Raw genomic sequence first — 492,253 nt, 5'->3', positions numbered from 1 at the left:
TAAATACTTCTATAATAAGAAAATACACAAAAAAGTCATATATTTCACTGGTTTTTAATAAAGACTTTACGTATAGACACAGATTCAGTAAAGTACATTATATCAGAGCTCCAATTCTTATTGCACAGTATAATTTCTGTTTTATAAATCTATACGTATACTGCGCAGGCTGAACCTCTATTACATTGGAAGCCCTATGTAATGAAATAGACTATTGGGTCATAAAGTATTACAATCCTATTTTCTCTCATAGAATAGATGGTAATGCAGTATGAAATAAGCATCTCCTTGTAGTCATCCCCATATACCATGGGCTAGCTGATTCTAATTGTTTAGGCAAATCCTGACAAGACAAGACACATATCTTATTGTATAGTATTAGAAGAGACTTGACATCATAACATGTGTAATATTTAGCAGTTAGCTAGAAATAACAAGTGAATATATGTTTATTACAAGCTAGAAATAACACTGCTTCCATTTACACAAAATAGAGGAAATTCCTATTAATTTGGACATGATGTGCGCATATTAGGGTTTTGCATCCATTTAGCAGGATCTGGATGTTTAACGGATCTGCTACAAACAGCTGCCAATAGGACATCTGCTTGCAGTGGGTTCAGCGCTTTGTATCTGACAGAACTCCCGGCCAACTTTCTGTATTTATTAATATTGAATCCTAAGCAAATGGATGTTTAACTGATGCAAATAAACATCATGAGCCATTAGACTGATGTGATACCATCATCAAAAATGTCTCCACTGTACATGCAGATCTCTCAAACTTCAAGTAGTGTTCCTGTTTCCTATAGTTGTCTCTTTTATAGCGACTGTACATGGTAGTAGATGTTGCAGCCCTGTATACTTGCACATTGTATAGAAGTCCCTACAAAATCCCCTAACAAGCTGTTTTAAGATAAAACTTTAGACTCATTGAGAAATTAAAAAAAAAAATTCTTCAAAAATGTTTAAACAATGGATTTATGGGCTCATGCATGTTTTGTGCGTGAACATTGTATGGTCCCTGCATGTCCATGTGGTCCTAGGGGAGGATATGTCAGTAATGTGGCCTGCAATGTAATATAGCTCATATTTCTATGGATTCTAAAGAAACATGAAAAACATCCTACATGTAAAATCAGAGGCACATGTGGATAAATCAGGAGCCCATCCAATACTACGGACAGTCCTTCCAGTAAAATAGTGATGTGCACTAGGCCTATTAGACCCATACGTTTTCAGGCTGGGGCCCATGTTGAGTTTTGGGCACGACGGAAAAAAAATCTGCATTTGACATATCTGTAAAGTGGATGAGATTCTGGCTAATGCCATGTACACATTGCTGCAAAAATTTCCCATTCCTATACCTATGGAAACGCTGCAGACTTTTAGTGAAAAACGCTTCGTAAAAAAAATGTGATGCATTTCCAATGCTTTTTTTTTTTTTTTTTTTTTTTTTGCTGTGGTTCGCTATGTGGGGCCTTAACCTCAATATAGTAATGAATAAATATGAATTATTACAAATTATTACAGATTATCACAATTTAAGCCCAATGACTATGTTGTTTGTCAGTGTATTAGCTGTGTTTTTATGGCTAAACAGTGACCATTTCTTTTCTTATGACTCCATAGACACATATGTCCGGGTTGAAGGCTGTGAGTCTCATTAGTAAAATATATAGGTCCATGGAGGCTACAAACAGCACACACATATCACCCATGTTCCGTTTTCTCACAGACCTGTACATGCACAGATTAGTCTGTATGTAGGGTAATACAAAAGAAAACGTAAGTACTTGCCAATCAGGTCACTTCTTTCATTTTCCAAAGGCCCTCTGTAAAATGAGAGCTGGAATGTGATTGGTTGTTTTGAGCAGCTACTTTGGTCTTCTTATAAAAGCTGACTGTAGACTAGCACATAGATGGCAAACTGAGCCCAGTGCTCCTAGCGCCTGGTAGTTGGACCTCTAAATCTTGCAGAATATATGAAGCCCAAATATTTTTGGAGTGTTTAAGACATAACAAAAGATATGTTATTTTTTACATGTTCATTTTTATTGATAATGCCCTGTTAGCTATATCTTTAAATACTAAGCTTCAATATATAGAAATATGGATGTGTATTGCAGTTTTACAATTCTAAGCAATCAGTAGGTGGCGGACAATATCTCTAACTTTGACAATGCAAGGCTAGTAAAATGGTGACAGAAATTGAGCGCACGGTCATGTTCATTGTGTCTGTAAGCCTTACTTTTTACACAGGTGACAAGCATTGGCCACCATTACTCCACATTTCCATGGATGATGGCTGGGTAACACATGATTCGCAATGGCTAAGACAAACCCAATGGATTCCTTAAGCTGAGGATTTCATTCTCTCAAGTATTTTTACTATAGCAGTATTACTGCAAAAGTGTTACTTACTTTTTTGGCTATAGATATATAGAAACCAATTTAGTTTTTGTCTTTTATTTCCCTCCAGCTGTATTTACTATGCAATTCCTTTTTCTAAAGATGTCTAAGAAAGAAGTGCTATCCATTGCATTCTTTGTATTCCTGTACAGTGAGATGTAGTTTACTCTCTAGGTGTGCCTCATACCCCCCCTCTCCCCAACCCCCTTCTTCTTACCTTTAGCCTGTTTTCTTTTTTCACTGTTTGTAAATGCCTGCATTTATTCTGTCAATCTGACATGTACAAAGTGTAATAAAATTTTTTAAAAAGGTAATAAATTATATTTATAAGCAACAATGAACTGTCTGGGGTTCTGAATTTTTTTTAGACTAAAAAGAACTATAATGTGGAGTGGAAACGTATGTCACAATAACAGGATGTTAGTTTTAAAATACAGTGGAGCTCAGTTGTAATCCAGGCACAGGCCATGGACGATAGTAGCGCTCTGATGGGGAAACAAAAACAGATTTTTTTTAATCTAATTTCTTACAACTCAAGGCAGGATATGCATATCCCTGGGGGTACGTACCAACTATCCTTAGGCGTACACACCACAGTGAGAGCTACTCCTAATGGTAGTTTGTGGGGTATGTCACTGCTATTTTAGACTGAGGCCCCACATTGTGGAATTGCAGTTTTTGTCGCTGCAGATTTTGCTGCGTTTTTTTGACTCAAAGCCAAGAATGGCTACAAAAGGAATGTGAAATATATACTTCTAACTTCTGCTCAATCCACTCCTGACTTTGGCTCCAAAAACCACAACAAAATCTACAACAAAAAAGCAGCATTTTCGCGATATGTGGCCTCAGCCTTACTCTGGGGTTTCTTCAGAGCAGAGGAGGTGATTAAAGAGAGTTACTCATCTTCCCTGGGCTTCAGCTATGCTCCCAGTGATCCTCCAGCCTCCAGAGATAATGTCAGGTAGCACTGAGGTCTATGCATAATCATGCAATTTGGCCCACGTGATCCCCACACTTCATCTCTTGAGACCAAAGGTGCACTGGGAGTAGCTCCAGAGGCCCAGGAGAGGTGAGTGACACTGTTATATTCACCTACCCTGGTCCTGCACTAATTATACTCTTAGAGTCTGAAGAGAATCCAGAGTACAATTGTAGTTTGTGTGTGAAAAACCCCTCAAAATTTCGGGTTCGGCCGAACCTGAAATTGTTAATGGGATTTTTAATTCTATTAATGTAGGGGCCCACTCGTGGAACATTATACAGCATGGGAGCCATTATGGGACATTATACTGTATGGGGGCCAGAGTTAGGACATTGTGTGGAGTCCACAATGGGACATTATATTGTATAGCACTATGGGGTTATTATTTTACCTGTGGAGGCCATTATATTACATGTGGGGGACTGAAGTGTGAGGGTCATTATACTAGATGTGGGGTTATAGATGGGGCCATTATACTGACATTTTACTGAGTGTGGGGGCATTGAGGAGGCCATGATACTATACGTGGGGTGTAATCAGCCATTAATCACCAGTATTCTAGTTATCTGTTTGAGTGCTTGAACTGACAGGTATTATTACTTATGCTAAAATACATTCTTCTTGACACAACTTACTGGTCATTATACTTAACTCCTTCAAGCCTCTTTATTGGGTAAGTACAACAAGATGGACTGGAAAAGAAACCTGGCAGAATGTTGTATGGATTAGAGTAATGTCTGTCAGTTTGCAGGTATCTATAGTAGATTTGTGGGATATCTACTATAAATCCTTGCCAATCCCGGACATGCCACATTATGCCATGTATCTTTTCAAATCCCTCTTGTTGTACTTACCCAGTAAGTACATGAAAATCTTAAGCAGACAATATGTTATAGCAGAACACAACACAAGCCACTGGAAAAGCCAAGTTAAAATTCTGTGCCTCAGGGATTATGTCACCAAAAAATGACATTGTATAAAGCAAATTTTTATGTTAAACATTAGAGATGAGCGAACAGTGAAATGTTCGAAGTTCGATTCAAGTAGCCGCTCAATACTCAACTGTTCGATCGAACATCAAACCCCATTATAGTCTATGGGGAATAAATATTCGTTTAGAGGGAAACCACTATTCGACTCAGGAGAGTCACCAAGTCCACTATGACACCCCAGGAAATGATCCCAACACCCTGGAATGCAACTGGGACAGCAGGGGAAGCATGTCTGGTTGCATATAACATGCCCAAGTCACTGTATTACATCGGGATCCCTGTTAGCTTGCAATATGCGTGAGCTGATTTTTTCCCATAGGAATGCATTGACCAGCGTTCATTGGCCAAATGACATACAGAGTACAGCATTCGGCCAATCAACACTGGTTCTGATGGAGGCTCGTCTGTCAGGAGATGGAGTCTAAGATCGGACCAGAATGGAGACTGCTGTGGACCGATCTTAGACTCCGCCTCCTCCAGCAGAACCAGCGTTGATTGGCCGAATGCTGTACTCTGTATGGCATTCGGCCAATCAATGCTGGTCAATGCATTCCTATGCCAAGATGTAGCAGTGCTGGCCGTGCACTCAGCTTGGCTACACCGGAGATGCAGCCGAGCTGAGCGCACGGCCAGCACTGCTACACCAAAGATGTGAACCCTGCTGCACACTCAGCTCTGCTGCTTCAGAGATGTAGCAGAGCTGAGTGTGCGCTGAACCCTGCTACACACTCAGCTCTGCTGCATCAGAGATGTGCTGAACCCTGCTGCACACTCAGCTCTGCTGCATCTCAGCAGAGCTGAGTGTGCAGCAGGGTTCAGCACACACTCAGCTCTGCTTCATCTCCGTTGTAGCACTGCTGAGCGCACAGCCAGCACTGCTACATCTCGGCATAGGAATGCATTGACCAGCGTTGATTGGCCGAATGCCATACAGAGTACAGCATTCGGCCAATTAACGCTGGTTCTGCTGGAGGAGGCGGAGTCTAAGATCGGTCCACAGCAGTCTCCATTCTGGTCCAATCTTAGACTCCGCCTCCTCACAGACGAGCCTCTGTCAGAACCAGCGTTGATTGGCCGAATGCTGTACTTTGCATGGCATTCGGCCAATCAATGCTGGTCAATGCATTCCTATGGGAAAAATTCAGCTCACGCATATCGCAAGCTGACAGGGATCCCGACCAGATAGAGCCCCAAAGAGCTGTGTGTGTAACATTCCCACCTAAATAAAGGTAATCCCTAGCTAACCCTGCCTGTACATCTATACCTGTCTCACAGTCACATAGTTCACAGTCTCATATGAATCGGATATTAAATCCACTGTTCTTATAAATTGGAGGTCACCTGAATTAGCCAGCCAATTACTTTTTTCGATTTTTTTTTTTTTATGCCTATATTGTAGTAGTTCCTGTCCCACCTCCCCTGCACAGTTATTGGTACAAAAAAAGTGCCAGGGAAGATGGGAGGGGAATCGAATTTTTAATGAGTTTGCCACCTGGTGTTCGACTCGAATCGAACATCTCAAACAGCCTGATATCCGATCGAATATGTACTCGATCGAATGCTCATCTCTATTAAACATATTTTTTTAAGAATTTTTACAGACTTGCTTTAAATTTTCAATGTTACTATCTATATCTTTAGCCTATTGAGGCCACATTTTCAAAACTGACATATGTCGTTTTATGTGGCAATAACTATGAGATGCTTTTACATACTCAAGTGCTTTTGATTTGTTTTTTTCGTAACATAAAAGAAAATAGCAAATTTGACAGAAATTTGAAAAAAATCATTTTCAAAATATTAAAGTCTCTGCTTTCAGAGGTCATGAAATAAAATTAATAATTATGAACCCATTTTAGAAACTACACCCCTCCAAGAATTTGTGAAGGGGTGATATTCTCATTTTGAGCCCAAGAGTGCTTTCCAGTTGAAGTTAAAATTAAAATTTTTAAAGAAATGTGCCATTTCAGTGGCCAATATGTTGTGCCCATTTTGTGCGAACAGAGACAAGCACTTCTAAAACTTTCAAACGGCGCTTACACCAAATACAAAAGAGGTCTCTATGTGAGTATAAACTGCTGTCAGAGCATACACCAGGGCTCATAAAGAAAGGAGCACTGAACTTTTAGCTTTTGGAGTACAGATTTAGAGGGACTGGTTTTTGAATACCATATTGTTTCAGCAGAGCCTTGAAGATGCCAGTAAATTTAGAAGTGAACCCATTTTGTAAGGGCAATTTTAGGGTCTCTAAAAACGTAACATGGCATTCAAAAACCAAACAATCTAAATCTGCACTCCAAAAGTCACATGGCGCTCCTGTGGGCATCTGTTCCCTGTTGTGTACCCAAACTGTAGTTTATGCCCACATATATGACTTAACATTTATATATATTGCTGTTTGGGCACAAAAGAGAAGTAGGGCTATTTGGTTATTGGATGCCATACCCCTGTAGTTCCAGTAAAGAACAATCGCAGACATGTGAACCCATTTTGGAAGCTACACCCATGAAAGGATTTATCAACCTTTGAGCGTTGCATTAATTAAGTTTTCAGAAATGAATGCACAGCGGAAGTCAAGGATGAAAATGACTTTTGTGATTTTTCCACAGATATGTAATTTCAATGCCACATAAGTTGCACCCAGCTTGTGTCAGTAGAGACACACTCTCCAGAACTAGTAAAGGGATCCTATTATTAGAATCCCTTTTTTTCTAACATGTAGGAATAGCTTTAAGAAAACAAACATTTCCACAAAAAAAATGGCCGCAAGCAGGTGCAGTCGGCTTTGCTCGCGGCCGGCTGTCAGAGCCGACTGCGCATGCGTAGAAGATTGAAAGCCAGGCCGGAAGACGACGCATAGAGGCCGGTTCCTGAAGAAGATGGAGGCTTTGCATTAAGACGGAAAACGGAGCCTCAGGCATTTGATATACTCATCAACCTATCAGATTTTTCCGGGTCTGTATAAGGCAGAGGGCTGGCTTCAGTCTTCACTGGTTTTCGTTGTTACCAACCTGAATTCCTGGCTCAGTTATTAGGAGTTACTTGTGGAAGTTGCACAGTTTCAGGAGCTGATTGGGAAGTGGTGTGAGTGTTACCTTGTGTGAGAGTCTGGTTTTCCCTCAACACTTCTACTCAACCCCTGTCCTACATTTTCTGGTTGCCTGACACTGTCTTCGTATTAGTGAGGTTTTGTTTAGGGTTTCAGGTTTTTTTGCCCCTGTCCTGTGATACCCTTTCCTCATTATTCCACTGTTCCTCTCCTCATACTCCTGTTGTGTGCTTATGTTGTGCTGCGTGTTTGTTTTCCAGTACGTCCCGCCCTAGTTGTTTCTGTTTGCAGCTGCACCTGTTCTTCGCTAGGGGTGACCACCTTTGGTATCCCAGTCCCTAGCCTCTTTCAGCTCTCTCTCTACCTATCTGTTAGGTCTTCGTGTTTAGAAAACTAGAAGTTGTCAGGGCCAAGCTTAGCTTGGGAACAGCCGATCATCACCCTCAGGCAGGGCCTAGTCAACTGTTGTAGCACCTGGGAGAGTTTCTTACCCCATTTCCATAGAGGTGCATGCAGCATTCAGTATTTGGTGGCTTGGGCATAGACACAATCGTGACAGGCTATTCCTACATGTTAGTTAGAAAGAAAAGGATTCTAATCATAGGATTCCTTTAAACAGGTTATCCTGGGTACAACTGCTACTGGAGTGTTCAACTCTGACACAATCTGAGCACAATACATTGCTCAGATATAAAGGAGTGCTATGTGACGTTTGAAGTGTAGATTTAGATTGTTTGGTGTCATTTTTGCAGATGCCCTGAGGTGCCAGTAAAGTGTGATTCCAAGGGAATTACTCTATTATGAAATCTAAGGGGTTAACACCTGCAATTGGAGCTCAATCCCACCTGCTCTTGATGTCACCTGTAATAGTTTGTGCACACATACATACAAGGCATACATTTCCATTATTCTTCTATTACGTCTTGATGTGGGAAGGGGTTACAAAAGTATTAACCCTGCAATTTTTACTCTGGCTGCTAAACATAATAGCAAAACAAGATGTCAATTCCGTAGGTTTTTGCAGCAGCAGTCACCTCATTTACATCACAACAAGTATTACAGTAGAAGATAACACCTCTGTAGATAACACCACTGGCCCAACTTTGCATCTGCCACTCACAATAGATAATGTCACGTGGTATCTACTCACTATTCCTGTGCATGTCTATAAAATGTACTTTTCGTAGTGCTGTTGCAGAGTTTAAAAATAAATCAAAACTCCATGCTGCTGTTGTGAAGTCATCTTGAGAAAATGGCAGCCTGTATTCTGCCTATAGCCATGTTGTAAAACATTCTATGTTGGCTGAGGAGAAGCAGGGAAACACAGGCAGTATGGTTTTATGCAACTCCCTGTTGTTTCATTACAAGACAATATACAACTGTATGTTTAATAAAGTATAGAAGAAGAAAGATAACAGCAAAGATTTAATGATGAAAGGACTTCACATCTTCAATCAATAGACACAGTTTTAGCGCTCACGGTGACTTCCACACAAGTGCAATAAACTTACAATGTAGGAACTTACATTCTCTGCTATCTCTCAAAAAGCCGAAATACAATTAAAAAGTACAAAATAACCTTGTAATGTTTTTATTCCTTCAATACTTGGCTGTGGGTCTGAATATTTTAGTACCCGAGAAATCAATGATATGTGTTACATAGTAAAATATAAAGAGAACAAGGTGGAGGATTAAACCTGCAGTCTTCATTAAGAATTCATAAGAATTCAGTCAAAAAAATTTAGGATACTGGGCATATTATTATTCTGCATGACCATGTAAATGGATGTGTTGATAATTCTGTATGCCTCTGTCTGGCTGAAAGTAACATTGATTCACAGACAAAGATAAGACATAGTAAGGTGAATGGTAATACTGTGAATATGATGCTTTATTTCTATCCTTAAAGGGGTTGTCCACTTTCACATCATTATTGAAAGACAAAAGTTATTTCTTATACAATAAAAAGTTGTGCATTTTTACATGATACTTTCTCCCAGTTTTCTATATCTCTACTTGCTGTAATTTATTCTGCTTACACCTAGTGGATAACAATCAGTCCATGGTCATGTTATATACAGCTCATGGTCATGTCCATGGTCATACAGTCCATCTTTCTGGTTTTTGATAGAGGATAAAGTGGGCATCTCTACACGAGTAGGAACTAACTTTTGCCAATTGGTTTTCTGTTTTTAGCTCATCCCATATTTATATATCTGTATGTTCTACGTGCACATTCAATTATAATCTTATTCTTATTTTATACCATAATTGTATGTCTTATTCATGTATCCCTTTGTGCTTTACTTTTTATGGCCCATTAAGGAAACCTGTGCATGACTCAATATTTAATACACTGCATGATCCACCTTTTTACAATATCTAATAATATCTCTGAGAACCAGGTAGTCTTTGACTTTTGGGTAGGCAACTGTGAAGGTGTTAATCTATAGAAAGAGGGGGCAGCACGGTGGCTCAGTGGTTAGCACTGCAGCCTTGCAGCGCTGGAGTCCTGGGTTCAAATCCTGCCAAGGGCAACATTTGCAAGGAGTTTGTATGTTCTCCCTGTGTTTGCATGGGTTTCCTCCGGGTACTCTGGTTTGCTCCCACATTCCAAAGATATACTGACAGGGAATGTAGATTGTGAGCCCTATATGGGACAGTGACTGTCATTGTCTGATGGTGCTATATAAGTAAGCATAATAAATAATAATAATACAAACACTTCTGCTGGGGTTATGGTAGTTCTCCTGCTCGTCATGGTGGTTGCTGGTAATTCTGAACAGAGGTCACTGGAATACACAATGGAAAATATCGGTAGGCTGCACCCATTTGTTACTCTTAGCTAAGGTGGTACAGTAGGGCACTCGAAAAGATAGCATAAAGAGACATGAGATAGCATTTTTAGGAGAGCCACAAAGTATTTTTAGAACTTCAATTCCTAAAAAGTTGGGATATTGTGTAAAATGTAAAGAAAACAAGAATGCAATGATTTGGAAATCTTACAGAAACAATAGGAGGGCCCTAGCCTTAGGAATGAGGAAGTCAGCAGCGGCTGCTAAGACCCACAAAACAGAAACAGTCTGACACAATGACTAGGCAGTTGGTTAATACTAAAAAAAAGTGTTTGTCATTAGTTTTAGGAAATGGTGTGGTAGGTAATACTTGCATGTAGCATTACAATGGCCCCACAATGAATGCTACTGGTGTTTGCTGGCCCTAGTAAAGATATGAAACTTTTTTCCACCATCTACAGATTGGAAGATTATGAAGATAATCTGTTTTCCCTTAGCCCAAACAGCAGCACAAGATGGGGTATTCCTGCCCCTGTGTGCTGTTAGGACAGGTGGAACTTTTAATTAGCTAACAGTTTTTCCCCCTATAAGAGGCCAGAGCGACCTCCTCCCCCCTGTGTTAGTCAAAAAGTATAAAAGGCAATATAACAATACAAACATTACCATAAACAATGGGAGGGAGCCTTGTGCTGCTGTTTTGGCTAAGGGAAAACAGATTATCTTCTTAATCTTCCATTCCCCCTACGCCAAACAGCAGCACAAGATGGGGATCTAGCAAGTAAAATCCCAACTAGGGTGGGAGATCTTGGCAAGCAGATGCCAAGACAGAATGTCCGAAGGCTGTGGCCTCTGCGCTGCGCCAGTCCAATCTGCAGTGTCTGGCGAACATCAGATGAAACCTCCAGGAAGCAGCAGAACATATCTGCTCTAAGGAGAGCGAGCGTCTCTCTGACCGGGAAGTTGGTCCAATTCCGGTACTGGTAGGTCTTGAGCGCGAAGAGAGCAAGCGATGGCCTCCCTGATCCATCTTGACAGGGTGGCTTTAGAGTCTTTAACACCTTTGTTATGGCCGTAGGTATTGATGAGCAGGTTCTTCGAAAGGAAGCTGTACAATCCAAATATATGCGCAGATATATGCGACCCTAGGACAAAATCCCTGGATGAACCCAAGTTGAACCCTATCAGGGAAAAAGGTAATGAATGGCTCCGAGGCAGCCAAAGCTTGTAATTCTCCAACCCTTTTGGCAGAGGTAATTGCCAACAAGAAGGTTACCTTGTAGACGAGATATCTCCAGTCCACTTCTGTTAAGAGTTCAAAGGGGGGAGAACAAAGCCCCTGAAGAACCGCAGCCAAGTCCCATTGCGGGACAGGGGGCTGCATCTGAGGGCAGAGCCGAGAGGCCCCTTTAAGGAATTACTTTAATAGAGGATCTTGTTATAACCAGGTCCCTAGAAGAGCGGAAAGTGCTGAAACATGAACCTTCAGGGTAGCTGGAGTTAGCCCCTTATCCAGGTCACTCTGTAGGAACTCCAAGACCGATTCGATAGCAGAGTTATTAAGCTGCCTATCCGAGATCCTTTGGTAACTCCTGTTCGTTGAATCCGCTCTTGAATGGGCCAACGTTCTTAGAACGGCCTGGGATAATCGTCTATATCCGTATACGATGCGGTCAACCTTCAGGCCATGAGGTTGAACCTGTCCAGGTCCTGGCAGAGCTGTCCGTTCAGAATTACCAGGTTTTGGACTTGTGGAAGCCTCCAGTAGGTCCCTTGACTCATTAGGATGAGGTGGGTAACCCATGCCCTTTTTTTGGCCAGAACGGCATGATCACTATTGCCGAAGTCTGGTCCTGCCTGAGTTTCGCCAATACCTTCGGAATCATCAGAATAGGAGGAAAAACGTATGCCAGTTTGAACCTCCAAGGTATTGACAGGGCATCTACCGCCAAAGGATTGTCTTCCCGGTAGAGGGAGCAAAACCTCGTCACTTTGGCGTTGTACTGGGTGGCCATCAGGTCCACCTCGGGGAGACCCCACATCTCAGTGAGATGATGAAAGATGTCCGGATTTTAGGGACCATTCGCCTGTCGTCACCAGGCCTCTGCTTAGCTGATCCGCAAGGATGTTCAGCCCACCTCGAATATGAACCGCTGATAGTTGTGAAAGATTCCTCTCCACCAGGAGAATATTAGATTTGTCACCTGCAGAAGCGAGGGGGATCTGGTTCCCTCCTTGTTTGCTGATATATCGGACTGCTGTTAAGTTATCTGTTCTCACTCTCACAGCTTTCCTTTGCAGGTGGGGTGCAAACATTAGAAGCACACGATGCACCGCAGTGAGCGCTCGCCAGTTGGACAAATGAGCCTTCTCTAAGCTGGTTCCAGGTCCCACGTACCGGGGTCTCCCCCAGAAGCACTCCCCATCTTGTGAGGGAGGCATCTGTGGTCAACAGGGTCCAGGATGTCTGGACCGTGGATTTCCCATCTCTGAGCTGGGACCACCAAGCCAGTGATCGATGGGTTCTGATGGATAACTGGATAGGCCTCTGTAGCCCTGAAGGACTGTGGTTCCCGACTCTCAGGATCTCGCACTGTAAGGGGCGCATGTGCCATAGGGCCCACAGAACTGCCTTGATGGCTGCGAACATGAGACCTAGGACCTTCATGGCGGTCCTGATAGTAACCTTCCGGGTTGTAGATAGGTGATGAGCCGCTTGACCAATCTTCTCCTTCCAAGGAGGAGGCAGGGAGATCATCATGCTGAGGAATCAAAGATAAACCCCAGAAATTGAATCGGGGTAGATGGAACCACTACCGACTTCTGCCAGTTTATTAGCCAGCCCAGCTCATTTAGGAAAGCCACAGTGGATTCCAACTGTGTAGCAAGCACCTCCTTTGACCGGGCTTTTAGGAGCCATTCGTCTAGTTATGGGACAATAAGATCCCTTGGAGGCGCAGGGCGGCTACGACCGTGGCCACTAACTTTGTGAAGGTGTGGGGGGCCAAGGATTTGCCGAATGGGAGAGCTGTCTAGATAAAGCTGCTTGATGCCCTGAAGAGGGAGGGTCCTTACGTATTTGTTTGGCTTGAACAAGTTGAAGGACCGATGGATCTTGGATAAGCCGTGATCAGGCGGACATATGATAGACCAAATAGCCTACCCAGCCGATCTAGATGTGCTCTCCTCAGAGAGGGAGGCATAGGTAGTCAACAGGGTCTGGCGTTAGCTGGACCATGGCCACTCTCCACCAGAGAGGGATGCCTCAGTGGTCAACAGGGTCCAGGTAAACTGGACCATGGATTCTACATTTAATTTCATGTTCCTCCTATGGAATGCTTCTCTAGATGTGCTCTCCACCAGAGAGGGAGGCATAGGTAGTCGACAGGTTCCGGCCTTAGCTGGACCGTGGACACTCCACCAGAGAGGGATGCGTCAGTGGTCAACAGGGTCCAGATAAATTGGACCATGGACTCTACATTCAATTTCATGTTCCTCCTATGGAACGCTTATCTGGATGTGCTCTCCACCAGAGAGGGAGACATAGGTAGTCAACAGGGTCCGGCCTTAGCTGGACCGTGGACACTCTCCACCAGAGAGGGATGCATCAGTGGTCAACAGGGTCCAGATAAATTGGACCATGAACTCTTCATCCAATTCCACTTTATTCCTATGGAACTTTTCTCTAGATTCGCCCCACTAGTGAGAGAGAGGCGTTTATAGTCAACAGGGTCCAGCGCTAGCTGGACCATGGACATCCCATCCTTAAGATGGAACCCCACCTGGATGAAAGACAAATTTTGAGGAATAACTAAATTGGCTTGACCCAGACTGCTGAGTTTTTTGTCAGCTGGATGACACAGCCTCCTCCATCCAATTCCTCATTGCCCGTATGGGAATCTCCTGTAGATGCGCTCTCTACCGGAGAGGGCTGTCTCTGTGGTCAACAGGGTCCAGACTATCTGGACATGGACATCCAGCCCTTAAAATGAAGCCCCTGCAGGCCCCACGGGTTGTGATTCCAGGCCTCAGACTTACCTTCTGCAGGCCGCATGCGCTATATGGCCCAAGGGACTGCAACTGCAGACCCTGACATAAGATCCAGTAACCTTTGGCAGTTAGGATGGAAACCCGCTGTATCACCTATAAATAATGCACTGCTGATATGATCTTTTCCCACCTAGAGGAGGGAGATTTTCAAGCAGACAGAGTCCAGCATGAAGTTTAGAGACTTTCTCCATGTGAATGGACCATGAGAACCACAAGTACCTTATTAACTTTTTTTTTTTTTTTTTTTTTTTTATATATATATATATCACGAATGCAAAGTGCAACTGGGATTGAACCCAGGATACTGTGGATTCAGGCATACAAGTCTGTAACCCTACAGATTGAGCCACTAGGGCTTCTATTTCTAAGTAAGACCTCTTATGAAAACTGGGAGAGGGAACCTTACCAGAAATCTCATGTACTCCTTCACCCAGGAGATGACAACAATAAATGAAGGGCTCCTAGCTGGAGGACCCCGTACTGACAGCAGTGCAGACATGCATAACCTTACAAAAAATTGCCTTAGAGCATACACCATCATGTGAGCAATAAGCAAATATGCACCTAATAAGTAATGACAGTACATAGGTATCTGAACCCTTCTTTTAGGTTCACAGCATATAGTCCCCGCTTAGGAATTAAATGCACATTGAAAAACCGCAAGAAATAAAAAAAATATTTGGTTGGATCTTACCCTAATGGCGGTGAATCGACTTCCATATTGTGAAGTTGACAGAGTGCCCATAGCAATTGAAATTAGTGCTTTTAGTCTGTGCAGTGAACACAGAGGGAAAGCTGAAAGAGGACACGGCTTACCTTACTGCAGGGCAGTAAATGAACTGCAGCTGAAAAAAGTCAGTAACCTGCACAAGGCAGGTAAGACAAAAGACTGCAGTATAAACCTAGATCTTTCACTCAGAAAGAAGGGAAAGAGAAGAAAGGATCTAAGACACCTTATTCTAAACCATAGAGGAGGCCACAGCCTCCTCCACCTGTCCAGTCGCACAGGACAGAAAAAAACACAGGGGGGAGGAGGTCGCTCTGGCCTCTTATAGGGGGAAAAACTGTTAGCTAATTAAAAGTTCCACCTGTCCTAACAACACACAGGGGCAGGAATACCCCATCTTGTGCTGCTGTTTGGCGTAGGGGGAAATAGCAAATGCCAAACCTCCAATCATCATGTTATCTGTTTATCATGCAGAACATTTAGTCGGAGCGCTACACTAGGGGTCAACAACCTTTTATACTCCAGCTGTTATAAAACTACAAATCACATCATGTATACTCGCTCGGTTGTCTCTGGAACTCTTATAGAAGTAAATGGAGCTTGCTGGAAGTTGTAGTTTCACAGCAGCTGAAGTTCTAAAGGTTGCTAACCTCTGCACTAAGCTATTTACGCAGCTAGCACTTTGCAGTGACTTCTGTGTTATATAATAAATCAGAATCTAGCTCTGTCATTTATGATAGCACTTGATACATCTGTACATCTAAATACAGATACAGCAGACTTTGACTTAGTGCAGCGGTTGACATTTAATATGCTACATTCCAGGATGCAGCAAATGTTAACTTGACATGAGTTGTTTAAAATGTTAAGTTAAAGTTTACTACTTCTGTGAATTACCAGTAATCACACCAGTGAAAATATGAAGGCACTTTTAGACTGAGACCTCACGTTGTGAAAACGCAGCTTTTTTTGTTGCAGATTTTGTTGCGGTTTTTTGAGCCAAAGCCAAGAATAGCTACAAAAGGGATGGGAAATATATAGCAAGTTCTTATACTTCTAGCTTCTGCTCAATCCATTCTTGGTTTTAGCTCAAAAAAATGCAACAAAATCTGCAACAAAAAAAAAGCTGTTTTTCTGCAACGTGTGGCCTTAACCTTATAGTTCTATAAACCACTTTCTATGTACTTCAGATCCAGCAGTCTCTGTGTCTCATCCTTTATAATTCCCAACAATGTTTTTCACAGGACTTTCCTATACCGTGGACCACAGAGCTTACACAGTTACATAAAAGGGGTGGTTTTTAGAGTTCTGATTTTGGAAGCTATGTTATGAGTGTTACGTTATGTAACACAGTATAACTTCCATCGTGTCCAACCCATGTCACTTGGCCAGCAGTTAAGACTTCTTATAGCTTTTTATGAACAGGGAAAATAACATATCTGAAGAAGCCAGTGTTTCTATAAGAGCGGAAGCATCCAATCAATGTCCCATGGAATCACAATTAGAAAATGTAAGAAATGCTTTCATTCAAACATTTGGTAAAATATTTAAGTAAGGTTGACATATCTCTAATAATAAATTCTGATGGTTCAAATGATTCCTATTTTGTTCAAAATATCTCCCAACGTTCTTGTTTTTTTCTTCTGAGAATTCGGTTTTATTGAGCTTGCTGAGCAGAAAAAAATAAAACCCCTTTTTACAGAGTAATGAGTAAGTTTCTCGAGTCATTAATTGAGCCACATGTGCTCCTGCGAGGAACTATGGGTAGCCAGGAAAGCGAAAAACACTTTTCATATCACAGTAGAGGAGGAGAGGCTTTAAAACTAACGGTGTGAGTCCTCATAGTCTCAGTGAAACAAAATGCATCTTTTTATACATTCAACTCTAGTTACTCTCAGGCAGCAATTTCCATTAGGCCACAATTACAACAATAGCCTTCTTAAAACAGCAGGTACCTACTTATCTCCGTTGTAAAATAGCGCCGCTGAACAAAATCAAGAAATGAAGGATTTAATTCCTATTTAAAGAATCACGGGCAGAAAGATGCAAATCATTCCCTATATGTCTCCTATCAAGAACCATATTAGAGCATGTATTGGCATGAATATAGCAAAGAATACATTTCAACTGTAGAGATCATCATTAGAGATGAGCGAACACTGTTCCATCGAATACATATTCGATCAAATATCAGGCCGTTCGGGGTATTCGATTGGAATCGAATACCACGAGGCAAACGCAGTAAAAATTTGTATCCCCTCTCACCTTCCCTGGCGCTTTTTTTGCACCAATAACTGTGCAGGGGAGGTGGGACAGGAACTACGACAACGGAGGCATCGAAAAAAAATCGGAAAAAGGAATTGGCTGGCTAAATCAGGTGACCTCCAATTTATATGAATGGTGGATTTAACATTCGATTAATTTGAGACTGTGAACTATGTGACTGTGAGACAGGGATAGATGTACAGGCAGGGTTAGCTAGGGATTACCTTTATTTAGGGGGGAATGTTACTCACCCAGCTCTTTGGGGCTCTATCTGGTCGGGATCCCTGTCAGCTTGCGATATGCGCAAGCTGACTTTTATTCATAGGAATGCACTGACCAGTGTTGATTGGCCGAATGCCATATAGAGTACAGTACTGGTTCTGCTGGAGGAGGCGGAGTCTAAGATCGGTCCACAGTTTCCATTGTGATCCGATCTCAGATGTAGCAGTGCTGACACAGCTCTGCTACACGGAGAAGCAGCAGAGCTCAGCACACACAGAGATGCAGCATCTCCGATGTAGCAGTGCTGGCCGTGCGCTCAGCTCAGCTGCATCTCTGGAGTAGCCGAGCTCAGCGCACGGCCAGCTCTGCTTCATCTCTGATGTAGCAGTGCTGGCCTTGCGCTCAGCTCAACTGTATCTTCGGAGTAGCTGAGTTGAGTGCACAGCCAGCTTTGCTACATCTCGGCATAGGAATGCATTGACCAGCGTTGATTGGCCGAATGCCATACAGAGTATAGCATTCGGCCAATCAATGCTGGTTCTGTTGGTGGAGGTGGAGTCTAAGATCGGTCCACAGCAGTCTCCATTCTGGTCCGATATTAGACTCCGCCTCCTCACAGACGAGCATCCGGCAGAACCAGCATTGATTGGCCGAATGCTGTACTCTGTATGGCATTCGGCCAATCAACGCTGGTCAATGAATTCCTATGGGAAAAAGTCATCTCCCGCATATCGCAAGCTGACACGGATCCCGACATAATACAGTGACTTGGGCATGTTAGATGCCCCCAGACTGCTGTCCCAGTTGCATTCCAGGAAGTTGGCATCATTTCCTGGGGTGTGATAGTGGACTTGGTGACTCTCCTGAGTCAAATGGTGGGATCCCATGAAACAAAGCATTTTTCCCCATAGACTATAATAGGCTTCAATATTCGTTCGAATAGTCGAATATTGAGCGGCTATTCGAAAGGAATATCGAATATTGAATATTTTACTGTTCGCTCATCTCTAATCATCATCTAAAGCTCTTCACCTTTCCAACACCAGCCCTACCTATTTCTTACCCTCTACACATACTTTTCAACCCCCCCAACACTTTTAACAATGTCATTCTGCTGCTTCCTCCTAATATTGTGCCTGCTGATGTTCCATTTTTATAGCTATCCCAAAAAAAAGTGCTAGACTGATGCCCCAAATAGTAATAGTGTCCTACACAATAATAGTGTCCTCAATTTGTGCCCAGCACATAAATAGTGCTCCCTTAGTATCATCAATACAGTAAAGTATTACTGGTCCTGGCAGTGTCTTGCTGATGCCTTTCGTCTGATGAACCTTCTGTTGGTGGCTAAAGGGGTTTTCCTATGAGCATAACCATATTTAAATTTGTAGAAAACAAAAATGTTTACAATTTTGTAAATATAAATAATTTCAAATTTTGCAGTGCTTCAAAGATTTTCTCAATTCGACTTACGCTAGGTTCACACCTGCGTTCTACTCTCCGTTCTGTGGTTTCCGTCTTCTGCATGCCAGAGAGCCATGATTTCCTTGTTGTGGTTTATTCAAGTATAGAATTTAGAAAGTAATGATCGCATTTAACATTTCAAGATATGTATGTTAGCCACTTCCCTTTTGAAGCATATCTAAGGTGCAGCAGTGGGCACTTATAAAGCAAGAGTTACTATAACACCGAAGGTCCGACGGAATGCCATAAACAATAATATTTCTATAGGGCAAAGTTGCATTCAAGTTATTTCAAGTAATAAAAAAGTTACAGTTTGATACATTTCTCCTTATAGGGATTTTGTTTCAATGACAATCTATATTTATACTGAATCCATCTGACCACAACATATCTATGTAATTAGAAATGTAGGAGACTTCAATGTCACACTAAACACATTCATAACATTGTGACTGTAAGTGTTATCCCAAGTGTGTCAATAACACACTGCAGCAAGTTATCACACTACAGAAAGTCAAGGCTAATCTTACTATATCTGTACAGGATGGGATGACCATGCCAGATTGTGAACCAGCTTATAGTAGGGGTTCCAAATAGATGGCCCCCGCTATGATTTCTACATGCTCTTATAGGATATATGGTAGGGGCTTCTTAGAATGGGGATAAGATATCTCAAACAAAAGGGAAGGCAATTGGGGCAATGCTAAATTTCTCAAAAGGCATGGCACATTTTACATATGCCATTACATAAAAGTGCAGCATAAATCCTGAGCATACAGTTCATTATTCAGAATCCTGTTCATATTAAATGCCAAGACAGTTAAGGATAAGAACAAAATCAAAATGGTAATGTGAAAGGTTATATTTAGAGATGAATTAAGGATTTCTAATTTGGGTAAATGTTAGAATACTTTGCCATGCCCTGCAGAAAAAAATTGCAAATGATCAACTTAAGCAAATTTAACTGCTTATTCAGCAATTAAACCGAGTCATAAAGTTGCCTACAATATCAAATATATCTTAACAAACCTAGGATACATAAATAGCACCGTGCTCAGTAATATGCGGTAACATTGTACTGTACTGAATTCCTGCATTCGTGGAATAGTTCAGTCACACAAAGAAAATGGGGTTGTTGGATATGGTTTACAGTATTGGTATTTCTTATATCATAAGGTCCGTACATGCCTTTAAAATTATGGGTTATATACATTGCCAGCCTTCCTCTAGTGTATGTTCCTCTATCCAACACATGAGACCCACTAAAGTAGAAATGGTAATTTGGAGGTTAAATTGAGGTTCCCTTTAAGATCAGCAACTAAACCAAAAATTATAATATAGGAGAATTCTATGAGATTTAAAAATGTGACTGCTTCCTTGCAAAAACAGCGCCACTCTTGTATGCAGGCTGTTTCCGGTATTGCAACCAGCTTAGCACTTAACACATGAATAAGCAACGACATCAATAAAGCTTCTGAAGTAAAATAGTTGCTCTTTTAGTCTTTTTGGTTTATAAACATTATTCATCCCAGGGTCTCTACTGAATTTTATAGAACTATTTATACAGTTTAAATAACTGAAAAAGTATCTGTATAATATAAAAATCCATTAAAAAGGACAAAGCAGAATAAGTAGAAAGGATTTCCTAGTAAAAACGTAGGAACTGGTAATAAAAAACTCATTATACAGTCAGTGGGTTCATAAACACAGCAATTATTCAAAATAATGCAACTCCGACCAAAATCCAGATGTCTTCTGTGTGCCACTACCATGTGGTCTCATGATCCATCGTCCTAGTAACTCAATGAAATCTGAACTTCAATCAGAATCTGATTATATGTGAATTAATTCAAGTATAACTATGGCAAATTACGACATTTATTTCCTTATCACCCAGTGTCCTACACAGGGGTCCAGTAGGAGAATCTTTCATTATCAAATTGGACCCCTGTGTAGGACGCCAGGAGAGGTACCTCAGACTACAGAGCTAGAAACACTATTAACTATGGTCCCGGTTTGGACTGTGACATTACACCTTTGTATCAGCCAGTACCAAAGTCTTCTACAAGGTTTAAGCAAAGCTATATTGAAATGGAAGAAACATCAAGAAACAAAATGAACCCTTTCCAATACAATGACCAAAGATGGAATGTGTATGACGTACATCAATGGTGAGTATGGAAAACAAATATAATTAGTTACAAAACTGATATCATATGGAAGTTGATGAATAACTAATATATATGCATGGAAAGTAAATGTTTAAGAATTTCTTTATGACTCTGACACATGAATGTCAGGGCCCAAGTATTCCAAGCAGAACATCTTCCAGAGTATCACATTGCTTCTGTCAAAATGACTTTCTTCCATAGTGAAACTTGTTGCCATTTCTAAAGTGATGCACACTAGTGAAAAATGTGAACAAAAATGTGATTCACCAAACCAGGAACAGTTGTGCCGCTCGTGTCTGGTCTCCAGCTATACAGCAAGTTGTGATGCCCTCTGTGTTCTTTCTGTCAGTAGCTCTACTGTCACTAGTTGACTACTTTAGGTAGCCTATAAGCACTGCATTATAGGAACACCACAAAGAAAATTTCTATTTTGGAGTTGACCTAGTACACCAGTTATCACAATTTGACCTTTGTAAGACCCTTATGATCGTTCACTTTGACTGCTTCCAACACATCAGTCTCCCACCCCCAAATCAGCGGCAGATTCTACCCAGATTCTGCCTCCCATTGTTTTCAACTGCAGGAGGACACTGAAAAAATAAATCTCCTGCTCGATCTTGCTACAGAGTCCGCTACTGATCTAACTGAAGAGTCTTTGGCTTGAGACTACCCACTAACTAGGCCCATTCACCTGGACCTAACCAGTGGCAGAAAGCTGATGCTCTGCATTGGCATTCTACCGCGGGGAGAGAACTGGAAAATGAAATGGGATGTCTCTTCATTTCCCACCGTATGAACGGCACCTAACAGTTCTAACCACTTGACAGGAGTCATTTTCCAAAGATAATGAATGTCATTGGTTGAAATGTTCTGGGTTCTGGGGTTGATTTCTTTCTAGGTCCATGAGAAGTCCTATTGGGCATTGCCAATACATTTACAGTGATTAGATTTTGGCTGCTTTGATGTACAGTACAAGACGACTATAATTGGCTTCTTAGTAATTCTTTTATGTTGTATTCTACTGGATCTGGCCAAGTGTACTGTACATATAGTTTCCCTTGCATTATGGCTAACAGAGTTAAACATACCATACCAGGACAACAGGCAAATGGATGAAGAAGAGATTTGTTGAAGTAAATCAGAGACTGTTGCCTACCTTGTAGCAGTAGTGTGATTGTGCTAAAAAGTAATACTCACCACTTTGGAAACTCCAGTGGTGTTGACTTATCCTAAATTATGTACCCAGGAGTCCTAGGTGAGAAATACTGCAAACTGGTCTTAAGGAGCTGCTAAATACAGAGAGCCATGGGGCACTTGAGCATTAGGCAATGCCAATATAGGAATGGGACAATTCAGATTAAAAGTTCTCTCACGTGTTGCTGCTAAAACTCTCCACTGTGATATGTGTAAACCAGCCATAAGGACCCCTATGTAGTACTGTCAGATGTTTTGCAATGTCAAAGCCCTTAAAAGGCTTAGATCCTCCTTTACAGTACCGTGGAGCTATTTGTAACTATTGTACATTGTTGATATCATTCAGTTTATGGTGTATCATTCTTAGAATTCATATCCTAACATGTACAGTCAAGTAAATATGGTAGACAGACATGGGTTCTGTTGCAGAAAAGTCCATTTAGTTGACAGACAGTATAATGTAAAAGAAACTTTTAATAACTTATTCTCTCTTATCTGAATGGAAATGACTTATTTAACAAGCCCTGATGGTCCTTTTATCTAAACACGATTCCAGTGAACAGAATAGACACTATTTTCTACAGTCGGTAATATATCATTTCATAGAGGTGATTGATCAACGTCCACCAGCAGTAACTCAGGTTCTTCAAAGTCTATAGGAATTATGGCCTTACAGGCTGCATTAACCATGAACTGACCTTGATAAATCAACTTGGTCTCTCATGCCTTATTATGACTCAATATTAAAATGTATCATCACACAAGGTCTTCTTCCCAATGTGTTTGAGACTTATGTTTTTCATATTCTCCAAGAAAACTCAAAATACATACTGTACATCAAACATATCTATAGGCCTCTATTCATCTAGCAGAGGTCAAAAAGGCTGACTGAAATACATAAATATACCTTCTTTCTGTATAGAAGAAGTTGACTCTGCTTTCCAATTTAGATGCATCCCACAAAAGATGTGTACCATACAGTGTGTTTGGGAAACATATGTCACTGTAATACCTGTGATATTTGGGGTGCATTCAGCAAGAAGTAGTTCTGAGTGTAAAGTAAATAGCATGGAAGCTAATGGCAACCCAAAATGTCCATGTTTTTAAAAAACAACCAGGGAAGCAACTTACTGCTGGAGCCCTGACCAACTTCTAAGGACAATATGCCTAGCTCACACTGAGATCAACCAAGTTCAAGTTCTGGATGCCAGTCCTCTTGGGACAGACCACCTGTCTATTTCCAACTGGTCCACAGTCTAGCCACTTCCTGCCGGACACAAACAGCACGCCACTACTGTGACAGCTCTCTCGGGAGTTTGGCCAAAGATTGGTATGTTCAAGGTTCCTTGCAATCCTGCTTTTGAGTTGCTCCCCAGTTCACATCCCCACAGACTATAGATTAGTATTTGTTAGAGCCTTCCGTCAGAGGTATGTGTGAGGGAATAGTTACTTCCAACTATTAGACCATACTGAGAATGAGAAAGAAAAACATGGCTTGCCATAATAGCAGCATAGATTGTGGGGCAAAATTTTTAAATTGACAAAACTTTTGGTTTTCACCAAGTTTGCTGATTCAGTGTTTTTAGATCTTTTAGTCAGATATTTTATGGAATATTTCAGTACAATGATATGAATTTTATATATTATATTTTACATAACTTTTGGAATTTTCCCTGGCATCCTGGATATCAAATCCTGATTGGTGCAACCCATTCTTCCCTAATCTGTGTTTGGCGGCGTTTATCACAATTTCTGTAGTTTTGTTTGTCCATTTGCTTTTTGAGGATTGACCACAGGTTGTCAATGTGGTCAGAGGAATTTCTTGTCTATAGACCCAATGTTTTGTACGCCGAGCCACTTAGTTACCACTTTTTCCTGCTGGAAAAGCAATTTTTTATCACTGGATCTTGGAGAATGTTTAGATACCATTCTTTATGTAAGGTAGCATTCTTAGAAAAATTGTAAGTGAACCCACTCCCTTGGCTGCAAAAAACCCCCACACATGAGTGGTCTCAGGATGCTTTACTATTGGTATGACAGAGAATTCATGGACACGCTCACATTTTCTTCTCCCAACAATGATTCTTCCAGATTACCCAAACGCCCAAAGGAGACTTCATCAGAGAAAATAGTTCTCTCTTTTGTAGTCCTTTGCAGTTCAGTCCCTGTACTTCCTGCAAAGGTCAGTCTGTCCTTGATATTGAGGCTGGCTTGGTGTCAAAAAGGGCAGCAAAATAAGCCCTCATTCACAATTTTATGATATCACTAGCATCTACCCGCGACTTTGTCCGCGGGTTGGCGGTGGCGCCGAGACACGTAGAATTGGTGTGTCGGTGGTGGAGATGATCCACCGTGCACAAAGATGGACCCCTATCACCCCTGAGGTGGTGTTCTCTCTCTCCCACTGCACCTCCCGTGCCCCCCCCCCCGGAGGCTCCCCCATGTTACTGGGCCCCATGAACCATTCTGTGGGCCCATCGCCACGGTTGCACCTCTGCTCCCACGGCAACCCTTCTTCCGTGCCCTCTGTGGATCACGTGCCCGGGTCCCTCCCTTGTACCCCCCAAACTGTGTCCTGCGTAGCATCCTCCTGCACGCTTCTCAGGGTCCAAAATGCCTTGCCCGCAGGCCCATAGACGGTCGGGCCATCGTACCCGCACCCTGCAGTCCCCCCATGGCCCTACACACCATGCCTGTGGCACAATGGTTGGCTTACCTGCCACAGTGTGGCTGCGTCTTTTTCTGAGGCAGGTTTCAGAGTCACTGCCGCTGTCAATAGAGTCGTCAGGCCCTGCAGAGCAGGTGGCATGGCTGCGGCGCTCCGCAGCTGCCAGTAGCCGCCATGTTGGCCGGGTCGCACAGCGGAGAGCGGCCCGCCCACAGACTGCCTTGGATGTATCGGGCCACGCTGCTTTTTCACCGGACCACCCAGAGCCTGCCATGCACCAATGGGAGCGCCGCTGAAAAACCTGTGATGACACCGTCTCAGGTCCTGCAGTGGAGCTGGAGTGGCATTTCGCCGGTTGCGGTGCGGCTGTCGGGGGAGTGTGCATCTCGTGAAGTGGCCTATGTTTCCTTCTGGCTAAATATCTAGGTATGTGGAAAATCTGAGCCAAATCCGTTCAGGCATTTGGCCGTGATAGTGGAACAAACATCCAAAAATCCAAACACACAAACCCACAAACATCCAAACACACAAACATCCAAACACACAAACTTTCACATTTATAATATTAGTAGGATAGAATACTTAGATGTCATTATATCTAAGAATCCTCCAAGAGCAACTTCTCCCAATGATCCACGAACAATCTGGTGATGAACAATGCTTTTTCTAATATGTTGGAGCATCTTGTCACAAGGTAAAAGTGATAAAGTGGCTTGATGACGAAAACATTAAAATTTTGGGCCCATTGCCAGGAAACTGCCAAGATCTTAATCTCATTAACAACCTGTGGTCAATCCTCAAAAAGCAGGTCAAGCAAACATACAGAAATTATGATAAACTCCAAGCACAGATTAGGTAAGAATGAGTTGTCATCAGTCAGGATTTGGCCCAGAAGCTGATATGCAGCATGCCAGGGTGAATTACAGGAGTCTTAGAAAAATAAAGGTCACCATTGTAGAAAGTTTGCAGAAACGTGTTGTAGTTGTCAATAACAGTTTAAAAGCATATGAGATGTAATTGTAATTCAATGTACCATAGATCTAAAAGTCTGAAGCAGCAAACCTTGTGAAAGCCCAAATTTTTGTCAGTTTTAAAACTTTTGCCCATGTAGTTAACTCAGTATATGGAAGCACAATAACTTAATCAGAGTTCTAGTATTACTGTGATCTTGAAATAATATAGTTATTGTTGTGATATGTTTCTGTTGCTTCATTTTTGTACACTTCTGTGTTGTTATGTACATTGTGGACTTCCCCACAGTGACAGTCAAAGTTACAGTTCATCTATAACAGTGACAACCATGGTGTCCCTCTGGGTACCAGTGACCTGAATGTCAGCTGCAATGCCTTCAACTAAAAGAGCCACAATGTAGTCGTATTTACAGTACTACAGTAGTCACCAGTGTGCTGTCTAAAGGTCATACAAGAGAATAGTCTCTCTGTTCAGATTTATTGTAGATTGTTATAAGCTTAGTACTTAGAACACGGTCGTTATCATGTGACTCTATTGTCTTTGACAACTAGAGCTTTTTGTATGATTGTTATTTTCTCTGTGTGGGCACTAGTGATTATTAATCTGGAAAGAATTGTAATACTCTCCATAGGCAGAGGGCGCAAGCATTGGCCGTCTCTACCAAGCCATTGTCTCAGCCCTGAAAATATATATGTATATACAACATTATTTCTGATTAAAGATCTTTAATTTTTCAGAATTCAGACCCACCTCTGATATATTCCCAGACTTGGTGGTTCACTCCACCTCTTGGGCAGCATTATTTCATCACTGTGCCAGCAGGAGACCGGCTTTCCTAGGGAAAACTAACCACCATATTTCCCCTACCTTCAAAATTTAAATAAATTAAAAATAACCTGTATACAATATGGGTATACACAGTATGACCCATATACAGCCCGAGAAATTACATGAAAATTATTAACTTTAACCTAACTCCAGCATGATCAGTATTAGCACAGAGATGGAGGATAAATAGAGGGATTATCAGTGCAGTCTCCATTAACATCACCACATTGTACCATGCTTTCCCTCTCTCACCACAGGATCTCCATTACATGTGACCTCCCAGGTTGGAGAGCCCCTCAGTCCCCAAGACTTATGAACAACCTACATTATACAGCAATATATATGATATATCAGCCATATCGGCAGCGTGTGAGGTAAATGCATGAGGGGACACTGACTGTATATATCCTGAGGGAATACTGAATCATATACAGTATGATGTAGAATGGAGATACTAGACTAGTAGTGATGTCTAATGTGATTGTGGTCACCCTAGTGTTGTGTGAGGTGATAGACTCCAGTATTATTACTCCCTGATACCGCAGACATGTTTCCTCCAGTTCTTGTGTAAAAAATATGCAAATCTATTCCCCAGGATGTAATTAGGAGAACAGTGCCTCTGTTCCAAAAGGAACAGATTCCCAGATTCCCTTTTGGAATAGAAATACTAGTTTGGCAATAAACCCTGCATCATGTCAGTAGGCTTATTAACTGAGTCATTCATGATGTTAAGGGGGCTGCCCCTAGAGGGCAGCATACAGAGGCACCCAGTGGCGTAACTAGGAATGGCGGGGCCCTGTGGCAAACTTTTGACATGGCCCCCCCCAACCGACACCGAAGACCTCGACTGGCCCCCTCCTCTATTATGTCCCTTAGTGGCCCCTGCACACAGTATTATGTCCTTTAGTGGCCCCTGCACACAGTATTATGTCCCTTACTGGCCCCTGCACACAGTATTATGTCCTTTAGTGGCCCCTGCACACAGTATTTTAGCCCATAGTGTCCCATGCACACAGTATTATACCCCATAGTGGACACCCATAAACAATTATTATACTCTGGGGTCTTTTCAGACCCCAGAGTATAGTAATCGGAGACCCGGGGGAATAAAAATATAAAAAAATACTGTTTCTTACCTGTCCCTGGCTCCTACACTGTCTTCTCCGCTGCCGTCCTTCTGAAATGACGTCAGAGACGTCAGAAAGGATGTCAGGAAGGAGGCCTGGCAGGATCGTGGAGAGGTAAGTAACACTGTTTGTTACGTTCCCTTACCTCTCCCGGGCCTCCAATCATTATACTCGGAGGTCTGCAAAGACCCCAGAGTATAATGATAGTATTTGTGGGGCCCGCGGTGTCACTTACCGATCCCGGCCCAGCCAGGATCGGCAAGTGAATAGGACCTGTAACAGCCTATTAAAAAAACAAACAAAAGCACAGCAGTAGCAGCTGTCACCAGGCCCCCTAATGGCCCGGGTCCTGTGGCAGCCGCCTCCGCTGCCTCTACGGTAGTTACACCCCTGGAGGCACCGTTCTCCTAATTACATCCTGGAGAATAGATTTGCATATATTTTACCCAGAATCCCTAGCGGAGCAGGAATGACTTGTAAGTCTCTGTACACCTATGTAGGCAAACACTCTCCCTAATGTGTATGATTATCCTCTGACCCCAGTTCTTGTGATGAGAGAAAGAGGATGAAGATGGATGAGACATGAAATGGCATCTATTCCTAAACTCCTCCCTCCCTACAGTAACACACTAGGCACTATATACTCTTAAAGCTGAAACAGTCTGTATAAATCTACACAACTTCTGCACAAAGAAGAAACTGAAGGCGTTATTGGTTCCCCCATCCCAAAGTCATGTCCCCCTTTACTTATGGCTCCTGGGGTGTCTGTACTTTGAATAACCAGAGTGATGTTGAGAACAGGGTCAATATATTCAACATAGTCAATATTGTTTGTAGACAAAAAAAAAATGCTCAAAATACATTATTATTATGAGTTACTTTGGGTGAGGACCATTTGCCTTTATCTACTTTACAACTTTCCAAATTTCTGATAACCTGTGTTATCTACAATATTACACTAATATGAAATCCATTTGCTTACTATAAAATACCTGACAACAATCTTATTTAACTTCTAAAATTAAATTGCATTAATCGTGGAGAATAATACATCCTAAAATACATTAAAAAATCCTAAGTATGTGTAAAGTAAAACTAGCCATTGAAAACCTATAATGAATCCACACCAGATACTGTACGTGTGCACATATAACCCATTGTGGGTCATGGAGTGAAGATATGCTTTTATTGGTTTTAACTGGAACCCAGGAGGCTAAAAGCATCATTTAGAGTCCAGAATTGATTGTCTGGCTTCTCAAACTTTACTACTATTGTCATTTACAACCACAGTCGTTATCCCGGATGATTTAAGGCTTCGTTCCAGGTAACCCCTTCTCTTCATTTTAATGGATCTCAATGACTTTTCTGACAGAAGCAATCATCTTCATGATATATTGGACAGTAGCTTACATCAAAATGCTCATTATTTTTAATATTTGCCTGCATGAGTATTGGCTTATGTGTGCTGTGAATTCTAGATAGAAATAGATTTCAGAGCACTGGCTACTTATGTGCAGAAAGAACATCTTATAATGAGCTGTGTGACTGTGCACAAGGCAGGACGCACGCACAACCATATTAACTATAATCATTGTGCATGTTTCTCTTAATGTAGATGAATAGACGCAGACCACAAGTATCTCGGGTGGGTTGTTAATTTATTCTTTTGCGTGCTCCATCCAGTGTATTTATCCTCATTTACTAAAGCAAAGGAAAGCCATAAAAGACGCAGTGATTAATAGTCAAATATTACCTTTAAAGTAGTATTATACTAAGTACCTTAATGCGCTGTGTATAAATGTCGGGGTAGTCACTGTTTATTCATGTCTATTGAAGAGGTATTCCAATTTTAGCAACTCAAGAATATTCTTTTTATAATGAAGAGTTGTGAAAATTTCCATTTTACTTCAAGAGCTCTGCTTACTACCATAGTAACCTCCATTGTTTACTTTTATTATAGACAAAAATAATGGAATGGACGCATTGGTGCACGAATGGTTACAAGACACATCTCTAACACGAACTGTAGTCAGTCCTAAACCTGTGAGTGTCCATGAAAGCATTGAAGAATATATATTCTTATATAATAAAGGGTATGTAATGATAGGAAAGTACATATTTCATATCTTGGTGAAAGTATGGGCTTATGATTTCTGGAAAATAGAATTTTACCTCTTCTTTTATCTCTAGATTTTGCCAACTTGTACTTGCACACCAGTGATATATTTGACATTTTCATATCTGGTTTTCTGAATGTGTCCATACAGTGGCATACTTTATAGCCTTCTGTTGGAGTGGATAGTTCCAGTACATACCTCTGATTGCCTTATGTGCAAAGTTATCCTTTCACCTGTTTCACTGTCCATGATATGTGAATGCCTGAAACCACAAAGTAGTGTGAGGCGAAGGCCCCATGTAGTGTCAAACAACATAAAAGCGCTACAGGAAAAAACAGGAGGGCAACGTGGCATGGTTTTTCCAGCAGTGCTTTTTACTGCAAATTTTCTGCTTCAATTATACCTATAGGGAAACCGCCAGCATTTCCATAGGTATAATTGACATGCTGTGATTCCCAAAACCACAATGGTTTTGGAAATCGCACTGTGTCTGCTGCGTGTATTATACCGCAGTGTAGGGATTTGATTTGCTAGCCGGCCACGTGAGATCTACGGCTTTATGTTGGATGAATACAGCTGTAGCACCTTTGCTTAGCTTGTACACATGCATTCTGTCTTTCAGAAAATAATCTTATTGGAAAAACAAGAACAAAAATTCAGCATGATATGTCACCAATTGTTAGCTTGACACTCAGGTTCACAATATAAATTTCACAATAAATGCATAATGTTCATTACTAATTTTTCCTAGCATGGTCCCTAAATCCCCAGTCCCCCCATAATTTCTGTATATTCCTTCTCACAATACTGTATGCATGCTGTGTTTTGGTGATCTAAGACAGTCCCCACCCACTCCTGACCTTAGACATACAGATATCAAACGTCAGTTTACATCAGTTTTATTATCAGAAGATTAAAGAAATCTGTCTTTTGTTTCAAACATTAAAAACGTATTTGCTTTCACAGAAAGCAACATGCTAATTTTTTATCTAGACATTGAAGCCATGTTTCATGTGTACACCGTCCTGAGTCATGGAGGTCTACAGATTTTCCAAATGGTCACTGGCGAATCCCCACCAGTCACAACATGTGTGGAGTTGGAGGCGAACACAGCTGTTCAATGTGTACAAATGCAATTTCTCTTAAAGGTTTTCAGTCACAGAAAATAAGTCCACTGTGTTAGGTATTTTTAAAGTAGTTATATAACAAGTCAAAGCTTGATGTCTTGAGACTCTGACATTTTGGCTAGTGTCTTCTTTACTCGTAGAGCAGTGAGGCGAGAAGCTGGGTTGTGGGCCCAACACTCTGTCATCAGTTTTCCCATCTGTCTCAGGCACTGCAGACAGAAAACAGGGTTTAGTAGAGCAAATAATAATCATAATGAAGTTGTTATAATAATCCAGAATTTCATTTCATTGTAACGCTAAATTCATCAGCAGACTTCTAGCATCATGGCAAACATATATGGCTACTATTCTTCCTCTGAAAGCTTTCAGGAGACACATTTAAAGGTGTATCAAATCAAATAAAAAAAGCTTTATTGGCACGTCCGAATAGACATTTGGCATTGCCAAAGCAAAGAGAGTGGTGGGTATCTGATTCAGAGATGTAACTCTAACAAACCCCCAACTACCATTTGGCATATGTAATACTGGCGTGTTATGGAAGATGGTCTTTTTATCCTCTCATGCATAAAGGCCAAGGCATGATAAGATATGCTAAAAAGAGGAAATTACATTGGTACAAATGACCTTTTAGGATAAATGTTCCCTAAAAGGTCATATGTGTTATATGTTTTAGAGAGTACCAGCAAAGTGGATAGGTTTTACACAAGTACAATCCACATGCTGTAAAAAATCCATAGGGGGAACTGAACGGCTATGTAGATTTTACATCCACAGAATATCAATTTCCGCTGTGAAATTTTACTGCAATGCAATGGATGAAATTTCCATAAAATCTATAACTATGGCAAAATCTGCAACAAAAACCACATATATACTGTAGTGTATATGTCCTATGTGGACATGCCCTAAATGTGCAGTTTACATTGGAATTACTATATGAAATTGTAGATAGAAGGTTAGATGTTCTTGATAAACACAATATGCAGGGTTACTCAGAGCAATGCAGAACATTGATATAGAGATGAGTTCAATTATGAGTTGGGGGTCAGGATTGAATGTTTTCTACTTAAAAAAAAAAAAGATGGGTGTTTTTGCTTATGGATCCCCTGGGGTCAGTATGTTGACGAAGCATTTGGTTTATAAGACAGGTTGGGTAAAGTAGACAAAAATAACTTCTACAGGAGCTTGATACAGGGTCTTATAAACACCTTCTAAGTGATGCTACCTCTTAAGTCTGAGGCCCCAGGTTGGGGAAAAGTTGCTTTTTTGTTGTAGATTTTGCTAAAGTCAAGGGTGCTTTTCTGCAATGTGGGACCTCAGTCTAAAGGGGATTTTCCCTGACTTACATCCTGGTGACCTATCCTTAGATATTTGGTTATCTGGGCATAAAAGGGGTTTTCTGGGGCTTACATATAGTTAGCCTATCCTTAGGATAAGTCATCATTATGTGATCAGCAACCTGGGACCACCACAGATCAGTTGATTGAATGTGGCAGAGTTTGGGCGCTGTGGCCACCCACAATACCAAGCACAGTATCTTACTTTTGCAAAGTGTCTGACCTTGGTTTTCTTAAATCAGCTGATCTGTGAGGTTCCTGAGCACTGGATCCTCGCTGATCGTATAATGATAACCTAGCCTAAGGATACGATAACAATATGTAAGCCTCTTTATAGTCAGATAAGCCAAATATTCATCATTCTGTGATTTGTAAAACTAGGTAATTTATTGTAGCAATGGATCATTCCTTGTTGACTGGGGAAAACAAATATCATATTACAAAAATGTAGATTGTATAATATAGCTAAACAAATCACATAAAATCTAGAAGGTTTCATATCCCCCTCCCATACCTCATCACTGCTCCATCTGTTCGGAAATGAGGGTCGCAACCTCCGGATACAGACAATTTCCCTCATGTCTTCATAAGACGGGTCGGTTGGTACAACATCATGATAGGGCAGCTGGTATTCCTCTAATATACCTGAAAAAAAGACATTATGAAATTGTATTTTGTTTTCACTTTCCTTTGGCTTATTTCTACAAGGAATCAAGCTGAGGAAAGAATTTCTGTTCTGCCGTAAGGAAAATACAGTGTTTATTTGTTCTTGCCAACTGCTCATTAAGGAGGTTTCTTCCTACAGACACAAATCATTGGTTATAGATTTGCAAGCTCAGAGTTATCAGAAATGGAGCATCAAAGAGATTTCAGTAAAACTACATTATTTACAGCATTCATATGTATAAAAGATTAGGGTGAGATAAAGATATTGATTTGGTTACCTCCAGATATACATCTTCTTGCCACTTCCCAGAGGATAAGTCCAAAGCTGTACATGTCTGCCATTATATATGACTGGAAGTGGTTCCTATTTAAGCTCTCATCAAGAACCTCCGGAGGCATATAGCGTTTGGTGCCAACTCTAGTATTTGGGGGTATGTCCACTTCATTTGTATCACTGCAAAACAAAATACAGAAAATGCATATAAACTAAACAATGCAAGTAAAGGAAATCAGACTGCATTCCCCTATAGCTCCATCCTCCCTCAGCGAACTCCTGAAAGTCCATGAATAAATATAGCTTATTTTCATGAATACTTCCTATATTGGTTTTGTACTGAACCACAGGGAACACATAAGAACATTAACCATTTCAACTACAGGCTACACTATATCACATTTTATGGAAGAAATTGAAAATGGCAAATAAAATTCTATAGCTAACTGTATAGTTATTATCGTGGCATGGTATACTACTAATAGAGCAAAGAATGCCTTTAATCTGGAAGGATTATGGGCCCCTCTATTGAAATGGACCAATATGAATGAGTACAACCAGAATACAGCCATATATATAGATCATGAGAAATAAAATATTAGTTCTGGTTAAATTAACTGCAAATATATCCATAGTCGTGCAAAAAGCTTGAATGTTTCCTTGTGCACCATTTGCTTGGCTTTATTTTACTTGCTGCACCTTGTATCACTGTTATTTACATGCAGTGAATCAGTGGATAAACCACATTTCGCCTGATTCACCTGCCTGCTCTCAATCTATGTACCTCCCTTCTCCCCAAGTGCAAGTTTCCTCCCTGCTACAGGGTGTCTTTTAATGTCACAGTGTCTGGCTTGTGTCTCACTTCTTCAGTCTTGCTTGCATCACTCTCCTCTACATATCTGACCAATCAATAAATCACCCCCATGAGTGGCTTCAAAGGGCAAGGAGCTCACGTGCTGCTGTGATGTTTCATTTTATGGCTGAATTGCTCACAATAGATTCCACCATTTCATTATTTATGCAACAAAAATGAAACACGGATAGATTTCTCTTCACAACCTCTTTATGGCTACATATAGCTTTTCCTGCCTGTACACTGCTCAAAGGGAACTCGGGAGCTTCCCAGAGCTCAGAGTATGTGTAAGGAGAGCCTACCTACTTCTTTATGCTACTGAATAGTGCTTGTGCCATTGATGATGATATGTTAGTCAGACAGCAAGTATCTTCCCTGTGCTCAGATTTTTCTTTTTCTGAGTCAGTGATCTTCTTAGCTTCATCATAACCTGGCTTTGCAGTCCAGTGTTGCTGGATATCCTATATTATGGTCACTTGGACTCTTATTAGCCATTTGCTATTTTACAGTTACTTCTGGCAGAACAATACACGTAAAGAAGCCAGTAGTAAAAATGAATGTGGGGAGGGGGATGCTCTGTACAGTACATGCACCCTGCTCAGGGAGAAATGTTAAAAGCTCTGCAGCCATAATGGGGTTATTACCAGCAAAAACTGATGGGACACAACGGGACACCATGTAAGGGGATTTAGGGTTGTTTTTTTTTTTGTTTTGTTTTTTTTCCTGCCAGATCTTCGCTCTCCACTGTAGATAACTGCAGACGAAGTGTGACAAAGAGGCAGATGTCACTAATGCAATAGGGTGGAGCTTCTTACTATCTAAGGCTATTGCCCCATGTAGCATCAATGCCGCAATTTAGTTGTGGTGGAAACAGCATGGATGTTTTTACAGTACCTGCAAAGTGGATTATTCTGGCTAATCCCATGCACACAATCTGCAGAAGTTTTGTAAATTGCAGCATGTCAACTGGGGTTGTAATAAAATCAAAAGACACTTTTTGACTGCGGCTCGCTACAAGGGGACTTAGCCTAAAAATGAATTTGTCACCAGAACCCAGTATATCAAGTCACGTAGATAGATTATGGTCACCGGACTCAAAGAGTGTTTTCCCCTTGTAAATAAGTACCTACACTGCCAAGATATCGCTATTTATGTCAATATGCAAATGATCTCTTTGGATCATTGAAGGTGTGGCCTCTTACCTCTTTTGCCTTTAATGCTCCTAATAGCTAATTTGCACATTGACAAAAACAGCGATATCTCGGCAACAGAAGCACCAATTTACAAGATGGAAACACTGTTTGATTCAGGTGACCCTAACCTATCCATCTGTGGGGCCGGATTGATATGCTGGGGTCTAGTGACAGGCTCCCTTTACGTTCTTGAATTGGACCCTCTTCTATCTACTCAGAATTCTATATTATGATATCTTAAGATGAATTTTTAAAACCCGATAACTGTGATAAGTGCATACCTTCTAAAAGTATTCCCAGTCATTTAAGGCTGTTTTTCTGCAATGAATTTCTAAACATCATAAAGTGCCTGAACATCATATGGCTGAAGGTATATTATGCCATGGTTATTATATTCATACAGGACGTTTAAGGTGAAGTGTGGGTGTATGCCATCAGTCTAAACAGAAATCAATCACTGTCAGAATCCTAACTGCATTGGCTTGGTAGCGCAATAACATGACGAATAACAATAGTTTGCCTTTTTTCCAGTGTGCACCAGGAGCAGAGTGGAGAGACTTCCTTTCCGCAGGCTAGATTTAAGTATTGAAATGCGCAGCCACAATTAGACATAGAACTCAGTGGGTATCAGCTCCATTTCTGACATTTCATTAGCATTTGACTAAACCCCAACGACAGCTACAACAATGAAATCTTTACCGAACACAGGAACAGATTTCTTTTCCTGAACGCTGAACTATACTTTGATGTAAAAGAATGGACGGCTTCCACCCTGCCTCTATACTTCTGTATTAGCCTCTAATAAGAGCTATTGTCTAGGTTGCTTAGTAGAAATTTTGTTTTGATGCACAATTGGGCTGTGTAAATAAAACACAAGTCATTTGCTTCTATTGTTTTTTTATGTTAGCTTTTTTCTTAATGTCGGAGCTGTTTAAAGTGCGAGAATGTCTCCTAATACCTATTTCATTAAATTAGATTTTAATGGGATGGAATGACTCGAGGAAGGGAAAAAAAAAACATATATTAGTGTTTGTGTTCCTAAATTAAAAGGAATATATTTTATGAGCAGTTTTCGGAGAGCGTATCAATTGAAGTGAATGTGGAATAATAAAATTAATCTTTAATGAAGGAGTTATATAGAAAATTAGGTTGCATTTCAGAGCAGCAAAATAACAGTAAAATTACCCTTCATTGTATTCTGGCGTAAAACTCTGCAAATTACTGTCAATTTAAACAATATCCTCAAGTATATGGGTACCGTATATATAAACATCTAAATATAGCTTTAGTAATAGGTAATTGCTGTTGACAAGGGTTTTGGGGCCCTACACAGCTATATACTATATATAGACACACAGACTACCATGTCGTTTATAATGCAGAATGCTATAAAAACAAAACACAAAAAATAAAATAATGACAGACTTACAAATTTTTCTTTTTTTTACGTTGACCTAACAGAAATGTTAACTAAGGCCCAATTCACATCTGCATTCGGTATTCCGTTGTGGGAGTCCTTTTGGGGACCCCCTGAACGAAAACCTATGTGCATTAAAAAGCGGTGAGCACTGAAAGCACACGAATCCCCATAGACTATAATAGGGTCTGTGTGGTTTCTGCTTAGTTTCCAGTACTTTTCTCTCTGCATGAATCGTGCGGACACCAACTGAAAACAACACGGACACCAGTATAGTCTATGGGGTCCATGTGGCTTCTTAGCTAACTACTTTTTAATGTGTATAGGTTTCTGTTCGGGGGTCCCCAAGTGGGCTCCAAAAAACGCAGACGTGAACTGGGCCTAAGGCTAACCAAAACATTATATGCACTACTAAATGCTGGCAACTAAAATATAACTTTTTGAACAAAGAATAAGCCTTTGTATGTCTGTGTCAGCAGAAAAATAGTTGTGAATTTTGGAAGGTGGAGAATAAAAAAAATAAGAAAAACAATTGCCAGGCCCTAATGCCCAAACTAAAGTAACCAAAAATGGTCCATACAGTAACGCTGTAGAAGGGAAAGGTTCAGAAGGTTATTCATTCCTTATGTATGCTTTTGTATTGTGCTATAGTTCTATTGTTTATAACTAATGTGTTCTACACTGAGTCGTGAAATAACCAATTTCCAGATGAGATCAATATGGTATTCTGTTCTGTGACAGTGATAAACAACATAACTTTGTTATGCATGTCACTTTTGTAGATTTAGAGAAAGTCAGCATTTATGTGAGGCAGCTGGTGCACTGGAGGCGGACCGTCAGCCCTGGGGGAATGATGGGTAATGGGAGGATTCAACTCTCACTGCATGGAGCGGGGAGACAAAAGATGGTAAGTGTCTCAGTGGCATAGCATTGAAGGAATGCCCCCAGTGCCTAAACTGTCTCATTTGTATAAAAATTTTAAGTTGTTTTTCCTCCAAATATATATTTATGACCTACATAACAGAAGTATGATGTTTATCACTGTAATGTGCTCAGTATTGCGGAGGCAGCAGATAAATATTCTGGAGGGAGGTGGTTGACTTCCTATAACAATCCAGGAAGAGATTCTCAATCTCTTTCACACATTCACACTAGGCCCATATTCCTAGGAAGCTTCTTTACCCATCAGTATGATTTTGGATATGTGCACTTTGGAACATACAAAACGATAATTGTTAATGTGATAGTTGAATCTCTGACCCTGATATTGATCAGTAATTGGACACAATATGGTCTGTCCCCATCTGTATGGATTATTTAAGCAGTTGGTCATGAATAAATAACTGTACATATGCTGCATATCTGGTGGTAATCCTGCTGCTGTCCAACTAGAATTTCATTCCTTAAGCATGCTTATATTATAGAGGAATTCCTATTTAGTCATGATCACAATGGTGCACAAATCATACAGCACCTTCCAGTGTAAGACATCACTGACAAATTGTGGAAGGAAGATCATGTCATTGACTCAGGGACAGAGGGAGAGACGAAGGAGGGGGAGGAAAAGAAGACAGAACAAGAGGGAGTTCAAAGACATTGGTAATGCTTCAGTGAACTAGCAAATAACATATTATGTACTAACCTAATTATCTTATATTACTAACCTAATGAATTTTACTGCCAATCCCAGGTCTGCTATACAGCACGTTCCATTTTTCTTCACCAATATGTTCTTGCTTTTAAGGTCCCGATGGGCTATCGCTGGCTTCCCCTTTGTCCCAAATATTTCAGTATGCAAATGGCAGAGCCCACTGACTGATGAGTAAGCCAGCTTTAGCATGGCTTTTGTATCAAGCGTGGTCGACTTCAGGTAGTCGTAGAGGGAGCCATTTTCATGATAATCTGTAATGAGGTACAGTTGTGTCCAGGATCCAGTTCCTTTAATATCAGCCGCAATGAACCCTAAAAAAAAATGGCACAGCAATAAGATGACAATGTAGCAGGAATTCAGACATCTTTGGCAGTAAATAATAGATTCAAAGCCTACAGACATAATCATTAACCAATAATATTGATTGATCATGCTACCGCATAACTAATCTGTAGGGAATAAGCTTCAGTTGTGTTGTATACTACAAGTAACCTAAGTAGTGGTATACTGTATTGATACAAGCTAAATATGACAGTTCTGAAATATTGAATTCAGTAGAACATAATCCATTTTAATTGTGTTGTTGTTAGTCTCAACTAATGCTGTAGACTGCTAAATACCCAGGACCTGATGTAACAGAGAGCTATAGGAAGGAAAATGCTGCCATCTGCTGGAAAGAGCACATTACAACACTACTCACTACTTAGCTCTATATGAAAGGAGTCTTCTTAAAGTTACCTAGTAAATGTATCAGTTATCATAGTAACCTATTATCTACCTACATTAGTCTTATATTTGTTTCCGGTAGCAATTTTCTCTATAAAGTATCCAAATTGTTTCAACTGTTACTGCTGTACTGCCTTCATCTATGTCGTATATGATACATAAAATATAAGATTTATAGGAGGTAGAGTAACCCTTATCATGAATCCTTCAGGTGGAACTTATAGATGAGAGAGGTCACATAAAGTAATGTACCCACCCCTCTATAACCTTTTCTACAGGGCACTTCTATCCAAGGAAAATGGACTTTGAAGCCTACTTCCATATGCTGCACCCAATTCAGCCTGCTTTGGAACTCAACTAGGTCAAATCTGTCTACCTTTACAAGGGAAAGGGACAGACTTACAATATCTTGTAGTGCTGGAACTAAGTAGACAGCGTTTTGGTACGCAGTCACATGTAAATAACGTTTGTAGGCCTCCACCAATTTAATATGAATGATTAATATTAATGAAAAACCATCATATTCTGATCTGTAAAAACCTCTCTTGTAGGTATGTAGTTAAAAGGGTATTCCCATAACTTTTGTTCTGCAGCCTGCAGGCTGTGTGCTCTCTTCATTTCCTGGATTTCTCGGCACATTGGTGGGTGGAGTTTCACTTGCTCTGCTATCTGCTATGTTTGATTGGTTGTAATGCATTACTACAGTATAAAGCTGATGTAGAAACTGATGTAGCAGAGCTGGATTTGAGTCAGCTTGCATTACATACAGAGGTAAAGGACTCCTTATCTCAGCCCTTATCAGCCAAATTCAATTAAACCGGCTGATAAGTGGAAAAGCTGAAGATAGACAGCACAGTAATCCCGGAGCTCTCACCTCCCCTATCTGAGGAGCTCCGTTGCTTGTCAGACACACATAGCTCAGAGCTGCTCCCAGCACTCAGCCCCTCCCTCCCCCCCCCCCTGAGAGCAGGCAGCTACCTCACTTGGGAACTGAGCAGATAAGCCCAGTGGCCATAGAATCGCAGTGTCAACAATGAAGTAAATACATTAAGATAGCGGCCAAACAAAGCAGTTTTTAATAAAGAAGTGTATTTAGGAAATGTCTTAAATCCACACAAACTAGCAGTATAGATAGGATGCTTTTCATGGGACAACCCCTTTAAAGGTATGCAGCCAAAAACTATTTGGAATAATCCCAAAAAACAGCCAATTTGTAGTAAATCTATTTGTTTCCAGTCTCTGATCTTGTTTTATTCATTATATATGTAAATAGATATAATCCCTATAGAAAACTTTCGACATCTAATATTCTAAAACCTTGAATATTTGTATGATGAATAATATGCTTGAGCAATTCAAATCCTATTCAGTCTCTTTCTTTTTTTTTTCCTGAAGTCAATGTCTTTCACTACAAAGGAGAAGCAGCAGAGAGTCCTTGCTTTGCAATGAATTAGGAATGCAAACAGACATAGCTACAGTACAGCACATGTATTAAAGATTTAAAAGGGATGAATCACTTTGACAACCTTTATTTGTTTGGCTGGTGTTCTGCATAGAAATGTACTGTACGTAGATCCTTCTAATGAATTGTAGAGTGTGTAACTGGATATACAGTAAGTGCACTTATCATTCTGCATACTTTAAGAGGACACTCATAATCCTGGTTATTATGAGGGACACTGGCTACTAAGCTCCTGTCATCTCACATACATCATATAGCCAAGAGTATTTAGACTGTGCCCCAGCGCATACAGCAAGGGCCATATAGAAAGTGTGGCTAGCTGGGTGCTTCAATGACCTGCAAAGGGCTCTAACCTCAACTCCAGCACATTGAAGTGGAATGCTGACTGGGAGCCACATGTTACCATCCAAAAGCAGTCAGGTTTTACAGATGTTCTTTTGACTAAATGGGCAAACTATTCTAACAATGAAGATGAGCTTTAATTCCCTTCTCCCACGGTTTCTCTGTCTTTCAATAAGGATTTGGAGCCCATGGTTCCCCTTGCTTTCCCCCTTTTTCCCACTCACTGATACCATTGCATGGTATGTTGATTGGCATGTGCATTGCAATATAGGTGTGGTTCAGTGTGTAATGTATACAGGATATTCCCATCTCCAGTATCATAAAGATGAAGCTTCTCAGTGTTTACAGCTTGTTGTTTAGGTTTCAGACCACCTCGACCATCTAGCTGCAGTGGTTTTGCTGGTGACATTAGTCCATTATAGCTAATATAGCAGTCTGTCAGCTCTGCAAAATACATTTAGCTGTTGAGGCCTGATAAGAACTAGGACAATGCTTGACAAGTGCCGTTATTATTTTTGTATGCACATTCAGAGATAACAATTTCAGTTTAGTTTTGGAGCACACTGACCGGAATTGACCATCACATAGGCTAAGCCTGCCCACCAAATTGACATTGAAACCAGGGAGTGAAGGAAAGAGGAGAACGGAGAGCAAGTGAAAGCATTGCAGTCTGTTCACACAAGCGAAAGTGAAGAGAAATTTGAAGTGGACTTCTGCCTGAAATCCTTCCCAACTTTCCAGCCCTTGACTTTGTAAGTCACAGCCAAGTTTCAGCTTTCCCATCTAGTAGTGCTTTTACTTGCTGCTTAGCCTCAAATGAATAGGTTTTCACACAGCAGCTTCTGCAGCTGAATCAGTCACAGAATCTGCAGCAAGATTGAGCAAGACAGCTACTTGTTCAGCGGCCGGCTTTGGTCACTGTCTCCTATTAAATACAAGTGGACGTAGGCTCAGGATGGAATATCACAGTGCAATCCACCCCAAAATCAGTCCGAATGACTCTGTTTGAACTTATTCGTAAATGAGAAAACCTTTCAATGCAGCCTAGCTGTGCTATATTGTATATGTGTTATTTATATAGCACCATTAATTCCATGGTGCTTTACATTATTATATTAATTCCATGGTGCTTTACATTTGGGGGTTACATACAATACACAGAATATACAGGTAGATATAATACTAACAATGACCGAGTGGCACAGTGGGGTAGAGGACCCTGCCCGCGAGGGCTTACAATCTATGGGGGAAGGGGGTAGAGACAGAAGGAGAGGGGGAGACTGTACAGATGTCAGTGAGATGATAGGTTGTTGGCCTTCCTGAATAGGTGAGTCTTCAGGGCCTTCTTGAAGCCTGTGATTGTAGGGGTCAGTCTTATGTGTCTTAGAGACGGTTGTGTGAGGAGCGGATGAGAGTAGAGCGGAGTAGGAGGTCTTTGGAGGATCTGAGGTTACGTGTGGGCAGGTAGCGGGAGATTAGGTTGGAGATATACGGAGGGGACAGGTTGTGGATGGCTTTGTATGTTAGCGTTAGTAGCTTGAACTCAATTCGCTGGGCTATGGGTAGTCAGTGGAGGGACTGGCATAGGGGAGCAGCTGATGAAGATAGGGGGGGTGAGGTGGATTAAACGAGCAGCACAGTTTAAGGTGGACTTGAGGGGGGCGATGGTGTTAGCTGTGTCCATGGACAAGGGTGTTGCAGTAATCTAAGTGGGAGATTAAAAGGGCCTGGATGAGCATCTTAGTGGTTTCAGGGGTGAGGAAGGAGCGGATTCGATGGATGTTCTTGCGTTGGAGGCGGCAGGAAGTGTTGAGGGTTTGAACGTGTGACTTGAACGATAGGTCGGAGTCCAGGGTTACCCCAAGGCATCGGGCCCATGGGACAGGGGTAATTGTGGTTCCATTAACTTCGATAGATGGGTCAGGTGGAGGGGCCATACGGGGTGGGGTGAAGATGATGAACTCCGTTTTCTCCATGTTAATCTTGAGAAAGCGGGAGGAGTGGAAGGATGTAAAAATAACAGTCATACCCACATTGCCCAAGCTCTACTGGGTATACTTATGGTGTCCAGTGTTTCCCTCTTTCGGACTCTGGCTAACATCGCAGGTTAGTTATTTTTACTCACCTCCCCTGGTCCTCCATTTATTATACTCTGGGATCTGAGGAGCCCTCAGACTATAATAATAGCAATTATGGTACTTACCAAAGAAGTGAAGTGAGCCAGAGAGCTGAACCTCAGAATATTCATCAAAACAAATCTTGTATGGTTCGCTTATTTCTAATACTAAATCCCAACTTACATAGTATGCCATAATATGGCACATTTTAGATCTAAAAATATCTATGTTCAAATACTGCTTATGCTAATATTTTAATAAAAACCCATTCAGGCATGTAAATGTGCAAACAATTTTAAACATTCACACGGTCAACTATAAGTGTCCTCTTTGACAATGTCATGCTAACTGAGCTGTAAGATCTGTTATGTAAGGGAATATATTCTGCTGTCTCTATTGAGCTGACACTTTGGCAGTTCTCAATAATCTGGCGAGTGACTATTATAGCTCTCTGATGTCAGCACAATGTCCCATGCTGAGATGGTCATCGCTGACTGACCACAATAAAACTGACCTTTAACCATTTATATACTTTATGCCTGTTATAATTTGCGTATTTTGCATCTTATTACTATTTATGGTTACTTCTGTAACATGCATGTACCGATGTGCAGGCCAGCAATGTTATCTCTTCACTGCAAAATGCCTAAAAACCGATTCAGTTTTTTTTTTGTTCAATTTTGTTGTTGTGAAAGATCACATTTCTCTGGTTGACATTTCTTAGTGTGTGAAACATAAGCTTGTCAAGATGAGCGATTAGCCGGTAAGGCCTGAAGAATAATCTCCACTTTGTCCATATGTCATATCATGCAACACATATGGTTATGGTCTGTATTAAACTGCCAGCCTGTCCAAATGGCTCTATGATTACAAAAAAGCATGTGCTATCCCCGCGTATAAGTGGCAAGAAAGAAAGGCCAACACATTTTAATATGCATTATGCCTGAATCACTAGTTACCCATTAGCAGTCTGTTATCCAAAGTTATTTTCCTCAGTCACACTATGCGATATGTTTAAGTGACAGTCATTCGCTACAGATGAAGAACACAAAACCCTCATGAAATTACCAAAAGACAAATTAAAATCAACATTAAAACCCAAAGGTAGATGGACTATGGTATTTATAGGAAGAAATATGTGCATTGTCATTAACCATGCAGCAGATCTATAAAAACCCACATTTCAATACAATTCATAATAAGCATCAGGAGAAACAGATGTCTAGCACAACAATAGTAAACATAAAAATCTGAACATTAAATCAGGAAGTGTAACTATGTGAGCTTTATGTCACCGTGTACTGAAGAACGCTTCATGTGATATGTAGAGCTGACCCAGTCCATACATCCATAGCCTAAGAAAGGGCACTACTCCTACACATTGCTGTGATACAGTATAGACTGTACACTCAACAAGTTTGGATTTTGCATCAATAAAGTATCTGAACCTGAAAATCTGCACTTTTACACTTTCCATACCCCTTTTCTCCTGGACCTGGATGACTAGTTATTGAATACAATATAGCTACAAGACAGAAATGTTTTTGTTGTATATAGCAACACTACTGTATACTAGAGATGAGCGAGTAGTATTCGATCGAGTAGGTATTCGATCAAATACTACGATATTAGTAATACTCGTACTCGATCGAATACTACTAGCTGTTCGAAGTTAGGATTCGATGCAGAACCAGCGTTGATTGGCAGAATGCTATACATTGCCAATCAACGTTGGTTCTTCTCTTACCTTTAGAAGTCTTCTCCCTGCGCAGCGTCCCCGCGTCCTCTTCCCACTCTGAATTCACTCTGCTTAGGCATCGGGCCTGGTCAGAGCCGACTGCGCATGCCCGCGCATGCGCAGTCGGCTCTGCCTAGGCCCGATGCCTAGCAGAGTGAATTCATGGCCGGAAGAGGACGCGGGGACGCTGCGCAGGGAGAAGAATCCAGCCCAACCCTCACTCATGGACTTGGTAAGTAGAATTTGATCGAATGTTGCCTACCCCTGAAACAAGCATTTCCCCCCATAGACTATAATGGGGTTCGAAACCCGTTCGAACAGTCGAACAGTGTGCGGCTGTTCGAATTGGATTTCGAACCTCAAACATTTTAGTGTTCGCTCATCTCTACTGTATACCACGATAGAAGTTCTCCAACATGGTTATCTCCAGCTTTCTGATATAAAGATTACCTATGATATCACATCAAGGTTTTCTCTGAAAACTTTCTGCTTCCTGTATACCTATAGGGAAACTGCTGGCATTTCCGTAAGTATAATTGACAAGCTGTGATTTCCAAAATCGCAACGGTTTTCGAAATTGTAGCATTCTGCAGCACATATTTTTTCACAGGGTGTGGATGGGATTCTAGTGAATCCTGAAGGAACTGTAAAACGCTTACGCCATGTGGGGCCCCAGCTTAAATCGCACCTCCCTGCCTGACAAGAGCAGTAGCTTTAACAAATGGAAAGATCTGGAGTTGCTGGAGGGGGTGAAAAGTACCTTTTAAGGCCCCGTTCACACGGGTCGCAGAATGGTGGATTTTGGTCATGATTCTGACATGAGAAGAAGAATAGGGCCAAAATGCGCCTACCACGACTGTTGCTGCTTCCGACAGTCGTGACTTCCCACTCGGAGTAGGCCCAAATGAATGGGCCTAGTCTGGAGTGTGCTGCCGCAAGGAATCCACCTAAAGAAAGGGCAGCTCGCTCACGGAAAAAAGTAAGCTATCGGTCTATTGTGAGGGGGTGATTTATGACGTGGATTCAGCACCAAAATCCGCCCCCTCTTGCCCCGTGTGAATGAGCCCTTATGGTTCTGAACTGTGTTTATAGAGATATGAATGAATTTGCTGAAAATTATTCATATTCTAGAACTACATAAAATTACCACAAGGTAGGATTTTTTTTTTTTTTTTTTTTTATAAATGTAACTTAACCGAGTGAATAAATTTTCCCCCAAAGATTGGTTATGAGTAAATCATACAATTAAAAAACAGTTTGTTAGTTTGTATTGTGGACTGAAGACAGTAAGTTAATACTCGCCACTTTGTTATATTGTGCATGCCATGAGGCAACATTCATTTTCATTTTCCATCTGCCTTTTTTCCATGAGCTTTGAAGAGGCCGACACTAAATTAATCATTGGACCTGTCAACTATATGCGCGATTCTGTCAGTCTGGCAGATCTGAATTCAATCTGTCTACATTCTGAATTAATCTATTAAAATGTCATTACTTGCACAACGAACTTGAAAATCAAAGCCATTTCAGACTGGTACGTTCGGGATTCCAACAAGGACAAATAGGTTTTGTTTTATCATTAGGATCACTTATCGGCTGTAATCGCCTGAAACAGGGAAATATAAGCAATGTGGGTTTACTTGGCCAAACCTAGCTGCTGGTGATAACTGCATAGATAGATAGATAGATAGATAGATAGATAGATAGACAGACAGACAGACAGACAGACAGACAGACAGACAGACAGACAGATAGATAGATAGATAGATAGATAGATAGATAGATAGATAGGCATATATTATACATGTTATCACATACTGTATATTCCAGTGTATATAAATACAGGCGCTTCCCACTTACCTTTCCTTTTGGCAGAGCATATTCTGAGATGTATTGTGTGAGAACACTAGCTTGATTCTGCAATATACTATAGATGCCTATATTGTATGTGACTGTGTATGGCCATAATCTAATGAAGCAATGCAGAAATCATGTTTTTATAGATATGCAAATCTGCAAAGGCATTGGCGGAGGTCCAGTTTTCCTTATAGACAGAATGACACAGGTAGAGGCTGAAAATGTCAATCACAGTTAAAGGGACAGTAGTAAGTAACAATTATGTTACCATGTTACTTGCATCTTTCTGTAGGCAAATCTCGTAAATCTGGCCCTGTCCCAGTTGTACTTGCTGACCGATTTGCATATCCACAAAAAGCTGATTAACTCTGCATTGCACATCAGTATTTCTTCAACCATTTCCACTGCAGGTATTTTTCTGCAATGTGTGGATGGGATTCACTAGACTCGCAGGGACTTTAAGGGTGCATTCACACGGAGTAACGCGGCGCTGATTCTTGCACAATAACTCGCATAAAAATCAGCGCTGCAAAATAGAATCCTATTGACTTCAAAGGGTTCCATTTAACGCGCGTACACATTTAAATCAATGGGTGGGGCCTTAGCCTAAATGTAGTTATTGTGGCTGTGAGCATTGGCTTTCTGCTATGTTCCTGACAGAAAGGTGCAGGGTGAGAGCCAATTGATGTACTTAAACTATTAAATGGGACTACTAAAATGATCTCCAGTGATAGTTCATATTAAGGTTTTTTATTAAGGTCTCTAAAGTGAGGATTAATTCATGAATTACAGCAGATCGCCAATGATAAATAGTAGCTTTACTCTAAGTAATTAAAACACTGGCTGTGACAAGTGTGCAGAGTTCTGAAGAGAGGGAATTCTAATTCATACTGGTAATAAACTACAGAATTTAGTGAGAATTTAGTAGGAATTTACAGTGTTCATGACAGATACATATAAAATACACTTTCTAGCTCAGCGGCACAATGGTCAGACCCTGAGCTGAGTAGAAAACGTACAGGGTTTTCAAAAGTAAATCACCTTGTAGAATTCACACCGCTACCATACCTTCAGCATGGAACAAGTACTAGATAAATACTCAAATGGTCATTCTACAATATGTCATCTTTTTGCCAAAATAAGTGCTAACAGACATGACCATACTACAGTAGAAATGACATTGACAGAAGCCATACAGATGACATTTTGTCACAAGTTTATTGTGTTCTCATCCAACACATACTGCACATACTGGCACAAGGGTCTTGGTTGTACAATGCTTGTCAGTGCTGGACAGGGAACGGCTCGTCAGTGGTCAGCTTTAAAGCCTATTCACTTGAATGTTTTTAAAGTTGATCGACTGTGTTCATATGCGGTCTCTCTGCCTGGAAACTGTTTCTTTTTGGGGGGTTTTGCATGGACACAAAGTCCTGCATGACTTTGTTCCCATGCAAAAATACTGGTTTCCAGGCAGATAGGCTGCATACGGACACTGGCTGTCACCTTTAAAAACCCATTCAAATGAATGGGTTTTAAAGCTGACCGCTGGCAAGCAGTCCCCTGTCCAGTTTCTCCAGGGTTGATAATAGAAACCCCGGGGTGGACAGCGGAGGTAGTGTGAACCCAGCCTTACAGTAAATAGTCACGATTTTGGAATAAACACTGTAATAAACCAGCAAAGAGATTTGTGCAGCTCTTGCTGATGGATATAGGTCACAGAGTACTGCCTATATTGTATACCAAGCTATACAGTGCTATATAAAAAGAATGTGTCAGCTCTCATGACTTGTCTGTTTCAGTAAATACATTTACTGTATTCTCCATGTAATAATTCCGGAACATCTTTACTTATAACTCCACCATAGTTCTTTCCATAAACGTATGCATAAATTGACAACTAGGTGTTACCAATTGGAGAAGTATTCCCCAAGTGAGACTGTCTGACAGTGTCCACTTGGTGCTGAGTGTGAAATTGCACATCCATTTCACAATGTGAATGGTAGCATCCAGTTGTCAGTTTACATAGAGACTAGGGTTGAGCGATCGTCTTCGGAAAAAAACGGATTCCAATCGGCGATCGAAAAAATTTCACGATCGCGATCGGAATTCCGAACACGATCTTTTTAGGTGGGATCGGGATTGGTAGTATTTCCCACAATGCCTTCACACTGAGTATATAGTGTATACTCAGTGTGAAGGCTCTGCTGCGGTTCCATAGGAATGAATGGAAGCGCGCCGGCTGCCTCCATTCATTCTAAAGGGAGACTAAACTAACATGTCTCATAGCTACTTACCTCCAGAGATGGCTGCTCCGCTGCTGTTCGCCTTGCTGCCGGTCCAGCTGCAGTCTTCTTCGCCTCGCGGCCCCCTCCCTGCCAGGTTAGGAGAGTGTGGGCGGGTTAGGAGAGTGTGGGCGGGTACAGGGCAGGGAGACGTCACGTCTCCCCTCCCAGTACCCGCCCACACTCTCCTAACCCGCCCACACTCTCCTAATCTGGCAGAGAGGGGGCAACGAAGAGAGAAGAAGACTGCAGCTGGAGCGGTAGCGAGGCGAAGAACACCAGGCACCGGACCAGCCATCTCTGCAGGTAAGTGGACACCAGGGGGGACTAAGCAGACAGAGGATTAAAAAAAATCCTCTAGCTACTTAGTGATTCACTACACAGCGTGGATTCTAACAATTGTTAGATTCCATGCTGTATAGTGAATAGGATTGCTTTTAAAATCCGATCTCCAATTAATACAAAAATCCCATTGACTTGCATTGGGATCGGAATTGGGATCGAGATCGGGTTCGAATAAAAAATGATCGGAAATCAGATTTTAAAATCGATCCTGAAAAGTCAGGATCAGCTCAACCCTAATAGAGACTTCTTAACAGAGGAAGGTCACACTATACTCTTAGAAATAAAAAGATGCTCAAGAATTATTATTACATGGATAATAGAAGAATTTAATAATTTACAAACATACCAGGGGAATTTAAAGATTTTCATAAAATAATCACAAATTGTGAAAGTGTAACTAAACACTGAGGATAGGGATATTTATATGCTGCTGCATGCTAATATTCCAATCCCGAGTGTATTTTCAGCCCCTGATATCTCTAGAAACAGTACAGATAGAACAACATCCTTAATGTCTTATGAAAGATGGGAATCCTTTCTTTCATACAACACCAGAAGAGTCTATCTGAAGTGATCCGCCGCCACCTTCATTTTCCATGCAATAAACACAAGCCCATACACTATACACAATGAGAAGCAATAGCAAAGCAAGGGCAAAAATTAAGAAATTGAAGAATTTCACTGAAAGTAGCCAAATTTTTTTGAAAAAGTAAATTACAAAACTTTATTAATGACTAGAGATGAGCGAACAGTGTTCTATCGAACTCATGTTCGATCGGATATTAGGCTGTTCGGCATGTTCGAATCGAATCGAACACCGCGTGGTAAAGTGCGCCATTACTCGATTCCCCTCCCACCTTCCCTGGCGCCTTTTTTGCTCCAATAACAGCGCAGGGTACGTGGGACAGGAACTACGACACCGGTGACGTTGAAAAAAGTAGGCAAAACCCATTGGCTGCCGAAAACATGTGACCTCTAATTTAAAAGAACAGCGACGCCCAGCTTCGCGTCATTCTGAGCTTGCAATTCACCGGGGACGGAGGTTTCCGTCCAGTTAGCTAGGGGTTAGATTCTGGGTAGGCAGGGACAGGCTAGATAGGAAGGAGAAGACAACCACAACAGCTCTTGTAAGAGCTAAATTCCAGGGAGAAGCTTGTCAGTGTAACGTGGCACTGACGGGCTCAATCGCCGCAACCCAGCTTTCCCAGGATCCTGAATGGAATACACTGTCAGTGTATTCCCGTATACCCGATATATACCCCCGATACCCGTTCCAACGGTGTGCCCCCCCACCTTCACCCCAGAAATACCCTGCAAGTCCCCTAGCAATAGAATTGGGGCTATATACACCCACAATTTTTGCTACTGGTATATAGTGCCATTGTCTGACTGGGAATTCAAAGAATATATTGGGGTGACGTGCACCCACAATTTTTGCTACTGGTATATAGTGCCATTGTCTCACTGGGAATTCAAAGAATATATTGGGGTTATGTGCACCCACAATTTTTACTACTGGTATATAGTGCCATTGTCTGACTGGGAATTCAAAGAATATATGGGGGTTACGTGCACCCACAATTTTTGCTACTGCTATACAGTTCCATTGTCTCACTGGGAATTCAAAGAATATATGGGGGTTATGTGCACCCACAATTTTTAATACTGGTATACAGTGCCATTGTCTGACTGGGAATTCAAAGAATATATTGGGGTTATGTGCACCCACAATTTTTACTACTGGTATACAGTGCCATTGTCTCACTGGGAATTCAAAGAATATATGGGGGTTATGTGCACCCACAATTTTTACTACTGGTATACAGTGCCATTGTCTGACTGGGAATTCAAAGAATATATGGGGGTTACGTGCACCCACAATTTTTGCTACTGCTATACAGTGCCATTGTCTCACTGGGAATTCAAAGAATATATTGGGGTTATGTGCACCCACAATTTTTACTACTGGTATATAGTGCCATTGTCTGACTAGGAATTCAAAGAATATATGGGGGTTACGTGCACCCACAATTTTTGCTACTGCTATACAGTGCCATTGTCTGACTGGGAATTCAAAGAATATATTGGGGTTATGTGCACCCACTATTTTTAATACTGGTATACAGTGCCATTGTCTGACTGGGAATTCAAAGAATATATGGGGGTTACGTGCACCCACAATTTTTGCTACTGCTATACAGTGCCATTGTCTGACTGGGAATTCAAAGAATATATTGGGGTTATGTGCACCCACTATTTTTAATACTGGTATACAGTGCCATTGTCTGACTGGGAATTCAAAGAATATATGGGGGTTATGTGCACCCACAATTTTTACTACTGGTATACAGTGCCATTGTCTGACTGGGAATTCAAAGAATATATGGGGGTTATGTGCACCCACAATTTTTGCTACTGCTATACAGTGCCATTGTCTCACTGGGAATTCAAAGAATATATTGGGGTTATGTGCACCCACAATTTTTACTACTGGTATACAGTGCCATTGTCTGACTGGGAATTCAAAGAATATATGGGGGTTACGTGCACCCACAATTTTTGCTACTGGTATACAGTGCCATTGTCTCACTGGGAATTCCACAAATAATTTGGGGATTCATTCACCCTACATCTCAGGCTCTTGCCATATTCACCCAGGTTGTCAGTGCTGCACCAGCTCGTTCCCAGACAGCTCGGCCCGAAAAACACGTTACCTATATAGAGGATTTGGACAATGAAGACAACATGTTCTAAATCTAATGTCTGCACCTTCTCCAGAATTAAAATAAAGGCAGCGTTTAACTTTCAAATAGCACTGCACAAAGGAAGAGCTTATCAGCTTGTCTCATGACATGCTACTGAAAAGTTTCATTTGTGTATCTTAATGTAAATATAGTTGTATAAGCTTTTTGGGTTTTAGGCACTGCCAAGTTATTTATTACCACACGCTCCCTTATAATGATGATGACGCCAAAGTCACTGTGGGTGTTCAGAGCTCACAGCTTTGGGTGACATTTGTCTTGCTCTCTGTCGGTACCAGCTGTCTTTTTGGATACCGTAAAGTTATGTTGACTTTATTAACAGCTATAGAAGCTTTAGCCAGGTTGTGACGGTGTGTAACCCTAACAACACTAAGTGGGATACACATTAATAGTCAGTCTATGTACGCTAAACGTATCACTGAAGTAATTTTTTTTCCCTCTCCCCTAATATAAGAAAGGAACAGACATTAGACCTAGACCGGGGTTCGAGGCTTGAAAAAATCCAGTATTATTTGTTCTTCATGATGTGAAATATGTGTTGAAAAGCAACCCAAGATGAAGTCAGCCATGTGTGCCAGTGTATTACTTGGCATGCCTTTGCTGGCCCCAACTGTAAGGGTCACTCTCCATTTCCTCCATTTTCCACTCCCCTTCACACCATTTGTGGTGAAGCAATGGGATGCACTGAAGTGCACCCTCTAGCCTCGTGTGGGATAGGGACATCAGATGCCACTCCAACCCCCTCGTCTTCCTCCGCCAGCCAACGGTGCGAAGATGAGAGGAGTGTGCTCTGAATGTTTTCTGCCTAGCAGAGGCTAGTTCTCACTTACGAAAATGGCCCCACTTTGACCTGTATATCAGGCACAATGGTGTAGGTTTCAAAGAAACATGGCACCAACAAGTTGGAAAACGTGGGCCATGCGTGGACCGTGTTTGAGTCTGGCAAGCTCCAGATCTGCTACCAGGTTCCAGCCATTATCACAGGCGCAAAAATGCCAGGCCCCAGGTGTAGCAGGGAAAAAAAAATGCCATCTCAGCCAGGATGGCATCCCTGACCTCGGAGGCACTGTGCTGTCTGTCCCCCAAGCTGATCAGTTTCAGCACGGCCTGCTGACATCTCCCCATGCCAGTGTTACAGTGTTTTCCGCTAGTAGCTGGGGTGGAGGTTGCAGCTTCGTAGGGTTTCAGTCTACTCCTGCCATGAATTTTGGCCTGGGAGAGGAGATAGGCCACCCCAGTTTGCACCCGGGGAACAGACTCCACCACATTCACCCTGCCTGTCATTAAAGATAAGCACTGCAGCATCCCTGACCACAGGCGCTTGTCCATGTGTCGGTGGTCAAGTGGACCTTGCAGCAAAGCGCAGAGCTCTGGGCCCGACTGATGTTATGGGACACATGCAGGCGCAAGGCAGAGACAGCACACCAAGAGAAGTAGTAACGGCTAGGCCCAGCATAGGGAGGTGCCCCAGCTGCCATCTGCTGACGGAAGGCCTGGGTCTCCAGAAGCATAAACAAACACCAACATCTCCAGGGCCAGCAGTTTATCGATGAGGCTGTTACAGGCTTGGGCATGGGGGTGGGTTGTATTGTACTTCTGCCTGCAATGAAAAGCTTGGGAAATGTGGAGTGGCTGGGAAGAGGCGCATGATGGTGCAGGCCAAAAGGGCGCATGAGGGTGAACTCCCCAATGTGTCAGAGATAGGTGTGTAGGTGTCCTTGCATCATATACTTGCACCATATTTGGCTTTGGAAGTTAATTTTGTGCCAAAAAGTGGTTAAGACAGCGATCCCTCAGCTACTCCCGTTACACTGTCTATTGAAGTTACCATCTGTGGAAGTGGACCACCATTTCTAAGATCCCAAAGGAAGCAGGCAAGAGATGTGCAGTTCAGAAAAAAAGATGAGAAAATAAGTTTAGGCTGTAGAGCACAGAGGGATCGGAGAGGACAGAGCTGGTGTCGGCCAGGTATTCCCACAACATGCGCCTATACTTGTCCCTCCTGGTGACACTAGGCCCCTGAGTGGCAGTAATTTGTCCAGGGGGGCCATTAACGTGTTCCAGACCTAGGAATAAGTCTTCCAACAGGGTAGAGTTTTGCATGCCTTTGCTTCTACCCACTGTTTTTGCTGCTTAGCTTCCCTCCACATCTACTCTGCTTTCACCCCTAAACATCACCCCAGTTTATGCCTTTGCTTCTACCCAGGTTTTTTGTTGATTTAGCTTCCCTCTACATCTACACTGCTTTAGCCCCTAGACATCACCCCTGTCCATGTGGGGTCGGTGGCCTCGTCATCCACCAACTCCTCTTCCAATTGCGCACTGCCCCCTTACTGCAAACCGCACATGACCACAGCTTGCCTTGATGGCAACTGTGTCTCATGATCCCCACTTAGGTCCAGACAAGTCGGTGGCGGGTCCAAAACCCCAAAATTGGAAGGAAATGGCAGATGCTGCAGTATTTCTAACACCTGTTCCTGGTGCTCGGGCCTGGTCTGTGTTGTACCCTGCACCCTGCTTAACGCATCTGCCATATCCGAAGTTGTGCTGAGCGCATGCTAATGTTTCGTGTCCAGTGCAATGGATGGGATGGGATTTCACATAAGTCTGCCACCCATGGCCACTCATGGTTGAGCAACTGAGGGAGTTGACTTTGACGAACCCGAGGGTTTTGGAGTTGGAACTACATCAAAGGTCTGTGCTGCTCACACACTCTGCTCAACACATGATATGTTTAGTGCCAGCAGTGTGGAGACGTCGCACAACAGCCGTTGTTCCAGCAGGTACAGGCGTTGTAGGAGTGCATAGAGGCTAGCAGCGGCAACTATACACTTTAAAAACTATCCGCACAAGCGCCACACTTTCACCAGTAGCTCAGGAACATTGGGGTACCTTTTTCAAAAGATTAGCAGCAATGAGTTAAAAACGTGGCCCAGGCATGGAATATGTTGCAGGCTGCCAAGCTACAGAGCCAATCCCAGGTTACGGCCATTATCACACATGACAACATGCCTGGGCCCAGGTGCAGTGGCAAAAACCACATTGCCGTCTCATCGAGGATGGCATGACTCACTTTGTAGGCAGTGTGCTGTCTGGCCCCCAAGCTGATGAGCTTCAGCACGGCCCGCTGACGTCTCCCCACACCAGTGTTGCAGCGTTTCCAGCTCGTAGCTGGGGTCAATTTAACAGCGGAGGAGGGTGGTGTTTCAGCCCTCCTCCCAGGAATGTTGTGTGGGGAGACAAGTCAGGCCACCACATTTTGCGACCCGGTCCACGCCTCAACTACATTCAACCACTGTGCCCAAATTGAAAGGTAGCGTCCCTGTCCGCATGCACTTGTCCATTCGTAACTGGTCACATGGAACTTTAGGGCTAAGCGCTGAATTTAGGGACCGCCTCATGTTTGGGGGAAAGTGCTGGTGTGGACGGCACAGTGCGGTGGCGCAGTAGACACTCTGCCCAAAAAGGGCAGAGTGTCCCCCAGCCGGGATTCCAACATCTCCTGGGCCAGATTTCTTGAGATGAGGCCGTTGAAGCCTTGGGCATGTGGGTGGGTTGCGCTGTACTTTAGCATGAAATGAAAGGCTTGGGAGATGGGGAGTCGCTGGGAAGAGGCGCATGATGGCGCGGGCAAAAGGAGAAATGGCAGGAAAAGGTGAGGATAAGGGTGAACTCCCCAAAGTGTCAGAGGCAGATGTGGAGGTGTCCTGGCTCCTGGTCTGGACTGCAGCGCCAGCCCTGTCAACAGTGGAAGAGGCAGTGGCCGCCAGGCCAAACGACGATTATCCTGCGCTTGCTCTCACCCACTGAGCCCAGGGCTTGCCTTCCAAATGATGGCACCCGCAAGAGGTGGTGAGATTCCTCTCCGCAGATCTCCAAACCATCTTGGACTTGCAAATTGCACTAAATTTGTCATGTAACTGACATGTATATGATGAGTCTATCCATTGTCTGTTCATTTTGGTGAAAGTCAGCCTGTCAGCTGACAGACAGCTGTGCTTGTCAGTGATGATGTCACCGGCTGCTTGTACCCCCAGTTTTTGCTGCTTAGCTTGCCTCCACATCCACACTGCTTTTGCCCCTACACATCACCCCTATCCATGCCTGTGCCTCTAGCCATAAGTCTGCCACCCATGGAAACTCATGGTGCAGAAAGTGAGGGAGCTGACTCTGAGGAACCCTTGGGTTTTGTAGCTGGTACTCCATCAAAGGTCTCTGCTGCTCACACACCCTGCTGAACATACGGTATCTAGGGTTAGAACGTGTGGTGACCTCGCACAACAGTAGGTGCTTCAGGCAGATGTAGGCCTTGCTGGAGTGTATTGCGGCTAGCTCCAGGTACTGTAGACTTGGGAAAGTGGGTGTCCAAGTGCCGCACTTTCACCCTTAGCTCAGCTAATTTGGGGTATGTTTTTAAAAAATCATTGCACCACTACATTGAACATGTGGGCCAGGCATGGAACGTGTTGGAGGCTGGCAAGCTCCAGAGCCCTCCAACAAGCTAAAAAACCTGGCCCCAGGGGCAGCAGGGATAAACAAATTGCCATCTCATCCAGGATGGCATCCCTGACCTCAGAGGCAGTGTGCTGTCCGTCTCCCAAGCTGATGAGCTTCAGCCCAGCCTGCTGACGTCTCCCCACACCAGTGTTGCAGCGTTTTCAGCTCGTAGCTGGGGTCAATCTAACAGCGGAGGAGGAGGAGGGTGGTGTTTCAGCCCTCCTCCCAGGAATGTTTTGTGGGGAAACAAGTCAGGAAAATTCTTGAAACGGGAGAGTTTTGCATCTTTGCCCTTGCTGCCTATGGACATCCCTTTGCCTCTAGCCACCATTTTCCCTGCTTTGCTTGCCTCCACATCCACACTGCTTTTGCCCCTAGACATCACCCCAGTCCATGCCTTAGCTTGTACCCCCAGTTTTTCCTGCTTAGCTTGCCTCCACATCCACACTGCTTTTGCCCCTAGACATCACCCCAGTCCATGCCTTAGCTTGTACCCCCAGTTTTTCCTGCTTAGCTTGCCTCCACATCCACACTGCTTTTGCCCCTAGACATCATCCCTATCCGTGCCTCTTCCCCTAGCCATAACTCTGCCACCCCTGGAAACTCATGGTGCAGAAACTTTGGTTGCTGACTTTGAGGAACCCTTGGGTTTTGTAGATGGAACTCCATCAAAGGTCTGTGCAGCTCACACACCCTGCTCAAGATATGGTATTGTAGGGTTTCAGCGTGTGTGAATGACGGACAACAGCCTGTGTTTGGACAGATGTAGGCCTTGCTAGAGTGTTTTTAGGCTAGCAGCGACTCCTGTGCACTTGCAAAAGTGGGCGCACAAGCGCCGCATTTTCAACAGTAGCTTCGGTACATTTGGGTATGTTTTTAAAAAACTTTGCACCACTAGGTTAGACGTGGGCCAAACATGGAACGTGTTGGAGGCTGGCAAGCTCCAGAGCCGCTACCAGGTTCCAGCCATTATCACAGGCGTAAAAATGCCAGGCCCCAGGTGTAGCAGGGAAAAAAAAATGCCATCTCAGCCAGGATGGCATCCCTGACCTCGGAGGCACTGTGCTGTCTGTCCCCCAAGCTGATGAGCTTCAGCACCGCCTGCTGACGTCTCCCCACACCAGTGTTTTAGCGTTTGCCGCTAGTAGCTGTGGTGGAGGTTGCAGCGTCGTAGGGTTTCAGTCTACTCCTGCCATGAATTTTGGCCTGGGAGAGGAGATAGGCCACCCCAGTTTGCACCCGGGGAACAGACTCCACCACATTCACCCTGCCTGTCATTAAAGATAAGCACTGCAGCATCCCTGACCACAGGCGCTTGTCCAAGTGTCGGTGGTCAAGTGGACCTTGCAGCAAAGCGCGGAACTAAGGGCCCACCTGATGTTGAGTGACACGTGCTGGTGCAAGGCGGGGACGCCACACCGGGAGAAGTTGAGACGGCTAGGGACGGCATAGTGAGGTGCCACAGTTGCCATCAGGTCCGGGAAGGCGGGAGTTTCAACAAGCCGGAACGCCAACCTCTCCTGGGCCAGCAGTTTAGCGATGTTGGCGTTCTAGGCTTGCGTGGGTGGGTGGTTAGCGGTGTATTTCTGCCGGCCCTCCAATGTCTGAGAGATGGTGGGTTGTTGTAAAGAAGCGCCTGATGGTGCCTTTGATGGTGCAGGAGAAGGAGATAAGACAGAAACAGGGGAGGATGAGGGAGAAGTCAACAAAGTGGCGGTGGCAGATGAAGTGATGTCCTGGCTCGTCCTCTGGAGTGCATCGCCAGCACTGTGAGCAGAGGCAGTGGCATGAACGGCGGGCGACGTTTGTCCTGCCGTTGCTGCCTGCCACTGATTCCATTGCTTGGATTCCAAATGACGGTGCATTGAAGTGGTGGACAGGTTGCTCTTCTCAGGGCCCCTACTCGATTTCGAGAGGCAAATTGTGTAGACGACACTATATCTGTCCTCGGCGCATTCCTTGAAAAAACTCTACACCTTCAAGAAACGTGCCCTCGATGGGGGAGTTTTTCTGGGCTGGGTACAAAAGGGAACATCTTCGGACATTCCGGGTCTGGCCTGGCTTCGGCAAAGCAGCTGACCTCTGCCTCTGGACATGTCTCTGCCTCTAGCTACCCTTTTTGGTGCTGCACCTGCCTCAACATCCACACTACTTTCCCAGCTTGACATCTGCCTTGTCCAGGTGGGGTCGGTGTCCTCGTCGTCCACCACCTCCTCTTCCAACTCCTGTCTCGCCTCCTCCTCCTGCACAATGCGCATGTCAACTGGCTGCCCTGACAGCAACTGCGTCTCATCGTCGTCGATGAGGGTGGGTTGCTGGTCATCCGCCACCAAATCGACCGGAGATGGAATGGAGGAGACTCTAGTGTTTGAGCATCTGGACACAGATACTCGTCTGTTAGGTCCGTGGAATCGCGAAATGGAGGGGCAGGTTGCGGTACAGTCAAAGGAAGGGAGAACAGCTCTGGGGAGCAGGGACAGTTGGGTTTATTGTTCTGGGAAGATTGGGAATTTTGGGTGGAAGGAGGACAAGACTGTTGGGTAAGAGGAGGTAGAGGCTGCCTGGCTGGTGGACAATGTGCTTTAAGCGTTATCCGACAGCCATTGCAAGACCTGTTCCTGGTTCTCGGGCCTACTAATCTTTGTACCATTCAGCCTAGTTAATGTGGAACTTTTGTGCAAAGCGCAGAACTTAGGGCCCGCCTGATGTTAAGGGACACACGCTGGTACAAGGCTCAACTCACCCTAAGTGCCAAAAACACTGCTGGTGCAAGGCTCTACTCATGCCAAGGGCCTCAATCTCTGCTGGTAGCTCAGCTTAAGGTCATGTAACTTTGTTTGGAAGGGCTCATGTTAAGGGCTAGAAAAGTGAATTTTGGAAGGTCTTACCACATCACACACACACACACACACACACACACACACACACACACACACACACACTCAAAATGACAGTTAAGGGTGAGGGCTTTTGGAATTCCCATTGCCTATTCCATTTGTGGTTGTCATGGGGAACGTGATTTAAAGGGGTGGTTGTTACTGTTTGTTGAGCTTAAATTGGGGTTTGTGTCCATCCATTTGGGGAATAAAGAAGGTTTCCAGGTATTTTCCCACTTTGATAGAGGTTTTTTTGAATGTGGAAAGTGTGTAGTTGTTAGGCAGTGATGTTGGGGTAATAGAGGGTCTTTGGTGTGTTAGATGCCCCCAGACATGCTTCCCCTGCTGTCCCAGTGTCATTCCAGAGGTGTTGGCATCATTTCCTGGGGTGTCATAGTGGACTTGGTGACCCTCCAGACACGGATTTGGGTTTCCCCCTTAACGAGTATCTGTTCCCCATAGACTATAATGGGGTTCGAAACCCGTTCGAACACACGAACATTGAGCGGCTGTTCGAATCGAATTTCGAACCTCGAACATTTTAGTGTTCGCTCATCTCTATTAATGACACAAATACTGCCGAAAATCTCATACATTGCTTGAAAATTTTGTCACACTTTACCTTTTCACTACCTTAACGCCATAAGTATTTATTACATGCATCTTGCCTTGAACAATCACTTTCTTTCTGTTTTGACAGGTATCCCTTTAATGGAAAATCCCATGAATGCTAATATAACTTACCTAAAATATTCTCATGCCTCATAAGCACGGTTTGATAGATCTCCGTCTCCCTGAACCAACTGGCCTCTTCGGTGGTAAAGAACACTTTGACTGCCACTTTTTCTCCACGCCATTTGCCCATCCACACTTCTCCGTATCTCCCTTTGCCAATCTGTTTCACCATTTGAATCTGCTTTGCTATTGTCCTTTGTACCTATGAAAAAGACCAAAACCAATAACATATTACTTACCGAAGAAAATGACCACCCAGCATTAACATGACTAATCCAGAACAAACAGAAGGGGAATACGAAATATCACTGGAGATTCATTTTACTGCATGCAACATTTCTCCTTCCTCCCGAGAGTACCTCAAAATATTACCGTGGCCTGAAACCGTAAAACTAAATATGCTGTAATTTGAGGCCATATTGACAAAGGTTATTTTACTAAAGAGCTCTTGGTTCATTTGCTGCCACCCACATGTACAGGCTTACTTTATCAGAAATTTAGATGTGAAAAATGATTTAATAATGCCCTAAAACTGATGCTGAGCACTTTGCTGTTTTCATCTGCTTTGAGTTAAGTAAAAAGCTGATTATTTTACATGGAAACGTATAACAATTCTTCTATTAATATGTATGCTGCCATTAAAGCATAATATAGTCCACAGCATTGATCACAGCAAATTAAAGTGAGCAGCCGTATAACTCTCACTGAGTCTAATGAAAGAAACCTTCTAAATAGTCCAAAACTAATATTGCCTATGGGGTTTACATGTGGTGTGTACCTTATGATATATCCATAAAGGTTGTAGTCACACCTGGGACTTTGCTTGGGGGGTCTGCACTCAATGCTGCAATACAACAGCAGCACCTCTGTAACAGAACACTGTAGAGACAGAACTTCTGTATGATGAATGAATCATTTAGTCTTTACAGATACCATATGGCTGTGATTGGCACAGGGGGTAGATATTGGGGTGCAAGGGTAGTAGCTGAACCTGGGCCCTGGTGTATGAGGAGGCCCAAAAGGTACTACTTATGCATACTGTTAAAAGACACAAGTATTACAAATGGTACATTGTAGGTGGAGCTGTTACAAATTTTGCTTTGGGGTTTGGGAACTTCAAGTTACATCTCTACATTAATAGGTAGAGATGAGCGAGTACTGTTCGGATCAGCCGATCCGAACAGCACGCTCGCATAGAAATGAATGGACGTAGCCGGCACGCGGGGGGTTAAGCGGCCGGCCGCCTTCAAAGCGGAAGTACCAGGTGCATCCATTCATTTCTATGGAGCGTGCTGTTCGGATCGGCTGATCCGAACAGTACTCGCTCATCTCTATTAATAGGTAGTCTCAGTGCTGCAAATGGCTCATTTGAATATAAAGAAATAAACTAATCTTTCTGCAAAGGAGTCACACATTTTCATGGGGAAGAGGTGTCCTATTCAGGTGAGCCTGGCTTATCTAAGGGTGCATTCACATGGAGGAAAATGGTGCTGAATTTGGTGTGGAATCCGCATCTGATTCAGCGCTGAAAAAAAAGCCTCCCAACTTCAATGGTTTCCTTTTTCTGCTAGCTGTGTTGATGGCTTAATATGCTTTACCCTGGAAACAGACTCCATTAAACCCCTAGATGTCCCTAATCTGGCTATTTATGTTCCAGCTGATACCCCGTGCTGCAGTCACATTAAGTACAGTCATATAGGTGTGATTTACAACTGCTCCTTTAAGATGATAAGATCTACTCCTTGCAAGAGTTATAGTCAGGGAGTTCCTCTTTAATAAGGAAAGGTTTTAGTTCCTTTACCATAATTTGATCAGCAAAATTGAATTCTTTATTGTGAGCACAGTGAAATGTAAGTAGTTTGCGAATCACATTGTGCTAACAGAATTTGCTCTCCTTGCCTTCCCCTCCCTTCACCTTCTTCCCGGAGCTCTGCTCTGCCAGCAGGGAGTCTCCCCAGTAATAACAAAAGCAGTTTACAATCCTCACTCCTTGCTCTATGGTAAACTACTGGTCAATTTACAAAGGCACTATAGAGTCAGAAAATAAGCCATGCTGAATATAAAACCATATGATATCTAATTTTTTTGTTTAAAAAAAATTATATAAATGTGTAGCCCCTGTAATGAGAAGAAATAGAAAAGGCATACTAATATTAATGTTTATGTGCAATAGTATATATAAAAACAATTCTGTTTTAGATAAAAGAAGCAAAAGTTATTTTTTTTTCATACTCTATATTCAATGTATTTAACAAATAAGGCTACTTGTTTTAAGCTTTATGTGTCCAGAAAAAAAATGGCAAAAATATTTCAGATATGCAAAGCCATTAAAAAGATATTACTGAAAATGGCAATGTATACCAAAAGTGTAAATTTGACCTGAGAATTGGGGCATCAAAGACCCTTGGGCGTGAAAGGGTTAAAGGGATTGTCCCGTTCCTTTTGTTGATGACCTGTTTCCGGGAACTGTTTGAACTGGTCACAATAATGATTTGATTGCCATGACCCCATCTCTTTTCAACTGGAAAATCCCTTTAAGGCCGTACTTAAACTTTTCAGGAAAGCTCGGTAAAATGTGAAAAACAGATCCAGATAATTACCCATTACTACCAACAGCAACAGAAAAACGGTGGTGTTTTTTCAGTAATATTGTAACATACATAAAGACACTTGGTTGAATTTTCAGGCTTTTCAGGGGGTCTTGTTGTCTTCCATTAAAAAGATCACAGAAGTTTGGGTTAACTCTGCTACATCTGTGTGTGTATATATATATATATATATATATATATATATATATATATATATATATATTGAATGTCGCATTCTTTATAGATCACAGGTCTAAACTACAACATGTAGGACACATATTAGGGTAGTTACTGTAACTTCACCTGAAATGACTTTTTTCTATTTATTCTGAGAAATCTCCAGCTAATTTCATTCTGACTGTCTTACCAGCAGAGGGAGCCCTGATCCACTTCCAGAGCTCTGAGACTGTTGAATGAGATCTTTTAGTGATTCTCCGGGTGGGATATATGTCTCATCTTGTTCCAAGCCAATACTGTAACGGGGTCTGGCCTCCTGTCTTTTATACCTATTGTATAAGACAATGTAGAAAATTCCATAATGAATATGACAATACAATTATATTTGCTTGTTCAAAATGTACTTACAGTAGTTTTAACTCACTTAAGTCCCCATAAAATTAAATATACATGAATTGCACCCCAAATGGCATAAACACAAACTTTATCAAAGTAATCATGACAGTCTTCTGCTCACACTCTATTCCTATTAAGCAGTAACTCCCTCAGCCATTCATTCTTGAAGAAAAATCTATCAGATTTGATTGGATTTTCCTAAACAACACCCTATTTAAACCCTATTGGATAAATATTGAAATCTACACATTAGTAGTTTTTTCTTACCTGAAGTAACAGAATATTAAAATCACCGCCAGAATGATGCTGCACACAGTCACTGAGATCAGAAGAGCCATGTAATGGATGCTGCCATCAACAAAGTCTATGGGCAAAGGAAAACATCATTGAGATTTAAAAAAAAAGAACGAAATAGGTATCAAACTAATGACAGTACCTTGTAGGGCGGCTTCTAATCTTCCCAAAGATGTCTTTCTTATTCTGCACTGCAGCTCCATTTTCATGAGAATCTAAACTGTTTTATTCTCATGAAAATTAGCTGAAAAGGGCTTTAGGGGTGTTTCTTATAGGGCTGGGGCTTTGCGCTCCACTCTAGATAACCACCCCAAAGTGTGACAAAGTGGAAGATGTCACTCAAGCAATGGGAAATGGGGGATAGCTGGCTGTTAATTAGGGATAATTATCTAAGGCAGAGAGTGAAGCTCCATTAGGACAAGAAAAGCCCCTAAAGCTCCTTTAATGCCCCTTTCAGTTCATTTGCATATATTTGCACAGAATGAGCAATGGGGCACATCTTTAGCACAAGAATGGGCTATGCAGTAGAGTTGAAATACTAGTACACAGTGTTTTATGTACAGTATAGAACTGACTGATACAACAAAAACTTTCTCAAATAAAACCAATCTAGAGTTCAGCTGTTTGCCCCACATCTGGATTCTGAAACCCTAAATAAAGAAGCAGATGGCCACACATTTCCATGTACTGTAATATTACACGGTGCCCATTTAAATGCCTATAGTCTAGTCCCAGGTCACCCTCAACACAACACGCTAGGGGTAGATAAACTGTGATCTCCTGTCTGAGAAGAGCATGGACCCAAGCTGAGCTTTTGCATCAGGGCCCATGATCCTTTAGTTATGTAATACGTATATCACAAACTTTTTGAGAACCATAATAAAAAAAAGCCCACGTTAGATATTTTCCCACGTAAGTAATGAGCCAGAACTAATGTAAATGCACTGGAACTCCCATAATCCTTGGAAAGTCATCACTAGTAGTATTATAGAAGCTGGCGAACATGAAACATCATGTCCAACAACCAAGATTTTGGCATGTTAGAAATACTCAAAAAGGGATAATAAAAGTAACTTTACAAAGAAACACAAAATGGTCATAAGTGATATAATGAAATCCATTAACTTCTATTCTTTTATATTGACACTCAGAAGTAGTAGTACATGTGCCACTCAGCTTCTTTAGTTTCTATGCAATATGAACAAGAAAAAATAAGAATTCAATACGAGATTGTATTAAAATGTTTAAAAGGAACCTTCCAACTTAACGGGGCTCTATCAGCAAAATCATGCTGATAGAGCCCCACATATGCGTGAATAGCCTTTAAAAAGGCTATTCAGGCACCGTAAATGTTATATTAAACTACCCCCCCCCCCCCCCCGTTTTAAAATAATACCCTGAAAAAGAATGTGATCTACTTACGCATCATGCACGGTGGGCAGTCATTCAGGGTGCGCCGTCTTCTATACCGTACTTCTATTCATATAGATCAAACTGCTTGCTTAAAGGGGCTCTATCAGCAAAACCTATATGAATAGAAGTACGGTATAGACCTGAAGGAGCTGAACAGATATATAGATTTGTGTATAGATTCTTTATGCCTTGTGACTTATTGATTGAAATCCCTGCTAATTCTGGAGTCTAATCCGTGACGGACAGGAAAGAGTTCTACTGAATCTTTTACAAGTCCTGCTGCGGAAAACTGATGCAGTGGAGAATCTTTGCCACAAATTGAAGCTATGTGCCAAAGATAGCTACAGTTTTCAGGCATACATACATATAGTAAATGCCCCCATTGTTTGCAGAATGTATGTTTAAGATCTGTATGGTAAATGATGTGTCCTGAATGTTTTACCCATCAAACTTTGTTGGTTATATTACCACCATGCGAGGAGTTGAGAATAAAGCTCAGTACAATATCAGGCAATTTGAATCATAAACTCAAATAACCTGCACAACAGTAATACAATTCTGAGCTCATTAAGATTGATAATTATATCTGTAAGATATTCCCAGGGCTAGAATTTACATGCTCATTTTGAAAAGCAGAGATCTCCTTTTGGCAGCAGTCTCCAATTCCCAGTGGAAGGACTACATCCATATACCTAATCTAAATGTAGAAATCTACATAGAAATAACCTCTGTGTGCTTAGACCCTATACAAACTGCATCATGACCCTTGTCTTGGAGGAGATTAGTAGATCAACCATTTCGTTCAAAAGACGGGCCACATTTGTGCCATAGCTGAACATGGAAAAACGAGAACTTCAGCTTTATCGACTCATCCTGCCATGGTGCTATTAAGTTACAGCTTTACGAAAGTAATGAGACAAGAGTCTCCTAGGGGACCTCTTAGTTTACGCTTTTTAAAGACTTGCTTTCGTGTTGCTTTTTTTGTCTTTAACCCTTTAGCTTGTAGACTTACATGCCTTTTAATGACTGGTATAATTTGCGTTGCTTTTGGCTTTTAATTTCCACCATGTAGGCATGTGAAGTCTATCTCAGGGCCTTTGAAAAGAGACACCGACAAGATGTCTATCAGGAGAACACAAGGGCTCATCAGTCATTTCTCGCTTCAGCTGCAGCTCTCTACCTGCGCTGTGGCTCTAAGAGTGTGATAGATGAAACGGAGAAGCCACTAGGGAGTCAGGCTTTCTTTTTGAGAAAAGGAGCGAAACAGAGGGCTGAAAGCTTCATTTCATGGTTTATTAACAGTTTAGCCTCTTTTAATGGCACCCACTTCTCTGTGAAATGTGTGGTTTGTAACCGTTTAGGATGTCACTTTGAATCAAGTTGATAGAGATTGCAGACAGCCTAAACAAAATAGCTTCTTCACGAGACAAGGGTGATTTACAATTTTACTAATTAATAATGTATAGGCCTCACAATTACTAGTTTAGTTGCCAGTGAGGGTAAGGACATCCGGTCAAATTTGTTGATGTAGGATTCAATTAAAAAAAATATGCGAAAAATGTAGCATCTGTTATTTATAGGTGTGCACTTTTGAAGGTTCACTCTTGGTTCTGGCATCAGAAATTGCATCAAAAAAACGTATGCCCTTACCCTGAATGTTTATCAAAGGAATTTAAAAAAAATATTTTTTTTTTTTTTGCAGAACTCTATTATCAGTGAAAACAAAAAATGTGCTTGAAGCTGAGGCCCCATGTTTTGGAAATGCAGCTTTTTTTGTTTTGTTGCAGTATTTTGAGCCAAAGCCAAGAATGGCTGCAAGAGGAATGGGAGAATATATATATATATATATATATATATATATATATATATATATATATATATATATATATATAGTACTTGTACTTCCACCTTCTGATCCATCCACTCTTGGATTTGACTCAATAAACTGCAACAAAATCTGCAACAAAAAAAGCTGCGTTTCCACAACATGGGGCCTCAGCCTTATTCAGGACACATAATACAACATGTCATTCATACGAAGTCAGAAGAAATTAAATTTAAAAGAAAAAAAAAAAAAATGTGAATTTAAATGTCACACTATGTGATCTGGAAAAAAAAAATCTGTTTTTTTCCACCAGTTTTTGAGTGCTGCAAAAATTCTTTTTTTTTTTTTCTTTATTTATTATTGTGAATACTTGGATTAGAACTACTTGCTGGCACTTTTGGGCTAACACTTAGAATCTCAGAGTGTTGCTGTTATTTGCTTCCATATACTTCCGTAGTGTATGTTTGATGACTTTTTTTTTTTATTATTATTATAAATTTTCTTCTCTTTCAAATACCTGGAATATAGAACATAGCCCAGAGTACAAAAGCGCTAACCAACAAGGGTTTTTGCAGCTAATATATGTAAAAACATGTGAATGTGAGTTTAGAGACAGTTTGACCATTTTATTAGGACCCTGTCTGTGTTGCTTGCAGTTATAGAGCCCTGAAGAGGAGAATCTGATTTGGCAATTATACTCTAATTGCTCATAATGTGTTTTCCTAAAATAAAGCTGACATGGCTCCAAACCATACCAGAAACGTGTAGAAGAAACACACATTGAATTGGCCATCAAAACTGTATGTGGATTAATCCCTATGAAATTCAAAGGAGCAAATTTTTACAGTTTTGCTCTGTAGAGTCGGCAACAATAATGAAACAGCCGAGGGGACTAAAATACACAGTGTTCATTATTCCACACAGTTTTTTCTGGTGCATGTGAATGAAGTATAAAATATTCTATTCATTTCAGAATCCATGTCTAAATGCTGAACATGTGATCAAGTCTTACAGTTATCTAAGATGACTTATTGTTGACTTATAAGTTTAGAGATGATGAAAAGAACATGAATTAGCCGCTTTCTGTCCAATCATTTGGTGTGAATATGTATCTCTGCTATCCATTTTTTTTCTCTCTGCATACAGATAGTAATAAACATAATTAAACATAATATTTCCTGTTATATGAAGCCTGAACTACCACAATGGAAGCCTTTGGAAGATGTACGATAATTTGAGAATCCAATATTTAGACCAATATGCCAATATAGTCTTCTATGTGTACAATGTATTTGCTCGACAGTAATTCCTCAGACTATTTTGGTGCCCATTTAGCATCCAGTCAATGTAGAGCCAGACATCATGGCACCACTGCTGCCAGTTATAAGGGACTTTTATCACTGCTTATCTCTCCAGCCCCTCCCATATATATTACAAGAATTAATTTTTGTAAAGATTTCCAGTAATGTTTGGTATAGCAATGATATATTATAGAGCCTAAGCGCAAGAATTGAATTTATTTCAAGGCACTTTAGTATTGCTAAATGGATATCATTAGATCTATATTTTGTACAGAGGCAACGGCATATAGTGAGTTTTAAGGTTATCATTATCTATATTGCATTATAGCTTTTGGCATTGCTGAGCAGTGAGCACTGACAATATTACACAACTCAATAGGTGTTATATTGTCTTACAGTAATTTCACGTTTATTGTACTTTATTACTACATAGTGAGACATTTCTGCCACTACTGTTATTTGTTCCATCAGCCCCTGTTTGCTTTTCCTCACATCTTCTAAGGTCTCCACAACCCTTAATTTTAACATAACCTTGCAGCAAAAGGTTAATTATATCTGACCTGCAAATAAGTCAGGAATCTAACCCCTGCTTCCTCAGTACTCTGCCTTAGTCAGAGCCTATTGACCAGGGTAAACCTTCTCAGATGTTCACAAAGTCACACAGTGTGGGAAAAGCCTCACTTCATCGCTATTTTCTGTCATGTGTATTTTATTAATGCTCACTTTTGTTGTTTTTGTAGAAGTTGGAACGCATAAGGATGTTCACAGTTTTTTTTTTACAGGGATGTTATTGCGTTTTCCACACTGAAATTCCTGTAAAAAAAAATACACTACTTACCTACATACACTATACCTACACTAAAATCCTATTGCTTTCAGTGGGAACAAGGAGTAGAGACTTTGCAAACAAAAACCTGAGGCTTTGGATTTCAGATGTAGGCACAGCAATGAAAATTGTCTTTGTGTACATGACCAGATGCATTTTTTATACTATTGATTGATTATTATTCCATATTCATGCAGTTGTTTATTTCACAAAATCCCATGTTGTTCACTTAATTTATTACGTCAAGCAATATTGGCACTGATATATGTATTGGATTGTATGATTGTATTTTTAACACAATATTTTTATTAGTCATATCTTAATTGAATTTACCAACTGCTCAAAAAAGGTCCTGATAGGACTGAAACTTCACACCTTGGGCTAATAAGGTCCTTTATTATTTCTATTTTTGTTGCGCTGACCTGTTATATATTAAAAAAAAATCAGCTGCACTTTCACTAGCAATAGGGTGCCCAGCCAAAAATCCAAGGTGTGACAAGGGTTCTAGTGAAGAGCTGAATTATTGTACAGATGGGATAATAAAGGGTGCTTTTTCCTACTTTTTGGGTGCTGTATATATATATATACTGTGTATATATATATATATATATATATATATATATATATATATATATATATGTTTTACAAAATAGAGTGAGTGAAAAAAGAAAAATATAGACAGACTGAGAGCCTCTTTTTCTTATTAACCCTGAGTCACAAAGAGGGGTCATAAGTGGGGACCTCTAGGAGACCTAAGTTTTTTGATAGTGTAGAAGAAGAGGGTATATAGATTTTTATATACTTTCACAGTTAGTACTATTTTATCATATATACTACAAACATATATAGAACTGAGAGTGATTTTCTTTTGTATATCTTTGTTTTGTTTTTTTTGCATTGCTATATGGATTTGTGGATGTGAAACCATTAGAGAGATGTTTTAAACTAATGTACACATGCTGTCATGGGTACGCAAATTTTGATAAAATTATACTTACCAAGTCCACGAGTGACAGTCGGGCTGGATTCTCCTTGAAGTCTTTTCCCGGCGCAGCGCCCCCGCGGCGTCTTCTGGCTGGAATTCACTCTGCCTAGGCATCGAGGCCTAGGCAGAGCCGACTGCACATGCGCGGTCGGCTCTTCCTGGCCCGACGCCTGAGCAGAGCCGACTGTGAATTCCGACTGTGAATTCCAGCCGGAAAACGCCGCGGGGACGCTGCACGGAGAAGACTTCTAAAGGTAAGAGAAGAACCAGCATTGATTGGCAGAATGTATAGCATTCTGCCAATCAACGCTGGTTCTGCATCGAACCTTACATTTCGACAGCTAGTAGTGTTCGATCGAGTACGAGTATTTCGAATACCGTAGTATTCGATTGAACACCTACTCAATCGAACACTACTCGCTCATCTCTAGCGCTTACCCCAAGTAAGCAGAGTATAATCACTTTAACCAAGAAAGTAAACCAGCCTGTTTTGTTACCTTTATTTTTAATTGGGGGCAAAGTGGGATGAAGATCTCTGTTACAAAAATCTTCATCTGTACAACATTCAATAGATCTCCTTTGGTGTGGAATAGGTGTATCCTGAAATAAAAAAATAAAACTACATTAATGCAACAGAGAAGATATAGTCTCTTTATGAAAAAAAAAATTAAAACACAGAAAATAGTTTCATATAATTTGTAGATGTGACTGAACAGGTCAGGTCATTTCTGCTTCCATATTTGAAGCTGAACTTTGTGATCTATAGGTTTATATGGTTTGGAACAGGATTTCTGATTTAAAAAAAAAAAAGGAAATCCTGACAGCAAATCTCCTAGAAGAGAGAATAAATCCCACTTACTCTGCCCCCACACTGTAAATAAGAGCTATCCCTGCGCCATTGGGTGGAAGGCTTCCAGTTACTGTGTGTAAAGCGAGGTAAGCAGGACTTATAGAAAAATACATTTATAATAAAATATAGAAATAATTTGTTACCCTATCACTATATAGTATCAAGTCATTACACAACCGATACATTATAATTTTTGGGTCTGTATATAAGAACGCTAATTCTTAAGTATACAGATTAAGTATTAGTCTTCCAGATTTTGATCTTTTTTATAATTTTACTTATTTAATTTTTCACTGTTATTTCAAATCCCAATTTCTGAGTGCTTACAAGCATCCTCTGAAGACCATACACAGACATCATGTCCTAATAAAAGCCATCTGGGGAATAAAAGGATGTCACAAGTGATGGTGTGGGAAACAACACAAAAGGAACACTTTTAGTACACTCTATCACCCAGTGAATTAATAATTGTGGCGAAATACAATTGGGTCAAAAGTGCATATGATTCCTATTACCAATTATGAATTGGATGCCTTATATGAACACATTCCAAAGGTTGTCAAGAACACAGATGTCCTTATTATGTCCTGTTATATGATTAACTTCTTTTCTACTAATGGCCAGAAACATGTTGCTTGTCCCATTACAAGCCGATCTCCTCATTGTCTATAGAGCTTTCCATCAGTAACGTGCAGCTGTGACACAGAACGTCTCTTTGTCATCGGATCACTTATGCTACAGAGATCGTATGAAAATGAGCCTTTAATTAAAGGCCTACAAAACAATATCTGCTCATGGATAGTCAAACACTGCTGGCTGCCAATGTGGTTGTGCAGTATCTATTTACGTAGGTATTACAGGTGGCAAGACAATGCCTTACAGAAGATGTCTTAGAAGAAACATTTACAATAGAACAGTGGTGGCCATTGTACAAAACCATCAACTTACTCTGCATTGAAAGTCTGAACCTTCTAATCCTAAACAGCCAGAGGTGATCACAGGAAGTCCAGATTCGTCTTCTTCTATAATGGTGAAACAGTAACCATCTGTCCTGTAAAAGCCAATAAAGGATACTAACTTTACAATGAACCATAGGTGACACATGCACTTGTGTTCGCTTTGAAGAAACACACTGTAGTGACAAATCTAGATACACAGAACAGAAAAACATTTCAACTACTAGAATTATTTAATGTTCTCCAAGTCCTTTCTAGCTTCCTGGGGTTGTATAATGTGTGTATTGTATGCACTGCCTCTTCATTCTTTTTGGCTATTGATGGTCACAGCCCAGCAGTTCTGCTTTTCTTCAGAAATCCTGTAGGCCCCTTTTTGTTTCAGTCGGCCACTATTCTGTATGCTTTGTAGTAGTGAGGCCAATGGTTTATTTTTACTCCTATCCTTTATTGATACCTCACCGGGCCTCATATATAATGGGTTTTTACTGTTGATTCATGCTCAAACACAGCTGCATTATCTAGTTATTAAGCCAGCTTTGTATTACATATAGTCAGTGCCTACTTTTTAGTGGTAAACTATAAACATTAACTGGAAATTTCTTTTCACACCTAAAATTGCCAGTTTGTGAAAATGGCTACCGTTAGAATGGCGTCATTTGTCACTTCACAGAATATGGTTCCACTAGTTCTAAGTGGAACCATATTGGTTTGGATCTTTGCAGTTATTGTGTGACTTTGTCCTTCAGCACTTAGCAACTCTGATCTGTAACTTGACATACTCTGGCACATCATGGCAAGGCCCGAATCACATCTGCGTTCGGGTTTCCATTTGGGGAGTCTGCCTGGGGACACCCTGAATGGAAACCTATATGCATTAAAAAGCGGTTACCTGGCTACGTGTGGTTTCCCCACAAAACATGCGGAGAAAAAAATCCTGCAAGCAGCACTTTTCTTTCTGCGTGTTTTGTGCAGAAATCAAGTAGAAACCACATGGACCCCATTACAGTCTATGGGGTCTGTGGGTTTCCTTTAGGCAATCACTTTATAATGCGTATAGGTTTCCATTCGGGGGTCCCCAAGCGGACTCCCCAAATAGAAACCCCAACGTAGATGTGAACCAGGCCTCAGTTGTTGTGGTTCCTAAACGCTTCCACTTGTCGATAATATAACTGGAATATCTAGGAAGGAAGACATTTCAAGACCTGACTTACTACTGTATTACAGTACCACATGGGAATTCGCTGAGCTCTTTAGAATAATCCATTTACACAACAAATGTTTTTAAGAGCAGACTGCATGGCTAGGTACGGGATTTGATATACCTGTGGCGATGCTCTGACTTTGATGGTTAAGAGCTGTGTCCTAATTCTTCATATTTTGTGTGTATATACATATATACAAACTCTTAGGTGGTCTTGACAGACAGCAGAACTGCTGTGAACTCAGCTGTTTGCTCTCTCACCTGCTAGAACGCTACAAACAGATGGACACTGCCAGGGATCTGTAAGTAAATGTGCCCAAAAGAGTACCAATAAATTTCAGCTGTCAAGGCAGAAGCAGTAGTTGCCTCTTTTAGCAGGGACACTGAATTGGAACTGATCTCAGTTTCCATATGCAACTACTCTGATTTGCTGGCATTGCCTCTTGGAAAACAAAGGTTGTAAAATCAGCCACTTTACAGGTCATTACAGGAGCTTACAGCTTTAAAGCATGCTTAGCAAGTAGAGTCAGGGCAAGTTGTGCTATCACACTTCATATTTTGCATGACTGAAGTATGACAACATCCGGCTGCTGTCAGTATATTCTAGGAGGTTTATAGTAATATCAAGGGTAGTACTGTGAGATTCACTGATGTGCCGACTATTGAGATAGATATCATGTTCGGAGCAGGGGAAGCCCTAGTCCACCTGTCCATAGCTTAATGACATATCTGCATGGAGTGTCATTTCCCACACTCGGACCAAACGCTTCATGTTACAGAGAAGCCACACACACTTCCTGCGTAAACGTCTAGACAGACCATTGTGTTACAATGTATAAGCTCTGGAGTTAATCTGCTATTATCGTATAATATAGAAATCCAAAGACTTTACTATGGTGTTGAACATCCCTCCATTCCTTTGCAGTCCAAACAGCTTCCAATGTACTTATTACAGTACCATGCTGGAAAACAGTTCTTTATTCCTTCACAAATAGATGTAAGGCATATTGGGGAAATGCTGCATTTTACAATACCAGCAAAGTGAATGAGATTCTGGCCAATCCCATCCACATGTTATGAGAAAAAAAAAAAAAAACGCTGTGGAAAAGCTACATTTTCAAAAACACACGCATTTTTGAAAAACGCAGAATCTGAATTTTACCAGCAAAAACGCTTACGGTTTCCCGACAGATTTAATAGAGAAAGAAAAAACACAAAGAAGATTGCAGCAAAAAAATGCAATGAAAAATGTTGCAGTAAAAAAAGTTATGCATATTTTTTCTACAGACTTATTTAGTTGCATTCCGCAATGTGGAGACTTAGGGTTGGTTCACACTAGCGCTTGTATTCCATCCGGAAGGAGTCCGCATGGACACCCCCGGACGGAATATAATCGCAATTGGAAGGAATGTGTTGTCAAAGCACACTGATGCCATAGACTATAATGGGCTCTGTGTGCTTGCCGCGCACTGCCCGCTCACAGAAAAAAGAAGCAACATGCCCTTTCTTGAAGTGGAATCTGCAGCTGAAACAGCCGTGGACGTCTGCAGCGCGACACTCCCTCCCGACTAGGCCCATTGGGTCTAATCGAGAGCGAAATGCTGCGACTGGATGCCGATGCACTGTATGCACTGCACTGGCATCCAGCTGTGGCTAGCCGTTTTTTGGACTGGATTCTCAAAATCTGGTCCAAAAACCCCATCTGAACCCAATCTTTGGATGTTTCTTCTCAGCACTTGTGCACCAAATAGTTTAAACTGAACAAAGAATGAATCCTTCTTTGATCAACAGTTATGAACAAATATATTAGGGAATGCCAGCCTTTTATCATAGAAATAATAAATGTGACACTTTTGTGTGTGTGTGTGGGGGGGGGGGGGGGGGTCCCAAAAATATCCATGGTTTTTGGCCCAATTTACATAGAAATTGGTTGCACTTTTGCTTTGATACAACACATGTAAGGCTCCGTTCCCACGGAATAACGCGTCACTCAATTAGACACGTAAACACGTGTCAGAGCGAGGCGCTTCAAAACAGATCCCATGGATTTCAATGGATGCCGACTTACGCGCGCTACACATTGAAATCAATGGGACGCTTTATAACCCATTGATTTCAATGGGTAGCGCGTGAAGTCATTGGGATCTGTTTTGAAGCGCCTCGCTCTGACACGTATTTACATGTCTAAATGAGCGGTGTGTTACTCCGTGGGAACGGAGCCTAAGGGTACTTATATAATAAGACTAAGAACCAGTGAGTGTTTAACACACACAAACGGATAGATTTTAATGATTTTATGAACAAAGGTAAAAACTTTTATATTATATATAGCTGCTGGAGGTAGTCCTTGTCTGCCTTTTGGATGTACTGCCCGCATAGCCATAGATCCATGCCAAGGTGAGCTGGGTTTTGCTGTGAATCTATATATAGTTACCAACCAGTATAAAAACATGTTTAACTACCTCCGAGAATGTTTTCCCTCAGAAGTCATCCAAACACTGGATTACGTCACAGCCAAAACCATTTGGCAAGTCATGCATTTCCCATTGAGGTGGTAGTGACAGATTACACCTGCAGTGTAGAAATGTCTATGAAATAGACTCGTAAAACATTTTAAGCTTAAAATTGACTCTTTCTTCGCCTAGAAATTATGAATATTACAAAAGATGCAACAGCATCAGTAATATTGAAATACAAGAAAGTCTAGTTCTGCAGGTGTCACATTATATATATAAGCGACTTACAGTGCCAGAAAATGAGTCACAAGCATGGACCATGTTATATTACATTAACCCAGCAGAATGTGGCATTAGATCTTTCTAATTTTATCCATGAAAAAGTGGAGATAACTTAAAGTTCCAATGGGTATTAACCATATGTAGAATTGACCCTTCAGCATACTGCCCTATGGCACCAATAACATTTGCTTCCTCCTAGCTAGGCACAGTAGGGTATAGATCAGGGCAATATGTCACCATTGTAAAGAAATCAATGCTTTGGAATACCAATGTTCCCATGTGAATTACAATGTACAGTATGTAGATATAAGATCGTGCTACAGCTATCATTTACCTTTAATATGCTGCTGTATGATCAAATACAACACAGGTGTAGGGAGAGCTGCATGCCACCAAGCAGGCAGAATAGGGCATACTTTACTTACTGGCACAGATACGTGGCTTGCAAATTCATTTTGCTATTACCAAAAAGGTGCATCACTTTTCCTCTCTGCCTACATTTTTATATCCAACAATAATCCTATTTGAAACAATCTTTCAAGTTTTCTCCATTAATAATGATGTTAACACCCTGTAAAACACTGTGAGAACTTTCTATTTGGTATTAGGGTAGGTTTCCACATGGCACAGATCACTAGAGACAGACTAAAGCCAGACTTGGCTGATATCCCAGATTATTGAAAATGCGTAACTCTGCTTTTCTAAGGCAACTAAAGCTACAACACCAACATGGCCCTGCCCATTCCATGATGAGCACTAACATTGGCTGTATTCTTCGTGATTTACAACTCCATTTAAGGGCGATTGATAATAATCGTTCTGTTTATTACATGATGAAGACACTGGCAAATTGCAGTAGCAAAAAAGGATCATCACCTCAAGTCTAAGATATTACAGTAAGAGACTGTGTGACCTGAAACCATAAAAATGGTTTTATTTCAAGAAAGAGGATCCCGTTATAAATGATGGACATATACAGTACTTTGCCTGTCATTATTAATACCTATGCACTTAATAACCACATGCATTACATGTATCTTTGGCCATGTCACCTTCAATCCAGTTTCTGAACATGCGTCCCTACCCTTAGCTATATAACAGTTTTATAGCCAAAGTGCAAATATTTCTGCAACAATTTTTTCCATGTTACTGTAAAAGGTTTATTATTTAAGGTATTTGGCATCCATATGCCATCAGACAGATATCCAGTTTTCTCTTGTAAAAGGGACTTGCATATGATACATCTTGGCATTAGAGATGAGCGAGTACTATTTGAAACTCCAGTTTCAAATTGCACGCACCCATAGGAATGAATGGATGTAGTCGGCACGCAGGGGGATAAGCGGCCGGCCTGCAGGCAAAGTCTGCATGCTGGCTGCTTCCATTCATTCCTATGGGCGCATGTTATTCGAAATGGCTGTTTCGAATAGTACTCACTCATCTCTTCTAGGCATCAATACAGTCCTATGAAAAAGTTTGGGCACCCCTATTAATCTTAATCATTTTTAGTTCTAAATATTTTGGTGTTTATAACAGCCATTTCAGTTTGATATATCTAATAACTGATGGACACAGTAATATTTCAGGATTGAAATGAGGTTTATTGTACTAACAGAAAATGTGCAATATGCATTAAACCAAAATTTGACCGATGCAAAAGTATGGGCACCTCAACAGAAAAGTGACATTAATATTTAGTAGATCCTCCTTTTGCAAAGATAACAGCCTCTAGTCGCTTCCTGTAGCTTTTAATCAGTTCCTGGATCCTGGATAAAGGTATTTTGGACAAACAATTCAAGTTCAGTTAAGTTAGATGGTCGCCGAGCATGGACAGCCCGCTTCAAATCATCCCACAGATGTTCAATGATATTCAGGTCTGGGGACTGGGATGGCCATTCCAGAACATTGTAATTGTTCCTCTGCATGAATGCCTGAGGATTTGGAGCGGTGTTTTGGATCATTGTCTTGCTGAAATATCCATCCCCGGCGTAACTTCAACTTCGTCACTGATTCTTGAACATTATTCTCAAGAATCTGCTGATACTGAGTGCTATCCATGCGACCCTCAACTTTAACAAGATTCCCGATGCCGGCATTGGCCACACAGCCCCAAAGCATGATGGAACCTCCACCAAATTTTACAGTGGGTAGCATGTGTTTTTCTTGGAATGCTGTTTCTTTTTGGACGCCATGCATAACGCCTTTTTTTATAACCAAACAACTCAATTTTTGTTTCCAAAATGAAGCTGCCTTGTCCAAATGTGCTTTTTCATACCTCAGGCAACTCTATTTGTGGCGTACGTGCAGAAACGGCTTCTTTCTCATTACTCTCCCATACAGCTTCTATTTGTGCAAAGTGCGCTGTATAGTTGACCGATGCACAGTGACACCATCTGCAGCAAGATGATGCTGCAGCTCTTTGGAGGTGGTCTGTGGATTGTCCTTGACTGTTCTCACCATTCTTCTTCTCTGCCTTTCTGATATTTTTCTTGGCCTGCCACTTCTGGGCTTAACAAGAACTGTCCCTGTGGTCTTCCATTTCCTTACTATGTTCCTCACAGTGGAAACTGACAGGTTAAATCTCTGAGACAACTTTTTGTATCCTTCCCCTGAACAACTATGTTGAACAATCTTTGTTTTCAGATCATTTGAGAGTTGTTTTGAGTAGCCCATGATGCCACTCTTCAGAGAAGATTCAAATAGGAGATCAACTTGCAATTGGCCACCTTAAATACCTTTTCTTATGATTGGATACATCTAGCTATGAAGTTCAAAGCTCACTGAGGTTACAAAACCAATTTTGTGCTTCAGTAAGTCAGTAAAAAGTAGTTAGCGGAATTCAAATCAATAAAATGATAAGGGTGCCCATACTTTTGCACCGGTCAAATTTTGGTTTAATGCATATTGCACATTTTCTGTTAGTACAATAAACCTCATTTCAATCCTGAAATATTACTGTGTCCATCAGTTATTAGATATATCAAACTGAAATGGCTGTTGCAAACACCAAAATATTTAGAACAAAAAATGATTAAGATTAATAGGGGTGCCCAAACTTTTTCATAGGACTGTATATGCTACTAGGTTGAGCATTGATGCCTAGTACAAATATGTATCATATGCTAGTCCCAGTTACAAGAGAAAACTGAATATCTGTCTGATGGCATATGGATGTCAAATACGTAGTCAGGGTTGGCTGCAGGTATAAGTGAGCCATCGGGCAATAGAGTCACCAGTAACAGCATCGGTGACATTTTAATAATTTTTTTTTGCAGATCATTTTGTGTGGGGTTTTATTATATGACATACATATATAAGTCAGCTTCCACATCTGAATACACCCTAAAAACAAGAGAGGCAGCAGTATGCTGTAAAGTGATCAGTTTAGGCTTTTTACTGCCAGAAATGTGGGTGTTGTACTTGAGATGGCTGAGGAGTTGTACATTGGAAAATTGTAGAACTGGACAACCACTTTTACGTTACTGAAAAAATGTAAATGGCATTTAAAAAGTTAGAACATGCCAGTTTTACATCGCAAAACGATCTCCTCCATTGTTTTTGTTGTAAAAGGACGTTGAAGAGGACCTCTCACTGCCTCTACCATTTCTCTTTGCATTCTTCAATGTGCAGCTGATTCCTATATAGTTGGATTTTTTTCTCTATCTATATTCCTCTAGGTCTAGGCTATCTAATGCCAGTTGGGCAGCCCTGGGCAGCAGCAGACAGTCTGGGTATGGCCCACATGAAAGTAGAGAGCCTAACTAACATATTCAGTTATGAAATTACCTGCACCAATTCCTCAGGAAAGGCGAGGACTAGAGAAAAATATCCCGCTGTGCTAGAATCAGTAAAGTGGAAGTATGAAGTACTGAAGTATGCAAAGCATTGCAGTTAGTGGAAGTGGTGAAAGATTCTCTTTAATAACCTTATGAGGCACACTGACTAATAACATCTGTGCAAATGGTCACTAAGGGTTTTCGACTTCTGTTTCTCTTTACCCACCATGGAAATTTATCAATATTCATGTATAGAATGCATATGTAGCATATTTAACATAGCATTCATTATTCACCATGCTTTCAACCATTTTTTTTAAAGATCACTATTCCAAATGCTCAGCACATACTTATATATCTCTCAATCTCCTCAAGATCATAATTCATATGTTGTGCCTATAGCAAATATATAATACTACCCTGGATATGAATTGAAGTTTTACATATATTGGACAAACACAGAATTAAAGTTGGGACTCTTAATATATATATATATATATATATATATATATATATATATATATATATATACACACACTTAAGATTCTATAGGCTATATCATCCTTTAAGAGTCTATTTCAAGAGTGTTTTTCCTATGATCATACATTGTTATTGTACTAAAATACGTGATTCAACTGAAAAACTATAAATCGTGAGTGTCTTCAGTTTTGGGTAAGCATAGACAAACTCCAGCTGTTTTATAGAGAAGAACTTGAAAACTAGACCTGCTTTATATAATGAGCACATGCAAATCTAAAAAAATAATGGCTGGGTTCCATGTGGTGTCATATGTACCAACCAGCATGTATTGTTGAATGAGTCCTCCGGGCAATGGTGATGACAGTAACATGACAGCATCTTCTGTGGTGGGGCAGGTGCTGTGCTCTCCGTGTCCTCCTTCCTGCTGTCCACATTGAGCTTTGCCGAGCTCCTCAGAAGCATATTATCAAGAAGATTTGCTGAAAGGGAAATGGATAAATTATATGATCTGGGCACAAAGCCAGTCTCTGGACACATTTAAATATCCCAAAAAGAAAGCAAATAATTTCACAGTAGGTTAAACTTTGGATTTCCATGAAGAAAGCAGCAAGCTTCTAAAGATTACCAGATGAACTTCCAACACTATAAATCTTTAAATACGTGCAGCAACATTTTTACTAGTTCAGTATTCACAGCAGTAGAATAAACGATAATATTAACGGAACACCCACGACCGAATGGAAATGATGCCTGAACAAAAGGGCACAAGTGAATATCCAACAACAACAGTGTCTTGGTAGTAGAACAGTGTCAAGAGCTAATTCTTAATCTTGATGAAGCTCTGAGAAGACACTAATGAGCTTATTAATGGATAGCTGAGAGGACACAGCCTTGAATTACAAAAACATTCTGGACAGTTGAAGAATTTCAGCACAACTGCTGGGACTTCCACCTGTTGCAGCAAAGTCCCATCAATGAATACAAAAACCACTCCAACATTTGTGAAACAGCAGTTGCATTATTAAAGGGACACACCATTAGGATATTACAAAAGGAACATTACTGAATCATTTTAATTCATACAATTCCAGCATACATACTAAAAGCTTTGGCAAACATTATGGGAGCTCCTGTCCTATTTGACTCTGATCCCAACCTCAGCATCGCTCTTGAATATCACTTCTACCTATGCCTTTGTACTGTTCACCTGGTACCTGTTGTCTTATTCCTTATCTGACCATTGGCTACATTCCTAAACACACTCTTGTCTAATCCTTTGGCCTTTCACATTCTCACCACCCTCCTTATGACAAACTTTTGTTCTATGGCACCTGCTCTACCACCATAAATACTTGACTATTTTGAGAACAATAACATAGGGATCTTCCTGCACAAAGTCCATACCAGAGGGTTAAGGGTGAAGAACAAGTTACTTCTTAGAAATTCCGCACCCTAGTATAACTAGCTTTAAACAGATCACTGCTTACAGAAGCCAAATCTTCTGGACATGACCCTAACCCTGAAGTCATAAGACTTTACTAACAACGTCATCTATAGTGTACAGAGTCTCTACTAAATTGACTGGACAACAAAAATGCTATTGATAGATATTACTGATGTCTAAAAAATGACATAGGTAGGCAAAAATGAAGGCATTAGTAAACTGTAAGGAAAGCTAAAAATATAATTTTTTTGATGGAGCCTTTGGCTCTGAAACAACAACCAGGACTTGCGCTCTTCCAAGACAAGCAACTAGAATGTCAGTGGATGAAAGTAATTTAGAATTTATTCGTTACGCTGTGGCACAGAGGTCTCCCGTACTCCCTGTCCACTCGTGTAAGCTCTATACACACTGACACATAGATCTTATGAAGGGGTGCGTTTTTTCTGAATGTTGCATACCCTGAAGCGCATTACCCAAATAAATTCTGAATTACTTTCACCCGTTGACCTTCTAGTTGTTTGTATTGGAGGAGCGCAAGTCCTAGTTGTTGTTTTGGAGCCAAAGGCTCATCAAACAAATATCCATTGAAGCAGCTTTAGTCATTCTGACGGGCAATATACCAGTTGAAGGCGAATCTTATTTCTGGATTATTTTTGTCTTATTTAAAATACTCATCCCTAGTTTGGGATCATTGAAGTGTCTCCATGTCCTGGATTATAATAAGAATACACGGTTCCTTAAAGGAGCGCATCCTTTCTGCATTTTTTCCTCTACATGTGTGAAAATATAATTTTTTATACATATTGCAGAACACACAGGCAACATAAGTTTGGAAAGGAAACACAAGGTGTGAAAGGAAGCCATAAAACAATTAAATGGGTCACTTAGACTTTAAGTAGGTGTTAAACATGAGAGTCTGGGGTACACCCACCACCAACCACCCATTAGACTGAGTGACTTGACTTCAACTGGACTATGTGGCTTCTTTTTCTCATTGTTATAAAGCAATTAGTCTTCGTTCATTGTCTATTTGTCATTTTAACATGCCCATGATTAAAGCCATATATTATCAGTTAACCAGTAGCTTCAGTAAAAACATGAGCTGTAAACCATCAAAACCTCTTTATAAAATAGAGGGTGTTCATGTCTGTCTTTGCATAAAAAGAATTAACACTGGTTTGTGATACTCTTGAAATGTGGCCTGTATAAATGAACAGGAACAGATGTTGTGTTTCTGGGTCAGTGGAACATACCCTTTTAGAATAAGTTCTCTTTCAGCAAGCAGTCACAAAGCTGGTTTTGTAACTATACAACATTGTTATTCATGGATAGGGAATGAACTTTTTAAATAAGTTCCAGCCAAAGATTTTCAGACATCTGGCTCATAGGGTGGCACAGTTAAATAACAACATTAATAGTAATATGGACCGAAAACCATAGGTCTGTGTTTTCTTATGACATTACGGGCTTTGGATGAAATTTAATGTTATCCACTCTCTCAGCCAGCTTTTGGGAAGAGAAGTGATATATCACAGTCTCCTGTCTAACAGAAATTTCGGAAATGAGACAATTGGAAAAAAAAAAGGGAATGTAATAAAAAGAAATCTATCTAAAAGTACACTGGGCATCATTCAGAACATTTGTTTCTTATTAGATCTGTGGGAAGTCACATGTGCAAAGTGTCTCTTCGGTAAGGTAGCCTAGAGCATCAAACAGCATCAGACATGGGAAAACCGAGGGACAATTTCTTTTTTGATGCCATAGTTGAAACCATTAGTTAATAAATATATTTTACTAGTGAATTTTACCAGCAGTGCCACTGGACCATTACTATAGTATTAGTCCAGACGCCATATTCTACTTTCACAGTGCTACTTCTCTTTTCATTACCGTGTTTTAGTGAGCACGTGACAAGTTTTTCTTTCTCATTTTGTATCTGCTTACAACACGACACACCTATTTCCAAGAGACGCTTACCTAATACCACATTTATACATGGGAGATCATTTTCTGGACACAGGCTCTGGCTCTCAGAAAGCAGGAGCGTAGCTATAAAGGGTGCAGAGGTAAATATGGCACCTTGATCCTGGCGTGTAAGTGAGCTTAAGAGGTTCCTCTACCACATAAAACAACACTAGTATTAGAAAAAGCATATTGTCAGCATCATTGGTACCCAGAAGCTTTGAAGGGTTCCAATTCCACCTGGGTCTGCATTTCATACTTGACATATTTGACAATAAACTGTTTGAAGGAGCCCCGATATTGTAGCCACTTCAAAGATGACATGAATCCCAATAGTGTTAACTGCAATGCTCTCTCTTTTCAGACACCACGTCCTGGAAACCGCAAAGACTCATGAAAAAAGTCACATTACTTGCAGGAGATTGACATCACAGGAGTCTGTACCGCAGCAAATTACAATGACTCACTAAGGTACTGGCTTTTATCATATATATGTCTTAAGATATGACTTGACTTCTTTTATTCATACTGGTCTGTAGATTTTATTTTCTACAGAGGCTTGTTGTGACTCCAAAGTACAGAAAACACATTTTTCCTTGTAATATGTATAGGTTTTTTTTTTTCTGGACAATTTGTTAAAAGAATAACAGAATGTCAACATTTTATACAGACACATTAGGCTGTGTTGACACTGTGGACTTTGCCGCGGATTTCGCCCCCGAATCTGGGGCAGATTCCTCCCGGACTCCACCTCCCATTGTTTTCAATGGGAGAAAAAAATCACAGCAGGTATTAACTCATTACAAAACATTTACTGTGATTTGTAAAATGGTCATAAGTACAATCACAATGACCTGGTCAGCGAACAATCCGCTACATATTTCAGTTTAAGGGTAAATTCACACTGAGAAACTTGCTGTAATTTGGGGGTGGGTTCTGCCCCCAAATGAGTGGCAGATTCCACCTCTCATTGTTTTCAATGGGAAGCAGAGATCACAGCGTGAGGCTGAAAAAAACTAAGTGTCCTGCTTGACCTTGCAGCGGTTTCCGCAGCTCGTGATTCCCTGCTGACTTGTGGAGCCCTGGTCCTTAATTTTCCTCCATGTGAAATCATCATTAGACCTCATGCAGATGCAGACATGTGAGGTCCGTGATATTAACAGACAGCATCCCACCCTTCTCATTTGCAGATGGTATGCTGTCCATGGTTAATCCGTAAAAATCTGTGTGAAAATCTGTGAAAAGCAGATTTCTTTAAAAAAAAAAAAAATTCTGGTCTGTGAAAAATGGATGACACACAGATGTCATACTGTTTTTTTTTTTGTTTGTTTTTAACACACACTCATATACGTTCATTGGTGTGATCCACCAAGGCCAGGTAAATGGATATGCTGCATTTTTTTTCTGTTGAACCATTGATTGTTTATGGGACACAAAAAAAAAATCACAGAAATCTGTATAAACACATTGAGATTAAAGGGAATGTATGGTGTCTGCATAAAATGCGGATGCCACATGTACATGAAAATAAGGCCTCAGTTTGGGGTTCACAAGCAGCAGAAAAAATTGAAAATGAAAAATTTTTGTCCTGGGATTTTAGTAGCATGTTTCCCTGAAAGATGTCATGGTAAAATACCACCCAAAATTTGGTGTTTGTGCGACAGAATACCAGTAGGAATTATTGCAAGTCTCCTGCTGCTCAAACTCCTGCTGTTCAAAGTGTGATAACTTGCAGCAAAATTCAGATTAGCTAGCAGCATTTGTTACAGTATGCGGGTGAGAATTTGTGAAGTCTCATCTACTATGCTAGTAATCTACAATGCAGCATGTTAGCCAAAATTGACTCCATTGATGACTAACCCACTGAGGCAGATAAACTGCATTCCCTTCACACAGAGTTACGCTCCGCTCATTCTGATCGTTAAAAGTCGTTCAGAATGAGCACGTAAAAAACAGCTCCCATTGACTTGAATGAGTGCCGGTATACACACGTATCACATTGAAAGCAATAGGGAAAAAAAAACCTCCCATTGATTTCAATGGGTAGCGCTCATATGCCAGAACCCATTCAAGTCAATGGGAGCTGGTTTTCCCGCGCTCATTCTGAACGACTTTTAATGTTCAAAATTAGCGGAGTGTAACTCCGTGTGAAGGCTCCCCAACTTTTAGTGAAAAATTAGACCATACACTCCACCCACAGCAGATTTCAAAGTGTTTAGCACTGGTTGAAAATTTGGCATTTTTTTAGACTGTCTAGTCTAACTTTACACCAATTGGCTTAGTTTCTGACATAATTTTGGAGCAAAATTTCTGTGCATTGTCCAGAATTGGTGTAATGTCCAGATTTTTGGCACATTGACTAATGCATAGCTTTATAGTAATCCCTGCCCACCTGCTGGTCAAGGCACAGAAACGGTTAGAAAGTGTCTAAAGCACACAGAAAATGAGGTGTAAAGTATGTTCACCACTTTTTGGGGGTGAATATTACATCACAATTATGGTGCATTTTTATTAGTTTATCTGCCCAACTGTATATGGCACACAAGACCCCAGCCTTAGGCTAAGGCCCCATGTTGTAAATTGCATGTCATGTCAATTATACCTATAGAAACACTGGCATTCTCTGTATAGGTATAATAGAAGCACAAAGTCCGCAGGGGTAAACTCTGTGGACATTCCAGTGGAAAATGCTGCAGAAAAAACGTGACACAATTCCGCCATGGTCTTTTCCACAGTGTTTTTTTTGCTACGGCTCACTACATGTGGCCTCAAGCATCAAGAAAACTCCTGCTGGATTAAAGAGAAATTGACCCCCAATAAGCCAAATTCATAGCCAGAAATATCTATATGAATACAGTGCAGTTTGCATATATTTGCTATAGAAAACAATCGCCATGGCATAAGACTGGATTGCTTGTAATCTCCCTATATTATAAAAATGAATTTCTCTGTCTGTCTGTCTGTCTGTGCTCTAATGCGAACCAAACGACTGGACCGATCTTCACCAAATTTGGTACAGAGATACTTCAGATATCCGGGAAGGTTTAAGACGAGACTCCAACTCGCTCGGACGTACCGTTGCTGAGATACAGCATTTCAAACACAGTGCCCCCCCCCTTAGCCAATACAAACCTGCAAGACTTTCACTCATATTCCAACTGCAATACACATGGTCACTCCACATGCACAATACAACACTGATATCCAAGCTGAGATACACGCATCAGAGGATTAGATACACAGATCAGCACACAGTATCACACACCAGAGGATTAGATACACGGGTCTGCACACAGTCCCACAAACCAGAGAATTAAATACGCGCTTCTGCACACAGTTCCACACACTGAAGGATTTGATACGTACATCTGCACACGGTTCCACATACCGAAGGATTAGATACAGGCGTCTACACACAGTTCCACACTCCAGAGGATTAGATACGCGCGTCTGCACACATTTGTACACGCCATAGGATTAGATACACGCATCTGCACAGAGTACCACATGCCTTAGGATAAGATACACACGTCTACACACACTACCACATGCCATAGGATTATATACGCGTGTCTGCACACAGTACCACATGCTGGGGGATTGGATACATGCGTCTACACACAGTTCCACACACTGTAGGATTAGATACGCACCTCTTCACACAATACCACACAGGGGAGGATTAGATACACGTGTCTTCACACAGTTGTACACGCCATAGGATTAGATACACGCGTCTTTACACAGTACCACATGCAGTAGGATTAGATACGCGCGTCTACACACAGTTCCACACGCCGAAGGATTAGATACGCGCCTCTTCACACAATACCACACGGGGAGGATTAGATATGTGTGTGTGCACACAGTACCACACTTTGGAGGATTAGATACATGCCTCTGCACACAGTACCACAAGCCAGAGAATTAGATACGCGTCTCAGCACATAGTACCACATGGGGGAGGATTAGATACGCGCGTCTACACACAGTACCACATGCCATAGGATTAGATACGCGCGTCTACACACAGTTCCACACTACAGAGGATTAGATACGCGCGTCTGCACACAGTTGTACACGCCATAGGATTAGATACACATGTCTGCACAGAGTACCACATGCCGTAGGATTAGATACACACGTCTACACACAGTTCCACACTCCAGAGGATTAAATACGCGCGTCTGCACACAGTTGTACACGCCATAGAATTAGATACACGCGTCTGCACACAGTACCACATGCAGTAGGATTAGATATGCAACTCTTCACACAGTACCACACAGGGGAGGATTAGATACGTGTGTGCATACAGTATCACACTTTGGAGGATTAGATGCCTCTGCACACAGTACCACAAGCCAGAGAATTAGATACGCATCTCAGCACACAGTATCACACGGGGGAGGATTAGATACGTGCCTCTTCACACAATACCACACAGGGGAGGATTAGATACAGGCCTCTGCATACAGTACCACATGCCAGAGAATTATATACGCGTCTCAGCACACAGTTCCACATGGGGGAGGATTAGATATGCGCATCTGCACACAGTACCACACGCCAGAGTCATTAGATACGCGTGTCTGCACACAGTTTCACTTACTGGAGGATTAGATACGCGCCTCTTCACACAATATCACATGGGGAGGATTAGATATGTGCATCTGCACAAAGTACCACACCAACAAGAATTAGACACTTGCATCTAAACACAGTACTACACGGGGAAGGATTAGATACAGCTTTACTCCAGGTATCCATAACAACTGATCACAGGATTTTCACTGACATCCAAAATGAGATACACATAATCACATGACGCTTATGGACATACACACAAACCACATACAAAATACACCAGTGCAAAATTCGACAATTCTTATGGGGCCAGTACACAAACATAAATTGTAATATACCCGTGCGAAGCCGGGTCCTCCCTCTAGTATATTATATTAATATATTACTTGATTTGCTGAAAATATGGAAAAATTTGTAATTATTTCCATAGTGTAAGGCTTGAAAAGTTTTTAAGCCTAGACATGTGAAAACTGTCCTGCGTCATAATCACTGTATCTTGTATTTTTCCCTTCTTATAAGGAAATACATTTTTTTAACCAAAATAAGGGCACCGCTGTAAAGGCTCCAGACCAATGATCAGTAGGCTTTACTCAGTGTACAATAAATGTTTTTTTTTTTTTTTTTTTTTTAATAGAATAAAAAAGGTTTAGCAATAATGTGAATAGGTTTAATCCTAAAAACAAATAGTTATATATGGATCATTTCGGCTGACACATGGATTTCTTTATACCCTATTGAAGAGGTTTTCTAGAAGCCTCTTGATGGTAACCTGTGCGTAGCATTACATCAGATTTATTTAACGTATTGTGTTTCCCTTGAATAAACTTTGTTCTCGTCTTTCTTGTGATTGCGTCCCATAGAAATGAATAAAACATGCTTATAGAAAACGGATCTGACTGGTAAACACCAATAATCACAGATCAAACACCAGATGCCTCCCGAAGACACTTCCTCCAATGTATTCAGTGCAGCAAAGGTGAGAAGGCAAAACCTCACCTACAATGCAAACAGAAGAAGTAAAGCCACAGTCAACTGGAACGATGCTCCAAATATGCGGTGCAGATTCAGACAAGCGAACAACAGTCTGACTGGATGGAACAAGCAGCTCTGTAATCTGAAGCTCTTCATGGCTTCACTTTGATATCTGACCTTTCCAGACACATCTGAGCTTTGAAACAAGTGTGTGTGAAAACATTTTAGTGATAACCACCCCAGTGTGTGAGGTGAGAAAGCCTGCTGGCTAAAAATAGGCCAATTATGTCTGGATTTATCTCCCAAATGCTGAATAAATCCAGGTACACTATGGAGGTAATAGACCTAGGATAGGGGAGAGTCTGACTTATCCAGCTGTCAGTCTATGTGCCATCTAAAACCATGGCAGGGCAAAGAAATCCCATCAATAGAATTCAGGAGGAGAGAAGAGGATGATGTTACTAAGACACTGGGCACTCCATATTAAAGTGGAACTGGATGGAAGGCTGGGCAAATAAATACATTTATTTCATCAGAGGGTGAAATCGCTGTTAACAGAGGAGTCTGATATGTTATAAGCAGGCTAGAAACTATGGTCAACATTATTTTGTAGTTCAATAGTTGGGTGGTGGGACAAGGACACCTGCATCAAATATATCTGATTCGTTGGTATTCCGATCGGGGGGGGGGGGGGGGGTGTGTCCTCATGCGGACTCCTTCCAGACAGAAGCCAAACGCTAATGTGAAAAAAGTGTCTATGGCTGGGGCCCATGGTGGCGTAAGCGGTGTGGAAAGAACTGCTGCATTTTACAGTCCCTGCAAATCCCATCCACACATTGCAGAACAATACACACAGTGGTAATGCTGCGATTTCCTAAACCGCCATGGCTTTATAAATTGCAGCATGTCAATTATACCTACAGAAATGCTGGAAGTCTACCTATCGGTATAAGTGAAGCAGAAAATCTGCAGAGGAAACCACACTGCGGGAAAACATTATTTTATCAAGGATGAATGACATACTCTGATCAGTTACAGCTACCCTATCTCACCATTGCTCCAAAGGAATGTCTCTTGCAGTTTGATGCTATTTTTCCAGGTATTTTTCTAGTTGTCCAAACATTTATTAGGATCAATTCACACAGTTACCTTTTTCTAGTGCCTAGTAATCTATATATAGCTATATGAGCCTAAGGCTAAGACCCCACTGGGCGGAAACGCAGCGCTAAAGTGTTGTGGGAAGAACCGCGGTGTGAACGCATTCTGGTTCTTTTCGCAGCGCATTCAACAGAAAGTTCACGGAATTTTCCTCCACGGACTTTCTGTTACAATTATACCTATAAGAAAGCTGCTGGCGTTTCTATAGATATAATTGACATTCTGCAATTTTCAAAACCGCAACATTTTTGGAAATCGCAGCGTGTCCGCGCCTCAATTTTTTCCGCAAAGTAGGCATGGGATTCGCATGGATCCCATCCACTTTACAAATACTGCAAAACTCCGCGATTTTTACGTTTCCGCCGCGGCAAAATCGCAGCATTTCTGGCCAGTGGGGCCCGGCCTCAGCCTCAAGCTAAATCGGCAGAAAAAGACTGCAGTATAAAACATAAGGGAGAACACCAACAGACTTCTATCTCCCAATGGATAAGCCTAGAACTGGATTTCAGATGACCAGCTTTACTAGCAAACAGAAAGAAGTGAAAACTGCAGCCAGATATCAGAATTATTATTTTTCCTGTAAGATCGTATAACTGTTATTAGACAAGTCACAGAATATACAAGGTCAGGGTACCTGTAACTGTCTATACTATAGTCCTGCATCTATGTGTAACTACAAAACACAATTTACAGCAATCCTATAGCACAAAGCTGTCAGTAAGGTTCCTGACGGGGTGGAGCACGTATTTGTTTTACTTCCCTGTGTTAGAAAAGTAGATGCTTTACATTCCCTTCACCCTGATAAGAACATTACAGATGGGAGTAAGACAGTAATAAAATATAAACTCTGCTTTTATTACAATTTATACTACCTTGGAAACGTGCTATCTGCTGCACAGCATATGTTAATATAGTTTTGCTGTATTTTGATTTGTTCTAGTACTACAAGAAATCTGTGATAAATCCTCTTTATGTGTCTCCTGTAGTCAAGGCTTCTCCACTTCACTCTGCAATGAATTGTGCTTGAGGGACAACAGCAATCAATCCTGACCACAAAAAGGATTGGCACGATTCACACTAAACGCTCTCCTAAACTAAAAGCCTTTCTGTGTTGGAAAACCTTGCTGCATTTACCCAGTCTGAATGAGTGGCATATTAACTATGCTCCCTTGGAAAACAATGTTAACCATTTCGCGGCCATCTCTTTTACTCTAAAATGTTCATGCACTACATTAGAATATGTCTGTAAAATTCCACATAGACATTAAAGGGAGTCTGTCAGCAGAAAAATCGGCATTTTATTCTGATACAAATTAGCTGAAAAGGGGATTTAGGGGAATATCTTGTCCTGTAATTGCTTTACTCTCCCCTCTAGTTAAATGCCCCTAACTTCAGACAAAGTGTGACAATGTGGCAGATGTCACTTATGCAATTGGGATGGAGCTGGAAACAGATGTTAGAGGCAGGAGATTTTCATGAAAATAGAGCTGCAATGTAGAATAAGAACAACATCGTTGGAAAAGATAAAAACCGTCCTACAAGGTACGGTCTTCAGTTTTCTATTAATTTTCCTGCTGACAGACTCCCTTTGAGGGTATGTTCACACTGAGTATTTTGGTAAGGATTTTGAGGCCGTATCTGCCTCAAAATCCTGACCAAAAAGATGGCTCCCATTGAAATCAATGGGAAATTATTAAATCACCCCCCTGCCTTGTGCATACACTGCTGCTTCTTGGACATGTTCTTTCTCAACGCTATGCTGCATTATTAGCAACAATGCTCAGGACTGCAGTATATTGTCCTCCATGCTGCTGCTAGAGATAGGGAAACAGGACTTCCTCTTCTTTGTTCTGTGTAGCAGAAATCATAGCAGCTAGTCTAAACCTAATCTGAAGTTGCGATGAGAGAAAACCAACAAATAGAAATAGAGTCAGCAGAATGGGGAAACTGCCTTCCAAATTATTATGCAAATCAGATATAAGTCAAATATGTCAAAGTCTCTGCTGCCAAAAACCTTAAACAGTGCAAGGCATTGGGTACAATATGAAAATGTGATCCTCATGCTATGAAGACATTTCTGGCCAACTCAGAGCACAGCTTGGTTCATGTACATAAATAATAATAATGATAATGTTATTTATATTGCGCCAACATATTCCGCAGCACTTTAGAATTTGTAGGGATGAAGTGCAGACAAATGAGACATCACAGAGTAATAAGTAGTAATAAGTCACTTCACACAATGGGACTGAGGGCCCTGCTCACAAGAGCTTACAATCTATGAGGTAGAGGGGGTGACACAAGAGGTAGCAAGGGCGGCATCAGAGGTAGCATTGGTTATACAGTGGTCCAGGCATAATGAGGAGGGTTTCTGCCAATTTCTTCAGATTAAGAACAGTAGCTGCTAAAATACCATTATAAGGGTGCATGCACACTACGTAACGCCGGGCGTGTATGAGAGCCGTACACGCCGGCATTACGGCAGACTGCCGAACACTTCCCATTCACTTCAATGGGAGCGCTTGTAACAGCGGCGTTTACGAGCGCTCCCATTGAAGTGAATGGGAAGTGTTCGGCAGTCTGCCGTAATGCCGGCGTGTACGGCTCTCATACACGCCCGGCGTTACGTAGTGTGCATGCACCCTAAAGCAGCAAACAGGTACTTGAAGCTGCTGGTGCCTCTGTATTCCCACAAATCTCAAGGTATAGGATCCTCATGAGTCTTGTAGTCGTATATAAACCTACTATTTGGCTACCCCTAAACAGTACTCACAAGAGGAAACTGTTGCAGCAAGTCCAGACTAATTTTGAAACAGTCTTGTCAAGTGATGAGTGACACCAAAAGAAGGGAGGGGGACTGATAAATCTGCTCCAATACCTATCACCATGTGAGATTGGATGAGCTTCCAGAATACAACTACTGGTCTGTGAATTCAGTCACCTAACACATAATTTCATAGCAATACTTAAAAATGTCATATCCAATTGATCTATGAATTTATGAATTTATGAATATCTAAGATTGATGTACAGGGCAGGGGAATGATTTGATCGTTGGGGTCATAATATTAGACTTGTTAGCTCTTTAATGTTTAACAATGCTGGTTTTTGATGGATTTTTGCATCTGGTTTCAATGAATATCCCAAACATCTTCACACATGACATTCACTGTCGGACACAGGGCAGTCAATACCGTTTCCAGAACGCTAATCTTTATAAGAGTGTTATAATAAGAGTCATGTGCGGATGAACAGACATGCAAGGGACATCTATTAAGGACAAACCACACTCTACACTGGGGCTAATCCTGCACCTGTGATGTGTTATATAGCAGCTAAGAAGTGAGCTCCTGGCTATACCAGCATAATACACTTCAGCTGCTTTTCTCAGTATTCGCTTTGATTGGGAACTGACAAGTCATTTTATTTAAAGACACATATGCGATTGTTCACAATGCATGACATTTATCAAAAGCATAGCATATAAAGTAATACCGCCATCAAGAAAGGCAGTCAAACTTTACAGGTTTCTTCATTAAAACTTGCCATTTAAAATGTGACCTGGCATGCATGCTAATGGTGGACCAATGAGTGGGCTGACAATGCAGCTGTCTTAAAGGGAATGTGTTACCAGACAATGACCCATTGTTTAACTCAAGTTTTTATGTTAAACACATTTATTTATTTTTTGTGAGGTTTTTATTTTCCATGTTATTATTTATATATAAAGCAAATCCAAAAAATCCTGCAGTACACACACTATGCTAGGTTCATACTAGCGCCATGGTCTCCGGTGTTCGGGTCTCCCATGAACGAGGGAGAGCCAGACCGCTAAAACAGTAGTTACACATGGTTTTAAAAATCAACGTGGCGGAGAGAAAGTCCCCTGTGCATGACTTTTCTCTCCGCCAATTTTTGACAGTTTCTGCAACAAAGTCTCTGGTTAAATGTGACGCCAGCCTTAGTCAAGTGTTAGATACAGATGTAGCAGAGTTAACACACTTAAATGTCTGCAATTGGTTAAACTGCTGAAAACAAAGAAAGCCAAAAACAAAGAAAGGTCATTGGAAAAAAATAACATTTTTCAATGACTTTTCATTGTTTTTGTTGACTTCTTTTTTTCTTTTTTTTTTTTTAATCAAAGGTTTTTATTAATTTTCAGAACAAGAATTACAGAAAAAGAAAGAGAACACAAACAATACAAATACAGCATATACAGTGCGGCAAGTGGCAATAGCAACCTGTTCCTTACATTTTTTCCATGAGAAAGTCCAAGTACATGCACAGCATTTTGTTGACTTCTATGATAAGATATGAGGCTGCAGCGGTTTAACCTATAGCAGAGGTTTGGGTTCACTGCTATATCTATACTTCCTGTTATGCGGGTGATTTCTACAACAGGATATTTAAGACTTTTTTTATATAGATAACAAGGAATATGTAAGAAAAAACACCAGAAATTCTTAAATATCTTTAGCATAGAAACTGGATTTAAGAAACAGGTCATTTTCTCATGACACATTACATTTCAGAAAAATGAGATTTTAGTGTACATACAAGGAAGAACTATGATCAGGAACAAAAATAATGTTGCAAGGTTGAGGCTGCATTTACATTTTCTAAATTAACTCAGTTTTTATATAATAATGCATGGATTTTTTGGTAAAATATGCATATAAAAACCCAGCCTATATCTCTATTCACATGAATGATATTCACAGCCATATCAATGCTGCGTAAAAATCAATTCATGTGAATAGGGTTAGTAACATGTCTGAATTTTCTTAAAGCTCGTCTTGCCCTGACGTCCTATTTTTGCCTATTTTCAAATACCCTTAATAGAATATTTTACAGATGCAAAATGGCTGTGAAAAATGGCCCTCTTTCAAGACTATTTTGCACCATCAGTCGTTTGACTGGAGTCTCAGGTTACATGCACTCGAATATATAACATTAAAAATATGACACATTAAAAATGTCAGTTTTTAACATCTGTGTTGCTGTCCGTGAAAAAGTCTATAAATGCAGATGTGTGAATGAGACCTTACATAGCGGTTAGGTGACCGGCTGTCATTCTTGACCCAACCATACACATGCACGTGTCCTCTGTGAGAGGTGGAAAAAGCCACTGTTGGCATCTCTTACCCCTCGTTCACATCTGCACTTGTATTCCATCCGGGGGAGTCCACATAGGGACCCCCCAGACAGAATACCAAATGCAATTGTAGGCGCTGCGCAGTAAAAGCACACCAACCCCATAGACGATAATGGGGTCTGTGTGCTTGCCGCCAGATCTCCGCACAGAACATCCAGATAGGAAAGTAGTTTACAATCCCCATTATAGTCTATGGGGTCCGTGTGCTTTTACTGCACAGCGCTTGCAATTGCATTTGGTATTCCGTTTGGGGGGGTCCTCATGCGGACTCCCCCGGACGGAATACCAGCGCAGATGTGAACGAGGGGTAACTGTGGCTTACTATATCTCTCCTTAACAAACGAGTGGACAGGGTTATGGCGATTGCAACTGGGCCTGTAGGGGGAGGGGGCTGCTGCATTGGCATGGGCTCCATGTGGTGTAAACCATGGCATTTTGCAGTCACTGGAAAGTGGATGGGATTCTTGGAAATCCCAGCATGTCTATTATATCTACAGAAATGATAGCAGTTTCTCTATAGGTATAATGGAAGCAGAAAGTCTACAGAGGAAACCTCTGCATACTTTCGGTGAAAAGCAATATGGGAAAAATCACAATATGTTGCCATAGGGAACAGAGATGGCTACAGCCTGGAAAGGAGAAGGATATTGTGAGCCATCAGCCTCAATACAATTTACAAGCGTATTACAGAATCAGTGATACATTTGCAACTTGCATTGCGTCCCGGATATTTATGCAGAATCAGAACATGGCCATAGAGACTATGATGGCTTTGAGGCAGGGAAGAAGGGGATGGTATATAATATAAAGGTGGGGGGGGAATGCATAATATAAAAGGGTGGGAGGCAGAAGTGCGCCTCTAGGCAGAGCTACACTTACTTATACGCCAATAAAAAAAAAAAAGAATGCCGCCCTCCGCAGTTTATTCCCTTAACATAGCACTGTGTAGGGGCCATAAAAAAGGGGGGTTGGTTACCCTTTTTTTAATCAATGTGGGTACACCTGTCTAGAGCTCGCCTCAGGCAGGGGAGAGGTTAGATTCCCCCTTGGTGGGAGGAGTGTACAATATAAAGTAAGTATATAATATAAGAAGGCAGTGTATAGTATAGAGAATGGGGGCTAGGAATATTATAAAGGTGGGAGAGCAGTGCATAATATAAAGGTAATAGAGGGCTGTGTATAATATAATAGGAGAGTGTATAATATAAAGGGTAGAGAGGCTTTAAATAATATAAAGGGAGCATCTTTATATACAGTAATTTAAAGAGGGAATTGTGTAATATGAAAAGGGGAGAAGGTTTTGGGTATCACATTGGGAAACTTTCAATTTTCTAAAAGCAGCTTTTCAGCCGGGGTCCCACGTCACAGCAAAAGATGCAATGTTTTACAGTACCTACAAAGTGGATGGGATTCACAGCATAAAAAACGTTAGCTTTTTTGTATATCGCAGCATGTCAATTATACATATGGAAATGCGTTTTCCATTTTTGCTGTAGCATTTTTTTGGCATGGATTCGCTGCGTGGGGCCTTTTACTAAGCTGACAACCATTAGCATGTGGGAGATGAGTTGAGTGATGATTTAAGAGAATGAATAAGCATGTAGTGTAGGATGAAAGCATACAATAACCCAATACATCTTGTCTATAAAAAGGGTCCCTAGATGGTACAACATCTCTGGATTACCTCAAACAGGATTATGTTAAAACAAAAGTATGCAATGAAAAATCTTTTGCAGTCTTTTTTCTACATTTTGTCTTGACTAATGGACTTCTTAATTCTATCTAATCAAACTTGTATTTCATACAAAATTTAGAAAAAAGGAATATATAATATATATATATATATATATATATATATATATATATATATATATATATGCAATTACATAGTTGGGGGCTTTGTTTTGCTCCTTGGATACTTTTTACTTTCTGTTATCAGAGAACTCCACTCTGGCACTATTTGAGTCCCATGTTAATCTGTGGTATCAGTATAACACACAACAGCACTGGTATACAGTATAGCTATCATTGAACTGGTGCCATCATGATCAACAGGTACTTGCCCCATCCTAACCAACATAATCAACATACTCATCACACGGTATTGCCCTGTGCCCATGTTATCAGGAGGAGGAAATATCTGATCTCTACTGTTTAATCCATTGAATGCCACAAACACTGTACAATACCACTTACATATCTGGCACCCAAAGCTAACATCTGAGGGTTGCCGATACCTCAGTTGGGCACTATGTCCAATGGGAGACTACAGGGCTGCCTGACCATATTACTTATGTACTGTTAGAATGTATGGATATATCACACTATAGTTAAAAATAAAAGATCTAAATTACACTTCTCCCCGGGGATTTAAAAATATAACAAAAAAAGAGTAGCTACATAAAAAAGTTATGACTGTCAGAAAGTAAAGAGCCAGTGCATTGTTGTCTAGATGTTTTAAAGTGGACCTCTCTCTACATCCATCAACTCCAACTCCTTGCATTCTTTATTATCATTTTTTTTCTAGCCCCCACCGTTCCTGAGAAATCAATGCTGTCCATTTCAGTCTTCAATATGCTAACTAGGCCCTCCACTCCAGCGCAGTGTCTGCTTACAGTACAGTACTGCCCACCTGACAGTAGAGAACTTCATTGGTATATTGGGGTTGAAACTAACAATTAGGGTGCATTCACAGTGAGTAAACGCTCGGCTGTATTTGTTTGAATTTCACGTGTAAAATTACACGTGTAATTCTCCTGTTCCATTGAGTTCAATGTTTTGGTTTTTTTTGGTTTATGTTGTTACGGACGTATTTTTACGGCCATTAAAATACATACGTAAAATACCATGATTTTCTATGGGCGCGTGTTTTTTACGTGCGTATGCACGACGTTTACGCAACGTATACGCCACAATGCAAAAAAACACTCCATAAATGCGCCACATGCATTTCATCTCGCGTGAAATAAAAGAACAAAATAAGCAAGCGTTTACTCAGTGTGAATGCACCCTTAGGGCTTGTGCACATGGAGTTACCGCGAGCGTATTTTAGCATAATACACGTGTATAGAATAACAAAAAATTTTACAAGTGTAAAAAAACACTAACGTGTTGCGTTTTATGGCGCCTATTTTGACGCGTTTTTTACACATGTAAAAAAATTAATTGAAGTCAATGGGAGTGTTATTTTTACACGTGTATTCTAAACACATGTATTATGCTAAAATATGCTTGTGTTAACTCTGTGTGCACGGGCCCTTAGAGGAAAAAAAAGTTCAACTGCACCAGAATCAGTTGAGGGGATGCAGTATAAATGTAATTCAGCACATACTATGTACCTATCGTTTGTCTTAGGAAATAGAGACAGAAATCACAATTATGTTAGGAGATTGAAGATGGCTATTGTCACTTTAAGGCTAAGGCCCTCACATAGCCGGCTGCAGCAAAAAAACGTTGTAGGAAAAAAATACAGTGGAAACGCATTTCAATTTTTCCAGCAGGGCTTTCTGCTTCAAGTATACCAGGAAACCGCTAGCATTTCTGTAGGTATAATTGACATGCTGCGATTTCCAAAACCGAAATGGTTTTGGAAATCACAGCATACCTGCTATGCATATTTTTCTGCAACGTGTGGATCAGATTCTCTAGAATTCTATCCACTTTGTAGGGACTCTACCCAGCCTAAGGATATTTGTGCCCTTACAGCAAAAATACCATATGTAGTCCCTTATGTATGTAGTGAAGGATTATATGCAGTGAGAATGACATACTAGACACGGATGTCCTATGTGCTTGTATATGAGGAACTGTTTGTGCTAATTAGAGGACCAGGAATGAAGAGAACCATTTATAACTGGCGCCATCACACACAAGCTGCCTTAGATTCATATACAGCTTCACTACTCAGGAGTCCACTGTCTCTTTGCGAGCCATATAGTATAAGCAAAAGAATCATTAGTTATGACTACCCCAGACTAGCAGATAGTGCTGACTCTCTTTTCAGGAACCGTTATACTATAAACATTGCCTTGACAGTCGTTTATCAAGCATTTAGATAAATAGTAGGAGTTATGGCCACTAACGTGCTAATGTACAATGTATCCCAGATTTAGCACAATTTTTTCTCACATGCACTTCTTGGAGAATACATTCTGATTCATTTTAGAGAGATGCTAAACTGGTTATTAAGACTGAATGCAGTAGAAATAGATACTTTCTCTACCTATATGATCAACTCCTAGTTTCGACTCTAAGGGTGTGTTCACATGATGTAAAGTGGAGCGTGACCTGGCACGTCTACGCGTGTCAGCAGTTTGCGCACTCAAAAAGATCCCATTGATTTCAGTGGGAGTTATGAGTGTATACGCCACGTTATTTTGCGCCCGTAATTTTGCGTATATATGTATATGCTCGTAACTCCCATTGAAATCAATGGAATCTTTTTGAGCGCACAAACTCTGACATGCCGTATACGTTCCAGATCACGCTCCATTTTACATCGTGTGAACACACCCTAAGGCTGAGGCCACACGTTGTGCGAAAGCGGCGTTTTTTGTTGTAGATTTTGCTGCAGTCTTCGAGCTAAACCCATTAGTGGCTACAAAGAGAATGGAAATATAAGGATAATTCATATACTTCTACCTAAACAAAATCTGCAATAATAAAAGCTGCTTTTCCGCAATGTGGGGCCTTAACCTAAAGAGGACTTGTTACTGGGTCTGAAAAGCCCAATGGCATACATCAGCTGAAACGTGATGTCATCCTGAACATTTTGGCGTTTTGTTTATCCAAATCTGTTTGTCCATTCCAAAGATATAAGACCTTTTAATATATACATAAAGTATACTAACCAAGTAGGCATTAATACTGCATGTATAAAGACAGCCTTAGAGGTTTAGGTTCTATAGAAATTAACATCAAATTAAAAGGTGTTTTCTCATAAACACAGTACATGTGCAGTACATTATAGAGAGGGACCCACTGCTTGTCCCTCTCCTGAACTGAAACAGAGAGCATCTCTGCATGAGCAGCTCCTATACCGACCTACTCTCCTATATACCAATCTATAGTACTACTGGCTGCCTGTGGCAGTCTCGGCTGCTTTTTGAGAATAGCAGGAATGGGGTCACGTTGTGACAGAGAACATGGCTTCCTCTGACACCAGACATGACTTCATAAAGGCATGTAGCCGAAAAATTGTCTCTACTAATGCTGATGATGAAATATATGCTTTGAATGCTGAGCTGGATATAGGTAAAAAATATGCAAATCTATTCTCCTGGATGGAATTAGGAGAACAGAGTGCACTCTGTACACCACCCTATAGAAGGCAGCATCCTTAACATCATGAACGACTCAGTTATAAAGTCTTTTAATCATGATATGGATTTAATTGCCAAATCAGTATTTCTGTCCCAAAAGGAACAGATTCCCAGCTATGGACAGCGTTGTTTCGGCCTATTGGGCCATCCTCAGCATAGCGTAGGGATACTGATTTGGCAGAGTGAGAGACTATAGACCAGGGTATGGGGGCACTCGTCCACATTAGGGAGAGTGTTTGCCTTCATAGGCAGTACGGAGACTTACAAGTCATTCCTGCTCCGCTAGGGATTATGGGTAAAAAATATGCAAATCTATTCTCCTGGATGGAATTAGGAGAACAGAGTGCACTCTGTACACCACCCTATAGAGGGCAGCATCCTTAACATCATGAACGACTCAGTTATAAAGTCTTTTAATCATGATATGGATTTAATTGCCAAATCAGTATTTCTGTCCCAAAAGGAACAGATTCCCAGCTATGGACAGCGTTGTTTCGGCCTATTGGGCCATCCTCAGCATAGCGTAGGGATACTGATTTGGCAGAGTGAGAGACTATAGACCAGGGTTTGGGGACACTCGTGCATATCAGGGAGAGTGTGTGCCTACATAGGCAGTACGGAGACTTACAAGTCATTCCTGCTCCGCTAGGGATTATGGGTAAAAAATATGCAAATCTATTCTCCTGGATGGAATTAGGAGAACAGAGTGCACTCTGTACACCACCCTATAGAGGGCGGCATCCTTAACATCCAAGAGCTGGATATAGTGAATGTAACAAAAAAAGCACCAGTTTGTACACATCTAATTGGAGTGCCATGTTTTCTGACTTTATGATATTGTGGATTGAAGAATCCTCTCACTGGCACCCAGATAACACAGGAGGAACATGGTACCACCAAAACATTCCTTCCATGTGAATGGAGCAGCTGTCAAACACAGACACTTCCACTCCATTCATTTCTACAGGACTGCCAGAGATAGTGATGAATGGAGCAGCAGTGTCCATGTGCAACCACTGCTCCGTTCATACGGAGAGTCTTGGGGCCCTTGTTCTCATGATGAGTTGGGGTCCCTGCACCCTGTGGATAAAGGATAACTTTCATTTGTGGTACAACCCCTTAAAGGGATCAGAAAGATATGTAAAAGAAATGTATACAAAATAGATGATAGAGATATAAATCAGCAGCTTTGAAAGATCTACTGCAGTCACTTCAATGAGACAAGGCTGTGACACCATGTACAGTTCCCAATAAGAGTATCATATATAGACCAAGGTATACTTCAAACAGCTGAATAACGACTATCCTTAGGATGCACCAACAATACCGTAGAAAACCCTTTAAAGAGTATGTGTACTAAGTATAGAATAGCCACAATTTTGTCATCTTCAGGTTGTTACAAATCTTCAACATGGTAATAAAAAAACCTGCTGATTCATAGCACTTTTTTACTATCATATAAACTTAGGTTATAGAAACATTTGCAGCTGCTTCTAACATTGTTTTCAGGGGCAGCTACAAGTATTGGAGGTTTCTGTCTGTCTGTAAATAATGACAATAACATTGTACAGTAGGTAATAGATAAGACCATAGATAAGACAGCAGTGTTTTGCCTCAGGTGATTTTTGTTGGTTCCTCTGTATGTTAAACATGACCTGTAGACAAAGTCATTAACACCTACAACTTCACCTCCTGATCTTAGTAAGCAGATAATACAACATTAATGTACAGATTTATAATGTCACCATGTAGGGACTTCAGACCAGACCACAAGCATTAATGTATACAGTATACAGAGCCAAGCGCTTACATATGCAGTAGGGATCATGTACTAATAAGGGGGAAGTAATAGAAATAGTTGCAAATTGGCAGTAATGAAAAACAGTAATGAAAACTATAATTTCCTTGACCAAGTATCAGATATATACAGAAGCAAATAACTAAGAAGCCAATAACTAACTATATTCAAAATTGGATGATATATATTCTACATACAACCTTACAGCAGGGTGTCTTTTTCTTTTCAGTCTTAGACTTTAATCACGTCACAGTTGCTGTAGCCGTAAGAAGAGTATATCTTGTTATTTATATATATACTGCAATATACATTGCCGTAGGATCCTGTTATAAAAACTATTTTTACTTTAATGCCTCTCTGTTCTATTCCATACAGCAACCTAAATATGCCACCATGATATAAGGGGCTATACAGTTTGATATAATTGACAAGGTCTCTTCGCAGCATCTCTTCTGAATATGTTATGAATTAATAAATGTCAGTAAATGAAAAAGTGATGGTGGTATTGCATGCATTATATGCAAACAGCAAAAGTATCCATGGAAATGGCACTCATATGTTGGCATAATGCCTGGATGGTAAATAGAAGCCTACAGAGCTATAGGAAATGTGCTCAGCTTATGACTGTAAGGAATGCAGTGGGTGGAAAAGCAGAGATGTCCTGCAGGGTGACTTTGGGAGATATGGAAACATATTTTACTTGATAACCTAGGGTAGTTATAGTGAAACTCTGTTTAAAACCAGTTACCAATTAGAATTGATACCTGAAGTAATGATATATGTAGGAAGTTATTAGTATAAAGAGAGATCTGATGCAAGCCCTTGGGCTGTTACATGCATCAGATGACAAGATCAGACCACCATTGCCCTGGGAGACTACACTTATCAATGAGAGATCTGTAGCACCACTAGGTGTATAGCTATCTCCATAGAATAGTATAGCTATAGTATAGTATTAGCATAAGCATATAGTATAGCTATAGTATAGCTATCTCCATAGAATCCGCTGCAGCCAACAAGATGGATGTCCACAAGCAATATGAAGAATAAATATGGGGGTGTAAAAGTTTGTTTAACTAACAGCTATGTTTAATTGTCGGTTTGTAAAACAATATGCGTACAGGTCAGGCAGCAGAACATGCTATGTGCACTGGGAGCTTGGTTTGGGACCCATCAACCTATTACTATATCAATGACATGTTGAAATTTACGAAAATTCTGCCTTAAGCTGAACAACAATTCTCGTTATATAGATCAATATATATATATATATATATATATATATATATATATATATATATATATATATAGCGCTCCTTCTTAATTTTTAAAATTCTCTTGTCCCTTTCTTCATCTCAGGAAAGACTTCATGAAAGGAAGGGACAGCCTGGCTTTCTCAAAAGTATGTTTCCAATTATGATCCCTTGAGACGTCTCTGTTCCATCATGTAATAATAAGAGGTTACAGGTGGGAAGACAAATTTAGCCAAGTCAACATAGTGGTGCTGACATGATCTAGTAGGTCTTTCACACAGAACCACTGTAATTGACCTATGGCCTGGTTTCCTAGCACACACTCTAATTTTACCAATTGCCTAAAAACAGGAACTGTGTCTGTGCCTGAAGGCTGGCCCGCTTCATCTTCATCACATTGATTTTGTAAGGATCTTTTTACTAGAAATCTAAGCAAGGTAGAAGGAGAGGAAAGAACGTCTCTGGTATATACTAAACCATGTATTATAAAATGTCAAAATTTTTCAAATCAGTCACATATAAGATATTCTCTGCCACAAGCCCTTACTTTAGATGGTTCATTGGCATTTTTAGAAAGCTAGCAACCTCTTAGACAATAAGCCAAATTATGTATCTAAAAACAGAGCTGCCATATTTTACAGCAGTGCTACCTTTCCGTATTAAGCTAATAGTTGAAAAATTAAGTAGCTTGCACATTGTGCTAAACGGAGAGATTTTTTGTCGTTATGATCACTTTTATTCAATTTTTTGGGGAGGTGAAATGGAAAAAAATGACAGTTTGACATCTTTTCTCATTACGATGTTCACCGTATGTAAACACGTCAGCACCCTTGGTCACATTTGGCAAAGGAATTAAAAGAGCTATTGCCAGCTATGAGATTAGTCTCTGATTGAAGACAGCTATGGTGAACAATCCTGAGCAGGCACCATGTTTAAAGTCCAGATGTCCACTGTTCATATACGGCGGACGTGGATGTTGAGAAGCATACTGTTCATACTGTTACAGTCTCTAAGCTGATACACCAAATAGTTTGATTTAAACTGTATTGGAAGAAAATGTAAGATCAGAACTCTTATATTGGGGAAGAAAAAAGGATGACACATTTATATGGATGCACACTAAATTGTAAGTACGGCAGATCTATAATTGTCTCCTGTACACTGAGCAAACTCATAAAAGTAGAAGTCTTACTGAATGACGGCTGTGACCATCCCATATATATGAAAAAAGGTTATCTAAGGTGAGCATAAGTAAACAGCGTATGAAAACCATCTGTCTGGAAGAACCTTATTTTGCGGTCTGTAACAAACTTAACCAAATTGTTATAGAGAAAAACATCTTTCATGTGTAATATAATAAACTTATTGTCATTTCTACATGGAGTCATGTAATGTACTAACCATAACTTTATCTTTATCACTCCATAAAGTAGTATTCTTGAGTCTGTCTTCATGCTACACAGTGAATCTCAACGCTGAGAAAACCTGAGCCAAACTGTTGTGTAGTACAGTAAAGTAAAGGGCAGGTACCGGGTGTAGCTTTTATTCCAACATGGTCCTTGACAATGAATCTCTCCTTAGTTTATATAAATCATGCTAACCAATTATTTTGTATAGCATTCGTCCACAAGTTGGCTGTGGCTGATCTCAAAATATTACTAAATTTTTTAAAAATTTTTGATTTTCTGGCATCATTTTGCATACAAATATTGAAATCCCAACTGTATTTTCAACCAGTATTTTCTCTGGAAGCTGCAATATTTCATATGACACCAGAAGCAAATTTCTATGTTTCATAATGTCCAAAACACAACTATTGAAGCAACCCTCCTCATCATCCTCATCCCTTTACTCTTCTTTCCACACAAGTCCATACAGTGTACATCGAGAGAAGCAGCGTAGAGCTATCAATAGAGAAGCAAGGGAAAAAAATAAAGAAATGCAGGATTTCAAAATAGGGTTGAGGGGATATCATCACTCCATAAGGAGAGAACCACCATTTAGGTGTGTGGAGTCTTATTAAGCCATGAGCGCTCCACTGTGCAAAGGAACATGGGAAGAATATGCAAATCTGACTTCCATGATGTAATTAGGATGCCAATGCCTCAAGTATGCACACCAATAGAGGGCACTGACTGAGAATGTGCAAGTCTATCTTCCATGATGTAATTAGAAAGACAGAGTCTCAGTCAAACAAACCTATAGAGGGCGCTCCCTTTAACATCATGCCGACCTTCTCAGAGGCCTTTGTTTGCAATGATGTTGGGATTATACCAGATACAGTCTCTCAGCCAAGGACAGCTGTTTCAATGTATTTGCATCTCATCAGCTTGGCGCAGAGAGGACTGATCTGGTAGAGGTGAGAGGTAGATTTCAAAATAAGGAGCCAAAATTCGGACAGAATATCACCATACTTATTAATGACACTAATACAGTCTGGAAATTCTAAGTTGTTTAAAAGTCTAGTTATACTTTAAGTATCAGTAGAACTATTCATTTCCATTGTGCTCTCTTTGTCTTTTGTTCGTATCCCCCCCCCCAGTAGGGGGCCAGTGATGCCTCGGTACAGAAGGCAAGATATTACACTCGTCATCAGTTTGTAAAATATCATAGGGTTAGACAACTCCTTTCTGTTATTTTTTAATTAAAATCTATTTATGTATTTATCTATTTATGTATTTTTTGTATTAAAATTAATGTGTGATGTAGGTATATATGTAATTGTATACATTTTTGGACATAGTTAACTTTTAAAGTAAGAAAAAGAATATGTATATCACATCTATTTTTTTTTTTTTTTTTTTTATGTAGATTGTGAGCCCTACATAGAGCTCACAATGTACATTTTTCCCTATCAGTATGTCTTTTTTGGAATATGGGATGGAAATCCATGCAAACATGGGGAGAACATACAAACTCCTTGCAGATGGTTTTATGCCCTTGGCGGGATTTGAACACCAGGACTCCAGCGCTGCAAGGCTGCAGTGCTAACCACTGAGCCACCATGTGGCCCCTTATATCACATCTATTTTGTGCTAAGATCCCTCCTAGTAATACCAAGGCATAATTTGTTAATAATTACGTTTTCTGTAAAAACACTTTAACATTGATATACTGTATGTCTATGTAAGAGTGTTCTGAATAAAAATGAAGAATAAGAGAAATGATGTGAAAAAGCTCCACACGGTAGTACACAGCTAAACAAACAAACACAGGAGTAAGCTGGTTTCACATGATCACACAAATTGTCAGGCGCTTGTATTCAGACAGAAAACAACTGTAGATGGATTAAACATTCCAGCTCTGAAAGCCAGTTCAGACATAAAAATAGATGTTTTCTTCCTGTTCTGCCCCAAACAGATCAAATTGTAACATATCTTAACACATCCATTTACCCGAAGCTTTTAAAACAACAAGCTGGAGGTCAAACAGAAAAAGCCACAGGTGTCTGCAATGTCAAGAGTGAAATAACTCGAGGTCAGACTAAAATCCGATCTTTGCACCGAGACATTCCTTGAGGCATTACAAACACTCCCTCAAGGAACATAACACAAATGCTGAGAAACTCTTCCAAAAACATATCACTTCAATGTTCACCTAGACATACATCGCAGACTGAAAAAGGAAATGCAGCACTACTATTCCATGTCTCTAAAAAAAATGTTTTGGATATAGAAGTACAAGGATTGTTTTCTGAACAGAATTCTGTAAACCTACATTATTTGATGCTAAAAAGATAGTTGTCTGAGCTTGCAAATTTCCACCTTACAGAGAAGTGTGGATTCAAACTTTTGTTATTAATGGACAACCATCATCAACATTTTCATACATATGCATCTTCAGGTCCTTGAAAGTATTTTTGGATGAGACCCACATCTTTAAGACATTTAAGACATCCTTAAGAACAAAAATGCTTTAAGTGATCCCTATGTTTCCAACAATGACCTAATGCAAAGCTCTACAACTATAAGGCAGACCTCACCAGTTTGCGGTCCTACCCCTGTAGGTGATGTGCACATAAGGTAGTAGTTTTGACCACAATGACTAGCCTCTGCCAGCGACTACGTCTGCGAGTTGTTGGAGTGGATGATCCACCTATATTCAGCAAATTGCTGCCATCAATGGTTTGCCTGCTCCGGCATTTTGGCAGCTCTTAAGCTGTCCTTCAGCTGGACTTATTCCTCTCGCTGTGCCTGTGATTTTTCGGGCATCTCAGCAGCTCACTGGGAAACCATATAATGAGTGTGTTGTTGGCGTTGATGATCCACATACTCCGGCATTTCGGCAACTCTCAAGCTGGCCTGCCACTGAACTTGTTCCTCGCACTGTGCCTGTGATTGTCGCGGCATCTCAGTTGCGACGACATATAATGAGCGTGTTGTTGACGTTGATGACTGGCATGCTCTGGCGTTTCAGCAACTGTCAAGCTGGCCTGGCACTGAAGTTGTTCTTTGCACTGTGCCTGTAATTGTTCCAGCATCTCAGCAGCTCGCTGAGACACCATATAATACATGTGTTGTTGGCGTCGATGATCCCCGTCAGGTGCACTTGAGGAGAACTCTGTGACTTCTGGCTACATTCATAGCTCTCATTGTTTGCGACAAATTAGATTTTCTTTTTCCCAAAATGTTTAAAATTGACAAACTGCCAATTTGGATTAAAGGTGTTTTCCCATGTCAGTTTGTCTGCAGTGCCTTGAGTAGATCAGCTAATATGCAAATGTATGTACACTGAGGGTTAGCATGTGTTTATACAGAGAGATAACAGCCCTGGCTTTCTTAGAAGCTGAGCTAAGAACAGTGTAACCATAAATTCATAACCGTAGTGAAGCCATGTCATTTACCGGGATAAAAAGTAGCCTATATTTCAATTGAGGTTACAATCTATCTATGTGCCGAATTTCATTCAAATCTGTTCAGCTGTTTTTGCGTGATTGAGGAACAAACACACAAACTTTCACATTTATAATATAATATTAGTATATTAGTATTAAGTATTATATTTTTATTATTATTATAATTATATTATTATTATATTATAATATTAGTATAAAAATATAATAATAATAATAATAATAATAATAATAATAATTAATAATAATAATATAATATAATAGTATAATAATAAGTAAGTAGGAAGGATAGAATTGTGGTCTGGACTTTAATCACTGGTAGTAAAACCCGGCATCACTATGTTCTTGCTGGTGATGATTCTGTAGAGGTAATACTTTGACAATCCTTGGTCTATAATATGGCATACTCACTGGCTGATTTACTAGTACTGTCTCAAAGTTAGGTCTCCTGCACATGACTGTCGTGGTTTTTACTGTCCACAAATGCTGATCCACAATACGCAAAAACATGTCAGTATGTTATCCACAAACATGGATCCACGAACACTTGTGTGATTCCCTACACTTGTCTGCAATCTGGCTGCAATAACCATGAATCTCTAGGAAACATTTTAAAGTTTCTATAGTACCAGTATCGAAGTACGAATTCATAACATGTCTAGATCAACTTTACTTTACTTTAAGTCCCTTGCATAAGGGTGTTAGCTGGCCACTGGGTGTGACTGAACGGCACAGTCAGCACATCGATGTGCACACAGTTTACTGCTCATCCACTGGCCAGGCTTCTGCGGTCACATTCATTCAATGAATAGGAGCCACAGAAACATGGCCGCTAAACCAAACAGGAATAGGACCTGTCCTGACTTTTGTGGCCCGGACACTGGTCCATGTAATACATGTGCACAAGCCCATAGAAATGAATGGGTCACTGTCCTATCTGGGAAAAACCAGGATAACACACTGAACTCACCCACGGCTGTCTGCAAGGGGCATTATTATTATTATTATTATTATTATTATCCTCTTTTTTATATAAACAAATATGGGAAGGCATCTTTAATATGCCATGGAGAATATGGAGAAACCTTCCTTTGGAATTATTTTCTTTGTTTCTTGAGTTCAGATCTGTTCTTGTTTTGGTGGGGAAAAAGAAATAAAATTAGAAGTCTCAGGTGGGAGTACGAAAATGTATACATATTTATTAGTTTAGTCATAATCGCGTTGGTTTGTAGTTATATGACAATACATTAAAGTTTTTAGCAAGAATGATTAACTATAATTTTGTGATTCCACAAGAGGATATTAAATCTTAAAATAAACTGTTGCCTGTACATGTGTCTAAACACTCCTCAATTACTTTGTGAGTGCTTGCTCTTCCTTTGTGGAGTATAGGAGCTATCCTCTTACATTAATCTTAAAGAAACTCACAGTATGAACCTAAACCCCAGACATCCAGAGGAAGGAACTAATTTCCTGAAATGTCACACTGTACAACATCGCAGGTGTGTGTTATGGCTCTGATATCTGTTGGTTTTATAGTCCAGGTGTAGAAGCATCATCTCATATCCATTTATGAGGACACAGCCACTGTGGTGGGAAGAAAACTGATAAAAAAAGATATAGGAAGATTCTGATAACACATCAGATTGGTTGTTCATTTTAGATTTCATATACCATCACACTAAAATTAGTAACACAGAATGGGCTTCTAGTCATATTTATTTATAAAGGAGCACACCAGCACCACAACGTCATGGGTCCTCCACCATGATTCACTCTAGTTTGACTTCATTTGTGCATTGAACATTTTCCTCCAAACATTGAGACTGGTTTATGAAAGTTTTGGCAAATTTTCATGTCTCTTACATGTATCTTTCATGGGGTCCTCCTTTGTCTTTGCCCATACAGTGCAGTTTTGTTCCAGGTGTAGCATATTGTACACACGTCACTCCAGAAGTCTCTATCTCAAGCGGAAGCCCTCTGTATATTGTACAGTGCCATATTTCAAACCAAGTTTTTTTCAGATTCTCTTATCAATATTCCTCTTTCCACCACATCCTGATGGAAAGAGGAAACTTCTTGACAACATTTTGAACTGTGGAAGTTGGAATATAGATTTGAAGATATCCTTTAGACTACTTGCTAAACAGCATTTTTGGTCTGTTCAGACAGCTCTCTTATCTTTGCCATTGTGAACAAGGAATAAATATCAAAGCTACCATCCATCAACAAATGAAAATTATGTGAGTAGTGACAAAATATGAACTTATTAGAGAAATTTCTGATTAAAGCGGACTTCCTACCACCTCCACCAACTGCAACTAATAACATTTTTCAGTAGCTGCTGCCCCACTGATTCCAGCACAGTTGGCATTTTTTCTCTGGCCTCCACCATTCCAAACAATTCATTTCTCTTATTTTCAGCACAATACTGTCAGGTGGGTGGTCCCTGTCTGTCTGCTCCAGCCCAGGATCAACCAGCTGACAGTAGAGAGTATAACTGTGCTGAAACTAACATGAAAAAAATCCAACTTCACCAGAATCAGCGGAGCAGTACCAACTGGAGGAGGCAAAGAGGTGGAGGTGGTGAAACGTCCTCTAATGGGGTAGTCTGATTTTGTCCTCCGTTTCAAGATGAACAATAGATGCCATAAATTGCACTGTCTTCAATTTTGTATATTTTTTTCCTGCTACACTGTGCTTTCCAGTCTCAGAAATATAAGGTTATCTAAAACAGTTTCACATGGTATATATTTAGGGGTGGCAATAATGCTGATTACAACTGTACTTCAAGTATACTGTGTACCTAAAACAGTATTAATAGTATTTTTTAATTACCGTATTTTTCGGACTATAAGACGCACTTTTTTTCCTCCCAATATGGGAGGAAAATGTGTATGCGTCTTATAGTCCGAATGCAGCGTGTACAGCGTCTGTGTCCTGTCTATGAGAATCAAAAGGAGAGCAGCACGGTGCCTGCCTGCTCTGCCCCTCCTTCCCTGTCTGTGTCGCGTCATTGCAGGAGCGAGATATGAGAGGCAGGGAAGTAGGGGCGGGCCAGACAGGTGAAGGAAGCGTGGTTTCAAGCTTGCCGAGAAAACCACGCCTCCTTCTCCCGTCTGGCCCGCCCCTCCTTCACTGCCTCTCAGATCTGGCTCCTGCAATGAAGCCACACAGACAGGGAAGGAGGGGCGGGCCAAACGGGAGGAGGAGGCGTGGTTTTCTCAGCAAGCTTGAAACCACGCCTCCTTCACCCGTCTGGCCCGCCCCTACTTCCCTGCCTGTGTGGCTTCATTGCAGGAGCAAGATCTGAGAGGCAGTGAAGGAGGGACGAGCCAGATGGGTGAAAGAGGCATGTTTTCAAGTTTGCTTAGAAAACCACACCTCCTTTTTTTGCTTAAATTTTTTTTTTCCCCTATTTTCCTCCTCTAAAACCTTAGTGCGTCTTATGGTCCGGTGCGTCTTATAGTCCGAAAAATACGGTATGTATCTTTATGTATGCCTGTTCATGAATCATTAATGTTGTCTGCATTTCACCAGCTTTGCCATTTTTGCCCACAGCATCTTTTAAAATTGGATTGCGTTCCAAAAGTATTAAGCCTGGTAATCTTACTTCACACGCTCAAATCCCTTTAAAAATAAGGTTTTCAGACAAAAGTCTACTCTGTAAAATCCACTTTAACACCACAGCTCTTTAGACTCAAACACTATCATGTCGGAATAACACAACAGGCTTATTTAATAACCACATCTTAATGTATATATTAAATCGTCAGTAAAGGTGACAAAAGCAGTAACACAGCTAATAAAAAAAGACTTCTTTATATATCATATACTGAATGTGTAAAAACCAGGTTTAAAACAGACACAAGAAAAGATAGGAGACTGGTTACCTTTATAAACCATTGTACACAGTCCAGTCATATTAATGTGACCACCACCTACTTTTGACGCCAACATTAAATAATCAATCGCAGAAGGCACGTGTCATCAGCCATCTGGGTGCACTCATCATTGTGGAAGGCACGATGGATCAACACAAGCATGCATCTATCCTTGCAGACCATGTTCATCTCAACATGCAAATTGTTTTTCCTCAGGATGATGGCATCTACCAGCAGGATAATGCGAAGTGTCATAAAGCTCGCAGTGTACATGCGTGGTTCGAGGAGCACCAGGATGAGTTTACCATACTCCCTTGACCAACAAATTCCCCGGACTTGAACCCAATCGAGAATCTATAAGACCACCTCAATTAGGTTGGATGCTCAACCGTGTAACCTAGCGCAGCTGGACAAGGCACTGGAGTCGGCATGGCTCAACATCCCAGTGAACCTCAGCACAACACCCCCTCTCTTCCTGCACGTCTCACAGCGGTCCGCTCTGCGAAAGGTGGTTATTCTGGATTTTGACAGGTGGTCACATTAAGGTGACTAGACTGTGTATTAGCGTTATTTGCTAATATACCTTCTGAGACTATATGAATAAACAATGTGCCCCTATATAGTCTGAACACAGTGTGTAGGAAAACACTTCAAGCTGCTGATTGTCAATTTATACATACATTTCCAAGAGACCAAGCAGAGGAACAATGCAATGAAAAGATGCTCTAGAATGCAAGTATTTGCTTCTTAAGTCACCCAAAAATGTTCTGAATCACACTCAAGGCATTGCCATCACAGAGATATTATCTGCTTTAAGAACTGCTGCAAAATGTTATCAGAAGTGGAAGATTGTAGACGTGAATGGAGTGAAAAATGTGCTATGCACTGTGTATATGTGTATGATACATCTATTCCAGTACCTTGAAGAATCACAAAACATAAGCAAAGACCGTAATAAACAATCTTAAGCAACATCAAAAGTCCTCAAAAGTTTAAAGTCCTCACTTATTTTACGAAAAGTAAAAAAACAAAGTACTTCTCAACCTCATTTTTTCCTTTGGTTTCCACTATTGCTCCCAATTTCACAGCAGTAGAAAGGAGATTTTTCACAGCAGTTTATTCAGTTCTAAAGGTGAATTGGACTTCTGTAAGGAGGCAATCCTTTTAAGTATAGCCTGTATTCAGGGTTTTATTCTTAATCTGCCTTTTAACAGTTGAAAAAGCTGTTAAATTCTGCTGTGTGCATTCATCATCTAAGCAGAGAGAAACACAGGAGCACCGCAGGACAACAGGCAGTTTTACATTTCTCTGAAGCACTGTATCAAGGACGTTGGGCTCTATTTTCATCAATCACACTTTCCATTTACAATCAAAAAGTATTTATCAAACATGAAAGGGCCATGGTGGAATAATTCTGCATGTCACTCACCGAAGTAAAAAGAAAAAGAGTAAAAGAAAGCACCTTATAAAGTATTAGGGTCTAAAAACAACAATTTTTTAAATTATTTATTTCCCTGTCCTCAGTGTCTTACAAATATGTAACTTTCCTAATATAGGAAATACAAGCCATAGGTTTGTTCCAGAAAAATATATAGACTATAAGTTTGAGCTCAATGGAGCCTAAAGGAGTATATCTTAACCAAGCTGCAATGTACACACATTTTAAAATAAATATTTTCAATTAGAATGATCAAAAAGCAATTATTTTTTTGTATCTGGTTGCCTTCAGTTTTGTCCTCTTGCAGTTCTTCTCAAAAACCTAGTACACGTTGTCTCAGAATTTTCTTTATTTCTTAGCCACTTGGTCCATCCCATCTCCTCTTTTCCCAACCAATCCCATTGTCCTGTTACCCTGCTTAGTATTAAATAGTTCTTTCTTGGTTAATTTTTTCTACTAAGGACAGAACTACTACCTTAGCAATCTTGATGTCCTGAGTTACATAATGTATCATAATCACGACTTCCATTCACAGTTCTATTAGCTTCAGAGCTGAGATCTTCCAGCATTGTTTGCCGAGTCAGTATCAGCACAGGACTTTGGTTTCTATGGTTAGGAGCACAACTAAAGTTGTTATGCTAACATACAGTAAAATTGTAAATGGAGCTCTGGGTTAAATGTAAACCTATTTACAAAAAAAAAAAATACTTGTAAAATTGTAAATACTAAAGTAAATACTTGTAAAATTGTGTTCAAAGGTGGACATACTTTGTAAACTTTCTATCAGATATAATGTAGTGTGTTCTTTCACAATAACTATCTTAGATGTCTGTATGATAATGTTGGAGGTGCACAAAGTATGGAGCTCTTTATGTGCTGCCTTTACATACAGTGCCTTCTGAACTGCCTCTATCCATTACATTCTCATTGCTTTTGTTTACACCTTGCAATATAAAAGCTAAACACAAAGATAGGTAATCATTCACATTAAAGTTTATGCATGTTTCAGGAAAGAATTTCCATTAAATGAAGACTTCAGTGCTTAACTGGCCTCTAGCCATTTTCTGATGACAGTGATCAAGAACATGAGCACATGGCTTAAATCATATTTAGTATGGATTCTGGTGTAGTAAACAGAGATTCACACCCAACCCACAGCTTTAGTGCTCCTGCAGAGCACTATAAGCTCTATTCTCTGTACATATTGATGTGCCAAAATGATTTCTGTTCTCTAGACTGGAAATAAAAGCACCAAAATATCAGAATCGTCCAAAAACAGAATCAGAATCTGAACACAACAAATCTGGATTTCATAGCCTAGGTTCACACTAATGTTCGGCATTCTGTTCTACAGGTCCACTTTGGGCCTGAAGAGCGGAAACCTAATCTGCTTAAAAAGTGGTTACCCACAGAACCCCATGGACCCATAGACTATAATGGGGTCTGCCAGGTTTCCCCCCGAATAATGTGGAAAAATGCAGAGAGAAAATTTCTCCACATTTTTCAAGTGGATTCGGGGTTGGAATCCCTAAACGGTGAGCAGGCGCAGGTGTGAACCTAGCCTTAGTGGACAAAAATAAACTTTAACATATGAATAAACCAATGATCCAGACTATTCAATGGTAAAAATATCAGATGGAGACCACTAAGGCTGATTCACATGGGGATTTTTGGTCTGGATTTTGATGCGGAATCCGCCTCAGAATCCATCTAAAAAAAACGCCTCCCATTGACTTCAATGGGAGCCATTCACTTCTTTTTTCTGCTAGCGTTTTATTGTCACTCACAAAAAGAAAAAGAAACAAGCTGCGCTATCTTGACGCAGATTCCACGGCTGAAAATGCCGCAGCGTCCGCGGCATGACACTCCCTCCTGACTAGGCCCATTCATTTGGGCCTAATCCGGAGCGGAATGCTGCGACTGGATACCGCTGCACTGCACCGGCATCCAGTAGCGGCTAGCCGTTTTTTGGACCAGAATCTGAGGCAGCTTCCGTATCAAAATCCAGTAAAAAAAAAAAACTCTGTGTGAACTGAGCCTAAGAGGCACACTGGTCTAGCTGATACCTTACATTGACCTACCCTAGGACAAGACATCAAGATCTCTGTTCTCTGTGTCTTATAAAAACAGCAACCACATTTATTGCTGCATCATATGCTACTACATTACAATCAACGCAACATATGCCCATTGTGGGTAAGGACTGAGTCTAAGTCTCCCATTTAAGATCATGGAAGGTGATCTTCTATTCCCTTACAAAAGCATGAAAAAAAAACGGTGGCGAATGGGTACAAGAACTAGTGTAAATATAAAAGGGGTTGTCCGATCAATGCAGATAAACCTTCATGATATAATTAAAATAATCATTATTATGCTTTATTTACACAAGACCAGACAACCTCTTTGAATATCTATATTTGACTCATATTTGACTGGTACAAAATCTCTATCCGCAGCACAGATATTTAGATGAAAAGATTTGTATGATTTTGTTTTTCCTGTAAATGAAACACTGCCAACCTGAGACTTGGCACCAGCGTCCTTCTCTGACCATGTACTTTGCCTTCTAACGTTTCTCTTCTGCAAATAATTCTCTCTACTTTTTACCTAGTGACATTTAACTTGTATTTTCGCTCCATCAAAAATGAAGCTCGCATTTCTATTTGTGTCTATTATAATGACTAGAAATAGACACGCTGTCCAATAAATCCATTTACACAGAAAAACAAAGACTGGAAAAAAACATCTCCAGAAAAAAAGATAAATAATTTACGAACATGACAAATCTGGCATATGTAACTATTAAAAGGAGGACTGGTGCCTGCACTCTCTGACATTTTCATAGCCCTGCTCTTTGCACATCTGCTTGCCTTGGCCAGGATCCTTTACAACTTTTTCCCTGCAGCTGTAAGACAGCAGCGCCAAAGATGTTGATCCCTCACCCTGAGTGCTGTGCTATACAAAGGACAGTGTTTCTTTACTCTATAATAGTCATCCTTCTTAGCCAGTCTAAATCAGGTTGAACACCTCCGTCAGCCCTTAACAAAAACCTTCAAACAATGAGAACATTATATTATGTATAAAGAATGGGTATAGACAAGTAATATTGCCAAGGAGTAGATGCTACACAAACATCATGGGATACATCAGAAGAGGTCTAACATGCATAAGCTGAAGACGCCGATCTGTCATCAGACTATGCTGCCCTATGTAAAGATAGCATGGGGACAGGTCTGCTCTCCTATTAGCCAAACTGACAAAAAGTAGACGGTGCCATCTGACTAATAAGAACAATGAAAGAATACACCAGATACATAGATATGATTCCAGTGTATTTATGCCTGGATTGTTCCAGCCCCTGACCCTCTCATTTGTGACACATAGCATGCTGTGAAGCAGATACACTGCAGTAAGCCATCAATCCTCTAGTCCTATTGAGATCACATGTAGGCTTGTTTGATCTATACAAACAAGTGTTGTGGGGGTTGGGAGGAATACCTATCAGTCAAAAAGGTCTTTTTGAATTGACCTATTACTGGGTGAACTATTGCTAACGCAAATAACACAAATTCATAGGAAAGTTTGTTCCCAAAAGCTGGTTCATTTAAAAGTTCTGCTGATCAGTGGACCATTGATCGAATCCTTGTTTGTTGGCTGACTGCATCTTGTCTAGGAAAAAGATACAAGATTATCTGCAGCACGTTGTCCTTGAGTCTGCAGCTTCACGAAGGAGAAAAAAATTGCTGATGATACTGATGATGTGTAATATGGATCGGTGACTGTCATTCAGTGTATCTGACAATGATGACAGACAAACATACAATGATTTTCCATGCTTCAGATTGTGAAAAAGGACCAGATGCGAACTCCCTTGAAGATCCAAATCTTAAGAATTGCGCTTCCACCACAATTAGGTGTTAAATCGGCTTTATTTGACAAAACACAACGCATTTCGGACTTAACGCATTTCGGGCTTATAACAGCCCTTTTTCAACAGTAAATAGCTGTACAGCTGTGCTAGATGCATCAGGTGTACAGCTACTTACACTTGAAAAAGGGCTGTTATAAGCCCGAAATGCGTTAAGCCTGAAATGCGTTGTGTTTTGTCAAATAAAGCCGATTTAAGACCTAATTGTGGTGGAAGCGCAATTCCTTAGATTTGGAACTTCAAGGAAGTTCGCATCTGGTCCTTTTCTACTGTTGCTCTCCACCTTAGGGGTGTCAGGAGTTCTGCAGCTGAAGTCCACCCAGAGAGGAACCCTCTAGAAAAAAGGTTCCAGCGCCTTCAAAAGAGTTGTGCTATATTCACAACTCAATCAAGTTAGGACCTGTCTATTTCTATATGCCTGTTCATTTATACCAAAATTACTACACTATAGCCTGCTCGGTATTGTTTTATTTTCTCTTTTGAATGCTTCAGAATGTGACTTTGATAACTGATGACATTATATGTGACAAGTGACGAATGAAGCACATTTACTAATATTATCTAACACTTATACAGGGTAAACTTAGATAAGGCATTCTGAAAATATATCAAAGATATATCATCTTCGTATATCTTAGAAACTGTTGTCTAGCCTTACACCGTGTATTAGTTTACTTTCCTGCAAAGGTTTTTTCAGAATTTTGGAAATTTGTGATAATTGTTGAGACATCATGGGCCACATCATTTCCCACTAATGTGGCAGTGACACATGCACCTTGCTCTGTCTGTCGTGATTTTGCCTAAATCCCTGGTTTTTTTTGCACGGACACAAAGTTAGACATGCAGGACTTTGTGTCCATGCATTAAAAAAAAATGGTTTGACCGCGGAGGGGCATCGGAGGACACCGGTGGTTTGCCATCCCTATGCAGTTTTTCTGGGAATTTAGGCAGAATCATGGTGGACAGGTCAATGCACAAGTGTGAACACTACACAAGTCATACCCCCTTCCTAGTAATCCATACCCATTAACAAGCGAGGCATGAAGACTGTAACACAATAATAAATGTGGTTATGTACTCCATTTTTGGCACACATTATCTGTAGCTTAGTAAATTCTCCCAATATATATATAAAAATAGCAAGAATTAAAAGTATATAAAACAATGTCAGTTTCACTCAAATCAGATGTTAGATGTTGCTTTGCTAGAGGAAGGAATGTATTGTGTCTATGCAATTTTCATATTGTGGTGATAAAATGACCTTGAATAACATTATCAGGAATAGTCCATGGCTGAAACCGTCTGAAAGAAAACAGCATCACATAGAATTTAATGCTAAGCACTGCTCAGCTTGGCCGTCTCTGTTGATTGTGTGTCTTGGAGCAAGACAGAGAAAAGAACAGGTGTTTCTTAGAAAAGAAGTCCATTAAAAAGTGTATTTTGATAACGCAGCCGTTCAGAAAGTCAAACCTGACAACAGATCTGGCCTTTGTTAGGAGGACATAACCCATATTCCCCTGCTGCTGACAGGAAAGGCCCTTATAAAGCTGAGATGCAAATTCCTTTCACAGGTTTTAAGATGAGAGCCCGAGGAAGGAAGCCAGACAGTGAAAGGCACTTTCACATCTCGGCTGACCTGCTCTTCTTCGTTATTGTAAGATGACAGGACGATGTGCTTCTCTGGGTAATAATAATTACTCTTCTGGAATAATAAGACAAAACAGACACATCATCCATTCCACTCATATAGTGTGTAATATGACATGTACATAAGGTTATACGGTGCCGCAGCGAACAAGACATAAGATAGATAGAATGAATATTCCAGGCACGTTATGACACATTAGAATATCTATTACTATTTCTGTGTCTAAAACAGAAAATTACTCATTATACGCCGTACAGTAGTCAGCACAAGAGTGGAAGCCTGTGGGATTAGCTGGATTTCTATAAAGAATGACATCTAATTGTCGCCTAATCCTCATGTTAGTCATAATAATATGGGAATAAAGACTTCTAAGTAAAGTTTCATGAAAAGAGCATCTGTTAAAGCAGACATATCTCTGCACAAAAAATGGCTATCATGAGGAGGAGACAATGGCATAAGTTTAGCAAGAGAAGGAAGAAGGTAAAGGGGTTTTCTGACATCAAACCAATTTTTACTCTCACTGAACCTTAGGATTGTTTATGAATGGTACTCCCAGGCGCAGCAGTTTACAGTCCATTATACTACATGTGCCAGGTTTCTTGGGGCTAGCTGGGAAGCCAATGTAAGAAAACACCTAGCAGACCTGCCTTCACCCTGTAATCTCAGCCACAACTCTCTATACACAAGAGCACCACAATTTCCTAAGCGTTTATCATGTTTGGCCAGCTTCCCCTGTCACATCGGTGCTCTCAATTAGACAGAAGAAAGCCTGGAGTGGTAAAACAATATGTCATCAGAATTTGATTTTCATCTAGCTTAGGTCTCGTTCACATCTGCGCCCGGTCTCCGTTCTGCAGGTTTCCGTTTCCTGCACAAAACAGAGGCAGGAGACGGAAACCTGCAGGACTCTTTCTCACCCATTCATTTGAATGGGTGAGAAAACTGTCCGGCCATGAGCAGTGGTGAGCGTTTTATGCTCTCCGCCGCGAAAACTTTTTTTTTTAAATCCGGACACAGAGTACTGCATGTCCGACCGGTTTCGCGGTGGAGAGCATAAAACGCTCACCGCCGCTCACGGCCGCCCCGGTCTGTGGTTTCCGTCTTCTTGCATGCAGAAGACGATAACCACAGAACGGAGTGCCAAACGCAGGTGTGAACCTAGCGTAATTTGTATATTGCCATCATATTCTACAGCGCTTTACAGATTGGATATATCACACTGAAAAAATCCCTCAACTTTTCCCCAAGGAACAATAACACTCTTGTCCACAGCCTGTGGCTCAGTCCCAAAAACTTGAATCAGGTACTTCTGCAATATAACATATAGGCCAGGGCAAGACGGGAGATCTAGTGCGTCTACATTTCTACCAGTTATTTCTTTAGTAAATTAAAAGACTTTGCTTGTAAAACAGTGTCATGGCTTTATCTTGCTATACAGTTACATGCTTAGAGCACAGCTATACTACAGCGCCGTACACGCTTGGTATTCCATCTCAGTCCCACTCACTGGAATGAGACTGGTCTGCTGTGGTACCAAGTGACCAATGAATGTGACATGTGAATGAATGTGCTCATGAACGCCGTGACCTCTTCAAACAGTCCCAGATGCCAGAACTCCACCGATCACATATTAATAGCCTATCATAAGGATAGGTCATTAATACAAAAGTTCTGCAAAACCCCTATTAAAAACAACTGGAATAAATGTGTGTGAAGATCTTCAGTAAGCCATGGGAACATTCATGATTTTTTTCATTTGCTAATGCTATAACTGGACAGAACTTCAGAGCTACAATAGTTGACAATTCCTGACCATAAATGGTAAGATTTATTATGCAATATGGTATTTTGAGACAAAAAAATGTGTTCTGAATTATACTATGTATCATGGCCCTGGGATTTGCCTGTACATGAAAAGCCCCAACAAATGTGTTAGTGGTTACTAAAACTTTGTCACAAAAACAAACATAATAAAGTCTATTATAGTGTTTTCATGGAGCAATGAAGCATTCAGAAACTCACTACTGTCTGTATTGTCATGTTTAAGGTCCAGGCATTTTTTTCCATCAATTCAGTTACTACAAATTTCCTGATTTATTAGGTTGTAAACCAATCATTTAAGACCAGTCCAGTAAAAGAAATATGTTGTATTTTGTATGTTTTTGTTTTTACATACAGATATTCAGAATTTCAAAATCTCTGGTCACAAATATTCACACTGTCCAAGCCTCTTTCTTTAGTAGGTTCCGCTATATACTGAAAATGGCTTCGCCACACGTATGTACACTACTGATAACAGAGAATAAGATTGGTCAGAATCGTCATTGAACATGACTATGGGATGGGATTCACCACTTTGCAGTCACTGTAAAACGCAGCGGTGTTTTCTGCGGTGTTTACACCATGTGGGGTCCCTTTTCTTTTAGGTACCATATCAAGCCTCACATAATGGATTTTCAGTATCACTATGGCACATTCCTATTCATGGCGTCTTGGAATGTCAAACTTACAGCAAAAGTCTTCTTGACTATAAAACTTCCCCACTGTGGCGTTTGTCAAAAATGACTTAAATGCCCCCTCCTACAATTTAACAATTTTCTTTCCAATTCCATGTAGGTCCTCCTTAAATATTTGACATAGTGATATTTACATGCCTGTCACTTCTGTATATTTTTTAATGCCCTTCATTACGAGGTAGCCATATTGTACTTCTATATAAGAATACATACTGTATATATCACAAAAGGATATATCTGTATCTTTACTATGAGAAATTCTCCTTTAGCCTTGAACCCACCAGCTGGGAAGTCACTGGAACATTATTCTCTGTGACACATTTGAAAAACTATGGATTTCTGGATAATAATAATAATAATAATAATAATAATAATAATAACTTGAGTCAAAGCTAGTGGCATGAAGGCTGAATATATCCATCAAAAGCTATATCTTGCTTCTCACCCTCCTTAAGTCACCAAAGACTTAATTGTAAGACAACTTCCATGAGATACCATGATCTAATGTGTTTGATCAAACAACAAATACTCAGACTCTGTTCTTTCAGGCTGGGGCTTAATGTTGCAAAAATGCTGCAATTTAGCAGCGACACTTTACAGTACCTGCAAAGTGGATGGGATTCTGGCTAATCCCATCAATATATTACAGAAAAAAATCTGCAACGGAAATGCTGTGATTTCAAAAACTTTGCAGACTTTCTGCGTAAAGCACTGCAGGAAAAACTGTGTTGCGTCAAGTCTTAATGGCAGCTCTTTTTGGCTGTGGCTAGCTATGTGGGGCCTTAGGCAGTTTAATCAATCTGCTCCATTGTGTATAAACCTGACAGCCATGAGTCATGTTCATACACATCTGTTTTCTCTCCTTTCCTCTTTGCCACTACTAAAAGTTGTAGTAGTAAATTTAAAGTGTAACTAAACTTTTGGACAGCATTTGATTTTTTTGGCAGTATTTGTGTCATTAATACATTTTGTAACAGATTTTAATAACACGTTTTGTTTCCTTTCTGTGAAATCCTGCATCAATCTTTTGCTTCTGTATTGAGAGCTGTTCCTGCCTCTCGCTGAATGTTTCTGTGTATGCAGTACGGGCTGTGTAATATGTAAAGAACATAATTGTAGGGGGGTCATTTCAAACTATTATAAAACATACAAACTTGCTTTTGGTCATATGAAAGAGGAGATTCTCTATATTATTAGAGATATAACTGGTTGAAAACAGTAGGGATTAGAATATTTATATGTAGCTGCATAACATATATGACATAAATATCCCAATCCCAACAGTGTCTTCATCCAGTGATATATCTTACACAGCATGTACTCCAAGCACCTACTCCATACACAGTTATTTAGTGAAAGGCAGGAACAGCTTTCAATAGAGATGTGGGAGAAAGAATAAAGAGATGTAGGATTTCACATAAAGGAGACAAAACCTGTTAATAAAGTAGATTACAAAATGTATTAATGACACAAATACAGAAAATCAAAAGTTGTCCGAAAGTTTAGATGTACATTTTATGGGCACATTTGTATTGGAGGCCTCTATAAGAGCGTCCATTGTAGACTCTGTTGTTTTGGGAGTGGGGGCACAAACAATAGGCGCTATGGTGGAACACATTTAAACTACAACATTGCTGTGAACAGAGTCTTAAACTACACCTAACATTTCAACAAAACTTTGCATGATCAGTAGAATATAGTGTATATAAGAAATTACACTATTTCTGGCCATTAACCCCTTCCCACTGCAGCCATTTTTATTTTTGCTGTTTTACTCCCTGTGTTCCAGAGGCCACAACTTTTTTGTTTTTCTTTTCACAGAGCCATATGAGGGCTTACTTTTTGAGGGACATATTACACTTCATTGCAGTACCATATAATATAAAAAACAAAAAACTTTGCAAGTCTTCAGTAGGTGATACTTTTTTTAATGGCTAACTCATAATGATGACAGAATATGACGTTTTGAAGCTTCCTCTGGCTTCTTCTTCAGATATATCTATCAGATATAGCTATATATCTGGTTTTTAGATGTATCTGAAGAAGAACCCAGAGGAAGCTTCGAAATGTCATATTCTGTCATCATTATGAGTTAGCCATTAAAAAAGGTATCACCTACTGAAGACTTGCAAGTTTTTTGTTTTTTATATTTCATAACCACTGGCTAACACGGTACAAAAACAAACATTTTCCTTGTACCATATAATATCAAATTTATACCGTTTTTGTTTTAACACCTTAAAAAATCCCAAACTTTGAAAACTAAATTTTCACATACTGACACCTGTAACTTTTTATATTTTAATTTATGGGATTGCATGAGACATCTTTTTTCCAGGGACAAATGTACTTTTTATTTATACTATTTTGACAGTTTGGCTCTTTTGATTATATTTTTTCCTTGCCATGGCATTTACCATATGCAAAAATTTGTACTTTAGTCATTTTTGCAAACATGGATACCTAGTTGTGTGCATGTTTTACTAGAGAAAGGGGTCATTTAAACTTTCAATACTTTTTTTTTTCTTTTAGACCCCCTAGGAGTCTTGAACTCTAGGAGGTCTGATCACTAATACAATACAGTGCAACCGGAATGACAAGCCTGGGAGCCTTCAATAGGCTTCTAGCTGTCAAACTAATGGATTGCTGCCCCCAGATCTCAATAAAAAAAATGGTCATGTTTGATTGAGGCAATGTAGAGTCAATACCCAGCATCAGCGCCAGCCAATGGCTTTTTTTTTTTTTTTTTTAAATGATCTGGTAGGTAGAGACTAGCTCCAATAACACAATGCAAACAAAAGAGGGAATTATGCTCCTTAAGATTCCCTAGATCACTCAGAAACATCATGGAGGGACATATATTGAGGAATACTGATTAGTACTGATGTGAATAAAGCACTTGGGGTGAAACAGCAATTCCCTATTTAGCTCCACCAGCCTATGTCTGTGACTGTGTCTCTACACTTCCACTCCAATCTTCTTCCCTTCCCTTATTTTTTTTTTGTTAAACTCGTTTTAGTGAAAGTTATATAACAGTGAAAACAATATAGTCAGGAAAATTACGCTCACAAAGAGCACAAAATAAAGTACAAAGAAAGTACAAACGGGAAGCATGAACAGATAAGGACATGCCACATTGCTACCCACCCAGATCTCAACAAACCCACCTTGGCAATAACATAATAGAGGACAAGGCGTAATAACATCAATAGTAGTACAACATACCGGCACAAGGGGCCATGGACCTTCCCAGCAGTTGCCATTTCTCAGGATTCCAAAGCGTCCAGTGCCGATCGTAGTGTAGGAGCAGAGTATTGGGTTGTGGGGGAATCACACCAAGCTCCCTATACTTTATAAAATTTCTGGGGGCAGCCCCTCCCCTTGTATATAATTTGGTTAAATGGAAGGATTGAATTAACCTGCCACTGGGATTCCGATGGAGATTTTGGGGCCATCCACTGCAGGGCGATGGCCTTCCTGGCGTAAAACAACAAACATTCCCGAAGAAAAATCCAAGTATGATGCTGCCACAATTCCTCCTCCAGCACGCCAAAAAGGCATACTTCAGGAGAAAATGGGACAGGCTAAGCTAAGACATCCACCAAGAGGTCCACAACCCCCCTCCAAAAGTTCTGCACAATTGGACAATCCCACACCATGTGCCAGAAATCCGCATGAAGACAGGGACAACTAAGGCAGTTCGGACCCGGCAAGCGACCCATTACATTCCCTTCCCTTATTTACCATTGCACTCCATTTTACTCTAGCAAGAAGGATTCAGGAGAGAATTCACAGTGTATGTCAATTTAATAGGTAGGGGGGGAAGTAGAGGAGGTGGGGGGTAGAGAAGAAAGTAGTATTTTTCTTTTATAAGATATAATACAAAGATTGTTTAAAAGTTTTTGAGCAGCAGTTAAAAGTAGAGACAGATTGGAGTAGATTGAGCAGACCAGAGTAGGCCGGTATTCGATGCCATAAAAATGGAAATAGTTCAGTAGAGATATAAATTGTGCCATTTTCTACAACACCTTTCACATTTCATTAGATAATTGTGCCCCAATATTGTGGTAGGAAAGAAAAACATAAAGCTTAGAAATAGGTCATTGCATTCTCAACTCTTAGAAGACAGCAGATACATTTGATGTTGGGCAGAAGAAAACTATACCACTTAAATGAATGAAATTGTGTTTCTCAGGAGTCGACAATAGACAGTGTCAAAAGTGGCATCTGGGTCTATTAAAATGAGAATAAAAAAACATAACCTGACAGACAGTAGTTTAAAAGGCAATTTTGTTCAACTTTTTCTTAATAGACTCAGTGAACCAGATGATAGAGATAGGTGCCGGGAACAAGGACAAGCAAATCAGAAGACTCAAACTATGCACTTTTTTTATTTAAAAAAAAAAAAAAAATTAATGAAGTCTTGTTTGCTTGTCAACAACAAGATGTGTACAGGGTCCTGCCTAGCAACAGGTATGAAAGCCAGCAATGACATCAATGAATTTGCACCCTTTACAGGTGACCATCTCTACCTTCCTTGCTACAGATATGCACATTAGAATCCCATGTACTATTCAGGTGATGATGAGATACTGGAAGTATTATGTATGTTTTTGATTGATATCATATTAACTGGTATTAAGAATGTAATGCAATGTGGCACCATACTGGAATGCGCTGTGCTATTCTCTGTGAAACATCTTGAAAACTGGAGTTTTGGATTATAATAATAACTTAAGTCAAAGCTGTCCAGCTGGTGATCTGGAGGTGGCACCCATCTAAAAGATTCTTCATGCTTTCTGCCCACCTTAAGGCCAGGGCCTCTTGTGGCATAAACATGGTGTTTTACAGTCACTGTAAAATGTATGAGATTCTAGTGAATCCCATCTCCACAGTCCTGGAAAATACAACGGAAGCAGAAAGTCCACAGAGAAAACGTCTGCACTACGGAATTTGTTGCCGCCACGGCTTTTTAACTGCAGGCCGTTACATTGGGCCTTAGCCTAAAAGGGTTGTCCAGAAATTGGACAAGTCGAAGAAGAGGCTGGGGAAAATGTACCAAAAGAATAAAATAAAATGAAAATTCACTTGTCCCCATCCATTGCCTCCTAGTAATCAGTTTGGAGATGCAGTATATCCATCCCCTTGATGGTGTATAAACAGGAAACTATAGACTGATAGAATAAACAAGATAACATATAGAATTTCTTTTAAGTTCTTTTTGTGGGCAATAAAATGTACACATGCTTAAATATATATTTCTTATTAAACAAAATGAAGCTGCCTAACCACAATGCCAAATATTATGCGTCTAATTTTGCTATACTAGATTAGTCCAAGCATATGAAACAGATAAAAGAGTCATGAAAACGTGATCTGAAAGGTCCCATGTCCATGAAATCCACCAGTCTTTATAAAGTATTAGATGGTTATCTGCAGTAGTTTATTATGAATGAATGGTATTCACAAGAGTGCAGGCATGGTAAAGGTTCGCATATACTGCTCAGCTGTTATTTGGCCTGTCCTGTCCAGAAAAAATACTCCATAAACCTACTCAAAATAAACCCTTATTGCAGATATCACCCATGTGTTTAAATTTAGTATCATCCAACATTTACGGCTTTGGCGAGTGTCCAGACTCTTATGTAAATAACATTAGCAGTAAATTGCTCATTCATGAGCCACCATATTGTCAATATTCATGCGCAATTTAAAATATTTATCCAAGTACCAGTGAAATAAAATACGGTGTTCACGCTTTATGCCAAACCACTATATGGTGTCAGATAGATTTGGTTTAAAAAATGCTAAGAACACCGGGTGTATACTTTTATTACTCTTAATAAGTAAAATATTTTTCCATGGGAACTGTACTCAGCACCAGGTTTCATTGTTTCTATATTCTATGAATATACTTGGTGAGAACTGATCCAGTTAAAGGAATGATAATATGGACTTGTAAGCTTTATAATGTTCGATAACCACATATGAGCCATTGGGAGAGGCTGCCAGGGATTGCCGATAGAGAATAGGTGATCAAAAAAGGTGATGTGACCTAATACCGTAAAGTGAATTTCTACCTTTTCATACTATGTTGCTTTTAGGTTCAATGTTCTATGCCAATTCACTTTTTCTGTATGCTATAGAAAGAAGAGATTCTTTTTTTCTGATCCAGACTTTTAACTCTCTTGAAAGTTCAATTCTCAAATGCTGCAGGCTAGTGAAGTTTAGGAGCTTACTACATACACTTTTACTAAAACGGGAGTCTGTACACGGGAAAATCGATATTAAACGAATCACAGCCTCTTATAGGGCTTCTTCTATCATTTCCAAAGATGTCTGGCTTATTTTTCAGTGTAGATCCATTTTCATGAAAAATCAGTATTTTATTCCTATGCAAATTAGCTGAAAAGGGCTTTAGGTTGTGTCTTCTCTTGCAAGGGCTTCACTCTTCACTCTAGATAAAGGTCCCTAACTGCGGACAAAGTGTGACTGATGTCACTCAAGCAATGGGGTACAGTTAGGAGCGATTATTTAGAGCAGAGAATGAAGCCCAAGATGGAGAAGAAAAACCCCTAAAGCCCTTTTCAGCTGATTTCCTTAATCACTTCCGGGCGGCACATTAGGTTTTTATGTCCGGATAGTGGTTTCCTTGTTCTGTAAGGAGCTGCAATGCAAAATAAGAAATGCATCTTTGGAAAGTATAGAAGCCCTACAAGTTACTGTCATTAGTCTGCTATCAATTTTCCTGCAGCCAGACTCCCTTTAATGAGTATAACCAATATGAAGTAGGTTTTTACTCTTCCCCTAGTGACAATTGCAGACGGTAACAAATTAATTTTAAGGCCTGTTTCACACTGCAGCTTTAAAAGTCTGTTGTTTAGGTCCATCAAAGGATCAAAACAACGGACTGTGAAAGTGACAGAATGACTTGTACAAACTGAACACTTTCCGTTTGTTATCAGCAATGATCTATTGCAGTGTTAAATGAATAAAATATGTTTTTTCCATCATCTTGCAATTGTATTTGTTGTAACATGCTGCATTTTTTCTTCTGACCAAAAAGAACTAAAAACCGTTAGAAGAAACATTCTATGTGCTTACTTATCACTGTAGTCCAGGATTACTGATATAAATTGAAAGTGTTCAGTTGGGATCAGGCATTTTGTCATTCCTTTGTTCTGATCTTCTGACAGATCAAAATAATGGAGCCTTCACACAGAGTAAACGCTCCGCTCATTCTGAATGTAAAACTCGTTCCGAGTGAGCGGTGTTAAAAGAGATCCCATTGATTTCTATGGGTGCTGGCATACGTGCGTATCACATTGAAAGTAATAGGAAAAAAAGCCTCCCATTGATTTCAATGGGGAGCACGCGTATGCCAGCACCCATAGAAATCAATGGGATCTGTTTTAACGCCGCTCACTCTGAACGAGTTTTACGTTCAAAATGAGCGGAGCGTTTACTCCATGTTAAGGCTCCCTAAGGCTCCATTCAGACTAAGTCTTTTACATCTGTTTAGCAGATCTGTTTGACAGATGTAAATAAATAGACAAAAATGGATGCAAACGGAGGACCATCTCATTATATAGATAAACAAAACAGCAGCACTCCAAAATATCCAAAAAATATCAGTGAACCTGAAAACGTTCTGGGAATCAAAAACAATCCTTGAAATAAACCCACTGAAATTTTTTGGATATTTTGGAATGCTGCCATTTTGTTTATCTATATATCAGAGGGAGCCACCCTCTTTTGGATTACCCATAGTGCTTTGTTGTGCCTTGAAGTTTTTTTTAATCAATTTATATGGAGATCAATCATTTACAAAAAAAAAAAAATGGATCCATTTGTGGGTTTTTTTGAAGAATGCAAAAACATAGTATACCATACAAATGTATCTGTCCTGAATGTGACAAACGTGATCTGAATGGAGCCCAAGTGTGATTTACTGTCATTATCTACAAATAAGTCTTAGACTCCAGTGTGCACAATTTGGAGGTAAGCAGGGCTGACATTCCTTGGCACACTATCTGCAGGCTTCTTGTTGTTGGCATGATGAATCTTAAGTGCTCATCATGGAACACAAGTTTCCAATGCAGTACTGTATTCCTCAGTAGCCCTATCTATTGCCTTCTGTGTTGAAAATTAATTTCTAGCTTGAAACATTACCATATTAGAAATATTACATAGGCCAGGTCAAGAAATATGAGCCTTCTTACAAGCATATGAATTCAGTTAATCATTTTGACAGACAAGTGTTGATGTGCACAGATCTTCAGCACGGCTCTAGAGTAAATCAAGTAAGGAAAGTTCCTTTCACTCCTGATTCGGCTGCACCATGTATGGACCATCCAAATGTATCATCACATTTACTAGATAATCACTGACAAAAGTCAGCTGTAAGTGAGAATTGTAACTGAATTGATGAGGAGTGTTGAGAGCTGGAACTGGTGTACGATGACAGACAAACATAACTGGAATATTTCTCCCAATGTAATCATTTCCTAACAAAATCATTATATCACAAGGAATCGTGCCCTGCATTGAGCTAATGTCACTCCCTGGCGATGCTAAAACTCGTCAAATAAACAGTATCAACCTGTAATCTAAAGCCTACTTGTTCTGTTTACTACAATAGTAACTAAATACTACATAAAATATGAGGTTCTATGAACAATAGTACTGTGCCTCCATGTATAATGTAGACACAAGAAGCATGCAGAATCCATGTTTAATCAGGCCTGATTTATAATCTGGTCCGTAAGGTTTCTGCTATTTTTGACAGCAAGCATATGCACATGCCCGCTCCATGCTAAAGTCAAAACCAGTGATCACTCCTTAAATTTGTCGATTCTAATGATAAGATGAGAACTGAACAGTTTCTATATGATCAGCTAATGGAACTATTAGAACAATACTGGCCCCACACTGATCAGCCATTTGGGACTAATACCAGATTTGGTACTATACAGTACATGGAGCATGAAGCAGATGGCTCTGTACATGGTGTAGTGCTAGAGCACCATTACTGCAGATCTGCTTCTGTTTACATAAATGGGAGCAGTAATGGCGCTGTTTGGCCAATATAGAATGTACAAAGTCACCTGCTTCCAGCTCGGTACACTGTATGGTACTGGTCCAGCAGCAGTCCCAATCACATATTGATGACCTATCCCAATGGCAGGAAATCATGAAAAAGTTTCATACAACCCTTTTAATCCAGAAAAACCAACGGTTTCCAACCCAGCCTTGTAATGCATTGTGAAATTTTACATGGGCAGAATGGAGACCAATAAACAAAACATGTGCAGAAATAAAACCAACAAAAGAACAAAAAGAATCCACACAAAAATAATAAAACATATACATTTATTAATATCCAATAAAACACACGCACACATATATATATATATATATATATATATATATACACAATATAAATAATGAAGTATAATTTGGGGAGGTTTGGAAGGTCTATATGAGTACCAGAAATACCAGCATGTGATAGAAAAGGAAAATGTGTATGGCATATATACAAAAATACATGTGTAGGTAACAACTAGTAAAGACTAGCAAGATATTATATGCACAATGGCAAACCGCCATAAGTGGAATACTTGCAAAAGTCAAACATGGACAGAAAAACACATGGCTAAAGCAGTGGCCAAACACCTGTCTCAGGCCAGTGAAAACAAATACCTAACACAAATACACATGCATGAAAAAGACCACCTACCCTAACTTATCACAAAGCGTACGTTTCGCCCACCACATGGGCTTCGTCCAAGTACATGTTTTACTGAATATTAATAAATGTCTATGTTTTATTATTTTTGTGTGGATTCTTTTTGTTCTAAAATCCCATCTGTTTAACCAGATACATAAACTGATAAGCATTGTTCTACACCTCCACACACTGAGCGATCCTTTTGACTCTATTCCTCAGAGCCTGACCCCTCCATCTAGAAGTTCCTCTGCACTCCATGTACTCAATGGTGGGTACTGGTGATGTACTGTACTGTACTGGTTATGGACTTATTTAGTTGCAGTTATATGACCTGATTTATTAAATGATGGCTGGTCCATTGTACTAAATGAGTCCTCTTACCTCCCTATTTCTAAATAGACTCTATGCTCTTGAAGACAGGCCCTCACTCCTATATTATATGTTAATTCTTTATCACATTGTAATGTCTCATATTGTCTTTTGATGTACCCTCTGATTTATAAAGTGCTGTGGGATATGTTGGCACTATCTAAATAAAGTTATTCAGTTATTATTATCTATATTGTCCATACAAAAAGCATTGTACTCTAATAGACAGATAAAAATACTAGTTAAAATTTCAAAGTGGTTGCCGTATACTAGAAGAATCCCATGATCCCCAACATCTCAAATTAGGAGATCATTTCTCTTCAATAATGGTATTTCTAGTTACCCTGGCATGCATGAATACCAAGAAGAGGTGGAAATTTTTTACAGAGATTCCCATAATCATTATGGATGCAGAAGCACCACACTGTGCAACAATACACTGAAAAGAGGAGGTGAATGATGAGTCCTGTCTACTCTAGATGCAGGGCAGAACTAGAAAAGAAACATGATTGATTGAGAATTTGTGATTTAAATGAGCTTAAAACATCAGCTTAAGAGGAGAATTTACAATGTAGATGGAGGTTGGAGAGATTCATTGAACAACATGAAATCCTGGAGGCTTCTCTGGTGATGAATTAGCATATGAACTGGATCTTCCTTTACGTTTTACACAATACCCTGGAAGGACTATGACATGTAACAATGTTTGTCAATGAAGATAACTGTTCAGAAGACCCACAGCACTAGTACTATAATAGCAGTAAGCTCAGAACAAGAGTACAGCATTGGTTTTTACGCTACAGCCCACACTACACCTGGACATAACCTGCACATGTTCATTTTCCACTGCATCTTAAATGGTAGCTTTGCCTAAACATATTAGATTTGGGGATTCAAAGAGAATGTAATGTGTATAAAGACCACCTGTGTCAGAAAATTGCCACCGTGAAACAAATCTGCATGCCTAACTAAGCCTGTTTATAGAGAGGTCGGGGAGATAGAGAATGCTTGTCCAATTGGTAACTATTTTAACAGTCAATGACCTTTGCAAAGTTTTGCTCTGATCAAACTGTGGATCTGATGGAATCCAATGAACCCCACTACAAGTCAGCAGGTTCTGTCAGTGGAGAGTGGTATCCATTGTACAATTTATGAAGCAGAGAACTTTGGTGTATATTACAAAAGGAATCAACAATTATATTCTGGACTCCATTGGAGTTTAACAGCCCTTCTGTGCTTAGGCCATATTCATATATATGAATTTTATGTAGTAAGATGATGCTCATGAAAAAGTTCCATCCAGGATATGATACATAAATATGACCTATGATTAAACTGAATTGTCTTGGCGTAATACATCACAAAATTATACTCCCCATACTCAATACATCAAAGGCAAGAATCTATTTGGAAAGCTAATAAAAGTAGTAGAATAATGAACTAAAAATGCATTTCCTAGAATTGAAATATAACAACATAAGATATGTTATGTGTGTGTAGTTATGTATTAATACATAATCAACAATTAAAATGCATTTTAATAAGTAAAAAGTACTAATGTATGTTCTTTACATAGCATAAACTTTGTGCATCATTGCTGGTACATTGTTGATTCAAAGTTAGAGACATGGAGCATAAATTCCTATACCATTGCTATTGGAGAAAATCATGCTACTAGGTTACAAAATAAACTGACCTTACTTTCTTTGTTAACTGCATCGTGTTATTTCAAACATTCCGCTGTCAATCATTTGGTCAGAATTTGAGGAAAAATTCATAAAATCTGGACCTAATTATTGACAGCGTATGTTTATTTACATATGATGGAGGATGGATAACTAGATAGATAGATAGATAGATAGATAGATAGATAGATAGATAGATATGAGATAGATAGATAGATAGATAGGAGACAGATAGATAGGAGATAGATAGATAGATAGATAGATAGATAGATAGATAGGAGACAGATAGATATGAGATAGATAGATAGATAGATAGATAGATAGATAGATAGATAGGAGACAGATAGATAGATAGATAGATAGATAGATAGATATATAGATAGAAGATAGAGAGATAGATAGATGATAGAAGATAGAGAGATAGATAGATGATAGATAGATAGATAGATAGATAGATAGATAGATAGATAGATAGATAGATAGGAGATAGATAGATAGATAGATAGATGATAGATAGATAGATAGATAGGAGATAGATAGATAGATAGATAGATAGATAGATAGATAGATAGGAGATAGATAGGAGACAGATAGATAGATAGATAGATAGATAGATAGATAGATAGAAGATAGAGAGATAGATAGATGATAGAAGATAGAGAGATAGATAGATGATAGATAGATAGATAGATAGATAGATAGATAGATAGGAGATAGATAGATAGATGATAGATAGAGAGATAGATAGATGATAGATAGATAGATAGATAGATAGATAGATAGATAGATAGATAGATAGAAGATAGATAGGAGATAGATAGATAGATAGATGATAGATAGAGAGATAGATAGATAGATAGATAGATAGATAGATAGATAGATAGATGATAGATAGATAGATAGATATTTCCAATATGATTTTTTTGGTAAAATTCCAGATATCAATCTTCATATCATCATATTGAATACTCTAGATATGATGATTAAAATAAAAATTCTAAATATCTAGAAGCTGTATACATACATAAAACAAACCCACGTCTGTGGATAACAAATCCTAGCACTTCACAAAGTTATGAAAAAGAATAAAGAGTTTACATCAGTATCTCTACATGAAAAATGGCATTTGGGAGACTAGTTCTAATAGGCAGGGCTCCATAAACTTTTTACAAAGTGTTAAGGCTGAACTCCTAGAACACAGTGTTTGTTTCAAAGGGAAAAAAGAGAATGCTTTTCCATCAAGGAGCCCTGTTATGTCTGCCGAGACATACTAATTCATGGGAAAAAGAAAAAAAAAGACTTACTCGGGAGATACTCAGGAGAATATGACATAAATTTGTTACCATACTGAAATGTGGAGAGTATAAGAAGACTGAGCTCTCTGCTATGGCTATGGGTGAATTTTAAGAGTCAATTTAACACATATTATCCAGTTAGTGAATATCAAACAGTCGCTAGCTGGCCGCTTATGTCATGAGAACAGTTGTTTCCCAAAACATCAGATAAATGTGCAGTATGTTCTGAATTATGCTCTATGCTGTCACAAGGAAAGCGTGTGTTGCAGAAGGAACGATTAAACATTACTTCCCAGGAGTTGACGTAAAGCAAACATGAAAGAGACAAAATATAAAAATATTTGGCTCTGTTAAAATCTCCTAATATTATCCAGAGAGTCTGAAGAATGCCCTAAACAATCCACTCTACTCGCTTTTCCCAGCTTTTCTTTGCTAGAAGGTTAGTGCACTTTCCTGACAGCAAGATACATTGTAGAGTTTCTTAACTTACCTCTGGTATGCAGCGACAGGAGCATTATCAAGGAAACATGCAGATGCCAGCTTGGATCTTCAAACCAGCCCATTCCTATAGCAGAGGAGCTGCAGCAGGGAAGATGCCTGGATCCTCTTGTGTGAAATAAAAGTCCACGCTATGGATTCTGTTCTTTATGCTGCGTTAGTCCCAAGTCTCCAGCCCTGACAGATCCTCGCACCGGTCTGCAGGGAAGAGGAGAATGTGAAAACCAAGCCTGTTACAAGCAAGTTCTGTCACCACATACAGCTCAACTGATCACCTCGTGGGGAACACAACAAAGAGATCCCAAGCCAGACTTCATTGCTAAAAACAGAAGCTGTGATTGACTGCCCAGATGAGACTTTGTATACACTTCCTAGCTTTATCTTGACAAAACCTGTTAACCTCTTCACCGCTGCGCACATCCCAACCCCCACACATATACACTCTGCATATCAAGTTGAAGTTGATTCACTTCTCAAAACATTGTAAATAAGTTGTAATTCCATAAAATCATAAAAATATGAATACAAATCATGACCGCCAGAAGTAACAGCACAGCGGCTGCACATTAAATAGCAGTATATACAGTATATATATATTTTCCATGCTTTATGCATATAGCACATAGATTTATTTAAAAAAAAAAACATAAAAAAGGAAATGTCTGAAGCTCAGCGAGAGTGTATAACATTTCTCCAACTACCTGCTATATACTATTACTGTCCTTTACTAGCTTTGTAGCTTTATTTTAATCCTGGAAATAGTTTTCTATTTTATTTTTATTTTTTTAATATCCTTTTTTTGGTGTTACCTATATATTTAGCATATTCTGAGATTATTTTATCTTGAGGAATAGGGAGTTACATATCATTAAATGACTAAATAAATCAGATTAAGGAGGACCTGTCACCAAATAGAAAACGCTAAATAAGTTATATATTACATATGTTTCCACCAATGTGTCCACCCAGTGTGTCCAAAGGGTATGGCCCCTGGCATATTATATGTAAACTAGCTCCATGTGGGCGGAAACTTTTAACTGTATCAGAGGAAAACAAAAAGGTTACTACCCACTTGGAGAATTAGAGCTATAATCTTCCAGGGGTCATATATTCTAAATAGGTGAAGAGATTTTATATATAACAACACCAAATTGTTCAGGGCACAGCGAGAATCAAAAGACACATGACATTTAACATTTTGAGCTTGGCAGTACTTCTTTAAAGGGAATCTGTCAGCAGGAAAATTGATTGTACATTAAATACACAGTATTGTAGAGCACTTCATCCCAATGGTATCGTTTTTATGCTCCCATATTGAGAAGTCATACTTTTCACAAATATGCAAATACATTTTCAAGTGCTATTTGGGAGTTCCTTCAGATGCAGCTGTCATGGCTGTCGCGCTGGCTCATCACCACAGAATGAAGGCGGGAGACTACAAGCTGTAGAGGATGAGGAATGGCCAAAGTTGCGCTTGGAGATTAAAAGTATTCCTTAATACTGGGAACATTGGATGTCCATATAAAGGTACCATTATGATCAGTGGCCTACAGAACCATGCATTTAGTTTACAACCAATGTTCCTACTGACAGACTCCCTTAAAATACCATTACAATAAGGATACATACAATAAGGGTATGTGGGGCTATTTAACTACCTATCTGATAACTCTGCCATCCCCATGTACCCTCCACAACTTGGGAACGTACTCTAAGGATTTAGTTGCAAATGGAAGATTTCTTACAGAAATGTATGCAAGCTTTTGACAGGGTTCATCCAATAAATATTGCTCTGAAATTAACACTGCTTGTTTGAACCTAAAACTTATTGAATATCCACCTATTAAATATTAAGAGCAATAATCTAATATTACAGTGTTGGGCATGAACAGTGTAGTATGTCGGCAGATGCTTAAAAAACACTGAATATTTGTAAGTTTTAGGCATCATACATTCAGTATTATAGGTATGAAGCCTCTAGTAACATACATAGATTGCCTGGAGCTATATACTGTTGAACTGTTGGCACCATTTGTATTTTTTCTGCAGCATTTTTCATGGAAAGATATTCTGCCTTTATTAGGCTGTGACCCCCAAATCTGGGGCAGATTTATCTCAGAATCTGCCTTCCATTGTTTTCAATGGGAAGCAGAGATTGCAGCAGGATGCAGAAAAAAAGAAGCATGCTACTTGATCTTGTTGCGGACATCGTGGCTGATTCAGTCTTTAAGTTTGCAGCTCAAGATTCCCTGCAAATTAGGCCCATTCATCCGGACCTATTCAGCAGCAGGATGCCACGATGGAACGTTGATGCACCGCATCAGCATCCCGTCGCAGCTAAACTGTGGTGAAGATGCCAGTGGCGAAAAATAAGGAGGAATTCCTCTTCAATTTCCGCCGTGTGAACATACCCTTATACTTATTCGGAAAATGAAATGCTATGGGAGTGGTTTTCAAATAATAGCATTTCCGCTGCAGATTTTTGTCTGCAATGTGTGGATGGGATTCGCCACAATCTCTTTGCAGGTAACATAAATGCTGTGTTTTTAGCAATGCGAGGACTCGGCCTTAGACTTCAGCTATACACAGAGATGAAGAAAGGGTAACCTGAACCTATGTACTGCTGGAATGGCAGCCACTGTTTGTTTATATAGTTAATGCTCATCCCTGGCTGCAGCATGTATTCATATATCAATGCATGGCTCTAATTTCCATATAAACAAACTGTTCCAAACCAAACCCCCAACTGGGACAAGTTTCAGCAGTGACTATATTACCTATTAAGCCCCATTCACACTGTCTATTCACTGTCACTATAATGCAAATAAAGCACAAGTTCCTAAAGGACTACTTAATAGGTTGTATGCTGAATACAACCCACTACACATTATTTAGGCATTTTCTTCCTGACAATAAGAGGCACTTTTTTTTTTTTTTTAAATGTAGATTGTGAGCCCCACATAGAGCTCACAATGTACATTTTTCCCTATCAGTATGTCTTTTTTGGAATATGGGATGGAAATCCATGCAAACACGGGGAGAACATACAAACTCCTTGCAGATGGTTTTTTGTCCTTGGTGGGATTTGAACACCAGAACTCCAGCGCTGCAGGGCTGCAGTGCTAACCACTGAGCCACCGTGTGGCCCCCAATAAGAGGCACTTTTGTCCTGCATCTCTTACTAGTTGAAATGTGCTGCAGTGTCCCAGAAATATTTAGTAAGTGACATTACTGTTGTCATGTGTGCTCCATCACTTTCGCACAGGGCCTGCACTACAACTGTATACAGTGAAACATCATTGGTTATACTGAATCTCACTATATTGTATAATCTAAAAGGAAACAAAAAGTGGCCACTTTCTCATTGTTTTACACAAGCCATAAAGTGAGACTCCACAGTGTGAAAATATGGGTGAAGTGCTAAACGCTGTAACAGTACATCCTTCTAATACAAATAAAAACAGCTTGTCGGTGCTAGAAAAGCAGATGAAGCCACAAGATGTCACCACCTTACAATGATTCATTCATAGATATCCGCCTTTATTCCATCATGACAAATATATCACATGAATATCAGATGTAAAGTTTCTCCCATCAACTCTACTCCCCTCTAAAGCCCCACACTCCAAGTTTCCTCCAGCCAGAGCTTATTTATACATAAACAGGCATTACCCCCTCTCCCCATGCTTTGGACCTCTCCTCACACAGCTCATTTGTTGTGATGGGGCATTACAGCATTAAGATCGCCTTTATTTTTACCTCCCTTACTCCAGAACACAATTCCTATGAAGACAAAAAAACTCAAAAACCTTTTAAGCTGCCCAGTGCATGCGGAGGATGATTTGTGCGCTGGCTTCCAGGGTATGACTGTCACTGTTGATCTGTGTTGAGGCCTAGATTACATGTGATAAGGGCTGACCTTATTTGAGTATTCACACATTATGCACTCATAAAGAGCAAGCGGGACACAAAAGTGCTTCAGATGTTCAGCACATCAATCATGTGCACAGCATGGCGGCTGCCAAACTTTGCTTCCATTTAGCTGAAAAGAGGAAAAAGGGTCCAAGGCAGACTTAATAAAGTTTAAAGCTGTGTCACGGCCCATTGTCTTCCACTAAGTATGCTTTTCTCCAGATTCTGCTGCAGTTACCAAGGGAAACAAAAGCTTTCTTTTTAACAAATTCCAAAGTGGGAAACAAAAGGGCTGGGATGATAATAAAAGGCCAGCTCTCATTGTAGGCTTCATTTGCATGGTTTGATTTGCTAATTTTAGAAAAGGGAAAGACAAGCTAGGGTTTATATCACACTGTGCTGATGTGAGGGTAGGCAGGGCGCAGCCACTGTATTGTTATGGTGCTTGACATCACAGGTGTCAGGGCAAGGCATGGCTAGTGTGACTATGAGCAACTGTAAGACACGGCTATCATATAAAGACTGGTACACAGTAAGAACTACAGATCATTAGGTGCTCTGCTGTAAGGAAACATTCACGTTGTGAGAAATACTATAAAAGGACAATTAAAATCTCTAAATCACTTCTGAAAATATCTGTGCTATGTTCATCTGGGAGAAGGAACTAAAATACAAATGCATTCATATATCATCTGCATTACATCAGTATTTTGTTGCAGTTTTTGTGGATTTCCAGCAGACATTGCAGTTTTTCTGCACCGAATGTGTGAATGGAATTCGCTAGAATCCCATCCACTTCTCAAGAACTGCAAAACGCCATGTTTTTTTCGGCAGTGTTTATGCCACAAGGGACCCCATTCTCAATTTTAGCTGCAAAATTACAAGCAGTTTTCTATATTGATTTAAGAAGGGAAGAAAAAATCTATGAGTAAAAAAATGCAACAATCTTTCATTGCATTTTTTGTCATTGCATGGGGACTTAGCTTTATATGGGCTTTTACTAGAGATGAGCGAACACTAAAATGTTCGAGGTTCGAAATTCGATTCGAACAGCCGCTCACTGTTCGAGTGTTCGAATGGGTTTCGAACCCCATTATAGTCTATGGGGAACATATACTCGTTAAGGGGGAAACCCAAATTCGTGTCTGGAGGGTCACCAAGTCCACTATGACACCCCAGGAAATGATACCAACACCCTGGAATGACACTGGGACAGCAGGGGAAGCATGTCTGGGGGCATAAAAGTCACTTTATTTCATGGAAATCCCTGTCAGTTTGCGATTTTCGCAAGCTAACTTTTCCCCATAGAAATGCATTGGCCAGTGCTGATTGGCCAGAGTACGGAACTCGACCAATCAGCGCTGGCTCTGCTGGAGGAGGCGGAGTCTAAGATCGCTCCACACCAGTCTCCATTCAGGTCCGACCTTAGACTCCGCCTCCTCCGGCAGAGCCAGCGCTGATTGGCCGAAGGCTGGCCAATGCATTCCTATGCGAATGCAGAGACTTAGCAGTGCTGAGCCAGTTCTGCTCAACTACACATCTGATGCACACTCGGCACTGCTACATCAGATGTAGCAATCTGATGTAGCAGAGCCGAGGGTGCACTAGAACCCCTGTGCAAACTCAGTTCACGCTAATAGAATGCATTGGCCAGCGCTGATTGGCCAATGCATTCTATTAGCCCGATGAAGTAGAGCTGAATGTGTGTGCTAAGCACACACATTCAGCTCTACTTCATCAGGCTAATAGAATGCATTGGCCAACGCTGATTGGCCAGAGTACGGAACTCGACCAATCAGCGCTGGCTCTGCTGGAGGAGGCGGAGTCTAAGATCGCTCCACACCAGTCTCCATTCAGGTCCGACCTTAGACTCCGCCTCCTCCAGCAGAGCCAGCGCTGATTGGCCGAATTCCGTACTCTGGCCAATCAGTGCTGGCCAATGCATTCTATTGGCGTGATGAAGCAGTGCTGAATGTGTGTGTTTAGCTCAACTACACCGGTGGAGTAGTTGAGTTAAGCACACAGATTCAGCTCTGCTTCAATCAGCGCTGGCCAATGCATTCTATTAGCTTGATGAAGCAGAGTGTGCACAAGGGTTCAAGCGCACCCTCGGCTCTGATGTAGCAGAGCCGAGGCTGCACAAGGGTTCAAGCGCACCCTCGGCTCTGATGTAGCAGAGCCGAGGCTGCACAAGGGTTCAAGCGCACCCTCGGCTCTGATGTAGCAGAGCCGAGGGTGCACAAGGGTTCAAGCGCACCCTCGGCTCTGATGTAGCAGAGCCGAGGCTGCACAAGGGTTAAAGCGCACCCTCTGCTCTGATGTAGAAGAGCCGAGGGTGCACAAGGGTTCAAGCGCACCCTCGGCTCTGATGTAGCAGAGCCGAGGCTGCACAAGGGTTCAAGCGCACCCTCGGCTCTGATGTAGCAGAGCCGAGGGTGCACAAGGGTTCAAGCGCACCCTCGGCTCTGATGTAGAAGAGCCGAGGGTGCACAAGGGTTCAAGCGCACCCTCGGCTCTGATGTAGCAGAGCCGAGGCTGCACAAGGGTTCAAGCGCACCCTCGGCTCTGATGTAGCAGAGCCGAGGGTGCACAAGGGTTCAAGCGCACCCTCGGCTCTGATGTAGAAGAGCCGAGGGTGCACAAGGGTTCAAGCGCACCCTCGGCTCTGATGTAGCAGAGCCGAGGCTGCACAAGGGTTCAAGCGCACCCTCGGCTCTGATGTAGCAGAGCCGAGGCTGCACAAGGGCTCAAGCGCACCCTCGGCTCTGATGTAGCAGAGCCGAGGGTGCACTTGAACCCTTGTGCACCCTCGGCTCTGCTACATCAGAGCCGAGGGTGCGCTTGAACCCTTGTGCACACTCTGCTTCATCAAGCTAATAGAATGCATTGGCCAGCGCTGATTGAAGCAGAGCTGAATCTGTGTGCTTAGCGCAACTACTCCACCGGTGTAGTTGAGCTAAACACACACATTCAGCACTGCTTCATCACGCCAATAGAATGCATTGGCCAGCACTGATTGGCCAGAGTACGGAATTCGGCCAATCAGCGCTGGCCAATGCATCCCTATGGGAAAAAGTTTATCTCACAAAAATCACAATTACACACCCGATAGAGCCCCCAAAAGTTATTTTTAATAACATTCCCCCCTAAATAAAGGTTATCCCTAGCTATCCCTGCCTGTACAGCTATCCCTGTCTCATAGTCACAAAGTTCACATTCTCATATGACCCGGATTTGAAATCCACTATTCGTCTAAAATGGAGGTCACCTGATTTCGGCAGCCAATGACTTTTTCCAATTTTTTTCAATGCCCCCGGTGTCGTAGTTCCTGTCCCACCTCCCCTGCGCTGTTATTGGTGCAAAAAAGGCGCCAGGGAAGGTGGGAGGGGAATCGAATTTTGGCGCACTTTACCACGCGGTGTTCAATTCGATTCGAACATGGCGAACACCCTGATATCCGATCGAACATGTGTTCGATAGAACACTGTTCGCTCATCTCTAGCTTTTACCCAATGTTCCAAAGACTCTGAATGGCATATAAATGTGCATTGTCACTGCTTCTCTATTACTGATAGTGGCTAGTTCTTTTTTCACATTTTAGTGAATCTAGTATGGACTAAAATTTTTCGATCAGTTAGACATGAAGGTATGGATGCTCAGAAAATTGCTATGACGTGTCACAATAATGTTGAAAAATTTGAGCTACTACAAACTTAGAAACTTAGACTATAAACTTACTATAAACTTAGACTAGACAGTATAAAGATATGCCAGATTTATCATCCATCACCTGCAACTATGATAAATATATGATACATTTTCAGATTGCCTATTTAAGTTTGCACTTTTAACTATTATTGAATCTGGGCCTATGAGTTGTGTGAAGAGTTGTGCCTTAGCAGAGTGTTTTATATTGTACTATGGTCTATTTAAAGGAGTTATCTAGATTCTAATTTTAAAACTGTAGCGACGACTGTAAGTACTGCAGAACTATCCCAACATCAGGGGCGAAACTTGAGGGGGTGCAGAGAGTACAGTCGCACCGGGGCCTTAGGGGGGGCAATAAGCACTGGCAACACAATTGAGATTGCAGCTTCCATCTGGTCCATAAGCCAAGGAGACACACAGATTACCTTAACCATACTAAGGTGGGTTAAACTCCTTAGCACCCGTAACTATCACTATCAAGAATTCATTGTAGGGATGAGGTAGGGGGCCCCGGACAAAAAAAATGCACAGAGAACCACAAGACTTTAGTTAGACCATAGTTTACGGGGCGGCACTGCAGTACCTGCACTCACTGCTAGAGTTTGGACGGCAAGTGAATAGTTCTCCTGTGCTACCTCGGCAAGGATAGGCCATCAAGCTTAAAAACCGGATAACTCGTTTGTCATGACAGATACAAAGGAATGTCAGTGGGAAGATTAATGCAAGTTTTCAGTAAAGTGTGATATTTATCAGTAAGCAACACAACATCCCGAGCGCCAATCAATGGCTGCCATATGGAGGAGACCTTATAGAAATGACCGGACACATGAACTCAATGGTGACAACTTATAGACAGTGATATTTTATGTGGGTAACTTCTTGCTGTACTGGGGGAGATGTGTTTCCTGCATCTCCTATTTTATCACAATTATTAACTGAAGTAATTGTAAACCTGCTACACAGTAGTGATAATATTTTGTGAATTAGACATATGAATATCGTATTGGCATGTGTCCCTCTTTACTACAGCCCCTGCTGTATTATTCCAACTACCGCCAGCATGTGTATATTTACACAAAAATATCCCAGCTGCATGGCAACTCTAAGTATCCATGGGTCAACTGAAATCTACACCAATGTGAAATGTTTGCAGATGGGCCATTCTACACCATGGGCACAAATTTTAACTAAGTTCTATATTGACTTTGAGGCATAGCTGGGAACAAGATTGCAACCACAGATAAATCATGAACAACTAGTGACATGTGAGTCAGTCAATAAAATAGTGAACAGGAAAAATCAGAACAACTTCTGAGAATTCAGTATCTTACCTAACATGTATAAACCTGATAACCGCGCCTATGGCCCCATACACAGAGATTTATAACAGTACTAAACTGAGACAACATTCAAGGGGTTATCAAACCCATTCATTTCTGTGCCAAAGCTGTTGCATGTGAACATTCCCTTTAGAAAATTACAATTGTAGGTAGAGCAGATGAGCAGCAGGAAATTGGTGCTAAAGAATGATGAAGTTGACCCCCTTACCCACAGCCCATTGTATAGTGTTGCTGTGAATGTTTTGCCTTGGGGTAAAAGGGGTTGTGTACTAAGGCAGAAAGGAGCAAAAATGACATGGTACTCATAGGAGAATCATTGTATTGTCAGATAGGCTGGACAGGGTTGAGTGGCAGTGTAACTGATTATGGTTAGTGGTTCCAGTAACATCAGTTGGCCTTCCTTTACATCATCATGTTCAGTGTACAGGTCAGTGAAAACCGCATAGATCACACACCGATTCAACTAGGTTTATTGTCTACTTTAAACCACATTGTAACTCTGCATCCCCTGTTCCCTGAGCAATATCTATTGATCAACATTTACTGTCCTTTCATTATTAGCGGTTGCAGGAAGCAGTGCTTACATTTACATTTGTTAAAGTCTGCTTACTTTGCAAAAGGTATAAATGACCTATACAGTATAATCCAATGAATTGCCAAAAGGCACAAATCAGAACAAAGGCCTCTATGAGAAGTGCTGTAATTGGTTCTGTTGTCTGTAGTAATGAGACGGTTAAAGGAACCTTGTATAAAGAGGGAGGGATGGATTACTTCTACAGACATTAACATACATGGTGCATACAACAAGCCCAACCATTATGAGGTTTGCTGAACTAACCTGTTAAGATAACAACAAAAAGTTTCAAGAATTAGAAATGCAGTTGTTTTTGTTGCAGATTTTGCTGCAGTTTTGGTTTTTTTTTAAGCCAGAGCCAGGAGTGGATTGAGAAGAGGGGAGAAGTACAAGAACTTCCTTTGTATTTCCCAGTCCTTTTGTAGCCACTCTTGGCTTTGGTTCAAAAAAACACAGCAAAATCCGCAATAGAAAAGCTGCGTTTCCGCAACACGGGGCCTTAAAGAGATTGAAAAATTAGTTGTTACCTGCATGGGTGCCCATCAGAACAGCCATATTTCCTGTAGAACTACAACTACATCAGGTCTCTTGCAAAATATCAAGGTAAAATTAGGTCACCTGCCATTATAGAACAGACACAGCTGAATGCCTTTGGCCAGTTGATAATAGACAGATTGTTGGATCCATAATAACAGGTAAAAAAAAATATTTCCTTTTCTGTTCTAACAGTCCTGTTCACCTGTCCAAAGATACATGACACAGCTGTTCTATTCTATTCTATTTTGTAAGCTTGTTCTTTCTCTGTAAAGAAGCTGTTTATGATAAGCTTGTGAAATCCTTCCGAACACGCTTTATTCACACAGGATTTCCTCAGTCTCCAAGGGTGTCATTTGGATTGGTTATTTAAACAATATCTTTATACAAAGAAAGCAGAGCAAATCATAGGAGTGAGTGACACAGCTCAGAGAAAACAAAGTCAAACGCGATGTGTGAAAATAAAACAAACAGATATTCAACAGCTTTTTCTTCTACAGATTAGCAGCGCTGAAATACCCGCCAGCCGGGGCTAACAGAAATATTTCTGAATATGGTTTACTGTGGCTGGCAGGGCTATGAGGGCACGAGAGTTGACACTGCTATGGAAACACTGAAGCCAATTTCTTAGGATCTCATGCACACAAAAGTAAAAAACGGACATGTAACATGTATATTTTTTAACCTGTTTCATGTCTGGTTTTAGAACAATTAAGTCAATGGGCTCGGTTTTATCAAATGTCAAATTGTCAATGAATATTCTTAATTAAAAAATAGGACATATGTTATCTTTGTTTAAGGCCCCACGTTGTGGAAATACAGCATTTTTTGTTGCAGATTTTGCTGCATTTTTTTGAGGAGTGGAATTATGAGAAGGTAGCAGTATAACAGCTTATACCCGGTTCAGATCTGTGTTCGGGATTCCGTTTGGGTAGTCCACTTGGGAACCCCCCCTAATGGAAACCTATAGGCATAGAAAAGCAGTTACCTGGGAAAGTCTAAAATGGGGTCCGTGTGGTTTCTATTCAGTTTCCGCACGGAACATGTGGAGAGAAAAATGGTGCTTGCAGTACTTCTCTCTCTGTTTGATTCGTGCGGAGGCCGTGCAGAAACCACACTGACCCCATTATAGTCTATGGGGTCTGTGTGTTTTCCCAGATAACCACTTTTCTATGTGTATAGGATTCTGTTCTGGGGGTGCCTAAGCAGACTCCCCGAACGGAAACCCGAACGTAGATATGAACTGGGCCTTACTATATTATTTCCATTTCTATGTAACCATGCTTGGCTTTGGCTAAACCCCCCCCCCAAAAAAAAAAAAAACCCAGCAAAATCTGCTACAAAAAAAGCTGCGTTTGAACAACATGGGACCTTAGCCTTTGCCCTCGTTCACATCTGCGTTGGTATTCCATCTGGGGGAGTTTGCATGAGGACAGCCCCTGAACGGAATACCGAACACAACTGCAAGAGCTGAGCAGTGACAGCACACGGATCCCCATAGACTATAATGGAGTTCGTGTGCTGGCCGCCAGATCTCCACAGGGATCATGCAGACAGGTAGGTAGTTTACAATCTACTTTCCTGCCTGCATGATTCGTGCGGGCAGCGTGCGGCAAGCACACAGACCCCATTATAGTCTATGGGCTCCGTGTGCTTTTACTGCACACCGCTTGCAATTGCGTTTGGTATTCCGTTCGAGGGGTCCCCATGCTGACTTCCCTGGACGGAATACCAACGCAGGTGTGAACCTACCCTTTGTCTGTTTTTTTCTGAAGTTTTTCAATGTGTCGTTTTATACAGGTGAATCATTTTCTAACATGTTTCACTTGTAAGAACTATGTGATTTCACAAGCACATCGCACAAGGAAATTGTAATTGGCCTTGCCATATACTACTATACAAGCCTAACCATCACTAGCCTTCAAGTTCTCCTTATTTATCTGTAGTTTCTAATTCAATTCAAGAGGTTACAAAGGGACAAGCTACATTAAAAGATGAATATTTAGCTTTTGGGTTTTTTTTAAGTCACATAGGTAATGTTAGTCAATTTTAGGCTAAGGGCCCATGTAGCGTCCCGCAGTAAAAAAGTGCTGCATGAAAAACCGCAGCAGCAATGCATCACCGTTCTTCCCGCAACGCTTTGCACAGAAAGTTCCCAGACATAGTACCACTCAGGACTGTAGTGAGGCTGGTATTAAAGCTGGGTTCTATTAAAGTGTTAGCCTGAGCAGCTATAATACCAGATACAGCCCTAATCTTGGTCTACTTAATGGAAGCCTATGTATTTTGGAAGTATATTATAATTTACAAATTATTCTTCCGCCAAGGGTAAAATATAGAGAAAAATATCTGGAAGCTGAAACTTTCCTCCGGAGTTCCCCTTAAATAACCTCTCTCCAGCTGCCATGTTTGGAAATCTAAAAACAGACGTGGCTCTATTAGAAAGAAATGATGGCAAATGTTGCTGTGGTAGTCGGTGATTACATGAAGAGCTATCAGATTTAGTCTTTCTTAAAGGCAGCAGACTAATGTGATCAGAACAATTAAATAGCATTACACTCCACTAATTAACTTGTTTCCCTTTATTATTTACCAGCATGACTTAATGAATAGTATTACAGCAAGCGGAAATATTTCCTAATGATACCGAAAATTGCATCTAAACGTTCTCAATGTTCTCCTACAAAACTTTCTATTTACTTTGTAATGTATGATTGTATTATCTATGCACTGAATTGTTTCATTTTACCAGTTAAGATGTAATGTGAATTATTACTTATTATTATTTACATTCTTAATTAACATCAGAGGAGAGAAAATGACTGCCAATAAGATGTCTCAACCATCTCTTAGGGGTGATGTCACAAAATCCTAAAAATGCTTTTTCCAAGCCAATCTAGGGGTGACTTATAGTCCCCTCCGGATTGCAAATATGTACAGGCTTGGCTGAGAATGTGTATGGGGCATCAGAACGAAAAGCTAAACTGTAGAGCGTTATGTACAGTATGTGGCAACTATAAATAAAATATGTGGCCAAACCTGCTGATTTCAGTGGTATTGGCTGACCATCTATAGCAGGGGTAGGGAACGTACGGCTCTCCAGCTGCTGCAAAACTACAACTCCCAGCATGCATACTGGCTCTGCTGTTCTGGGAACTCCCATGGAAGTGAATGGAGCATGCTGGGAGTTGTAGTTTCACAGCAGCTGGAGAGCCAAAGGTTCCCTACCCCTGATCTATAGTCTCTATAGTGTCATCCTGACTCTGCCTCAACTTCAACTTCCCAGTGCTTAAGCCAAATCTTTATGGTGGTAACTAGAGATGAGCGAACAGTAAAATGTTCGAGGTTCGATATTCGCTTCGAGTAGCCCCTCAATATTCGACTACTCAAATCGAATATTGAACCCTATTATAGTCTATGGGGGGAAAATGCTCATTTCAGGGGTAGGCAACATTCGATCAAATTATACTTACCAAGTCCACGAGTGAGGGTCGGGCTGGATCCTCCGAGCAGTCTTCTCCGTGCAGCGTCCCCGCGGCATCGCCCGGCTCTGAATTCACTCTGCCAGGCATCGGGCCTGGGCAGAGCCGACTGCGCGTGCCCGCACTACAAGTCGACATGCGCAGTCGGCTATGCCCAGGCCGATGCTTGGCAGAGTGAATTCAGAGCCGGAAGACGCCGCAGGGAAGCTGCACGGAGAAGACTTCTAAAGGTAGGAGAAGAACCAGCGTTGATTGGCCGACTGTATAGCATTCGGCCAATCAATGCTGGTTCTGCATCGAACTTTTACATTCGAATAGCGAGTGGTACTTGATTGAGTACGAGTATTTTGAATACCGTAGTATTCGATCGAATACCTACTCGATCAAGTACTACTCGCTCATCTCTAGTGGTAACCTTCTTCCTATTCAGAATGTGTATATTAAAAAAAACCCAGCAGCAATCCTGAGTACAGCGCATGCGAATCCCACACTGTACTGGAAGAGGATGCCTTCACATGAAGAGGTGTGTAACAGCAGGAGGAGGTAGAATACTGGGGATGACGGTGCTGTGCTCGGAACACACGGAGAATGCCTCAGTGCTCTGTGCACAGAATTTTCATATAGGAATAAAGTCTCTCATTCAAAATCAGTGTTGAAGAACAGATAAAGGAAGGTAAGACTAGAATAGTCTTTCTAAAGGCTATTCCAACATGGTGTTAAGGACATTTGGCTAAATCAAATGATAGACACTCTTTAAGATACCAGGTCTGCGTCATGCCCCTTATAAATTGTTGCAGTACATTCTCATGTGGGTAAGAATATAAATTACTACGAGATGGAGGTCACCAGCTGCCCTACTATCAGAGAGTTGACAACATTATATTTTATGGAAAAAAAACATAAATGCCACGAGGACAATCTTCAACAGGGTGTGGTTCCGCTGGGTCAATCGCTCACATGCTCCTGGCCTGGAATATTTTCTCCAATTGTAATGGCTGGAATGACAAGAACCATTTTCCTCTCCTAATCCTGAGTCATAGGATCTCATTTCGGTATTTACAGGCAGTGTTCTTTTTGTTAATATTTCCTTTTCTTATGGATTGTGCATTAAATTTTTATTCCAGGTTGCAGTATAATTTAACTAGAAGTTAACCGTTTTTCTTCATGGTTGTAAACTATTCGTGCTATTCTTGATACATCGAGAACTACATTTGTGGATATTGTTAACATTTTGTTACTTGACTATGTCATATGATCAATACTTTTGAAATTAAATATATAGGGAAAACCCTTGCATTTTTTAGAAGATGTAGCCTTTTTGCTGCTTTTTCTTGAGATATGTGAAAGATTAAAGCAAATCTCATTCACTTTGCTGGTACTGGAAAATACAGCATATATTTTTATATTCTACATTTCCATAGGGGCCAGAAATGCTTCATTTCCATAATGCGAGCCTGAGCCTAAGGGTAAGTTCACAAGGAGGAATTTGCTGTAGAGTTGTGGGCAGATTTTGCTCAGATTCTGCCTGCAGATGCTACAATGCTATCCACAATCCTTAGCAAGATGGAGACCATCAGTATCCAACGAACTTCACTAACTTGGAGTGGAGTCTATCAAGTTTCACTGAGGAGTCTGCCATTTCAACAGGAAAAATAATATTTCATATACTGTTATTTTAAAATTATATTTAAAAAAAGAAGTAAACTAAATATGACCCTTTGACGCCAATGTGAACAATCTTTAACGTTCCAGTAATAATCATTATATTACGTTACATTGGTAACCAGCACTGTTTAACATCACTACCTTGGAGCACTACAGACCTGGTTTAGGCTGAGGCCCCACATTGCGGAAACGCAGCTTCTTTTGTTGCAGATTTTGCTGCGTTTTTTTTTTAGCCAAACCTAGTAGTGGCTAAAAAAGGAATGGGAAATATATAGGAAGCTCTTACACTTCTATCTTCTGCTCAATACACTCCTGGCTTTGGCTCAAAAAAACGCAACAAAAAAAGCTGTGTTTCTGCAATGTGGGGCTTCAGCCTTAAAGTCCAACTTAGAAAAACCACACATGTAAACATTTCTGTGTCTTTTCCATGTTTGCATTCATTTTGGTTGGACCCTCTGGTTTCCTCCTATACTCAGTAAAAAACAGAACTAGTCCCAGCATGGAGCAAGATGGCAATTTGACAGTAGCAGAAGTGCCAAAGGTTGCAGATTCCTGCTCTAGAACAAATACAAATTTTAGGTAAATACCCCAAAACCAATGTAATCCAATGAAGCCAATTTAATTCACAACAACAGTAATAACCAAGTGTCTAGAGGCATACCCCCATGACATTTCATAGTCATTATAGAACAATTATTGTCATATTTATGTATATTGTTTGAAAATGAATTGAAGCTTTGTCACTTTAAATGTGTATATTTTATTTCTATGTGGTTACTTTAAATTAAATTATCTAGCAATAGAGATTTGTTTTACTTAAGATCTCAATATGACATCTAAGTTATTTACTTAGAGGCCAGGCTGGGGCGCACATGTGCATGGTGTGTGCTAGTGACTGTTTCCCTGGTCTGACTCTCTTTTCATCCAACATGTACATCCAGGGTTCCTATGATGCTTTGGGAACCAGGGGCAGATTAAGGCTATCTAGGGGCCTGGACTGTATGAAAATTGTTTGCTCCCATGGAGTCTAATCCTTTTAAAGTGATCGGACACTTACTGCCTGGATATAGTACCAGTGCCATAGCTACTACATGGAAAAATGACACAAGGGATCCCCACTTTTTATCTAATTGTTTAGACAAAAAAACAGTGCAGAATGCTGTGTTATTTGCCATTGAAACAAACATTGTTTACAAGTAAAAGTTGAAATCGGTGAAAGTTTTCTGATTGTATTCATCCATCTAGCATTTTTATGTCTGCTTGACTGATCCTCGTGCAGATCAAACCTGAAGGTGGCGCTATGAATGAAACCACCCTCGACCTGGAACAGTGCAGTGCCCATATACTCACGATAAAGAAACGGTACCATGCACAGACAAAGATGCCTGGGAGTTACTTTATAGACTGAGCCACAAGCCCCCTTGGTTTCAATAGAGGTTTTTTTCTTATACCAATAAGCTTTGTACTTTCCCTATATAATGTACATAGAGATTTAAGTATATTTTTACTGGCATAAAATGTACTGGCATATAGAGATATATCTTTATATATTAGAAACACGGAAAGAAAAAACTTGGTATATGTTAAAAAAATTAATGAAGAAAATATTAAGATAAGATTTAAAAATTTTTTACGTTTTTTTTAGCCAAAAAATAAAGCGAACACTAAATAGCGTAAATAAAAATGGCACACTTAATTATCTTACTTAACCAGTAACAATCTGGGCCCCAATATTATTATATGGGGTTTAGATATATAGAGCTGTCTGTTTTGTAAAGGCCACATCCCCACTTTTGCCACTACTTGCAATTTGCAAAAATGAAGGGGTCTCCCAGGCTGACGTCTCTGTATGCAGGGGTATTACTGTACTTTGCCCATATATGCAGTTGTGCTGTGCAGTATGTATGCAGAAAAACAGAAGTTGGACTGTTTCCATATATCGAGGAAAAGAGAAAAGACACTCTGCAATGCCAATATAAATCTCTACATGCAGCATAAGTATAGAAATACTCTATAATGCTCATATATTTATATAAGATTAGAGATTAGAATAGATCTTTAAGGCCATTGAACAGATCCTGCATACCAGGAGCCACAACACACAAAAAACTTGGGGTGATCCCCCATCTAGTTTTGTTGTGCACATGTGATGGCCGACCAACAATTTAAAGGGATATAAAATAAGCAACAAGATCATACTGATAGCACCGCCTGAGAAAGTCATCCCATGGGAATGAATTGATAAATTTTTGTCACAATGATAATTTAATCTACCGTATATACTCGAGTATAAGCCGAATTTTTCAGTTTTGGTGCTGAAAAGGCCCCCCTCGGCTTATACTCGAGTCAGCAAAAAAAAAAAATATTTTTTTTTTTGTTTAGGAGGGGGGGGGGGGGGGGTCTATGACCAGCCACCATATCAATGTATAAAATCTCCCATAAAATAGTGCAAAAAAAAAAAAAAGAAGATTAAAAAATAAAAAAAAAATAAAGGTTCTAAATCCCTCCTTTCTCTAGAATACATACAAAAGTAGAAAATTACTGTGAAACACATACACATTAGGTATTCCTGTGTCTGACAGTGCCTGGTCTACTGAATATAGGGGATCTGCAGTGCTCCTGGTCCGTCGGGAAGGGGTTAATAGGAGCACTGGAGATCCCCTATATTCAGACAGACTGAATTCCAAGTGGGGGAAAATACCCCAGTCCTCAAGCTCAGGGAAGGGGCAGACAGACAACCAAAACACCCCCTCCCCTTTCCCATCACCCAGCAACTACTACACCAAAAACTCCGACCATTGTAATTTTTTAAATTTTCCAGTAGCTGCTGCATTTCCCCCCTAGGCTTATACTCGAGTCAATAAGTTTTCCCAGTTTTTTGTGGTAAAATTAGGGGCCTCGGCTTATATTCGGGTCGGCTTATACTCGAGTATATACGGTAGGTACAATGTATGAAACACTCTATGACAAGGACGGTGTAATAAGTAGAACACTATCACAAGAGTTTTCATTTACTAGGTAGCTATTATCTTTGTTGTGAATTTATCATAGCGGGTGGCGCATATAAGAATGCTTTCATGATAATTTATGTTGATTTTGTGAATTTTAATGCTTACGAAAATATTTGCATTCAACAATACTGTATGGCCATTATAGAAAACTGGAGTAACCTCTGAGACCAGCAGCAATTTTTGTAACATAAATGGCTATAACTTTCCAACAAACTTGCATAAATCAATAGTACCACCAATATATCTTGTCACAGAAAAATGCTTCTGCCAGGCAGTTTCTCAGCTTTCTGTCTCCCCTGCTAAGATGCGTCAAGATCCCGTTCCTGAAGAAGATGGAGGCGGCGCTGGAGAGTTCCCTTGCAGCACTGGGGACGCCCCCAGTGCTGACTGAATGCTGGGGCCTACCCCCAGTGCTGCGAGAGTACTCATTTGCATACCGCCGGAATTTTAACCGAAGTGTGGGGTGGCAAAGACATCTAAAGGTAGGAAACGAATAGCCTTTCTTAAGGCTATGCCTACGTGTTAGAGAGGAAAAAAAAATGTTTTTAATGGTAGAATCCATTTAAGTTTTATTTTTTTACACTTTTCTTCAGTGCTGAAAACATTTTTTATGTTTTTTGCAGCTGTTTTTGCCCTGAACTGGGGGTTTGTCCTGTTGCACTTGGAAATTTAGAATCCGAAACAGACCAGGATTGAGGCCACACCGGAGGGCTGTGAATGTACTTTTTTAATCTACACCAGCAGCTGACCTCCATCGATCTACAACCTGTACTGTTGATAGTTGATAGGTTGATGAGCGAAGAAACCCCCTTAAGCATATATGAAATGTTGCCATTCTGTTTGAACTACATGCTATATGCCACTATTGACACACTAATACTTTACTAGACTACCAGCTTTAGCATGTACAGTATTTCATACATTTGGAACCTATTATAAATTTCTGTATAGCAGGCACACTCCAAAAGGGTATACGCATAGTACAAGAAAACACCACTCTTGACATTGAAATGCCAGATATTGTATTGGGGCACTAGGTATATCCAATCCCTATGCAAGTGTCTCCTGGAATACTTTTGTTTTGCCAGATGTGTGTAACCTATGAAAGAGAGATGCAGGACAGCTGCCCACCCCATGTCCCTAATCCTGGAAACTCCTTCCTGCTAAGGGGTTGTTAGTTTCACAGAATGCAAACTATGTCAGCCAAGCACAAAGGGGTCTTTTAGACTGGAAGCTCCTTTAAGCCGGATGGAAGAAAAATAAAACACATTCAACACAAAACGATGACATGCATACCTTCCTTCTTACATGTCACATATGGTCCATATTACATGGAGGCTAAGACACTGACTGAAAAAAAAAGTGTTTAGGACCAAAAACCTATAGCTAGATTAGAAAACTTGTCCTAAAAAATATGTTTTATTTTAATATTAGCATACCAAATAAATAGCAAGATACTTGCTCCATATACAGAGGTGAAATACACCAACTAAACTGAATAGATTAATGGTGTTGACAGCTAAGAATTTAGAATATTTTGGACATAAGTTCTACACCTGGTGTCAATAAAACAACAGAACGTTAAATATGGCAGATCTCCGCAGGGATCTTGTGGACAGGAGAGTAGTTCTCAATCTACTTTCCTGTCTGCATGATTCATGCGGGCAGCGTGCGGCAAGCACACGGACCCCATTATGGTCTATTATGGTCTTTTACAGCACAGCACTTGCAATTCTGTTTGGTATTCCGTTCGGGGGTCCCCATGCGGACTCCCCCGGATGGAATCCAAACGCAGATGTCAACAGGGCATATGCCTTATATTAGTACAATATGATTCTTAATCTTTCATGCCCCAGGTCAAACATAGCCGTTGTGAAGGACCAGCATTCCCTATAACAGGTGTTCCTGTTAAAAAAAAAAAAAAAAAACACTACAACATTTTTTTTCTCTTTGGTCTGTTTGAAAGGCACATGATGTAAATTGTCTATTGTAGGTTATTCACTCCCTTTTGGTCGTCATCTGTGTCACATGACTGACATACCGACTCTCCAACCAACATGCCGGGGGTAATTTATGAAGATCATTGAATGCCAATCTTTATATCTCAGCTGCTGGGGAAGAATGTGCCTTATTTATAGCAAGGTGATCACCTCCTCATAAATGAGGTGCAGCCTCCTGCTGGGCCATGTGCCTGTATTGAAATATTTACCAACTTAAAGTAAACTGGCGTAAGTAATGATTAGGAAAGCGGTAAGGGTGGTGCAAAATAGTACAAAAGTTGCCTTGTTTATGTAAAACGCCAACTTGAAACCACCAGAAAACTGGTATACAAGGCACGATAAATGTGCCCACTGTGTTATGTGTGGAAGGGAAGTCAGTTTCTCTCTTTATTCCTATGAGATTTCGGATAGGAAAGAAACTGATTTCCTGTCCACACATAAGGCACTTTGTCAGTGGAAAGTTTGACTGTAGGTCACATGAGTTAAGGAGTTGTTGACTCACAAATACAGCCACTTCATTATCTATCTCTTTAAAGGACCGAAAAAAATCTTTTTTTTTTTTTTTATTATATAGATTGTGAGACCCATATAGGGATCACAATGTACTTTTTTATTTTCCTATCAGTAAGTCTTTGTAGAACGGGAGGAAATCCATGCAAACACGAGGAGAACATATAAACTCCTTACAGAAGTTGCAAGGATTCAAACCCAGGACTCCAGCGCCACAAAGGTGCTGTGCTAACCACTGAGCCAATGTGTTGCCCCATGTACTTTTCTTTTCTTTTTGTGAGAGTACTTTTTAAATGGGATCTTTCACCACCTGCACCAACTTCTTGCATCCTACATAGGTGCTGCTTCATTCCAGTGAATTTATCATCTCCTATGGGTACATACACATGACTGTGTTTAAGCCGTGAAACTCAGCTCGTGTGTTGGCCAGATTTCCCATTTTGCACCTTATGCTGGGTAAGTGATTTCTAGCAGTATACTCGATCATGTTATTGGTCCCTTATTGTTCCCAAGCAATTGTTGCTGATCGTTTAACATCTATTATGCTAGTAAGGTTTTTCTACTCTCGGGTAGGTGGTCCCAGATTTCCATTTTGAGCCCATGAATACCCACCTGACAGTAGAGAGCCAAATAAGCATATAGAGTGCTGAAAATAACAGCAGTGGTGTGAACTAGAGAAAAAAATTCTAACTGTACCAGAATCAGTGGAGCAGTGCTTATTGGATGGTGAAAAAAGTTGTTGGAGGAAGTGAAAGGTCCACTTTAAAGATTTTTCCCTAGTGACTTTAATAGGGACAAATGCAATGTAAAAAAGACATGTAAAATATCATTATGTATGGTGTATATCAGTTCAATGTATACGGTAATTCCTAAATCTCATTTCAGAAATTGTTTTTGGTAGCTTTTTCGGTATAATAATGGTGCATTTCTTAGTCTCACAGCTACATAAAAGGGTGACTGAGATACAAAGCCTTGTCTCTCGTCAGCATATAATGACATTTACTACATCTTTCTGATCACAGCGATTCTTCTGCTCCTGGTTGATGAAGTACTTTGATATTTCACAAGTACACTGCTAACAATTACAGCCTCCATACATCAAGTAACTTCATGCACAGAAGCAATGGAGTAAGAAAGATTACTAGTTAAGGTCAAGGTGACATCAACATTTTCGAGGTTATTAAAAAAGCAAAAACTAAAAATTTCTCTCTTCTTTGCAAGCAATGCAAATATCTTTCATCATAGGGATGAAAAGCAGAGGAGAATGTTTTTATACGAATATAGAAAGTGAAAAACTGTATAATATAACTTGTGTGCCAGTTCTTCTTGGTTTTTAAGTTCTCCGCTTCAATAATTACAAACACAGAAAATCTGTTCTGGGCATTTGTAGGACATATATATGAATGGATTACTACAAGACAGAAGACAATGTGCACCAAAACTACTAATAAATGGTGTAATGTTAGGCTACACAGTTTTATGGAATTGCTATATAAACAATTCACAGATCTATGTTGGAATTGCTACTTGAGCAATCCCCTGATCTGAAGCTGATTTTGAGGCAGAATCTGCCTCAAATTGAGATCTAAAAGTTCTAACAGGCCAAGGCAGAGTTTGGTGGTCATAGTAACCTTAAAGCAATAGCTACAAGCAGGAACCTGGGTGCTGAGATTCCAGACTAAGGGTGCATTCACACTAACTATACATTGAGCTGATTCTGAACGTAAAACACGTTCAGAATCAGTGCGTACAAAGCAGATCCCATTCATTTCAATGGCAGCCGGCATACGAGCGCTCCCCATTGAAATGAATGGGCTGCTTTTTTCCCTATTGGTTTCATTGTGATACGCGCTAAAACGCTGGAGCAGGCGGATCATCAACGCCAACAACACACTCCTTATATGGCTTCCCAGCGAGCTGCTGAGATGTCGGAACAAACACAGGTATGGTGCGAGCAACAAGTTCAGCAGCAGGACAGCTTGAGAACTGCCGAAACAGCAGGGCAGGCCAACCATCGATGACAGCAATTTGCTGAATATAGGCAGATCATCATTGCCATCAACACGCAGACGAAGTCATATATATACACATATATACAGTACATATATGTGTGTATATAGATAGATAGATAGATAGATAGATAGATAGAAGACAGAGTGTTGGCCAAAAGTATTGGCACCCCTGCAATTCTGTCAGATAATACTCATGTTCTTCCAGAAAATGATTGCAAGCACAAACTCTTTGGTATTAATATCTTCATTTATTTTGCTTGCAATGAAAAAACACAAAAGAGAATGAAAAAAAAGTCAAATCATTGATCATTTTACACAAAACTCCAAAAATGGTGCCGGACAAAAGTATTGGCACCCTCAGTCTAATACTTGGTAGCACAACCTTTAGACAAAATAACTGCGAACAACCGCTTCCGGTAACCATCAATGAGTTTCTTACAATGCTCTGCTGGAATTTTAGACCATTCTTCTTTGTCAAACTGCTCCAGGTCCCTGAGATTTGAAGGGGGCCTTCTCCAAACTGCCATTTTGAGATCTCTCCACAGGTGTTCTATGGAATTCAGGTCTGGACTCATTGCTGGCCACTTTAGAAGTCTCCAGTGCTTTCTCTCAAACCATTTTCTAGTGCTTTTTGAAGTGTGTTTTAGGTCATTGTCCTGCTGGAAGACCCATGACCTCTGACGGAGACCCAGCTTTCTCACACTGAGCCCTACATTGTGTTGCAAAATTTCTTGGTAGTCTTCAGACTTCATAATGCCATGCACACGGTCAAGCAGTTCAGTGCCAGAGGCAGCAAAGCAACCACAAAACATCAGGGAACCTCCGCCATGTTTGACTGTAAGGACTGTGTTCTTTTCTTTCTTTTTCTTGTTTTTTTTTTTCCTGTAAACTCTATGTTAATGTCTTTTCCCAAAAAAGCTCTACTGTTGTCTCATCTGACCAGAGAACATTCTTCTAAAACGTTTTTGGCTTTCTCATGTAAGTTTTGGCAAACTCCAGCCTGGCTTTTTTATGTCTCTGGGTAAGAAGTGGGCTCTTCCTGGGTCTCCTACCATACAGTCCCTTCTCATTCAGACGCTGACGGATAGTACGGGTTGACACTGTTGTATCCTCGGACTGCAGGGCAGCTTGAACTTGAAATCTCTCGTCAATTTTTCTTTTCCGTCCACATCTAGGGATGTGGCTAACCCACAGTGCCATGGGCTTTAAACTTCTTGACAACACTGCGCACAGTAGACACAGGAACATTCAGGTCTTTGGAGATGGACCTGTAGCCTTGAGATTGCTCATGCTTCCTCACAATTTTGCTTCTCAAGTCCTCAGACAGTTCTTTGGTCTTTCTTTTCTCCATGCTCAATGTGGTACACACAAAGACACAGGACAGAGGTTGAGTCAACTTTAATCCATTTCAACTGGCTGCAAGTGTGATTTAGTTATTGCCACCACCTGTTAGGTGTCTCAGGTAAGTAACAGGTGTTGTTAATTACACAAATTAGAGAAGCATCACATGATTTTTCAAACAGTGCCAATACTTTTGTCCACCCCCTTTTTTATGTTTGCTGTGGAATAATATACAATTTGGCTTTTTGACAATTCTTTTTGTGGTTTTCCATTGAAGACAAATTAAATGAAGATAATAATACCAAAGAATTTGTGATTGCAATCATTTTCTGGAAGAAAATGAGTATTATCTGACAGAATTGCAGGGGTGCCAATACTTTTGGCCAACACTGTAGATAGATAGATAGATAGATAGATAGATAGATAGATAGATAGATAGATAGAATAGATAGAGATATATATTTTAAAAATATTCACCATAACTTAAAATTTTTCCAAAAAAACCACATATTGTATCATTGAAGTGGTGTCAGCAATTCACTAGCCAATAAGGAATTCATCAGACATATACTATAGCTTTTCTGTATTCTTCAGCAAGCTGCCTTTGCAGTCCAAAGCTGTCCTGGACTGCATGAATTGGCTTTCACACTATTATTTTTGGTTACAATTTAACTTCCTTGTTTAACACATTGAGTAGTACTTCCTTTTACCTCTCCCTTAGGGAGCACCTTAACAATTTAATAATGGGCACTGACATCTGGTCAGCCTAATCAGAATATGTATTACTTAAAATGAAAGAATAATTGAAGCATTGTGATCCAAAAGATACTGACCTTTGGTCACCATATTCTCTTAACAGGCAATGCAGGAGAAAGCAAAGAGCTTTATAAGTATGCAAGTGGAAAGAAATTTAACAGAACCAAGTTTCTATTGGAAGTGCCATCAAAGTGTTTGTTTAGCATAAATGATTTCTTTAAAACATACACCATTACGTACAGTACCGATAGCTTTGTAAGTTCTGCATTTTAACAAACAATTATAATAAGGACCATAATAACATCTGTACAAATAAAACTGTTGAATAACATAAAAATAATGAGGTTGGAAGGCCAAGTAATAGTTTTGGTATGTTTAATTTGTGAGAAACACTGCGGCTTCTTCATAAAACTGCTGGAGGTCCCGGCAACAGAATGAAAATCTACACCATTATAGTTATATATGATGCTAGGGGCCCCTGCCTCCCAGCAACATACTGTCCTGTAGTGATTATAGCACTGTCACTGGGAGGCCGGGACTCCTAAAATCATAGATAGCTATACTGCTAGGGGTCCTTCTCTTGGCACGATATTCATTTAGACATACTAAAGTACTAAAGCTAGATTCAGACAGCCGAGATACAAAATGCCCATCTTGCACCCATTTTCACAGATCCCCTGTACATTTCCATGTATGGAGGGATCTGTGAAAACGGCCAAAAATAGGAATGACCTATATTTTGACAGTCCATGACAAGAGATTGTTAAAATACCGGTCATGTGAATAGCTCTCATTCACTTGCATTGAATACAATGTTGCCGCCTGACGTAAGGAAAAAAAAACGGTCATTATATGGCCATTAATCATATCTCTACACTACACTACATTCACATGACGGAGAAGCAAAACAAATTTTGAAAAAAGTTACTTTTTCATGGCCATCTAGTACCCGAGGGGCTCTCATTTTCAATGTTTCTAGAACATTTTGGTGTATGGGAGGAGTCTGTGAAAACGGATTAAAAAAAAGGACGCAAACTATATTTTGACGGTCCATAACAATGACAATGACAATGTGAACAGCCCCCCTTAACTTGAATTAATTCAGTGCTGCCGTTTGATGTACGTTTTAAGAACAGACACCACACTGCCAGTATTCACTGCTGTGAATATAGGGTAAAGCTATATTCACACAAGACACAAGTGAATATTACGGCTGTGATATGGCCATATTATTTTCACTGTCTATGAATGGGAGCTATTAACATGTCAGATAGTTTGATTGTCTTTTGTAATAGACCGTCACAATATAAGTCAGGTTTTATTTTTGTTTTCACAGATTGCTCCCTATACTGCAATGTATGAAGGATCAGTGAACATGCCCGCACCTTTAAGTGCAAAATGGCTGTTTTTTTTAAATCATGGCATTTCCGAAATAGATATTTTTCTGCCAGGTGTGACTTGGATTATCCAGAATCCTATCCACTTTGCAGGTACTGTAAAATGTGGTGCTTTTTGCTGCAGCGTTTTCGCAAAGTGGAGCCCCAGCTGAAAATCTGCTTTTTGAAAAACACAAGCTTTTTAGTTGCAAAAACATATGCAGTTTCCCTATAGATTTAATAGGGGAATAATAAAAATGTTAAAAGCAGAAAACAACTCAATAGAAAAAGAACAATGTATATTTGTTTTTTAGCTACGTTTTGCTACATGGGGCCATAATCTAAAAGGGTTTCGTCATCTCATCTTTTCATGGCTGTGATGATCATACCTGTATTCTAGGTGCCTGATGTGTTCAGGAGTTACGGATACAGCCAGACACGTCTGTTCTACATTGTTTTCACAAGTCATAGACTGTAAGCAAGCGGGACCCTCATGATATAATAATTTCATATGTTAATGTCTATGTCACATTGTAATGTCAAATACTGTCTGTTCATGAGTCCTCTGATTTGTAAAGTGCTGCAGAACATGTTGATGCTATGTAAATAAAGTTATTATTATTAACATTATTATAAGCCCCATATCGGTAAATAGAGCTATGCTGTTTCCTCAACAACTATTAATTCTATGGGCAATACAGAAACAGTTTAGTACACTAAGCTTGGCTGTTTCCATAGCTTCTATCTCGGGTGGTAAGAACACAAGTATTCTCATCTCAGACATTCAAGGGTAACGTAAGAGCCCGTAAGTATAGCAAGCACACAAGCCTGAAACCCATGAATAGCCACATGATATTATGGATAAAATAAGGCATGAAGCCAAGACCATCTCATTCAGTGTTTCAATACCCCATGACTGGCTAAGATGGGAGTTACCCTTTAAGCTGAGGGCTAGCTCAATCTGGCCCATCACTGACTACCATGGCCTTCTTATGTAGGACAGTTGTTTTGTCCCAGGAATGTTATCTGGTATGAATAACAACCTCTTGGAACGCGACCATTAGTGTCTATAGTTCAGAAGGTGAAGTAAGGGATTACAAATCATAATTCCATAAAGTATTCAGTAAACAGGTGGATGGTGCTTTAAGAATAAGTATAGAAGTGTTTTGGAGTTTCTGTTTCAGTTTTCACCCATCTTAGTTGCTCGCCTCTACAGGTCAGGTAAACTAAGGGTCAAAGAAATCAACAAGAACCTCCTTTTACTTTGCTCCCAATATTTCTTCCTTATGTCCACAGGATTAGTTAATCTCTAAATACATGGTTTATTGTAACAAATAATCAAATGACTAACTGTTAATTTCATTTTCAATTACTGACTGGAAAAGGCAGAGCTTGCCAAAAACTATTACCAAATTATGGGATAACATATGAGACCTTGTGGCTAATATCTGATATATCTGGCCATTTTAAAATGGAAAACATTGCAGACAGAACATACTGCAGGAGCGTGACTCATTCTGGAAACAGAGATAGATAATGATCAGCAGCAAAAGGGAGGCAATGCGGTGCCATATACCGTAGTGGATCATCTACTATGATACTACATAACTATCATGGCACATTATTATGTGAGTATCTATTCCACTGTAATACTACAGTGTCTGTAGGAACCACAAGCAGGCTATATGTACATGATGGAAACACAGACAGAGATAGGATATTTTTCATCCTGGTGTTATTCACTGTCAGTTAAGCTGACACGTGTATGTACCCAATGTCTCCCAATGGATGTTCAATGGATCTACGCCCCCACATTGCAGGAACACTTTTTTTTTTTTGTTGCATATTTTTCAGTGTTTTTTTGAACCAAAGTCAGGAGTGGATTGATCAGTCAGTAGATGTAAAAGTATTTCCTATATTTTCCCCATTCCTTTGGTAGCCATTCTTGGTGTTGGCTCAAAAAACACAGTAAATTCTGCAACAAGAAATAGCTGTGATTCTGTAACTTGGGGCTTCAGCCTAACAGACGTGTGTATATACCCAATGGACGTTCAATGGACATTAAAAAAATATATGTCTGTTTTAACACTGTTATTTACATGGGGTCTTCACATGTTACATGTTCTCGGCACACTCAAATTCTCTGTTTACGCGCGTATCACATTGAAAGCAATAGGGAAAAAAGCCTCCCATTGATTTCAATAGGTAGTGCTCGTATGTTGGCACCCATTCAAGTCAATGGGAGCTGTTTTTTATGTGCTCATTCTGAATGACTTTTAACGTTCAGAATGAGTGGAGCGTAACTCCGTGTGAAGGCTCCCTTTCAAATTTATGAGGCTCCTTTAACACTGGAGGGGAGCCCTTTAAGCAGCTGGGTGACTAGGCCTCATAGAATGTTTTCTACTTTATGTTTCTGCCCATGATTACAGTTAGCTTGTTGCTACACATGGTGGAAAAGATTATTTTTCCGTTGAAGATTTAGCTGTGTTTTTTTGAGCGAAAGCCAGAAGTGGATTTAACAGAAGGGAGAAGTATAAGTACTTTTTATATATTTCTTTTCAAGCCTCTCTTGACTTCAGTCCCCCCCCAAAAAAATAAATAAATAAATAAATAAAATAAATGCAGCAACATCTGCACCAAAAAAAACAAACAAACAAAAAACAAAACAAAAAAAAAAAAAAAAAAAAAACTTAGATTTTCTGCAACATGTAGTACCAGGTCATCATATCCATGGCTCATATGTACAGAAAGACTTTTTTTTGTAAAACAGTTGTGTGATCTCTGTATTTAGAACTACCTCACATCATGTTTAGAAAATGTCTATATTTTGTGGTACTTGAACATGGGCAGATTTCTCCCCTCTGCATTAAAAGTAGTAAAATGAATACCACAGGTCATTTTCCATGCAGAAAATCTTTGTGGGGTGTACATTCTATTTCTCATCTCTAAAACATTCATGTAAATGGTCAGTACTGTAGAACACGGCAGATTTTCGATTCACATGTCAACACAGAAAATCTGTGTGTTTTGCATATGTTTGTAGGTGACAGACAGAGTGCTGAAGTTACAGTATATCTCCCCCAGATTCCTGACTTATTTGCAGTCCAGTGCGGGTCTGTAATAGGTATCAGCCCCAGGTGTGGGTACTGAGGTTTGTTATTGGCCCATAAATGTTGCAGAGCCTGCACTTCAGGGCAGATCCTGGGAGGAGAGAAAGTGGCTGGGTCTGTCCTGACACTGAGAGCCTTGTATTATGGTACAGTGTTGTTTTGGTTGATTCATGTGGCTGGTAGTAAGACACATGTACAGTTAGTATTTTCTGTTTAGTTGCTTAGACGAGCAGGGTTTGTTTTGCCTTTTTGCCTGAAGTTAAGGCTATATTTTATTTTGCTTATCCTGTGCCTGACGTAAAGGTTTATTTATTTTGCTGTTTTTCTTAACTAATAATAATAATACATTTTATTTATATAGCACCAACATATTCGGCAGCACTGTACAATAAACTGGTTTGCTGCAAGATTTATGTCCCTGTCTTTGACTGGCTGGATCTGCACCACTGCTTCTACTGAGCTACCTTGCCCACACTATTTATGCATTTATTTTGCTTAAAAATATGGACCTATACATTCAATGGGCCCATACACACCGCTGTAATTTTTGCAGCTCTGTGCCGGGCCGAATTGAAGAGCCTCTAAATATGGAGCAGGGTCCTATGCCCGTACTTTCAGCTCTGTCAATTCATTTTCAATGTATGGGTCAGTGAAACCTATGGATGACACATGGATACCAATCCGTGTGTCATCCGTGCTGTTTTTGCTGACCCACAGATATACTACTTATATCTATTCATTTAAAAACTTACACTTTAGAGTAATCATATTGGAAGCCTAATGAAGGTAATGTACACTAAAAGTTGAAAACAATGTAAGTGTCACTGTTGTAAGTGGGGGGGATGCCAAGTGTGCAGCAGTTCATATCACAATCAGCCCACCACTAAGCCCAGTATCTGTATACTGTATACTGTTTTCAAGTATGCAAATGCATCTCCCCGGTGGAGTGCTCAGAGGACAGTGCACCCCCTTATATTCACTAATACAAACTATTGCTTACATCACAGATATGACAATGGAGAGCAATGGCCTGCAACTACAAAAATTGTTAACTTCAATTCCAAATATATTATTATTTCAGCTCGCTGTCAATCCAGGTATGATATTTCTATCAATGAGCATTGTGCCATAATATTAATTCTGTATAATTCAAAACTGCTGTTTTACATGTCAAAAAATAAATATGATTCTGACATGTGCTGACACAATGGATGTCAGAAAATGAGATACAACTACAAGTATTGGAAACAGATTGTCTTCCCTAGCGCTAAACACACAGGCGACTGCTATAGCCTTCCAAATAACTGCAAAACGTTAAAATTTAGCCAATGCAAAAGCAAAACTTGTTTTTTTTTAGTACAAGACAAACTGCCATGAACCTTCATTCCAACCATTTTGTTGGCAGGGATTTTTTCCTTATGATACCACAATAATTCCAAATATTACAGGAAAAGAGAACATGTATTTCACTATACTATATACTATATTGTCTTTGAAATCCTCAATTACCCCAGTGGCAGATGTCAAAGAATGTTACACTAGGTAAACATTAATGTTGGGGTCTCCATTGTTCGGTTCCACATGGGGACCCAAAAGACAGATCCCTTTTCCACTTAAAATGGGGTTACCTGTGGAAACCTGCTGACCCCATGGACTATAATTGCAGGACTTTTTTTTTCCCCGACAATTTTAAGCAGAGACTCCAACGCAGATGTGAATTCAGCCCATGTTGGATTTGAACTGTCTGTTCTTTTAGTTCTTTTAGCAATAAAGTACCACCAAATGAGACCCCCAGCAGATTTCTCCCTCTTCCCCAATTAGATATAACATATGCATGATTGGACAAACTAAGAATCTACAACATGTGAGTTTTATATAATAATAATAATAAATAATAATAATAATAATAATAATAATAATAATAATATACATTGTAGAAAAGCCTACAGTAGAAGGGCAGACTTTTTATCTGCAATATGTGGATAGGATTAACTAGAATCCCATCCACACATTGCAGATTCTGTAATATGCAGTGTTTGTTTCTGCCGTGCCTAAAACGTTGTATATTCACAATGTGGGGCCCTGATGTAAAGTACGGTAATTAAAAATAAAAACAACAAATAATGAAAATGTTTACCCTTACTGTAGGTATTATTCGCATTCATACACAGTTTTAAACATGGTAATAATACTCACACATTGTGAATACACGAATTGCCCATATCAATATGACCCATCTCGTGGCATTACTGATGGCCAGGTGGATTCCTAAAAGGAAGTTTCGCCTTCCGTATTAACGGGACTGGTGAGTGAGATGGTGTCAGGTCCAGACCAGGTGCACCAGGCTTTTTCGGCCCTTCTAATTTGCTGAGAGATTTTAAGCTAATGAGTAACAGAAGACAAACTGCTAAACAGGGGAAACTTTCAATGTGTTTATATTTATATTTCCCTTGGATGAATATTAGCATAAAGCTTGTCTAGTTGCATTACAAGGTCATGCCAGGTTGGTAACCTGACAGCTATTTGCAATACAGCCAAAATACATATTGAGCCTTTGGTTTAATGGACAATTTCATGTGACATAGCGCTATTTATTCTTATAAGTTTATTTTTGATATATACCTAATTATGTTTATATTGCATTTTTATAACTACTGTGCCCAGCAGTACTGAGAAATTTTCTGTGTATTTAAGCTATTTTATGTAGGATTTCAAATGGGTTTTATAGGTCCTTTTTATCTAATGAGCTAAAAAAAAATAAATAAATAAACATTGACTGCTCATCTCAGCTGAATTACTGCAGGAAAGGAAGACTTTTCAATTTGAGGGGTTGGTTGTAAATGGCACTAAGTGTCTATGGTCAAATTGCCTTAATCCAATCCTTAAAGAAGGAATAGTGTATTTAACTAAACAATCCTCCACTCAATTCTGTAATGATTTCCACTAACAATAGTTATATGATAATCTCTGTTCCCTCTAATATCCCATAGTGGCCCCTCCATACAGTATAATGTCCCATAGCGGCCCCTCCACACAGTATAATGTCCCATAGTGGCCCCTCCACATAGAATAATGTCCCATAGTGGCCTCTCCACACAGTATTATGTCCCTTAGTGGCCTCGCCACACAGTAAAATGTCCCATAGTGGCCTCTCCACACAGTAAAACGTCCCATAGTGGCCCCTCCACACAGTATTATGTCCCTTAGTGGCCTCGCCACACAGTAAAATGTCCCATAGTGGCCTCTCCACACAGTAAAACGTCCCATAGTGGCCTCTCCACACAGTATTATGTCCCATAGTGGCCTCTCCACACAGTAAAACGTCCCATAGTGGCCCCTCCACACAGTATAATGTCCCATGGCGGCTCCTCTGCTACGTGGGACCTTAGCCTAAGCCCATATTTTAAGACACAATTTTGGAGCATTTTTGGTGCATCTTGGCACATTCAAGCCATGCCCCATTTTCCTGAGAAGCCAAAATCACATGTCTAGCAAGTCGGAAACATTTTAACTCAAATTAGATGTGTAAACTTTCACCTAGATGCGCTACATTCATGCCAGAGTCTAATCCTAACCACAATAGTATGTCTGGGCCGGTGACTCCTAATTTGGCATCTTGACATAGCATGTGTCAGAAAGAAAACATACCTGGCCACCTGCGAGCTGTTGTAAAGGGATTGTTGTGCTCAGTATCTAGTGAACCCCTTGGTTCACTGAAATCAACGAATGAACTGGTCATGTTATATATGATATTTGCATTTATCATGACATAAAAATTATGAAATTCAAGTTTGGGAATATCAATGGATTAAACAGACACCAATCATGTAACCTTTCTAGCTATAGACCGGTCAAATCAAGTGCTTATAGTGGTATTTTTGATTGTCTTATTTTTTTTTTTTTTATTAATTATTATTCATAGAATAAACAATGCATTTGTTCACATATTCATAACAATTCAAGTTCGACAAATATATATAAGTTCCCACAAAATGGCCTGAATGAAAACTACAGATGCAAAAAAAAAAAAAAAAAAATCAGACCTTACGTGTCAAAAACCTCACTGCTAAATTGAATTGCAGATAAAAGGAAACGTTACCCTACTGTACATTACTGTATCTGTTTTAATGAATGTTTTACAATAATAATCACATGAAGAAAGAATACGACTGAATATAAAAAAAAGTTTAAAATGAAAATCTGATTTTATTAATTATTATTAATATATGCCTTTTTTTCTGTTATTCTATTGAATAACTCAGTGAATACATATAGTAACTGAGATAACAATAACTTACTGTAACGTTCTAATTGCATCAAAGCATACTGCCAAACTAAAACAAGAAGTTGTAGAAGAATTGAAATTTCATGAATACCCAACATAAATTTGAACATATAAGAAATCTCCCAAATGCTAAAACCCGACATTTTCACAGGATTACATGAAATATATCTTTAGCCTAAGGATTCATGCCAGCCACATGTTATATATAGTATATGTTCACAATCGTTTTGCCAAATTAGCTCAATGGCTGCCAAACATTCCCAGCTCTTAATCCCGAGATTTCAACAGCTGTAGTAAGGTTAGTGGAAATCAATGATTTTTACACTTGCCCATTCACACTGAAGTAAAAATACAAGACTTTCCAAGTTTCCCAAACTATAGTATTTATGGTACATTAGATTGTAATAGCAAGTGCCACTGCTAGGATAATGTATTTTTCATGTCCTGTGACTTTATGCTAATAAGAAGTATCATTACAAAGTAAAGTGTAAAAGAGTATTATATACTATAGAAGGTAATATACAGTATCTTTGGTAAGGATCCGTACACAAATTCCCTCCAACTGGAAGTCTTCTCTCCCATGCCCATAACAATTCATCGCCATATTTATAATCCTGTCCCTTTCTCAAATTCATGAGAGAAATTTATCAACCCCTCTGTCAGTTTTCTAGAGTAGATTGGTGATAATATGGCGTCTATTTGGGATAAGACCCTTTCTTGTGCCAAATGTGTGCCACGTTTCCTGTTCAGTTCCTGACTGGCATAGATTTCCTTTCTGGCAGTAAAGTGTGGTAGGCAGTAAAGATGGATTAATATGATGGACCAGCCCACAGGACATGTCTGTCTAAGTGGTGGCAGTGGTGGTAGCTGTGGCAACGGAAGTGGCAGTGTGGCATTGAATACTATAATGAATCAGGCCACAAGAAATGATGATTCTCAGATGAGTTTCAAGTACAACAATCTTGTGGCTACTGGCAGTACTATTAAGGTCCCATGGGACGATCCGCAACGATAAAGTGCTGCGGGAAAAACCGCGGTGGAAACGCGAGTTTTTCTGCACATTATGTTACCCTTATATCTACGGGGAAGCCACAGGCTTTTCCATAGTTATAATCGTCATGCTGCGATTTCCAAAACCGCGCCAGTTTTGGAAATCATAGCATGTCTGCACTGCGGTTTTTACCGCAAAGTGGGCATGGGATTCGCATGAATCCCATCCACTTTGCAATTACTGTAAAATGCCACGATTTTTCCAGCGGCGTTTCTGCCACAGGCAAATCGCGGCGATTCCGACCCGTGGGGCTCTGGCCTCAAACCATTGTTGCCACCCATACTCTTGTTGTTAGTAATTACTCAAGTGTTTCCTTCTTCCTTTCCTTTTGCCTGTCTTCTGCCTCACCAGTGGCAACAACTCTGACATTGAGTAATTGTCCAGATTTTTTTTTTTTTATAAAAACTATTTCAAGAAAAATAGCAAAGCACTAAAAAGGGCAACCAGAGGCTACACGGTGGCTCAGTGGTTAGCACTGCAATCTTGCACTGCTGGAGTCCTGGTGTTCAAATCCTGCCAAGGGCAAAAAACCATCTGTAAGGAATTTGTATGTTCTCCCTGGTGTTTGCATGGATTTCCATCCCATATTCCATACCAAGACATACTGATAGGGAAAAATGCACATTGTGAGCTCTATGTGGGGCTCACAATCTACATTTAAGAAAAAAAAGGGCAACCAGTGAGTTTTAGACTAAAACTATGTCAGTCAGCTTGTTTATTTCTTTTTTGTTTGTTATTTTGCCATTACAATGGCGGCAGTTTGTATATATATATTGATCACCAAAAAAAAACCCTTAAGAAATAGAGATTTTTTTAGATTAGCAGGATGTCTCACACTATTTACTGATTGAGCAGAAAACTCCTTTAGGCCGAGGCCCCACGGGACGTAAACGCCGTGTTGTACAGTGCAAGCAAAGGGAATGGGATTCATGCTAATCCCATCCCCACTTTACGGGAAAAAATGCAGCGTGGCCGTTGCGGCTTTGTAAATCGCAGCATGTCAATTATATCTACGGAACCACTGGCGGCTTTCCTGTAGATATAATGTTAAGAGAAAGTCCGCAGAGGAAAACTCTGTGAACTTTCTCTTAAAAATGCTGCGGAAAGAACCGCAATGGGTTCTTGCAGCGGTTCTTTCCGCAGCGCTTTAGTGCTGCGATTACAGCCCGTGAGGCCTTAGCCTCAGGCTGAGGCCCCACATTGCAGAATCGCAGCTTATATTGTTGCAGATTTTGTTGTGGTTTATTGAGCCAAAGTCAGGAGTGAATTGAGCAGAAGGGAGAAGTATAAGAACTTTTTATAGAGTACCCATTACTTTTGTAGCCATTCTTGGCTTTGGATCAAAAAAACGCAACAAAATCTGCAACAAAAAAAGCTGTGTTTCCGCAATGTGGGGCCTTAGGGCTAGTTCACACAGGGCAAAAGGGGGCGAAGTTTTGCGCGGAATCCTCCTCAAAATCCGCCCTCTCACAATAGAGGTCTATGTAGACCACTAGCATTCTTTTTTCCCATAGCGGTTTGTTCCAGCTAGCGGAAAAAAAGAAGCAAACAGCCCTTTCTTTAGGCGGATTCCGCGGCTGATTCAGTCACGGTGTGCGCCTCGCGATAACACCCTCCAGACTAGGCCCATTCATTTGAGCCTAATCCAGAGTGGAAAGCTGTGACAGGATACCATGCACTGCAGCGGCATCCTGTATCGGCAGCCGCGACGGAATGTGCACACGCGGAATCCCCGTGTGAAATAGCGGTTGAGGCCCCAAGTAACAAAGCGCAGCAAAAAAACAATGCAGTGGAAATGCATTGCGTTTTTTTTTTCTGCAACATTTTTCATTGCGATTTCCTAGAGTTTTACTCTATATATACCTATATGGAAAAGGTCAGCATTTCCTCAGGTATTATTGACATCCTGCGGGTTTGCAAAACGCAAGTGTTGTTTTGAAAATACAGCTTTCCCACTGCTTACTTTCTGCAATGTGTGGATGGGATTAGCTGGACTCCCATCCACTTTTTGCTGTGGCATTTCTGCAATATGGGGCCATTGAGGATTCACAAGTATGAATCTGAATTTTTTAAAATTTTTGTTTATTCAAACAAGAAATGAATCACAGAAAAAAAATGTCAATGATATATCTAGGTTTTGGTTAAAACAAAACAAAGCAGAAAACTGTTCACTGTGTGAACTTGGCCTTAAACTGTCATCTTTGTTTCTGTTTAATAAAAAACATGATTGGATGTACTAGAGGAATAAAACACTGAGGAGCTCTTTGGCAAGCAGCAAACATTTTCTGCTTACAATAATTACTTTCCACTTTACTGTTAAGATATGTGTCTCAATAAATTACAACAACGTGTTTTTCCCGTACAAATTTCACACAAGCATCTGGAAACGGATAGTTTTTTGATTTCAGATTCTAGTGACCTTACATTTAATTTATTAGTTGTATCTCGCAGTCTCTTATTTTGTCCTAATTTCATATGAGAAATATATGTTGTACATGTTGTGATATTGTTATTAAAAGTCCTAGTTTAGCCTATAGAAATAAAGTTAAATGACTCAATGTTTTCTTGTATTTGGGATAACAATGAACTGTTGCATTATCCTGTTTAGTGCCCAAGTGAAAAAAAAAGGCAGAAACATTTGGAAACATAATGTGGACATAGTAAGTCCTAGAAATTGGACTGGCAGTGGGTTATATGTTTCTATATACTGGCTTAGGGTCTGTTTTTGTAAAGTACTTAATAGCAATCTGTAACAAGGGCTGATTTTTTTTCTATTTTGAATTGTAAACTATTCAGTAATGTGGATTTCCAGGCAAAAAAAGTTTTATTAAAAAATGTCTGATAGTGCTACTAATAGGTTAATAAATGCACCCATATACCTATATCTGTGTTTTGAGTGATCTCTGTGTGTCTCTGGGGGCTGCTGGTATCTCTGCTTTTCTGTACATGCTTTAGCTTCCTGCTATGTAACCTCCTCACTAACCCTCTCACCTTACTCCTACCTCCTTCTTCACTCCCCCCTTCCTCTCTCCTCCCTTCCTCTCTCCCCCCTTCCTCTCGCCCCTCCTCCTTCGACTCTCACATCCCTGTCTCCCTAACTATCCAACCCTTTCCTACCTACTCAGCCCAACCCCCGACCCATATTATATACCTACTCCTCCCCACTTCTTCCGGCGAGATGGCTCCTCCTCCTGCACTGCTCCCGTAGTCCTCCTCTGCAGAGACGAGACACATATACTGCACATGTGTGAGAGCGCAGTGTGAGAGGTGAATTACAGGTGCGCACAGTGTACAAGAGTGCGCACTGCACAGACAGCAGGAGGAGGAGGAGCTGGAAGAAGCCATGAATGGGTAAGTATAAGTGAACTCATTTGCATACTGGCGAAAAACGGGATTTTAACCAAACAGCAGGGCAGAGAAGACGTCTAAAGGTAGGAGAAGAATAGCCTTTCTTAAGGCTATTCCATCATGTCAACAAGAAAAAAAAGGTTTTTAATGGTAGAATCCCTTCAGGCCAGGGCCCCACGGACCGGAAACGCTGCAATTTGTCCGCAGCGGAGACGCTGCGGGAAAAATTGCGGCGTTGTACAGTGCAGGCAAAGTAGATGGGATTCATGCGAATCCCATCCCCACTTTGCAAGAAAAGATCGCAACACGGACACGCTGCGATTTGCAAAGCCGTTGCAACTTTGCAAATTGCAGCATGTCAATTATACCTATGGAAACGCCGGCGGTTTTCCCATAGATATAATGTTAAGAGGAAGTCTGCAGAGGAAAACTCTGTGAACTTTCTCTTAAAAGTGCTGCAGAAAGAATTGCAATGCGCTCACGCAGTGGTTCACCCGCAGCGTTTTAGTGCTGCGATTACGGCCTGTGGGGCCTTAGCCTAAATGCCATTTTATTTACGTTGCTTATTTATATATCACCTTCATATTCCCCTCCGTTTTACAAATATTGCCAACACTATCCCATATTGAGCTCCCAATCTAAATTCCCTAATCATATACCTTTGGTGTTTGGTTGAAAGTTTCACTGCCACATCCTGCTCCACCTGTGGATTATACCTGGATATGCCTCAATAAATTGTTGGTCTGAAGATCAAAGGAGGTCCAATGTGCTAATAGATAAACTGGCCTTTCAGTATATATGTATTCAACCAAAGAAAACCAGAGTAAAGATCCTGTGAAAATTTTTATTATCTTATACCATGTTTCCTCTTTGTTTTCATATTATCTCCATTGGGTATCATATTGGCAAATCCATGACTAGCTACTATCTCCAATCAGAAGACACTTGGATCGTAGGAATGGAAAATTTATGATTCACGTCTTCCTATCATACAACCAATAAGGAGTGAAGTTGGCAGTCATTTAGAAGTACAGTAGTGCTACAGATATGAGAACATTGTAGGATGCTGTAGCCCCATCAGGTGGACAAAGCCATCACTATTGTTAATATATGACACCAATCAATTGTTGTAAACCCAAGTAGTGCAGATGGTGCTTGAGTAACATCCTGAGCCTTTCATCATGGAGAGATACAATGGAGTTATTGTTTGTCCAGAATGTTACACTTGGCTAGTTTTTTCCTCAATGTCTTGGTTCAGAATGCACCTAGCACACCCTTTTAGAATTTAAGAAATGCTTTTGCCATACACTGAAAAAACAGACTTTCTCATGCATAAAACAAGGAGAGTTTCTCCTTCTCATTAAATGTGGCCATCTGACACAAGCGATGACAAAGAAAAGATTATTTTTCCTTGAGGTAGCTACATTGCCAGAGAAGGATCAACTCAGTTCCAAAACCAAACACTGTATAAGACTACACCTACAAACTCAATGCTACATAACAGTGATAGTACTTTACATTTCCATTAGGAGATTTTCTGAAGATAATTTTGATTTACACTTCAATTTAAAGAAGATATTAACATTTTGCGTTCACAAAGTATATTAAAACTGTGCAATGATTTATTAAGGAATGTAAAATTCATGTTCACAATAGCAAGGCTGCTCCAAGCGCTGCAGATTATCTACAAGATATATAGCTGAAAAGTGAGGCGTGAATTTAACACAGTCTACAGGATTTCTGTGTTATAATTGCCGAACTGTCCCTGACCGGTGAACTTTTGCTGGAACAAAGCTGTTGAAAGTTCATGCCCCCCTATTATGCACTCATTTTAATTAAACAAAAAAGATTATACAGACGTTGCACAAGGATTATCAAAATAGAATGGCGCCACCTGCCCTCGTAACCCCTTTAATTAGAGCAAAATGTGAGGTGCCAATTATTACAAAGCAACTGAGAGGAAGAGACTGAACAGCAACACAGCTCACAGAGCGTCTAGGAATTCAGCCTCACATGCCCACTGCACGGTTTTTACCAAAACAGCTCTGGCAGATTTCTAAGAATTATGGCCCTTAATATAATGATGAGCACAAAAAAGATTCTAGTATGATTCTCTGGTAAAATCTGCTTGCAGCCAGTTCTGATGCAGGATAGCAGTTTAAGGCTGAGGTCCCAGGTTGCGAAAACGCAGCTTTTTTTATGTAGATTTTGATGCGGTATCTTTTTGAGCCAAAGCCAAGAATAGCTACAAAAGAAATGGGAAATTTACAGGAAGCTCTTATATGTCTGCCTTCTGCTCAATCCACTCCTGGCTTTGGCTAAAAAAAAACCACAGCCAAATCTGCAGCAAAAAAAGTTGTGTTTCTGCAATATGGGGCCTCAGCCTAAAATTTGGAGATGCTATACTGCTGGTGTACCCAATTCTGAATCCCAACAACTATATAAAGTTTTCAGGAATTTTATTGATTTTCACTCATTGATTTTCTAGATTTCGGCTTAATGTCCTTCATTCTGTTACTTCTAGAGGATAAAACTCTGACCATGGTCATGTGATTTACGATCCATGGTCATGTGATTTACGGTCCATGGTCATGTGATGAGCACACAGGCGTACAGCTGATTACCAGGCTGATGTCTGATTATTGTGCTGTGACTACAACGAGCGGCACCTGTATGCTAATCACATGACCATGGACCGTAAATCACATGACCATGGTCAGACTTTTATCCACTAGAAGTAACAGAATGAATGACAACAAGCAGAGATCTAGAAAACTGTGAGGAATTGATACAGAAAGTTTATTGGAAAATTGTATATCTTTTTATTGTACATTTATTTAACCCCTTTAAGTTATTGATTGAATCCCTGTTGTGTCAGGAGTCCAATGGAAGGTCTCACTCAATATTTGAGAGCCTTCCCAGTATTTCTGTTGCACATAATAGCTGTCAGTACCACCCACTAGACTCCTAAACCCAATCCATCAATAATTTATAAGTTATACTTAATCCATTAGAGTTTGGCCTGTGTTACACCTTGATAACTGAACCATTTTTTGCATTTTTCCATCATTCAGCGTACATCACATACACTACAGTTGTATTTCTTAGATACTTATGGATGCAGCAATTAACTGTGCTAAGTTTTTATTATTTAACTACGGTATTTGGGTTGCGGAGGAATGTTGTTTTTTTTTGTTTGTTTGGATTTTTTTTTTACTTTTAAATCTTGATTTCATTTTTTAAACACCATTTTTAGTCCCCCTAGAGCTCATTTTCTGACAGGCAGTTTATTAGGCCAGCCTAATTGGATTATACTGACCTTCATTAGGTCCCCAGCTGCAATATAAAGGATTGGGTCCCTGTACTCTCATTTGCAGGGGTACTGATACCTACAGGAGGGAGGTCCCTCCCTCCAAAACACCTTAGATGCAGCAGTCACCCGCATTTGGGAACATGAGAAATCCAGCAGTTTTACATGTAAAATTACATAGAATGTCAATTGTGGCAGAATAAGACCTATTAGTGACCGATGTGCAAAGTATATATGCCGATCACTAATGGGTTTTAAATAGTTCCCTTCAATTTACAGCATACAGTGATGATGCCTCCACCACACAACATTATGTCCCCTAATTGGCCAGCACAAAGTACAGTCTGTCAGAACCATAAATGTTATTAAACAAGTTTCTTATTGCTATAATTCTTGGATAGCTGTGAATCAAAGCAAGATCTTCCTTTTGCTTATGAGGTGGGGGAAAGCTGTGAGCAAAATTAGAATTAGGCTTGACTATCACTGCACATGCATACCACTCAGCATTAAAGCCGCCTGACAAATATATGTTACTGAGCTTCCAGTGCATTCGCAATGATTAAAAGAGGCTGGAGACATACGCCCAGCTTCAGTACTTTAGGAACTGAACAAACTCCAGAGGGCCCTGGAGAAAGTGTAACATAAAAAAAAGCCATTCTCACCAGTTCCCAAGTCTTCGTTGCCCATTGCAGCTCATTCCATAATGTCCCTTATAGGGCTCCTTACAGTATGTCCCACAGTGGCCTCCATATAGTATAATGTCCCGTCGTAGCCCTCCAAATAGCATAATGTCTCACAGTAGCCACTCCACACAGTATAGTACCCATAGTGGCCCCTCCACGTATTATAATGTGTGGAGTGGCTACACACTATACTGCCCATTCCGAATATGTTCCTTTGTGCACATTACACAGAAATAGTTCCCTTCAATTTATAGCATACAGTGATGACGCCTCCACCACACAACATTATGTCCCCTAATTGGCCAGCACAAAGTACAGTACAAGGCAGAAGGCTTCCACAAAGTAAAATGTGTCCTCAGTTGTCCTGACATGCTCAATAGTGTTTTGCACACTAGTAATGCAACCCTAGTGGCTTACATACAGTATAATGCCCCCTCAGTGGCCCATCAAACAGTAAAATGCCCCTGCAGTGGCCCCATGCAATATAATGCCTCTTAGTGGCCCATCACACAATAAACTACCCCTAATATAATGTCCCTTCATTGGCCCATGGTAGATTAAAATATGCCCTCAAAGTCATTTCATACAGTAAAATGTACTCTAAGTTGCCCATCAAACATTTAGATGGCCCTGCTGTTCCTTATCGTACATTAAAATGTCCTTCTACTTGCCCTTAAGGCCGGGGCCCCCACGGGCCGGAAACACCGTGATTTGGCAGAAATGCCATTGTAAAAATCGCAGCGTTTTACAGTACTTGCAAAGTGTATGGGATTCATGTGAATCCCATGCCCACTTTGCGGAAAAAATCACACCGCAGACACGCTGCGATTTCCAAAACTGTTGCGGTTTTGAAAATCTCAACATGTCAATTATATCTACATACTGTATATCAACATATCTACGTATATCTTTCCTTCTAGATTGGAACTAGAGAAAGGCAGTCAGAAGGGACCATTTTGCTCTTATGCTGTGTAGCAAAGCATAAATGCAAAATAAAAAAAAAACACAAATATATATATATATATATATATATATATATATATATATATATATATATATATATATATATCTTGCCAGATTTCAGCAAGGTTAGCTAAGAAAAACATACAAATACCTGTAGGGTGTGAAAAGGTCATGAAAACCCATCAACCAAATCAGGATTGAATTCATCTTATCAAACAAGTCTTTGACGGTATTGTGAATCAATTTAGCAATGGGGGAATTGTAGGCATTTTCCACCTCATTTACTTGAACAGTAGCTCTGTGATGTCAATAGTTTTAAGCATTTAATTAGACACACTACATGTTTTATGCTCTACTAATTGTAGAAAATGGTGCCCAATAGTTTTTTCTCTGGAAAAAAAAAAAATCAAGCAGCTGTTAAAACTTTAATTGGGTGAATGGCTCCACACAGAGACATTGACTCCATGCCAAGCTAATTTTCCAATTGTAAACTAAATTTCCCCGATATATTAATCAAATTATTGCTGCATGTTGTGCTTAACCGATTGACCTTACCTTGGAAAGAAAACTAAAAAAAAAAAACACTAAAAACAAAAGAGTACTGTGAAGGAATATTACATTTATAAATAAGTTGGTAGTTTTATTGGGCAAAGGCAAAAATCTGTCTAATATACTAGCATGGAAATTGTCTTTTGCAGTGAAATTTAAGGTAAATTGTGGTATTTAATGCATGATGAATTTATATGATAGATAGATAGATAGATAGATAGATAGATAGATAGATAGACGATAGATAGATAGATAGATAGATAGATAGATAGATAGATAGATAGATAGATAAATGATAGATAGATAGATAGATAGATAGATAGATAGATAGATAGATAGATAGAACTATAGATAGATAGATAGATGGGAGATATGGATTGAAATAATGCATTAATCCCCCAGAATCGTGAAGAATGAGACGTCATATACATTGAGAACATATTTTCTAGACATTAACAACAGCTGAATCAATCAAAGGTCATGATGATTCAAGGCTCCGAGCAGACATTGACCTTCTGATTCACATTACACAGGAAGGGTTTGCCACATTTCTAAGTGATTATAAGTTACGTCTGCAATCAAACAAGCACATTACGCATAAAGCACATACAGAATATATATATATATATATATATATATATATATATATATATATATATATATATATATATACACTCACCGGCCACTTTATTAGGTACACCTGTCCAACTGCTCGTTAACACTTAATTTCTAATCAGCCAATCACATGGCGGCAACTCAGTGCATTTAGGCATGTAGACATGGTCAAGACAATCTCCTGCAGTTCAAACCGAGCATCAGTATGGGGAAGAAAGGTGATTTGAGTGCCTTTGAACGTGGCATGGCTGTTGGTGCCAGAAGGGCTGGTCTGAGTATTTCCGAAACTGCTGATCTACTGGGATTTTCACGCACAACCATCTCTAGGGTTTACAGAGAATGTTCCGAAAAAGAAAAAACATCCAGTGAGCGGCAGTTCTGTGGGCGGAAATGCGTTGTTGATGCCAGAGGTCAGAGGAGAATGGCCAGACTGGTTCGAGCTGATAGAAAGGCAACAGTGACTCAAATAGCCACCCGTTACAACCAAGGTAGCCAGAAGAGCATCTCTGAACGTACAGTACGTCGAACTTTGAGGCAGATGGGCTACAGCAGCAGAAGACCACACCGGGTGCCACTCCTTTCAGCTAAGAACAGGAAACTGAGGCTACAATTTGCACAAGCTCATCGAAATTGGACAATTGAAGATTGGAAAAACGTTGCCTGGTCTGATGAGTCTCGATTTCTGCTGCGACATTCGGATGGTAAGGTCAGAATTTGGCGTCAACAACATGAAAGCATGGATCCATCCTGCCTTGTATCAACGGTTCAGGCTGGTGGTGGTGGTGTCATGGTGTGGGGAATATTTTCTTGGCACTCTTTGGGTCCCTTGGTACCAATTGAGCATCGTTGCAACGCCAAAGCCTACCTGAGTATTGTTGCTGACCACGTCCATCCCTTTATGACCACAATGCACCCAACATCTGATGGCTACTTTCAGCAGGATAATGCGCCATGTCATAAAGCTGGAATCATCTCAGACTGGTTTCTTGAACATGACAATGAGTTCACTGTACTCCAATGGCCTCCACAGTCACCAGATCTCAATCCAATAGAGTGTCTTTGGGATGTGGTGGAACGGGAAATTCGCATCATGGATGTGCAGCCGACAAATCTGCGGCAACTGTGTGATGCCATCATGTCAATATGGACCAAAATCTCTGAGGAATGCTTCCAGCACCTTGTTGAATCTATGCCACGAAGAATTGAGGCAGTTCTGAAGGCAAAAGGGGGTCCAACCCGTTACTAGCATGGTGTACCTAATAAAGTGGCCGGTGAGTGTATATATATACTGTATATATATATATATATATATATATATATATATATATTCCACTTGGAATTTTATATTAAAAGTACAGTCTAGAGATGTTACAGATCCTTAAGTAATAACAGTCACATACTGTACACTGCCAGAGTGCAAGTGTCATAGGAGTCACCAACCCAACAAACAAGCCATTCTTAGGCGGTCAATAGGGGCTGTCACTGTGTTCCCCATTTAGAAGTGAATGGAGAAGAGTTTTTAAGTATGTCACTCCGTAGATAAGTGTGGTTTGAATCCAGCATCATTCCATATTGAACTGAACTACTCAAGTAGGTCACTAGTCCATAAACATGACAAAAACATTGATGTCACATAAGCTGTGGACATTGTATGCACGTACTGGCTTAAAGGCAGATTTGACATGTATGTTGATACTTTAGCCAGTTAGTGTTCCATCCTTAAAGAGGATCTTTAACCACCTCCACCAACTCTAGCCTTTCTATCCTCCACTCTTTCTGAGTAATCAGTGCAGTTAGTTTTGGTGCCTGATATGCTACTTAACCTCTGTACTGTCACGTGGGCCATGTCCAGCAGCAGGCAAGGGGATGTGATTCAGAGCTCCAATCAGAAGGTGACAGTGTCAGAGCTCAGAATCACACCCCTTACCTGATAGCACACACCTGACAGTACAGAGACTAAATAGCATAAGAGGCATCCATACTAACATCATTGATTGCGCATGTCCGTTGGTCATTTTCCTGTGGCCTCTCTCATTCAGCCACAGGAAAATGGCTGATGGACATGCGCAGTGAGCGCTTTTAGGCGAAGAGAAGAGTGGCGCGAGAGAGCAGGCGGAGAAAAAAACAGAGGCCGTAGCTGGACAGTTTTCAAGCAGCAATGGAGATGCTCCCAGTGCTGTTTGAGTGCAGGGGAATGCCCCCAGTGCTGCGAAGAAACTCATTTACATATGGGTGAAAGAAGATATTTCTCAAGAACGGTGGCGCTGATCAGAATAATAAATGTAAGAGAAGAATAGCCTTTCTTAAGGGTATTCCTACGTGTATTTATTGTAAAAAGGGTATTCTAATGATAGAATCCCTTTTCAAACAATGTTTTAGACCGAGGGCAGACGTAGCAAAAACACAGCTGTTACAGTACCTACAAAGTCGATGGTATTCTGGTTAATACCATCCACAAATTGCAGAAAAAAATCCGCAGCCGAAAAGCTGCATTTTCAAAAACGCTGGTGTTTTTGAAAATTGCAGCATGTCAATTATACAGGCGGTAATGCTGGCGTTTTTCCATATACATATAATAGGGGCAGCAAGTCAGCAGAGGAAAAATCTCCGGACTTTCTGTATAAAATGCTGTGGAAAAAAAACAATGCGTTTCCCCTGCTGTCTTTTCAACAGCGCATTTTGGCCTCAGCATGCTACTTGGGATTTTTCAGGGACACAAAATGGGTCAGTTTTTTTTCTCTACAAACAGTGCCACATCTGCCTATACATTGTTTTCTTGTACTGCATTTATTTAAAGGGAAGATCTGTAATACAAGATAAAGCCAAGACAAGATTGAGGTATTACTGAACAATGACTATTAATATTAATATAAGCCGGATTTCTCTTTGAAATCAAAGAAAAAAAATAGACGGGTATATAAATACATTTTTCTGCAAAGATGAAAAACTTGGCTTTTGAAATAAGGGGTTAAAATAACCTGGCCTTATAATTCACTTAGTAAAAGCCTTTAGAATGGATGTATTTTTGTTTAACTCGCTAAATAAATGAAACACAGATGTCTTCGAAGAACTGAGCTCAAGACAAAGTGTTAAATGCTACTGGCAAATTGAACTGTTAGCCCCAATTCTGGCCTGTACTTGAAATGGGTATGTTTGTACAGCTGTAAAAGTATATAAAAAATCAACGGCCCTATCAATCGATGCAATAAATGATAGACTTTCTGTTTTTCGTACGGAATTCTTCAAATCTGTTCGGCTTGAATCTAGCATGAATGTTTATGAAAAGTTCCATTTCTGTCTCAAATTAATCATGTGGTTAATAAAACAAATACATTTTGGATATTGCTGCAAGAAAATAATGTGGGCTTTTACATTGTGGCAATAAGTAGGTGAAATGAGTGCAAGACCTTTACCTTTGTGCTGGCTTGTCACCAACTAGCTGTCAGGAGGGCAGTAAAATATATACTGTACAGCATCGTGAGTTGTTTAAGCAATCACTTGCTGTCTAGAATGACTACACCAAAATAGTGTCTAAAGAAAATATGCCTGCACATCTTAAGCTCGGGCCCCACGCTATGAAAATGCAGCGACTTGGCCGTGGTGGAAACGTTGTGGCAAGAAACGCTGCATTTTACATTATCTACAAAGTGGATGAGATTCTGGCTAATCTCATCCAAACAATGCAGAAAAAAATGTTAAGTTTTCTGTATATTTTTAATAGAGGCAGAAAGTTCTTAAGAAGTGGAAAAAAAACGCAGTGCATTACTGCTATGGGTTTTTTTGCAGCCTTTTTTTTGGCTGGGGCTTGCTACTTGGGGCCATAGGGTAAAAAACTATATAAAATTTAGGCTGGATGTACTAACTGGGTCAAGATGTATGTACCGTATATACTCAAGTATAAGCCAAATTTTTCAGCACAGTTTTTGTGCTGAAAAAGCCCCCCACGGCTTATACTGGAGTCAGCAAAAAAAAAATTATTTTATTTTATTTTTTTTTTTTTTTTTTTTTAGGAGGGGCAGGGTCTATGACCAGCCACAATATCAATGTATAGAATCTCCAATAAAAAGAAAAAAGAAGCTTAAAAATAAAAATAAAAGTTCTAAATCACTCCTTTCCCTAGAATACATACAAAAGTAGAAAATTACTGTGAAACACATACACATTAGGTATCCCTGTGTCTGAAAGTGCCCGGTCTATTGAATATAGGGTATCTGCAGTGCTCCTATTCCGTTGGGAAGGGGTTAATAGGAGCACTGCAGATATCCTATATTTAGCCAGGCTGAGTTCCAAGTGGGGGGAAAAAAACCCAGTCCTCAAGCTCAGGGAAGGGGCAGACAGACAACCAACCCCCCCCCCCCCCCTTCCCCAGCACCCAGCAACTACTGCACCCAAAAATTCCAGCCATTTTAATTTTTGAAATTTTCCAGTAGCTGCTGCATTTCCCCCCCTTGGCTTATACTCGAGTCAATAAGTTTTCCCAGTCTTTTGTGGTAAAATTAGGGGCCTCGGCTTCATAGATTGTAAGCTCTTTTGAGCAGGGCCCTCAGTCCCATTGTGTGAAATGACGTTCTTTGTTATGTATGTCTGTATCTGAACCCTATAAATTGTACAGCGCTGCGGAATATGTTGGCGCTATATAAATAAAATGTATTATTATTAGAGATGAGCGAACACTAAAATGTTCGAGGTTCGAAATTCGATTCGAACAGCCGCTCACTGTTCGAGTGTTCGAATGGGTTTCGAACCCCATTATAGTCTATGGGGAACATAAACTCGTTAAGGGGGAAACCCAAATTCGTGTCTGGAGGGTCACCAAGTCCACTATGACACCCCAGGAAATGATGCCAACACCTCTGGAATGACACTGGGACAGCAGGGGAAGCATGTCTGGGGGCATAAAAGTCACTTTATTTCATGGAAATCCCTGTCAGTTTGCGATTTTCGCAAGCTAACTTTTCCCCATAGAAATGCATTGGCCAGTGCTGATTGGCCAGAGTACGGAACTCGACCAATCAGCGCTGGCTCTGCTGGAGGAGGCGGAGTCTAAGATCGCTCCACACCAGTCTCCATTCAGGTCCGACCTTAGACTCCGCCTCCTCCAGCAGAGCCAGCGCTGATTGGCCGAATTCCGTACTCTGGCCAATCAGCGCTGGCCAATGCATTCTATTAGCCCGATGAAGTAGAGCTGAATGTGTGTGCTAAGCACACACATTCAGCACTGCTTCATCACGCCAATACAATGCATTAGCCAGTGCTGATTGGCCAGAGTACGGAATTCGGCCAATCAGCGCTGGCCAATGCATTCTATTAGCCCGATGAAGTAGAGCTGAATGTGTGTGCTAAGCACACACATTCAGCACTGCTTCATCACGCCAATACAATGCATTAGCCAGTGCTGATTGGCCAGAGTACGGAATTCGGCCAATCAGCGCTGGCTCTGCTGGAGGAGGCGGAGTCTAAGGTCGGACCTGAATGGAGACTGGTGTGGAGCGATCTTAGACTCCGCCTCCTCCAGCAGAGCCAGCGCTGATTGGCCGAATTCCGTACTCTGGCCAATCAGCGCTGGCCAATGCATTCTATTAGCCCGATGAAGTAGAGCTGAATGTGTGTGCTTAGCACACACATTCAGCTCTACTTCATCGGGCTAATAGAATGCATTGGCCAATCAGCGCTGGCCAATGCATTCTATTAGCTTGATGAAGCAGAGTGTGCACAAGGGTTCAAGCGCACCCTCGGCTCTGATGTAGCAGAGCCGAGTGTGCACAAGGGTTCAAGTGCACCCTCGGCTCTCCTACATCAGAGCCGAGGGTGCGCTTGAACCCTTGTGCAGCCTCAGCTCTGCTACATCAGAGCCGAGGGTGCGCTTGAACCCTTGTGCACACTCTGCTTCAGCAAGCTAATAGAATGCATTGGCCAGCGCTGATTGGCCAGAGTACGGAATTCGGCCAATCAGCGCTGGCCAATGCATCCCTATGGGAAAAAGTTTATCTCACAAAAATCACAATTACACACCCGATAGAGCCCCAAAAAGTTATTTTTAATAACATTCCCCCCTAAATAAAGGTTATCCCTAGCTATCCCTGCCTGTACAGCTATCCCTGTCTCATAGTCACAAAGTTCACATTCTCATATGACCCGGATTTGAAATCCACTATTCGTCTAAAATGGAGGTCACCTGATTTCGGCAGCCAATGACTTTTTCCAATTTTTTTCAATGCCCCCAGTGTCGTAGTTCCTGTCCCACCTCCCCTGCGCTGTTATTGGTGCAAAAAGGCGCCAGGGAAGGTGGGAGGGGAATCGAATTTTGGCGCACTTTACCACGCGGTGTTCGATTCGATTCGAACATGGCGAACACCCTGATATCCGATCGAACATGTGTTCGATAGAACACTGTTCGCTCATCTCTAATTATTATTATTATATTCGGGTCGGCTTATACTTGAGTATATACGGTAAGCACAGAACATAAAGGGGATGCTTTTTTTTTTTTTTCCCCGCTTTGGCTGGTATCATTGTATGGGTACACAGGGTCTGTTATCATAGGAATATTTTAACATTGTTATTTGTATACTGAAATGTCAGTATGGAGACACCGTAGCCATAGTTATGTGTTTTTATTGAGCAAAAGCATTAAAAATGTAAAATTGGATTACAGTGCCTCTGTATTCACACAGACCCACAGAATAAAGTTAGCATGTCAAATTCATGGAAAGATAAAAAAAAGTTACAGGGTACTTAAGTTTTCATGCAAAGTTGAAATATGTGAAGGGTCTTGCTAGGCAGTTGTTCTATGGCTGTATAAGCCTTCATACATGGTATCCTATCAGTTTTTCTACTTTTGAGGCACTATGAAAAGGGGAGTATGATTTTTTTTTTCCACTGCTCATTTAAAAATTAAACAGGTTGTCCATTTTTGCCCGGACATCCCCTTTAACCACAGTTTACATTTGTCTTTGAGGCTATGGGTGTGTATAAAAAGGGGTAGTCTGCCCCCTCCCCTATCTATTATAACTAGTTTGGTTTGTTTACATGTAATTCTGCCAGGAGTAACTGTACAAGAGCAAGCAAATAGCTGAAAAATGTCCAAATGACCATCCTATAAAGGATCCAGGAACACTGAACTGCAAATATAGGGCAAATACATGAGGTATCCACTTCATTCTAGAATCTATCGTGCAGACATAATATGGGAAAAGAGTAATCTATGAGCATAGTCAGTAAAGCTGCTTGCTGTCTGTGAATAATATCCCATGTGAAATCACACAAACCATTTTTAATTAAGGTGCTACAAATTTTAATTTAATTACATGTTGGTCCTGAATCACATGCTGATAAAATTAATTCTTTGAAAGTTAGTGACCATTTAAAGAGGATGTTTCATGTCCTCATGAAACTGCGGTTTTATATACCACTACAAAGCCTGAATTCAGCACACTGTTGGCTTTCCTGGTATGTGCCCCGGTGCTCTCCCGACTGTCAGAAGGGTCTTCTTCATAGCTCAGCATCATCGCCATCAATGCCCCCCCCCCCCATTCCCGACAGTACTCGTCCATAGACTTGTACAGGGGGACTGTGACAGTACAAGGCTATATTATAGTACTGTCAACTGTCAGAGGGGTGTTCCTCACAATCCAGCTATGAGGAACACTCTTCTGACAAGTGGGAAGATTACCTCCACAAGGACACAGACTGGGAACGTTGACAGTTCACTGAATTCAATATACTTTCGGTTTTCTAGCGGAATATAAAACCGCACTTTCATGAGAACATGAAAGGAAAAGAAGTTATACACCTGCATCTTCTGCTCTTTTCCTGCCATGGTCCATAAGAATGTCCATTTGATGCATTTCTTATATTAACAGACATTTATGTAATAAGTATACCCACCCTTTTTGTTTTGTCTTGCTTTTGGACTTCTTGGGAGGTATGTCAAGGTTTTTAAGTATAAAAAAAGTATTTAATACATCTGCAAATTTTTCCCGCATTTTTTCTACTATTAACTTTTTAGATACTTTAACTATATGAAATAAAACATAAAAATTTTACCTGGATACTGTACCTCATGACAAATCATAAAGCCGTGGAAAAAACCATTATTGTAATTTCATTCAATGCTCCCATGTCAAAGAGTATGTGATATAGACACAGGCACGAGTCTTAACACCATGCATGGAGTAAATCTATAGCCCCCTCATTAGTCAAGGTAGCCCACCACTATTTTTATTGAGAGGAAATTTACACTTAGATAACATAAACACTGTTCCAGGCACATCTGTAATTTCATGTTCAGCTCAATATTGAACGGAGCCAAGACTTGCGTATTTAGCATGCAATTTCCATAAACTACGACCTGATTAGCTGACCTGTTAATGAGCCCGTCTGTTCTGCCGAGCAGGAGTTTTAGTAGGACAAGTAGCCTCTGTTCTCAGGTTCAATCTGTTACAAATATAACAAGAATAAACTTTGGCTTCAGCCTGAAACCTAACACGGACTGGAACCTTCCATAAAAAGCAACCCACCCATGCTCTTAAAAATTTTATGATTATTGTTGCTGAAATAACATTTAAATGGAGCTGAAGTTTCAGAGAAAACAATCTATGTGCATACATCTTAGCTATTTTAGCTTGCTCCTCCACTGTGTTTCTTGGACATAATATGTTCCAAATTACCAATGCTCCACTTAAACCTATCCTACTTTGCAGAGCACTAGATGAACATTAGAAAAAAAAAATTGGAATATGGGACACATACTCAGTTATTTCATTGAAATAATTTATTTGGAAAGAAACCCATATAGCACCTTTTATTCTTAAGTATTTTTGATTTATCAAGTGCACTGGCTAGGATATATTAGGTGCCGCAGTCCAACCAGATATGTGTCGAACAAATAAAAATGGATGAGGATTTAAAGGGTCTGTCAGGTCCAAAATGCCTCTTAAACTAAAAATAGTGCAATGTAAGGACCGTTAATAGGAGCAGAAACCTTCCTTTCTGGTCACAAATCAATGCAGAGATGATGATGTTTTTATAGATATGCAAGTCTGCAAGTGCATTAGGGACGAGCCTTTATCTGCGAAATTTACCTACAGACATACATTATAAGAAACGCTGCGGAAAGACGCTGAGTTTTTGCTGTATTTTTTCTTCCCCTATTAAATATTAAGGGAAAACGCTTGAGGTTAAGCATTTTTGAAATCACAGCTTTACTGCAGCTCTCTTTCTGCAATGTGTGGATGACCTTGCTGGTACTATAAAACACAGAATTGAATTCAATTGCGTTTCCACAGTAGCCGAAAATGCTATGTTTCTCCAACCTTGGGGACTTAAAGCCTTAAACTATATTGGTTGTCCCTTCATGCAGTTTTACAGCAACAATGGTGATGCATATAAAGGTAAAAGGTTGAAGGGAACCTAAAATTGCAGTTGAATTTGCAAGCAATAGCTAAGCAGACTGGTGTATATAAAGCAGGCATTTTAGACAATTTTTTTTTTTTTTTTCATTTAAATCTCTCCTCATTCTGGGAGTAGGAGCTCAGTGCTTGATCCTATTTTGTGAATGACATGTATACCTGAATGCAGTCATGCAAGGAAGGCCGTCAATCAATGAGTAGGACCGCCCACTGGACTCCTAAACCCAGAATTTAAGCCCACATTTAATTACACTGTCTACCAAGCAGTATTTGGACACCTGTGGTAGAATAGAAAAACAACATTTATTCATATTTAATAGTTGGTAGAACCCAGCAGATGCTTCCTTATGGATGATATTGATCTACACAATTATACAGAATGTCTCTCAGTCTGGAGGATATATGTCTCTATTACATAGACAATCTATTAATTTGAATGGTCACTGTCTATTGCTTCATCTTCTCTATGGTGGTGCTCTGTAGAAATTAAACTCTTATTGGTAGGTTTTCCCACAAATCAATGAGGGGCCTTTCTGTGACATAGGGTATATCCAAAGGAGAAAACCCCTTTAAGCCAGTAAATAGAAACTTATTACTCAATCGTCCTTCCTACTGACATTTATTGCTTATTTTACTGGATAATAGATTGTAGTGGCATGCAAGTTTTCAGAAACTGTAGCATCAAGTTTATCTTCAATTGCTAAGAAGCTGCAAGTTCCTAATTTGATTCATTTGCAAATAAAATGTTCTAAACCTTGAGAGAACTCATCAGAACTCTATGTCCTGGGTCAATGTAGTTTATTCAGATTGTCAGACTCAATTTGCTAGTAAGACTTTGACACTGCACACAGAACAAGCATTTCGAAATCACTAGACACAACTATTACTGCAAGTGCTGATATATTATCATAGTGATGAGGACAGAGAAAGCACTCTGGATTTATGGCACACACTAGAGATATGCCTCCTTAAACCAAAGAAACTTTAAGAAGTACTCATCTTTTCTAATGCGGCCTCTGAAATTGCTTTTTTGCATTAAAGAATAGGCTATAAATTCTGAAAAATGTCAACAAGTAAGTTTCCAGGTCACGAGTCTAATACAATGAGTCTGTTAATTTAAAGTTGAAGTTTCAGATTTTGGAGTTGGAGGACGAGGTGTGGAATAATTAATATCACTGTTCTACATCACTTGTTTTAGGCACTAAAACTACAGAAAGAGGTGAAAAATGGAGAATGAGGCCACAATATTTCCCCTATTTCCCCAATATGGAACACTATGCAAAGATTTTAGGCAAGTGTATACAAAATGCTTTAGCATTAGAATGCCTTCAAAAATAGAAGTGTTAACAGTTTATTTCTGTAACATAAGAAGTGAATGAGCAAAAGATATATCTAAATCACATTAATATCTGGTGTGACCATCCTTTGGAGGAGGAGCCATGGAAGTGTTGGTATGTCCCCAAAAGATCCTTGATCTTAACGTCCACCAGTCTGTCAGGGAATGCATGAAGAGACTGACAGATTTGAACATGCCTATATCCACAGAAATTCTGTGGTTAGTTCTCCAAGACGTTTGGAACAACCTCCTTGCCAATAGAGATGAGTGAACACTGTTCGGATCAGCCGATCCGAACAGCACGCACCCATAGAAATGAATGGAAGCACCTGTGACGCTGACTTTGCCGGCGGCCGGCCGGCATCACAGGTGGCTTCCATTCATTTCTATGGGTGCGTGCTGTTCGGATCGGCTGATCCGAACAGTGTTCGCTCATCTCTACTTGCCAACAGCCTTCAGAAACTGTATGTAGATGAACCTGGATGAATGGACGCTGCTTTGAAGGCAGAGCGTGTTCACACCAAATGTAAAAAATGAAGGCTGAGGCCCCACATTGCAGAAACACAGCTCTTTTTGTTGCAGATTTTGCTGCAGTTTTTTGTAAATGTAAAAAATGAAGGCTGAGGCCCCACATTGCAGAAACACAGCTTTTTTTGTTGCAGATTTTGCTGCAGTTTTTTGAGCCAAAGTCAGGAGTGAATTGAGCAGAAGGTAGAAATATAAGAATTCCCTATATATTTCCCATTTCTTTTGTAACCATTCTTAGCTTTGGCTTAAAAAAAAGGCAACAAAATCTGGAATAAAAAAAAAGCTGCATGTCTGCAACGAGGAGCCTCAGCCTAACTTTTCAATTTCTTAATTGACAAAAATAAATTATTAAACACTTTTATTTTGAAGGTATTTATAGTTTGCAGTTTTTTTTTCTACACCTACCTAAAACAGAGAGTACTACCTTATTTAGTTATCATTCATTTCAGTTGGATCATGGTAAGCACCTGAGAACAACATGTTGTTCTGTTCTCTCACGTGGATCACCATTTCAAGCACAGACCTTTCTGCATAATTATATATAAATTGGATGAACTGTACCACACATGCTTTCCACACTGGGGATACTTCTATCACTAGCTACTGCTGATTATAAGACAGCTCCTGTCACACAGTTATAAAGAATAAGATCACAGTTCAATTCACCTGGCTTTACACTTTGGTATATTATGTTAGGTTCACAGGTCCACATTGGTACCAGAAAGATGGAGAACTTTTCCGCTTAAAAAACGGTAACCTACAGACACCCATAGACCCCATAGTCTATAATGGTTTCAGTATAAAATTGGTGGAGAGAAAAGTCCTATAGAGACTCCAATGCCTATCCCCTGTCCTCGGTCTCATGGGGACTCATCCCTCATCGCCAGACTGAATGGCTGTTTACAGTAAAGGATGTATTAAGCATGCAGTCCCAAATACACAGTCAGGCAATTTTTAATACTACTATTATCAGATGAAAAATCATCTGCATTTCTCTTTTCTACTTTCCCTGAGGTTTTATCAATCTGTCTCAACAGTACATAATATAACTTAAAGGGCACCTGCCACCAAGAACCTTGATATAGTTTATTACTTTTTATAGAAGATTTGCCTAGATTTACCCCAATGTGCATAAGACACAGCACACTTTAGTTTTACATGACATGGCCACTCACTACAGTACCCAGTATAGAGATGTAAATACAAATGTGCTTGGAATTGTAGTTTATCCTATTCAAGTCAAGGGGCCGGAGTTCAGTTACGCTGCAATACCAGACACAGCCACACTTGTATGGACATTGGTGACCTAGTCACTACAGTGGGAGAGGCTGCCCCTTCATTTGCTAATTGGTATAAATCAGGGGATTAGAACCTAAATAATCATACATTGATGGCATACATTATATTCACACACAGAAACAAAATCTGCATTGAAACTATACTTGTGCAGTTTTTGCTGCATAGTTTGAGACAGATTTGATGCATAGTTTATCCTTTGTAAAAGCAAAATGGAAATACACAGTAAAATATCACCTTTTAAGCAAAGAATAGATCCAGCAATCACTAAAATTTCTGCTAATGTTTGAATGTGGAAATAAAATATTACTTATATTGTACTGTATTTTTTTTTTCAATTTTCCAAATAGAAAATTTGTAGTGCATCCAGTTACTTGTGAACATACCTTTAGCAGTCTTAGGCTAAGGGCCCACACTGCGGAAAATCAGTTTTTTTAGTTGCAGATTTTGCTCCATTTTTTTAGGTCGATGCCAGGAGTGGATTGAGAAGCATGAGGAGAAAAAGTATAACTGCTTCCTTTATTTCCCATTCATTTTTCAGCCACTCCTAGGTTTGGCTCAAAAAAAACACAGCAAAATCTGCAACAAAAAAAGCCTTACTATATAGTATGTATTACTTGTGAATGTTATCAGGAACCTCCTACTAGAACAGTATGCCTCTAAGTTCCCTGCTTATATAGCATGATATAATGCAGGACTACTAATGTCAGTATATAATATAATATAACCGACAATCTAGTTTAAGGGATGTTCGGTATAATTTGAAATCCCTACACTAATCTAAACACCCTCCCCTTTGTACTTTCTAAATAATATTATTAATTTTAAAAATGTGCTCTTCTACACTGCGCGCCGCCGCCTATAATTCACCTGTACTGTGCCTCCACGCATGCGCAGTAGAGGTGTCTTGTTGCTGCTGAGGAGGAGTACGGGATCAGTACAGGAGGAGGGGTTGTCTCGCCAGAAGAAGCATTGAGGGGTAAGTATTTACTATGGGTCGAAGGTCGGGCTGAGTAGATAGATAAGGGTGGGATATTTAGAGAGACAGGGATGGGAGAGAAGAAGAAGGGGGAGTGAGGAAGAATGGGGAGAAAGATAGCAGGTGAGGTTAGTGAGGAAGTTAGATAGCAGGAAGCAGCAGCATGAAAACAAAAGAAGAGGTACCAGTAGCCCCCAGAGACACCCAAAAATCACTCAAAATGCAGATATAGGTATATGGGTGCATTCATTAACACATTAATAACACTAACAGACATTTTTTAATAAAACTTTCTTTGCCCCGAAAACCCCTTTAATTTAGTACATAATATTGTTAATTGATGGGTCTTTCTCTCTTTATCGCTCTCAAAAAATCAAATCAAATAAAAAAAAGCCAACACTCCAAAGTAGTGAAAAAGAACTGATGTGAATTCATCCCATTAACTATATATAGATATATAGTGTTTAAGGCTAAGGCTGGAGCAAAAAAGCACAGCGGCAATGCATCACATTTTTTTCCCATAGCACCTTTCACATAAAGTCCGCAGAGGTTTCCTCTGCAGACATTCTGCTTCCATTATACTATTGGGAAACCGCCGGCATATCCATAGGTATAATTAACATGATGCGTTCCAAAACTGCTAGAATCCCATCCACTTTTCAGTGACTGTAAAACCAAACTGCCATGTTTACACCACATGGACCCATCCTATTCCATTACTATAGTATAATAACTGCTCTTAGAATTGCCTTTCAAAGTATATAAATGTATCAGCAGCACAAACAAAACAACAGACAAATAAAAGATAATTATATATGATGGATTTTGTAATTTTTATCCAAAGAGAAAAGATGGAGCTCTTCCCTGTTACACTTTCTTCTATATACAAAATTGTTGTTGTATTGTTAGTTGGGCTTTATGGCTGAGGCCCCATGTTGCGGAAATGCAGCTTTTTTGTTGCAGATTTTATTGCAGTTTTTTGAGCCATAGCCAAGAATGGCTACAAAAGGACTGGGGAATATATATATATATATATATATATATATATATATATATATATTAAGCTCTTATACTTCTTCCTTCTGCTCAATCCACTTATGACTTTGATTGAAAAAAAAATAAATAAAAAATTAATTCTGCAACAAAAAAGGCTGCATTTCTGCAACGTGGGGCTTTAGCCTATAATAGTCTTTCTTTCAGCTAGAAAAGGTTGAGATTAATATCTTAACTCTGTACCTATGTATTTACCTAAACCAAGCTCCCTCCACATTACCAAGAAACATATCCCACCAGCTCCCACAAGCTATTCCCAAATGCTTATGAAGAGGCTAGAATGGATCATAACATTGTCTGAGGAATCAGAATAGCCCCTTCTTGAGCTGTGTGTCTGACAATCTTACTAAAAGGGGTTTGGCCACTTTCAGACCAATATTGAGAGACCGACATTATTGTTTGTTAATATAAAATTGTACAATTTTCCAACATATGTTATGTATTAATTCCTCACAGTTTTCTAGATCTCTGTTGCTGTCATTCATTCTGCTAAAGCCCAGTGGATCTTAATCAGTCCATGGTCATGTGTTATACAGTCCATTGTCATGTGTTATACAGTCCATGGTCATGTGTTATACAGTCCATGGTCATGTGTTATACAGTCCATGGTCATGTGTTATACAGTCCATGGTCATGTGTTATACAGTCCATGGTCATGTGTTATACAGTCCATGGTCATGTGTTATACAGTCCATGGTCATGTGTTATACAGTCCATGGTCATGTGTTATACAGCCCATGGTCATGTGTTATACAGCCCATGGTCATGTGTTATACAGTCCATTGTCATGTGTTATACAGCCCATGGTCATGTGTTATACAGTCCATGGTCATGTGTTATACAGCCCATGGTCATGTGTTATACAGCCCATGGTCATGTGTTATACAGTCCATTGTCATGTGTTATACAGCCCATGGTCATGTGTTATACAGTCCATTGTCATGTGTTATACAGCCCATGGTCATGTGTTATACAGTCCATGGTCATGTGTTATACAGCCCATGGTCATGTGTTATACAGCCCATGGTCATGTGTTATACAGTCCATTGTCATGTGTTATACAGCCCATGGTCATGTGTTATACAGTCCATGGTCATGTGATGGACACACAGGTGCACAGCTCGTTACTAGGCAGATGTCTGATTAATGTGCTGTGACTGCAACGAGCTGTGCACCTGTGTGCTCATCACATGACCATGGACTGATTTTTTTTTTATCAACTGGAAGTAAGCAGAAAGGATGAAAGATGGCAAAGATCTAGAAAACTGTGAGGAATTGATACAGAAAGTATATTGGACAATTGGACAACTTTTTATTATACAAATAATATGATTTGTCTCTCGGTATTGGTCTGAAAGTGGTCAGCCCTCTTAACTTTGAAGGTAAACTAAGGGAGCCTTCACATGGAGTATACGCTCCGCTCATTCTGAATGTAAAAGTTGTTCAGAATGAGCACGTAAAAACCAGCTCCCATTGACTTGAATGGGTGCCGGCATATGCGCGTATCACATTGAAAGCAACAGGGAAAAAAAGCCTCCCATTGATTTCAATGGGTAGCGCTCATATGCCGGCACCCACTCAAGTCAATGGGAGCTGGTTTTTACGCCCTCATTCTGAACAACTCTTATGTTCAGAATGATCGGAGCGTATACTCCATGTGAAGGCTCCCTAATTCTTATATTGAATATTCTCAATTTAACTTTCCCAGCAACACATAATAAAAGTGGGGAGCAAAGAACAATGCAACAAATGTCCAGAAAAATACATAAAGCCATTAACACATGAACATTTTCTCAATATTCCCAACACTAAACCATATTCAAGATATACTCAAAAAGTCAATTAAATCCACAACATAAACAAAGCCACTTTACACAACTGCCTATACCTCAGATATTCCCCCAGGTGCCATCACTAGAACCTCAAACCAACCTCATGATCCCAGTATAAACATACCCAAGCCCAGCAGTAATATCATTAATCTCCAGGGAAATACAGTATAACTTTATGGGACAAAAGATTCTTGCATTGTTTAAAATGAGGAAACAATCAATATGTGACATAACACTATGGAGTTTATGCAAGGATTCTTAAGTTTATGTCACCCATCATATCAGTGCAGAAGAAAGGAAGGATCTATCAGCATTATGGTAATAAAGTTAATGTGAAAATGTCCCTAAAAGTTACAAGACATTACATCTGTACTGAGCCAGGTAAAGAGTATGTCTATAATGCTGTGTTTCTGCAAAGCTTGCATCTCGGTGAGCCTTGGTATGACATACATACAGGTCATATTCAATGTATAGCTCTCTTGTGTTAGTGTTAACCTTAAGCTTATATTACAGCATGGGTGGGAGTACACAAACACAGGGGCTAATGATGTCTGAAACATTAATGTCCATTGGAATCCGTTCAAATTTATTTTATGTAATGGAAAGAAAAATACCCTGGAAAAAAGCATTTGTTGAGTGCTCTCTTTATGGCTTCTGATAGTTTAGGAAAATTGCCATCATTATTAAATGGGATGTAAAAAGTTGGGCAGGTAGGTCAGCTACACACTCACATCATCTTGGAGATGCTCAGTATAGATACTATGCATCATAATCATAAACATATCATATTTCATCACCTGGGAGCTCATATAAGGGCCATTGGACAGAAAGCAAAGAATCCAAGATACTTAGGAGGGGAAGAGATAGACAGACAGACAGACAGACAGACAGACAGACAGACAGACAGACAGACAGACAGACAGATAGATAGATAGATAGATAGATAGATAGATAGATAGATAGATAGATAGATAGATAATAGATAGATAGTCCCAGAAGATTTTAGGTAGGTTCCAAGCTGATGGTTACAGTAAAAAGGATGTATAGTTACCTGCAAATATCAGTAGGATTATTTAACAATAATCTAAATTGGATAGCTTCTCAAAAGTACATGGGATTACCCCAGAAAAATTAACAGTGATAACATTAGTTCTTTAATGTGACTGGAACATAATACCATTTATGTAAGAAAATTTCATATAGACACAAATGCAGAAAAAAAATAAAATACTAAGAAGTAAAATAATCAAGAATTCTATAAACGAAACATGACTGCCAGTGTATTAATACAATTACTACTACTAATAATAATAGTCGTAAATAACATGAGATTTTAGTAATAATAGTTATATTGCTAGCAGTTACAGTAAGCAAGGTAACAATAGCATTATACAATATACTGCAGGTAAAGTATATACGATTATTACAGACATTACATTCATTCACTATTGATGCAGCATAAAAATGTCCTGAATAGTGTCTCCTGAATATTGTGTGCAGCTGCTGTACAGTATTTTACATCATGTGAATTGGTGTAAAGGCATGTAGCCGGAGTATCGAAAGAGTTAAGTGAAGCACATAAAATACATAAAAGTGAACTGACACAGGGGAAGCCATGTGTGTAACCCTGGGTAAGATTAGTGAAACATTTGTACTGAATGTGGCACCTGCTTGTTTTTCACACAGTATACAGATCGGATATAACCATATTTATATATACAGTATATATACTGTACTTACCCTGTCTCACTGTTCACTTTTCATTGCTTCCAGAATGTTGTGACTTAAAGAAGGAAACCTGACGATGGCTGAAATAAAAAAAAAAAAATGAGAATGGCTTGAGCCCCTTCTGTTGCAGATTTCTTCACTGCCCCTTGCTGTTCTGTACAGTGTGATCCTCCGAAGCTGCAGTGTGGCGGTCTATAAATATTGACCCTAACACTTGCTCAGTACTTTACTTGCTCATGGAACAGGTCTGTGTTACCGTACACCATGGTAATACTCAGATGAAGTTCTCAGCTGCTCAGACAAAGCAGTGGATTGGCTCACTACTCTCCAACAGAGTGCCTGCCTGGAAATACCATTTCACTGCCAGCTATACAGATGCTGTATGCCTTTCCAGGGGCCCAAATCAGGCGAAGAAATGAAACATACGTGCTCACCTTTTGAAGGAAACACTTGAACTACTGCTCGGTGCAGATCTAACATGCATAGAGTTCCATATGTCAGACCCTAATTAAATACGACTATACTGCCTCCCACACTGCTAAAAAAGCACAGTTTTTGGAGGGTGGCAGCAATTGATCTCTGCTGCTATGCTTTTGGTACCCATGCAGAGATGCAGGAGGGTTTAGGGTGGCTGGGCAACCTGCCCACTGGAGGTAGTATTCCAGATTTTGGTTTTAAATAAAATTGAAGGCTTAGACTTGTACTTTCCAGCATATGCTCTATAAACTGTATATAATGCCAGTACAAAAAGGCAACTGACTGGCTGCACTTCTGTAACAGGTGGCATGAGGTGTGGCATTGCTTTTCATTTTGCCAAAATACAGCACTTCCTATGGAACTACTTTGAGAATATAAGAATGTATTCATATCTACAAACTGATAACTTTTATACTTGATTATTTGGCAGCACAAATATACAGAATTCAGTGGAAATCCTGCAAACTGCATATACAGTAAATATAAGTTAGCACAGAGAGCACAAATTATATGTCAGGATAATTCTCAACTCGTATTACTGGATAAAGTCAATCATAAGTATTATTATAATATAAAAATTAATATTTATTGCAATACTTCCTGTCACTTCTTTTTGAGAAAAAACACCCAAAATTGTATTAAAGTTGTCTTCTAAGTAAGTAAAAAGATAGGCAGCATAGATAATATGTAGTGGAACTGAAACCTCCCCACAGGAAGTGTAATCTTGGGGTAGTCTTCTTACAATGGTGGTCTCACTGTAGTAGAACAGATAGATATATAGATATATACATATCCAAATGTAAGTATGCAAGCAGACAAACCTCATGCATATTTGTGAGCGTTTATATGTGAACATACATTCTTAAGAACATGTTAAATGCCAAGTTCTATAATCTGTGTGATATGTGATTTCTTCAGCCAACAGGTGCAGCAATAATTCCTTCTCAAATACATCTCTTCAGTATTTTCATGACCTACAGCAATCTCTCAAGTACATTGGCACAAGCAAATAACATTGATGGTACTTATCAAATTTCTATAATTGACACTCCACTATTAATAAATGATTGTTCTCTACATCCACTGTTGTCAATTTTGGCTTAAAGAGGTTGTCTCTTTCGATGGAGGACTATGTTATGCTTAATTTTCCAAGTAGTGGGGCTGGAGGGCAATACAATAGTTATTGTCTAATTTCTCCACAGTTTACAGCTGATCGGAGCTGTTTTAACACATTGGTGGGCACCCCACTGCTACCACCACTTAGGCATATCTGACCCACACAAGTCATATTTGCTCCCTCAGCGGCCCCCACATAGTATAATGTCCCACTGCAATGGCCCTTGAGACATTATATTCTAATGTCCCCCTCCTGTTGCTCTCTCAGAATAATGTCACTCTCCAGTTGCCCTTGCAGAATAAAGTCCCTCTGCTGGAGTGCCTATAGTATAATTTCCCCTCCTGGTTGCTTCCAAAGTTTCATGACTCCTTTTAGGTTACCCCCATCCCCAGTTTCATGTCCCCCTCCAGGATGCCCTCATAGTGTCATGTCCCTTTCCAGGTTGCCCACACTATTTTATGTCCCCTTCCAGGTCACCCTCATAGTTTCATGTGTTCCTCCAGTTGCCCCCACAGTATATATCAAACAGGAGGATGCAGTTGAAGTCTGGACATACTGGGGTGTCCTGGATCTAGTGCCTGGAATAACAGTATAAAACTCTGAATGGTGGATTGTCCAGGGCCAACTCTAGCTTTTCTGCTGCTTGAGGTGAATATTGAAATGACACCCCTGCTTTGAAATTACAAAAAGCACAAAACTCAGCACTGAAGTCATTCAACTGAGATACCTCACTGAGCCCCCTGCACATGAGCAGTGATTGAATGGATATACAGCCAGCTTCAGTGCTCAGCTTAAAGGGGTTGTTCAGGAACTGGGGCAGGTGTAACATAAAAAAAAATCATAATCACATGTTCCTGGAACTTCAGTGTCCGCTGCCATAGCCCATACAATTATGCGCCTTACCTCAGTCTTTGAAAACCAGAGTTTCCAGGGACAGAAGCCCAGAAAACAACCATATGGGCTGCCAAGATCAGAACACCAGGGATAGATATTTTTTTTAATGTTACATTTGCCCTGGACCCTCCAGAGTTTGCCGGAAAACACTTCTAAGAATAATGTCCTATAGAGCACACAGTGTTATGTCCCATAGTGGCCCACTTCACACAGTACAATGTCCTACAGCAGCCCTCCACATAGCATAATGCTCCATAGTGGTTCCTCCACACAGTATAACGTCCCATAGTGGTCACTAAGAACTTTTCAAAATTTAATAATAGCAGTTCTGTTACGAATGTGTTTGGTCCGAAGTAAACCGCTGGGCGAATAATTTGTGAGGTTTGCCCAACAAGATGCAGATGGCAGATGAAGCCTTGGACTGTCCCGCTGTCCCAAGGGGTCCATGGCTACCATAATGCCCAGTGCAAGTGCACTATTTGCTCTATGGTTTAAGAGGCCCTGTAGCTGATCACAGAAGTCTCAGCAACAAGAAAACCAATGATCAGCTTATTGTTTCGATACTTTCTAAGAGGAGGAGATTCTAGAAAAAAAATTAAATAAAAGGAATTTGTAGTTATTTAAAACAACTAGACTACATGTATCAATGTATCCAACATCATCAAATGTGTCCAAGCACCCTGATAAAACTTTTGCCATTTTTTTCACTTGCATTTTAATGTTGTTAGAAAGTAGCATAGATAGATTATAGATCCTCATATTCACTGCCTTGGTCAAAAAATTACTTATGTATATTACAGTAACAAAGAAAAAACGTCAATAAATGTATTTTAGAAGGTTGGAGGAGAGGTGCAGGGGGGGCCTTATATTTCAAATATTCATTTATCCTGGACAACCCCTTTAAGGACTTGTGATCCTTATAAGTTTTAACCAAACTATTGCTTGCAACATATTTCCATGCACTTACATGAATACAGTCAGTGTGGCTGAGCTGAGTTGGTTGCTTATACAAGTGTAGAGTTGAATTAAATCTTTGACCTAACCTGCCATCACTCCATAAAATCTGAAGGCCTGTCATCATAGCTCTAACATGAACATTTTTTTATCATCTCATATGTTACACACCTGCAACTATCTGCGGTCTACTTAGTGACAGCAAGAAGAGAAAGTGATCCCAGACATATGCGCCGCACCACCGCTGTGTTGTGTAACTTAAGCTCCAGCATAAACACTATTTTTAGTATTAGCCATGTAATCTCCTGATAACTTTCAAGAGCTCAACTTGTCTCACTTTCATTTAGACTATTGAACAATTTTATATACAAATATAGGTACATACAGAACAGTATATATGCAATATATATTGTTCTGCAAATATATGGTAAACATAGATAAGACAGTGTAGTAGTTTTACTCTTGTCAGGCCTTCCTGCTACTCCCCCTTTCTCCGCACTCAGTTTACAGGCAATTCTCCTCTATACCAAAAAACTAAAACAGATTGGTTATTACATCGGCACTTTCTGACATCATTTTGAAAGGCTGGTTGCTTAGGTAGTATTGTACTGACCCACAGGAATACTACCTGGGGTAAAATGTGTTTTTTTCCTTGAATTAATTTTGCTTGATGAAGTTTTTTTTTTTAATGTTTTATGGTGTTTTGCACTTTCCAGGGCCCCAAGGGCCAGAAACGCCGCAATTTACCGGCGTTTTACAGTAACTGAAAAGTGTATGGGATTCATGTAAATCCCATGTCCACTTTGCGTTTAAAACCGTGGCTTTCCCATAGATATAATTGCAACAGAAAGTCCGTGGAGGAAAACTCCGTAAACTTTCGGTTCAACGTGCTGCAGGAAGAATGCAATGCGTTTCCACTGCGGTTTATCCCGCAGCACTTTAGCAATGGCGCCCTAGCCTTAAAGGGGCTCTATCAACAAAATCATTCTGCTAGAGCCCCACATATGCGTGAATAGCCTTTAAAAAGGATATTCAGGCACCGTAAAAGTTATATTAAACTACCCCCCCCCCCGTTTTAAAATAATAACCTAAAAAAGAATGTGCTCTACTTACGGATCGTGCACGCTGGGCGGGCATTCAGGGTGTGTCTTCATCTTCGTCCACGCCTCTTCTTCCTCCGATGTCCTCCGGTCCCGTCTTCCTCCAGCGCTCAGGAACGGACAGTGATAGCCTGGGCGCATGCGCAGTAGCTGTAGTAGAAGCCGCAAGCTACTGCGCATGCGCCCAGGCCGTTTTTTCATATCAGTGTCCGCGAGCGAGCGCCGGAGGAGGACGGGACCCGAAGACATCAGAAGAAGAAGAGGCGGGGAGGAAGATGAAGACACACCCTGAATGCCCGCCCAGCGTGCACGTTCAGTAAGTAGAGCACATTCTTTTTTAGGTTATTATTTTAAAACTGGGGGGTAGTTTAATATAACATTTACGGTGCCTGAATAGCCTTTTTAAAGGCTATTCACACATATGTGGGGCTCTATCAGCATGATTTTGCTGATAGAGCCCCTTTAAGTTCGCTTCAAAATCCTGACCAAAAAAAAAAACGGCTCCCATTGAAATTACCGTATTTTTCGGACTATAAGACGCACTTTTTTCCCCAAAATTTTTGGGGAAAAGAAGGGTGCGTCTTATAGTCTGAAGGTGGCGCCTGGCATTGGCATCCGCTGTAATAGAGAGGCGGAAGCCGGCAAGTGATAGACGCCGGGGCCTGAGACATCGCTGCGCTCCTCTGCTCTGCCCTGCTGGCTTCATGCAGGGCAGAGGATCGTAGCGATGTCTCAGGCCCCAGCGTCTATCCCTCCCTGGCATCCGCCTCTCTAGTACAGCGGATGCCGGGTCAGTATCCGTGGCCCCTTCTCCCCCGGGGCCGGTCCCCACCGGCCCCGTACCTGTGAAGTTGCAGGCCGGCTCCTGCGCGGCGTTATCGCAGGAGCCGACCTGTTCGGGTGACAGCCGGGAGCCTAATGAGGCTCCCGGGCCTGTCACTGCTATATATTAGTATTGCGGCTGGGTCTATGACCAGCCGCCGTAATACTAATATATAGAATGTCCCATAGACGGCAATACAGTTGTATTGCCGTCTATGGGACTTGCGATCAAGCTTTAAAAATATGAAATAAATAAAAGTTCTAAATCACCTCCTGTTTTTTTTCAATACAAGGTGATCTAAGCAATAGATATCCCCCAAAATGGTATAACTAAAAAGTACAGCTGGCCCCGCAAAAAATACGCTCTATGCGTCCCCGTACAGCTGCAGGGTCACCTGTCAAAGTGGCCTTGCAGCTGTTGCAAAACTACAACTCCCATATATTAAATATTTTACCAGTTTTTGCTTCAAAATTTTTTTTCCCTATTTTCCTCCTCTAAAACCTAGGTGCGTCTTATAGTACGAAAAATACGGTAATGGGAGCCAGTCAGTTCTTTTTTCCGGGAGCGACATGCTCATTCTTCAGGCAGATGCCGCGGCCGGTTCAGCCTCAGACGTCCACCTGAAGACATTAAAGGGGTTGGCCACTTTCAGACCAATATTGACAAACGAATGTACAATAAAAAGATATACAATTTTCCTAGGTATCTAGGTATGGGGGACCAGCAACACTAGCAACCTCACTTTTCCTTATACTAATAAATTGTAGCTCTTTATTTCTTGTCTTGCAATGAGAGGTGAGACATACAGCAACTTAAAGAGAGTCTATCATTCAAAAATAATTTTTCACTAACCCCATGTTGGAATAGCCTTTATAAAGGCTATTCTAGTCATACCTTTATTTTTCTTATGCAAGCAGCAGTTTCTGCATAAAATTGCTTTTTGCTGTTTTGCTAATGAACCTCACGGAGCACAGGGGGCATTCCCCCTGTACTCTGAAACACAGCCACGTCATACCCTTGAGAGTGTTCATTCCCTCATCCTGGCCATTTTCTTTATGCCCCCATTAACGATGAGCTATCACAGTCTGCCTCCTCTGCTGATGACACAGCAAAGAGGAGGCAGACCATGAGAGAACAACATTGAAGAGGGAGTGAAAAAGACGGCCAGGAGGAGGGAATGAACATTCTCAAGGGTCTGATGCTGCTGCGCTCAGAACACAGGGTGAATCAGTTATGCGAGAGAACTCATTTGCATACCGAAGAGAACCGGGATTTCAACCAAACGGTGGCGCAGAGAAGACATCTAAAGGTAGGAGAAGAATAGCCTTTCTTAAGGCTATTCCTACGTGTTGTCAAGAAAAAAAGGCATTTTAATGGTAGAATCCCTTTAAACAAATCTCTACAAAGCATTATTGCATCATTTATTGGCAGATCTTTTTAGTAAAGTACATTGAGGGATCACTGGAATGGTGCTATTCAGGTCAGTGAAAGCTTAGGGGCATTAAGAGCTCCATAACTATTTTCAGCTTTTGCCTACAGTTCAGCAAAACATGAACCCCATTTCCACTAATCGAGTTACATGAGGTGGACCAACACAAAAATAACTCAATAACACATACGTTTTATATATCAGCATTGTGTTTTCCAACTCTATACTACCAACAATCTTATTTTGGTTATGCTACAAATCAGTAGCCAGGGACTCTATAGCCACAGTGTGCTCCTACAGGTCACCTACAACATCAACAACTGTAAATACTGCCAGATGATACCTTGGTTCACTTAAACTATACAGCATTGTTCTTTTTCTTTGTATTTTGCTACAGTATAGCTGATGTTCTCCTACATCGCGTAGGTTTCAGCTGGAGGCCTGGCTAGTACAATAATAAATAAATCCCTCATGATTAAATCTGAAACCCAAGTATATTTGATGAAATGGTATTTATATTCTATTTCCTTGCATTGGCAGTATGGGTGTGTTACTGAAACAGGTTCATTTTGTCTGGTCAGACTTCTGCCAGCTACATAAATTGCTCCCTTCCAGTCCCTTCATGGAATTCATCACTACCAGTCTGACATATGGAAAAGAACAGATCACCTTAGAAGCCAAAGACAGAGGTTCATATTTTTAGGTAGAAAATTAGACTTAGCTTGGCATGTTCCCCTGAATCTGGAAAAAGATGACATTCCAGGGGTAGAAAAAAATGCAGGATAAAGGTTTCAATGCTGAAAACAAAAGGAAGGAGAAATTCCCGTTCTTGTACCCAACAGATGTAATTCATTACATTAATAATAGGAGGTATTGTGGTCCACAGGACCCAAACGTCTGGCAGTAATTTAACTACTTACTGCTGTATTATCAAAGCATTTTCCAAATCTTACAAAAAATAAAGGCTAAATATGTTTAAAAAAATTTCTTTATACTATTATCACATTTGTTTCAATTCTGAAACTTGGCAAATGTATTTCTTATTTTACATTGAGCCGGGTTATTAAAACAATATGAGAAGCCACGATTGAGAAACAGAAGAAAAGGCAATTACTAACAAAATGTTAGCTGAAATCTGATGAAGGTTTATATTCAATAGAACATGATGCTTCCAACCTGAAAGCTACCTATGTCAGTGCTAGAATGGTATTTTTCCCAAAATTTTAAGGATTTAAAGATTTAATTAAAAACATTATTAGGCCTAATGAAAGCCCAACAAAGGCACTTAAAATGAATAGAAAGATTTACACAGAAAGTCTTATATGTACATTAATGCAGTAACAAAAACACGTCTCTTAGAATTTTATGTTACAATCAGCCTCTGCCCATGACTTCGTCTGCATGTCGATGATCTGCTTATATTCAGCAAATAACTGCAGTCAATGGTTTGCCTGTTCCGGAGTTTTGGCAGCTCTCAAGCTGTCCTGCTGCTGAACTTGTTCCTTGTGCTGTGCCTGCGATTGTTCTGGCATCTCAGCAGCTCACTGAGACGCCATATAATGAGCGTGTTGTTGGCATTGATAATTCGCCTGCTCTGGCGTTTTGGCAGCTGTCAAGCTGGGCTGCCACGGAACTTGCTCCTTGCGCTGTGCCCGTGATTGTTCTGGCTTCTCAGCAGCTCGCTGGGACGCCATATAATGAGCGTGTTGTTAGCATCGATGATCCATCTGAGCTCTGCTTGAGGAGAACTGTGTTGACTTCTGGCTACCTTCATAGCTCTCATTGTTTTAGAATTTTGTGACAAATTACAATTTCTTTTTGCCGGAATATTTAAAATTAGCAAACTGCCAATTTGGATTAAAGGTGTTTTCCCATCCAGTGTGTCAGCACTCTGCCTGTGTGTCAGCACCATGCTTGCACACAATGGACTGAGGGTTAGCTGTGTGTTTACATAGAGAGATGACAGACCAGGCTTTATCAGCAATCTCCAGCTAACTGAGATAAGGCTTCAGCCACGAGCAGTTTAATATAGTATATCTACATAAATTCATAACAGTCGTGAAGCCATGTCATTTACCAGGATAAAAAGTAGCCTATGTGTTAATTGAGGTTACGAACTATCTATGTGCCAAATTTCATTCAAACCCAGTCAGCCGTTTTTGTGTGATTGAGTAACAAACACATAAACATCAAAACACAAACTTTCACATATTAGTAGGATCGGTGTTCAATCATGGTAAGAAACACATGTAGCATAGTGGTATAAACTTTAATGGTAGTACAAAGCAATATGGAACCCCCAAAACAGGGTTATTCATGAAAAAATGAACATCCGATGTTTAGCTAGCTTGTCATAGCCTGCTGCCTCATAAGTAGGCAACTGCAAACATGTAACAGCAAAGTGTCATTGTACCAATATACAATTCACCAACATCAGAATGTTGACAGTTTCTGTGTAGGACAAAAACATATTTACAGGGGGATTTTAGTGCTCACAATTTATAAAAAGGAAAGTAGTCAAAAAGTTACAAAAAAAAACTATATTGGGTAGTTTATAGAGATGAGCCACCAGCGTTCGATCGACTACATGTTCAATCGGATATCAAACTCACAAAAAATTTGATTCCCCTGCCACCTTCCCTGGTGCTTTTTTTGCACCAATAACTGCGCAGGGCAGGTGGAATAGGAACTACGACAACGGAGGCATCGAAAAAAAATCTGAAAAAGTAATTGGCTGGCTAATTCAGGTGACCTCCAATTTATACGACGAGTGGATTTAATATCCGATTCATATGAGACTGTGAACTATGTGACTGTGAGACAGGGATAGATGTACTGGCAGGGTTAGCTAGGGATTAGCTTCATTTAGGTGGGAATGTTACTCACACAGCTCTTTGGGGCTCTATCTGGTCGGGATCCCTGTCAGCTTGCGATATGTGGGAGCTGACTTTTTCCCATAGAAATGCATTGACCTGCGTTGATTGGCCGAATGCCATACAGAATACAGCATTCGGCCAATCAACGCTGGTTCTGCCGGAGGCTTGTCTGTGAGGAGGCGGAGTCTAAGATCGGACCAGAATGGAGACTGCTGTGGACCGATTTTAGACTCCGCCTCCTCCAGCAGAACCAGCGTTAATTGGCCGAATGCTGTAATCTGTATGGCATTCGGCCAATCAACGCTGGTCAATGCATTCCTATGCTGAGATGTTGTAGTGCTGGCCGTGCACTCAACTAGTCTACTCCAGAGATGCAGCCGAGCTGAGCGCACGGCCAGCACTGCTACACTGGAGATGAATTAGAGCTGGCTGTGCACTCAGCTCAACTACTCCAGAGATACAGCCAAGCTGAGTGCACGGACAGCACTGCTGCAGCGGAGAACCGCTGCTACACCGGAGAACTGCTGAACCCTGCTGCACATTCAGCTCTGCTGCATCAGAGATGTGCTGAACCCTGCTGCACACTCAGCACTGCTGCATCAGAGATGTAGCAGAGCTGAGTGTGCAGTAGGGTTCAGCGGTTCTCCGGTGTAGCAGCGGTTCTCCGGTGTAGCAGCGGTTCTCCGATGTAGCAGTGCTGGCCGTGCGCTCAGTTTGGCTGCATCTCCGGAGTAGCCGAGCTGAGAGCACGGCCAGCTCTGCTTCATCTCCGGTGTAGCAGTGCTGGCCGTGCGCTCAGCTCGGCTCATCTCCGGAGTAGTCGAGCTGAGCGCACGGCCAGCTCTGCTTCATCTCCGGTGTAGCAGTGCTAGCCGTGGGCGCAGCTCGGTTCATCTCCGGAGTAGTCGAGCTGAGCGCACGGCCAGCACTGCTACATCTCAGGTGTAGCAGTGCTGACCGTGCACTCAGCTCTGTGCATCTCTGGAGTAGCTGAGCCGAGTGCACGGCCAGCACTGCTACATCTTGACATAGGAATGCATTGACCAGCGTTGACTGGCCGAATTCCATACAGAGTACAGCATTCGGCCAATCAACACTGGTTCTGCCGGAGGAGGCGGAGTCTAAGATCGGTCCACAGCAGTCTCCATTCTGGTCCTCACAGACGAGCCTCCGGCAGAATTAGCGTTGATTGGCCGAATGCTGTACTCTGTATGGTATTTGGCCAATCAACGCTGGTCAATGCATTCCCATGGGAAAAAGTCAGCTCACGCATATAGCAAACTGACAGGGATCCCGACGTAATACAGTGACTTGGGCATGTTAGATGCCCCCAGACATGCTTCCCCTGCTGTCCCAGTTGCATTCCAGGGTGCTGTCATCATTTCCTGGCATGTCATAGTGGAATTTCCCCTAAACAAGTATTTATTCCCCATAGGCTATAATGGGGTTCGATGTTCGATCGAACAGTCGAGTATTGAGCGGCTACTCAAATCAAACTTCAAACATTTCACTGTTCGCTCATCTCTAGTAGTTTACATAAGTAACTGAGAACCAAGTTAAGGAGAAAAATTGCTACAAAGAATTTTCAACTCATGGTGATGAAAAATATCTTGAGAATCATCCCCAAAATTCAATACCAATCCCTTCTTTAAAAGGATTCTACCATTAAACTACCTTTTTTTTCTAATGAACACGTCAGAATAGCCTTAAGAAAGGCTATTCGTCTCCTACCTTTAGACGTGGTCTCTGCCGTGCCGTTCCGTAGAAATACCGGTTTTAACCGGTATGCAAATGAGCTCTCCGCAGCAATGAGGGCGGGCCCCAGCGCTGAAACACCGATGAGCGCGTCCCCATTGCTGTCCAGAGCTCTTTCCTGCGCCGCCTCCTTCTTCTGCAGCAACTCCGCCTCTTCTGGCTTCTCTTGCTCTTGTAGTTCTATAAAGGAGCATAGAGAGGCCACCCCAAAATGGCCACTGGCCAGCTCATGTATTGAACTGCAAGTGATGTAGCTGTCTACTCATAGGGTGGGAGGAGGGGCTGAGTGCATGGGAGCGAGCCTGTATTTCTTAGCTGTTCCTGTCTCTGCACCACACATTTAGCTACCTGCTCTCAGATAGAGAAGGGGGGAGGTGAGTGCTCGGAGCTGCTTGCATTTCTGAACTCTTTATCTTCTGCTTTTCCAGTCATCAGCTCTGCTAATTGAATTTTGTTGATTATGGCAGAGACAGGCAGTCTGTTACCTCTGTATGCTTTGCATGTGAAACCCCGCCCACCAATTGATGCTGAAAACCAGAAGAAAAATGACTTTACAGCAGCAAAGGGTGGTGAGCAAGGGACATGGGAATACCCCTTTAATGTGTTTCACAACATGTGGCCTTAGCCTATGTGAAGAAATGAAGCAGTGGTCACTTTGATAGAAGATAAAAGAAGATTGAAAAAGTACTACAACCATAAACAGTTGTACAAAAGGATGGAATAGGGTATACATTTATCAAGATTCGGTGGTCATGTATGTCCTGGTATAAAGGCATGTTTACTGTGTGTTTAAAACATGTAATACGGATTTATAGGAGTTGTTGTTTTTCCTAACATGCCTACATGTTATTATCAGACACTGAAAAAGGCGATTCAGTTCATTACCATTAGCAAAATGTTAATATGCTGCATATTTTAATATTTAATGTGGAGTTTTAAATTAAGATTGTGCATAAAGCAAGTAAATTGCCTTCCATATTTATTGTACCAAATAGTACTCCTCATGGTACCTTACACATGTCACTAGTACAGTCTGCTACTAGTCTACCAGTCTCTATAAGCCACTCAGCCACATGCCTCTTTGCACTTCAGCTATTAGCCTGCTTAACCAATCTTCTACAGCATACTTAACTCCAGAAAATGGATGTTAATCCTTTCAGCACTTGGTCTGAAAGCACCCAGAACACATAATTCCCATCCAGGTGTTACACGCCTGCTCCAGTCCTCACTGTAAAATGTTCTTCATGTTGAAAAAGCTTGTATTATAATGAGCTAAAGTGATATATTACGTGTTTACATTAGGATTTCAGATCTTCATAGATTGGTGGGCTGTGTATTTCTGTACAAAACACACAAAAAAGAAAGGTTATATAGGTAATAGCGAAATATCCATGAGGGTCATATGAACCCACCATATTTATACAGTGTATGTAGACGTTTTTTGTTTCTTCTCTGAAATTTTTGGGTGCAAGATGGTGACAATGTTTTACATTCTGCTGTATGGATGCTGAATATATTGAGATACAACAAGCCTTAAGTCATTAATATAAGATTGTTAGAGGCCGACGCTTGTTTGACACTGTTCTCGGAGCTGTGTACAGTGCCTGAAACAAGTGGCTTTGTACACTATGCAGTGACTCTTACGCGGAATAGCGTTTGGAAACCGGGGTCTTATTCTATAGTGATGCTTGGATTATTCAGACTTTTTAAAATTTAGTTAATTCTACATTTACCTGTTGCCATCTGGTATGAAATACACTAAATACAATAAGTAGAAAACTATGAATCATCCCATAAGAATATGCCATGAATGTTTTAGTGCACTGTAAAACACCAGTCTTATTTCAATTAACAGTAAGCGCTATTTACATATAATTCAATTATTGCCCATTGAATAGCATTAGTAGTCATTGTTATAAAGGCTACAAATCCAGCAACAACAATAATATAATATTAATAAAAATAATACCTATTGGATCTAGATCTTTCGGCAGAGATAAGCATATTTCTTTTAAAATATATGTATAAATACATTAAAGAGAAAAACTGTGATCAAAAATAGAGAAATCAGCTTTTACCAATCTACGCTATACCTAGGATCTAAGTCACTAAGGTTTCCTTGTACATTTGGAAAAATGCAGCGTTTTGGCCGTGGCGGAAACGCCGCGTCAAAAAGCGCTCTTTTTTTACATTATCTGCAAAGTGGAGGGGATTCTGGCGAATCCCATCCACACATTGGAGAAAAATATCCGCAGTGGAAATGCTGTCATTCCAAAAATGCCTACGCTTTTGTAAATAGCAGCATGTCAATTATACCCACAGAGTTGCTGGCTTTTTCCATATAAGTATAATAGAGGCAGAAGTCCACAGAAGAAAATTTGCAGACTTTCTGTGAAAAACGTTTCACAAAAAACACTTGCCACGCAATAGGAGCTGTGGAAGCATGGCCACTAAATGAGACAGGAATAGGACCTGTTCCATATTTTGTGGTGCTGAACTGTCGGCCCACACATGGCACCATGTAATTTATGGTGTGTGCACGGGCCCACAGAGATGAATGGGTCAAGGTGCTATCTAGGAAAAAGCTGGATAACACACTGACCTTGTACACGGTTGTCTGCAAGGGGCTTCAGCCCTACACTTAGAATAAAGCCTGGGTTTGGCATAGGAATCTTCAACCTGAGAATCTGCAGCAGCTGATAAACAGCAATCCTCATCATACTTCAACATTTTCCACACATTTAGATATTCACAGGTTGGATAGAACTGACTTGTTGATTTGGTTTTGGAATAATATCAGAAAATCTTTGTCCCAAATGTATTTGATGCAGAATTGTTTATCTGTCAAATGGTCCCTTATGTGGATGTTCCACTGACTCAATGGAAACTTCATATTTTGGCTATGAAATTTGAGAATGAGAATGATTCGGCTCACTTTGCTGTGTACATTTACACCTTGCAGCTTTTCAATTCCCCAAAACAATTTTGGTACTGTTTTCTGTGACAAAATAAATCTAAAATGTGGCTGTCAGCCAGAACTACTGAGATAGCAAAAAATATATAGCGTAAAGAAAACCTAGCCAGGCAAGATTGTTCCTTGATAATGAAGATCACAATGTTTTATTCCTGGGGGAGATGATCATGTGCTACATTCATTTTCTATGGGAGCTCCAGAGATAGCCAAGTACGGATATGTACAGGATAAAGTCAAACTTGGTAATATTTACACCCCTGGTACTAGATATTAAAATAAAGCACATGAGTAAGTGTCTAGGACGGCAGGAAGGAGGGGACAGCACTATTTCTGGGATTTTTAACTTTTTGAAATGGAAGGGAAAGGAAACCAGTGCCGATGGACTATTAATCCATAAAGTACATCCATTAACTATTAATCTGGTAGACTTTTAATCCATACAGCATAATGATTGGTTGCTACAGGCAACTAAAACAGATTAGTTTTTAGACAGTGTTAATAAATCAGTGTGCAGCATGGGAATATATGTATTTACAAACACCATAAACACTGGTAAAAGGACGAAAAAATAGAGACCAGCAATGACTAGTATGCATTGAAACAGGAGTGGCATTGGATCGTGTGCTGGGTATCACTTCTATTTTTTAAGGCATGCTTTATGCTTATCAAAAAAATTTCTGGGGCCACACAGTGGCTCAGTGGTTAGCACTGCAGCCTTGCAGCGCTGGAGTTCTGGTGTTCAAATCCCACCGAGGGCATAAAACCATCTGCAAGGAGTTTGTATGTTCTCCCAGTGTTTGCATGGATTTCCCATATTTCAAAGATATACTGATAAGGAAAAATGTACATTGTGAGCTCTATTTGGGGCTCACAATCTACATTTAAGATAAAAAAAATTCCATAACGCACAAACACTTTTTGACTTGGGTTGTCTTAACTGGAAATAAATCTTCCGAATTGAAGTTCTCCTGCAAACTAAAGCAGGTTTTCACTGATTTTTTTTTTCTTTTTTTATAAATCTTTCAGATTGTGCTACAAAATAATCTCCACAATGCGTTTTATAGCAAACAACTCTACTTTGGTTTCATAAGATAAGACTAAAGAACCATTTAAATTCATATGCTATTTAATAGATTTCATATACATATGTTGTTATTCCATAACATTTTCTGTGGAAATTTAGTGGTTTATTTTTTTCTTAGTAGGTCTAAGAATCTAATTGAAGTCCAGAGAGATTTAATGATTTTGCATAATAAAATATGAAAAAGTTCAAGAAATAAATACACCGTAACTGACAGAAAATACCTTGCTTGTTATCTTGCTGAAGGGGGCAGCAGTGTGCTACACACCAGACACATGTTAAGCTAAGGGGTTAATAGGTAAGATAAATTCTTTGACATCTGGAAGGAAACCATGGACTCTACAGGGCTCTTTCAATTACTGTGCAATAAAAATAGTTGGAGATAACCAATGCCAAACTTATTGCTATCACAAAGGAAAGTTTAAAAAGCAGTCTCTGGCATCAGATATCTTCAGTTTCACCTAAATGTCCCCTCCAGCTCCACACACCCATCTGGATAAATAATCAGATATTCCCACTTGTAAACACCTGTCTACAGTATTGAGAATGCTGCATATTTTGTAACATCTGGAATTATAGTGCGAGTATAGAATGTCTATATAGAAGATATTTGTAGTGCTTGTGTGTACTTAACTGTTTGATCAACAGCACAAGACCTTCTCTTCCTGAAACGTTAATGTATTAAAGGGGTGGTCTAGAATTAGAAAAGGTGAACTTTTTTCAGGATTAGAGAAAAAGGGGTCTACTTATTGGTAATGGGCTGAATTTGGTGCTACATCTCATCTCTGTTCACTTCAATATGAATATAGCTGCAACACCACATACAGTCCATGGACAAGTCAACAGACAGGTTTTTCTAATAACAAACCAACCCTTTAAGATTAACATATACATATTTTATTTGGCAAGTTCCTTAAACATAAGGACATTTGTATCAGTCGATATTAGGGGAGTGATGCACCCACTTTTGACTCTTATTGAATGAATGCACATTGATTTCATCAGAGCCAGGGAGCCCACTACAGTCAACACACATGCTGGATGTGGACCTCAGCTATGGTAGATGACTATGGGGTCAGTTATATGCTACAAATTTGGCGATGGGTTTTCGAAATCAGACAAGTCCTGTTTTTATTCTTGTGGTTTCTTTTTAAGACTGCAGAAATAAATTTCCTGGCCTTTGCATGAGAAATGTAAACCTGACAATTGTACAGAGTATTGGTTGGCTATCTGCAGCAATCTAGTTTGAATAAATGATATATTTTGAAATTTTTCTATCAGTTATTGCAAAATATGCAGTTTATTGGCTATATATGACAAATTCATCTTATACAGTCAGACCACAAATAATATACAGATTGTTGGCGTAATAACATTCCTTGTTACTACATAGAGCCAAATAAAACAGTTACCACAACATATTTTGTTTCTGAGGTTAGCAGCCAAGAGCTGTTATTACTTCAACTGAACATAATAGGAAAATCCTGAAAAGATTACAATGTAGATAAAAATATCTTATTATGACCAAAAAGTGACTAATAACATGCATCTTATAAGGCTGTACTAAAACATTGGCTGATCAGATTTACAATCTGTTATTTCTCTCTGGATAAATAAGTGTTTGATTATTGGGGTTCCAACCATTGGCACACCCAGCGATCATGCGAACAGGGGTTTGAGAGTTCCTCAAGCATTCACCAAGCCATAGCTCCATTCACACTGATTGTTTAAAGGGAACCTGTCACCATGAAACTGCATGGTATACAGCAGGAGGAATTGAGCAGACTGATATATAGTTTTGTGTGAAAAGATTCAGTATAACTTGTCAATTATTACTAATTTGTCTTTTTGTTCTATCTATGCTTAGGAGTAATTCAGTCCAGTGGGTGGTCTTAACAGTGACTGACAACTATAGAAGGTATACAGGAGAGCTGCCATTTACTGTTAGGACCACCCACTGGACTCTATGGAGCATATTTATAAAGAATGGCATATCAAGCGCAAGTCTTCACAACCGCATGCGCTGTCGGAATGGGCGCTTCATTTACAAGGAGGTGCACACCTTTTCATAAATGCTGCGGTTCTTCTGGCGAGCTATGGGCCTATGCTGAAATTTATGCCAGCTTGGAGCTACAGTAGATTTCAGTGATCATTTGCCCCTGTAAACTGGCACAAATGAGACTTTAATGTAACACATTGAAGAAACTGAATGAGGCACAAAAAAATATTTTCACAGCTAGTATTTCAAAGTGGCAAAAGCAAGGTTTACAACTCTTCTTGTGACAGATATCTGCCGTAAAATAAAATATAAATATGTCCCAGTGACTTCATCTACTTATAGAACACACAAGAAATAAATGAATAAAGGACAATTTATACTGAATCTTTTCCCGCAAAGCTATACATGTATCTGCTCAGATACTTCAACTCTATAGCATGATCTCTGCAGATTAGTTGCTTTGATAACAGAGATCAACGACCTAATGTGTTTTAGGGTCTCCCAAATATTTACTCATAGCCATAAATAACGATTACCAGAATAACCCATTATATCAAAAGCTCACCCACAAATGCAGATCTCTGGGACACTTTTAAAGGGATCCTATCATTCCAAAGTAATTTTTTTTGTCCCTAACATGTCGGAATAGCCTTAAGAAAGGCTATTCGTCTTCTACCTTTCGTTGTCTTCTCCACACCACCGTTTGGTATAAATCTTGTTTTTTGTCGGTATGCAAATGAGTTCTATCGCAGCACTGGGGGAAGACCCCAGTGCTCAAACAGCACTGGGTGCGTCCCCAATGCTGCGAGAGAACTCTCCAGCAACGCCTCCATCTTCTTCAGGAACATCCTCTTCCTGTGTCTTCTTCCGGCGCAGGCTTTGAAACTTGTAGGTTTCGGGCCTCGTGCAGAGCCTATTGCGCATGCCCGCAGCCACAAGAAAAATGGCCACTTACACAGTAAGTAAGCGGCCATTTTCTTGTGTCTTGATGTTCCTGAAGAAGATGGAGGCGGTGCTGGAGAGCTCTCTGGCAGCATTGGGGAATGCCCACAGTGCTTTTTGAGCACTGGGGCCCTCCCCCAGTTCTGCGAGAGAACTCATTTGCATACCGACAAAAAACAGGATTTCGGGTTAACAGAGGCGCGTAGAAAACAACGAAAGGTAGGAGACGAATAGCCTTTCTTAAAGGATAAAAAATTACTTCTGAATGATAGGATCCCTTTAAGCTGTCATTAGTCATAGATTTCCAGGCATAGTGACAACAAGTTCAGTGAACCCTCATGGGGGGAGATTTATTATTAATTTACATGTAAAAAAAAGTTGCAAACCTCAAGTTTGTGAATTTTTAAATGCCACCTGTAACAATAATTGATGCAACTGGAGTTTTTGAACCTCCCATATTGCTTTCATGAAAGTTGCGTGAGAATTGTACTACATTTAATATAATTTATGTCAGTTTATTACCAAAAATGATCACTGAAGTCTATACCAGCTACAGCCAATGTAGATTACAGCACAGGCACACAGCCCGTTGAAGGGGCCGCTTCATTTATGAAGAGTTGGGCACCTCGTTGTAAATGTGATGGCTCTTTATCTGGTGCCAGGGATATAAAAACTGGCATTCAATACACCAATCGTAATAAATATGCCCTGTGTAGTTGTCTGGCAGCTTTCTACATCACTGTAAGAACTAGGGGATACCAGAAGAATAGGATTCTAGTCCTATGTATATGTACTACACTGGAAACCTAGTTTTTTTTTTACTTCTATTATTGCGGTCCTTTTGTGTCCTTATGTTATATTCTGTTGTGTTTGTTAATTCTTTGAAAATTCAATAAAAATTATTGAAAACAAAACCTAGTTTTTGAATAATCTGCAATGGAACGGTACTCTGAAATTTAAAGGGGCTCTATACGCAAAATTATACTAATAGAGCCCCACATATGCGTGAATAGCCTTTAAAAAGGCTATTCAGGCACCGTAAATCTTATATTAAATCCCGGTCCCGTTTTTAAATAAAAGCATTAAAATATATTTGCAAATCTTACCGAATGTGCACCATGGGCGGGGATGCACGATGTGACGTCAGCTTCAGGCACGCCTGCTTCTTCTGTCTTCTTGTAGTAACGCCCTCTGGATCCGTGTCTTCTTCCGGCTTCTTCTCTTCAAATCCCACGCCTGCGTAGTAGCGCTTCCCTCCGGAGCGCTACTGCGCAGGCTCACTCGCCATTTTACGTAATGGCAGTTCACTAGTGAGCCTGTGCAGTAGCGCTCCGGAGGGAAGCGCTACTACGCAGGCGTGGGATTTGAAGAGAAGAAGCCGGAAGAAGACATGGAACCAAAGGGCTTCACTACAAGAAGACAGAAGAGGCAGGCGTGTCCGAAGCTGATGTCGCACCGTGCATCCCCGCCCATGGTGCACGTTCGGTAAGATTTGCATATATGTTTTAATGCTTTTATTTAGAAACGGGACGGGGGTTTAATATAACATTTACGGTGCCTGAATAGCCTTTTTAAAGGCTATTCACGCATATCTGGGGCTCTATTAGCATAATTTTGCTGATAGAGCCCCTTTAAGAGTATAGCCTCATACAACAACAAAAACAGTGCTTGGAATTAGCTATTGAGTTCACACGTTTGATGTTTTTTCCTCATTAAACAGAAGAGGGATAGAATAGAGTAAATTGCCAAAGACAGAAAAAAATATTTATCACCATATATTACCAGGGTGTTATGTTGTTTCTCTGGCCATATATGATGTGTTTGGATTTCACTGACTATGAGCAATCCACCCTTTTCTCACATGTGTAAAGCCAAAGATGCTATCACTATATACAGAGATGCTGTAAGATAAGGCCGAGGAGCAGGGCAGGTCCAAGAGCCAGCTTATTACAGGAAAGCGAACAAGACATTACAAGGATATACTATAACAGAATTTTTGACAATTGAAAAATAGGTCAATTGTCTCATAGCTTGTTTGTTCTGAAAAGCATGGAGTAGTTTGCCTCATACTTCCATAGCAAAGTTAGCAAATATGAAAACAAACCCTGCCACATAACTAGAAAGGGATTTGTAAGTTAATAAGTGTTCTCATAAAAATATTCTTCTAACACAAACACCATTGCTTGGTCTGCATTTAATACAGAACATTTTTCATTTTTACTATTGTTAGAAGCCTTAAATTCTTATTATTTTGCCAAAAGACAGCTAGAGTTTTTATATGAGGCATGTGGGCAGATGGTGCTAGGTGGTGGAAAATCTTACATTGCAGAGCACTTTTGCATACAATATTTATTGACAGATTTTGGCAAACTGAATGGAAAAGCAATTGTTCAAAGCTTTGTGTTACTTCGCCTAATTGTCTATTTATTGACAATCAGAAGAATGATATATTCCAAAAGGAATATTCAGAGAACATTTTCAAGAACATAATCTTGGAAAATGAATGGTCAATTTCCTCATTTATAAACATGCAGTTTATATTTTTGGATAAAATAGGGAAAATAAATGAAGCGGGTAATGGTGCCGCATCTTGTCTAAATGTGTCTCTGACCGGTAGAGAAAGCCATGGCTCCAGCTACAGTACACTGAAAACTGATGACTGTTAACTTCCACCTCATAACAATCACACCAAGTTTGGTTCCTTAGTTTCAAGATTCACAAACAACTACAGGCTAGACTGTAACAAAGAGTGTGGCTGGCATGTTCAGGCTGGCATAAACGTGGGACGCAACATCTCTATGTTTCATTGATACCAGTAGTGAGGAAAAATCTGGCTGGTTACAACATAAACATCTATAAAGACTATATATCATATACGCACAATAGATAGAACATTAATATATATGTAAAATGATAATCCATACCATTTACCTATTATTGTTAAATTCCCCATGTGCTTCATTACACCAGCCTCATTGTTTATGGACTCAACACCTCTTAGGCTAAGGCCCCAGTGGGCGGAAAAGCAGCGCTAAAGCACTGTGGGAAGAACCGCGGTGTGAACGCATCACGGTTCTGCCCGCAGTGCTTTCAGCAGAAAGTTCACAGAGTTTTCCTCCGCGGACTTTCTGTTAGGGAGAGTTCAGGTGGAGATTTTGGTCAGGATTTTGAGGCCGTATCCGCCTCAAAATCCTGACCAAAAAGACAGCTCCCATTGAAATCAATGGGAACCGCTCAGGAGTTTTTTCCAGGAGCCTTAGGGAGGAGGGAGTGTCTTCAGGCTGAATTGCGAGGTGAAATGGCCTGAAGAATGAGCATCTGAGCGGCTCCCATTGATTTCAATGGGAGCCATCTTTTTGGTCAGGATTTTGAGGCGGATATGGCCTCAAAATCCTGACCAAAAATCTCCGTGTGAACTTACCCTTACAATTTTATCGATAGGAAAGCCGCCGGCATTTCCATAGATATAATTGACATGCTGCGATTTTCAAAAACCGCAACGGTTTTGGGAATCTCAGCGTGTCCGCGCTGCGATTTATTCCGCAAAGAGGGCATGGGATTCGCATGTAAAACGTTGCGTTTCAGCCACGGCCAAATTGTGTTTCCGGCCAGTGGGGCCCTGGCCTTAAGCTGCCATGTGGTACCATATCTGGCACAAAGATGTTACCAGCAGATCCTATACATCCTGTGAGTTGTGAAGTTGGGCTTCAATAGACTGGACTTATTTTCCATCACATCAAATGGTCAATCAGATCTGGGGAATTTGGAGGTCAAGTCAATACCTGTCACTCTTTGTCATGCGCCTCAAACTGTTCCTAAAGTATTTTTGCAGCGTAGAATGGCATTTATTACAATAAAAATATGTAACATCATCCGGAATGCCAGGACCCAAAGATTGTCAACATAAAACTGGCCATGGCATCACACTGCCTCCATTGGCTTACCTTCTTCCCATAGTGCATCATGGTGCCACTTATGCCCCAGGTAACTAAGCTGCTGGCAGTTCACATGATGTAAAAGAAAACACAATTTACCAGACCAGACTAACTTTTGCCTATGCTCCGTGGTCCACTTCTGATGATTACATGCAGGGACGTAGCTATATAGGGTGCACATACAATACCAAAAATTCAGACAGCACATCCCAATGTAAACAGGTGCAAGCTAGTGTGGCAATGTTACAAATGCAAAAAATGTAACAGCACTCTGCAACACTGCTCCAGGACATATAAAGAATAGAGATAAAAAGGATTAGATATGTGCGTCTACACACAGTTCCACACTCCAGAGGATTAGATACGCGCGTCTGCACACATTTGTACACGCCATAGGATTAGATACACGCGTCTGCACAGAGTACCACATGCCAAAGGATTAGATACACGCGTCTGCACAGAATACCACATGCCATAGGATTAGATACACACGTCTAAACACAGTTCCACATTCCAGAGGATTAGATACACACAGATGTACACGCCATAGGATTAGATACGCGCATCTGCACACAGTACCACATGCAGTAGGATTAGATACGCACGTCTACTCATAGTTCCACACGCCAAAGGATTAGATACGCGCCTCTTCACACAATACCACACAGGGGAGGATTAGATACGTGTGTGTGCACACAGTACCACACTTTGGAGGATTAGATACATGCCTCTGCACACAGTACCTCAAGCCAGAGAATTAGATATGCGTCTCAGCACACAGTATCACACGGGGGAGGATTAGATACGCGCGTCTGCACACAGTACCACACGCCGTAGGATTAGATATGCGCCTCTTCACAGAATACCACACAGGGGAGGATTAGATACACGTGTCTTCACACAATTGTACACGCCATAGGATTAGATACACGCATCTGCACACAGTACCACATGCCGTAGGATTAGATACGTGCGTCTACACACAGTACCACATGCCGAAGAATTAGATACACGGGTGCAGACAGTTCCACACACCAGAAGATTAAATACGCACTTCTGCACACAATTCCACACACTGAAGGATTTGATATGTGCGTCTGCACATGGTGCCACATGCCGAAGGATTAGATACAGGCGTCTACACACAGTTCCACACTCCAGAGGATTAGATACGCACGTCTGCACACAGTTGTACACGCCATAGGATTAGATACATGTGTCTGCACACAGTACCACATGCAGTAGGATTAGATACGCGTGTCTACACATAGTTCCACACGCCGAAGGATTAGATACGCACCTCTTCACACAATACCACATGGGAAGATTAGATACGTGTGTGTGCACACAGTACCACACTTTGGAGGATTAGATACATGCCTCTGCACACAGTACCACAAGCCAGAGAATTAGATACGCGTCTCTGCACACAGTATCACACGGGGGAGGATTACATACGCGCGTCTGCACACAGTACCACACGGGGGAGGATTAGATACGCGCGTCTACACACAGTACCACATGCCATAGGATTAGATACACGCGTCTGCACACAGTACCACATGCCGGGGGATTGGATACGTGCATCTACACACAGTTCCACACGCCATAGGATTAGATAGGCGCCTCTTCACAGAATACCACACAGGGGAGGATTAGATACACGCGTCTGCACACAGTACCACATGCCGTAGGATTAGATACGCGCATCTACACACAGTACCACATGCCATAGGATTAGATACGCGTGTCTGCACACAGTACCACTCGCAGTAGGATTAGATACGCGCGTCTACACACAGTTCCACACTCCAGAGGATTAGATACGCGCGTCTGCACACATTTGTACATGCCATAGGATTAGATACACACGTCTGCACAGAGTACCACATGCCGTAGGATTAGATACATGCGTTTACATACAGTTCCACACTCCAGAGGATTAGATATGCGCGTCCGCACACAGTTGTACACGCCATAGGATTAGATACACGCATCTGCACACAATACCACATGCAGTAGAGTTAGATACACGCGTCTACACATAGTTCCACACGCCAAAGGAATAGATAAGCGCCTCTTCACACAATACCACACAGGGAAGGATTAGATACGTGTGTGTGCACACAGTACCACACTTTGGAGGATTAGATACATGCCTCTGCACACAGTATCACAAGCCAGAGAATTAGATACGCGTTTCCGCACACAGTACCACATGCCGGGGGATTGGATATGCGCGTCTACACACAGTTCCACACACCGTAGGATTAGATACGCGCCTCTTCACACAATACCACACAGGGGAGGATTAGATACACGTGTATTCACACAGTTGTACACACCATAGGATTAGATACACACGTCTGCACAGAGTACCACATGCCGTAGGATTAGATACACGTGTCTACATACAGTTCCACACTTCAGAGGATTAGATACGCGCGTCTACACACAGTTGTACACACCATAGGATTAGATACATGCATCTGCAAACAGTACCACATGCTGTAGGATTAGATACGCGCGTCTACACACAGTTCCACACGCCGAAGGATTAGATACGCGCCTCTTCACACAATACCACACAGGGGAGGATTAGATACGTGTGTCTGAACACAGTACCACACTTTGGAGGATTAGATACATGCATCTGCACACAGTACCACATGCCAGATAATTAGATACGCGTCTCAGCACACAGTACCACACGGGGGAGGATTAGATACGCGCATCTGCACACAGTAGCTCACGCCAGGGATTAGATACACCTGTCTAAACACAGTACCACATGCCAGAAGATTAAATACACGCGTCTGCACATAGTGCCACATGCCGTAAGATTAGATATGCACGTCTGTACACAGTTTCACTTACCAGAGGATTAGATACGTGCTTCTTCACACAATGCCACACGGGGGAGAATTATATACGCACATCTGCACACAGTACCACACGCTGGAGGATTAGATATGTGCATCTGCACACAGTACCACACCAACAAGGATTAGATACTTGTGTCTAAACACAGTACTACACGGGGAAGGATTAGATACAGCTTTACTCCAGGTATCCATAACAACTGATCACAGGTTTTTCACTGATATCCAAAATGAGATACACATAATCACATGACGCTTATGGACATACACACAAACCACATACAAAATACAACAGTGCAAAATTGGACAATTCTTATGGGGCCACTACACAAACATAAAATGTAATATACCCGTGCGAAGCCGGGTCCTCCCTCTAGTTATATACACACACACACACAAACACACATGCATGGTTTTTGGTTTTGTTTTGGTTTTTGGCTTTGGTTTTTGGTATTGTTTTGGTTTTGGTTTTTGGCATTGTTTTGGGTTTTGTTTTGGTTTTTGGTATCGTTTGGTTTTGTTTTTTGATATTGTTTTGGTTTTTGGTTTTGTTTGGTTTTGGTTTTGTTTTGGTGTTGGTTTTTGGTTTTGTTTTTTGGATTTGTTTTTTGGTTTTTGGTTTTGTTTGGTTTTGGTTTTTGGTTTTGGCTTTTAGTTTTGTTTAGGTTTTGTTTTTTGGTTTTTCATTTTGGTTTTGTTTGGTTTTGGTTTTTGGTTTTAGTTTTGTTTTGGTTTTAGCAGCTGATAACTCAATTATTTATTCTTTCTTTACAGACATGTGTGCGGGTGTCCCATATATATGCGCTCGCATACAGCTGTTGGAGAGTAAGCAGCTCTCACCTTGAGCTCCTGACTCCCTTCAAAGTAAAACCTTGCAATTGAGCTACCTGCAAGACGAAACCCAGAAAGTATTGACTCCATGGAAGACAGAACTAAGGAAGACTAAAAACATCCCAAGAGAAAAATGAAATAAGAACAAAAAAGGATTTTAAAATACAAGAGAAGAATCCTACCTACAGACTGGCTGTAAGCAACAGGAACATCACATATGACCCCAGGATCCCACATCAGAGAAGGTAGGGCCACCTGGCTAATCCCAAAACCAAGTAGATCATATCTCAGAAATAAGGAAATCGGGGACACCCTCAGAATTTGGGAACCTGGGAAATTACAATATGGATACTGAATACTTAGATGAACTTTGCCTGAGCTCTATAGCTAAGGATAAGACAAAGCCTAGAACAAGATCCCAGCACAGCAGGGGGTCAGACATTCTGGAAGGTGTGAATGAAGCAATGGAGCCAATGGAGGACATTGACTGTAATGCTAAGAGCACAGCCTCTGTACACAGTGGGGGGCAGGCCACTCTACAGATTACATACCCTGATAGCATGAGTCCTAAGGAAAAAAAGGCTGCAAAGAAAGCACTTCTCAAAGTCCATGCTGAGACCCTGTTTGCTGATTACACATCAAACCAAAGAATGACCGACCTCATTATGCACACCGATTATATAGGAGCCTGGCACAATGCAATATGTGACTGCTACAAGAGTACAACAACAGAAGAGGCGTCTACAGGCAAAATAACAATCAGAATAAAAAACCCACAAGGGGCCGGCGAAGTGATTCTCACAACATCGATATTTATTAATGGGACTTTAATGATTCAAGGGAAAGAGGATAACCTTCACCAGTGTATAGAAAAATTCTCAGAGATCAAGAATCTGGCAGAACTAAACAAAATGGGGACAGATACAGGACCACCCACTGACTCAGGTGAATTACCTGTGACCTCCGCCAAACCAAGAAAGTCATCCATAAGCACACAGACACAAGCCAGCAAGCCCTACCCTGTATATGCGTGCACACATTTATGCGCGCACACATTTATGCGCACTACCCTGTATATTCGCGCACATATTTATGCACGCAAATATTTATGTGCAACATATTTATGCGCCCTACCCTGTATATGCGCGCACATATTTATGCGCGCACATATTTATGCGCCCTACCCTGTACCTTACCCTGTATATGCGCGCACATATTTATGCACGCACATATTTATGCGCGCACATATTTATGCGCGCACATATTTATGCGCGCACATATTTATGCGCGCACATATATATGCGCCCACATTATATGCGCCCACATATATATGCGCCCACATATTTATGCGCCCTACCCTGTATATGTGCGCACATATTTATGCGCGCACATATTTATGCGCCCTACCCTGTATATTCGTGCATATTTATGCGCACACATATATATGCTCCCTACCCTACATATGCACGCACATATTTATGTGCGCACATATTTATGCGCACACATATATATGCGCCCTACCCTATATATGCGCCCACATATTTATGCGCCCTACCCTGTACCTTACCCTGTATATGCGCGCACATATTTATGCACACACATATTTATGTGCGCACATATTTATGCGCGCACATATTTATGCGCGCACATATATATGCGCCCACATTATATGCGCCCACGTTACATGCGCCCACATATATATGAGCCCACATATTTATGCGCCCTACCCTGTATATGAGCGCACATATTTATGCGTCCTACCCTGTATATTCGCGCACATATTTATGCGCGCACATATATATGCGCCCTACCCTGTATATGCGCGCACATATTTATGTGCGCACTTATTTATGCGCCCTACCCTGTATATGCGCGCACATATTTATGCGCGCACATATTTATGCGCCCTACCCTGTATATGTGCGCACATATTTATGCGCGCACATATTTATGCGCCCTACCCTGTATATTCGCGCACATATTTATGCGCGCATATATATGTGCCCTACCCTGTATATGTGCGCACATATTTATGCGTGCACATATTTATGCGCACTACCATGTATATTCGCGCACATATTTATGCGCGCACATATTTATGCGCCCTACCCTGTATATTCGCGCACATATTTATGCGCGCACATATTTATGCGCCCTACCCTATATATTCGCACACATATTTATGCGCGCACATATATATGCGCCCTACCCTGTATATTCGCACACATATTTATGCGCGCACATATATATGCGCCCTACCCTGTATATGCGCGCACATATTTATGCGCCCTACCCTGTATATGCGCGCACATATTTATGCGCGCACATATTTATGCGCCCTACCCTGTATATGTGCGCACATATTTATGCGCGCACATATTTATGCGCCCTACCCTGTATATTCGCGCACATATTTATGCGCGCACATATTTATGCGCCCTACCCTGTATATGCACGCACATATTTATGCGCGCACATATTTATGCGCCCTACCCTGTATATTCACGCACATATTTATGCGCGCACATATATATGCGCCCTACCCTGTATACACGCGCACATATTTATGCGCGCACATATTTATGCGCGCACATATTTATGCGCGCATATATATGCGCCCTACCATGTATATGCGCGCACATATTTATGTGCACACATATTTATGCGCGCATATATATGCGCCCTATCCTGCATATGCGGGGACATATTTATGCACGCACATATTTATGCGCCCACATATATATGCGCCTACATTATATGCGCGCACATATTTATGCGCCCTACCCTGTATATTCGCGCACATATTTATGCGTGCACATATATATGCGCCCTACCCTGTATATGCGCGCACATATTTATGCGCGCACAAATTTATGCACCCTACCCCGTATATGCGCGCACATATTTATGCGCACACATATTTATGCGCCCTACCCTGTATATGCGCGCACATATTTATGCGCGCACATATTTATGCGCCCACATATATATGCGCCCTACCCTGTATCTTACCCTGTATATGCGCGCACATATTTATGCACGCACATATTTATGCGCCCACATATATATGCGCCCACATATTTATGCGCCATACCCTGTATATGTGCGCACATATTTATGCGCCATACCAAGTATATTTATATATTTATGCGCGCACATATATATGCGCCCCACCCTGTATATGCGCGCACATATTTATGCGTGCACATATATATGCGCCCTACCCTGTATATGTGCGCACATATTTATGCGCGCACATATTTATGCGCTCTACCTTGTATATTCGCGCACATATTTATGCGCACACATATATATGCGCCCCACCCTGTATATGCGCGCACATATTTATGCGCGCACACATTTATTCGCCCTACCCTGTATATTCGTGCACATATTTATGCGCGCACATATATATGCGCCCTACCCTGTATATGCGTGTACATATTTATGCACGCACATATATATGCGCCCTACCCTGTATATGCGCGCACATATTTTTGCGCCCTACCCTGTATATGCGTGTACATATTTATGCGCGCACATATTTATGCGCCCTACCCTGTATATGCGCGCACATATTTATGCGCCCTACCCTGTATATGCGTGTACATATTTATGCGCGCACATATATATGCGCCCTACCCTGTACCTTACCCTGTATATGCGCGCACATATTTATGCACGCACATATTTATGCGCCCACATATATATGCGCCCACATTATATGCGCCCACATATTTATGCGCTCTACCTTGTATATTCGCGCACATATTTATGCGCACACATATATATGCGCCCCACCCTGTATATGCGCGCACATATTTATGCGCGCACACATTTATTCGCCCTACCCTGTATATGCGTGTACATATTTATGCGCGCACATATTTATGCGCCCTACCCTGTATATGCGTGTACATATTTATGCGCGCACATATATATGCGCCCTACCCTGTACCTTACCCTGTATATGCGCGCACATATTTATGCACGCACATATTTATGCGCCCACATATATATGCGCCCACATTATATGCGCCCACATATTTATGCGCTCTACCTTGTATATTCGCGCACATATTTATGCGCACACATATATATGCGCCCCACCCTGTATATGCGTGCACATATTTATGCGCGCACACATTTATTCGCCCTACCCTGTATATGCGTGTACATATTTATGCGCGCACATATATATGCGCCCTACCCTGTACCTTACCCTGTATATGCGCGCACATATTTATGCACGCACATATTTATGCGCCCACATATATATGCGCCCACATTATATGCGCCCACATATTTATGCGCTCTACCTTGTATATTCGCGCACATATTTATGCGCACACATATATATGCGCCCTACCCTGTATATGCGCGCACATATTTATGCGCCCACATATATATGCGCCCTACCCTGTACCTTACCCTGTATATGCGCGCACATATTTATGCACGCACATATTTATGCGCCCACATATATATGCGCCCACATTATATGCGCCCACATATTTATGCGCCCTACCCTGTATATGTGTGCACATATTTATGCGCGCACAAATTTATGCGCCCTACCCTGTATATTCGCGCAGATATTTATGCGCGCACATATTTATGCGCCCTACCCTGTATATTCACGCACATATTTATGCGCGCACATATATATGCGCCCTACCCTGTATATGCGCGCACATATTTATGCACGCATATATTTATGCGCCCTACCCTGTATATGCGCGCACATATTTATGCGCGCACATATTTATGCGCGCACATATTTATGCGCGCACATATATATATGCGCCCTACCCTGTACCTTACCCTGTATATGCGCGCACATATTTATGCACGCACATATTTATGCGCCCACATATATATGCGCCCACATTATATGCGCCCACATATTTATGCGCTCTACCCTGTATATTCACACACATATTTATGCGCGCACATATATATGCGCCCCACCCTGTATATGCGCGCACATATTTATGCACCCTACCCTGTATATGTGCGCACATATTTATGCGCCCCACCCTGTATATGCGAGCACATATTTATGTGCGCACATATTTATGCGCCCTACCCTGTATATGTGCGCACATGTTTATGCGCGCATATATACGCGCTCTACCCTGTATATGCGCGCACATATTTATGCGCCCACATATATATGCGCCCTACCCTGTACCTTACCCTGTATATGCGCGCACATATTTATGCACGCACATATTTATGCGCCCACATATATATGCGCCCACATTATATGCGCCCACATATTTATGCGCCCTACCCTGTATATGTGTGCACATATTTAGAGATGAGCGAACACTAAAATGTTCGAGGTTCGAAATTCGATTCCAACAGCCGCTCAATGTTCGCGTGTTCGAACGGGTTTCGAACCCCATTATAGTCTATGGGGAACATATACTCGTTAAGGTGGAAACCCAAATCCGTGTCTGGAGGGTCACCAAGTCCACTATGACACCACAGGAAATGATGCCAACACCTCTGGAATGACACTGGGACAGCAGGGGAAGCATGTCTGGGGGCATCTAACACCAAAGACCCTCTATTACCCCAACATCACAGCCTAACAAGTACACATTTTACACACTCAATACCACCTCTCTGACAGTAGGAAAACACCTTGAAACATGTGTATTTGGCACTTGCAGTGAGGAGAGCTTGTCACCAGAAGTGAATTTGGCCCTTGTAGTAAGTTGAGGTTGGCACCAACATTTGTTTTGAAAATCAGGGTGGATTGAGCCTCTAACCAGCAGAGTTTGGGCAAATTCATGGTGGAGGGAGCCTCTAAACACCCCAGTTTGGGCAAGTTCATGGTGGAGGGAGCCTCTAACCAGCCCAGTTTGGACCAATTCATGATGGAGGGAGCCTCTAAACAGCCCAGTTTGGGCAAATTCATGGTGGAGGGAGCCTCTAACCAGCCCAGTTTGGACCAATTCATGGTGGAGGGAGCCTCTAAACAGCCCAGTTTGGGCAAATTCATGGTGGAGGGAGCCTCTAAAAACCCCAGTTTGGACCAATTCATGGTGGAGGGAGCCTCTAACCAGCCCAGTTTGGGCAAATTCATGGTGGAGGGAGCCTCTAAACAGCCCAGTTTGGGCAAATTCATGGTGGAGGGAGCCTCTAAAAAACCCAGTTTGGACCAATTCATGGTGGAGGGAGCCTCTAAAAAACCCAGTTTGGACCAATTCATGGTGGAGGGAGCCTCTAAACAGCCCAGTTTGGGCAAATTCATGGTGGAGGGAGCCTCTAAAAACCCCAATTTGGACAAATTCATGGTGGAGGGAGCCTCTAAACAGCCCAGTTTGGGCAAATTCATGGTGGAGGGAGCCTCTAAAAAACCCAGTTTGGACCAATTCATGGTGGAGGGAGCCTCTAAACAGCCCAGTTTGGGCAAATTCATGGTGGAGGGAGCCTCTAAAAACCCCAGTTTGGACCAATTCATGGTGGAGGGAGCCTCTAAAAAACCCAGTTTGGACCAATTCATGGTGGAGGAAGCCTCTAAACAGCCCAATTTGGGCAAATTCATGGTGGAGGGAGCCTCTAAAAACCCCAATTTGGACCAATTCATGGTGGAGGGAGCCTCTAAACAGCCCAATTTGGGCAAATTCATGGTGGAGGGAGCCTCTAAAAACCCCAATTTGGACCAATTCATGGTGGAGGGAGCCTCTAAACAGCCCAGTTTGGGCAAATTCATGGTGAGGGAGCCTCTAAAAACCCCAATTTGGGCAAATTCATGGTGGAGGGAGCTTCTAAGAACCCCAATTTGGACCAATTCATGGTGGAGGGAGCCTCTAAACAGCCCAGTTTGGGCAAATTCATGGTGGAGGGAGCCTCTAAAAACCCCAATTTGGACCAATTCATGGTGGAGGGAGCCTCTAAAAACCCCAATTTGGACCAATTCATGGTGGAGGGAGCCTCTAAACAGCCCAGTTTGGGCAAATTCATGGTGGAGGGAGCCTCTAAAAAACCCAGTTTGGACCAATTCATGGTGGAGGGAGCCTCTAACCAGCAGAGTTGTGGGAAAGCAGGGTGGAGGGAGCCTCTAACCAGCCCAGTTTGGGCAAATTCATGGTGGAGGGAGCCTCTAACCAGCAGAGTTGTGGGAAAGCAGGGTGGATGGAGCCTCTAACCAGCCCAGTTTGGGCAAATTCATGGTGGAGGGAGCCTCTAACCAGCAGAGTTGTGGGAAAGCAGGGTGGAGGGAGCCTCTAACCAGCAGAGTTGGGGGAAATGAGGGTGGAGGGAGCCTAGTATTAGCAGAATTGTGCAACGCTTATGGTGGATGAGTATGAGGATGCGGAGGAATTGGAGAGGTTGAGTACAGACATGGAGTTTCATGTTGGGGTGCTTTACACAGGTGGGCACAAAAATGAAGGCTCTATCCAGTGGTGGTTCATTTTTATCAAAGTGAGCCGGTCGGCACTCTCAGCTGACAGACGGGTGCGCTTGTCAGTGATGATGCCACCGGCTGCACTGAACACCCTCTCAGATAGGACGCTGGCGGCAGGACAGGACAGCACCTCCAAGGCATATAGGGCAAGTTCAAGCCACAGGTCCAACTTCGACACCCAATACGTGTAGGGCGCAGAGGGGTCGGAGAGGACAGGGCTGTGGTCGGAAAGGTATTCCCGCAACATGCGCCTATACTTCTCACGCCTGGTGACACTAGGACCCTCCGTGGCGGCACTTTGGCGAGGGGGTGCCATCAAGGTGTCCCAGACCTTAGACAGTGTGCCCCTCGTTTGTGTGGACCGGTGAGAACTTGGTCGCCTACTGGAGGAACTGCCCTCCCTGCCGCCAACGTCACATGCTGGAAACATCTCCATCATATTCTGCACCAATTGCCTGTGGCAAGCATTGATGCGATTGGCCCTCCCCTCTACCGGAATAAAAGACGAGATGTTGTTTTCATACCGGGGGTCAAGGATAGCAAAGATCCAGTACTGGTTGTCCTCCATGATTTTGACAATACGCTTGTCGGTTGTAAAGCACCCCAACATGAACTCAGCCATGTCTGCCACAGTGTTAGTTGGCATGACTCCTCTGGCCCCACCGGAAAGTTCAATCTCCATTTCCTCCTCATCCTCCATGTCTACCCATCCGCGCTGCAACAATGGGACGATTCGAAGTTGCCCGGAAGCCTCCTGTATCACCATCACATCATCGGACAACTCTTCTTCCTCCTCCTCCTCCTCCTCCATTAAACGCGATGAAGCGGACAGATGTGTGGACCTACTCTCCAGCTGTGACGGATCGGATGCTATCCCTGACTCCTCTGTGTGATCTGAGTTATCCCTGATGTCAATCAGGGATTCTCTCAGAACACACAAGAGCGGGATTGTAAGGCTCACCATCGCATCCTCAGAGCTCACCCTCCTTGTGGACTCCTCAAACACCCGTAGGATGTCACAAAGGTCTCTCATCCATGGCCACTCATGGATGAGAAACTGAGGCAGCTGACTTTGTGGCACCCTAGGGTTTTGTAGCTGGTATTCCATCAAAGGTCTCTGCTGCTCAACCACTCTATTCAACATCTGAAACGTTGAGTTCCAGCGTGTGGGGACGTCGCACAAAAGCCGGTGTTATGGCACATGCAGGCGTTGCTGGAGAGATTTTAAGCTAGCAGCGGCTACTGTCGACTTGCGAAAGTGGGCGCACATGCGCCGCACTTTCACCAGTAGCTCTGGAACATTGGGGTAGCTCTTTAGGAAACGTTGCACCACTAGGTTGAAGACGTGGGCCAGGCATGGAACATGTTGGAGTCCGGCAAGCTCCAGAGCTGCTACCAGGTTCCGGCCGTTATCACAAACGACCATGCCTGGGCCCAGGTGCAGCGGCTCAAACCATATTGCCGTCTCATCGAGGAGGGCATCCCTCACCTCGGAGGCAGTGTGCTGTCTGTCCCCCAAGCTGATCAGCTTCAGCACGGCCTGCTGACGTCTACCAACGCCAGTGCTGCAACGTTTCCAACTCGTAGCTGGGGTCAATCTAACAGCGGAGGAGGAGGCGGTGGCGGAGGAGGAGGCGGAGGAGGAGACAGTGGAGGAGGAGGAGGAGGGGGGTGTTCTTCTCGTGTTCCTGCCAGGAATGTTAGGCGGGGAGACGAGGTACACCGGGCCAGTTTGGGAAGCAGTCCCAGCCTCAACTACATTCACCCAGTGTGCCGTCAGTGAAATATAGCGTCCCTGTCCGCATGCACTTGTCCACGCGTCGGTGGTCAAGTGGACCTTTGTGCAAAGCGCGGAACTAAGGGCCCGCCTGATGTTGAGTGACACGTGCTGGTGCAAGGCGGGGACAGCACACCGGGAGAAGTAGTGACGGCTAGGGACAGCATAGCGAGGTGCCGCAGTTGCCATCAGGTCCAGGAAGGCGGGAGTTTCAACAAGCCGGAATGCCAACATCTCCTGGGCCAGCAGTTTAGCGATGTTGGCGTTCAAGGCTTGCGCGTGTGGGTGGTTAGCAGTGTATTTCTGCCGCCGCTCCAATGTCTGAGAGATGGTGGGTTGTTGTAAAGAAGCGCCTGATGGTGCCTTTGATGGTGCAGGAGAAGGAGATAAGACAGGACCAGGGGAGGATGAGGTAGAAGTCAACAAAGTGGCGGAGGCAGATGAAGTGGTGTCCTGGCTCGTCCTCTGGAGTGCATCGCCAGCACAGTCAGCAGTGGCAGTGGCAGAGGCAGTGGCAGTGGCGTGAACGGCAGGCGGCCTTTGTCCTGCCTTTGCTGCCTGCCACTGGTTCCAGTGCTTGGATTCCAAATGACGGCGCATTGAAGTGGTGGACAGGTTGCTCTTCTCAGAGCCCCTAATCAATTTCGAGAGGCAAATTGTGCAGACAACACTATATCTGTCCTCGGCGCATTCCTTGAAAAAACTCCACACCTTCGAGAAACGTGCCCTCGAGGTGGGAGTTTTTCGGGGCTGGGTACGAACTGGAACATCTTGGGAGATTCCGGGTGTGGCCTGGCTTCGCCTAAGCTGCTGACCTCTGCCTCTGCCTCTAGCTACCCTTTTTGGTGCTGCACCTGCCTCAACATCCACACTACTTTCCCCGCTTGACATCACCCCTGTCTAGGTCGGGTCAGTGTCCTCATCATCCACCACTTCCTCTTCCAACTCCTGTCTCATCTCCTCCTCCCGCACAATGCGCCGGTCAACTGGATGCCCTGACGGCAACTGCGTCACATCATCGTCGATGAGGGTGGGTTGCTGGTCATCCACCACCAAATCGAACGGAGATGGAGGAGACTCTAGTGTTTGAGCATCTGGACACAGATGCTCCTCTGTTAGGTTCGTGGAATCGTGACATGGAGGGGCAGGTTGAGGGACAATGAAAGGAGCGGAGAACAGCTCTGGGGAGCAGGGACAGTTGGGGTTATTGTTCTGTGAAGCTTGGGAATTTTGGGAGGAAGGAGGACAAGACTGTTGGGTAATAGGAGGAGAGGAGGCAGAGTCTGACTGGCTGCTGGACAATGTGCTGTAAGCGTTCTCTGACAGCCATTGCAAGACCTGTTCCTGGTTCTCGGGCCTACTAAGGTTTGTACCCTGCAGTTTAGTTAATGTGGCAAGCAACCCTGGCACTGTGGAGTGGCGCAATGCTTGCTGCCCCACAGGAGTAGGCACGGGACGCCCTGTGGCTTCACTGCTACCTTGCTCCCCAGAACCATTCCCCCGACCTCGCCCACGGCCTCGTCCACGTCCCTTTCCGGGAGCCTTGCGCATTTTGAATTCCCAGTTAGAAACTGGCACTATATACCAGTAGCAAAAATTGTGGGTGCACGTAACCCCAATATATTCTTTGAATTACCAGTCAGAAACTGGCACTATATACAAGAAGCAAGAAATGAGGGTATTTGTAACCCCAATATATTCTTTGAATTCCCAGTCAGACAATGGCACTATATACCAGTAGCAAAAATTGTGGGTGCACGTAACCCCAATATATTCTTTGAATTACCAGTCAGAAACTGGCACTATATGGCAGTAGCAAGAAATGAGGGTATTTGTAACCCCAATATATTCTTTGAACTCCCAGTCAGACAATGGCACTATATACCAGTAGCAAAAATTGTGGGTGCACGTAACCCCAATATATTCTTTGAATTACCAGTCAGAAACTGGCACTATATGGCAGTAGCAAGAAATGAGGGTATTTGTAACCCCAATATATTCTTTGAATTACCAGTCAGAAACTGGCACTATATGGCAGTAGCAAGAAATGAGGGTATTTGTAACCCCAATATATTCTTTGAATTCCCAGTCAGACAATGGCACTATATGGCAGTAGCAAAAATAGTGGGTGTATATAGCCCCAATTCTATTGCTAGGGGATTTGCAGGGTATTGCTGAGGTGAAGGTGGGGGGGCACACCGTTGGAACGGGGATTTGGGGTGTATATATGGGGTATACGGGAATACACTGTCAGTGTATTCCATTCAGGATCCTGGGAAAGCTGGGTTGCGGCGATTGAGCCCGTCAGTGCCACGTTACACTGACAAGCTTCTCCCTGGAATTTAGCTCTTACAAGAGCTGTTGTGGTTGTCTTCTCCTTCCTATCCTAGCCTGTCCCTGCCTACCCAGAATCTAAGCCCTAGCTAACTGGACGGAAACGTCACCGGTGTCGTAGTTCCTGTCCCACCTACCCTGCGCTGTTATTGGAGCAAAAAAGGCGCCAGGGAAGGTGGGAGGGGAATCGAGTAATGGCGCACTTTACCACGCGGTGTTCGATTCGATTCGAACATGCCGAACAGCCTAATATCCGATCGAACATGAGTTCGATAGAACACTGTTCGCTCATCTCTACACATATTTATGCGCGCACATATTTATGCGCCCTACCCTGTATATTCGCGCACATATTTATGTGCGCACATATATATGCGCCCTACCCAGTATATGCGCGCACATATTTATGCGCCCTACCCTGTATATTCGCGCACATATTTATGCGGGCAAATATATATGCGCCCCACCCTGTATATGCACGCACATATTTATACGCGCACATATTTATGCGCCCTACCCTGTATATGTACGCACATATTTATGCGCGCACATATATATGCGCCCTACCCTGTATATTTGCGCACATATTTATGAGCGCACATATATATGCGCCCCACCCTGTATATGCGCGCACATATTTATGCGCGCACATATATATGCGCCCTACCCTGTATATTCGCGCACATATTTATGCGCGCACATATATATGCGCCCCACCCTGTATATGCGCGCACATATTTATGCGCGCACATATTTATGCGACCTACCCTGTATATTCGCGCACATATATATGCGCCCTACCCTGTATATGCGCGCACATATTTATGCGCGCACATATTTATGCGCTCTACCCTGTATATTCGCGCACATATTTATGCGCGCAGATATATATGCGCCCCACCCTGTATATGCGCGCACATATTTATGCGCCCTACCCTGTATATGTGCGCACATATTTATGCGTGCACATATTTATGCGCCCTACCCTGTATATGCGTGTACATATTTGTGCGCGCACATATATATGCGCCCTACCCTGTATATTCGCGCACATATTTATGCGCGCACATATATATGCGCCCCACCCTGTATATACGCGCACATATTTATGCGCCCTACCCTGTATATGTGCGCACATATTTATGCGCGCACATATATATGCGCCCTACCCTGTATATGCGCAGACATATTTATGCGCGCACATATTTATGCGCCCTACCCTGTATATGCGTGTACATATTTATGCGCGCACATATATATGCACCCTACCCTGTATATGCGCGCACATATTTATGCGCGCACATATTTATGCGCTCTACCCTGTATATTCGCGCACATATTTATGCGCACACATATATATGCGCCCCAACCTGTATATGCGCGCACATATATATGCGCCCTACCCTGTATATGCGCGCACATATTTATGCACGCACATATTTATGCGCCCTACCCTGTATATGCGCGCACATATTTATGCGCGCACATATTTATGCGCCCTACCCTGTATATGCGTGTACATATTTATGCGCGCACATATTTATGCGCCCTACCCTGTATATGCGTGTACATATTTATGCGCGCACATATATATGCGCCCTACCCTGTATATGCTCGCACATATTTATGCGGCTTACCCTGTATATGCGCGCATATATTTATGCGCCCACATATATATGCGCCCTACCCTGTACCTTACCCTGTATATGCACGCACATATTTATGCACGCACATATTTATGCGCCCACATATATATGCGCCCACATTATATGCGCCCACATATTTATGCGCCCTTCCCTGTATGCGCGCACATATTTATGCGCTCTACCCTGTATATTCGCGCACATATTTATGCGCGCACATATATATGCGCCCCACCCTGTATATGCGCGCACATATTTATACGCGCACATATATATGCGCCCTACCCTGTATATGTGCGCACATATTTATACGCGCACATATTTATGCGCCCTACCCTGTATATTCGCGGACATATTTATGCGCGCACATATATATGCGCCCTACCCTGTATATGCTCGCACATATTTATGCGCGCACATATTTATGCGCCCTACCCTGTATATGCTCGCACATATTTATGCGCGCACATATTTATGCGCCCTACCCTGTATATGCGTGTACATATTTATGCACGCACATATATCTGCGCCCTACCCCGTATATGCGCGCACATATTTATGCACGCACATATTTATGCGCCCTACCCTGTATATGTGCGCACATATTTATGCGCCCACATATATATGCGCCCTACCCTGTACCTTACCCTGTATATGCACGCACATATTTATGCGCCCACATATATATGCGCCCACATATATATGCGCCCACATATTTATGCGCCCTACCCTGTATATGTGCGCACATATTTATGCACGCAAATATTTATGCACCCTACCCTGTATATGTGCGCACATATATATGCGCCCTACCCTGTACCTTACCCTGTATATGCGCGCACATATTTATGCGCCCACATATATATGCGCCCACATATATATGCGCTCTACCCTGTATATGTGCGCACATATTTATGCGCCCTACCCTGTATGTGCGCGCACATATTTATGCGCGCACATATTTATGCGCCCTACCCTGTATATGTGCGCACATATTTATGCGCGCACATATTTATGCCCCCTACCCTGTATATTCGCGCACATATTTATGCGCGCACATATATATGCGCCCTACCCTGTATATGCTCGCACATATTTATGCACGCACATATTTATGCGCCCTACCCTGTATATGCGTGTACATATTTATGCGCGCACATATATCTGCGCCCTACCCCGTATATGCGCGCACATATTCATGCACGCACATATTTATGCGCCCTACCCTGTATATGTGCGCACATATTTATGCGCCCACATATATATGCGCCCACATATATATGCGCCCACATATATATGCGCCCTACCCTGTATATGTGCGCACATATTTATGCACGCAAATATTTATGCACCCTACCCTGTATATGTGCGAACATATATATGCGCCCTACCCTGTACCTTACCCTGTATATGCGCGCACATATTTATGCGCCCACATATATATGCGCCCACATATATATGCGCTCTACCCTGTATATGTGCGCACATATTTATGCGCCCTACCCTGTATATGCGCGCACATATTTATGCACGCACATATTTATGCGCCCTACCCTGTATATGTGCGCACATATTTATGCGCGCACATATTTATGCCCCCTACCCTGTATATTCGCGCACATATTTATGCGCGCACATATATATGCGCCCTACCCTGTATATGCGCGCACATATTTATGAGCCCTACCCTGTATATGCGCGCACATATTTATGCGCCCTACCCTGTATATGCGCGCACACATTTATGCGTGCACATATTTATGCGCGCACATATTTATGAGCGCACATATTTATGCGCCCTACCCTGTATATGCGCGCACATATTTATGCGTGCACATATTTATGCGCGCACATATTTATGCGCGCACATATTTATGCGCCCTACCCTGTATATGCGCGCACATATTTATGCGCCCTACCCTGTATATGCGCGCACATATTTATGCGTGCACATATTTATGCGCCCACATATATATGCGCCCTACCCTGTACCTTACCCTGTATATGCACGCACATATTTATGCGCCCACATATATATGCGCCCACATTATATGCGCCCACATATATTTGCGCCCACATATTTATGCGCTCACATATTTATGCACCCTACCCTGTATATGCGCACACATATATATGCGCCCAACCCTGTACCTTACCCTGTATATTCGCGCACATATTTATGCACGCACATATTTATGCGCGCACATATTTATGCGCCCTACCCTGTATATGCGCGCACATATTTATGCGTGCACATATTTATGCGCCCACATATATATGCGCCCTACCCTGTACCTTACCCTGTATATGCACGCACATATTTATGCGCCCACATATATATGCGCCCACATTATATGCGCCCACATATATATGCGCCCACATATATTTGCGCCCACATATTTATGCGCTCACATATTTATGCACCCTACCCTGTATATGCGCACACATATATATGCGCCCAACCCTGTACCTTACCCTGTATATTTGCGCACATATTTATGCACGCACATATTTATGCGTGCACATATTTATGCGCCCACATATATATGCGCCCTACCCTGTACCTTACCCTGTATACGCACGCACATATTTATGCGCCCACATATATATGCGCCCACATTATATGCGCCCACATATATATGCGCCCACATATATATGCGCCCACATATTTATGCGCGCACATATTTATGCACCCTACCCTGTATATGCGCACATATATATGCGCCCAACCCTGTACCTTACCCTGTATATTTGCGCACATATTTATGCACGCACATATTTATGCGTGCACATATTTATGCGCCCTACCCTGTATATTCGCGCACATATTTATGCGCGCACATATATATGCGCCCTACCCTGTATATGCGCGCACATATTTATGGGCGCACATATTTATGCGCGCACATATTTATGCGCCCTACCCTGTATATGCGCGCACATATTTATGCGCGCACATATTTATGCGCGTATATATATGCGCCCTACCCTGAATATGCGCGCACATATTTATGCACGCACATATTTATGCGCCCTACCCTGTATATGCGTGTACATATTTATGCGCGCACATATTTATGCGCCCTACCCTGTATATTCGCACACATATTTATGCGCGCACATATATATGCGCCCTACCCTGTATATGCGCGCACATATTTATGCGCCCACATATATATGCGCCCTACCCTGTACCTTACCCTGTATATGCGCGCACATATTTATGCACGCACATATTTATGCGTCCACATATATATGCGCCCACATTATATGCGCCCACATATTTATGCGCCCTACCCTGTATATGTGTGCACATATTTATGCGCGCACATATTTATGCGCCCTACCCTGTATATTCGCGCACATATTTATGCACGCACATATATATGCGCCCTACCCTGTATATGCGCGCACATATTTATGCGCCCTACCCTGTATATTCACGCACATATTTATGCGCGCACATATATATGCGCCCTACCCTGTATATACGCGCACATATTTATGCGCGCACATATTTATGCGCCCTACCCTGTATATGCGCGCACATATTTATGCGCGCACATATATATGCGCCCTACCCTGTACCTTACCCTGTATATGCGCGCACATATTTATGCACGCACATATTTATGCGCCCACATATATATGCGCCCACATTATATGCGCCCACATATTTATGCGCTCTACCCTGTATATTCACGCACATATTTATGCGCGCACATATATATGCGCCCCACCCTGAATATGTGCGCACATATTTATGCGCGCACATATTTATGCGCCCTACCCTGTATATGTGCGCACATATTTATGCGCGCACATATATATGCGCCCTACCCTGTATATGCGCGCACATATTTATGCGCCCCACCCTGTATATGCGCGCACATATTTATGCGCGCACATATATATGCGCTCTACCCTGTATATGCGCGCACATATTTATGCGCGCACATATTTATGCGCCCACATATATATGCGCCCTACCCTGTACTTCACCCTGTATATGCGCGCACATATTTATGCACGCACATATTTATGCGCCCACATATATATGCGCCCACATTATATGCGCCCACATATTTATGCGCCCTACCCTGTATATGTGTGCACATATTTATGCGCCCTACCCTGTATATTCGCGCACATATTTATGTGTGCACATATATATGCGCCCTACCCTGTATATGCGCGCACATATTTATGCGCCCTACCCTGTATATGCGCGCACATATTTATGCGCGCACATATTTATGCGCGCACATATTTATGCGCCCTACCCTGTATATTCGCGCACATATTTATGCGCGCACATATATATGCGCCCTACCCTGTATATGCGCGCACATATTTATGCGCGCACATATTTATGCGCCCTACCCTGTATATGCGTGCACATATTTATGCACGCACATATTTATGCGCCCACATATATATGCGCCCACATTATATGCGCCCACGTATTTATGCGCCCTACCCTGTATATGTGCGCACATATTTATGCGCCCTACCCTGTATATGCGTGCACATATTTATGCACGCACATATTTATGCGCCCACATATATATGCGCCCACATTATATGCGCCCACGTATTTATGCGCTCTACCCTGTATATTCGCGTACATATATATGCGCCCCACCCTGTATATGCGCACACATATTTATGCGCGCACATATTTATGCACGCACATATATATGCACCCCACCCTGTATATTCGCGCACATATTTATGCGCGCACATATTTATGCACACACATATATATATGCGCCGCACCCTGTATATGCGCGCACATATTTATGCGCCCTACCCTGTATATTCGCGCACATATTTATGCGCGCAAATATATATGCGCCCCACCCTGTATATGCACGCACATATTTATGCGCGCACATATTTATGCGCCCTACCCTGTATATGTGCGTACATATTTATGCGCGCACATATACAGTCCTATGAAAAAGTTTGGGCACCCCTATTAATCTTAATCATTTTTAGTTCTAAATATTTTGGTATTTATAATATTAATATAATATTTCAGGATTGAAATGAGGTTTATTGTACTAACAGAAAATGTGCAATATGCATTAAACCAAAATTTGACCGGTGCAACAAACAGAGGTGCACCTCAACAGAAAAGTGACATTAATATTTAGTAGATCCTCCTTTTGCAAAGATAACAGCCTCTAGTCGCTTCCTGTAGCTTTTAATCAGTTCCTGGATAAAGGTATTTTGGACAAACAATTTAAGTTCAGTTAAGTTAGATGGTCGCCGAGCATGGACAGCCCGCTTCAAATCATCCCACAGATGTTCAATGATATTCAGGTCTGGGGACTGGGATGGCCATTCCAGAACATTGTAATTGTTCCTCTGCATGAATGCCTGAGGATTTGGAGCTGTGTTTTGGATCATTGTCTTGCTGAAATATCCATCCCCGGCGTAACTTCAACTTCGTCACTGATTCTTGAACATTATTCTCAGGAATCTGCTGATACTGAGTGGAATCCATGCGACCCTCAACTTTAACAAGATTCCCGATGCCGGCATTGGCCACACAGCCCCAAAGCATGATGGAACCTCCACCAAATTTTACAGTGGGTAGCATGTGTTTTTCTTGGAATGCTGTTTCTTTTTGGACGCCATGCATAACGCCTTTTTTTATAACCAAACAACTCAATTTTTGTTTCCAAAATGAAGCTGCCTTGTCCAAATGTGCTTTTTCATACCTCAGGCAACTCTATTTGTGGCGTACGTGCAGAAACGGCTTCTTTCTCATCACTCTCAAATACAGCTTCTATTTGTGCAAAGTGCGCTGTATAGTTGACCGATGCACAGTGACACCATCTGCAGCAAGATGATGCTGCAGCTCTTTGGAGGTGGTCTGTGGATTGTCCTTGACTGTTCTCACCATTCTTCTTCTCTGCCTTTCTGATATTTTTCTTGGCCTGCCACTTCTGGGCTTAACAAGAACTGTCCCTGTGGTCTTCCATTTCCTTACTATGTTCCTCACAGTGGAAACTGACAGGTTAAATCTCTGAGACAACGTTTTGTATCCTTCCCCTGAACAACTATGTTGAACAATCTTTGTTTTCAGATCATTTGAGAGCGGGCTGTCCATGTTCGGCGACCATCAAACTTAACTGAACTTGAATTGTTTTGTAGAAAGAAATGGTCCAAAATACCTTCATCCAGGATCCAGGAACTGATTAAAAGCTACAGGAAGCGACTAGAGGCTGTTATCTTTGCAAAAGGAGGATGTACTAAATATTAATGTAACTTTTCTGTTGAGGTGTCCATATTTTTGCACCGGTCAAATTTTGGTTTAATGCATATTGCGCATTTTCTGTTAGTACAATAAACCTCATTTCAATCCTGAAATATTACTGTGTCCATCAGTTATTAGATATTTTAAACTGAAATGGCTGTTGCAAACACCAAAATATTTAGAACTAAAAATGGAGGATTATGTAGATAATCTGTTTTCCCATAGTCCAAACAGCAGCACAACAGATGGGGTATTCCTGCCCCTGCGTGCAATCAGGACAGGTGGAACTTTTACTCAATCAAAGAACCTCCCCTATAAGAGGTCACCAGACCTCCCCCTCCTCGTGTTAGTTCTAAAGTAGAGATTTCCAAACCCTTCAGAAAATTAACAAGCCAAACATACAGGGAGGGAGCTTTGTGCTGCTGTTTGGACTATGGGAAAACAGATTATCTACATAATCCTCCATTCCCCATACGTCCAACACAGCAGCACAACAGATGGGGAGGTAGCAAGAAACCCCCCCCTAGGGTGGGACTTCCTGACAAACTGATGTCAATACCGAGCGACCGAAGGCAGCCGCCTCCGCGCTAAAATCGTCCAACCTATCATGTCTCACAAAAGTTAAGTGAGAACTCCAGGTCGCTGCCGCACAAATCTGGTCCAGGGAGATGGAATATCTCTCCCCACATGTCGTGGCAACTGCACAACTAGAATGTGCCCTTAAAACTCAGGCGGAAGTAGGCCCTGAGTACTGAATGCTTGAGAGATGGCCTCCTTGAGCCATCTCGCCAATGTTGCCTTCAAGGCTCTACACCCCTTGTATTTTCTGAAAAGACTTACCAGAAAGGTTTTCTGGGTCGACGGGACTTTTTGGAATAAATCCCGGGAGATATCTTAATTGTACCCTGTCTGGAAGAATAGTAAATACGGCTCAGAGGCTGCTAAAGCCTGCAGTTCTCCAGTACGCTTAGCCGATGTGACGGCTAAGAGGAATTCCACTTTGCAGAAGAGGAACTTTAGTCCTATGTCTTGTAGTGGTTCAAAGGGGGGCCCACAGAGCCCCTGCAGTACCGTAGCTAAATCCCATTGGGGGATTAGGACTTGAATTGCGGGTCGGAGCCACCGGCCCCTCTTAAAGATTAACTTACCAATGAATCTTGAGACAATCTTATCCCTAATACGGCTGAAAGGGCAGCTACACGCACTTTTAATGTCACCGGGGTGAGGGCTTTCTCCAGCCCGCTTTACCAAAACTCCAATACCGTCTCCATAACTGGTATTGCACGTTGATTCTCTGTGCACCATTGCTGGTAAATTCTGCCAATCCTCATGTAGCTTCTATTCATAGAATCTGCCCCTGAGCAGGCCAGTGTTGTCCGCATGGCCTGTGACAATCCCCCATGTCCGTATAGGGTGCGGTCAACCTCCAGGCTGTCAGGTTGAACCTCTTCAGGTCCTGGCATAGCCACTTGTTTCGGGTTACCAGGTTGTGAAGAAGTGGAAGCCTCCAGTAATTCCCTCGACTCATCTGTATGAGGTGGGTAAATCATGCCCTTTTTGGCCAGAACGGTATGATGGCAATCACCCATACCTGGTCTTGACTGATCTTGGCCAATACCTTCGAAACCATGGGAAGTGGAGGGAAGATGTATGCCAGCCTGAACCTCCAAGGTATTGATAGGGCATCTACTGCCAAGGGGTTGTCCTCCTGGTAGAGGGAACAGACCCTCTCCACCTTGGCATTGTACTGGGTGGCCATCAGATCCACCTCGGGGAGACCCCTCATCCGAGTCAACTGACGAAAGACCTCCTGGTTGAGGGACCACTCGCCCGACACTGCTTCTCCCCTGCTGAGCTGGTCTGCCAGCACATTCAGATGTCCCCTTATGTGCACCGCACTGAGGTGGCTTAGATTTTCCTCAGCCCAGGAAAAAAATCTGATCTGTTAGCTTGAAGAGGGAGGGGACCTCATCCCTCCCTGCCTGTTCAGGTAGAGGACCACCGTGACGTTGTCCGTCCTGACTCTGACCGCCTTGCCGCGTAGATCCTGGGTGAAGTATAGCAGGGTTCAATACACTGCGCAGACTCGCGCCAATTCGATGACTGAGCAGTCTCCAGTCGGCTCCATGTCCCTTGTGCCAGGGTCTCCCCCCGATGCGCTCCCCAGCCATGGAAGGAGGCATCCGTTGTCAACAGGGTCCAGTCGGGCTGGACCGTGGACATCCCGTCCTTCAATAGGGACCACCATTGCAGTGATCGACGGGTACTGATGGACAACTGGATAGGCTTCTTCAGCCCTGAGGGGCTGCGGCTCCAAACCTTGAGGATCTCGCTCTGTAGTGGACGCATATGCTCTAGTGCCCATGGAACTGCATCTGCAGCTGCTGACATTAAACCTAGGACCTTCATTGAGGTTCTTACCCGAACCTCCCGCGTATCCGCCAGATGTTGCAACGCCCGACAAATCTACTCCTTCTGACTGTGAGGGAGAGATATCTCCATCCTCTGAGAGTCCACAATGAACCCAAGAACTGGATTCTGGTGGTGGGGACGACTGCCGAGTTTTGACCATTGATCAGCCCGCCTAAGGGTGCATTCACACTGAGTAAACGCTAGCTTATTTTGTAGAGTAAAATTACACTTGTAAATTTTGCTATCCCATTGACTTCAATGACATTTTACAGGCGTATTTTTTACAGGCGTATTTTTTACAGGCGTATTTTTTACAGGCGTATTTTTACAGTTGTAAAAAAATATCATTGAAGTCAATGGGATAGCAAAATTTACAAGTGTAATTTTACTCTACAAAATAAGCTAGCGTTTACTCAGTGTGAATGCACCCTAACTCTTCTAGGAAGGCGATAGTGATCCTTAGGTGGGCCGCGAGAACCTCTGTTGAGTGGGCCTTTAACAGCCAATCGTCTAGGTACGGTATGATGAATATACCTTGGAGCCGAAGAGCTGCAACGACCGGGGCCACGACCTTTGTAAAGGTGTGGGGGGGGGCGAGGATATTCCGAACGGAAGAGCTGTGAACTGCAGATGACACAGAGTACCGTTCAGCACAACCCCGATCCTCAAGAACCTTCTGTGTGGCGGAAATATCGGGACGTGTAAATATGCGTCCCTTAAATCTAGGGTGACAAACCTGTCTCCTCGGTGCAGAAAAGGTGTCACTGACCTGATAGTTCCCTTCCGGAAACGGGTCTTGAGGACGTATTGGTTGAGAAATCTTAAATCGACCACCATTCTCTGACTCCCGATGTTTTGGGTCCCAAAAACACTGGAGAGTAAAATCCGGTCGATTGCTCTGCCAGGCACTGGCTCTAGAGCGCCTTTGTCCAGGTATCCCTGAACAGCGTTCTCCAGAAGGATCTGCTTTTGAACACAAAACGCGGGTTTACACAAATTTGTCGGGTGGGTGAGATGTGAACTTTATTTTGTAGCTCGAATACACGAGCTGGAGGCCCCATGGGTCCTGAATGTGACGGCTCCATGCCGCCGAGAAGTGGGAAAGTCGACCTTCCACTGGCAAAGCGGATACAAGGGGAGGGGGGAGTAGACGTCAGAAGGTAGTTTTCTCCTTCTCAGGCTCTCGGATGGTGTGTCAATTTATACCTCCATAATGGTATCCAGCTCTTTCCAAAAGAGCCTGCCCGGCTCAAACGGAAGTGCGCACAAGTTGTATTTGGAAGTACTATCTGCCCTCCAGGGCTTCATCCACAGGGGGCGTTTTGCGGCCGTGGCTAATGAGATAGCCTTCGCCGCAATCTTCACTTGATACAAACCTGCTTCTGCCAAATAATCCACTGCTACGGAGGTGGAGGATAGGAACGCCAGAAGATCATCACAGGGAACACCTGTATAGATATCTCTACACAGAGTAGATCTATTACCTCGCAGGAACTGAACGACTTCTCCTGTTGAACTCCCACGGAGGCCTGCGCAGATGCTGCAGTATAAATTCGGTGCAGGGAACCCTCTGCACGCCTGTATATCGCCTCCTGGAGATTTGAGCCATCTTCTGATGGCACTAACGTGCGCCTCGATAATTTAGAGACAGCCATATCGACTCTTGGGGGACGACCCCAATGATCAAATTTGTAGTGACGCCGACACAGTAGGCATTAGTCAGGCAGCCCACAGGCAGATGGCACAGATGGAGAAGGCAGATCTAGCCTTCGGGTAGAGTACGAACAGTATAGAACTCTAGACCCGGTGCACTTAACATAAAAGTCTGTTTCCTTACAGACAGCAACACGAAAAAAACTCCCCTTTTTTTTTTTTTTTTTTTTTTTTTTAAAGGGACTTGTTCACTCACAAAAGTAGTCTTGGTGCACCTTAGCTTACCTCACCAGAGCTGTGGGAGTTGCTGGATAACTCACTGCCATCTCATAGGCTGCAGTTCCCATTAGCTGCGCTTTAGGGCAGCGGGAAGACCCGGCCAGATAGGTGCGGTAAAGCCATAACAATCGCACAGGGCATCGCAATAGACATGCACAACTATGCACTAAGCATAAAGGGAGCAGAAGCTGACACACAAATTCCATGCCTGTGAACTGTAACACAGCCAGGCACCTACAGGCCACAGTAATAGACATAAGTGCTCACACTATGCACTAAGCATGAAGGGAGCAAAGGCTCCACACAAATTCCATGCCTGACTGTAACACAGACAGGCCATTGCAATAGAAATGAGTGCTCACACTATGCACCAAGCATGAAGGGAAGCAAGGCTCTCACACAAATTCCATGCCTGCCTGTAACACAGACAGGTACATACACACCACTGCAATAGACATAAGTGCTACACTATGCACTAAGCATGAAGGGAAGCAAAGGCTCCACCCAAATTCCATGCTTGACTGTAACACAGACAGGCCATTGCAATAGAAATGAGTGCTCACACTATGCACTAAGCATGGAGGGAAGCAAGGCTCCCACACAAATTCCATGCCAGACTGTAACACAGACAGGTACATACAGGCTACTGCAATAGACATAAGTGCTACACTATGCACTAAGCATGAAGGGAAGCAAAGACTCCATACAAATTCCATGCTTGACTGTAACACAGACAGGCCATTGCAATAGAAATGAGTGCTCACACTATGCACTAAGCATGGAGGGAAGCAAGGCTCCCACACAAATTCCATGCCAGACTGTAACACAGACAGGTACATACAGGCTACTGCAATAGACATAAGTGCTACACTATGCACTAAGCATGAAGGGAAGCAAGGCTCCCACAAAAATTCCATGCCTGACTGTAACACAGACAGGTACATACAGGCCATTGCAATAGACATACAATCGACATAATAGAGTGCCCATAGCAAAAAGTATCAGTGCTTTTAGTTTTCAGAAAACACAGAGGAAAGCTAGGACTCAGCTTACCTTATTGGGCAGTGAATGAGCTGTGCACAGCTGAACCATCAGACATCCTGCAAAGCAGGTAAGACAAAACCTAAATCTTTCTCTCAGAAGGAAAGAAAGAGAAGGAAAGAAAGGGAAAGAAGAAGGAGCTAACAGCCACCTTCTTCCGATCCCGGAGGAGGCCACAGGCCTCCTCACCACCTGTCCCTGTCCGCAGGACAGAAAAAAACACGAGGAGGGGGAGGTCTGGTGACCTCTTATAGGGGAGGTTCTTTGATTGAGTAAAAGTTCCACCTGTCCTGATTGCACGCAGGGGCAGGAATACCCCATCTGTTGTGCTGCTGTGTTGGACGTATGGGGAATGATTAAGATTAATAGGGGTGCCCAAACTTTTTCATAGGACTGTATATGCGCCCTACCCTGTATATTCGCGCACATATTTATGCGCGCACATATATATGCGCCCCACGCTGTATATGCGCGCACATATTTATGCGCGCACATATATATGCGCCCTACCCTGTATATTCGCGCACATATTTATGCGCGCACATATATATGCGCCCCACCCTGTATATGCGCGCACATATTTATGCGCGCACATATTTATGCGACCTACCCTGTATATGCGCGCACATATTTATGTGCCCTACCCTGTGTATTCGTGCACATATTTATGCGCGCACATATATTTGCGCCCTACCCTGTATATGTGCGCACATATTTATGCGTGCACATATATATGCGCCCTACCCTGTATATTCGTGCACATATTTATGCGCGCACATATATATGCGCCCCACCCTGTATATGCGCGCACATATTTATGCGCGCACATATTTATGCGACCTACCCTGTATATGCGCGCACATATTTTTGTGCCCTACCCTGTGTATTCGTGCACATATTTATGCGCGCACATATATATGCGCCCTACCCTGTATACGTGCACACATATTTATGCGTGCACATATTTATGCGCCCTACCCTGTATATGCGTGTACATATTTGTGTGCGCACATATATATATGCGCCCTACCCTGTATATTCGCGCACATATTTATGCGCGCACATATATATGCGCCCTACCCTGTATATGTGCGCACATATTTATGCGTGCACATATTTATGCGCCCTACCCTGTATATGCGTGTACATATTTGTGTGCGCACATATATATATGCGCCCTACCCTGTATATTCGCGCACATATTTATGCGCGCACATATATATGCGCCCCACCCTGTATATGCGCGCACATATTTATGCGCGCACATATTTATGCGCCCTACCCTGTATATGTGCGCACATATTTATGCGCGCACATATATATGCGCCCTACCCTGTATATGCGCGGACATATTTATGTGCGCACATATTTATGCGTCCTACCCTGTATATGCGTGTACATATTTATGCGCGCACATATATATGCGCCCTACCCTGTATATTCGCTCACATATTTATGCTCGCACATATATATGCGCCCCACCCTGTATATACACGCACATATTTATGCACGCACATATATATGCGCCCTACCCTGTATATTCGCGCATATATTTATGCGCGCACATATATATGCGCCCCACCCTGTATATGAGCGCACATATATATGCCCCCTACCCTGTATATGCGCGCACATATTTATGCACGCACATATATATGCGCTCTACCCTGTATATGCGTGCACATATTTATGCGCCCTACCCTGTATATGCGTGTACATATTTATGCGCGCACATATTTATGCGCCCTACCCTGTATATGCGTGTACATATTTATGCGCGCACATATATATGCGCCCTACCCTGTATATGCGCGCACATATTTATGCGCCTTACCATGTATATGCGCGCACATATTTATGCGCGCACATATTTATGCGCCCACATATATATGCACCCTACCCTGTACCTTACCCTGTATATGCAAGCACATATTTATGCACGCACATATTTATGCGCCCATATTATATGCGCCCACATATTTATGCGCCCTTCCCTGTATATGTGCGCACATATTTATGCGCGCACATATTTATGCGCTCTACCCTGTATATTCGCGCACATATTTATGCGCGCACATATATATGCGCCCCACCCTGTATATGCGCGCACATATTTATGCGCCCACATATATATCTGCCCTACCCTGTACCTTTCCCTGTATATGCATGCACATATTTATGAGCCCACATATATATGCGCTCACATATATATGCGCCCACATATTTATGCGCCCTACCCTGTATATGTGCGCACATATTTATGCACGCAAATATTTATGCACCCTACCCTGTATATGCGCGCACATATATATGCGCCCTACCCTGTACCTTACCCTGTATATGCGCGCACATATTTATGCACGCACATATTTATGCGCCCTACCCTGTATATGCGCGCACATATTTATGCGCCCTACCCTGTATATGTGCGCACATATTTATGCGCGCACATATTTATGCTCCCTACCCTGTATATTCGCGCACATATTTATGCGCGCACATATATATTCGCCCTACCCTGTATATGCGCGCACATATTTATGCGCCCTACCGTGTATATGCGCGCACATATTTATGCGCACACATATTTATGCGCACACATATTTATGCGCGCACATATATATGCGCCCTACCCTGTATATGCGCGCACATATTTATGCGCCCTACCCTGTATATGCGTGCACATATTTATGCGCGCACATATTTATGCGTCCACATATATATGCGTCCTACCCTGTACCTTACCCTGTATACGCACGCACATATTTATGCGCCCACATATATATGCGCCCACATATATATGCGCCCACATATTTATGCGCGCACATATTTATGCACCCTACCCTGTATATGCGCACACATATATATGCGCCCAACCCTGTACCTTACCCTGTATATGCGCGCACATATTTATGCACGCACATATTTATGCGTGCACATATTTATGCGCCCTACCCTGTATATTCGCGCACAAATTTATGCGCGCACATATTTATGCGCGCATATATATGCGCCCTACCCTGTATATTCGCGCACATATTTATGCGCGCACATATTTATGCGCCCTACCCTGTATATGCGCGCACATATTTATGCGCGCACATATTTATGCGCGCACATATTTATGCATGCATATATATGCGCCCTACCCTGTATATGTGCGCACATATTTATGCGCGCACATATTTATGCGCGCACATATTTATGCGCCCTACCCTGTATATGCGCGCACATATTTATGCGCGCACATATTTATGCGCGCATATATATGCGCCCTACCCTGTATATTCGCGCACATATTTATGCGCGCACATATTTATGCGCCCTACCCTGTATATGCGCGCACATATTTATGCGCGCACATATTTATGCGCGCATATATATGCGCCCTACCCTGTATATGCGCGCACATATTTATGCGCGTATACATATGCGCCCTACCCTGTATATGCGCGCACATATTTATGCACGCACATATTTATGCGCCCTACCCTGTATATGCGCGCACATATTTATGCGCGCACATATTTATGCGCCCGCATATATATGGACCCTACCCTGTACCTTACCCTGTATATGCCCGCACATATTTATGCGCCCATATATATGCGCCCATATATATATGCGCCCACATATTTATGCGCCCACATATTTATGCGCCCTACCCTGTACCTTACCCTGTATATGCACGCACATATTTATGCGCCCACATGTATATGCGCTCACATTATATGCGCCCACATATATATGCTCCCACATATATTTGAGCCCACATATATATGCGCCCACATAATTATGCGCCCTACCCTGTATATGCGCGCACATATATATGCGCCCTACCCTGTACCTTACCCTGTATATGCGCGCACATATTTATGCACGCACATATTTATGCGCCCTCATATATATGTGCTCACATATATATGCGCCCACATATATATGCGCCCACATATATATGCGCCCTACCCTGTATATGCGCGCACATATTTATGCGCGCACATATTTATGCGCCCTACCCTGTATATGCGCGCACATATTTATGCGCACACATATTTATGCGCGCACATATTTATGCGCGCACATATATATGCGCCCTACCCTGTATATGCGCACACATATTTATGCGCCCTACCCTGTATATGCGCGCACATATTTATGCGCGCACATATTTATGCGCCCACATATATATGCGCCCACATTATATGCGCCCACACATATATGCGCCCACATATATTTGCGCCCACATATTTATGCGCGCACATATTTATGCACCCTACCCTGTATATGCGCACACATATATATGCGCCCAACCCTGTACCTTACCCTGTATATGCGCGCACATATTTATGCACACACATATTTATGCGCGCACATATTTATGCGCCCTACCCTGTATATTCGCGCACATATTTATGCGCGCACATATATATGCGCCCTACCCTGTATATGCGCGCACATATTTATGCGCGCACATATTTATGCGCGCACATATTTATGCGCGCACATATTTATGCGCCCTACCCTGTATATGCGCGCACATATTTATGCGCGCACATATTTATGCGCGCATATATATGCGCCCTACCCTGTATATGCACGCACATATTTATGCGCGCACATATTTATGCGCGCACATATTTATGCGCGCACATATTAATGCGCCCTACCCTGTATATGCACGCACATATTTATGCGCGCACATATTTATGCGCGTATATATATGCGCCCTACCCTGTATATGCGCGCACATATTTATGCACGCACATATTTATGCGCCCTACCCTGTATATGCGCGCACATATTTATGCGCGCACATATTTATGCGCCCGCATATATATGCACCCTACCCTGTACCTTACCCTGTATATGCACGCACATATTTATGCGCCCACATATTTATGCGCCCTACCCTGTACCTTACCCTGTATATGCACGCACATATTTATGCGCCCACATATATATGCGCCCACATATATATGCTCCCACATATATTTGAGCCCACATATATATGCGCCCACATAATTATGCGCCCTACCCTGTATATGTGCGCACATATTTATGCACGCACATATTTCTGCACCCTACCCTGTATATGCGCGCACATATATATGCGCCCTACCCTGTATATGCGCGCACATATTTATGCACGCACATATTTATGCGCCCACATATATATGCGCCCACATATATATGCGCCCACATATATATGCGCCCTACCCTGTATATGTGCGCACATATTTATGCGCGCACATATTTATGCGCCCTACCCTGTATATGCGCGCACATATTTATGCGCGCACATATTTATGCGCCCGCATATATATGCACCCTACCCTGTACCTTACCCTGTATATGCACGCACATATTTATGCGCCCACATATTTATGCGCCCTACCCTGTACCTTACCCTGTATATGCACGCACATATTTATGTGCCCACATATATATGCGCCCACATTATATGCGCCCACATATATATGCTCCCACATATATTTGAGCCCACATATATATGCGCCCACATAATTATGCGCCCTACCCTGTATATGTGCGCACATATTTATGCGCGCACATATTTCTGCACCCTACCCTGTATATGCGCGCACATATATATGCGCCCTACCCTGTATATGCGCGCACATATTTATGCACGCACATATTTATGCGCCCACATATATATGCGCCCTACTCTGTATATGTGCGCACATATTTATGCGCGCACATATTTATGCGCCCTACCCTGTATGTGCGCGCACATATATATTGGGGCTTGTCGAGGTACGTGTATATATATATATATATATATATATATATATGCGCACACATATATATGAGCGTGTCACAGAGCTGAGGTTTACGTCTTTCCTCTGGAAGATCTCTTGAATCAACAGGGACATAAGAGGACGTGAGACAGCAGCAATTTATTGTAATCCACAAAGTTAGTAGCCGGCAGTGGTCACATCAGCCGTAATAACAAACTTCCACGGAAGTCACAACTCAATGATAGCTTTGGTTCTTTGGTCCTTTAATTTAATCCTGGCTCTCTGCAGAGCTGTTCACAGGCTGGCTAACCCATACTAACTGCTAACTACAAACATAAACTAACACTGTTACATCCTATACCTGTGGGTGGGAAGGGCTGAGACACCGTCATGATGGATTACATGGAAACAGAGTTACCGATAAGTTCTAACTCCGGTTTTCCATTACATCCACCATGACGGCTATACAAGGAGATATACCAGATTACAACTCCTAGGGCGGGATTACCTGTCGAAAGGACCTTACGTCCAAAGGCTAAATCACTTACCGAACCTAACCTGTAGTGTTTAGCAAAGGTCCGCGAACTAGCTCAAGTGGGAGCCCTGCATATGTCACATTAATCCCCCTGCAATGGTAGTTTTTGAAGCCTTATGACCTTTATTTTTGTACCCACAAATTTAATTTAATAAATTTACATCCTTTCTCCAGGAGAAGGTAGTTTCAAGGTAGGCGACCACTGCCCTTCTGACGTCCATGGCCTGCTACTCCCTCTCTTTTGAAGAAGAGGGATTTGAGCGAAAGGAGGTAGTTCTCTAACCTGCTCTCTGAGGAACTCTGACACTGCCTCCGTCATAAAATTTTGGATCCGGCCTTAAAGAATCCTGTCACTTTGATTCTAAGATAAGGTTCCCTAATAGTTAGGGCCTGAATCTCCCCTAAGAGCCTAGCAGTGGAGAGAGCGAACAAACTACCTCTTCAATGTTCATGGCTTTACTTAATGACATTGAATCCTTCATCCCTGTCCTCAGGAGTGGAATTTCTTTTTGAAACTGATAGGATAAGGATCAATAGACATAATCCTTTGCTCAGAATCCAGGAAGGATAGAATGAGAACCTTCTCTCCCTAGAAAAGATCTGGACACTGACCCCGCTGCAGAACAGGCAGAATGTATATAGGTCATTATCCGGACCTGCCCAATATTTACGAACATACCCCTTTATCCGAACAGGCATAAAGTGTAACCTACATACACTATTATCAGAACAGGCCGCCTGTATAATAACATACACTATTATCAGAAAAGACGGACCTATTGTAAACCACAGAAGACTGTAGCCGTTTGCACTATTGTCAGAAAGGGGTTTTATTCTCCAATCACTAGATATCTGACCTGATATAAGCAGGAACCTGTAATGAATATTATGTCCTTGCGCAATAGGCATATACCATTCGACAATGGTGTCAAGCCTATTATACATATTCACACACACACTGATCAATATGTACAATTCCACAATGGCGTTATGCGTGCCATATACATAAATATAAATATATATATATATATATATATATATATATATATATATATACACATACATACACACAACCGCATATATCTCCATACCATATACTATTCAATGATGGTGTTAAGCATGCTATATCTCTATCTGTATATATTGTTCAGTACTGATGAATTGTATCACTTATACCATTCGCCAATGGTGTTTTGCAAGCTATATACACATATATGCATATATCTCTACATATATCATTCAGTAATGGTATTATGCATGCCATATCATGATGTACCATTCAAAGATGGTATTGAGCAAGCTATAACTTTCCGTATATATCATTCAATACTGGCATATTGCATCCATTATATACCATTCGACAATGGTGTTATGCAAGCTATATACCCATACACCATTATATATCATTCAGTATTGGTGTTATGGATGCTATATCATTATATACCGTTCAAAAATGGTATTGAGCATGCTATATCTTTTCGTATATGCAGCATTCAATACTGGTGTATTGCATCCGTTATATACCATTCAACAATGGTGTCATGCATGCTATATATACACACCTATCTGTAGCCGACATTATATAGCATTCCACAATCGTGTTATGTATGCCATATGTGCCCTGCACACATATATCTATCTATCTATCTATCTCTTCTCTCTATATTATAAAAATGAATTCTTGTCTGTCTGTCTGTCTGTTCTCTAATGCGAACCAAACGACTGGACCGATCTTCACCAAATTTGGTACAGAGATACTTCAGATATCCGGGAAGGTTTAAGATGACACTCCAACTTGCTCAGACGTACCGTTGCTGAGATACAGCATTCCAAACACAGTGCGACACCCCCCCCCCCCTTAGCCAATACAAACCTGCAAGACTTTCACTCATATTCCAATCACAACACACACGGTCACTCCACATGCACAACCCAACACTGATATCCAAACTGAGATACACGCATCAGAGGATTAGATACACAGATCAGCACACAGTACCACATGCCGTAGGATTAGATATGCGCGTCTACACACAGTAGCACATGCCGTAGAATTAGATACACGGGTCTGCACACAGTCTCACACACCAGAGGATTAAATACGCACTTCTGCACACAGTTCCACACACTGCAGGATTTGATACGTGCGTCTGCACACGGTTCCACATGCCGTAGGATTAGATACAGGCGTCTACACACAGTTCCACACTCCAGAGGATTAGATACGCGCATCTGCACACAGTTGTACACGCCATAGGATTAGATACACGCGTCTGCACACAGTACCACATGCAGTAGGATTAGATACGCGCGTCTACACATAGTTCCACACGCCGAAGGATTAGATACGCGCCTCTTCACACAATACCACACAGGGGAGGATTAGATACACGTGTCTTCACACAGTTGTACACGCCATAGGATTAGATACACACGTCTGCACACAGTACCACATGCCGTAGGATTAGATACGCGCGTCTACACACAGTACCACATGCCATAGAATTAGATACACGGGTCTGTACACAGTACCACATGCCGTAGGATTAGATACATGCAACTACACACAGTTACACACACCGTAGGATTACATACGCGCCTCTTCACACAATAACACACAGGGCAGGATTAAATACACACGTCTGCACACAGTACCACACGCCAGAGGATTAGATAAGCGTGTCTGCACACAGTACCAAATTCCGTAGGATTAGATACGCGCATCTGCACACAGTACCACATGCCGTAGGATTAGAAACCCACGTATACACACAGTTCCACATGCCGTAGGATTAGATACGCGCCTCTTCACACAATACCACACAGGGGAGGATTTGATACGTGCATCTACACACAGTACCACACGCCAGAGTATTAAATACGTGCATCTGCACACAGTACCACACGCCAGAGTCATTAGATACGCGTGTCTGCACACAGTTTCACTTACTGGAGGATTAGATACGCGCCTCTTCACACAATACCACACAGGGAGGATTAGATATGTGCATCTGCACAAAGTACCACACCAACAAGGATTTGATACTTGCATCTAAACACAGTACTACACGGGGAAGGATTAGATACAGCTTTACTCCAGGTATCCATAAAAACTGATCACAGGTTTTTCACTGACATTCAAAATGAGATACACATAATCACATGACGCTTATGGACATACACACAAACCACATACAAAATACACCAGTGCAAAATTGGACAATTCTTATGGGGCCACTACACAAACATAAAATGTAATATACCCGTGCGAAGCCGGGTCCTCCCTCTAGTATATATAGATATATAGATAGATAGATAGATAGATAGATAGATAGATTAAGTTCTTTAAGTCTTTCCTGATATGTTTTATGCTTCAGACCTTGCACTATTTTTGTAGCCCACCGTAGCACCATTCTATGTTATCTATGTCTTGTTGTAGGTGGGATCTCCAGACCTGGACAAAAAATTTCAGATGTAGTGTCACCAGCGCTCTACACAAGTCTTTCTCATTCTACTGCCTTTCCTGTTGCCTGGCTGCACCGTGCACTCGTTTCTCTGATATAGTTCCTTAGTCAGTTCCATAGTTCGTTCTTTTCTAAAGACCCACAAAACTGCTAATACGATACCTAAATAGAGTATCCCCAAGTGTGTCATTATTTTTTTTAAACAATGACTTTAAGGGAGCATTCACACGGCGTAACGTCCCGCGAGATTTGGCACGTGTACGCCGCGTGACCCTTTGCGTGCCGTACACGCTCCCATTCATTTCAATGGGAGCGGGGAGCGTATGCGCCGCGCTAGTTTGCGGCCATGCATTTATTCACGGCCGCAAACTAGCGCGGCGCATACGCTCCCCGCTCCCATTGAAATGAATGGGAGCATGTACGGCACGCAAAGGGTCATGCGGCGTACACGTGCCAAATCTCGCGGGACGTTACGCTGTGTGAATGCTCCCTTAGGGTGCATTCACACGGAGTAAAATGGAGTGTAATTTGGAGTGTAATTTTTACACGTGTAAAAAATGTACACGTGTATTTTGGAGCGTTTTTTTTACATGTGGCGTTTACGAAACGTTTTTTTGAGCGTTTACGCGTGTAGAAAAACACGCTCCGTAAACGCTCCAAAAAACGCTCCGTAAACGCCACGTGTAAAAAAAACCACTCCAAAATACGCTCGTAAATTTTTTACACGTGTAAAAATTACACTCCAAATTACACTCCATTTTACTCCGTGTGAATGCACCCTAAGAGAATCTTGGTCTGCAAAAAAAAAAAAAAAAAAAACTACTTAAAAACAATCCACGTATAATAAGTAGTCAACCAGTAGTCTCCTCCAATGCCGCTTCTACTACCTCCTGTGTCACCTCCTCTACCTCATAGATTGTAAGCTCTTGCGAGCAGGGCCCTCAGACCCATTGTGTGAAGTGACTATCTCTTTGTAATGTATCTTTTTTTGCCTGTAGTCGAACCCATCAAATTTTATGGAATATGTTGGCGTTATATAAATAAAATGTATTATTATTATTATTATTATTATTAATAATAATAATAATAATAGCCTGAATTTTAGAGAGCTGAATACTTTTTAAAGACACTGCATACAGTACATATGGTATATACAAAAGTAACATGTTCAAGAGTTATTGTCAATTCTATAGACTGGGAACTCAACTGATTACTTCCCAACAATATATTAAAATGCATGCTGAAAACAATCATGATCCTTTAAAAAAAGTTTACAAAATAATCTTTCTCCTTAAGGCTAAGGTCCCACGTAGCGAACTGCAGGGAAAAACTACTGTGGGAAAAACCGAGGCGGAAACGCATTGCAGTTTTTCCCGCAGCACTACTCACAGTAAGTATGCAGAGGTTTCCGCTGCAGATTTTCTGCTTCTATTATACCTATAGGGAAACCGCCAGCATTTCCATAGACAAAACTGACATGATACAATTTCCAAAAACGCAAAGGTTTTGGAAGTCGCAGCATTTCCAGGCCGCCTCAGGTTCTGGACCAAAATACGGGTAGCCGTGACTGAATGCCAGTGCACTCCACCGCCATCCAGTTGCACACTCTGCTCTGGATTAAGCCGAAATGAATGGGCCTAGTCCGGAGGAGGGAGTGTTTTCAGGCTGAATCGTGAGGCGAATCCGCCTGAAGTATAAGCATCTCGCTTCTTTTTTCTGGGAGCTGGAACAAACGGCTCCCAGAAAAAAGAACTGACTGGCTCTCATTGATTTCAATGGGAGCCATCTTTTTGGTCAGGATTTTGAGGCGAATACGGTCTCAAAATACTGACCAAAAAACTCTGTGTGAACTCACCTTTAGGCTGAGTTCAAACATACTTTTTTGCACTCGCCTCAAAATACTGACCAAAATGACAGCTCCCATTGACATAAATGGGAGCCAGTCAGTTCTTTTTTCTGGGAGCCGTTTGTTCCAACTCCCGGAAAAAAGAAGCGACATGCTCATTCCCTCCTCCCGACTAGGCCCTAATCTGGAGCGGAGTGCGCGACTGGATGCTGGTGCACTGCACTGGCAACAAGTTGCAGCTATCCATTTTTTGGTCTGGAAACTAGTTTCTGGACCAAAAATCTCTGTTTGAACCCGGCCTTAGAAGACTGGTAGTTCCCTGAATTCTTGTTGGCTTACTCCTTTTTATGCCTTAAAGATAGCAAAGCAATCTATAGTGACAATACGATTTTTTTCTTCAAGCTAGAAAGAAACTATGAAAATTTATTACATATGGAAGGGGCACTGGGACTGAAATTGTGTAGCATAAATCAATTGTCACAACAGATTATGTTTTTAAATAATTTCTGTTGGTATTCTGACCTCTATTGAACTATGGACATAGAAAATCACAGATTGTATAGAATGTACCCATTTGTTACCTATAGTATAGTTGTGTGGTTCTGCTTTTCATGTTATCCAATTTGCCTTTAGGTTTATGGCGCATTCTTTTTTTATGTACCCATGGTTATAGTTAGTCGTCTGTTGTCACAGTCTTTACAACACGGAAACTATTAAATCTGTTCATATTTCATCTGAAAATATTGCTCAATATTCCAATTGCTGTATTTTGCCATACAGCAATTTTGGAAATAATTGTGAGCCAGCTGGAGGTGAAAAATCTTTCCGGAAATAAAAATGAAACACACTGAGACCTATTAATAACACATTGTTAAGGCTAGAGAAAATTTCATTCTTGGCAAGGTTGTCACTAATTGTTTTTCCCCATGAGCGAAATGACTGTGTCCATGTTCATGCGTTTGCAACCCACTCTTGCATGCAATGATATAGTAATAGCGTCCAAACACGCCCACATTGCAGCATGACACTAAACATTACTAAAAAACTACAGGTGGAAGTCAGGAGCAACAGGTGGAACACATAAAAACCCAAACTATTGGCACATCTCTTTCAATGGCTCTGTATAATAATGAGTTTTCCACTAGTGGTTCTAAAATCCATTTCAGTAATTGTTTTAATGTCCTTGGCTTTTTAGGAGCTGTAAAAGAATATTATTTGGACTTTGTGTTTGGTATTTAAAGCAAGTTTCCAGTGATGCTTACCTGCTATTTATTCTACTCACAGTTGGCTGTTGTATGCTTTCCTCCATTGCATCACAGCTATGATTAGTGACTGCAACCAGGCTCTAATGTCTATTGGCATTCCGAGGTAGTCTTAATTCTACCTTATGATTATTTAAAGAGGACCTGTCACTAAGTCTGAAAAGTAAAATGATAGGCATCCACCGCTTGCTGCCACCTTAACCATTTTTTTTCTACCCAAATCCGTTCAGCCATATAAGATCTTATCATGTTGATGCAGATTAGAGCATGCTAACCAAATGGGCGCTAACACTGCTTTCTTTGGGGTCTCTGTATACTCTATGTCATGCAGTGTCATCAGCCATGTGTCCACTTTTTTAAGCCTTATGTTTTAGCCTTGTTTCTCCTTTAGGGTGCATTCACACGGAGGAAAATGGTGAGGAATTTGGTGTGGAATTTCAGCGCTGAAAAAAAAAGCCTCCCATTGACTACAAATGCAGATTTGAACAGGGCATAACTTGTATTAAAGGGGTATTCCCACCTCACATACTCAGCAGTCTTTACTGCTGTAAAATCTTCTTTCTTCCTGGTTTCTTGCATCATTTGGTGGGCGGGGTTTCACATGCAACCTGTCGTTTAGCTCCACCTCCAAATTTGTGTGTAGCTCCGCCCACCCATATTGGACTATGAAGTACAGGCAGCAGCAACTCCATTCTGTGTTACATACAGAGACTGCCTGTCTCTGCCATAATGAACACAATTGAATTAGCTAGCCTGATAACAGAGCAGCAGACACATCACTTGACTCATGAGCAGATAAGTCAGGGATGTGGCCACAAAGAATTGAATAAAGTAAGATAGTGGACAAACAAAGCAGTTTTGCTGAAGCAGTGTATTTAGGAAAAGTCTTACATCCACATTAACAAGCAGTATAGATAGGATCCTTGTGATGGGACAACCCCTTTAAGGCTTCATTCACATCTGCATTTGGATTCCGTCTGGGGGAGTCCGCATGAGGACCCCCCTGAACGGAATACCAAAAGCAACTGCAAGCAGTGTGCCAGTGAAAGAACACAGACCCCATAGACTATAATGGGGTCCGTGTGCTGGCCGCCAGATCTCCGCAGGGATCATGCGGACAGGAAAGTAGTTTACAATCTACTTTCCTATCCACATGATTTGTGCGGGCAGCAAGCACACGGACCCCGTTACAGTCTATGGGTCTGTGTGCTTTTACAGCACACTGCTTGCAGTTGCGTTCGGTATTCTGTTTGGTGGGGTCCCCATGCAGACTCCCCGAACGGAATACTGAACGAAGATGTGAATGAGGGGTAAACTACAAGCCACGTCAGACCTGCAGTTTGCAAGCTGCCGTAATAACAGACAAGATGTCTTGTTCCCAGTATAGGCAGGTGTGATGATGTAACAACATTGCACCTCCTTTGCTGAGTCGTAGACATCCTCTGTGTGGTCACGGCGTCTTGTAGACATTAGACATTAGAAGTGGAGCAGCTCTGTTCATCAAGCGATCGCAGTCCACTAACTTATATATATATATATATATATATATATATATATATATATATATATATATATATAACTTTCTTTTTTAAGGGAAGTTGGAGGCCTTATAATATTACAAGGAAGGATTAGGGGGTATTATGACTATAAGTGAGATTATTTACATAAGGTTCCATTAGGAGGCAATATGAATATAATGGGTTAAATTAAGTAAAATGCTCTTTATGAATATAAGGAGTAGCATTTATATAAGGGTTCGTTGGGGCAATCTAAATAAAAAGGGGGTATCATTTATAGAAGGGTTTATTAGGGGCATTATAAATATAAGGGAGGCATCATTTAGATAAGGAGTCATTAGGAGCATTATGAACAGAAGGGGATATCAAAAGGTCATTAAGGGGGAATTCTGAATAAAAGGAGGGAACATTTATTTAAGGTCATTTTGGGACAGTATTTATATCAGGGGGCAAAAGGGACATAATATAAGGGGGGCAATTAATTTAATTAACCCTTACGGGATACAGAGTTTTTTCATTTTTGTGTTTTCGATTTTTACTCCCAGCATTCCAAAAGTCATAACTTTTTAATATCTCCATTCATGTAGTCGTATAAGTTTGATTTGTGCTTGAAAAGTTGTACTTCAAAGTTTTATTATTTTGTACAATGTACTTAGAAGCAGGAAAAAAATTCAGAATGAGATGGAATTGAAAAAAAAAAATGCTGTACCGCCATTTTCTTATGAGTTTTGTTTTTACGGTCTTCCACTCTGTAGTAAAAATGCTAAGTTAGATTTATTTCCAGGGGGTCAGTATGATCACGGCAATACCAAAATGATACAGGCTTTTTTTTTTTTTTAGGTTTTAATAATGTTACAAAAATTCACAATTTTGAAGAAAAAAAATAAAAATTTCTTTCAATCACCATATTCTGACATCTGTCACTTTTTTATATTTCAGTGTCAGCTGTGTGTTTTTTGCGGGACAATATGTAATTTTTATTGATACCATTTGGCGAATGTATGATGTTTTGATTACTTTTTATTCCATTTTGTAGCGTTTACCTTAAGAGGCACATTTTTTTAGATTTTAAAAATTTGGGCATCTTCAAACTTAGGGATGCCTGATGTATTTATGTTTACATTTATTTGTTTACATTACATTGTGACCTAGGAAAAGGGGAGTGGTGATTTAAACTTTTATTTTTTATTTTTTTAATAATTTTAAAAACTTTTTTTCTTATATTTTTTTTATTAATTTATTTATCCCCTTCCCCTTTTTAGCCATATAGTGCAATACTACTGTATTGCAATCTATAGCGAATTTGGTATGTAACTAATAGAGCCAACTGTAGGCAGGCTTTAGTAGTTACTAAATACTATAGCTGGGCTGCAAGCCTTTTAGAAGGCTCCTGACTACCATAGTAATGGAATAGGGAGGGCCATAATCAAGCTATGGGGGCGCCACCTCATTACCGAACATGAAATGGAAAATGAAATTAACCACTCAAATGCCATGGTTGCATGTGATCAGGGCATCTGAGTCATCTCTTTCATACTTTCCTGGTGACTTGTAACTTTTCTTTTCATTTCCATTGCCTTTTCAGCCAGCATGGCTTCTGCAAAGGCTATTCAGACACTCCTAAACGTTTGCAGTGAGCCCAGACATAAATGAAGACTAAATTTGAAACAGTCTGGTTTACTGATAAGTGCTGTGCAACCATGGATGATCCAGCTGCACGGAGTAGTGGATGGTTGGTGGATGGCCACTATATCCCAATAAGGCTGCGAAGTCAACACAGTGGTGGCGGAGTCATGTTATGGGCTAGAATCATGGGAAGATAACTGGTAGTCAACTTTAGGTGTGAAAATGATCTCTGTGAAACAGAAAAAGTTTCACAGTTGAAACTCAGTGGTATAAATGCAACATGTGAGGCATATGTTTTAGTACTTCAGTGCAAAACCAAAAATATATCATTTTGGTTTCACCAAAGCTTCTGATCATGATATGTATACTATAAAATGCAAATCCACCATCTTTCAAAGTTAGGGTGCATTCACACTGAGTAAACGCTAGCTTATTTTGTAAAGTAAAATTACACTTGTAAATTTTGCTATCCCATTGACTTCAATGACATTTTACAGGCGTATTTTTACAGGCGTATTTTTACACTTGTAAAAAAATATCATTGAAGTCAATGGGATAGCAAAATTTACAAGTGTAATTTTACTCTACAAAATAAGCTAGCGTTTACTCAGTGTGAATGCACCCTTAACTGTGAAAGTTGATCTCTGGTTTCATTTGCCAACAGTTGAGAAAACATACAAAAAATTAAATCTAACTTCACAGATGAAAGGATTATTTTAAATCAGGAAGCCAAATAGATATTGAGCTGTTGTTCTGGATAAGGAGAATTAAATTAACCCATGTGTTTTTTTGTTCCATGTATTAAGGATGATGAATCACCACTGTTCTATTTAATACGGAAATACAAACAACAATAATGCAATATACCATTACGTGGTTATCAAGTAGAAGGGAAAATATAAAATACGTACACAAGGTAAATATGGATAAAAGAGAGTTCCTTGTAAAGGTAGAAGAATTTATTATGTTATTACAGGGTACATTGTACATTCTGCACGTTTAGCAGACAGCAAGTTATAGAGTTGGAAGGGCTGAGAAGATCAATATATACTGAAGGATTCACTAAAATAATTATTGTTTTAGACCCTGGCTCACTGTTGATGTAGAAGTCTGGAAAGTAATACTACATAATGACTTACAGCTCTCTATGTATGCACAATTACTGCCATTTATGGCAGTCTATTATTGAATAGGACTGCCCAATGGTGTACTTAGACAAAAATGAGCAGATATTAAAATAAATACCGTATTTTTCGGACTATAAGACGCCCAAATTTGGGGGGAAAAGAAGGGTGCGTCTTATAGTCCGAATGTGGCGCCTGGCACCCGCCGTAATAGAGAGGCGGATGCCGGCAAGGGATAGACGCCGGGGCCTGAGACATCGCTGCGCTCCTCTGCCCTGCATGAAGCCAGCAGCGGTAGGGGCGATGCTATTCCGCTCCTCCGTCCACCCGCCGCTGGCTTCATGCAGGGCAGAGGATCGCAGCGATGTCTCAGGTACCGGCACCTATGATGGCGTCTATCCCTCGCCTCGTCCCTCATCTATCCCTCGCCTCGCTGTACTAGAGAGGCGGATGCTGGGTCTGTAGTCTGTATCAGCGGCCCTTTCTCCCCCGGGGCCGGTCCCCACCGGCCCCGTACCTGTGAAGTTGCAGGCCGGCTCCTGCGTGGCGATATCGCAAGAGCCGACCTGTTCGGGTGACAGCCGGGAGCCTAATGAGGGCTCCCAGGCCTGTCACTGCTATATTAGTATTGCGGCTGGGTCTATGACCAGCCGTAATACTAATGGACAGAATGGCCCATAGATGGCAATACAGTTGTATTGCTGGAAATAAAATAGTAAAAAAAAAAAAAAAAAGCTTTAAAAATATATAATAAAAATATGAAATAAATAAAAGTTCTAAATCACCTCCTGTCCCTAGAATATATATATATATATATATATATATATATATATATATATATGTAGAAAATCATATATCATAAACCACCGGGTTTTTTTTCAATACAAGGTGATTAGAGATGAGCGAACAGTGTTCTATCGAACTCATGTTCGATCGGATATTAGGCTGTTCGGCATGTTCGAATCGAATCGAACACCGCGTGGTAAAGTGCGCCATTACTCGATTCCCCTCCCACCTTCCCTGGCGCCTTTTTTGCTCCAATAACAGCGCAGGGTAGGTGGGACAGGAACTACGACACCGGTGACGTTGAGAAAAGTAGGCAAAACCCATTGGCTGCCGAAAACATGTGACCTCTAATTTAAAAGAACAGCGCCGCCCAGGTTCGCGTCATTCTGAGCTTGCAATTCACCGAGGACGGAGGTTTCCGTCCAGCTAGCTAGGGCTTAGATTCTGGGTAGGCAGGGACAGGCTAGGATAGGAAGGAGAAGACAACCACAACAGCTCTTGTAAGAGCTAAATTCCAGGGAGAAGCTTGTCAGTGTAACGTGGCACTGACGGGCTCAATCGCCGCAACCCAGCTTTCCCAGGATCCTGAATGGAATACACTGTCAGTGTATTCCCGTATACCCGATATATACCCCGATACCCGTTCCAACGGTGTGCCCCCCCACCTTCACCCCAGAAATACCCTGCAAGTCCCCTAGCAATAGAATTGGGGCTATATACACCCACAATTTTTACTACTGGTATACAGTGCCATTGTCTGACTGGGAATTCAAAGAGTATATTGGGAATACAAATACCCTCATTTCTTGCTACTGCCATATAGTGCCAGTGTCTGACTGGGAATTCAAAGAATATATTGGGGTTACGTGCACCCACAATTTTTACTACTGGTATACAGTGCCATTGTCTGACTGGGAATTCAAAGAGTATATTGGGAATACAAATACCCTCATTTCTTGCTACTGCCATATAGTGCCAGTGTCTGACTGGGAATTCAAAGAATATATTGGGGTTACGTGCACCCACAATTTTTACTACTGGTATACAGTGCCATTGTCTGACTGGGAATTCAAAGAATATATTGGGGTTATAAATACCCTCATTTCTTGCTACTGCCATATAGTGCCAGTTTCTGACTGGTAATTCAAAGAATATATTGGGGTTACGTGCACCCACAATTTTTACTACTGGTATACAGTGGCATTGTCTGACTGGGAATTCAAAGAATATATTGGGAATACAAATACCCTCATTTCTTGCTACTGCCATATAGTGCCAGTGTCTGACTGGGAATTCAAAGAATATATTGGGGTTACGTGCACCCACAATTTTTACTACTGGTATACAGTGCCATTGTCTGACTGGGAATTCAAAGAATATATTGGGAATACAAATACCCTCATTTCTTGCTACTGCCATATAGTGCCAGTTTCTGACTGGTAATTCAAAGAATATATTGGGGTTACGTGCACCCACAATTTTTACTACTGGTATACAGTGCCATTGTCTGACTGGGAATTCAAAGAATATATTGGGGTTATAAATACCCTCATTTCTTGCTACTGCCATATAGTGCCAGTTTCTGACTGGTAATTCAAAGAATATATTGGGGTTACGTGCACCCACAATTTTTACTACTGGTATGCAGTGCCATTGTCTGACTGGGAATTCAAAGAATATATTGGGAATACAAATACCCTCATTTCTTGCTACTGCCATATAGTGCCAGTGTCTGACTGGGAATTCAAAGAATATATTGGGGTTACGTGCACCCACAATTTTTACTACTGGTATACAGTGCCATTGTCTGACTGGGAATTCAAAGAATATATTGGGAATACAAATACCCTCATTTCTTGCTACTGCCATATAGTGCCAGTGTCTGACTGGGAAATCAAAGAATATATTGGGGTTACGTGCACCCACAATTTTTACTACTGGTATACAGTGCCATTGTCTGACTGGGAATTCAAAGAATATATTGGGGTTATAAATACCCTCATTTCTTGCTACTGCCATATAGTGCCAGTTTCTGACTGGTAATTCAAAGAATATATTGGGGTTACGTGCACCCACAATTTTTACTACTGGTATACAGTGCCATTGTCTGACTGGGAATTCAAAGAATATATTGGGAATACAAATACCCTCATTTCTTGCTACTGCCATATAGTGCCAGTGTCTGACTGGGAATTCAAAGAATATATTGGGGTTACGTGCACCCACAATTTTTACTACTGGTATACAGTGCCATTGTCTGACTGGGAATTCAAAGAATATATTGGGAATACAAATACCCTCATTTCTTGCTACTGCCATATAGTGCCAGTGTCTGACTGGTAATTCAAAGAATATATTGGGGTTACGTGCACCCACAATTTTTACTACTGGTATACAGTGCCATTGTCTGACTGGGAATTCAAAGAATATATTGGGAATACAAATACCCTCATTTCTTGCTACTGCCATATAGTGCCAGTGTCTGACTGGGAATTCAAAGAATATATTGGGGTTACGTGCACCCACAATTTTTACTACTGGTATACAGTGCCATTGTCTGACTGGGAATTCAAAGAATATATTGGGAATACAAATACCCTCATTTCTTGCTACTGCCATATAGTGCCAGTGTCTGACTGGGAATTCAAAGAATATATTGGGGTTACGTGCACCCACAATTTTTACTACTGGTATACAGTGCCATTGTCTGACTGGGAATTCAAAGAATATATTGGGGTTATAAATACCCTCATTTCTTGCTACTGCCATATAGTGCCAGTTTCTGACTGGTAATTCAAAGAATATATTGGGGTTACGTGCACCCACAATTTTTACTACTGGTATACAGTGCCATTGTCTGACTGGGAATTCAAAGAATATATTGGGGTTATAAATACCCTCATTTCTTGCTACTGCCATATAGTGCCAGTTTCTGACTGGTAATTCAAAGAATATATTGGGGTTACGTGCACCCACAATTTTTACTACTGGTATACAGTGCCATTGTCTGACTGGGAATTCAAAGAATATATTGGGAATACAAATACCCTCATTTCTTGCTACTGCCATATAGTGCCAGTGTCTGACTGGGAAATCAAAGAATATATTGGGGTTACGTGCACCCACAATTTTTTACTACTGGTATACAGTGCCATTGTCTGACTGGGAATTCAAAGAATATATTGGGAATACAAATACCCTCATTTCTTGCTACTGCCATATAGTGCCAGTGTCTGACTGGTAATTCAAAGAATATATTGGGGTTACGTGCACCCACAATTTTTACTACTGGTATACAGTGCCATTGTCTGACTGGGAATTCAAAGAATATATTGGGAATACAAATACCCTCATTTCTTGCTACTGCCATATAGTGCCAGTGTCTGACTGGGAATTCAAAGAATATATTGGGGTTACGTGCACCCACAATTTTTACTACTGGTATACAGTGCCATTGTCTGACTGGGAATTCAAAGAATATATTGGGAATACAAATACCCTCATTTCTTGCTACTGCCATATAGTGCCAGTGTCTGACTGGGAAATCAAAGAATATATTGGGGTTACGTGCACCCACAATTTTTACTACTGGTATACAGTGCCATTGTCTGACTGGGAATTCAAAGAATATATTGGGAATACAAATACCCTCATTTCTTGCTACTGCCATATAGTGCCAGTGTCTGACTGGTAATTCAAAGAATATATTGGGGTTACGTGCACCCACAATTTTTACTACTGGTATACAGTGCCATTGTCTGACTGGGAATTCAAAGAATATATTGGGAATACAAATACCCTCATTTCTTGCTACTGCCATATAGTGCCAGTGTCTGACTGGGAATTCAAAGAATATATTGGGGTTACGTGCACCCACAATTTTTACTACTGGTATACAGTGCCATTGTCTGACTGGGAATTCAAAGAATATATTGGGAATACAAATACCCTCATTTCTTGCTACTGCCATATAGTGCCAGTGTCTGACTGGGAAATCAAAGAATATATTGGGGTTACGTGCACCCACAATTTTTACTACTGGTATACAGTGCCATTGTCTGACTGGGAATTCAAAGAATATATTGGGAATACAAATACCCTCATTTCTTGCTACTGCCATATAGTGCCAGTGTCTGACTGGGAAATCAAAGAATATATTGGGGTTACGTGCACCCACAATTTTTACTACTGGTATACAGTGCCATTGTCTGACTGGGAATTCAAAGAATATATTGGGAATACAAATACCCTCATTTCTTGCTACTGCCATATAGTGCCAGTGTCTGACTGGGAATTCAAAGAATATATTGGGGTTACGTGCACCCACAATTTTTACTACTGGTATACAGTGCCATTGTCTGACTGGGAATTCAAAGAATATATTGGGAATACAAATACCCTCATTTCTTGCTACTGCCATATAGTGCCAGTGTCTGACTGGGAATTCAAAGAATATATTGGGGTTACGTGCACCCACAATTTTTACTACTGGTATACAGTGCCATTGTCTGACTGGGAATTCAAAGAATATATTGGGGTTATAAATACCCTCATTTCTTGCTACTGCCATATAGTGCCAGTTTCTGACTGGTAATTCAAAGAATATATTGGGGTTACGTGCACCCACAATTTTTACTACTGGTATACAGTGCCATTGTCTGACTGGGAATTCAAAGAATATATTGGGAATACAAATACCCTCATTTCTTGCTACTGCCATATAGTGCCAGTGTCTGACTGGGAATTCAAAGAATATATTGGGGTTACGTGCACCCACAATTTTTACTACTGGTATACAGTGCCATTGTCTGACTGGGAATTCAAAGAATATATTGGGAATACAAATACCCTCATTTCTTGCTACTGCCATATAGTGCCAGTGTCTGACTGGGAATTCAAAGAATATATTGGGGTTACGTGCACCCACAATTTTTACTACTGGTATACAGTGCCATTGTCTGACTGGGAATTCAAAGAATATATTGGGGTTATAAATACCCTCATTTCTTGCTACTGCCATATAGTGCCAGTTTCTGACTGGTAATTCAAAGAATATATTGGGGTTACGTGCACCCACAATTTTTACTACTGGTATACAGTGCCAATTTCTAACTAGGAATTCAAAATGCGCAAGGCTCCCGGAAAGGGACGTGGACGAGGCCGTGGGCGAGGTCGGGGGAATGGTTCTGGGGAGCAAGGTAGCAGTGAAGCCACAGGGCGTCCCGTGCCTACTCCTGTGGGGCAGCAAGCATTGCGCCACTCCACAGTGCCAGGGTTGCTTGCCACATTAACTAAACTGCAGGGTACAAACCTTAGTAGGCCCGAGAACCAGGAACAGGTCTTGCAATGGCTGTCAGAGAACGCTTACAGCACATTGTCCAGCAGCCAGTCAGACTCTGCCTCCTCTCCTCCTATTACCCAACAGTCTTGTCTTCCTTCCTCCCAAAATTCCGAAGCTTTACAGAACAATAACCCAAACTGTCCCTGCTCCCCAGAGCTGTTCTCCGCTCCTTTCATTGTCCCTCAACCTGCCTCTCCACGTCACGATTCCACGAACCTAACAGAGGAGCATCTGTGTCCAGATGCTCAAACACTAGAGTCTCCTCCATCTCCGTTCGATTTGGTGGTGGATGACCAGCAACCCACCCTCATCGACGATGATGTGACGCAGTTGCCGTCAGGGCATCCAGTTGACCGGCGCATTGTGCGGGAGGAGGAGATGAGACAGGAGTTGGAAGAGGAAGTGGTGGATGATGAGGACACTGACCCGACCTGGACAGGGGGGATGTCAAGCGGGGAAAGTAGTGTGGATGTTGAGGCAGGTGCAGCACCAAAAAGGGTAGCTAGAGGCAGAGGCAGAGGTCAGCAGCTTAGGCGAAGCCAGGCCACACCCGGAATCTCCCAAGATGTTCCAGTTCGTACCCAGCCCCGAAAAACTCCCACCTCGAGGGCACGTTTCTCGAAGGTGTGGAGTTTTTTCAAGGAATGCGCCGAGGACAGATATAGTGTTGTCTGCACAATTTGCCTCTCGAAATTGATTAGGGGCTCTGAGAAGAGCAACCTGTCCACCACTTCAATGCGCCGTCATTTGGAATCCAAGCACTGGAATCAGTGGCAGGCAGCAACGGCAGGACAAAGGCCGCCTGCCGTTCACGCCACTGCCACTGCCTCTGCCACTGCCTCTGCCTCTGCCACTGCTGACTGTGCTGGCGATGCACTCCAGAGGACGAGCCAGGACACCACTTCATCTGCCTCCGCCACTTTGTTGACTTCTACCTCATCCTCCCCTGGTCCTGTCTTATCTCCTTCTCCTGCACCATCAAAGGCACCATCAGGCGTTTCTTTACAACCCACCATCTCTCAGACATTGGAGCGGCGGCAGAAATACACTGCTAACCACCCACACGCGCAAGCCTTGAACGCCAACATCGCTAAACTGCTGGCCCAGGAGATGTTGGCGTTCCGGCTTGTTGAAACTCCCGCCTTCCTGGACCTGATGGCAACTGCGGCACCTCGCTATGCCGTCCCTAGCCGTCACTACTTCTCCCGGTGTGCCGTCCCCGCCTTGCACCAGCACGTGTCACTCAACATCAGGCGGGCCCTTAGTTCCGCGCTTTGCACAAAGGTCCACTTGACCACCGACGCGTGGACAAGTGCATGCGGACAGGGACGCTACATTTCACTGACGGCACACTGGGTGAATGTAGTTGAGGCTGGGACTGCTTCCCAAACTGGCCCGGTGTACCTCGTCTCCCCGCCTAACATTCCTGGCAGGGACACGAGAAGAACACCCCCCTCCTCCTCCTCCTCTACCGCCTCCTCCTCCGCCACCGCCTCCTCCTCTGCCACCGCCTCCTCCTCCGCTGTTAGATTGACCCCAGCTACGAGTTGGAAACGTTGCAGCACTGGCGTTGGTAGACGTCAGCAGGCTGTGCTGAAGCTGATCAGCTTGGGGGACAGACAGCACACTGCCTCCGAGGTGAGGGATGCCCTCCTCGATGAGACGGCAATATGGTTTGAGCCGCTGCACCTGGGCCCAGGCATGGTCGTTTGTGATAACGGCCGGAACCTGGTAGCAGCTCTGGAGCTTGCCGGACTCCAACATGTTCCATGCCTGGCCCACGTCTTCAACCTAGTGGTGCAACGTTTCCTAAAGAGCTACCCCAATGTTCCAGAGCTACTGGTGAAAGTGCGGCGCATGTGCGCCCACTTTCGCAAGTCGACAGTAGCCGCTGCTAGCTTAAAATCTCTCCAGCAACGCCTGCATGTGCCACAACACCGGCTTTTGTGCGACGTCCCCACACGCTGGAACTCAACGTTTCAGATGTTGAATAGAGTGGTTGAGCAGCAGAGACCTTTGATGGAATACCAGCTACAAAACCCTAGGGTGCCACAAAGTCAGCTGCCTCAGTTTCACATCCATGAGTGGCCATGGATGAGAGACCTTTGTGACATCCTACGGGTCTTTGAGGAGTCCACAAGGAGGGTGAGCTCTGAGGATGCGATGGTGAGCCTTACAATCCCGCTCTTGTGTGTTCTGAGAGAATCCCTGATTGACATCAGGGATAACTCAGATCACACAGAGGAGTTAGGGATAGCATCCGATCCGTCACAGCTGGAGAGTAGGTCCACACATCTGTCCGCTTCACTGCGTTTAATGGAGGAGGAGGAGGAGGAGGAGGAGGAGGAAGAAGAGTTGTCCGATGATGTGATGGTGATACAGGAGGCTTCCGGGCAACTTCGAATCGTCCCATTGTTGCAGCGCGGATGGGTAGACATGGAGGATGAGGAGGAAATGGAGATTGAACTTTCCGGTGGGGCCAGAGGAGTCATGCCAACTAACACTGTGGCAGACATGGCTGAGTTCATGTTGGGGTGCTTTACAACCGACAAGCGTATTGTCAAAATCATGGAGGACAACCAGTACTGGATCTTTGCTATCCTTGACCCCCGGTATAAAAACAACATCTCGTCTTTTATTCCGGTAGAGGGGAGGGCCAATCGCATCAATGCTTGCCACAGGCAATTGGTGCAGAATATGATGGAGATGTTTCCAGCATGTGACGTTGGCGGCAGGGAGGGCAGTTCCTCCAGTAGGCAACCAAGTTCTCACCGGTCCACACAAACGAGGGGCACACTGTCTAAGGTCTGGGACACCTTGATGGCACCCCCTCGCCAAAGTGCCGCCACGGAGGGTCCTAGTGTCACCAGGCGTGAGAAGTATAGGCGCATGTTGCGGGAATACCTTTCCGACCACAGCCCTGTCCTCTCCGACCCCTCTGCGCCCTACACGTATTGGGTGTCGAAGTTGGACCTGTGGCTTGAACTTGCCCTATATGCCTTGGAGGTGCTGTCCTGTCCTGCCGCCAGCGTCCTATCTGAGAGGGTGTTCAGTGCAGCCGGTGGCATCATCACTGACAAGCGCACCCGTCTGTCAGCTGAGAGTGCCGACCGGCTCACTTTGATAAAAATGAACCACCACTGGATAGAGCCTTAATTTTTGTGCCCACCTGTGTAAAGCACCCCAACATGAAACTCCATGTCTGTACTCAACCTCTCCAATTCCTCCGCATCCTCATACTCATCCACCATAAGCGTTGCACAATTCTGCTAATACTAGGCTCCCTCCAACATGATTTCCCCCAACTCTGCTGGTTAGAGGCTCCCTCCACCCTGATTTCCACCAACTCTGCTGGTTAGAGGCTCCCTCCACCCTGCTTTCCCACAACTCTGCTGGTTAGAGGCTCCCTCCACCATGAATTTGCCCAAACTGGGCTGGTTAGAGGCTCCCTCCACCATGAATTGGTCCAAACTGGGTTTTTTAGAGGCTCCCTCCACCATGAATTGGTCCAAACTGGGGTTTTTAGAGGCTCCCTCCACCATGAATTGGTCCAAACTGGGCTGTTTAGCGGCTCCCTCCACCATTAATTGGTCCAAACTGGGCTGGTTAGAGGCTCCCTCCACCATGAATTTGCCCAAACTGGGCTGTTTAGAGGCTCCCTCCACCATGAATTTGCCCAAACTGGGCTGGTTAGAGGCTCCCTCCACCATGAATTGGTCCAAACTGGGCTGTTTAGAGGCTCCCTCCACCATTAATTGGTCCAAACTGGGCTGGTTAGAGGCTCCCTCCACCATGAATTTCCCAAAACTTGGCTGTTTAGAGGCTCCCTCCACCATTAATTGGTCCAAACTGGGCTGGTTAGAGGCTCCCTCCACCATGAATTTGCCCAAACTGGGCTGTTTAGAGGCTCCCTCCACCATGAATTGGTCCAAACTGGGTTTTTTAGAGGCTCCCTCCACCATGAATTGGTCCAAACTGGGCTGTTTAGAGGCTCCCTCCACCATGAATTTGCCCAAACTGGGCTGTTTAGCGGCTCCCTCCACCATTAATTGGTCCAAACTGGGCTGGTTAGAGGCTCCCTCCACCATGAATTTGCCCAAACTGGGCTGTTTAGAGGCTCCCTCCACCATGAATTTGCCCAAACTGGGCTGGTTAGAGGCTCCCTCCACCATGAATTGGTCCAAACTGGGTTTTTTAGAGGCTCCCTCCACCATGAATTTGCCCAAACTGGGCTGTTTAGAGGCTCCCTCCACCATGAATTTGCCCAAACTGGGCTGGTTAGAGGCTCCCTCCACCATGAATTGGTCCAAACTGGGGTTTTTAGAGGCTCCCTCCACCATGAATTGGTCCGAACTTGGCTGTTTAGAGGCTCCCTCCACCATGAATTGGTCCAAACTGGGGTGGTTAGAGGCTCCCTCCACCATTAATTGGTCCAAACTGGGCTGGTTAGAGGCTCCCTCCACCATTAATTGGTCCAAACTGGGCTGGTTAGAGGCTCCCTCCACCATTAATTGGTCCAAACTGGGCTGGTTAGAGGCTCCCTCCACCATGAATTTGCCCAAACTGGGCTGTTTAGAGGCTCCCTCCACCATGAATTGGTCCAAACTGGGTTTTTTAGAGGCTCCCTCCACCATGAATTGGTCCAAACTGGGCTGTTTAGAGGCTCCCTCCACCATGAATTTGCCCAAACTGGGCTGTTTAGAGGCTCCCTCCACCATTAATTGGTCCAAACTGGGCTGGTTAGAGGCTCCCTCCACCATTAATTGGTCCAAACTGGGCTGGTTAGAGGCTCCCTCCACCATTAATTGGTCCAAACTGGGCTGGTTAGAGGCTCCCTCCACCATGAATTTGCCCAAACTGGGCTGTTTAGAGGCTCCCTCCACCATGAATTGGTCCAAACTGGGTTTTTTAGAGGCTCCCTCCACCATGAATTGGTCCAAACTGGGCTGTTTAGAGGCTCCCTCCACCATGAATTTGCCCAAACTGGGCTGTTTAGCGGCTCCCTCCACCATTAATTGGTCCAAACTGGGCTGGTTAGAGGCTCCCTCCACCATGAATTTGCCCAAACTGGGCTGTTTAGAGGCTCCCTCCACCATGAATTGGTCCAAACTGGGTTTTTTAGAGGCTCCCTCCACCATGAATTGGTCCAAACTGGGCTGTTTAGAGGCTCCCTCCACCATGAATTTGCCCAAACTGGGCTGTTTAGCGGCTCCCTCCACCATTAATTGGTCCAAACTGGGCTGGTTAGAGGCTCCCTCCACCATGAATTTGCCCAAACTGGGCTGTTTAGAGGCTCCCTCCACCATGAATTTGCCCAAACTGGGCTGGTTAGAGGCTCCCTCCACCATGAATTGGTCCAAACTGGGTTTTTTTAGAGGCTCCCTCCACCATGAATTTGCCCAAACTGGGCTGTTTAGAGGCTCCCTCCACCATGAATTTGCCCAAACTGGGCTGGTTAGAGGCTCCCTCCACCATGAATTGGTCCAAACTGGGGTTTTTAGAGGCTCCCTCCACCATGAATTGGTCCAAACTTGGCTGTTTAGAGGCTCCCTCCACCATGAATTGGTCCAAACTGGGGTGGTTAGAGGCTCCCTCCACCATTAATTGGTCCAAACTGGGCTGGTTAGAGGCTCCCTCCACCATTAATTGGTCCAAACTGGGCTGGTTAGAGGCTCCCTCCACCATTAATTGGTCCAAACTGGGCTGGTTAGAGGCTCCCTCCACCATGAATTTGCCCAAACTGGGCTGTTTAGAGGCTCCCTCCACCATGAATTGGTCCAAACTGGGTTTTTTAGAGGCTCCCTCCACCATGAATTGGTCCAAACTGGGCTGTTTAGAGGCTCCCTCCACCATGAATTTGCCCAAACTGGGCTGTTTAGCGGCTCCCTCCACCATTAATTGGTCCAAACTGGGCTGGTTAGAGGCTCCCTCCACCATGAATTTGCCCAAACTGGGCTGTTTAGAGGCTCCCTCCACCATGAATTTGCCCAAACTGGGCTGGTTAGAGGCTCCCTCCACCATGAATTGGTCCAAACTGGGGTTTTTAGAGGCTCCCTCCACCATGAATTGGTCCAAACTTGGCTGTTTAGAGGCTCCCTCCACCATGAATTGGTCCAAACTGGGGTGGTTAGAGGCTCCCTCCACCATTAATTGGTCCAAACTGGGCTGGTTAGAGGCTCCCTCCACCATTAATTGGTCCAAACTGGGCTGGTTAGAGGCTCCCTCCACCATTAATTGGTCCAAACTGGGCTGGTTAGAGGCTCCCTCCACCATTAATTGGTCCAAACTGGGCTGGTTAGAGGCTCCCTCCACCATGAATTTTCCCAAACTGGGCTGGTTAGAGGCTCCCTCCACCATGAATTGGTCCAAACTGGGTTTTTTAGAGGCTCCCTCCACCATGAATTTGCCCAAACTGGGCTGGTTAGAGGCTCCCTCCACCATGAATTTGCCCAAACTGGGCTGGTTAGAGGCTCCCTCCACCATGAATTGGTCCAAACTGGGTTTTTTAGAGGCTCCCTCCACCATGAATTTGCCCACACTGGGCTGGTTAGAGGCTCCCTCCACCATGAATTGGTCCAAACTGGGGTTTTTAGAGGCTCCCTCCACCATGAATTTGCCCAAACTGGGGTGTTTAGAGGCTCCCTCCACCATGAATTTGCCCAAACTCTGCTGGTTAGAGGCTCAATCCACCCTGATTTTCAAAACAAATGTTGGTGCCAACCTCAACTTACTACAAGGGCCAAATTCACTGCTGGTGACAAGCTCTCCTCACTGCAAGTGCCAAATACACATGTTTCAAGGTGTTTTCCTACTGTCAGAGATGTGGTATTGAGTGTGTAAAGTGTGTAGTTGTTAGGCTGTGATGTTGGGGTAATAGAGGGTCTTTGGTGTGTTAGATGCCCCCAGACATGCTTCCCCTGCTGTCCCAGTGTCATTCCAGAGGTGTTGGCATCATTTCCTGGGGTGTCATAGTGGACTTGGTGACCCTCCAGACACGGATTTGGGTTTCCCCCTTAACGAGTATCTGTTCCCCATAGACTATAATGGGGTTCGAAACCCATTCGAACACACGAACATTGAGCGGCTGTTCGAATCGAATTTCGAACCTCGAACATTTTAGTGTTCGCTCATCTCTAAAGGTGATCTAAGCAATAGACATTCCCCAAAATTGTATAACTAAAAAGTACTTCTGGCCCCGCAAAAAAACCCACTCTATGCGTCCCCGTACAACTGCAGGGTCACCTGTCAATGTGGCCTTGCAGCTGTTGCAAAACTACAACTCCCATATATTAAATATTTTACCATTTTTTGCTTCCAAATTTTTTTTCCCTATTTTCCTCCTCTAAAACCTCGTCTTATAGTCCGAAAAATACGGGTAAATAAAATTACACATGCTAATAAATATTAGAATAGGTCATCAATATCAGGCCAAAGAAAGAGAAGTCACATGCCCACTGCCGGTTTGAACAGATGATCAGTGGTGCTCCCATGTGGTTGGTTTTTACTGCTGCTCATCTCCAAGTTTTTCTGATGGTCCATACAGCTTTCAACCTTTGCATTGCATTGCAAATGAATACCACAGCAATAAAAGGCATGCTGCAGGCTTAAAACCTTCAGCATAAGTCACTTTTAGACACAGGTTTAGTTACAGAAAGGGGATGAGATAAATCTCATCCACATTGCTTCTACTGCAGAAGGAGCGAGTTAGCCACTGGCAAATTTTGGGCCACTATGGTCATTCTGAGTGTACAGAGGTGGATTGGGAACTTAAAGTGGCCTTAAAAAGATATAAAAGTAACTCCATCTTTATGGGTGAATTTTGAAACATAACTTTTAATTTTATATGATAAAACAAAAAACCAAAAGCCCCAATGTGCGCTAAAAATTGAGAAATGATACACACTATACGGAATGATGGTGTCCGTGTGCGTTAATAAATTCCTCAATACATAACTGTAGTCACTGTATAGAAGGATAGTGACCCAATTAGGAGAATGTTGATAGGAGAGCCATAAACAACTGCCCCTCAGTCATCCATATATATATAGTACCCTAACCTGTACTGGTTATAACAGTCACTCTAAACCCCTGTGATTATAATAAACACTTGGAGAAGGAAAGGGTATATGGATTTCACTGATCTAGCATAAAATAGATATTACTGCTCTCCTATTCTGACCTAATGTGGGCTATAACCTCCTCATAGCTCCTCAGGGAGACAACATTCTCCAAATTGGGGCACTATCCTTCTATACAGTGACTACAGTTATGTATTGAGGAATTTATTAACGCACACGGACACCATCATTCTATATAGTGTGTATCATTTCTCAATTTGTGGCGCACATTGGGGCTTTTGTTATTATTTTTTGTTTGTTTGTTTTATCATATAAAATTAAAAGTTATGTTTTAAAATTTACTCTTTCTGTGACAAAGTTGATAATTGAGTAAATTACCCGTCAGTGAATTCATCTTTATGGGTGGGTTAAACTGGCAGAAGACAGAGCCAACATAAGTATTATGTAAGGGTGTGGTTTGAATAAAGTGCCTTCAAACAAGAACCATGGTTTGTTTGTTTTTTGGTTTTTGCAAAACAATTCTCTCTGTAGCCATTTTTGGTCTTGACTCAAAAAACCGCAACAAAATCTGCAACAAAAGAAGCTGCATTTCCGCAATGTGGGGCCTCAGCCTTAAGGTAGTCATTGCAATAGTTATATCAATTTTTTTTTTTTTTTTTAACTGGGAAATACTTCATATGTGAGATGGGACCAATGTAGAGATCATTCTTCCTGGCAAAGTGTTCTTTATACAAGAAAGCCCTAACTGTAATGCTTCATGGCTGCACTCTTTTTCCTTTTTTATATTTAATGCTAAAACTACTATTCCATGGCCAAACAAAGAAAGTAATAATTGTAATGTAAGGAGAAATGGAACAAGGATGCCAATTAAGATTATATATGTATAATAGGAGTGAAATGATGTATTGCCATTTGTATGATTAAAGGAATTCTCAATACATAAAGTGAAATTTATTTTTGTAAAAATGTTAACGTTCATAAAGTAATAATCTATGCACAATGTTCCAACGAGTATTGCAGAAAGTGGCAGTTAAAACTGGTGTCAAGAATGGATCATAAAAAAATCCCATTTACTGTATATCAGAAAGGAAATGCTTGCAGCAAGTGATACAGCAGGTACAACATTACTAAAATAATAGGACATTACATCATAGAATGTTAACAACTCCATAAAATACTTTCTTGCCTGCAAAATAGTTTTACATAATTGTTGTATACTTATTCCAGGCTGTGCTTTCAAATTTCCCAGATGAAAGTTAAAAGATGTGAAATTTAATGAAAGCAATAAGGTTTAACACTTATGTCCATTGTAGATGAAGACAAAATGATGGAAACTGATATAAACTGACTATATAAACTAATAAAGTGATACTGAAATAAAAAGATGGCATACTAGAATTGTACTGTTTAGTGTGCTCACAAAGTCTAATATACTGTGTACATGTGGTGTTACAAACCTAGTTGTACACAGTCCCGTGACTTCCATATTCTACATTACAACACTATTCCTTGCTGCATGCCTAAATCAGCAACATTACACCTACTTTTTTGCCACTCAGACCTTACTGACATATCCACTTTTAGCAGACAAATACAGGAGTGTAACTAGCAAAGACTGGGCCTCATAGCAAGCTGCTAACTCCCCCCTCCCCCATCACCCAGAGACCCCAAAATATAATGATAGCAGTATTTGTTGAGGTTTGCCCTACACACACTCTTGCCGCAGGCCCATGGCCTTACTTACTGATCCCCACTCCTGCTCACAGCCGCTTCCACTTCCCCTGCTTCCCCCAAGGGGGCCCCAGAGACATAATATGAGACCTGCATCTCCTTGGAGAGTAGTAGGGGAAGCAGAAGTGGTCCTGAGCAGAAACAGGGATTGGTAAGTAAATAGGGCCCGTTACCTGCTGAGATTACTCCAGTTGAAATGGCCTATTAAAAAAAAAAAGGGGGGGGGGAGCATATAAATCATGCAATCACATGATTCTGTAAATTTTTGGGGCGGGTGTTGTCTGTGATTGTTCTGTTTTTACAGCCAAGCAAAATAGATAAACATTCATTTTTTTGTTAATTTCCTATACTTTTCAATTTTTCTGGATTTGGGTAAAACACACACCAAACATATAGCATTTATAGCATCATGCTGTCCATGATTTTCACTGGCCCATGAACTATAGAGGGTGCAAGTGGTCTGCCAAAAGAATGGGCATCTGCAAGTGCCCATTAAGAACAATGGGTTTGCATGCTCCTGGAAGAAGTATCTAGGTGCATCAATCATAATGTAAGTTATAAATAGGTAATTATATTCATGATCATGACAGCAAAGGTACACAAGCAAAAAGAAAACCTCCAGAGTGCTTGCTTGAAAATGTGGCAAATTTGGAATATTTATATGATGTTTATTATTCCACGATAGCTCTGATAGACTGAGATGGATACATACTGTACATTGGAATAACTCTGACCATGTTACTGTATAGAGATTTTTATACTAAATGTTGTCCGACTTATTTCTTATTGATGACCTATCCCCAAAATAGGCCATGAGTAAGTGGTAAGTGAGGGTTCGACACCCAGGACCCACTTCAACTATTTATGGCATTTGTATGAGCACCTTTGCCTCCTTCCTTGCTCACAGCACACATTGCTTCATAGTGGTTTTGTGATGTAATTACAGCCCTGTCCCATTCACGACTGAAAAGGTTTCTGCGCTGTTATGAGTGCCACATCCCCTCAAACTGCTGATCAGTTGGAGTCCTAGGCGCTGGATCTCTGCTGATCTTTTATTGATGACGTATACTGAGAATAGGGCATCAATAAAAATTAGTTGGACAATTGCTAGGAAGTTATTATAAATAATTTATAGATGTTCTAAATGTATTTAGTTGATTTATAAAAAAAATTTTAACGAATATTGTATCATTGGCAAACAGTTTGTGGCTGAAATACTGTAGGAAATCGCTCCACCTTTCCAAAAGGAGTGCAAATCTAGATGAAAAAACTATGAAATAACCATAAAATAAACTAGATACATAAAATATAGGACCTATGTCATAAATAGCATGCAAATATACAGTATATTAACAGAGTAGTTCTTGACCATAGTCTATTATTACATCAGCAGTTATTTTAATTTGTCAATGGGGTGACAAGTGTACCTTTTCAGCTGTCACATAAAGCAGCAGATAACCATGAGAGCCAAGATCACAATTATAGCCATAGCAGACTATGTAGCTGTCTCACAGAAAAGCTACATGGGTACTCTTGCCAAGGAGAGAGAACATGTTCCTGCAAGCGCTTACTCATAGTCAAACAAATTCAGAGAGGAGTTATGCAATAGGGTTATGTAACTATAATGGCGTGCCTGTATACCTTTTAACATATATTAGTAAATAATTCCAAATATTACAAATGAAATTGTGTGCATATAATTACACAAGGGTTTTGATTACCTGAAACTAAGATCTAATCCTTTAATTCACACCTACTTCTAATAAAGCCACAATGCTGATCAAGTACATGAAGCAGTGCCAGAAATATTCTCTGAGGTCACAAACAGAACAGTTATTGGGATGTATGCTGTTACTTTGCTTGAAGAGGAGTTTATTTTAGCTGTTTCTTCCCCCATATGCAATCTGCCTCCTATAATTCACTTGACTCCTTAAACTAAATTTTCAATTAAAATAAGCATCACGGACCTCTTTCTGCAGGAGTCATACTTGCCTGGCTATTATTACCAGATTATGCCCTTAGGTTTAATTGAAAACCAGGTATTAATCTATAGAGAGCTACCTTCCCATAGGTGGTGCAAATCCTCTTTTTCACCAGTAAGATCTAGGGTTGAGTGACCGGGATTGGAAAAGTTTGCATTTCGATCGGCGATTGAGTAAATTTCACGATCGTGATCGCAATTCCGATCCCGATCTTTTTAGGCGGGATCGAGGTCAGAGGTTATTTCCCACAATGCTTTGCTACTAGCCAAGCATTGTGGGAAAAGCTAACAATGTTAGCTAGTGACTAGCGTCAGCTAGTCACTAGCTAACATCTCTAGTAGCTAACACTTACCTGCACTCCCCGCTATTCTCGCTCCTCTTCTCGCCTCGCTGCTGCCGCCTCCCAGGTTAGTGTTACAGACCTAGGAAGAAGGCGGGGCTTGTGGCTTAGGAGAGTGTGGGTGGGTACAGGGCGGGGAGAGGTGAGTGATGCACTCATGTCTCCCCGCCCTGTACCCAACCACACTCTCCTAAGCCACAAGCCCCACCCTCTTCCTAGGTCTGTAACACTAACCTGGGAGGTGGGGGCAGCAAGGTGAGAAGAAGCGTGAAGAGGAGCAAGAACAACGGCAGCGATCTGTGCAGGTAAGTGGGCACCAGGGGGAACTAAGTAGCCTGAGGATATATATATATATTTTTTTTAATCACTACACAGTGTGGAGTCTAAAATTTAAAGCGTTCAATTTTTGGGCTCCATGCTGTGTAGTGAATAGGATCATTTTTAAAATCCGATCTTCAATTTAAAAAAATCCCATTGACTTGCATTGGAATTGGGATCGGGATTGGGTTCGAATGGAAAATGATCAGAAATCGGATTTTAAAAACAATCCTGAAATCTCAAGATCGGCTCAACCCTAGTAAGGTCTTAATTGTATACCTGATATGGAAAATCTAGGTAGCATAATTAACTAGAGGAAAACTCTCTTACCTGCTACATGTACTGTTGCACTCCGCTTCTGTCTCCTATGTCTGCTCCAAGTTCACTCAAACTTTGTGAATAGCCTATGGTAAAGCAAAATAATTATATTTTTATTACTGTTTTTAATAAATTCAGTAAGCTAGAGTATTTTACATCATTCATTGCTGCATTATACCTAGACTACTGATATTTCCCTTCAAGGGATTGTCCATCTTAAAGGGATCCTATCATTAAAACACATTTTTTTCTGGTTGACATGTAGGAATAGCCTTAAGAAAGGTTATTCTTCTCCTACCTTTAGATGTTTTCTCCACACCGCCGTTCGGTATAAATCCTGTTTTTCGTCGGTATGAAAATGAGTTCTCTCACAGCACTGGGGGCATCTTCTTGAGGAACGTCATCTTCACACGTCTTTTTCCGGCACAGGCGGTCAAACTTGAAGGCCTCGGGCAGAGCCAACTGCGCATGCCCACGGCCACAAGAAAAATGGCCGCTTACACAGTAAGTAAGCGGCCATTTTCTTGTGGCCTGTGGGCATGCGCAGTCGGCTCTTGCCCAAGGCCAACAAGTTTGACCGCCTGCGCCAGAAGAAAACGCGTGAGAGGATGTTCCTGAAGAAGATGGAGGCGGTGCTGGAGAGTTCTCTCGTAGCATTGGGGGCGCCCCCAGTGCTGTGAGAGAACTCACTTACTTACCGACGAAAACCGGGATTTATACTGAACAGCGGCGTGGAGAAGACATCTAAAGGTAGGAGAAGAATAGCCTTTCTTAAGCCTATTCCTACGGGTCAACCAGAAAAAAAAATATATTTTAATGATAGGATGTCGTTAAAGAATTAATTTTGTTAGTAAAGTTCCTCATTGATACGATTATCACAAGGTGCCCTACTTTTGCTTAGAATACCAGGTGACCATACGTATTAGACTAAATTGATGAATATGGACAATTTCAAGCACAACAAATGTTCATAGAGTTAAATTTAACAACAGATAATTTTTTTTATCTTCCTCAGTTGCTCAATGTCATCATCTGGAAAGAAGATGTTTGAATGTTCCATGCAATGGGGGAAGTATCTTTTACTTCTCTTCAGGGACATTAAAGATATACTGTATGTGGAGTTCAAATGACTGCAAATTTGGACTAAAATATATATGGCAACATTTGCAAAATGATCATCCATCAACCATCAGCCGACTTCTGTCTGATGTCTATGGCTACTGTAATATATGGGTATGCAGCATTAAACAGCACCTAACAGAGCCCACTGAAGTTCCTAGGTGTCTGTGTAGTGTATGCTGACTATATCAGAGGTACTGTCTCCCTATTTACATCTTGGGAGACAGATTTGCATATTCCTCCCATGATATATTTACAGAAAGAGAGAGAAAATTTGTATATACTATCCATAAATAGATGAGGATTCGGAATGGATTCCCTGCTCTATTAAAGGGGCTCTATCATTGGGAAAAGTAATTTTTAACTAAACACATCCTTGCATAGGCTTTAGAAAGGCTATTTCACACTTACCTTTAGTATATAGATTGCCTCAGTGGTTTCTGAATAAGTTAGTTTTAATTAACATGCTAATGAGCTTCCAGCCAGCACAGGAAGTTCCCAGCAGCACTCGTCTCTGCTATTATCTCTTATGTGTGTGTGCAAACAGGAAGCTGAGTCATCAGCAGCAGCAGCCTGTGCATAGGAAACAATAGCAAAGAGGGTGCATTGTACACCAGTCTAATTAGCATATGAATAAAAGCGTACTTATTCAAAAACCACTGAGGCAATTTACATACTAAAGGTAGGTGTGGAATAGCCTTTCTAAAGGCTATGCAAAGATGTAATTAGTTTAAAATGACTTTTCCCAATGATAGAGCCCCTTTAAATCACAGTTACCTAATATTAAAGGGGTGAATTAAATTTATGTCACATTATCCACTTTCTTATCATGTGGCTCTGACCACTGGGACCACCACCTCTCCCAAGAATGGGATTCTGTATTCTCCATATGAATGGAAGGACAGGTAGAAAGCTGGTACATTAATCTCTATTCCGACTTCCAGAAATAGTAGTGCAGAGTGTTTGGTTATCCCTGGCAGTGCCAATAGAGATAAATAGCGCAGAAATACGCCTGGCAACCTACTGCTTCATTCATACAGGGAAAATGGGACCTCATTATAGATGATAATTTGTTAAACAGATCATGTGGATATGTGACAGCTTGTCAAATTGGTCCAACCGCTATAACTCACAACTCTACTAAAGCTGAACAAACAAGTCCGTGGGCTGGATATGGAGGTTAGAGAGCTGGAGGTATATCAGGAAGACCAGGCATGGAACTGAGTGAATACGGATAGAAGGGTGGATGGCGACTCGATTTTTGTTCATTCAAACAAGATTGTCAAGCTGGGTGATAATGTGAGAATATCAGTGTCAGAAGAGGCAGCCCTAGCAGATGGAACTTTCCTAAACAGTCAAAAGGACAGACAGTCCAGCTAATAGTTGGGGAAGTGATGGTTGTGCAGGTAGGCTAAGGCAGTTAGTAGCCATAGGGACTCTATAATCAGGAAGACAGATAGACTACTTTGTTACCAGCACTACCTCATTCAAATGGTTTGCTGTCTTCCTGGTGCCAGGGTTTGGCATGTGGTGGAACTGGTTGAAAAATTGCTGAAAGGGGCTGGGGAAGACAGCTATCGTGACATATGTGGATAACATTGACAGAATAAATTAAAGGTGGAGGCTCCCTAAGAACAATTTTAAAGAACAAAACTCCAATCTGAAAGGAAGGACCTCGAAGATTGCTTCCTTTTGAATTCTGCCTTTGTCATGCACTACACAGAAAAAGCAGTGGAAGCTTAAGGAGTTAAATGCGTGGATCTAATCTTGGTGCAGGAAAGAAGGGTAGAAAGGTCTAGGTTCCCAGAGAACTGTAATGACTTTTCATTGGGGTACAAGCTGTTATCCACAGATAACTTGCACCTGAATGGAAGGGGGGGGGGTCTGTTGTCCTGTGGGAGAGAATTCTAGTCGGGATTGGCAGAGAATTTAAACTAGGAACTAGGGGTGAGGTACAAGCAGGTATAAAGATAAATAGGTCAGAGAGGAAACAGTCAGTAGAAGTGGACTGTGAACGGTTTACAACAGTTGATAGGGAGACCCTTTGTTACAACCAAACAGTATAGACAAATCTGGCCATAAAACTTCAAGAATGCACATTTCTGGAAATAATTATGTGAACCCCACACTATACATATATATATATATATATATATATATATATATATATATATATATATATATATATATACAGTCCTATGAAAAAGTTTGGGCACCCCTATTAATCTTAATCATTTTTAGTTCTAAATATTTTGGTGTTTGCAGCAGCCATTTCAGTTTGATATATCTAATAACTGATGGACACAGTAATATTTCAGGATTGAAATGAGGTTTATTGTACTAACAGAAAATGTGCAATATGCATTAAACCAAAATTTGACCGGTGCAAAAGTATGGGCACCTCAACAGAAAAGTGCCAGTAATATTTAGTAGATCCTCCTTTTGCAAAGATAACAGCCTCTAGTCGCTTCCTGTAGCTTTTAATCAGTTCCTGGATCCTGGATTAAGGGATTTTGGACCATTCCTCTTTACAAAACAATTCAAGTTCAGTTAAGTTTGATGGTCACTGAGCATGGACAGCCCACTTCAAATCATCCCACAGATGTTCAATGATATTCAGGTCTGGGCACTGGAATGGCCATTCCAGAACATTGTAATTGTTCCTCTGCATGAATGACTGAGTCGATTTGGAGCAGTGTTTTGGATCATTGTCTTGCTGAAATATCCATCCCCGGCGTAACTTCAACTTTGTCACTGATTCTTGAACATTATTCTCAAAAATCTGCTGATATTGAGTGGAATCCATGCGACCCTCAACTTTAACAAGATTCCCGGTGCCGGCATTGGCCACACAGCCACAAAGCATGAAGGAACCTCCACCAAATTTTACAGTGGGTAGCAAGTGTTTTTCTTGGAATGCTGTTTTTTTTGGACGCCATGCATAACACCTTTTTGTATGACCAAACAACTCAATCTTTCTTTCATCAGTCCACAGGACCTTCTTCCAAAATGAAGCTGGCTTGTCCAAATGTGCTTTTGCATACCTCAGGCGACTCTGATTGTGGCGTACTTGCAGAAACGGCTTCTTTCTCATCACTCTCCCATACAGCTTCTCCTTGTGCAAAGTGCGCTGTATTGTTGACCGATGCACAGTGACACCATCTGCAGCAAGATGATGCTGCAGCTCTTTGGAGGTGGTCTGTGGATTGTCCTTGACTGTTCTCACCATTCTTCTTCTCTGCCTTTCTGATATTTTTCTTGGCCTGCCACTTCTGGGCTTAACAAGAACTGTCCCTGTGGTCTTCCATTTCCTTATTATGTTCCTCACAGTGGAAACTGACAGGTTAAATCTCTGAGACAACTTTTTGTATCCTTCCCCTGAACAACTATGTTGAACAATCTTTGTTTTCAGATCATTTGAGAGCGGGCTGTCCATTCTCGGCGACCATCAAACTTAACTGAACTTGAATTGTTTTGTAAAGAGGAATGGTCCAAAATACCTTCATCCAGGATCCAGGAACGGATTAAAAGCTACAGGAAGCGACTAGAGGCTGTTATCTTTGCAAAAGGAGGATCTACTAAATATTAATGTCACTTTTCTGTTGAGGTGCCCATACTTTTGCACCGGTCAAATTTTGGTTTAATGCATATTGCACATTTTCTGTTAGTACAATAAACCTCATTTCAATCCTGAAATATTACTGTGTCCATCAGTTATTAGATATATCAAACTGAAATGGCTGTTACAAACACCGAAATATTTAGAACTAAAAATGATTAAGATTAATAGGGGTGCCCAAACTTTTTCATAGGACTGTATATATATATATACACACATAGCGATAGATAGATAGATAGATAGATAGATAGATAGATAGATAGATAGATAGATAGATAGGGCGGCACAAGCCAGGCTTTTGGAGCCGAAACAGGCTCTTGGAGCCGAAACGTCGCAGTATGAGGCAATAAACCTCCTTCACTTTTTTTCACTATTCTTGGTGTGCCGCCTGCTTTTTTGGAGTTAGATAGATAGATAGATAGATAGATAGATAGATAGATTCATACAAAAAATATAGGAAAAAAGTTTTTCCATGTAAAATCATTTCAAAAGACAAGGGAGCACTCCCTCCGTTTGGAAAAAAAAAAAAAGTTTAATCTCCAGAGTCAACAAGGCTTTTTCACTGTATGGACTGTGAATCTGTGGAATAGCCTACCTTAGGAGCTGGCTGGTCACAGAAGTCACAGCTGACAGCTTCAAAAAAGAGAAAGGCTTAGATGCCTTTTTAAATCAAAATAACGCTGATACTTCTGGAAATGTATAGAATACTTATTTCTTTCAGTCATGCCCTTTCCCATTCCCTGGATTAACTTGATGTACATAGCTCTTTGTAAAACAATACCAACTGTATAACTATGTATATCAGTGTGGGTGTGATAAATATAAGAAATATTAGGTTAAACAATACTTTGTGTATTACAGAATATTCATATTAACAAGCCCAATATTTTCCATGCTACTCTTGATGTCCCCTGTGAGGATAAAAGATGTGCCTCATTTATAATGGGTGCCTGTGAGCCTAGTCTGACACCTACACCAGCTCATTGCTGGCATATATTTCAGTTATCATTAATGCTAGAAACCACAATAAAGCATGATAAATCTGCTGGGGCTGATGACTCCACTCCCACCATGCCTCCAGTTTGAGAAAGTGAGGATGATGGTATAAAACCACTGGTTGTGTTCTCTGTCACAAGTAGTGTTGGAAATTACCTAAACTTCTAGTTTGCATATGTTTATACCAGAAAACTGGGGCAATAATAATCTAATGAAAATATAAAATGATCCAATAGTGTTAAAATTTCATTGGTAAAAAAATTGTGGCCATTGACATTACTGAAGATATTTCAATATTTCACCAAAACAGATAATAGAATATTTGTATAGTCTAATGGAAAGTAAGTCAAGTCCTGTAAATGTTTTTGCACTTTACTACGGCACAGAATACATATCAATTTATATTTCAGTTTTCCTTAGTGAAACAAAATACCTCCAACTTCATTTCAGTGAAACCTTGGCTAGGGTGCTACATATAACTGCAGAATTTAACAAAAACTTGTGGAACAATAAGGTGACGTGTAACAAAGTAGAACTTCTGTGCGCCTATAAACCACAAGCAATAGGAATGGACCTATTTAAGTCATTATACTGTATAATCAAACTGCACAGAATCTCGTTCACAGTGACTATTAGATGCCAATCTTCCAATTGTTTGCAATAAAAATACTGGACTATAAACATTTTCCACATCATACTCCAAAGCACTTGGCACCGACAGAGGAATTATCACTTCTTTTGTTCAGCAACAGACCCAAACAGCCTTTGCTTACAGCATTACAAACATAGTTTATATGTCTAGCTGATTACATCCAATGGCCTGATACTGTTTTCACTACATTCAGCAGCTACAATTCTTCAACAGCTTCATGAGTCTAAAGCCAGTAATTGTGTCATTAATAAATATTGTAATTTACCTTATTAACAAATTTTGCCTCCTTTCTGTAAAATTCTGCATTTCTTTTTTCTTTCCTATGCTTCTCACTGTTTACAGGCTTGTGAACAATGAAGTGACAACCAGAGTGGGGGGAGAGTCAATACAAACAATTACATCTCACCCATTATTTAAGGTATACAAGAGAAGATTTTTCATCATTCATTTAACATACTAACTGTATTATTTCAAGAGATATCATCAGTTAAGAAAGACTTTTCATGTCCTCGCAGATCAGCGGTATTATATACCTCTAGAAAGCTGACCATGCGTTGAATCCAGGGCACTGTCAGCTTTGCCGACATGTGCCAGGGTGCAGGAGATATTGGTGACATTAGTTTTGGCACCAATATCCATTAGGAGTAGGGCCAGAGCTTCTGCAGCGCAGCCCTCTCCTCTCGTTGCTCCCAGTCCCCTTGTTAGGAGTAGGGCCAGAGCCTTCATAATGCTGTCCGGAAGTGCCGTCCCTCTCCTTTCTGCACTCCCGAGTTTCCTGCTTCCAGGTCCTGAGAGGCAGGCCGGAACCTCCGCGGTGACATGCGGGAGGTTGCTGGTCTCTTCCTGAGCCAGACGGGGGACTTCCAGTTGTTAGCCCTAGTGACGGGACAGAGCCTATTTAAGGATGGGCTCTTGCTTCGTACCACCACTGGCTATTCGGTGTTTCCTAGTGTTCATGATAGTAAGTGTTTTCTGCCTGTGTTTCTGACCCAGCTTTTTGCTTCCTGATTTGTGTACTGTGCCTTTATGACCCTGGCCTGCCTTTAGACCGCTGCTTCTTGAACACCGTTTTTGTACTGCTCCACCTCTCCCGTTACCAACCCAGCCTGCTTGACCTTCTCTTTTGGTTACCCTCTGTACTGCGATGTCCTCTCATTGACAACTCGGACTGTACGACTACGCTTTGACTCTCTGCTTCCACCAGCTGATCACTTCCTGCCACTGCCTTCTGGTTCCTTGGACCTGCACTGTACTCTGAAGACCCGCTGGTAAGAGTTCCCAGTTTCTAGTTCTGTTGTGATCTGTGGTGCGCTGTGTGTCTGGTGTTTCCTGACCTGTACTGCTCTGCCTGGCAGTACCACCAAGTCCATCCCACCATCAGGGGCTCTGGTGAACACCACTGTGGGGTGGAGTTGATATAGTCTGGGAGGTGCTGGCCACTCAGCGCCATATTAACTATTTTGATTAGTGTGTCTAGGCCTGGTTCTCACTATTGGATCAGAACTGCATCTCCTATCCTAACAATATCCTTTTGCTGCCAGAAGGGCAGAGCTTACTGCTCAGTATCATCGCTGAGCAGTAAAGAACAGCCCCTTCTAATATTACAAGCCTATGGAAATGTATTGTCATGGGCGAAGTTCCTCACAGCTCAGCGATGATGCTAGGCTGTAAGGCCTGCCCTTCACAGAAATGAGACAAAATTTGTTACTAAAATATATTACAAAATTTATTAATGACAAATGCTGCCAGAAAGTCAAAAGATGTTTGAAAGCTTAGCTACACTTTAACATCTTATACTTCAATATACATATGATTGTGGGCCTGTTTCTTTTACCTGCCTTAGAGTAACACAATTCTGATTAGACAATAGTGTCATAAAATCTGTGATTGTGAGATATTAAAGGTCTGAGAATAGGTGACTCATAGAACCAGAATGTATTATATGAGTCATTACAATAAATTAATGCACAGCCGAGGGGCAGACCCAATTAGCCCTTTTGAAGTAATTTTGCCAGCCTCTGAGTCACTCTCGCTGATTTAGAAACACAGACATGTGCCAACATTATACACTTTAAAGGCATAAGAGTCAATAAGGAGATGTTCATTTAAAATGTTTACATTTTGAAAACGAGATTCAGTGATATTATTTATTCTTGAAGGAAATCTACAGCCAAAAAATTCTATAGCACTGATGGGAAGAGACAAGTACAGCACTTTATCAGCCTCACAAAAGTGAATGGAGTATTAATGTGTTATTATACATGTACAATCACTGCTTCTCTGGTACTTGTATTCGCTGAAGATCACAGAAGTCATAGCCTTGGCGATCAGGAGAAGCGTTGTTGAAGGGAATAGCACTTTAGTACAAAACACCATTGGTAGCTGGCTTGTAGTAAACAATAATAAGTTATATTCGCTGGCAGTCTGAACCATCTGACCAATGGAAAGAGACTGAACAGAAAGGAGCCCCAGCAATCAGGCTACATGGTAACTACTGGTATCGGGAGTTGCTGCAGCAATGTGGGACTCTACTTTTTGCTTTTGGTCATTTTTGTTATTCCTGTTACTTATATGGCACTAATAACTTAGATTCTACACTGCTGTAGAGAGGCTATGGAATCATGATAAGGGCAATCTAATTTCCTTAAGTCATACATAGATATACATTAGGGCCAATTTGTTACCCCATTAACCTATACATATGTATTTGGAGAGTGTAAGGAGACTGCAGAACAAAGATGAACCCCATATAGATACTGGGAGTAGTTTATGGCAACTAACTATTGACTTCCTTTGATATACCATACAAGGCTGCTTTGTCTGGTTGCCCAAATACAACAGAATTTGATTAAGGAATCTCATGTCTGCATTTTGGTCTCACTTTGTTCAATGTTAAATAGAATTGAAGGAACTTGGTAATTATCTATAATAAAGTTCTAAATGTATTCTAGAATTTTAGTATACAAGTGTGGCGTGATCATGTGCCTCTCACATAAAGAAAATGTATGATCTCATGGCACAAAGAAATGCTCTTTCTTCTGGTAATCTCTGTTTATACAGATAACCCATTTTTCAAAGAAAGAAGTAAAGACATGATTTCAATATAAAAAGTTCAATATTCATAAAACTAAAACAAATTAAATGAAACAAGTAGCATCAAACTATCATCTGCATAACATAAGGGACAGATGAAAGAGAGATCAAAAGACATAGACTGCTATGAGAGCTTCGTAGTCTAAATCTGCCAAAACTTAACCACCATCTATTTATGATTGCTTCATTTGTGGCAAATTTGTTAGTGGAAAATATCTGGGGACCATGTGATGCTTAGATGTCATAGATTTAGATTTTCATAGCAACAACCAATGACTAAAGAAATTGCCAAACATATCAGTAGTCACAGTAGTCAAATACAAAGTGTCCGTATTTGCTTAGAGAGCAAAAGATAAAACATGAAGCAATTTTCTGTAGTGCTGGGCATATGCACATAACTGATTCACCGTCACATGCAAGGAAGATTGAAAACATTATATCCTCGAGGAGTCTGTGTCATCTATTGCTGTATAAAATAATAAAATACTATTCCTTTCCTTCACGGATATGAGACACTGGCAGGGCTAACAAATAACCAGCAAGTATTAGTCTATGGTAGGGATGAGCGAGCCAATTCAAAACAAGCAGGGTTTGTTACAAATTAGCACCCATAAACCACTATTATGCTCTGGGCTTTCTTCAGATCCCAGAGAAGAATAAGTGGAGGCCAAGGCGAGGTCATACTCACCACTCTTGGGCTTCACTGCAGTGTCCAGTGCCGGCCCCTGGCCTCTTGAGTGGCATCAGTGGTGCTAGGGAGTCAAGATGCTTACGCTGGGTTCACACCAGTGCCCGATCTCAATTCTGAGGTTTCCATCTTCTGCCGACAGAAGACGGAAACCTGGCAGACCGTGAGCGCCGGTGAGGATTTTGAGCTCTCCGCTGCAAAACCGTTTTTTTTTAACTGGACACAAAGTACTGCATGTCCGACTTTGTGTCCGGTTTAAAAAAAATGGTTTCACCGCGGGGAGCACAAAACGCTCACCGGTGCTCACGGCCGGACACTTTCCAAACCCATTCATTTCAATGGGTTTGAAAAATGACTGCAGGTTTCCGTCTCCTGTCCAATTTCGGGCAGGAAATGGAAACCTGCATAACGAAGGCCGGGGCGCAGATGTAAACTTATATGTTTTGGGTTTTTTTTAAATGTAGATTGTTAGCCCCATATAAGGCTCACAATGTACATTTTTTATTTTTTGTCTTTGTAGTATGGGAGGAAATCCATGCAAACACAAAGAGAACATACAAAGTCCTTGCAGAGCTTATTCTTGGCAGGATTTGAACCCAGGAGTCCAGTGCTGCAAGGCTACAGAGCTAACCACTGAGCTACCGTGTTGCACATGATGCTTAGATGTTTGACAACCACGACTGACTTCCACTCACTTAAGCAACCATAAAGCACACACATTATGTTGCAATATGCAAATCTAGGAAGGATGTGTATTATTTCAATATGGCGGTTCATAGAGAACATGTAAAAAAATAAATAGCTACATGTTAAATCATTCTCTGATAAATTGATCAGGATAAGCTAATTGAAACAAAAAAGCATATTAATTAAGTTTTGCCAGTAAACATATCAAAACATTCTTTACTGCTTTATTTTAACACTATCGGCACCGAGAGACTGAATAAAAACTCGGCCCCTTTAAATTTGCTTAAACCTGCAAAAACCCATGTCTACCCTTAAAGGAAATAATATGATGTGCAATATTTACATTTTCATGGTAAAGAATTAAAAGTAATGGTGTGACCATGTATAATCATCTTCTCAGTTTTCAAGGTATAATGTTCTTAGCAATTAATTGTTCCACTTTCCCAGAAAATGTCACAGAAGTAGAACAAATATACTCTGTATAAACCTTTGAAATGTGTAAATGAGATTTAAACTCTAAAGCTGAAAGAAATGTCTGACCTACATACACTTACACATAACTGGCATTCTCCAAAGCTTCAAACAGATCCACAAATAATAACAATTCCTGGTTAGTACTCTTTATAACAAGTAAGGGTTGTGAGGGTGTGAAAGACTGAAGTAGTCAAGGTCTACCTCCAAGACTCACATTTAGCACAGAAACCTCTTGTTCCTAGAATACGCAAAGATCTATAGCAGTTCAGTAATGGTCAAAGTGGCAGCCACATGGGAAAGCCGTAAAATCTACAGGGCTTTTAGTATCCTATTGGAAAACTGTATAACAAATATCAACCTAGTCCTGCAGATAGATAGGTAAGGGTCCACTTGAGTATCAGTACCTTCATTGCAATGAAATCACCATTTTTGTCAACATGCAAATAAGCTATTCAAGTCAAGTGGTAAGTGGAAAAAAGGCGTAACATAGTTTGATTCACCTGGTAATAACCTATCTATCTGTGGGCCTGTTTGATATGCTGGATTCTGGTTCCAGACACCCTTGAATACACTGCCCATATAAGCCCACTCGTTGGAAAGCTATGAAGAGCAGATGAAGAGTAATCACAATGTGTTTCCAATAAGAAGTTACTTTGGATATACACACGTGAACAAAATTGTTGGTACCCCTTGTTTAATGAAAGAAAAACCCACAATGGTCATAGAAATAACTTGAATCTGTGAATCTGACAAAAGTAATAATAAATAAAAATTGTTGGAGAATGTCCTATGGACAAATGAGACAAAAAGTGAACTTTTTGGCAAGGCACATCAGCTCGATGTTCACAGATGGAAAAATGAAGTATATCTTGAATAGAACACTGTCCCTACTGTGAAACATGGAGGAGGCTCTGCTATGTTCTCGGGCTGCTTTGCTCCATCTGGCACAGGGTGTCTTGAATCTGTACAGGGTACAATGAAATCTCAAGACTATAAAGGGATTCTAGAGAGAAATGTGCTGCCCAGTGCCAGAAAGCTTGGTCTCAGTCTCAGGTCATGGGTCTATCCATGGGTCGTTTGATTGCAGTGATTGCCTCAAAAGGTTGTGCAACAAAATATTACCGTAAGTTACAGGAACCATCATTTCTGTCCAGGCCTGTTTCATGAGTTTTATTTTTTTTTAAAGTGTGGTTAAAAAGCAATGTCTGACTTTCATTTGTTCATTTTCATAGAATTTTTATTTATTATTACTTTTGTCAGATTCAAGTTATTTCTGTGACCATTGTGGGTTTTTCTTTCATTAAACAAGGGATACCAACAATGTTGTCCATGTGTGTGGGTTTGCATTTCTGTCATTTGGGAAAAGGTGTTAATAGACACTAGAACCATCTTTCATAGTGATCATTAAGAAAATAAATTAAAAGTTGCTATAAATGCAATAAACTGAGAAAAGTGTCTTGTCTGCTAAAAATTATTCAGATGCTTCTCATGGCTTCTGCCTGGCTACATTTTGGCCCTTCTTGAACTCCTTACCACGACACATAAGACTGACCCCCACAATCACAGGCTTCAAGAAGGCCCTGAAGACTCACCTATTCAGGAAGGCCTACAACCTCCAATAACACTATCACCGCACTGCCATCTGTACAGCCTCCCCCTCTCCTTCTGTCTCTACCCCCCTCTCCTCATAGATTGTAAGCCCTCGCGGGCAGGGCCCTCTACCCCACTGTGCCAGACGATCACTGTTAGTATGATATGTACCTGTATATTTTGTGTATTGTATGTAACCCCCAAATGTAAAGCACCATGGAATTAATGGTGCTATATAAATAAACAATAATAATAATAACAATAATAAAATTGCTGCTCAGACAATCCCTTTCTGAGGTTTGACACCACTGGTGAGGCACTATTTTTTTTTACCTTTTTTTATACTGTTCTGATTTTATTCTAAATAAAATCTCAGAGTTGAGAAGAATTTTTGTTAGTTGTCGTGGTCAAGGTAGAGATGGTCGCAGATGATTGGGAGGCAAGGCATACAAGTTGTAATAATGAATATTGAATGTATGGTCTATGAGTTTGGCTCCCTTGCTAAATAACAAAATAAAAGCATTGTCATTTATTTCATGTAATATGATAAAAAGTAAGTACTTTAAAAAAAAAAAAAAGTGGCTACTTTCTTTTCACTTTCAAAGCTTCAAATCTATCGACTTCAATGTGTCCAATTAATAACAATTTGGTTTAATTAAATGTCTACCAAATTTTGAATTTCATTATAAAACTGCAAAAAATTGTAAGAATATCTATGGAAACTGAGCTCATTTTCCTAGACCAGAATCCTTTCCTGATCCACCCTAGAAACACTGCCAGCTACAGATCCACCTTTTCCATAGAGTACACTTAAAAATGAAATGAGATGCCTTTAAATATTAAAATTGGTCGCTATCCCCATAGTTAGAATCATTGCCATTGCTATCGCTCAAATCATCCTGTTCTCAGCAGCAAAGGGAGTTAAACAAAATATTCTGTCAATAATTTTTGTCATTCAGATGGAAAGCCGAAAACGACTTTTCAATTTCAGTTTAATTTCACAGCTGAAAACAGTTCTCATGATGAATATGAATAAATATTAAACCTTGAAAAATCTAGGCAGAAAAAAAAAGAATACAGCAACTAAAATATTAAGGTTTTATAGGACAAATAGGTAAAGATAACTTATATAGAGTTTGACATTCTGCTGCTGTGCTTTGGCAGAAGGAAGTACAGTCATATTACTTAGCACTGTCATTTAGTTACTGCTTTCATCATTGTATTTTGGTGGCCTGTCAAAAAAGATAGTGAGAAGTTACAGAAGTGACAAACACTTTGGCAGAACTCGCTTTCATAGGGTTTGCCAATAGCACCAAACTAACCAAGGGCTAATTCAGATAGCCATAATGCAGCTGTTTTAGCTGTCCACATTATGGCCAATTAAATAAGCCCTAACTTCTAATTTACTAAGTATTGCTTCAGTCATGGGTTAAAATGCAATACCAGACACACGAGTTGCATTGTGTCTTGAAAAATGCTTTCCCTTACATCTAACCCATTCCAGTACTTCAGTGCAACCTGAGGAAAGCATAAGTCATTCAGTATAGTAATGGACATCCAAACAGTGGACTATGGCAATCAATTATTTACGTGTTAAAATATAAATGGGGGGGGGGGAGTTGCACGTTGGCTCAGTGGTTAGCATTGCAGCGCTGGAGTCCTGGTGTTCAAATCCCGCCAGGGGCAAAAAACCATCTACAAGGAGTTTGTATGTTCTCCCCATGTTTGCATGGATTTCTATCCCATATTCCAAAGACACACTGATAGGGAAAAAATGTACATTGTGAGCTCCTGTGGGGCTCACAATCTACATATAAAAAAATAAAAATAATATATAAATTTGGGTTCCAATTTGGGTATAAATTTGGCCTGTCACATTCCTACCACCCCTCACGTCACCCCTTCCCCGTATACAGGGTGGGCCATAAGTATGGATACAACCAAGGGCTCTGGATCTCACTCCCTTGGACTTCTATCTCTTAGGCCATTTCAAGGATATACTGTACTCCATGAAGACCCAGGATGTGGGGCACCTTGAGGACATCCTTTAGTGGGTTACTGTTGTTGCTCCATGTCACAAACGTGTCAATAACTCAATAATGAATAAAGCTATGTTAAAAATGAGCACACCATTGTTTTTCTTGTGCAATTCTTCATGTGTTTGATGTGTCACATGACCCCCTTCCCATTGAAAAAAGCAGGGCTGTGGAGTCGGTAAGGCACAGTTGCTACTCCGACTCCTGGATTTTATCAGGTTCCGACTCTGACTCCGGCTCCGACTCCGGCTCCGACTCCTTCATAAATGGCCAATTCGTAACAATAAATTTACTGTTGTAATTTACTATTAACATCGTGCTTATTCAGTTTCTCACCATCATATAAGTAATCAGACCACTTAGAGCAAAAACTATATTTATTAGAATACAATTAGAATATAGCAAATAACTTTTCTAAACTTTTCTAAACTCTTGTAAGTAAATATTAACCAAGTATAAGAATACATAAGGGCAGTGTAGAACAGTGACACACAAGAAGTAAGAAATGTCTCTATCTCCAGCAGAACTGCTTATCACTGTTGTTCATAGTTTGATAGAACATATATATTTGAGTAACATTTATAAAATTCATATGAAAATTCAATTGTGAAATATTAATACTTTATTTTAAAGCTGGAGTCGGAGTCGGTACATTTCTACCGACTCCGACTCTGACTCCGACTCCAACCAAAACTAACTCCGACTCTGACTCCACGACTCCAACTCCACAGCTTTGGAAGAAAGTAAAGTTGAATCCAAAATGGTGGTTTTGCAGATGGCCACCATGGGCGTCACCCGGGCTCAAATGTTTTCCCCCTCCCATATACTAAGATGCCACAAAAGGTAAGGTTATATCAGCTAACCACTTCTATTTTATCTGGCTGTATCCATACTTATGGCCCACCCTGTACATCAGCTTGGCCGAGTGTACATGTGTTCACATTGGCAAGACGGAAGAAAGATGCTGTAAGACTCCTCTAGCAATGGCACAGGGAAAGCTCAAACAATATGATATATACTTCTGTCATGTTTTTTAACATGAGCATGAAAGCGGATGGACACCAGACTGAGGGTGCTCCATTTCTATTATAGAGTTAATGCCCATTGCTTTCATCTCATCCTATGACAAATGACACCAAAGGACATTAATAACAGTAGTGTGAACCTACCCTTATTGACACTACAGATATATGAATAACATGTCTGTAGAGGTCATTAAAGTGGATTTTAAAGATGGAAAGGATTTCAAGAAGCAACTAAGTCTATCCAATAGCTACACTATAATGATGAACTTCAGGGAAAAAGAAGTGTATTTTGAGACCCTCACATTGGGCACCAAAAGCAGTGTCAGGAGGCATTAATGACAAATGTTGTACTTTAGTAATATCGAGCGCATACAATCTGCTGTAATATCACTTTTCATGTAATCTCTGTCTCTTATAGAAGAGCTCAGTTATTCCTGCTGGTGAAAAAGTAAGAGTGAATTGGATTAACTACAAAGGCTATAAAATGCTTATATCAGTGTGCTAACAGTTTGCTATTATTATGTCTGTCAGAAACAATTTTCCCTGGAATTCTGTCACCCAAACCATTACATCGAAACCATGGCTCGCTTTCTGCCCAGACAACAAGGGTTATACTATGATTTCATTCCTGTGGTGAAGTTTGAAGGTTTCCTATGTTTTTGTGGCACTTTTATGAATGCTAACAACCTCGTGGTGTAAATACAGTGTATTTCCAATCAGTATGCTGTCTGTATGTGGTTTACAGGGCACTCCTAACTGCAGTACAAGATCTAAGGAGCGCAGGTATTTATGTGAGCAAAAATAGTCCTTAAGGGCAATTCAATGCTCAGAGCGAGCTCTCATAAATATTTATGGAAGCCGTCTTCCACCAGAGTTCACTCTTTTCCACAATATTACTGAGACTAAAAATCATAAAAAGAGGGTGTGTCGGCTAAGTTAGAGCAAAACGCATAAAGACAAAATTATCCCGAGGCTGGCAATAAAAAATGGCCATCAATTGTTTTAAATGTCAGTAGGTGGAAATGAAAAAAAATGTGAGAATATGAATGTTCTTGTGCAAAACAGATATTTTTTGGGTTGGTTTGTTTTTGGATTACTAAAGTGTTTTCTCATTGTTAATTCCCGATGCGTCCACGGAAAATGAAATTTAACAAACACCCAACAACGAGTAACTGGCACCAGAATGAAGTGATGGCTAGTAGAGCATGATAATGTGAACTACTGTATGGAAGTCTAGTCTCAGCTCAGAAACTCCATCCGCATATCTGAATCATTCACACACACTTTGTGAAGTTTATATTCTTGTTCTCAAGTTGTTCGCCCAACATATTATAATAAATAAAAATTCAGACCCACTGTTTATCCTTTGTATAAGATTACTACGACAGCAAACCACCAAGAGCAACTAATAAAAGCTTGTTCAGCAGTCCATTGCCTCTGCCATCTATGTTCTTCTTGGCAATACAAGCAATACAAGCCTTTGCAAAGGTGGTGAAATTCTGCACTGCGTGCCAAATGCATCATACTGACACAATACACTTTTGCCTGCAAATGATTAATAAAATATGTTCTAAGTCTGACCTACGAAAGGTCGGTTTCTCACATGCATTGCAAGACTAAAAGCCAAAAAATTCAAAGAACAATATATTATTTCTAGGCATGTTTTGAACAAAAGGGAGGAACTACTATAGATACTGTACTGTAATGATTTATTGTACTTTCAAAAGGACATGCCAGGCAAATGACAGACAAATTGCTTACCTGACAGGAAAGCACATGCTATTGGCGCACCTAAAGTGTATACGCTTAATCATTTGCTTCAACATTTAAGATACGTCTTTTAAGATACATTAAAAGAACCAAAAAGAAGGTTTTATTTTCTTGAAGAAGTCGGAATTTCATTCTCACATCACAATTCCACCTACAACCTAAAAATGAAGGTTAGACTCATGCTAAGTCCTAATGGACATTCATTGAGGTATGAGAAGCAGAGATGTTTGCTGCTGTATGCAGAGTACTTGAATCAAAGGACTGATGTAGCTCTGAGTAAGAAAATAATGGTTATACAGAACTAGTAAGCGAAAATAATCACTATTTCACTTTTAGAATACACTATGGTAGATTCAGAAAACGTTCCTGTCCTAGAGATAGAAAGTGATTTACAAGCTTCAAGTAGCTTTTTGACATATATATATATATATATATATATATATATATATATATATATATATTTACTGTCTTTAATTTCTTTCAAATTTTTTCTTCTTTTAGATGGCACTATGAACTCTAAAATGATATCCTAATTTAAGACAACTAAGGATCAAGGAGTAACATATTAAAAGGTGAAGGATTATTCTGTGAATATTGTTTCTTGTGTAAGAAGTAATAGAGATGAATGTTCTCATCACAAAGTAGCTGAGGTCACTAAGCCAACCCACACCATGTGAAATGAATAAAAGGAAAGGGCTGCTATTTTTTTTTTTTTAACAGATATAAAATGACAACAATTATCATAGTGCTACAAGATACCTGTCTTATTTCCATGTAAGGGATCCTATCATTAAAACTAATTTTTTTCTGCCTACCACGTCGGAATAGCCTTAAGAAAGGCTATTCATATCCTACCTCTAGATGTTTTCTCTGCGCCGCCGTTCAGGATATAATCCGGTTTTCGTCGGTATGCAAATGAGTTGTCTCGCAGCACTGGGGGTGGGCCCCAGCACTCAAACAGCACTGAGGACGTCCCCAATGCTGTGAGAGAACTCTCCTGTGCCACCTCCATCTTCTTCAGGAACGGGTCTTCTTTGCGTCTTCTTCCGGCGGTGGCTTCATACTTCTAGGCCTCGGACAGCCGACTGCACATGCCTGCTGGCCACAAGAAAATGGCCGCTTACAATACTGTGTAAGTGGTCATTTTTTTGTGGCCGGCGGGCATGCACAGTTGGCTTTGCTTTAGGCCCGAGGCCTAGAAGTTTGAAGCCAACCCCTGAAAGAACACATGAAGAAGGTCCGTTCCTGAAGAAGATGGAGGTGGCACTGGAGAGTTCTCTCGCAGGATTGGGGACATCCCCAGTGCTGTTTGAGCGCTGGGGCCTGCCCGCAGTGCTGTGATAGAACTCATTTGCATACCGTTGAAAATCGGATTATATACTGAAAGGCGGAGCAGAGAACACATCTAAAGGTGGGAAAACAATAGCCTTTCTTAAGGTTATTCCTACGTGTTAGGCAGAAAAAAAATGAGTTTTAATGATAGGATCCCTTTAACACAATAGCTGTTCTCTACACATGTGTAACTGGTCCGCATAAGTACATTATGGTGCTGACCTTCTCACATACACTTGTATTTGTACAGGCTGTATGTGATGGGGTTGGCATGATGATGTCATCACGCCGGGTACTTGTATGTGGGTGTATCTGCATGTGGGCGGACATGTCTGGAGATGGATAGAATAGAGGTGTCTCCTGGCGACCCCTGTGAAAGGGTCATTATACCCCGTAAGAGGTCGCGACCAACAGGTTGAGAACCACTGGGGTAGAGTAACCCCTCTCTTTGCCTTCTGTTAGCTGTATATGCAGTATGAATACTACCAGAATGAAGACCAATTAACAGAAGGAAACATGAATACATATAACAGGCATTGTAAAGAGGTGGACAAAACAAGGACAGCATGGCATGAAAAAACAGATATTGACGTCTTTAAAGTGAATTTCTCTATTTGTGACAGTAAACATATTCAGCAGTATAAATTTTTCTAAACTGCAAAATCTAAAAAAGTAATAATTCAGCAACACATAAGTTTCCTTCCTAATAATAGAATTTAAGATTTTTTTTTTCTATTTGTAAAGCCTTCATTAACTAGAAATAAATATTGCTTGGATTACTTAAGGGGCTATTCAGGTAAAATCAAGTTATCTCATAGATGATAACTTGTAGATTGTTGGGGGTCTGACTGCTGAACTGGAACCCCTAGCCGCTGTTCCATTCACTCTCTAGGTGATTGCAGGAAATAGTCAAGTACAGAGCTTGACAATCTTCATCTGGCCCATAAAAATAAATGAAGCAGTTGCATTCATTCTCATCCTGCCAACTCATTCAAATGGGGGTGGAACAAGTAGATAGGAGATAGGAGATAACATGACAAATTTACTATATTTTAAACTATTGAATTTCCTTAGTTAAGTTCAAGGGGCCACACGGTGGCTCAGTGGTTAGCACTGCAGCCTTGCAGCGCTGGGTCCTGGTGTTCAAATCCCACCCAAAAAAAACCCATCTTGTATGTTCTCCCTGTGTTTGCATGGATTTCCATCCCATATTCCAAAAAAGACATACTGATAGGGAAAAAACGTACATTGTGAGCTCTATGTGGGGCTCACAATCTGCAAAAAAAAAAAAAAAAAGAGTTTCCTTAGTTAAGTTCTGAGCACCAGTTCATAGAAAGGATGTCCAAGAGTTAGAAAAGGTTCAACAGAGGACCACAAAAGTGATAAGGGGCATGGAGGACCTCAGTTATGAGGAGAGACTAAAAGGAGCTAAGTCTGTGTAGTCTGTGAGAGAGGTTAAACCCTGTTAAGGACAGATATGATAACCCAAATAAAGATACCTACTGTATATCCTATTGAATGTTTGTGTGTTTGGATGTTTGTTCCTCAATCACAGCCAGGCTGAATGGATTTTGGTGAAATTTCACACACACACACACACACACACACACACATATTTGCCAGGAAGGAATGATAGGCTACTTTAAATGTGGGTCACTCACCCCAAATCACCACCGTCACCCTCCAAACACCCCTCCGGGCTTGGCTATAGAAGCTGGCATTCTGCCAGCGCTGATCTGTCCACGCTCCTCCTATTGGTGCATCGCAGCAGTGACACGGAGAACAACATGGCAGCCGCCCACAGGGACCCGGAGCTATGCCAGGCTGCCATACACATCGCGGAGGAGGCTGCTGCACCCGACCCAACAGATACAGGTCAGTGAAGCAGGGGGAGGGGGTGTCCCAGGGGAGGGGGTGTCCCGGAGGAGGGGGGGTGTCCGGCGGGGAGAGGGTGTCCTGGGCGGGGGTAGGGGGTGTCCCCCGGTCGGTGTCCCCAGGTCCCCAGCTTCAGTTCCCCCCGTGTGGTAACACTCACCTTGGTCTCCTTCGCTCTTGTGTGTGATGGCTGACTGCATACACTTCGCGGCCGGCTGCCTGTGTGTCCTATATGAAGCACAGTAAGCTCCCTCGCCAAAGCTCACTCTGCTACATAAATGACACACAGGCAACAGCACGAGAAGTCTATGCAGGCAGCCAGCACACACAGGAGCAGAGGAAACAGACAAAGGTGAGTGGTACTACACGGGGGGGGGGGGGGGGGCATGAAGCTGGGGGTATGAGATTGGGGGGAAGAGATGGGAGGGAAGAAACTGGAGGTAGAGATGGGTGGGGCCATGAAGCTGGGGGCAGAGATGGGGGGACATGACACTGGGGGGCAGACATGGGGGGGGGAACTGGAGGCAGAGATGGTGGGGGAGCATGAAGCTGGGAGCAGAGATGGGGGACATGAGACTGGGGGGCAGAGATGGGGGAAGAAACTGGGGGCAGAGATGGGGGGGCATGAAGCTGGGGGCAGAGATGGGGGGCATGAAGCTGGGGGCAGAGATGGGGGGACATGAGACTGGGGGGCAGAGATGGGGGAGAGAAACTGTGGGCAGAGATGGGGGGGCAAGAAACTGGGGGCAGATGAAGTTAACTGGGGGCAGAGAAGGGGGGACATGAATCTGGGGGCAGAGATGGGGGGGCAAGAAACTGGGAGCAAAGATGGGGGGACAAAATACTGGGGGCAGAGATGGGGGGCATGAAACTAGGGGCAGAGATGGGGGGACAAGATACTGGGGGCACCGATAGGGGGACAAGAAATATAAGCGGTTCGGCGCCACCGCCAACCCACAGACGAAGTCGCGGGTAACTGCTAGTAAATATATAAATGGCCCATACAAGAAATATGGGGAAAAGCTGCTCGATGTAAAATCCCCTCAAAAGACAAAGACGCATTCCCTCTGTCTGGTAAAAAAAAGGTTGAATCTCAAGGCCTCTTCACTGTAAGGACTGTGAATCTGTAGAATAGCCTACCCCATGAGCAGGTCAAAGTGGTCACCGCTGACAGATTCAAAAAAAAGATTAGATGCTTTTTTTTTATAGCAAAGTAGCATTGACGGTTAGGGAAATATATAGAATGTCATGACATTTCCCAACCCCTGGTTGAACTTGATGGACATATGCCATTTTTCAACCATACTAACTAGGCAGCTATGTAACATTATTCTGAAAACAGCAGATAAGCATGATTTAAATCCATGATACTGTGTTCACAATATATCTTTTCACATGTGAGGCCCTTGAGATAAGAAAATGTCTTTGAGGCTAGCTGACTCTGTATTGACAAAGTCTATCGTCTTTCTGACATGTCAAACGCTCCAATAGGCAACTCACATCCCAATTAAATAACTACTGAAGAGAAGATCTAAAGTCATACGTGGGCCTCTGTGTAACTGATTACATGGTATTACAAGCAAGTTAGGTCACTTTTAGGTCAAATTCTAACGTACATTCCTTGACTAATTAAAATCAGAAACTACTTAGAATTTGTGACCTGAACATGATACCCAAAACCATGTTAAATATTCTGTTAAAATTAAAGATCTTTGTTCATTTGATGAAAGATGGCACAGAGCCACCCACACAGGTACAGGAAGAAAACTGATAAAAAAAAAAAATAAGCATGGGGAATTTATACATGGGGTGGATAAGTAAAAGACAGGCTTAGTTTCATGCTCAAGCTAAATAAGAGCTTTCTATCACAACCAAAGTGCTATATTCACATCACATCAGAGCAGTTCAGTACATGTCCTAGGGCTGTTTCTGAGTTAAAGAAAGACAGTGAGGAAACAGGAAGCATCTCCTATTTTACTGTGAGTAATGTATAGCAGCTAGCCTCCACCCACCAGCTCAGGGAGAACTGGGGCACTGTGTTCCATTTCCTGCTTGTAGGGTGTGTGCACTGGCCCTTTAAGAAGTTGTAAACTCTTCTTTCAATTCTCAGCCACTCCACTGCCCTTGTCGACTATTTAACCCCAAATCTAACTTTTATTTATTTTTTTACTTTTTGTTTTTTACTTCCTACTTTCCTAAAGCCATAATTTTTACTTTTTTTGACAGAACTGTATAAGAGCTTATAGTTGCACAATTTTCTTATGGATTTTATTTTTTATAGTGGTTACACTGCAACCAAAATAACATGCTACTATTGGTCCATATATTTTTGGGGTCTGTACAATCATTGTATTTTTCTATTGTTACTCTAATTGCCAGTCATTCAATATTTTCCGGTTTAACTATCTCTAAGGCTAAGGCTGGGTTCACACAGGGTATTTTGGACCAGAATTTGATGCGGAGGCCGCCTCAGATTCCGGTCCAAAAAACGGGTAGCCGTGACTGGATGCCGTGCAGTGCACCAGCATCCAGTCACGGCACTCCGATTCGGATTAGGCCCAAATGAATAGGCCTAGTCAGGAGGGAGGTGTCTTCAGGCAGATGTTGTTAGGCGAATCCTCCTGAAGAATGAGCATGTTGCTTCTTTTTTCCGAGATCCAGAACAAACTTCTCCCAGAAAAAAGAACTGACTGGCTCTCATTGAAATCAATGGGAACCGTTTTTTTTGTCAGGATTTTGAGGCGGATTCCGCCTCAAAATCCAGAGCAAAATACCCCGTTTAAACTCACCCTAAGGCCTCACATGGCATCCTGCAGCAAAAAGGCACATTGAGGTTCTACCCGCTGCGTTTTGCACAGAAAGTTTGCAGAGGCTTCCTCTCTGGACTTTCTGCTTCAATTATAACTATATGGAATCAGCTGGCGTCTCGTTAGATGCAACTGACATGCTGCGATTTCCAAAACTGCAACAGTTTTCGAAATTGCCACTTGTCTGTATCACACATTTTCCCGCCTTTGCTGTGACTGTTACACACCACATTTTTCTGCCATGTGGGACATTTCACTAACCCTGACAGTACTTAATAACTGATTTGACTCTTTGCCACCTAACCTTCAGCCTGAATACCATGACAAACAAACTCTGCCTGCTTCGGCTTCTTCACTGACCTCATCTCTATGTGTTCCTTTCATGCCACACAGTGGTATTTCTTGACTTGCCTGGATCAGAGGCTAGGAACTGAAATTACTCTGGGCGGTAGTGATCTGGTGGTTCCTTGCAGCAAAGTTCAGAACACCATACACAGGATAAATGGTCAAAACCAGGGAACCATTTACATTCTGTCCTCAGTAGTCCCAAGAAAAATCAGTGAAGTAGAAGAATGAGTCCACACCTGATATAGATATAACTATAATGTACATGTGAATAAATATTACATTTTCTAGGAGCCATAGTCACCAAAACCAGCAGTTAGAGACAGAGTTTTTACATGGTATATTATGAACAATAGCCCTCCTCTGTCCCCGCTCCCACATTTCCCCACATGATATGATGCCATCTCAGGCTAACTTTATAGGTCCAAGCTCCATCCACATGTTAAAGGACACGACTGTTGACGGCTCATAAAGTCTTATGTTTGTGTAATGACAGTCACCTCTATTACAAAAGTGTCTGACCTCTGCATAAGCAATGCCGCCCCTGCTACCTCTTGTGTCACCCCCTCTACCTCACAGATGGAGAATTTAAAAAGCAAGGGTCCGCGCTCACTGGTAAGACTTGAATGACAACCAGAAAAATGAATAGAGTAGTAAATGGTGGGTTTATTGAAGATAAAAGGCGCGGACCCTTGCTTTTTAAATTCTCCATTTTTTCGGTGTTTCTGTTGGTTCTGCTGCCACTCTCACCTGGACCCTTCACTCTACATGTGATAACAAAGCCACATATTTCTCAGGTGAGAGGTTTACTGGTATTTGGTATTTTAATTTATAATTTATAATTATCAATAATACTACGCTCGGCGTCTCTCCCCTTTTTGTTTTTCTCTACCTCACAGATTGTAAGCTCTTGCGAGCAGGGCCCTCAGTCCCATTGTGTGAAATGACTTTCTTTGTAATGTATCTTTCTGTCTGTACTTGAACCCTACAAATTGTACAGTGCTGCGGAATATGTTGGCGCTATATAAATAAATTTTTTTATTATTATTATTATAGTGTACACAGAGCCTTGCATTGATTTATTAAATTGATATTAACATTGGGTTGCTGCTAATATGTTTTGCCTTGGTGCCAAGTGCAAATGACAATAACCAATACTTGAGTTATGTTACCTGTTAGGACAGACAATCATTTTGATTTTTTAGATACAGAAGGTGATGCTTACATAAGCACTGTAATCAAATAACTCTAATTTAATATAAAAAAAAGATCAATCTGGTCACAAAGCACCTCTAGGCTAGGGCCCTATGTGCAAAAATGCTGCATTTTGACTGCAGTGGAAATTCTGCAGCAAAACAACGCTATGTTTTACAGTACCTGCAACCTGGATGAAATTCTGGCTAATTCCATCCTCATATTTCAGAAAAAATTCTACAGCGGAGAAGATGCATTTTCAAAAAAAAAAAAAAACACATTTATGAAAATTGCAGCATGTCAATTATACCTGTAGAAGCACTGGCGTTTTCTGTACAGGTATAATAGAGGCAGAAAGTTCACAGAGTAAAACTCTGCGGAAATGCATCTCCCTAATGTGGGGTCTTAGCCTTAAAGAGTTTTCTCACAAAGAATAACCCATTTTTCTTCTTCTTCTTTTTAAATATATTCACTGGAATACCACTGTGATTTACACAAGATAATGTCTAAGGCCTGGTTCACATCTGCATAAGGTATTCCTTTCGGGGAGCCTGAACGGAATACCGAACACAGATGTGAACTGGACCTAAGAATATCTACAGCTACAGTATACTTAAAGTGCACTTATTTTTTCATAACAAGTTGTTACAGTGTTATTATCTTATCTGCATTCCTTACTCCTTATCTATCAAGCTAGCTTGACCTCTATTTGTCAATCTTCCCTGAGATAATAGGTCCCATACATTGCACATAGAAAAAAGAAGATTATTTTTTCACCATCTCTTAGGCTAGGTGCACACCTGTACCTGCTCTTCGCAGGGGGGTCCGTTCCCCACTCGCTCTTTTTGGGTGGAAACCCAGCAGACCACATTATAGTCTATGGGGTCCACAGGTTTCCATGGGTAACCGCTTTTTTAAGCATATTAAGCTTTTGAAACTGGAATGCAGATGTGAACTTAGCGTAAGTCACACTTCATTAGATGCAACAGCAGCACAGAGGACGTTATTTATTACTACTAACAGTGCGGCTGTGAATCCATATTTGGCATGATACAGTAGAAGCAACAGAAGAATTTCTATGTCTTTGGCTCACTTTGCAGTCACTCCCTCCTCCTCCTTTCCTCTCCATAGTCTTTTAGGCTGGGATAACAGAGTTTTTTGGACTGGATTTTGACGCGAAATTGATGTCAGAATCCGACTCAATAAAACACCTCCTATTTATTTCAATGGAAGCCGTTCACTTCCTTTTTCCACGGGCGGTTTCTTCCCGCTCACGGAAAAAAGATGCGACCTGCCATTTCTTTCCATGGATACAGCGGCGGAATCCACCACTGGAGTCCACAGCGCGAACACTCCCTCCCGTCTAGGCCTATTCATTTGAGCCTAATCCACAGTGGAATGCCGCGACTGGATGCCAGTGCACTACACTGGCATCCAGTTGCGGCTAGCCGTTCATTGGACCGGATTCTGAGGCGGCCTCCGCCTGAACCCAGCCTTAAAGGGCAGTAAGGGTGCAACGAACTGACCTCTCAGTCTACAGACTTCTATATAGAAAATTCACACAGAGAATTCAGAAAGTGACTTATTGTGGTGCTAGTAAAACAGACTGTATGCTAGTTGCTGTAACCCAGTCTGCTTTTGACATACTGCCCAAAGGTGAAAAGTATTAAGCTATGGAGGAAAGGAAAGTGAATTTGATGCTGGGCTGGTTAGAAATGAGATTTCCAAAGCTGCCCTGAAAAATCCTTAACTATTATATTGTCACTTATTAATAATAATCATTTTACCATACACAAGATTACAACCTTCTTTTCCAAGATGCTTGAGGGCATTCATTTTACAGGTAGCTGCACAATATAAAACCAGTTTGGATCTTGGAAAAAAAAAAATTCCATCAAGTCTCAGTCATGTGTTTTTTGTCAAATATAATAACATGGGAATGTATTTTCGTAAAGGTTACATAGGTTGGCAAGATGTTTTTAAGGGCATCATAAAAATGTTCCTAACATACATAATGGAACTTTCAAGCGTATTTTGCTGCAGCTTATATAGTGCTTGCAGGGTTTTATTGAAAAGTGCCCATAAAAATGTGGATGTATATTAATGTGATGCAGGCATTATTTCTGAATGAATTCACTATTTCTATAGGGACAAATGCCGCACAGAGGGCAGGATTTTCTATAACATAAAAGTTCATAAAATATAATCCTCGGATACTTCAGACTAGAGCTCTAGATTTTTTAAAATAGGGATACACATGTGAGAGTTATAAAGGGCCACCCATTTTAATACAAATGATGTGAACGGTTACATTTAATATGTATGTGACCTGCATAGGAAATCTAATAAAAAAAGCAGTAAAAGAATAGATTTTCATATATATACAGTATATATATATATATATATATATATATATATATATATATATATATATGTATAACAATCCGGTCTGTCAGCAACTTGTATGGATGGAAAATGTCCTTTAATTGGAAAAAGCAGTACACCACGTATCGGTCCACACTGGGACTTTTCTCAAGTGGACTGATACGTGGTGTACTGCTCTTTCCAATAAAAGGACATTTTCCATCCATACAAGTTGCTGACAGACCGGATTGTTTTTTCTATTGCAAGCCCTTTTGCCTGGAGAGGGGTTTCTGCCATGCAATTTGTGGGATAATCACCAGATTTGCTGGTGCTGCTGCAATTATTTTTCTTTATATTATTTATTTATTTATTTTTAAATTTATACATATATGAGTTGTATCCCTGATCTTCCCATTTTAGGAAAAAGTCTCTGAATACAGGCATGAGTGAATATACTTTGCATAGCATATCAGGTATCTGTCAGAACTCTATGGTAGCTGTGGTATGACAACCTTATCCATTAAAAATAAAAGAGAATAGATGATAGATAGATAGATAGATAGATAGATAGATAGATAGATAGATAGATAGATAGATAGATAGATAGACAACTAACAAGCACCATATAAATACTCCTCAAATTAACAGTGTCAGCCTTCTGTAGAATGACTGGCAAATGTGCAATGTTCAGCTATATTAGATGCCACTTTTCTATTATTTTTTTAAAGTAATTTAACTGTCACTTTGGCACAGCTTGAGGCCTTAGGGTCCATTCACACAGAGTTTTTTGGCGCTGATTTTGACGCTGAATCCATGTCAGAATTCACGTGGAAAAAAAAAAAGCCTCCCATTCACTTCAATGGGTTCCTTTTTCCCCTGATTTGGAGGCGGATTCAGCGTCAAAATCATTGCCAAAAAACTCTGTGTGCACTGACCCTTAGCCTTAAAGGGTTTTTTTCAGGATGTCAGGAAAGGTGTTTTTTCCACCGCGGTCCTTGTCTACTGTTCCTAGTAATTCTTTCAGCCTCACGGGTGGCTAGGACTTTCACCAGAGGAAGCTACATGCACCATGCAGCTCAACTACTAGTTATATGCAACTTTTACCATTCTAAGTTACTAAAATGACTTTTGATTGATTGATAGATAGATAGATAGATAGATAGATAGATAGATAGATATTTACTTATATAGGTGTTGTATGCAAACTATGGACTATGAATGAAAAAAAAGGCCTTGCTATGGACCATAACTTTGTTTATACCCTGGATTATTTATTAGACTTTTTTCTTTGCACTTGGAATTGTCTTATGTACAGTACATGCTTTGGCCATGTTGTCTTTTTACCAAGGGCATTTCAGTGCTTATTTACACGCCAAACCTCCATAACAACGTTTATTTGCTTACCAGTGTGTACTGACAGCACCAACATGTCACAGCTGTGACTAACAAGTCAAGCCATGCAGAAGAAGAAACTGGTGAGGTGAAAAGCGCATGCTACAAGTGAATACAGAAAGGTGTAGACAGACTTAGGAAATGTTCTTGGATGTAATTCATCATGAAATATAGCATTACCTCTCATTACTCTGATTTCATCCATACATACTGTATATAAAAAATGTACAAGATAGTGCAAAAATATTTTTAAAAAATCATAATTTCTCCTTAGATAATGCAAAAACTTGCTAGCTAAAATGCAGCCAGAAATGTTGTATATTTTCAGTTATTTAGCTGGCAAAAGCATATTTTATTTGTAGCAGGATTCTGACACAATGAACATTCATCACATGTATTCCCACTTCTATCACTTATGTCTGACTGCTGGGACTTTGACTATTAGGTCCAGTGGTGATCATTAGAACATGGTACCCCAAGTAGCTCATGCGAACAAAGGGTTGTCCTCCACCACTCCATGCACATGAGTTTCTTGGATAACCAACATTCAGATACTTATACCATGCCAATACACTGCTACAAGATTTGGCTTCCTTTGAGTCATGTAATATCTTTCAAATAGATGCCCCGTATAAAGAAATCACCAAAATTTCTAGTGGGCTTATACACCTTGATCAAAACATATACTGAAAACCTTCTGTTCGTCTTTGCACATTTTGCATAAAAGCATAGATCAATGTATAATACTGGAATGTGCAGTCCATTTCATCAAGAAATAACCAAAACCAAACATTAAACATTTTGTTCACATTGGTTATTTCGGTTCAGTTATTACATTATTTGCAAGGTTCTACCTGTATTTTTGTTCAGACTGAACAAGTCTCTTCAGACCCCAGAGTATAATAAACAGAGACCCAGGAGAGGTGATCAAACATAAAAAAACAGTATTACATCCCTCTCCTTTGATCTGTAACAATTCTCTGGTGTCTTCGAGTCTTCTGACTGATGTAAGGGATGGTCAAGCCCAATCTTAATAAAGACTACGTCTGGTGCAGAGAACAACCGATTTATGAAGACTGTGGCCAGTATGGATATGTATAACAAATAGAAACTGGTGTAGATTTCCACAGTAAAGAAAACTTGTGTGTTATAATGAACCTGCCAGGCCAAGACACAGCACACAATGTGATGAGAAAGGCACAGAATGGGGGTTGAGGTGCACATTTGGAACAAGAAAGGGTCGCATGCCAAATGTGTACTATAATATCATTCCTCTATACCAACAAACTGAATGAATTACCCCCTTGTGTTCCTTTTTGTAAATTTAGCTGAGAAGTATAGATCAATGTAATATACTGCGATATGCGGTCTATGCCTTTTCTTCTAAAATGATGCTGTAAAACAGAGGTAGGCAAAAAAAATTTGGTTCGGTGTGCCAATTTAAATTCAAAAATCAAAGATGAGGTCCTCGGAGTGCCGGTCAATAATTGTAAGGCTGACAACCCCTATACTGAAGTCATATAGCACAAACCGTAACAGTCATACTGTGCTCCCAGACACATGTGCTTACTGCTATTGCCTGGATACACATATACTTTTCCAGTAGAAGTAATGTAAGTACATATGTAACCAATAATTAATGATAATGTATGCGACTGATAACAGAGTGAGGTAACACCTGTACGGGGCGACACACTATGTACTTGGATGCTGCATCTAGTCCCCAGTATGTCGCTGGTCGTTTGGTGCTCCCCTAAGGCTGAGACCCCTCATTGCAGAAATGCAGCTTTTTTGTTGTAGATTTTGCTGCGTTTTTCTGAACCAATGCCAGGGGCGGATTGAGCAGAAGGGAGACATATAAGAAGCTTCCTAGATATTTCCCATTCCTTTTGTAGCCATTCTTGGCTTTGGCTCGAAAAATTGCAGCAAAATTTGCAACAAAAATGCTGCATTTCTACAACATGGGGCCTCAGCCTTAGGGGAGCGCCACACAACCAGCGACATACTGTCCCGTACTGTAATTGATATGGGGCAGAATTTCGCCAGGAGTCCGGGATTCCTAGTATCATATATATCTATACTGCTAAGAGTCTTGCTCTCAGCATGAAGTTCAAGCCGGTATATCTGTCTGACATACAGACCGTATTTAAATGGTGAAACATGGTCGTGTGCTAGCTCCCCTTAGGCCTCCTGCACACAAACGGCAAGGATGAGTTTTTCACTGACCTATATATTAAAAGTGAATTGGCAGGGTCACAAATGCACACACATATAGGACCTGCTGCATAATTTGCAGATCTTCAATTTTGGCCCGGACGCACATTCCTCAAAAACAACAGCCGTGTGTACGAAACCACTGAAATACAATAGTCTGTACTTTTATTCACACTACAATTTAGTAACTCCATGTGCCTTACTTTACTAGCAATTAACCCTATCATGTCTCTCACATTAACCCCTGGGTACTTCACATAAGAGTTCCTCATATGTGAGAGACATGGAGGTAATAATTAAGTATCTTCATTATTGAGGTTTTTATTTGTACCTTCATATATCTCACATATTAGTAGCTCTTATGTGAAGCACACAGGGCTTAATGTGAGGGACATGATGGGGTTAATTGCTATTAACGTGAGGAACATGTTTTGGTATTTTGTACTTTCATTTTGCTCAAAGCTCTCCTCTGCTCCTTCTTTCATGTGCAGGATGTAGACGGCACAAGATCATCACTGCAGGCAGGGCCTTGTGCTGTATAGTGATAAGCTCCACCTCCTGGACTCTCCTCATTCCTCTCATTGGTGGACAGAGGGCAGCCAGAGGATGAGGAGTGTCCTGAGAGCACTGAAGGGGTGCTCCCTCTTCTCTTAATATATGCAGGTCCTGTTCTGGCTACTGTGACAGCATGATATGCCATGTGTGCCAAGAGTGGCATGCGTGCCAGGGGTTGTCAACCCCTGGTTTAAAAAAAGAAAGTCTCTGAACAAGTATGTTTACACAAATATACAGTATTAATAAAAGTCTTTAAATTTTAATTTTGATTCTTAATTTAAATTTTAATAGCACTTATTTTTTGTATATGATGTGGACTGTGTTTCCTGTGGCCTCCCCATTTGGCCACAGGAAAATGGCCGACGGACATGCACAGTCGGCGCTTTTGGATGAAGATGCGACGGTGACGGGTAAGAAGAGGCAGTCTGGAGAAGAAGACAGAGGTGTTAGGGCCCCTTCACACGGAGTATACGCTCACTGATTCTGAACGTGGAACAAGTTCCGAATCAGCGGCGTTAAATCAGATCCCATTGCTTTCTATTGGAGCCGGTATACATGTGCTCCCCATAGAACTGAATGGGCTGCTTTTTTCCTTATTGCTTTCAATGTGATACGCGCGTATATACTTCGTGTGAAGGGGCTCTTACTCCCTGTGCTGTATGAAAGCTCATTTACTTAAGGAAGAAAGAAAATATTTCTTAGGAACGGCAGTGCAGATCAGAATAATAGAGGTACTTAGTTAAAAAAGGGAATTCTAATGATAGAATCCCTTTAAATCTACAGTAAAATACAGTACAGAACATTTGTAATAGTCAAAGACTATAAACATAATATACATAATAAATCTGAGATGAGCAATGAGGCACGTATAAAATCTGATGTGCGTACGGCAAACAGAAAGAACCTAAAATTGAAGACATGATCACAAGTACCAGATAGAGTACTTAAATGTAGCTGGCTGCTCCTCATAGGTCGACTGAGTAGGCTACAATATATTTTAGCTTTCAAGTGGCATGAAAACACTAGCAACACTGGCTAAAGGTAACAGGATATTTGCTGCTCTTGCTATGCCTCAAATAAAATAAATATATTTTTTCTAGGAGGCAACTAATTCATTTTGTCTACTACTCTTGTCTAACTCTATCACAGACATAAGTTCTAGCTAGTACTATTATTGGGTGGTATCTCCTACAGGAGCAGCCAGAAAGAACCATCCGCCATAAGATGTCATTCCCAATGACAGAATATTTATCATATATTCACTAGTAACATTTTTATTAGAGATGAGCGAGTAGTATTCGATTGAGTAGGTATTCGATCAAATACTACGGTATTCAAAATACTCGTACTCGATCGAGTACCACTCGCTATTCGAATGGAAAAATTTGATGCAGAACCAGCATTGATTGGCCAAATGCTATACAGTCAGCCAATCAACACTGGTTCTTCTCCTACCTTTAGAAGTCTTGTCCACGCAGCGTCCCCGCAGTGTCTTCCAGCTCTGAATTCACTCTGCCAGGCATCGGGCCTGGGCAGAGCCGACTGCGCATGCCCGTGCTACAAGAAAATGGCCGCTTTGACTGTAAGCGGCCATTTTCTTGTAGCGCAGGCATGCGCAGTCGGCTCTGCCCAGGCCCGATGCCTGGCAGAGTGAATTCAGAGCCGGAAGATGCCGCGGGGACGCTGCACGGAGAAGACTTCTCGGAGGATCCAGCCCGACCCTCACTCGTGGACTTGGTAAGTATAATTTGATCGAATGTTGCCTACCCCTGAAACGAGCATTTTCCCCCCATAGAGTATAATAGGATTCGATATTCGATTCGAATAGTTGAATATAAAGGGGCTACTCGAAACGAATATCGAATATTTTACTGTTCGCTCATCTCTACTTTTTATTTCAAGAGTTCTGCTTGGCTAAGGCCAACCCTTACTGAATCTTTTAGGTTCTGTTTATTTTATGCTTTCCATCAATGGCTCCAAGTATCAAACTGCTGATTTGACTTTCAGGTCATCCCTTGACCCTCAAGCATCATCTTCAGTATTTTACCCGCACAAATCCCAGCAAAGGCAAACGTCAGCTAGAGTATTTAGCTTTGCAATACAATGGATAAAAAACTCCATGATCCCTGCTGGTGTAATGAACTAAAACCTTTCCCAAAATCGTATTTACAAATGTCTTTACTGATAACACATGAGCGTATCTCACCCAGCACTAAATATATGCTATAAACATGTATAACTATATCTGAATAGAACTGTCATAAGTAAACAAAATCAGGGACGTCCATGAAAAATATTGCACCATCACAACAAAATGCCAGCATTTCCTTTTCATACCGATCTTTTGCTATGACATTCTGTATAAAGGACATGTAAACATATGGTATGACAAATAAACCTGAATTAATAGAATAAATAAAACCAATAACAGCCATATAAAAGTTACAAGGCTAGGTTCATATCTAAGAAATCTGGGAAATTTAGTAGCAATGCATTAAGACAAATATGAAAATCACAGAAGAAACATTTGCTGGCGTAAAAACTTGGAGGATTTTTAATTTTCTTTCCAAATTCCCTTATTGAACAAGGTCTAAACCTGTCACTACCACTTTACAAAATTCATTTTTGAACATGGTATCAAAGGCATGGAGCATAACGCACCTCAGACAGCCAGAGCCCATCACCACATGCCCTCTTTTCATTTATATCGACAGCCTTGTAAATATAGTGGTTTGGCCGGAGCAGGACCACACAGAGCTGCTGGCTGAATGTGTTTCTGAGGACCTCCACTTAGTACAATTACCAGTAAGTGTTACAATTAGTCATAATCTGTCTCTAGCTCCGACTTTGTTTGGACTGCCTTTTCTCCATTGGAAAAAGAAGTAAGGAAACCCAATACTTTTGTCATTTACAAATCTAAGAAGAAAGCAAGAACCTGTAGAGCTAATAGTAATGTATAGTGTCATTAAGCTAGGAGATCGTATACTAGCAATGGCCACTAGACTACATTAAAGTGTACTTAATTATACATTAATTATTGTGGCTCCAAGTGATTTATTAAGTTTCTGTATTTCAGATTATGTCTCAATCCATTAGAGTTTCAGCAACAAGATCGCTATGTTATTTCTATAGTCTACTACCATAAGGAGTATGAATGAACACATTGTAAGTCTCAGTGTTATGCCCAAAACAAGAGACTATCACTTGTGAAAAACATACAAGCTGTTATTGTAATTTACTACTGTTATACTAGTTATTTTTTCCAACTGTTGCTTTTTTATGGGAACGATGTAAAAATACAGCATGAGGCCGTCTGACGCGTAGCGTTCTACATGTACAAAGTCAGTACTGAGGCAGGTTTGTGGGTCTAATCTATTACACTGTGGTGTCTTTCTCAAAGGGTGCATACAGCTCAGCATGGAATGTTATCATTGGACCCCGTACAGGTTTCCAAATAAAAAAAAAACTTTGTTTTCATTCCAGCTTTGTTTACTTAATGGTTCTGAAGATTACAACTGGCAGGTTATTTCTATATCCCACCTTGGCCTCCTCCTAACCTGGCATACACTGCGGGCCTCAGACTAGCAACCTGCCTGTTTCTATGGAATATTTTCAGATTAAGTGGCATATGGAGTTTTCCACCTACCTAGCAATAAATAACATGATTTGCTTGAAATCTGTAGGAAATACAATATGTGTGGAGTCATACTGAGAAAACATGCTTGGATGTAAGTAAAACCACTGCAGAGAAACAACAAACCTCTAGACCTTGGTATGTCTATGTCAACTGCAAGTCAACCTCAAAATGTCTACCTTGCATCTGGCGTCCAATAAATAGTTCTCTACTTTTAACGTATTTCACTGGTGTTTATTTTTACATTAAATAATTTTAGGTACAGAGGCGAGCAGGCAGGTAAAATGTACTGACATCCATTAACAGCGACAAGGGGGAATTTCTATAAAGGTTGAGTAGGGAAATAAATACGAATGTACGACATTTCAGAAAAACTACTTATATAGAATGTTCTGTGGGCTCTGCTGCAAATAAAACACATTGCACACCAAGAAGAAATGTCTAAAACTAGAGAAGACTCTAACCTACCCCATTTACTATACCACCCATACCATGGAGGTTTCTTACCCAGTGTTGAACCCTTATGCGCACTGGACTGGACATCTACCGGTTTTCTTCTGCCTGCTTACAGCTCTTAAAAAAGCCCTGTCATAAAACCTGATAAGTCTATTTTATTGAATACCTGCACTCTCAGTGAAATAATTTTGGAGATTACATGGCTAGAACTCTACGTTATACTGTTCCTGTTATTCCTCCTAGAAAAATATTAAAGGGGCTCTATCATTTTTAGATAAGCAGATTCTTGCATAGCCTTTAGAAAGGCTGTTTCACACATGCCTTTTGTATGTAAATCGCCTCATTAGTCTTTGAATCAGTCAGTTTTTATCCATATGCTAATTAGCCTTCTTCGTGCCCCGGAAGTCTCACTGTGCACTGCTCTCTACTATTTTCTATGTGTATGCACAGCAGATGCTTCTGTGCTGATGACTCATCTCCCTGCTAGCATACACAGAGAATAGCAGACACTTCCGGTGCACGCGGAAAGCTCATTACCATATGAATAAAAATTGACTTATTCAAAAACTACTGAGGCAATTTACATACAAAAGGTAGGTGTGAAAGACTTTCTAAAGGCTATGTAGGATGTGCTTATCTAAAAAAAATGACTTTTCCCAATGATAGAGCCCCTTTAAGAAGTGGACTCTGGTAGTTACCATTCCCTTGTCATTGAGATGTCTACATAGCTTGGCACGGTCAGCAGCAAATGGACAGTGATAGTTTATGTAGGGAAACACCACTACTGGTAACCCCCTTTCAATATATTTACAGATTTTTAGGAGGAACAGCACAATGCATAGTTACAATAAACAGATGCTTCTGAATTGTTAATTCATGGTAAATGCTATTGAAGTGACAGGTCTTCATAAAAATAACCCAAATAAACACTACACAGCTCTGTGAGTTATAAAGGACTGAGCATTAGATTTAAAGAGTTTGCCCAGACAAAAAAAAAAAAATGTTATACTAGGCCAGGGGAGGTAAAAAAAATAAATAAATCATACTCCCCTTTCCCCAGTACTTTGATGGCCTCCCAGCACAGTCTGGTTTTGCTGCACCTTTTCTAAGTGACACTGTTGCTGGCTGCAACATCCAGCATTCCTATCCTGAAGCCACTAAGTGGTCACATGCAGTGGGGACTTCTACCAGAAGACAACAACTGATGAAAAGATCGGACCGCACTGGGAGGCATCGGAGCGGTGGGGGAAGGAAAGTATGATTTTTTTTTTTCACCACCATGACCGATTTAAGAAATAATTGTTTTGCCTGGACAACTCTTTTAACTTAAATATGGTTGGCAGAAAAGCACACAGTCTATTGAACAATTCTAGTATAGGAGGTAAGCTAAATCTAGCTATAGCAAATTATTTCTATCATGGTAGCCAACAACTCAGATAATACCTAAATAATAAAAGTAAAAGAAGAATGAAGACAAGCCCATATAAACATCTGGTTTCTTAAGAGCTGGGAATAAGCAGTTTAGTGAAAAGTAATAGAATGGAGAAACTGATCAACACTATAGAGGACACAGTCAGATTCTATGATGCAGCTATTCAATAGTATATTAATATTAGCATTGTTTTATTTTCAGCACAACGATTGATATACTATGTCACGTATGATATCATGAATGAAACAGAAAATAATCCAGATTTGTATTGACTCCATCTAGGAATCGTATATAGTGACTATAATCTAATTTATTGGCATTTACTGATTTGATAAATTACAGAAAACAACTATTTTAGCAATTGCAGCTGTATATTTTCTATATAGTACAACTGCATGCAGCCTTCAGTTCACTTGCCTAATCAACTTCTAATTTTTATCACTAAAGGGGTTATTCGCATTTTCAAAATTGATGGCCTATTCTTAAACTAGGTCGTTCATTTTAGATCAGCTGTTTGCCTGGTCCCTTAGCGTGCTCATTGTTTATTTACTACGTATTCTTGATAGGAGCGGTTACAGGTACTGAAACAGTGTCCTACTCTATGAGGATTCTGACAGAATCTCACCAATATGAAACAATGTGAAACTTGTAAAAAAGTGGATAACCCTTTAAAGCAAGAAATAATTTTAAGACTATGTTTATCTTGTAAATTTTGTTATTGCTTCAAAGAACCTACATAAAGAACAGAACACTTATAGTGTGGAATAAAAATGTTGTGTTATTTATACAAGCATTATATACAAAGTACAAAAAAAATTGCATCTTCTTTTGAAATGTCCACTGTTTCTTTCTAACCAGCTTATTGTATATTAACCAGAAGTAAAGGACAGGTGGATGGCAAGGTAAGTGTAGGATCAGACTACATGGATCTTTTTGTAGTCTGTTACTATGAAGACACATGTCGACAAAGGTGAGGTAGACAGTACCTCAGGAGGGCCTTTGGAGTCCAGGGGCCACTTCTTAGGGCCTTTTTCAACGCTGTGGTAGCATCAGCCATTTTCTTCAGTGTGACCTGCCAGGGGAGTAGTATACCAGCCAGGGATAGAAATAGACTTGACAGACTGATTAGAAGGGCCAGCTCTGTACTAGGGAGCCCCCTGGACACAGTGCAAGTGGTGGGTGACAGAAGGATACTGTCTGTGGTGAGCTCCATGCTGGAGAATAACTCCCATGTATGAGACCGAGATAGCACTGGGCAGTACTGTTAGTGACCGACTTCTTCACCCCAAGTGTGAGAATGAACGCTATCGGAGGTCCTTCCACCCAACCACGGTCAGGCTGTATAATCAACATCAGGCCAAGCAGAGATCACTCAGCACATAGAACTAAATGATCCTGAGTCTTTCTTTTTTCTTCCTAGTTACTACTAGAGATGAGTGAGCAGCGTTCGACCGAGTACATGTTTGATTGGATATCAGGCTGTTCGAGATGTTCAATTCGAGTCGAACACCAGGTGGCAAACTCACTACAAATTTGATTCCCCTCCCACTTTCCCTGGACCTTTTTTTGCGCCAATAACTGCGCAGGGGAGGTGGAACAGGAACTACGACAACGTAAGCATCGAAAAAAAATCGGAAAAAGTAATTGGCTGGCTAATTCAGGTGACCTCCAATTTATAGGAACATAGGATTTAATATCCGGTTCATATGAGACTGTTAACTATGTGACTGTGAGACAGGGATAGATGTACTGGCAGGGTTAGCTAGGGATTACCTTTATTTAGGTTGGAATCTTACTCACCCCGCTCTTTGGGGCTCTATCTGGTCAGGATCCCTGTCAGCTTGCGCTATGTGCGAGCTGACTTTTTCCCACAGGAATGCATTGACCAGTGTTGATTGGCCGAATGCCATACAGAGTACAGCATTCGGCAAATCAACCCTTGTTCTGTCGGAAGCTTGTCTGTGAGGAGGCGGAGTCTAAGATTGGACCAGAATGAAGACTTCTGTGGACCGATCTTAGACTCTGCCTCCTCCGGCAGAACCAGCGTTGATTGGCCGAATGCTGTAATCTGTATGGCATTCGGCCAATCAATGCTGGTCAATGCATTCCTATGCCGAGATGTAGCACTGCTGGCTGTGTGCTCATCACTGCTACACTGGAGATGAAGCAGAGCTGAGTGTGCGCTGAACCCTGCTGCACACTCAGCTCTGCTGAGATGCAGCAGAGCTGAGTGTGCAGCAGGGTTCGGTGAACACTCAGCTCTGCTACATCTCTGATGCAGCAGAGCTGAGTGTGCAGCAGGGTTCGGTGAACACTCAGCTCTGCTACATCTCTGATGCAGCAGAGCTGAGTGTGCAGCAGGGTTCAGCACACACTCAGCTCTGCTACATCTCTGATGCAGCAGAGCTGAGTGTGCAGAAGGGTTCAGCGCACACTCAGCTCTGCTACATCTCTGATGCAGCAAAGCTGAGTGTGCATCAGGGTTCACATCTCCGGTGTAGCACTGAGCGCACGGCCAGCACTGCTACATGTCGGCATAGGAATGCATTGTCCAGCGTTGATTGGCCGAATGCCATACAGAGTACAGCATTCGGCCAATCAATGCTGGTTCTGCTGGAGGAGGCGGAGTCTAAGATTGATCTACAGCAGTCTGCATTCTAGTCCGATCTTAGACTCCGCCTCCTCACAGACAAACCTCCGGCAGAACAAGCGTTAATTGGCCGAATGCTTTACTCTGTATGGCATTCGGCCAATCAACGCTGGTCAATGCATTCCTATGGGAAAAAAGTCAGCTCCCACATATTGCAAGCTGACAGGTATCCCGACGTAATACAGTGACTTGGGCATGTTAGATGCCCCCAGACATGCTTCCCCTGCTGTCGCAGTTGCATTCCAGAGGTGTTGTCATCATTTCCTGGGCTGTCATAGAGAACTCGGTGACCCTCCTGAGTTGAACAGTGGTTTCCCCCTAAACGAGTATTTATTCCTCATAGACTATAATGGGGTTTGATGTTCAATCGAACAGTCAAGTATTGAGCGGCTACTCGAATCGAACTTCGAACATTTCACTGTTCGCTCATCTCGAGTTACTATGACTGCTAGTATCTTTTTCTATCTGCTATGAGCTTGTATGTGTTCTTTCTTGAATTATATTACTATATTATCGTTGCTGCTGTAACCCACTGAATTTCCACATGGTGAGACTATTAGGGTCCATTCACACGGAGTAACGTGCCGCGTGATGTGGCACGTATACGGCATGTGAGACTTTGTGCGCCGTAAAAGCTCCCATTGATTTCAATGGGAGCCTGGATCGTATACGCCGCGTTATTTTGCAAAATCATGGCCGCAAAATAACACGGCATATACAATCCTAACTCCCATTGAAATCAATGGGAGCGTATACGGCGCGCAAACTCTCACACGCCGTATATGTGTCACATCACATGGCACGTTACTCCGTGTGAACACACCCTTAAATGATTATCTTATTTTATCTTATATCTTAGGAAAATTTTCATAATTTCTATTCTATATCAAGACTATTTGCAGAGTTACTAATAAACATTTAATGTTCAATATAGAAATAACAACATTTTGGCCATGTGGAACTCATAGAAAGGAGTCCAGTGCATGGTCATCAGAGGTTCTCACTCAACTGGTTCCTGCTGGGAAAACACTTTTTGATGCCTATACTAAAATCATCTACTGGACCAACATCTGTTGATCTTCTTTGTAGAAGTTAAACAATTTCCAATATACATCTTTTTACTGAAATAGGCTACATGTACACATACATGTAGGGGCCCATAAGAAACCTGTATCGACAATACATAGATGGTATTCATGTGTCAACTGTGCCTTCCACAAACGCATACATTTCTATTAAAGAACCCAGACTGTAAAACAGACCAGAACAGTGTCTGTCCTAAGTTGTGTATCCAAGATCATGCCCCCCCCCCCCCCCACACTCATATGAAAAACACACGGATGTCTGAATGGGGCCATAGAAAAGAGGTAATCAATATATAATCAATGACAACCAGGACTGCCAATGATCAGTTGATCAAAGAGATCTTGATGTTTGGGTGATTGCTGCGCCTCTTCACTAAATATCAAGCACAACAATATACATCACATGGGGTCTGTGCTATTAAAGGTCAGTCCCATTTACTTCAATGGGACTGAGCTGCCAATAGGCCACATGATGAACGGACATCACTGGCCTTTGCAGTGAAAGCAATGCTCGTCTGCTAACCCCCCCAATCAGATATTGATGCCTTATTCTAAGGATAAGTCATCAATATTCAACTCCCAGAAAGCCCATCTGTAAATGTCGCTATTTTGCCAATCGTAATGCTAGCAACCATGTATCTCTACTAAGTGGTCATCTTTATACACTAAGTAGTTTTTACCTTTGCCTTATATAATATTCACCTTATAGGTTCATATTATTTAGCTGCTGGAAATGCACTTCCCTAAAGCGAGCCACATATTATTTAAAGTGAGAATTTACGAAGTATACCAGTAAAGTTATATAATGAAAATAAAATACAGAATGCAATTCAAACAATATCCTGAGAAAGATATATTAATACATAAGCATTTTCATTATAATACGCATTTTCTTAGTAGTGAGAAATAAACCAGATTGCTGCATCTGTTACAAATTGCTACTTTTTTTTTCCGAATGGGTCCTATTACTGAGAATTGCCATCACATCCTAAATATTATCCTGTCATACTGAAAGGAAAACAAATCTAGAGCTTATATGGCAGGAAAAGTCTTTAGCGCATATCTGTATGTCATCTCATCAGCTGCTCTGCAGTTTATTACTGGACTGTGCGTTGCACAAGGCCATGCTATTTATGTGTGCTCTGTACACATTTCCAGGTTTGTACACTACTATGTCAGGCAATTTTTATCATTTTAAATGCACTTAGAAAATGTATTTCTATCCTAAATTCTGTTGCATTGTGTTCAATCCTTCGTTTGTGTAAAACAAGCGTATGGAACAGAGATTACATCAGGCTTGATACAATGTAAACTGCAAAACATACGTATCAATTCAGCTCACTGTATTCACTTATATAAGCATTGAATCCCAGGAAGCACGGAACCTTTATGGATTTGGTGGCAATGGAATAGTATATTGATGATAAAATCCAGCCTCAACCGCGATGCAATTCATCCAGACTTTACGTAGTTAAAATAAAAAATAACTTTTATTGAAAAAGAAGAAGAAGCAGTAGAAGAAAAAGCTATGCGTTTCGGGAAAAATTCCCTTAATCTTTATCATCAATATACTTGATGCAATGTAGCTTTGCACCAGAAATAAAGATCCAGGCCAGGGATGTGAAGATGTGATGATGATGCTGCAAGCATACCTTCTTATCTTATCAGTATTTCTATACATATGATGGCCAATGACCCTGTCTTCATTTGGCAATACATAGAATGATATTACAGCTCAATGTGGTAAATACTGTAGACTGAGAAAAGGATAGACATGAATTGTAAATTACATTTTTCTTTAAAGAGAGCCATCCCCCCCCATTCCCCCCCAAGTATATTCAATTACTACCAATGGAGCACATTATGGTCATAAACAACAAAGCTTTATTATGTATGCCCCATTTGTAGATTTGGAGAAAAACAACTCTGAAGTCTTACGTAAGTGAGGCAGACGGTGCACTGGGATTCGGTCTTCAGCTGCCTGGACACTGCACTTGGCACTCAGATCCTTACCATCTTCAGACTGTGCCACCCCGTGCAGGCCCTACTTGTTCAGCAAGCGCAAAGCTCCTAGGGCTTAAGTCTCACTTCCAATACACAAGCTGCCTCATATGTATATGCAGTTTTTCTCCAAATCTACAAAAGTGGCATACATAACAAACATATGTTATTTATTGATGCAGTATGCACTACAATAGGCACTGTAATTTGCAAGCAAAAACACACATATCATTAAAATTAATTAAACAGGTTCTCAAGAAATAAACATTTATCTAAGAAACTTTCTACTATGTTTACTTTCCACAATGTGCCCTATGTGTTACTAACATGAATCTAGAAATACAGTAACTTTTGTCCTAAAACCTATATCCTTTGATCCCACCATAACTTTTATGACAAGAACACGGACAAGCCAGATCAGTCTGGTCAGAACTGATACCAGACCAGTCAGATACCACAACACCACCTGTCCATTTCCTGTTCCACCATATGGTTTTCCTATCGCCAGCGCAACATACAGTGCAGAAACATCTAATGTACAGAGTTATTTTAAAATAATGGTCCAAAATTATAGCCTCAGTGTTCATAACCAAGATAATGTAACACATATATTAAGATGAAAAGACACAATATCTATTCAAGTTTTATCTATATAGTACATATTTGATGTGATTTTCACTGATGACATAGCCGATATCTAGCCAGTAGTCTAGTTCCGTCCAGACATGTGCCATAATATCCTCATATATAGACTCCTCTGTTTCAGTAATGCCTCATCTTGGAATATTGGGGTCCTGACAATCGTAGAGGAACCATCGGTGAATCATTGTTTCTGGCACACACAATCCAACTTTATGGAACAGTTTTGGTATCATTATGGCATTGGCAAACATTCAAATGAATATGTTAAGGTGCACCATCCTGCAAATAGAGGACATTCTGCTAAATGTAGTCTATTTGTAGAATAAGCCAATCACTTAACATGTCCGGGTAGAAGTCACTGTAGACTCTGTGCCTGCCAAATCAATAAAACATGATTATTTGGGGTGAGTTCCATAGACTATAATGGGATTCGATATTCGATCAAGTAGTCGAATATTGAGGCTCTACTCGAAACGAATATCGAATATTTAACTATTCGCTCATCTCTACATGTTATATCACACTATGTAAGCACATATCATATTTGGCTGTTGCTGTGCTGTGATTGGTTGCAACTAAGGCTTTTACAACTGATGTTACTCTAACTACAATTCCGCTGCTTTTACACCATCCTTTTTTAATTTCCTTGTATATGGCAGCTGAGAACATTAAAGGGTTATTCAGGCATGAAATTTAAAAAAACAAAGTTCTGAATATTTCACAAAAAGTAAGTAATACCCTTCCGATCGCCCATCATTCGCACTTAAATGGATTCTCTGTAGAAGCTCCCCAAATAATGTTTGAGGGTATAAGAGAGATCACATCCAGTTAAATGTTTTATTCCAGTTGGGATTGTATCACAAAAGACCCTTATAGCATATCCATAAACCATACATTTATAGATGCACCCCATGTCTGGCACTCAAACCTAGAACTGATTCTCCGCCCAAGACCTCTTTCTCGCTCTGCCAGTGCTGCTGACAGCCCTATCCTGTTTGGTAAATGGTGTTTGGTCTACACCAATAGCCAAACTCAGCTGTTTCTGTAATTGTCATAGAAATTAATAGGCGTTACAGGAACAGTGTATTATAGTGTACTATGCTATTTCTGCATCTGAAAAGTTACAGGAACAACAGAGCTTTCTGTTCTATGCTGCTCCTGTAACTCACATTTCTGTAGTAACAACCATTCCCCATACGTCCAACACAGCAGCCCAACAGATGGGGTATTCCTGCCCCTGCGTGCAATCAGGACAGGTGGAACTTTTACTCAATCAAAGAACCTCCCCTATAAGAGGTCACCAGACCTCCCCCTCCTCGTGTTTTTTTCTGTCCTGCGGACAGGGACAGGTGGTGAAGAGGCCTGTGGCCTCCTCCGGGATCGGAAGAAGGTGGCTGTTAGCTCCTTCTTCTTTCCCTTTCTTTCCTTCTCTTTCTTTCCTTCTGAGAGAAAGATTTAGGTTTTGTCTTACCTGCTTTGCAGGATGTCTGATGGTTCAGCTGTGCACAGCTCATTCACTGCCCAATAAGGTAAGCTGAGTCCTAGCTTTCCTCTGTGTTTTCTGAAAACTAAAAGCACTGATACTTTTTGCTATGGGCACTCTATTATGTCGATTGTATGTCTATTGCAATGGCCTGTATGTACCTGTCTGTGTTACAGTCAGGCATGGAATTTTTGTGGGAGCCTTGCTTCCCTTCATGCTTAGTGCATAGTGTAGCACTTATGTCTATTGCAGTAGCCTGTATGTACCTGTCTGTGTTACAGTCTGGCATGGAATTTGTGTGGGAGCCTTGCTTCCCTTCATGCTTAGTGCATAGTGTGAGCACTCATTTCTATTGCAATGGCCTGTCTGTGTTACAGTCAGGCATGGAATTTGGGTGGAGCCTTGCTTCCCTTCATGCATAGTGCATAGTGTAGCACTTATGTCTATTGCAGTGGTGTGTATGTACCTGTCTGTGTTACAGTCAGGCATGGAATTTGGGTGGAGCCTTTGCTCCCTTCATGCTTAGTGCATAGTGTGAGCACTTATGTCTATTACTGTGGCCTGTAGGTGCCTGGCTGTGTTACAGTTCACAGGCATGGAATTTGTGTGTCAGCTTCTGCTCCCTTTATGCTTAGTGCATAGTTGTGCATGTCTATTGCGATGCCCTGTGCGATTGTTATGGCTTTACCGCACCTATCTGGCCGGGTCTTCCCGCTGCCCTAAAGCGCAGCTAATGGGAACTGCAGCCTATGAGATGGCAGTGAGTTATCCAGCAACTCCCACAGCTCTGGTGAGGTAAGCTAAGGTGCACCAAGACTACTTTTGTGAGTGAACAAGTCCCTTTAAAAAAAAAAAAAAAAAAAGGGGGGAGTTTTTTTCGTGTTGCTGTCTGTAAGGAAACAGACTTTTATGTTAAGTGCACCGGGTCTAGAGTTCTATACTGTTCGTACTCTACCCGAAGGCTAGATCTGCCTTCTCCATCTGTGCCATCTGCCTGTGGGCTGCCTGACTAACGCCTACTGTGTCGGCGTCACTACAAATTTGATCATTGGGGTCGTCCCCCAAGAGTCGATATGGCTGTCTCTAAATTATCGAGGCGCACGTTAGTGCCATCAGAAGATGGCTCAAATCTCCAGGAGGCGATATACAGGCGTGCAGAGGGTTCCCTGCACCGAATTTATACTGCAGCATCTGCGCAGGCCTCCGTGGGAGTTCAACAGGAGAAGTCGTTCAGTTCCTGCGAGGTAATAGATCTACTCTGTGTAGAGATATCTATACAGGTGTTCCCTGTGATGATCTTCTGGCGTTCCTATCCTCCACCTCCGTAGCAGTGGATTATTTGGCAGAAGCAGGTTTGTATCAAGTGAAGATTGCGGCGAAGGCTATCTCATTAGCCACGGCCGCAAAACGCCCCCTGTGGATGAAGCCCTGGAGGGCAGATAGTACTTCCAAATACAACTTGTGCGCACTTCCGTTTGAGCCGGGCTGGCTCTTTTGGAAAGAGCTGGATACCATTATGGAGGTATAAATTGACACACCATCCGAGAGCCTGAGAAGGAGAAAACTACCTTCTGACGTCTACTCCCCCCTCCCCTTGTATCCGCTTTGCCAGTGGAAGGTCGACTTTCCCACTTCTCGGCGGCATGGAGCCGTCACATTCAGGACCCATGGGGCCTCCAGCTCGTGTATTCGAGCTACAAAATAAAGTTCACATCTCACCCACCCGACAAATTTGTGTAAACCCGCGTTTTGTGTTCAAAAGCAGATCCTTCTGGAGAACGCTGTTCAGGGATACCTGGACAAAGGCGCTCTAGAGCCAGTGCCTGGCAGAGCAATCGACCGGATTTTACTCTCCAGTGTTTTTGGGACCCAAAACATCGGGAGTCAGAGAATGGTGGTCGATTTAAGATTTCTCAACCAATACGTCCTCAAGACCCGTTTCCGGAAGGGAACTATCAGGTCAGTGACACCTTTTCTGCACCGAGGAGACAGGTTTGTCACCCTAGATTTAAGGGACGCATATTTACACGTCCCGATATTTCCGCCACACAGAAGGTTCTTGAGGATCGGGGTTGTGCTGAACGGTACTCTGTGTCATCTGCAGTTCACAGCTCTTCCGTTCGGAATATCCTCGCCCCCCCCACACCTTTACAAAGGTCGTGGCCCCGGTCGTTGCAGCTCTTCGGCTCCAAGGTATATTCATCATACCGTACCTAGACGATTGGCTGTTAAAGGCCCACTCAACAGAGGTTCTCGCGGCCCACCTAAGGATCACTATCGCCTTCCTAGAAGAGTTAGGCGGGCTGATCAATGGTCAAAACTCGGCAGTCGTCCCCACCACCAGAATCCAGTTCTTGGGTTCATTGTGGACTCTCAGAGGATGGAGATATCTCTCCCTCACAGTCAGAAGGAGTAGATTTGTCGGGCGTTGCAACATCTGGCGGATACGCGGGAGGTTCGGGTAAGAACCTCAATGAAGGTCCTAGGTTTAATGTCAGCAGCTGCAGATGCAGTTCCATGGGCACTAGAGCATATGCGTCCACTACAGAGCGAGATCCTCAAGGTTTGGAGCCGCAGCCCCTCAGGGCTGAAGAAGCCTATCCAGTTGTCCATCAGTACCCGTCGATCACTGCAATGGTGGTCCCTATTGAAGGACGGGATGTCCACGGTCCAGCCCGACTGGACCCTGTTGACAACGGATGCCTCCTTCCATGGCTGGGGAGCGCATCGGGGGGAGACCCTGGCACAAGGGACATGGAGCCGACTGGAGACTGCTCAGTCATCGAATTGGCGCGAGTCTGCGCAGTGTATTGAACCCTGCTATACTTCACCCAGGATCTACGCGGCAAGGCGGTCAGAGTCAGGACGGACAACGTCACGGTGGTCCTCTACCTGAACAAGCAGGGAGGGATGAGGTCCCCTCCCTCTTCAAGCTAACAGATCAGATTTTTTTTTCCTGGGCTGAGGAAAATCTAAGCCACCTCAGTGCGGTGCACATAAGGGGACATCTGAATGTGCTGGCAGTCCAGCTCAGCAGGGGAGAAGCAGTGTCGGGTGAGTGGTCCCTCAACCAGGAGGTCTTTCGTCAGTTGACTCGGATGAGGGGTCTCCCCGAGGTGGATCTGATGGCCACCCAGTACAATGCCAAGGTGGAGAGGGTCTGTTCCCTCTACCAGGAGGACAACCCCTTGGCAGTAGATGCCCTATCAATACCTTGGAGGTTCAGGCTGGCATACATCTTCCCTCCACTTCCCATGGTTTCGAAGGTATTGGCCAAGATCAGTCAAGACCAGGTATGGGTGATTGCCATCATACCGTTCTGGCCAAAAAGGGCATGATTTACCCACCTCATACAGATGAGTCGAGGGAATTACTGGAGGCTTCCACTTCTTCACAACCTGGTAACCCGAAACAAGTGGCTATGCCAGGACCTGAAGAGGTTCAACCTGACAGCCTGGAGGTTGACCGCACCCTATACGGACATGGGGGATTGTCACAGGCCATGCGGACAACACTGGCCTGCTCAAGGGCAGATTCTATGAATAGAAGCTACATGAGGATTGGCAGAATTTACCAGCAATGGTGCACAGAGAATCAACGTGCAATACCAGTTATGGAGATGGTATTGGAGTTTTGGTAAAGCGGGCTGGAGAAAGCCCTCACCCCGGTGACATTAAAAGTGCGTGTAGCTGCCCTTTCAGCCGTATTAGGGATAAGATTGTCTCAAGATTCGTTGGTAAGTTAATCCTTAAGAGGGGCCGGTGGCTCCAACCCGCAATCCAAGTCCTAATCCCCCAATGGGATTTAGCTATGGTACTGCAGGGGCTCTGTGGGCCCCCCTTTGAACCACTACAAGACATAGGACTAAAGTTCCTCTTCTGCAAAGTGGAATTCCTCTTAGCCGTCACAGCAGCTAAGCGTACTGGAGAACTGCAGGCTTTAGCAGCCTCTGAGCCGTATTTCCTATTCTTCCAGACAGGGTACAATTAAGATATCTCCCGGGATTTATTCCAAAAAGTCCCGTCGACCCAGAAAACCTTTCTGGTAAGTCTTTTCAGAAAATACAAGGGGTGTAGAGCCTTGAAGGCAACATTGGCGAGATGGATCAAGGAGGCCATCTCTCAAGCATTCAGTACTCAGGGCCTACTTCCGCCTGAGTTTTAAGGGCACATTCTAGTTGTGCAGTTGCCACGACATGTGGGGAGAGATATTCCATCTCCCTGGACCAGATTTGTGCGGCAGCGACCTGGAGTTCTCACTTAACTTTTGTGAGACATGATAGGTTGGACGATTTTAGCGCGGAGGCGGCTGCCTTCGGTCGCTCGGTATTGACATCAGTTTGTCAGGAAGTCCCACCCTAGGGGGGGATTTCTTGCTACCTCCCCATCTGTTGTGCTGCTGTGTTGGACGTATGGGGAATGGAGGATTATGTAGATAATCTGTTTTCCCATAGTCCAAACAGCAGCACAAAGCTCCCTCCCTGTATGTTTGGCTTGTTAATTTTCTGAAGGGTTTGGAAATCTCTACTTTAGAACTAACACGAGGAGGGGGAGGTCTGGTGACCTCTTATAGGGGAGGTTCTTTGATTGAGTAAAAGTTCCACCTGTCCTGATTGCACGCAGGGGCAGGAATACCCCATCTGTTGTGCTGCTGTTTGGACTATGGGAAAACAGATTATCTACATAATCCTCCATTATGGGAGTTACAGAAACAGCTTAGATCGGTGAGCTCAGGTGAGAAACCAGGTGAGTCAGTGCTATAGAAATAACTATTTCTGGTCATTATATGACTTGCATTCAGAATTTTTAAGCAGTTTTTTTCCCCTTGTAGGCACAATCACAAATTATTAGATGGATTGAGATTGGTAGTGATGATTTCTCCCATAGACTGAAAAAAAAGACAACTCTGCTCCATAAGGTTGTGTTCACAGAGAGTTTTTTTGGCAGCAGATTTTGACACAGAATCCACCTCATAATCCGCTGCCAAAAACGGTTCCCATTGACTTCAGTGGGAGCTGCTTGCTTCTTTTTTCCGCTAGCTAATTCGGGCCTAATCCAGAACAGAATGCTGTGACGGGATGACGGTGCACTGCATCGGCTTCCCGTTGCAACTAGCCACGCAGAATGTTCACATGTGAAATGCAAATTCCACCGTGTGAACATACCCTAATTCTCATTCACTCAGAAGCAGCAACAGCACCACATAATTGACTGGTTGGAGAAAAAAAAAAATACATAAAGTATTATGTATGGAGAAATGCTGTAATGACTAGTGACAGGTGATTTTGACCAAAATATCCCAGATTATTCAGTTTTTAATGAAACCAAACAAATGGGGATTTGTCTCGGACAAATTAAAATAGCCACCAAAACTTGCATTGAGATAAATTATTATAGATGGCGGCCCAGGGGAGGTGAAAAAAATAAAAAAACATTTATACTAACCTTCCCTCACCTCTTTTGGTAATCCTTGCAGTGTCCGGCGCTCTGCTGATGACGGTATGTGCCTAGGGTCACTTTGGACATCAGGAAATCACTGAGGAAACCAAATTAGAGCACCAGATACCGCGAGAAGGCCCAAAAAGGTGAGGGAAGGTGAGCATAAATGGTTTTGTTTTTATTTCCCCTGGGCCTCCACCTATTATACTCTGGGATCTGAAGTTAGCATTTTAATCTCACATGCGATTTGTTGAACCCGAAACAAATCAGAGTCCCAAGCTGTCTGAACCTGAAATGAAACGCATCTTGGGAGGTTCGCCCATCTCTTGTAATGACCAAGATGAAATCTTCCACTTCTGTATGGTAGAGGCTAACCTGGAATAGCAATGCTAAAACTATTCACTGAACTACAGTAGGCTCATAAACTTGATTGTATGCTGTTCTGTCTTGGATGGAATGAACCAGCTACTACTGTACTGACTTCTATTGGAGTGGACCATAGCACATCCAAACAGGAGGACTTGAGGAGTTCCAGAGGACATCACAGAGGGTTAAAGTGGTCAAAAAGTTGCATCTGGTGGTGCCGCCAAGCTTTATTTACTCTAAATTCAAAAACACACCCCGATAGAAATGTCAGATTGCAGCAAAACCTGGTCAGTTATATTTCAGATATAAAAAGGTTTCTCCCGCTGTCTTTTAAAAATATTTAGAGAAACTACACTTAGGTAGGGGGCCTCTTGGTGAGAGATCATTCACTGACACTGGCATGCCTCTATGACTTAGAAAAAATATTTTGCTCAGGTGACTTTGAGATGGGGGCACATCATTGGATTGAGAAAAGCAGCATGGTTGCTTAGATGCACTGACCACCATCTAGGCAGTTCTCACCTTGCAGTTTTGATGTGTTGGGAACAGTGGTTACTTGACAGCACACATTCATGGCAAATAAGCTCCATGCAGCCCACCAGTAGAGAGAATTGTTTGATCAGCAGACAAGCACGAGTATCTCCCATAGTTTACATGTCTTCTATGCTGACATAGGTGGCACCATCCTTACACACCCCTGTCTTTGCCTGAATCATTTCCAAGGACATTTGGTGTCATGGTGCCCATTACTTGTCATGCCGTTGACACACTTACGTTCGTTTGCAGTAGTGTCTTGAACAAAAAACCTGGACTATTATTGAGTAGAACCATATTGCCATTAGAGATTAATCCAGGTTTTTTGTGGGATCTGACATCAATTAAATTTTTCAGCATGATAATGCTCGCCCACATACAGCAAGGGTCTCTACCAGATTGCAACACTTCAATGACCTGCAAGATTTATTACCCATCAAGTATTTCTGGGACCAGATGAGACTCTCTTCCCTCTCTAACAAGACCCCGCTTCTCACACACACACACACACACACACACACACACACACACACACACACGTGCACACACTTTTCATAAAAATCTATGGGCAATTTTCATTGAATACGAGGGAAGTCTAATTAGGAAAAAAGCCTGAGAAGTGGGGAAAGAAGCATTTTTCTCTGATAAGATAAATGACAAACTTTATTATATTTGCTTGTACTACTGAGTTATGCAAAAAGGTTTTTTTAAGGATAATGAAAATTTAAAGTAGAACCATAACTTTATTACCATAATCGTAAAATATAAGCAACTTTACATTTTACTCTGAGCAAAAGCTGCTTTTGACAATTCTTATCATGGCTATGTGTTTACTCTTATTTGGTTTGTACAAATACACAAGACACATGAACATTAAAATTTTTGGTCTACCATATGAATATCTAATACTAGTAACAGGGATTCAATGTCAATGTGCAGACATGCAAAGCAGTACTAAACACGAGACAAAAACATGATGAGAATACCAGATCCATCAACAGCAGCTTGGAGACAGTTTCCAGGAAGCAACAGGAGATTTATTACACAGAATGAATTAAAAAATAAGGGAAGACAGCTAAATGGTAATCTGTTACAAAAATACTAAAAATTATACATCCGATCCGGTATAACCTTATTTCAATGTGGTTCTTTACTTAACATAGACATAAGTCTAAGGAAAATAGGCTACTGAGGGACATGAATATGTCCATAAAGTTACAAAAGCCCTGCACTTCACAACATCAACATCTATTACCTGCCTCATGCTAATAGAATCTACCAGACATGTATAAAGTTCATGAGATCTTCCCAGAAATATACCTCAGGTAACTGAATCGTGCGATAAAAAGCAGGAAATTGAAGTAAGTAATTTATGCTGGTTTTTAATTAAAAGCAAAATCTCTGAAGAATTCACCAACAAAGTCCCACTCGTGTGTTATTTTCAAGCTCTAATAGTAACTGCAAGAGAAGCAAGGTGAAATGCCTGATATGGGCCCCTGGGTAGCTTGTTTGCGCTGCTATAATTGGATAATACATTAAAATCTTTGAGCAATGTGCCATGAACGCCACCATAGAAATTACCCACATACTGTAGGCAAGAAGAAAGAACGTCTATGTAACAATAAACGCACAGATACATTTTCCAGTTATCAGTCACTCAAACAGCATAAAATATTTGTTTACCTGAGAAATCTTAAGAATATAAGTAGCAAAAATGATCATATAAAACCGAGTCATGTTTCACATAGGCTCAATACGTAAATTCTTGTTTAAAAAACAATTAACTGTACAAACGAACCTGATCCAAAAAATACAATAATACACAATATCTATATCAACCAGGACACACCGAATAAACAGTACAAAAATAAAACAGGTAACATCATTGTTTAGCAAGCAATCCCAGATAACGACAGCAGTAATGATCTGTCTCTTACAAGCTTCAATATTAGAAAGCATGTCTTATCTAAAGAGAACATGACCTGTATATAAAGAGATGTCAATCAGACATTGCTGTATAGAATTAATACACCTTTTCTCTGGATTTCTAGCACATTTCATGTTATGTGTAATTAGCTGTGTGCCAACCTTTGGTATGTTCCATAATAAATCCCTTGACCACATTTTCTGCAGGGCTGGCAGAAATGGAAAGGCGCTATTCATTAAATCATAGAACACACCACAGAAACTTACCACACTGCACGGCTTCCTTGCAAGATTCCAGCACGCTACAAATTTCAACAGCCATCTCTCTCTATGCTTGAAAAAGCCTCCCATATGACTATGATTAAGTAGGATATGAGAATGCTCCAATCAGGGTTTCCCTTTCACTGAAACCTCCTCCCCCCAAGCATTACATGTGGTGTAGGGACAGGGTTATGCCTTTACTTAAACAGTAACCATCTGTTACTTGCAGGAAAGCTGTGTCTCATTCTCAGGTTTCCCTGCTTCTTAGCACAATAACTTGGCTTTAGATTGGGTAGGTCCCCCTTAGAACACATACAAAAGTTACAAAAGCAGCAGCGACTTCATCATTCACAGTGTAGGTCCATACGAAACGCTCAGCTTCTTCCAGCTGCTACTCTAGAATTCCAATAACTAGAAACCACAGAAGCAGCATAGCTGGGAGCTCAAGATGGGTGGCTTTTGGGCAATATAGATTTTCAGAAGTAAAGATTATTTTTAAATACAGTCCAAGGCAAGACAATGAATAGCTATCACTTCTCTTTATCCATTGGAACAAATATGTATATTATGTGAATTACAGACGCCCTTTCTTACCTTTACTCTTTGCTTCAGAGGTGCAAGATGACCATAAAATAAAATAAAACAAAAACATTTGCATTGAAGTTTATCTCAGAATATCTTGAACCAAGAGAAAAGGTAAGGACAGATACCGTACCAATGTACATTATAGTAAGACCCAATGTGTATTAGTCGATCACATAATGTAATGCTAGAAGTGAAAAAAGTTATTTTACACAATTTTACACCATTATATCTACCTATATATTGTTACTCACAGAGCACTGACATATTCTGCAGTGCTGTATAGAGACTGTCATCACTTATAATAGTCAATGCCCCTGTGGTGCACATCCATATTATACCAACAACCTACAGTATTAATATGTTTCTGGTTTTTGGAAGAAAACTAGAGAATTTAGATGACACTCACTTAAACACAGGCAGAATAGACTCAATTTGTCAACACCCCCTGCAACCTGGTCACCTAAGAATCCTATCACAAAACGCTCACTCAAGATCTGGGATTTTGTGAAATATTCCACGCAATTGATTTACCCCAACTACCATTGTTGCCCCTTGTGGGAAACCCTATGTTCCTCTCTGGGGAGGAGATCCCATCAAGTTTTTTTTTTTTTTATAATTGGATCAACTAAAGCATACACATTAAGTTTTAGACTGCCATTGTTCATCGGAAATGAACTGTGGTTGGTTGGTCGCATAGTCAACTATCCCAAGCAAATGATCAACAAGAATTCAGTTATCTTAAGCACTTGAAAAACACACACAATACAAAAAATTCTCACAGGTCTGTCTAGCCCATACACAACAGATCATGGCATACAGATGGCAGAAAAAATGTAACACAAGAGATTTTGGTTCTGACCAACTTTAGTTTTTGGTTGGCTGTACAGTGTATGTACTACCAACCAACAGCAGACTGCCACTTCAGCATTCTAAATCTAATGTATATGGACAGCTTATGGCCTGGCTGTGATCTACCATCTCCTCTCTTTAAAGGTCATTTCCCCTTTTGTTTCTATACAACACTGCTTTAGGCTAAGGCCCCACGTAACTTCCTGAAGCAAAAAAGCGTTGTGGGCAAAAACGGAATAGCAATGCACTGCATTTTTTTCCACAGTGCTTTTCACAGAAAGTTCGCAAAGGTTTTCTCTGTGGACTTTCTGTTTCAATCACACCTACAGGAAAACCACTGGTGTTTCTTTATGTACAATTGGCATGCTGCGATTTTCAAAACCGTGAAGATTTTGGAAATCGCGGTGTGTCTCCTTAGCGCATATTCTTCCACAAAGTGGGGATGGGATTCACTAGATTCCCATTCACTTTGTTGTAACTGCAGAACGTCATTTTTTTTTCCCGCAGCCTTTACACCATGTGGGGCCTAGGCCTCAATCTGTTCTCCTTGGGATATATTGATACTTAGAATTCTGACATTTTATTTCCAATTTTATACCATCTCTTTTAGAACTTACTGTTTTTTAAAATTACTGTTTAACATACCCTCATGCCAGAGGTGTAATCACACAAATATATACTACCCTGATCTATTCCTTCTACTGCACACAATTCTCCTATTTCTGTAAATGGGAAATGGATCTAGGCTTCACTATAACAGCTAACAATGGCCCGAGATCTGGGAAGCAACATGAAGAAGTGCCTAGAATACTCACAGTTTAGAAACCTTTTTTTAGGCTAAAGCCTCACTTTGCGGAAACGGGTTTTTTTTGTTGCAGATTTTGCTGCGGTTTTTGAGTCAAAGTCAGGAGTGGCTTGAAAAGGAATGGAAATTATAAAGAAATCACTTAGACCAGGGGTGCTCACACTTTTTCAGCATGTAAGCTACTTTATAAACTGACCAAGGCAAAAGATCCACTACCCACTTCTTGTGGACGGGGCCGGGGCGGAGCTGTGGGCGGGGTGTGTCTGTGGGCGGGGTTGGGCGGAGCGTGAGAGCAGGAGACAGTGGTGTTCTGTGGCCGCCCAGGGATCCCCGGTTTCTGCTTGTTCACAGCGCAGGCTGAGAGATACAGTCCTATGAAAAAGTTTGGGCACCCCTATTAATCTTAATCATTTTTAGTTCTAAATATTTTGGTGTTTATAACAGCCATTTCAGTTTGATATATCTAATAACTGATGGACACAGTAATATTTCAGGATTGAAATGAGGTTTATTGTACTAACAGAAAATGTGCAATATGCATTAAACCAAAATTTGACCGGTGCAAAAGTATGGGCACCTCAACAGAAAAGTGACATTAATATTTAGTAGATCCTCCTTTTGCAAAGATAACAGCCTCTAGTCGCTTCCTGTAGCTTTTAATCAGTTCCTGGATCCTGGATAAAGGTATTTTGGACAAACAATTCAAGTTCAGTTAAGTTAGATGGTCGCCGAGCATGGACAGCCCGCTTCAAATCATCCCACAGATGTTCAATGATATTCAGGTCTGGGGACTGGGATGGCCATTCCAGAACATTGTAATTGTTCCTCTGCATGAATGCCTGAGTCGATTTGGAGCGGTGTTTTGGATCATTGTCTTGCTGAAATATCCATCCCCGGCGTAACTTCAACTTCGTCACTGATTCTTGAACATTATGCTCAAGAATCTGCTGATACTGAGTGGAATCCATGCGGCCCTCAACTTTAACAAGATTCCCGATGCCGGCATTGGCCACACAGCCCCAAAGCATGATGGAACCTCCACCAAATTTTACAGTGGGTAGCAAGTGTTTTTCTTGGAATGCTGTTTCTTTTTGGACGCCATACATAACTAGAGATGAGCGAACACTAAAATGTTCGAGGTTCGAAATTCGATTCGAACAGCCGCTCAATGTTCGTGTGTTCGAACGGGTTTCGAACCCCATTATAGTCTATGGGGAACAGATACTCGTTAAGGGGGAAACCCAAATCCGTGTCTGGAGGGTCACCAAGTCCACTATGACACCCCAGGAAATGATGCCAACACCTCTGGAATGACACTGGGACAGCAGGGGAAGCATGTCTGGGGGCATCTAACACACCAAAGACCCTCTATTACCCCAACATCACAGCCTAACAACTACACACTTTACACACTCAATACCACCTCTCTGACAGTAGGAAAACACCTTGAAACATGTGTATTTGGCACTTGCAGTGAGGAGAGCTTGTCACCAGCAGTGAATTTGGCCCTTGTAGTAAGTTGAGGTTGGCACCAACATTTGTTTTGAAAATCAGGGTGGATTGAGCCTCTAACCAGCAGAGTTTGGGCAAATTCATGGTGGAGGGAGCCTCTAAAAACCCCAGTTTGGACCAATTCATGGTGGAGGGAGACTCTAAAAACCCCAGTTTGGACCAATTCATGGTGGAGGGAGACTCTAAAAACCCCAGTTTGGACCAATTCATGGTGGAGGGAGCCTCTAAAAACCCCAGTTTGGACCAATTCATGGTGGAGGGAGCCTCTAACCAGCCCAGTTTGGACCAATTAATGGTGGAGGGAGCCTCTAAACAGCCAAGTTTTGGGAAATTCATGGTGGAGGGAGCCTCTAACCAGCCCAGTTTGGACCAATTCATGGTGGAGGGAGCCTCTAAACAGCCCAGTTTGGGCAAATTCATGGTGGAGGGAGCCTCTAACCAGCCCAGTTTGGACCAATTAATGGTGGAGGGAGCCTCTAAACAGCCCAGTTTGGACCAATTAATGGTGGAGGGAGCCTCTAACCAGCCCAGTTTGGACCAATTAATGGTGGAGGGAGCCTCTAACCAGCCCAGTTTGGACCAATTAATGGTGGAGGGAGCCTCTAACCAGCCCAGTTTGGACCAATTAATGGTGGAGGGAGCCTCTAAACAGCCAAGTTTTGGGAAATTCATGGTGGAGGGAGCCTCTAACCAGCCCAGTTTGGACCAATTCATGGTGGAGGGAGCCTCTAAACAGCCCAGTTTGGGCAAATTCATGGTGGAGGGAGCCTCTAAAAAACCCAGTTTGGACCAATTCATGGTGGAGGGAGCCTCTAATTAGCCCAGTTTGGACCAATTAATTGTGGAGGGAGCCTCTAACCAGCCCAGTTTGGACCAATTAATGGTGGAGGGAGCCTCTAACCACCCCAGTTTGGGCAAATTCATGGTGGAGGGAGCCTCTAACCAGCCCAGTTTGGACCAATTAATGGTGGAGGGAGCCTCTAAACAGCCAAGTTTTGGGAAATTCATGGTGGAGGGAGCCTCTAACCAGCCCAGTTTGGGCAAATTCATGGTGGAGGGAGCCTCTAACCAGCCCAGTTTGGACCAATTAATGGTGGAGGGAGCCTCTAACCAGCCCAGTTTGGACCAATTAATGGTGGAGGGAGCCTCTAAACAGCCAAGTTTTGGGAAATTCATGGTGGAGGGAGCCTCTAACCAGCCCAGTTTGGACCAATTCATGGTGGAGGGAGCCTCTAAACAGCCCAGTTTGGACCAATTAATGGTGGAGGGAGCCTCTAACCAGCCCAGTTTGGACCAATTAATGGTGGAGGGAGCCTCTAAACAGCCCAGTTTGGACCAATTAATGGTGGAGGGAGCCTCTAACCAGCCCAGTTTGGACCAATTAATGGTGGAGGGAGCCTCTAACCAGCCCAGTTTGGACCAATTAATGGTGGAGGGAGCCTCTAACCAGCCCAGTTTGGACCAATTAATGGTGGAGGGAGCCTCTAAACAGCCAAGTTTTGGGAAATTCATGGTGGAGGGAGCCTCTAACCAGCCCAGTTTGGACCAATTCATGGTGGAGGGAGCCTCTAAACAGCCCAGTTTGGGCAAATTCATGGTGGAGGGAGCCTCTAAAAAACCCAGTTTGGACCAATTCATGGTGGAGGGAGCCTCTAATTAGCCCAGTTTGGACCAATTAATTGTGGAGGGAGCCTCTAACCAGCCCAGTTTGGACCAATTAATGGTGGAGGGAGCCTCTAACCACCCCAGTTTGGGCAAATTCATGGTGGAGGGAGCCTCTAACCAGCCCAGTTTGGACCAATTAATGGTGGAGGGAGCCTCTAAACAGCCAAGTTTTGGGAAATTCATGGTGGAGGGAGCCTCTAACCAGCCCAGTTTGGGCAAATTCATGGTGGAGGGAGCCTCTAACCAGCCCAGTTTGGACCAATTAATGGTGGAGGGAGCCTCTAACCAGCCCAGTTTGGACCAATTAATGGTGGAGGGAGCCTCTAAACAGCCAAGTTTTGGGAAATTCATGGTGGAGGGAGCCTCTAACCAGCCCAGTTTGGACCAATTCATGGTGGAGGGAGCCTCTAAACAGCCCAGTTTGGGCAAATTCATGGTGGAGGGAGCCTCTAAAAAACCCAGTTTGGACCAATTCATGGTGGAGGGAGCCTCTAATTAGCCCAGTTTGGACCAATTAATTGTGGAGGGAGCCTCTAACCAGCCCAGTTTGGACCAATTAATGGTGGAGGGAGCCTCTAACCACCCCAGTTTGGACCAATTCATGGTGGAGGGAGCCTCTAACCAGCCCAGTTTGGACCAATTAATGGTGGAGGGAGCCTCTAAACAGCCAAGTTTTGGGAAATTCATGGTGGAGGGAGCCTCTAACCAGCCCAGTTTGGACCAATTCATGGTGGAGGGAGCCTCTAAACAGCCCAGTTTGGGCAAATTCATGGTGGAGGGAGCCTCTAACCAGCCCAGTTTGGACCAATTAATGGTGGAGGGAGCCTCTAAACAGCCAAGTTTTGGGAAATTCATGGTGGAGGGAGCCTCTAACCAGCCCAGTTTGGACCAATTCATGGTGGAGGGAGCCTCTAAACAGCCAAGTTTTGGGAAATTCATGGTGGAGGGAGCCTCTAAAAAACCCAGTTTGGACCAATTCATGGTGGAGGGAGCCTCTAATTAGCCCAGTTTGGACCAATTAATTGTGGAGGGAGCCTCTAACCAGCCCAGTTTGGACCAATTAATGGTGGAGGGAGCCTCTAACCACCCCAGTTTGGGCAAATTCATGGTGGAGGGAGCCTCTAACCAGCCCAGTTTGGACCAATTAATGGTGGAGGGAGCCTCTAAACAGCCAAGTTTTGGGAAATTCATGGTGGAGGGAGCCTCTAACCAGCCCAGTTTGGACCAATTCATGGTGGAGGGAGCCTCTAAACAGCCCAGTTTGGGCAAATTCATGGTGGAGGGAGCCTCTAAACAGCCCAGTTTGGACCAATTAATGGTGGAGGGAGCCTCTAAACAGCCAAGTTTTGGGAAATTCATGGTGGAGGGAGCCTCTAACCAGCCCAGTTTGGACCAATTCATGGTGGAGGGAGCCTCTAAACAGCCCAGTTTGGGCAAATTCATGGTGGAGGGAGCCTCTAACCAGCCCAGTTTGGACCAATTAATGGTGGAGGGAGCCTCTAAACAGCCCAGTTTGGACCAATTAATGGTGGAGGGAGCCTCTAACCAGCCCAGTTTGGACCAATTAATGGTGGAGGGAGCCTCTAACCAGCCCAGTTTGGACCAATTAATGGTGGAGGGAGCCTCTAACCAGCCCAGTTTGGACCAATTAATGGTGGAGGGAGCCTCTAAACAGCCAAGTTTTGGGAAATTCATGGTGGAGGGAGCCTCTAACCAGCCCAGTTTGGACCAATTAATGGTGGAGGGAGCCTCTAACCACCCCAGTTTGGGCAAATTCATGGTGGAGGGAGCCTCTAACCAGCCCAGTTTGGACCAATTAATGGTGGAGGGAGCCTCTAAACAGCCCAGTTTGGGCAAATTCATGGTGGAGGGAGCCTCTAAACAGCCAAGTTTTGGGAAATTCATGGTGGAGGGAGCCTCTAACCAGCCCAGTTTGGACCAATTCATGGTGGAGGGAGCCTCTAAACAGCCCAGTTTGGGCAAATTCATGGTGGAGGGAGCCTCTAAAAAACCCAGTTTGGACCAATTCATGGTGGAGGGAGCCTCTAATTAGCCCAGTTTGGACCAATTAATTGTGGAGGGAGCCTCTAACCAGCCCAGTTTGGACCAATTAATGGTGGAGGGAGCCTCTAAAAAACCCAGTTTGGACCAATTCATGGTGGAGGGAGCCTCTAATTAGCCCAGTTTGGACCAATTAATTGTGGAGGGAGCCTCTAACCAGCCCAGTTTGGACCAATTAATGGTGGAGGGAGCCTCTAACCACCCCAGTTTGGACCAATTCATGGTGGAGGGAGCCTCTAACCACCCCAGTTTGGACCAATTCATGGTGGAGGGAGCCTCTAAACAGCCCAGTTTGGGCAAATTCATGGTGGAGGGAGCCTCTAACCAGCAGAGTTGGGGGAAATCAGGGTGGAGGGAGCCTAGTATTAGCAGAATTGTGCAACGCTTATGGTGGATGAGTATGAGGATGCGGAGGAATTGGAGAGGTTGAGTACAGACATGGAGTTTCATGTTGGGGTGCTTTACACAGGTGGGCACAAAAATGACGGCTCTACCCAGTGGTGGTTCATTTTTATCAAAGTGAGCCGGTCGGCACTCTCAGCTGACAGACGGGTGCGCTTGTCAGTGATGATGCCACCGGCTGCACTGAACACCCTCTCAGATAGGACGCTGGCGGCAGGACAGGACAGCACCTCCAAGGCATATAGGGCAAGTTCAAGCCACAGGTCCAACTTCGACACCCAATACGTGTAGGGCGCAGAGGGGTCGGAGAGGACAGGGCTGTGGTCGGAAAGGTATTCCCGCAACATGCGCCTATACTTCTCACGCCTGGTGACACTAGGACCCTCCGTGGCGGCACTTTGGCGAGGGGGTGCCATCAAGGTGTCCCAGACCTTAGACAGTGTGCCCCTCGTTTGTGTGGACCGGTGAGAACTTGGTTGCCTACTGGAGGAACTGCCCTCCCTGCCGCCAACGTCACATGCTGGAAACATCTCCATCATATTCTGCACCAATTGCCTGTGGCAAGCATTGATGCGATTGGCCCTCCCCTCTACCGGAATAAAAGACGAGATGTTGTTTTTATACCGGGGGTCAAGGATAGCAAAGATCCAGTACTGGTTGTCCTCCATGATTTTGACAATACGCTTGTCGGTTGTAAAGCACCCCAACATGAACTCAGCCATGTCTGCCACAGTGTTAGTTGGCATGACTCCTCTGGCCCCACCGGAAAGTTCAATCTCCATTTCCTCCTCATCCTCCATGTCTACCCATCCGCGCTGCAACAATGGGACGATTCGAAGTTGCCCGGAAGCCTCCTGTATCACCATCACATCATCGGACAACTCTTCTTCCTCCTCCTCCTCCTCCTCCTCCTCCATTAAACGCAGTGAAGCGGACAGATGTGTGGACCTACTCTCCAGCTGTGACGGATCGGATGCTATCCCTAACTCCTCTGTGTGATCTGAGTTATCCCTGATGTCAATCAGGGATTCTCTCAGAACACACAAGAGCGGGATTGTAAGGCTCACCATCGCATCCTCAGAGCTCACCCTCCTTGTGGACTCCTCAAAGACCCGTAGGATGTCACAAAGGTCTCTCATCCATGGCCACTCATGGATGTGAAACTGAGGCAGCTGACTTTGTGGCACCCTAGGGTTTTGTAGCTGGTATTCCATCAAAGGTCTCTGCTGCTCAACCACTCTATTCAACATCTGAAACGTTGAGTTCCAGCGTGTGGGGACGTCGCACAAAAGCCGGTGTTGTGGCACATGCAGGCGTTGCTGGAGAGATTTTAAGCTAGCAGCGGCTACTGTCGACTTGCGAAAGTGGGCGCACATGCGCCGCACTTTCACCAGTAGCTCTGGAACATTGGGGTAGCTCTTTAGGAAACGTTGCACCACTAGGTTGAAGACGTGGGCCAGGCATGGAACATGTTGGAGTCCGGCAAGCTCCAGAGCTGCTACCAGGTTCCGGCCGTTATCACAAACGACCATGCCTGGGCCCAGGTGCAGCGGCTCAAACCATATTGCCGTCTCATCGAGGAGGGCATCCCTCACCTCGGAGGCAGTGTGCTGTCTGTCCCCCAAGCTGATCAGCTTCAGCACAGCCTGCTGACGTCTACCAACGCCAGTGCTGCAACGTTTCCAACTCGTAGCTGGGGTCAATCTAACAGCGGAGGAGGAGGCGGTGGCGGAGGAGGAGGCGGTGGCGGAGGAGGAGGCGGTAGAGGAGGAGGAGGAGGGGGGTGTTCTTCTCGTGTCCCTGCCAGGAATGTTAGGCGGGGAGACGAGGTACACCGGGCCAGTTTGGGAAGCAGTCCCAGCCTCAACTACATTCACCCAGTGTGCCGTCAGTGAAATGTAGCGTCCCTGTCCGCATGCACTTGTCCACGCGTCGGTGGTCAAGTGGACCTTTGTGCAAAGCGCGGAACTAAGGGCCCGCCTGATGTTGAGTGACACGTGCTGGTGCAAGGCGGGGACGGCACACCGGGAGAAGTAGTGAAGGCTAGGGACGGCATAGCGAGGTGCCGCAGTTGCCATCAGGTCCAGGAAGGCGGGAGTTTCAACAAGCCGGAACGCCAACATCTCCTGGGCCAGCAGTTTAGCGATGTTGGCGTTCAAGGCTTGCGCGTGTGGGTGGTTAGCAGTGTATTTCTGCCGCCGCTCCAATGTCTGAGAGATGGTGGGTTGTTGTAAAGAAACGCCTGATGGTGCCTTTGATGGTGCAGGAGAAGGAGATAAGACAGGACCAGGGGAGGATGAGGTAGAAGTCAACAAAGTGGCGGAGGCAGATGAAGTGGTGTCCTGGCTCGTCCTCTGGAGTGCATCGCCAGCACAGTCAGCAGTGGCAGTGGCAGAGGCAGAGGCAGAGGCAGTGGCAGTGGCGTGAACGGCAGTCGGCCTTTGTCCTGCCGTTGCTGCCTGCCACTGATTCCAGTGCTTGGATTCCAAATGACGGCGCATTGAAGTGGTGGACAGGTTGCTCTTCTCAGAGCCCCTAATCAATTTCGAGAGGCAAATTGTGCAGACAACACTATATCTGTCCTCGGCGCATTCCTTGAAAAAACTCCACACCTTCGAGAAACGTGCCCTCGAGGTGGGAGTTTTTCGGGGCTGGGTACGAACTGGAACATCTTGGGAGATTCCGTGTGTGGCCTGGCTTCGCCTAAGCTGCTGACCTCTGCCTCTGCCTCTAGCTACCCTTTTTGGTGCTGCACCTGCCTCAACATCCACACTACTTTCCCCGCTTGACATCCCCCCTGTCCAGGTCGGGTCAGTGTCCTCATCATCCACCACTTCCTCTTCCAACTCCTGTCTCATCTCCTCCTCCCGCACAATGCGCCGGTCAACTGGATGCCCTGACGGCAACTGCGTCACATCATCGTCGATGAGGGTGGGTTGCTGGTCATCCACCACCAAATCGAACGGAGATGGAGGAGACTCTAGTGTTTGAGCATCTGGATACAGATGCTCCTCTGTTAGGTTCGTGGAATCGTGACGTGGAGAGGCAGGTTGAGGGACAATGAAAGGAGCGGAGAACAGCTCTGGGGAGCAGGGACAGTTTGGGTTATTGTTCTGTAAAGCTTCGGAATTTTGGGAGGAAGGAAGACAAGACTGTTGGGTAATAGGAGGAGAGGAGGCAGAGTCTGACTGGCTGCTGGACAATGTGCTGTAAGCGTTCTCTGACAGCCATTGCAAGACCTGTTCCTGGTTCTCGGGCCTACTAAGGTTTGTACCCTGCAGTTTAGTTAATGTGGCAAGCAACCTTGGCACTGTGGAGTGGCGCAATGCTTGCTGCCCCACAGGAGTAGGCACGGGACGCCCTGTGGCTTCACTGCTACCTTGCTCCCCAGAACCATTCCCCCGACCTCGCCCACGGCCTCGTCCACGTCCCTTTCCGGGAGCCTTGCGCATTTTGAATTCCTAGTTAGAAATTGGCACTGTATACCAGTAGTAAAAATTGTGGGTGCACGTAACCCCAATATATTCTTTGAATTCCCAGTCAGAAACTGGCACTATATGGCAGTAGCAAGAAATGAGGGTATTTGTATTCCCAATATACTCTTTGAATTCCCAGTCAGACAATGGCACTGTATACCAGTAGTAAAAATTGTGGGTGCACGTAACCCCAATATATTCTTTGAATTACCAGTCAGAAACTGGCACTATATGGCAGTAGCAAGAAATGAGGGTATTTATAACCCCAATATATTCTTTGAATTCCCAGTCAGACAATGGCACTGTATACCAGTAGTAAAAATTGTGGGTGCACGTAACCCCAATATATTCTTTGAATTCCCAGTCAGAAACTGGCACTATATGGCAGTAGCAAGAAATGAGGGTATTTGTATTCCCAATATACTCTTTGAATTCCCAGTCAGACAATGGCACTGTATACCAGTAGTAAAAATTGTGGGTGCACGTAACCCCAATATATTCTTTGAATTCCCAGTCAGACACTGGCACTATATGGCAGTAGCAAGAAATGAGGGTATTTGTATTCCCAATATATTCTTTGAATTCCCAGTCAGACAATGGCACTGTATACCAGTAGTAAAAATTGTGGGTGCACGTAACCCCAATATATTCTTTGAATTACCAGTCAGAAACTGGCACTATATGGCAGTAGCAAGAAATGAGGGTATTTATAACCCCAATATATTCTTTGAATTCCCAGTCAGACAATGGCACTGTATACCAGTAGTAAAAATTGTGGGTGCACGTAACCCCAATATATTCTTTGAATTCCCAGTCAGAAACTGGCACTATATGGCAGTAGCAAGAAATGAGGGTATTTGTATTCCCAATATACTCTTTGAATTCCCAGTCAGACAATGGCACTGTATACCAGTAGTAAAAATTGTGGGTGCACGTAACCCCAATATATTCTTTGAATTCCCAGTCAGAAACTGGCACTATATGGCAGTAGCAAGAAATGAGGGTATTTGTATTCCCAATATACTCTTTGAATTCCCAGTCAGACAATGGCACTGTATACCAGTAGTAAAAATTGTGGGTGCACGTAACCCCAATATATTCTTTGAATTCCCAGTCAGACACTGGCACTATATGGCAGTAGCAAGAAATGAGGGTATTTGTATTCCCAATATACTCTTTGAATTCCCAGTCAGACAATGGCACTGTATACCAGTAGTAAAAATTGTGGGTGCACGTAACCCCAATATATTCTTTGAATTACCAGTCAGAAACTGGCACTATATGGCAGTAGCAAGAAATGAGGGTATTTATAACCCCAATATATTCTTTGAATTCCCAGTCAGACAATGGCACTGTATACCAGTAGTAAAAATTGTGGGTGCACGTAACCCCAATATATTCTTTGAATTCCCAGTCAGAAACTGGCACTATATGGCAGTAGCAAGAAATGAGGGTATTTGTATTCCCAATATACTCTTTGAATTCCCAGTCAGACAATGGCACTGTATACCAGTAGTAAAAATTGTGGGTGCACGTAACCCCAATATATTCTTTGAATTCCCAGTCAGACACTGGCACTATATGGCAGTAGCAAGAAATGAGGGTATTTGTATTCCCAATATATTCTTTGAATTCCCAGTCAGACAATGGCACTGTATACCAGTAGTAAAAATTGTGGGTGCACGTAACCCCAATATATTCTTTGAATTACCAGTCAGAAACTGGCACTATATGGCAGTAGCAAGAAATGAGGGTATTTGTATTCCCAATATATTCTTTGAATTCCCAGTCAGACAATGGCACTGTATACCAGTAGTAAAAATTGTGGGTGTATATAGCCCCAATTCTATTGCTAGGGGACTTGCAGGGTATTTCTGGGGTGAAGGTGGGGGGGCACACCGTTGGAACGGGTATCGGGGTATATATCGGGTATACGGGAATACACTGACAGTGTATTCCATTCAGGATCCTGGGAAAGCTGGGTTGCGGCGATTGAGCCCGTCAGTGCCACGTTACACTGACAAGCTTCTCCCTGGAATTTAGCTCTTACAAGAGCTGTTGGTTGTCTTCTCCTTCCTATCCTAGCCTGTCCCTGCCTACCCAGAATCTAAGCCCTAGCTAGCTGGACGGAAACCTCCGTCCTCGGTGAATTGCAAGCTCAGAATGACGCGAAGCTGGGCGTCGCTGTTCTTTTAAATTAGAGGTCACATGTTTTCGGCAGCCAATGGGTTTTGCCTACTTTTTTCAACGTCACCGGTGTCGTAGTTCCTGTCCCACCTACCCTGCGCTGTTATTGGAGCAAAAAAGGCGCCAGGGAAGGTGGGAGGGGAATCGAGTAATGGCGCACTTTACCACGCGGTGTTCGATTCGATTCGAACATGCCGAACAGCCTAATATCCGATCGAACATGAGTTCGATAGAACACTGTTCGCTCATCTCTATACATAACGCCTTTTTTTTATAACCAACCAACTCAATCTGTTTCCAAAATGAAGTTGGCTTCTCCAAATGTGCTTTTGCATACCTCAGGCAACTCTATTTGTGGCGTACGTGCAGAAACGGCTTCTTTCTCATCACTCTCCCATACAGCTTCTCCTTGTGCAAAGTGCACTGTATTGCTGACTGATGCACAGTGACACCATCTGCAGCAAGATGATGCTGCAGCTCTTTGGAGGTGGTCTGTGGATTGTCCTTGACTGTTCTCACCATTCTTCTTCTCTGCCTTTCTGATATTTTTCTTGGCCTGCCACTTCTGGGCTTAACAAGAACTGTCCCTGTGGTCTTCCATTTCCTTACTATGTTCCTCACAGTGGAAACTGACAGGTTAAATCTCTGAGACAACGTTTTGTATCCTTCCCCTGAACAACTATGTTGAACAATCTTTGTTTTCAGATCATTTGAGAGCGGGCTGTCCATGTTCGGCGACCGTCAAACTTAACTGAACTTGAATTGTTTTGTAGAAAGAAATGGTCCAAAATACCTTCATCCAGGATCCAGGAACTGATTAAAAGCTACAGGAAGCGACTAGAGGCTGTTATCTTTGCAAAAGGAGGATGTACTAAATATTAATGTCACTTTTCTCTTGAGGTGCCCATATTTTTGCACCGGTCAAATTTTGGTTTAATGCATATTGCGCATTTTCTGTTAGTACAATAAACCTCATTTCAATCCTAAAATATTACTGTGTCCATCAGTTATTAGATATATCAAACTGAAATGGCTGTTGCAAACACCAAAATATTTAGAACTAAAAATGATTAAGATTAATAGGGGTGCCCAAACTTTTTCATAGGACTGTATCTCTGGACACTGGCAGGCCAGGGGCTGTGGCAGCCCTGCCTGCCAGTGTCCGTAGATGACTCTCAGCCTGCTCTGTGAACAAGCAGCACCCCGGCTCCCTCCATCCCTAAGAGCGGGGAGCGCGTAATCCCCCGGAGCTGCTGCTGCCTGGCCTGCAAGTGTCCGGAGTGCTTGTTCACAGCGCAGGCTGAGATTCGACTCTCAGCCTGCACTGTGAACAAGCAGACACCGGGGATCCCTGGCTGCATCCCGCGATCGACCCATACTTCCTTTGCGATCGACCGATAGATCACGGTTGACGTATTGGGAACCCCTGACTTAGACTATTCCCTTCTGTTAAATTCACTCCTGACTTTGGCTCCCACGTTGGAATAGGTTTTAGAAAGGCTATTCTTCTCCTATCTTTGTTATTCTGATCCACGCTGCCGTTCCTGAGAAATTTCTTATTTCTTCCTTATGCAACTAAATCTTCAGAAAGCACAGGGGGTGTCCCATGTCTCCCTGAAGACTCTCCAGTGATGCCTCTGTCTTCTTCTGCTGACGCCTCTCTACTGCGTCATCAGTCGAGTCATCAGCTGGCAGAACTGACTGCGCATGTTCGTTCAGCCATTTTCCTGTGGTTTCATACACGAGCGTTCAGCCACAGGAAAATGGCCAAACTGACATGCGCAGTCGGCTATGCTGGCTGATGACGCAGAGGAGAGGAAGAAAACAGAGGCATCGCTGGAGAGTCCTCAGGGAGCACAGGGGACGCCCCTAAGCCGTCTGAAGACCTATTTTCATAAGGAAGAAATTTCTCAGGAACAATGGCGCAGATCAGAAAAAGAAAGGGGACAATCGTACACATCAGGGAGAGTGTTTGCCTACATAGGCAGTACGGACACTTACAAGTCATTCCTGCTCCGCTAGGGATTCTGGGTAAAAAAATATGCAAATCTATTCTCCAGGATGTAATTAGGAGAACAGTGCACTCTGTACGCAGCCCTATAGAGGGCGGCATCCTTAACATCATGAACGACTCAGTTATAAAGTCTTTTTAATCATAATGTGGATTTAATCCCTGATGTGTACGAGTGTCCCCTGACCCTGGTCTATAGTCTCTCACTCTGCCAAATCAGTATCCCTACGCTATGCTGAGGATGGCCCAATAGGCCGAAACAGCGCTGTCCATAGCTGGGAATCTGTTGCTTCTGGGAAAGAAATACTGATTTGGCAATTAAATCCACATTATGATTTAAAAGACTTTATAACTGAGTCGTTCATGATGTTAAGGATGCTGCCCTCTATAGGGTGGCGTACAAAGTGCACTGTTCTCCTAATTACATCCTCCGAGAATATATTTGCATATTTTTTAGCTAGAAAAAGAAAGGTAAGAGAAGAGTAGTCTTTCTAAAGGCTATTCTGACGTGATATTTGTAGAAAAAGGGATTCTACTGATAGAATCCCTTTAAATTTCCCTTTTCATAAGGTAGTTCCTTAATAGACAATATGAAACTACTATATTAGAAACAGTACAGCTACCTATTGTGCATAACACTATAGGTGTTTTATAAGAAGAAGTTAATGGCGTGTTTTCACACAACGAGATAAAAATATAAGTTTTGGGGGTTTACTGTTTCCTCAAACCCCCTTTACAAAACACAAGAATCTTCTTAGCACTGAAGCATTTTATAGCAGCGGTATTGTTGATATCTGTAATTTTCTCACAGGTGTGGGGTTACAATGATTTATGGGGTTACCAGTCACATTTCTGAGGCTCTTTTCACAGCTCTTATTTCTGACATGTAAAGAGGCTTATGACTCTACCCCAAGCATGAATGTAAACAGGCACTGCAACTCCTTCTAGTCACAATTTAATGACTGCTTTGAAAAGTAATATGTGCGCAGCACAGCGTTCTCAAGTACAAGCACTAGATTGTCTAAGATTATACGCTTTTACTAAAACTACTCCATTACAGTTTACAAAATGTGTTTTCATATGACATTTTTAGTTTGGCATTGTTGTGACAGCTTTTGGTGCCGCTACTGAGGAAGAATGTATTTGTCCACTTGTGTGAGTGATTCTGATGGCTTGACATAACAGTCCCTTGTCGGGTGAAACGCGCGTCGGGTTGGGGTACGGTCCTGTATGGCAGTATAGGTAATGTTTTCATGGGTCTTTGTGAGCTGTTTACATGTTGCTTCCTGTGAGCAGGGTATTGACAGGAGTCTTGGTGATGTCTATCCTCCATATACTTTTTTCCTTGATATAAACTCCTGCACATCTATGGTTTCTTTACATAGCATAAGTGACCCTAATAATAATATGCACTGATATATGCTTACATACCTTTTTGGGTTTATCTGTTCCCCTTTATATGTAATTTGTATGTTATTTTGTTGTTTTTTCATATATGTATTTTTATATCAATAATTTATATTTTGTTATATATATTTTTTTCCTGGTGTTTTTCTTCTGCATCTTGACATAACAGTGTATTATTGGGATTTTGTGCATGGTGTTTGTGTTACTGTGTGCCAGAGACATGGTTGGACTGAACTATTAGGGTGCCAGAGTATTCTTTGGTGAGCCCATGTTCCTATATTAAATACAGTGGGGCAAAAAAGTATTTAGCCAGTCACCAATAGTGCAAGTTCCACCACTTAAAAAGATGAGAGGCGTCTGTAATTTACATCATAGGTAGACCTCAACTATGAGAGACAAAATGAGAAAACAAATCCAGAAAATCACATTGTCTGATTTTGTAAGAATTTATTTGCAAATTATGGTGGAAAATAAGTATTTGGTCAGTAACAAAATGTCATCTCAATACTTTGTTATATCTCCTTTGTTGGCAATGACAGAGGTCAAACGTTTTCTGTAAGTCTTCACAAGGTTGGCACACACTGTTGTTGGTATGTTGGCCCATTCCTCCATGCAGATCTCCTCTAGAGCAGTGATGTTTTGGGGCTGTCGCTTGGCAACACGGACTTTCAACTCCCTCCAAAGGTTTTCTATAGGGTTGAGATCTGGAGACTGGCTAGGCCACTCCAGGACCTTGAAATGCTTCTTACAAAGCCACTCCTTCGTTGCCCTGGCGGTGTGCTTTGGATCATTGACATGTTGAAAGACCCAGCCACGTTTCATCTTCAATGCCCTTGCTGATGGAAGGAGGTTTGCACTCAAAATCTCACGATACATGGTCCCATTCATTCTTTCATGTACCCGGATCAGTCGTCCTGGTCCCTTTGCAGAGAAAGAGCCCCAAAGCATGATGTTTCCACCCCCATGCTTTACAGTAGGTATGGTGTTTGATGGATGCAACTCAGTATTCTTTTTCCTCCAAACACGAAAAGTTGTGTTTCTACCAAACAGTTCCAGTTTGGTTTCATCAGACCATAGGACATTCTCCCAATACTCTTCTGGATCATCCAAATACTCTCTAGCAAACTTCAGACGGGCCCGGACATGTACTGGCTTAAGCAGTGGGACACGTCTGGCACTGCAGGATCTGAGTCCCTGGCGGCGTAGTGTGTTACTGATGGTAGGCTTTGTTACATTGGTCCCAGCTCTCTGCAGTTCATTCACTAGGTCCCCCCGCGTGGTTCTGGGATTTTTGCTCACCGTTCTTGTGATCATTTTGACCCCACGGGGTGAGATTTTGCGTGGAGCCCCAGATCGAGGGAGATTATCAGTGGTCTTGTATGTCTTCCATTTTCTAATTATTGCTCCCACAGTTGATTTCTTCAATCCAAACTGGTTGGCTATTGCAGATTCAGTCTTCCCAGCCTGGTGCAGGGCTACAATTTTGTTTCTGGTGTCCTTTGACAGCTCTTTGGTCTTCACCATAGTGGAGTTTGGAGTCTGACTGTTTGAGGGTGTGCACAGGTGTCTTTTTATACTGATAACAAGTTTAAACAGGTGCCATTACTACAGGTAATGAGTGGAGGAAAGAGGAGACTCGTAAAGAAGAAGTTACAGGTCTGTGAGAGCCAGAAATCTTGATTGTTTGTAGGTGACCAAATACTTATTTTCCACCATAATTTGCAAATAAATTCTTACAAAAGCAGACAGTGTGATTTTCTGGATTTGTTTTCTCATTTAGTCTCTCATAGTTGAGGTCTACCTATGATGTAAATTACAGACGCCTCTCATCTTTTTAAGTGGTGGAACTTGCACTATTGGTGACTGACTAAATACTTTTTTGCCCCACTGTAGACCCCAAAAGTCCAGGAAAGGACAACCCCATATGCACCTGCTTTTGGAGGCACTAGGATTTGTTTCTTATTGGTTCATTACAAATATCACTATATACCCTCTATATAATATGTCCACTGTGTGAAATTAAAAGTGTATATGACATGGTATATATGGACGGAGGGTGGTCACTCATCAATTCCTCATTCACTCTACTTACTTCCTGTGTCCATGCTGTGATAAACACAGAAGGAGCACAGCTCATTACCAGGTATGTCTGATGAGGGAGCGTTCACACTTGTGCCGCTATCTGCCTGCTGTGATTCTGTTGAAATAGCAGGAAAAACAGATCAGTGATGGCTTGCTGGCGGTCAATTTAAAAACCCATTCATTTCAATGGGTTTTTAAAGCAAACTGCCGGTGTCCGTATGCAGCCTCTCTTCTGTGAAACCGGGATTTTTTTTGCACATCCAATTTTGTGTCTGTGCAAAAAAAAAAAAAAAAGGGTTTTTAAAATGGCCGCCAGCAAGCCATCCTCAAGCAGTTTTTTCCTGAAATTTCAACAGAATCATAGCAGGCAGACAGCAGCGCTAGTGTGAACACCCCTTTAAGGTGGCTTCACTATAATGAGCTGTGCACCTGAGTATTCAATACATGACCATGGACTATATATACATATACATACATATATATATATATATATATATATATATATATATATACACACACATATATACAGTTATATATTGATAGCACTCCAGGTATATGTAAAAAATTATAGTGGTTTTATTCCATACTGCTGCAACATTTCGGTCCTAACGTTAGAGGAGCTATCTCAAGCCTTTACTATTAGGACACATCGCAACAGTACGGAATAAAACCACCATCATTATTTACATACCTAGAGTGCTATCCATTCTTCCCATTTTACTATTTTGCGACTAAATCCCAGATCCCTGAGGATTTGTAACCATTAACCATGAAAGGTTTCAGTTTTTTGTATTTGGTGTATTATGTGAATGGGGGCTAGTCACATGACTGATTTTTTTGATGGTCCATTTTAACGGACCATTAAAAAATAGACCATATCCTTTTTCACAGATCCCATAATACACTGAAATGTATGAGGGATCCGTAAAAACAGGCAGACATTTTTCAGACGTTTGTCCGAATGTAGGCATAGGAAAGCCAAACTTAAATTTTTTGCACATATGCAGTCACTAAATCTATATGCTATATTTTCTATAATATATAATTTTAGACAACATACTAACATATCACTTTAAGAATTTTTCACATAGAATAAAGATTTTTGTAGCTTTCTGCTTTCACATATTCGTATGTTATGTACTTGCCAGACTTGATTTTCCAAGTAAAATCCAGATTGCTCGAGTCAACGTCTTACAACGTGGTCACAAAATTGGTGGAATAATGTCTAGTTTAGATAGACCAGGGTGCGGTTTTCAATGAATCAGACATGTTCTGTCCTAATTTTCGCACACATTTTTAGCAGCTTTGTAATGCATTGCATAGGTTCTTTCTTGTGTGCTTTAACCAAAGTTTTGTCATATTTTTAATACAGTTTGTTCACAATTAGTTTCTGACACATGCTGACCCCGCACATACTGGTCTAAAGTGCAGCTCTACAGAGGTCCTGAAGTCCTGAAAAAGTCCTGCCCACACATATGCTGTCAAATCCATATTCAGTGGCATGACAATATTGTTGCCTAGGTCTTTTATTATTATCTGGTTGACCATACATTGTGCAGCATATTTGGAGTTATAGACACTACTGATATTGATAAGCTAACTACATGATAGTAGAAGTGAGCATTCAGCTTAGGGAATTATAAAGTCCTAAAGTTTGTTTCATAAAGGTGGATAGTTCAGAAAGTAAAACTGAAATTATAATGCTAACAGTATATTAAGAAACATGTCAAAAATATATGTACCGTATATACTCGAGTATAAGCCGAATTTTTCAGCACAGTTTTTGTGCTGAAAAAGCCCCCCTCGGCTTATACTGGAGTCAGCAAAAAAAAATAAAATTATTTTCTTTTTTAGAAGGGGGGTGGGTCTATGACCAGCCACAATATCAATGTATAGAATCTCCCATAAAATAGTGCAGAAAAAAAGATTTAAGAAAAATAAAGAAAATAAAAGTTCTAAATCAATCCTTTCCCTAGAATACATATAAAAGTAGAAAATGACTGCAAAACACGTACACATTAGGTATCCTGTGTCTGAAAGTGCCTGGTCTACTGAATATAGGATATCTGCAGTGCTCCTGTTCCGTCGTGAAGGGGTTAATAGGAGCACTGCAGATACCCTATATTCAGCAAGGCTGAATTCCAAGTGGAGGGGAAAAAACCCAGTCCTCAAGCTCAGGGAAGGTGCAGACAGACAACCAAAACACCCCCTCCCCTTTGCCAGCACCCAGCATCTACTGCACCCAAAAACTCCGTCCATTTAAATTTTTGAATATTTCCAGTAGCTGCTGCATTTCCCCCCCTTGGCTTATACATGAGTCAATAAGTTTCCCAGTTTTTTGTGGTAAAATTAGGGACCTCGGCTTATATTCGGGTCGGCTTATACTCGAGTATATATGGTACTGTATAATGAATGTTCTTGTAACCACTGTTCCCAATAACGTGCGTGGGCGGCCGCTCAGCCAGAATTAATGGCCGCGCACTCAACTCAGATCTGCATCCGGAGGACGCAGATCTGAGTTGAATACTGACGCGACTAAAGCAAGGAGCTGTCACAGCTCAGCTCCTTGCTTTGCCGCTAGTCACTGTGTAGACGCGATGTGATGACGTCACATCGTGCCTACAACTGTGTGCGAGAGAGAGGCGCGGAGAGAGCGGCGGGGGAGCGAGGAGAAGGTAAGTTTAATGTAAACACTGAGGTGGAACGTAAAACTGGGGGCAAATGAAGGAGGGGGCAGCATGACACTGGGGGCAGAGATGGAGGGACATGAATTTGGGGGAGAGATGGAGAGGACATGAATCTGGGGGCAGAGATGGAGAGGATATGAATCTGGGGGCAGAGATGGAGGGGGGACATGAATATGGGGAGAGAGATGGAGGGACATGAATCTGGGGGAAGAGATGGAGGGACATGAATCTGGGGGAAGAGTTGGGGGACATGAATATGGGGCAGAGATGGAGGGACATGAATATGGGGGCAGAGATGGAGGGGGGACATGAATATGGGGGCAGAGATGGAGGGGGGACATGAATATGGGGGCAGAGATGGAGGGGGGACATGAATATGGGGGCAGAGATGGAGGGGGGACATGAATATGGGGGCAGAGATGGAGGGGGGGACATGAATCTGGGGGCAGAGATGGAGGGACATGAATCTGGGGGCAGAGATGGAGGGATATGAATCTGGGGGCAGAGATGAGGGGACATGAATCTGGGGGCAGAGATGGAGGACATGAATCTGGGGGCAGAGATAGGGGACATGAATCTGGGGGCAGAGATGGAGAGACATGAATCTGGGGGCCTGGGGGCAGAGATGGGGGGACATGAATCTGTGGGCAGAGATGGGGGACATGAATCTGGGGGGAAGAGATGGGGGATATGAATCTGGGGCAGAGATGGAGGGGGGACATGAAACTGGGGGCAGATGAAAGGTGTATATGAAACTGGGGGAGAGATAGAGGGGGGACATATAATTTACAGGTGACTGTAGGAGGATTATACTGTGTGGGAGCACGTGAAAAATTAATGAGAATGGGCGGAGTCAGCACAAAAGTAGGCGGAGCTAAATTTGCCACGGCGCGCTGCGTGCGCCGCACATTTTGTTCCTCTTTCCACTCTTCAAAAGTTTGGAGGTATGCACTCAGGAGGACAGGCAGCAACCAACGGTTGTTTAATATGGCACCTGCCATATTGCTGTCTGTCCTCCTGAGTCTGTCCTCCTCACTTTCCTCAGCACCAATCTGTGTGTGGGAGGGGGTGACTAAGGAAGGATCATTATACTATCTATACACTAGATTAGCGTTTTCTTCTTTACTACTAGTGGTACTGTTTGGCCATCAAGTCGCCCATCATTGACGGAGCCTTGCCCAGCTCACTAGCTGTTCCGCTCAGCAGCTTCCAGGGCTTAGAGGGAACATTGCTTGTAACATCTCTGCCTGTTCGGGTCTCTGCGCCACCCTCTGCTCGCGTGCTGCGGCGCAGGAGGCGTGTGCAGTTTGATAATTTGCTTAAAGTTTTTAGTTGCACTGTGTGAACACTGCTCTAGTTCTGTGATTGTATTTGCACCACACCCGTCTTCTGACCTTGTTGCCTCTGTCCATTCAGTGGTTAAATTTTGTCTTGCCTGTGATTGACAGCCTGTCTTCCTGTCAGGTTCAGGGCAGGTTCGTCCTCCCCTATTTAGTCGTTGCTCACATTCACACTGGTGCCTGTTATTGCCTTTTGCTTTCTGGTTTCCCTTGCGGTTTATTTACTTGTATTCTAATCCTTGACCTTTGGCTTTCCCTACTCACTATTCTTTTGGACAGTTGGGGGCTTCAGCTTAGGGCTCACTGTCTCTTGTGTCCCGTCCCAGGGTTCAACAGCTACTGGGGAATTGTGGTCCTAGCAATTCCCTAACAGTTCTGCTATTTATCAACAAATGTAGTGAAAAATCTACTTTCATCTGCTCTAGAAATAGGTACAAGTCATGGCACTGGTAAGAAATCTGCACATTAGGTATTGTCTCAAGCACAACTAATCCAGTGCTGTATTAGGTGTACTCAAGATAAAACATCAATTATGTGCAGGGCTGCAATCAGGGATTTTGGGGTACACAGGCAAATTCTGTGACCCCCTTTACAGGTCTAGAAGGCACCACATACTGAAAAGAACAACTTGCCCACACATACACATTCAGTGGCTCAATGAAGCTCTCTGGCACTATATCAAGAAATCCAAGGATAAACGTCATATTGGCAGCAAGGTGACTCCATGGTTAGCAGTTCAAATCCAACCAAGGGACACTGAAATGTATGTAGATTGAGAGCCCTATATGGCACATCGCTGTAGAATACATGGCAAAGTAAAGCAAGCAATAAAACGCCTTCTGTGAGGAAGCTAAAGCTTGGACATCATTGGTCTTTCCAATAGATCAATGATCCCAAGTAAACCTCAAAATCTACAAATTCAGAAGAAGTCCTGAAAAATTTTGGATTGGCCGTTATAGTTGCCTGGTTTTGACTCCAGAGTAGATTTGAGGCTATTGCTCATGAGGAAAGGAGTAAAATTTCTCAAAAAGCTTGGCTTTGTATGTTTGCAGCAGGTCATAACAAAAAGGGTGCGCTACTGAGTATACTGGCAGAGTAAGGATAGCAAGCAAAAGAAAACAAGATATCTATCCTACACCGATCTGACTGGTAGAGTCTAAGGCTATCCCTAAGGACTTCACCAGAGCCCGCTGCAAGGCAGGTTGGACTTTACTGCCAAGACCAAGTTATGACACTGAAGGTGTAATAGGTGCACTTGTGCAATTATATTAGACCAGCAAACTTACAGAATAGAGAAACATACAAGCAGGGCCAAACCAGAAGAGTACAGGAGTATCCAAATCAGTAGCAGAAGAATAAGTGTCCAAGCCAGGAGTTCACAGATAAAGCCAAAATATAACAAATGAGAGAACCAGGAAGGCAAGCCAAAGTCATTAACTAGGAATACAGCAGATATATTCCGGCAGCAGTGACCAACCTAGCCTCTCTGGTGCATGAGGCGACCTATTGAAAGAGGCCCTCTTCTCCACTCCACCCCCTTCAAAAAAAATAAAAAAAATACCCAACCTGGTGATATTTGGTTACATGATGGGGCCCCCCCTAATTAAAATTGTCAGCTACACCCACCATATCCAGATCAAAAAATCCCCTTATTTGGACTACAAACAGTATAATGACCATTTTACTGGCCTGCCACAGTATGTTATCCACTTCACTGACCCCCCCACCCCACTTTTTTAATACCACTGTTAGGCTGAGGCCCCATGTTGAGGAAACGCAGCTTTTTTGTTGCAGATTTTGCTGCGTTTTTTTCAACCAAAGCTAAGAATGGCTACAAAAGAAATGGGGAATATAAAGGAAGTTCTTATATGTCTCCCTTCTGCTCAATCCACTCCTGGCTTTAGCTCAAAAAACCGCAGCAAAATCAACAAACAAAGCTGCGTTTCCGCAACGTGGGGCCCCAGCCTTACTGTCCCTCATATTGTATTACCCAATTTATGGGATCCAACACAGTATATCACCCCCATAAGTGACCCTCACGTAATATATTGCCCCCTTTCTGGTCCCCATTCTTTATATTGCCCACTTTACTGACTACACATATTGAGATACCTAATATCATGAAGGCACTGAATAACTCTGAGAGTGTATTTAGTTATTAGTAGGAGCATTTTGTGATTAATTTGGGAAAACACTTGTATTAGTTGTGTTGTATTTTAATTGTTCTTGTTTGAGAACTTTTGCAAACAACTGAAATTCTTATAAATAAATCTAATTTGCGGAATTAATAATTTTGATTGCAATTGTAGTATAATATAAATAATAAGTTGCATATTATATTATATAACTATGGAAGGATCCCAGTTTCTCATTAATGTTTAACTCTGTGAAAGTAAACAAGTAAAAGTAGAAGTTTTGGGGGTAACATTGTAAAACAAGTTTACCATACAAATTACCAGACAATGCAGCAATGACATAAGTGAAATTACTAAAATGGACAAACCACTTTAGAAGACTTGCATCTATTCTGCTGTAATACTCGAGGGATTCCCGATTTTTAACATTACAACAACTAATGAACTGCTGCCGTATGTATGATGTCAAGGCTGGCTATAATATCTCCCAGTGAAATAAAGTAATTTAAAGGGGTTATCCACCGTGACAATGTGTCATCACCAGGTCAATTTGTGTCATATTTGTATTGCATTTGAGGTGAATTCTATCCCTTTGTTCTATTATGCATATTGGCTCACTCTTGTCTACCACAGGCAGACTGAAAACATAGTGCAGGAGAATTATTAAATCTACTCAATGGGCCCTTCCTCAACACAACTGAATAATGCCAATTCCTCATGATATGGGGACTACAGAATACAGGCATTTAACACTAGATTGAAGATCCATAACTCATCTCAATGCTCTACTTGCAGGGGGGGGGGGTCTTGAAACTCAAATTGTATCCCACCTAGGGATTGATCTAGGGATGTGTGGGGGTTCTAGCATGTGTGTGACTGTTGGAGAAGTGGCAGGGCCTGATGTTGCAGCCAGGTGCTGGTCACATAGAGAAAGGAAACCCAGGAACAAAGAATTGTTTCTCCAATCGGTAGTTGAGATTGTAATTTGCCTGGTAATGGAATACCAGATGGCGTCCCCAGATTTTACCTGCAGAAGTGCTTCAATGTTGTATATAACTCCAGTCTTCCATCCCTGTGTGCTTTCTGCTATCTCCCTTGTCACATCCACATTTGTAATATTGATGGCCTATTCCTTAGATTAGCTGTTCCAGCACAGTGCGGCTCCCATTAATGCTTACATACCACACTGCTCACTTGCCATACAAAGTGTAGCGCCAACTTTAGGTAATGCAGAACTGCTACACCAGAGTCTATGGGACAGCACCAAAGTACTATCGCCACTAAGGATAGGCCCTTTATATTAGAAAGTAGATAATCTCTTTCAGATAAAACATTGCTCAGTTCTGAACATACTGGCACCTTCTTACGGGGATTGTGCAGTTCAGAAACCCATTTTGGTTTACTTGTATTAAGAAATTCTCAGTTAATAAATAGTTGTCTGATGTTCAAGATCTTCAACTGCTCACCAGAGTGTACAGTGATGACAAAGATGATCTCAGGGTCAGTTCACATGGAGTTTTTTGGCGCGGATTTTGACGCTCAAAATCCACCACCAAAAAAAGCCTCCCAATAGAGTTCTATGTATTTCGCTAGCTTTTTTTCCACTGTTGATTTTTTTTTTGCTAGTGGTAAAAAAAGCAATATGACCTTTCTTCAGGTGGATTCCGCCTGAAAAAAGACGACGCAAGTCAATGGGAGGAGGAAAATCCACGTTGCGGTTTTGGATGTGCATTTTGACGTGGAATTGGCATTTTTCTTGTGGCCGCGAGCATGCGCAGTCGGCTTGCCCTAGTCCCGAGGCCTAAAAGTAAGAAGACATGGCTGGAAGAAAATGTGGTGATACCTCGTTCCAGAAAAAGATGGAGGCGGCACTGGAGATTTCTCTGGCAGCATTGGGGACGCCCCCAGTGCTGTTTGAGCCCTGGAACCTGCTCACTATGCTGCGAAGAAGCTAATTTACATACTGAGAAAAAACGGAATTTCAAGCGAATGGCGTGCAGAGAAGACAACGAAAGGTAGGAGAAGAATAGCCTTTTTTAAGGCTATTCCGACGTGTTAGAAAAAAAAATTGTTTGAAAGTTAAGATCCTTTTAACACCAGCCTTCCTCAAAGATTACAAATGATTGCTAAGGGACCACACTCATTATGATTAGAGATGAGCGAGTATTATTCGAAACTCCCGTTTTGAATAGCATAGCATGCACCCATAGAAATGAATGGACGCAGCTGGCAGGGGGTTAAGGGGCGGGCCGCCGGCAAAGTCTACGTGTCGGCCGCTTCCATTCATTCCTATGGGTGCGTGCTATTCGAAACGGCCGTTTCGAATAGTACTCGCTCATCTCTAATTATGGTCAGTTTATTGTCAGGGGATCCTTCTAACCAGTGGGATTTGCTCAAACTGGTGAATCTTCTTTTACAATGTACATACTGTTATTTATTTTGAGATATTCCCATATACCATTATCAGGCACATGAAAAAGTCATGTCTTTATGAAGCAATCCCTGTAATCACTCCCAAATATTTATCCATTTAATAAGGTTAAACAGATTAGATTTATGGCATCTGGTCATCCAGGTACCATTGAAAAACCAGCTTTAAATGTTATTTATTTATTTACTTATTCCTCTTACTTGTATAGTGCCAACATACTCTGCATTACATTGCATTTATGGTTGCATCATATAGCAAGTCATTGAGAGTATTTATCACTCCTTCTATGTAATTTTTCTGGCATAGAGGGATGGAAACCTACGCTTGCTCCAACTTGCCGTAGACTTCCATTCTGGCACCACAATCTCCGATTCCCTGTGCCAGTCGGGCTGTTAATTAAGACTGGCGTACCATATGCCACTCCTAATAAATTCGCCCCATTGTGTGTCCTAACCAAGTCAAGAATCTAACTTTGTCAGGCTGTGGTCACACTAATATTAGGTGACCATTTGGAGACTCCGTCCCCATTCTGCTTAAATTATTTGCAGAGAAAAGTCCAGCAAGCAGGACTTTTCTCTCTGCTGATTTCAGGTGCAAACCAGATAGACCCCATTATAGTATATGGGGTCTGCAGGTTTCTGTGGGTAACCACTTTTTAAGTGGATAGGATTTCCAATTTTTGGGCCCCCAAGTGGATCTGAAGAACGGAGACCTGAACTTAGCATAAAATAGGTAATTATCAAACACTAATGTTTATAACAAACAATTTGCCTAAAATAAGTAAAGAAATAAAACACTATCAAAGAAAGCCAGCCTGACATATAAGGATGGATTGCCTCAAGTCAATTACAGAAGAAAAACTCGAAAGATGCTTAATGAAGTGTAATCTAACACATTTTCCCATGAAATTTCTCACCACTTATTCATAACCCAGTCTGCTTCAAGCAATATCATTCTTTTTTTTAAATTAGAAATGTTATTTACCATTCTCTAGTGCCAGAAGGCAGGTCACAATACATGAGATCACTTTGTATAGAGGTCTATTGAGTGCAGCTGGTTCTTGCTTTCGTCTTCCAAAGATCTTGAGTCTTGTAAGAAATAACTATAGACAAATCCTGGTTTTGAGCCTTTGTTGTTGCTCTCTTAAGACTCTTTTCTCTTAGAAAAGTACTAAATTAGTGCAATCTGGAGTGTCCGTCTGATGTTCCACAGCTGTTTGATATGAGATTTTCTAAACATTTTTAAACTCGTACGCGACCTTACAGCCTTAACCCTCTTAGGCCATAGACTTGTTAGCATGTCTATTGTGGAATTTATTTCTTCCACCACAAGGGTCTGCAAGTCTGTGAGTCATTATCACAAATATCTTAGTATTTTGCCAGTAAGATCTGACTGATGTCTATATATCTTTGTTTTCAAGAATTTATCTATTTGTGATCACGATGAAAGACAGCACCAAAAATATACTAAGCATTTATTGTAGCACATTGCAGAATGTGCAAGCATGAAATGATGCACCACAAAAAAAACATTTCTTTATAGCATCACGCAAAGAAAGAATGGGGGGAATTCATCACTCTCTCTACGCCAGTTTTCAGATTCAGAAGGGTGATAGTAAGGCACATATTTGGCGCAAGGCCCTTTCTTGCTGCCACAATGTGTGAATGTCGGCAGATTTATTAGGGCTACACGGGCACTAATATCACAGGGTAGCGCTGGAGCATCTTTACTGCACACGTACAGAACAGACACTATGCAGAACTACACAGGGACTAGCAGCCAGAAACACAGCCAACTGCACACGTAAAACCACATATTACAGGACCTGCTGGTGGACATTACCACTTGCAAGTAGGGTTGAGCTGATCTTGAGATTTCACGATCGATTTTAAAATCCGATTTCCGATCATTTTCCAGCTGGTCTCGATCCCGATTGCGATTGTGAAATTTGCTCGATCGCCGATCGGAATCTGATCTTTTCCAATCCCGATCCTCAACCCTAGTCAGTGCTTCTCTATGGGAAAAGTCACTTTTTAGGGTTGAGCCGATCTTGAGATAACCTCCGATCTCGATCCCGCTGGAAAAGATCCAATCTTTTCCAATCCCGATCGCTCAACCCTACTGGCAAACCTGTGACATTCAGTACTGGTAAGGGAATAACTTTGGAGAGACATACATTCTGAAAATGAAATCCATGACAGGCTCTTATCATTTAACAAGATTTACATATTTAACTGTGTTTATGTTACTGGGAAAACCCTTTTAATTTAATTTTCTCACCTGTGCTATGAACATGAATGTTGGATTCTGATCTGAGTTGTCAACTCTGTTTTATATTTGTTTCTAGACAACACAGCCAAAAATTACAACCTAAAGTGTTTACAGATAAACTGAAAAACTGAAATGGATCATAAAGATAATATGTTTATAATCTAAATCACAAAAATGTTATTTTATTTTATGGATTGTCCATCATCTCAGATTATTGGGTTATAGTGAGGGACAGTGGGGTAGGTTTGTGAAGACTGGTGATAACAATGCCAGGCTTCATAATCCCATCACTGTTGGAAGGTGCGCCTCATTTATGTCAATGCACACAACTCCTCATAAATGATGAACACCCTCCGCTGGGCAGTGCAGCAGGAGGGGATATACCCGCTAAATCACAAAAGTGGCAAAGGGGGCGCAGAAGTAAAAAAAGTTGTCTTTTGGGGGGTTTTTGTGACTCTTCATATCTTGTATGCCAGAAAACTTGCATGATAGATATGTCTGAGAGTCATTAAATCCATTCCAGAGACAACCCCGTAGTCTACTTGCAGATGACCGTGTGTATTTTGCGGTCCGCAACCTAGTAATAAGTGTTCCTTTTTTGCAGACTCTGTATTATCAGTGTGTCTACAGCATCAATGCTGTATGTTCACAAAAACGGACAGTGTGTCATCAATGTGTAATCCGAGTTTGCAGATCTGAAAAAAAAAAGTAAAAGGAGACATCTAATGATGTCCCTAACTTGTCCGCAAATACGGACGCACACTCAGTACATCTCTGGAGCTGGTGGTTTTAGATTCCCGTAGGCTTCTTTTTGGCGAGTCAGTTCTGCAAACACTGAACAGAGTAGGACTTGCTCTATATTATGCAGCACAGAACCACAGCCCGCACACTTATCAGTGAAAATCATGGCTTTGTGCATGGGTCCATAGAAATGAACGGGTCAGTGTGCTATCCAGGAAAAACACAGATAGCACACTGATCTCCCATGGTTGTCTGCAAGGGGCCTTATTCAAAACAGAGGTATCAAACTACTAGCAACAGAAGCCAAAACAGTTTACAAATTGTGCCTTTGAGTATATGTCAGTAATTTCACCAATTTCTAGAAATTAAAAAGATATCACACACATTATTTAAGCAACTGGAAATATTGAATTCATTGCTGAACTATCAGCAAAACAGCAAATCTTTCAACAAAAACAATTGCATGGGATACGGAATCGAAACTGTAAGATAAAATATGATTACTAGGCAGTCCTATAGTACCGCACAGAGTTCTTCTATTTTACCAGTTGGTACATGTTTAAAGAAAAATGACGCAGTAGATACATTTGTCAAAATGTAAACAGCTTGAAGAGTTGGACAGCTATGTGTGAAATTATTTTAATGAGTTATTAAATACTGCAGCACTAAAAATTTGTGCCAAGTACAATAAAATTAGACATACACGGCACTAACAAATCAAACTTCTGGAAAGGTTGAACTGCTTGCTGTAACTGGCTTGTTCAGACTAGTATGTCCACATTTAACCCTTCACTTTACAAAAATCCCGAATGATTAGAATGAATCTTGGTAATGGGCAAAAAAATAGGACAGAATGCCTTGTTTTATAAGAAAACGAACGTTTCAGAACATCCAGCTCATCATCTACGACTAATGCCTCAATAAAAATCTTTAAAACAAGCCAAACTGAAAATTCCTGATTTTCAACTTACCTAATGTGGTGGGCTCCTGACAGCTGGCACAGTTTGGCAGTGACTGTGTTACTCCTGCCGGTGTGGAATGAAAAACATGCTGCAGGCAGGGGCGAAAGGAACATCTTAAGTCTGTGTTAGAGGTTTGGGATGGTCCAAACTTTTAATACATGTTGCATGCATGTTATGTTTTGCTAGTCAAACCTTTTCAATGTTTCCCCAACAAACCCTGGGGATCTTGGATTCTGCTCTAGAGGATCCCCAGAAGATATCAAAAGAAAGTACTATAACTTTTATATTTAGCTTTGAATAGTTGTAGCGATTCTTCAGGATACATGACCATTCAGCAGTAAAGAGGCTGAAAATTATATACTCTAGTTGTTTGCTGTAAAAATCTATCATGTCTATCTGTATTCATGAACAGTTATCAGGGTTACCAGGAAGTTCAGGTGTGACAGTTTTACTATTGTGGGTGCAACTCATCCTTGGTGTAAAATGCAATAAATCTGCTGCAAATTGGCACTTACTGTCACTCTGGTAGATCTAGTTTTACAACAATTTATTGCAGTTTACTTGTAAACCAAATTTGGCTTTACAGCAAAGAACATACTGTAGTTCAAATGAATATTGTCCGGTTTTATTTCTGTGCTGCACCTGCAAGAATCCTCCTCTGCTAGGTTTGAATGCGTAGCGATGCATTTATTATGATAGACTAATGTGATAGACTATAATGGAGTTCGCCGGTTTCCATCCGGTTTCCGCCCGAAAAGGGCTAAAAATGCAGAGAAAAGTGCTGGTTGTAATGCTTTTCTCTTCGCATTTTTCAAGCAGAAAGAGGAATGGAATCCCCAAACGGAGTTCCAGAGCTGGTGTGAACCCAGCCTTACCCCTTGTTCACATCTGCGTTGGTATTCCATCCGGGGAAGTCCGCATGGGGACCTCCAGAACGCAATACCAAAAGCAATTGCAAGCGCTGTGCAGTAAAAGCACACGGATCCCCATAGACTGTAATGGGGTCCGTGTACTTGCTGCCAGATCTCCACACAGATCATACGGACAGGAAATTAGTTCACAATCTACTTTCCTTTCCACATGATTCGTGCGGCAGCGTACCCGCAAGCACATGGACCCCATTATAGTCTATGGGGTCCGTGTGCTTTTACTGTACAGTGCTTGCAGTTGCGTTTGGTATTCCGTTCAGGGGGTCCCCATGTGGACTCCCCCGGATGGAATTCCAACGCAGTTGTGAATGAGGGGTTAGAATTGTACTATTTAACAAGTTTTATCATTTATGTTGAACATTAAAGATAAAATTGTGATTGATGGTGCTATCTTCTTACAGGTTCTAAGGGTGAATTCATACGGAGGAAAATGGCAAATTTGGTGTGGAATACGCTTCAGATTCAGCGATGAAAGAAAAGCCTCCCATTGACTTCAATGGGTTCCTTTTTCTGCCAAATTCAGCGCCATTTTACTCCATGTGAATGCAGCCTTAGATAGATAGCAACTTTACATGGGGGATAGAGCCACAAGTTATTTTACTGGAACAAATGCAAAAAGAAAAAAAAAAAACTATATTTTATCATTCATGCAGTCACTATATTGGTAAATTAGAAACATGTTTGGAAAACCAGTTAACGCTCGAGTGATAATAATGGAACTCAAGCGTTAAAGCAGAAGAAAAGACCTCCGGCATAAACGTCACTTTTTCTGCCAGAGAAAACACTTCAGCTGTGTTACCTGCTTAATCCTCTTTACAAATAACCTCACAGACAATTAGTCACTGAGGATGTGTTCTGTTCTGTCCTTTTCTGTCCCACTACATTGTTTATAACTTTCCCCACCATTGAGGAACAAGTGCCAAGCCCACATCATGCAATATACATGCTTACACAATATATTTGTGTGGCTTCTCTATTTAAGTTTATTGAAGTTTTGGAAACTACTCAGCTGTTTCTGTAACATCCATAGCTGAATGGAGCGAACTACACAATCCAGTCATATAAATGTGACCACTGCCTACTTTTGACATCAACGTTAAATAACCAATTGCAGAAGGCACGTGTCATCAGCCATCTTGGTGCACTCATCATTGTGGAAGGCACGATGGGATGGATCAACACAAGTATGCCTCTATCCTTGCAGACCATGTTCACCCCTAAATGCGAATTGTTTTTCCTCAGGATGGTGGCATCTACCAGCAGGACAATGCGACGTGTCATAAAACTCGCAGTGTACATGCGTGGTTCAAGGAGCACCAGGATGAGTTTACTGTACTTCCTTGGCCAGCAAATTCCCCAGACATGAACCCAATTGAGAATCTGTGGGACCACCTCAATTGGGTTGTCCTTGCCATGGATGCTCAACCGCATAACCTAGCGCAGCTGGCTACGGCACTGGAGTCAGCATGGCTCAACGTCCCAGTGAACATTATCACAACATTCCCTTTTTTCCCTCACATCTTGCAGTGGTCCACTCTGCGAAAGGTGGTTATTCTGGATTTTGACAGGTGGTCACATTAATGTGACTGGACTGTGTACGTACATTCATTCTTTATCTGGATGTAGCAACCAGCAGATGCGTCAAGGGAATGGATCAGAGGGCAGATGATTTTATGATAGATTCACCTCTAGAACCCCCTCCTATTTCACATCTATGGAATATTCTGTGGATTTTACATAAACGTTTAGGCTGGGCCCTATGTTGTGAATATGCAGTGTTTTGGCCACAATGGAAATGCTGCAGCAAAGTACGCTGCATATTACAATACCTGCAAAGTGGATGGGACTCTGGCTAATTCCTGCGAAAAATGCTGTGGAAAAAAACATGATAAGTTTCAGCCCCAATATTTTCTGCACTGTTTTTCGGCTATGGCTTGTTGCGTGGGACCTTAGCCTTTAAATGCTAAAACCCTTTAAGGTGAAATTTAATTAAAACCAAAGATGGCACAAAAAACCACAAGCTAAACCCACCTTACCAATACTGGAGGATTATTGAAACTGTGATATAGCTAATAGAACAAAAAGAGACTTAGATAAATCTAAACAAAACATTTTGTTTACTTTCTATTTAGAAATTTTCATTTGTTTGCTGAACTGAAAAAAAAAAATCACAAAATGGAAATTGAATGTCCTCTGGATCACATATTATTTACAGATGTGTACTCTTCTAATCCCAAAACCCTTTGGTTATTATTAAAATGCACAAAGAAATATTCTCTGTTTATTGTCTATTTATAAATTCAACAAGAATTCTATAAAAATTAGAAAGGGGCACAATTATTTTGTATAAAACTCCCTCAAAAGTAACAATATGTTTTCTGTGATTGCGGATGATATACTGATGCAATGTGGACATGTTTTTTTCGGATTGCAGATCAGTATGTGCAGACTGTAATTCCATTATGGTCATGTGGAGGAGGCCTTGAGGCACAGGACCTCTTGGTAAGATTTTAGAAGCACAGGATACCTGTATGGTATGCCCATTTACTTCTGGCTGCATCCAGCTAGAATTTAAAAACAGGTTTGCACTTTATTTGGGCGGATTCACACCTGCGCCCGTGCGCGCTTTAGGCAATCCAGCTGGGTTTCCATTTTCTGCCCCGAGAAACGGGACAGGGGATGGAAACCCATCAGTCAGTTTTAAAACCCATTCAAGTGAATGGGTTTGAAAAGTGAGCGACTGTGAGCGTTTTGTACCTGTCCGCAGCGAAAACCGTTTCTTTTTTTAAACCAGACAAAAAGTAGGACATGCAGGACTTGAATGGGTTTGAAAACTGACTACCAGGTTTCCGTCCCCTGTCCAGTTTCTCGGGGCAAAAACGGAAACCCAGCTGGATTGCCTAAAGTGGGCATGGGCGAAGGTGTGAACCCGCCCTTTCCCAGTTTTATTTTTCATTGTTTGCATGTATGTCTTTTTTGTTATTCCATTTTTTTTTCCATTTAGCCACACTGTGCTTTTTTGCTTATATTAAATCTACAATTTAAAAACATCGTCGCTTGGTCCTAAATGTCCCACAATTGAAAAGAGATTTAATATTACTTTGCTGTGTTATCCTTTTGTGTGCTAGTTGTGAGAGTTTTGGGTATAATGGTGTCTCGTCTACCCTCAAGTTGTGAGTGCTGGCAGCTCTGTATGTAGATCTGCGATTATAAAAGGTAGTTTCACCTCTGTGTAGCTTAGTGTGAGAGGTGGAAGCACAGTCACGCTTTTTATGATTGCATGGGTGTCTGGTGAGTAAGGTGTACGGACACCCTACAGAATTGGTGTACAGTGAGCAGATATATCGTGTGTGAGGCCTTGATCCCTGACAGTGTCTGAAATAAAAGTGGTCATGAAAGTGGTGCACTTAGTGTAGTAAATGTGGGCAACTATAAGTGGCATTCTTCTGTACTCATTGTAGCTAGCTTTGTGTAGGGGAGTTGTACCTTGCTCTGTAAGGCCCCGTTTACACGGAGTAAACGCGCGTGCATTTTGGCAAAATACACGTGTAAAAAATACATGTGTAAAAATAAGATTCCTATTGACTTCAATGACATTTTACACGTGTATTTTGACGTGTATTTTGACGTGTTTTTTTTACACGTGTAAAAAATGTCATTGAAGTCAATGGGAGTCTTATTTTTGCACATGTATTTTTTACACGTGTATTTTGTCAAAATACACGTGCGTTTACTCCTTGTGAACAGGTGACATTGGGAAGCTTTATCATCCCCATATGCCAGTTTTCTGGCACATAAAATGTTAGATACCTCTGGCTTGCAAAATTTTTAATTCCATTTGCCCTTTTTTTGTTTTTTACACTGCTCTCACAGGATAGGGTCATTGGTCCCAGCAGATTTATCAATATTAAATACTAGCAGGAGGACTCGGCTTCGGTATATTACATTTTATGTTTGTATAGTGGCCCCATAACAATTGTCCAATTTTGCCCTGGTGTATTTTGTATATTGATTGTGTGTATGTCCATAAGCGTCATGTGATTATGTGTATCTCATTTTGGATATCAATGAAAAACCTGTGATCAGTTGTTATGGATACCTGGAGTAAAGCTGTATCTAATCCTTCCCCTTGTAGTACTGTGTTTAAATGCAAGTATCTAACCCTTGTTGGTGTGGTACTGTGTGCAGATGCACATATCTAATCCTCCGGCGTGTGGTACTGTGTGAAGAGGCGCATCTCTAATCCTGTGTGCAGACGTGCGTATCTAATCTTATGGCATGTGGTACTGTGTGCAGACGTGTGTATCTAATCCTCTGGCGTGTGGTACTGTGTGCTGAAATGCGTATGTAATTCTCTGGCGTGTGATATTGTGTGCAGAGGCATGTACCTAATCCTGCCCCATGTGGTACTGTGTGCAGACGCAGGTATCTAATCCTCACTTATGTGGTACTGTGTACAGTGGCGCGTATCTAATCCTCCAGCATGTGGTATTGTGTGGAGAGGCGCATATCTAATCCTCTAGCATGTGGTACCGTGTGCAGAGGCACATATCTAATCCTCCCCCATGTGTGTGATATTGTGTGAAGATGCATGTATTTAATCCACTGGCGTGTAGAACTGTGTGCAGATGTGCATATCTAATCCCCTGGCGTGTGATACTGTGTGCTGATCTGCATATCTAATCCTCTGATGCGTGTATCTCAGTTTGGATGTCAGTGTTGTATTGTGCATGTAGAGTGACCGTGTGTATTGCAGTTGGAATATGAGTGAAAGACTTGCAGGTTTGTATTGGCTAAGGGGGGGGGGGCATTGTGTTTGGAATGCTGTATTTCAGCAACGGTACGTCTGAGCAAGTTGGAGTCTCATCTTAAACCTTCCCGGATACCTGAAGTATCTCTGTAACAAATTTGGTGAAGATCGGTCCAGTCGTTTGGTTTGCAATAGAGAACAGACAGACAGATAGACAGAAATTCATTTTTACAATATAGAGAGAGTAAGTTTTTGGCTTAAGCCGTGACTGAAATCTGTTACTTGTGAACTGCTTTAGATTTCATTCAAAACTGGCATAGAAAACTCTGCTCTTGACAAAGCCCCCCCCCCTTACTCCATTGTATCTGGTTCTGTCATAGAGATGCAGTGGCTAGATCTGGAAGCTCACTTTGTTATTGGAAGCTGTTGTGCTATTACACTATATACAGTGTATGTGTAATGACTGGCTCTGCTATGAGGATGCAATAAGACACTGTAGTTAGCTGTGTTATGGTGCTACTAAAGCTGCCCATGTAGTACGGGTATTGTGGCTGGTTTTGTTAGAGGAACATCTGTAAAAAAGGAAAAAAAAGCTAGACATGCCTCTATTCAGAAGTTATAGATATATAGATATAAGGTGATATAAGAATTTATAGATATAAAGTGACTACAATGTCTTAGGACGTGGGATATAATATGATAGAATGACCTATTGTATTTTATTGTTGTGTGATCTATCATGAATATGGAGGCATTAACAACAGGAACACAAGAGATCTGACATAGATTATGATTATTTGGGTTCCAGGAATGAAGAATATTGTCAGCAGTTACTTGGAGCAGTAATAGACGAAATAAGATGATCTTTCATATATGTGTAATAGACAGCTTTCTTACAGTAAGGTTAGGTTCACATCTGCATTGTAGTCTCCATAGGAGACTTCATCACATATTCTGCCCATAATCAGCAGAGAGAAAAGTCCTGTATAAAAATATGGAAACATCTTATTTTAGGACAGTGACTGGCTGAAAATACCAAACTGTTATACTGTTGCACTGCTATTATTCACTTTATTTCTTTAACTAAAGAAAATGTTGTTTTTGTACCCTGTTAGCCAGAAATCACTGACCTGAGACAGCCATAAAGACACTCCGAACTGATAAGAACCTGGGAACTGGGTTGTGGACATACCAATAAGCTTCTTCCACCTTCCCCTCTCCCTCCTAAAATTCTATCCCTATGTGTCCTGTTGTACATAAATACGCAGCCTTCAGAAATTGTTTTTCGTTATATCTGAAGAAGAATCCGGGAACTTCGAAACGTTATCTGTCATCATTATGAGTTAGCAATTAAAAAAGGTATCAACTACTGGAGACTTTCAATTTTTATTTTTTTTTAATATTTCTTTAACTATGCATACACTGTAAAAAAATGACATTTTTCAATATCAAAAAAGAGAAATAAAAAATAATATTTGATCCTTTAGAAGTATAAACAATTACTTTCATTGTAATGATTCAGTAAATTTTTATATATGCATATTTTAAAGTAGATTGTGAGCCACATATAGGGATCACAATGTACATTTCTTTTCCCCATCAGTATGTCTTTGTACAACAGGAGGAAATCCATGCAAACACGGCAAGCACATACAAACTCCTTGCAGATGTTGTTCCTAGAAGGATTTGAACCCAGAACTTCAGCGCTGCAGTGCTAACCATTGAGCCACCATGATGCCCTCTGATATGCTTTTTCTATCACTATTCTATTTCAAAACACCACATGACAGAATATTTTGTAATGTGAGCCTTCCTAGGTTACCGTAAAGGTATATGCAGAGTTTTTCAGCTAAAACATTAATAGCATATCCACGTAATATGCCATAATGTCTTACTTGTTTGGATCCACCATAGGTACCTGCACCTATTTCAAGCTCTGTTCTTGGTGTTAATGTGTATAGAAAGGTTAATACACATACATGCCTCTCTTTGTACATTTCCAAGGTCGTTCCGAAAACAGTCAACCATGCTTACTTTCCTGTTTACAAAATTTCTTATAAAAATGAATGTAGGTGTTGCCACCTCTTCATTCATAGTGGTTATGGTAAAGTGATACCTGACCCCTTCTCAAGATAGGTGCAGGTCCCAGAGGTGGAACCTGCATCTATAATACATCAATAACTTATGTCTTAAAAATGCTGTCAACTACTGTAGAAAAAAGTCTTGCTTGGAGTTACTTAACATCTGTACTCCAGTGAATTCCTTAAGTCATTCTGCACAGTCAGATCTGTATAATGATAACTTCAGTAAATAAACAGTTCTGTGTGATTGCTCAGATGTCTTATGGGACTACCAATAGTACGAGTTTATTTTCTGGAACCTTTCAGCATCTTGTTAAACACTATGCCTTATATATGAATTTCAAGTGAAGAATGTCAAACAATATTCACATCAACGCTGTGAACACTGGCCATTCATAGCCTCATAATTCCAAAGACTAAATAAACCCATTTGCCTCAGTGCTATAAACAATTACTGCTCCATGTACAAATGTCTTTACTTCTTGCTTATTATAGCAATGTGGTTGGAATGGGGATTGTAAAGTTGTGAAGTCTATTAAAGTTGTTTATGTGTCTGTTATTTAAAAAAGGGTTATTTCTTTTCCAATTATTTGAAATATATTACAGAATATCTAAACATTAATTTCTCTTTGCAATCCTCATTTTATTCACTCAAACGTCTTCATTTACAGCAAAGCCATTGTAGATGAAATTCCATTGGGAATTTATTTTCTATGATATCTGCTGTTTTAACACCTGCTGTCTCATACCTGCACTCTGCATTGCGGCATATGTAGTACTACACACCATTTCCTGCTGTGGCACTAAAGGCGTAACTACCGATGTAGCCTGGGTAGCGGCTGCCACAGGGCCCAGCACATTAGGGGCCCGGCGAAAGCCGCTACCGCTGTTTTTTTTTTTTTCTTAATAGGCCGTTACCAGCTAGGTAATGGGCCCTATTTACTTACCGATCCTGGTAGGGGCCAGGATCGGTAAGTGACGCCACAGGCCCCACAAACACTATCATTATATTCGGGGGTCTTTTCAGAAAGTTCGGTCGAAAGTTCACCACGCGGCCCCGCCATTCCTAGTTATGCCACTGTGTGGCACTCTGCGGCCTACTTCTTCCTACCTGCTCCTAACACTCTAATTAAAAGTAGTATATCCTTACCTTCAATACGTAATGGCCCAAACGTATTAAAAAAAAATAAAATCAGTGACAGCCTTGGATAAAGCTAGATGTGCACGACCGCGGTGCAGAACGGGCATGAAAAATATCCATTATTCACGGCTGTCTGGCACCTGGGGAACGGCCATTTTCATGGATTCCCCATACATTTCAGTAAAAGAAGGAATTTGCCTCAAAATCCAACTCAAAAAACGCCTCCCATTCATTTCAAAGGGAGTCAGAAGTAGATTTTTTTTTTTTAAATTAGGTAGAGGAAAACAAGTGACATGACCTATCTTCAGGTGGATTCTGTCTTGAAAAACCCATTGAAATCAATGGAATTTTGAAAAAACATAAAATGGTTTTTGACGCTGTTTTTGATGCATTTTTTAATTTGTTTTTTTGCGAAGGAGAAGTTTCCAGGTCCATACAGCATTCTGGGGCAAAAAAAAAAACACAGCAAAAACTGCAACGAAAAACGCAACAAAAACCGTATCATTTTTTTTAAAAAAAAAGTGTCAAAAAACTATTTCCCAATTCCTGAAGCAGATTTTTTTATCCTGCAAAAAATTCCATGTGAACATACTCTAACAAAGCCATATTGCTTCCATATATATAAAAAAAGTTAAACACAGGGCACCTACAACAGAAGCCATCCGGGCTCACATAAAAGATCCAGTTAGAAACAGTAGAAAATAGAGGAAGATATAATGTGACTGGATGATACGGTGGAGGCACCACTCATTGCCAATGCAGCAACAGCGCATGCATACACCCTTTGTGCATATGTGTGAGGAACCTTGCTCTATGCACACCTAAACTACTGTAAAAGAAAAGACTTCCCAGAAGGAGATATCTTAGTGCAATAATATATGTGCATATGGTTAATATAGACCTGGAATATAGAGGCACCATGCCATCTGAGACAAACTCAAACATGCTGAGCCGGGCATGAGCTGTTTTTCATCCAACAGGCTTTTCCTAGGTACAGCTTTATTCTGGCTTTTATCCAAAGACCTGCCCTGTGTTTTTATATATTTCTGCATGCTGCACAATACCAATATGTGTTCATTCCCATACAGCGCCACAAATATTACATATAGATACATACATAAAAAAAATAAACTCTCAGATTGCACCATGTGCTGGTTTTGTTGTCTTTCATTGTCTGACACACAGCCCAATGGATTAATAAAAACTTTGTAATAAGCTTTAAGGGAGTCTACCAGCTTCAAGCATGGTACCGCAGTAATATGGGCATAGGTATAAGGGGGCGTTCACACTTACGCCCAGTGTCCACCCTGTGCCATTCCACCGGGTTTCCGTTCTCAGCCCCGAGAAACTGGACAAGGGACAGCTACCCAGATCTCAGATTTAAAACCCATTCATTTGGGTTTGTACCTACCCCACCAGTGGAAACGTAGGTGAATGCTACATTATTATTTATGTTAAACTTTGCTGACTTTTTGGCCTAACCTAGGGAGGTGTTTTTATACGTTTTGCTGATCGCCAACACATTTTCAACAGGTAATGCAAAACATGAACTGAATTTTAGTTGCTCCTGGCTTAAGTGTGACTAATCATAAGCTAGCATGATTATTATAGAACCAAACATAACATTTCCACAGGCATTTTAAGCACTCTAATATTTTCAGACAGTTTGGTGTAACTTTTGTAACCAAGAGAGTGTGATCATCGCTCACCAAAAATGGAAGCCATAAAGATACCAGATTAAAAGTTATGTTTTAATTCACACCCATTATTTGGTGCTGGATCTACCTTCATCTTTTTGTATAACATCAACATTTACTTATATTTCATATAGAAATAGAAACAAGCAATGTAGTGTGTAATATGTAGTAAATATGTGATCTTACCTCCAAGGGCTTGTAATACAGGGTATGGATGAATTCCGTCTGTTAAACAAAGAAAAAATACATAGCTAATATAATATATTGCTCAGAATTATTTGAAAGCAAACAGTAAAGCCCATCTCTAGTGATTTTTCTCTAGTATTATAAAACCCCATGCCCTATGCCATATTGCTTCATGGAATACTGTCTCATTTTAATGTTATCTAAAAAAAAGTTATAAAGATATATAATTAAGTTATAAAGACACATATTCATGCAATCTGATCATTATAATCCCCTTGCCCAAACTTCAGTCCCCTTCCTCACTCATTCAGTTATCAATGAAATCATTGACATCTGTAAAGTTGGACATACACATCAGATAGCTGTGCACCAGATGCTCATTTTGCTGACAGCTATTTCTTTCAAGCTTCCTATACACATGTACATGCAGCACAGACAAACATGCATTGTTGTATACGTTCTGAATGAGGGAAGGGGAATAATGTTAACTGACTCTGACAACTTTGCAGGAACAGCCAACCATCTATTTTGAATGGGGTTTTCACAACTGTTGAAAAGAAGGATCAGGCTCTTAATATGCCCTGGCTTTTTGTTCTTGGGGAAGATTTTCCACTATCATAGATTTGCCACTGGCAGCAGCTTAGAACCCTCTCTCCATTGAAAACACACATGCACTTGGTTGAACAGAACATACATGTGTATGGAAATAGAAGGTTCATGAAAATAACTGTAAGGCTAGTCTCAAATCTGCACTGGATGAACACGCCGGATCCTCATTATAGTCAATGGGGCCCCTGAGGCTCTGTTTACATCTGCCATATTCAGAATCTATTGTTGTCCATTTTTCCATTCTTCTGGTCCTCCAACGGACCAAAAGAACAGAACTCAAATTGTAGATGCCAACAGCTATCCAATGTATGTGACTAGTTTTAGATATAGACCTTTTATGTATCAAATAAAACCCATAAATGACATAAACCATGGTCAAACCTCTTCAAAATACTATCTACTTTGTATCTACTGGTTATTGAATCTTATATCTAGATATATGTTGAAATTTTTTGTTATTTCCAATTTTCCCCATAATAATCATAGCAGCCACATGTTCCACAATTATGTCTTCTTTATACAAGAACATACCTGAACCTCAGCACTGCCTGCACAAGGTAGGGGTATTATTTATTGAGTCAACTATTCACGTATTTGTTGTGACATTACCATTTTCAAAATAAATTGTGTACTGCAGCAGTTTTGAACTCACTGCTATTATCTGGCGAATATTGTTGTACATTAGATGTTTCTAAATGGGTTTTTTTGAGTCTGCGGTGTATGTGTTGTAATAGTAGCAAACTTTATACAATTTTTGGATGTATTTTGGTGTGCGTATTATGGGACATGTGTTTTGAGTGTTTTGAATGTGTTATGTGGTTGAGACCCTCATAACCTAATACCATTGTGTCAATTGCCAATGGGAATCACCAAATTGAGCTTTACTGGTGGTTTTCAGTTGTTGGTTTTGTACAAACGATAAGAAATTAAAGGGGTTCTCCTATATCAGCCTTTCAGCCAGGCTGCATGCAGTGTCTGCTTCTCAATTCCTTTATTTCTCTTCTACAAGTCAGATAATATGCAGATTCTTGTACAGAACAGACTCTGTTATCTGTTTGTTTACTTAGATAAATAACAGCCGGTGCTTTATCAGCAAAGTGCAATTATCTGAACGGATTGCCCTTCCGGCACTGAGTAAGTGGTATCACTTGTCCTATTTCCCAGGCCCGTGGTTGTAGCAATGCAGTGTAAACAATGGGAGGAATAAGGTCACATAGCAGGCAAACAAAGCAGAATTTCTAAAGCAATATATTTTTAAAAAAGGCTTCAATTTACATAAGCTACCAGTATAGATAGGATCCTTGACATGATACAACCCCTTTTTTTTTTTTTTTAAACCCCTTTAGCAGAAAACACTCCTCAAAAAGGAACAGTTTTACTGGAACACTTTGGGAATAGACCGGGTGAGTAGTAGACTTGCCAACAAGGTAACGTCTTAGGGCTCGTTCACACGGAGTAAACGTGGCGCGCAATGTGCCGCGTGTACGGGACGTTTGCGCTGCGATTTTGACGGTGCATGTTTGCGGTCGCGTTAGCGCCGCGTAAACGCGCGTTAACGTGACCGCTAACATGCACCGTCAAAATCGCGGCTCACGCGTCCCGTACACACGCCGCATTGCGCGCCACGTTTACTCCATGTGAACAAGCCCTTAGGAGTGATGAAACACTACCTCAACCTACACTCAGCCTTGGCACCCTAATAACTCCTGTTCTAAAAGATCAATTTTGTTCCTTTGAGACACACTGGGTAATTGCCCCTGGGTCCTACATATGTGTGGATTATACTAAATTTCATTGGGTAATATTAAAAGTTAAGTTTTAGATTTAGTTCACACTTGCTGTTTGAATATTTGACCATCAACCAAACTACCCAATTCAGAAATGTTCCATGACTATTGAAACACTTAGATACACAAATGACTGAACCACAAGTCTATTTAAGAATAGTATTTTGCTTTATTCTGCACACCACTTATGGCAATTTATCAAATATGCTGCACAATGGAACAGTCACAATTGCTGGGACAGTAAACAGGAAGAAAAGAACTTTCTGATAGTTTTCTGAGTCATACTCTACACCTTTTTTCATATCTTCTGTCTCTTTTAAAGTCTGCCAGAATTCTATTGTACTGCTTGACTTGACTAATAAATTTGGTTTTAAAAGAGTGATAATAAGAATACGTGTAGATATATTAAGCTACACAGAAACAAAGGATTCAAGATTATATGGGACTAATCACTACTGAGAAGCTATTCCACGAGTTATGTCTTCTTTCATATGTAATGTGAAAACAACTGTCTAAAATTCTATAAAAAAGAGTCTATTAACAGCAAATCACTTATAAACCAAATCAAAGTACCTTGTAGAGGTGATTGTACAGCTACCAAATATGCGTTGTATTCATATGCAAATGAAGGGAAAGTGCTTTGAAGATTTGCCTTAGCTTGTTTACCAGGCTTCAGTTGCAGCTCTAGATTCCCATGAACTAATAGTAACTAAGCAAAGTGTCAGACTGGGGTATCTAGGGCCCACCAGAGGTATTTTTTTCTGAAGGACCACCAGTTTCATGGTAATAGCCTATGTCACCGCACCTTTAATGATATCTCATGAATGCACTGACTGTTCCACAACCAGCGCATGCTGTCTGCTTTTCTGGCAATATCATGCTATATAGTACTGTACATGCACCCATAATGTACAACTGGTGCAATACTGTCAGGGAATCATGCAGCCAGAAAAACAGACACTATTGTACATGCCAATGGAGAAGTTTGGCACTTATGCTAGATTTTAGTAATGAAAAGGGTAGGTGGTTGAACTAGGTTGGGGCTGAGCAGTACTGGGTACAGGTTGAAGAAATGGTATTTGTTTCAGTGGTAACACTCTGGGTGCATAGGTCACCACATTTACTTAAAGGGGTTGCCAAACGTCCAAAAATTAATCGGTAAATGCATACATAGCTCTGCTAAATACTCACTGTTCCCTTGTGCACCCCTTGCTTGGTTTTATTTTACTTGCTGCTCCTTACAAGCAGTGAATCTGTGGGCAAACTACATTTCCTATGATTCATCTGCCTGCTCTCACTCTTTGTGTACCCCTCTCTGTCTACTTCTCCACTCTCACATCCACGGTCACGTGCTGCTGTGACCTGAAAATAAATCAGAACAACAGTGCAGAATTTAAAAATTTAAAGCTGCTATTTGGCCCATATAATTTTTTTTAACTGGAAAAATAACCCCTTTAATATTAAGGCCAAGTCGCAAATTGCAGTTTTTTTAGTTTTTTTTGCTGCAGATTTTGCTGCGTTTTTTAAATCGAAAGCCAAGAATCTCCATAGAAGGAAAGGGAAATATATAGGAAGTACTTGTCTTCTACCTTCTGATAAATCCACTTCTGGCTTTTGCAAAAAAACAAACATCTGCACCGAAAAAAAAACTGCATTTCCGCAACGGAGAGCCTTAGCCTAAAAATTCTTTATGACCACCTGATCAGTAATTTTACAATTCAAAAGTATGTTCCGCAGACTTTCTGTTACCACTACATCTACTGGAATGCTGCTGGCGTTTCCGAAGATTTAATTGACATGCTGCGATTTCCAAAACCGCAACGTTTTTGGAAATCGCAGCATGTCTGTGATGTTGTTTGAAACACAAAGTGGGCATGGGATTCACATGAATCTCATGCACTTTGTAGATACTGTAAAATATCACGATTTATCCCGTGGCTTTTCCGCCGTGGGTAAATCGCGACGTTTTCCCGCCCATGGGGCCCCAGCCTTAAGTAGGAATCTTCAGCTTGAGAAAATATGGGCAGAGATGAATACATGAATTTATTAACTTATCATTTGATATTTGAACTGTTTCTAAAGTTTGGTAACTATGGAATCTAATACCATGTGGAATGTAACAAAACATTCTGAAATACTAGAGAGTCTGTTGTGAGCCATCACCTTTGGATACTGTGTTTACTTATAAAGCACTGGAAACTAAATCTGAATTAACCAGACGTTATATTCAGCTATGTCATTAAGAGAACAAAACACAAGCTAAATGCACGACAACATTATCATTAAGCCTTAGCCTGATTAGACATAGTAATTTCACACTCAACTAACAGCAGAGTTAAAAAAAGGATTACAATGGATTAATGCTGAGCAATAACTTTTTTACCTTATGACACACCAGCTGAACTAAACTGTCTTACAGCAAGTGATCCATAAAGCAGGATCTTAAGAGTGTAAATGCTAACTTTTTGAAAAGTCATGAGAAAAAATATTTTAAAAAATCAGATTTTCAAAATCTTTGACTGTAAAGTTAGATAATGCCATGGCCTATATATGGATATGCTGACAGTGATTGTGTAGAGTAAATTATAGCAATGAATATGGCCACCACCTCTTAACTGCAAGGAAAGTCTAGGTCAAACCATATTTATGTGCGACTGCAGCTCGCAGATTCTTTTTAGCAGTAGAGTATTGCAAAGCCAATACTGATGTCCTGAGCATAAGTCACTGAGGAAGACTTCCAGAAAATAACTAGACTTGTATCACCGAAAAAATAGCATGTAGAATGTCGATAAAACTTAACCTTTGTTAGGTATGTATTATAAATACACAGTATTGTAAGCGGCCATTTTCTCGTGGTCTGTGGGCATGCGCAGTCTGCTCTGCCTGAGACCTAGAAGTCTGAAACCTGCGCTGGAAGAAGAGGATGAAGAGGACGCTGCTGACGAAGATGGAGGCGGCGCTGGAGAGAGTTCTATCGCAGCATTGGGGACGCCCCCAGTGCTGTTTGAGTGCTAGGGCCCGCCCCAGTGCTGCGAGAGAACTCATTTGCATACCGAAAAGAACCGGGATTTCAGGCGAAGGGCAGTGCAGAGAAGACAACAAAAGGTAGGAGAAGACTAGCCTTTCTTAAGGCTATTCCGACGTGTTACTCAGAAAAGAAAAAAAAAACGTTTGTGTGATAGGATCCCTTTAAGAAACAAATTTACTTGTTCACTGTGTTAATGCTAAGATAAGTATGTACCATGGTAAGGAAACGTTATTTGCTTTGTATTATGAGGCTCTTATTTACTGACCAAGGAATTTTAATTTCAGGTAATATTTACCCCTCTGAAGTAATTGTTGATTTTGCAGAATAAAGATTATATCTTAGATTGCAGGGAATCAACCATGTGTATTGAATGTCATCTTTTGCATATCAACATGTAGAGACAACATTTCCCAAATAGTAAGGAACTGCCTGCAGGTGAGACTATAAGGAACCACAATATACAATTATATCTTGAATACATCAACACCAACTGTTTTTTACACTTAAATGGGTTTTGCATACCAAAATTGATTTATCATACTGATGACCGATCCACAGGATAGGGTATCAGTATATGATCTGCAGGGCTCTGAAACCCAGGCCCTGCCCAATTCAGCCGTTACAGCGGCCTTCAGGAGCCTGAAGCAGGATCAGAGGGTAAGTAGGGAGCGCTCTTCCTATTCAAGTAATTCCATGGAATCACCACAATGCAGCGGATGAGGCTGCCAGGCTACTCCTATTTTTTGAAGCTGATCTCTAACCTGAACTCCCATATATAGGGTTGAGCCGATCTTGAGATTTCAAGATCGATTTTAAAATCCGATTTCCGATCATTTTCCAGCCAATCTCGATCCTGATCGCGATCGCGAAATTTGCTCGATCGCCGATCGGAATCCGATCCTTTCCAAACCCGATCCTCAACCCTAGTCAATGCTTCTCTATGGGAAAAGTCACTTTTAGGGTTGAGCCGATCTTGAGATAACCTCCGATCTCGATCCCGCTGGAAAAGATCGGGTCGGAATTCCGATCGCGATTGTGAAATTTACTCGATCGCCGATCGAAATCCGATCTTTTCCGATCCCGATCGCTCAACCCTACCCATATATCATTGATTGAATTTGTGGTTTAATAGAGTGTATGTTTTAATATTAGATCTTTCAATATCATATTTGTGTTGTTTCAATGGTACAACCATCCTTATTTGATTGCAGACCATTTCTATCCTTTGTTACCTTTACTCAGCATCAAGTGTACAGTGCCTACAAGTAGTATTCAACCCCCTGCAGATTTAGCAGGTTTACACATTGTGAATTAACTTGGCATTGTGACATTTGGACTGTAGATCAGCCTGGAAGTGTGAAATGCACTGCAGCAAAAAAGAATGTTATTTCTTTGTTTAATTTTTTTTTAAATTGTGAAAAGTTTATTCAGAGGGTAATTTATTATTCAACCCCTCAAACCACCAGAATTCTGTTTGGTTCCCCTAAAGTATTAAGAAGTAGTTCAGGCACAAAGAACAATGAGCTTCACATGTTTGGATTAATTATCTCTTTTTCCAGCCTTTTCTGACTATTTAAGACCCTCCCCAAACTTGTGAACAGCACTCATACATGGTCAACATGGGAAAGACAAAGGAGCATTCCAAGGCCATCAGAGACAAGATCGTGGAGGGTCACAAGGCTGGCAAGGGATACAAAACCCTTTCCAAGGAGTTGGGCCTACCTGTCTCCACTGTTGGGAGCATCATCCGGAAGTGGAAGGCTTATGGAACTACTGTTAGCCTTCCACGGCCTGGACAGCCTTTGAAAGTTTCCTCCCGTGCCGAGGCCAGGATTGTCCGAAGAGTCAAGGCTAACCCAAGGACAACAAGGAAGGAGCTCCGGGAAGATCTCATGGCAGTGGGGACATTGGTTTCAGTCAATACCATAAGTAACGTACTCCACCGCAATGGTCTCCATTCCAGACGAGCCCGTAAGGTACCTTTACTTTCAAAGTGTCATGTCAAGGCTCGTCTACAGTTTGCTCATGATCACTTGGAGGACTCTGAGACAGACTGGTTCAAGGTTCTCTGGTCTGATGAGACCAAGATCGAGATCTTTGGTGCCAACCACACACGTGACGTTTGGAGACTGGATGGCACTGCATACGACCCCAAGAATACCATCCCTACAGTCAAGCATGGTGGTGGCAGCATCATGCTGTGGGGCTGCTTCTCAGCCAAGGGGCCTGGCCATCTGGTCCGCATCCATGGGAAGATGGATAGCATGGCCTACCTTGAGATTTTGGCCAAGAACCTCCGTTCCTCCATCAAGGATCTTAAGATGGGTCGTCATTTCATCTTCCAACAAGACAACGACCCAAAGCACACAGCCAAGAAAACCAAGGCCTGGTTCAAGAGGGAAAAAATCAAGGTGTTGCAGTGGCTTAGTCAGTCTCCTGACCTTAACCCAATTGAAAACTTGTGGAAGGGGCTCAAGATTAAAGTCCACATGAGACACCCAAAGAACCTAGATAACTTGGAGAAGATCTGCATGGAGGAGTGGGCCAAGATAACTCCAGAGACCTGTGCCGGCCTGATCAGGTCTTATAAAAGACGATTATTAGCTGTAATTGCAAACAAGGGTTATTCCACAAAATATTAAACCTAGGGGTTGAATAATAATTGACCCACACTTTTATGTTTAAAATTTATTAAAATTTAACTGAGCAACATAACTTTTTGGTTTGTAAGATTTATGCATCTGTTAATAAATCCTGCTCTTGTTTTGAAGTTTGAAGGCTCTAACTTTTTTGCATCTTATCAAACCTGCCAAATCTGCAGGGGGATGAATACTACTTGTAGGCACTGTATATCACATTTCATCTCTTATGACTGATTTGTTGCAGTTCCTGATTAGCGTTAAGACCCCATGTAGATAAGCTGCAGCCAAAAAAGTGCTGACGACGGTAGAAATACACAATTTTTTTCCTCAGCATTTTCACAGAAAGTCCACAGAGTTTTCCTCCGCAGACTTTCTGCTTCTATTATACCTATATGGAAAACACCAGTATTACATTAGCATAATTGACATGCTGCAATTTACAAAAATGCAATCATTTTTGAAATTGCAGCATTTCCGTGGCAATTTTTTTCCGGCAAAGTGTGGATTGTATGGGAAAATGCATAAACGCATCACACATTTTCCCACACTGCTTTTCACAGAAAGTCTGCAGAAGGAAAACTTTCTGTCTGTGTTATACTTATACAGGAATCACGACAATTTCTGTAGGAATAATTGACATGCTGTGATTTTCAAAAATGCAACGGTTTTGAAATTGCAGCATTTCCACTGCAGATATTTTTTCTGCACTATGTGGATAGGATTGGCCAGAATCTCATCCACTTTGCATGTACTGTTTCCATAGTAGCCAAATATCAGTGTTTTCCCAAACAGCATATTCCCTAGCTTCTACTCCCAATTCTTATGTGTTAGATGGAATGCCTCAAATACAAAGAAAAGAGGTGTGGCTATAATAAACCTCTGTTAATCTCATATTATAATGCATAAAAAACACATTCTGGGTTAAAAACTCAAAGTTTGTTACAACTATTTCAGTACATTTTCCCTTCTTGACACATTAATGAACAGAATGTGAACTATTCTTGAAATGCAATTGTTCTACTCCCCTTTAAAAGAAATATTACCATGTTTTGAGAAATGAATATTTAGCTGTGAATTTCAACATCTTAAGTGATATGATTTACTTATGTCGTAGACTTTTAGTAAGTCACCCATCAAAGCGGTTTCAGAGGGCTGTAGATTAAATTCATCATTTACTACTCTATTACATAGCAGATTAGGACACACATGGCAAACACCCCTCCCAAGTACAAACACTCGTGTTGGTTCAACAGTGATATGACTTTATCTGCCTCTATGATTTCAGTTGTATGTAAATACTAGCAAAGGTCATTTGTTCCAGAGATTTTTTTCCTTTAATCTTTGAGGACTGGCACTTCACATGTTGTGCCATTACCATGTTCTATGTTGGCCATCCAGTAGTTGTGCTATTTAATCATTGCCAAAGCTAGCACTGAAAACACAAAAACTATTGAATTTAAATAATAGGATTACGGCCATTGCAATCACAGGGAATAAAAGGGAATCTCTGCCAATTACTCTTTGAAAAGGAAAGGTAATCACTCATTTCAGTGAGTCAACAAGGTTAGAAAAGTAACAACACTTCTGTTCAAGCTAATGTGATAGGAGGTAAAATTCAAGGAGATTTAGCCTGCCTAGCACAGAAAACATCTCCCCATGTGAAGAAGCTCAACAACATGCAAGGATTGCAAATATGAAAGACCTTCATACAGTGTTTAAAGTAAAGCCTTTTCTGTTTTGTCCCCAGTGCAAAGTCTAGACAATACACAACACTCCATACAGATGCATGAATTTGCTTTTACAAAATATAAAATTAGATAATCTTTGTAAATTATTATTGTGATTATGCAAAAAGGTCATCTGACATCAATTTCACTTGTATGAACTTCCTACCTTTGACAGAAATATTTAATGTTAATGGGGTTGTCCACTTTCAGACCAATATTGAGAGACAATAGTTATTGTTTGTATAATAAAAGTTGTACAATTTTCCCATATACTTTCTGTATCAATTCCGCATGGTTTTCTAGATCTTTGCATATCAGTCCACAATCATGTGATATAATAATAATTGATATAGTGCCAACTAGAGATGAGCGAACACTAAAATGTTCGAGGTTCGAAATTCGATTCGAACAGCCGCTCACTGTTCGAGTGTTCGAACGGGTTTCGAACCCCATTATAGTCTATGGGGAACATATACTCGTTAAGGGGGAAACCCAAATTCGTGTCTGGAGGGTCACCAAGTCCACTATGACACCCCAGGAAATGATACCAACACCCTGGAATGACACTGGGACAGCAGGGGAAGCATGTCTGGGGGCATAAAAGTCACTTTATTTCATGGAAACCCCTGTCAGCTTGCGATTTTCGCAAGCTAACTTTTCCCCATAGAAATGCATTGGCCAGCGCTGATTGGCCAGAGTACGGAATTCGACCAATCAGAGCTGGCTCTGCTGGAGGAGGCGGAGTCTAAGATCGCTCCACACCAGTCTCCATTCAGGTCCGACCTTAGACTCCGCCTCCTCCGGCAGAGCCAGCGCTGATTGGCCGAAGGCTGGCCAATGCATTCCTATGCGAATGTAGAGACTTAGCAGTGCTGAGCCAGTTCTGCTCAACTACACATCTGATGCACACTCGGCTCTGCTACATCAGATGTGTAGTTGAGCAGAACTGGCTCAGCACTGCTAAGTCTCTGCATTCGCATAGGAATGCATTGGCCAGCCTTCGGCCAATCAGCGCTGGCTCTGCCGGAGGAGGCGGAGTCTAAGGTCGGACCTGAATGGAGACTGGTGTGGAGCGATCTTAGACTCCGCCTCCTCCAGCAGAGCCAGCGCTGATTGGTCGAGTTCCGTACTCTGGCCAATCAGCGCTGTCCAATGTATTCCTATTGGAAAAAGTTTATGTCACAAAAATCACAATTACACACCTGATAGAGCCCCAAAAAGTTATTTTTAATAACATTCCTACCTAAATAAAGGTTATCCCTAGCTATCCCTGCCTGTACAGCTATCCCTGTCTCTTAGTCACAAAGTTCACATTCTCATATGACCCGGATTTGAAATCCACTATTCGTCTAAAATGGAGGTCACCTGATTTCGGCAGCCAATGACTTTTTCCGATTTTTTTCGATGCCTCCGGTGTCGTAGTTCCTGTCCCACCTCCCCTGCGCTGTTATCGGTGCAAAAAAAGCGCCAGGGAAGGTGGGAGGGGAATCGAATTTTTTTGGAGTTTGCTACGTGATGTTCGATTCGAATCGAACACATCGAACAGCCTGATATCCGATCGAACATGTGTTCAATAGAACACTGTTTGCTCATCTCTAGTGCCAACCTATCCTACAGCACTTACAAATCATAGAGTTCATGTACAGACAAAATGAGACAGAGTAATATATAAGTTCACACAATAGGAACAAAGGCTTTGCTCGCAAGAACGCACAATCTAGATACGGCCCATGGCTTTGCAATGAACAAGAGCTGTGTACTTATGTGTTCATCACACGATCATGGACTGATTTTTATATACTTCAAGTAAACAATGAATGGAAGCAGGCAGAAAACTAGAAAACCATGTGACATTAATACAGAAATCTATATTGGAAATTAGCAAATCGTTTAATTATACAAACAATAGCATTTGTCTCTCAATATATCTCAAATATCATTTTTATATTTTATTCAAATTTTATTGTACATCTCTGCTAAATAAAGCCCTCAGTATAAAATGAAAGGGTTTGTCAAAGATTAGAAAAACATGGCTACTTTACAGATCGGCTCCATATCCCTGCAACCTGTAGATAGTTGTGACACTGTTTTTGGAAGAGAGATGACATTTTTTCTAGTCCAGGCCAACCAGTTGAACCTAGTCATATATGGTTGACAATGACAAGGTTTCAATCTAATGCTATTTCAACAACAGAGGCAAAAGAGTCAATTATGTTGCTAAATAAAGGATTAAATAAGAGAGTCCTCTGCAGCAGTCATTACATCCCAGCCATACCTTATTCACAGCTCAGGTAATATCATCTCAGTGGGACCTGATCATTTGACAAGTACAGCTGAAATCCCTAGCAACTCCCAAAAGCTCTTAGACTGAGTTCACATGGGGTATTTTGGACCAGAACCTGAGGCAGCCATTCCGGTTCAAAATATGGGTAGCACTGCATCGGTATCCAGTCGCGCACTGTGCTCCGGATTAGGCCCAATGAATGAGCCTAGTTGGGAAGGTCTTCAGGTGGATTCACGAGGCGAATCAGCCTGAAGAATGAGCATGTCCGTTCTTTTTTCCGGAGGATGGAACAAACAGCTCCTGGAAAAAAAACTGACAGGCTCCCGTTGATTTCAATGGGAGCTGTCTTTCTGGTCAGGATTTTGAGGCAAATTCGGCCTCAAAATCTTGACCAAAAACTCTGTGTGAACTCAGCTTTAACATTTCTGTGGGTGTCACACTCTTAACATTCATCCCTTGTCTATAGTAAAAAATGTGATTGCAGGAATCCACTAGGGACCCCAGCAATCACAAGAACTGGGGCTCAAGTGAACTGTGTGAATGGAGCAGTGGTCACACGTACACATCACCACTCCACTCACAAAGGGTACTTGGAACTATCACTTCAGTGATTATTGCTGGTCTCAATGGTCATAACCCCAGCAACCAAGCACTTATCACCTATCTTGTGAGAAGGAGATATGTGTAAATAGTAGAATAATCACATTCATATTTAGCATATAGTATTAAACACATCTATATAAATCATGTGTTAAGCCGTATTGGACCAGATCAAATTTCAAATTTCTTTTTTATTTTACCTACCAGTCTCTCAAGGTCCATAGTAAAAATATAATCACGATTACAAATGATTTTTTTTGTTTTGATAGATTATTTTGAAGTATCCTATGTCATTTAGAATTCACTAAGCAATTGCTGTATCTATAGCCTTTACCCTAGGCTAATGTTCCATGTAGCAAGCCACAGTTAAAAAACGATGTGGAAAAGACTGTGGTGGAAATTCATTGCGATTTTTAAAAAATCATAGCATTTCCACTGTAATTTTATCTGCAATGTTCAGATGGAATTAGCCTGAATCCCATTCACTTTGTTGCTAATGTATAAAGCAGCGTACTTTGCCTCGGCGGTTACACTGCAGCCAAAACACTGAGTTTTCGAAACATGCAGCCACAGCCTTAGTTTATGGCATCATTTAGCGGGTCGCAGCAAAACAGGTGATGCAGGAAAAATTGCAACACATTGCGGTTTTTCATGCAGCACTTTTCACAGAAGATTCACAAACATTTCCTTTTTGGACGTTCTGCTTCCATTATACCTATAGGGAAACTGACAGCTTTTCTGTAGGTATAATTGACATGCTGACATTTCCAAAATCGTAAAGTTTTTGGAAATCACAGTATGTCCGCTGCATGTATTTTTCCACAATGTGTTGATGAGATTCGTCAAAGAATGCTGAAATAAGACTAATGACATGTTATACAATACGTTTTGTTTTACCTTAAATTTTATCAAAATCTTCTTCTAAAGTTTAACTTAGTCTTTGAAATTTGTTTTGGTTTAAGCTGTGCAAATTCTTTATGAGAAAAATGATATATGCCATCGTCGGTTCTTTACATAGCAGATGTCTTAGATATGCTTACCAGATGTACAGTTTAACTTGGATATACAACATTTTTAATGGTCTGTCAGAGCATCCAGATTGTGAACAAATTACCTGTTTATCCGGCATTCAGACAGTCAGTCTCCCCGACAATATCCCCTTGGGTTCTACATAAAAGAAGCTGCTATAGGTGTAAACATGCCTTCTCATTGCTTCCTCAACTTCCTAGGGCATATATCCATTCTGATTTTGCTGTCCATTTATCATAGCAACCAACATTTGGCAGACTAATTCGTGGAACATTTCCATATATCAAATTCAATGTATGACCTTTTTCATGCACAGGCAATTTTTACAAAGACTTTGTCTCTGATAAAACTAAAGCTGAGAGTGTTGAACACTATTTAAAGTTTCAGCCTACTTTGTAAGGTTTAGAATATTAGACTTTATATAGCAACTAGTTCCAAAATTTAAATAAATATTGAAAAATACATAATGATAATACAAATAAAATATATAAAAATAAAATACAGTTTAACAAGTCAATTATTACTAATACCCTACTACCAAACTACTATTGTTTAAACCATCATGTTCTGAACAAGCAACAAGACAATTTTGCTGTGTTGAAATCACAATTGAACGGACCTGTCAATTTATGGGGTTTTACATACCTTTCTGTGATAACTACTCGCCACTACTAACTAGGGTCCAACCCTAAATAGAAACTTTTCTATTGTAACGAATATTTGTAAAGAAGATACTATTACAATTAATGCTATTCAGCCAATAGTATTAACAAAATCTTATTCAACTGTCTGTGAAAAATCTACTGTATGGTTTATAGGGTCACCCGCATTTCATGAAACATAAATTAATACTACAAGTGAATATAGGAAACATGTATATATAATGATCTGATGGTAGAAGAAATCATCTATACAGTTGGTTATCTTGCTCCCTCTTTCAACTTACTAAATTGACAATCTCTCCTGCCTTGGTCAAGATGGACTGCAGCTACACATAGGTCTCAGATACATAGATGTCTATGAAGAAGGGGGGGGGGAGACAGAGGCAAAGTCAGAGACTGCTGGAGCTAAATTGTGAGTTTCTATCTCACCCCAAGTGCTGCGTTCAGCAACCTTCAGCACTCCAGCTGCTGTGAAACTGCAACTCCCAGCATGCTCCATTCACTTCCATGGAAGTTCCAAGAAGAGTAGAGTTAGCATGCATGCTGGGAATTATAGTTTTACAACAGCTGGAGTGACGAAGGTTGTCTACCCGTGTTCAGCGCCGAACCTCCCATGAGGTGACCTGTAGCGACCGCTTCAGGCGGCGCTATGCCAGGGCCCCGGGGAGGGCGGCATTTTTGCTTACCTAAGCCAGTCCAGAACAAGCTGTCCTGGACTGGCTTGGCGTCACCGAGCGGTGGATTGGGGAGGCCGCTGGAGAAGAGCTGCACCAGCGGCCTCCCCTCGCGCTCAGGCTGCTCTCTGCCTGCTAACGCCGCTCGGCCCCGCCCCCTTCACTCCGCTCCGCCCCCTCCTCCCGGCTTTCTGTCGTCCGCCTCAGGCGGCAAAACAGGCAGGTTCACCCCTGCCCATGTTCTATATGATATTGTATTTTACCAGATCATTATACAGGATTTTGATAGTCTATCTGATGTTAATAAAACTACATCATCCTAATATGCAACCATAGAGGAGTGTCGTGATCTTCTGTGAATAGGTAGTAGCATGTGCACACTCCTATAGGTATTATTGTTGCATATAATAAAAATATGCAACTATTTGTACTATTGTATTTTACAGGTACTTGGGAGGAAATCCTGGCATGGTATAAAATAGAGGATTTTGTTAAGGTTATTTGAGTTTGAGCAAAGCAGATTACCGAACCTGGAATGTAATGAAACCTACACCATGTCTATAGTTATTCAAACAGAGCCAGCCACTCAGGCAGAACATTTGCTTCTTTGAGCTGGCATGTTTTCCAGATGAAAACAAATCCTTGAAAAAATTTATTGCAAAGTAATTTCTTCATGTTTATTTTTCATGATGACCAGTGATTAGCAAGTCTCACATTTAATTTCCTCATTCATGTCTGGTAACATGCATTTTGTTACTGTGCACTCCCACTAACTGTCATCCTTGACTACTTGCTATTCCTCTAGCCGTGCAATATCAGGTGCTCGACTAGAGTCTAGATGTTTTACATTTTGACACGGCTTAACCTTTTCGGTTCACTAAAATGAACAGTTCATTTAATTGTTCATTGGCTGAATGTTCAGTTGCATTCTGATGTGTATGTTCCTTGAATGCTTTCATAATCAATGTTGGTGTCTAACATTTCATTTTCTCAAACAGGAATGACTAATGTGAAACAGATGGGATATCAATATATTGATGGACATCTCTATGCTTAAACACTGAATTATGGGGCTTTGATCACGGCCAACTTTATTCCAAGACTAGAATTGTGTCAAAGAGCTGAGCCAACTCCGATTACAATGTTAACAACTACACCTATTTTCATTCTGTTACTTTTGTTTGTACCCACCATTCTGCAGGATTTGCTTTTGGCTCAGATCTATCTAGTTATGCTTCATATTCCTTTATCTGTCATTCCCTTTATGGCTTGCTAAGACTTTTTCCATATTATTTAATATCACTTGATCCCTTTTATCTCCTTCGTTTAATGAAACATCATCCCTGTGCACTTATGGATTTATTGTGATTAAAAAGTCATTGAACAATCTTTCATTTGTGTCCTTGGGACTAGAGTGTTTCTAAAATAAACTAAAAGAAACCACAAAACCATCTAGACATTCAGGTGACTGAATCACAGCGCTTTTCACAGAAAGTCACATAGGTTTCTGCTGCGGACTTTCGACTTCAATAATTCCTATAGGGAAACTGCTGGTATTTCCGGAGGTTTATTTGACATGCAGCAACAGTTTTGGAAATCGCAGCATTTCCTGTGCGTGTATTTTTCGGCAATGTGTGAATGGGATTCACGGGGACTGTAAAATGCAGCTTTTTGTAGGGCCCCGGCCTTATGTTTCTCTCATTTCCAAATGAGCTGTTAAAATTTTTCTAAATCATATAGTTGTTTTAGTAACCAGAAGAAAACAAAAAAATTTGCCTGGATTGGAGACACCAACATTATCCCAAAGTCTCACTTACATCTATTAGTGGATCCATGGGTCTCTTCTGACTGTGTGTATACTCAGGTCCCAGACAATGGTAGTCATAACAGGTTCAATAATGAAACATCCCACTGCATTCTTATGCATAGAGAGTCGTTCACTGTACAGTTACCTGGACGGGTCATAACAACTAAAGGACATGCAGAGTCCACGGCACGACACTCTCTCCCGAAAAGGTCCATTCATTTGGGCCTAATCTGGAGTGGAATGCCGCGACTGGATGTCGGTGCACTGTATGCACTGCACCAGCATCCAGTCGTGGCTAGCTGTTTTTCAGACCGGATTCTGAGGCAGCCTCTGCCTCAAAGTCCAGTCCAAAAAAAAACAGTGCAATCCCAGCTTTACATATCCACTATTTCAATTCCACTTTTATGTTTTGTCCCTTGTTGGACTTCTGTATTGTAGTATTTTGTGCTTACTGTTTCCTTCTATTAAGTCATGGCAGAGGCAGAACGTAACAGTAATACTACAAGTCTCCCTCCTGCCATGACAACCAACTGGTACAACCCATTCAGAAGTCGCTGCCTGGGTTAATCATTGGCAATATCTCAAAACCTCCTGCCATTCTATAATTTCTAAACATGCATTTGTTATTAAGTTTTGGAATCACATTTTTATGTAAATCATTGTTTTATTAATATGTAAGTGAGTGCTACTTTGTGTGTGTATATATATATATATATATATATATATATATATATATATATACACACACATATTCTAATGGGTTTAATGGGTGATATGAGTATTGGATAAGGTACAAAGTGAGGTGCAAGCACTGTATGCATTACAGCACTCACTTTAATGGGCTCCGTATAACACCATCATTTCACCTCCAGCATAATATTCTACTAATATTTGTGTTTGGATGTTTGTGAGTTTGGATGTTTGTTCCTCAATCACTCAAAAACGGCTGAACGGATTTACATGAAATTTGCCACATACATAGATAAGAATCCCGATTAAAACATAGGCTACTTTTTATCCCGGGAAATTACGTCACTATATGACCGCAGTGAAGGAATTTAGGTTCACACTACACTAAAGGGCCTGTGATGACGTCATCACAGGTCCTTGAGCCATTCTCAGATAGGATCATGCTAGGCAGTGGGCGGAGCTACATGCTATTTTGTGGGCGGAGCTATATAGGATGAAGCTGGACAGTGTGAAAGCTGAAGAAAATGGAGTCTCATATAAGATCAGGAGACTACAGAACATGCAGGCTGTGTGAGAGCAAGAGGACTATATCGGGTGTAGAGTTTCAGTGAGTATGACGGGGAATGTGTTGTTCTGCCTCTGATGGGGTAGGGGGGAGAATTTTGGCACATTTCAGCAACATCCGTTCAGACCTTTGTAACACAGAAGCTGCTCAGACAGTCACATAACCAAACCCCTGTAATCACAATTGCCCGATGTATCAGAGTTTAGGCAGCGCTGTAGCGCACCTCTATAGGCTCTCCATATTCAAACATGTACATACAGCTGGGTATCCTATGCATATGCAGTGATGTAGCAGAGCCGAGACGCAGGAGCAGGCTGATCGAACTGTGGCAAATTTCTGCAATATCCGTTCAGCTGTTTCCAACACAGAAGCTGCTCAGACACAATCCGCCTCAAAACCCTGACCAAAAAACGTCTCCCATTGAAATCATTGTGAAACGGTCAGTTCTTTTTTCCGGGAGCAGTTTGTTCCAGCTCCCAGAAAAAAAGAAGCAACATGCTCATTCTTCAGGCGGATTTGCCTCGAGACATCTGCCTGAAGACACCTCCCTGCCATCTAGGCCCATTCATTTGGGCCTAATATGGTTCGGAGTGCCGCGACTGGATGCTGATGCACTGCACTGGCATCAAGTCGTGGCTACCCGTTTTTTGGACCGGAATCTGAGACAGCCTCCGTGTCAAATTCTGGTCCAAAATACCCCGTGTGAACCCGGCCTTACATTGTTTTACGCCTTACTCCACTAATGGGTGGGCAGGGACTCTATTGTCCCTATTAACCCTTCTCCTGCCAATCAGAGCGTATACTATACATTTGTCTCTGATTGTCACATATAGTTATAATGTAATTCCCCCCTGAGCTTTACTAGTGGGGTATTCTTATGTTATACCTCCTGAACATAACCAGGAGGTTTATTGGCGCTGTGACCCAGACGTTTACCATTGTCCAGGTCGCAGAGCCAAAAAAAAAAAGTCACACCAAACACTTACACAACATATACATAAAGTCGCAAATAAAGTTTACATTTCACCCAATCCCTGTCCTGTCTATACCTGAGCTTTCTACAGTAAAATACGTCTCTAGTGATGTCCGTTACACACTAAAATAATAGTGATAACGATTATCACTAGAGATGAACGTATAGATTGCTAAAATTATTATAGGGGGATGGAAAATAACATTTTTATGTAAAGTCCTATTTAATTTGCATGCACAAAATGGGATGGCGCATTTCTGCGATTTTGGCCATTCTTTAACACCCGCCCCTGTAAATATATACATGTGTGGTATGTATGAACTCCTCACATATTGCAGTTTTATGGACAGTACATTATGTTTGCAGAAAGGGATTTCTTGAGCCGCACTTTAGTGGCAAATTTTAATTTTTGCGCAATTTTTGCTAGCAATCTCTGTTTGCGGCAAAGTTGAATGAAGGTGGTTGTATATATAAACTATTAAATTGTGTTTTTATATACGGTATGCTGTGTACGCTGAATAAAGTTAGATTTTGGTATCACAGTCACAGTTTGGTAGGTGCAGTATAGCTTTTTAACATATTAGTGAACAACAGCAAAATCCTGCTTTTCTTCTGTATTCGTGTTTTTGGGAGTCCAAGCTCTTGTTGTAGTTGATGTTTGCGGTACATATAGTATATATACACATTGTATACACCATAAGCTATTATTTTAAAAGTATTTTGTATATGAATGTGAGATTGAACATGAGTTTTAGGTGCAAATATGTGTTTTAGTGTATTTTTTCAAAAAATTATTTGTGTTGGTCGCAAAGTTGCATGAAGGTGGATGTGGCTATCGATGACCCATTAAGACATTTGTAATCTTCAGGTTGTCTACTTTCAAAAAATATATAGGGTTTAGGGGTTCACTTACTTTTCATGGTGTGTAATCCCTACATTTTATAGGATGATACTTTTTTAACATTTCCAGCTTCAAAGCAGAATTTTGTTCCTTCCAGTTCTAGTGATTTTCTGAAGACACGTGCATGCGGGTTCAGGCCATAGTGATATGTATGAACTCTGCACATGTTGAACTCTTATTTTTAGGAGGTTTGGTGCATTTAATTTTTTGTTTGGTTTCCGCTTTTAACAACTAATATACATTTATTTGCATTTTTTCATAAAACATTCACTTTAAATCAAAATTGCATGAAGGTGCCTGTTCGTATACAGTACCAAGTGGCATTCTGACAATGCTGCAGGTGTCTACTTTAAGAAAATATATAGGTATGTGGGGGTTGGATGCTTTTTTAATGTTGCAATTTAGGTTTGATTTGTCCATCTCAAAACTGTGAAAATTGCTCTGGCTACTGGAGGTGCAAAATTTCCAGAGACCCTTGGCAGCGAAAAGGTTAAAAAGTCACAAAAAGTTTCACAATTTCCTTTCAGTAGAGGCATGCTAAGATAGTGAGGTAATATTTGAGGAAAGAAGTGTTAGAAATAAAATTTAGTGGTTAACCCCTTAAGGACCAGGCCATTTTTTGGTTTCGCATTTTCGTTTTTCCCTCCTCACATTTCAAGAGCCATAACTTTTTCATTTTTCAGTTCACAGAGTCACATGATAGCTTATTGTTTGCGGGACAAATTGTACTTTGTAATGGCACCATTCAATAAGCTGTGCAATGTACTGGGAAGCTGTAAAAAAATTCAGAATGAGGCGCAATTGGAGAAAAAATGCATTTGCACCATTTTCTTATGGGTTTAATTTTTACAGCATTCACTGTTTGGTACAAATGACATGTTACCTGTGTTCTACGTGTCAGTACAGACGTGGTGATACCAAATTTATATAGTATTTGAAATTTTTTGATACTTTTAAAAAAATGATAAACTTTGCAAAATAGAAAAAAAAATTTGTGTCATCATGTTCTAACACCTGTAACTTTTTCATATTTCCATGTATGGAGCTGGTTGTGGTGTCTTTTTATGCGGGACAAGATGACGTTTCTATTGATACCATTTGGGGAAAGATCCGATGATTTGATCACTTTTTATTCAATTTTTTATAGGAGGCAAAGTGTTGAAAAAAACGCTTTTTGGCTGTTTTTATTTTTTTTGCCGCTACGCCGTTCGCAGTACGGGATAAATGTTTTAATATTCTAATAGTTCAGGCATTTTGGAGCACAGGGATACCTAATATGTTTATGTTTAATGTTCTTTAATTACTTTTATAGCTGATCTAGGGAAAGGGGGGTGATTTGAACTTTTATTTTTTTTATTTTTTTAATACTTTTAAAAACTTTTTTTTTTCTTCTGTTACATTTATGATCAGACCCCTTAGGTACCTTGAAACCTAGTAAGTCTGATCGCTCATACTATTCACTGCAATACTACAGTATTGCAGTGAATAGGAAAATCGCAGCACTTCTATTAGACGATGCCTCTGGCATCGTCTAATAGATCTAGTGCAGAGACAAGCCTGGAAGCCTTCAATAGGCTTCCGGCTGTCATAGCAACCGATCACCGCCCTCTTGTGACGTTCAGGAGGGCGGCGATCGGCAAAACATGGCGGCGCCCATGCCGCCGGCGCCGTTTACACACTGCGGTCACGTTTGACCGCAGTGTGTAAAGGGTTAACAGCAGCGATCGGCTCGGGCACCGACCGCTGCTGTTAGTGGCAGGTCCTGGCTGTATTATACAGCCGGCATCTGCCGTGTATGGAGCGAGCTCAGCGTGTGAGCTCGCTCCATACATCCCCATGCGACCCATGACGTACAGTTACGTCAAGGGTCGCTAAGGGGTTAAACATTGGTAAATTTGCCACAAATTACAGCAATGCTGACTCTAGCAAAACTGACTTGCCCTAATTATAAACCTCCACCATAATTTTTTTATAAAATATGTGCAAATATTTTGTGTTTTACATATTACTTGCACAACAAATGCATTGTGAACTGATTACTACTACAGAGAATTAAGAAATTAGAAAAGTTTCCATTAGAGTAGTATTTTATCATGATTTCTACGGTTAAGTATATACTGTATTTCTAGTTTTAGGATAAGGCCCTACATTGTGGAAATGCAGCTTTTTTTTTAAATTGACTAAATAATTTTAATTGTTAATTTACAAGTATCAATATAGCATCTTGAGTTTTCGCAAAAATTTTATTTTACTTAACTTTCATTGCCCTTGAGAGCACAACAATTCAATAACATGCAAAAAAAGTCATTGCAAGTCCTTAGGCCTAGTTAAAAATTCTGAATTTTATCAGATGTTTATAGCAATGCTTTTATCATTGTGAAAATTAATATGATTTGTACTGTATATTACAGACTGGAAACATAAAGATATATATCATTCAACCCTTATCGTGGCTCTGTCTATTCTCATGAATTATTTATCTATAGTTTGCGTATTTGTCTGTACTGCTAACTAAAGGAGTATTTCATGAATAATTTACATTAGTACACTGTAGAGGCCAAATTATGACTTTGATGATCCATAAATATATCCCCTGCAGCTATACATTCAACTTGTGCTCCATGTTCTTCTCTGTTCTCTTGTAATTTGTTATATTCACCATAAATTTGGTAGGTACTAGTTGTCTCCTAAACTATGATGTCTTGATGTCTATGATGTCTATCAAGTTAAACAAATTTATATTGGCTGAGTCCCATGTTGCAGTAGCCACTTGTAGCCAAAAAACCAAGCCCACATGCAAGGGATGGACATGTTTGCAAATAGCTGCAAGTTTGCAAAACCATATAGCCAAACTATTAAGTCTATATCCTCAGCCTTACAGCACTTGTAGTTTTTAATCAATTTTCAACAGATAAGTTTACAAAGTATTTTGTATATACAGTCCTATGAAAAAGTTTGGGCACCCCTATTAATCTTAATCATTTTTAGTTCTAAATATTTTGGTGTTTGCAGCAGCCATTTCAGTTTGATATATCTAATAACTGATGGACACAGTAATATTTCAGGATTGAAATGAGGTTTATTGTACTAACAGAAAATGTGCAATATGCATTAAACCAAAATTTGACTGGTGCAAAAGTATGGGCACCCTTATCATTTTATTGATTTGAATACTCCTAACTACTTTTTACTGACTTACCGAAGCACAAAATTGGTTTTGTAACCTCAGTGAGCTTTGAACTTCATAGCCAGATGTATCCAATCATGAGAAAAGGTATTTAAGGTGGCCAATTGCAAGTTGTTCTCCTATTTGAATCTCCTCTGAAGAGTGGCATCATGGGCTACTCAAAACAACTCTCAAATGATCTGAAAACAAAGATTGTCCAACATAGTTGTTCAGGGGAAGGATACAAAAAGTTGTCTCAGAGATTTAACTTGTCAGTTTCCACTGTGAGGAACATAGTAAGGAAATGGAAGACCACAGGGACAGTTCTTGTTAAGCCCAGAAGTGGCAGGCCAAGAAAAATATCAGAAAGGCAGAGAAGAAGAATGGTGAGAACAGTCAAGGACAATCCACAGACCACCTCCAAAGAGCTGCAGCATCATCTTGCTGCAGATGGTGTCACTGTGCATCGGTCAAAAATACAGCGCACTTTGCACAAGGAGAAGCTGTATGGGAGAGTGATGAGAAAGAAGCCGTTTCTGCAAGCACACCACAAACAGAGTCGCCTGAGGTATGCAGAAGCACATTTGGACAAGCCAGCTTCATTTTGGAAGAAGTTCCTGTGGACTGATGAAACAAAGATTGAGTTGTTTGGTCATACAAAAAGGCATTATGCATGGCGTCCAAAAAAAACAGCATTACAAGAAAAACACATGCTACCCACTGTAAAATTTGGTGGAGGTTCCATCATGCTTTGGGGCTGTGTGGCCAATGCCGGCACCGGGAATCTTGTTAAAGTTGAGGGTCGCATGGATTCCACTCAGTATCAGCAGATTCTTCAGAATAATGTTCAAGAATCAGTGACGAAGTTGAAGTTACCCCGGGGATGGATATTTCAGCAAGACAATGATCCAAAACACCGCTCCAAATCGACTCAGGCATTCATGCAGAGGAACAATTACAATGTTTTGGAATGGCCATCCCAGTCCCCAGACCTGAATATCATTGAACATCTGTGGGATGATCTGAAGCGGGCTGTCCATGGTCGGCCACCATCAAACTTAACTGAACTTGAATTGTTTTGTAAAGAGGAATGGTCCAAAATACCTTCATCCAGGATCCAGGAACTGATTAAAAGCTACAGGAGGCGACTAGAGGCTGTTATCTTTGCAAAAGGAGGATCTACTAAATATTAATGTCACTTTTCTGTTGAGGTGCCCATACTTTTGCACCAGTCAAATTTTGGTTTAATGCATATTGCACATTTTCTGTTAGTACAATAAACCTCATTTCAATCCTGAAATATTACTGTGTCCATCAGTTATTAGATATATCAAACTGAAATGGCTGTTGCAAACACCAAAATATTTAGAACAAAAAATGATTAAGATTAATAGGGGTGCCCAAACTTTTTCATAGGACTGTAGTAGCCTGACAGACCCTTCAGATATTCCATTGCAGAACAGAACACTACTTGAGACTACTTGTTTTAATTTTGACTCAATTACATTACATACCACCATCTTATTTCTTCTAAATATCTTACTTCCCCTATTCATATCTTTCTTTGTTCACTACTTTCTTTTAATTTTTGTGTAAAATATGAATAAAATAAATAAATATATAAATATTTATCAAGAACATCTCTGCATTAAACTGAAAAGCACCCTTGTTAATATATACAGTAGATAGCCAACATGCAAAGAAATGTTCATTCCAAACCTTACTTTTCTACACAACACCTCAATTTACAGGATTATCCATACTTTCTCCCAAACATTCTGATCCCTTCATGGGTGGCCAGGATTAAGCATGAATACCTGATTGTCACATCTTTTAGATAATCCCTTCTAATCTCATAGCTCTGATGCACACTTACAAATTGAGGACCTTTGATAGAAGCACTCAGATACAAATGGGCTATTAACGTATAGAAAAGTGCAGATGAGAGAACATACAAAGTTCAATCTTACCATAGCTGCACTTCTAACTACCATAAGGAAGGTTTCTAACACATAGTACCACTTTGCTCCTCTTTCCATGACTTGCTACTGACACTTTCTTCTGTTTATTTTACATTACATTTTTTCGTTAATATTTACCGTATATACTCAAATATAAGCCAAATTTTTCAGCACAGTTTTTGTGCTGAAAAAGCCCCCCTTGGCTTATATTCGAGTCAAGCAAAAAAGAAAGAATTTTTTTTATTTTTTTTTATTTTTTTTTTATTTTTTTTTTTTTTTTTGGGGGGGGGGATAGTCTATGACCGGCCACAATAGTCATGTATAGAATCTCCCATAAAATAGTGAGAAAAAAAAGCTTTAAAAAAATATAATACAAAAATAGAGTAAAAAAAAGTTGTAAATTCCTCCTTTTCCTAGAATACATATAGAAGTAGAAAATTACTGTGAAACACATACACATTAGGTATCCCTGTGTCTGAAAGTGCCCAGTCTACTGAATATAGAGTATCTGCAGTGCTCCTCTTCCGTCGGGAAGGGGTTAATAGGAGCACTGCAGATACCCTATATTCAGCCAGGCTGAATTCCAAGTGGGGAAAAAAAAAAACAGTCCTTAAAGGGGTATTCCCACCTCACATACTCATCAGTCTTTACTGCTGCAAAATCTTCTTTCTTCCTGGTTTCTTGCATCATTTGGTGGGCGGAGTTTCACATGCAACCTGCCGTTTAGCTCCGCCCCCAAATTTGTTTGTAGCTCCGCCCACCCATATTGGACTATGAAGTACAGGCAGCAGCAACTCCATTCTATGTTACATACAGAGACTGCCTGTCTCTGCCATAATGAACACAACTGAATTAGCTAACCTGATGACTGGGAGAACAGAAGAAGTGAAAGCAGCTCCTCTCCCCTATCTGATAGCAGGGACCTAGGTCACGTGGTGTAGACACAGGAATAGCTAGATACACAGGCTGGCTCCCCTGCACTTAGCCCCTCCTCCCTCCCCCCTGAGAGCAGCAGACACATCATTTGACTCAGGAGCAGCTAGGTCAGGGCTGTGGCCACAAAGAATTGAATAAAGTAAGATAGTGGACAAACAAAGCAGTTTTGCTGAAGCAGTGTATTTAGGAAAAGTCTTACATCCACATTAACAAGCAGTATAGATAGGATCCTTGTGATGGGACAACCCCTTTAAGCTCAGGGAACAGGCAGACAGACAACCAAAACACCCCTTCCCAGGAACTACTGCACCCAAAAACTCAAACCATTTTAATTTTTGAAATTTTGCAGGAACTGCTGCATTTCCCCCCCTCAGCTTATACTTGAGTCAATAAGTTTTCCCAGTTTTTTGTGGTAAAATTAGGGGCCCTGGCTTATATTCGGGTCGGCTTATACTCGAGTATATACGGTAGATTCTTGCATTCAGCCTATTTAAAGAACTCATAAGCTTTCTATTAAGATTCTTAGTGTGTATTCTCCATTCTGCTCACTGCTGCTGCTTTAAGGTTGTCATGCCAACATATCAAGCTTTCACTAACGTGTCGACTAATGAGAGTTCTGAGATGCTGCACCAATCAACAGCTGAAGATGGGTATTCAAAGTCTGTTTTGATTCCATGTGCCTGCTATTATTTTTATTATAGTTTATTACAAATAGGTTCATGCACTCTGATTATAGCTGTTGGTTTGCTGTATTCCTGACCTTGGCTTGTTTATTAGATATTCTCTTGCTTATTGATTTTGGCTTTGACTGTTAACTCTTGGAATGACCTCAGCTTTGACACATTTATTCTGTTAATTCTGCTTTCCTGGTTTGATCTGCCTTGTTAGTTTTGCTATGGGTTCTGGTTTAATTTCACTTTGTAGTACATCTATTTCTTACACTAAGCTTCTTGGGGGGATAACCTGGGTCTAAATCCAGCTAAAGACCAACCAACTTGCAGTGAGCTTTTGGGTAGCTTTTGTCACAATCCCTCAGTGCTGTGTGAGATTTAGATTGTTTCTTCTACTAGATTGCTTGTTCTACTGTACTTTGTTATCAGCCAGTTCCTGCAGTTACAGGCAATTTCCTAACACTTTCCTAGAATGCATATGGGAAACACTATAACAAAATATTTAAAACATGAAAACAAAAGAAATTGTATATAAAAATATATTGTTGCTGGTACTGAATAGAAGCTATTTTTGCATGAAGATACTTTGCAAAGAGGCATCAAACTATGTTTACAGTAATAATATGAGAACAATAAATTGACTACAAATAGATATTTTAATTGCTTCTTCCTAACTAATGTAGCAACAGACTGAAGGAAGTATGAAAGGTACTACAGGTTATTGATTTTGGCTTTGACTGTTAACTCTCGGATTGAACTCAGCTTCTGGAGCTGTTCATACCATATACTACATAGAAAAATGGTTCATGAACAACTTTCCAAATGATGATGGCCTATAATTGGTCAGCTAAATGATTATATAGGCTCTCAGGCCACAGGTAAGCCTCAATAGCTATATAGGGACAGATTTATTATGCCTTGTATGCCAGTCTTCATAAATCTGGGCCATAGCGATTTCTCCATTGACTGCAATACAGTAGTATAGCAGTCAATAGAACAAGCAATCTAATGATTGTAGGTTTAAATCCTATGGGGAAAAGAGGAGAGTGTAAAAAAATATAAATAAAAAAATGCCTGAGCGATAAAAAAAGTATTAAACATAGTGCTATAGCAATAAAATAACTAGCTAACAATATAGCAGTGTGTTTTAGAATGTGGGGAATAAAAAAATTAAACTCAATCAACAACAAAAAATGGCTGCAGCGGGAAGGGTTAACTTTTACTCAATTAGACTTTGCTTAACTAAAATAATTTTTTCAAATGAACTTTAGACTTATGTGTTTAGACTTATGAGTTTTAGACTTAAACGTTTACCACAATTGTATCCAGTATAGGTAATCTTCTCTGAGCTCAACAGTCTAGACTCCAGGCTGAAACATTTTACCTATACTCAGACATGTAATACACGTTATAGGATAGAATTTATAAGATTTATGTTTCAGGTCATTGTTTTGCTAAAGAATAAATCTTATGTACTCATAGTTCTCTTGCAGTCCACAGAGAGTATTCCTTCAGGAATTCCCTGTATTTTATTCACTCACTTTACCTTATCCTTTCACAAATATAGTCACACAGAACCATAATGCTGCCATCACAATGCTTTACAGTAGGAGTACTGTGGTTTTTAGTGGTGTGTGGTTTGAATTGCACTAAATTAAACATTTTATGGTCAAAAAACTTTGGTCTCTATTGACCAAAGAACTTTTGACAATTGATTTCAGATTTTGACAGTCTTATGTGCTTTTGTTGACAGTGACATTGTAAAAAAACATGGACCTTTCATCACTGCCAACAAGTTCAGCTCTTTACATCACTTAATAGCTGCTTCTCCATTGCTTCTGGCGCAGTTGGAAGTTCCTCTATATCCCCAATCTCCCTGAGCAATTAATGCTGCTAGTTTTGGTCCCTGATATGCTATTTAGGATCTCTACTGTTAGGATTGTAGTGTCAGGCAGGAGCAGACAGATGGTGTGATTCTGAGCTCTGACCCTGGTTGCCTGACTGGGGCTCTGAATCTCACCCCCTGACTGAACCGCCCTTCTCACATTGCAGAGCTTAAATAGTACATCAGACTCCAAAACTAACTGTACTTGTTGTTCGGGAATAAATAAATAATGCATCTAGATAGAAATATTAGATTGCTACAAAACACAATTCAACGCAACTCAACTCAAGCACTTATGCAAATTATTACAGGTGAGGTCAGATTAGACATTAAGTCTAGCCACAAGTGGGTATAAAAGTGCTTTATTCGCTTCAATATAAAATGCCTCTCAGGGGATATTTTTGGGTAGTGTACCTCTTAGTGAGAGATTGTTTAATATTAAACATGCCTCTACAAGGCACTTGAAGGCATTTGAGAAGACACATCCTTGGACTGAAAAAAGCAGGATGGTTGTTTGGATGAATTGCCTGCTATCTAGGCATTTTGGACCTAGCTGTTCGGAGGTTTTGGGAGCAGTGGTTACATTAGACTAGAGCATTGAAAACACAGTGAACAGGTTATGCCACAAACAGACCACCAGTACAAAGGCTCGATTAATCCACCAAAAAGCACAAGCAGCACCCACAGTTTACTTATTCACTACCCAGACACAGGTAGCCCCTTCTTAATACACCCGTCTCTGTCAGGACCATTTCTAGACGTTCAGAAGGAAATTTGGTGTCACTGAACCAATTTCATGTCCTGTCACTGACAACGAGACACCATTGCCTTTGTTTGCAGTGGTGTCAAGAATGAGAAATCTGGAATGCCATGAATTGGATGTGTATTAAGCAGGGTTGAGCGATCGTGTTCGGAAAAGATCAGATTCCGATCAGCGATCAAGAAAATTTCACAATCGTGATCGGAATTCCGAACACGATCTTTTTAGGTGGGATCGAGATGGGTACTATTGGGAGACTAAACTAACATCTCTATTGGGAGACTAAACTAACATCTCTAGTAGCTACTTACCTCCAGAGATGGCTGCTCCGGTCTTGGTGTTCTTCTTCGCCTCGCTGCCGCTCCACGCTGTTCTTCTCGCCTCGCTGCCCCGCCTCCCAGATTAGTGTTTAAAGAGCTAGGAAGGCGGGCTTGTGGCTTAGGAGAGTGTGGGCAGGTACAGGGTGGGGAGACATGACGTCTCCCCTCCTAGTACCCCCCCACACACACACACTCTCCTAACCCGCCCACACTCTCCTAACCTGGCAGGGAGGGGGCAGCAAGGCGAGAAGAGCAGCGTGGAGCGGCAGCGAGGTGAAGAAGAACGGGCACCGGTGCTGCTCCAACTACTGGTGTAAAGATCTGGGGAACCATCACATACTACTGTTTGTCGCCTGTAGTAGTGATGTGAGGAACAATAACAGCTCATCTATATGCACAGCACATTCTGGGGCCACATGTATTGCTCTTCAATATGACAGGACTTCCCAACTGGCATTTTTCAGCAGGATAATTTTCACCCACATACAACAAGGATTATCCAGAAATATCTCTGGCATATTGCAACACTTCCCTGACCTGCCCAGTCACAAGATTTATCAGCAATCAAGCATTTATGGGTCTAGGTGGGATGCATGCTTTGGGCATCCTATGAGTGTAAAGGATCTACAGGATCAGCTGCAACACCAGGGGACAAATTTTTCACAGGATACCATAAAGAAATTGTATGCCACCATGCCCAACAGTATCACATCTTGTGTCCAGGCTAATGGCAGAACAACTGGCCTCTTTCAATTGCAGTTTTCCTTAACGAACATATCCTTTTACTCTAATAATATATTATTATTATTATTATTATTATTATTACTCACTTCTACATAATTTCATTGCATTAACATATGTAAAGAATCAACTGCTTTTTAGTGCAGTATTTATTGGTCAATTAGAGTTCTTTACATGTAGTTCATCAATGCAATTTGAATAGTTATTTTCTATCTACCATATTTTTTGGGCTATAAGACGAACCAGATCATAAGAGGTATTTAGGTTTTAGAGAAGGAAAATAGGGGAAAAACAAATTATGGGGGAAATCTGCTGCTGCACCACCTATCAGTGTGGCCCTGCTACATGAGACAGATAAAAAGTAGAAAAAAGTTTAAATTAAATTTTAAAAACCCCACAAAATGTAAACAGAAAATAAACAAACATGTGCGTATAAGGCACCACTATCCAAAAATAGCATTATTTAATCTTTATGGTAAATGCTGTAAAAAAATATTCCGCAATGCGGAAAGTAACATATTTTGGTCACCTTACGCGATTAAATATCAACAATAGGTAATCAAAAAGTCATACGTACCATACATTGGCACTACTAAAAAGTACAACTTGCCCCACAAATAAAGAGTCCTTACTAGAGATGAGCGAACAGTGTTCTATCGAACTCATGTTCGATCGGATATTAGGCTGTTCGGCATGTTCGAATCGAATCGAACACCGCGTGGTAAAGTGCGCCATTACTCGATTCCCCTCCCACCTTCCCTGGCGCCTTTTTTGCTCCAATAACAGCGCAGGGTAGGTGGGACAGGAACTACGACACCGGTGACGTTGAGAAAAGTAGGCAAAACCCATTGGCTGCCGAAAACATGTGACCTCTAATTTAAAAGAACAGCGACGCCCAGCTTCGCGTCATTCTGAGCTTGCAATTCACCGGGGACGGAGGTTTCCGTCCAGTTAGCTAGGGCTTAGATTCTGGGTAGGCAGGGACAGGCTAGGATAGGAAGGAGAAGACAACCACAACAGCTCTTGTAAGAGCTAAATTCCAGGGAGAAGCTTGTCAGTGTAACGTGGCACTGACGGGCTCAATCGCCGCAACCCAGCTTTCCGCGGATCCTGAATGGAATACACTGACAGTGTATTCCCGTATACCCGATATATACCCCCAATACCCGTTCCAACGGTGTGCTCCCCCACCTTCACCCCAGAAATACCCTGCAAGTCCCCTAGCAATAGAATTGGGGCTATATACACCCACTATTTTTGCTACTGCCATATAGTGCCATTGTCTCACTGGGAATTCAAAGAATATATTGGGCTTACATATAACTTCAATTCCAGGGAGAAGCTTGTCAGTGTAACGTGGCACTGACGGGCTCAATCGCCGCAACCCAGCTTTCCCAGGATCCTGAATGGAACACACTGACAGTGTATTCCCGTATACCCCATATATACACCCCAAATCCCCGTTCCAACGGTGTGCCCCCCACCTTCACCTCAGAAATACCCTGCAAGTCCCCTAGCAATAGAATTGAGGCTATATACACCCACTATTTTTGCTACTGGTATATAGTGCCATTGTCTGACTGGGAATTCAAAGAATATATTGGGGTTACGTGCACCCACAATTTTTGCTACTGGTATATAGTGCCATTGTCTCACTGGGAATTCAAAGAATATATTGGGGTTACGTGCACCCACAATTTTTGCTACTGGTATATAGTGCCATTGTCTCACTGGGAATTCAAAGAATATATGGGGGTTACGTGCACCCACAATTTTTGCTACTGCTATACAGTGCCATTGTCTCACTGGGAATTCAAAGAATATATTGGGGTTACGTGCACCCACAATTTTTGCTACTGGTAGATAGTGCCATTGTTTCACTGGGAATTCAAAGAATATATGGGGGTTATGTGCACCCACAATTTTTGCTACTGGTATATAGTGCCATTGTCTGACTGGGAATTCAAAGAATATATTGGGGTTACGTGCACCCACAATTTTTGCTACTGGTATATAGTGCCATTGTCTCACTGGGAATTCAAAGAATATATTGGGGTTATGTGCACCCACAATTTTTGCTACTGCTATATAGTGCCAGTTTCTGACTGGTAATTCAAAGAATATATTGGGGTTACGTGCACCCACAATTTTTGCTACTGCTATATAGTGCCAGTTTCTGACTGGGAATTCAAAGAATATATGGGGGTTACGTGCACCCACAATTTTTGCTACTGCTATATAGTGCCATTGTCTCACTGGGAATTCAAAGAATATATGGGGGTTACGTGCACCCACAATTTTTGCTACTGGTATATAGTGCCATTGTCTCACTGGGAATTCAAAGAATATATGGGGGTTACGTGCACCCACAATTTTTGCTACTGGTATACAGTGCCATTGTCTCACTGGGAATTCAAAGAATATATTGGGGTTACGTGCACCCACAATTTTTGCTACTGCTATAGAGTGCCATTGTCTCACTGGGAATTCAAAGAATATATTGGGGTTACGTGCACCCACAATTTTTGCTACTGGTAGATAGTGCCATTGTCTCACTGGGAATTCAAAGAATATATTGGGGTTACGTGCACCCACAATTTTTGCTACTGGTAGATAGTGCCATTGTCTCACTGGGAATTCAAAGAATATATTGGGGTTACGTGCACCCACAATTTTTGCTACTGGTAGATAGTGCCATTGTCTCACTGGGAATTCAAAGAATATATTGGGGTTACGTGCACCCACAATTTTTGCTACTTGTATATAGTGCCATTGTCTCACTGGGAATTCAAAGAATATATTGGGCTTACATATAACTTCAATTCCAGGGAGAAGCTTGTCAGTGTAACGTGGCACTGACGGGCTCAATCGCCGCAACCCAGCTTTCCCAGGATCCTGAATGGAACACACTGACAGTGTATTCCCGTATACCCCATATATACATCCCAAATCCCCGTTCCAACGGTGTGCCCCCCCACCTTCACCTCAGAAATACCCTGCAAGTCCCCTAGCAATAGAATTGGGGCTATATACACCCACTATTTTTGCTACTGGTATATAGTGCCATTGTCTGACTGGGAATTCAAAGAATATATTGGGGTTACGTGCACCCACAATTTTTGCTACTGGTATATAGTGCCAATGTCTGACTGGGAATTCAAAGAATATATTGGGGTTACGTGCACCCACAATTTTTGCTACTGCTATACAGTGCCATTGTCTCACTGGGAATTCAAAGAATATATTGGGGTTACGTGCACCCACAATTTTTGCTACTGGTATATAGTGCCATTGTCTGACTGGGAATTCAAAGAATATATGGGGGTTATGTGCACCCACAATTTTTGCTACTGCTATACAGTGCCATTGTCTCACTGGGAATTCAAAGAATATATTGGGGTTACGTGCACCCACAATTTTTGCTACTTGTATATAGTGCCATTGTCTCACTGGGAATTCAAAGAATATATTGGGCTTACATATAACTTCAATTCCAGGGCGAACCTTGTCAGTGTAACGTGGCACTGACGGGCTCAATCGCCGCAACCCAGCTTTCCCAGGATCCTGAATGGAACACACTGACAGTGTATTCCCGTATACCCCATATGTACACCCCAAATCCCCGTTCCAACGGTGTGCCCCCCCATCTTCACCTCAGAAATACCCTGCAAGTCCCCTAGCAATAGAATTGGGGCTATATACACCCACTATTTTTGCTACTGGTATATAGTGCCATTGTCTGACTGGGAATTCAAAGAATATATTGGGGTTACGTGCACCCACAATTTTTGCTACTGGTATATAGTGCCATTGTCTGACTGGGAATTCAAAGAATATATTGGGGTTACGTGCACCCACAATTTTTGCTACTGCTATACAGTGCCATTGTCTCACTGGGAATTCAAAGAATATATTGGGGTTACGTGCACCCACAATTTTTGCTACTGGTATACAGTGCCATTGTCTGACTGGGAATTCAAAGAATATATGGGGGTTATGTGCACCCACAATTTTTGCTACTGCTATACAGTGCCATTGTCTCACTGGGAATTCAAAGAATATATTGGGGTTATGTGCACCCACAATTTTTGCTACTGGTATATAGTGCCATTGTCTGACTGGGAATTTAAAGAATATATGGGGGTTACGTGCACCCACAATTTTTGCTACTGCTATACAGTGCCATTGTCTCACTGGGAATTCAAAGAATATATTGGGGTTACGTGCACCCACAATTTTTGCTACTGGTATATAGTGCCATTGTCTGACTGGGAATTCAAAGAATATATGGGGGTTACGTGCACCCACAATTTTTGCTACTGCTATACAGTGCCATTGTCTCACTGGGAATTCAAAGAATATATTGGGGTTATGTGCACCCACAATTTTTGCTACTGGTATATAGTGCCATTGTCTGACTGGGAATTCAAAGAATATATTGGGGTTACAAATACCCTCATTTCTTGCTACTGCCATATAGTGCCAGTTTCTGACTGGTAATTCAAAGAATATATTGGGGTTACGTGCACCCACAATTTTTGCTACTGGTATATAGTGCCATTGTCTGACTGGGAATTCAAAGAATATATTGGGGTTACAAATACCCTCATTTCTTGCTACTGGTATATAGTGCCATTGTCTGACTGGGAATTCAAAGAATATATGGGGGTTACGTGCACCCACAATTTTTGCTACTGCTATACAGTGCCATTGTCTCACTGGGAATTCAAAGAATATATTGGGGTTATGTGCACCCACAATTTTTTCTACTGGTATATAGTGCCATTGTCTGACTGGGAATTCAAAGAATATATTGGGGTTACAAATACCCTCATTTCTTGCTACTGCCATATAGTGCCAGTTTCTGACTGGTAATTCAAAGAATATATTGGGGTTATGTGCACCCACAATTTTTGCTACTGGTATATAGTGCCATTGTCTGACTGGGAATTCAAAGAATATATTGGGGTTACAAATACCCTCATTTCTTGCTACTGGTATATAGTGCCATTGTCTGACTGGGAATTCAAAGAATATATTGGGGTTACGTGCACCCACAATTTTTGCTACTGGTATATAGTGCCATTGTCTCACTGGGAATTCAAAGAATATATTGGGGTTATGTACACCCACAATTTTTGCTACTGCTATATAGTGCCAGTTTCTGACTGGTAATTCAAAGAATATATTGGGGTTACGTGCACCCACAATTTTTGCTACTGGTATATAGTGCCATTGTCTGACTGGGAATTCAAAGAATATATGGGGGTTACGTGCACCCACAATTTTTGCTACTGCTATACAGTGCCATTGTCTCACTGGGAATTCAAAGAATATATTGGGGTTATGTGCACCCACAATTTTTGCTACTGGTATATAGTGCCATTGTCTGACTGGGAATTCAAAGAATATATTGGGGTTACAAATACCCTCATTTCTTGCTACTGCCATATAGTGCCAGTTTCTGACTGGTAATTCAAAGAATATATTGGGGTTATGTGCACCCACAATTTTTGCTACTGGTATATAGTGCCATTGTCTGACTGGGAATTCAAAGAATATATTGGGGTTACAAATACCCTCATTTCTTGCTACTGGTATATAGTGCCATTGTCTGACTGGGAATTCAAAGAATATATTGGGGTTACGTGCACCCACAATTTTTGCTACTGGTATATAGTGCCATTGTCTCACTGGGAATTCAAAGAATATATTGGGGTTATGTACACCCACAATTTTTGCTACTGCTATATAGTGCCAGTTTCTGACTGGTAATTCAAAGAATATATTGGAGTTACGTGCACCCACAATTTTTGCTACTGGTATATAGTGCCATTGTCTGACTGGGAATTCAAAGAATATATGGGGGTTACGTGCACCCACAATTTTTGCTACTGCTATACAGTGCCATTGTCTCACTGGGAATTCAAAGAATATATTGGGGTTATGTGCACCCACAATTTTTGCTACTGCTATATAGTGCCAGTTTCTGACTGGTAATTCAAAGAATATATTGGGGTTACGTGCACCCACAATTTTTGCTACTGGTATATAGTGCCATTGTCTGACTGGGAATTCAAAGAATATATGGGGGTTACGTGCACCCACAATTTTTGCTACTGCTATACAGTGCCATTGTCTCACTGGGAATTCAAAGAATATATTGGGGTTGCGTGCACCCACAATTTTTGCTACTGCTATACAGTGCCATTGTCTCACTGGGAATTCAAAGAATATATTGGGGTTACGTGCACCCACAATTTTTGCTACTGGTAGATAGTGCCATTGTCTCACTGGGAATTCCACAAATAATTTGGGGATTCATTCACCCTACATCTCAGGCTCTTGCCATATTCACCCAGGTTGTCAGTGCTGCACCAGCTCGTTCCCAGACAGCTCGGCCCGAAAAACACGTTACCTATATAGAGGATTTGGACAATGAAGACAACATGTTCTAAATCTAATGTCTGCACCTTCTCCAGAATTAAAATAAAGGCAGCGTTTAACTTTCAAATAGCACTGCACAAAGGAAGAGCTTATCAGCTTGTCTCATGACATGCTACTGAAAAGTGTCATTTGTGTATCTTAATGTAAATATAGTTGTATAAGCTTTTTGGGTTTTAGGCACTGCCAAGTTATTTATTACCACCCGCTCCCTTATAATGATGATGACGCCAAAGTCACTGTGGGTGTTCAGAGCTCACAGCTTTGGTTGACATTTGTCTTGCTCTCTGTCGGTACCAGCTGTCTTTTTGGATACCGTAAAGTTATGTTGACTTTATTAACAGCTATAGAAGCTTTAGCCAGGTTGTGACGGTGTGTAACCCTAACAACACTAAGTGGGATGCACATTAATAGTCAGTCTATGTACGCTAAACGTATCACTGAAGTAATTTTTTTTCCCTCTCCCCTAATATAAGAAAGGAACAGACATTAGACCTAGACCGGGGTTCGAGGCTTGTAAAAATCCAGTATTATTTGTTCTTCATGATGTGAAATATGTGTTGAAAAGCAACCCAAGATGAAGTCAGCCATGTGTGCCAGTGTGTTACTTGGCATGCCTTTGCTGGCCCCAACTGTAAGGGTCACTCTCCATTTCCTCCATTTTCCACTCCCCTTCACACCATTTGTGGTGAAGCAATGGGATGCACTGAAGTGCACCCTCTAGCCTCGTGTGGGACAGGGACATCAGATGCCACTCCAACCCCCTCGTCTTCCTCCGCCAGCCAACGGTGCGAAGATGAGAGGAGTGTGCTCTGAATGTTTTCTGCCTAGCAGAGGCTAGTTCTCACTTACGAAAATGGCCCCACTTTGACCTGTATATCAGGCACAATGGTGTAGGTTTCAAAGAAACATGGCACCAACAAGTTGAAAAACGTGGGCCATGCGTGGACCGTGTTTGAGTCTGGCAAGCTCCAGATCTGCTACCAGGTTCCAGCCATTATCACAGGCGCAAAAATGCCAGGCCCCAGGTGTAGCAGGGAAAAAAAAATGCCATCTCAGCCAGGATGGCATCCCTGACCTCGGAGGCACTGTGCTGTCTGTCCCCCAAGCTGATCAGTTTCAGCACGGCCTGCTGACATCTCCCCATGCCAGTGTTACAGTGTTTTCCGCTAGTAGCTGGGGTGGAGGTTGCAGCATCGTAGGGTTTCAGTCTACTCCTGCCATGAATTTTGGCCTGGGAGAGGAGACAGGCCACCCCAGTTTGCACCCGGGGAACAGACTCCACCACATTCACCCTGCCTGTCATTAAAGATAAGCACTGCAGCATCCCTGACCACAGGCGCTTGTCCATGTGTCGGTGGTCAAGTGAACCTTGCAGCAAAGCGCAGAGCTCTGGGCCCGACTGATGTTATGGGACACATGCAGGCGCAAGGCAGGGACAGCACACCAAGAGAAGTAGTAACGGCTAGGCCCAGCATAGGGAGGTGCCCCAGCTGCCATCTGCTGACGGAAGGCCTGGGTCTCCAGAAGCATAAACAAACACCAACATCTCCAGGGCCAGCAGTTTATCGATGAGGCTGTTAAAGGCTTGGGCATGGGGGTGGGTTGTGTTGTACTTCTGCCTGCAATGAAAAGCTTGGGAAATGTGGAGTGGCTGGGAAGAGGCGCATGATGGTGCAGGCCAAAAGGGCGCATGAGGGTGAACTCCCCAATGTGTCAGAGATAGGTGTGTAGGTGTCCTTGCATCATATACTTGCACCATATTTGGCTTTGGAAGTTAATTTTGTGCCAAAAAGTAGTTAAGACAGCGATCCCTCAGCTACTCCCGTTACATTGTCTAGTGAAATTACCATCTTTGGAAGTGGACCACCACTTGTAAGATCCCAAAGGAAGCAGGCAAGAGATGTGCAGTGCAGAAAAAAAGATGAGAAAATAAGTGTAGGCTGTAGAGCACAGAGGGATCGGAGAGGACAGAGCTGGTGTCGGCCAGGTATTCCCACAACATGCGCCTATACTTGTCCCTCCTGGTGACACTAGGCCCCTGAGTGGCAGTAATTTGTCCAGGGGGGCCATTAACGTGTTCCAGACCTAGGAATAAGTCTTCCAACAGGGTAGAGTTTTGCATGCCTTTGCTTCTACCCACTGTTTTTGCTGCTTAGCTTCCCTCCACATCTACACTGCTTTCACCCCTAAACATCACCCCAGTTTATGCCTTTGTTTCTACCCTGTTTTTTTTGTTGAATTAGCTTCCCTCCACATCTACACTGCTTTAGCCCCTAAACATCACCCCAGTTTATGCCTTTGCTTCTACCCAGGTTTTTTGTTGATTTAGCTTCCCTCTACATCTACACTGCTTTAGCCTCTAGACATCACCCCTGTCCATGTGGGGTCGGTGGCCTCGTCATCCACCAACTCCTCTTCCAATTGCGCACTGGCCCCTTACTGCAAACCGCACATGACCACAGCTTGCCCTGATGGCAACTGTGTCTCATGATCCCCACTTAGGTCCAGACAAGTCGGTGGCGGGTCCAAAACCCCAAAATTGGAAGGAAATGGCGGATGCTGCAGTATTTCTAACACCTGTTCCTGGTGCTCGGGCCTGGTCTGTGTTGTACCCTGCACCCTGCTTAACGCAGCTGCCATATCCGAAGTTGTGCTGAGTGCATGCTAATGTTTCGTGTCCAGTGCAATGGATGGGATGGGATTTCACATAAGTCTGCCACCCATGGCCACTCATGGTTGAGCAACTGAGGGAGTTGACTTTGACGAACCCGAGGGTTTTGGAGTTGGAACTACATCAAAGGTCTGTGCTGCTCACACACTCTGCTCAACACATGATATGTTTAGTGCCAGCAGTGTGGAGACGTCGCACAACAGCCGTTGTTCCAGCAGGTACAGGCGTTGTAGGAGTGCATAGAGGCTAGCAGCGGCAACTATAGACTTTAAAAACTATCCGCACAAGCGCCACACTTTCACCAGTAGCTCAGAAACATTGGGGTACCTTTTTAAAATGATTAGCAGCAATGAGTTAAAAATGTGGCCCAGGCATGGAATATGTTGCAGGCTGCCAAGCTACAGAGCCGATCCCAGGTTACGGCCATTATCACACATGACAACATGCCTGGGCCCAGGTGCAGTGGCAAAAACCACATTGCCGTCTCATCGAGGATGGCATGACTCACTTTGTAGGCAGTGTGCTGTCTGGCCCCCAAGCTGATGAGCTTCAGCACGGCCCGCTGACATCTCCCCACACCAGTGTTGCAGCGTTTCCAGCTCGTAGCTGGGGTCAATTTAACAGCGGAGGAGGGTGGTGTTTCAGCCCTCCTCCCAGGAATGTTGTGTGGGGAGACAAGTCAGGCCACCACATTTTGCGACCCGGTCCACGCCTCAACTACATTCAACCACTGTGCCCAAATTGAAAGGTAGCGTCCCTGTCCGCATGCACTTGTCCATTCGTAACTGGTCACATGGAACTTTAGGGCTAAGCGCTGAATTTAGGGACCGCCTCATGTTTGGGGGAAAGTGCTGGTGTGGACGGCACAGTGCGGTGGCGCAGTAGACACTCTGCCCAAAAAGGGCAGAGTGTCCCCCAGCCGGGATTCCAACATCTCCTGGGCCAGATTTCTTGAGATGAGGCCGTTGAAGCCTTGGGCATGTGGGTGGGTTGTGCTGTACTTTAGCATAAAATGAAAGGCTTGGGAGATGGGGAGTTGCTGGGGAGAGGCGCATGATGGCGCGGGCAAAAGGAGAAATGGCAGGAAAAGGTGAGGATAAGGGTGAACTCCCCAAAGTGTCAGAGGCAGATGTGGAGGTGTCCTGGCTGCTGGTCTGGACTGCAGTGCCAGCCCTGTCAACAGTGGGAGAGGCAGTGGCCGCCAGGCCAAACGACGATTATCCTGCGCTTGCTCTCACCCACTGAGCCCAGGGCTTGCCTTCCAAATGATGGCACCCGCAAGAGGTGGTGAGATTCCTCTCCGCAGATCTCCAACCCATCTTGGACTTGCAAATTGCACTAAATTTGTCATGTAACTGACATGTATATGATGAGTCTATCCATTGTCTGTTCATTTTGGTGAAAGTCAGCCTGTCAGCTGACAGACAGCTGTGCTTGTCAGTGATGATGCCACCGGCTGCTTGTACCCCCAGTTTTTGCTGCTTAGCTTGCCTCCACATCCACACTGCTTTTGCCCCTACACATCACCCCTATCCATGCCTGTGCCTCTAGCCATAAGTCTGCCACCCATGGAAACTCATGGTGCAGAAAGTGAGGGAGCTGACTCTGAGGAACCCTTGGGTTTTGTAGCTGGTACTCCATCAAAGGTCTCTGCTGCTCACACACCCTGCTGAACATACGGTATCTAGGGTTAGAGCGTGTGGTGACCTCGCACAACAGTAGGTGCTTCAGGCAGATGTAGGCCTTGCTGGAGTGTATTGCGGCTAGCTCCAGGTACTGTAGACTTGGGAAAGTGGGTGTCCAAGTGCCGCACTTTCACCCTTAGCTCAGCTAATTTGGGGTATGTTTTTAAAAATCATTGCACCACTACATTGAACACGTGGGCCAGGCATGGAACGTGTTGGAGGCTGGCAAGCTCCAGAGCCCTCCAACAAGACAAAAAAGCCTGGCCCCAGGGGCAGCGGGGATAAACAAATTGCCATCTCATCCAGGATGGCATCCCTGACCTCAGAGGCAGTGTGCTGTCCGTCTCCCAAGCTGATGAGCTTCAGCCCAGCCTGCTGACGTCTCCCCACACCAGTGTTGCAGCGTTTTCAGCTCGTAGCTGGGGTCAATCTAACAGCGGAGGAGGAGGAGGGTGGTGTTTCAGCCCTCCTCCCAGGAATGTTTTGTGGGGAGACAAGTCAGGAAAATTCTTGAAACAGGGGAGAGTTTTGCATCTTTGCCCTTGCTGCCTATGGACATCCCTTTGCCTCTAGCCACCATTTTCCCTGCTTTGCTTGCCTCCACATCCACACTGCTTTTGCCCCTAGACATCACCCCAGTCCATGCCTTAGCTTGTACCCCCAGTTTTTCCTGCTTAGCTTGCCTCCACATCCACACTGCTTTTGCCCCTAGACATCACCCCAGTCCATGCCTTAGCTTGTACCCCCAGTTTTTCCTGCTTAGCTTGCCTCCACATCCACACTGCTTTTGCCCCTAGACATCACCCCAGTCCATGCCTTAGCTTGTACCCCCAGTTTTTCCTGCTTAGCTTGCCTCCACATCCACACTGCTTTTGCCCCTAGACATCATCCCTATCCATGCCTCTGCCCCTAGCCATAACTCTGCCACCCCTGGAAACTCATGGTGCAGAAACTTTGGGAGCTGACTTTGAGGAACCCTTGGGTTTTGTAGATGGAACTCCATCAAAGGTCTGTGCAGCTCACACACCCTGCTCAAGATATGGTATTGTAGGGTTTCAGCGTGTGTGAATGACGGACAACAGCCTGTGTTTGGACAGATGTAGGCCTTGCTAGAGTGTTTTTAGGCTAGCAGCGACTCCTGTGCACTTGCAAAAGTGGGCGCACAAGTGCCACATTTTCAACAGTAGCTTCGGTACATTTGGGTATGTTTTCAAAAAACTTTGCACCACTAGGTTAGACGTGGGCCAAACATGGAACGTGTTGGAGGCTGGCAAGCTCCAGAGCCGCTACCAGGTTCCAGCCATTATCACAGGCGTAAAAATGCCAGGCCCCAGGTGTAGCAGGGAAAAAAAAATGCCATCTCAGCCAGGATGGCATCCCTGACCTCGGAGGCACTGTGCTGTCTGTCCCCCAAGCTGATGAGCTTCAGCACCGCCTGCTGACGTCTCCCCACACCAGTGTTTTAGCGTTTGCCGCTAGTAGCTGTGGTGGAGGTTGCAGCGTCGTAGGGTTTCAGTCTACTCCTGCCATGAATTTTGGCCTGGGAGAGGAGATAGGGTACCTCAGTTTGCACCCCGGGACCAGACTCCACCACATTCACCCTGCCTGTCCTTAAAGATAAGCAGCATCCCTGACCACAGGCGCTTGTCCAAGTGTCGGTGGTCAAGTGGACCTTGCAGCAAAGCGCGGAACTAAGGGCCCACCTGATGTTGAGTGACACGTGCTGGTGCAAGGCGGGGACGCCACACCAGGAGAAGTTGAGACGGCTAGGGACGGCATAGTGAGGTGCCACAGTTGCCATCAGGTCCGGGAAGGCGGGAGTTTCAACAAGCCGGAACGCCAACCTCTCCTGGGCCAGCAGTTTAGCGATGTTGGCGTTCTAGGCTTGCGTGGGTGGATGGTTAGCAGTGTATTTCTGCCTGCGCTCCAATGTCTGAGAGATGGTGGGTTGTTGTAAAGAAGCGCCTGATGGTGCCTTTGATGGTGCAGGAGAAGGAGATAAGACAGAAACAGGGGAGGATGAGGGAGAAGTCAACAAAGTGGCGGAGGCAGATGAAGTGATGTCCTGGCTCGTCCTCTGGAGTGCATCGCCAGCACTGTGAGCAGAGGCAGTGGCATGAACGGCGGGCGACGTTTGTCCTGCCGTTGCTGCCTGCCACTGATTCCATTGCTTGGATTCCAAATGACGGTGCATTGAAGTGGTGGACAGGTTGCTCTTCTCAGGGCCCCTACTCGATTTCGAGAGGCAAATTGTGTAGACGACACTATATCTGTCCTCGGCGCATTCCTTGAAAAAACTCTACACCTTCGAGAAACGTGCCCTCGATGGGGGAGTTTTTCTGGGCTGGGTACAAAAGGGAACATCTTCGGACATTCCGGGTCTGGCCTGGCTTCGGCGAAGCTGTTGACCTCTGCCTCTAGCTACCCTTTTTGGTGCTGCACCTGCCTCAACATCCACACTACTTTCCCAGCTTGACATCCGCCTTGTCCAGGTTGGGTCGGTGTCCTCGTCGTCCACCACCTCCTCTTCCAACTCCTGTCTCGCCTCCTCCTCCTGCACAATGCGCATGTCAACTGGCTGCCCTGACAGCAACTGCATCTCATCGTCGTCAATGAGGGTGGGTTGCTGGTCATCCGCCACCAAATCGACCGGAGATGGAGGAGACTCTAGTGTTTGAGCATCTGGACACAGATACTCGTCTGTTAGGTCCGTGGAATCGCGAAATGGAGGGGCAGGTTGCGGTACAGTCAAAGGAAGGGAGAACAGCTCTGGGGAGCAGGGACAGTTGGGGTTATTGTTCTGGGAAGATTGGGAATTTTGGGTGGAAGGAGGACAAGACTGTTGGGTAAGAGGAGGTAGAGGCTGCCTGGCTGGTGGACAATGTGCTTTAAGCGTTATCCGACAGCCATTGCAAGACCTGTTCCTGGTTCTCGGGCCTACTAATCTTTGTACCATTCAGCCTAGTTAATGTGGAACTTTTGTGCAAAGCGCAGAACTTAGGGCCCGCCTGATGTTAAGGGACACACGCTGGTACAAGGCTCAACTCACCCTAAGTGCCAAAAACACTGCTGGTGCAAGGCTCTACTCATGCCAAGGGCCTCAATCTCTGCTGGTAGCTCAGCTTAAGGTCCTGTAACTTTGTTTGGAAGGGCTCATGTTAAGGGCTAGAAAAGTGAATTTTGGAAGGTCTTACCACATCACACACACACACACACACACACACACACACACACACACACTCACTCAAAATGACAGTTAAGGGTGAGGGCTTTTGGAATTCCCATTGCCTATTCCATTTGTGGTTGTCATGGGGAATGTGATTTAAAGGGGTGGTTGTTACTGTTTGTTGAGCTTAAATTGGGGTTTGTGTCCATCCATTTGGGGAGTAAAGAAGGTTTCCAGGTATTTTCCCACTTTGATAGAGGTTTTTTTGAATGTGGAAAGTGTGTAGTTGTTAGGCAGTGATGTTGGGGTAATAGAGGGTCTTTGGTGTGTTAGATGCCCCCAGACATGCTTCCCCTGCTGTCCCAGTGTCATTCCAGAGGTGTTGGCATCATTTCCTGGAGTGTCATAGTGGACTTGGTGACCCTCCAGACACGGATTTGGGTTTCCCCCTTAACGAGTATCTGTTCCCCATAGACTATAATGGGGTTCGAAACCCGTTCGAACACACGAACATTGAGCGGCTGTTCGAATCGAATTTCGAACCTCGAACATTTTAGTGTTCGCTCATCTCTAGTCCTTACATATTTCCATTAACAAAACAGTAAAAAGCTACAGCAATCAGAATACGGTGATCCAATTTTCAAAACATTTGTGGTAAAAAGTGGTAAAATATAATAAAACCAATATAAATTTTCCATGTTGTTTTTAACATAGAGTGAACACCGTAAAAACAAAATGCAAAAAATTACGATAAAATTGTGGGGGTTTTCATAGAAACCCCTAAAAACGATAATGAAGGCTAATCAAAACATTATATGTACCCGAAAAGGGTGAAAAATGAAAGTACAACTCGTCACACAAAGAATGAGCCCTCACATTGACGTGTGTATTTTAGAAGGCGATGAAGGAAAATATGAAAAAAGTTGCTAAGTATTAACGTACAAACTACTCTGTAAAGGGTTAAATAGCTTTAAATATGGCCTTATTTTAAAATATGTCTAAAAGAAAAGTTAAAGGGGTTCTCCCATCTCAGTTTTTCAGCCAGGCTGCATGCACTGTCTACTTCTCACTTCCTGTATTTCTCTCCCTCCTTCTGAACGGGACACACAACACTTAAGCAGATCAGGTAAATATGCACATTCTTGTACAGAACGGATTCCATGTTATCTGTGTGTTTACTTTAGAGAGATAACAGACTCGGCTTTATCAGCAAAGTGCAATTAGCTGAACGGGTTGTCCTGCTGGCACTGAGTAAATGACATCACTTGTCCTATCTCCCAGGCAGGGCCGCCGATAGGCCAGTACTACTGGTACTGGCGTCAGGGGCCCGGCCAAATTGAAAAATGGGGGGGGCCCGGTTTTGGCCCGCCACCGTGTGCCGGCCCCCTGGCGCCCGTAGCAGTCATTGTGTATGTCCTATTTCAACTCAGATCTGCCTCCAGAGGACGCAGATCTGAGTTGAAGACATACGCGGCTGAAGCAAGGCGCTGACACAGGTCAGCTCCTCGCTTCGCTGCTGCGTGCCTCTCTCGCTGACACATATGCGGCTGAAGCGAGGAGCTGACCTGTGTCAGCTCCTCGCTTCGCCGCCGCCGCTGCTACTGGCTTGTAGACGCGATGTGATCACATTGCGTCTAAAAGCCAGTAGCCGGCGGCGAAGCGAGGAGCTGACACAGGTCAGCTCCTTGCTTCGCCGCTGTGCGCCTCTCTCGCTGTCACATATGCGGCTGAAGCGAGGAGCTGACCTGTGTCAGCTCCTCGTTTCGCCGCCTCCGCTACTGGCTTGTAGACGCGATGTGATGACGTCACATCGCGTCTATAACTGTGCACCAGTGAGAGAGAGGCGCGCAGAGAGCTGCGAGGGAACGAAGGAGAAGGTAAGTCAGTCAGTGTAATGTGGAACGTGAAACTGGGGGCAGAGAGAGGACGGCATGACACTGGGGGCAGAGATGGAGAGGACGGCATGACAATGGGGGCAGAGATGGAGGGACATGAATATGGGGGCAGAGATGGAGGGGACATGAATATGGGGGCAGAGATGGAGAGGACGGCATGACAATGGGGGCAGAGATGGAGGGACATGAATATGGGGGCAGAGATGGAGGGGACATGAATATGGGGGCAGAGATGGAGGGGACATGAATATGGGGGCAGAGATGGAGGGGACATGAATATGGGGGCAGAGATGGAGGGGACATGAATATGGGGCAGAGATGGAGGGGACATGAAAATGGGGGCAGAGATGGAGGGGACATGAATATGGGGCAGAGATGGAGGGGACATGAATATGGGGGCAGAGATGGAGGGGACATGAATATGGGGGCAGAGATGGAGGGGACATGAATATGGGGGCAGAGATGGAGGAGACATGAATATGGGGGCAGAGATGGAGGAGACATGAATATGGGGGCAGAGATGGAGGGGACATGAATATGGGGGCAGAGATGGGGGGGACATGAATATGGGGGCAGAGATGGAGGGGACATGAATATGGGGCAGAGATGGAGGGGACATGAATATGGGGGCAGAGATGGAGGGGACATGAATATGGGGGCAGAGATGGAGGGGACATGAATATGGGGGCAGAGATGGAGGGGACATGAATATGGGGGCAGAGATGGAGGGACATGAATCTGGGGGGCAGAGATGGAGGGCATGAATCTGGGGGTAGAGATGGGGGGGACATGAAACTGGGGGCAGAGATGGAGGGGGGATATGAATCTGGGGGTAGAGATAGAGGGGGGACATATAATGTACGGGTGACTGTAGGAGGATTATACTGTGTGCGGGCACATGAAAAATTAATGAGAATGGGTGGAGTCAACATAACAGTGGGTGGGGCTAAAGCTAAGGTATGTGTGCTTTGTATTAATAATGATGTAGGCTATGTTACTAGCATAGCAGCCTGTTTGGGGGTGGGACTTTCACTTTAAAGGAGTGTTCATATTGCGTTTTTGGCCTCCCTTGCCGGGATTCGTTGGTAAGACACTTAGGCTGTATGGGGCCCCAAAATTCCTGATGGCGGCCCTGCTCCCAGGTCCGTGGTTATAGCAATGCTGTGTAAACAATGGGAGGAATAAATTCCCATACCAGGGAAACAAAGCAGAATTTCTAAAGCAATATATTTAGGAAAAGTTTTAAATTTACATAAGCTACCAGTATAGATAAGATTCTTGAGATGGGACAACCCCTTTAACCATATTGCCCATAGCAGCCAATCACGGGGCATCTTCTTTTTTTTTTACCATAAGAGTTTAAGAAATGAAAGCTTCACTATGATTGTTTGGGCAATGCAGACTTCTTTTTCTAATCAGGGACATTGTGTTTATGTAATGTGACAATAGAGAGTGTTATTAATGCTAGGCTGCCACAATTTGTGATAATGGCCAGCCCATTCCAATATCCAGCACAAATAAACGGACCAAGCAATTGCATACTATAGTGCAGATCTTATTCTATTATATAATTGTTTCACAGCTTTGTAACATGTCTAGACTACAATTATCAGTTATACGATTTACACAAGCTATTGTGGACAGCCAAACCACATCTCCAAGGAGATGCGTTACCATTCACACATATACAAAAATATTTACAGGAAAGATTTGTGAAGTATTTGCTGAATTTAAACACTCATAGAAGCTTAATGTGCCAGAGAAGTCAATACCTTGTTTTCACAAAAAAATCCTCATGGTTGCACGGTAGACCGGCTGAAATATGAAGAGACAAGTTCAAACACTCACACGGTAAAGAGGTTTGTCTCATAGTAACATTTATAGAATGAAGCGAGTATGTTGATAAGATGATATAGCATGCAGGAATTGTGACCAGCTATCCAATCACCATGTAGGGGCTCATTAGGATGGATATAATATTCCAGATTGGGAGTCAAGGAGACTTAGTCAAGGCTCTCCACTTTGGCTCATAGAGAGAGAGGGCTCCATGCTGAGGTCTCTACTCTATGATTTAGAAGACCGTGAAAATAAAATGATAGATTACATGCATATACATATAGTATGAAAAAATCCTCTTCATACCTGGGCACCTATCATGTCTTTTAACCACTTAGATTCTATGATCAAATTGTGACGGTGGCATCTAAGTAGTTGCTGTGCCAGGGCGCAGCCATATTGGAAGGATCGTAGCCCCACAGAACATAATAGGAGAGAATTGATCAAGTTCTATGGCAGCCTGAAACCTATCAAGATCAGCTAGACTTGTTGTTGTATAGTTTTCATTACGTCCTGCCACAGTGTAATGTAAGTGCAGTATATATGCTGTACCATATACTGCAGTACTGCAGTATCTTGTATAAGTGATCAATAAATCTTAAAAAAAGAAGTTAAATTATTTAAAAACTGTATTTACTAAATGTGTGAAACAGTGTCATAATTTATTTTTTCTTTAATATAGATTGAGAGTCCCATACAGGGATCACAATGTACTTTTTTTTTTTTTTTTTTTTCCATTTAAGTATGTCTTTTGTAGAATGGGAGGAAATCCACGAACACACGGGAAGAACATACAAACTCCTTGCAGGTGTCGTTCCTGGTGGGATTCAAACCCAGTACTCCAATGCTGCAAGGCTGCTTTGCTAACCACTGAGCCACTGTGTTCCCCCTGAAACAGCATCATAAGTTTTGCACAAAATTCACCTCATGAAAATTGTGATTCCAAAGCTGTTAGATATTTAGTTTTTCTTTACACTGTCCATGTACCATAGTGCAGTAGCCACTTTTTTATTCCATTATGCTCTGTAAGAGTACGGTAGATGCCAGCACTTTAAATAGCCATGATCAGAGTCACCTGATTGCAGTTGTATTACAGTATATTGTACTGGTGATCAGAGACCCAAATATTCCAGTGAACACTACTTACCCCAGATGGTGAGAGTCATAGCAGCTAAAAGAATCAAAATGGTCATTTTTCACTGATCCACCTCCCCCCCCCCAAAAAAAAAAAAATTGAACAAAAGAGATCAAAAATCAGGCAATCAACCAAAATGTTATAAATAAAAAGTATAACTTAATCTGCAAAAAAAGACACCTTACAATGCTCCATACATGGAATGATAAAACAAAACAAAAAAAAAGTTAACGGTATCAGAATACGGCAACTCAAAAGAAATGTTTTAAATTTTTAACATTTTGGATTTTTGTTAAAGCGTACCTCCAAACATAAAATAACTTTTAACAAATGAATAGTGCATGTGAATATAAGAAATCTTGTAATATACAGATATGGCAGTTAATCTAAACTTCTGCAATTGGTTAAGCTGCTGTAGCGTGATATAGAAGACTACCAAAACCAATGCAAACCCATAGAAAAATGACTCCATACACAGAATTCCATGGACAAGGAAGGTGGAGGAGGAGACTGTTAATTAATTTTTGTTTCATTCTGTACACTGGTAGCCTGTTATCTTGAAACATTTTAGTTCTAAGGGCTCGTTCACATCTGCGCCCAGGACTCCGTTCTGCAGGTTTCTGTTTCCTGCACAAAACAGGGCAGGAGACGGAAACTTGCAGGCATCTTTCAATCCCATTAATTTGAATGGGTTTGAAAATTGTCTGTCTGTGAGCGCCGGTGAGCGTTTTATGCTCTCCGCGGCGAAACTTTTTTTTTTAAACCGGACACAGAGTCGGACATGCAGTACTCTATGTCCGGTTTTAAAAAAACGGTTTCGCCGCGGAGAGCATAAAACGCTCACCGGTGCTCACGGCCAGACTCGGCATGACAGGTTTCCATCTTCTGCATGCAGAAGACGGAAACCTGATAATGGAGTCCAGACGCTGGTGTGAACCCAGTGTAAAAGAGCTACCAGACTCACAGAATAACAGAGTGTGCCAGCTAGTTGTTTATATATCTTTTTCAACAGCCTCTTCTTCCATCTTCCTTCTCCATGATGTAATATGTGAAAAACTAAATCAGCTTGAAAGATGGAGAAGAAAACAGATTTCTTAAATAAGATAAATGACAAAGTTCTATAGTCACCTGTACTATTTGTTTCTAATTTTTTTTTTATAATTGGAGGTACGCTTTAAGGTGTTCAAGCATAAGTAAACTATACGGCAAAAACAAATTTCTCCGGCAACTCTCCGATGATACACTCATGCACTGAGGAAGGAACGATGGTTCCGCAACGCGTCTGCGTTTTTTAGGGGGTTTATATTTCTTTTCTTTATTTTGTGATCGACATCAAATTTTTTGTCATTTTGATGTTTTCTGATTAAAAGTTACATTTTATCATCGGAGAGTTGCCGGAGAAATTTGTTTTTGCTGTGGAGATATTACACTCAAGGAATAGAGTGTGTTGCCGTGCACCCCGAAGAATTTAACCATTGAAAAGCCGATGTCTGAAATCAACCTGTGGGTGAGCTGAACCTTTTTGTACCTTTTTTTGCTATAAGTAAACTATATCATAGTAATCATACCGACCTGAAGAACATAGCTAACATGTTATTTTGACATTGAGTACTAAAAAGAAAATGGTGCAAAAATAATGGAATGTATTTAATATGGAGTATTAAATGGTACCATTATAAGTACAATTTGTTCTACAAAAAATACAACCTCATACAGAAAAAGTTATGGTTTTTTTTAAAGTGGGGCATAAAAATCAAAAGTGAAAAAAAGGGCCTGTGGCAAGAAGGGGTTAAAAAGGGGGCATGTAATAAATTCATTGTAAAACCTTATTGCAGATAAAACACAGCTAGCGACATATTCTCCTGTACTGTAATTGGTATGGGAAAGTGTTTAGATGGGAGGCGGTGACTCCTAGCATCATAGATAACTATTTTACTAGGAGTCCTGTTCCCAGCATACTACTCAGGCCGGTAAATCACACACGGACTGAATTTCATCCCTGAAACTTAGTTGTGTGAATGAAAAGGGAGGGGGGGGGGAGCGAACTGTACACCACCTATTAGAGGTGGGGCCATGATGGCACAACTAAGGCCGAGTCTACTTCCTACAAATCCATACCCATTTAAACTAAGCAACACCCCCTTTCCCAAAAGTGGTAAAAGTATCTAGAAACGATCCACAACACTTGCTAAATTTTGATGCAAATTATGCCAGAATTCTGCCGTACTTCGCTTGCTTAGTCTCCCCAATATGTTTGAAAGACCATCAACAATTTTATCCCAGAAAATTGTAAATTTTCATTTGCATCTCAAAAGAAACTGCTTTATTAAAAATAACTGGCTTTAGTAAACACATTCAATTGTACATTACAAAAAGCTTCCAAAATCTGCTTGAAATTCCAGAATTCAAAAATTTTCTGCCTGTTTGACTTCTGTGTGAACACACCACTAGAAAACGCATCTAAGGGTAAGTTCACACTGAGTTTTTGGGTCAGGATTTTGAGGCCATATCTGCCTCAAAATCCTGACCAAAAAGACGTCTCCCATTGAAATCAATGGGAGCCGGTCAGTTCTTTTATTGTGGGGATCTGGTTTGTTCCAGCTCCCGGAAAAAGAAGCGAGTTGCTCATTCTTCAGGCGGAGTCGCCTCGTGAGTCCGCCTGAAGACACTCCCTCCTACCGACTAGGCCCATTCATTGGGCTTAATCCAGAGCAGAGCGCGCGACTGGATGCCTGTGCAGTGCACCGGCTTACAGTCGCAGCTACCCGGTTTTTGGTCTGACGCCTTAGGTTCCAGAACAAAAAAACCCATGTGAACTTACCCTCAATTAGCTTCCAAATCTGTTTCAGGAATTTTTCTGCCTGGCCAGATTTCTCTATGTCACTGTACCATTATAGTCACACTATTTAAAGGGATTCTACCATTAAAAAACTTCGCCGAACAGAGCATACTGCGCAGGCGTCCGACGTCAAGCCGAAGAAGGAAGGGGCGGTTGCAGAAGAAGACAGAGGCGGCGCTGGAGACGGTTTTCGAGCAGCAATGGGGACGCCCCCATCGCATCTCCTGCGCTGGGGGACGCCCCCATCGCTGCGAGAGAACTAATTAGCATACCGGTACAAACCGGTATTTTGAACGAACGGCGCGGCGGAGATCACTTCCAAAGGTAGGAGACGAATAGCCTTTCTAAAGGCTATTCCGACATGTTACCTAGAAAAAAAAAGTTTTTTTAATGGTAGAATCCCTTTAAGTGCACGATTATATGCGATTTGGTTATTGGTGCTTTCACACAGTTATCTGACGTTCACACAGTTATTCATCCATCCCTTTTATCCAGTCATGTGAATCCATAATTTGTTTAGAAACTCTTTAAGGCTAAGGCCCCACGGGATGACCTGCAGAAAAAAAGTGCTGCGGGAAAAACCATGGCAGAAATGCATATGTGCCTGTATTGTAAAACACTGTGATTTTTCCTGTGGCATTTCCACTGTGGGCAAATCGCGGAGTTTCCATCCTGTGGGGCCCTGGCCTAAATTGAAGACCCCGGGTAGAGAATAACAGCAAAAAACACTGTAGAAAAAAAATCAAGTAGAAAGGCATCACGTTTCCACAGGTATAATTGACATGCAGCAGTCCCATTCCCCTTGCAGGTACTGTAAAATGCTGCGTTTTCACAATGTGGGGCTTCAGCCTAAGGATATGTTCACATCAGTCGGTGTGAAATCCACATCCAATGTATGTGAAAGGGGTTTCTACACCCCGAGATTTTGTATCAGAAATTTTCAACGCAGCTTTATGGTGCTGTAAATCCACCAAGGAAATAAGTAGCTTGCTATTTATTTCCTGCTCAGTATGCACAGAAAAGCAGAGGATCTGCCAGATTGAATAACAATGATAAGACTAATCGTTGTATGGATCTGCAGCAGCACAAGTGGCAAATATGTGGCACACACATCTGTGGAAAATACAAGGTGGATTTTAATTTATTGTGTGACCATAGCCTAAAGGGACTGTTTCAGCACAGACATCCCCTTTAATCTGAGAAACCCTGGCAAACATACATTTTATGTGGTACTTTGATGCCGACTATTCATTTCCCAATTGCCAGATAAATTTCCATATATGTAATATACGCATAACTCTGGACAGCCACAGAAAGTAGTGCTGCTTATTATGTGCTGTGTACTGTGTCTGATCCATAGAGGGAGATTTCCTCTTTATGATGTCCATATGTCCTACCCATAAGGGCAAAGATTATCCTGATGGGAAAGATAGTCAATTCTTGTTATGGCTTCAGAAATATAATATGGATCAACTTGATTGATTATTAAATGATTTAAACAACATCATTACCATATTTCTGAGACTTTTATAGACACGTGTGGATTGATGATAGATAGATAGATAGATAGATAGATAGATAGATAGATAGATAGATAGATAGATGATACATAGATAGATAGATAGATATGTTATATGAGATGAACCATATAAAGTGTTTATATACACTATATATCATCTGTATGGATAACTTCTAGATGAACATATAGCTTTCCTTCTGCCTTGTCTCTAGTTACATGGGTATACCTGTATTTCACATCAGGTGTACCCTTCCGCCAACCGTATCCGTGCCCCTGATAATGGGTAGGGACACATTTCTGGAACAGGATGGCACATCCTGTTGGTGCACTGAAGTGAGGCAGCAGCACATCCATGTGCCCAGGTGATGTGTGCACCTCACTCCTATTCACTGGTCATATACAAGTGTACCAATCGCGGAACCCGGGAACAAACACCTGGTATACACTCTGAAAGTGCTGCTTATCAAGGACATGCCCGTACACACCAACCTGAAAGGTGACCTGAATGTTGGCAAAGACCCGGCAAGCCCCTCGGTGAGCAGCAGGCAGCTGTGTACGATCTCCGTGTAACTGTATGGGACGTGTAGCAGCAAGTTGTACAGTGTGATACAACGCAGTATACGATATGGCGTCCCCAGTGTGCCAGCACCTACCTCACCACGAGCTTGTGTCCTCTGCCAGTCAGGGTGGTAGAGAAGAGGGGTGAGAGCAAGGCACTTGTGCTCCAGGTAGTAATGCCGGCGCTGTGCGGAGCTGCTTTCGCCTTCTCCTCACTGCTCGCCTTAGCTGTCCCTCTGCAGCTCCCACTAGTGATAGAGATGGCACATACACACGTATACATATACACACACATACATATATATACATATATACACACACATATATATATATATATATATATATATATATATATATATACAGTATATACATACACGTATATTCATATATACACACATACATACACACACAAATATACACACATACATATACACGCACACATATATACACACATACATATACACACACATACTGTATATACACATGCACACGTATACATATACACGCACATACATATATATACACACATAAATATATATACACACATATACACATAGGCACACATATATATATATATATATATATACAGTATATACACACACACAAACATCTATACACATATATATACACACACATACATATACACATACATATATACACATATACATACATATGCACACGCATACATATGCACACATACATACATACATACACACACATACATCTACACACATATGCAGCTCTACTCCTCACACACCTCAGTCACTGTTCTGTCTCTGCAGAGGGTTCACCAGTCAGTTACAGTATGACATTATAATATATATATATATATATATATATATATATATATATATATATATATATCCTACTAATTCCTATTCCTACTAATATTATAAATGGTTTGTGTGCTTGGATGTTTGTTCCTCAATCACGCAAAAATGGCAGCAGGGATTCGGCTGAAATTTGGAACATGCATAAATTGGAACCTGGAAAGATACATGACCTAAATATTAAGCTGCTAAATGCTCACACAACGCCACCGCAAGCCCCGAATTCGCCGTTCCACAATGCTAATGGAGCCGAGATGACGTCATCCGCTCTGCTTCAGCCGCTTTCTGATAGGCCGGCATTGTGTGCGGCATTGTGTGGGTGGTGCTGAGGACGCTGTACACACTGTATCACTTGGCTTCGGCTGCAAGCTCCGCAGCGACCGGCCATGCTGTAGGTGCGCAAGAAGTCCCTCATCTGTGCCAACAGTGCTCACACGCTGGGGTACTCAACGGTTCAACCACTGCTGTGGAGGGGTTGCTTGCCCCGCTATCGCCAAATACAAATCTGCCTGTCAGATGCAGCCTATCGAGTCTGCCAGACAGTCCGACATGTTGCGCCCATGCAGCCTCTGTCTACGGTCGCACACACTCTCTCCTGCTAAACATGTCGTGCGTGCGCCAGATGTTCTTGTTCTGCTACCTATGCAGCAGGAGGGGGGGGGGCTAGAGGCTCTCGGGATGGGGGTGCGCACAGCAGGGCAGTTTGGGGAGGAGGGCATGGGTTGCATGAGTGGGAGGCAGCGGGTAAAATGAGGGGGGGGGGGCAAAATGGCGACCACTTGGGGTGGAGAACAGGGGGTCCCGGGTCGGGGTGGGTAAATGGGGGGCATGCGGGAGGGGGCAATGGGTGAGGAGGGGGTCCAGGGACCCGCGGTACTACGAGGGACCCTGGGACGGTGGTCATACACACACACGTGCAAGGGTGCTTGGGGGTTGCCGGACCACACCTTCATATACTGCACAGCACGGTGGTGGGGGGAAGGTGAGCAGTTGACGGAAGGGAGCAGGTTGGTGGGAGTATATGTATAGTGTTATATGTATAGTGTTATGATACGGCATTATTTACCTGCCATATTTGTAAAAAATATAACATTTCTAAGTGTTTGATCCTTTCCTCTATTTATTATTTTTAAAGAGGACCTTTCACTTCCTGGGGCACATGCGGTGTAATAGTTTTCTAGCGGTGTATTACACTGCATGTGCCTCAAATGGTGAAAGATCTTCTTTAAGGTTGAGTTCACATCTGCATTGAAAGCTCTGTTAGAGTCTGTCTCTTCATTTTCTGGCCCTCTAACTCACTGCACATCCCCCCCCCCAGATGTCTCAACTGCAGAATCCGTGTCAAGATCAAGCAAGATACTTATTTTTTGAAGCATTTTCCAATCAATGTCTCACATGAAAAGCAACAGGAGGCAGAATCAGGGCGGAGGCAGGTTTAGCAATGGATTTTGAGTATAATAATATTTCATGGTTGTGCAACTGTGGGGCATAATAGAGCTTGAAGGGTCCACTGTGGCCCCTGTAACCTCTATTATGCCCCGCAGTCTATTGTACCACTGTGGGGCATAATATAGGCTGCAGGGGCCTCTGTGGGATATATATATATATATATATATATATATATATATATATATTTGGGGTGGGTGTATGGAAAAGTGAGGAGTCAAAGATGACTGTTTTTTACAAACTTTACAGAGACAAGTCACAGCTGCAAGAAGTGGTGGTCCAAAGGGAAGAGACGGGAAATGTGGGAAGACGTCTCCTGTGAGTATTACTGCACAAAATATTACTGCATTGTATTTATTGTAATGTTACCGCTAGCATCCCCAACCCCCTGTCTGAGGCGGACGATCAAAAGATGAACAACACCCCCCCTCGCCCTGGACTCAATACTGGGGATGGAGGATGTCTTTTGATCATCCACCTCAAGCAGCAGAGAGGCTAGGTTCACCTCTGCTTGGGACCTCTAAGCACCAGGCAACAAAAATTAATACTGCAGGGATCAAGGTAGAAGGGAAAGCCAGTCCTCTGCATCCTCGGGGGAAGTGAAAAATATGGACCGGTCGCCATGAACCACCCGAAGCCTTGCAGGATAGACCATGGAATATTGTATAGTCTTTATACGTAACTTCCTCTTTACAACCACAAAGGATGCTTGGGTCTTTTGAAAGGCAGCAGAAAAATCCAGGAAGATCGCCACTGTAGCTCTATTGTATGCTAGCTCCCCAACTTGACAAGTTCAAAAGGTATGAATACTTTTGCTAGCCACTATATGTCACTGTAAGGGCCCCTTCACACAGAGGATGCGCTGGCTGATTTTGAACGTGTAAACGTTCCGAATCAGTGGCGTTTAAAGCAGGTCCCATTGCTTTCTATGGGAGCCGGCATACATGCGCTCCCCATAGAAATGAATTGGTTGCTTTTTCCCATTCATTTCTATGGGCAGCGCGCGTATGCCAGCTCCCATAGAAAGCAATGGGACCTGCTTTAAACGCTACTGATTCGGAACGTTTACACGTTCAAAATCAGCCAGCGTATCCTCCATGAGAAGGGGCCCTAAGAGCTGTCTGGTGGTTACTTATGGTGAGATAGTGTCCGATGAATGGGTCTAATGTGTATGGTCAGCTAAAGTGCGCTTATAACTATTAAATTGAATATAAAACTGTATGTGAACAGACTAACTTCTTTGACCTGAAAACTGCTGTATAAAGGAAATCTTACAGTATATTGAATCCCCTTTACTACCTAATATTCGACACATTAATATGATTAAGGGAAAAGTCTCCAAATGATTCAAATAACATCACAAGCAATAATGTACAATTATTAGATAATGGACAGAAATATTGGCCGTGAATTTGTGGTACAGTTGAGACTGGATCTGCTGTGCATGTTAATTTATTTCATTCCTCTATTATTATTATTATTATTATTATTATTATTATTATTATTATTACTACTTTCTGTTAATGTGATCTCTGATATCAGGCAGACTAAACTTTTTCACAGATTTAGTGACATTTTCCACTAATTATGTTTTTTGTTGGAATTTTACACCTGTAAAATCCATCACTTGTATAATTTTCTAGTGGGATGAGAACCAAATGTCAACACAATTGGATTTATGATGGCAAGTCTGACTTCTTCCCTTCTTCCTATGAGTTCATGTTCTACAGACTATGTATAACCTTACCAATCAAAGGCTCTAATATTGGAAATGGTTATAACAGCTTTCCTAAAATAACTGACACTGCAGTTATGTTCCAGTTTCTGAATATTCAAGTTTTTTTTTTTATAATAAAAGGAAGGGAAATATAAGATTCGCACCACTAGAATGTAGCTTTTACAGGATTAAGGTCTTAAACTATTTTTATTGTGTTAGTTGTTTTGTTGAAAAGGCTAGATTTTCATCTAATCATGTGAACATAGCCTAAAGACTAAAGTTACTGATTTTTTTTTTTTTTTACTCATGCCATGTGTTCTGTGTTGTTGTATATACTGAGACTATTCTACACATATATGATGGACATGTCTACAACTTAAATTTGGCCAGATGTATGACTGAAAAGTATCATCTTCACAAATGTTTGTGCAGCATGTGTTAGCATACCTTTTCCACTGTAGTCAACTACAGTTTTCAATACAGGGGACCCTGTAGGTGTATTGGTTGGTGTAAACAATGTAATAAGGATCTGATATCCATTTACAGTCTCTCCTCATTGTTTGAAACATAGCTATTCTCACCTTTTATGGTCTGAAAACTTCATTTAAAAAAAAAAAAATAACAAATTGCCATTGCAATACACTCATTTCACAGATATGTAATTTCCTTCAGTACAAAACCTAAGTACACCCATCACTCTAAGGGTGCATTCACACTGAGTAAACGCTAGCTTATTTTGTAGAGTAAAATTACACTTGTAAATTTTGCTATCCCATTGACTTCAATGATATTTTTTTACAAGTGTAAAAATACGCCTGTAAAAAATACGCCTGTAAAAATACGCCTGTAAAAATACGCCTGTAAAATGTCATTGAAGTCAATGGGATAGCAAAATTTACAAGTGTAATTTTACTTTACAAAATAAGCTAGCGTTTACTCAGTGTGAATGCACCCTAAGGGTGCATTCAGACTACGTAACGCCGGGCGTGTATGAGAGCCGTACACGCCGGCATTACGGCAGACTGCCGAACACTTCCCATTCACTTCAATGGGAGCGCTCGTAACAGCGGCGTTTACGAGCGCTCCCATTGAAGTGAATGGGAAGTGTTCGGCAGTCTGCCGTAATGCCGGCGTGTACGGCTCTCATACACGCCCGGCGTTACGTAGTCTGAATGCACCCTAATACTTAGAATTGCCCCATTGGCAAAAACAACCTCCAGATGGCATTCCTTATAATTATGTATGCACCAGAGATTTGTTTTCTAGTTGTCTTGGTAGACAGGTTTCTTGCTTGCATACCACATGTTTATGGACATCAACCTGTTCCAAGGTATCTTTCTTAAAAAAAACCAAAAAATAAACAAAAAAAACAAAACAAAACATAATAATAATTTATTTTGAATGACTCAGGTGTGTGGAGACTTAACCTCGCATTATGCAGCAAAGACTTCTGGGAAGTCGGGCATGATGTTCAGGGTGCTTGCTATAGAGGGCAGCATAACAGAGGCATTGTCTCCCTGTTTACATATTTGGGGACAGATTTGCATATTCTTCCCATGTCCCCTTTCAATGGAGCAACTATGGCTGTATAAGTCTCCACACACCTGAGAAGGTGGTCTCTCCCTAAGGAGTGACGTTATCCCCATAATCTGGTCTCTCAGCCTCTCACTTAAACCAAATCAATTCTCTCTAGGCTGCGCTGATGAAGTCCAAAGAGATAGAAACGGTGCCGTCCGTAGCTGAGAAATTGATTTGGTTATAACCTTGCATTATGCAGCAAAGACTTCTGGGAAGTTGGGCATGTTGTTCAGGGTGCTTGCTATAGAGGGCAGCATAACAGAGGCACTGTCTCCCTTTTTACATATTGGGAGACAGATTTGCATATTCTTCCCATGTTCCCTTGCAGTGGAGCAACTATGGCTGTATAAGTCTCCACACACCTGAGAAGGCGGTCTCTCCCCAAGGATAGACGTTATCCCCAGAGATAAGAGAGTATGGCTTTTTTAATTTTACATCCCACCTCTGGGTTTTGACTTTTAGGGTGAATTCACACTGAGTAAACGCTAGCTTATTCTGAACATAAAACACGTTCAGAATAAGCGGCGTCTAAAGCAGCTCCATTCATTTCTATGGGAGCGGGGATACGAGCGCTCCCCATAGAAATGAATGGGCTGCTTCTTTCACTCCGTGCAGTCCCATTGAAGTGAATGGGGAGTGCCGGCGTATACGGCAAGCTCTGCTCATGCCGGAGCGTACACGCCGGCACTCCCCATTCACTTCAATGGGACTGCACGGAGTGAAAGAAGCAGCCCATTCATTTCTATGGGGAGCGCTCGTATCCCCGCTCCCATAGAAATGAATGGAGCTGCTTTAGACGCCGCTTATTCTGAACGTGTTTTACGTTCAGAATAAGCTAGCGTTTACTCAGTGTGAATGCACCCTTACTTGGAAAATCTCTATAGTCTTTTTATACAGTATGAATGTAGATCAACTGTTGATATGTTGACTTGTTAAAAATATATATTGTATGTCCTTTTTCATTTGCCTGTTGTATTTCCATCTCACATGTTATGCTAATTATACAACAATACAATGGTTAATGTGATTTCTAAAATATAATACTTAAAGGACTTTTCACCACCATCACCATCTCTAACTCATTGCATCTTTCAATAGGTTTCCCGTCATAGGCCACCATAAATCATACCGGCAGACATAGTTCATCTCTAACACTGGAGGGCAGGCATAGTGCTCAGTATGAATTGAATCATTGCACGTAATTTTTGCCGTTCTAGAATCACCATAGAGAATAAACTAATCTCACCAAGGTTGAAGATGAGAATCTGAGCTCTCAAATATCATGTAGATGGATGCATATCTTTTATATCGATCATTTTGTTATATGATGCCATCCCATTAAAATGCATGGGAACAGCTAAAACACCTGCCATGTTTTTATACTATATTCATAGACCAAAAATGGTGAAACTGACCTAATAAATTGCAAGTTAATACACCGAAATAATTAAATTACTTTCACAAAAGCTTAACATAAGAAAAGTGGTTTTCAGTCTGTAACATTTTGAAAAGAGAATACATATTTTTTAGAAGGATTGTTAGTCCAGTTATCATTTTTCATCTCAGAATATCAGTTTTCCACAATGTTCTCATCATATACACCGGACTTTTTTCTGAAGTCAATGAGGCCACACCTGTGACTAATAAGAATTTATAGAAAAAAATATTAGCTTCTGGAAATATGAGCACTCTAAGAATAAAAATACTAATAACATGGTTAAGTACTCTAAAAAAGACAATTTGAGTAAAAAAAATAATCTGATGATGAATAGTACAAAAATATTTAAAAAATACAATAAACAAAAAATGCAATTATAAAAAAAGTTATATTTTTATTCTATTTTATTCAAAGAAAATTGTGTTTGTACCTGAACTATATGTCCCCTATTTGTATTTTGCATCTAGTAAGTGATAATCTGCTTCTTAAACATGAGATTAGACACACTTTGTATGCTACACAAATATACCACTTTTGCAGTCTCCCATGGTGGTCTGGTCTTCTGTAGCTGTTTAACCACTGATGTTTACAGTGAATATATTTTTAGCACTGCGTACAACTTAAAATGTTACAATTTTTTTTTCTCGAAGGTTGTTGAATGTAACACTCATAAAAGGTGCCTATGACAAGCTGTGGAATTTAGCTTTGAATCGTTTCATATATTTACATGTAATCCTCAAGACATGCCAGACCAGGGGCTCAACAGGATTGCGTGTTGACTGGATGTGTCTCCAGAGAGCAAGAGTTGTGTGAATGGAACTAATCTAACAGCAAAATCTCCATAAAACTGAGAAAGTACAGGAAAAGTCAACTATTTATAATAGCTAGGAAAAGGATTGTGATTTTTTTTATTGTTATTTGAAAAATGTATTCTAAGTGACCCTGATCATACAAAATATATACCGTTTTTTGGGTATATTATTGTAATTTATTAAGGGGCACCATTTACTTCCAGGGCATTATACTCACAATAATTTGTCAAATTTTGTTTTAGGGCTTTTGTTTCTGTAAGTGGTTCCAAATTATTCAGCATATAGTCAAGTTTAGGTACATGTATGTAGAGCAGTATATGAAGACTAGTAAGTTCACACGGAGATTTTTGGTCAGGAATTTGGTTAGGAAACTGACTCAACTTCCTCCTCCAAAAAACGCCTCACCATACAGTCCTACGGTGAGGCGTTTTTAGGAGGAGGAAGTTGAGTCAGTTTCCTGACCAAATTTCTGACCAAAAAACTCAGTGTGAACGCAGCGGGTACTTAAAGGGATTCTACCATTAAACTACCTTTTTTTCTAATGAACACATCGGAATAGCCTTAAGAAAGGCTATTCGTCTCCTACCTTTAGACGTGGTCGCCGCCGCGCCGTTCCGTACAAATACCGGTTTTAACCGGTATGCAAAAGAGCTCTCTGCAGCAATGAGGGCGGGCCCCAGCACTGAAAGGCCGATGAGCGCATCCCCATTGCTGCCCGAAAACTCTTTCCTGCACCGCCTCCTTGTTCTGCAGCAACTCCGCCTCTTCTGGTTTCTCTTGCTCTTGTAGTTCCATACAGGAGCATAGAGAGGCCACCCCAAAATGGCCGCCAGCCGGCTCCTGTATTGAACTGCAAGAGCGGCTACCCAAAAATGGCCACCGGCCGGCTCCTGTATTGAACTGCAAGAGCGGCTACCCAAAAATGGCCACCGGCTCCTGTATTGAACTGCAAGAGTGGCTACCCAAAAATGGCCGGCGGCCGACTCTTGGTCCTGTAGCATGTAAGTTTGGGATTCTCATCACCTATCAAATCCAGCTCTGCTACATCAGCTTCATATTGTGCATCTTCCAGTGATACTGTGCAAATTTATTTACAACCATCCCTCACTACTGACTGCAGACATGTACTACTATGAAGAGAGCTAGCAGAACTGGCTTTGTCTGGGAAACAGTAAGTGAAACCCCGCCCACCAATTTACCGAGAAAACCAGGAAGTGAACAGAGCAGACAGCCTGCAAGTTAGTGAACAGGCGAGTTGGGAATACCCCTTTAACAAGTTTCATTCATACGCTGCACAAAAACCCACAGCACAAATTGAATTGTGCTGCAGAGTTTCTTATACTGCAGGCTTTCACCCTTTCAATGCCACATTAAAAGCCGCCACATTTCACGCATTTGTAGTATGAGTGTTGGAAGTGGCCCTGAACAGATGATCCATGCCGGGTGTGGCTGATGGGGGCTCCCCTGATCAGATATTTATGGTTTATCCTTAAGATAAATAAAAATTCCAGGACAACCACCTTAATATGCTGGTTGACATTATAAGCAGAACATTTTTGAAAAAATTGGGTTATTTGTGCTTCCCATATAGAGGGATGGAGGAAACTCTGACACTGGTGGAGTGAGTGGCATCATGAGGGGCATACTGTACAATAAAAGGTGCTATCTTTTATACTGTACTGTAGGGGCATGGAGGAATATGTCTCATAGTAAAGTATTGACATGACAATATTAGGCCCTGGTATTTAATAACTTTATATGTTTATAAATAATTTTTGTACTGGAAAGGACATTTGCCTTGTTGCTTGTGCCAATGATCTTTAAAGACCCTAAGAACGCTCCTGGAAGCACCAAAGATCTCTAGTACAGAACACTAAATTGACAGAACATGATGGTGTTGTAGGTGTAAAATGTTACTATTTGAGGCCCCACTTTTTAATTTTGCCCATGGCCCACTTTGTTAGAAACTAACACTACAGTCCAGGTTGGGCAGCTGCTGTTTGCATTTACATTTATTGACTATAGCTTGTTCTACAGTTATTGGCCAAGTATTTTGCAGATTTACCTAGCATGCTGTTAGGTGTGTCTGCATCCTTAGTCTTCCTAGTAGCAGTTACCATTTGGTTTATCTCGTATTAGATGAATTAATATTAAATTATGCAATATTTTCCTGTCCATTTATATGAGACTCACATACTGGCAGGGAAGAATGTTTTTAATCAGAGGCGTGTTTTTTATGTCCTTGGTAGAAAAGGCCACAATGATCTTGGATTTACAGGTAGATTTTCCCATTTGGAAGGACACCCGGTCCTCTAAACCTAGCAGCAGTGTTTGTGTTATGTTTTATACACAGACTTTAATTAGAGATGAGCGAACACTAAAATGTTCGAGGTTCGAAATCCGATTCGAGTAGCCTCTCAATGTTCGACTACTTGAATCGAATATCGAACCCTATTATAGTCTATGGGGGGAAAATGCTCGTTTCAGGGGTAGGCAACATTCGATCAAATTATACTTACCAAGTCCACGAGTGAAGGTCGGGCTGGATCCTCTGAGAAGTCTTCTCCATGCAACGTCCCCGCGGCATCTTCCGGCTCTGAATTCACTCTGCCAGGCATCGGGCCAGGGCAGAGCCGACTGCGCATGTCCGCACTACAAGTGGGCATGCGCAGTCGGCTCTGCCCAGGCCCGATGCCTGGCAGAGTGAATTCAGAGCCGGAAGATGCCGCGGGGAAGCTGCACGGAGAAGACTTCGAAAGGTAGGAGAAGAACCAGCGTTGATTGGCCGACTGTATAGCATTCGGCCAATCAATGCTGGTTCTGCATCGAACTTTTCCATTCGAATAGCGAGTGGTACTCAATCGAGTACGAGTATTTCGAATACCGTAGTATTCGATCGAATACCTACGCGATCGAATACTACTCGCTCATCTCTAACTTTAATATATTAACGTATTTAAAATGCTGTGAAAACGTTTTGAACATCTTTCAGTGTTGGTATGATTTACTTTTTCCAAAATCTGTGTTACTTTCATACCAGGTGTAACAGGATGCATACTTTGCAAAAAGTTCCACTTTTGTATTGTAGTCTGCAGAATATTTTTCCATGTCTTGGGGATTATCAAGATGTTTTTTTCCTAAATGTGAGATGGCCCTTTGTGTTCCTTTTTGCTATGCAGTGATTTTTGGATATCATTTTTGCCCAATTTGGCAATTTTTTGGCAATTATTTTTTCACATAGGGCCATGTTGTTTAGGATAGCTTTTTCCCTTAATAAATTAAATTATCTAAAAACTGCTTTTTGTATTTACTTAAGTTAAGTCTGATATCTGTAGTCAAATGCTCCAGCTGCAGGATCTCTACTGTCTGGGTGGAAAGTCACTGGTGACAATTGGCCATTAGAAAACGATGGATCCAGTGGTAGCCATCAAGGAGACCAAATGTTCCCTCTATGGAGCTTTACCTCAGTTCAACTATATGTCCATGGTCAGTATTTATTTATGTAGCCAAGACTGACTTCAATAAAGATCGACTTATTTTAGACTTCCTGGGTAAGCGGGGTTCTCATTTGTTATTCTTGATAGTTACCACTGGGCCAAATGTTTACTGATGATCTTTGTCTGATATTCAGATTTTTTGATAATCTGAAACATTTAAGTGTGCAAACACAAATGGACAAATATTTTTCACATCACTGCATCCTGCACATCTCACAGCTGTAGAGCTGATGCTGTAAAACACTTTCTTTAAATCAAGAGAGAGGCTTCTAAAATCCAATGGTGCACAGTTAACCCATTAGAGACTGGCCCAGTTTATATACGATCAAGTAATGTTTTTCACTTTTTCATCAACTTATTCCAAGAACGATAGTATTTTTTATTTTGATGGCAAAGCTGTCTGATGAATTGTAAATTTATCTGCACAATTTTGGAATACAATTTTTGGAATATGATTTATTATTTTTTTAATTTTTTTATTTAATCTTAGAGGGTAAAATGAAAAAAATAAACAGCGTTAAGGACTTGTTTATTGCAGAATGGGTTGTATAGAGACCACATTACTGCAGTTAGCTTTTAGGCTAAGGCCCCAAGGGATGTGCCGCAGCTAAAAAGCGCTGCGGGAAAAACCGTGGAGGTAACGCATTGCAGTTCTTACTGTAGCGCTTTAAACAGAAAGTTTGCAGAGTTTTCCACCATGGACTTTCTGTTACAGTTATATCTGGCAACACTTTGGCTCAGTTCTTAGCACTGCAGCCTTGCAGTGCTGGAGTCCTGCCAGGAACAACATCTACAAGGAGTTTGTATGTTCTCCCCGTGTTTGCATGGATTTCCTCCCATGCTACAAAGACATACTGATAGGAGGAAAAAAATAAAGTAAAATGTACATTGTGATCCCTATATGGGGCTCACAATCTATCAACTATATCTATGGGGAAAACACTGGCGTTTCTATAGACATAATTGACATGCTGCAATTTCTAAAACCGCAGCCGTTTTGGAAATCGCCACATGTCTACACCGTGATTTTTACTACAAAGAGGGCATGGGATTTGCTTGAATCCCATCTACTTTGTAGTTACTGTAAAACACCAAGATTTTTTCTGCAGCGTTTCTGCCGTGGGTATATTGCGGCATTTCTGGCCCGTGGGGCCCCAGCCTTACATTGTTTTTAGTGAAGAATATCTTTAGTACAGGGCTCCTAAGGGAGCCCCAATGTGCTTTCCTGATGTATGCATGAGGCATTAGATTCAGATTTATACATTAAATGTAATGTCTTTTTGCTGCATTTTGTGTTAAGTTCTGAACAGCTGGCTTGTTTCAAAAACATCAGCTTTCTAGGAAATAAATGTTGCTACCTGAATTACTACATAGTACTGGAGGTCATTGTAATACTACCTAAAGGAATTTTTTCACAGTGTTCTTTTCCAGATGAGAAATATAACTATTTTGTCACTCAGACTGAAATCTACCACTGCTTGTCTGGATTTATGCAAGTTAAAGAAAAATATGGATTGTTAAAAGGAAAAAAAAACTTTTATCATTAAACTTAGTAGCATATGTAGTAGATGAGGTTGAAGACATAGGTCCATAAAGTCCTACCTATAACCATACAATTTTGAGCCAGAGAAAAGCTAAAAACCCCATGAAGCAAATTGCCCCATCTTATGGGAAAAAAATACCCCTGGCCCAGCTATTGGATCAACTTGTCTTCACTAGACTATTCTTGAACTTGAACAATGAATCCACAATCACAACATCCTGTGGCAGTGCGTTCCATAACCTCACTGCTTTTACATTAAAGGGGCTCTATCATTGGAAAAAGTCATTTTTAGATAAGCACATCCTACATAGCCTTCAGAAAGACTATTTCACACCTACCTTTAGTATGTAAATTGCCTGAGTAGTGTTTGCATAAATCCGTTTTTATCCATATGCTAAAGCTATGCTACTGAGGCAATTTACATACAAAAGAAAGGTGTGAAATAGCCTTTCTAAAGGCTATGTAGGATGTGCTTATCTAAAAATGACTATTCCCAATGATAGAGCCCCTTTAAAGAATCCCCATCTATGAAGTTAGAGCATTGGTTCTTAACCTTGTTTGAGGTACCGAACCCACCAGTTTCATATGCACATTCACCGAACCCTTCTTTAGTGATAAATGAAATATGATTTTTTTCCAAATTCAAGACATAGGTATATTTTTTTTACTGGTACACAAAATGAACCGTGCATAGGGTCTAGGGTTCGATCGAACCCTGGTTAAGAACCACTGTGTTAGAGAAACATTCCTTCCTCTAAGTGTAGAGAATATCTCCCTGTCACTGTCACAGGCTTACTAGTAAAAAGTTTGATAAGTTGATGTATTTATACATTGTGATTACAATGCCTCAAAGTAGCCCCTCCACACACTATAATGCCCTGTAATGAGCCCTCCACATACTGTAATGTCCCATAGTGGCCACTATACAATATAATGTCCCACAGTGGCTGCTATACAGTATAATGTCACACAGTGGCTCCTCCACACAATATAATGCCCTATATATAGTGTGGAAGGGGCACTATGAGACATTATACTGTGTGGCGGGGCCGCTATGGGATATTATACTGTGTGGAGGAGCCATTAGGGGACATTATGCTGTGTGGAAGGGCAACTATGATACATTATACTATGTGGAGGGGCTGCTATGGGACATTATACTGTGTGGAGGGGCTACTGTGGGACATTGTAGTGCAGGGAGTGAACATGTGAGGTGTACTGTGGGAGCAGAGATGTGGGTTGTAAGGTGTACTGTTGTGGGCAAAGATGTGGGGTGTAAAGTGTACTTTGAGAGGCAAAGACGTGGGGTGTAAGATGTACTGTGGGGGGGATGTGGGGTGCAAGGTGTACCCAAAGAAAAATGGATGGGAATGGGTGGATTCAATTTAGAAGTCAGTGGAGCTAAATTTGTCATGGCGCGCCCACATTTTGTCCCTCTTTCTGTCCTTTAAAAACTGTAATGGAGTGGATAATAGTAATGGTAATGGAGTGGATATCAAGGTCCAAAAGCAGACTTAGGCATAATGTACACAACCAAGTATGCATGCCGATGCTCCTCCAAAGGGGAGTGCATTCCACTTCAAACTAGGGCTTTACTGTTCTAAGGTCCTTAGTTGAAACAACAACCATATGGCATAAACACAAATATAGTTTGCAGACCATGGCTTAGTACCCCATAGCCCACCTCTCTTTATATCTCCAGGCAATCATATGTAATGTATGTAAAATAGTAACAGATATAGGCGCCATTACAGCATGCTTGAAATTATTATGCAAATGATATTTTTATATGATTTTCCTAAATGGTTGATGCATATGACATTCAGTCTAATGTTCAAATCTTCAACAGTTGGAGTATAAATCAAATTTTATTGGACAAACTTCCCAATATATAATATGGACTAAAAAGTGCGATGAAGTGCCAATGAGCCCAGGGAATTTATAGCACAAAAGCATATGAGCGTGATGAAAAAAAATGCCGTAGAACGTTCTCTCAATAACATAGGATAAGTTGTTTTTCATTGCTGATTTGTACAAAGACTTTCTGCATGTGCATATATGGTAAGAACGTAACACATTGGAACAACAAAGAATAACATCCAAAATACGATACATCATGTTGTCAACACAATTCGCAATAAGTGTGATATGTACTGAGTTAAATCAAACCATGTATAAAAATGCAAAAATGACAATGAAAACAACAAGAAAAATAGGGTTATTCAATATATATTATATAATAATAAAAATCTTGAAGTGGAAAGTATTTGTCGATTGACAGCAGGAGTAGATTAAACGTATCATGGAACCTGGGCTGAACAAAAGTCTGGGCCCGCTTATAGTCCCGTTATTTCTGCAGTAAGTGTGTAACACACTTACCTACATGAGCTCACTACATTGCATACATCACTAGGTGCCTAGAGAAAGCCCTTACAAGTTATTTTTCCTTGGCTGATGCTAGGTTCACACCTGCGTTCAGGTTTCCGTTCGGGGGTTTGAGGAGGCCCCGAACGAAAACCTAATCCGCTTAAAGAAATGGTTAGGCGCAGAAATCCATGGACCCCATAGAATATAATGGGATCTGTTGGGTTTCTGCCTGGTTTCCACACAAAAAGGGCAAACTCTGTGGAGAGAAAAGCGCTGCTTGCAGGACTTTTCTCTCCGCATTTTTAAAGCAGTATGGGGAACGGATTCCACGGGAAAAGGGCAGGCGCAGGTGTGAACCTACCTTAGGTATTTGGATACAGTAAACTGAATCATTTCCTAGGTAAAGGATTTTCCCAACTAGAAAAATAAGAGTGAAGTCTGGTCACTGAATTACCCTGAGGTCACTGCAGCACTGGAAATGTGGTACAGTCATATCTGCTAGAGGAAGCCTGGTTGTTACTTGATTGGATGCAGAAGGTCACACTCGGACCCAGGAAAACTGAGGGAGGCCCATAAGGTGTCTCTTCTAAGTATGAAGAGACCATTGCTATAAATGATACTTTATACCTAGAGGGCCCTAAGTACAGATTTTACACTGGGGCCCAGGACATTCAGGCCCTGGCACAGATACACAAATACACATTTTTCTGTACCTCCAGTGGCGCAAACATGCTATTCCAGCAGTCACACTGCCACTATAGACATCTTGTGGCTACACTGTAATATACAGTACAATATGTGCTTGCTATAACTTTGGGATATCAGAAGTAGTCACCTTCTCTATGTTTCCTTGTGTCAAACAACACACTGTAAAGATGAATTTGGCTTGGAGACTACCAGCGCAACCCCTGACTGCTTGAATTGCCAGTCTGGCCCCTTGTAGCTTTTACTTTATATTATCTTCTTAAAATCTCCAACAAATTCACATAAAAAAAACAATAACCCAAATTAATTTGTTTCTTAGATTGTGTGAGATTAATTCCTTGGTCGGACTGTGCCATCATTTTCTTGGTTTCCTAAATCAGGCAAACTCTAATAGTTTAATCTGAATGTAAAATAATAGCTTCTTTCATATAGCATGGGCAATGCCCAATGTATTTGTGTTCAAGTAAATGATTATTTTTCTTGGATTTCTACTTTTAATGAAATGAATTTGATGGAGGAGTCTTTCCATATACAAGATTTTTGTGGCTATTTACACTTTTTCCTTAGGGCTTCAGTAAGTTACGGCTACGAAATGATGTTTTTCCCGCTGGAAAACTCAGCTAAGCTATTTTTTTAAGTAACGCTACACTGCTGATTTTCATAACCCCCTTCTTGTGATGCATGACATCAGAATCTCAAACCAAAACCCTGATTTATTGTATGCTTGGTCAGCTGAACACCTGGCATAAGAAACATGTAAGAAAAAAAAGTATAACACAAGGATTCTGCATGACAGATTATAACAGGACTCTACATCTCATTTTATGTAGCAGATGAAACACTTTATGACAGAATAATAACCACATTGGATTAATACTCACTTTCTCAAGACAAGAATGCATCTAAGATCATCTGTCTTGCCAACAAGATGTGTTTGGACTCTGTTCTGCCTTTTGTTCTTTTACAATGATCTTTGGTTTTTCTATCCAAAATTATAACATTAAAAATTTTCAGACAGTGATCTGGTTTACTTGTTCATGATATGAAAATAATTTGAAAATTCCATTTTGAAGGCCAAATTCATATTTTATAATGTGGCTCTAGTTATGAAAGGATGGCTGAAGAATACAATAGGATGTGGGAACTCTAGTTATTGTATTTAGTTCAGGACATTATTATGTGGGTTTTTAAACTATGGGCCAGCCAAAAAAGCCTGTAGGTTATCCTAAGGGCAGAGGTGAACCTACCTCTTTCGCCGCCCGAGGCGAATGACAGAAAGCCCCCCCCCCCCCCGGAGGAGTGGGTTGAGCGGTGGGGGCGTGGCAGAACGAAGGGGCGGGGCTTAGCGCCGTTCGCAGGCAGAGAGCAGGCAGTGAGAGGACCTGTTCTCTGCCTGAGCATGAGGGGAGGCTGCTGGGGCAGCGCTGCTCCAGCGGCCTCCCCAATCCACTGCTCGGTGCTAAGCCAGTCCAGGACAGCTTGTCCTGGACTGGCTTAGGTAAGCAGAAATGCCGCCCTCCCTGGGGCCCTGGCATAGCGCCGCCTGAAGCGGTTGCTTCAGGTCGCCTCATGGGAGGTGCGGCGCTGCCTAAGGGTCCATCACACGGTGGAAAATGGTGAGGAATTTGGTGTGGAATTTCAGTGCTGATAAAAAGCCTCACATTGACTTCAATGGGTTCCTTTTTCTGGTAGCAGAACTCATTGAAGCCAATGGGAGACTTTTTTTCAGCGCTGAAATTCCACACCAAATTCCTCACCATTTTCCAACGTGTGAATGGACCCTAAAGGGAATCTGTCACCAGAAAGCTCGATAATAAGTTATAATAAACCAGCCACAGTACATTATAAGGAACATTATGCTGAGCTTCATCGCACATGTAAATATCCAATAGATGCATACTTTCTTTGAAAAAGCAGTTTTTTAAAAATATAAATAAATGTGCCAATGGGGCTCAAGTGCAATGTGCATGGGCTTCAGTCCACACCATTGCATTTTGCCTCATTTGTAAATTTCTAAAAGCTATGGACCCACGCAGAGAATCGCTGCCAAAAAACGGTGAAAAAAATGCCATTGTTTCTGTAGGAATAACTGAAATGCAGCGATTTTCAAAAACGCAATGGATTTTTAAATTGCAGCATTCTCACTGCAAATTTAATTTTGCAATGTGTGGATGAGATTAGCCAGAATCCCATCCATTTTGCAAGCATCGTAATGTGCAACAATTTGCTGTCACTGCAAAAACGCTGGGTATTCTCAATATGGGGCTTTTGCCAAAAACTGCTTTTTCATATAAGTGGTGCATCTATTGAACTAGGAATGATGGTGCTCAGTATAATGTCCTTTACAATGAAATATGGCTGGTTTGAGTGTCCTAGTGACAGACTCCCTTTCAGGGGAGAATATCAATATCAAATTCTTTATTGAAAATGTTGGAATAATGCATATTTGTTTATATGTAAGGCAACAACTACTGCTGCTGTATTATATGATGAGACATTCTGTCTGTGTTCATATTGTTAAGTTGTTAACAAAGTTCTGCTGAAAAAAAACCCACTCATAGATAGGATGTTCCTCCCCTTCTTCCTGTGTGTCTCTCTCTCCACATGTCATGGCTGCAGGGGCTGCTGCAGTGTCTCCACAGAACTGGATTCTACTATAAGTTATAAGCTGTTTGTTGTGCTAAATAAATGCACATTGTTTGCTACTCAAGTGAGACTAGGTGCTGATTAATACCGCTGCTGACAGGTTATGGGCCCAGAATCCTAGACTCTCACAGCTCGCCCAGAATCCTAGACTCTCACAGCTCGCCCAGAATCCTAGACTCTCACAGCTCGCCCGGAATCCTAGATTCTCACAGCTCGCCCAGAATCCTAGATTCTCACAGCTCGCCCAGAATCCTAGATTCTCACAGCTCGCCCAGAATCCTAGATTCTCACAGCTCGCCCAGAATCCTAGATTCTCACAGCTCGCCCAGAATCCTAGACACTCACAGCTTCAGAGCGAGCACAAAGTAGGAAACAGCAAAGTGAATCTAAGAAGAGATGGCGTCTAACAGTAACGCAATGAAGTTCACAGTGCCAAGCCTGACTAACCAGAACTATCAATCTTGGAAATTCAAGATAAAGATGCTGCTGATAAGAGAAGGTACGTGGAAATATACACAGGAGCCTAAACCTGATCCGGTTCCACAAGACTGGGCAGAAATGGATCAGAAAGCACAGAGTACCATACCACTCAGCATAGATGATAATCAGATTGTGCATGTATGTAAATGTTAAACTTCAAAAGACATGGAGCAACTGCAAAAGGTACATGAGAGGATTAATCTAAGCAATAAGTTCTATTTAATGAGGAAGCTGTACCAGTCTAAGCTACATGAAGGTCAGGATATACAGGACTATATAAGGAACACTCTAGAGACTGTAGAGCGCCTTCGAGGCATTGGGGAAAATCTGTTATGGTCTGGGGATCCCCGACCACGGACTGGCCCCTGACTGATACTTCTCAGTCTAGAAAAGGAAAAAGATATATAAAAACAAACAATAATAAGTATGAGCAGTTTGGACTTCTAGTGTGGATCCTCCTACACCCTGCCTCGCACAACTAGAAGTAGCTGTGGGCCCGACTAACTTGCCTGAAGGGGCACGAGCACAGCCGGAGAAGTAGCTAACCTACAAAGGGAAATAGAGCCCCTGTCTAGCTTCACGTTTACGAAGGAGAGGCAGATACAGAACAAGCCCCCACGGATGTCCAGACGCGGACTAACGGTGAACATGAGTAACGCAAAAGCATAGGGAGAAAATAAACGTGAAACACAGAATAACTGAACTAAGCAAGGGATAGGAAAAAACAGAACTGAGTATCACACACTATAAAAAAACCCTACCAAAAAAATTCCAAACCTCCAAACAGAAAAAATACCTAGGGCTCGCTGCGCCCAGAACACTATGTCTGGATAGGAGCTCAATACTTAATGAACCAGTCCTGTGTGAACAGGAGCAAGAAACTGGATGGGCCAGGATGCAGATGGTAGCAGCTTCAGACAACAGACCATTACTGGAGCACAGGAACAGAAGTTTAAGACCGGCATCAGATAGCATGTGCAACAGCCTTATGTAGTAAAGAGAAGGCCTCGCCCATGGCCTGTAAAGTATTCAGCACTGCAGAGAACTTAACCCCTTCAGAGGCCAAGACACACCAGGCACTGATCCACCAGGCAACTCACCACGTGATCCACGCCCGAGTGCCAGAGCAGAAACAGCATGTCTGGTGTGAACATTCCCCTGCCGTGCATCAGGTGGTTCACGCGCTGAATGCCGTCCGGACACTCTGCGCCTGAACCTAACAGGCCGAGACTGCTGACACCGGGTCATAACAAAATCTGAAGGATTTCTATGTAGCCGCATTACTTCTCAGCAGTCTGCCAGAAAGTTATGATACACTTGTAACTGCATTAGATTCGTGCCCAGATGATGAGCTCACATTGGAGTATGTCAGAGGAAAGTTAGCGGATAAATACAAGCGCAAAACAGAGAGTGCAAGCAGCAAGTCGCATAACACAGAATCTGTCTTAAAGGCATGGGATTTATATGACAGTAGAAACCACCTGAAAGAAACACATGAATGTTTTGTATGTAAAAAGCCAGGACATTTAAAGAAAGACTGCAGAGTTTGGAAAGCTAGAATGAAAAGCAGAGCAGTCATCAAAGAGTTAAAACTGCTAAAGGTGTGCAAAATGTTTCTGAGAATACTGAAACTGTATTTGCTGTCGTTACATATACATCAAACCACGTGTGGTATATAGACTCTGGAGCAACTAGTCACATGACCAATAACAGAGACTTCTTTTCTAAGCTTCACCAAAGTAAGTCAGATAAAGTGATTATGGCTAATGGTCAGCACATGAATTCAGAAGGCAGAGGAGATGGTTACATTGACTATCAAATCTCTCCAACTCAAAGCAGAAAGATCCCAGTAAAGGACATGCTGTATGTGCCTAATCTAGAAGGTAATTTATTATCTGTGAAGAAACTCACAAGACAGTTAGCTCAAGAACAACTCGCTGAAGGTATCAGCATTGATCTATGTAACCAGACAATGAAGTGTGTTAGCTGCATTAAAGGGAAAATGTCCAGAAAGGCCTTTCCTAAGAAAAGTACCACAAGAACAGAAAAGCCAATAGAGTTAATACACACAGATGTTTGTGGTCCAATGAATACTCAGACTCCTGGAAAGAAGAGATATTTTCTCACATTCATTGATGATCATTCAAGATACACAGTTGTCTATCTGCTTCACAGCAAGGATGAAGTCCCAGAGAAGCTTGAAACATATCTAGCTGAAGTATACAATAAATTTGGGAGAATGCCAAAAATCCTACATGCAGATAACGGGACTGAATATACAAGCAATGAAACACAAAGTATTTTAAGGAAAAATGGAATTATTTTTCAAACCACTGTACCATACAACCCTGAGCAAAATGGTGTGGCCGAAAGAAAGAACAGGACACTCTGTGAAAGTGGAAAAAGTATGTTATTTGATGCAAACTTGCCCACAACATACTGGGGTGAAGCCATCATGACAGCCTGTTATCTTCAGAACAGACTACCAAGCAAAGCTATAGAGAATAGTCCATTTGAACAATGGAACGGCAGAAAGCCAAAAATACAACACATAAGAATATTTGGAAGTAAAGTATTTGTACATGTTCCCAAAGGAAAACGAACTAAGTGGGAATCTCATGCTAAGGAAGGTATCCTAGTGGGATACAGCAAAACCCAGAAAGATTATAGAATTCTACACCCAGAGACAAACAAGGTCACAATAAGCAGAGATGTGGTGATTGATGAAAATTTTGTGTCGCCCAAGTTTTGTAACATCACGCCAATAGTCCAGATGAAGCAGCAACTACCACAGTCAGAAGACAGCAAAAGGGAGGATGTTGAAGTTTGGTTAGACTCTTCAAACATTGAAGGAACAACAGAAACTACAGATGAACCTGAAGTTAGGAGATCATCAAGACCAAATAAAGGTATACCAGCCAAACATCTATCCTATATTGTCAAGGAACTACCTGGGCCAGAACCACAGTCATGGGCTGAAATGCAAGGACTACCTGCTCATGAAAGGACAAAGTGGATTAATGCTGCTAATGAGGAAATTGCATCGCTCCATCAACTTCAAACTTGGAAACTCACCAAGTTACCTCAGGGCAAAAAGGCAATCGGGTGTAAATGGGTTTTTAAAACCAAATACGACTCTGAAGGTAAAATTCACAGGTTTAAGGCAAGATTAGTCGCAAAATGATATTCTCAGAAATATGGTGAAGATTACGATGCTACATTTTCTCCAGTTGAAAAGCAAACGACATTCAGGACTTTGATAGCTATAGCTGCTGTACAGAAGATGCATGTCAGACACTTAGACATAAAAACTGCATTTTTTAATGGTGACATTGAGGAGGACTTATACATGACTCAGCCTGAAGGTTTTGTAAAGAAAGGTAAAGAGGATCTTGTTTGCAAGCTGCAAAAATCTCTCTATGGTCTTAAGCAGTCGGTGAGAGCATGGAACACAAAATGAACAAAGTATTGTTGGACGAAGGATTCAAAAGAGGTCAAGAAGATCCATGTCTGTATACAAAACTTGCAGATGGAAAATGGATGTATATTCTGCTGTATGTGGACGACGTAATTGTGATCCATCAAGAAGAGTCAGAAATTGAAAAAATGGCTGAAATTCTGAATTGGCATTTTGAAACAAAAGACCTTGGAAGTGTGACATATTATTTAGGAATCCAAATCAAGAGACAGGAAGATGGAAGTTTTCTTCTAAACCAAAGTGCAAAAATTAATTCGATTCTGAGCCAGTTTGGAATGTCATAAGCCCAAGGTGCATCAAGCCCAATGGAACCATCCTACTTGAAATTAGAAGGAGAAGATGATTTATTGCCTAACAATGAGAAATATCGACAGGCAGTGGGGGCTCTTCTATACATATCAACCATGACACGACCGGATATAACAACAGCGATTGGAATCATTTGCAGACATGTGGAGAAACCACGCCAAAGACATTGGAATGCTGTTAAGAGAATTCTCCGGTACTTGAAAGAAACGCAAGATGTAAGTTTAAAATTATCTACAGTGGGAGATCTAAAGCTCACTGGCTATGTAGATTCAGATTGGGCCAGTGATTCAAGTGATAGTAAATCCACAAGCAGATATGTGTTTAAACTTGGAGAAAGTTCAATCTCTTGGTCTAGTAGGAAGTAAGTATCTGTTGCCTTGTCATCTACAGAGGCGGAGTATATGTCCGCGGCCTATGCAAGTCAAGAGGTTATTTGGCTAAAACAATTGATGAACGATCTCGGCAAACCATCCATTCAGCCGACAGTGATTTATGAGGACAACCAAGGATGCATTAAACTTGCATTCAGTGAGAAAATCAGTGCTAGGACCAAGCACATTGATGTCAAGCATCATCATGTGCGTGACTTGATAGAACGTGACGTAATTCAGTTCATCTATTGTGAAACTGATAAGATGATAGCAGATATTATGACGAAGCCATTGCCACGATCTAGGTTCCAAGAACTGAGGACCATGATGGGACTGACAGAATAAGTAGTTGTTGAGTGGGGGTGTTGGAATAATGCATATATATGTAAGGCAACAACTACTACTGCTGTATTATATGATGAGACATTCTGTCTGTGTTCATATTGTTAAGTTGTTAACAAAGTTCTGCTGAAAAAAAACCACTCACAGATAGGATGTTCCTCCCCTTCTTCCTGTGTGTGTGTGTCTCTCTCTCTCCCTCCACATGTCATGGCTGCAGGAGCTGCTGCAGTGTCTCCACAGAACTGGATTCTATAAGTTGTAAGCTGTTTGTTGTGCTAAATAAACGCACATTGTTTGCTACTCAAGTGAAACTAGGTGCTAATTAATACCGCTGCTGACAGAAAAAAAAAATCTGTAAAAAAAAAAAAATTTGTCCATGATAATTTCTACAATTTTCATAACTTTTACACTATTCTGTATTATGGATAATCTATGATCATTAAAGTTAAGATTTGTACAGTTTTGTGAGATTGCAAGGTATACTTTAAATATGAAACAACATGAACGGTAACCAGAAGGAATAAAGGGTGGCACCACTGCTAAAATATGAACTTTCTAAAGACACAACCAAAAAAGTGCTTTAAAGGGATTCTAACATTAAAAACTTCTTTTTTCTAGTTGACACATCGGAATAACCTTAAGAAAACTATTCTTCTCCTACCTTTAGATGTCTTCTTCGCCCTGCCGTTCAGTTAAAATTCTGTTCTTCATCGGTATGCAAATGAGTTCTCTCGCAGCATGGGGGCAGTCCTCAGCACTGGGGGTGTCCCCAATTCTGCGGGAGAACTCTCTCCAGCGCCACCTCCATCTTCTTCTGGAACGTCCTCTTCATGCGTCTTCTTCTGGCGCTGGGGTCACACTTGTACGCCTGCGCAGTCAGCTCTGCCATCGGGCCGCAGGCAGAGCCGAATTCACATGCCGGAGGCCATGTTTTTGTGGCTATAGTTCAACAGAGTAAGAGATAACATAAGATAAGATAATCCTTTAATAGTCCCACAATGGGGAAATTTCAGTGATACAGTTTCATAGATGGTACAGTAGTATATAACAAGAGAGAAACACATACAAGCACATGACAGATAGAGAGATCCTAGGAATCATAGCAACTAAAAAGAAAGAAACAAAGACACACTGCAGGATCATTTAGTTCTCTGTGCGGAGTGATGTTAATAATAAAGCCCGACCGTGGTTGGAGGACACGAGGAGGTGTCACAGCATGTAGATATAACAGGCAGAAACGTTTTTGCAGAGGTGGGGGACATATGCAGCTATCATGATAACATGTGGCAGGTCCTGTCGTAGGTAGTGAGATCTCATGCTCACAGCTGATAGTTCGGGATCTTGCATCAGTGCTATTGTCCATTAACCACAAAAAATACCCCAAATGTCCTTCATCACAAGCCCTCCTCCTTTCTTCTTACCACTGTGTTCTACTGTCCAAAGAAGTCTGAAGCCATCCAGGTAGACAGGGTGCTGCTCTCTTGCCAAGCTTCCATAAACTCATGGGGTATGTGGGTGATGGTAGGTTCCCAGGCTGTAACAGAGTCCCACGTGTCCACAGTAAAGGAAAGAAATACCAGCCAGCTGTAGGCATCTTCACACATCAGCAATAGAAACCAAAAATCATCTCCTTGAAAGAAGTCCACACTTCCATGCAGCATGGTGTCCATGCTGTCCTTAGCTCCTGGGGGGATGGTAACAGGCACATGTGCACACAGGAAAACTAGCTGAATCAGGTCTTGAGTCTTGTCCATGCTTTAACAATAGAAACAAAAGGAAAAAAAGTACTCCAGAGGGTCTTCCATTCGATTTATAGATGCTAATTCATTCAAAAAGAGTGAAAAGGAAGATAAAGGTTGCTCTCAGCTTGGAGCTCTGTATCGAGGCAGCCACTTAATGTGGCGCCATCTCAAAGCGTACTGCACATGCTCGCGTAAGCGGCCACTAAAACATGGCCGCCAGCATGTGCATTCGGCTTTGTAAAAAGCCAAATGAAGTGTGCCTAACATGAAACGGTCGTTGCTTTGCTGCCAAATGTTACCATCCTCCTCATGTATGTACTATTTTTAATGAAGATGGAAAAGAGAGGTTTTTCATTTTCAAGATGCTGTGGTGAGTGCACTGAATTTTTTTCTCACATCTACTATGAATCAACATAACATGACCGTGTCATAAAATTTCTTGAAATCGAGGTAGCATGTTGACTCAGTGGTTAGCACTGCAGCCTTGCAGTGTGGGAGTCCTGGATTTGAATCCTGCCAAGGATGACATCTGCAAGGAGTTTGTATATTTGTTTGTGTGGGTTTCCTCCCACACTCCAAAGACTTACTGATGGGGGGGATTTCTTGCAACCTGTGAGTGAATTTAGCTTACAAAATAATGTAAAATTAAAGTATCAGTTCATCTTTGTATTGTTGGCCCCATTCAGAAGTTCCATCACTAATTCCATTAGATTTCACTGGAAAGATAGCAATGCATGTAACATTTTTCTTCCTGTCCAAATGGCAGACCCCACAATAGAACCTAAAATACCTCATTTTAAATCAATGGTGTCCATTGGGCACTAGTTGAATAAATCATAAGAAATGGCTATATATAAGCTATACTATAACTGAATTCAACTATAAATCTACAAATAATGCAAGTGACTTTCTGTATTTTAAGGAAAACTAGCTGATGACTACACAGTATCTTTGATCTGTATGAGATACTGTGAATATGAGTAAATATGTAATTTTTGCATTAGAATATACATTAAATGAGATACATGTAAGAACAGTAGGTAAAGAAAAAGTAGATTCCTTATACTTGTGCTGCTGGTCGTCATTTCCAAGACAACTTAGGAACATCATTATTATATGTCTGTGCAGTATAATATCAAAAGATAGATATACTGAGCATTCAAAAACTGAAGAAGTGTGTGAATATAGAAGCAATAGTATATTTTAGGCTGAGGCCCCACGTTGTGGAAACACAGCTTCTTTTGGAGCAGATTTTACTGCCAAACCTAGGAGTCGCTACAAAAGGAATGGGAAATGTCTAAAAAGTTCTTAGCTTCTCCCTTCTGCTCAATCCACTCCTTAATTTGGCTCAAAAAAATGCAGCAAAATCTGCAAAAGAAAAGCTGGAGTTCCGCAACATGAGGCCTCAGCCTTAGGCCATGTTCTGCGTTGATATTCCATCTGGGGGAGTCCGCAAGAGGACCCACCTGAACGGAATACCGAACGCAACTGTAAGCGGTGTGCCAGTGACAGCACACAGACCCCATAGACTAGAATGGGGTCTGTGTGTTGCCGCCAAATTTCCGCAGGGATTATGCAGACAGGAAAGTATTTCACAGTCTACTTTCCTGTCTGCATGATTTGTGCGGCCAGCACGCAGCAAGCACACGGACCCCATTATAGTCTATGGGGTCTGTGTGCTGTCACTGCACACCACTTGCAATTGTGTTCAGTGTTCTGTTCGGGGGTCCCCATTCGGACTCCCTGAATGGAATACCGAACGCAGATGTGAACCAAGCATTAAATGGACTTCCCTTTTCTAATACATGAATAAATAGGACATTGGAGATCATATGCACTTGTTAGGCACAGATGTAAACCTCATGTCTCAACATAAGGCATAAGGAAATAATTAACAAATGTGGTTATTCTTGAAATTCTATAATATAAGTCTTAATAATTAAAAGGATATTTACATAAGCCCACACATAGCCATAATACATTATTATTACACTATTATTAGTGTATATGGATCCATACATAATGCAACACTAATAGAAATCTAGGGTGTTATATTGTACTAGGGCCAACAATTTTATTTAAAGGCATACTGGGATTTTCCCAGTGAAATATATATTTGTGAAAAAAAAATGGCATGGTATATTTTGGGGGTGTTCACCCTTCTATGTGTTGCTATGACTTTTCTATGTGTATGAGAATCTTAAAACAATAATGAAGTCAGATAATTCCTGCATTTTATACAAGCTTCTCCAAGGGATGAAATGTGCCATGAAGCTGCTTCCCATGTGGCTTTTGTGTGGCTCATGTCTTCTGTGTTTTTAAAAACTTAAAAGAAAGTCCCAGTAACATGCATGACTTACTTCCAAACAGTTGCCCCGCACAATGGGCAGCAGAGTAGATTGTCACAGAATTCTTCCTAGTCATGACCATTATTATATTACAGAATTAATATTAAACAATAGAAGCTGGCATGGCATGTATCCAGGGTGCTGGGTGCCAAGAGAGAAGGACGCCAACAAACGACTTTGTTGTAGCCAGGGTATTTAGGTATAGAAGTAGAACAGAAAACTGAAACTTTGCCCTGGATGTAGAAAAGTCCTGCTAAATCTTTGAAAAGTTATAAAATGCAACCATTAGTTATATAAATAAAAATGTGTAATTAATTTTACTGTATCACATTTGTAGTTGATCAAAGGGAAATTGGAAACTGTAAACAAGGAGACCTTAACAACTACACCAGAAAGGGTTTAGTGTCCATATTTAAACGAAAGGAAATTCAAGTTGTTGCTTTCAAAATGTGCAAATAAAGGATCCCACACTATAAAAATCCAAAACATACATAATGAAGACTCACGCTGGGAATGGGAACTGAAATGTTCTCCTTCTAGCTTTGATTTCTGTCACATGTGCACTCAATAGGATGTTAAACATGTGCATACGATTGGCGTATTTGGACAAATGATTTCGATTCTGCAAATAATACTATATATGTGCTGAAGTGCTGGATCAATGTGATATATATCTCATGGTGCAAAAAGCTGTTTCCCATTAAGCTCAAGCGTTTCTGAGAATAAAGAATACCAAATACAATACATCACTAAACAGATAGATTTTTTTTTTCTAAATTGGCTGTTTGTTCCACAATTTATTGCATTTTAGAGAATTCAAATGTCAGAAAGAGGATGATTTGGAAAGCACTGAAGACTATGAAGCAGATCTGAACGATTTTATGATAGATTAACTGTCTCCCAGGGTATAATGAGCAACAGGTTTTCTATATTTTTAGACCAGACTTGTGTTTTTTATTTATTGAGTTTTATTATTTATTTGTTGTGCTTTGTTTAATAAAGCAATCAAATCTTTAAATAATAAAATATTATCTTAGACACATTTTATATGCATATTAAAGACATTAAAAGGGGATATTAACTGGAAAGGATTACAATAGACCCACATAAACTGTAGAAATATCTTGACATTTCCTTTTATAACTTTATTGTAGTGTGGAAGAGAACATCTGCTGACCAATAAGCTCAAACACGACTTGTAAGTGCTTTGCCATATGTCACTGACATTCTTTCAGAGAAAGACATAAATCAGCATATCTTTCTTCATTGCTGTAAGGTTACCGCAGTACAACTTTTTGGTGGGGCATGTCATTGGCTCTTATAAAATACATATAAATGTTCACTGACTCCATGTATATAGGTAAAAAATATGCAAATCTAATCTCCTGGATGGAATTAGGAGAACAGTGTGCACTCTGTACACCACCCTATAGAGGGCGGCATCCTTAACATCATGAACGACTCAGTTATAAAGTCTTTTAATCATAATGTGGATTTAATTGCTAAATCAGTATTTCTGTCCCAAAAGGAACAGATTCCCAACTATGGACAGCGCTGTTTCGGCCTATTGGGCCATCCTCAGCATGGTGTAGGGATACTGATTTAGCAGAGTGAGAGACTATAGACCAGGGTATGGGGGCACTCGTCCACATTAGGGAGAGTGTTTGCCTACATAGGCAGTACGGAGACTTACAAGTCATTCCTGCTCCGCTAGGGATTATGGGTAAAAAATATGCAAATCTAATCTCCTGGATGGAATTAGGATGCTGAGGATGGCCCAATAGGCCGAAACAGCGCTGTCCATAGTTGGGAATCTGTTCCTTTTGGGACAGAAATACTGATTTAGCAATTAAATCCACATTATGATTAAAAGACTTTATAACTGAGTCGTTCATGATGTTAAGGATGCCGCCCTCTATAGGGTGGTGTACAGAGTGCACTCTGTTCTCCTAATTCCATCCAGGAGATTAGATTTGCATATTTTTTGCCCATAATCCCTAGCGGAGCAGGAATGACTTGTAAGTCTCCGTACTGCCTATGTAGGCAAACACTCTCCCTAATGTGGACGAGTGCCTCCATGTATATAGACAGACAAAAATATCTGTAATGTTCTATCTATCTATCTATCTATCTATCTATCTATCTACCTATCTATCTATCTTAACATTTTTTAGGGTTATTTGGAAGTCATACGTGGAATTTCCTGCTCAAGACATCCCTCTTTTGGGGAATATTGGGAGAACCTTGCATGATTATGCACTACATGGTTTAAAATGTGCCACGTAGTGCAACTTTTTTCTTGCAGCATCTCACTGTGGAGTACAGATGAGTAAAACTGCTTATTCGGCCTTCAGACATGTTTCAGTCCTATTAATTTAATTCCAAATTTAAAGTGCTCCAATTCCTGTAAAGAGGGGACAACTTTGCAGGAGGCGACCTGAGGAGGTCGCCTCAGGTGGTGCCTTCTGGTATAAACTGAGGGATGTCATTTTTTTAAATTGACTGTTCCCTATTTGATTGTTTTATCATGTAGAGACCAATATTTTACTAACTGATACCTGCTCTTGTTCAGTCCAGCCTCTACTTATTCCACCAGAGAGTGCTGCACGTTACATCTTGGAGTTATTCAGTGTCCTGGAGACAGTAGAGGCAGGACTAGACAGGAACAGGGATTGGTGAGGAAAATAGCAACCAATAGACGTTGGAAAAACTTAATAGGTAGCAGCCGATGGAGGGAGTACAAATAAATAATTATACTCACCTCTCTGAAGACCAGTGACATCAACCAGAGGCTGTAAGAGGCCTGAAGATGATGCAGTACTAGCACAAGGCTCCATAAGGATACCCAGGAGTGGCAAGGAGTGTAATTATTTATTATTTTTACTCACCTACCCTGGGTCACTATTTATAATACTCTGAGGTCTAAGGAGACCCCAGAGTATAATAATTTCGGGTTTTAGCCAGTCCCAAAAGTTTTGGAAAATTTGGGTCAGGTCTGGTTCAATCTGAATCATTTCAAACATCCCTACTTAACAATAAAAGAGGTGTGTATAGTGCGTGTGTGTGCGTGTTTGTGTGTGTGTGTGTTTGTGGGTGGGGGAGGGGGAAATAAGAGAGCAATATTATGAGTGGAGGCATAAAAAAGGCAACATATTGTGTTAGGGCCAAAAAGAAGATGGCAATATTATGTGTTGGCGCCTAAAATCTGAAAATACACTATATGTGGGCAAAAAAAGTAAGGATAGTATTATGTGTGGGTGCCTTAAAAGGGACAATATACTGTGTGGAGGTAAAAAAAAAAAAAAAAAAAAAGAAGTAAGAATATACTGTGTGTGATTCAGTAAAAGGGGTGTTACTGTGTGGGGGTCAGTAACATGGGCCAAATAAGGGGATTTGATCTGCAAATGAGGGCATGGCCTAAAATTTTAAGGGGGGGGGCACATCATTCAACCAAAGATTGCTAAGTTGCCCTGTGTCTCTTTAACTAATGATGGTGAAACAAATAAAATTGCTACCACTAGTGTTTGACTATGAAGTTGTGATTGTGGTATTTATAGCTTATAGTATTGCACTAGTAATGTGTAAATTCAGATTATTTTTTTTTTGGGGGGGGGCTTTCTATAGTTCGCTTCATTCATCGCAGAGCTACAGATTGTGTACAAAGTTCTGGCGTCTCCTAGGACATTGGAGTATGGACAAGTCCAGGGATAAACCTAGCCTATCTGTTGCTTGAGGCAGTCTATGGAAAGGCGTGTTGGAGCTCCCTTCAATAGGACACCTAACCCCATTGGCAGATCAAAAAATCCCCTTATTTGACTCCAGATAGTATAACACTCCCTTTTTTGGCCCCCACATTATAAACAAACCCCTTTTTTTTGTCCCACCACACGATACATGACCCCCTTTTTTTGTCCCACATCACAAAACATTACCTCCTTTTTCTGGCTCCCCACATGGTATATGTCCCCCTTTTTCTGGCCCATCACACAATATATGACCACCTTTTTTTTGCCCCTCACACACAGTATATGAACCCATTTTTTTGCCCCCACAGTATATGACCCCTTTTCTTATGCTCCCAGGGACACTAGTTTACTAAGACACCTGTCTCCCCCAAATCTCTATTAATGTATAATTTGCAATTATAGGGCTTGTCCAAAAAAATTACAGATTTTTTTCCAGGAGCCCGAGGAAGGTGAAAAACAAACAAACAAAAAAAACATACTTACCTGTCCTCATTGCACGTGATCACTGAGGCCAAACAGCTTCAGGAAAAGACTCTGGGATGTTACAGGAGATGTATGTGAGTGATGTCGCTTACTTTCCTTAGGCCCCTAAGGCCGCTGATAGCCTCTCTCACACCAAGGAATGCCTGCAAACTGCTTACTTTGGGGTGGGGTATTAATTTTAGCGAAACTCTTCCCTATGCAAATAAATGGTTAATATGTTATGCAGTACATGGTCATACAATGTCCTTCAGAGCAGGAGTTATTATTTTTTGTAGCTCTTTGCTTGTCCCCCTAGAGAGGGTATCACTTTTTTAGCTTTTTCACTTTTCCAGGAGGAGTATCTGAGGAAAAGCACAACACAGAGCTCTAAAGAAAATTGTTTCAGTATTGTATGGTAAATAAAAGTATTTATTGAACAGGCATGTCAGGAGAGCTGACAGATCCTTGTTAAATCTATATGTAGATTTTTCAAATTGAGTGTGTATTCACACAATGCAATTAAAGAGCAGAAAAACCACATCAAAGATGCATGTGGTTTTGCTTTGGTTTCAGTGTTTCATCTGTAAAAACTGGATCAAAAACAGCAATAACTGTGGATTTTCCAAGTTGGTTTTGTTGCCAATTTTAACAGCACCTCAACTACACTGTGTGAAAGTACCTTTAGGCTAAGGCTTAGGCCCCACGTAGCGAGCCACAGCCAAAAAACACTGTGGAAAAACCGCACTGGAAATAATTTGTGTTTTTTTCCGAAGCGTGTTTCACAGAAAGCCTCTTTCTGCCTCTATTATACCAATACGTAAAATGCCAGCGTTTCCGTAGATATAATTAAAATGCTGTGATTTGCAAAAACAGAAACATTTTTGAACTTACAGCTGTTAGGCTGCAGATTTTTTTCTGCAACGTGTGGATGGAATTAGCAAGAATCCCATCCATTTGCAGGTATTGTAAAATGTAGGTTAAGGGCCCCTTCACACGACGTAAGCGCTCAGCTCATTCCGAGCCGTACACGCGAGCGCTTCTAAACACTTCCCATTCACTTCAATGGGAGCGCTCGTAAAGCCAGCTTTACGCGCGCTCCCATTGAAGTAAATGGGAAGGGTTTTTTGAAGCACTCGCGTGTACGGCTCGGAATGAGCCGAGCGCTTACGCCGTGTGAAGGGGCCCTTAGGCCCCGCATTGCAGAAATGCAGCGTTTTTGGCTGCTGTGGAAAAAACGCTACATTTTACAGTACCAGCAAAGTGAATGACAATTTGGTTAATTTCATACACAAGAAAAGTTGTATTTTTGATAAATGAAGCATGTAAATTTTAGATGTGGAATCAGGAGTGTTTAACAAATAGATTTAATAAGAGAAAGAACAAAACTGAACATTGTTTTTTTTTTTCTAAAGTGATTTTTAATCTGCATTTTGCTACCTGAGCTTTAGTCTTCTAGGTACATACTGGGTTTAGCACATTGATTGTTATCCACTTATCCTAATGTAACACCCAAAACTTTGATATGTTTATTTGTATAACTCAGTGGAGAAGATAATCTCTTTTTTTTTTCGCTAAATCCTGGCAAAAAAAGCTACTTAATGATTTAATAATTCTTGCCACTTACAGGTGACTTTAAGTACTTAAAACCTTCCAACCCTTATTGGACTTTAGTTCATCTCTCCCAATGGGATTAACACATGAAAGTAAACATTACCACATTTGCTGAAGCAAAAGAAACTGATTTATGTCATCTTAGGTAAGTAACCAAGCACCAAAGTCCCAAACTAAATAAACATTTCAAAGACTATAGAAAAGGAGATTATGCCAACTGAGTCATTCCTAAAACAAAGGTAAATAGTCCATTTTATGAATATGTCAGTAACAGAAACAAAAAACCAAACCTTGTGATAATCTAAGTTCAGTTGAGCAGAATCACAAGCGGTATTGCGGCTGTTTGGATTTAGTTTAGTGCAATATAACATAGCTGGTGATCCCAGATAATAAAAGCAGTCTAGGTAACATGTTCCCATTTTTTTTTTTTTAGTTTAGGTATACTATTTTGTTCTTGTACTGATTAGTGTTACTACATTTCCTTGGAAATCATGAAGTCCTTTTGATTATGGGGTTTATATAGTAAGTAGAGATGAGCGAACACTAAAATGTTCGAGGTTCGAAATTCGATTCGAACAGCCGCTCACTGTTCGAGTGTTCGAATGGGTTTCGAACCCCATTATAGTCTATGGGGAACATAAACTCGTTAAGGGGGAAACCCAAATTCGTGTCTGGAGGGTCACCAAGTCCACTATGACACCCCAGGAAATGATACCAACACCCTGGAATGACACTGGGACAGCAGGGGAAGCATGTCTGGGGGCATAAAAGTCACTTTATTTCATGGAAATCCCTGTCAGTTTGCGATTTTCGCAAGCTAACTTTTCCCCATAGAAATGCATTGGCCAGTGCTGATTGGCCAGAGTACGGAACTCGACCAATCAGCGCTGGCTCTGCTGGAGGAGGCGGAGTCTAAGATCGCTCCACACCAGTCTCCATTCAGGTCCGACCTTAGACTCCGCCTCCTCCGGCAGAGCCAGCGCTGATTGGCCGAAGGCTGGCCAATGCATTCCTATGCGAATGCAGAGACTTAGCAGTGCTGAGTCAGTTTTGCTCAACTACACATCTGATGCACACTCGGCACTGCTACATCAGATGTAGCAATCTGATGTAGCAGAGCCGAGGGTGCACTAGAACCCCTGTGCAAACTCAGTTCACGCTAATAGAATGCATTGGCCAGCGCTGATTGGCCAATGCATTCTATTAGCCCGATGAAGTAGAGCTGAATGTGTGTGCTAAGCACACACATTCAGCACTGCTTCATCACGCCAATACAATGCATTAGCCAGTGCTGATTGGCCAGAGTACGGAATTCGGCCAATCAGCGCTGGCCAATGCATTCTATTAGCCCGATGAAGTAGAGCTGAATGTGTGTGCTAAGCACACACATTCAGCACTGCTTCATCAAGCCAATACAATGCATTAGCCAGTGCTGATTGGCCAGAGTACGGAATTCGGCCAATCAGCGCTGGCTCTGCTGGAGGAGGCGGAGTCTAAGGTCGGACCTGAATGGAGACTGGTGTGGAGCGATCTTAGACTCCGCCTCCTCCAGCAGAGCCAGCGCTGATTGGCCGAATTCCGTACTCTGGCCAATCAGCGCTGGCCAATGCATTCTATTAGCCCGATGAAGTAGAGCTGAATGTGTGTGCTAAGCACACACATTCAGCACTGCTTCATCACGCCAATACAATGCATTAGCCAGTGCTGATTGGCCAGAGTACGGAATTCGGCCAATCAGCGCTGGCTCTGCTGGAGGAGGCGGAGTCTAAGATCGCTCCACACCAGTCTCCATTCAGGTCCGACCTTAGACTCCGCCTCCTCCGGCAGAGCCAGCGCTGATTGGCCGAAGGCTGGCCAATGCATTCCTATGCGAATGCAGACTTAGCAGTGCTGAGTCAGTTTTGCTCAACTACACATCTGATGCACACTCGGCACTGCTACATCAGATGTAGCAATCTGATGTAGCAGAGCCGAGGGTGCACTAGAACCCCTGTGCAAACTCAGTTCACGCTAATAGAATGCATTGGCCAGCGCTGATTGGCCAATGCATTCTATTAGCCCGATGAAGTAGAGCTGAATGTGTGTGCTAAGCACACTCATTCAGCACTGCTTCATCACGCCAATACAATGCATTAGCCAGTGCTGATTGGCCAGAGTACGGAATTCGGCCAATCAGCGCTGGCTCTGCTGGAGGAGGCGGAGTCTAAGGTCGGACCTGAATGGAGACTGGTGTGGAGCGATCTTAGACTCCGCCTCCTCCAGCAGAGCCAGCGCTGATTGGCCGAATTCCGTACTCTGGCCAATCAGCACTGGCTAATGCATTGTATTGGCGTGATGAAGCAGTGCTGAATGTGTGTGCTTAGCACACACATTCAGCTCTACTTCATCGGGCTAATAGAATGCATTGGCCAGCGCTGATTGGCCGAATTCCGTACTCTGGCCAATCAGTGCTGGCCAATGCATTCTATTAGCTTGATGAAGCAGAGTGTGCACAAGGGTTCAAGCGCACCCTCGGCTCTGATGTAGCAGAGCCGAGGCTGCACAAGGGTTCAAGCGCACCCTCGGCTCTGATGTAGGAGAGCCGAGGGTGCACTTGAACCCTTGTGCACCCTCAGCTCTGCTACATCAGAGCCGAGGGTGCGCTTGAACCCTTGTGCACACTCTGCTTCATCAAGCTAATAGAATGCATTGGCCAGCGCTGATTGGCCAATGTATTCTATTAGCCTGATGAAGTAGAGCTGAATGTGTGTGCTAAGCACACACATTCAGCTCTACTTCATCGGGCTAATAGAATGCATTGGCCAGCGCTGATTGGCCAGAGTACGGAACTCGACCAATCAGCGCTGGCTCTGCTGGAGGAGGCGGAGTCTAAGATCGCTCCACACCAGTCTCCATTCAGGTCCGACCTTAGACTCCGCCTCCTCCAGCAGAGCCAGCGCTGATTGGCCGAATTCCGTACTCTGGCCAATCAGCACTGGCTAATGCATTGTATTGGCGTGATGAAGCAGTGCTGAATGTGTGTGCTTAGCACACACATTCAGCTCTACTTCATCGGGCTAATAGAATGCATTGGCCAATCAGCGCTGGCCAATGCATTCTATTAGCGTGAACTGAGTTTGCACAGGGGTTCTAGTGCACCCTCGGCTCTGCTACATCAGATTGCTACATCTGATGTAGCAGTGCCGAGTGTGCATCAGATGTGTAGTTGAGCAAAACTGACTCAGCACTGCTAAGTCTCTGCATTCGCATAGGAATGCATTGGCCAGCCTTCGGCCAATCAGCGCTGGCTCTGCCGGAGGAGGCGGAGTCTAAGGTCGGACCTGAATGGAGACTGGTGTGGAGCGATCTTAGACTCCGCCTCCTCCAGCAGAGCCAGCGCTGATTGGTCGAGTTCCGTACTCTGGCCAATCAGCGCTGGCCAATGCATTCTATTAGCCCGATGAAGTAGAGCTGAATGTGTGTGCTTAGCACACACATTCAGCTCTACTTCATCAGGCTAATAGAATACATTGGCCAATCAGCGCTGGCCAATGCATTCTATTAGCTTGATGAAGCAGAGTGTGCACAAGGGTTCAAGCGCACCCTCGGCTCTGATGTAGCAGAGCTGAGGGTGCACAAGGGTTCAAGTGCACCCTCGGCTCTCCTACATCAGAGCCGAGGGTGCGCTTGAACCCTTGTGCAGCCTCGGCTCTGCTACATCAGAGCCGAGGGTGCGCTTGAACCCTTGTGCACACTCTGCTTCATCAAGCTAATAGAATGCATTGGCCAGCACTGATTGGCCAGAGTACGGAATTCGGCCAATCAGCGCTGGCCAATGCATCCCTATGGGAAAAAGTTTATCTCACAAAAATCACAATTACACACCCGATAGAGCCCCAAAAAGTTATTTTTAATAACATTCCCCCTAAATAAAGGTTATCCCTAGCTATCCCTGCCTGTACAGCTATCCCTGTCTCATAGTCACAAAGTTCACATTCTCAAATGACCCGGATTTGAAATCCACTATTCGTCTAAAATGGAGGTCACCTGATTTCGGCAGCCAATGACTTTTTCCAATTTTTTTCAATGCCCCCAGTGTCGTAGTTCCTGTCCCACCTCCCCTGCGCTGTTATTGGTGCAAAAAAGGCGCCAGGGAAGGTGGGAGGGGAATCGAATTTTGGCGCACTTTACCACGTGGTGTTCGATTCGATTCGAACATGGCGAACACCCTGATATCCGATCGAACATGTGTTCGATAGAACACTGTTCGCTCATCTCTAATAGTAAGCACTTTGCAAATAATATCCCCCTCTCTATGGTCATTACGTGACCATGTTACATGACTTACTATATGTGTGACATTGACTAGTATGTGAAATTATGACTATGTGATACATCAAGCAACCTAAAGTAATTGTCTCCGAAAAAAAATGGAGATCACACACCAGATATCATAGGCTATTGTATTAATGACAAAAGTCATACCTCTATCAGACCTCAATGGGGTGTACATTATTAGGCAAGGAGGCTCTTGTAATATTGCAGGTAATAATGCATTCATATGTTATTCCAACCACACAGCACATAAAGGATAGTGGGTATAATATGCGTGATTAGCCTAAAATGGCCTGAGTCTAATGGGTGTAAATAAAATTTCAGCACCCAGAACTAAGTCTCAGTCAAAGACCTATGCATTTCTAGGTCAGCAATATTTGCTATCCTGTCATCAGAGGTAAGTATATTCTCAAGTTAGAAGCTGTTTTTGAAGATCTATAGAGTCCCCCGGCTTCCCATCAAATCTAATACATGATGAGCGAATAGTATTTGATTGAATAGTAGTATTCAATCGAATAGTAGTACTTGATCGAATACCCCCCCTGCATATTTATTGGTGTACTCAGTCGAATACCACGCGGTAAAAATTTGATTCCCCTCCCACCTTCCCTGGCGCTTTTTTGTACACCAATAACTATGCAGGGGAGGTATTTGATTGAATATTACTCACTCATCTCTAATGGTTATATGTAGGAGGTGCCATTGTGGAGCATATTATACTGTGTTGGGCCATATTGGAGCACGTTATTCTGTGTGGGGGCCATTGTGGACCATATTATACTGTTTGGGCCCCCTCACTATTTACATCACATGCCATCTGTTTTATGGTAGTCAAGTGCTATTATTACAGGATGTAAATACATCACATGGTTACTATAAACAGATATGGTGCAATGTAAATAGCAAAGGAGTCACAGCACTTGCAAAACTACTATGGTCCCTTCAAACAGCTGATCTGCAGGGGCCGTGGGTGTTGGACCGCCACTTAACTCTTAGATCTCATAGAGTGTTAGGACCCCTGCAGATGTTTCCTGGAGCACGCAGGCCCCAGTATTGTTTACATGCCATATTCCTGATATCCACATTTGGGGGTACTATAGTTGAAACCCTTTCAAGTATCTGAGATACCGCTGCAGTTCCCATCGTCATTACTATCAAGAATACACTGTTGGGAGCCCTGGTCAAGACTTTAGTTACTCCACTGACGCATACGTACCTGCCATATTATTTCTGAGTAGGCCTATAAGCTATCCAGTTATTTAGACCGTTACTTATAACTTATATTGAAAGTGCCATGGAATACATTGATTTGTGCCCCTCCTTTTCTATTGTCTTATTGGTAATCTTAGACATTAAGAGCTTTAGAAATGTCCTACAAAAATGAACTCCTCATTGGATAAATAAGTATTCAGTGCTACATGAATGGCAGATAACATATTTCAATTAATCTAAGGCATCAGCCAGCTGAATAAACTGCTTGTATAACCTGGGAGGTTCCTGTCTGTTACATGTGAACATTGCTAAGTTAATATTGAAGATATAACCACAACTGTTGTCTAAAAATCAGTTACTGATAATGGAAGAATTATAGCTGATAGCCTGTGTGGAGATAAGGGGCTGTTTTAAGATGTCTGTCTCCAAGACAAACACAAGCTGTTTTGCCTAAAGAAGCATTTAGGTTTAGTTAGTATACATCTAGTTAGGGGTATTTGCTGTTAAGTAGTGTTCACTTTTTTACTTGCTTTAAAATATATATCCATTGTTGCTTTGATTTTGTTAACTTTAATTTTATTGTAAGTGAAAAAAAGAAAAAAATGTGTGTGTGGTTGCCATCTATGCAAGTAGGCTATATTGAAGTCAGGTCAGACCTGTTAATTAAGATCTCTGCCATGCTTATTTGTATTTTTTTTTTTTAAGTTCTTCCCTTATTGCCTTGTTTCTGAAGATGACTTTGGATTTACTTTGCATTTGTCTATTGTTGTCCTTTGATTGTTTCTGGACTCTCTTCATCCTTCAACTACATTTCTTTTTTTGACACTGGCTTGGTCATTTCTTGATGAGTGGACTATGAGTGAAATCTCACACATGTGCTGTACACTTGGCCACTTTGGCTTTGAGCCAAGTGTACAGTGCATGCTCCGTGCACCACCTATGATTTCTTCTTACACAAGTGTACTGTACACTTAATTATACCCAGTCTCCTCCCAGGTTCCTCCCTGAGTGAAGTCATTAGGGAGAAAGTGCAAACTTCCATCCTTAAAACCAAATAACCACATATCATCATATTTCCTCGCCAGGTGACCATAGAGTGATGCGAGGTGTATAATGGGGTTTGCAGTGAGATCCCCATCATGTAGACACCAAGAATTACACCCCAATTCCTTTTGGGTAATGAGTTCAGGGTCTGGACCTTTTCCCTGCTCCCAACACTTTTGGTTTCACCATGCACACCCGAGGAATAGATCAGTGCAAGGGAGCCTGCACATGGAGTTACGCTCCGCTCATTCTGAACGTAAAACTCATTCAGAATGAGTATGTAAAAACCAGATCCCATTGACTTGAATGGGTGTCGGCATACGTGCGCTACCCATTGAAATCAATGGAAGGCTTTTTTCCCTTTTGCTCTCAATGTGATACGCATGTTTTAGGCCGAAATCATGGGGATAGAGCTGATAGGCTCCTTTAGGATGCAGGAAGTTCTTCAAAGTATGCAGAGTCTTTGGTTGACCACTTTCTTCCATGGTACAAAAAGAAAAACTGTGCCTTCTGTAGCAAAATCATCATGCATGACAATGTACCCTGTCGAGTCAATGGCTGCTATGGGCATAAAGGGAAAGAAATTCACGCTGTGGCCTCTATCCTTCTCTGACCTCATCCCTATTGAGAACCTTTGGAGATCCTCAAGCAAAACCTTTATGAGGGTGAGAGACAGTTGAAATCGAAACAGCAGCTCTGGGAGCCTATTCTGAAATCCTGCAAAGAAATTCACTCAGAAACTTTCCAAAAACTCACAACTTCAATGTATGCAAGACTTTTGAAAACTATTTCAAAGAGGGGGTTCTATGTTAACCTGTAACTTGGCTTGTTTTTGATTGAAATAGCTACAACCAACGTATACACTTACCTTAAGGGGCTGTTCAGTCTTAGCAACTTGATTCTGAATTTGATTCTGAATTTGAGAAGCAGAAAATTTCTGCTTCAGGAATTGAATTTGAAGCAGAATTTTTTTGCTTTTCAAAAACCAATGGGATTTCTCAGGCAGAATCTGCCTGACGAACGAGCAAGATGTTTATTTTCTGCAGGCTGAAAAAAAATTGCTGCTGTCTCCCATTGAAATGAATGGGAGACAGATTTCAGGTGGATGTCAAGTCAAAATTCACGTCAAATTCAGTGCCAAATTTCTGTGAAGATTTGAATATTATTATTATTATTATTATTAAACTGACTCATAATGATTTAGAACGTGGTGTAATCTTCAATCAACTGCTAATTTATCATTTTTGCTTGGAGACTAAGGTCAGTGATGTCATTATGTAAGGATTGGAGTCAGGGTTAGGCAGTGCAAAGTGACACAGCTGGGAAAGCAACACTGTGCAGCTAAGGACAAAAGGGGTCGCAGGCCCTGCGGCTATGACTATGCTGTAGTATCTGAGATGAGGCAGACCCATGCACTTCCTAATTGAAGTGCGCCTACCAAGGCTCCTGACACTTCTATCCGGCGGCTAGGATACGGGGAGAGGAGGCCCTGAAAGTCCTAGGGACTGGAGTCACAGGGGTCACACCTAAACAGAAAGCACAGTGTAACTGCAATGCAAAACAAAAGACTAAACAGCATGGAACCAGGGAGGACCACAAGTCCCAGCAAGACACAGAAGAGAAGGCGAGGTCAGACGAGAAAGAGGTCGAGCCAGGAGATATAATAAAGGTACCGAATCAAAAGACAAGGGAGAGTCAAAAATACAAGCCGGGTCTAAAAACCAAGAGACATATGGAAAACAAACAGACAGGGAATCAGACTGAGCAGGGGGACCAGGAAACCCAAGAGAATGGCTGGCAAGGATCCATGCCTGGGTGGGGTTTAAATAGCAGCAGAGAACACACCTGATGGCTAACGACATGGAGACTGAAAGCAAGGAAAAGATTAACCCTTAATGACCTAAGCACACCCAGTAGAACTCCTAACACGTCTCCCAGGGAGACGCCGCGCAGCAAGAAGACCGCGGCGACTCCGTATCCTGACAGTACCCCCCTTTGAGGAGGGGCCTCCGGACCCTCAAGAGGACCCCCTGGCTTAGTAGGGTAAGAACGGTAAAACTTCTCCACCAATCTAGGAGCGTGAAGGTCTCTGGCTGCCACCCAAACACGCTCCTCTGGTCCATACCCCTTCCATTGTATGAGGAACTGAAGGGAATTCCGCACTCTGCGTGAATCAATGACCCGTTCCACCTCATACTCTAGTTCCCTCTGAACGATCACTGGTTCGGGTGGGGAACGAGTGACCATTGCCGGAACATACTTTTTGAGTAGGGACTTATGAAAAACTGGGTGAATATGGAGGGACCTAGGAAGTGATAATTTGAATGACACAGGGTTGATTATTTCAGAAATGGGATATGGACCAATAAAACGCGGGGCAAATTTAGTAGATGGAACACGAAGTTGGAGATTTTTAGTGGATAACCAGACCTTGTCACCCACCACAAAGTCAGGTCCAGGGCGGCGCTTTCTGTTGGCGAAATTTACTTGATTAGCCTGGGCTTTTCTCAGTGATGCCAGGCTTTCAGCCCATACAGTACAGAGAGATTTAGCAACGTCCTCTACTGAGGAAAAGGCGAATTCATTGCCTGTTCCTGAGGAGAATCTGGGGTGAAAACCATAGTTAATGTGGAAAGGAGACGACCAAGTCGAGGAGTTGACATGATTATTTAGTGCAAATTCAGCCATGGGCAAATATTCACTCCATTTATCTTGCAATCAGACACAAAGCACCTCAAATACTGTTCCAAAGATTGATTCAATCTCTCTGTTTGACCGTTAGTCTCTGGGTGAAAGGCTGAGGAAAAAGAAAGCGAGACTCCCAACCTGTTACAAAAGGCTCTCCAAAACCTGGACACAAACTGTACGCCCCTGTCCGACACCACATTTGAAGGAATACCATGCAGACGTAAAATGTGGCGGATAAACAACCAGGCCAACAATTTAGCTGAAGGCAATTTTTTCAAGGCAACAAAGTGGGACATCCTAGAAAAACGATCTACTACAACCCAAATTACCGATTTCCCTTTAGAGGATGGGAGATCGGTAATAAAATCCATGGAGATGTGTGACCAGGGTCTATTGGGTAACGGGAGTGGATGTAAAAGACCTGCTGGAAGTTCATGGGGCACCTTAGATCTGGCACAGGTCTCGCAAGAATGAACAAAATTTTTAACATCTCGTTGCCAAGATGGCCACCAATACGTTCGTGATAACAGATTCGCAGTACCAGCAATGCCTGGATGACCTGCCAGAACAGAGGAGTGGATCTCCTCTAAGAGCTCCAAGCGGAGGTGGCTAGGAACAAACAATTTACCTGGCGGTAGCGCACTAGGGGCAGCATCCTGAGTGTTGAGAATACGGGTTTCAAGATCCGAGGTCAAAACTGCCACTACCACCCCAGGAGCAAGTATATTTTCAGGTTCCCCATCAGAACTACCACTAAGACCAAAACTTCTAGACAAGGCATCTGCTTTAGTATTCTTTGAGCCGGGACGGTAGGTAATTACAAAGTGAAACCTAGTGAAAAATAGAGCCCACCTGGCTTGACGGGGATTTAATCTTTTTGCCTTGTCTAAATATAATAAGTTTTTGTGGTCAGTCAGTACAGTAATTTTATGTCTGGCCCCCTCCAGGAAGTGTCTCCACTCTTCAAAGGCCCACTTAATCGCCAGAAGCTCTCTATTGCCAACATCATAATTGGCCTCGGTAGTGGAGAACCTCCTGGAAAAGTAGGCGATAGGTTGGAGGTTGGTAAATGGTTCAGTGCCCTGAGACAGGACGGCTCCTACACCTACTTCTGAAGCGTCAACCTCTACAATAAAGGGTAATTCAGGATCAGGATGGACCAGGACAGGGGCAGAAGTAAAGAGTTGTTTTAAGGTGGCGAACGCTACCTCCGTCTCTGGTGTCCAGGAGGCAGGATCCGCACCCTTTTTGGTCAAATCGGTGAGAGGTTTAACAGTGGAAGAAAAATTTCGGATAAATTTTCGGTAATAGTTGGCGAAACCTAGAAACCTCTGAACTTCTTTTAAGGTAGTAGGTTTCTCCCATTCAAGTACTGCAGATACCTTTCTGGGATCCATACCAATGGTACCAGGAGTAAGGATATATCCCAAAAAACCTATCTCCTGGACTCCAAATTGACAATTGGATAACTTAGCACAGAGATGGTTTTGACGTAGCCTAAGAAGAACCTCTTTTACATGTTGCTGATGTGACTCCCAGTCCGGTGAGAATATGAGGATGTCATCTAAATAAATTACTAGATATCTACCTAACAGATCCCTAAAAATGTCATTCACAAAACGTTGAAATACCGCCGGAGCATTGCTCAAACCAAAAGGCATAACTAGGTATTCAAAATGACCTTCCGGGGTATTAAATGCGGTTTTCCACTCATCCCCGTCTCTTATCCGAATCAAGTTGTAAGCTCCACAGAGGTCAATTTTAGAAAACCACTGAGCCCCCACCACCTGTTAAAAAGATCTGGGATGAGTGGCAGAGGATGTTGGTCTTTGACCGTAATTTTATTCAATTCCCTGTAGTCAATACAAGGTCGGAGGCCACCATCTTTTTTTTTCAACAAAGAAAAACCCCGCCCCCACAGGAGAAACTGAAGGTCAGATATGTCCTTTAGATAGGCTCTCTTTAATGTACTGGCGCATGGACTCGCGCTCTGGAACTGAAAGGTTAAAAATGCGACCTTTGGGTAGTTTAGCTCCAGGAACCAAATCAATTGCGCAGTCATAAGGTCGATGTGGAGGCAAGGCCTCCGCACTGAGCTCGTCAAAGACGTCTTTGAACTCGGTAATAAATTCCGGAATTTTGATATCATTTTTGATAGTACAAATAGTATTAATATGAGAAGTACAGGAATCTCCCCATCTAACCAACTCCGAAGTTTCCCAATTAAAGACTGGATTATGTACACGCAACCAGGGTAAACCAAGAATAACATCTGCAGCCAGTTTTTTCATAACAAAAAATGACACTTTTTCAACATGTAAACTGCCGACAAAAAATTGCACCTCAGCAGTACAGGCTAAGATTTTCCCTTCAGACAAAGGGGTTAGATCTGCTCCAGATACCTGAAATGGGTATTGCAAGGGAATTAATTCAATTCCTAGAGCTTGCACCACCCAGTGGCGTAACTACCGTGGTAGCAGCAGTAGCAGCTGCCACAGGGCCCGGTCCATTAGGGGGCCCGGTGACAGCCGCTACCGCTGCGGTTTTTTTTCAATAGGCAGTTACGGGCCCTATTCACTTGCCGATCCTGGCTGGGCCGGGATCGGCAAGTGACATCGCGGGGCCCACAGAGGCTATCATTATACTCGGGGGTCTTTGCAGACCCCCGAGTATAATGATCGGCGGACCGGAGAGGTAAGGGAACATAAAAAACTGTTACTTACCTCTCCGCGATCCTGCCAGGCCTCCGTCCTACTGCTGTCTGACGTCTCTGACGTCACATGAACCCGGCATGCTTCCCGGGTCATGTGACGTCCGACGTCATTAACGAAGGACGCGAGAGGAGGACAGCACAGCACAGGAGGACAGCACAGCACAGGAGCCGGGGAACAGGTAAGAAGCAACAGTGGTTTTTTTTTTTATGTTTTTATTCCCCGGGTCTCCAATTATTATACTCTGGGGTCTGAAAAGACCCCAGAGTATAATAATTGTTTATGGGTGTCCACAGAGGAACATAATACTGTGTACAGGGGACACTATTGGGGTTAATACTGTGTGTGCAGGGGACACTATTGGGGTTAATACTGTGTGTGCAGGGGACACTATTGGGGTTAATACTGTGTGTGCAGGGGACACTATTGGGGTTAATACTGTGTGCAGGGGCAAGTAAGGGACATAATAGAGTGCGGAGGAGGGGGTCGGTCGAGGTCTTCGACGTCAGTTGGGATGGGGGGGGGCCCCATGTCAAAAGTTCGCCACGGGGCCCCGCCATTCCTAGTTACGCCACTGGCGCCACCACTTCATGGATGAAGTTCATGGCGGCACCTGAATCCACCATTGCCTGACATGCAAAAGTTTTATTACCATTAACAAGAATAGCAGGGAGTAAACATTTCTCAATATTATTAGGAGGTACCTGTGTGCCTGAGTGACCCTCCTGGAAATCACTCAGGCATTGGCGTTTCCCGGCGGTGGTTTTAGTTCTGGTTGGACAGTTTCTCAGGATATGTCCAGGCTTGCCGCAATATAGACACAGAGCGTTTTCTAGGCGATACTTTCTATACTGCGTTTTCTAGGCGATACTATTATCGGTTCTTCTTTAGGAATAGAACAAGAGGTAGGAACAGCAGAAGGAGGTATAGGTTCCGAAAGGACAGACCAGGATTTAGCTGAGGACCCAGGTTTGCTTAATTTCTCTCTACGCCTTTCCCTAAGCCTCCTATCAATAGAAATAGCCAAGGACATAAAGTCTCCTAGATTTTCAGGGACTGGATGACTTACTAGAGCATCTTTTACAGAATCTGATAAGCCTTGTCTAAAAAGGGTTAACAAAGGTCTGTCTGTCCACCCTGACTGCGAGCTCCACTGGCGAAACTCCGTAGAATAGTCCTCGGCAGTTCTAACTCCCTGCTGAATAGACAACAGATGGGACTCGGCCAAGGCAACTCTATTAGGGTCATCATAAATCTGACCTAACATTTGAAAAAATGTATTTAACGACTTCCATTCAGGAGCTCCAGCAGGTAGAGCCAAGGCCCAGTCTTGTGGTGACCCTCGTAGACCAGCGCCACCTGCTTTGCTTCAGAAGAAAGGAAATTAAAACGAAAAAATAAACGGCAAGATTCCCGAAATGTTCGAATCTGTCTGGTTTACCGTCAAAACGGTCAGGCAAGAGCATTTTAGGATCCTGACAGGTATTCAATGTGGGAAAAACTGGTGATTGAATAGAAGCACCTGCAGCGGCTGCTGCTGGATCAGGCAAGGCCTCCAGACGCTGCGAGACTTGGTTAATTAACCCAGCCATGTCCTGCACCTGCCTTGACAGTTCGTCCAGGCGGTCAGTTACGGAGTGTTCGGCATCCATACTAAACCGCCGGGCGGTCTGTCTAGGGTAAGGGCCAGCCATTATGTAAGGATTGGAGTCAGGGTCAGGCAGTGCAAAGTGACACAAGTGGGAAAGCAACACTGTGCAGCTAAGGACAAAAGGGGTCGCAGGCCCTGCGGCTATGACTATGCTGTAGTACCTGAGATGAGGCAGACCCATGCACTTCCTAATTGAAGTGCATCTACCAAGGCTCCTGACACTTCTATCCGGCGGCTAGGATACGGGGAGAGGAGGCCCTGAAAGTCCAAGGGACTGGAGTCACAGGGGTCACACCTAAACAGAAAGCACAGTGTAACTGCAATGCAAAACAAAAGACTAAACAGCATGGAACCAGGGAGGACCACAAGTCCCAGCAAGACACAGAAGAGAAGGCGAGGTCAGACGAGAAAGAGGTCGAGCCAGGAGATATAATAAAGGTACCGAATCAAAAGACAAGGGAGAGTCAAAAATACAAGCCGGGTCTAAAAACCAAGAGACATATGGAAAACAAACAGACAGGGAATCAGACTGAGCAGGGGGACCAGGAAACACAAGAGAATGGCTGGCAAGGATCCATGCTTGGGTGGGGTTTAAATAGCAGCAGAGAACACACCTGATGGCTAATGACATGGAGACTGAAAGCAAGGAAAAGATGAACCCTTAATGACCTAAGCACACCCAATAGAACTCCTAACACGTCTCTCAGGGAGACACCGCGCAGCAAGGAGACCGCGGCGACTCCGTATCCTGATACATTATTTTTAAAACTGGTCCACTCATTCAGTCCCTGGAAGGATATATGTAAAGGAGGTCTTATTCATCTAGAACTCTGATGGCTAACCTATGATACCCATGTCACAGGTGACAGGCTGAGATATTTTTGCTGACACACAGCAAGCTGACAGCATCCGGAGGTGTGGCAACTCTCCTGCTTCCTGCTGAGAGCGCTGCGCGAACGCAGGCCATCTTACCACCATTAGTAAAGTTGGTGTTAAGGTTAGGCAGTGAAGCCAGAGCTCCAACCCACACTAAATTATTTGCAGACTTGCACCCACACAACTGAAAACACTAGAACTGTGTCCCACAGTTGCCCTGTCAGCGGCAGACGGCTGGACCAAGGTCCATTTCAGTGACTGCAGGAGGATAAGAGAGTCATCTCAGGCGCGTGTGCTTCTTACACCCTGGCTATTATTTTAAATCATCTACTAAAATTTCACCTTGCTGCCAGTGTACCCACCACAGTTACCGCTCAGCAATACTGGGAGAAGAGAACACCCCATCACAGACAGTTAACTCTGATAAGATCTCACTTGTCTTAAAGTGTACGAAATTCCAGCCTTCAATTGAAGATTTTACAAATGAAATTCAGCAAGTAAAAAGTCACTAAGCGGTAATGTAAAGTATTATTTGTAGGGTTGAGCTGATCTTGAAATTTCAGGATCATTTTTAAAATCCGATTTCCAATCATTTTCCATTCAAACCCGAACCCGATCCCAATTCCGATCCCAATGCAAGTCAATGGGATTTTTTTAATAATCGAAGATCGGATTTTAAAAATGATCCTATTCACTAATCAGAAAGAAGGAAAAAATTGTTTAAATTTTTGGACTCCACGCTGTGTAGTGATTAAAAAAAAATCCCCCGGCTATTTAGCCCCCCTGGTGTCCACTTACCTGCACAGATCCGCTGCTGCTCCCCGTTCTCTCTCCTCTTCTTTCTTTGACATGCCTTCAGAGCGCCGTGTGTGCCCCCACCTCCCTAGGCTAGTGTTTGAGATGATGGGAGTAGGCGGGTCCTGTTGTGGCTTAGGAGAGTGTGGGCAGGGAGACGTGAGTGCATCACTCATGTCTCCCCTCCCAGTACCCACACTCTCCTAAGCCACAAGCCACGCCTTCTCCCAGCATCTCTAACAGAAGAGGAGCAAGAAGAACGGAACCAGCAGCACTTCTGTGTAGGTAAGTTGAGCAAAGTTCGCGAGTAGATAGATACTATCTACTCTTCTGCTTCTTCCCTGCTTTACTGTATACTCCCTGCTTTACTGTATACTCAGCTCTGAGATGTAGCAGAGTTGAGTATACAGTAAAACAGGAACGAAGCAGAAGAGTGGCAGGCTGCGGTAAATCCATAGGAATGAATGGACGCAGCTGGCACACAGGGGGTTAAGTGGCCAGACGCTGGCAAAGTCTTTGTGCTCTCCGCTTCCATTCATTCCTATGGGTGCGTGCTATTCGAAATGGGAGTCTTGAATAGTACTCGCTCATCTGATACTATAGCTTTTCCCACAATGATTGGCCAGTAGCCAAACATTGTGGGAAATAACCTACGACCTCGATCCAGCCATGAAAGATCAGGATCAGAATTCCGATCGCAATCGTGAAATTTACTCGATTGCCGATCGGAATCCGAACATTTCCGATCCCGATCGCTCAACTCTAATTATTTGTTTTTGATTTATTAATAAATACAGCGCATATATCAAAAATATAACTTTTTGTTATATTAGAGCTACAAATATCACTAAATTATGGATTTTTGTAGAAGTGACACATCACCCGAGTTATGCTCGCTAGAAGAAGGTCACCTTTTTTTTTTCTTATGGATAAAAGAGGTTACTACCAACCTGAATAAGTGCTAATTTACAAATAACCTTCCAGGCCATATACAGTACAGACCAAAAGTTTGGACACACCTTCTCATTTAAAGAGTTTTCTGTATTTTCATGACTATGTAAATTGTAGATTCACACTGAAGGCATCAAAACTATTAATCAACACATGTGGAATTACATACTTAACAAAAAAGTGTGAAACAACTGAAAATATGTCTTATATTGTAGGTTCTTCAAAGTAGCCGCCTTTTGCTTTGATTCCTGCTTTGCACACTCTTGGCATTCTCTTGATGAACTTCAAGAAGTAGTCATCGGAAATGGTTTTTACTTCAAAGGTGTGCCCTGTCAGGTTTAATAAGTGGGATTTCTTGCCTTATACAGTAAATGGGGTTGGGACCATCAGTTGTGTTGTGCAGAAGTCAGGTGGATACACAACTGATAGTCCTACTAAATAGACTGTTAGAATTTGTATTATGGCAAGAAAATAGCAGCTAAGTAAAGAAAAACAAGTGGGCATCATTACTTTAAGAAATGAAGGTTAGTCAGTCCGAAAAATTGGGAAAACTTTGAAAGTGTCACCAAGTGCAGTTGCAAAAACCATCAAGCGCTACAAAGAAACTGGCTCACTTGAGGACCACCCCAGGAAAGGAAGACCAAAAGTCACCTCTGCTGCGGAGGAAAAGTTCATCCGAGTCACCGGCCTCAGAAATCACAGGTTAACAGCAGCTCAGATTAGAGACCAGATCAATGCCACACAGAGTTCTAGCAGTAGACATATCTCTACAACAACTGTTAAGAGGAGACTTTGTGCAGCAGGCCTTCATGGTAAAATAGCTGCTAGAAAATCACTAATAAGGACAGGCAACAAGCAGAAGAGACTTGTTTGGGCTAAAGAACACAAGGAATGGACATTAGACCAGTGGAAATCTGTGCTTTGGTCTGATGAGTCCAAATTTGAAATCTTTGGTTCCAACCACCGTGTCTTTGTGTGACGCAGAAAAGGTGAACGGATGGACTCTACCTGCCTGGTTCCCACCGTGAAGCAAGGAGGAGGAGGTGTGATGGTGTGGGAGTGCTTTGCTGGTGACACTGTTGGGGATTTATTTAAAATTGAAGGCATACTGAACCAGCATGGCTACCACAGCATCTTGCAGCGGCATGCTATTCCATCTGCTTTGCGTTTAGTTGCATCATCATTTATTTTTCAACAGGACAATGACCCCAAACACACCTCCAGGCTATGTAAGGGCTATTTGACCAAGAAAGAGAGTGATGGGGTGCTACATCATATGACCATCTCGACTGGGTTCAGGTCTGGCCTCCACAGTCATCAGACCTGAACCCAATCAAGACGGTTTGGGGTGAGCTGGACAGCAGAGTGAAGGCAAAACGGTCAACAAGTGCTAAGCATCTCTGGGAACTCCTTCAAGACTGTTGGAAGACCATTTCAGGTGACTACCTTTTGAAGCTCCTCAAGAGAATGCCAAGAGTGTGCAAAGCAGTAATCAAAGCAAAAGGTGGCTACTTTGAAGAACCTAGAATATAAGACATACTTTCAGTTGTTTCACACTTTTTTGCTAAGTATATAATTCTACATGTGTTAATTCATCGTTTTGATGCCTTCAGTGTGAATCTACAATTTTCATAGTCATGAAAATACAGAAAACTCTTTGAATGAGAAGGTGTGTCCAAACTTTTGGTCTGTACCGTTTTTGGAACAGGTGAGCTGTTCAAGAAAAAAAAAAAAAAAGCACAAAGATTTCCTCTGTGGACTTTCTGCTTCAATTATACCTATAGGGAAACACAGGGCCCTAGCCTGAATTGGTATTTTAAACTCATTTCCAGCATGTGAAACTGCGTGCAGTCACGTGTATCTAATCCTGTGTGCAGACGTGCATATCTAATCCTCCGGTGTGTGGTACTGTGTGAAGACGCGCATATCTAATCCTCTGGCATGTGGTACTGAGTGAAGACAAGCGTATCTAATCTTCCAGTGTGTGGTACTTCGTGCTGAGGAGCGTATCTAATCCTGCCCCATGTGGTACTGTGTGCAGACACGCATATATAATCCTCTCCATGTGGTATTGTGTGCAGTGGCGCGTATCTAATGCTCCAGCGTGTGGTAATGTGTGCAGACGCACATATCTAATCCTCCGGTGTGTGTTACTGTGTGCAGTGGCGCATATCAAATCCTCCAGTATGTGTTATTGTGTGCAGACATGCATATCTAATCCTCCAGCACATGGAACTGTATGCAGACGCACATAATTAATACTCTGGCATGTGCTACTGTGTGCAGACGCACGTATCTAATCCTCCGGCATGTGCTACTGTGTGCAGACGCGCATATCTAATCCTCCGTAACATGGAACTGTGTGCAGAGGTACGTATCTAATCCTCCAGCGTGTAGAACTGTGTGCAGACGCACGTGTCTAATCCTCCGACGTGTGGTACTGTGTGCTGACGCGCATATCTAATCTTCCAGCATGTGATAATGTATGCAGGCGTGCGTATTTAATCCGCATGCAGTCATATCTCTACAACAACTGATAAGAGGAGACTTTGTGCAGCAGGCCTTCATGGTAAAATAGCTGCTAGAAAATCACTGATAAGGACAGGCAACAGGCAGAAGAGACTTGTTTGGGCTAAAGAACACAAGGAATGGACATTAGACCAGTGGAAATCTGTGTTTTGGTCTGATGAGTCCAAATCTGAGATCTTTGGTTCCAACCACCGTGTCTTTGTGCGATGCAGAAAAGGTGAACGGATGGACTCTACCTGCCTGGTTCCCACTGTGAAGCAAGGAGGAGGAGGTGTGATGGTGTGGGAGTGCTTTGCTGGTGGCACTATTGGGGATTTATTTAAAATTGAAGGCATACTGAACCAGCATGGCTACCACAGCATCTTGCAGCGGCATGCTATTCCATCTGGTTTGCGTTTAGTTGCATCATCATTTATTTTTCAACAGGACAATGACCCCAAACACACCTCCAGGCTATGTAAGGGCTATTTGACCAAGAAGGAGAGTGATGGGGTGCTACACCATATGACCATCTCGACTGGGTTCAGGTCTGGCCTCCACAGTCATCAGACCTGAACCCAATCAAGATGGTTTGGGGTAAGCTGGACAGCAGAGTGAAGGCAAAAGGGCCAACAAGTGCTAAGCATCTCTGGGAACTCCTTCAAGACTGTTGGAAAACCATTTCAGGTCACTACCTCTTGAAGCTCCTCAAGAGAATGCCAAGAGTGTGCAAAGCAGTAATCAAAGCAAAAGGTGGCTACTTTGAAGAACCTAGAATATAAGACATATTTTCAGTTGTTTCACACTTTTTTGCTAAGTATATAATTCTACATGTGTTAATTCATCGTTTTGATGCCTTCAGTGTGAATCTACAATTTTCATAGTCATGAAAATACAGAAAACTCTTTGAATGAGAAGGTGTGTCCAAACTTTTGGTCTGTACCGTTTTTGGAACAGGTGAGCTGTTCAAGAAAAAAAAAAAAAAAAGCACAAAGATTTCCTCTGTGGACTTTCTGCTTCAATTATACCTATAGGGAAACATAGGGCCCTGGCCTGAATTGGTATTTTAAACTCATTTCCAGCATGTGAAACTGCGTGCAGTCACGTTTATCTAATCCTGTGTGCAGACGTGCGTATCTAATCCTCCGGTGTGTGGTACTGTGTGAAGACGTGCATATCTAATCCTCTGGCATGTGGTACTGAGTGAAGACAAGCGTATCTAATCTTCCAGTATGAATTACTGATAGAATAAATAATACTCTAACGAAATACCTTCAGGATGGTACAATTGACTCCTACACTGCGAATTTTCTCACAAAACGTGATCATATCACTCCTGTGATATATATACTCCACCAAAATTCATAAACGTCTCGTCGACCCACCGGGTAGACCTATTGTGGTGTCTACTGACTCCATATTATCCCCCCTCTCCATTTTTGTGGAGAAACTACTAACACCGCATATTAAGAAAACCCGCTCTTTCTTACTGGATACCTCGGCCTTCTTACAAGTTATTCGGGACGTGGGTCCTTTAGAACCAGATACAATCCTGGCTACTTTTGACGTAGTCAGCCTCTACACTTGCATAGAGCATTCTAAAGGACTAGCAGCAACTAGACACATATTTGAGTCTAACATGGTGAACCCGCGTATCATTGAGTTATCTATTGACCTCCTACACATTATTCTTGAGGAAAATTATTTCCTATTTCAGGATTCATTTTTTGTTCAACGCAGGGGTACCACCATGGGCTCTAATGTTGCGCCCCCATACGCAAATGCGTATATGTCGTACGTTGAAGAAACCTATATTTACACCAATCTGCTCTTCCAGGTGCACGCTCGCACCTGGAGGAGATACATTGATGACATTTTTTGTATCTGGGATGGGCCTGTATCTACCCTATTGGAATTCACCTCCTACATTAATAATATCTGGCCTGAATTAAAATTCACCTTACACCATAGTGTTAGCACAATTAGCTTCCTGGACACTCAAATCTCAAAAAAATCGGATGGTATGCTTTGTTCGGATTTGTACAGGAAGGATACTGATAAAAATAGTCTCCTGGATTTTTCCGGTTGTCACCCAAAAGCGACCCTGAAATCCTTACCAAAATCCCAATTTCACAGGATTAAAAATATTGTCCAGGACATCGACACTAGAGAAGCTAGATATGACGAAATGCAGATGCGTTTCAAAGTGCGAGGCTATCCCGATAAGATTTTGAGGGAATGCCGTAATCAGATTGTGAATCTGTCCGGTTCCACACGCAACACCAATGAAAGTCCTAGGGGGGGCGATAGGATTGCATTCGTGCACCAATATCATCCATTTGCCTACAAGGTGCACAGTATCATCCGCAAGCATTGGCCACTATTATCCCAAGCTTATCCCGACATTCCAGTCTTCAAAAATCCTTTCCGTCCATGTTACAAACGCCCCCGTAATCTCAGAGACAGACTTGTAAAAGCTGACTTGGGTTCTGAATTGAAAATATCTCGACAGACCTTTCTAAATACTCCTAAAACAGGTACATTTCCATGTTTAAACTGCCAACAATGTTCTAACATTTTAAAAGGTGATAAAATTTATCATCCATTAACTGGTCATACATACCCCATTAAAGATTTTTTCACATGCAATTCAAATTTTGTAGTCTACTTAATAAAATGTCCGTGCGGTCTCGCATACGTTGGGGAGACCACCCAGCGTGTGCGAAACCGCATGAAACAACACAAATCGAATATCCGCTGTAAAAATCTGCTTCTTCCATTACCTGCACACTTCGAAAAATATGGACACAATGTCTCTCAATTGCGGTTCCAAGTTCTTGAACACGTGGCCATGCCCCGACGGGGTGGCAACAGAATCGCGTTGCTCAAAAAGAAAGAAGCGTTTTGGATTCATAGGCTCCAGACTCTGGAGCCTAGGGGTCTCAACCGCGAGTACAAAATCCAGTCATTTACCTAGAGGTATTCCATCTGCTTTGTAATGTTGATATATTTGTAAATTGCACTTTATTCATCTTTGTATTCCTTTATTTGCAGACACGCTAAAGATCACCTCCGGATGACCCCTCCTGGCCCGCTTCAAATATCCTTTTTTTAGCTTCTTGGACCGGCTTTCCCCCCCCCCCCCCTTATTTAAATTTTTTCATTTTTTCATTTTTTTCTTTTTTTCTTTTTTTCTTTTTTTCATTTTTTTCATTTTTTCATTTTTATTTTTTATTCTTTATTTTTTTCATTTTGCTATTTTTATTCGTTTCTTTATTTGTATTCTTTTCTTTGTCCTTCTTCTCTCATTTTTACTGTTCCTTTCTATTTCATACTTCCTGGTGTCTCCCTCTAGTTCAGCCTCATGTATACAATTCAATTATTACTCATTGGGTTTCCTTTTAGGCTCTGCTACCATCTAATATAAGATCACTTACATCGTCCTTCTGCTCTGCTATATACACGGTATCATCGGCTACATATCTGTCATCCGCAGGGTTGGTGCGCATGCGCATACAGCTCCGTACTCTTTACCACTCTGGTTGCTCTGCTACATATTTGACAGACGCGGGGTTTGTGCGCATGCGCGCACATCTCCGTATTTCTTTTACTGTCGGCTGCACTTCGGGCTTCACCCGACGAGCGGTTATGTCTGTGCGCATGCGCATAAGACATGACACGCCTACCTGCCATTACGCTCACGAGGGGTGGACGAATCATCTCGATCCCCCCTGTATTTATATCCGGTCGGAAGACCGTGTACTTCGCGCCATTCCACTGCCAGAGGCACTTCTCTTGCGCAAGTACACGGCTTCCACTGTTTGTTTATCCACACTGCGGGCTTGGTCTGGTCTCCAGGAGGTAAGTCTTCTCCCCCAATCTATGGGTACGAACTGGCTGTATTTCCACTGTATCTGACAGTTGTATTATGCTCACTCTAGGCTGGACAGTGGTCACGTTGTTTAGTATATTGGCTCATAAAGGAATACCTTTGCCCTCCAAGAATCAGGTGAAACTTTGTTACTAATCTTGTATCCTTTGTTTTGATAATTTCACTTGTCTTCCTTAACTGGCACATGTAGTACTAGCAGCTCTTCATGATCACTGCTGTTTACCCTGCATATCCTCATATCATGGTGTTTCTCATGTATATATGTATATATGTGTCTACTCCTTTTTTGGATTTGGTATTATTACCTGTTTACCATTGTAACTTTATGTTTATTTACTATTTTTTTGTGTAGAGTCTGATGAAGGTCTATGTGACCGAAAACGTTTACTGACTTTACTGGCGTTATCAATAAAAATTTCCTGTTTTGACACCGCAAAATACGTGAAGTTTCTCTTTATAATCTTCCAGTGTGTGGTACTTTGTGCTGAGGAGCGTATCTAATCCTGTGGTGTGTGGTACTGTGTGCAGACACGCATATATAATCCTCCCCATGTGGTATTGTGTGCAGTGGCGCGTTTCTAATGCTCCAGCGTGTGGTACTGTGTGCAGACGCACATATCAAATCCTCCAGTATGTGGTATTGTGTGCAGACACGCATATCTAATCCTCCAGCACATGGAACTGTATGCAGACGCACGTAATTAATACTCTGGTGTGTGGTACTGTGTGCAGATGCACGTATCTAATCCTTCGGCATGTGGTACTGTGTGCAGACGCGCAAATCTAATCCTCCGGAACATGGAACTGTGTGCAGAGGTACGTATCTAATCCTCCAGCGTGTGGAACTGTGTGCAGATGCGCGTGTCTAATCCTCTGACGTGTGGTACTGTGTGCTGACGCGTGTATCTAATCTTCCAGCATGTGATAATGTATGCAGGCACGCATATTTAATCTGCTGGCATGTGCAGATGCGCATATCTAATCCTCCGGTGTGTGGAACTGTGTGCAAACACACTTATCTAATCCTTTGGCGTGTGG

The 492,253-nt window shown here is 41.7% G+C and overlaps 1 protein-coding gene across 1 annotated transcript; it reads right to left on the bottom strand.

Moving 5' to 3' along the window:
- Nucleotides 1–30,927: 30,927 nt before the first annotated feature.
- Nucleotides 30,928–435,330, bottom strand: BMPR1B (bone morphogenetic protein receptor type 1B). Its single transcript, XM_075285697.1, has 15 exons — nucleotides 435,201–435,330; nucleotides 380,937–380,975; nucleotides 284,821–284,894; nucleotides 197,895–197,962; nucleotides 135,578–135,783; nucleotides 80,412–80,571; nucleotides 71,890–71,992; nucleotides 70,589–70,691; nucleotides 63,715–63,811; nucleotides 63,242–63,380; nucleotides 60,296–60,488; nucleotides 38,561–38,858; nucleotides 33,438–33,613; nucleotides 33,008–33,138; nucleotides 30,928–31,365 (listed from the first exon to the last, which is right to left on the bottom strand). Exons 5-15 carry the CDS (start codon nucleotides 135,648–135,650, stop codon nucleotides 31,240–31,242), a joined length of 1,599 nt encoding a protein of 532 aa, XP_075141798.1. The 5' UTR covers nucleotides 135,651–135,783; nucleotides 197,895–197,962; nucleotides 284,821–284,894; nucleotides 380,937–380,975; nucleotides 435,201–435,330; the 3' UTR covers nucleotides 30,928–31,239.
- Between the last annotated feature and the right edge of the window lie 56,923 nt (nucleotides 435,331–492,253).

Source organism: Leptodactylus fuscus, chromosome 1 (assembly GCF_031893055.1).
Source record: "Leptodactylus fuscus isolate aLepFus1 chromosome 1, aLepFus1.hap2, whole genome shotgun sequence".
NCBI classification, from domain to species: domain Eukaryota; kingdom Metazoa; phylum Chordata; class Amphibia; order Anura; family Leptodactylidae; genus Leptodactylus; species Leptodactylus fuscus.
Note: the sequence above shows the minus strand (reverse complement) of the source record. Positions and strands in the feature narration are given on the sequence as shown.

What these genes read in the sequence shown, in the direction of transcription:
- BMPR1B (XM_075285697.1), bottom strand. Translation starts at nt 135,650, where the DNA reads ATGGGCTGGTTTGAAGATCCAAGCTGGCATCTGCATGTTTCCTTGATA. An exon ending in TTAATATTCTGTTACTTCAG is followed by an intron (nt 63,381 to 63,714) that starts GTAAGAAAAAAC and finishes CTTATACAATAG; the next exon opens with GTATAAAAGACAGGAGGCCA. An exon ending in TTGGCAGTAAAATTCATTAG is followed by an intron (nt 33,614 to 38,560) that starts GTTAGTAATATA and finishes TTTGTTTTGCAG; the next exon opens with TGATACAAATGAAGTGGACA.